The sequence below is a fragment of the Camelus ferus genome, chromosome 2, assembly GCF_009834535.1.
Source record: "Camelus ferus isolate YT-003-E chromosome 2, BCGSAC_Cfer_1.0, whole genome shotgun sequence".
NCBI lineage: Eukaryota > Metazoa > Chordata > Mammalia > Artiodactyla > Camelidae > Camelus > Camelus ferus.
Genome location: NC_045697.1, coordinates 86,911,142 through 87,487,857, shown reverse-complemented (window position 1 = coordinate 87,487,857; position 576,716 = coordinate 86,911,142). Strand labels below are relative to the sequence as shown.

The following is a 576,716-nucleotide window of genomic DNA, read 5'->3' as shown; positions in this document are numbered from 1 at the left end:
TATAACTGAATCTCTTTGCTGTACACCTGAAACTAACACTGTAAATAAACTACACTTCAATACAAAAATAAAATTAAAAAAAAAGAAATCACTACTACCCTTAGGTCCATACTCTGGGACTAGTAGGAACCTCTAGAAATCTCCCCTGCAGTGATGCTAACTCTCCTGACGTTTAGAAGAACAGCACCTCCTATCCCCAGTCCTGTGCCCAAGAACACACGCCGGGAAGATCACATGGATGTGCTGATCCCCCAGTCTGCTTGACTGGAGCTTGCCTAACACAGCTGAAAGCCGTGAGAGCAATCTGACCCTCACAACGGAGTAACGTCAGTCTTAGAGAAGTGTGATGGCCAGGCAAAAGGAAGCTACGCCTTGCCTGTAACACTGCCCCCCTCCCTCCTTCTGCACTCTGGGCGCCTCTCCATGACCCCAGTGATGTCTTTGCCATGACTTTGTTGACCTGTTTGTCTCCTGTGATGGCACACAGACTCCGTGCGGGCAGGAAGTGGATTTTACTCAGTCTCACTTTGGAGGGCTGAGCACAGTACCGTAAGTACTGTAGGCAGGGGAGGATTTTACTTCTACCATCTTTGAGTCCCTAGATGGGCCTGAGAATTAAATTGATATAACGTAGATTAACAGGAGAAAAGCATACAGATTTATTTAATGTAAGTTTGGCAGGACACAGGAGCCTTCATAAGGAAATGAAGAGACAAAGAAGCGGCAAAACCTCAGTGCGTATATGCTAGGTTGCACAAAGAGGCAATTGTGGAAAAGTAACTAAAATAGATGAGGAGAGCAAAGGAAGATAAGAGTTATTTTAACAAGGTCTGTTTGTACAGAGTTCTCTCGGCCCCCATTCCCATCTCTGGTGATAAGAGTGTTCCTTTCCCCTGATGCAGGAAGGGCATCTCTCACATGGGAGCTTTATCTCCTGCGCTGAGGAAGAAAAGGGAGGATCAGAGCGTCCTTTCGGTACTTGCTGTTTTTTAGTGCTTTTAGCTCAAAATAATCCATAGGCCCAAGTGACACATTTTGGGAAAGCACATTCTGCGATCCTTCAGCACCAAGTGCGTTAAAGAGTTGGCTGCCAATGCCTAGTGAATGCCTGCAGAGCTCTGCTGCTAATGGTTGCCTTCTCTGTGTTAGCCACTGTCACCTTTTTTTTCTTTTGAAAAGAAGATAAAATGTTTAGTGAAGCACCTAGTCACTAAAACCTTACTAATTATTACCGTTGGTGATTCTTGTCCAGACTGGAAGCACTGATGGACTTAAAAGTACAGGCAGAGGAGAGGAAAACAAAAGTCAGAGTGAAGAATCACAACTCTGACAGAAAACTTTTGCCAGCATTTCACCCTGTCCACAGGTAGATCCCGAACGGTGTTCCTGTTCCAGGTCCTTCCCACCCTAGAGCACAGACGGTGCTGTAGTGGCTTGGTGATTTACTTGAAATGAGTTTGTCCCAAATGCTGCTACTGAGATGCTGAAGATGCAGTACGCATCCTGAAATGGACAGTGACAGTTTCGTGATAAATGACTTGTCCTTGCAGAAATGCACTCCTCAGAATAACCTGCTGGGGCAGTCTTGGCACCAACTTGCAATAGGTTCCCATGGAGAGTGAAAGGCACAGGCAAGGTCCAGAGGTTTGATCATGGAATGTGGAGTCAGACAGACCTTTGTTAAATTTCTCGTTCAGTCATTTACCACTTGGATGACCTTAGGTTATCTAAGCCCCAGATTTTTCACTTGTAAAATGGTAATAGTAACACCTTTACCTTCTTGCAGGACTGTTGGGAATCACAGACTGCACGTATAAAACAACAGGCAGGCAGGCACAGAGCAGCAGCAGGCGTGACACTAGTATCATGCGCTTCATAAACGCCCGCGCAGTGTAGTGGAACGGGACGTTCTGACATACTTCGGAATCCCTCCGGCCCAGACGCCATACCCCATGGCTTTCACTTCTAGGACACACAACCCACTTTAGACTCTCTACTCTTAATACACAAAAGAGTATTAGGTTTTGCTGAAGACTGAGAATTTATAACACAAAATGAACAAGAGATTCAAATATTTTCTAGCTAACTTGATTAATAAAAATGGTTAGACCACATAATTCAAATTCTTTTTTGGTTGGACTGACTGTATAGGCTCAAAGCTGCGAAAGTCCATCTGCTGGTGAACATCAGGGATGTCGCACTAAGAAACCTTATTCTTCCCAAATCACGGCCCTTGAGAAACCTGGCTTTCTGAAATCCTACCAGGGATTATCTGACCAAAATGAAACAGCTTTAAACTGACTGGGTTGAATCAGCCCAGCTTTGGTCCAAGAGCCAATCAGCATTATTCCAATTCTGTTAGAGTTAATAAAAAGGTCTCTCTCTTCTCTTAGAACTAATCAAAACCCCCTGTACTCACTCAGAAAGGTATATATGCCTGCTCAAGCAAGCTGCAAGTACATTGCATTCCAACAGTCCAGCTCCCTTGCTCAACAAGATAGAGTCAGCTTCTTTGTCTCTCAGAAGTGGCAGTCTGACTATCTGAACAACAGAACCTGCAGTATTTGTAGTTCTTAAAGCCTCCATGAAGAAGCCCTGATCATCTGAAAGTCCACATTTAAGTAACTTTATGCCATGATCACCAGGAATTGAGGGATTCCTCCTCCAGAGATGATGCTCCTGAAATACTCTTATCTGTATCGAGTCCTGACTCCTGTCCTGTCTCCTCTGAAAGACAGACCGTATGGCCACTGCTTAGAGTAAATTCTGAACACTGAGATGGTAGCACGGGGTACAGACTGGGTAATTACCAGGGACCTGGGCTCACTGAGCTTGACCTAGATGGACACCGGTCAGGACTGTAATGACCCCAGTTCACCTTCCAATCCACACTGCAAGGACCAACAGTTCTCTCAGTTCTCACGGCCCTTGCAGGGGGCTGGGGATGAGAGATAACTTTTCGTGCCTCAATTCCGGGCCTACCCCTGGATACCAGTTGAAACCATCTTCCTTCCAGCCACCCAAATCAAAACTCTGGGGCTTTCCTGGGTTCCACCCTTGTTTCCATTGTTCAAGAACAGAACTCCAGGCCGGTCACCACGTGCTGCCCCTGCTCTGTGGCTTCCTTCTGCTATTTCTGAGCCCATCATGTTCTTTAAAGCTCCAAGTCTCCTCCCAGCCCCGCTCTCCAGCCACCCTCCCGCCATTACCTACCTGCAACCCCTTATCAAAGGTCTTACTCTCACATTTTTTCTGACTTTTGGGAATTCTGTCTTTTAAGGTGATTACCAATATTAGCACAAACATTTCTAAAACCAATCACAATATCAGCAGAACCATTTCTAAGACCAATCACATTTCATGACCAATAATCAAGGATGGGTGACTATTTCCTCGTGATTTTCAAGCAAAGCCAAGATTCTGCTTTCCTGAAATTGCCCATGGGTGTTGGTAGTTTCAGGTAGTATCCCAGATCCAGCAACAAAGTTTCGAGACCTAATTCATTTGCAGTGTCTGAATCATCTAATTTGACCATTTGCTTGCTAAAATCAACCAACCAAGAGGTTTCAGATTTTCAGGTAGAGTAGTGCAGCCGTAACTGACATTAAGACTGAGTACATGAAATAATTTTTATCTCTTTAAAAATAACACATTGGGCATACGCTGCATGTCGCACACTGCAAGCCGTGTGGAGGGGAGAAAAAACCTTCCCTGTACTCTCTCAGGTTCCATGCCTGGAATCTGTGAATTAAACCAACAAAAGAAGACAGATTAATAGGAGCAAAGGTTTATTTCATGTGCACAGGGGGAGCTTCACAGAAAAGAAGTGAAAGCCACAAGGAGGGTTTTATATACCACTTTAACAAAGGGTGATAAAGTGGACTGAAGGGACCAGACAGGGAAAAGGAGAGGATGGATGGTTTGGGCTTCTGGCAAGGGGATATGTTTTCCAGAGAAGACTAGGAAATGCATGATAAATAAGGGTTGTTTAAAAAGGTTTGTTGTGCAGATTCAAGTTATCTGAGGTGATATGCATTATCTCAAGAGATTTACAAAAGAGGAGAATAACTCTACAAATGGAAATTTTACACATGTAAATTGTCTTTACAAAAAGGAAATACATGCCCTGCCTTGGGGAGGAGGGTGGGGCAGAGCTCTCCTGTGTTTGCCCTTTCTTAATCGCCTTAAGCTCAGAATAAAACTTACCCCAAATTGCATATTTTGGGGTGGCATTTTCTGACCCCCTTCATATGCAAAGATTAACAGCATGCTAGCCTTACCCTTCAAAGAATTTATGCAAAAATGCAATCATTAAATTCGTTTGGATTAGATATTCTAGGAGGGAAAAAGGGTGAGGAGGCATCACACGGAAGCACTACACTTGCTGCGGTGCATTTGCTGTGTTTAATCAAAATAATCTCCGATTTTAATTAGCTTATACAGGAATGCCTCATTATCCAATCCTGAAAAATGTGTTGCAGAGTAAGTTTAATCATTTCCCCAAAATGGGTGAGCTAACTTTTGGATGACAGGAACTATAAATCCATTATTATCTTTCATGTGAAAAATAATAATGTGTCCCCAATGTGTCCGAAAATCCCAACTAATTTTCCCAAACAGAACTGAATCATTCTTAGACCTCTACATAACAATGCATCAAAGAGCCCTGCATGCTGAGAAGCATTTAAAACCCCAATTACCTAACTATTTAACACTTAAGGAACTCATTAGTGGGTATATTTGTATGCAGTACTTAATGATATTGTACAGAATCAGATATGAGTTACGTTTTTCCTTCAGCACTACCCCAAACATGCACTGGCAGCTAAATAAAGAATGAAGTAGTATGTTAAAGATACATGAGAATTCAAGGAGGACTCAGAAAAATAAAATAAACAAGATAACTTTTTTTTTTTAATGGAGGTACTGGGGAATGAACCCAGGACCTTGTGCATGCTAAGCATGTGCTCTACTATTGAGCGATACATAGCCCCCATCAAGACAACTATTTTTGAAAGGCTACTGCTGGAAGGTTTGGTGGCCAGAGGCACCAAATTACAGTCTGTGGTTGCAACTGCTCTTTGGAGGTTAACAGAAGGTGAAGAGGAGTAGAGAAGACAGCTTCATCATGTGAAGCTTTTCTCCTACGGGGCAGCTCTTCAAGATTTCTCACTCTCACCCAATTTCCTTAAAGGCTTTTGCACTATCTTGAAAGACATCACATTAACAATATGGGGAGGATGAGAGCAGTAATGTACAACCCGTTCATCAACACACAACCTGAGTCTCTTGAGAGAACAAATAAAAGGAGTCTTGCTCAGACCCCAGGACAACTTACAGTGTTGCTGGCTTGTATGTGGACCAATCACAGCAAGTTGTAATTCAGATAATGGACTTGTTAATGCAGGAAGTCCTTAATTCAGGAAACAGGAGTTGGTGAAATTGAAACCAATTTATTAAATAAAAGGAAAAGCAGATACAGCCAAGTACTTAGAAGCTAGAACACGGTTTTTAAGGCTTGAAACAGAATAGCGTGGGAGATACAATTCTTCAGTCTTTATTCTGTACTATTACTCTCATACTTTGTTCTAATCCTCTGAAGATGTTTAGGAAAATGCAACAGAGATCTGGAGAAACCAATATGACCTCTATTTTTAAACTTTAGCTCAAGATTTAGCTATAAACATAAACATTTAATTGCATAAACTGCTAACAGTCTACATAATGGACAAGGCTTATATTTATCTGCATAGCACCATATTTTCCAGTCTTCTATGACCAGCCTTCCCCAACTCCCTACAAGGAAAAACTGTGCCTCTCCCATTTGAATGGGTCTATAAATCCCACATCCCTGCCTGTCCCCCTGACAACAGGGAGGTCCATGACCCAGGCCCAGGCAATGGGAGTAATACTTGCTGGCAGTAGCAACTGGTCCAGGAGGGAGCACCTGCCCAAAGGCGAGTCTTTCTGAGCCTCTCTTTTCCCAAGATTCCCCAGTCTGAAGATGAGAGGATGCGCTCCCTACTTCAGCATTGCTAAGCCTTCCCCCGGGGACTGTCCTCTAACTCTGCAGCTGCCTGCCATCATCTCCATTCAAGAAGCCACCTGAAGTGACAGAATGAGTGACTGTGCGAAAGAAGCCAAGACTTAAGGCTGAGAAATGGGAAGACAGTCCTGATACTCCCAGTTCTGGATCCAGGGGACTCTGAGGCTGACCCGACCTCTTCCTTCCTTATATCAAGAGCCACCAAATTCCCCTTTTTGGATAAACTTTTTGGAGATCCGTTTTCTGTCACTGCAACCAAATGCATTCTGACCGATACACCTGTATGTCCAACAGGACTGGTTAAGCAAACCACAGACTCAGACTTGTGTGGCCATTAAAATTAACTTACTGAAGTGTAACCCAACAAAAATTAAATGCATAGATGGCACGCAAAGATGATCTGATTTATTAAGTGGGGGGAAAAAAAGCTAGTTATGAAACAATACTCATTGTGTCAACTAATTATGTTCAAAATAGATGGATAAATAAAGATAACATTTTAATGGTGGCTTTTTCCCTGAGTATTAGGACATATGATTTTTTAAAATCACTTTCCTTACTTTATAATTTTTACTTTTAGAATAAGAAAAATCTTGCTAAAAACCAAGCTTTTGGTCTCATCTTTTTACAAGCCTATGTACAAATTAAAATGTAATCACCCACTGATTCTCTTGGAGTTTTACCTGCCCCTTCACTTCTAAATAAGTTTCCTTTAACATGGTGACACATCATCCCTTTTCTTTTTCAAGCACTGGGACTTTAAAAGATGACATTTATAAGGATAGTAAATAATCAGCACCTTCCACCAGCATAGTTTATGGCTTTTTGGCTAGTATAGCAAGGCACAAAGGAAACATTTTGATCTAAATGAAATCACTCAGTAACTTTCTAATTATTTTTCTCCATAGTAACACATATAAAATATGAAAAATATGTTTATTCAAGTTTTTTCTCCTCTTTCATAACTATTTCAAAAGGCCTTAAGTGTGTTTTATATCTCCTTAAAAATTTCACCCTGTAGACGGGGTTCCTTTTAACACTGAAGTCTGGGGCTTTGCACCAATAACACGACTCTATTACTGCATTCCTGATGAAAAGCACTAATAGCTTAAAATGTTTCTTTTTTGAATTTTTTTCCTCATGAAAATGACTCTGAAAGCTTTGGAAGGCATTTCTAAAATAGTATCATATGAAAAGTTAGCCTTTTATGAGGCTTCAGACCACAGAAGAATCCCATGGACTTTCTTTTCTAACATAATTTAACCCCTTCATTCAAAAACTTAAGAGCTGGAGTATGGTTTAATAGGTAGATTTAGAGGCTTCTGTGCCTCCAGTAATCCTCCTTTCATCAAAACAATGGCTATAATTAATATTTATGATTTTGCCTTTCACCTCAAAGGACTTCACAGATTGTTACCACAGGACTCATGACACTCACTAATGATGTACTGCTCAGTCCAGTAGAGAAATTTACAATCACCTCAAGTTTACTCCCTAATGATGTGGCTACAAAGGAGGGGTGATGGTGGTGTGAAGGATTCAACTCCCCATCACCTAAAGAATGACTCAAAAATAGGAAATCAATCAGTCAGTCCATACTGATTTCCCAAAGCCTGCCTAGCAAGATCACGTTTTTTCAGTATGCCCAATGTGATGTCATATGGAGGTAGGCAGATTACAGCCAGGGGCCTCTGGCCTTAGTCCTATACATGACCTCTCACCTGCCACCTCCCTACTCGCCTACTCCTGGGTGAATGACTTTTATATTTTTTTAAGAAAGAGAGAGAAAGAAAGAAAAGAAAAAAAGAAAGGAAGGAAGGAAGGAGAAAGGGATGGAGGGAGGGAGGGAAGGAAGAATATGTGACAGAGACTGTATGTAACCTGCAAAGTCCAAAGTATTTATTATCTTGTCCTTTACAGAAGAAGTGGACATTCCCTTAGAATCTAAGGCATACAAAAAAATTCCATTGGTAAAACTTCTGCAACTCAAGCTATAAACATTGTCTAACATTCATAAGCATGTCATTCAGGCACTTCGACTTACCGGACACATACATACTCTCATCAGAGCACATTTCAGGTATCACTGGACTTTTTTTGGAGTCAGCACATTGCTCTAGATGAGGGGATATGGACCTAACAAAGTCTAAGTTCATGTACCAACACGCATATAGGAGCACTACACACACACACACACAGGATATTCATCAAACTGGGATCATCAAGTACTGCTGGATTCCAGCACCACTCAACAACAGCACTGAAAGGGAAGAATAAAAAGGAATGGAAATCCAGCTGCTGGTGCACACTGGGGAAACCTACAGGCAAGACGGAGCCCACTCAGGTCATGATCAGACCAAGGGAATGCCAACAAAGGAGCAGCATGACTGTATGACAGTCCAGCCATATATCTTTTGTCTAGCTTTTTAGCTAGTTTTATCAGCTATTTATCTGATAGTTATTCACAAGTCCTGCCATCCTTACCAACAGTGAAGATATATTATTAGGTTCTGATTATATTAGCAACAAATGTTGCTTTTTGTTTGAGGCATTGGTGTGCTAAGTGTTCTACATGTATGATGTCCTTGAAGCCTCCCATCAGATAGACACTGCTATCCCCATTTTCCAAGGACTTTTAGTGGCACACCCCACATAATGGAAACCATCTGAAGTTAAGTTTTAGCGAGTCTCGTGGGGACACTTGCTGCTTCAGGTCAATCTTCCTGCCAAGTTTATTGGACATAGAGCCCATGGGACAGATTTTTCCACCAAGAATCCCAGACACTATTGGAAACCGAATCTGATAAAATTTAGAAATCGTTTTCTGTTAACCCTATCTTTGGAAAGGGCAGTTAACAAAACCACTTACCCACAAAACTGTGAAAATGCTATGCGCCACATGATTTCGAAGCCTGTGCTCCTCTAACCTCCCAGTGGGGGCATAAGCAGTGACCAAAGGTGAATGGAAGTCAGAAGAAACTGAATTAAATGCAGGACTAGAACCAAACTACCAGAGTTTCTTACATTCTTTGAAAGGGGAACTAAGACCAGTAGTTTGTGAATCTGAATGAATGCCCACTGACCCATCCAGTTCCTGCTGTTTCTCCTATACAGACACACATCAACGCTCACACACGTTTGCCACACATCTGAGCAGCACTGGGCATTTTGAAAGTGTGGCCCATTTCTTACTCTGGCATATTAAGGGAGTCTTCGTGCATTTCCACGCATGTGGTGTGCTGCCCAAACATGATTATTTCCAATGGTGTTTGGCCTGCTTTCAGCTGCTACAGGATAGCTTTTCAGTTTTCATGGGGAATTCATATAGAGATAAGAGCTGCTTGAGTGACGTGGGAGATCTGGGAACTAGCTCCCAAATTCCTATTTAGTGAATAATTTAGCTATCCAAGGAAACTAAGAGTAATAGCAGGAATTCTTGACTTTAGAAATTAAAACTCAAGAAAAAACAAATTTTAAAAAGGAAAGAGACTTCCCCCACCTTCCTCTCTGGACACATGGCTGGTTCAAAGAGTAATTCTAAAATGGGCAAAGCTTGTTTCGCTAGCCACACATCATCCTTTCTTCAGCCCTGCCCACTTCCTGAATACTAGAGGAAGCCTCCTCTCTCTGAGGCTGCTGTGTTCTCCAAAAGTTCCATTTTCACCCAGAACAGCAACTGTGGCAGGAGGACCGCACTCGGGCAGTTGCAGTGGTGGCCGGCCACCGGGAGTGTTTCCTATGTACACACAGTCCCACAGGGAGGAAGGAAAAAACCCTCACTAAACAGCTGTAATTAAAGAGGATTCGAGACAATAGGATTCACAATCAAAACTATAAATTAAGCAAATCATCAAAGCTGAAAGCGCTGGAAGGGGAAAATTCATCACAAAGGAACTAATCTCTTTCAAAGAGTGGACTTATTTATGCATCTAATATGAAGTCTGTTCCTTCCCTGCATCTGCTTCATGGTTACATCATCAATCTTCAACTGGCTCAAAAGCCAAAAATTGGTAACAACCCAAATCCATCAACAGTAGAATGGATTAAAACTTATGGCACAGTTATACTGTGGAATATGATGCAATTACCCAGAATACAAGAGATGAATCTTACATAATGTTGAGCAAAAGCAGAAAATCGGAAGAATAACTCATTGGGATTTTCTTGATATAAAGTTAAAAGCAGGCAAAACTAAACGATGGTAGAGCAAGAAAGAAAAGAAAGGAAAGGACTACCATAGCATTAGAATGGTGGTTACCTTTCGGGGGCAGGAAGAGGTTGCCTTTCCATAAGGACACACGGGAGGGGTGGGGATGGGGGGGTTCAGGTGTGGGTAATGTTCTATTTCTTGAGTTGTATGGTGGTTACATAAAAGTTCAACTTTAACTGTTAATACCACACATATGTATGGTGCTCTTTTATGAAAGTATTTTATATTTCATAATGTAAAATGGTTAATTTTCTAAATTGCAGGATGGTTTTCCCATAATTTGATTTTATAAAGCTACGAAGAGGAAGGAAAAAGAAAATACTCCCAAGGCAAAGGTAATGAACTACGCCTCTGTGCCCTCCCTTGCACTCTAAGCTGCATCGGCTCACGGCTGCAATTCTTAACCCACGGCGGATGTTAAATAAATATTTGATGATGTTGAGGGCTTAAGTAATGATTTATGTAAACATCAGGAGCTGCTGCACAGAACACATTCTCATGGCACAGTTTTAAATTGACCAGAGGGATCTCACTGTGGTGCACCTGAGACTAACCGTAGAATGTAAGAGGGTCTCATTAACTTGTCAAGTTGATGGAGTTTGGGAGCTCGTCTTGTTGCAAACCCGCTGTCTGCAAATGAGCATTCTCACACACAGTCAGTGGGTCTGAATATTAGCACAACGTTTAAGAAGAGCAATTTGGCGATATTCATCAAAAACCTCAAAACAGTAATTCCACTTTTAAGCAATTCCACTTCTAAGAATCTTAAAAAAGATTGTGGAGTTTGCGTGCAAAGATTTAGCTGTAAGGATATTTGGGTAAGCATTGTTTGCAAGAGCAAAAAATGGGAAGCAACATAAAAGTCCAATGATATGAGAGCTGTTAAATAGATTGTGGTTCCTCATTCAATGGAATTCCATGCAGCCGTTAAAACTGATGTTGTAAAGGGTCATTTTAAAACATGAAAATAGATCCATAACATACTGTTATTTTTAAAATCCTGTTACAAAGCCCTGAGTACAATTTTAGCTAGATAGACAGATAGATAGCCAGACAGACAGACAGGTGGGTAGACAGACAAATACATAGATGATAGAATCAAACCACTCCAAAACTTAATAGCTTAAAACAACTAGCTTGTTCTCTATTTCTTTTCCACTGATTGCCTGAGATGACTGGGCTAAGACAAGCAGTTCTTGTGTTAAGTCTCACTTGGGAGAATACATTTAGGCAAGCAGTTTCTCCCACTTTGCCCAGAACTTTCTCAGTTTTAGCACTGAAAGTCCCATGTCCAGGACAATCCCCTCAGTCCTGGACAAACACTTAATCTCAGACTAGGTGCCACAGATGCACACCCAAAATGACAGTGAGTGAAATGTATTTTCTTTTATTCCACGTCTCTACATTGTATCTTATCTAGGTATGATTCTAAAACAAACAAACAAACAAAAATTAAATGAAAATTTTACCTAAAACTCTATTATCTAAAATTCCAATCACTTATAATCATTTTAGTTCAGCAGCCAGGGGAAATTTTCTTTTGTACCACATAGAAAGAAACTGAATGGTACAAATAGGGTCGTCTGGAAGATGTTTAAGACCTTCCAGTCTGGGTCAGTAGTTTCCACTCTTGCTTCCTGCCCCTCCCAAGTGCAGGTATGACACACGCTCATCAGTCAGTAATGGGCTCACCTGGCAGTGATTCTAAGCCAGGTGCGGAAGGGTGGAGGACTGTCAAGTTAAAAAAGCCCCCAAATTAAGTCCAATGTGTTTGGGCTCATGTCTGTTTAAGAATAATTAAACATTTTTTACAGTCGGTTTTATCTATTTTTCTTTAATATTTTTTTTAAATTTTAATAGGTTTTACTATTCATACCAAGTTATTCTTTCTTAGTTTAAACTTACAAAATTTTACTCTATTGAATGTACTAGCACATTCATTCTAAGACTTCATGTCCTACAATACAAGGCTAAAGAACAGGGCAATGTTTTAGGTACCGACTAGGGTGAGGACTTCAGATATTTTATATAGTCTAGCATACTTGTTATATACATTCTTCTTTTGTCAGGTTGAAATTATCCTGTTTTCATTATTCATTAGCTGAGCAGCCACAGGCTAGACTTCTTTACTTTCTATAATGAATGTTCTTATAAGCTGAATCAGGCAAAGCTGTTGATGACATAGGTGCAGAAATTAAGATCATAAACTTAGCATAATCCGCTCTTAGCAAACAGGCTTCAGCCTTGTTTTTCTCTTTCTCCGTGAATTATATGCACACGCATATAGATGCATGATTTTGTTTTCTGGGAATGTGACTTTCCCCATAAAGATCTCTACCATGATAGATTCCCTGATGCCTTAAGACAAATACAGTTAAGAGGTGAACAATAAGCTATGCTGGAGATGGGGAGAGAAGCGGGCCTAATATTCTGCTTCTACCAGTGAACTGATCATTTTACAGTATGTCAGTGATTTGATGCTAAAGCCATGGTCTGTTCAGAATCAGCTATTTCCCTGTCTATGCCAGCAAGTCCACATAAAGTTACCGTATGCCAATAATTTAAAAACTAACAGCAATGTTGTTCCTTACTAGCAAGGCCACGTCAGTCTTACTCATGTGGCAAAGACACATTCAACGTTATAAAATGGGATATTCTCTTCTCCAAGTTTCATGAAAGGATTTCATTCCAGATGTACTGTTAGCTTCACTGGGGTTATAGCCTTATTGCTCAAGCAATAGAAGGTTAAATTAGAAAAAGGGTATTTTCTGAAGCTGACCCTCCCTCCTGGAGTTTTATTTTACACTGCCATGTCTTACAGCTTTAATTTCCACTAATACAGAAAACAGGTCCAGCCCTCCGGAAAGTAGCAAATAGAGGAACTATATCTCCCTGCATGTGGGCTTTGGCAGGACAGTCTGGACTTGCTCGGGCTTGGCCCCTCAGCCTCCTAAGGTCTCTGATTCGAATTCCCCATGGTTTGCTATGGCCATAACTAGGTCTGAGCAAGGGGAAGCCAATACTTTCAAAAGCAAGGAGGATTTACTCTGTTTCACAAAAACCTTCTGATTAGCTGTCAGTGGATTAGCCTCATCCCTTTTCAGCAGAGAGCCTGTCTGAATCTCTGAGCTGAAAATTTTCATTGCCATCTATGCTATGTGGGTGCCGTTCACTCATTCCAAAACGCCAGCAACCCCCCTCCACCCCCACTGTAATGCTGCTTTGCCAGCGTTCAGAAGCCACACACGTGTTGAGAAGAATGTGATTATACAGCGCTGACACTTGACTAACTCGTCTTTGACCATATACAAAAGATTCGTACTCATTTTTGTTGCTTTTATTTGGAATACACACGGTAAAAATCCACAGGAGATCCACAACTGACTTTTCCAGAGATTCAATAATATCGCAGATTAAATCACATCCCCTGAGTACGTGATGGTGTAAAGTGAGCTCTCTCATTGTGACGCTGGAACCAGTAACACGGTGTTTTCTTATCTCCAGACAATAGGTTACAATAGAATTCTACGGTCTCAGCACTAGTTGCCTTAACACTACAAGTCCTAGTTAAGCACAGGCTTAAAGCGGACCTGATTTTCCTGACCATTAGCTCTTTAGGTCTGCCTTTATAGCTGTGGACCAGGAGATCCTAGACGCCTGCAAAAGAGCAGTGTATTTTTTAATAATAGCCATTTGGGCACAAAGTCTATTAGCACAAACCACCTCAGATTTCTGTCACCTCCTGTCCTCCAAAGTAACCTAAATAATGACAACTAAGTCTGATCAGCCTCCCAGTGGTGGCTTAGTTTTCTAAATGTGACCTTGTAGGGATGATGCCTCAGCTTCTGGTGTCCCATGAGGAATCCTGTCATTAAACCTGGGCTGGACTCATAAGCCAAAGAGTAGGGAAGGAAGCACCAGGACAGGTAAGGGAGGAAACGGGGGAGGTATGGGTTAAGCAGAGCTTTGCGATACCCCTCAGTCATAACTCCTACCCTAGGGTGACACCTCTTATTACCCTGGTCAAAGACAGATACCTTTGGGAGGGAAGGTAAAAACTAAATAATGAGACTTTTAAACAGCCATACTAGCCCTTATTCATCTGTTCAAATGCTGTCCTCCTTAGTAGGGGGACCTGGAGGAATTATTCCAAAAACGTTATCACTGGGTGCAGCCACTATGGAAAATAGTATGGAGATTCCTCAAAAAATTTAGACTAAACAAGATTATACTGTATAGCACAGGGAAATATATACAAGATCTTGCGGTAGCTCACAGTGAAAAAAAATGTGACAATAAATATATGTATGTTCATGTATAACTGAAAAATTGTGCTCCACACTGGAATTTTACACAACACTGTAAAATGACTATAACTCAATAAAAAATGTAAAAAATTAAATTAAATTAAAAATAATTAATTAACTTGAAAAAAAATTAAGACTAGAACTACTCTATCATCCAGCTATGCCACTTCTGGGTATTTTTTATGCAAAGAATACAAAAACACTCATCTGAAAAGATACATACACCCCTACATACACTGTGGCATTATTTATAGTTGCCAAGGGAGGGAAATACCCTAAGTGCCTATCAATGAATGAATGGATATAGAAAATGTGTCGTACATATACATATATAGTATTATATATATCTATATACACATATATAATATACATTAATACACACATATATATAATGTAATACTACTCAGCCATGAAAAAAAAAGATGAAATCTCGCCATTTGAGACAACTTGGGTAGACTTTGAGGGCGTTATGCTATGTGAAATAAGACAAATATTGTATGATTTCACCCCTATATAGAATATAAAAAACAAACAAAGTAAATGAACAAACCAAACAAAAACAAACACGTAGATACAGAAAACAGAGTAGCAGTTACCAGAGGGGAAGGAGCACAGGGAAGGGAGAAATGGGTACAGGGGATCAACTGAATGGATGTGGATGGAAACTAAATTTTCAGTGGTCGGTGTGCTGTAGGGTATTTAGAGATAGATGTGTAATGTACACAGGAAACTTACATAATGTTGTAAAGGAGTTTTACCTCAATAAAAAAAATTTTTAAATAAATGCTACTGTTGGTCAAATATTGTGGGTCCCCTCCTTTGGAATGGACTTCAGAGTTTGCCTTTGGCTTAAAATAGTATTATGCAACCAGACCACTCTCATTCACTGAACTCTTCGTTGTTCTTAGACACAAAATCCACTACCATAGGCTAGAAATGTATTATCATTTAAGACATTCATTCATTTATTTGTTCATTTGTTTATTTAACCAGCAATTATTTACTGACTACCTCCTACACATTGTACTTAGCACACACATGAGAAAGCCCTCCCATAAGGAATACACAGTCCAGTAAGAAAGACAGAAGTACATACAGCTAATTTAAACACAATAAAATACATGCCATATTCAAGACAAAATAAATGCTGTTTATGGCAACAGAAAGAAGAGAGGAGTAATTCAGCTTGGGTCGATAGGGAATGTTCATTGAGATGGTAGATCTGAATATAATCTTGAAGGAATTAATTAGATGTTAACAGGAAGAGAAGGATGGTAAAAAAAAATTCTAGGTCAAGGCAACAATATAAATTATTAAACTGAAAATGCATAGAGGTAGCAAGTGAAGACAATTTAATGGAAGTAGGGTCTTTTCCACAAATGGTCTGAGACAACTTGATATCTACAAGCAAAATACAAATTTGGACCCCTAGCTTCACACCATACACAAAAACTAACTCAAAGTGGATCATGGACTTAAATGAAAGATCTAAAATTATAAAACTCTTAGAAGAAAATTCAGCAGTAAATCTTTGTGACCTTGGGCTTGGCAATGATTTCTCAGATGTGATACCAAAAGCATAAGTCATCAAAAAGAAGACTGGTAAGTCAGACTAAACCAAAATGAAAAACATTTGTACTTCAAAGGACAGCATCAAGAAAGTGAAAAGGCAACCCACAGAGTGAAAGAAAATATTTGCAAATCATGTCTGATAAGGGACTCAGACTATATAAAGAACTCTTACAATTCAATAATTGAAAGACAAATGACCTCATTTTAAAATAGGTGAAGGATTTGAATAGACATTTCTCTAAAGAAAATTAGTGAATGTCTAATAAGCATGTGAAAAGATGCTCAACATCATTACTTATTAGTAAAATGCAAATCAAAACCACAATGAGATATTACTTCACATACAAGATGGCTATAATCAAAAAGACAGACCGTAACAAGTGTTGATGAAGATGTGGAGAAATTGGAACCCTCATACCTTACCGGTGGGACAGTAAATTGGAGCAGCTGTTTTGGAAAACAGTTTTGACAATTCTTCAAAATGTTACACATAGAGTTAGCATATGGCCAAGCAACTCCAATCCTAGCTATATACTCAAGAGAAATTAAAACATATATCCACACAAAGACTTGTACACTAATGTTCTAGCAGCATTATATTCACAGTAGCAAAAAAAGTGGAAACAATCCCAGTGTCCTTCAACTGATAAATGGATAAATAAAATGTGGTATAGCCAGATGATGGAACATTATTCCGTCAGAGAAAGGAATGAAATACTGACACATGATACATACTGTATCAAAAACATGCTAAGCAAAGGAAGTCACACACATACGTATTGTATAATACCATTTATTTTAAATATTCAGAATAGGCAAATCTGTAGAGAGAAAAAGCATAGAAATATAAATAAATAAAAATAAACATTAAAAAAAATTTCTTTTAAAGTAAATTCATGGTTGCCTAAGGCTGGGAGGTGGGAATGGAGAATGGGGGTAAGATAAGGCACTACTAACCAGTACAAAGTTTTGGGGGTGATGAAAATGTTCTAAAATTGCATCAAGATTATGGTTTCACAACTCTGTATATATGTTAAAACCACTGAATTGTACACTTTAAGCAGGTAAATATAATGGTACATAATTATGTCTCAATAAAACTGTTTAAAAATATGATGGAGTGACCATATAATTTATCATCCAAACCAGGACACCTTTGAAGGTGCTAAACATGCTAAACTAGACAGGACCCCAGGACAGCAGGCTTAAACCTAGACCACTCTCGGCAAATGGGGTACAGGGTCAGTCTAACTTTACTAACTGCCTGGAAATAGAATGTGTGGAGGGGAAAGAGAGGAAAAAAGGCTAGAAAAGTAGAACAAGACCAGACTGGGGAGAGCCTTGAATGTCATGCTAAGGGATGTGGTCAGAGAAAAAAGATAATTTTAGCAACAGTACAAAGGATTAATTGTAGGAGTATAAAAAACTGGGCATAAAACTAGTAAGAGGATTTTTCCATAGTCAAGATTAAGAAATGGTAAGCATCTAAATTAGGACATGGGCTGTAGGGATGACAAGAAATGGACAGATTTAGGAAATACTTTGGGTTTGAAAGTTTAAAAGCATTTCCTAAAGGAAGTACAAAAAAAAAAAAAATCTTCAGTAATAGCAGCATCCCTGAAATAAGTATACAGTGCTCCAAGTCATTACTGCAGAAGAACATGTTATGTTCTGTCTCCTACAAACGCTGCACGTGTGCTGGACCAGACAGATGCAGCCCAGGGCGTGCACCCTGAATGTACTCGCTGCTTTACAAAGCGGTTTTCTGTTTAAAAACGGACCTGCTCTGTTCCTGTTTCTCCTATAAGAGAAATGGAGGAAAAGCAGGTAAACAGTGATCCAACTTGGGGGAGTTGGGATGGCTTTTTTGTTTGTTTGTTTTTTGTTTTTGTTGATTGACGGCGGTTTAAAACAGCTGTCTCAGGCAGTTTAAAAATTATACTGCATGGAAGTTGAAGTGGGAGTGATTGGACTTCCGTGGCTATGGTTACTTTTTAAAAACTACATCTATTTTTGTAAAATTAACCTGTTTAAAAATTAAATGACTTCATGATAATGTCAACCAACTTTCATCATCCTTGTAGGCTTGTAGTTAACTTCGCCTGAAATACACTGTAGCTGGGGGCTCATGTAAGTGGCTTGAACAAACTTAAAGCACACCTTACATCAGATCACCTGAGTACTTATTAATTGAAGGCCAGAGGATATGAGTAAAAATTATTAACTACTCCCCTGGCAGATAGGGATCAGGAGCTAGAGAACTGGGAAGAAAAAGACTCAGAAGAGAAATCAATGAACCAAATCATCTCCCCGCTTCCAACTTCAGGGCTATGGAATGAAATCTTTGCCCCAGGGGCTCATAAACCCCTTCGCTTAAATTAGAAAGTTTAGCATCTATTCCCAGAAAGAAAAAAAGAAAGAAAGAAAAAAAAAAAAAAGACACCAGAGACTTAAAATAAGCAAGGCAAAAACCAAAATGTCTATGATTTTCATTTTAATCCCGTAATACAAACGAGGGGACGAGAAAGGCTGACCGTACGGTGAACACTAAGCCCGGACTCCTCCAAGGTTACGGCCCTCCCTTTATAACGGGGTTTCGGGCAGGCGCAGCATCTTGCGCTAGATAAACAATACAAGATTAAGCACGTAAAACGCTCGAATGGTTTGTGTAAAATTTATGGATGTTTAGAAGGTCCCACAAAATAAATTTTCAGACCAACTGAGCTAAAGATGTATTTCCCTCTTGCCAGATGAGGGTATAAGGAGTTTGTGGAAACAGGATGGTGGCCAGCTGTTTTACATCTCCACCAAGAAAACAGGCTGAATTTGTTTTCAAGTACTAGGATTGGACAAGGGAAAGAACTTTCCACCCATATTATTCCATCTGACATTCAAACAGTACATGGAAGACATGGCCTATCTCCCTCAAAGAGGTTTCAAAGACAAGTATGTTGGCTTGCTGGACGGGTCATCTATTCATGGGAAGAGAGGCGCATATAATGACATGAGAAACCTGAGTCTATGAGGACTGTCATGAGGAAGTAGAATGATTAACTTTAAAATGTGGCTATCACTTGAGGCCAGTTTTTGATGCGGTTTTTATGTTATCTGATTACTCTTAAACTAGCAACTAACCAACTTCATAATGGGAATAAAATGAGGAAGAGTTCTGTTTCCTCAAAATTAATTTTCAGATAACTACTCCAATTATAACTCTAACTGGATTTTTGCATTAAAAATCAGTAAGACATTAGATACCAAAATGTATTTAGAAAACTAAACATAGACAAAACCCCGACAATATTCTGGTGAAAAAAAAAAGTGTCTGAGGAAGTCTAAACTGGTGTGTTACTGATGCTGGAACGGATACGTAAATCCAGAGCACGCAACGGAAAACCGAAACCACATCCAACTACTTGAAAGAATGTACTATGTGACAGAGTAAGCTCCTCACACAAGGGAGTAAGGAAGGATTTTTTTTTTAATGTTGGAATAAATAGATACCAAGTAAGGAAAAAGTCATTTAGATCCAAACCTCATCCCACATGACAAGATAATCTTTCGATGAATTTATACATTCATTTAACAAATGACATGGAAAGGGGGGAAGGTATAGCTCTGCGGTAGAGCACAGGCATAGGATGAACAAGGTCCTGGGTTCAATGCCCAGTGCCTCCATTAAAATAAATGAGTAAATAAATAAACCTAATCACCCCCCCAAAAAAAATAAAATAAAAAAACGAAACAAAAAAAAATAAATGACACCAAGGGCCAACTCTATGCTGAATGTGCAGAAATGAAAGACCCAGTCCCTGTCTTTAAGGTGCTCTCAGTCTGATGGGGAGAAGGGTAAGTAAACAGAAAATTACAAAACAACTTGACAGGCAGAGGGGAGTTCAAATTGCCCATTCCGCTGATGGATAGGTAGAGCTTAGCTAGGCAATGGTAGAGCAGCATTGAGGAGGCTAGATTATTCCCAAATTCCAAGTCCTCTGTGACTGGAGCACCAAGGGTGTGCACTGAGCGGGCGAGGAATAGTGGCAGGAGCAGGAGGAGAGGAGGGGGCGCAGCAGGAGACTCTGGGGCGAGAGTCAGCAGACAGACCGCAAAGGGAGCTTCCAGTCTATGAAATCAGAACTGTATCTTGAAACCTATGGGGGTACAGGGAAGGATTTTAAGATAAGGAAGCAGCGTGATCCGATATGTGGTGTAGAGAGCTCACTTCCCAGCAGTGTGCCAGAGGGTTTCCGCAGAGAAGAACAAGGTATTTGCCATGAGATCAGTTGGAAGGGCACCGGCAGTTTTTCCAGGAGGAAGGGAGGGGAGCCTACATCACAGCAGGGCAGCAGAGAAGGAGATGAGGAAGCCAGGAGTTATTTAGGGAGGAAACTTGATAGGCTCAAGTTACCACATCTCTAGCATTTTAGGTTGAGCTAAAACAGAGGCACTATTCGTCAGAAAAAGAAAATTTAGGTGGGAGGTGGGTTTGGGAGTGAAAGGTGATAAATGCAGTTTTGGACACACTGAGTTTGAATAGCTGCGGGACATCCAAGAGGGGAGGTCCATTTACAATTCTTGTTTCTGTGCATTTGAGAGTCATCAATAATATGAGCGATAGTCATTTACATATTATATTCATTTAAATATAAATCTATGATGAATACCTACTACATTCTGGACTCTGTTCTAGGCTCTGGGGGGACAGCAAAAACCCAAGCAGACAAAGGCCCTGCTCCAACATGGCCCACATTCTAATGGCGTGGGTGAGACAAGGGTAGAGAGACCTACAATTATCAACTAAATATATGTTAGTTATATAACATCTGTAAAGTAAGATAAACTAAATTAAGAGACTAGAGAGTGACTGAGTACAGGTACAGGGTCAGGACAGATGAGGTAAGAAAGATGCCCAGAGTACCAACTATAAGGAGGCACACGGTCTCAGATGCTGATCTGAACTTGCCTCCTTAAACTGTGTGCCCTGGGCGCCTCACTTGCCTTACCCTAGTCCCGACCCTGACTGGGTACCTGCTATTTTCTATGGATAACCAGGGAAGCTTCATTTGAAAGTTGACAATTTGAGTAGAGAACTAAATAAAGAAATAAGTCAGGTATCCCCATCTCTGGGGAAAGAACACTGTAAGCAGAGAAAACCATATGAGCAAAGGCCCTGAGGCAGGAAGACACAGTGTGTTGACGAAAAAGGTCTCCCAGAAATCTCACCAAGGACAATGTACAGAAGAGATGAGAACCAAAGACAGAACCCCCAAGAGAACACAGTTAACGGATGAGCAAAGGGGCAAAAAGCCTACAAGGAAGAGTGAGAAGGAGAGGCCAGAGAGGTAAGAGCAAAGCCAGGAGAGAGATCTGTCACCAAAGCCAAGGGAGGAGTTTTTCAAAGAAGAAGCAATCAATACTGTCAACCACTGCAGAGACGGGGTAAGACAGAACACAAATCTTACACCGCTGGCACCTGGGAACGTGTCCTGCCTTTAGGAAAAACAGCTTATGACTTGGAGAACTTTCCTAACCTGAGTCCACACCTGAATGGTTCACACCTCTAAACAGTCCTCTTTCTGGTATGGAAGGTCACCAGAAGTACTTTCATTCTGGACAAACCCAAGCAATGCAGAAACTAAAAATAATAGTTCAGTTTGAACACCTTCAACCCAGTTATGATAGTCTTTTAAAAACTGATTTCGTAACTAAAACCTGTGAGTTCATGTCCCAGCTGGCCACCACCTCTACCATAAACAGGGTCAGTTGCTAAAGTGGCCCTTACCTACGGGAATACTCATTCTCTGATCCTCAGCAGAGGCCCAGGTTGATCCTGTACAACCCAGCTTGGTTTTAGGAGCATCCTGAGAATTCTTCACCCAGTCGAATGTGGGTGCCGCCAATCTCATTCCCCTGGGCTAGATGAATGGGTATCATTTATTAACTGTGAGTGAGCTTGAAGCCGCAGGTTCAAATTAAACCAAACTCTTTGCTAGTTGGGGTAGTTTCCTTTTAACTGCATTCCAATGCTCCAGGGAATTTGTGGCTTCACAGTTTCATCACCAAAATTCACTTACCAACCAAACTGAAATGACAAGTATCGGTGAGTTTGTGGGGTTTCATGGTTTAATCAGAATCAGAGAGGGAGACCATCACTGTAATCAAGTCCAACAAAGGCTCATTATATAAAATCAAAAGAAAGCCAAGAAACTTAATATGCTCAAGCTCACACCTGCCTGTGGAATAAAAATAATAATAATAATATTGTATGCCACTTTTCACCATTTGGAAGGGAAACCTGTAAAATTTTAAAACTCCAAACAAAGCTCTCTTTTACCTTTTGAACTTCTCAACAAATCTGTTTAATGAACAACGCTTAAGCATGTAAAAACACTGACCCTCCCACCCCCACAGTTTTAATGTCTAACAAGATAACTTAAAACCAGCTTAGACAGATTTTTCTTCAAAAAATATGAATTATAAGCCACACCTGCTGGCTGACACCTAATTCTGGCTCTTTCGTGCTCTAAAATGGCCAAGTGAAATAGAAATGAAGCAGGAATTCATAGTTAAGGGTCAATTCATGGACTTGGGGCTTTGATGAAATAAGGCACTTGGATAAGAAACAGAAGATCCTTGTGCTTGGCCACTTAGAAAGTCTCTTGGTGGCGGCCGAGGTAGTAATTAACTCACAGATCCAGGTGTTGTATCTGCATTGTCTGTGTTCTTAGAGAAAGCGTGTCAGAACAACTTGAGGGCCACGTGGCAAGTAAGACACAGGACCTTTTAAGAAAAATAGAAATGGATTGTGAGCATTTCACATAGTCAAATGTTTGTGCTAGAATTAGAGACCAAACAGACATCTGTCTCTTCATATAAATGTATTAACATGCCCAAGATTTAAACATCTCAAGATTAAGATATTCCAACTACCTATTTTCCAATGTGTCAGCTTCAGCCTACCTCCAAAACCACAAGACACTAATCTTCTTCCTGGGTAATCTGTGCTGAAATGGAAAATTTTCTGATTTTGACCTGTTATCCATTCACATTTTTTTCTTTAATTGATTTGTATTGCCATGGCTAGAAGAGTCTAGCAGGATCATGACTGCCATGTTTCAAACAAAAGCTGGGGCAGGAAAAATAGGTCGTGTGTGGACAGTTGGTCGACCTCCTTTCAGACTGGCTTGGGGTGTGTTGCTGCGTGCGCCCCGAGGCTCGCTGAAAATGGAGTCCTCGGTGTTGGCAGGATAATCAGAAAATCCATCTTGTGACCTGTCAGCGTACCCAAGGGCTCTGTGGGCAGAATCTTCCACTTTTCTAAGATACTGCATATGCGTACATTGCCACAGCCTGATGTTGAACATACTCTAAATTACAGCTGTGGAAGCAGAAACACATGTGTGGCCCGAGCCACAGCATCCTTCCGGCTATGGGAACCCAAGTGGGTCACCCTTCACTGTGCGTCATGGCCCAAGGGGTCAGTGCAAAGTAGCAGAGGACACTGAGAACAGGACATTCTCCCTTTCCCCCTAGTTACGCTCGAAGCAACCTGACACCTCTGAATTTGATGTTCAATGTGAAAAAAGAAAAGAGAGAAGGGGGCCTCTGAAAAAGAGATCTTGCAAGACTTTTAAACAAATTTCCCTCTGCTGCTCTCTGCCTAAGCTCAGAAGACTCCACAAAGGTAGGAGGGCTCCTTAGTGTAACGATGGCTTACCAAAACTTAACAGACTCACTTCCAGCTATTACATTAAAAAAGAGAGCGAGCGAGCCGGGGCGCTTTGGCAAGGCCGACCAGACCCATTAGCATCTCCGGTCCCTCCTGGACAATGAAACACGCGGAAATAGCAACAGTTAAAAGAGCGAGACTACCTTAAGTAAATGAAAAAGCGCATTTCCATATTTTTAAACAAAGGGGTTCTGCACCATCTGTCCCCGTCTGGGTGCCCCCTGCTCCACACTGAGAGGATTTGCAAGGGATTCAAGTGCACCTTATAGATTAAATAGTCACTCGGCTGCTTAAGCCCGGTTGCCCAGACAATGGCCGCGCGGAGCACCCCTTCCTCCTTCCTTCCTGTCGAGTGTTCTGCCTGACTACACAAACTCAATGCGCGCGGCTCCCCCGTTGCAAGAAGTGGACTTGACCGGAGCTAAAACCAACAAAGGCAGATTCTGGTGGGAGCTGCGGAAGCGCCGGGCACTGAGTCAACAGACGGGTTTCATTGAAATGCAAATGGCGCGGCCGCGGCCTCGGCGCGCCACCTCCCGCCCCTTAACTTCTCAACCCCCGCGCCGCGCCGGCCTGAATGGGCCCATTGACGCGCCCGCCGTCCCCACCGCTCGGGGGCCTCTGCGGGCGCGGGGAGCCGCCCGGCCGCCCGAGCGCCCCGGCCTCGCGAGCCCTGTCAGCGCCTTAATTTCTGCAGATCGTCATCACCTGGTCCGCATCGTCGTCTCCCTCCCGGACCCAGCAGGGTGTCCCTCGCCTTAAACGCAGGTTCGCCTGCCGACTGGCCGAGGAACCGAAAAGTTCCCTGCTCTGCTGCTGAGTTTAAAAACAAACAAACAAAAAAGTTCCAAAGTACCACAGTGGTGGTTACATTTTTTCCGCCCTAAGTATTTACTCACTTAACCTTAAGTGTGTACTCACTTAAATCCTGTCCTCTTGTATCCAGAGAGAACCCGTCTTGATTTTTTTTTTCAGGTGCTAGACATTTTTAGCTTAGAAGAAGTAGTTCTCACCGATGCTCCCTAAATGCTGAAGTAAAAACAAATTCCATTTGGTATTTGGTGACTGCCCGCCCTCTCTCCCCATTTCCCTGTGCCGTGTTTTACTTTGACTAGATAATACTATCAGCTTGCTGTTTATTTTGTACTTCCCTAAGGTCTGAAGTAAATGCGTGCTGTTAAAACAGTACTTAAAAGGGGAAGTAAAGGTAGGTTTTTTCTTTACAGAAATAAAAGGTTAATTCAATTCTTTAAGCAAACTGAGTTACTAACAATAATTTTAAAATAAAGCTAAAGAGTACTTAAAGGTCACTTTAAAATATAAGAAATCCTTCTACTGGGTACATATCTGGCTGCTATTTCAGACTTAGTGTAACAGAAAACAAACCTGACTTCATGTTGGGTCTCTTCCTTTAGCGCCAAGGGTCGTGCTCTGTGGCCTGTGCTTAGTCATGCTGCCTCTGCAGCTTTGTGAAACAATGTTGCCTACAGCCTGCAATATGCGGGGTAGCCCGTTTTCAAGGCTCTGACCTTAAAGGTGTAACACTTTTCAGTTCATATACAGATAAAAAATTGCAGAACAGGAGAGATAACAATTGTCTTGTTGGAGGTTTATAGGAGCACTGTGACCAGACCTATAGGGCAGCTATGAGAACAAAAGATTACTGTACCAAGAAATTTGCAACAACCAGCCACAGCCCTCCTCTACCTTTTAGTATAAAAGAAGCCTGAATTCTAACCAGGTAAAATGGTTCTTTGGGACACTAGCCCACCCTCTCCTGCCGGCTTTCCGAATCAGACCGCCATTCCTTGCCCCAACACCTCATCTATGGATTTCTTGGCCTGTTGTGCAGTGGGCAGTAGGAGCTCGGACTTGATAACGTTAGGAAGTAAGGAATGATAAAACTATAATAAATATAATGAAGTAAGTATTTCTTTTTAAATCCCTCAGTTTTGTAAATTTACCAGAGTGTAATCATATTTGAACATATAATGTGCCATTCACTTAAATACACAGATTATTTTGCTAAAAAGCAACTAAAGGAATATTTACACTCAACCATCTTTGATTTTGCATGAGAAATTTTAAATTATTTGTAAAAGCAAAGTAAACTTTCAATTAGAGGAAAAAATTTTCCTAGTTGACATAGTTTAAAGTAAGAATATTTTATGCTATTTAAGGAAAAAATCTCTTCTGTCCTTTGCCTTTTTGTTTTTGTTTTTGGTAGTGTCTCTTTATCCACCTACCCAGCAAACGCACTTTTTGGCCTCAATACTGGATTGAGCTGAGTTGAGTAGATTTAGATGTAAACTGAGCACAGCTGGATCTACAAGACAAGACACTCAGAATGACACTAATGGCATTTCTTCTGTAGTGGGCATCTGATAGCTCTTTGCCCAGTGTCCATTTTTCCTTAACATTAGAAACAGCATCTGATTTTCAACCAGAGGACTACTGGGCCTCACTCACAGTCCAGGTGATTCACATCTATGGCTCCAGGGCCACAGCTAGTTCATAGGATGCCTTTGTGCAAATTCAAATAATACACACCTTCCTCCAGGCAAATGAAGCCCATGTCCAGCACCAAAACACCAGGCTTGCCCAGCAAATAGCAGGGGCTGCACCGCCCGTCAGCTGCAGGCTTTGTACAGTTCACAGCTATACTCAGGCCTTCCTACTTGCAGCAGTACACTCACTCATACTGGCCAGCCAGCCTTTTCAAAGTCTCAGGCCACAATGAAGAGTTTCAGGAACAGGCATGTGAACGGAGTTGAGCTCATGAAAGTTAGCCTGAGAACTTAAGCTGGAATTTTTAGAAAAGAGGCATTCTTGCTTTGCAGTGGAGTGTGACTAAATGGTGGCATATAGACTTGGAGCTGCACTTGACTATCACCATTATCCAGGAGGAAAAGTCAGCCTAAGGCTCAAGAAATAGAAGCAGATTTGGAGATTGTTGACCGCATCATATGAGCACCTGGATTCAGCCATGTCTGAATCAGTCACCTTCTCAGGTATGTTTAAGAATAAATTCTTTCTTTTGAATAAGCCAGTTTATTGAATTTCTGTTGTTTGCAATCTCAAAGACTCCTGACCAGAATGATTGCCATGGTGGGAAGAGGTAAATCTCACAGTTGATGATATTTATGTCACTGAATTTATTTGGGGTTTTGGTATCAGTACAGTTCGTAATTCTTTCAGTAACAGGCAAATCAGTATAAATCAGCCTTATAAACAGCCATTTCACTTCCCCTGCCTTTTCTTCTTCAGCATATAGCACACTAAAATAAAATACATGATGGATTTTTATTTTCTTTGAGGATTTGAAAATTTTTCTCTTAGCAGTGCCCATTGCTTAATAGTTAGAGAACCAAATGGGGGTTTAGGTGGGAAGGTTGGAAACTACCCAAGGGGTTAATCCTCTTAATATGTTTCATTTTGATTTTAAGTAGAAGATATATGACACGTTGAAATTTATTTTTAAAAATCTTTTCGCCCCATCAAGAAGTTTAATAAATATGTTAACTACAATTAATAAATAAAAGAACAGATTATATAGATTACGAGAGCTTAGAAAACAATAATCAATGGGTAACAAATAGTAAGACATCGCTAAGAAAAAGTTACACCAAATCAAATGCATTCTACGTTTGATGACCAATGCAGCAATTTGTTCTTTGTTCTCAGAAATATTCAAGTTGATGATAGAAAATGAATCATTTGTCAGGGAGTAGTAGAAAGAACTCTGCCTCGCAGTGAGAAGCTTGACTGGTTTGAGGTTCCTTTTAATTTTCACGTCCTGATTTTATGAGTCTAACTTTCTAGATGTAGCAGATAGGAACTTGCCCCCCCCCCAAATAATTACTATCTTATCATCAATTTAAGATGTTATCATCATCCCTTCCACTTAGCATTCATTCATGATTATCATTACATTACTTTGAATTGTGTTTATTTGAGCCTGAAAAAAAATTAAAATCTTGTGTTTTCCAAGAGGTATAACCACCTAAATTATTTCCAGTTTTTGCCAAAGGTAAGTTCCTGTTGCTGTTTTTATTTTAAAATCCAAGAACAGAGGATTTAGATATGAAAGAAAATTAAGAGAAACTGCAATTCACTTTTTCTAGTTCCTGTTCTTTGTTATTCTTGGCTGTACCATTGTCATACCTTAGAAGATTGGGAAGAAATGCCATTAGTTCTTTGTTTTGTAAATATGGACTTCTTTTACTCTCTTGCTGTTATGTTTGATATATAGATATAGATATAGATATAGATACAGATAGATAGATATATCTGCTTTCTATTTTTATATTATAACTCTAGTACCTTACTGATAGCTCCACTCTTCCTTTAAAATTCCTAATCTGTAAGAAGTGCCCCACAGCTAATTTGGCCACGTTGACTCCCACCTAACCTTCCTATGCTGTCTGCTGAGATTAATCAAATGGAGAAAAGGGTCAAGTTTGACAGCTCCTTTAACAAGTATGAACAATAGCTATAAGTTGAACAATTAAGCATTTATATAACCTCCTTGTATCTTGACTTCCTGTTCTGCAGAGTCCAGAAGCTGAACTCCACATTTTCCAGACTCCCTTGCAGCTTAGGGGTCCTCATGAGATCTAGCTTCTGCCAAGCAGACATAACCACTCCAAACTCAAAGGTGGATGTGAACAACATGAGCAGTGGACATGAAGGGGAGCTCAGATCTCCTGGAAAGCAGGAACATCCAACTCTTCCAGGGCAGCTATGGTAGAATCTCTTGGAGTACAGTTCCTATGGTTATAAGTTCCAAATGATAGACGGTAATACCATGAGTGTTTTCTTCAAAACATGTCTGTGTAAGACTTCTGTATTTCTCAAGGCTGCTTTGTTCCTTGCTTTGTAGCAGTCACCCCAGCCTGCTTCTCTGGCCCTCCTGAAGATTCTTTAAACACCTAGTGTTTCCTTAAACTGATTAGAGTGAATTCTGACATAAAAAGTCTTTGGTAACAGAGGTGGTTTTTCAGGTGAGGGGATAGAAATCTGAGATTGACTGTCTGACTTGGCTGGATTTGAAGGCACTGAGGATCTGATTATGATCCGAGGATGGGACACAGGTGCCTACACATTTACATGAAGTCACCAGAAGCACTGGAATGCTGCCGTTACAGAGCAGAATGGAGGGACATAAGAAATATACCGTCTGTGTGGTTGACTGACTAATTCTAATTGTACTGGGGTTCTTACAGAAAGAAAAAGACAGCATCAGGGTTTTAAGTTCTTGGTTGATGGTATGGTCAGAGACAAAGAAATTACTGCAGTTGCCCTAAAGATTGTTAATCTCTTGACAGCCACATTTTTTGTGTGTGACATAGCCAAAAATGAGATGTAGAGTCTGAGCCTGTGAGTCTGAATTATGACATCAGTGAATTTACACTCATACTAGTTCTCTGATGAGAAATTCTGGATTGCTTGGTACCCTGCCACTTCCACCCATAACTGGACTGGATATTTGGGAGGATTTAACTACAGTGAGTATTTGAACTGTCCAGTCCCACTGGGCTAACCGAGAATAATCAGCCTGGGCTGCCCTATCTGTTGAAGCTGTAACTATCATCCATTAAGAGTCTGTGATAATCCCACCTCAGGTAAATAATTTGCATTAGATGCCAATTCTCCCTGTCTTCCTCCCTTAACCACCATTCATTGCCTTCAGACCTATAACCACAGTCATATTTCAGCATTCCCATGTTTATGAAGTTAAACTAAGAAAGAAAGACAAACACAACTATAACAGTTTTCTTATTTAGATCATCCAGAACACAGATAATATACAGGGGATCAGATTCTAAGGGTTCTAGATTAGAGAGGGAGGTAAATAATTACAGATCAGTTTGAATTAATCAACACCGCTCCACTTAACAGTGATTTTAGCTTGAGTAGCTGGTGGTCCTGTTTGTTCACTTGCTTTTCTAAAATCTGGACTTAGAAGTGGTCTACAGGAAATAAGGTTGAGATGCCAGAAATTTCTTGATATAATGTTCAGGAAAGAACCTAACGACTAAAGGAAATAAGTACATTGAGACAAATTTTCATATGCAGTCAGCTTCCCCCCTCCCTAACTATATGTGCCAAGAGGGCCCAGAGAATACTCACTGAACCTGACATTAGGCAGTGCATTGGCAGGGGACAAGTGTCAGCAGTTTTTTAAAGTTCATTGGTTCTGTCCTCTACAGGTCAGAAATGAAGGTGAGAGAAAACCCCACTGATAATGGCTTTTTTATTTAAATGAAGTTAATTAAATCTGGACAGGCAGAGACCAAGTAGCAACATTTAACTGCTGGAGGTGAGGTAGATGTGATTCCCAAAATAGGCATCTGAATCAAATTAAGTCAGAATTGTTTGAACAGTAAGAATCTTTGAAGGTAGCTAGTTGCTCCCAAGGATTTGAGGTCATGATAGATTGTCCACGTGCTGTTTTTTCTGCCAAATAGTTGTAACAGCTATTCCAGGCAACTGGAAGAATCCCCTCCATGGGAACTCTGACCTATGGAGTGGGATTATCCTAGAAAAGGGAAGGATAAGTGGAAGCTCTAGAACCTTTCCCTCAGTTTCCAAAATGTAAACCAAAATGAATACTAGTCCCTGTTAGAGGATCATAGAGAATAATACCATCATTCAAGAACTGAAATTTAAGGTATAGTTATTCCTGTGATAACCTCCTTTAACTCATTTGTTTGACTTGATCTCTGGAGGGGGAAATGTATGTTTTTGAGATTAATAGTAGACTACTAAGCTTTCTCAGTTGGTGACTCCACAGCAGGTCTGTTTCAAGTGTGATCTCATTACAGTAGCAAATCAACATTGTCCCTGGCATCTGGAATGTACCTACTTTTTCCAAAAAACAAAGCTCTCCTCTGCCCCACCCTTTATAGTTTGCTTTCTCCTGGGAGGTTTAGCATTATACTTTCACCAACTCCCTTTAAGGCTTTGTCAACTCCCTGGTCCCACGACATAATTTGGTCCGCTGAGACCTGGATCACCACCATCCCACAGGGCATCCCTCTGGACATCTACGTTGATGATGACGTGCTAATAGGACCAATGAACTGAAAGTAACAGGGACTCTAGATGTCCTGGAAAATGTGGACATGCCATATGGTGGGAGCTAAAACCCAAGTACATTCAGAGATCTATTATTTATGAAGTTTCTGGGGTTTTCAGTGGTCCAAGAAAGTCAGTATCTTCATTCCAAAGTAGGAAACAATTTGCTAAACATTTTGCTCCCTTTCACAGTGCTTGGTAGGCCTCTCTGGATTCAAGTATTCTGCTTTAGCCCATTAACAAAACAGCCCCTACTACTTTGAGTGAGAGTCCAGAGAAAGAGGATTCAGCAGCTCTACCAGGCTCAATGGCAATAAACCCTGTCTGTTATCTCTTATCACCTTGTGGGTCAGGGCACTACATGGAGATTGTGGCAATAAGATAATTATAATTTTAAGAACTCTAAGGATTTTGGATCAAAGGCTCTTCAGCAAATAGATGTTTTGCTCTTGAAGCAAGCAGATGCTTCCCACTTCCAACATATTACTTCTGCCTCCCATCTATCCTTTCACCAACATATATCTAGGTCCTTGTTGGGAACTCCCTGTAACCAGTTAACTGAGGATAAAATATTCAACCTTGTTTAGAGAAGGTTCTATAAAACATGCTGGCTCCAGCTATAAGTGTTCTACTGCAGTCTCACCCAAGTATGATTCAAAAAGACAGAGAATGGAAAATGCTTACAAGTGGGCAGAACTTTGGGAAGTACATCTTATTGTCCACTTGGAATCTTAGGAGAAATAACTGGAGGTAGAAATCTCTTCAAATGATGGAGATAGCTAAGTTTGGTCTGATGACTGGGTCTTGGAAAAAAACAAGTTTGAAAGATTGATAACTAGGGGACTTGGGAAGGAGTCAGATAGATGGACCATTCAGAATATATACCAAGAGAATAGAGATGATTGTGTTCCATGTCAGTATTCACAGTTGATTCTTCTGCAAAGGAAACACTGAATAACTAGGTCATTAAGGTTGCTTACTTTGTAGATATTGGTTGGTTATCTTCACTCAGCCATGCTCAGTTGGCTTATGAAATAAGAGATTGTATATACAGGGTTAGGTATGGGTACAATGTGGATTTTCCTCCACCAAGGCTAAACTACCTCCTGCTATTACTAAGTTTCCAATCTCCAACCAACAGAAACCAATGCTGAGCCCCTAATAGGGCCACCTTAACATAAGGAACTATCCAGCCACCTGGCAAGGCCAGTTACACTGAATCCCTTACATCGTGAAGTGCATACTGTCCTCACAGATGTTTATTTTGGATATGGATTGGGCAACCCTGCCTGCAATTCCTTCTTTGTGTGATAATTTACGTGTATTAGGTGAATGCTTTATTCACCAGCATGGTATCCCACATACATCGTTGCTAAGAAGGTAAAAGACAGCTGCTACACAAAGGGCATAGAGAGGGTACATGTGAACCCAAGATATCCTCTGGGGTTCTTTTTATATATGGTAAAAAATGGAAGATATGAAAAAGATGCTCAGTATCCTTAGTTATTGGGGAAATGCACATCAAAAGTACAGCGATAAGCCACTTCATACCTGTTAGGATGGCTATAACTTTTAAAATGGAAAAAGACAAATATTGTTAACAAATGTAGCAAGGATGTGGAGAATCTGGAATACTAATGCATTGCTGGTAGGAATGTAAAATGGTGCAGCTGCTATGGAAAACAGTTTGACAGCTCCTTAAAAGTTGAACATAGAAGCACCATAGGATCCAGCAATTCCACTCATAGGTATATATCCAAAAGAACTGCAAGTAGGGACTCAGAAACTTGTACACCAATGTTCATAGCAGCACTCACAATAGCTAAAAGGTGAAAATAGCCCAAGTGGCCATCAAAATATGAATGGATAAATTAAATGGATATATACATACAGTGGAATATTATTCAGCTGTAAAAAAAAAAAGGAATGAAATTCTGGTACATGATACAACATAGATGAACCTTGAAAACATTACGCTAAGTGAAGTAAGTCAGACACAAAAGGACAAATATTGTATGATTCCACTTATATATCAAGAATCTAGAATACACAAACTCAGAAAGGCAGAAAGTAGAGCAGAGGTCACTAAAAGCAATTTTTGGAGGGTGGAATGGGGAGTTATTCCTTAATAGGTTCAGAGTTTCTGTTTGAAATGATGAAAAAGTTCTGGATATAAACAGTGGTGATGACTACACAATATTATGAATATATCTAATACTACTGAATTAGATACTCACGAATGGTTAAAGTGGTAAGTTTTATTTTATGTATTGTTCACCACAAATAAAAAGGAAGAAATACCCCCCAAAAGATGACAGGAAACCCATATAAGCAGTATCACCAAGACCTCAGACCTCTCAGGCATGAAAATTAGGGCTGTATTAGCAGAGAAAGAACTTCAACCAGCTGAATATGTATCAGAATTTTTGGAAGCAGACTCTGAAATGGAGGTTAGCATGCAGAAGGTGGGTCAGGGAGTGCTCTCGGGATCCACCTCCATAGAGGAAGAGAAGGAAGCAGGATTAGGCAGAGGGCAAAGTAGGGCTTCCATTCAGGGTCATCTAGGGCCTCATTTGACTCCATGGGGAGGCTTTGAAATTGGGGTGGTTTTTCATAAGTATCTTGAGTTGAGACAAGGGAGCCAGCCATCTTCAGTTGGGGTGAGGGCTCTCTTCAGTCAAGGGCAATTCCCAGACAGGGCTGGCAGTTGGATGGCACATCTGGTAGCACTTCCAGAAAGTGGGGGAACAAGTCCTTCAGTGCGGAAGGGGGCTCTGGGTGGAACATCATGATATCCACTAGGCTGAACCCCTTGCACCACCTGGGTCCTCAGACACCAGATACACTCTGGGAGCAGCTCCTCCTGGACTGCAGTAACCTCCTCCCCTGGGGACCAGTTCTAAGAGGAAGGTTGGAGGGGCAAATCAAAGTGTGTACCTAATTGCTTTGGTGATCTAACATCCTCCAGGCTCTCCATGGCACATACGTGGGGTAGTCAGTTTTCTGTGTCAACTTGGCCAGGCTGTAGTTCCCATTTGTTTGGTCAGACATGAATCTTAGGTGTTGCATGATCACTGAATGGAAGAACGGAGCCACAGGCTAGAAGGTGGTCAGGAGTCTACTACTCTGGAATTAAATGGCATCATCATGTTTGGAAGTATTGGCTGAAGGGTCAGGCTACACCCTGATTGACCAGCTGGGGTACTGCAATGGGCCATCCGGACACACCGTCTTTCTTGGGCAGGCATTATGAACACAGATCTCTGCCTCCTGGTAGAAACAGTCAGTGTGGGAGTTTGGGTTGAAGGAGCAAAAAAAGAAGATAATAAAAGTAGCTTGAAAAGTCTGAGTGGACTGAAAAATCCACTAACTGGCAGATACCTGTTTAACTCAACTGGGGGTCAAGATCTATCCTAGATATTAATAATGCTTAGTCAACATCACACATAGCTGGAATTGGGATTTGTATACCGCCAACATAGTCTCAGGACCTCAAACCATAACATTAACATATAAACTGGCCCTAGGCCTTTAAATCCCTGGAAATGCTGGCAGGGCAAATACAGACTCTGTGAAGTGTACTCACAACTCAAGGTGCACAGAATTCACAGAGATAGAGCCTTACTGAAAATGATCTCACACAATATCGAAGGAATCTACCACATTTGGGAGTCCGCAAACCCAACAAACAACAGACTTAAACAGCAAAATTAAAATAATGAAAAACTCTAAGATATCATTAAATAAATATATGTACATTGATTAAAGACAAAATAAATAATTAAAACACTAAAAGAACAAAACTCTCTGAAAAAATACTCAGAATTCAACACAGAGAAAGAGATTTTAAAATATGAGAGTTTAAGAGACAGAATAGATAATGACAAAGCTCCTCACAGGATTTCCAGAAATTTTTATGAGGGAGAAGTAAAATTTGAAGATGTAGTGGTTAATGCTTTTCCAGAATGAATCAATGATATGATTCCTCAGATTCAGCAGGCAGAATGAGTGCTGAACAGAGTAAATAAATATAAATTAAATCTACATAAAGGGAGATCATAAAAGCAAGCAGAGATTAAAAATGTGATAGGGGAATGATACATAGACTTTTATCAGACTTCTTAACCAAAGAAATGAGCTGACAATAGAATATAATTTCAACATGCTGAGAGAAAATACCAGATAAATCAGAATTCTATTCCCAACCACATTTTTATTCAATAGTGAGGAGGAAATAGACATGTCCAAACACACAAAGAATCAAAGCCTTTACTATTATCACTCTCATTAAAAAAACTTTTAAAATATGTACTTCAAAAACAAGAGATTGAGCTTGGAAGGAAAAAATAAGACGCAAGAAATAGTTTTATACCAGGAAATGGTAAACGTGTATATAAATCTTAACGATACTTTACAGTATAATACTAAAATTCAAGATGGAACTAAAATGCTACATGACTATAACTCTTAAAGTAAAAGTAGACTTTTCAAGGATTTTATATACACATGCACACGCATACATTTATATGCCTACACACACGCACACACAAATATATACGCATGTATTATGTATGTATGTGTAGAAGGCATCACTTCCAGACAGAATCAGTGGAGAATTGGGAAAAAAGTTTAGTCAAGCGAAAAAGACAGGAAAGGAAAAGGCGGGGAAGGGAGGTAGAGGAAAGGAAGAAAAAGAAAAATTCATGGTAAATAAAAGGCAACAAATAATTTGTAGAAAAAAAGGCAAATATGTCAGCAATCACATTGAATGTACATAGTTTAACCTGTTAAAAGATTGAGATTGTCAGATTAAACAAAAAGACCAAATCCAATTATATGCTGATTCTAACAGACATACCTATAATTTAACGTCATGAATGTTTATAAAAATATGGTGGAAAAGATATACTAAATAAATATTAATCCAAAGAAGGTTGTTCTAACTAGATTAATAGCAAACAAAATAGACTTTAAGACAAAAGGATTTTTAGAGATAGATACTATATAATGGTTAAGTGAAAATTTTGCCTACAAAATGTAATAATTTTAAGCTTGTATGTACTTAGTAAAATAGCCACAAACTGTGTAAAGCAAAAATTTACATTATTACTAAGAGAAATTGACAAAACCATCCCACATTCATATCTCTCTGAAACTGCTGGATGACAGCTACACAGATCAGTAAGGATGGAAACAGGAATTACTGCACATGGGCTGGAGGGAATCTCTTTACGGTGAAATGGTCTAAAACTACTATCGTGATGTTTGCACAATCATGTAAATTTACTAAAAATCATAATATTTTAGTACAATTTTAGATAGATGAATTTTATGATATATAAATTATACTTCAATAAAGGTATTAAAACAAATCTATAAGGATATACAAAATTTTATGAATCTGTCTAGTATACTGCATCTGCTGATTAAGAGACAAAAATTCTACTCAAGCACAAATGGCATATTTAGAAAATTTGACTTCACGTGGAACCACAAAGTAAATCTCAACTAATAAAAAGAATTGACATCAGGTAGACCATGTTTCCTGAACATAATGTAATTAAAATTAGAATAAAAATTGGTTTTTAAAATTCATGTTTGAAATACTTCTAAGTCATTAGCTTAAGAAGAAATCACAATGCAAATTAGAAAATACAGTTGACCCTTGAACAACGTGGGGGTTAGGGGCACTGACCTGACCCACTCAATCGAAAATTCAGGTATGGTTTTTGACTCCCCCAAAACTTAACTACTACAAGCCTACTATTGACCAGAAGCCTCACCAATAACATAGCCGATTAACACATATTTTGTATGTTATATGTATTATATTCTGTGCTTTTACAATAAAGTAAGCTAGAAAAAAGAAAATGTCATTAAGAAAGTCATAAGGAAAAGAAAATACATTTGTCATACTGTACTGTATTTATTGATATGGTAAGTTTACCTCGTGTTTACGAGATGAATCAATCTGTTAGTACCTACATCAATATTTCTCATATGATAAAACACTGCAGATGTTACATGTGTTACTAACACTAGACATCAAAAGTGAAAAGATAATGTGAAAAAGAAATTCATATTTATTTACAGGTAAAATGATTCCTGCATTGATAATGAAGAAGTAATCAATATGATTGCCTAGTGTAACTGATACAAATGCTTCATGGTAGCCTAGCCTATATGCTAATGAATAAATTATTATAAAATTTTTATGGCATACAATATTTCAGTCAAATTTATAATACAGTATTGGAAATAAGGCAGGAGGGTATAGCTCAAGTGGTAGAGTGCATACTTAGTGTGTACAAGTTCCTGGGTTCGATCCCCAGTACCACCTCTAAAAATAAATAAACCCAATTACGTACACCCCTCTGCCAAAATAAAATAATTAAAAAAAAAAATCTCAGATCACAGTATTGGAAAGTGTTACATTTTTTAAAAAAAACCACTTACCTGTGATGATAGGCTGATACACAGTTTCTCCAATTACAAGAGAGAGACAAGCATACCATATTGTAATTCTTCGAAAGCAAAGTTAAAAGAAAACTAACACATTATTAATTTCATATTATATACCACTCACCTGTGCCTATGTAAGGATAGACTAGTATCTACATGTATCTTATGCATTCATGACATGTCTACCTTTTTCTTAATTTTTTTGATATTTCTAGGCTACACAGTTCATCTGTGAGTTTTTTCTACTGTCATAAATCTCAAAAAATTTTTCCAACATATTTATCGAAAAAAATCCATGTATATCTGTACTCACGTAGTTCAAACCCATGTTGTTCAAGGGTCGGCTGTACTTAGAACTGAAAAAAGTAAAAGTACTGTCATTTATATCAAAACATGGAGGATAAGCTAACGTAGATACTTAAAAGGACATGCAATTCTTAACTGTTGATACTAGGAATACATGGAAAGGGAACATTATGACACAGTGAAGATTTTTTAATCTAAAGGGGCAAATATAAATAACTCAACTTGAAAATTTAGACACAAGCATGGACTGCAAATGACTCGAAAGAATATTCCGAGGGTCATAAATGTCCCTGCCACAACTAGAAAGGAAAACATCAGCTGTCATGGTTTGCAGATGATAGAACTATCTAGAAAATTCAAGAGAATTTATACACTATTAATCTGATATAGAGTATACTATTAGAACGAATATGATGGCAAAGTTGCTTATAACAATGTATAAAGATCAATTTCATTCCTATACAGCAACAATAAATAGCAAAGAAATACAATTTTTTAAAACACAATTTAAGAGATTTTGTAATCAATGTTACAAAAGATGAGCAAGACATGTGAAAAAATTTGAAAACTTCACTGAAAGACATAAAATAAGACTTGATTTTAAAAACATATCTATATTTATATATATATAAAATAAAATTAACATTATATATATATAATATTCATAGATGGGTATACCCAACATCAGAAATATATTTATGTTCCTCAGATAAATCTTTAAATACCATACAATGCAAGTTAAAAATTACAATAGATTCTTTTCTTTTTTTTCTCAAAATATATGCATTTAACTTGTTCAGTCAACCCTAAAATCCTTACGAAAGAGGAAAGATCCAAGAGAAACATTTTTTGACCAAAGAACAAGAAATATCAAGATGACATCTGGTTGCAAAGTAACAAAAACCATCTACAGTGGCTTAAATTAATTGGGTATTATTGGTATCAGATAACAAAAATATATGTACCTATAAAGAGGAAAAATGAAAATATGCGAACCAAAGCATTTGCATCTGGGATCTCTCTGCCAGTCATTTCTTAATCTAAATTAACAAACTGTAAACTGGGAGTTCAAGATTTGCAGATACTAAATAATACATATATAATAGATAAATAACAAGTTCATACTGTATAGCACAGGGAATTAATATTGAGTATCTTATGGGGAAAAAGAATATGAAAATGAATATATGTATGTTCATGTATGACTGAAGCATTGTGCTGTACACCAGAAATTGACACATTGTATACTGATTATACTTTAATAAAAATATATATTTTTTAAAATGATAAATAATTAATAAACGGACATTGTGATTATACATCAGTCCCCATGAGCTTGACTAGTAAGAGGCAGCTTCTATAGAAAGAACACATTTCAGCATAGTGATAAAGTCAGATTTCTAATCCTACACGTTCAGATCAATATGAATTCACGAACATAAATCCCATCTTGGGAGGGCACTTGACAGACCTTCATCAGGTAGCAGCTTTTGTACTTTGCCACATGTAGCCTTGCATATGAAACTATTTCCCTTTGTGCCAATACCTGTTTATTCACCATCCTGATTGGAAATTCAGCATCTCATATTAATCTTTATAAAGATTATTTCTCCATCCTATAAGACAGTCTTTAATCAAAATTGCTTACAATGTGCTTGACACTGCTATAAAGTGGAAGAGGCGTGGGTCTTGACACAGATTACAGAGAGAAGAATCTACTAAGTAACTAAGTGATCATTGCCATTCCAGAGCGTGATGTAGATTTCACAGCAGCGTATGGCATTGGGCTTTGCCTAGAGCAGCGCCCAGTAAATATTTGGATTAACTGGTTGCGACAGCAAATAAAAACATAGCAATCCATAATTTTCAAATATTAAAATTCCCCGGAAATATTTCTTTACCGTATTATTCCCATCATATACCTAGTAGAGACAAATTAAATCAACCAAATTAATAGGTTAAATGGTTCAACGTGGTTAAAAGAGGCATGTAGCATGGTGACACAAGAGCCTACCAGGTAACACTGCTCTTGTGTCTAAGCTGATCTTTTTCAGAATAATTATCAGCACATCTTAACATGACATGGATAGGTATGAAATGCACTCTGGTCTGAAGTGAGGAGAAGGATGTGGGAGAGGGAATAAGTTTTTTTTTTTTCCTTTCACAGTCAAAAAATCAAAGAAAACTATGGTTTCATGCTCCGGGACACTACCCTGCTGGGATGTGGGGGCTCGTGGGGCTCTCCATCCGGAGCATCTTTCTCTTTGTGTTGCTGTCACAGCCTTTCTCCCTTAAGGACATTACATAAATCACTACCGGAGAAATAATTTATAGTGGCAGAGGAGGAAGGGGGCAGAGGTAAAGAACACTCCTTCATAGATGACAATGCAAAGTCCTAAATTTTCAGCAGACTTTATAAAGACAGAAGCAGAAGGCAGCTGGGCAGGAATATGAAACATATTGTCCCAAACAGATTTCCCAGCTTCATGCTGTGGCTAGGATCCATCTGTTTATCATTGGGTGCAACACAAGCTGGGGCAAAATGTGTCATTCATCGTTCAGGGGAGGCTGGGAAGCAGAAGAGGAAATGGTGAGCCACAGAAAGTTCCCCAGAATGAGCTGCCTTCTAACTAGCCACATTTAACACTCTGTTTACAGACAGCAGCAACATTTGCAATTTATTCTTCCCAATCAATCTTGGGGACTAAGACTGTTTCTTACCAGGGAGAATCAAATGTGGGGAGAAGAGATGATTTGGGATATGTTTTTGTGGAGAGGTAGCCAAAAGGACAAGAAACTTAACTCTCAGCATATTTCTCCTTCTGCTTGTCTCAATTTTGATAAAATGCAAAAGGAGAGTAAGAGACTATAAATCTCATTTACATTTGCAAACAACAGATGAGAAGAAATGATTGGCGTAATTCATTGTATGATCTGCTTTTCAGGAAGATGTGGGCTTTCAACATTATCCCCAAGAGGGAACCTTGAACAAACCTACATTTCTGCTATTTGTAAGTTTCACCCCATGGGTCATTCCCCTGAGAGGTACACAATTAGTCCGCTGACATGTCAATTACTGCACTGGACACAGATGTTTAATCTGAATAATTCAAACTAAAATATTTATTCTCCTGAATTTGTGATGGGCTTTCATTTTTCGCCTGTTTCCTGCTAGGTATCATGGAATACTAGTTTAATATATTCACCAACATGTTTTATCTTCTGATAGTTTCTGTTACCTTTGCCCCTGCCCTCTTCAGTTAGATTGGAGGAATCCACCCCCAAAGGAGGATTGTTTTATGAGAACTCTGAGAACCAAAGTGTCAAGATTGAGATTCCAGGTATTTAACAAAAGAAATGGAGGAATATGTGACCAATCCCCACCATGCACCCTTGTTTACTTAAGAATGTGAATCATACACAAAATTAAAACATTTCGTCCATCTGATCGCCCTGGAAGCTCCTGAGTCTGTCCGGAATTCTGAACTGTGGCCTACATTTGTCTAACTCATGCTTACTTGCCTTCTTGCCTTTACAGTACTTGGAAAGAGTAAGATTATAAGTAGGCTAACTTTCCTGGCCTCCAAGGGCTTAAAACTTCACAGAGGAGGAAGAAATATATCCAGGTAAGTCTAATACAAGGCACCATGTGAAAGTGCCACCAGAGAGGTACCACTCAACCTGAAATGCCACACACCACAGCCCCTATGTCCTTCCTACCATCAAAAGCTATCGTTATTTTTGGTGGGGTTATTTGCATGTTAATAGTCTTCCCGACTAGAATAAGCAGGCATTAGTCTGTCTCTGTACAATAGCATTCCAAGCACATAGCACACAGCACATAGCCTGACTACTCGAGGCATATTTCATTGAATGAATGAAGGAAGGAAGGAACTCATGCCAGGGTCTATTTTTGTTCTGTGATTATATTGATTTTTTTTTTCTGCAAGAGTTTAGAGAAGTAGGCCATATGCTAGATTGGCTACTGCCAATCCAGTGCCACCACCGACCCCTTCTAAGCCTAGGAACAGCCCCGGAATCTTCGTGGAGAGTTTTGGAGAGGACTCGGGATAGATGTGCAAGGTGAAGCCAGTTCTCTGAGCCTTCGGAAGCATTTGCACACAAAAGCACAGGCAGGTCTTTGAGAACCTCCCACTCGGCCCAGCAGACTGAGACAGTGAGAGCTTCTCAGAAGTTCTCAAGAAGTACTGCAGCTTGCAGACAAGCTTTTGGAAACTACTCCAGTGGGCTTCAGAGTCAACTCCTCTGACCTTCAAGGGCAGCTTTACAAAGCTCTGCACCGGTGCACCCCACCTCACCACCCCCACCCCCAGCTTTTCCAAAAGTTGTATAAGTTCCTAATCCTCAATTAACCTCTTTATATCTGGAACACAGAGAGCGACTACTATTTTCCTGGCCAAACCCTGCCCCCACAAATGACCACACTCACATGAACAGTGTCCGTCTCTGGAACATTCCATCTGATTCTAGATTAACTTCCCTTTTGTGTAAAGAGAAACCAAACAGGTAGATAAAAGATTTTATTTTCGCATGAGACAACTGATATTCAGTCAGTTAGTCTTTAAGATATCAAGCTGGTTCTGCTTCTAAACATTCAGTATGTCAATAATAATGCATTTTAATTCATGATGATCGTTTTGTTAGGCATCTCCAATAACTTGAAATGAAGCCACACCTTTTAGCAGGGTGTTTTTATGAATGCAAGCACTGAGACATGTAAGAGCCAGTAGTAGCTCTGATATATCACATTCCTTACTTTGGAATAATACTAAAAACCCAGTATCATTTGAAATAGAAATTTTTCAAAAATAGTGGTAATTTTTATATGAATGTTATAAGGGGCCACACCTGGAAATTCAAATTTGAGCTTAAGAATATAAGCCACACATATTAAAGTGATCAATTTTAACTCTCAGGAACATTTTCTCTTCCTGAAAATTTTTACTCAAATTTTCCCCGTCTGGCATTTCCCAATCCAAGTTGGTCCTGATGTCTGCCAAATCCACAAGATTGCTCACAGATAATGCCGAGGGTACAGCCATTGCAACAATATTGAAAAAATAATAACAATTTTTTCTTCCAATTGTCCCAAGTTAAGAGCAGAGTAGCCATTCCCTTTGAGGATTTATGGCAGGGTGTCGAGAGCACCAGGGTGTTACAAACACAGAGCAATGCGGGACTGAGACCCCGATTTTCTGGGAGTTCCCAGTGGCCTCTTCACTTTGGGAGCTGCAGTCCTGCCCATAGATGGCTCACATTTTCCTCACTTCTCGTCCCAGATGGCCCTGGTGTCCCCCGTGCTTGGTTTCGCGTGTGTACATTTCAAAGCCCCCCTCTCCCCGAACATCTCGGGGACAGCCAGACCTCCTCCACTGACGTGTCATGCCCATGACTTTCTTCCCTCTTCGACATCCCAAAGCAGGGCCCAGCCCAGCTCCAGCAGGCGACGGGAAGGGGAAAGCGATAGAGCACAGAGTGAGACACAGGGTCATGTTACTGAGAGGGCTAGAGTTTAAAGAGCACCCGAGGTGCATCCGGTGACCTGATTCCAAATGAGAAGACTGTCCGGATGACATGATCCTCGGGTTCCTCTTCTGCCATCACCAGTGCCAACTCTTCAGTCGTAGTGAGAAGTAACTGGAATAACATTCATGAAGCACCAGGTACAGTGACTGGCACATGGTAACAACCATGATACTAGTGGAAACCCATGCTGATTGAGCCATAAGTGCTTTTAGAGAAAGGAGCCTGGCTCTGCAACTTCCCAACTGTAACTTGGACAGAAGCCCTTGGCCTCCCTGAGCCCTGCGGCCTCATCTGTCAGATGAATCTAGTAACACCTGTGCTGCTTACTCACGGCTGCTGTGCAAGGAAAGTGAGAACACCTGTGTGAAGGTGCACTCTGAACTGTATACCCCTAAACGAAAGAGAGCGAAGTCCCTCCATCACCCACCAAGCTTGCTTGGGTGAACGGGACCTCTTGCGAGGCCACAGGGTTAGCAGTATTGGGAAGCATCAGGGTACAGTAATGATTATTAGATGCTTGTATTCAGTCATAATGCCTGAAACCAATTTGTACTGAAAACCTTTGAAGAAAGACAAACCAAAGCATAACTGATCAGCATTTTTGTCAAAAAAGAAATGGGCAGGGAAAAATAAAAAGCTATAGCAAATATAAGAAGCTGCATGTGCTTTATTAAACTCCTTTACTGGGGGGCAGGAAGTGTGTGAATGCACATCTCCACATTCCTGAGCAGGCAACCCCAGCCACGCACACACCCTGATATCCCCCAACTCCATTAGCTAAACTCCTACCTTGCAATTCCAGAATCACACAGTATCCCCAACGTTTTAAAAATACATACATTTTACATGCACAAAAAATACATTCATTTTACACACACACACCCAATTTAAGAACACATTGTAGAAATTGTTCAATCATAAGATTTGGCTTCTTTTCAAAGAATTTCTTTGGATTTTTTTGAGGGGGAAAGAGGGTAAGTAGGTTGATTGATTGATTGATGTATTTTTAAATGGAGGTACTAGGGATTGAATGCAGGACCTCGTGCAAGCTAAGCACGCACTCTACCACTGAGCTATACCCTCCCCGCCTTAAAAAAAAAAAAAAAAATCCAGCTAGACTTACAAGAGGAAGAAGGAATGTCAGGAGGAAACCTGGCTGTCTAGGAGGGCCAGAGAAGGACCGCGGGCAAACAGTAAGCTATGCTATCAGGCGGAATTGAAACAGGTCGTCGGGTTTCTGAGTGTGGAAAGGAAAGAAGTTTCAATTGGACGCCGTTCAACAGGACATAAGCCCGGAAGGACTGCTTTAGTCTTATGATGTAAAAAGAAGTTATATAAGTTGAACAAATGCTCCTCTCTTTCAGGAATGTCTAACACAAGTGGCCCAAACTGTCAGCAGCCTCGGGGAAACAGCCGCTGGTAAAAATGTTTGTCCAGCGCTCAGCTGATAGGCATGCATTGCAAAACTCTCCCTGGTATTTACTCCCCCGCCCTGCCCCCAGCACACAAACACACAACCACATCAAAGTGGAGTCCTGGCTCCCCTCTTGCCCTTCTGAGTGCCCGCCAGCGGGCCGGGCCTGCCTGGTGCGCGGAGGTGTGCCTCTCCCTCGTTCCCGCCTGGGCCATACCTGTTCTGGACAGAAACCGAGGCCTCCGTCTCCACAACAGTTCATCTGATAAAAGACACATTGTTCAAAGCCACGCCAGGCAAAGCGGTACAGACTGTTCCACAGGAATATCTCAGCAGCAGAAAGATGACTTCAAAGATCTAACCGTTCCCACCCCTAACTCTATGGTCCTTTAGAATTTTCAAGGGAAGAAATTCCAATTGGGCTGAAGAGATGGAAGGAGTGAGAGGGGGGAAAAAAGAGAGAGAGAGAGAGATTTGATTCTTTTCAAATCACTTGACCTTGGGTAATTCGTCTCTGCATCCTAAGAACTGGATCTTCATTTACTGAAAATCACTTTTGTTTGTGCTTCAAGTGAAGTCCTAATTTCCCTTTACAGCTTGTTTTAGTGTGATGAGACCAGCATCTTTTGCTTTTTCCTGCCATGAAAGTCGAAAAGAACAGCACACCGCCCTCCTCCAACCCCCCCCCCCCCCCCCCAGTGTTGTCCGGGGCTATCTGCCCAAGTGTTATTTAAAGGTTGGGTTAATGACATGAACAGGGCGGACACCCCCGCCGTGGGATGCTAACGGAGGGCTTATTAATCTAACTCTTATCTCCTCTTTCAAAGAGGCTACTGTTTCTGACTTGTGTGTCTGCGGGAACCGGGCCACGTGAAGGGAATAACAACAAAGGCCATAAAGCACCTGTGCCGCGCGCCTGCTTGTGCCAGAGCCCCCTGCCTTTCCCGAGGCGCAGGGTGCTCATGGCAACCCCGCGGGTCCCGCACTTCCTTCCTGCGCCCGGCCCGCAGCTGCTGGGTGACACACACGCCTTCCCCCGCAGGGCTCCCTGCTCGGCTGGCATCTGTGGCCATTGTTCGCAGCGACTTCCGCCACCACTTCTTGGCGTCACAGGATGTCGAGCCGCTGCCCCTCCGGCCGGGGCCTCCCAGCTACAAGGTTTCTACGCTTTTCTATTTTTGTAAATCAACACAGATGTGCCTTTCTGGGAGTTGTTTTTCAGGGGATTGGTACCTCCTTTCTTTTCCTGGGCTGTTCTCACAGCGCTTGTCATTCAAGCCACATCTAGTACAGCTTACTAAAGGGATTTTTGATCTAGGGGCTAACTCTGCTGCGGAGCAACACTGCACAGAGGTAGGTGTGTGTGTGTGTGTGTGTGTGTGTGTGTGTTCCCCAAATGGAGCTACAGTGTACAAAAGCACAGGCTTTGGAATCACACAGACCTGGGTTAGAATCCCAGCTTTATCACTGGCTCCTCTGGACCCTTAGAAAGATGACTTCATTTCCTTAAGCCTCAGTTTCCTTCTCGGGAAAATGGGAATAATGATAATACCTACCTCAAATAGATGTTGTAAAAATTAAATAAAATTTCGTATACTGTAGTTATTGTCACTTGAAAAATACTAGCTACTATTACTGCTGTGTTTTTAGATTTTCACACTGCAAGCATCATCATCATTCACTTAACAGCACTCTGTTCGGTGACCTAGCCCTTCCATACTTAAGTGGATTCCCCAGGGAAACTTGCACTTACTTGTACAAGGAAAGCTTTACTGGAATGTCTTTGAAGCATTGTCTGTAACAGTTGTTAGGGGCTGAATTACATGCCCCCAAATACGTATGTTGAAGTCCTAACTCCCAGTACCTCAGAATGTGACTATATTTGGAGATAGGGTCTTTAAAGAGGTAATTAACTTAAAATGAGGTCATTAGTGTGGGCCCTAATCCTGTATGACTGGATTCTTATAAGAGAAAGAGATTAGGAATCAGACACGCACACAGAGGGAAGACTATGGGAGGAAACAGGAAAGAGAAGACAGCCATCTACAAGCCAAGGAGAGAAGCACAGAAGAAACCAGCCCTGCCAACACCTTCGTCTTGAACTTCTAGCCTCCACAATTGTGAGAAAATACACTTCTGTTGTTTAAGCCACCCAGTCTTTGGTGCTTTGTATGGCAGCCCTAGCAAACTAATAGTTGTGATTTTTATTCATAATCTGGTGTATCTTAATTGGATTAATCGTGATCCTTGGTTCATGACCCATGTTCAGCTTATATTTAATTATTTACTTATTTTTAGTAATGTAATAAACATCTGTTGAATCCATCTCCCAAAACAAAAATAAGCCTAGAAAATAACTCACATCAATCACATATTCCCCCACCAATCTTACCCATGTCTCCTAAACATCCATCAATTTGAAAGTGAGTAAATTACACTGTATTCATATTGTGGGATACTATACATCAGTGGAAAGTGAATGAATTAAAGCTCTCATTATTAACATGCATAAATCTCAAACACATATAACCCTTGGGGAAAGAGGGAAGATGGAGATAGGATTGGGGTGGCTATAGAAAGGGTTTCAATTGTATTTGTATTGCTCTATTTCTTAAGCAGAATGCTAGATGCCAACAAATATTGTATTACTATGTATGCTTTTCTGGACCTGATTCAGTCATAATGACAAGTTTTATAAAATAATTTTTAAAGTAGCTTTTCTGCAGCTTTAGTGTCCCCGCCCTCCCCCCTTTATTAAAGATAGGGAAGGAGGAGGCGCTGTGGCCTGGGAGGGACCCCATTGTTCATTGCCATCCTCACCACTTTGGCCCCTTCTGAACAATTTGGAGACCTCTATAGCTCTGGTATCTGTGATGTCCCTGACCTTGAATTTCACCGGGACTTTCCTGATGGATCCACAGCCAGGCTGTTCTAGAAATCATATTTCAAATTCTCCAAGTTGGTCCATAGTTTGCCATTTGCCACGGAGGGTGGCTGTAGGTAACTGTGTGAACATGAGGGTTCTCTGTAGCCACCAGGACAGACGTATGGCAAAATAAAGTGGAAACTATCATTGTTTTGAGAGTTTAAACTCATTGTAAACCAAGCCACAAAAAATAAATTCTGTCTAATTGAAAGCTTTAATGACATACTAAAAATGCTAATTTTAATATGCCAGATCAAACTAAGAAAGAACCAGTTGAGCTCTTATTTTTTAAAATAACAAAAGTACATTGTGTAGCAGCAAGAACTCAGAGAGACCTGAGATCAAATCCAGTCTGATGTAGACTCGTGGTTTCACTGGCAAATTACCTAAGCCATGTAAGTCTCAATATCCTTTTCTTCACATAGGAACAATGTTCCCTACTGGCAGGGGTGTTGTAGAATTGTTCCAGGTGATACACATAAAGCACCTTGCACAGTGCTGCCACGTAGCATGTTTCCAGCAAATATAAATCCATCCCTTTGCACCCGCAGACAGTTAAATTATCCAAGATAAACAAGAAATTTAAAGGAAACCAAACTGTTATTACTGCAACTATTCCTGGGATCCCCTTAAAGTCTTTGATGTCCCAGCAAAGGCAGGAAATAAATATGAAGGAGTAAGAAGGGATAGGGGTTCAAGACAAGTATACAAATCACTCTTTACCGCAGGTTTCTAATCCTTCTTAAGGTACAGGCTACCGGTGAATCTGCAGGATTGAAGCAGATTCGAGGGAGAAAGGGACATTTACAAAATGGTAAAATGCTAAATAATGAGGAAAATAGTATAATAAAGATATTTAATCTGATAAAGGAGATGTCTCATGTGGTTTTATTAGTGTATAAAGCATAAGAAAAATGTTCTTACAGTTTTGAAGACCAGAACAAGAAGATGTGGTTTTAAATTAAATCAGAGAGATTTCAGTTAAACTTAAGAAAAAAAAATTCTTGACCATCAGAGTTAAAAAACACTACGAATATTTGTGGAATTTCCATCCCTGGAGATTTTCAAATGGATAATTATTTGTCCTGGATATTTTGGAGCATTCCTTGCTAAACAAATAAATCCTTTTTATATTCTATGATTAAAAAATATCTATCTATAGATCTGTATTGCACATGTTTATGAATAGCTATATATGATGTAATATTCTAAAATGTCACTTTGAATTTTTATCAAAATTCTAATGCTAAACAATTTTGAGATCCTACTTTTTTCTTATTCAGTGTTGTGTCAAAAACATTTCCTTATGTTATTTAATATTCTCTGAAAATATAATAGCCCCTCATTATTTGGTTGTTTCAGATTTTTCTTTACTATAAACAATTGTATGATGAACGTCCTTGAACATAAACATTTTTGAAACTCTTTTTTGTCTGTTGCCCTCTAGAAAATATGTACCAATTTACACTCCAACCAGAGCTACCTACTTCACCTTCAGTTGCTCTGAGGCTAGTGTGTAAAACTTCTCTGTCCTCGTGTTTAGCAGGGAAATAGTCTCCCATTGTTGTTTTAATATGCATATTCTTTACTACCAGTGAGCCTAAAGACTTTTTTAATGAACCCATTCACAACACCTGGTTTACCCTAAAAAAAACTTACATAAAAGCAAGCCTTCTAAAGAGTCCTCTACTTACCTGACTCTGCAGAGGCTCTTAGACAGTCGTCTTAATTCAAACTAGTTGCCGGAAATCAAAATTAGACAGTAATTTATTAAGATTCAGAGCTCTTCCCACTAGGTCCATACCAGTTACTCACAACAGGTTTTTCAGTTCTCCTTAGAAATATGAAAATCCTGGAAGCAGGGGAGGGGAAAACTGGCTTCTTAAACAAACCCATTTTCACAGTGAGGCTACAAATTTTCCCTGAAACAATGGAAAAATAATTTGATGAGAGGGTCTTAAGTCTTTGGCATCAGAAGTCCTGTATCTTACCCAACTGCAAACATAGGCAATATATATGTTCAATTACAGCACTCTTTTATTCAAAAAAGACTGGACTTAGCCTTCATAGAAGCATTGATGGCATCTCAAGGAAAACACATGCAAATTGCTAGCCCTTGCTTTATCCTCTAACAGTACTCTCTGAGAGTTCATAAAAGTGTGGTATTTTTCCTTGGTATCAGTAAATTGAAATGCTCATGACTAATTTAAAATATTTATTTACTTTTTCTTTGTTAAATAATATTTCTAAGGCAATGAGGGCACCAGCAAAAATAACCTAGATAGAACATACTTACAAATAATTTTGAAAAGTTCAAATCCTAAATGGAGTACACATTTTAATAACAGGAATCTATTATTTCTATTATCTTATAATCATTAAATTCTAGACATCAAACATGAGCTTTAATGGACAAAGTTCTGCCATTTTTTGGCCACTCATCCTTAAATAATCATCAAGGTAAGGAGTTTCTCTCTTCTGCTCATTATAAAAACTATAGGGGCTTTCAGCCACAATGGAGTAACTAGAACCAAAATAACCCTTCCTCTCTCCAAAACAATTGTAAAATTGAACAAAATAAATGTTTCCAGGAAGTGGTTAACAGGCAGTACAAGACAGTAATCCCTGAGGAAATATTAGAAATTTCCTCACCAAGGTGAAGAGAAGGGGAGTCCAAGTTGGGCATGGTATTTTGGCTAAGCTGGGCAGGCAGAGCTCAGAGATTTGGGGCAGCTGGAATGGCTGGAATTTTCAAGACAAGGTGACTGAACAGGAGGAAGCTGTGCAGAATAAGGGCCCAAGAACTCTATACATGGGATGAGCGAGTGATCTCACTCAAGGCTCCAGATAGTAGCTGCTAAAAGCTGAGAAGAGAACAGAGATACTAGATGTTGAAAATTGATGGAGGACGTTAAAGCCCCAGACCTGCCAGATCAAGAGATCTAATTAACACCCCATTAACACCCTTGGAATTCATCTGAGACTATGGAAGTCCATGTCTTAATAAGACCTGCCATAAACCTGCTCTAATCAACCTAAAATCTAGCCCAGGCAAGATCTTTAGGGAAGACAGAGCTTAGAGATTAAGTTTCACCAAATTAGAAGAGCTTCAGATATATTTTAAGCTTTCCAAAGATACAAATTCAAGGTAATTGACCAAAACTGAACTGACTACAAACACAAGAATTAACATTCCTTACAGGAAGATAACAGAATCCAGAGTCTTTACAACTCTGTCAATAATCATATTTAATGTATGTGACATTCTAGTTTAAAAACAAACATTGTCAGCCTAGATAAAAATGCAAAATCCAAATATACACATATTAAATATAAAGAAATAGATACCTTGGACATCAAAGTCTATTAAAAATCTTTCAAATAGTGAATTAAGAAAGCTAGAGTGGCTATATTAATATCAGATGCAGTAAACTTCAAGAAAAAGTATTATAAGAAACAAAGTAGGACATTCTGTAATAATAAAGGAGGTTTGTCAAAAAGACATAACAATTCTAAATATGTATGTGCCTAGTAGCAGAACATCAAATTCATGAAGCAAAAACTGACAGACTCAAAGGGACAAACAGACCAATCCACAAAATTAGAGATTTAATAGTCCTCTTTCAGTATACTTGATAGAACAAGTATAAGCAAAATCATGATAGATCTAGATAGTCTAAATAATACAATAAGTATAAGCAAAATCATAGTGGATCTAGATAATCTAAATAATGCAATTGATCAAATTAATCTAATTAACATTTACTGAACACTACACCCAACAACTGCTGAATACACTTTGTTTTCCAGAGCATACAGAATGGTCACCCAGACAGATCATATGCTGAGCCATAACACAGAATTCAGTGAGTTTCAAAGGGTTTAAATCTTACAGAGATTATTTTCTGACCACAATGGAAAAGAACTAATGAGTCATTATGTGGGTAGGTAATGAAAAAACATTCAGGACAATTGTGTCTAGGGAAAAAAAAAATCATCAAGATTAGGATGAGCAATAAAAATAATTTATGAGGAAAAAAAGAAGAATGAAAAAGACTGAGAAGTCTTAGAAAGGGCAAAAAATGATAGTAAACAATCAGTAAAAAGAGAGGTTCTATGAAGGAGATACAATAGCCATTAATTTTATTCTTCCCAAAGTGGTCCTAGTAATGAGACAGCTGACAGCAGTGCAGGTCTTCAGGAACTAAGGACGAACGTCCTTCATGTGCACACGGGAGACCTGAGGCTCTTGTTAAACCACAGATTCCTATTTAATACATCTGGGCTGGGGCCTGAGAGTCTGCATTTCTCAAAAAAAAAAAAATCCCAAGTGATGCTTACACTGCTAATCTGTAGACCACATTTTGTGTAGGAAGCTTTAGAAGAGACCATGTCATAAAGTCTTCCCATCGCATCGTGTAAAAAAATTAAGTCACACAGGCAAAGCCAACAATGTTTTCCCATTCCAGGGCCCTTTCATCATTAATTACAAGATGCTCTTATAGAATGCATAAGATATATTTTCAAATGTATTTGAATCTTTAACAGTACAAAGAGCACCACATGCCTTTTACCCAGATTCTCCTGTTGTCAACATTTTGCCCCATTTTCTTTATCATTCTGAACCATTTGATACTAAGTTTCATACATCATGACCCTTTACTCTAGATGCTTCAGGCTGTGTTTCCTAAGAAGGACATTCTCTTACACAACCACAGTACAGTTATCTGTAATTGTACTGTGTCTATAACTTTAGTAAATTTAACATTGATGCAATACTAGCTAATCAAACATCTGTAGTCCAAATTTGTCACTTGCTCCCAAAATGTCTTTTATAACCTTTTTTTCCTTCAGAACTGAATCTAGTCTAAGGTCAGATGTTGTATTTAGTTGTCATGTTCCTTTAGTGTCATTTGATTTTGAAAATTCCTTTAGCCTTTCTTTGTCTTTTATGACACTGACATTTTTGAAGAATTCATTCTCTGTTTTTTTAGTAGAATGGTTCTCATTCTACTAAAACATTTAGAGTTGTCTGATGTTTCCTCGTGATTCAACTCAGATTATGCATTCCTGGCAGGAATTATAGGTAAGAGATGTTATGTCCTTCTCAAGGTATCACATCCAGAAAGGATGATAATTTTTAAGTAAAAAAAAAAAAAGAAAGAAAAAGAAAGAAAACAAACACAGTGTCTTAATAGACTAAATGGTTAACTTTAAAATATGCTCTTATTAATTTCATACGCTTTTTCTAAGTGAAGTAAAATGTTTTTATTACATAAAATTTTTGTGTGTTTAGAATAAGTACAAAAGTCAACATTTTATGTGTATATTTCCTGAGACTTCCTGGTCACTACCTTTTCTATGATCTTGCTTTACGATCAAGCATTCAATTGCTGCAGGCTATTCAATAGTCTACAATAGTTGTAGGAGGGAAACTTCCAGAACCACTTTTAGAATATTCATTAAATTACCGTCAGTGAGTTTTTTAAAAATGTCTTCTTTCAAAAATATATTTGAAATTACAACCTCCAAAATGAAAATATTTGCATTTGTCCCACATCACTGGTTTACTTAATCATAATCGTCACTGAATTAAATGAGCCATTTAGGTCTTGTGGCAACTGACACTAACATTTGTGTCTCTGAATTGACACTAAAACTACCATTAAATACGGTATGATTTCATGAGACTTAGGCTCTGGTTCACTACGAGTCTGTATTACAGATGAATTCTAGAGGAAAAGTGCATCCTGACAGATGGTTTCAGTTCATTGTACTTCTTCTTAAAGAACATTTGTTTCTGATTTGTCTATAAATAATGAAAGAAAACACAACTGAGGAGCCCAGTGTGATTTTCTAGAAGGTTCATTTCTGGAAGTCTGATAAGCTTATATATGCATATGTTTAAAATCATTTTAGCATAAAATGAAGAAAATTGGGGTGGAAAAATCCTACTTGTCAGGCAACTCAATGTGACTTTATCTATCGATTACTTAGTACTATTTGTCAAACATTCTGTGTCTTTAGAAATTTTAGAAAAAAATTTTAAATATGTATTAAACTTAACAATGCTTATTACAAAATGTTAGCATGTAGGTGTTACTTAGAATCATACTTTAAGATTGTATGTCCATGGACAAATAGAAACAATAAATGTGTGTGCTAGTGATGCAGAATGAGAGGATTATGCATGTGCACATGGACCTATTAGAAGTACAGAAACACTTTTGCACACATGGGCACACTGGGCATGGGTGTGTTTGTCTTGCTAGAGAATCTATCTTTTACTATTCTTATTAGAAGGGTGTAAATCTAGCCATACTAAATCAAACAAAACAAGAAATTGTAAAAAGTCTTCAAGATAAAAGATACTTTTTGGTTGGGCAATGATCTGACCAACAGAATTTAATGTTATGTGCTCTATAAATTCTTCATAAGATAGGCCAAATCTTTACTTATGTCAGACATAACGCTCTGCTTTGGAAGTTCAACAAGCAAATTTCCAACTAAAAAATCAGCTTGTTATATGTGTGTATTAATCATTCTGGAAGGTAATGTGAGCAACTCAAATCACAGTTTCCTTAAGTTAGTTTTGAACTGAGTTTCGAACACTGTATGAGATACTTAAGAGCATTTGATAAGAATTTAAACAATAGCTTTAAGTAGTTTTAGAGAACTATTCTTTAACATAAATTTTGATTAACACTATGCCTCCTACTGTCCAGTCTATAAAGGTAAACTTTGACAGACCACAATGACAAAATGCAAACTTCACATTAATGTTCAAAATGGAATCTAAGTTTCTCTTTATCATCTTTGAGTAATATACGGAGGACTGGAAGAAGCCAAAGGAGTCATTTCTTGGTTTCTGCCTATTGTTGTAAGAAAATAAACAGAAGCTGAAAGTTCTCCTTCAGAACTATCCGGCATGCCATCTGTCCCTAGGGCGCACAAATGTATAGCTAATCCAAATGTATGATCCCCCAGGTGAAATCCTAGATGAACATGGCATATTTCACTATTCGTTTGATAAGCAATTACTTTTTTGTCAAAGGGTACAAACTTCCAGTTACAAGATGAATCAGTTCTGGGGATGTCAGGCACAGCACGGGGACTGCAGTTAACAATACTGTGTCACATACTTGAAAATTGCTAAGGTAGGAACTCTTAAATGTTCTCACCACACACACACAATTGTACTTATGGGAGGAGATGGCTGTGTTAACCAATCTTATTGTGTGAACCATTTTGCAACATGTATGTGTATCAGATCATCCATGAAAACCTTAAACTTACACAGTGGTTAAGTTAATGATTCCTCAGTAAAGCTGGGGAAATAATTTTTAAAGAATTACTTTACAATGGTCATTAGATTAATCTCCTTTCTTAAAGATTTCTCAAATACCATTTCTAAAGCCAAATGAGGGGAATCTGTTCAAAACTGAGAGAAAGGAGAAATCTGACAACTCACAGGCTCAGCATTGCTGTCATTGATGGAGAAACGAGACGAATGCATCCTTTGCCATAGGTGTTTTCTTTAGGTCTTGAACATTTTTGCCAGAAAATTGCTGAGATCCAAATGTCACACAAGTGAGTAAGAAAGAGGATTTCCTTCTGAACACAATTGACAGAACAGGTGCCGGGTAAAAGGGAATTTATCCAGCCCCCAAGGAAGGACGCACTTCACGTTTGTCAAAGCTTACTCATACTTTTCCTCGAACGCAAAGAAGTTGCTTGTCCCGTAACACAGAAAATGCCAGCATTCGGAGAATGGCAAAGTTGTTTGGAATGTGGACTTGGTTGCCAGCCATCAAGTTTAAATTCTAAATTTGCTGCTCATTTGCTGTGTATTCTTGGCAGCTTAACTTTTGGCGCCTCAGTTTCCTTACCTGTACGATGAGAATCACAATACTTATCTCTAGAGTCATTATGAGGATTAAATGAACTAGTGTCTGTGAAGTACTTAGAACACTTCCTGGAACAAATAAGTACTCAGAAATGTCTGTTATTATTATCTTTCTTCCTAGAGCAACACAACGTAAGGGAACACATTTGCCAAAGATCTGTTTCACCAAAGATTGGCTATTTGATTTCCTGGAGTTAGTCTGATCCAGGAAAGTCTATTCAGCCAGATTTACTTTTACGAAGAACTTATTTGTTACTGTTGTTGTTGTTGTTCTTGTTATAATCACTGTTTAGCCTAATAGCATCTTAAAGGCAAAGCACACAACTCTAAAACAATGTTGGATTTATTTAGCACACATCTCCATTTTAATCTCAGTTTCCACATTGCTTTATGTTGATCAGGCCTCAAACAATTACTATGTATTGAATCAGCCCTTAACACTTTGCAAGGCACAATAAGGAGACATTTCAGAGGCTTCCAGTCTTGTTAAGGAGACTAGACTTAATGACCTGAAATGATTAAGGAATTCAATACTGTCTTTGGCCATATCTTCTTCGCTTCAACTTCCTCAACCATACCAAGTACAAAGTCTAGATTTTCATAGCTTTTTGCTTCCTCTATTTTTCTCAGTCATAGAACTTTTCTGCCTTGATGGTAAGCAAGTTCAAGTTCACTCACCCTTACTAGACCCTTGCTGCTGCTCAATCGTATTTTTCTTCACCTCTTGAATCCTTTTCACATGTCCTAAAACTGCTCCAATAACGGGGTCTATGGAAGGGAATATAGGTTTTGCAATCAAAAGGCTTGTATTTTAACAGGAACTTATAAGTAAGTGAATTGCTATTTAAGCCTCAATTTCCTTATCAGCAAAATGAGAATAATAACTAATTTACAGTGCTACTGTGGAGTTTAAAAGAAACTGTGTGTAAGTGTCTATACAGTACCTCAGTCACAGAAGACAGTGGCTTTCCTCAGGCCCTGCCATCTCTCCTGCTAAAAGTCATCTTGGATGCCACTTTACTGAGGAAATGGAAACCACCTTGCATGAGTGGTCTCTTCCTTTGATTAAAACTTTCAAAACTATGCCTCTCCATTCCTCCCTTCTCCTTTTCCTCCTGCCTCGGAGGAAGGTGTATCTCTCCTATCCAGAGCTAACTGCTCCACTCCCTCCCTAATTTATTTGGCGGGCATTATTGTCTCCTTATTTTGTGCCAGGAACATCCAAGATACTAGTGATCCAGAGATAAAACACCTAGGCACTGCCCTGCGGAGTTAGCTGGGGAGAGATGAACAAGCAAACATCATCACAACACAGTGAGGTCCGAAGGGAACAGGAACTTAAGAGAACAAGAGCAGCAACAAAAACCAACCAAACAAACCAGTCAGCAATGCAGTATGATTTTCTACCCTCCCATCTTATCACACCAAAAGACAAAACCACCAGAAGTGAAACTTTTGCTTTCTGGGGTCCATGCACTTGGATTCTGTTTGTTGTTTATGAATATATTAAATTTGCAGTGTCACAAGGCACTGGGAACCAGCACCTGAGGGCACAGGTGAACCCCTTAGCCTTTCCAAGCTTGGACAACCCACTCCAGCCACCACTAAACATTCCACTCTGATTTATTCAGCAGTGACACCCATCCCTACCTGCACCCCTGTACCCGACACACACACACACACACACACACACACACACACACACACACACACACCCTCCTGCAGGGACAAACTTCAATAGTCACCTCAAACTTCACATGCAGTCAGTTAGTCACACATATGAAACAGTCTTTCATTCACACCTGCTTTCTCAACTCCATGCCGCTTTCTCTGACATCTCCAGTCCTTCATGTCTCCTGGCTTTCGATTGTCTGACTTCAAACAGCAACATGCCTGTCCCCTCGATGTCCTTCACGTGAGTGGGGTACCCTGTCCACCCCCACCTTACCACCAAAGTTCTTGAGTTTTCATGACTGCTGCCCCTGCTTTCGCTCCTAAGTCATTCATAACATGGCTGTGGCCTCGTACTTTCAAAAGCCAGCTATGGTCTTCCCGTTTACAAACGCAGTGCTCTGTTCTCCGGCTTCTTTTCTCTGCAGTGAACCTCTCTGGGGATTTTGTTTGTTTGTTTTTGCCTGTTCCTCCTCCTTTCTGCCATTGTCTCCTTTGTTCCTTAATAGGACTAGGCTCACCTGGGTCCCACCTACCTCTAATCTCTTTTTTTACTTTCTCCTTTTCTCTGCCATCTCAGAAAATGAGTACTTCCCAAAATCTAGTCCTTGTTGAGTGCTTCAACTAGCAGTCGATATGACTCTGAAATCTGCATTTCTAAGCCAGGGTTCTCTCTGGAACCTGAATCCCGCATCCCAAACCACCTATGTGACATTTCCAATGACATAAATTGCAGTCATTTCAAACATCACTACATACACACAAAACTCCGGATTCTTCTGGCTGCTCTGTTTCTCCTACTCATCAAACTTAGAGTCATTTTTTAATCTGTTCCCTCATAACCATTTAATTTCCAAATCCTATAACTACTTCCTTGTCATTGTCTCTCACATCTGTCTCCACTTTTCTCTTCTCCTTGCCTTCACCCAATCAAGCTCCTTACTCGCACCTGGATCACAACAACCGTCTCCTAACCAGTTTCTCTGCCTCCAATAGTCCATCCCCACCCAGTCCGTCCTGTACAAAGACCTGTAAATGAGTCTTTCCACATGATGAGATCACTGCCCTGCCCAGACATCTTCCACGGCTTCCCCAAACCTAGAGGACAAGTATCTATAAGCTGATAATCAAGGCCTACCTAACCTACTTTTCAGAGTCACCTCCCACAAGTCTACTAGCCGTGCTCCAAAACACTCTTGTGTCTTCGGTCACTGTTCCCTAAGAGAAGACATGTGGTCCCTTGCCACTTCTCTTCTAGCCAAATACTCCTCATTTCTTCAAGGCTTGTTTCAAGTCCACCTCCTCCTGATTCCAGGATCGTTTCCACTTCCAGCCATCTCTGAAGCATTCACCACCCTAGCTCTCTCCGCTTCCCTTTTAGCTAGTGTGGTGACTCCTTGTGAAATGGATTACATTTTTATATTTCTCTCTTGGGTTTTGGTATATTTAAGGAGGAGTGTCATATTATCCTTCAGGAAGATTATTCTTGTGGTGGCACGCAGGATGGATTGGGTGGAGATGGGAGGCTGCAATCAAGGAAATTAGTTACTAACCTACCCCAGGGTCAAGATATAAGACGATGAGGGAAGAATCAAGATGCACTTGCTGGAGAGCTGCCTCCTCAACTGGACTTGGCAGCACAGTACAAAATGAAAGATAAAATGCATTTGTGTTACAAGCTTGGAGAACACCATTAAGGCTTTATTTCACAAGAAAAAAAGGGGAAATGAGCAGGATTTGGAGAAAAACTAGTGAGAACATTAATATGGTTCACTTGGGGATTTGGTGGTGAATGTGTTATCAAGTAGAACTCTTGATCCTGAAATTTATAGTTTCAGCAGTGTCTCAGTGTGAACCCAGCCTTCTCTCTCATGGTTAGCTTTAAAACAAATGCAGTATAATGGAAAATTACATATTTAAATTTGGTTAGGATCCAACAAGAAATTCTTTCATTTCTTCTTGTGATGGGAAATTATAATTCAAACCAAGCTCTGGTAAAAGGAGCTGATTTTTATAAAACATTGTCTTTAAATGATAATAAGCCTGAAGATAACAATCCTTTTACCATTCAAATCGTCTATATTCCTTGAGTACTGAATTCAGCTCTACTAAGCATAATTATTCAAAATTCAACTTTGGTAAACAGGCAAAGCAAACCCAGTCACTATGGTAATTTGGACTTCCTTGGTTGTATTTCCCACAGTTCCTTCATGTTAATAACTTTTTCCCTACAGGTGAAATGTCAGTGACACTGGTTTTAGCATCCTGTATTTGCAAAGTTGATTTTTATCAGAGCCTCTGTCTGATCAGTTAAAAAGTTCAAGGATATGTTTTAACCCTGATATTTGGAGCAGTGAAATGCAGTGTTCCTGCACGTTTTTTCTTTCCCTCTTTTCAGGTTTGCTGATTTTCATGTTTATTTTCTCATGGTTTCAAAACTTACTCTACCAAATTCCCAAGCCTGGAGCTGTTTTCTGCCACTGCAGCCACTGAAGCATAGCATTGTTTTGTTTGCCATCCAGAACATCCTCCAGTTCCACGCAGAGGGGAAGAAGAGGAGAAGAAAGGGGGAGCAGGTGCAGAAGTTCTATTCACAAGGGCACTGACCCTCAGCAGGGGCGTGACAGGGCTTTAAAATAGGATTAGACACCCAAACAAGAAAAAGGTCACACTTGACATTTCCACTGGAAATACCAATGCAAATAGAGCTGATCTTAGGAACATTTTTCACACACACACTCACACACACGCACACACACTCAATTTTAGATAGGTTCAAGAGAAAAATGATGCATTTTAATGAATTATTTTCCTAATAGCGCAAAAAAAAAAAAAAAACATCTATCGGAAACAGGGCTCAATGATAACAGTAAATATGAATCAAAAAGCTCCCTTGAAAATTTTTTTCTCTTTTACTCACTTGTCTCTGAGGGTTTGTTCTTTACCTTATCATGGGAAGAAAACTAAGAATGGAGTTGATGGGGGAAATGACATAATGATTCGGAAACTTTGATTATGTTGTAGTCAGACTCATTTAATTCATTAAAAAAAATTTAGTCCCTAATCATATCAACCCCATTTCTACCTGCACATTGTCTCATTTGACTTCTGTATAGCTGATAATAGATTAATAGTTATTCCTGTCTATTTTCCACTTGTATATTCAAAAGTAGCTGGCCAAAGCATTCAATACCAAAGTAAAATCTGGAAGCACCTAGAGGAGGAAATCTAAAGCTGCATCAAGATCCACCAACATCACCGTCCTCATTAGTATAGTGGTGAGTATCCCTGCCTGTCTCAGGAGACCAGGGTTTGATTCCCTGACTGGGAGGCAACACTCCCCTTGAGAGGGAGGGTATAGCTCAGTGGTAGAGTGCATGCCTAGCATGCATGAAGTTCTGGGTTCAATCCCCAGCACATTAAAATACATACATACATACATACATACACACCTAATTACCCCCTCCCCCCAAAAATTAAAAAAAAAAATCCACCAATACCTTCTGAAGATCTCCAAATCATTCACCAAAAAGCAAATGGTCCATTGAACTCATAGCGTTATTCTGAGAAGGATTCATGTAATTTCTAGCCTCAAAAATGTATGCATTTGTTGGTGCAACTGAAAGCAAAAGCAGAAAAAAGCAGAAGAAAGCAACCCTCCCATGGGAAAAGGTATGAGTCCATTAAGTTACTTGGAATTACAAAAATAAATTCAAGGACTCTCATAAATACCTAAGTTAGCTCCTAGGGACCCCACATCTCAACCTGAGACAGCTTCCATAAACTGAAGCAGCACACAAAAAGTCTGGCTGAATTTCGCCCGGAACATGCCTTACCATGTTCTCATCTCACAAGTTGAGTGTAATCACCTAAATTGCTCCTTTCTTCTTAAAGAACCTGTCATTGAGGAAAATATTCTTTACTGAAGATCAGCTTTAAGGTCACAGTTGTGATCAAGATTTTTTTAAACCACATATGATATTCAGAAGTGTGGATATCAACTATAATGGAGACCATGAAGAAAGTAAGAAATAGACTTTAGTTTAAGCTGAATTTTGGAAAGCCTCTTCTTTGCTGCAATTGGGATTTACCAGTCAAGAGAAAGAAATTGTGTAAATTACCTTTAAAAATATTCTAACGGTAATATCTAATTTTACCTTTGGAAGTTTGCCAAAATAATCTCACTTAAGTACTTATATGGCTGTTACCACTGGGATCAATTAAGTGTTTAGCTGAAGATGCAGTATTAAGCTGAAACGTGACTTGGGAACTCTTGATGATCATATTATACAAAGCAGTTAAAGCAAAAATTCATAATTACAAGGGTATAATTTATTTTTCTTTACTAAAGAGCTATAGGTCTTGATGAAGATATGTAAAATGTGTCTTGGGAGGAAAAGGGAGACTAGAAAAAAAGAGATCAGACCACTTATTCGCAGCTCTTAGATTACATGGAAAGGGAAGAGAATTTTTTTAACTTCTAAATATAACATTCAATTGTTTTTCCAGTTACAAAAGTAATACATTCTGATTTGGTAAACTTTGAAAAATACAAAACTTAAAATCTTAACATGTATAAATAATTACTGTTTTGGGGCTTTCATTATATATATATATATATGTACATGCATAAATAAATGTAAGTATTTCTATCAAAAAAAGATTATACCGTTTATATAACCCCATGTACTTTTCAGTCATCTAGTTATTTCCTTGGGATCAATTTTTAGAGGAGATTACTGGGTCATTAAAAGCATTTGTAGTATCTTATTACCTAAAGCACAATTGCTTTCCAAAAGGATTATCTATGTATACTGCCACAAGCAATGTATTTCTCTTGCTAATAGCAAATATTAGATATTTTAATATATTTAGATATATAAAATGTATAGATATTGTATAAACATATATTTTAAAACATATCATTATTGCTTAAATCTGTATTTCTTTGATTACTAGTGAGGTTGAAATTTTTTATTGGTAGTCATGGTTTTCTTATTGATTTATAATAGCCCTTTTTTTTGATGTTTTTAACTAACTTGTGATTTGCTATTTTCAAATATTATTTTCATCATTTTACTTATGCTTTTTGAATAAATTTTTTATAATTTATTCCACTGCATTTTCTACATTGTCTTATACTTAGAGAGTCTATCCTCATCTCAAAATTAAATATGTATGCTCTAAATTTTTGTAGTTTTAATTCATTGAATATTTATTATGATTTATAGTGAAAGAGTGAAACTCTTAACTTTATTTTTTCTCCAAATTCTTGGTCTGCTCTCCCACCCAACTTGTTCTTAATCCAAGACTTTCTTTTTAAATCATGAACTGTCATTATAAACATGAGGGGCTTTTCCAGGGCCCCCTATTCTGCTATGGGCTTGTTTGTTTATTCTTGTTTTGGTCTGGTCCCTTGCTATTTAATTTTTGTCACTTCTTTAGGAGAGACAGATAATCATCAATCAGTCTTAAAAAAACAAGTCATGGACATTTTCACACGTTTAGTTATATAGATAAACTTTAAAGTAATTTGTTCCAGTTTCTAAAGGAAACTATGTTGGATTAAAAGTGCATTAAATCTACAAGTTAATTTGGAAATAACTATCAATTTTATCATATTCAATCTTTCTATCCAGAAGCAAAGTAAATCTTTACAGTTTCCTAATGTTCTAGTAAAAGTGTAGTTATTATTATTGATTAACTCTTTTCCTTCTTTATGTCTTCTTAATTTTTGTTGTTTGTTTTGTTTTGTTTTTTGCTGCCAAATAGGAAAGCTATTGATCTGGGGACAGTTATCTCACAAATTATTCATTATTGATCCACTACCTAGCTTCTTTAAGGAGAATTTCCACACTAAGTGTTTCAAAGTTGATTCTCTTATATTTTATATTTATATTTTCATCATAAATAACAATCCTCCTTTTCTGTAAGTTTTACTTCCCATTTCTACTTCAGACAGAGTAATACTAAATAATGAGTTACAGAAGCACTCTTGTCTTATTCCTGACTTTACTTCTAGTGTTCCATTGTTAAATTTTACCTTGCCTTTTGGTTTGGGGTGGAAATTCTTTATCATTTAGGGTTTTTATAGAGTTAGGACCAAAACTTAAAGGAGTCAGCATGTTGTGTTAAGCAATATTCACTCCATGATGGTATCTAACCACATCATCTGATTTATATCAGGCCTAGAAGCTTCATTTTAAAATATTTAAATTGTTTATGTAATTGAGGCTACCATATAAAACATGCCCGAATGACAGAATTGGAAGGTGGGAGAGTTAAACAACAGAAATTTGATTTCAAGTAGAAATACAGGGCTCCTGAGATTAAAGAAACTCACAAGGAGGGAGAAGTCTGACATGGTGGCTAAATTTAATAACAGTCTCTGAGGAAAAGGAATGGTGGTTCCTCTACAAAAAGAAACTATTACTGAATTAAAAACTTAGTTCATTTATTTTCTTTCTTCCTTGTAACAGAAACATTTTAAGATTATGAATATGTCTCATCATATAGCTTTGGTCATATACCATAGTCCTATTAATGTTTTTGTTTCCTTGGTAAAATTTCCATTTTTTCTTTGACCCAGAAGGTAAAGCATTTCATTAATTGTAAAACACACATTTTTGCACATTTTACAACTCTCAGGTTGAGATGTGTGTGACAATCAAGGTATCTTAGTTTCATGAAAATATGGTATTTAATTTCCAGGACAATTAATCAGTTTGTTTAACCTTTTGTTATTAGTTTTTAGTTTTATGGCATTAAGATCAACACTATGGCCCATTTGCTTTCTACTTGGGAGGAACTTATTGAAATATTCTTTATGACACTATATAATCAATTTCTGAAAATGTTTCACATATGTTTAAAAAGACTGTTCTTTGTTTGAATTATACAAGCTTCAATAATTTGATGTAAATTTAACTTTTCTATTCAAATTTTTTGTCTATAAATTACCTACCTGATTTCTCAAAGGCTAAAAAAAATTGTGTATTACTTCTACTATAGCTATATTTGTGTCCATTGCTTTATCTATTTCTAGTATTTTTTACTTAATATACTGATTTGGATTCCTATCATAATACCTATGTAATTTAGTTTATTCAGGTTTATGATTTTTTTTTATGTAGGGCAGACTGTGCTTTTTATCAGTGACCCAAAACACACATTTTGATTCTCTGTTCTGCTTCAGTTTCCTATTATTTATACATTCCCCCCAGATTCTGATAATAAGATGGCTAATAGTCTTATCTTTCAATGCTGCTATACAGGTTTCATTTTACTTTGAGCCTCTGGTTACATGTTTTTCATGGGAATTTAGAGGAGGCTAAGTCAAGTTTAATTTAGAACAGAAACTATCCCTGAACCAAACATATTGAATGTCCATGGTCTACCAATCTCTGTGCAGAGCACTTTACATACATTAGTTCATTTAAACATCACAGTAATTTCACTAGATGGACAAGCCACTTCCAGCACCTGCAGGTGTGGTCCAGAGTACAGACGGAGGGCTCTTTCCCGCGCCCAACTCTCTGGCACTTGCAGGGGACAAGGTCTACCTTAGGCATCTTACACGTGCGTGTGGACCCTGCAAACCCCCACATCCCAGTTCCATCTATTTCAACCCCCTCTTCTGACCCTTTCCTTTTTTTTAAACAGAGGTACCGGGACCTCGCGTGACCGCTTCCCTTGACGGCAGCACTACCATACCACTGTCTACCCTCTGAAGACAGACCTGAGAAAGAGTCCCATACCTGCCTGAAGGCGGGCCCCGCTGTTTGGGTCCCAGGTACCCAGATTATGGAGAGGCACAGGCAATGGGAGAGTGGCCATGTCGCCTTGGACCACAGGCTCCCAGCCACATGGGAAGAGGGGGTCAGAGAAAGGACAGAGCAAGGCCCTCTGAGGTGGGGCGGGCCAGTGTGCCAGGATAGGGCCAGGGTGCCCAGGTCTAAGGGCAGCACTGGAAGTAGGTACCGTCCCCTGCAAGTGCTGGCCTTGAGCCTGCGTTTGTCCAGTCCTAAGCCCGTGCTTTCCATCTTTGTTACTAATCTTTAATTTATGTGTATTATAGAGGTACAGTGGTTTCAAGTGATGGGCTGTGGTGCTCTGGAAAGGACTTTGGGCTTCTTGACGTTAAAAAGGAAGTTAAAGTGTACAAAACTCCTCCTCAGAATGGTTGCATTATTTTGCTCAGAAATAAAACTGAGCTACTGAACCTGCCTTCATTAGAGTTAGACTTCCTTATCCCCTAGAGATGCAGATTTTAGATGGACTCAGAAGTGTCCCCAGTACCTCTTGTGTCAGAAAACATGACTGGAAAGAGGAACACAAGGGTGCTGCACAGCCGTGCAACACTGCCTTGTCTATCTCCAGGGTGCCCAGGAGGAGGGGGAAGTCCTCGTACCACAGGGCCAATTTCTCACAGCAAAAAAATGACTCTATAAATAGGTTTGCCGACTGCCTCTCACAAGGGAGCCTGGCACAGACCATGGGCTCCAGCAGGACCTTCCGAGCCTGAAAGATGTACCATAATTTCTCTTTTGTGACTAACAGCAGTGCCCTGGTGCGTCACCCGGCAGTTTACATGTAACAATGAATGCTCATTAGCTCACTCTTCCCCCTCAGAGCCGTGTGCAAACCGGGCTCCTCCGTCAGCCTGCGTTTGTTTAACTTTTCCCCTCTGTTCTTCACTAAGTCAGTTTTTCTTTCATCTCCCTTCAGATGTCTTTTTTTTAAAAAGTCATTCTGTACTTTTGCCATCCTAACGTCACCACAATTTCTTCATTCTCGTTACTTAACAAAGCCATTTCCCTTGTTGTGGGTCTTTCCTCTGAACGTATTCATAAAATATTCCTCCCTTCTGCTCACCTCTGGGCGGGCAGTGTTTGCCACTATCAGTCCACCTGGCCTGTTCATTGTGGTCATCTTTTCCATCCCACCTACTTTGTGACTGAAAAACACTTCATCTCACCCAAAGCATGTTATACCTTTTAGGTAGAAACAACTGAAGATTGCGATTGAGGCTTGGAGGAGGCTTTTGTTTGTTGTAGCTGAGGTGGTGGGCTGGAGCGGAAGAGCTCAGAGTGTGTGTGCTTAAATCAGACATCCAAATATGCCCACAGAGACTGAAAAACTAGCTGCCACAGCCGGCACACCTTTGGGGTTAAGGGGATCAGAGAGAATGGAAGAGGGCAAAAATATCAATGAGGGAGTTGGGTTTGTTGACGTCTGCTTACCGGATATACAAATTACTCCTGGTGAGCAACACTACAAGCGAATCTTTTAATCATGCCCTTTTCTTGCTCCCAGTGGTGACTGCAGCGCTGGCAGCTCTCCCGGAACGGCACATGTGTGGGCTCCTCTCTCTGACAGTGAGCAGTAGGTATCGCCTATTATCTGATGTAGCAAAACTTTTTTTCAGTTTAGGAAATTATCATTTTATCAGATACCATTATCCATTCTGAATGGTTTTCTTTTGCTCTTGGCTGATTTAATGTTTTTGAGCAACCCAGGACATTAAAAACCTAACTTATGAGATTTAGAACTGCTTTCTTTTAAAGACTTTCAAAAGTTTCCCTTGGAATTGACCTACTTTAAAGATTCAAAACAGAGAAAAATGTTTTTTAAATTTTAAAAAAAAAGTATATTAAAACTTGTTTGACAAAAATGTCATTTCTGCAATTACTTTCATCTGCATTTTTTATACCTAACTATACATGGATTCCTTAATAAGTTTTTTTTTAATTTAAGAGAATTTAGTAATTATAAACTTCCTATTTTAAAAAGTCACTATAATCCAAAGTAATCAGAAAAAAATACCAACAAATAAAATTGAAATATTTTCTTAAGGATCAGTGTTACTTCTCTAACATGTACAATAATGTGACATATTTTGTAGTTCAGACTCGTTTATGTTAGGCTAAGGATTTTGAATCATTTAAAATTATTCTTTGTTCACTCTTACTAATGGTAATATGTGTCATTTTCTTCTAAATACCATTAGAGTTTAAAGTTCATGGATTCAGAGATGGTTTTTCTCCATGTGAGAGTATCAAAGTCTGAGAGAAGGAATACTGTACCCCTCAACACCTGTCTCCTGTGCCACCTGGCTTGTAGTGCATGATCAATAAATACTTTTTTGAAATCAGTGAAATTGAACGTTGACCTTAAGCTCTCAAAATTTGCCACGCATTGAGTATTAGACTAAAGGAACTCCATCCTCCCTATGACCATATAAATCTAGCTACCTAGCACCACCAAAGTATATTCAACATCCTAAATGCCTAAGTTACTATTAAGGCATAACCCAGACACCAAAAAAATATAATGTGTGGCAAAAATGAAGCCTCACTAACTTAGACCAGTTAAGCTGCTGGCTAGCTTGACGTAGCAAAATGACTGATTCTTTTCATATATTAGTTCTAATTTTTTCAGTGTCTACATCTGCTGGCCTTCAGGATGTTTTAATAGACAGAAAATATAACTTCCTAACTTTTAGAATGTGGTTGATTTGGATATATCTAGAAAATAACATTGGTTTAGTGAATAAAATAATACCTCATTTATATAGCATTATCAGAAATAAGGCATTTCAATTTTATTTACTTTGACCATTTTTGAGAGAAATCTGCCTAAATCTAAAGTGACCTACATACTCCTGACCCTTGTTTAGGAAAATAAACCTAATTTAAGTTTTTGATGGCTCAGGAATATGAGCTTCCATCACTATACAATGGAGCAGGGAGGCTGTTCTCCCTTAGGTAACACCATGCATCTGTGTGATGCTGCACAGCTCACAAAGCTTTTATGAGCACAACATTCCGTTTGATATAGACCAAGTGGTCCCAGACTGCCCCATTTTTAGAGTTCCTATAGCAGTTTTTCCATTTCTTAACTCACTCAAGTTGTTGACTGTCATTTCTTGCTGGTAACAGTGTCCCCTTGGATTCCTCCCTAGCAACTCCTAATTGTCAGCCTCCAGTTTCACATAACTGGGAACTAAAAAGCCAGGCTTGTTAAAACTGTCTCTAAAATAAACTTCAAGTTGGAATGAAGGTTTGAGAAATCCTACAAATATTAATGTTCATTAGCTTTAGTGCATGGATTTTCTGATATCCTTTTGGACTTCACAAAGTGAATTTTCTTGGGGCTATTATTAATCCTCATCCATCCATCCACCCCACAAATAAATATTTGTCGAGCGCCTTCCAGAGCCAGAATCTGTACTATGTAAGAGGATTACAGTGGTTAATAAAGCACACGTGGCCCTTCCTCCAACAGAGTTTACAATCTAGTGGGGGAGAACGACAATAAACAGACGAACAGATAAACACTTCACTACAACCATGGACTCATGTTCTCGTGGCAACTGTAGCAACCACACATCCCCAGCAGGATCATTACAGTATAATTAACTTCTATTTATATTGCTTAGTACCTCGTGGCCTTTTCGTGTATTTCATCTCATGTTAGCCACAAAAGTGAGGGAGTAAAACCCCTTGGCAAAGGAGAAACTGAGGTTTAGAGAGTTTTATGTGGTCAGCGGTCCAATCAGGGCTTGAACAAAGGAAGTGACCCTCCACTTTCACCTTGGGTTCTTTCCTCTAAATGAGAGGAACAAGTTCCACGAAGGAGCTACATCTCTCTCTCTCTCCCTAGGTTTCGTCATCCATCAAGTCCTCTCCAATCTTTTGAGGATTTTTATCTATAAGCCAACAAGTTTGTGTTGGTTTTTCTTTCCCCCACCTCTACCCAGCAAGTTAATACCCTTTGCAAAGTCACCCAATAAACAATTATGGTGGTAAGAAAGAACAGGTTCATGTGGGGATGTAAGTTTAAAGATGCTTTCTCTTAGTCATCAGTAGAATATCTGAGCAGTACTATCCTCAGAGTTAGATAGAAGGCACTTAGAAGGGCAAGGAGGTGAAGGAAAGCTGAAGGCAATTTGAATTAAGATGGTCATGAACTTTATTTCTGAAGACCACAAAGGAGTGATAGGAGAGGAAGAGGAAAGAGGACAAGGATTAGGGCTTTGGAAGTCATTAGCCTTAATGGGTGACAGAAAGTACAGTACTGAAGAAAGACCCCTGTGAAAGTGTGGGCTGAGTTATATAAAGAGGCAGAGACCCTGATGTCACTAAGACCAAGGTCAGAGGGGTGAAGACAGAGAAATCTAGAACTGCACAGCTAAAGGATTTAGAAGAACTTCAGACATCCAGTTCAGCCAAGGGAGTGAAACTCAATTTGTAGAGTGGTGTAAGTGAAATTAAACACTAGGAAATATTGGCATATAATAATCCAACAAATGCTTTTTTTATTTCCTGACAAAACTAATATCCAGTTAATTAGCTGCAGGCTGCCCTTTCTTTGGCCCTGTATATATACATTTTTATTGAAGTATTGTCAGTTTACTATGTTGTGTCAATTCCTGGTGTACAGCATAAATGCTTCAGTCATATATGAACATACATGTACTCATTTTCATATGATTTTTCACCATAAATTACTATAAGATATTGAACATAGTTTCCTGTGCTAGACAGCATGAACTTGTTGTTTATCTTTTTTATATATATTAGGCAGTATCTACAAATCTCAAACTCCCAGTTTATCTCTTCCCATCCTCCTGCCCCAGTAACCGTAAGTCTGTTTTCTGTCTGTGGGTCTGTTTCTGTTTTGTAAATAAGTTTGTTTGTCTTTGGGTTTTTTTTTAGATTTCACATATAAGTGATATCATATGGTTTATTTCTTTCTTTCCAGCTTACTTCTCTTAGATTGACAATCTTCAGGTCTATCCATGTTGTTGCAAATGGAATTATTTTATCATTTTTTAGGCTGAGTAGTATTCCTTTGTATAAATATATCACAACTTCTTTATCCAGTCATCTGTCATGAAGGCTGCCATTTCTATATGATATTTTACCATGCTTTTATTTTTAATTCATGCTCCTACTTTCAATTTTTTAAGAATGAGTTTTAATTTTCTTCCTAATCAAAAGAATCTACTTTGGCTTGCTTTAAAGACTTTTTTGTGATTATATACATAATAATCAGCAAATATGCTCTGTGGCCTTTATTACCAAGCTTTTATGCCCTCCTTAAGGTTAACCTGATTAATAATTTGCTAGTAAGTTACTTTTCAGTGAAAGTATAATTTTATCTTTGCATTTATATGTCATTTCTTATAAAAGTCAAAAGTAGACATCGCTATGTTAAATGTGCAGAAAGTCAGCTTTCTGGGCATGGCAGCAAAAGAATATAATTTACAGCTTTACCACCTATTTAAACTTTTTATATCATTGCTGTCCTAATATTGAGGTAATTAATAAATATTTGTTGGCTTGAATACTATGACCACATAGTCCTTTTCATTTGCTAGCTTGTTTTCGTCTCTGTTGCTACAGTGGGGGTTGTCAGGAATATCATATACCTCTCACCCACTATTTTAACAGTAGTGTGAGTCAGGGGAAAGGTTTTAGTCTTCTCAAAACATAATCAACAGAAGGATCTTGGTCTGCTGAATTCTAGCCTCTCTAGTCTTTTTTAAGTTCCTGTGTAAGCTAAATTCCTCTCATAAAGAATTTACTATTCTATTTATGAAACTCTTAGTTTCTACAACATCTCCGTTAAGTAAATAAAAAGAGAAGTTTCCTTATTTCAGACACAAGGGGTTTAAAGAAAATAAAGTTAGATAAGCAGTACTATGACCCAGTCTGTCTTCTACAAGCCACAGTGATGAACAGACTCAGCGTTTCCTTTGCTACTCACTCAAAGGCCCTCGAGGAACCTTCCAATATTCTCCCCTGTCACTCACGCAGTCTGTCCAATTCTCAAAATAGTACTGGAGCTGAGGATGCCCTTCTTTGGGAAAAAAAAAAAAAGTGGAAAAAGAACTTGGAATCATCTACTGGCCTTTTAAAAAAAACTCAAATGCTACCACTCAGACTTACCATCACCTCTCTAGAGATATTCAGAGGTCTGCCCCTGCTAACAGACCGATGGTTGAAACCAAAGGAAATCCACAAACAGGTCAATGGCCTGTTTTCATTTCCCTCAGCGACATCTCAGCATCCATCTTCCCTTGGTCATTCCCACTCAACTTCTAGGCTCAACCAGGGAAATCCACCAAATGGCAGCTTATTCTGGCAAACTGTTTATCCTGTCTGCTAAAATGTGATCAACAATATCCATTGCTCTTTTAACAACCAGTTCCTGCTGCTTCATCTATAACCGGTAATACTTACTCACTCTGCGCTTCACATCTCTAACTTCCTTTGTGGTGAAGGCTGATGTACATATTTCCACACTGTGTAGAAAGATAATCTCTCCATTGACACTGGAAAACAGTTGCAGTAATGTCTCAGGTATCATTACCCACCACGACAAATCTCTGAAACAAGAAATGGACCAGACCACCTGAAATAAAGCAGAGAGGTGGCATTCATTTTAAGCCACCACCACTGGCAGGCCAAGAGTTAAGAACAGTATGGCCATTAGCATTAAGAATCACCTACAATAAAAATTTAGAGTTGCCTGGGTTGTAGGAAGGTAGGAGTGCGGAAGAGAAGACATTTCTCCCCGCTCACGTTGAGGGCTAGGAAACTTCAAGATTTCAGATATGAATAATATATTAGTAAACTTCAAAATGAATCCCCTAAGTTTCCCATACCTATTTAGCAGAATGTTCAACTCGAGAGTGAAACTGAAGGTTTTAAAACAAAAATTTTAAACTCACCCACTCTACTAATTCTAGTAGATATTCCTGGCAATTTGAAATCCAAAGAATTTGAGAACTATTATGAAAGATACAAAATCACAAATTCCTTTAATCCAGGAAGCAAGTAAAGTCATGGACATTTTCCCTAATTTTTAAAATAAAAAATGAGTTAGCTTTTAGTGATTAAGCACATTCTCTATTTCATGGTTTATTACACTTGTTACTTAGAATAATTGGGACCTTCTGGAAAACTCTCTCTGAAAAATTCAATAGGACGTTTGATTAATATTCTAATGTAAGACTATACCCTCAAGTCACTTTAACAGTATATTAACATGCTTAAGTACTATAAGTGAAATCCTGAAGGAATCTTCCTCTGAAAGGCATGGTTATTAAACAGGAGTGAGTTAAATATGTACAAACCAATTTAAAAATATACCATTTGTTTTCCAGTTTACCAGAGGAAAGATATTTTTGCAAGCAGGATCCGCGGGGCCGCTTTATATAACCCCCACCTTCCCGCCCCCACCTATTCCACTCCAGGCCTGAGCTGTACTAAAATTTTGCAAAGCCCCGCATTGTTCTCCCTGACACCGGATCAGCCGACACAAAAAAGCAACTGCCAGCTCAAAAGCAATCCGGCGATGGATCCTGCTGCTATCTAATCAAGGGCAAAAGGTCACTTCCGAACAACTGGGCAATAAAAGATTATTTCTAGCGACAAAACAGAGAGGCCCAGAGGTGGGGGGTGGGGAAGGGGGGGGGCGCTGGGGAGGAAGGAGGGCAAAAGGGCTCCCGTCTGTGGGAGGAAGTGCATTGACTCAAGGCAGCAGACGGGAACCATCTGGCTCCTTTCGAGGTCTGTTCTTAAGACAAGAGAGAAAGTCCCCTTTAAAGGGGCCAGTGACTCTGGGCTATGCAATTCAAACTTCTTAATAATATAAAACCAGCTTTCCCAGGCATGGAAAAATCAGAAAGAGAGAGACAGAGACAGGCAGAGAGAAGGGGAGAAATCTTTTTCCAAATAGGATAGTTGCTGGCAAACACTAACTAGAGAATGCATTGCTTTTCAACTCATCACATCAATCAATAAACCCTCTTGGTAACTACTAAGTAGATGACCCAGCAACTGGTGTTTTATTATTATTTGAAGTTAACCTTAAGTTAAAACACACACCTCAACACACGTCATTTTTAAAAGAACATCAAAGCCCTTCTTAATGGTACAGTTTTTCAAACTTCTTCCTCTGGCCTCCCAAGACAACTGAATTCTCCCTCCCCCTATTTTAACACTCCCGCCCCTCTTCCCAGTCCTCTCCCTTCTGTAGTCCTCTCCCTGCTCTGACTGAAGCACCTAGGAAAGAGTGCAGGGAAAGTCAAGGGCCCTATTACATTCAGCCTAGATGCCTTGGTCTAAGGAAAGCTAGAATTACAGTGTACCCTATTTTCCCCACCCCCCAAAAAGAGTCAGTACCAAGTAAACTATGTCCTCAATTCCCTCATCTGTGATTCTTTTTTTTTAACCACTGAGTAATTACCAACTGAAATAGAAAGTGCCCAGGCTGAGAGACCACTGCTGGCTGTGTGGCTGCAAACATGAGATCCTAATTACAGTAATTCAAAATCCACAGGACAGGAAGCCTAATCATTTTCGGACTTTTTTTTTTTTGGAGGGGTACAGCCCAGCTAACAGCCCAGCTGATCTGAGACAGTTCAGGGTGGGCCTCAGGATGACATTCAGATTTCTAAATGTGAACATCTTTTGAAAATGGCTGTGTCCAAGAACTGGGATATGGAATGTGTCTGCCTACCACACCAGCGGTAGTGTTGGATAGGAAATTGAGCATTTAAATGTCTACTTCTCCTAGGACAACTAAACCTTTGCCCCAAGAGAACACTTTGAGAAACTGGTCTACAGCAAAAGTTTCATGTAAGTAGGAAACAGAAACCTAGATAAGAAAATTGGAACTCCCTTTTTGACATCCACATAAGCATGAGAAAAACATTGCAAAAAATATTAAAATCATATAAAAAATTATAACACAAAGATATTTATGAAGATTTCCTCTCAAGAAGAATAACATAGGAAAACTTAAACACCATAGTGTACATAAATAAGTAGTAATAATGATGAAGATGATGATGACAATGTTGGTGGTAGCGGTCAGCAACTTTAATAAATGTCTACTGCACATTGGTCTCGGAACAGCAGGTGTAATGGGATTGCCACAGGAAGTTACCCAGGATCCATTTCCTCATGGAGCTTATAATCTAAAAGTGGGTGGGATAAACCCACTTGGAAAACATGCTAAAGAATATATAAATAAGCTCAGTATTAATTGTTCCTCGGTGCTTAAGGGATACTGAAATAAAATACACAGTGGGATTAGGCCAGGTTCCTTTGGGGAAGACTTTAATGGTGGGATGAATTTCAAACAGAATTTCAAAGAAGGTAGACACATGCTTTGGCAGAGTGAGGAAGACATTGGTCTTTTCCAGCCAAGGGTGTTTAAAGGTGGAATGACAAAATCTGAGTCTGGTCAACTGGCTGTGATGCTCTGAACTGAAGAGACACAATAGATGATGACAGTTCAGAGAGTGAGGGCCTGCTAGAAAGGAGGGCACCAAAAGTGTCTTGTTTGAAACTTGTGGACTTCAACTGCAAATCAGAACCAGAATGCACCCATTAGATGGATACATTTTTTAAAATTAGAAGTGTTAGTGGGGATGTGGAGAAATTGGAGCATTTACGTACTATTGGTGGGAAGGTAAAATGGTACAACCACTATAGAAAAAAGTATGGTGGTTCCTCAAAAAATTGAACAGAATTACCGCATGATCCAGCTATTCCACTTCTTGGTATATATCCAAAATAATTGAAATGAAAGGACTTGAATAGAATATTGTACATCCACGTTCATAGCAGAGTATAAAGTTTCCATTTGGAATGACAAAAAATTTCTAGAAATGGATACCAGTGATTACACAAAAATGTGAATGTAACTAATGCCACTTGATTGTATATTTTAAATGGCTAAAATGGTAAGTTTTGTATTAAGTATATTTTACCACAGTAAAAAAAATGCATTAAGATAAAAATTTTTTTAAAAAGCAGGGTTGGGGAGGGTACAACTCAGTGGTAGAGTAGATGCCTAGCATGCACAAGGTCCTGGGTTCAATCCCCAGTACCTCCATTAAAAAAAAATAAATAAATAAACCTAATTACTTCCCTCTTCCCAAAATTAATAAATAAAATAAAGATTAAAAAAAAAAAAAAAGACGCTCTTCACTTAGCCACACAACATGGCCAACGTACTTACTCTTTGAGACCTAAATTCCTCAACTGTGGAGCAGGGATAATGACCCCCACAATCCAGGTTTATAAATTCAACAAATAATGTAAACTGCCTAACACTTAGGGTATGAATTAACTAGGATTCTTGGCTGCAAGAAATGGAGTCACAAATGAAGCAGCTCAGGTAATTTATTGGCTTATAGAAGCAAACTGCTAGAGGGTCTAGGCTGGAAGCTGGTCATAGGAACAACAGGAACTAAGGATTCCAGTGCTGTTAGGTTCTTCTAATCTGGCCTGTCATTTCTGTATGGTAATTTCTCTGACTGATAGAGAATGTGACTAATGGGATTCCAGGCACACATTCTTACGCCTTCACAACTGGACAAAAAAGAGGTCTTCTTTGGTCCTGTTTGAAAGACTCTGATTGGACTATCCTTGGTCACATGCCCATCCCCTGGACCAATCACAGTGGCTAGGGAAGTGAAAAGCCCCCAATAAAAGCACAAATTAAGGAGGGAGGATGGAGACAGCCACTGGGAGAGTAGGTGTGAACCAGGTAGCCATCTGATTGGGTGACCACTACAGCAAACTCAGGAAATGGTAAGCCTGATGCTATACACAATGTAAACAGAAGCCATCTTAGATATTGGAGCAGAGAAGTGATCATTTTAGCTAAGAAAAGATCATTTTATGTTATTTTGAACTAATTGATTAATTTAGTTGCTCATTTATTAACAATATCTTGAAGTAAGTTACTACATATAGGATAATTTTCTGAATAACTGTAATTGACTCTTCCAAATATTAAGATTTTTATCTTGAATTTTATCTAAAATATGTTATTTTTATGATGGAATGTAAACATTAAAAAAAATTCAAGATCACTTGTTATGAAAATAAAATATCATGCTTTGTTGTAATATGCTGATACTCTCAGGAACAATTTTGGTGCTTAAAACTGCTTAAGCCTTTCACTCCAAGGCCCAGAGGACATCTTTTGATTAACAGTTGTTACTCCTCATTATTCTCATTTTTCTGCATCAAAAAAATCCCTTCTTATCATCGTTCATCCTACTTCTAATTGCCGAGTATTGAACATCCAGATAATTAGTGACTGTGAGTAAAATAAGGTTTTCAGGGTGTATTTCACAGGGAAAAATGGATTGGCTTTGGTCCAAAGAATTATTAAAGGTGTTCAAGGGTTTGTTCTTCAGGTCCACAGAAGTGGTTTGGAAAGTTAGAAGCCAACCTCTGCCTGAAATCCAGGTACTTCAGAACATTGAGTCAAGAAGTATTAAACCTCATGGTGCAATCAAAGATCACTGAAGCACTGAAAGTTTCTAATCTAGTTATTAAAACACATTTTTTGATAATTAACTACATAGAGAATATCATCAAGCTTTAAACTTGCATATATAATAGGAATTCAGAAGAAGTATGTGAGACTACTTGCAAAGCGGCGAGTAGTTTATTTGGCCCAGGTTATATTGGTTATTGAATTTCTTGACTAGATTTTCTGAAGAAGTGTCAACCAGATTAAGAAAATCTTGACTCTAAGACAGATCATATAAGTGATCGACAAAGTAGCTACGAAACAGAAACCTCTCACAGTCAAGACAGCAATACTTACTGACACTTCACTGGTTTCCACAGTTTCTCCTTACGGAGGCTTTGATTCTGCTGTTGACCAAAGTCCTGACGGTCGTGGCACCAACAATGTATCCATGGGAAGTGACCAAGAAAGATCTTCAAGAACACGTGTGCTCTCTTTACATGTTTCACAGTCTTCAGAAAGATTTGTGATATTACCATCCTTCACCTGTAAACATAAAGCACGTGGCCTAGTATTTTCAGTAGCAAACGCTCAGATACTTGAAGAATTTAATCAAATCCATGACTGCACATTCTTAAAAGAGGAACTATGTGTTGAAGGGAAGGTCAAGGAGGAAAGGAGAAATCCAGAAGAGCTCTCTTCCTTGTTTGCTCCTTCTGAAAACCTAGTGGGCATACAAAATATTTTCTTGTCATGTGATTAAAAGAGGAAATATGTGATAAAACATCAAGATTAACACAAGGTAAAAAGAATGCAGTTCCTACACACACTAACTGCCTGCCATTCTAGGAGATAAAACCTGTGCCCCTGCCAAGGCGTTAAGTCTCTACAGCTATGTAAACTGCAAAGAGTTTGCAAAGGAACAAATCCAGGACATAACCCCCTTGAGAACAACAAAGGGGATACTTGTCCAGACAATCACATTGTATCACGCCACTTCACAACTTATAATGAGTCTAGAAAAAGAGGCATGATTTTGGCATGACCCAGTCCTGTTACTCTCATTCCAGAAGGCAAGGCAACCATATCCTTATTTTCTGGTTTACATTTCATCTGCTTGAATCCACCTAGGGAGACATTGACAAACCTGTTAAATCAAACTAAGCCAATCAGTGCAGGGCAGCCAAATAACTTACAACATCCTAAAAAATATTAGTGTTTTGCTATTAACTACAAAACTTATTAGCAATCTATCAAGACCTGATACTTAATGTTAGGGATTTATCTAAGCACCATTTCCTTTTCTTCCCCCTATTATCTCACTGACAATTGGCTTCTAGCATAGAGAGTTTGAAGAACTTTTGTTGTGTTTCCTGTATATTTAGTTCACGATGCTGTAGCTTAAGTTGTAAGATATTTTATATACCTTACAAATACAAATATATAAACCCAAAGCTCTTAGAGTGAGAAGCAGAATTTTGCAGATAAAAACACATGTAGGTAGATAGGTAGATAGGTAGGTAGATGGATGGATAGATGGAGGCTGGCTGGACAGGTAGGTGGATAGACAGACAGCTGATTGATTTGCCTTTGGCCACTAGGAGATCTAGAGGATAATCTTCCATTCCTAGATCTTCCAGATTTACCCATCAGACCAAATATTTGTAACCTGCACATTGAAAATAGCTACAATATGCAAAGAGCCATATCTGACATCTACAAAGTTAATAAAGCCGTATCTAAAGTTTCAAAACATGTCCATTTCATAGATTTTTTCCCCTGGCATTCTTGAGTTTGCCTAAATTTTGCCAGATTTAACACAATTTTAGTTTTAGGTTTGTATATATTTGGACTCAAATTTTTCTGTTTTAGGTGAACCTGGTAAAATTTACCCCATTGCCTATATTTACAATGTGAAGTAGTAAAGGCCACAGCAAATTATAAGATTTAAAAAATGTACCATAAGAGATTTATTGTATACTATTTATTCTTATTTCCTGCTATTCAAAAGATTAGAGGAGAATTCAGAAGACCAAAGTCACAACTTTTTTTTTCTACGAGCTTCTTTTTCCTGCCTTCTGCCGTTTGGTCTCTCGAACTACTTACACTGATGAAAATATGGGAGGAAAAATAGATTACTCATTATCTCAGTACTTCAAAGCAGAAACTCTGCAGCTCAGTAACCCTTCTCCTGCTAAATAGTGAAGAGTGTTTATCGAGATAAGGATTAGTTATATATGGCCCAAAGCCACTGGTGAGGAGCCTATAAACTAGTTAGAGTCAGAACTAACCTACAGTAAGCAATGCATTGCCAACTGAAGGCAATTCATTTGCTTTGGAATCAGGGGCATTGGTCGGGCCAACAAGCTCTTATGAAAGTTATGGAGCTGCCTGGTGGATGTTTGCTGTAAAGCCACTGCCCACTTCCGCGTGCTGCCAAGTCACTGAAGTACCTGCACAAGGACTCCTGGTTGTAATGTTTGAAGGATTATCTTCTATCCAGAAGCCATGCTGTATTAGTCAGCTAGGGCTGACATAACAAAACATCACAGACTGGGGGCCTTGAACAACAGAAATGTATGTTCTCACAGTTCTGGAGACTGAAGTCCAAGGTCAAGATACTGGCAGAGTTGGTCTCTGGTGAGACCTCTCTTGCTGGTTTGTACATGGTCACCTTTTCACTGTCCTACATGGCCCTTCCTCTGTGCTGAGAGAGAGAGAGAGAGACAGACAGACAGACAGACAGAGAGCGAGAGCTCTCGTGTCTCTTCCTCTTCATACAAGGGCACCAGTCCTACTGGATTAAGTGTTATGACTTCACTTAACTTTTATTGCCTCCTTATAGGCCCTGTCTCCAAGTGCAGTTATACTGGGGGCTAGGACTTCAACATATGAATTTGGGGGGAATACAATTCAGCCCATAACACACAGCTTCAGTTTAGAGAGTTAAGGAAGAATAACACCACCGAAAGGTTATGACTTGGCCCACAAAGTTTAGGCCCTTGTGAGTTCCCTGGGGAAAAAAATCAGTTCCCCTCACCGAAGTATGGTTTAGTTTTATATCTCTGGCTTCTATTGAAGTTTGCTACAAGGAATAACCACATGAACTCTTTCTACCTATTTTTGAGCATACTGTCCATTCTGAAAATTCAGTTCCATCTACAAAACTCTGTATAAGAATTGTCTTTTAGAATTTAGTGCCACGGGCAAAAATTGTCTTCCATGAGAACTTCCTATAATTCCTAAAAATCCCAAGAATCTCATACTATAATATTTTCACTTTTTCTTCTAGTCTGGCAGGCAATTTTGGATCATATTGGAAGCTCAAACATAGCAAACGGATTAACTATTTGTATTTATAATCATCTTCTTACATTGTTTGCTTTTTACCCTAATTCTCTGATTTCTTTTTTAGTAACAATTCTTTTACTATGCTGTTTAGCTTTTTAAAGCTAACACCTGGCACTACAAGTATTTTCATGAGATTGAACCAGATTTTTAAAAAAATCAGATGGCAGCTATTGAGTTCTGTGAAAAAAATACCTGGAAAATTAAAAGAGAATAACCACCAAAAAAGAGAATCCTGATTATCCTTTAAGTTTTCACTCACCATACCCAGGAAAGTGAACACCTAGCAATGAATATGAAAATAAAACTTAAAAAGTAGCAAAACCCATTTAAAAGTGGAAGACAGAGATTCCCGCAGAGTAAATGGATAATTTTGAGCCATTATAGGCAAATTAATTTTCACACTGGTTGCTAGTTTTTAAAATTAACCACTCTCTTAGTAATAGTTGCTAGGAGATGAGCCCTTCCCTGTGGCTGATGTGAGCCCACTGTTCTCGGCACTGGACCTCGCTAAGACGGAGCACGCTGCTGGATGGCGCAGTTTAAAGATTAAACAAAAGCAGCAGCAGCGCATCCAGGAGCAAAGGACAGATGCCCTTCTGGGTCTGCACATGTACCAGGATGTGACTTCAAGGCATCTCCCTGATAAGATTAATGCCTAAGAAAAAGCTGAGCTTTTTAAGTTTTAGAAAGAACTGTAGTTTCTGGAAAGGGAGTTTGTAAAAGGAGAGGTCCAAAGAATCAGGCACAAAAATGCTTAGTTCTTTTATTATGGTACAAAAATAGTGCCTTCAAGTAACACGTTGCACTGTTGTACAAATGTTTTGCACATGTTGCCCAAAAGTCCAGAGGATGCCTTTATAAAATATCAGCAGCATGTGTTAAGATAATATTTAAACTCTGTCAATCAGGTGTGGATGTCAGAAAACACTATGTTTTGGACCTGCTGAACAAATGAAAACTAATACAAAAAAGGGTATTCTGGGTAAGGTCTTCCAGAAATTCTTCACAAATAGGACAGACTTCCATAAAAACTGTCTTGTATTGTGGTCTCAACTGAATGAGAAAAATAATTAATTAAAGCAACTTACATTCCTATAGAGGAGTGATGGGAGTTCTCTGGAAAAATAAGTTTTTACAAACCCGGTGAAAAAGACTAGGCTAAAAACCGGTATGGAAAGTTAGATCAAGATGGAGACTGAGCACAAGCACCTACTTTCCCTGTTGAAAGCCCTCTGAAAGGATAGGAGACACTCATTCTCATTTCTTGCTGGTGGGAATGCAAAAATGATGTAGCATTTTGGAAAGGTTTGGCAGTTCCTTATAAAGTTAAATATACACTTAAGTTTGGACTGGATGTTTGCGTGCCCCCAAAATTCATATATTGAAGCCTAATCTCCAACCTGATGATGACGCAGGTAAGGTCTTTGGGAGGTGATTAGGTCATAAGGGTGGATTCCCTTAAAAAAGAGACTCCAGAGAGATCCCTCACTCCTCCTGTCGTGTGAGAACATGGTGAGAAGACAGCCTTCTGTGAACCAGGAAGAAGGTCCTCACCAGGCATAGAACCTGCCAGCACCTGACCTTAGGCTCCCCAGCCCCCAGAACTGTAAGAAATAAACTTCTGTTGTTTATAAGCCGCCCAGTCTCTGGAATTTTATTATACCAGCCCAAACAGACTAAGATAATATGTTAGTTTCTTTTTCCACATGCCATGACAGAAAAGGCAAGAATCTCAGAAAAAACTGTTGTTCATCTGTTTAGCAAACTCACATCTCACACTGCACTGCCACTGCACAGTGGCACTTACAACATATTAGTGTTCCCCGTTTATAATTGTCTATTTCTCTTATTAGAGCATCAACTCTGTGAGGGAAAAAAATTGTAGTTACTCTGTTCACTGCTGTATCCCCAGAACACTAGCAAAAACTTGACAAATTTGTTGAATTGAATGACTCAATTCCAATGTAAGTGGTGAGGTACCCCATCTGAAAGAGTGGCTACATCATCATTGCACCCCATATCCATCTTACCTCCACTCACGGTAGTAACCTAAGTGAACATTTTACAAATCAGCTCATCACCTAGCTCACCCTCCTTCAGAGGAAGTTAGTGATCCCTATTTAATATAGTGATTCAGTACGAGGAGTAGTAGAAATGTGCCAAATTAATCACATACTCATATTAATTTTTGAATAGCTTTCAAATGGAACTCTGGAAAGAAAGCCTCAAATTGTATATAGTATTTATTTTCCCAGTATTCCTTGATCTGGCATTATGGAAAACCCAAGGCTCAGTTAAGCAATTTCTGAGCATTAAACAACATGAAGCTTTTAAAAAGATCTATTTTGGTTGGAATGTTTTAAGAAAAACTATAGGCAAAATCAACTATTGAAAAAGGCACAGTTGTATGAGTATATAAGGATGTCTTGCCCTTGTTACTAAAAAGTCTTAAAATTGCATTTCTTTTTCAATGATTGAGGACTATTTGGAAAGTGGAGATTTGGGTAGATCAGGAACAAAAATTCTGGACCCAAATTCAGCCACAGAAAAGATAGTGAAGTAATTACCATTTGATTGCTATGTGATGATAATCCAGGTGGAATCATTTAATGGTCCCCTCTAGTTTCCAAATGATCAGGGGCAGCATTTTAAAACTTTATGCTTATATTTGTTATAAATTATCCAATCTTCACTAATTATCTCAAAAAAGAAGTTCTGCATAGAAAATAAAGTACCTTTTCTGTAGCTGGGGCAGTGGGTTCTTATCCCTATTTGGGGACAGAGATTCTTTAATAATCTGAAAAAACCCTGGACTCTTCCCCAAGACACACACACACACACACACACACACACTTTTGTGTATCACTTTAAAAGTTTATAGTTCCCCAAAGGCTCTCCATAGATGACTGCTCATCTGTTCATTAAATTCATGGTTTTAGAACTACTCTGGGGGAGTTCGGGGAGAGGAGGACGGGAAAGCCTGAGGAGGCGGTGAGGAAGAAAGGCCACCCACCAGCCTCTCTCTTCAGTTGGAGTGGTGACACAGTAACCCCTTTTATATACTGACTTTTAGGGAACATTATTTGGTCAAAAAAGGTTCTACTAGAAAATACATTTGAGAACCTGGGAACTGGACCAGGAAATCTACATCTGGTTTATCACAAGAATGACCTGGGGAGGTTTGTTTTAAAGTAATACTTTACTAGCTCTCACACTGTAGCATTTATTGGATGTTTTCTGTATATTGGTCTTACCTCACTCAGTTAGACTGAAGGCTTTTATAGAACAGTGTCTACTATCCAGCTGATAATACTTTGAGGGCCAAGACGCTCTCTGGGGTCTGTTTTGTAAGGGCATTGATTCCATTCACAAGGGCTTCACCCTCATCATGTAATTGTCTCCCCAAAGTCCTACCTCCAAACACCATCACACTGGCCATTAGGATTTAATATAGGAATTTGGAGGGAACACAAGCATTTCTAAAGAAAAGTAGCAACAGCCACTCTCCTAGAAATCTGTGGCTAATACAATCAAAGGTAGATCTTAAACTCGCATGTTATGTACAGGCTCCATTGTCAGATCATTAGAGTTCAAATCCTGATTCCCCAAGTTTTAGCCATGGGAACCTGGGCTAGTTACTACGCTTCCCCCTGCTTGGGTTTCCTCATCTATAAAAGAGGGTAATAATGGTACCTAGCTCATACGGTTGTTGGGAAAATCAAATAAATTAATTCATATTAAGTTATTAGAACAGTTCCCAGCTACCGCAGTGTAGAGTAATCATTTAATAAATTTGAGCTAGGAATGTAATGACAGGATGCGAAAAGAGAGATCTGTTCTTTGGAGGAACTTGTGATAAATTGAGAAAAATCATAAATAAAGTAAATTACCTGGGAATGAGTATTAACCTGGATAGGAATAAATATATACCTTCCAAACTGAAAATTCAGGAAATGGAGATTACAGAGCAATGGCAGTAAACTTTTATTGACGAGAAGTCAATCATAAAATAAGCAAAGAGTTCAAATGCCTTACCTGGTAATAAGAACTGAAATGATGAGGACCCCAGCCTAGGGTTCCACTACTTTGTGGCCTGGGTTCCTGTACAGAAAAGGGGAAGTGGCTCGTCTTTTTGAGTTTCATAGAAGAATAAATCTCAGAAGAAAAAGAGAAATTTCATCTCCTAAGGGTGGCAATATCTGAAATACAGAGCTAGGTGGGGTGCTAGTGCTGAAATTATGAAGGTTCCTTCCCCTCCAAAAAATCATTTTGCTCTCGTAATTAGGAGGAGAAAAGAAGAGACCATGCAAGCATCACGCCTGTCTTGTTCACCACCGTGACTTCGGAACCTGGCCCACTGCCCATCTCCTGGCCCGTGTTTGCTCCCTCACCTCTACCTCCAGAAATGGTCACTTACTTCTCCAGAGACTCAGTATTTCAATTTGCTTCTCTAAGAGAAGTCAGTGCGTTCTAGTTCCTTACTATGGCTGTGTAGAAGTTGGGTTTACAAAACATTTTTGCTGAATTGCTCAATTATTTAACATTAATTACTGTATTCCACCTTTTAAAATTATTGTATTTTGTAAGTTTAATTTGTCACGTAGTAGAACTTCCTCTCCAGAAATTTTAAGTTATCAGTGGTTTACACAAGTTTCTTAAGTGTCTTGTTTTCTGTAATTTGTTCCTTTTTTGCCTTTTTCTTTAAGTCATAAAATAATTGTAAGTAAGCATGCACAAGTGCAATACATGACACCAAATATGTTTTCTATTCCCCAATGAGCAGGAGAGATTCACTATCAAACACTTCAGTCCTCTTGACACCTTCAGCACTTAATTCTAATTCCAAGTGAGTTTCTAAGCCTAAAATCTTGACCCTACCTTAAATGTTCCTTTCTCAATTGAGAACATAAAACAATTTGGCCAACATGCAGAATGCTAGGCTAGCTGTGATTTTGAAGAAGGAAAAAAATTTTTTAAGCCTGTGAGCCCTTAAAAGTGAAAGGTTTAAAATAATCACTTGCATCATTCAATCTCCTATTTTTACTTTTACCCTCCTTTGCGGGGCAGAGATGCAGGCAGGACAGAGGTTGTATATTTCTTGGGTTCATCAGTATTGTGGTTTTAATACTGTTACAACTTTAAAAAGCTACTGTGCTTCTAAAGCTTCTGATCAGGGGCTTTTTGTCCCTAGAGTTTTAAAACTTAGGGCAAATGGTTTTCTCCAACGCCGCTTAACTCAAATATGAAACAGGAAACTGTGATGTCGTGTCTAGTAAACCATCAAAAGCACTCTGTTTAAAACAGAGAAATTAAGTGAGCTCATTGCTGCTTTCAAATACCTTACTTTTTGGCAGAACACTTATCTATCTAGGAGTCATTGTAAAAGGTTAATTAAATAAAATCAAATTAGGGTCATCACTTCTTCTTAAGTGTCTCAGTTGTTTCAGCAAACGAGTTCTTTCATCGGAAAAGATGAAAGATGTCAGCGTTCTAGCATGAGGATGATACAAACTGAAGAAGTTATTTTGCTTATGACTCCAAAAGTTTCTTCAACCTATGGAACAAAAGAATAATAGAACTTGAACATTCTAATAGTATCGTTGGGGCAGGACTATGTTAACGTGGATAAAACTTCGTGGAAGTACCCAGAGCTAATCACAACTGTGTGCAACCGGGCAGCCATTTAGAGCACTTAAGGAAAACAAAATATTTCTCTGAGGCTTTGACATGGTAAACATACAAGTTCACTGTCTAAACATTAAGTCATATTTTAAATGGATACTTTAAGTAATCACTTCCTGTACAACCGGAATGAAATATACACTGATTTTAATGACGGTGATAATAAAGTTGGTTACATAATCCCAAGCCAGTGACCATGGGGAAAAACTATGAGCATTAGTCTTCGGAGACAAAGTTTCTTAAGGGAAATTATTAGCCCCATTAACGTGGTTAACATAAAAAGTAGGCGCCGGGCAAGAGAGGGAACAGTGACCTCGCTCTCACAGCAGAGCCGCGGTTGACATTTTCTTAAAAGTGCTTTCTTACCAGGATTATTTCGCTGTAATTATTGGCAATATCAAGTAATTATAGTTTATTTTAAATAAAAATCCTGTATTCTTGCCACCGAGCCTTTACGCCTTCACTGGTGACCCCAATTTTCTTAGTTTTCCTCCAATAAACGTGCCTAGCTAGTAAGTACTGGACAGCTATACAGGACAACCTTGAGTTTTTCCCTTCTTAACTCTCTGAAAAGACAGTTCACCTCTTAGATGATAGAAAAAACAGAAGTAAATGAAATAAAATACAAACTCTGGTTCATTTCAGAGTGACTATTTTCTGAAAGATCCCTCCGGTCTATACTGTATTTTGGAACCAAAATCTCTCTTCTAAAAGATTCAGTGAATAATAGAAGGGAGAAGAAAAGGAGAGGCATACTTCTGAAATGTCTAATTTTTTTTTTTTTAAGAAGGTAAAGCAAGTAAGACATAGGTAAAGAGAGTATGCAGAGAATTGTTAAAGCCCCTTTGTAACTAAGCACTGAGTAGCAGGATTGTGTGTGGTTTATATTTTCTGCTTCATGCTTTTTCTAAATTTTCAAAAACAGTGTTACAATAAACATATTACTTTTATCAGCAGAAAAGAGACTTAAGTGCTTTCCTATTTCCGGTTGCCAGGTCAGCCTCCTGATCCAGCTCTTAGTGGAGATCAAGAGCTTACACTTTTTGTTAAGCCCACAGCCCTGGCACAGCGCTGCACACGGTCTGGGCGTGCAGCAAGTCTGGGCTGACGAACTAATTGATGTAGGGCTCCTTCACCTTTGTACACCTCTGCACTTAAAACACTGTTCTCCAGGGTGTCTAAACACACTTAGAAAGAGCTGCTCTGGTTTTAAGCGGTATATAAATTCTCTACTAAAGCAACTTCTCCATATTCATCATCTCTAAAGAGCAGATGAGTAAGGTGACATTTTCATGCTGCTAGCTAGAAGTGGCTTGGAACAAAAAGCCACTAACTTTGGGTTTAGAGTTATGTTCACTCTAAAAATAAGTTACTTGGGGATCTCAGACATGACCCAGTCTTCAGATTTTTATCAAGAGCGCTCCCGACACATTACAATTATAGATGTAAAGTTTAAGTATTAAAATTGAGATTTTTTTTTTTCCCCAAACGAAGCCTCCACCTTCTTTTGGCAACAATGGCGGGAAAGAGATGGCCATAATCTCCTCAAGGACAGAGCTCCCCCACTGGCTTTTTATCCTTAGTGGGTCAGCCCGTATGTGGGGCAGACTAAGTATTTTATAACTGCTGAAGATTGAATAAATCAATTAGCCTGTCAGCACGGCTATAAACCTACTTTGTCATGAAGTGGACATAATATGTTTCAGGAAGAGGGTAGTCTAAAAAATTATTTATTCAGGGTAGAGTATTAAAATAAAAACCCTATCACTGCCAAATATACAATAAAAGGAAGGACAAGATACACTGTTTTCTACACCATGTCAGGCATCTAAGACCATTTCATAAGAATATCTGTAGCTAATGATGAAATATGATGGCAAAACTTTTTAAGCTGGCATTATTTTAACAAATAGGTGGATTCTAGAGTTGAATGTAGAGAACATAAAAAATTATCTTGAATAAGTATCAAGTGATGAAAATTGTTCCCCTCATAAAACAGATAGAGATATAATAAATGCACCCTTAAGCAAACTGCATGGCTTAAAGTGACACAGTTTCTTTAGCATCTCTAAGGCGGGCTTTCTTGCTTATCCATCAGTGTTTTAATACTATTTGTTTTTCTTCTACTTTTTAAAAGTTTTGTGCTCAGTCATATATGTGACCCAGATATTCAATGCCACCTTGCTGATGCTAAGACAGTTATTGTATCCATAAAACCACTGCACAGTGTCTAAATCAGCAGCTGAATATGTTCTTCTACCTTTTATCAGCTCTAAAAAAATGCAGAGCAAACATTATCTATTGTTAATTACCTGTAAAGTAGGGCTTTAGCCACTTCCCCTGTTTCTAAGAGCCCTGAAGTGAAACCTAAAAGAAGTCACCCATTGTTTTCCACTGTGCAAGGGCCAGGAGCAAACAGGGCTCAAATTGCAGCTCTGAAAGGCCACAGGAAATTGGCATACCACTAATCTGCACTCAACTATTCAGAGAAACAAAGCCCACATTCCTGCTGAAAAACGCACCAGCAGAAACCCAAGGCAGATCTGTTCAGTAAGGACCACGGAATAAATCTGCAGAAATAAAAGTGTTAATTAGAGTGCCATGAGACCTGGCTCTAGTTTCCTAGCTCTGAGAGTAACAGGCGTCATTTAGATTTCTACACAGTCTTCCCAATTTTCCCCCAAAATGAGACTATAGAATTAGAATCCTTTCCACTTAATAATTTGAGCAGGGATGGGGCTGGAGGTGACAATGTTATCAGAGGCCAACGATTCACTACAGATAGCTGAGTTATAGTAAACTAGTATAATAAAATAATCAAAATCTAAAGCAATTTAAATGTGCTTTGTGTATTTGGGCTACATACATTCCTTGTAAATGCAACAACATTTTTTCTAAACCATAGGAATGGAATGCAATTAAGAAATTGGCCAGATTATCTTTCATAAAACACAGCACAATTTAGAATGAAACTCCCTCCAAAATCCAAGCATGAAAGTAGGCATTGTTTTTTTCATCTGGATGCTTCACCACAGCAAAAGTCATGGGCAGAACACTGATCGGCTGGTGTGGCAGACCCACTTATTCTTACACAGGGGGCAGAATGAACTGACAGTAAGGGAAGTTAGGTCTTAACCTTACCAGGAAATGGGAAAACCATGTTTCTTCCTTGTGTCAAACTTCCTCATCTATAAAACTGGGCTAATAATTTGGTCCCTCCTCATCTCACAAGCTTGTTGAAATACCATAATTTTATATACCTTGGTACTTACAAAAATGTTATGTTCAATGTAGGATTTGAGAAAGAACTTAAATTGCATAGTATCATAAATCTCTGCAAAGAGCATTCAAAAGCATGCAGAGCCATTGTACATTTGAAAAAAGGGATGCTTTGAAGAGTTTCGTGCCCAGGCCAAGTTCAGCCAGAAGAGTGAGCAACTGTTTCATGTCCAGGAGAAAGAGCATTATTAGCACCTAAGGAGCTGAGAAAGGTTCTGGCATCCTCCAAGCCTCCCAAGTCAACTCAAGATGAGTTGCTCCTAAGGAAACTTCTACTCTTAATAGAAAGGACCAAGTGGTTTGCATTTTGAGTAACTAAGAATAGACAGGTAAAATGAAGGAGTAAGTAATTCTAGGTACTCCCATGTCAGGACCTGTCTAGGATGTCAGAGAGAGTGCATTGCTACAGCAGGAGGAAGGTAGGATGATTCAATGACCTCTAGTGTCTGTCCCTTCTAGAGCCCGGACTTTACACCCCCAGTTCTTAAAACTATTCTCTTCTGGAAACTTGAACATTATCAGTGATATTACCAAAATTCTCTGCAGCAAATAATTCCATAATTTCTTAGAACTCTGTTTGCTAGTATATGCAAGACTAAGACAAATTAAAGCAAGTTACAGATCACATCAGAATATATATTTTATTAATATAGTAAATGTTCCTCTGGTTAGAAAAACAAGATATAAATATGGGCTTTTACGACTTGATTGGAAAATGCAGGAAAATATATAAGTATTCTGACTGACTTCTATGGGCAAAGCACCTTTAGGGTCCAGGTAAATCAACAACATAATCTCAGTCTCAAAAGAATTACGATACCAAAGGAGAAACAAGACATAAACTTTGGACGGTGGCAGAAAATGCCACCTCAAAATATGCCACTTTAGCATAAGGATTATATTGAGCTAAAAGCACTGAAGGACAGCAGGTCCAAGAAGGGAGCTCTGACCTCCCCTTTTCTTTCTGAAAGCAGGAGATAAAACTCCCATGTGAAAGATGCCCTCCGTGTGCCGGGAGGAAAGGAACATTCTTATCGCCAGAGACAGAGTGAGGTCGAGACAACTCTGTACAAACAGACTTTGTTAAAATATCTCAACTTCCTTTAGTCTCTTCGTATACTTAGTTACTTCTCCACAACTGTGTCTCTTTGTTCACTCTAGTCTATAAACACTTAGGCTTGGCCACATCTTTGGGTCTTCATTTTCCTATGGGGTTCCCAGGTACATGTAATAATCTGTATGCTTTTCTCCCGTTAATCCATTTTATGCCAATTTAATTCTCAGACCCAGTGAGAGACCTTAAGATGGTAGCAGTAAAGTTTTGCCTCCTCTCCAACATTAAAAAGTAGACATTAAAAGTAATGAGCAGTTTATACAATGCTGTTACTAAAGAATTTCTGGGAGAGATTATTTTGGCATGACTTAGAGAAGTAGGGTTTAAACCCAGCTATAAAAGAATAGGATTAAAAAGGTAAAGGCAGTCCCTAAGGTCAGGATTTGAAGGCGTGATTCAGGGACAGAGAGCGAACCAATTCCACTGGATAGAAGATTCATGTTGCAGAAGAGCAGGAGAGAAGGGCGAAAGGGCAGGCTGGGAGTCCGAGAGCACAGCCGTGAGTGCCCAGCGCACGCGTTTTATCTTAAACCCATAGTTAATGTGAAGAGTGATGGCAAGGGGAGAGGACAAGGCAGACGGGAAAGAGAAAACGTGCGGCTTCCAAAAGACGTGCAGTCTGATGGACTGGAAAAGATTAATTTTTAATATGGTTATTTGTTATGCAGTCATGCTGTGTAGGCCAGTAACATCATATGATAAATGACACAAATGTTTCCAAGTGTAAATCATCATATTCCAACGAGGCAGCCACCAGCAGACACACATTTTCCATTGGGTCAAAAGGACCCAACATTTTATTTGCACACAAAAATACAGTTCTGTGTTTTTTCCCCTTGAGAAACTGTCCCATAGGTAACATCTGAACAGCCTGTCGTGAAATCACCGCCCTGCGCTCTGCGCTGGCTGCGGTTGACTTAGTCATTTGTTGTGCCGTAGGAAGGAGGTGACAGTTACTGCTTGGATACGTTTGTAGGGCATAACCTCAAAGGAACTTCCTCACGCTTTATAGTAGAAAGGAATAAATGTTTGTTTTGAAGATAAGCATGGGTAAGTGGGAAAAAATGCTCAAGGGCAAATACTTCTGGAAAAAAATGCTTTATGAAAGAATGTTGGGTTTTGTTTTTTTTTTTTTTTTTTCAAGAAAGGCAAGTTCCAGCAGACCTTTTTTGTTGTTGTTGTTCAGGAGAACTGCCTCCTTTTCTTCTTTCCAAAATTTGCCAGATTTTACAATCCATATGAAGCATATTTTCCCTAAGGATTAAGAGCTTCCCCCCAATTAAAATTTGTGCTTAAGGAATTAAGGGACTACATAGTACCTACTTCAGTGCCAAGGAGAAAAACAATCGCTTTGTCTACACAGGACATGAAGAAGTGTGGACTTGCACACTTGGCTTTTTTTTTTTTTTAACTAAACTTTTGAAATCAAGCAGTGCCAGCTTCCCTCAAATTCAAGTTATTCTGCTTTATAATGATCACCTCTCAAAAAAGCATTTCCAAGCCTCTACATGTGCCACATACCACCTATCAAATGTAGAAAATGTTTAACTCCAATGTTCTCATTTACAAGCATTTCAAACTGCAAGGGGAAAAAAATGACCAATTCCAAAATCCAAATTATTCTGTTCTTCATTTTGTGCAGCTTCTGCAAGAATTTGGGTTTCATTAAGCCAGCCTATTGCTATGGTATATTCTATTTAGGAATTCTACGTCAAACTCCCAGGCTTCAAGTAGAGGCAAGGTCTATATAATGGAAATAGTACAGGAACTTTAGAAGTAGTTTTCACATCTTCTTCTCATTCAGCTGGTTCACTTTCCTATCAGCTGTTTATCCATAAGTCATTTCATCTCTCTGGGGTTCAACTTTCTTTACTTTAAAATGAAGAAAAGGAACTAAGGAGTCTTGAAGGTCCCTCCCAGTTCTGACTTTGAGAGGCTTCCCTACTCTCTAATCATAATTCCCAATCACTTAATATATGTATTCCCCAACCACCCTTCTTCCTTTGACCATCATCGTCACTACCTTCTCTGAGTTTGACAGAGAAAAATACAGAGAATGAGGGAAAACTGAAGTTGTAAATAGTGTTTTTAAGATACTCCAAGGCTTCCAAATGTAATGTCTGGGGTGGGGTGGGGGGTGTAGAGGGAGGGGTGGGGGGTGTTTTAATGTTTTCTGATAATCAGGAGAAAATGGTTGGCTTGCTGAAATTCTTATTCTTGAATTTGGTATTTCTGACAACAGAGTTCAGATACGTAATTCACTTTTCTGGGTGATATACAGTGAACTCTGTCTAGGGAGCTGGGTGGAAGAAAGAATTAATAATTAAGTTTGTTTGATTTTTCAAAGCCTTTGATTCTCTTTTCTGCCTTCCGTCCACTTCATTACTCATTAACTGTTCTGGGAAAGATGTGTGCTAAGGGGAAGAAAAGATTCTCCAACCTACACAATTAGTAGAATGTTCAGTGTGGAAAATTTTGGTCTCCTTATGCATTTATTTATACAAATGTCCCCTCTGCCTTTAAGTTACCAGGTACTTACGGACCAGTTATGAGTCGGTCCAGTGATTAGTCACTTAGATCCCTCCTCCCTCATCTTCCTCAACCAATCATCTCAAACCCATCCTTCCTTTCAGTCTCCACTGTCCCTGTCACATTAATCACCCTGACCATTCTATTAACCAACTAGCTGGTCTCCCTCTTGGATGGCAGTCTGTCCTCCACAGTGCTACCTGAAGAATCTTTGAACTCTCATCTGGTCATGCCACTCTCCCGTTTATAACCTGGCCTGTCCGTGACTCCTTATCGCTCACAAGAGAGCACTCAAACCTCCCAGCTTGACATTTCACTTTCCATGACTGGTGCCTGTCCTTCCCACAGACCCCCTCACATGCCAAACATTCTAAATTACTTGCAATTTTCCCACCATGCCAGGATCACTCCTACTAACACGCCTTTGTACTCATCTGAAATGCTTCTCTCTCCCTTGTGCACCTGACGAATTGCCTCTCATCTTTCATGTCTTCTCTATGAAGCCTTCCCCGACTTGCAAAGACAGATGTGGCTGCCTCCTCCCAGAGTGTTTCCACAGCCCCAGTTACCAACCGATACCAATCACATGCTTAAAAACTTATGAATTACTAGTCAAAGACTGGGATCCTCAGTACCTAAAATATTATCGTTAAATAAATGATTAAATGGTTGACAGAGTCAAGCAATTCTTATTTTCTCTCAAAATTGCCAATATTGCTGACATTAGAAATAGTATCAAAGACTCTGCAGAAACAAAAATTCAATTCATTAATCTAAGCATCTTTCTTACTCTGAAGCTTTTAAATCTAGCAAGGCAAGCAACAACAAATATTACAGAGCTCCCACTCTGCTGTAACAAGCACTGTTCTAGGTATTAGACAGTAAGAAGTCAAACTGATAAATTTTAGTTTCATCTTTGTTTTATTTTATCTTCTCTAATTGGATTGTGTTTCTGGTACTGCTAAAGGGCAAAAGCCAAAAAATGGCCAAAGGCAGATACAAAGAGGAAATTACAGGTAATTCCAAAAGCAGGTTTATAAACCACAAAGTAACCAGTGAGAACTCCACAGTCTCTAAATAACTCTGTCACCAGCAGTTTTCTTTATAAAGATAGGCTTCTCTACATTTGAAGAAGGTGGCAGATTCAGGGTGGCCCAAAAGAATAAAATTATTTCTGTTAAATAATCAAATTCATTCACAGCTTCTACTGCACATTTGCAACATACAAACTCTGTGAAAGAGACAGGACCAAGATCTTGGACCCAATCCCTTTGCTTTTCGAAGTGCCTCCAAAGTGTGCAAAAGCTTAAAGAAGGGAATGTGGAAAGCAGAAAGTCTTTTGGCTCTGTGTATTATTTTGACTGAATTGACTGGTTAATCAATTTTCATGAAGATATTTTCTTTATTTAATAACAGATTTTGTTAACAGACCATTTGTGCTATAAATGGAGCACTTCCCATTTGAAAAAAATTCTACTCCATTAGTTCATTCCTTTTTAAGAAATCTTACATTTTTATTGGATCTTAATTAATTAATTTATAATCCACTAACTTAAAAACAAGTTAAAGTGTCTAAAAACATCCTTTCCAAACATAAACACCAGCCTCTAAATTTTCCTCTCCATCTGTGGCATTTTAATACCTAAATTAACAACTCTTCTAACACACTGGACTGTTTTCTCCTCTTCATCCTTTGCTCCCCAAATGTCCTCTCTACCTCACCTCCCCAAGCACAGAGAAACCCCAGATTTCCTCAGCATTTGAAAATGGCCCACCTTCTAAGATCTGACTTGAAAATTCTCTGTCCTTAACAGTCTACCTTTGCTATTTCCATACTCTCTATAAGCCTGCATTTCATCCTCAGTGGAACCTTCATCCAATTCTTCTGGCCAGCCATTTCAGTAAATACTCAGACTACGGCCCTAAAATTCCTCTTTGAAATTCAGTTTCTTAATGGTCCCTTATTCTCTCTCTGCCTTAACTGCCCCTCTAACCAGCTGCAAGGACTGTCTTGATAAAATCTGAAAACCACTTAGTGGCCCACGAAAAAATTCCCGGTTTGCTTCATCAGTTCCCACTGACAATGCATTAGCATCTGCACCTCTAGCCATTCTAGACTCTGCTCCCAGGAACCAGGAACCAGTCTCAGTTTCTGATGCATCCTAACGTTCAAGAGAAGACCATCCTCTATTTACCAAAATCACGGTGCATTTCTACAACATCCCTCTTAAATTCCCATTGTTTTTTTCTTCTCTTTTCTTCTTTCCTCTGGGAGAAGAACCATTCTTGAGAAGGTTAAAATGCCCCTTTGTGCTCCCTCTTCCGGAATTGTGTTCCCTCAGCTCTTTCCTCTGCCCCATCTCTCCATCGCCCTTGTTCTCTTCCGACAAAAAGGCACAGGTTTCTGTTACTCTAAAAATCTTCCTCAGCTGTTACCTGCCTCTAGTTAGTTTCCTATCATCTCAAAACCTCTAGAGTAGTTTAAAGCTGTTACCTGCATGTACTCACCACCCACGCATTTCCTGATCCCATGCGATCTGGTTTTTATTACAATTTCTCCTAAATAGTAAAGACCAAATTTAGCTGGGAGTCTGCACAGCTTCTGACATTTAGTTACTAATTTCCATCTTGAAAGTCTCCTCTGGATTCTAAAACATATCAGCCTTTCGATGCCTATGTTTCTTTGACCACCCTTCTGGCCTACTGGCTCTAAATCCCCATTCTGCTCCCTAAACCAAAGTATGTTCCTCAAGGTTTTGTCCCTAGCCTGCTTTTAATTCCATTCTTCCCCTTAGGAACCTAGGCTGCAGATTCCCCATCACCCTCATGTGGGTGACAGACCATCACCCACCTCTCAAACTTCAGACTTTTTTCTCAGTAACCTACTGGCAACTCACCTGCCCTTTAAGAGTTTATCCCAACAGAACTCATAACTTTCTCACCCCACATACCTCCTAAGCTAATTCCACCCATTTCTTTTAACAGACCTATCATTTTCAATGCTTTCCTCCGTCTCAGACCCACACACAAATAACCGCAGTCCTACAGACTTGCCATTTGTGACCCCTTCTTCCCGTTCCTACTGACCTCCAAGCTAGTTCTGACCCTTCGCGCCTCCACCTTTCTTTTTCTAAATTGGTCTCCTTACCTTAATATCTGCCATTTTAATCTCCCGCAATTCTTCTACACATACCTACAATCCCACACAGAGGGACTGGCTGTGTCTTAGAATCATCTGGGGTGCTTCTAAGACAAACAAAAGCCAAAGCCTCACCCAGGACACAAGTTTTGTTTGTTGTTGTTTTACTCCCAGATGATTTTAACCCACAACTAAAGTTGAGATCCACTGCTAGCCAAACTGGAACTCACTTTTCTTAAACACACACCTTGCTTTCTTACATCAAATTTCTTCAGCTAGTTTGGTCTGACTCCTTTCTTTTGGTACTTATTCCTATGCCTTGGACTACCATTAGTCCACTGTGCTTTAACAAATTTGTTAAACTGATAAATTAACCTGAAACTTTGCTTCAAACCCTCCCCTTACCCATCAACCAACCTCTCCTCTCTTCCAATCATTTACCACAGGTACATAGGCAGCGAGCAGTTTTTTTTTTTTAAGTTTACTTTATTTTGGCAACTAGATCATGACTTTAGGTAAGTAACCTCTCTGAACCTGGCTTTCTCATCTCTAAATTTTAAAAGATGGATTAGATGACCTCTAAGTTTCTTCCTACTACTGAAATTATGATTCTATGATAATTTTACCAAAACAAGGTCTTGGACTACTTACTAGTGAATAATAGAGGTTTCTAGTATATTTTCCAAAATCACCTACTTCAAAACAGTTCTAGGTCCTCTGATGTTTTTGCTATTAGAATTATTGCCATATCTTGTATGATTCAACTCACAGATTGACACCAATCTTTTTAATAGTACAAAACAGAACATTTAAATCTGCTTTTTAATCACTGTAATCCTGATGCAACCAGAATAATGGCAAGAAATGTCATCACACAAGTTCTTAAATCTAGATACCAAGTTACTTTTACAAACTGATCAAATCAATTTGTTCTATACCATACAAACTTGGCCAGCACACATGCTGTTTTCAGATGAAGTTGTTAATTTTAATATTAACATGAAAAATAATCACGGCAATGATGTCGTTTGCTACTTATTCCTGATAGCTAAGTGTAAGTAGTATGTGCAGAAAAACATTCCATGTCCTGAATTATGGTCAAATATATTAATTATGAAGGAAAAACTTTCTGGCAAAGAAAGGCTAATGTACACCATGAAGGCACCAGGCTTGCTGCTGAGAAATGAAGACAGTCCTGTAACTGGTTCTGTGCTAACTGTCACAAACATTTTATCTTCTGAAGCAAGGCCTTTGTTTCTACATTCTCAAAGGAACACATTGAGCTAAAAAAAAAAGCAATTCCCAGATTGCCAGGTAAAATCACCCAGGAAGCTTTTTAAGATGAAGAATACCAATATCCTCCCCTGGAGGTTCTTCGGGTAGAGTAGTCTGAGCTATGACACAGACTTCTCGTTTTTAACTTTTCTAACTAGTGACCTATTTGTTTTCATATATGGTTGAAAAACAAAAAGCAAGTATATTCCAAGATCCATTTCTAGCTCTACAATTCTTCTGCATATGGAGTAATGCACATAGTAGTTGTTCTGTAAATGTAGCAAAATGGCTTAATAATGGTCTGAGAGAACAGCAGAAGAATCAATAGCTTGTCACTGCAGTACATGGCTGTCTTTATCAGCGAAATAACTGAAGCCTTCCAAATGTCAATTTGCCAAAAAGGGAATTTAAAGTTTTGTTTTCAAGATGTTCATAAACACCAAACTTTCTCTTGCAATTAAAAAAAATATATTTATGGTGGGAGATGGGGTAGAGGTTAAGATGAGAATTGTCTAGATACTCTATTTTTTGTTGTTTCAATATTTCAATGTTTGAAAATGGGATTGTACTTTTCTGCTATAGAGTAAAAACAAAAACAAACAAAAAACTAGTCTGAAATACATCACTCTATAAAAAAGGGAAAGATTTAGGAAAAGGAGACAATTAAAAAAATTAATCTTCTGGAAATGAATCCTGAGTTTGGTTCCAGTATCAACTTTAGTGTAAAAACATGGTTAGTTTTTAACTCATTTCCTTTCATTATAACAACTAGTTTTTAATTTTTACTTTTCTTAGTAATGACTGGAATGGTCTATGGTTTGGACTTTGAAAACCATATGATAATTATAACAGGCTATAACTTAAGGATTCATCTTGGGTCTTCCTGAGAAGCAGTACATCTACTTTTTCACATTTCATTTTTCTGCTGGGTTACATTTTGAAACTGTTCACAGGAAACTACTCAATTACAGAAATTCTAGAAATCCTATAGGTTTTATTCACAATTAAATTATCTAAATAAAACTTCTTTGAATGAAAAGAATGGTAGTCAGGAAATATGCTGGAAAGGAACTATTGAACAAAAATACTCACTTGTCAAGATGTGGCAGTTGAGGAAGAGGTGCAAAACTGAAATAAGAAGGAAAGATTAGCCCATCTATTTGGTATTTGTCACTTGGCAGTATCAAATAAATGGCAGTAGCATGGTAAGAAATTCCAGCATTGCTGATGCTTTCCAAGCCTTAGCACTCTGAAATGGTCGTCAGTATTTGGTTCAAAAGCCTAGGACTCATAAGCACTTATGAAGACACTAATATTTTTTCCTTATAGGTTTAAACCATCACAAAGGAGGAAGTTTTGATCAAAGTGTTTATGCTTTGCACCTGACAAGCACACACTGGACGTCTGAACCTCTAACCTATCACTATTTCCAAACACGCGCCTGACATTATGCCCGAGTACATCCAGAGCCCTGGCGGAGCGGACTACCATCTCACTATTGTCATTTTAATGTATTCCACACACAGCCAGAAGTTAAAACTCCACAGCATACCTCATTCTCATAAAAGTTATAAATTTCTTTCAATAAAAGCTGCAGCTTCTTAGTCTGGTTAGCATAGCTACAGACAGCTCTTACAACTCCTAATCACACCAAGGATCTGAATAACAAAGGAAAGTTACACAGTATTTTGAGGGAGTCTGTTTATACACTTCATCAAGGAGCCAATCTCAACGAAATATTCAGTATTAAGGGACCAGTGATAACATCACATAACTTGAGTACAAGAGGAAATAAATTCACATTTTGAAATACTGTAGATTATGAAATAGCCTTCAAAACACAAATACTCATTAAAAAAAAAATCCCTGCTTCCAGAGCAAATACTTGATTATATCAAATGTCACATTGCCAACTAATAGGTTTAGTGGCTTGATGAAAAAGCATTAAAACAAGTTTCTATCACGTATGTCTTGTCTGATTACAACAAAATCAAAGCCTATTTACAAAGAATAAATACTCCTAAAGCTGGTAGCCAAATCACGTAAGAGACATCAACCAAAAGAGCTGGACAAGAGCTTTGACAGCCTAAATCCTGGGTTCAAATTATGTCAACATCTGATTCTCAAATACAGATTTATTCAGGTTTGACACATCACTCAGGAATAGGGAGGAGTTAGTGGAACTGGGACTGAGGATTCACATGAATGAAATTTTTTCAGACCCAATGATTCTACGTCATGGCTTCCACTGACTAAAACTAAAAATATTTACCTTTTCTAAATAGAGTTTCAGGCCCTCAGATTTCTTATTCCACAAGACATGACAAAATATCATTTGATCAGGCCACATTAAAGACTTTTTAAAGGAAATGAAAACGTAAGGACCAGAATGTTTTTAAAACATCTCTTTGATAATGTTAACCATTCCCTTGGTGCACTCTTAACTTCTAGAGTGTTTTTTTAAAGTGACAGTGCCAGAGACTTCTAGCATGCCTGTAGAACTAAGTTCTTTAAGTTTTGTTGATGAAAACTAATTTCTGACTAATCCAGAAGAGTTAAGATAAACTTTTTTTTTAAACATACAGATACGTCCCATTCCAGGAAACTGATACACACAAAACCCTTTGCTTACCAAACAGCCAAAATAGGGAGGAATCGTTAATACTAACCACAAAAATAATTTTCACTTTGTAAAGTGATTCACTTGGGCATTTGTTGAAACAGAATTTTGATGACAAAACCTTGATTAATGCATTTTTCAGGAAACATCTAGTTCAAAATTTGAGCTCATCTGCATCTAGATTTGGTATGTTAAGGGAGAGAAAGAAAATGGGTATGCATAAAGTCAAAGCAAATGACAAAAACCACAACAGTACAGGCTCATAAATGAAGAAACCAAGAGACAGTTTCATTAATTAATATATTTTCTGCATTATAGTTAACATATGTACTTTCCTCGTGTCACCTTATTTTCCGTTACGTATTGATATTTTGTTATATTCAGACATGAGTACATTTCAACAGTCTTTTGCAATAAATATCATAAAATAATAGAGATTCGCATAATAAATATTCTTTACAATAAAAAAGTTTAACAGACTTTTGTCTTAAAAATAGTCAAAATTCAACTTTGTGATTTATACATAAAATATACAAAAAGCACCACAATTTGTGGTTAAGGCAATGAAAACACAGACAAGATTAGAATTACTCAGCTGTTAACTAACCCAGGGGCCAAAAGCCATTAAGGAGCCAAGATCACTTTAGGCAGCATAGTTCTGTGACACCTCTAGATTGATCAGCTATAAATATCAACTTCAGTTATCCAAGTGCCCTCAACGACAGGAGAAATTTGGTGAAAAGCATGGGGTACAGAAGGAAGGTAGTCGAGTCCTTCACAAATATGGAAGCCTGAATAAGGATGAGCAAGATACAACCAATAATCTCCAATTTGAAGACTTACACTGTAAGGCGAATCTAAAATTACACAGAACAAAACAACCCTGGCATCTCTAGAATAACATAATGCCAAAACTGAGGGGAGAGAACGCTGAGGGGTGAGAAGGAAAAGGTAGTGGTTAAAGGAGAGTTTTAATGTTTTTAACAAAAACAACCCGCCCCAAGCTCTTCAAGGGTCCAATTCGATGAAGACAGCCCTAACTGGAGATAGATTTAATACATAGCTTATTTAAGCAATTAGACAGTTGCTTCTTTAAACCAATTTCCCTGCTCCCAGAGTACCCAATCAAAAACAGCTCTAAATCACTGTAGTCTGGGTGTGTGTGTGGATATGTTCACGTGTACAACTTTGGAAAGTTGCTTGCAGAACAAAAAGGCTACACAAAAGCCCACGGGCTCTCAATACCCTCTCGAGTGGATGGCAGAGGCTCGTGTCACAAGGGGGAGCCAGGTGCAGTTTCACAGTTCACTCTTACTGAAGATCATCCATTAGAGAAGAGTAAAATCCATGAGTCAGACCTTGGGAAGAGGGGGAGAGAAGGTGGGAAACAGGGAAAAACTGTAACGAAAATAAAACCAGTATCTAATGGGATCTTTTTTTAACAGCCACAGCTTGAAAGCTAGAAGTTCAGGAGGTCCAACCCACCTCCAAAAATCATGACGGTTTGCCCTGACCCCGGGAGGGGCAGCTCTCCAGCTTACAATAGACAGTGTTGGAGTTCTTACATCTGCACCCTGGGCGATGAATCCAGTCATAACACCCCCTGCACAGCTTCAGGCATCCCTTAGCAGGAGGATAACAGAGTAAGCAAGGTAAAAAGAGAGACATGGCTCCCATACACAGGTACCTAGAGCAGCAGTGTGACTGTGAACAGGAGCAAGGATTATCCGAGTAAGAATCCCCTTCATCATCATTGGAGCAGTGGTAGAAGATGCCCTTGACTAAGCACATGCAGGTGCCATATTCCACCATGCTCTCAGCAGAGCAAAGGCACTGCCGGTTACAGGCCAAACAGGAGGGCAGGGTCCTGGGAGCTGTGCATTCTCCACACTTGCACTTCCCACACTGTTCACAAATGAACTTGTGCTGTGTCAGGTCCTCCTTCAAGGAACCCTTTAAGTCATCCACAATCAGCTGCTTGGGCTGGGTCCGGATTGCCCTTTCCACCCTATGGCCAGGGATGGGCCTGGTTGGTGGTGACCGTCCCAGCAGGCCCTGCTCAGAAGAGGCACTGCTGTTGCTCCCAGAACTGGCTGCACTTCCAGTGCTGGTCGATCTGCTCAATATGGGGCCTCTGGCATTATTTGAGAGTCCTGCATGTCCCAGGTGGCTGGTAGGTCTATGCTCATAGTTATTATTCACATTAATTGGTATGATTTCATGAGTCCTTTCATGCTTTTCTTGTCTTGGTGCTGTTCGAGGAGCAGGTCTTCTCACCGCAGACGGCCCTTCTGTGTACTCATTGCTGCCTCTGATGGCCTTTATCTGGTCTAAGGACAAAATAGCAGCAGGCTGAATCTCTCTCTCATAGTCTAACCTCTGACGGCTATCCAAAGCAGGCTGCTGGATCACAACTAATGAACTGCCACTGCCATGGTGATTTTGGGGATCCATGTGTAGTGATCTTGAATTCTGGCAATCAGTGGAAACCTGGCATGCATCTGAAATCCTAAAAGGAAATCAAAGATGAAAAAAAAAAAACAAAACAGAAAATAAATGACAAGCAGCATTTGGGGGAGGGGAGAGGCGAGAAATCCTGTCAAATCACAAATTGCCTAAACCACCTGGTAATGATCTCCCTCACCAGCGGATTACAATGATGCTGGGTTCCTGGCCAGAATCCAATTCCAAGAGAGGCTGAGGACCACATCATAGAAGAAGAATGTAAGCAAGAGACCCCATGCCACAAGAATTAGAAGTTTTTTCAACTTTTAAAAGCAGAATCAAGAAGTAATGCCTTCCTGTTTGCAAATCTAACAAACAATTAAAATGGAGTATGCCCTAGTGGGGAATATTAAGTACACGCACTAATAAATACCTCACCTAAAGAGAGCTCAGTATCAGTTCATGGGTGTTTTACATAAACAAAAATATCCACTTAAAAAAAAATTAAGAATGGCTTTGGTGCTGTTGCCTTTTGTTATTTGTTTGCTGTTACAGATTCAATTAACCTTGAGGAAATTAGTGAAGGCATACTTCACACATTAAAAAAAAAAATCCAAGAGATTCCAAACTAAAATGGAATCTCAAAGTCAGAGATCATTTGCAGTAGAAGCTAGAATTTTAAAGCTAGCTCATTATTAGCTAGCAAAAGCGAATGTAGGCAAATACAACAGTTCTTGGTGTTTTACAGCCTCTAAAGCACACACAAAACTCAATGTACAGTTCTATGAATGTGAGAGTATTCACACTTGAAATCACGAAAGGATTTTTTTTTAAGTTTAAATAAGGGCTCACATACATAACGAGATAACTTTCACATACAAATAAGTATTAGGCCTTTAAATTAGTATGGGGAAATCCTGGCCATTTTAATTATCTGTATTCCTCTAATTTAAAAATCTGTATTTACATGCCAGATCTTGATTTTCAAAAGTACTGCCAACTCTGAATCAGTGTGCTTCTTGTAATAAAGTACAGTAATATCCTGATAAAAATAAGCATGTGTTTCCACACCAACAGTAAATTGTTTCTAATTTATAATGCATTCTTTATAAAACAATCAAACATAAAAAAGTTTCCGTTTTCAGTCAGTGGTAAACTAGAAAAATTTTCACACAAATTCCTCACAAAATCTACAAATTTGATCCAATTCAAGAAGGAAATGAAAAAAAAGCCAATTCTCCACTACCACCTTGAACCAAAACACACCAGTTTAAGGAACAAAGTGGAAATAAGCCCATTTCATCTATTAACTCCACTGAAAGTCCCTAGACTAAGTCTTACATGTAAACTTCTTGGAGTTCCCCTCCTTCATCCTCCCAACTCAGATCCTCAACTTTCTACTGTGTTCTACCTTCTCTGCACAAGAGGAGAAACACACTCACAACCTGCTAAGTTTAGTCCTGGAGTCCTTAAGGACTGTTACAAATATTCCATCGTTATTCTAAACAATATCATTCCTCCTCCCAAAGAACTTTTTAACGCAGTGCTTTTAAAGCCAAGAAACCTCTAAAAGTACTAAGTCAGATTCCACACGAAAGAAAACAGCGTGGATCTGAAGAGGACAGGAAAGACACCAGGCACGACTTTAATCCAAGTTTTAAATGCTAGCTGTAACAAAGTTCATGCTGGCTAGAAAAGCAGACTACCAGATAAAGAGAAAAAGTCAAGAAAATCAGCCACCTCTATCTGCTGCAAAGCCCCCTTTCCAGCAGTGACAGTCCTCCATCTAGCCCCAAACACGCTCGCTCGCTCTCAGCCGCCTGTTTTCCCCCAAGAAACCCCCGAGTCGAAGTCGAATACCTTTTCGAACAATCCCATCACAGCCTAAGGATCACCGCGGATTTCCAAAACCTTTTGGCGTATCCCACCAAGGATGCTTACACATCAGGAAGAGCCTTCACGGCGAAAGCGGGCGCCAAAAAGCAAGCCCATGGCAGGGAGGGTTATAAATAAAAATCTGTCTACACTTTAAAGGAAAAGACGGCTTCCTAAAGAGCCGGGGAGCCGCGAGTCGGGGGCAGGGGCGGCAGAACGGCGTCGCCACATTGCCAGTTACCACGGCAGAGCTGCGCCCTCTGCGATCCGCGCGCAGACGAGCGAGGAATAAATAGTTGACGGAGAGGAAGGAAAAGGAAAAAGTTATGAATGAAAACAAGTTTTCTCTCTCGCTCCCTCTCTCCCGGGCAGGAGGAGGGGAGGAGGCTGAGGTTACCATTACCTCAGGAGGGCGGACTTCCCCACTTTTAAAGTGGCAGTGCCCTCTCCCCTCCCCGCGCCGCTCCACCGCTCTCGCCACAAGAATAAAGTGAAGGCTCGGTGGGGCGCAGACTGACTCGGCCCGGGGGTCACCAGCGAACTCCGGACTTGCACACGTCGTTCCCGGGCCCCAGTCAACGGGAACCTCCGACCCGGAAAGCCCGCCGCGGGTACCTGCAGAGCAGCTCCGCGGCACTCCCCGCCCCCGCCCCGCCAAAAGTCTCCCTGAATGCGCCTTTCGCGTGGAGGATCCTTCTGACCCCGGGTCACGGCGCCACCACTCCAGGCGACTGGAGACAGGGAACTCCGCCTCGCCGTCCTCCGCGGCTGTGGAAGGTCGCTCGCCCGGTTACCCGACCCCGAACGCCCCAGCGGGAGGACCGGCGCCACGCACTGGGGGCGCCCCCTCCCCTTCCCCCTCCCCTCGCGCGGTCCCGGTCCCCGCGCCACTCCCCGGGGCCCGCACCTGCCGCCCGGCCCGGCCCGCCCGCGCGCCTCACGCCCCCCGCAGCCCGAGGGCGATCGCCCAGCACTCACCTAGGCCGAAGCAGGGACGAGGGGCCAAGTGGTGCAACCCGGCCGGGGTCCCGGTGCGGGCGGCGATGTGCACGCGCCGCATCAACCGCGGCGGGGAGGACGGCGAGGCATGGCCCGAACTGCGGCCTCCTCCGCCCCCGCCGCCGCCGCAGGGCAGGAGCGCTCCCCGCGGCCCCCTTCCGGCTGCGGGGGACAATCCTCCGGAGACTCCGCGCGGCCCGGCGCAGACCTCTCACAGCTCGCGTGCGCCGCGCAGCTCAGTAACATCCACCTCCGGGGCTCTTCTCCTGCAGCCCCTTCCAAGAGCCAGAAAAATTCCCTGCGGGAGGGCTCTCCGAGTCTCTCTGGAAAGCGAGCTGGGGAGCGGCGGGGAGAAGAGTGCGTGACGGGGCAGCAGACCTGTCGCGGTGCTCGGGCGAGAGGGCTTCTCGGGTTCCAGTCGCTCCTCGCGGGAAACGCAGGAGTGGCGCCTTCCTGACGCGTGAAAATCCACGTCACGGACGTTCGAGACTCCGCGGCGCCCGGGACGGGGCTCGAACCGGCGTACCCGGGCGGGTCACGGAGCCGCGCAGGCCCCGGGGAGCACACGCCTGCGAGGCCAAGCCGCCGCTCCGCCGGGGTGGGGGTGGGTGGGACTTTTTTACCCTATTTTTTAGGGGTGGTGGTGAAGGGAGCGAGGTTTGGGGGGTTCCTCCTCGGGGAAAGAGGCGGGGCGTCGTCCCTTGGCCCCCGCGCAGGTCCAGGCACTTTCCCAATCCCGCACGCTAGGCAAGTGGGGGCACGGCGTCCCCGGGAACTCCGCTCCTGGCAGTCAGCCTCTCCCGGGCAGCGCTCACTCCCAGTCCTCCGACCCTCCTGTTCCACGGCCGAAATGCCTGCTACAGACGATTAGAGATAAAAAGACGTTAATTTCCCTTTCTTTCCGGGCACTTGGACGCGTAGCGCGTTCCGCCGCCCGGGCGAAGAGTAGAGCGGAGCGGGCCTCTGGCCAGCTCGCCAGCCGCCCGCACCCGCTGCCATGTGCTGGCTGTTGCTGCTCCCAGTGATTGACAGGCGGGCGCACAGTCGGCGTGTCAGCAGCGAACCAAAGTAACATGCAGTCTTGCACGTTTTTGCCGAAGTGCTTTTGCCCCTTGGAATGCCTAGAAGTTCAAACAACGTTCAAGCAACGCCTCTGCGCATTGGAAATCAATACACAGAGACGGGAAATTCAGGTTTTAAACAATTGCTTCGCTCAGGATTCGGTCACCAACAATGCCTAAACAAACATGCATTTGGTCCACACACTGAGTGCCAGCCCCTCTTCGGCATAAACCACCCAGTTTTCAACACATTAAACTTATTCGGATATGGGGCGAGGGGGAAGGAAAGGGACCCTACTTTTACTTTTAGTGGTAGCATTTACTTTAAGAGCATTAGTTTTAGCAGTGGGAATGCTACTGGTAATTAGAAATGCAACTAGTAATCTTAGGTCTAAAGCGAGTTCAAAGAAATAATCAGTTCCTTAAAAAAGCCAACATTTCTCACCTAATCTTTCCTAAAATGTCTACGGAAGGAAAGGAAGGAAACAGTTCTTACCTAACGCAAAGATTGGAAATTGCTTTTCAGGCACATTTACAGCGTATTCCTTATCCAGGGCAGGGAGCTCTGTCGGCTGCTATCACTCTGCAAACCACTGCGAGCCTTACAGAGCAATCCCACTCCGGCTCCGCAGAATTTCAGCTCGTCGCCTCCACCTCCACCTCCACTCCAGGACACGCCTCCAGTGATATCATGTGTCAATCATACGGCCTGCCTGAAAACCTGGAACAGGATTTCCCCAACAGTATCCTCTTTCGTTTATGAGTACCCACTTGGAAATGTTGCCTTGTACACTCGTGTAATAAACATCCTCTAAAAATAGGGATTGCCTTTAAAAATCCTGCAAATGCGGTCTGTCATAAAGGAATACCTTTAAATTTAGTTAACAATCTTTAGTTATCATTCTCAGTAAAAGGATTGGTGGACTCTACCCTTAAAGTTGAATTAGAAAATAATTTTGAAGAATAAAAGAAGATTAAAAAGTTGTATATCATGTCATCACTTCTGAGAAAAGATTAAGAAGTTGTATATCAAGCTATCACTACTGATCAGTGAGAAAATGTATTTTGATATTAAAAAATGATAGTATAACATTACAGTTCCTGTTTAAAGCAAAGTTCAGAATATGTGAAATCTCTTAAGAGTTTGAAAGGTGGCATTCCTTACTGTAAATGTATGTAACAATATGTCATAAAGGTGAAATTTCCTGCTGCACATTTTATAATAATTGTTCTATCTTGATTTGTGATATAATTTCCCCAAAATCAATTGTTTAAAATCCCAGACTCCTTCAATTTTGTAATATTTTTGTATAATTCTGAAAAAAAGTTTATTTTTTATTTTTTAAAACAGTTAAATGGCAATCAATTCAAATAGAAATAATTTACTAATATAATAATTACCATTTTATAATTCTTAAGCAATATATGATGTGTCACTGAAAAAAAGAGCATTTTAATCAGTAGGAAACTTGCTTTTTGTTTCCTTATAAACGATTAGATTTTAGAGATTTATTATCAAAATCATGTACTTCATGCTGTAGTGAGGGTAACTATAGGTCAAATTTGAGTTTCCACAGAGAGTTTTAAAAGATACCTAAACCCCAAAAATATAGTAAGTAGGAGGAAAGGAAATATTTTTTCCAGGTACTACATATCAGAAATAGCTTAAAGTCTTTGACAAAATAGAGCAAACAAAACAAAACTCCAGAAACAAAATTATATATAAATCTGAGTATGGAAATTTTCAGTTCAAAGAAATTTTTTAATCTCCTTTTTTACAATAGCAAGTGATTCTTTTGAAACTTTTTTTTTTTTTCGATTCTAGATTTTCAAATGTTTGAGCACTTTTAAAAATTTATTGGAATTACCTCTCAGGACCTTAGGGCATTGATTACTAAGACCGTCCACAACAGTTGCTTCCTAGAAAATAACATAGAATAAGAACATAGAACATAGAACCAAGAAGCTACCTATTGACTCTCAATGATATAAATTGTAATAAAAGAGTCTGTTTAAAAGGATAAAAATCAATATTATTGTACATATTTTTAAATTTTTTAATATATCTCATTATATTTGGGAATGTAATGGACTTTAACTATTGATGGGTAAGTTTCTTGACCATTTTGAATGGGTTTGGAATGGTGAAATCAGAAATAGACTATCCCATCAGACTACCTGATTTGATCCTTCAAAATTGTCTTCTCCACTGTCACCACAACTGGGGGATGAGTGGTCAGTTCACCAATATGATAAAACCAGGAGAGGGAGCACTGAACATTTTACTTCCATAAATCCTACAACAATATATTTAAAAGGTTTCTATTACAAATAAACTATTTCAACCACAGCTGTATTATTAAATTGCAATTTGCATACAATTAAGTATTTTCAAATTACAATAAGATAAAATCCATGAAATGTTAGCTATAACACCATCATGATGGGTCATGTTCTATTTAGAAATCAAATATGCTGCACAAATGCATCAGTATGCTTTCCTCTAAATACCACGTTACAAATAAACAGGTATAGCCTGGCCACCCTGGATCTAAAAGACATTTAACAAAGCCTACCCCTTCTTTTGATTGCCTACAACTATAAGACTTTGTAGAAGTTCTAAAATTTTAGCTTAAAATAGAAATTGTTCTTTATCTAGATACTTAAGTTGCAATGTATCTTGGCTAGAAATGGATAGAGGACAAAATTTTCCTGAAAAGGAAAAACAATGTAAATATCCATGGAAAAATATTGCCATAATTTTCAGTTTACTATATTAATATCTAAAAGAACAAGGTGGAATGGAAAGTGAGCCCTGACTTGTTCTTCATTTTCATGTGAAAACAAGATTAGCCATTTCTTCTGCTGATTTGATTTTTGAGAAGATAATAAAATGGGGGAAAAAAGTCTGGTAACTCCTGGCAACTGCTAGTGATTTTAAAAAGAAGAAAAAAGTGTACTGAGACGTTTACCTTACTCATTTATCTACTTTATTTGCCAAAAAAGCAGAACCATAACGTGTTCCAAGCTCTTGAAAAATAATACCTTATTAATCTTCCCAGTGTTTCTGTGAAGTCATGATAATAAATGTAATCTTTTATCCTGTTGAGAAACAAAATAATCACAGAAATTGGTGAGTTACTCTATACGTATCTAATAAATCAATAAAGAACCAAGAATGAAAACTAAGTCTCTGCTCTCCTTTTAGGGCAAAAGTTACTATATTACTGTACTTCCCAAGAAAAGCTGGCAAGGATAAGCCATTTTATTTTCAGTTTCCTTTTGTAAACAATCTTTGTAGTTGACAGAAATAGACCAACCTATTCTGTAAATTTTCCATAAACATTCTTTTCATTTTCATAAGCATAATTCTCATCCTTCTGCCCTATTTGAAATACTAATGCTCTGTATTGGTTTCAAATTCTGGAAGTGGGCAAATCAAACAATACCTTGAGTAAATTACACTGGATAACTTGTAGAATTTCTGTCAGCTCTATAATTCTACAACTAACCATTTGTGTACTTTGTCACAAGTGATTCTATTATTCTACAAGTTGTAAAAAAAAAAAAGGGATATGTGCATGGAAGGGCACTGAATTAGTGCCCTTCATTCTTAAATGTCATGCTCCTTTACAGAGAATCAAAGTGACAAGAGTTCAGTTTGCATCACTACTACATATCAAGATTTTGCTAATTAAATCCACATGGTAAGGCCGCCTAAGGAAACATCTTTACCCTAGTACAAAACAGTCTTCATTTCTTATCTACCCAGTTGAAGAATAAATCCTGTCTTCTTCCCTCTTCCACAATGTTAAATGTTGCCCTCTGAGCCTTGACTTGCTCTTCATTTTCACAACAAGATTAGCCATCTCTTCTGCTGACTTGACTTCTGAAAGTAGGAATGGAATGGCTGTAATAATGATCACCTGGTACTAGCTGTGATTTTGGTCAGCAAAAGTTATTAATCTCTCATTTCCACAACAATCTACTGCTAACTTCATCTTCAGAGACAAGTGCATAAGAACCTAGGTTAATTTAAACCTTAACTGCCTCCAAAAATAGAACAGGAAGAAAACAAAATCATGTTTTCATTAAAAGAAAAACAACTTAAAACATCCCCTGGGGCTTGCTTGCTTTAATCTTTATTTCCTATTGAAATAATCTGTGCCAAAGACTATAGTTTATCCTTTATTTGGGAAAAAAAAGTAGAATATTTATTTGATGAAGTGACTCAAGGCATGCTATCTATAAGAATGCCTAATATTGCAAAAAGAAAACACAAAAACTTACAAGACTTTTTTAAAAAAAAAGAACTTATCCTTAGAGTTTCCTTGATTTGCAGTTCTCTTGGAGCATTTAAGTTCCATCTATAAAAATATTCCACATGGTCTATAATAATTGATAGGATACATGCATTGAAAATCTGAGTTTTTGATTATATCATTCTTCTATATCATGGTCTATTAATTTGGCTAATATATTTGCCCATAATGTCCCCATGTCCAATATTACAAGTATGAAAATGGCATAGTATAAAGAAAAGCGTACCTGATATAGGGTCAGATGATATGACGTTCAAGTCCCAGCTTTGTCACTTCGTAGCTTGGTGCCCCTCACTTAATTTCTCTCAGCCTGCTTTCTCATCAATAACCTGAAGTTAATAACAATACTTCACCTTCCCAAATCGTAGTCCTACTGTGGACCCAGTGTAATGCAGCACTTTGTAAACTTTAAAGTCCCGTATAAATTCTTGCCATACAGTCTGTTATCACCTCAAACACACTGTATGGTGCAGAAATGTTTCAGGTCCCCTCTTTCCAGGTGCTCCATCCGCAATAATGAATTTACTTGTCTTATAATTATTTCAAGTTAATTCAGTTTCTACTTTTTGTTTTTCTAAGGCTGAACTCTAAGGTTTGAATAATTGTACTGCTGTGTATGTGTGTGAGAGAGAGAGAGAACCAGGATTTTGGAGCAGCTATAATTTCAGATTAAGGAATTTAATGAGCCCTGATCACCTTAACATTTATCTGAAATTTTTAATTGTTTACATTTTATTTCCTGTTAAGATAAAGGTCATTGCAATTATTAAAAATCCCTTCTATAAAACTTGTAAACTCTTTGTGATCATTAAGAGTAAATAAAGAACACCAGAAATTGACACAACATTGCGAACTGATTATACTTCAATTAAAAAAAAGTTAACACCCTTTAAAAAAGAGTAAATAAAGAAAATGCATGTCTTTAAAAAGTAATTAAATAACATTTTAAAAGTTGAAAATAAGTAAAAAGGTAGAAAATGGATGATTCTTCTATATATTTTCAAAAAGTATGTTTACTGCTTCTTTTTGATAACCTCTTAGAATGTTAATTTTGATAATAAATACAGGAGATTTGGTAGCAGACATAGTTCCTGTCAATTACTAGAGTACTATGTGAGTCTTAATGTCTCATAGTAAGTTTTTAAGTGATGGTAGGGGTATTTCATACAGCCAAAGCATTTCAACTAAACAAAAACCCTGCGACGCGCCACCTGTTGTTGAAAATAAGTCATTTCAAATTTCAGTCAGGAAAAATGCACTTGAGTCTTGGATTTAGGTATTTATGTTGGTCATTGTTTTACATTTTCCCCCTAAAGTTATAATATTGAGATATGAGTTAGGATGTTAGTTGTCAATAAAAATGCAAAAGATGCATTATATACACTGGATACTTCCTGAGGAATCTGAAAGACATAAAAACATTGTGTCTATCTGAAGTTAACAATTTCAATGGTGAAAATAATGAAGTGATATTGACTTTTAACCAACGTATTAATTACATTTTTTATTTTATGAACTGTTATGAAGGGAAGAAAATCTTGCTAATTAATCTATGACACAATAGTTTTCTTATCACTCAGAGTTACACTTACTGAAGGGGTTTGTAAATGATGATTTACACACAGATTTTATCATATTTCATTCCTGGGCACACATGAAAAGGAAAATCTAAGTAAAATAAATTAATTAATGTTCATAAAACTTCCTCACAGAGTCCAATTCTTCTGAATCACCTTTTGATGCAGTCATCAGTGCTAGTGTTTTTCTACACAGCATAACGCTCTATCAAGGGCCCTGGGCGGCAGTTCTTAAAAGAATGTTCCTTTGTTTTCAGGATTTCTTCTAAGCCATTAACACTTACTCTGCAAGTTTTGATGCTGGAGCATTTTTTATCTTATCAGTGAGTGCCAATAGAATGTTTTCAGATAATAGCCAGGACTCATCATCTTGCCTCAAATAGTTCATAAATAGTTTCCCAAGTCAAACTGGAGAGGGTGCAGTGGTCCAGTCATGCAGCCGGGAATAACAACCACAGTTGTGCATAGGCAGACAATAACCACCTCATGGCAGGCAGTAACTGTAAGAAGCGTTCTGATTTCAGCAGCATTAAAATGTGCATCTTGAAATTGATGAATTACAACGGCAAGCATTTCATCCTTAAAATAATCTTGTGTTTTCCTTATCGAGCCTTTGTACATAAGATGCACAAGGAAGTTTAGTGGTTTTTCCAAGATTACCCAGCTGGTAACTGGTAGAACAAGGATTTGAACCTAGGTATACAGAGATGAGGGCGAGAAAGTTGGCTGCTAGAAAAAAAAGTAGACAGGAAAGGAGAGCTGAAATGCTATGATGACAGGGCATTTCATTGAACATCTGCCACCAGCCTACTGTTGATGTTCCCAGAGCTCCTTGGCTTTTAAGGTAGCCCAATTATACTGTTTCTTTTCTTAAATTCCCATGAAATTCTCAGCTCTCTTTTCACCATCTTTGCTTGGGGTGGTCTGATTCAGTCTCTGTGCCTTACAACCAGTAATCCTAATAAATGTGAGCATGGAACTCTGGCTGAGAGAATTGAGAATTTTCACAGAGGAGGGCACACGGGGCTTAGATTTGTTGAATAGCCGGCAAAGTTGGGACAGTGGGAGGGGAGTCAGGGATGACATTTTAGAAGAGCTAAATATGTGTGCAAAGGTACAAATCACAGAATAATCATCGCACATCTGGGGAGGATCTTAAGGCATTCAAAGTTGTTAAAGCAGGAAGTAAGGACGTGGAAGAAACAGAAGACTCGGTAGGAAAGCAGGGGTCAGAGCACAGGGGGACAACAGGCCTAAGGAAATGGAATGCTATCTGGTAGAAGAGTGGTTCCTAAACTTGTTTTAGTGGTGACCTATTTTTTCCAAAAAAAATTCTATATGAGATTCTAAAATATGTAAGAGATAAAGTGGTACTGCCCCGAAGAAGCAGGGATGGGGTAAGGGGAGGAGACACTCCAAAAGCAGCTTCACACAACACAGCTTGAAATCCATTTCTAGAGCCAAAATACCTGACCAGAGGAGTAACATGAGAAAGTAAAGAGGATGCAGGGGCAGAGTTGATCATTGCTCTTGGCCACTAGGGAGCTGCTGCAACCAACCAGGGGAAAGGCTGAGAAATGCAGAATGCCCTGTTTTAGTCAGGATTAGACTGCAAGGGAAGTGTAAGTGAAGAGGGATTTCTTATCCACGTACAGCTGACAACCTCACAAGTATCTGAGGACAGAAAACAAAGTAAAATGAATTATACACAAACTGGAACTCGGAAGACACAGAGTGATGGTAGATGCCTTTTTTTTTTTTTTGGCATGTTTTTTGATGAGTTTACATAATAATGGATATGTAAGCTTGTTTCCCACTATATTAATATTATAAAATAATGGTAATCTATAATAGCTTCTATGTTATATATAATTTTATTGTCTGCCAGTCTCTCTGCTAAGAATTTTATATGCACCATGTCTTTTAATCCATACAAAAATCATCTTAGTTAAGCATTCTGATTACAGAAGATGATGCTGGATGCTCTGAGAGATCAAGTAATGTTCCCAAAGCTGCACAACTGACAAAGTGACAAAGCTCAGGTTTGAAAATAGATTTGTCTAAGTCTAGAACACCAGCTCTTGATTCTAGTATTTTAAAACCCTCCAAAAACATTATTTAAATAAATGCTGCTAGTCCATTGTATGAATATATTACAATTTACTTAAATATTCCAGTTCTAAATTTCAAAAGAAAAAGCACAGATTTCCATGGTACTGGGTCTCAACTCTGATATCAAGATTTCTTGAGACTGGTTTTCACTGTCTTGCCAGGTGCCACCCTGCCCCAACCCTGCCTGCCAAACCATATGTAGTGGAAACAATGATGTCCTGGGGATGGGAAATTTCTCACATCAAAGACCATCTATCTGGAGCTTAGGTGTCTCTGGTTTCTCATCTACACATCTTTCTTTTACTTTGCCCATCCTAAGGAATTTTCAGGGAATTTCATATGCAATACACTTGTGAGGCGACTCACAAGCACAAGCCACACTCCTGAAGAAAACTTCTTCCTTCAGGGCCCTTCATGTACATGTGCTTGTTAGTGGTCAAAGCACAATACTTAAGACGCCAAATTCACCTTTGAATTCAACATTCAATAATTCAACACCTTTGAATTATTTTTGTGAAACCTAATACAGGAAACAACCAGAAGGTTCAATCAAGAGACACGTGGAAGTAAAAAGAAAGATGCTCTTCCCCTTATTAACCACCCCCAGCTGCCCACCAAACACACACACACACACACACACACACACACACAGATTAAGTGTAAAAAACATGCCAGCACTGGTAACCAGAAACAGGAAACAGAGTTCCAGTGTAGATGACATGAAACCTAAATCAGGAATAAGTGAAATTTACCTGAGTGTGAGATGCAATTCCTGAGAGGATTTCTTCCTCAGGTAGTTAATTTGCTCGCCCTCTCTCCATTTAACAGTTCTAACCAAGAGAGCATGATGATGAATACACAAACATGATGATTATGAGATGCTGTAAAATGTTTTCCATGTAGCACTAAAATACGTGAGCAATCTGTTTTTTTCTGAAGCAAAGGGATATGATATAAGCCCTTTCTCTTGTGCCATGCCACTGGTGGTGTCTTTATGAAGATGTAACCGGAGAAATGGGATGTTCAGCCTCCCCTGTGATTTAGACCTTTCCTCTCCCATCTTTAATTGCCTACATTCTCACCAAAGGAAAATCATTAAGCATTTAGAACCATTGCATTGGCCTTGAAATGTTTTACATTATGTGATTTGTCAAGCAAGAAGCATTTCCTGCCTCTAAGAGATTTGTGTTGAATAATATAGACTACACCAAGTAAAATGCTTATTAAAAATGAGGAAAAAGCAAATGTCCAGAGATGTTTTTTAAATGAGTGTCTGGTTTTACTTTTGGCATGCATTTGCATCTTTTTCAAGCTTTATCTTTAATTTTACACAGAAAACCTCATTAACATACAGTGTGGATTAGCCTCCCTGCCATATTAATTTGCTTGCCCCGGATACATGTGGTCACATGCACTCTGGGACTTTGGCTTTGCAGGTGAAGGAAGTGAAGGAGGCAAAGGAGAGGGAAAATGAAATGCAGGAAGAGGGAGAGGGGTGTCTTAACTGTCTAAACACTAAATTTCACTTAAAAAGAAATGTAGGCTTATGCCTACATATTAAAGACTACATATTAAAGACTAAAGGTTCAAAAGGAGTAAAATTAAACTCAAAGTAGTGTATACTCCCATAATTGTTTAATATAGTCATTCTCAGGTCTACCTTCTCTTTTGAACTATGAACTTTCTACTGAACAAGAATCACAAATACCAGGTCTGAGTTATTACGAGCTCCAAAATGGATTCTGAATTAATAAGATTGGAATTAATCACAGAACAAGGAATAGGAAGAAATTTGATGCTGGGGCAGGAGTTTTACGAATGAGGGGCACTGCGCTCAATGACAACATGCCATTTGATGGGTGTATTTTTACAAGGCTCTGTGCAAACAGCACTAATCGGGCTCCTCCCCAGTTCACTGTGACAGTAAAGGTTGTGAGCACACATCACTGCAGCAATCCTTATTTGTTAGAGGAGACCATGGGTTGAAACTGTTCTTTATGTAGCAGTGTCATAGGAAGTTTCTGCGGTTAGGTTGGTTTAAAAGATACTAGGTTCGTCTACACTGGTGTCCTAACAGATATTCAGCACAAAGCTGTTCTTTTCATTTATGGACAGAGTCTGTAACTTAATAAGCAACTGTTACACAGTTAGGGATTTTATCATCATCATTACCTGATGCAGATTTGTAATACAATTTGATATTTTAGAAAGGCTTTTTGATCATTTTCTAGGCTCATTCCAATGTTGAGAAGTAAGCTGAAGGTACCACTACATTTTACTTAAAAACTGAGACATAAAAATCAAAGTGAATTCAGTGAATCTTAACTAATACAAAAGTTTAGGAAAAAAACAGTAATTGAGCTTCCAATCTGCTGTTTATCTGCCTAGGCATGTTAATATTCTTTAAAAGTGGATAAATTGTATGTTTCATTATTAAGGCCCACACAATATTCAAAATGATGATCAAAGTCTCCTCACAAGAGAATAGCCTATTTTTTCCCTAAGGTGAATCATGTGGAGTATGACTCCACTGCTCTTTCTAAATTATTAAAAATCTCTCCAACTCCAATTTTATCAAGATGGATCATAGACCTAAATAGAAAAGCTAACAGTATAAAGCTTCTAGAAGAAAACATAGAATATCTTTATGCTCCTGGAGAAAGCACTGATTTCATGAAGCAGACATAGAAAGCACTAAACATAAGACGGTAGGTTGGGCTTCATCAAAATGTAAAACTTCTCATTGGAAGATACTATTAAGAAAATAAAAAGGCAAGACACAGACTGGGAGAAAATATCTGAAATGCATATATCTGACAAAAGACTTTTATCCAGAATATATAAAGAACTATAAGTCTATTACAAAAAAGGCAAATAACCACATTTAAAAATAGGCAGGAGACAGATTTATCACAAATGAATATATATGAATAAGTTCACAAAAAGCTGCTCATCATATCATTTACTCATCAGAAAAATGGAGATAAAACCACAAAGAATCCATCTCTCACCTGCTAGAACAGCTAAAGTTATAAAAGATTGACCATCCAAATGGTATTAAGGAGCTGAGCAACTTAGAATGCTCAAAGGTTGCTGGTGGAAACGTAAAAATGGTACAACCACCTTGGAAAACAGTATGGCACTTTCTTATTTACACCCTCCACCCCCTCACCCTGCCACATATATCTTATGATCCAGCAAGTCTCCTTCTAGGTATTTCCTAAGAAGAAGGAAAACATATGTCCACAAAAAGGTTTCTATATGATTTTTCAAAACAATTTTATTTATAATAGTCCCAAACTGGAAACTCCCGAAATGCCCATCAACAGGAGGATGTATAAACAAATTGTAGCATATTCATTCAGTGAAACACCACTCGACAATAAAATGGAATGGACTACTGATGCACACATCAGAATGGGTCAGTTTCACAAATACGATGCTAAGCGATATTTTGAAATACCACTTACGATGCTAAGCGATATTTTGAAATATCGCTTAGCATTAAGCCAGACACAAAAGAATGCACACCATATGATTGCGTTTTTATGAAATTCTAGAACAGGTAAAAACTCATCTATAAGAACAGAAATCAAAATAGTGATTGCCTATGATAGGGAGTAGGGATTGACTGGCAAAGGGGCATGAGGAAACTTTCTGAGATGCTAGAAGTGTTCTCTTTATTAGAATAGTAGTTACATTGGAATACATTTATCAAAACTCAATAATTGCATATTTATGATCCATGAATTTCACCGTATATAAATCTGACCTCAATAAAAAGAAAATGATTCTGACTTTTCTCCTATATTTTTCTTTAATTCAATATTTACTGAGTTTCTACTACATACAAAATCATATGTGGTGACCAAGGATACAAAAATAAATAAGAATAGGCCACACTCCTTGTCTTTAAGAAATTTAAAGTCTGAGAAGGAGGATTTACACTCTGGTGAAGGAGAGAGACAATAAATTTCACTATGAAACGGCAGGAGCCTTAGTAGAGCTATGGGGACAGAGCTGAGCTAGAGGAGGTCAACCCAGTCTCAGAGGAGGACCTAGATAAGAAGGTTCTGGAAAAGGTGACACCAGAACCTTATCTTGAGTGTAAAGAGGAAGATGGAGGGAAGGGATTTGCAGGCTGGGAAAGCTCAAACTTCTGGAGACAAGAAATGGCATGGCTTGAGGGAGGAACTAAAAGTAGTTCAGCTTGTTGATGTTAACCTTCCTAATAGTCTCCCTAACATACTTGCCAAGATGAGAAAATTATTTTGTATTTCTACTGTCTAAGTCTGTATTTTTTTCAATCTGAGTGGCACTCACCTTACTCCAGAACTGACCCCCCGCCACCTCTGCCTGCATTCCTGAACTAATCTTTGTTCCACGCTTAGCCCTATCTGAGCTGTCCTACAGTTCAATCATTACAGAACACAGGAGCGAACCCCGTGCAATGCCATATGCAAATTTTTTTGAGACTTTGCCTTCCGCTGGCCTCAGCAGCATCACTTTCTCCGGCTCCTTTTGTGGCTCTGCCTCACTCAAGCTTTAAATATTGGCATTCCTCTGGCTCTGCCTTAAATAGAATGACTATTTATGGTCCAAATTGGGCACTGTTGAGAGGGAAAGTGATGCAATTAACAATTATACCTGGGCAGTAAGTGTTAACCAGGACTATTCCAGGCAAACTGGGATTTATGATCATCCTGTTTCTGGGCTCCTTTCTCACTCCGCATTCTCTGCTCAAGTGATCTCAGCCATTCCCACAGCTTCTTTATCGTATTTATCCAAACGGTGGCCAAATATCTCCAGCCTGGACTTCACTTCTGAACAGTAGACCCATATAGATAATCCACTTGGATGTGTAACAGGCACCAGCAACTCAACGACTCCAAAACGGAACATAGCATAACCTCTCTTCTCATTCACACTCATTCACTCCTCCTCTCCTAGCATTTCCGGTCTCCGTAAAAGGCGGTTCTGTCCCACATGCCCAAATCAGAAGCCTTTTCCTCCCCCTCACATCCAGTTAAACACCAGTTCTGACAGTTCTACTTCCTGCGCCTCCCTCAAGGCCCTACTTCCCTCGGGAACACCCTGTTTTCCCCCAGAACAAGTGTTGTCAACTCCTACCCAGACGAGCTTCTATACGGCTGCCGGTGTGATCTTCCCGAAACACAAATCTAATCTTTTTTTTTCTCCCACATAAAAACTGTCCAGTTGCTTCCCATTGTCCAGTGACTCCAATTCCAACTTGCAAACTGGCCTCAGGTCACTCTGAGATCCGGCCCCAGCCTCTCTCGTCAGCCGCAGCCCCTCCTCTCTGCTGCAACCCGTTGGAATTCTTTCCGTTCCAGGCATATGCCCAGGTTTTTCTAACCTCGAGAAGTTTTGCACATGATGTCTTCCTCAGTTGCATGCTGTTCCACCGTATCCACTGGAACTGTAGACTGGAATTCTTTGCACAAGTGTTACACAATTGTAATTATTTATTTTTAACCACTTGTTTAAAAGTCTATCTTTCCTTCTAGACTGAGAGGCTCTACGAAGCGTATGGCCAGCTCACCGCTGTATCTCAGCACCCATATAGTGCTGAAGTTCAATCTACGTATTTTGCGCAATTCAACAAAGGCTCTCCTTCTAACTGGAAAAGCCTAATTCATTAACTGAAGGAGAAAACTCAAATTCTTTCTGTTTACTCTAACAATCAGGTCAACAAAATATTAACAAGAATTGCTTGTATATTTCTTTATTTCAATACATTTGTGTGTCTTGGGGGAAGGGAGGCTCATCATCTCATCAAGAGGGTGAAGAATATCAAACATATCCCCATCTCACCTTACTTGCTCATTTGTATAACGTGAAAAACGTCACGGTAGAAAAGGAGACGAACCACAATCTAAATTCCAGATTTTGGATTTTCACAAGTAGGAAGAATAAGACGTACCATGGTGATTTAATAAATCAGCTGTTTGCTTCCAAGATTAGAGACAAATCACGAGGGTAAATGCTTAAGACAATTTTCCAAGCAAACCTTGCTAATCCCGCTGATTTCTAACATTCGAGAAACCCCGGGCGAACTCTAACAGTGGAGTTCTTTGTGTTTTTTTCTTTAATGAGTATTTGACAAAAACAATGAGGTGGGGGAAATGTTCTTGAAGGCACAGAATCCAGTGTCACTTGCTTACAAAGCAACCATTGGGACATGAGGTGATTGACCATCTGTTTTCAATCTTGGGTCCAAATTTCTTTTAATCCAGGATGTAATTAAATCCCTGGTACGGACAGAGATATCTATTTCACATATATAATTCCCTAGACATTTAATTATAAAGTAGTTGCAATCATTTGCACAAATCAGTTCATGTTATATTATTTTGACATCAGGTTTACATGCCTCGGAAGGAAATGTCTGGGGCTGTGATGGGGGGAAACTAGTATAATACCTGGAAGGAGTTTGTCCCATCGCCTTCGTTTTCATCCACCAATAAGGCTGCTGCTCTGTCTTGCCTCTTCTTCCAGTATTAAGATAGGAAGAGACAATTTTGTCAAGTCTACCCTAGTGAGGCCTGAGCTGCAAGATAATTTCTTAAATTCTTTGTTAATATATGAAAATCACTTTCTTTAAATTATTAATTATATAGAAAGAGATATTTACTTTAAAAATGAAAATCCCTTAACTCCAGGTAAGACAGGAGAAAATATAGATGGTATTCTTTGTGGTATAACGTCTATGCCATGTAATTTCCTCTTGACAAGCATTGACATTGCCCTTGTATTCCGTAGTTACATGGTTTTATTCTACACAAAGGTATAGAATCAAACAATATAACTGTGATTGCAGTAAAACTAGTAAGCTGGCATCTTCCTGTTTGTGTTTGAAGTCACAGGAAGAAGAAATGGAAATTGCATCAAAAATCCTTTTGCAAAGATAGTGTCATCCAAAAGTCTTATCACACATTATGTACATTATTCTTATGTCTTGATAGGGGATATAGCACATCAAATAAGCAGTGTCTTCATAAATGTACACTTCTAAGTCCTGTCTCTATTATACACACTGCATATCTATTTCAAGGATCGATTTCTATTTTAATATTTTATCATGATCTTACTCCACCCTGTTTAGATACAGTGACTTCATAAAAAGACAAAGAAGAGAGACTGACCTATGTTGGTCTAGAAATGAGGAGGCAAACTCTTTAGACTCTAGGCTAAACGCAGAAGCCAAAATAAAAAACTATTATTTAAAATAATCAATTTCCAAGAGCCGTGGAAAAGAGATCTAAGTTTTTATTATTTTTCCTTTTCTCAACAAATTCTTTGCCCCTTTTTAGTTTATAAATGTTATTGTTATTTTTCTCTCCCTACCACCTCATCTGCAAAATCTGAATTTTCTCAGTACTCTGGTAAATAGCTTTCTTGTCTAAGCAATTTATCTTGTTTGTTTGCTTTATACTTTTCCTTCCGTCTCATCAGTCAGTCAATAATTAATTTAAGAAGAATTTGTTGAGTATGTCATATATTCCAGGCAGTGAGCATGAGCTCCTCCTTTATTCACAAAGAGGTTTTTAAGCCCATTTCATCAGGCTGCTTTTCATGAAGGTCCTGGAATATCCTAGTAAGTAGTTTGCATTTCATTTTCAAAGTAAGGGAGCCAGTGAAGGACTCTAATCAGGGGGTGTGTAGCAAAGAATTGGACTGAACTTCACTGAGAGTTCTTGGGAGGTAACCTGTAAGCCCTGGGATTTCCTGAGTGATAGGAGTGCCTGTTATTCATGGTGGGCCCCTGAACATGGGACAGTTACACTGATGAGGGGGCTCACAGTGGGCACTGACAGTTTATGCTAATTAGATGACACCAGGATAGGGCCAGCACACCCATACTCTTAAGGGGCCATGTTAGAGAGACCATGTTAGAAAGACCAGTCATGTGATGAGAGAGTTGGAGCTTTGAGCCATGTGGCGTCAGCTCAACCTCTGGGGAGGGGAGGGAGGCTGGAAATCAAGCTCAAACACAGGGGCAATGCATCAGTCAATTACCCTACTTAGTGATGGCTCGATAAAAGCCGGGACGACTGGAGCTCAGGTGAGCTTCCAGGGTAGGCAAAACTTCAGTGTGTGTCTCTACACATCGATGCTGGGAGGGCAGTGTGTCCCCGAGGACATGGAAGCTTCACATTTGGAATCTTTCCAGTCCCGGATTCCACCTTATGCATGTCTTCCCTTGGCTGGTTCTGATTTGCATCCTTTAACCTTACTAAAACCGTAATTGCAGGTAAAGCAATTTCATGAGTCCTGTGAGTCATCCTAGCAAATCACTGACCTGAGGGGGCTGTGGAGACCCTTGAATTTGTATTCAGCTGGTCGGAAGTGAGAGTGGCTCCAGGATCCTGGGGTCAGAAGTCCTGGGCAGATGCGGCAATCTGGAAGTCTGTGCCCTGAACCTCAAGTCTGGCTGACCCGAGGTTGGGGCGAGAAGCGTTGGTCTGCATCTTAGGCAGTAGTATGAAGGCTGATCGGAGGTCATTATAGTCGGTGGGGTGAGCAATATGTCCCTGAATGAGGTGCCCCAGATCAGGTTCTAGGAAGGCTCTAGGGAAGAAGCAGCAGCGTCTGAGATGAACCTTGAGGTGGACAGACTCAACAAACTGGAAAAATGAGGAGGCACACAAACTAAGTAACCTGAACTATACTGCAGAATGAGAAAAGCAGGCAATTACTTGTGCTGGCTTCCTATTGCGGCTGTAAACATTCACCACAAATTTGGTGGCTTAAAACAGCACAGATTTAATGATCTTCCAGCTCTGGGGGTCAGCAGTCTGAAATGGGCCAGCAAGGCTGCCTTCCTTCTGGTCTCACTGCAAGTCTTGACTCCTGGCCCCACATCACCCTGACTTCTGCTTCCATCATAACGCCTCCCCCTCTGACTCAGACCCACTCGCCTCCCTCTTATAAGGACCCCCCTTTTTTTTTTACATTGTGCCCACATTTATAATCTCCCCATCTCAAGTCCCTTAATGTAGTCACATCTGCAAGGTCTCTTTTGCTATGTCAGATAATATATTCATGGGTTCTAGAGATTAGGTCATGGACATTTGGAGTGGAGAAACCCATGATTCTGCCAACCACAGTAGTCCTGTTTAAGTGGAGGACAAAAAAATGCAAATATGATAGGGAAGTAGACGGAGGGTTGTACTCTTTGGACGAGAAGGAGGCATTAAAAGTCTGATTAGCAAGATAATGACTAGATTGCTGTGATTTAGGAAACACGACCTGTGATGTAGGCTGGATTAAAAGGGGGAGAGACCAGAGGAGACTTGTTAGGACACTACTGGAATAGCCACTTACAATTTGATGAAGCCTGGACTCCAGAAAAATTAAAACAGAGGGGATTTGGGAGACAGGTCATTCACGAGACTTGGCAACGGACTGGACACGAGAGAAAGCAAGGTACATGAAAGTTTCAAGCTAACAGGAGGCGGAAATAACACGAAGCTAAATTTTAAATAGAGCTTATTTGGCAGGAAAATAATACATTATATTTTGAATATGGTTTGGAAATTGTATGGAGAATAGCACGACGGTCCGTCCAGCAGACACCAAAAACTTGGGAGAGCAGTAACATGTGAACCTGGGTATTTGAGTCTCATGCACAGAGCAGGTAGTTGAATATATGGAGAGAATCCCTAAGGCAGAGATCAAAGAAAAGAACAGAAGAGGCTGAACACAAAACTTTAGGATTTAAGCATTATTCATACATTTGACAAGACATTATTTTATTATTATAGTGCCCACTTTGTTCCAGGCATTGTGCTAGGAACTGGAGATAGTAAAAAAGTAAAAACTCAGTCCCTGCTTTCATACACCTTACAGGTTTAGCAGAGATGGCAGACAATAGACCAAAGATGACAGCACAGTGTGAAAATGTTAAGCTAGCAGTGTTTGAAGGGGACTAAGGGTGTTACAGGCACCGGCAATCAGAATCACAGGGTTAGGGGGTTGAAGAGGGAAATAGAGAGGGAGAGGCAGGCTTTCCCGATAAGCAGAAGAAGGGGCCAGGAAATGACAATCTAGGGAAAACGAACATCTCCCAAGTCAGGCAAGTTTGGAAAAGCCTGACTTGGAGAATTCTCATAGCCCAGTACTGCTTGTGAATGGAAGTGTGAGATTTACTGGCGAGAATGAAAAAGCCCATCCCGGTGGAGAAAGTGCTTATTTGCAGTAGAGAAAACTTCGCTGAGGTTAGCATCTCCTGCCGTGTCTGGCATATAGCTGATGTTCAGTAAATATTACATGAGTGCATTAAAATTTGTGAAACACTCTTTCACACATTACTGTATATAGATTGCAGGCAGGTCAATGTCCTTCCAGTGGTGTCCGTGTCCTACTTTCTAGAACCAGTGAATTTGTTACATTACATGGCAAGCAGGAAATTGGGTTGCAGGCAGAATTAAGGTTGTTAATTAGTTGACCTTCATATAGGGAGATGATCCTGGATTATTGGGGTGAGCCCAGCATAATCACAAGCATCCTTAAATGTAGAACTGGGCAGCAGTAGAGGGAGTCAGAGTGATGTAAGGTGGGAAGACAGAAAGAGCCATGAGCCAGGGAATGTGGGAAGCTTCTAGAACCTGGCCAAAAGTGAGAAAGCAGATCGTCCCTTGGAGCCTCCGGAAGTGAACACCGTCTTGCTAACACCTTGGTGTTAGTGTAATGAGATCCATTTTGGACTCCTGACCTCGGAACTGTAAGACAATAAACTTGAGTTGTTTCAAGTCACTAAATTTGTGTTCATTTGTTACAGCAGCAATTGGAAAGCAATGCAGTCATCTTGCGTTCCAGATGATGGAATTAAGATTAAAATAGGTATTCAAAAAATGAAGATAAAAAGACAGAAATCTCAATATCAGAAATTAAACAGAAGATATCGTTATCGACCCTGCAGCCATTAAAAGAGAAATAAAGGATTGCTGTGAAGAACCTTATACCTATGTTAGACAATTTAAAAGAAGCAGATCAATTTCTCAAAAAGGGAAACAAATAAAATTTAACCAAGACGAATAATCTGAATTATCTTTTACTATCCAAGAACTGAATTCATTACTTAAAAAACTCCAGAAAAAGAAATCGCCATGCTCAGATCTCCCCACTGGAGAATTCTGCAAAATATTTAAAGAAGAATTAACACCAGTCCTATACAATCTCTTCTAGAAATTAGAAAAGGAGAGAACACTTTCTAACTCATTTTATGAGGCTAGTATTACTCTCAGCAAAATTTAAAAATCATACAAAAAAGAAAACTACAGACCATAGCTCTCATAAACTCAGATGCAAACATTCTCGAAAAAAGATTAGCAAATTCAAGCCAGCAATATAAACAAAGAAAAGAGTTTTATTTATTTGTTTGCTTGTTTATTTATTTCATGAGCAAGTGGGATTTATTCCAGGTTTGCAAGCCTGGTTTAACATTTGAAAATCAATATAATCCAGGTTAAAGAAGAAAAATCACATCATCACATGTATTGATTCAGAAAAAGCATTTGACAAAATCTAACACTCATTGATGATTAAAAATAAAGAACTTATGAATGAGGAGATACCCAAATTGGTAAGAAGCATCTACAAAAAACCTACTGTTAGCAACATACCTAGCGGTGAACACTAAATGCTTTTCCTCTAAGACTGGGGACAAAGTGAGGGTGTTCACGTTCACTGCTGTTATTAACATAGTACTGAACGTTCTAGCCACTGCAAAAAGGTAAGAAAAATAAATAAAATTCATACAGATTGGAAAGAAAGAAATAAAACTGTCCCTATTTGAGATAACAGGATTGTCAACATAGAAAATCCCAAGAGATCTACAAATAAACTCCTAGAACTAGTTACTGAGCTCAGCAGGATGGCAGGATGGAACATGAGATGAACACACAAAAATCAATTGTACCTTTATACATTAACAATAAGATGGGCAAAGCAAAATTTAAAACTCACTATCACTTATGATCACTCCAAAAAATGATTTAGGCATAAACTTAAAACATGTACAGGCTCTGTATGGTAAAAATTACAAAATGGAGATGAAAGATATCAAAAAGACCTAAATGAAATGAAACACATAACTGTCACATGACCCAAACTGTACTCTTGGGCATTTATCCCAAAGAAATGAAGATATCTTCACATAAATATCTGTACGAGAATGTTCAGAGAAGCTTTATTCATGACCCAAAACTGGGAACAATCTTTCAACGGGTGAATTATAAACAAAATGTGGTACATACTTAGCATGGACAATACGACTTGGCGAGAAAAAAGAGCAGACGACTGGTGCACACAACCACCTGAGATGGGAATTATACTGAGAGAAATGGGCAGGGGGGCTGCATTCAGAATCAGAGGTGAAGGAATCTTAGAGTCCATCAGTCTCTTGGTTTTTACAAATAAGGACACGTAGTTCCTTAGAGTCCATGAGGGATACCTTTAGGGTCAGACGGATCAGAGTAGGATTTGAAACCAGTTTTGACATTCACTACATGAGCAACCTTGACAAGTGGCATGTCTCTCTGAGCCTTGGTGGCTTTGTTTATAAAATGGAAAGAGTAATTACATCACTATGTTGTTCTCAGAATTAAATGAGATGCATGTGTGAACTGTCTGAAATACTATAGGTGTTCCATCATTTCTTTTTCCCCTGCTCAGTGAAAACAAAACTAAAAGATAAACATGTTCATCCTTGTGTGAACGTATCTGCAGGATAAAATCCTGAAAGTGAATTGGCAAGGTTTATGGAGTTTTTGTTTTGCGAGATATTTTCAAATTCCCATCAAAAGAGATGATACAGTTTTCACACCCATTAGATCTGTTAAAGAGAGTTTATTTCCTCAAGGCCTCATCGACACAGTGAGTCATCAAGTTTTTCAGTGTTTTCCAATCAGATAAGTGAAAAATGGTACCTAGGTGTGGTTTTATTTTGTATTTCTCTTAGAACAGTAGTAGAGTTGAAAATCTTTTCAGAGTATATTAAAGACTGTAAATATAGTAAATTATAGGTACACACTAAACTATATTTATATTTTGTTTCCTATAAACTAGTTGTTCAGCTATCAATTTGTCTATTTTATTGCATTTTCCAAGGACTTATTTTGAATGTATTTATATTTGTTACTGTGTTTCTGTTTTCCAATTTATTAATTTATATTTTATTTTTATATTCCTTCCTTTTGAATTTCTCAGGAAATTGTTTATTTTTTATTGATTTAAACACATAAAGCTATGAAGTTTTCCTCTAAAAATTGCTTTAGCTATATCCCATATGTTATGATATGGAGGTTTTGTATTCCTTGTATTTTGTATGTATCTTATCTATGTATTTCAGTTTGTATTTCTTCTTTGAGCCAAGAATTGCAGGTTTTATTGATTTGTTTTCTGCCTTTCATTTCCAGGTACTAGGGGCTTTTATTTTTATTAATTTCTGGGTTGTTTTCATTGTAATTGGAGAATTCTATCTATATTCTGCTCTTTGGGGGAGTGGAGAGGTAACTAGATTTATTGATTTATTATTATTATTTTTTATTGGAGGTACTGGGAATTGAACCCAGGACCTTGTGCATGCTAAGCACTCACTCTGCCATCAAGCACACACTCTACCACAGAGCTATACCCTCCTCCCCATACTCTTTTTGAATTTTGGGAATATGCTGAGGTTTCCTTTGTGGGCTGATAAAATGTATCAATTCAGATATACTTAAAATGAAGATATATTCTCCATTATTAGGAGAGAAAATGACATATATTATAAAGCTATTTACTTATTAATAATATTATTAAGCTCTATGTATTTTCATATTTTTGAACCCTTGCTCTTCTATGAACTGAAAGAAAACAAGTCGACTACTAGTATTTTTTCTAGGAAATTGCTGGTCGGTGACAGGGAAAAGAGAGGCGGCTCTTTAAAGCTGCTGCTCAGAAGTGGTACCTGTCACTCCACTCACGTCATTGGCCCGAGCCAGTCTGATGGCCCAGCCTGACACAGTGAAGTGGGACAGATCAATCTTTAGCACAAATAGCCCTGTTTAGGAAAAGGCCAGAAGGTCCAGGGTGGCAGGAAAGACACTAGCAGGGAGGGTCAGAAATATTTTGAAGAAATAATACTGTGTCACACAGAGGAAAAGCTTTTACCCCTCAGGACGTGCCTCTCACCTTGGATAAGTGCACTTTTGCGGGCTCTCACCTAGGGCTGCTGCACTGTGTCCTCTTACCCAGTAAGGCTTCTCTCTACGTTTCCCCCTCTTCCTTCTATGAACTCAGCCGCATTGGGTGGCCAGTTCTACGTTGTGGAGTCTGGGGAATATACCTGCCTCCTAATTTCACCAAAAATAGGGTATGCACTTTTCTTTATTCTTCTTGTCGCTGTTGGGTGATTTCCAGGAGACAAAGAGGGAAATGCGGACGCACGCAGCTGTGTTCACAGGGAAATCGCCACACCGGCTGGAGCTGCACTGCTTTGCCACAAGCTAGAGAATGTGAAAAGCCCACACCCTGTAACGTGACCAGTGGGATTAGATGTTTGAAAATGTTTATAGTTTTATGTTTGTAGAGTCACGTCAGGTCTTTTCCTTTTAAGTAGGTGGGATCGATCATTACTTTCTCTTTTTTTTCTTCTTTGTACAGTTGGGATGTTTGTGATCGAAGGCTGCTGCCATTGTTCTGTAACTACTTTAGCACAATTCTGCAAAATATCCAGGAAAAATCACCATCAGCATGAAGTCAGTCACTTGTCCCTCTTTCTGTCATTTCTTCACTGTCTTCGCAGGTTCCCCCTCCTCTGTCTTTGGTTAGTAACTGATGCCACCGGATTTGCATAGTTCACCTGGGCCATCAAAACACCTGCATGCCGTTCATGACACCACCCTCTGCCGCTCAGCCTTGCCTGCCAATGTGCTCCAGGCTATGAGTCAGTCTTCTAGATATAACCTCTGATGTTCACTCATTCATTCAACTAATAAATATTTATCCTGTGCCTAATTTCCCTGGTGACTACCTTTCTCCCACTACAACAACAGTCAGGCATTCAAAGAAAAAACTTTTTTCTTAATGTAGAAAGGAAAGAAAGGTGATACATTTTTATTTCCAGCTCGCCCTCAAAGATAAACTTTAGAGCCTTGGTAAAGCCATAGATGAATCCAGATTTCTTTCTTGGTTTGAATCACTTTGCAACAATCACTCAAGTAACAAAAAATGTCCCCAGAACATGAAAACATCAGAAATTGTGATTAGCAAATCGTGAGTGTGAAAGTAATGCCACAGATTGTGGCAAAGAATATGATTCAGTGTGTTGGTTCCTCATTCCTGCCTCCACTTTTCACGAAGCTAAACTGAAGGTGCCAAACTTTTATCATTCAAATATGCTTCCCACTCTCAGATCTCAGATTTACCCACGAAAGGAAACCATCTGTCGTACTCAGACAGGTTTTTTGACATGCAGGAGCCATAGAATATGTTAGTTATTAAGCAAAATACGTTTTTATAATAATCAGGCATTCTTCCAGGGTGGAAGGAGGAAGGTGGAAGGAGCAAAAGACTAGAGAATGCTGGTACTAATAAAAAAGTAAAATATTGTATGGGGAAACCATCCCAAGGACACCTTAGGCTTCGGGGCCCAGGCGGGTGGCGTGCACGGGAAGGGGATTTGGTGTAAGCAGCACGTGGTTCTCTCAGTCCACTTTGACTTCTCTCTTCATAGAGTGTGGGCACCAAGAACTTTCCTCCTCTCAGAAAAACAGCACAAACACTCTGACCGACGGCTGCCCCCCTCGGCCTCAAGGTCAGTTACCTACTTGGAGGGTGGGGCCTTGCTGCCCCTTCTAAAGGAGAAGGCCGCCACACGGGGGCACGGGCCCAGAGGCGGCAGCTCTTCCACGTTTTGCAGAAAAAAGGGTACATCAAGGCTCTTAACAGGAAGTCCCCTGATATTTTTTTTGGTGGGGGTAGGTAATTAGGTTTATTTATGAATTATTTATTTTAACTTAAGTTTTTTAACAGAGGTTCTGGGGATTGAACCCAGGACCTCATGCATGCTAAGCACACACTCTACCACTGAGCTATACTCTCCCCTACGTTTTTTTGTTTTTGTTTTTCCCTGATTTTTTTTAACATTTTTTATTGATTTATAATCATTTTACAATATTGTGTCAAATTCCAGTGTTCAGCACAATTTTTCAGTTATTCATGGACGTATACACACTCATTGTCACATTTTTTTCTCTGTGAGTTATCATAACATTTTGTGTATATTTCCCTGTGCTATACAGTGTAGTCTATTCTACAATTTTGAAATCCCAGTCTATCCCTTCCCACCCTCCACCCCACTGGTAACCACAAGTCTGTATTCTCTGTCTGTGAGTCTATTTCTGTCCTTTATTTACGCTTTGTTTTTGTTTGTTTGTTTTTGTTTTTGTTTTTGTTTGTTTGTTTTTGTTTTTGTTTTTTAGATTCCACATATGAGCAATCTCATATGGTATTTTTCTTTCTCTTTCTGGCTTACTTCACTTAGAATGACATTCTCCAGGAGCATCCATGTTGCTGCAAATGGCATTATGTTGTCGGTTTTTATGGCTGAGTAGTATTTCATTGTATAAATATACCACATCTTCTTTATCCAGTCACCTGTTGATGGATATTTAGGCTGTTTCCATGTTTTGGCTATTGTAAATAGTGCTGCTATGAACATTGGGGTGCAGGTGTCATCCTGAAGTAGATTTCCTTCTGGATACAAGCCCAGGAGTGGGATTCCTGGGTCACATGGTAAGTCTATTCCTAGTCTTTTGAGGAATCTCCACACTGTTTTCCATAGTGGCTGCACCAAACTGCATTCCCACCAGCAGTGTAGGAGGGTTCCCCTTTCTCCACAGCCTCTCCAGCATGTTTTTCCCTGATTTTTGAATGTTGAAGATTCATTTCATTTTTCAAAATACCATGCATGTCAAAGAAGACAGTTTGGCCCCAGGGCCACCTTTGTGTGACTTAGACACATAGAGAGGGAGATGGGATTTGTGTCACTGTATCCCAGTCATGCTAGAGATTTCAAAGATGTTGATCCTGCTACGAAGAATATTGCACAAAATTGCCTCTGTGGGTCCAGGCCCCTTTACAAGGATGGGGCAATTTGTTGGCTCTGGCCCCTGGTGAGCAACCACTGAAGTTACCTCCCTGAAGATAACAGTAAGTACCTGGCACGAACTCCCACTTGCAAGCATAATGTTTACAATGGGGCAAAAGGTGGTTTTATTAAGAGATAACTCACCATCTTGGATTTTGTGCAAAACCAGTCAAAATTGCTTTGAGCTCCACGTGCCTCTTATGGTGGGGGATGGGGTGGGGTGAATGCTTAGTTCAAACAGGGGCTTGGGGAACTTCCAGTCCTGAAATGGAGGAGCCGCTCCACCAAGAGTACTGGACTATCTTCCAGAGGTGAGGCAAGCTTGGTCCCCATCTTCTGCTGGGTTTCTCTGTGCCCTCATGGTTCACATGAAATTCTTAGGACCTTTTGTTCCACCTTTGCCGCTTCCAGGTGCCTTTCTTGGTTTGGCATTTTTTTGGGAAAGTTTTGGGAGTTCTTCCTGATTGGTGGGTGCAGCCACGTGGAGATTGTACCCGTTGGCAAAGGCTCCCCTACATCTTTCCCTAACATTCACCAAAGACTGTTTCCTTTATATGAAGCTGGTAAAACAGGGCCTCGTTTTAAGTCTATTCTCTCTGCTTTTTTGCAGCTGTCTGTGTTTGCTAGTTTCCACCACCCTGGGGAAACATGTCCCTTAAGATTTCCAGTCAGAGAAGCTGTCCTCTGTCAGGTGTTTGCCTCTGTAACTAAACACGTGCTCAGAATGTATTCCAACCCATCCCAGCCTTGCTGTCTGTCCTCCCACTGTAGCCTTCAGCGGCCTATTTGCAAAAGATGCCCTTTAATTTTCCAGAAACTGTCAGAGTACCCTGGTTCTCCTCCAAGTTACTTTCATGTTATGCTGTAAGGGTGGGCAACACCAGGTGATTGGAGACCCTGTGACTCTCAGCTCTGTGAAAGTTGTACTGTACGTACCCCTTTAGTTTGTGTGCCATGGGGGCCCGAGCCCAACGCTTCCAAGTATACGTGCAGAGAGAGGCCAGAATTCCTAAGCACCCTGGTATGCTTTTTAGCTCATGCATATCGTGGAGCCAGGCATAACTGCCTGGCTTTCCCTTTTGCATAACTAATAGAAAGCTTAAGGTCAATGTTGTCACCCATTTTGAGCATCATCAAATATACATTTTTGCTTTCACTTGATTCCTGGTTCTAATTTTGGGCCTGTCTTAATTTTCTTCTTTCACTCTCAATGTATGTGCTTTTGATATTTTATGCAACATTGCCAGCTACTTATATTCTCCAGGGGGAGTGGGTAATATTATATAGCTATATATTACTAAAAATAATAATCCTATTTGAGAGGTTTTTTTATAGCTTTAAGTAAGTTTCTGCCACCATTCTGTGTTGGCCATCATGACGTCTCTAGGAGAAGATACACAGATTACCTCACATAGAGGAATTCCTTCCCTGTTACAAGCTAGCCCCCACAGCTTCATGAAACATGGAATTTTCTCATTATACCTGCTTATTTAACTAGATCAAGACTCCATTAAGGTGAGGATAACTTACACATCTTGTGTGCCGCATTACCTAGCAGAATGCACGGTGCAGTTAGCTCTCAGGAGATTTTAGTGATGTTGCTTATTACAGAAGTGATGGGTTATGATTCTGATCATTCAAAATAGGATAAGACTCGCAAAAAGTTAACAAGGACTTTCATAAATAGATACTTCATTAACTGAAACCTAGTTTGGTGGAACATGGGTAGATCTCAAGGTACCTAAACATTCTTCTCTATATTCTGATGGATTCTGATCGATGTGGTTGTTTGAAGTTATACAAAGTTACAATTTGAAAAAAATAAAACTTTCAAATTTGTCTTCTGAATAGCCTTCATTTTTCCTTTCTGGCTGATTCCTTTATGGAGTCACGTAGTTTCCTGACTCCTGTACGGATGATTAAGATATGTGTTTGGTGTTTGTTTACCATGAGTCATGTACCATTATTTTCCTGTATAATTCAGTTATTGTTTTTAAAGTAGAAAATGTTCAGACAGTTGGAACTTTTAAGTTCTTTTTTTTTTTTTCTTTTAGCAAAAAGTCACACTTTGAAGCAGTTTTTAGAATTAGGGGAAAAGGTGGTAACTTATTACTACTTGGCCAGATTTGGCCACTCGTGTGGAATTTTGGGAGATTAAAGGTCCACATGAGAAACTGCCTACTTCATGGTAAAGACATCTTGTGGGGTCACCTGGCTTGTAGGTATTGTGGTTGCCGTGTCCCTTTACCAGGTGCCTGGGGTGGTCTTTAAACTCCAGGTGTTTTAAAAGTCAAACTAGCCTCCTTTCCACACTTTCCTGGAATCTGTTCTTGAAAATCGTCCAACTCTGGCAGAGATTTCAGTAGGGAAAAAGAAGTCAAAAGGCCCCCAGGCCATTATAGAAATTAGAAAGCCATTGATGCCTCAAGGACTCAGCCCAAAGAGCCAAATGTCAAAGAATCTGGGACATTCTTTGCCCAGGTAGGTATGAAATTACCTACCTTAGACACCATTGGAAGTGGTGTTTAGAAAAGAGGAGATTTGGCAGGTCAACTTAAGCCATCTTGCATTGTTTGTTCCTAATAGAATTTCATTTTAATAATGTCAGAGCTACGACACCCCAGCATATGTCTGGGCCACCTGAGGAAGGAGGGATATTAACACTATGAAGTGTCTTCCAGCCCTGGCTGCCACGTGGGTCATGGTTATTACTCCAGGCCCAGCTTAGGAAGCTCCCAGGAGTGGCTTAGCTATGGCTTTCTGCGCCTCCCCAAGTCTCACGCTACGAGGCCTCCTGTGTCAGCTGCCAGAGAGGGTAAGTAGCCCACCTGGAAGTGTGGGGAGCCCACACCCTGGGGGCAAACTTTGACCAGTGGGAGTGGGAACCAGCACATAATTTCTTCTCTCTTCCTCCACCCGGACAGATGGTACCAAGAGTAGTAGACTGCTGGGGAGCAGAACCATGAGAATAAGCAATCAGCTGTGCTTGGGTCAAAGCTGTGGCCTCCTGCTAACGCAGTGGCAGGTTTGCCTGCTCCTTCCTGGCCTTTCGGTCCTCTAACCCACATGCATGCTCCCTTGGGACCGCATCCCCTGTAGAAAGGCTAGCACATAAGCTTCTGCCTCAAGCTCTGTTTCCTAGAGAAATTAGGCTAAATCAGGTATATATTTTACCTCCAAATACAAATCTTCAAATGATCCTGAGAAATATGTGGTTGCCCTCTTCATTTACATGAGTGATAAAAATGAGAATATTGGGGGGAAATAACTTAGCTGACCTATTAAAGAGCTGAACCAGAATTCACCCAGGTCTGACATTATTATATTACAGAACCCAGAAAGCTGCAACAGGCACCCACTAAGCCAGACCTTATATTTGCTTTTTTTTTTAAGTACAAATTCTTCTATCTGAAAAATGTAACCATAAAAAGTAGTCTACAGTATACTTAAAAGTGGCTTTTTGCATTTATTTTTTTCCTCTATCATTAATGCCATTACTATTATCTTTATGTTTCTCATAGATTATGTGGGACCACATAACCAAGTATTAGATACTCCTTTTCACTACTTGTATAACAAAGGGAGAAATGCATTTGCATTGAGTTATCTATAATTTAGAATAGAGTAGAAATCTGCTTACAACCAAATGCATGTATTGGCCTGCAAGTTGAAGAAATATAAGAAATATAAAAGATGATGCCTTCAGTTTGCACATAATGAAAACCTAACTCAAGCCAACTTAAGCAAAAAAAAAAAAAAAAAAGAAAGAAAGAAAGAAGAAGAAGAAGAAGGGGAATTTCTTGGAAGCAAGTGGAATTGAAAAGCTCACAAGACCCTAAGTGGTGAAGCCCTGGGAAGGCCTCCAGCTTTCCTTGCAGAGTCTTATGCTCATCCCTTGACCATTCTCTGTGGCCAGGGGAATGGGTTTCTCCAGCTGACCCTGCCTGGGCCCCGTGCCCACCTCTGTGGAGTTCAGTGGAACAGGATGGCAGGTGTATTTCTAGAACAAATAGGGAAGGACTGAAGTTGGACATATACAAACAAACACGCACAAATAATCCTACAACTCAGAGATGCAAAAGAGAACAGGTGAAACAATTATAGCCCAACTGGGTGCTAAACAGGCCAAATGGTTAAGTATTTGCAAAACAAAGAGAAAGACAGTAGAGTGAAGGAGAACTTCATAGAGTAAGTAAAATTTTATTAATTCAAATACTTATTGTAAGTGGTATTTTATTTATTAATTCACATATGTATTGAGTGCTTACTCTGGGCCAGGCATTATTCTAGACCCTGGGACTATAGCAACGGCCAAAACAGTGACCTGCCATCATGAAGCTTACATTCTATAGGAGAAGACAGACAATAAACAGAGTAAGTAAGTGAAGCACAATATATGGTATGTTAGATAATGATTAGTGCTTTGAGGGGTGGGAGAAGCTTAAGATATTCTCTGAAGTTATTCTTTAAGGAATGAGAAAGGAAGAAGTAAAGGCATTAAAGAAAAGGAGAAACAACAACAACAAAACATGGTTGGAAGATGTGCTATTGTATGTGAATGCTGCAAAATTCCTAGTGGTAAATTTAACATGTTCAGAAGACAAATCATCGTTCACAATTTCCCGCACACTTTGGGTAAGAACTGCATTCCCGGACATCACTGACAAAGCACTGAAACTCTTAGAGCATCACTGGGAGCCAGTATTCACGGATGTGCAGTGGATGATGCAGCATCCAGGTGCTGATGTCGCCAGAATTAAATAAATGGAATTAGGAACAGGCAAGAAGAGTTATATTGTTTCAGAAGAACCATGGCAATTTGTGAGGAACAGTAGTGTTGCTGTCCTTTCTTGTGGTGGGAGATGTGAAATAAGCCAGAAACAAAGCATTTGACAATCAAGAACAGGAAGAGCTATTTGCTGGACCTGAAGAGGAAGAGACAGAGCCTGGACAGTACTAAGATGCTCCAGGTGCACTGATTGGACACTAAACAAACACTTCGGGACTTCCTAACCATTATTATAAATCTTCATGATAAATCGCTATCCCTCAGATGGACCGTTAATTTTGTAGTACACCCTTTGGTTAAATTGTTTACATAGATGGGGTCCTCGCTAAAAATGTATGCCCAGACCCCGGCCTGCCCTAGGGGTGGCCACGACCTTTGCACAAGTTTCAGCTTCTGATTCAGTGACGCCCCCAACACATGCGCCACAACAACCCACCTCTAGTTTAAACTCTTTAATAAATTAGAGTCCTGCTAGATAATTATGGGGGAAAAAATCAGAACTTTGACTTAGAATCAGAAAGGAGAAACGAAAACTTCTCTGTAGAGGTGCTAGTGGTCACCTTTGGGGGTGAGTGGGGAGGTGGTGCCTGGGTGAGCTGGTGAGAGTCTCTGATAATATTAATTTCTTGCAATGGGGAGCAGTTTCATGGCTATAGTCCCTTCGTAATAACTTATAGAGTTGTACATGTATGATCTGTGTACTTTTTTTATGCATTTACACTTCAATAAAAGTTTACCACAGAGACATGAAAAATCACCCATAGACATGATTCGATTCTGAAATAAAATCATTTTCAGAGTCCAGTGGTCTGGAAGACGGTCTCTGCCTCAGCATGGCCTAGCGATTGATGTGGTGGATTTCAGGCTAAGATAAGCTGGTCCTTTTAGCTCTCCCATAACAAGGCAGCCTCACAATTAAACTCAGCTCTCACTGTCTCCCGGCACTTCCCCACCCTGCTTCATAAAATAGAAATTCTTGCAGAGGTTGTGTTCAGACATGCACAATGGAGACTGACACACAGGGCTTGGAGAACTTCCCAGAGGTGGTTTAAGAGTGATTATATAACATGTTAAGTCTGTGTTCCTTTTTTTGAGGCATAACTGAACCTTTGCCAAAATAACTAATTGCCAATCCTTTCCCACTGACCCAAATAAAAACATGGTAAATAAATTATAGTTCTGAAGCATATGCTCAGCACACACACACACACACACACACACACACAAAACCTGGTGTCCGAATGACTTCACAGCCCTGCCTGAGGAACACCTCACATGCACACACGGTCACTGAAGAGTTTGATGCTGAATTGCGTCTTTTTAAGTCATACCACCTGTTGGGAGATTTGGGGGTGGTGGATGGGTGGTGGGGAATGAAATGAATGTCGTTAAGTAAAAGAAACCAAAACAACAACAAAAGAACTACTTCTCTTTTGCCCACCAGTGTTGGTCAGAAAAAGAAAACAAGGAATTTTAATAAGCTGACATGTCTTAGGGAAGCCATGAAAATAGGCACGTGTCCCTGTGCCCAAAGGCCTAATGAGATGCAAGCAGCAGACCTGAAAGATTTAATACATTCCTTCCTTCCCTGCCGGTTCCCTTTACGCCTGGTTTGTATAGAACTCGGGTTTTCTTGGGGAATGCAGCGTTTGCACAAGGCAGATCAGTGGGTTCTCTTAGGTGATGCTTCTCTATTCCCAGGGAAGATGGCGGGGGTCGGGGGAAGAGTAGAGGGTGTGGGAGAGGGGCGGGAGCTGCAGGAGGGGCGGAGGGTTAGCGGCTCTCCCCAGATCCCCATCCGGTGACCTCACTTTGGTGGCTTGGAACCAGCCATGGTGAGAGTATTTACACCACTGAACTGCCAAGCACTACAGATTACCCTGGCTTTGGTGAGTTGTGGGGTGAAAACAGCTGGTTAGTAACTATTAACTAGTGCCCCACGAGAAGGAGTCTAGGCAACATCTGGGGTGGCTGTATATTCAGTGCAGGTAGTTAGTTAACTCATTCAGCCACCTCCCCTAACAAAAGCTGGTTCCTGGGCCCCCGCGTGGATAGAAAGGGGAGGAGACAATCCCCTGTATTCTGTGCGAGTCCAACCACGCCCGGAGTGCCGTACTTTACAGACAACAGAGAAAAGTCACTCTGTCCAGGGAGTACCATGGCCTGTGAAGAAAACTTGATAAAACTGAGCACCCTGGGTCCAGGGGAAGAATGGAATCATTGTCTATGTACATGTGCAAATGCTTAGAGGGCATTCCTGCATTCACTCATTCACTCAGCAGATATTCACAGAACGATTTCTTCAGGTACAGAGGGGATCCGACAGTGAACAAGATAACACAGGGTTTGTCTTCCTGAGTGTACATTCAGGTGGAGGAGAATGATCAAAACAAGTAAGCAGATTATTTTTTTAAAAGCTCACATGAGCTTTAAAATCTTGGGAAGAAAATAGACAAGAAAATGAGACAGAAAAGACCCTAGGAGACAGGAATTGCCATGGCAATATTTAGGTACAGTGGTCAGAGACGGCTCCTCTGGAATGTGATATTAAGTTGAGACCTAGAGGAACAGAAGGAATTAGCCTGTGAGGAGAGGGGTTAAAGGGTGGGCTTGGGAGACTGCCCGGGAATGCAAAGGCTCTGAGTGGCAGTTTGGCATGTTTGGATCTTAGAGTAGAATTGTGTTGCTTCAGCAAAACCAGCGAGGAAGAGGGTGCCCCCGCCAGAAACAAGGAGATGGGCAGGGCAGGTCACTCTGGCCTTAGGGACAACCGTGGGGAGGAGTCTGGCCTATAGTCCAAGACCAAGGGGTAGACACTGAAGGATCTGGAGAAGATCGGAAGGTGTGTGTGTGTGTGTGGTGGGGGGGGGGGGGCTGTCAGGAAGACTGGATCTAGCAAAGGGCAGGTTCTGAGGGACTTAGAGGTCAGAGCCAGGGCCACTGGGTGGAGGTAAAGAGGCGGTGGGTGTCAAGGGGTCAGATTTCGACTTTAAGGAGGAACTTGGGGGTTTAAACCCCAACCCTGCCACCAATTACCACACGCCTACCTGGCTGAGTTGTGCCCATGAACTTGACAGCACTGCCATGAAGGATGCAACATTTCTCGGGTTCAGGAGCCACAACTCAGGTCAGTTTCTGCAAATGCAGGGCACTCACTGTGCAGTAGAACTGGTAACCCAGGAGGGCACACAATAGATGACCAGTAGATGTCAGCTGAGCAGGAACCTGGGATGCACTTCCGCTGGCAGTACCCGTGCTATCGTCCGCCAGCAATGCAGTCTCGCGGGAACCAAGGGAGCGTGCCCGCCCTGCTTCTGTATTTAATCAGGCTCTGATGGAAGCTTTCAGGTTTGCGGACTGCAGACAAGCCTCACTGAGTACCTCCCTCCGTCCTCCTGCTGTGTGTATTGATTGAGCTCCTACTGTGTACTGAGGCTGCTCGAGGGACTAGGGACACAGCAATACCATCATAAGTAAGACAGATGGTGAGTGTATTAACCTTCATGAAGCCCGAATTTTCTAGATGGGGAAGACAGAGAAATAACAATTAATAAATGCACAAGCTAATTCCCAGTAATGATGAGTGCTTCTAAAAATAAAATAAGGATACAGGTGCTACAGCACTGCTTTAGATACTGTGGTCATGGAAGGTAAAGGCAGAAGTCTGAGGCATCAGGTCTAGTGCAGGAGAGAAACCAAACAAGACTTGAATAGTAAATGGAAAGATACAGATGGAGGAGGCAGTTTCAATATTTCGGTGCAAATAGAATTTTTGTGCCCTCAAAGATCTTTTGACTACTATTTGCTAAGTTTAGTTAAGTTGGCAAAGTCCTGGAATATGGGTCTGAATTCCTGACTTTCTGTTTCCAGTCCCTGAGCAGCACTAAGCATTCTGCTTTAGACATCACAGGAGCCTGGTATCTTAGTCAACGCAGGCTCTGTAACAGAATACCATGCCCTGGGTTCCTTAAACAACAGAGATTTATTTCTCACAGTTCTGGAGGCTAAGTCAAAGATCAGGGTGTCAGTAGATCCAGTGTTTGGTGAGAGTCCTCTTCCTGTTTTCCCGGTTTGCAGACGGCCGCCTTGTCCCTGTATCCTCACGCTGTGGGGCAGAGAGAAGGCTAGCTCTTGTCCTCTACTCATTAGGATGCTAATCCCATCATGGGGGCTCTACCCTTCTGACCTAATTACTTCCCAAAGGCCCCACCTTTAAATACCATCCTGCTGGGAGTTAGGGTTTCAACTTATTAATCTGGGGAGGACATAAACATTCAGCCCACAACACTTGGTAAAGAAATATTTGTTCTATTTGTTGACTTGACTTGCCTTGAATTAACCCTAAAAGCTTAACAGACTGGCAGGGGGTTGGGCTGGGAGTTGTTCGTATTGAGAAGTTCATGGGTGGCAAGTCTGTGAGGTGGTCCCCCACCTCTGCTCAGGGCTGTGTCAGAGATAGAGCAGTCAGCTGGACCACAGAGTAGTCAGGACACAAGCGGTGAAATAAGGTAGGCCGAATGTGGAAATCATCTCTGAAGATGGGAGTGGTGATGGGGACAGCCAGCTGCAGAAGAGGGCCGTTTGAAGACTGTCTGGAGGTATCAAGTCAAGAGAATCGAGAGAAGAACCAAGTACAACCCAGCCAACTAGAGCACGGGGGATGGAAGTCAGGCCTGGAGTCCCATTTGGAAGCTTTCTATTCTCCTGATGCATCTAGTTTTCAGAGTGCAGTAAAAAGGGGTCTCTCACAGGAGGAATGTTTTAGTGCATCTCCAGGGGAGAGGTGTGTCTGAGTCTGCCAAAATTCTTCTATTTGGCAAGTCTACTAAGTCTAGTGAAAATCACTATCCAATAAAATGGCCTTGCTCACAAAGCAACTTTAGGATTATCACTTCTGGCTTCTGTGCAGCTTTTCCGCAGGAAGAGAGTGCACTGACCAGCCAGTGTGACCATACAGCAGCCCTTGGCAGCACCATTCTCACTAAACAGCGATCATCAGCATTCTGGTTTATGTATCAATCTTGTGTGAGGCTTGTTTTCTTTTCTTTTTTTTCCTGAGTTGCATTATTTTTCATTGAGATAATTTTTTAAAGGACAGTTCACAGCAAAATTGCAAGGAATATACAGAGATTTCCCATATAACTCCTGTTCCCACACATGCACAGCCTCCCCCACTATCAACATTCCTCACCAGAGTGGTCCATTTATTACAACTGATGAACCTTCACTGATACGAACCTTCATCATAATCACCCATAGCCCAAAATTTACCTTAGGGTTCGCTCTTAGTGTTCTAACATCTGTGGGTCTGGACAAATGCATAATGACACGTAGCCATTGTTATGGTATTGTACAGAGATTCACTGTCCAAAACATCCTCTGTGCTCTGCTTATTCATTCCCTTCACCCCAAACCCTGACCACTACTGATCTTTTTACTGTCCCCCTGCAATTTTGCCTTTTCCATAATATCGCATAGTTGGGATTGTACAGTATGTAATTTTTTCAGATTGGCTTCTTTCACTAAGTAATAAGCATTTAAGGTTCCCCATGTCGTTTTATAGCTAGATAGATCATTTCTTCTTAGTGCTGAATAACATACCATTGTCTGGTTGTACCCCAGTATATCCATTCACCTACATCTTGGACATCTTGGTTGCCTCCAAGTGTGGGCAACTATGAACAAGGCCACTATACACATCCATGTGCAGGTTTTTGCATACACATAGGTTTTCAATTTCTTTAGGTAAATACCAAGGAATGTAATGACTGGGTCGTGGTATAAGAGTATCTTTTGAGGACTGTCCGGGCTGCTTCTGCACCTAACAGGAGTTGAGTGACATGAGAAGCAGAACATATAGCTTCCCTTTCATTCAGAGAGCAGAGTGCTCATCAGACACGTGTTTCAATTTCTACAAATACATAAAGAAAAGCAAGTTTCCCACAAATAAGCAACTCCAGCATTGGGCCCTGTCAATCAGAACAGAAACTAAAGAAGAAAACTCAAAGAAAAACAAAGGAAACACTTGGACGCCCAAAGGGATGTTTCTCTGTATACAACAGAAGCTGGACAATTTTTGACCTTTTACAAAATCCAATTAGTGAAATTTTGTAAAATATCTATAAACCAGTATACGTGCTACAATAGTGTGTGCCGCACAAATGCTGTTTCTGTCACCCTTTTAATAAAAAGAAAGAGGTAAGCCTGAAGGAAGATACACTGACAGTCTCCTCTTTCTAATTTTGAAGCCATTAAAGTGCAAGTAAAAATGTCACCTCAAGCAGGACAGGACTTCACTTGTTTATAGATCAGCAAATTCGGAAATTAATTTCAGGGTTAAAAAAAAAAACAATCTCCAGCTGAAGGTTTAGCAGACCAGCTCTCAGACGAGTTAATTCTTTCTTTATTTGTTTGCTTTCCAGCAGCAGCGATAAGTCTTGAAAGGGGGAGGCAAGAAAACTGCTGATGCAGCCGGAAGGCACCGTCTCCGTGCTCTTGTTTCCAGTAATTCCGACCTAAGATCGGCCTGTACCTGGTCCAGACAGCTGCGCTGCCTTAGCCGGGGCCCGGCTTCCTGAACGCATTCACTGTGTCCTCAAGTCCCGCGAGGACGTTTGCATCAGCACGTCCTAACCCAGCCGGTGTGACAGCGCCGGGACCGCACCCAGGACCTCGGAGAAGCGGTTCCAGGTCTCTCTCCTCTTACTGCGGACCCCTCAGGGCTGGAGAGGCCCGGACCAGTCCACTTCCCCCGGCCCTCTACCTGCTCACCTCCCTCCCTCTAATGATGGCATCTCCTGAGAAAGCCGGGGTGGGGAGGGCTCTGCCGAGACCAGGGCTGTTGCAGGCAGCTGTTTCCTCGACTCCCTCCAGGAAGCGATGCGGGGCCCGCTCAGCTGGAAGGAAAAGAGACCCTGGAGGAACATACACCCCGCCTGCCTTACCCCAACTCCGTGTCCTGCGTTGGGGGCGGAGGGCGAAAGCATCTTTTACTCAGCATGATACAGAGCTGCTGAATTCGCTTTTGACAAATGCTAGCGTGCCCTACAACTCTTCACTGAGTCTTGAGTGAGTGAGACTCGGTACTGGGCGTTGAGAGAATTCAGAGACATTCAAAATCTGCCTCCTGCCCTTAACTAACTAGCCAGACAAATCAAACACACATGGAAATGATATGCTTCCTTGACTCATAGATGCCATCTATACAAAGATACACCAGCAAGTAATAGGGAGAAAGCTAAGGTGTGTCTGTTGATTATATGACGGAGTCCGACTTTAGAAATACGAACGTGAGAAGAAAGGAAGCAACTTGAGCGCAGAGGAGACGCGGCGGCGGCGGGGGTGGGGGAGACGCGCTGACTCCCGACGGCGGTGCAGACGGACGCGCACCTCGCTACCTGCTGCCCCACGTGGTAACTCACTCCACCTTCATAACAATCTCTATGATGTTGATATTGTTATTCCCGTTTGTGCAAATGAGGAAGGAGACACAGACATTAAGCAACTTTCCCGAGGTGGGAAGCTGGTGAGTTAGAGAGCTGGAGTTAGACCCCAAGCAGGAGAATCGACAGGGCAGTGACTGGAAGACCCGTCAGAATCCCCGCTGTTCTTGCAAGCCATGTGGCTTTAGGCAGGTTAATACATAATCTCTCTGTGCTTCAGTTTCCATATCTGTAAAATGGGAACTAATAATAGCACCTAGCTTATGGGGGTGGTTTTGGCTCCCCCCCCCCCACAGCTTTGAGGTATAACTGACAAATAAAATTGCAAGGTATTTAAAGTATGTAATGTGATGATTTGATATATGTCTGTGTACACTGTGAAAAGATTCCCCCATCAAATTATATCCATCACCTCACATGTTTTTGTTTGTTTGTTTGTTGAGAACATTTAAGTTCTACTCTTAGCAAATTTCAATTATACGATACAGTGTTACCAAATAGAGTCACAAAATTAAAGTTTGTACCCTTTTATCAACCTCTTCTTATTTCCCCCACTTCCCAGCCCTGAGCCACCACTTTTCTACTCTGTTTCTATATTTGACTTAAAAAAAAAAGATTCCACGTATAAGTGATACCATGCAGTGTTTGTCTTTCTCTGTCTGACTTATTTCACTTGGCATGATGTCCTCAAAGTCCCCCCATGTTATCACACATGCAGGATTTCTTTCTTTTTAAAAACTGAATAATATTCCATCATATATATATGTATGTATACATATAGTTGTGGGGTTGTTTTTAAGCTTAAAAATTATGATGTACTTAAAGCACTTAGCAAGTGCCTGGTACACACATTGAAAATGCACAACAATTATTCTGAAAGTGAAGTGGAAAAATGCTTTATTAATACCATATTATAAACAGGCACACAGGTGATGATGGAGACCAACTTCAGAGGTTCAGATTTTACTAGAAGTCTTACTCTGCTAAAAGCAAACCATGAGCTATTGTATATCAACTGTACCTCAATTTAAAAAAAATAGTGCTGGGAATAAAGGAAGCCATGCAATAAGTCCTTGCCAGACTTCATGATCCTCTCATCACCAAGAAGACAGAGGAAACAACAAGGGAACTTCTATTCTTGACTCAATTCTGACGAAAAAGAACTTGATGGCTATTGTGTGACTTCCAGGAACCTTTAGGAAAAAATGACTGCATCATTCCTGGTCAAACAGAGGAAAGGGACCATAAGGCTGAGCTGACGTGAGTCCTGGACTTTGCAAAACAGGCTCTTGAGAGTTCAGAAAAATGATAGGTATGCCCCTATTGGCCAGGAATATGATTCACAAGAAGAGGAAATTCTGGGAAAAGAAAAAAAAACAAAACAGAAAACACAAAACAAAACAAAAAAACACCCAGTGTCAGATCAAACACTCATAAATATCTCTGTGAAAAAGGACAGGTGATGGCTGTTCAGAAAAACTTCTCTGAACTGTTCAAATTTCCACAGGATGTGCTTAAAGGGCAGAAGGATGTACACGCAGGGAGGCCGTGCTCTGTGCTTAGAAGCAGGGCTGGGAGGCGGGTGGGAAGGGAAGGCCACTGAGCTCTCATCAAAGACGAGGCCTGGCTCACACTTGACACAGGTTATTTCACTTTATCCTTCACAGCCTTAGAAGGTAGATGTTATGAGTTTAGTTATGTTATGAGTTTAGTGTTTCAGAGTGTGACACTGTGATACAATAAGAAATATACTTTTGGTCTTCCTTGCACAGAACTCCTAAAACTCTTGTACTTCCCTGAGGGCTAAGGGTGAGCAGAGCGTCTTGTATTCTTTGCAATAAGCCCCTTCCCATCGTACCTGAGTTTATGCTAAAGAGCTGACTCCATGTGGGCCCCTAGATAGCTTGGGGATGGGCACCGGTTGCCAGAGGACTCAACCATGTGATTAAAGGGTTAGACCCTTCAGCCCCACCCCCCACCTCTGGGGAGTGGAGAGAGCTGGAGGCAGAGGTCATCACCCATGGTCAGTGGTTCCATCTATCCGTGTGCATAATGGAACCTCCACGAAACCTGCCAGGTTTGGAGAACCTCAGGGTCAGTGAACACATCAAGGTGCTGGGAGGGTGCTGTGTCTAGAGAGAGCATGGAAGCTCCACTTGCCAACCCTGTGCCGGTCTTCCTGCTTCTGGGTTCTATTCTTTATGATAAAGAGGTAATAGTAAGTAAAGTGCCTTTCTGAGCTCTGTGGGCTGTCCTAGCAAATTACTGAACCTGAGGAGGGGGTTGTGGAAACCTCTGATTTGTAGCTGATCAGTCAGAAATACAAGTGACCCAGACTTGCAATAGGCATCTGCACTAGGGGGTGGGATGGGGAGCTCAGTCTGATTGGACGAGCTTTTTAACCTCTAGGATTTGAGCTAATTCCGGGTAGTTAGTGTTATAATTTAATTGAAGTGTAGGACACCATTGGTATCCAAAGAAAATTGCTTGGTATGGAAAGCCCACACATTCGGTGTCAGAAATATTCTGGGGGTAGAAACAGAATATTCTTAGCAGGACAGAATAAGACATTTGTATTGGAGAGGTTGTGTGGCCACAGACCACACAGGGAGTGGACACTAGAGCTGGGATTCAAATCCAGAACTGTCTGAATGTGAAGTCTAAGCTCTTTACCACAGCTCTGCCTGCCTCTTTCTCAGCAGAATGACCTTGATCCTGAATGTTTGTGGAGTAGGAGGCCAGGAGGGCATTTGGTGCCACCTGGAGATTTTAGTCCTTTCTCCCAGAACACTAGAGCGTGTTCTCTTCATATGCTATCACCTTTTGAGGATGATGCGGGCAAACCTAGGAGGCCAACAGTCAAGGTCACCAAGATGAGGGTTGCCCAGGCAGAGGGCACCACCATCCTGGTGCTGCTGGTTTGAAGCCAGGGCCTGGCTTCAGCTCCCTTCTCAGCATTGCTGTCCCACCACCATGTCCTCTGACCTAAGTCTGGCTCTCTTCTCCAGATAATCCTTCATCAAGAAAAGACCTAGTATCATCATGAGCCTAGATACAGTGGCATTGTTGTTGAATGACTAGATGTGACACTGAGTAAACAAGTCAGTTGACACTTTAACTTGGGGAATAGCTACTCATCTTCGAGTGAAGGTCAAGACCTCCTCACACAGCAAAATAAACTCTCTTACCAAGCCCTGCCGTCTGATCACAGCCTCATTCGGCACTGGGCAGATTTCTTTCACCCACCTTCTTTCAAGTCTTTCTAGCAATCTCTTTTTCAATCCTCAAAAACATGGTGGTTCCATTTCCTCTGCAGAACAACTGAAGCGCTGGTCTGGTTTCCCACTGCAATTTTTCAGAGAGGATTGGGGGCTAGCAAGGTCAGGCAGTGGACAGTTAGGATGCTTTCCTGGGCGCACTCACAGAGGAAGCTGCCGCTCAAATCCCAGGTATGGAGTAAGGACAGAAACACATTACTTGAGATTCTAATAGTCCTCTGCCGTGAATCTCAAATTAGATATAAAGCCGGGAGGTAAATCCATATAAGGAAAGGGCTCATGGGAAATAAATGTCATTAACTAAAGGTTCAAACCTAGTCCAGAATCCAAGGAGATGTCTCGGTAGAAGCTCCTGTAGAAGTCCAGCCAGGCAGATGGTGGCACAGGGAATCCGGCAGCCGGTGTGGGGCCTCCAGCCACAGAGGGACTGGTGTAATGATAGGTCAAGATTTACCCCAGGGCAACATTTATGCTTTATATTTTACTTTAAGTAAGCTGTCTATGATTTTGTCTATGGAGAGTATCCATAAGGCTGCTATTTTAAGCATAGCAACCTTAATTCATTGGCATTATTAAATACATATTTCTTGGACACCAGGTAGATATACAACACAGTGCTAAATGGTACAAAATTTAAAAAAGAAAAAGAGGTGCTGCTTGCCTTCAGGAGCTACTATCCAAGAAGGAATAAAGCACACATTAAACGGTAAAATAACGCTGCAAGAACACGGTGCCAAAATGAACAATCCAGATGCCACAGGAGGGCGTGGAAAAGAGAGGACACCGAAGGCTGGCTGCGCCAAGGAGGGACCGTTTTGCAGAGCAGAGGTCTTTGGCTGAATGCTGGAGGCTTTAGCTCAGCAGAGAAGGGAAGGGGGCCCGAGGGGTGAGGGTGAAAACTACGGGAGGACTCTGTGGTGGCAGAAACATGAAACGGTGAGGGGCAGGACAAAGACGAGACTTCTTGTGGAAGAGCTAAGCCCACCGCTTTAGAGTGATAATTGCTATTTGAATCACTATTTTTTCTGGTGTATACACTCTCTTTGCTTGCATCCTAGCTGTCCAAGCTGTGTCATCTTGGGCAAACGCCTTCACCTCTCAAGTCTCTTAGGTCCCACTTTCTTCAGCTGTACGTGGGCCAGTGACTGAGTTTCCACAAATAAATCAGACAGTCTGTAAAAGTGCACTTAACATGGGGCTTGCATATAGTGAATGCTCACCATTGCCCGGCTATTATTATAAAACTTCCTCTTGTTCTTTTTAAATGTTTGCACAGCATGGATATACTGTAATTTATTCAACCATTCCTTTACTTATACACCCTTAAGATGTTTCTAGTATTTTTTTTTGTAGTGCAAACAATGTTACCATAAACAGTCTTGTACATCTTTTAAAAACTCATGTTACAATGATTCCAGAAAAAGAGCAGCTGATGCATTTTAAATGTTGATAGATGTTGCATGACAAAGAGGATACCTAGGATTGAGCAGTTGCTTTAAGGAGGAGAATGAATCAAAGTTGGCTTAAAGTTTTGTGATCAATATTTGTAACCAACTAAAAAGACTCAGAGAAAATGAGAACACTAATTCAAAAAGATACACGCACTCCAGTGTTCATAGCAGCATTATTTACAACAGCCAAGACATGGAAACAACCCAAGGCACGGCAACAGAAGAATGGATAGAGAAAATGTGGTATATATACACAATGGAATATTACTCAGCCATAAAAAGAATGAAATAATACCATTTCTCAGCAACGTGGGTAGACCTAAAGAATATTATGTTTAGTGGAATAAATCAGACAGAGAAAGACTCCATGTTATTACTTATATGTAGAATCTAAAAAGTAAAACAAATGAACATATATAACAAAACAGAAATAGACTCACAGGTATAGAGAACAAACTAGTGGTTACTGGTAGGGAGAGGGAAGAGGGGAAGGAAGAGATAGGGGTAGGGGATTAAGAAAACAAACTCCTACAGATAAAATAAATAAGCTACAAAGATATATTGTACAGCACAGGGCACACAGCCAATATTTTATAATAAATTTAAATGGAGTATAATCTATAAAAATTTTGAATAACTATGTTCTACACCTAAAACTAATATAATATTGTAAATTAGCTATACGTCAATTTAAAAATAAATAAACAAAAAGACTCAGGGAATGAGATTCCTCCCTGTCTCTGTCTGTCTTTCTCTGTCTCACTGTCTCCCTGGGTAGCTCTTTTGGAATGTTTCAACAATCCTTCTATGCTTTCTTCCATTCACAATGTTTAAGCCAGCAGTGCTAAAATGAAGAAAAAATTTTGAAAACTGCATTGTAAGCACACAGTTAAAACAACTGTTTTCTTCCCTTCCCAATGCCATGGATCTTAACAGTCAGCTATTGTACATTGTTGTTGTGGGTTGAACTGTGTCCTCCCCTAGAAAGGTATGTTGAAATCCTAACCCTTTAGTACCTCAGAATGTGACCTCACTTGAAGACAAGGTCTTGAGAGAAGGAATCAGGTTCAAATGAAGGCATTAGAGTAGTTCTTAAACCCAGTATGACTAGTGTCTTATGAAAAGGGGAACGTGGGACACAGTGACAGCGTGAAGGGAAGATGACGTGAGGAGACGTGGGGAGAGGACGGCCGTCTACAAGTTCAGGATCCTCTGCTCACAGTACATGGTTGTCACTGGGCTGTGAATGTTCCACTTACATTTAGTTATTTACTTACTTAGGTATATAATTTAAGTACATGAATTATTTACGTACCTTAATTAAGTATAAAAATGTACCTGCTAAATCCCAGGTAAGTAAATAATTTATGTAAATATAATTAGCATCCAGGAACCCATCTCCCCAAACCACAGTAGGACCAGAAAATCACTCACATGTAATCATACATTCCCGCAGCCTCACCCCTGTCCTCAGTGTCATCCTGAATCCTGACCTCGTCTCCTTGCTTTTCTCTCTGTGTAGGTTTATTGTATTCCTAAACTGCTCTTGGTTTAAAACATTTTTTTAGCTGCTTTAACCTACGTAAAGGATGTCGTGTGGTATATCAGTTTTGGAGAGAGACTTTCTCACTTGCTGTCACGTTGCTAAGGCCCAGCCATTGTGCCACATGTCACTGTACTTCATCTGTGAGGCGTCCTGTGCTGTTTTGCAGTCAAAGGTCCTGATGTCATGACTGTTCTTTAGAAACACGCTTACGTCCTCCTTCTTCCTTTTACCCCATTGTTCCTCCCACTTTAGCCTCAAGGCCTGACGGAGACCCTGCATTTCAGGAAAGAGGACTCGCTGTGGCTCACGTGCCAGGAGGACCTGGGGGCTCACAGCTGCAGGGATCTTCCGGCCTCACCATTCGTCACGTCCTTGTTCGCTGTGACTCTCAGGAATGTATCCCCGACAGCCATGAGGACCTGCTTCTTCAAATGAAGCCTTTCCCTCCGGTCACCAGCCCAGAGCATGGTACAGTTCGGTGACTCATGTGGCTCAGGTTTCAAAGGGTGAGTAAAGGGAAGTGTTAATATGACTCAGAATTGACCCGATGGTTTTGAATAAATAACCCCCAGATAGCCTCCTTCCCTCAGGTTCCTGAGTGAGAGCTGCATAGCGACCCTTTGGTCGGGGAAGCAGCGTGGTTTGGGAGGAGCAGGATGGCCCAGGCGGGCGGAAGAGCAGGTGACTGCACACCACCCCCTGCCCTTACCTCTGACCTCGTGACCTTGAGCAAGTCACTGAATTCAATGGCACTTGAATATAACAATTCTGGGATCAAAGACCAAACTGCCTGCCTTCTCTATTCCTACAAAACTCACCCCATTTCTGGTTCTTAAAATGTCTAAGTAGGGTTTAGGGAGCCAGCCCAGATTTTCCTCCTGATTATGGTAAAATCTGGGGGAAACCAGGATTGGTGGCCGTTCAGGGCCTGTGTTCGGCCATGATGTTCAGGCCTCACGCCCAGCGCTGCACAGACACAGCCAGATGGAGCCGCACCAGGAGTTTCTGGAGGAGGGTCTTCTGGGGCTGGTGGAAGGCCATTCCCTTGTGTTCCACGTTCTTTCACTTTTCTGGCTTTTCTGGGAACCACAGGTTATTATTCGTGCTCTTTGATGCTTCTCTAAAAGCCACGCATAGGACATTTTCAAAGGTGGAAATAGAGAGGGCCAGAGATGGAATGGGAGGGAAGAATGGGGAAGGAAGCACATTAAAATAAAATGACCTTTGTACCATAAACTAGGAGGTGGGCAGAAATGGCTTATTATGCAGCCGAGGTATTTGAAATGTAGAATTTGCTTCTGGGTTGGCAGATGAATCCATTTACGTTGGGGAAATTATTCGAATGACATTAAAGGATTTGTTTGCTAATCTGCTTCAGACTCCAAGGCCTTGTTATAAAATAAGCAGGTGGAGGAGACAGAAAGGGTCGGAAAGAAGGGTTGGGGGGAGACAGTTTCCAGCCCCATTTCTGCTGTGAGCTGTATTAATCCAATGCCTAACAAGGGCTTCGAAAACACTATATGACCCAGTCTATAGATACAGCATGTTTTAATTATCACGCGGACAAAGTAGAGAGGTTTTGTTTGTTTTGTGTTTGTTTTTCTACGCAGTTAATGTGATAATTTTCTGTAAACACACAAGCAAGACTATACTACTTCTGTTATTTCAAACACAGGGTTTAAAGCACTTGTTTGAGAGAAAAGCAAATGAAAAATGTATTTCGGTTTCTAACGAGCTTTAATTTTCATCACTAGATTTACTGGGAACCACCACAAAAGTTATTTGAATTTGAAAGTCTCCTTTCTTCCAATTTTTTAAACACCTTTCCCCCCAAAGCAAACAAACACTTACTTTTCTGTTGCCTTTTCCCTCATGGATGGATGGAGCACACCGTGCAATAGCCAAACATCCTCTTAATCTCTTTTTCAAAGACTCTAACCTTCTTTCAGGTCAAGCAGTCATGTTGTTTTGTTCCACAGCACCTTGACAATGCGGAGAAAACATAATCCTTTACCTAGAATAGAATCTCAGATTTGCTGTTCCATTACCCGGTAGCCTAAGCATTTGTATTAAAAGACAGTTAAGCTTTTTTCAGTGAGGCATTTCCTTCCTTACCTTCCTCACAGAAAGTGCTGCTTTATTTTTAGTGATATCCTGGCTCCTGGTATTGTATTTGTGCACATAATCCCTTCACAATGATGCTTAGTGCTCCGGTGGCACCGTCCCTCCAAGGAACTCAAAGGCCTTTACAAGCATGAGTCAGTTCTCCCAACACCCCTACAAGACAGGTGACGATTCCATTGCACTTGGTCCCTTAGTATCCACATTTTGTGATTTTGCCCAAATTCTTTTGCCTTCTCCCCCAGTGTGCTTCCTAGTGCAATGCACCTTGAGCCACCGGGACTGGCCAGGTGAGACCAGGGTGAAGGGAAGAACCGGCAACCCAGGGACACACGAAAGCAAGCCGCGGACTGTGTTGTGCAGAGAGCTTGGCGGTCCCCACCTCCTTGACTCCCCAGGGCAGGCGTGTGGACCTTCCCTTCACTGAGACCGGAGAAGCCCGACCCGGGGCGGCAGTGACAGACAACTTCCGCCCAGAGCTCTGGACAAATTCCTGTGATTCTGAGCTGTGATTCCTGTGATTCCGGGGCTTGTGGGCCCTCTAACCATGAACTCTAACCTGCCCTAAGAGGTGAAAAGTGCAAATTAGCCCAGAAGCCACCGGAAAATTCCTCACTGTTCTTTGGGTTGGTACAGCCTGGCTCTCTGCTAAAACTCCACTGTAATGTTTTTTCAGGCACATCAACTTTTTGTGAGAAAATTTACCAAAAATCTCAACATTTTCCAAAACTGTGGGCCTTTGTGAACAAAATGTTTAAAAACATGTGTTTGTATTGCTGTTTCTGCCTGAATGATTCCACCAACTCCTAGTTTTCACTAGATATTTTACACCAGAATATGGAGAAATAAAGTGGTGACTTGTTACAGGAGACGAAGGACCAGATTTCTCTCTTGACAGAACCTCAGAGAGATTGCTAGGGGCAGTGGAAATGGCTAACTACTGTCCTGCAACTCAGCCGAGGGGCACTTCTGCTTTCATTCAATCACTCTCATCAAGTTTCCTGAAGAATTCCTACTGAGAAGTTACACGGAGGGTGCAAAACACAGAAGGCCATGTTTTTGTTTCATTTTGTTTTTGTGGAAATATGCAAATTAAAAAGGTTTTTAAAAAATTGGCACAGAAGCCAAAAAACTCTCCTTCCCTTACAATGGAAATGGGAGAGAATACAGCAGTGAACAAGACAGAGAAAAACTCCTATACACATGAAGCAGTGGGGGCGATACAGATAATAAATGAACAAACAAGTAAAAATGAAGAAAGAAGTAGCCTATTACAGCCAGTTGCAGCTAAACAAACGAACACATGTAATCCAGAATCTATGCCAAGTGAACACAGAGCATACATTCAGCTCAGTCCAGTGCTACACTCGTCCTTCCTGGTCTGAAACCCTGAGACTACACCCACAGACAGTCCCCTGGTGCTGGCGTCCCCGAGGGAAGGAACAAGGCAATGAGGCTGCATTTGCGGACGTAGGACTCAACTGCTGTGGGAAGGAACTACCTACCACTGTTGGGGTTAAAAACACAAGTATGCTTGGTGATGCTCAGGAAACAAGCCGGGAGGACACAGGGAGCCCACAGGAAACAAACAGAAGGGAACATGTTCCGTCCTCTGCCCCGGCTTTGCAGTCTCCTCTAGCGCCTCCTACTGGCACAGCCTATTAGGTCATCGGCTGCAATGAAGTACCGCGGTTTGCGGATACCAGCTTCAGCACCGCAGTTTAGAAGGTTGGGTTTGGAGTTAGGAGAAAAGAACTTAACTGACACACTGACTGTATTACACTTTTTTTGGGGGAAAAAAAAACCCCACATAAAGTATGTTATATAGTGTAAACCACCATTAACCTTTATTACTCCATTGATACTGCTTCCTTAAAGGTCATTCTTGACCACTAAGAGCTAAATTCAATGTTTATGGTATTTGCTCCTCCTTACTGACCTTTTGTCGTTGCTTCTTGAAAATGTCTTTTTTCAGCTTATAGGTATCCTTTTCAGCTCCCTATATTCCATTCCTCTTCCTGTCCCCTTCATGGAGACACTAGTCAAGGATTCATCTTACTGAACTCTAGGGCTGGTAAAGGTGACATGCTCCTTTAAGACTGGAATACAGCATTTCTGGAACCTTGATAATCTAAAAGCAGTTTTAAAATTTCCTGATGTTTCTACTGTTCTTCTCAAGGTAGAAGAAAAATTATCTTTGGGGGAAAGAGTGTTGGTTAAAAGAAATCTTAATGTAAATTTTAGTTATTCAAACATAAAAAGAAAGATCTCTTTCTAGAATGAAACATTTGGGGGCAGCTGAGTTGGACAACTGCATCATAGATGACATGGGCTCTCATGGCGGGCAGAATGGCAGGAATTACTCTGGGTCCTGGCTGGCACGCAGTGAGGACACCACAGTTAGCATGTGATGGGCTGTTTCTTCCAACTGGGTAGTAGAGAGCAAGCTAAACCAGGGTACAGACTCTAGGAGCCCTGATGTCCGATAGGAAAGTAAAATGTTTTCATCGCTGTAATTGTTCTCTAGTATCAGTTTTATAAAAATCACAGCCTGCCCTTAGCCTTTACCCTGGGGGAGCTGAGGTAAGGTCCCTGTCTGAGCTGGGGGAGAAGGTGACTGGGAGGAGCTTGTCAGACTGTAGCCCAGGGGCCCCGGGGTGAGGAGTGGCTCACAGGGAGTGGGGGGTGGGGTGGGGGTGGGACAGAGAAGAGCTGGTGTCAGTTACTGCTGTTGTACTTAACAAACATTCAAGTGTATTAATGGGGGAGTCCCAAGGCTTATGGACAAATTGAATACGAAAGAAAACAACAAAATAAATACTTAATTTTGTTGTAAGCCAGTGAAGTCTGAGGACATATTAGTTACCTAATAATTTCTCAGTTAATTATCTTGGGTTTTTTTTTTTTTTTTTTTTTTACTCTATTTCCATGTGTGACTTTATTGGCTAGTACTCAAAGGGTAAAGGTGAACAGTTGCTCTGAATTTAATTATGTTACTGGGCATTAGTTTAGGATTGCTATTTTTAGCATGCTAATGCTACCTTTATTTTATTTTTCTAAATGAGAAATGGATGTTGAATTCCATAAAACTGAGTGTACTGTTTTCTACTTTGATCTATTAATAATGCTAAAGTATTTGATTTTGAGTAATAATTTTTTAAAGGTTCTTCTTTTAAAGGGGGTTGGCAGTATGTTAGTCATAATAAGAATTGGGATTTTTTTCTTTGTGCTCTGAAATAGTTTAAATAGCATAACGATGATCAGGTTGAAGATCTAAATGAATTTTTACCTGTAAAACCATCTGTGCACAGGAACTTTAGAGAATCACAAAGAGTGGCTTAAAACAGCATAGAGAAATCTAAAGTGAGTCTATGACATGGGACTGAAATCAGGGTGTTGGCAGGGTTGTGTCCTGGAGGCATTAGGGGGATCTCTTTGCTTGTCTTTTCCAGTTTCCAGAGGCTGCCTGCGTTCCTTGGCTTGTGGCCCCTTCCTCCATCTTCAAAGCCAGCACAATAGCATCTTCCAATCTCTCTCTCTCTAACTTCTCCTCTGATTCTGAATCTCCTGCTTCCATCTTTCCCTCATAAGGGCCCTTGTGATTACACTGGGCCTACCCCGAAAATCCAGAACACTCTTATCTCAAGACCCTTAATTTATGTTGAACTTCCTGGATTCAAGTGGGTTCAAAATGTGTTGTACCTGACAGACAGCCTTTAAAATACTTAACATGGGGTTTATCTGTTCTCTAATTTCAGCATAGATGAACTCTATTTTTCTTTCTTTTCATTCCCTTGGGTTTTGTGGTGTGTGACACTTTAGATATCTTTCCAGTAGTGTTTATCACTGTCTTGAAGAGTCTACAAATTCCCCAATGATTTTGTAAACCATTAAAAACCTTGTAAACTATCTCCTTCTGTTTAAATTTGCTAGAGTGAATTCTACTCCTTAAAGTGAGCCCCCAAAGATATAGGCCACTGGGGTATATTTGACATAATTAGGTAAAAAGTCTATCCATGCACACAACTGGTATAATGAAAACAGAACGAAGGAAAGCAAATCAATTTGGAGAATTAGAATTTTCATGTGGACCATATTTGGAAACTACTGTTAATTCAATCTGTATGTATTTTCAAAGGGTGCTTTGGTGTGTGCTCATCTTTAAAGGGAGGATGCAGGGAAACACGACAAACGAACCAAGACTCTTTACAACCTCACATTCAGGAATTTAAGTAACTAACAACAGTCCAGGGAAATTATTTTACTCTATGTTTATAGCAAATTCTCTACAGCCTTCTCCTGATTAAGATAAATAACATATACTCAGGCTTGGTTTTTCTATAAATTCAGTAACTATTTTTCCAAAATGGAAAGCTTATACGTTATTTTTAAAACCTGTTTTACACATTAGATATAACACAGAAGTGAACATTTTTTCAAGCTAAGTTAGGGAAGTCAGTATAAAGCTTATAAATAACTTTTCTTGGTCATGAAGAAGTAAAAGTTAGAAGCCATCCTTCTAAGTTTTGCTGTTAGAAGGAGACATTAATTTCACTATTCAAACTAAAGTCCCTTAGAACACTGCAAAAAAAAAAAAAAAAAAAAAGAAAGAAAAAAAAGTCAATGTGAATATCCCCAAACCCTGAAAAGAATCTGAACCAACGACAAACTTTTAACTAAATAAATGCCAAAAAAAGCAAATTGGTTTAAGATAGGAAGCTGGACTTTTCTTCCCCTGCTGAACTTAAATTTTCCATGAATTATACCATGTATTCAAATCCCAAATAATAGGATCATACACTATTTTTAAATCAATAAATATGAGACTCTGGAATTAGAAAGCAAACTGCCACAGAGATGGAGGTGTTATCAGTGACACCTGACCTGCTCTTTTCTGGGACTCAGAACTTCACTACTGTAGAAGGAGCACACACTTCAAATAAAGGACTATGTATCACTGCCTTTTTAAAGGCAATCGTTATCTAAAGATGTGAAAAACAATTGGTTTGGAATAGACTGTAGTGCTCTCAAGTCTTTGAAAATTCTTAACTTCCAACTCTTTGTATGATCACAGTGCTGGAGAAACAGGCATCTGACACTCAGATTTAGTTTCTCCCACCTGTGGCAAGACATGTATCAATCACCTAAACACTTTCATCGACAAGTTTCTTCCAACTTCACGAGGAAAAAATAGTTTTTCTATTTAACTTTGAATCAATTTGAGATGATGGATGTTCACTAAACTTATTCTGATAATCATTTTATGATGTACGTAAGTCAAATCATTATGCTAAAGCCCTTACATTTATACAGTGATGGATGCCAATTATATCTTAATAAAACTGGAAGGGGAAAAAAAGAAGTTATTAAAAAAAAAAAATTCTTTCAACTTGTTTCCTGGGTCCTAAAAGCCTGAGCACGTATGCCTGCTTGCATTTTATTCCATCATATCTGGTACTCTGATCTTCCAGACATATGGGGCTGTGGCCACTGTGGACTGTACTGGATGGCAGTCTATGGAATTGGCTGAATGACAGTTGGCTGGGACGCAGAATGCGGCTATAGATGCATTTTGTCTTGGCACCATAACATGCCAGTTTAAGTCTCATTTTTAAAAAACAATGAACTACATAGGCATACAAAAAGCGCAGACTGTATTATAATCAATTTCTGTGTTCCCATCACTTAGCTTAAGACATGAAACATTTCAACCTTTCTCCCTCGAGGAAATCTCTCCCCAGTACTTGGTGCTTTTTGTTTCCATTCATGTAGCCTCTTACTACACATGTCCCCGTAAACAACATATTTTGCATGCTTTAAACTTTAAATAAGTATCATAGGTATCCTTCTGAAACGTTCCTTTTGTTTGTTTTTGAGATTCCCGTTTTACACACCAGTCTCGTTTTTACTGCCCTAAGTACTGCACCATGTTAGTATTCCATAGAAATCCATTCTCTTACTGATGGATATTTAGATTGTTTCCAGTTTCTTACTACTTATAAATAATGGTGCTATGATTTTCTCATTCATTACCTTATAGAACATAACCTGCCTTGAGACAGACACTTAGGAGAACTGTTGGGATTATCGGGGTCTTCAACATTACTAGATATGCTAGTTGCTTTCCAAAGTGGCTACACCAATTTATGTGCCACCAGCAGAGAGGGAGGCTCCACAGCTCCACATCCTTTGGGATTATAAACTCTGTAAGCAGAGTTTTAACTGCTGGAATCCTCTGTGGCCAGGGTGAGGATATATTCCTTCAACTAATGCAACTGCTAGTTGCCTAAAGGATATTTCTAACTTGGATTCATGTTTTCATGTTACTTTCTAGGTTTTGAGCTTCCTTGTCAGAATTCGTGTGAATTCAAATCCTGAAGCCATGGTTGGGTAAGCCCAAAGTCAGAATCCTCTTTTTCAATCCAAAGCACAGACCAAGTCAAGAGAAGCTCCTTGTGGCCTCCCTGGCCTGTGGGAGGATTTCTAGTCTGCCCTCACACTGAATGTGTTGGTTGTTAGAGATCTGAACATTACATGTGAGGCTCAGTCACAACTTCACGTGTCAGATGGGCTGAAGGGTCCCAGTGGTCATCACCATCTAAACCCCTTCCTGACAGACCACCCTCCTACCCAGCACCCAGCCCCAGCCTGAGAGCCTCAGTGTTGGTCCCAGCTTACTGTTCTGGTTTTTAGTTTACTGGCAATGGGATTTCTTTAATTTTCCTGTTTAGACCTTGGGGGATAAGTTTTTCTCTTACTTTCTTGTGCCCCAGCATTTAGAGGGAAGAAGTTATGGTCCTCTAATAACAGGAAAATGGGGAGCAGAAAAGTAACTTTGAGGTTCTGTTTATTTCAACATGGCCTTTGAACACTCGAAATGTGGCTAACATGTCAGATGAACTAAATTTCTAATCCTACTTAATTTTAATTAAAATCTAAACTTTGGAGGAAGGGTATACTCTGGTAGAGCACACGCTTAGCATGCATGAGGTCCTGGGTTCAATCCCCAGTGCCTCATTAAACAAACAAACAAACAAACAAACAAACCCAATTACCTCCTCCACCAAAAAAACCACACACACACACACACACACAAACACTTAAATAGCTACATGTGACTAGTGTCTATTAGATTTGACAGCACATTTCTAACTAGTAGTAATATTCTTCATCCCTTGGGTGGTTTTATGTACCAATAAACCAACGTAGTCTGGGAAAAAACTCTGACAAAGCTACTTCTGATAGTCAAAGGGTGAAACAGTTGAGACATGACTTCAGAGTGTCTGCCACCACAAAACTGTACAGCCCTGTTATTTTGATAATCAGGTATTTCTTGCCTGACTTGTCTTTCTGGGAATTTTCAAAGATCTACAGTGACTGGGTTTAAGTGCACGTTCTTTCCATCGCCAGCTCCTGAACTGGAAGTCAAGCAATAAATTTCCAACAGCTTTCTCAAGAATACTTATGAAGTATTAAAATGTCTATAACTCTCAAAGATAAATAATTAGGAGCATATTCAGAATGCAACATAAGACAATATGATTAAGCATACAGTTTGGGTTATCTTTGAACTGAAAAAGTTTATTGGTAACCTGGAAATGTGTGTAAGTTAAAACATGAATACTTCATATGGTTTCTTTATAGCATTTTATGAAAAACAAAAACCAAAAAACAACTAAGTCTACTTCTCTAGGCCAGGACTAGGCTTATATCTCCATTTTTTTTTTTTTTAACTTTCAAAGGACGTTATAGTATATGAAATAACTCTTAATTCTTCTTTTTAAATTGTCATAAGTACAGGTGAAGAAGTCTAAAGCAAAAATGTAAGTCTGAATTATAATGAGAACTAATATGTATTTGGAAACAAGGTCACATAAGCCCGGTTTATGTGCATGTAGCCATTATTTGTAAATATTTTTCACTGTGCTTTCATCTACGTGCATTTTCTATGTTCTTGTATAAAACTGATGCCCACAGACTTGGTATCTGGAAATGCACTGAATCAGATTCTGGAGTAAGGAAAGCATTTCATGGGATGAATGAGCCAGTCAAAAATGAAAAAGCTACAAGTTTGCTTTCTAAAACTCAGCACACATTTCCAGATAAACTGATTTAAACTCTCTCCAGAGATTTTCGTGGATATTTTCATTGTATCCATATGATTTAAAATGTCTGTAAGAACTGAAGCCCCTCAATATAGTCAACACATTTGAAACATTTTGCTTATTAAGGGCTTTTGTGACACTCTTTAAAAAAGAAACAAATTTTCTCTAGAAAGTATTTTTAGCATAATGAATATGCATATTTTCTCAGAGTGTATGTAGCCCACTCTTTTCTTGATAATCTTCATAGAAATGTCTCAATGATTCAGGAAGTCTGGGTGTCACAGTGCTCAAGGCTTGAGTGAAATGTCGTTTCATAATGCAGTTGGCTTGAATGTCTTCTTCCAGAGCCTGAAGGGCTGCCTCTTTACACACAGCTATAATCTGAAACAACACAAACAAATAAAAGCAAAAACGAAAGAAGAAACAACAAAAAAGGAGAGAGAAAATATTCCAAACTGTTTTTTAGAAATGTTAACACTTCATATATTCATCCGTGGTAACTTTGATGACAATAAGCACATTCCTAAAATTTATCTTCAGGAGTTATTCTCTTAAGTTTTGAAAAGAATAAAAAGTAATCACCTTCATTTTACAACAACGTACTAAGTACGCGGATCCAGGAACGGCAGAAAGATACGTAAGTGATGGCGTTTGCTCTTCAGGCGCCTACGACTATGATGGTGGAGCGGACATGCAGGCACAGACCTCGAACACAGACACAGGACGACAAAGGATGAGTGTGCACGTTGAGGGGGGAGGAGACTGCTAGAGAGTGAGGTCCTGCACATCGGCACACCTTGTCACAGCATAGAATTTCCACATTCCTTTCAACCTTTGATGTATTACCAACATGTAAAAGCGTTTCTTTATGTGCAGCTCCTTAATGAGTTCTTAAATCTTGGGAATATCAGATAGAGTTGTCTCCGTTTACTTTGGAGAGCTGCATTAGAACAGAGAAGTGAATTCTGTTTACTCAGCGAGGAAAGCTGGGAGAACTGAAAAGAATCTGGGGAGGGGGAGTGGATGCAGAGGGAGGGAGGAGAGAGTGGGCGGTAGGCAAACGGAAGGGAGGAAGGTTCAAGTCTTGAATCCTGAAATGTGTTTTAAGCTCTCTGGACTTCAGACAGCGGAAGCGGGCTGATGCCAGTGTCATTCTAAAGACACATTACTGTGCTGAAAAGAGCTTGTGGGATGAAAAGAGATATTGTGATTTTCAGGGCAACAGGGAAAACAGTGATTGATATTGACTGCACCCTTATATCGGTAAATGAAAGGGCCAGCTGAAACACATTTGTCCAGCCATTCAGCATATTTTCTCTGTTTGTTCACTTACTGAAAAGAGTGCCTCTGCTTATGCTGGGCTAATGGCTGCCAAAGCAGTTTAGTAGCTTTTTAGGGGATTTAGCAGCATGTTTAGGAAGCTTTCAAAAAAACGTGCATAGATTTAGATGGCTTTGTCAAATTACGACAATGTAACTGTTAGTTCTGGGCTTCATTAATGGGTGCTGAAGTCGACTATAGTGGTTATGCATATTAATGCTTTCCCCAAAAGAATGGCTACCAACTTGTGGAAGGCAAAAACAAAACTTTTAGGGATTAGTGAAACGACTTCATCACATATTCTGGTGCAAAAAGAGTTATTTTGAAAATAAGATGTGATAATTAATAAGCACAATAAAAGCACATGAAATGCCCAGCACAGTAAACTGGCTATCCCACGGTTCCACTGTGTGTGCCAAAGAGACCTTGGGGACCTCCATACGGAGGTGAAGGGACCAGGTAGGGAGAGCTCAGCCCCCTCCATCTGAGAGCACTTCTTTCATCTGTGCAAGATTTTGAAGCAATGGTTGCGAGGCTGAAAAGGCGGAGGAGGAATCACTGGCAGAGGCAGAGAGGACTGAATTTCCTGCATAGTGCAGGGAATGTTTCCGTTGTGTGGCTCCCTCCTCAGGCGAAGTGGAGTAGGGCCGGTGCCATGTCTGGCACACTTCATAACTGAGACTCACCTCAGAGAGCACTGGACCCAGCATATAATAGCCACACGCATTTACTCAGTACCTACCACGTGTACCAGACAATTACCAGTGACTTTACTAGTTAGTTGCCATGTGGCTTGTGCCCCCCAGGTTGTATACAACACAGTGATCCCAGACTAGGGTATGTGTAACGTCTGACGGTGAATGGAGGTGATGGTGGGCGGTGGGGTTGGGAGGATGGGTTGAGAAAGAGGAGGTGCAAGGCCGCCGGGAACCTCTCAAAAATCCTGGAATTTGGTTCATGTGGTCAGATGGTAGGTGGCTAATACTGCTGGCACATCTGAGACAGTGAACCAACAGTCTAGTAGGCTTCTCTCCACACACAGTAATCAAGTTGGGAGAAGACAACATGATTATACTCCTCTAACTACTGAACTCAGGTAGCCTAACATGACAGGCAGGGGAATGTAGGTAGTGGGAAGTGAGGTCACTTGGGGCCTCGAAGGCTGTCCTTGGGGTCAACTCCCCTGAGCAGTTCTTCTTTGTACATCAACTTTCCTTCCTTCATATCTGCATCTATAGATTTTTCTCTAAGCTATAAGCTGCTTTTCGCCCTTGCGTGGTAGCTTCCACGGCAGTGACAGAGGGGGTACTGGTGGTGGTCAGAGCAGTAACTGCCATTTGAAAGCTGAATATTTTGGGGTCTCCGGTCTATGTTAACATTTCAGGGTAATTTGCCTACTATATTTAGTACTGGCTTGACTTTGAATTAACAATTCCTACAGAACTATGAGATACAGAAAACTTGGACAGACTTTCGACTAAAGCACTAAGAAATGTTTGGATTAAACAGATGACCTCTAGAACCCCTGGGAGACAATGACAAGAGAGACAGAGCAGCTGAACACTGGTCCTAAAGCACCGCGTATGAAGGTGTCTTCTGCTGTGTGGAGGGAACACAGCTGTTCACAATTCTAGGTGGCTGAGGGCTGCCTGAATTCAACACTGGCTTCAATAAACCTTATCCTGGTTCTTTTTATTTACAAGGGATGCCTTGAAGAACCAGTCAATTAGGCAATCTTTTCTGCCACTTTTCCTATTATATTTGCTTAGCAATACACAACCAGTAACTAAGAAGAAATAGAACACTCCTCATAATTAACCAGTCACTCTTTCAGCAGTCAACGTCCACCGAGTAGCTACTCTGTGCAACAACCAGGCGAAGCCAGGTGGAGAATCCAGAGATGTCCAAGACGTGGCATTTAGAGGTACTGTTAACAAGGCTCAGGAAAGTACTCTGGTATGAAAAGAAGGAAGAAATGACTGGGTCATAGGCTGGAGTGGGAAGAAGAGAATTTAGATATGGATTTAGGAAAGGCATTCTGAGCAGAAGAGATAAAGTGAGCACGGTGGGGAGAAAGAGACCGGGAATTATACTGATACAGCTTCAGTATCCAAAATAGAGGGGGAAAAAGTAATTCTATCATCCAAATGTCACTAAAAACAACAATGATGGTTTTCAGAAGTCACGTGGTCCACCGTGACAGTGAAGGCCAGTCAATGACAGTCATCTCTAGAGCTCTAAACCCAATTCACAAGCAGCTGATGCACTAGCAGCTGACAGAGCAATAACTCCTGAAAGTTCCTTTGTTTTTATTTTTCCCTCCAGAAATGGCTTCTTAGTAGAAATTCCAAAAGGAAAAGCATTAATCAGATTATTTGCTCTACTTTCCCAACCCAGTAAAAAGGTAGGCCTGAACATGCAAGTATTCTTAGGAGGCTGGTTTCTATCTGCTCTGGGGTCACGTGCTTTGGTATGAGTTCTGAGATGCCACGCTTCCCAAGAAAAGTGCAGCTTTCCTGCTTGCTTTCAAGGCCTAGGTCAGCCTATCCCTTGAAATATTAGTGTCTTCTCAGAGGAAGAAATATTTCATGATCAAATACGTTTTAGGTAACAGTGTATATACTGTGTTTCCCACACTGCACTACAGAATGGTAAGGATTTTTGTAAAGTCTAGCAATGATGATCTGCTCAACTTTCTTTAACTTGTTGTTCCCCACAGAACTCTCCCCCCTGTCCTGTTTTGGACAGGACACCTGTAAGTGGCTATCTTTAGGGTTACTGCTGATCTTCAGCATGTACTTGGGGAGTGCTGGCCAGTATCAAACAGCTCGATCTAGGCACAATATGGCTCTTGCCTACGTCACATCCTTTTAGAAGGAAAAGGGAAAGAGCTGAGCGAGAGAGACTGGAGGAGGACCTGTTTGTTTACAGGTCAAAAGGCAGCAGCCACCGCACACACTTGTGTTTTGGAGACGTACAGTCAATGCATATTTGTTGAACAGAACTGAACAGTTCCTTAACTAAAAACAAGTTTTCAAAAAGTGCATTGTTATATTTATCTTTCTGATATTGGCCAATATTCTGTAATATTTTAACTTCTATTTCATATGACCTAGATCTTGTCAGTTATATTTAAGTCTTTGGAATGAAGTTTTTGGAATGATAAATTCAATAAGAAAAATTACTTAACACTGTGATATATGTTCATCTTAAACAATATTTTGGTCTGGGGCACTACTTTGGATCTAGTTTTTTCCTTAGAAGTAATATAGACATTCTAACAAGAATACAAGCATGCCTGTGTTATACTAAGGTATGCTTCCCTAGGTATCACAATTCGTTACACAGGGACAGGAAATTTTTTGCTGTGTTGTCATGGGGAAAAACCTGCACTTTAATTGAGAAAGATTCCTGAAAATTTACCAATGCAGTGATACACATTGGTTTGGAGAACTGAAATGAAAGCTTTGTTTAAAAAAAAAAATTTGTGCAAATGGTGATCTATTGTCTTGCCTGATGAAAGTAATCTAGAATCAATTAATTACTGACGGATTTTCTTTTCTGTATTACGCTTGGAAAGGTGAGGTCTTTTTAGATAAATCTGCCAATATACCTCTATATTTGGGAATGAATACTACAGAAACTGAGAAGAAAAGCCCTCAGTTTAAAGTAGGACCTTTCTCATTACTCTCTCCAAAGTTTGTAAGAAAAATGAACAAGTATATGTATATGTGTACATATCTGTACAGTGTATACAGGGACCACACAGCTCATCATTCTGCTGGCATCACATTCAAAATCACAGAGTTTGGGACTGTTTCAATGATGCGGGAACCCAGCTGAATTTTTCCCATGAGGCCACAGAAGAACCTCACTGAGAAGGAGTGTAGATGAACATACAAATTTGAGTTAGACTGTCTGGAATGTTCAAGTAACTCGTTTAGAAACAAAACTCTTGGCACTTGAGCACCTTAACATCTTTGGCAAAAAGGATTTTGGAAGCTCTCCCCTAATCCCTTCACCATCTTGTCCTCTTCCCCTGTAGGGCTGCACACTAGATCATTTAAGTGAATTATTAGCCAACTACCAGTTAGATTGCTTTTGCCAGTAGGCTGTAAGAGTAAAAATGTTTTGGCTGGCTCTGTAAAGCTGAGTGTGTGTTCTGTGTTCTTTTTCAGTTTTGACTAAAAAACTGATATCCAAACTTTAAAAATATGTATGTGCCTTGCTGAAAAGGTGAAAATATTATGTTTGGGGAAACGAGTAAACAAAAGACTAGCAGAGTGGGCCCAAAATCTCACTGTCAGAGTGACTAAGACACGTGTTGCAGTGGCCGTGACACCCATTTATTTGGTGCCAACATGTCACAAATTCTCCTTCCATTCATTCAGCAGAATAAAAGATCACTAAGATATCTGAAAAATAACAGAAAATAAGCAGGAAACCTATATGAAAGATTTAGGCATATTTAAGATGAGCCCCTAAATGGTAGGAAAGGAAAAGATTTTTAATGAAAATATTTACAAACCCTCAAAACAAAGTCACTGAAGAAAACTGTTTTCAACTGCAGGAAAAAAGTACCTCAGCAATATTAGTAAAGAGACATTCAAGTATAAATTTTCATGCTACACTCGCCCTCTGAGAAAGCAGCGCCTTTAGAACAACGCAGCAATCGCTGGATTACGTGAGACAAGTCCCCTTGTGGGGTGTGGGGAAGCAACTTCCCAGGATGAGAAGGCTCTTGACCATTGAACCTTGGGAAATCTAATTACCTCACTTTTAAATGCAAAAGGGCAAAAGAGGCAATTGTGCAGAATTCTGAATGCCATGGAGAATAAGAACAATGTCTTACTTCACTGTGGAAGAAAAAAATGAAACCTCTTACACAGAGCCTACGGTTCTCTCCCCCAGCCCACGAGACAAGAAGAGTTTAAACAGGTGGCTGAGCTTAGTAAGAAACAGCCGCACTGCGAAAATTAAAACCAACATGCTTTCTAAACAATCAGTAGTAATTTTTAAAAATGACGTGATAAAGAATGATAGTGAAGGCAAAGACTGTTTACCAAAAACTGGTCAACTCGAAGGAAAAGATGAAAATGTTGGGCACTATTGTGGGTATTCAGCCCTCCTGTGTGATAACCCTTCCCTTGTTCTTTTCAGTTTCACAGCCACACTACCTTCTTCGCTGGTGCACTGAGAGGTGAGGAACCCAACAGCAACTTTAAGCACAGTTATTTCTATTTCCTGATAAGGCCTGGGGAATATCTGCACTTCTCTTCTATTGACTGTAAACAGATGCCAGTAATGACAACAGGAAAGCATGGACGGCCAGGGATGCTGCTGCAAGTAGGCCGGTGGAGAAGCGAAGCTAAGAGCTGCTTGTTTCCAACAGGGATGCTCAAGTTCGAATGTAACCTCCACCACTAAGTTCGTCACTTCTTCTCCGAGATTATCAGTATCCTCCAAGAAAGGTGGAAGGGTAACAAAGTTCTGAAGGTGGCTTAAACAGCCAAGTTCTGCCTGGTTCCCATCACCCCACCCTGCAGGCACAGGGTGCACTCAGATCTGTGCAGAAAAAGAAGTCAGCGACTTTGAATGTGCCAGAAGAGGAGGCTCATTTATAGGGTGACCCTAGATGATGAGAAAGGTGGCTCTGGATAGCTGAATTCATTTATCTAGGGTAATCAGCACGTGGCAGGGCTGCTTTTTAAAAAGTTCATAGGGAAACTGCAGCCGCATCCTACGAACTGTAACTTCTGGGGACAAGGATATGGCCACGCAGCAGTTTCTTGCATGAGTACGTGAACCGCACAGACTAAGAGGGCCACGTGGGAGATGGAGCTGGGGAAGAGAGCGCCCCCCAGCCCTTTCTTGGGCAACTGCACACTGAATCCGTCAGAGGCAGGGCTGCTCTCCCCCGACCCTGGGGCCACAGCTCGGGGCTGCTCCTGCTGTTTGGCACTAAGAAAGCTCGCCTTCCAGTGAGGCCTAAACGTGCTTTTCAGCTTCTTTGTATTTCAAGTGTATTAAATAGCTTTAAAGAATCTACCCAAAGAAATGGGCTGCCGTGCTTTAAAAAGTCTTAGGTATTTTCAAGAAAGTGGTTTTGTTAAAAGCATCTTCTGTCTGGAACACCTGTGACCTGTTGAGCTTAATTGGGCTGCAGCTGGCGCTGATTGTGCGGCGGGGGGACATTGTGTGCGCTCCGCTCACCCGCCCCCTCGCTTTTCTTTTCACTTTTGAAGCCCCGCGACCTCCTTCCCCTGAGTGTCTGAGGGATTAGGAACCCAGTAGAGCGGTGTCCTGCTGTTTGCGAATAGCCGGCACTGGAGGTGCTGCAGGGAGGAGGCTACCTGGGAGATTATGTGCGCATGTGGACGCGGAGGACTCATTCTCCGCAGCCCCATTGAGCCCCGCTGGAAGGTGGCTGAATGGTCGGGCCTGAAAGATGGGACTGAAGGGAGCGCAGCAGGCTCCTGGCCACGGAGCAGCAGATGGAGTCGGACTGTCACAGGCACAAACGGCCAGGGCTGCCCCAAACTGCCAAGAACCAGGATCAGAGCATAAAACAGCGCCGGGGAGGGGAATTTGAGGGAAGCAAGCAGCACATACTTAAAGTCCTTTAAATGCCACCTCACCGACAAACTTTCACTTGGGGAAGCCAGAAGTGAGATTTTTGGAGGGAAAACTGCAGATTTAAGGAATTACCTAACTACTGCCCTTGGATTATCTGCAAAATAAGCTTTATGGTAACATAATCCCAGACGGATTCAGTCTACAGTGCCATACGCAATACTGAGTCAAAAGAAAAGAATTTCTAAGCCTAATGACATTCAAAGCCTAATGACACTGAAGAATCCTCTTGGCTGCTTAATTTTGGGGATTTAAAGTTATTTTGAAGCCTCTAAAATAGACAGCTGAAGCATATGCACAACCTTTCATAATTACTTGCATGGAGAAACCCAAAATTGTTTTTTAAAAATTGGCAAATGAACTGGTCATTCCCCAGAGGGAAAGATTTGGGGTTTTTATTCTTGTTTCTACAACCATCCGCAGCTGTGGGAATTTTAAATGTTTCTAACATGAACTGAGTCATAACAAGATAAAAAGGAGTACTTTCAGGTTTGAAAAGAACACATCAACTGGTACAGGAATGGAGAGAACAAGAACCACGTGGCAGAAGGGAGAAGGGTGAGAAGGCACACAGATGTTGGGAGCCCCCTATTCAATGATTCATTCAAGAAATCTTATTGACCACCTACAAGGTACCAGGCCCTGGGGGACAGAGCAGTGAGCAAAAACAAAGCCTCGCTCTCCTGGAACAAAATGTGCGAAGTATTGGCTAATCTTACTTACTTTTCAAGGTTCACAGTGAATGCTTCCGCTGGGAGAGACTCCCAGCGGCAACCTCACCACCGTCCCAGGCCTGACTGCTCTAGGATCACCTGTTTCATGATCTGGTAGCAGCTTGTACTACTAGTCCGTCATATCACAGTTGTTGGGATATAGAGTTATTAGTAGTAAATGTCTATCTCCTTCACTAGGTTAGAAGTTCCATGAAGGCTCTCCAGCCTGGGCCTGGCTCTCTTCCCAAACATACCAAGTTAGCATGTCCCTTGGCCTTTGGGAGTCTACAAAAAGGTCTACTGCTGAGGTCATCTGGGAAAAGAGATATAAACTACTTTTTACTTTTTTTTTTTTTTTGGTTTTGTTTTAAATACACACACACAGACACAAAGCTCCTGCTGTGACAAATGAAGCCAAGAAAACTGTCTACTATGGACTAAAAAAGCATAAATGTTGGAGCACAATGGAATATCCTAAATTGAGGTGTGTATTTGTGAGCCCTTGTGGGGCTGATGACCAAGCTATGAGCAGAGAGCTAGCAGAGCCCTGGAAGAGGCACCAAACTCTGGGAAAAAGCTCCCGGGAGTGGGAGAGCTTGAGACTGGCCCAGGGCGAAGAGGAGAGAGGAGCACAGCAGGGGATGTTCTCAGGAGAGGAGAGCCCGTGAAGTCCAGCCAGCTCCGGACTGTCTGTCTGCAGGATTTGAGCCTCCCTGCCCGTGTTATGGGAGCTTGGGAAGCAGTGGCTGGGGGAGGCTATAGACAGGGGTGTTAAGCCAGTTTTAACATCCCCTGTGTTTCATCACCTGTCAACTGTCTTCACTGCCAACTCCCACTTTGTGCCCCAGCAACACACACATAAAAATGCCTCCTTTGAAACTGTAGCTTTGGGGATGCCTGGATCGCCTTCCTTGGATCTTGCCTAGTTTAGGATCCTGGACCTAAGTACTCGCAGAATAATGGAGTATTTGGGAGTTAGAACCTTTTACACCCTGCTTGTCTTTTTTTTTTTTTTTTTTTTTTTTGAGATATAACCGACATATATTATACTAGTTTCAGGAATACAACGTAATGATTCACTGTATGTATATAATGTGAAATGATTGCCGCAATATAACATCCATCACCACAATCAGTTACAAATTTCTTTTTCTTGTGATGAGAACTTTTAAGACCTACTCTAACTTTCAAATGCACAATACAGTGTTATTAACTATAGTCACCAAGGTGTACATTATATCCTCAGGACTTACTTACTTCATAAGTAGAAGTTTTATCTTTTGACCACCTTCACCCATCTCACCCGCCATGTGCCCACAGACTTAACCTATAATGAGCTCCTTTCCCCTTTCCCATTCTCTGAGCAGCTGCAGGCTGGTCTTGCCTATCGGCAGCCTTGCTTTTCATCCTTAAAGTCATTTTAAAGAGTATTGTGTTAGTGGCTTGACCATACTTAGGCAGCCAAGGGGCATGTGAAAGTAGGTCCTGGTGAGCAAACACTAAGTGTGCCATTAGCTCATGACAGGGAGTGAGAGGACAACATGATTCTTTACCTTGCACTTATTTTATACATGTCATTCTCACTGACAGTAATATTATCCTAAAAGAAAGGAGAGCTCTTCTTTCCCAATAGCATATAAATAAATAAAAATGGATGTATATTAGGTTATATCACCATCAAATAGGATATTCTAAAATACTTTGTATATATTCATATATCTTCCCTACTTCCAACTTTTTTTAAGGTGGTCTGTTTCCTCTGATAACACTTATATTGCTTATAAGCCATTTGTTTAGAAGCTCATTTTTTTGTTTTAAACTCAAATAATAATAAAGCAACACTGTCTTATTTGTTACATGAACTGGATGATCTTTCAATTAGTACTTTCCATTCTGTGTGTTTACTAAAGATTCTTAACCTAGGGTCTCCAGATAGCTAGATGGCTCTAAGCATACACCAAAACCTATGAAAACTTCTACATGAAGAGAGAGGGTTCAAGGCTTTCATCATATTCTAAAAAGGAACCATAACCCTGAAAGGGTTAAGAACTACTGCTCTATAGTAACCACATTTCAAACCATCTTAAATCCTATGAACGCTTCATAATAATATCTATCTTCCCCTTTCCAGATGACTTAGGCCAGAAAGCAACTGGGCTAGAATGAGTACAGGAGCTACAAAGTAGAGCTGATCATAGTAAAGGTAAGTAGCTTTTGCTTTCTTAGACCTTCCTCTTGCACCCTAGAACAATTCAACATCTGCCTCTAGTATAATTAAATGCTTATTTGGGACTTTATTGACATGAAGAGGAACCAAAAGACCTACATCATACTTCATTTATTAACCCCCCCCCCACAAAACTAGGGTAATAAGACACTAAGACTGAAAATTTAAGCTTACTAGTTAAGGAATGCAAAAGCCAAGTTCCCAAGATAAGATTAGAATTTACAAGTGGCACGTTTTAACTATGTATAATTTTAGATAACGCGTAAGTGAATTTTTAAGTTTGTACGTTTTAATGTTTGGTAATAACTTACATGCTGGGTATTTAGAAACTGAGAGGGTTCTCTCCTTACCTGAAAAATTATATGGCCTGTTGTCTTATAAAGAGTGAGATACACTTTGAACTGTATTTCTTGAATGTCCATTAAAAAGGAAAAAGAAAATCTCTGATTTTACTGATTTGAAAGCTAGTAGTGACATACAGCGCTTGCCTTTTAACAATAAAAAGTTATGTATGTGATACAACTTAAAAGAAATTACAAATACTTGTAAAAGCCACATAGGCTAATCATTTTCATTATGGTTACTCTTATTCCAGGTCAAGGTGAAGAATAAAGATGATTCAGTTTATGAGGGCTTTAATCAAAACATTCATGCTTTTCTCTTCTGATCATTAAGTCCATTACTTAATGGCCTAAGAAACCTAAATATTCTTTCTTAACTACGGCTACCCAAACTCCTTTACAAGAATTCTAATACGAGAATAAGGTTTGTGTCAAGTTCAGTAATGAAACAAACTGCAAAGTCTCCTAAGGAAAGACAGAAAAATGTTTACTTATAAAGACTAAACTGAAAACTGTAAGAAAGGCCATGACAGATATGGAAAGGGTTGTGGAAAAGGAGGGTAGATGAAACTACTTGTTGATAATGAAGAAATGATGTTAAAAACTTTTTTAATTTAAAAGCTGTAATAAGAGTCACTTGGTGGGACTGGCTGGGTATCAGAAATGCAGCAGTTGGAATTTTTAAAGAGCTAATGGTGAATTTTTAAAGCATAGATTATTCATCTAGTTTTAAAATCCAAAGATGTAAAATTGAGTGAATTTGAGTATATGTATTTAGTAAATCTCATGACTGTTTCCATACATTGTACCTCATCATTTTAAACTAGCCATCAAATTTCTAACCATCAAAAAATGTATCATTGGAAAGAGATCAGCAGATATTTCTAAGTGAACAGAAGTTTTTTTCATAGAGATGAGTCAACTGGACACAAGGAGATTACGATTCAATGGAAACTGTTTTGCAATCTTAGTCAATGCATTCTCTATTATGAATGATAAAATATACACATAAAAGCCCCCTATAATGTTGTAAAGAGGAGAAAATGGGAGCAAGTGCCAAGAATTTCCTCTTAAGGGCTGTACTTTTTCATTTGGAGATCTAATCACAAAACTTCAGATTGGGCTACACTGTGGTGAAAAGCACCTTTGCTTTAGTATGCTGGCTACTAACTGGAAATAAACCCATACCACTTGATACAGTGTGTTAAAGACATTTTTGTACATATTTTATAATTACACTGAAGAATGTGAGAGTCAGGAGAAATTCTGAGTTATTTTGCAGGCCTGTCCCCCTCTCCCCGACCAACTCTGTTCTCTTTGAAATAAACATACGTATACATATTCATATGTAAACAGCCACACCCACACCCCCACACACAGACTCATCTGCAGATGCATTTTAAATTCACAAGATGTGGCATGAGTTTAAGTGCTATATTAAATTGTGACGTGTATTTTACTATCAGTAGTTTGAAGCCCAGCATTTGTAAATCTTTTAAAATTAACTAGGCTGTTAAGATCCACTCACTCTGGCAGCAACCCAGCATAGCTGTGCCTTTAACGAAAGAATTCTGTAATAAAACGAGATTTTACATGCTGAAACAAAATATTTTAAAACATCTTTCTGCAGATTGCTCATTTGAGTAACATTTGTGGAATTTAAAACCCACACACACATATACAAATGTTCCCATGGAAGATTATGCTAAGTTCTGAGTTAACCTCAGCATTATTAACTTTCTATATCAATCTTTTAATGAACACTTTTGATATATTTTCTTTAGGAAGAAACCTAAGTCCTGAAAAGACTTTAAGTCATGAATTCTTTAATTGTTGCAACAAACACGGCCAGGCTAACTTTAATCAGAGGGGACTCATGAGTAGTTTTCACACTACATATGTGAACGCCTCTTAGCCAGGTGGATTAAATCCTGCCCGGCTTCTCTTATGTCTCCAAATACGAGCAATCATCTGTGACATCTGCTGTATAGTCGGCCGAGTACTAGGAACAGAAACTCAATTTGAATCATAAGGGGAATTTATGATATTATTGGGTCCAGTAGAGTCTAAGGGCAGTAGAACCTGCACAGTTTTCTATGTTTTATATCTTACAGCTTCAGCCACCAGAAAGACCTCATTTTCTCGGCTCTAGGAAACAACACTCTCATGGAAAGTCTGAGTGGCCTGGCCCAGTCATTGGGGCTAGGGAAAGGGTACTATGATGGAGTCAGACTGAGGGAGGTCATTTCCTCTGCACCATATCAACTGTGTGTGTGTTGTCACCCTGTGATAACATGACAGTTCTATAGTGTTTTGGGGGAGAAGATGAAGATCCTTGGGAGGGCTGGCAGCACAGGTGACTGGAGGCAGGTCTATGCTGGCTGGTTGACGGAATAAGAGAGGACGCAAGAAGTGTCCTCCAACCTTCTCTACGTATATGTAAACCTGTGGTGCTTTTACATTGCTTGAACACATTACCTTAAAATGTTCTGTTGAAAGGGGCCACTTTCGACCTTGTGCCCAGCAGTACAACAGCCCCCCTGCTCCCTGCCAGCTATACTTCCAAAAAACAGTGCTCAGCACACCACAGTGGTTTCTAGTTGCCATTTTCTTAGACCACGTTGCTCATTAGGGGTCCAGATAACATTCTGGGCTGTACAACTGATTTTCAGGTCACAGGTTATCATCTGAAATATGATAAAGTTGAAGAACCTCAAGGGCCAACTTCTTTGGCAATGATTATAGGATCTCTAGAAAAAATAAAAGCTATCCTTTTTGAATGATGACTCCAGCACAGGTCATGGTCAAAGATAGATGTTATCTTTGTGTTAAACTCATTCTCTTTCTTAGCAACTGGAGAAGTCTCAACGAAAATCAGAAAAGAAAGCAAACAAATTCAATTTCTTCTGTCGGGGGAGGGGTCATATAGCTAACAGATTACTAGGCTGGAGTCTGGAGCTGTTCAGTTTCAAAGTTTATGTAAATTTAATTTGGAGACAGTCCCTAAATTCAATTAAAATTGTACATGTAACTGGAAGTGCGTGTTGACAAGTTTCTAGTCTTCACCTATTACTTCTCAAAGAATGAGTCTACTCTTCTGTCTTCAAACATCCATCCCATGCAAATGCCTCTGAAATACTCATTTTCAGCTCAGGCATCTCTCCAGACACCTACAACCCAAAGTGTCCAACATCAGATCTGTCATCTTGATCTGAAAACTGCCTGCCTCACTAACTCATTTTCAGGGATACTCCATTCTTCTAGTCATCCAGGCTTGAATCCACTGATAATATATCCCTTTTCTTTGCCCCATACCACTTAATCTGAGCACCTCTTCTGGATTAGCTATCAATTTATCTGGAGTCATGTGAAAACTTATAAATGACAACCCCACCAAGAAGGGGCTAACTAATGGGTAAAGGTCAGGTTGGAGGGAACTCTTTAGTAGCTGTGCTTTGTCCTTGGCTGCACCCTACAGATAAACACAGTAGTTAAAAACTTTGGTGGCATGCTGGTCAAGTGTGACTATTTGTTAGAACCTTGAATATTTGGGGGGGAAAAAAAGCCTAGGAAAAAAAGACCCCAAAGGCCAGCACACAGGAATCCCAAGTAATAAATAAAACTGATTAAATAAGCCTGGCTCCTATAAGGAGAGAGAGTGATCAGATGTGAGAGGGGCTTAAACACCCAGCAGGAACACTAAAGGGATAGGTGTGATAGCCAGAATGAGTGAGGTCAACAGTGAGAAATCGTCAACCCTTGAGTACTTGAAAGGTGCTCACAGAGAAGGACTGGAACTGTCAATCTTGAGAGGCTCTAGAAGGCAGAATAGCACCAATGCTAGACAGGTTTTTGCTTAATAAAAGAAATACATGAATAATTTATAAGCTAGCCAAATATGGAGATAATTCTAGAGATAGTGAGTAAATGACCATATGACTGGGATAGCATTGATGTTACTCAAACTCTGGACAGATAGTTGTTTATTGGGCAGAAAAGAACTTTCACGATGCTACCACCATCAGGTCTACCCTATTTCCTTTATTCATACTTGTGTACTTAACTTTCCTTCCTGTTTCAAGGGATGGACTATCTGGGTTCCTAAAATAAGCCCTCCTATTTATGCACTGGATTCCATTCTCTTTTTCCTAAGTCCTAATCCTGTTATGATTGTTTCCCTACATATAATCAACTTTTCCAACTAGCATAAAAATACGTTTCATTTTAAAAGCTTAACCCCTCCCTTGTCTCCATATCTGCTTCAATCCACCACCAGTGAGACTCCTTTGAACAGTCATCTTTGTTTGCTATTCTTGACTTCCGCTCCTCCCATTCTCACTTAAATCCATTCAAATGAGACTTCTGATCTTCCACTGAATTGCTCTGTAAGGATCATAACCCAATGGTCAGTTCTCAGCTCTCAGTTTACTTAGTCTAACATCCCTCCTGCTTTCTTTAGCTGGACACTGGAACAACCCACACTCTCTCCACTCCAGCTACACTGGCTTCCTGACTGTCCCTAAAGGTAAGAAGTCTTGTTCAGAGCACTTGCTCTCATTCCCCTTCTGGAATGCTCTTCTCTTGGTTCACTCACCTCAGGTCTTTACTCAGACGTCACCCTTTTAGAGAGATTCTCCCTGGCCACCTTCATTTAACCCTGCTGCCTCCTTCCTATTTTTTTCCCTCCCTGACTTATTTTGCTCCCCTGTTATTGCTGTCTAATGACATTACATTTGAACTTATTTTGTTGATGTTCTGTTTCCCCTCACAAAATGAAACCCACAAAGAGTACAGACTTTTGTTTATTTTGTTCGTAGTGCCTAAAAATGTACTGGGCACACAGCAGGTGCTCAATAAATACATGTTGAATGAATGAGGACAAGTCTGACATTTGGCCTAATGTTAACTAAAGTTAGGATTTCTGTTCCAACAATTTGGCTTTTGACCAAGTGTAGAATTTATACCTTAGAGCAGGTGCTGCATTTAACTTTACATCACATATACTGCTTAGGCAGATTGTTAAGACATCAAAAACTACAAACAACTATCCCACAAACTTTAGAACCAATGAACCTGTATGCTTGTGTTCTAATCTAGATTCAGCAGAGCAAGCTATGAGGACTACTGGTTTGAAGTATGCTCCTGGCCAGCATTCCACAAAATAGGGCTGCACTAAATACCTAGTAACCAAATAAAAACAGTAGAGATTAAGTAGAGATCAGAGCTAAATGGAATGTTACATAAAGCTCTCAGCTGTGATACTATTTTATATTCCTGAGTGGTTGCAAGTAATTCCCCAAAGTATTTGCAGTGTAAATTTGGCCTGTCCCTTGGCCACCTCCTCCTTTTGCTGACCTGGTCCCTGAGCACATCTCCCCTGGGCTCACTGCAGAGGTGTCTTTAACTCAGGTGAAGCACAGCTGGTTCAAAGCTCTGAGAACACCACCCAATACAGAGCTCTGCAAAATCCAGCTCCAAAAAGGCTTTCTGACTGACAAAAGGGATTCGTGACTTTGGGGTGCTGGTACTTCTTACAAGTACTCCATGTGAATTTATGCTGTTTTCCCAAAGGCCCCTCAATGCCTGCCTGGTCTGTCAGTCAAATCCACTAGCTTCAGACCCCTCTGTTACAGAAGTGCAGATCAACAACAGTGCAACAACTCTTTTCCTATTTTTTTTCCTTCAAAAATCACCAGCAGATCCTGATCTACACTCCTGGTCCTCTGGAAAACAAACAAGGCAGTTATAGATTACTGTAACTAGTTATAGATTACTGTAACTAGTTGTAGATTACTGTACTGTAAATAGATTAATGTGTGATTTGTGAAGGGACACTTCTGAGAAGCAGAAAATCTGCTTTCCAGAAATATGTTCAGAGATGGAAAGTAAGGGTTTTATAAGAAAAAACATTATGTAAAGAAGAAAAATTGCTAGTTATTTAAGCCGAAAAACAAACAAACAAAGAAAACCAAAAACCCACCAAACCCTGCAGTTGGCTTTGATTTTATAAATCAGAAAGTATAAAATCAAAAGATACATTTTCATGTAAGAATTATATATATATATATATATAAATTTACCTTATTTGAAATATTTTACTACTGATGGCAATTATGTATCAAATACAAATTTTTTTTTCAAAAATAAGAATTACTTCAAACTATTTAACTCTAAATATATAGGTTCTTAAGTTTTTGAGGAATTAAACCGCAATAATTTTAATAGCTAGTTTCAAGATACGGTGTGACAAAACATAACAAGAGCCAATGACTTTTCAGTATGCTAATTAGTATCTGTCTGGAGTATGAAGACACAGACACAAACGTACCAGCTCTGAACTCTAAGAACGCTGTAAAGCCAGTATTTCTTTAGGGGAGGAGAAGGGTTATTTTGTTCAATTCAACTCATTTAGGAAAACGTACACACAAGTCATTGTTCAATGCTCTGGAAGAGGAGGGGAATATAAAGACAATTTCTAGGAGCCTAAAATTGAGAAGGGGGAATAAGACAACTATACAAATGCTTTTTAGAAAGTGGAGCGAAGTAAGTGACACACGAGAAACATAAAATATTGGGGAGAGAATAACACTGATGATGATGACAGTTGTCACTACTACCCCCCCGCCCCAGTACCACCACCGACTAATTCCCCAGTGTTCTAGACCTTCACATGTCTGATCTATCCAACAGTCCAGTGAGGTAGGCAGCATTCTGAAAAACTGACATTTTCAGCATTTGGGTAAATGTGCTCAATGCCAGACAATCCAGTAAGTGGTGGGTCCGGATTTAAATCCGTATCTGCATGACTCCAGTCCCTTTGCTCTATACACTGTGCCAGGCTGTCCCCCACTGTAGCTCAGATGAGGAAGAGAAAACATCCACTGGGAGCTCAGTAGCATCAAAGAGTAGATCCTTGAGGAATGAGTTTGAAAGGAATGTGAGAACGCAGGGATGGCGGATGGGCAGGGAGGCTCTCCATGTGGAGGAGCGCTCCCGAGCAAGGCACACGGCGGGCCGCTGTAATCAGAGACTTAGAAGTGGTCTCCCAGGACTGGATGCTTTTCAAACTGCTCCTTACAGCCTCCAGATTCTCCTCAAATGTCTCAGGAACTGAGGAAGGATGAGAAGGAAAAGGCTAAGAGTATAGGGAAAGAAGGGATCCAAGGAGCAGAACTTGGGGAGCACTTCAGCTTAGCGTGATACTAGCAGAGTTTGTAAAAGACGGGAAGAAGGAGAGGAAGACGACGGTCCAAGTGAAAGCTGGGAGAGGGTTTCAGGAAGGGGGTAGGAATTCCAGCAGGAGGGGCAGAAAGGCCGGGGAAGCGGAGGATGCACTGAAGATGAGGAAGCAGTGTTGCTACCAGCTCGGCTGTGCGGGGGGAGCAAGAGGCCAGGCTGCCCGGGTTTGAGAGGTGAAGGAGGAGGGAGGAAGTGGAGGCGGTAGGTGCGCCAGACTTTTAAGAACTGTGGTGGTAAAAAGGAGACAGGTTGTAACCTAAGAGTAACAGTGATCTAAGGGAGGTTTAGAAAGGCATACACTATCCAAAAGTGGATGTAAAGCAAGAAATGGTATTTCCAGAGTTAATTTTTAATTTCCTGAGTTCACTGCTGTAAGAATTTCAGACCAGTTTGGCATTCATATCCTGGCACGCTTGTGAAGTTAATTGTGGAGATAAATGCAGTAGCAGCTCAGACAGAAACCAAAAATCCTCTGTAAAATTACTGGAATGGTTATCTTAAGTTCTCAAACTCCCAACTCCCTGACAATTTCAACTCTAACATAATGGTTAGAGGTCTTTCCTCCAGTGGGTAAAGACAGGTGCCCCCAAATGTAGCAAAAACAAGTTTGTTGAACGAACACTAGCACACAGAAAGCCTATCAACAATATAGTAATGATCATTCAAAAATTTCAGATCTCCATTGTCAAATAAGTTTCCTTTGTATTCACGCTTTATTTGCTTTACCTTAAGTCACCCCCCAATCATGCTGACATCTACTACTGATGATTATATTAGACCTAAAAGTGTTCTTAAACAAATGAAGAATACTGACTTCCATTCCTGAAAGTCCTGCTTCCAATTTTCAGGAGGAAATTAAATAATGTATAAATCAAATACTGGGCCTAAGCCCAGACAGCTGAACATCGTTTTGTCCTTTCAAGGCAAAGAGGAAGTGTCTGCTATGGCAGGGACACGCCAAGAGAAATAAAGCTTAACCTCAGCCCCATGTGAAAGTGATTTTAGATAATCGGGGGTGTCTACAAATAGGTTAAAAATGGGACCACATACTAACAGGGCACTTTCCATGGAAGTTAAAAAATGTATCAAGATCTATCCCCACCTTAAAATCAAAGTATGTTTGGAAAATGGTATGGCCTGAGAAATTCTATATCAAGGCAGTAGAGGAAAGGGAAAGCAGACAGGGAGGAGAGAGTTGACAAGCCAAAGGGAAATTAAAACGTGTTTCCGCTTACCATTTACTGTAGGCTCACAGCTTGATTTCTTTGTAATTGCTGTTGCCAAAATTAAAATGATATATGTGAAGAGGAAGAGAAGGGGGTGTGGGGGGAGGGAGGAAGAGAGCCAGAGAGAGAATATGAATCTAAGTGTGTAGGTAGAGTGGCAGATGGTGGAAAAATTACTTAGATCGAGGGCCAGCAAATTTATCCTGTCAAGGGCCGTAGAGCAAATATTTCAGGCTTTGTGGGGAACACAGTCCCTCCAGTAGCTACTCAAATACCCTTGTCGTGTGGAAGCAGCCACGGGCAGCGTGTAAATGAATGAGCTGCGGCTGCGAGCCAACGCAGCTTTACAGACACTGAAATGAGAACGTCATGTATTTTTCCCTTCTTTTGATTATTCTTCAATCACTTAAAAATACACAGAACTATTCTTAGCTTACAAAACAGACTGTGGGACATAGCTGACCTGCAGACCATCGTCTGCTGACCCCCTGATTTAGATAGAACATTCTTATGAAACTGGGCTTGACTCAAATTGGGGATTCTGAGTAATAAAACTGCCATTCTTTTTGTCAGCAGCTGAACAACAAGATGGTAGTAATGGTTGAAAGCATTTATTTGGAAGATACAGTAGATTCTCTCTAACCCTATGAAAAAAACAAGCATCTCTACTTTTTTTCTGGCAGGATACTGATACAGCTATGAAATCAAAGTTTATATAATAAGAAATTTTGAAGCCAAATGCTCTAAAACCATTAATATTCACCATCATTTAGGAATCAAGAATGATATAAAATATTATTCCCTTTATCAGAGTTTAATATTTTACAAACATCCTTTGCAGCATAATGCTAGTCTGGAATTACACATAAATTTCCATCATCACCTCTATGGAAACCAGAGAGCTGGTGACTAGAAGGATTTGCTGGTGGAACATATGCTATACAGATCACATGGTGATAAAAACTTTATGGAGCATCTGACCTAGACTTCCAGAAACAAAGGAAATATAAAAGTGCAGAGCATCTACGTTCATAGTCTTTGTGAAGCAAAATAATTTTTATACATCAAATGTTCCGTTGGAGAACAAACAGTGATGTTCCCTTTCTGCGTTAAAAGGGAAAATCTTGTAAAACATCCTGGTAGATGTCTCAATACCTTGATATAGAAAACAGCATTCTTCTCTCTTTCCCTCTCTCTTTCCTTTTTTTGGGGATATTCCCAGTTCTTCTCCTTAGTAATCTGAACAAATGAGGGAACTGCCCCTCAGTCACGCCAACCCTTCATAAGCTGGTCCCGGTGCCCTGGACCTCTGGCCACAGGAGTAGCTGCGGGACCCAGCTGGTCAAGACAGGTTGTATCCTAAGGGTAACAACGATTCAAGGAAGGTTTAAAAAGGAATATACTATCCAAAAATGGCTGTAAAACATGATTATTTCCAGAGGTGTATTTTTATAGACCAATCACTCATGGCATACAGTGTCCCAATCAGTGTGTAGTGTATACTCATGTTTCTCTTAGAGAATTTGGGACGTACTTTTTATTTGATGGCAAGTGCTGGTAAGGAATGCAATTCTCTGTTATAATATTGTTTGTATAAGGAAATAGAATTCTTTCAACAATGATCTGTTTTGTGGAGGTCTGCTTTATGGCACTGTTTCTAGGAATTCATTGTGGGGAAATATGCTGCCTTAACCATCCACATGGAAACGATTGAGGGTGGAGGAGAGGGAGGGTCGTGGACAGAGAAAAGGCCGAGTGTGTAAAACAGGCAGTGAGCAGCCTTCCCATTTCCTCTCTCCTTCTTCCTCTCCTCCCATCCTGTATTATCATTATTAGTAGTAGTACTCTTTATTATTTAGAGCAGTTTTAGGTTCATGGTAAAACTGAGCAGAAAGTACAGACACCTCCTGCCCCTGTGTGCACACGGCCTCCCCCACCATCAGCATGTCCCACCAGAGTGGTACGCTGGTTATAATCGATGAACCTGCACTGACACCGTTATCACCCAAAGTCCAGAGGTTGTATCAGGGTTTACTCTCGGTGTTGTACACTCTACAGAATTGTTCAAATATACTGATGATGTGTATCCACCAAGATAGCAACACACAGAATACTTTCATACTCTGAAATCCTCTGTGCCCTACCTATTCACACCTCCTTCCCTCCTAACCCCTGGCAACCACTGACCTTTTTACCGTCCCCCTAGTTTTGCCTCCTCCAGAATGTCATGTACTTGGAATTATGTGGTATATAGTGCTTTCAGATTGGCGTCTTAGTGCTATGCATTTATGGTTCCTTCATATCTTTTTCTGGCTTGATAGTTCATTTCTTTTTAGTGCTAAATAATATTCCATTGCGTAGATGTTCCACAGTTTATTTTTCCACTCACCTACTGAAGGACATCTTGGTTGCTTCCATGCTTTTTATAGTCACTCTTTTATTTTAAATTTCTTTCTTCTGCTTTAGAGTCAAAGTATGCCAAAAGCAGGCAGGATCTTAATTAGCAACCTATACAATCCTCCAAACAGGTATGAAAAAAACTGAAGCCCAGAGGTTAAGTGACTGATCCATGGTGTTGTTTACTTCCTGTGCGTTTATTTGTCTGAGCCTGGCCTCTAACATCTAACAACACTTAAAGGTACTGCTCTCCTCCCTGGCAGCGCGTAGGTCTAAATATTCGTTAGACTTTGGCTTAGATGTTGTATCCAGTTTTAACACCCTAGAAGTCACATTTGGGTTTTATTTGCTGCATCCAGTAATATAAAAAATATGACTCATACATCCTTTAAAAATCTGGCCAGCCATTTGCTTGCTACTATTAGAGACAAAATAATTAGGTAATAATTTAATCTTCACAGTCACCCTTGAAAGTAAGTACTATTACTATGACTACTACACGTACGAGAAAACTACCCAGGGTGGGTCACAGAGATAGTAAATGTCAGACATCGGATTCTAACCCAGGGGTGCCTAATTCCGGAGACTGAGTTCTTCATCTCTCTGTCATACTACTCATTTGTATATATTTTTATGTACATTTCTTCCAGTTGAAGATTTAAAAGAAACTGTCTTTTTGACCAGAGATAATGTGAACTCACACTAAGGGAATAATTAATAAATTTCAGTTTTTTGTTTTTTTTTTAAATCACGGTCCTAAATCCTGAGGTCCATTTCAGTGTCCACAAGATGCAAAGTACCATTTATATAAGAAACATATAAGTTGAGATATAAAATTTCCCCTTAAAACTACAGCATATAACTTACCCTAATGTTGAAACAACTAATTTCTGTAATGTACATACTCATAAAAAAGCATCAGTATTGTACCTATGTATTTCTCATATGCTTTATATTTTTATAGTTTCATAAACAAAAATTAAACGATTAGCCAATTAAGTCAGTGAGCTAAGAATATAAGTGGATTGCCACAGGACTTTCTTATCCCTCCAAGTCATTTTCCTGGCCCCAAAGAGAGACTACAATAATGAACAAAACAGCTGTAGGGAAGACAGCTTAAAAGAATAAACCAAACAGACAGAAGAGGCTACCAGAGCTTTATGCAAACACTGCTTGCAAACTCATCTGCACTACCTCCAGGGGTCTCATCACTTGTGTAGGACCCAAAGTCATTTACCGGAAAAATGAATGTGTAAACTCAAAGGTAGAAAAGGGACACTTTGCAGAGTGTGGCTGTTTGTGGTTATTTACATTTAACTGGAACACACATGAGGTGAGAATGGTAGAAACTGGAGAAGGTAAAAAAAAGAAAAAGAAAAAGAAAAAGAAAAAGAAAAAGAAAAAGAAAAAGAAAAAGAAAAAGAAAAAGAAAAAGAAAAAGAAAAAGAAAAAGAAAAAGAAAAAGAAAAAACAACCATCCAAGAAACCAAGGAAAAAGCACTGCAGAAAAAATTAAGGAGAATATAATTCAATTAAAATACAAACTATTTCCAGCATACTTGGATATGAATGCAATATAGCTGCACAAGAAATAAAAGCAAATGTACTTAATCACATGGTCTGTGAGCTGCCTTTTTATTCTGACCCATCTAGCAACTTACTCTGGGATTCCTCTTACCGGAAATTATGACCCTCAGTAAATTTGACTCTGACCAAAATGTTTCAGACCACAGTGCTGCCAGCACTCTGGTGAAATGGACTACAGTTCTTCATTCTAGATTCTCGCCTCAAGTTCTTTCAGATGGGAATGATTTCCTTTCATTACAAGACAGCCTGTCAAGATACAGGGACTATTCCAGTGAGGAGTCCAATTACCATTTCCAGATTAAATCAGTTCCTAAAGCATATGAACTAGAAAACTGGGTAACAGGATTTGATAGGGTTTTTTTTAAATGAACTCTTTTATATAATTAATTTGAACCTTGCCCAAACCAGCACCAAACGCAACGTGTTACCACCAAATATTAAAACTCAAACGCAAGGTAAAAGGAAGTGAGTGAAGTCTGTTTATGTCCAGTGATTGCCTTTGAGTGCCTGCGACTCACAAAAGTATTTGTTACCATAGTTAAGATACAACCATTTCAGATATTCCAAAAAGAACACACACCACTTCTTTCCAGAGAAACTGGGAGTTTTCAGTGTGGTAAACGTTCACAAAAATAACATTGCATGCATTCAGTCTTCCACTCATTAAACATTTATTAAAGTACAAGCTGTGGGCCAGGCACTGAGAGCCTTCTTTGCTCAATCAATCCAGTCTAAGATTTGGAAGCTTTAACACTGTATTGCAAAGGCATTATTTCTGGAAAATGTAAATGGTTCTCAAATCTGTGTAGAAGTATTAAAATAATTCAGAAAACACTTTAAGATCACATTCAGTTATAAGTAACATACTACATAGACAAGTGACATACTTCTTTGTGATAGTGACTATGAGACTAGATTATCACGCAGGTCAGAAAGTAAGAAAAAGCTCCAGTAGAAGCCTAATGGGCAAAAATGTTGCACAGACAAGACCACCACCAGGGAGAGGTCCCGACCTAAACAGTAATTATGGAAAGCCAGGAGACTAACGAGTTACTCGTCAACTCAGTATCTTCAATCTTACTTTCCTATCTAGAAAACAGTATTAATTTACAGTTAAGTACATGACCATCCACACATACAGAGCTTCTCCTGCTCTTTATGCATTAGATCTATATTAATTAGAATTTTACACAATGGATCATATTTTCAATGGATCAGGGAGAGATTCAAGCAAAATGAAAACAGGTCTGGATGCCAACTCTACTGAGATGTTCCACAGATGCCTCGAACTCAGAATGTTTACTTTTCCAAAGTTGGGGTTTCTGTATATTTTATTTCAAAAAGAGGGATCTGATTTTATTATGCATTGTACTACGCATAATAAAGGGTAAAACACAAGCTTTTGAGAGTTCATTATATATGGATTCAGTAATACTTATTACTTCTATCCTCAAACTGACCTATATTTTTTTCCTCTTACTTGATGGCACCCAAGGTAGCTTATCTGAGAGTTACCTTTGATTCTTGTATTATCTTCCTAACTAATTAATCCTTAAGTCTTGTTTCTAAATGTTTTATGAAGCTACCCTCATTTTTACCATCCTTAACCAATATAAGTTTAGGCCCTAATATTCCTACACATGGGTTATTATCTGGGCTACTAGTCATGTTTATCTTAACTCTGCCCTTCCCACCACAACTAGAGGTATTTAATTAAAACATACCCCCTGCAGTAGGGAAACTAAGCCAGGTATTGTTTGTGGCACACTCTCAGTCCCACTCTCAGGATGGATGGGGGTAGTACTAGGTATAACAGGCAAAGACGACAAAGCTGAGTTCATGATGAACTGGTGTGGGAGCACAGACAGGACAACACCCTCTGTCCGGATCTGTCAATCCTGCAGCTACGTAAGGCACGTAAGTTATAGTTGTTTATGGAATAACAAGGTATTATGTTTCACATACTGATGGAAGTATGGGAAGGTAAGTGTGCCTAAGCTACATACTCAATAGACTAGATACATTTAGTCAATGATTTATGGCCTAGCTCATAATATTTTCCAATTCTGTGGGAAATTAGTTCTCTAGCAGCCATATCTATTCAGTTATGACTTTTGTGTGCCACTGCCCCGTTGCCCCCCACTAATTAGTTCAGGGGCAGACACATGACTCAGAAAGGGCCAATCAGATTCTTTCTCCAGGAACTTTGGGACTGAGACACACAAAGAAGAGTTGCTGGTAGCTGATGGACATTCACGGCTGCAGAGTAGTTACAACTCCTGTTGTTGAGAATTGTGGAGTCCTCCTTGCTCCTGACCTTACAAAGTCTTATTCCTTAAATACTGTGAGATCACAGTCTGTTTTTAAAACATTCTTTATTTGTTTTTGCCAAGTTAGTTCTAGCTGTTTTCTCTTACAACAACTAGAAACTTAAATACTATATTATATTTGCCGATACAGATATAGCCATTTGCCTAGTCATCAGGTTGAAAACATTAGTCAGTTTCGATGCTTGACTTTAAGTCCTTTTTATTCATCAATTACTAACTACTGTAATTGTCATTTATTTTCATTGCTTTCTTTTTTCATTTGCTATGTCTTCTTTCTACTTTCTACTGCTCTCACTGTGTAATAGTTTTCTGACTAGTTATCTTGTTCCCAGATTAAATTTCCTAAATCATAGCTCTGATATCACTTCAAAACTCTCCAAAAGTTCATTGCTGCTTACCTATTAAATGACAAGCTTCCAGCCATGAATGTATTCTAGGTTCCCTACAATATAATCCTCATCCACTTTTAGACCCTTACCTTCAAACACTACTCAACACAGCCCATTTCTCAGTGTATATCCAGGCTTGAGATGCATCCTTCTCTAACTCTCTGTCTGCCTAAAATGCATTCTCTTTCACAGTCTCCTTACAAAATTATACTTATCTTTTAAAGGCCCATCAAAATGTTAACTCTTATGTAAAGACTTTCTGATCTTCTCCCACTGGATGTGTTACTTCCTTCAAAGTTTCACTGCATTTATTTCCCTTTCTGGACTTCCTAAAGGGCTCTCATAGTTTTCTTCACCATTTATGCTGAAACTTCTGTTCCTTCAGAGAGGGTTAGACTTCATCCTGGAAACTTCAGGAGGCAAGCTGAATTTTTCCATGGGTTACCCATGATAAACTAAGAGGTTCTGCCACCTTGAGGTTTTGACTGGTTTGCTATGTTTTGGTCAAGGTACTTCAACTCATCTTAGAAATATATGAAGATAATGTGAAGCAGGTCCATAATATGGTAGCATTTTTTTCCTTCTGTTCTTCTTCAAATCAAAATTTATTTTTCTAAATTAAAGTAATACAAGCATATGGTGAAAATAAATAAAGAATTGGTTACCAAAAAAAAAGCAATAGCCCCTTGCTCTCCCCCATTCTACTCCCCAGACTAACAATTTCTAACACTTAAAAAAAAATTCTTCCGGTCGTTGGTTATCTTTAAATCTTGATTTATCAACTTCAGACATCACCTATTGATGTTTTATTATGATACATGTATATTTAGCTTATTTATGCCTCCACTTTCCTTTTTTACTTTGTAACATTAAACAACATACTTTAACCTCTACTTCTTGTTCCATTGACTACAGACAGTATACATCTTGATTCCATACTTTGCAAGATTAGGATATTAATGTCATTTTCTTCAATGTACTCCTCTGTTCCCTTCTTCTTCTCTATTTTATTATTGTTGGTTTGATAAATTTTACCTTCTGTTCTGTAACCATAATTGAACTTTGTCTATGGACTGATTCTAAAGTTGAAAATCGGGAGAAGATGGCGGAGTAGAAGGACGCTCGCAGGTCACCCTCTCCCACAAATACACCAAGACCCACATCTACAGACCCACTCAGCCAACCAGAGCACCTGTGGAACTCTGACAGAACATCGCCCTCTTCAAAAGATAAAGACGCCAAAAATCTGGTAGGAGAAAAGGAAAAAAGAAAGAACAAAAGGCAAAGCAGCGCGGGACGGGTCCCGCGGGGAGGGAGCGGCAAAGGAGGACTGGCGCTCGCTCGCTGGGTCTCCCCTCTCCAACTGAGAGGCCAGCGGGACGGAGGGGGAGCCTCCGAGGCTCGGATCTGTACAGAGCAGCCCTTGACTAACAGAACTAAGTTAAACGGGCACAGAGCGTCCCCCCGACACCCAGCCTGAGACGCAGGCCGGCAGCGGCGGGCAGGGCCAGGCTGCACAAGCTGAGCGGAGGACGGGGGCGGCTGCACGGAGGCAGCCCCGGGGGAACGCAAGGGGCTGCACGCTGTGACTGTGGGTGCACAGGGCAGAACAACCTGGGCCCTCCATAAAACAGCAAGGTTGATGTGCTCTTGGGGGAAGGGTGCACACCCCCATCTCTGAAAACCCGCGGAAAGTTTTCGGGGGAAGAGAGGTGGGGCTCAGGAACAGCCGCTATATCCTCCGCGCTGAGCACCCAGGCGGGGAGGCGGGGAGGCGGGGGGGCGGGGGCGAAACCTGCATCCCCACGGAAGGGCTTAGCAGCCTCAAAGGCCAGACTGAGACTGGCCTGCAGCCTGGGGCAGATAGGATCCTTCCATCCTGGTCCCTCAGAGAACTTGCTCCACAAAGACAAGCAAGGAGCTGGGTTTAGTCTCGGAGCAGGGACAGGGCTGTCCCTCGGTCTTCCCCGAGCCCACCCGCGGAGCGCCGACCAGGGCTGAGCGCGAAGCTGCACAGAGAGCGGAGCTACCGGCGGCGCAGGTAGAGGGAGAGCGCTCCCCCCCCCCCCCCCCCCCGCCTTTGGGGCAGGAACACAGCCCCTGACCGAGGTGCTGGGAGGGGGCACGACCCGCCCTCCTACCTGGCCAGTCTGCAACATCTGACTGCGGCATCCGGAGGGGCAGCGACCCGCCCGCCCACAGCAGAGAGCTGCACCTGACCCAGTGTTAGGAGGAGGCGCGATCTGCTTGCCGACAGGTGCTGGGAGCAGCACAGAAGAGGGCGCCAACGGAGGGCCTCTGAAAACAGCAAGCTGAGCTTCCAAAACAGGACGAAGACAGAAAGACTTCACATTAAAAACACACAGACTCCAGGAGAACACCGACAAAACCCCCCCCTTTTTTTTTAAATCTGTTTTTACCTGTTCTATTTTCTATTACTCTCTTAATTTTTACTCCTTAATTCATTTCTATTTCTCTTGGATTTTGATGTCCTGCTATTGATTAGACACAGGTTTCAAATACATCTATTCATCTCCCCCCCCCCCCTTTTTTTGTAAAGGTTTTAAAAGGACGTCTCAACCCGATTAATACTCTGCTTCAACTCACTCTTCTATTATTCATTATACACTGTTTTCAAACCCTCTTTCTCCCTTCTTTTAAAATTCTTTCTCTCTCTCTCTTATTTTTTTTTCTTTTTTTCCTAAGTTCTATTCCTAAATAGGCATTAGATAGATAAAATCCTTAAGGACCAAAATAAACAACTGATACTCCATAAACCACAGTACAAGAGAGGTATGAGCAAGATGAAGAAGCAGAAAAACATTTCCCAATTAAAAGAACAAGAGAAATCCCCTGAAAGAAAGATCAACGAAATAGACATCGATAGCCTACTAGATCAAGATTTCGAAAAAGGAGTGATCGAATTGCTGAAGGAATTAAAAGAGATAGTGTTTAGAGATATAAAATATGTCAAAAATGAAATTGAAGCTATAAAGAGCCAAGTAGAATGGGTAAACTCATTGACAGAGATGAGGAATGATCTAATAGCTGTGCAAAGCCGACTAGATAATGCAGAGGGACAAATTAGTGATCTAGAAGACAGGGCAATAGAAAGCACCCATTCAGAAGAACTACAAGATAAGCAAATAAAAAATAATGAAAATAGCATAAGGGACCTATGGGATAATATAAAGCATCCCAATCTTCGCATAATAGGGGTCCCAGAAGGAGAAGAAAGATCAAAGGGGATTGAAAAGGTTTTTGAAGAAATCATGACTGAAAACTTCCCAAACTTAAAGAAGGAATCAGATATCCAAGTACAGGAAGCTCAGAGGGTCCCAAACAGGAAGAACCCAAATAGACCCACACCAAGACGTATCATAATCAAGATGGCCAGAGTCAAGGATAAAGAAATTATTCTAAAGGCAGCAAGAGAAAAGCAAAGAGTAAGTTACAAGGGAACCTCCATCAGGCTCTCAGCTGATTTCTCTACACAAACACTACAGGCCAGAAGGGAGTGGCAAGATATATTCAAAGCCCTGAATGAAAAAAAGATGCAGCCTAGGATCCTTTATCCAGCAAGGCTATCCTTGAGGATAGAAGGAGAAATAAAGAGTTTCACAGACAAAAAAAAAGCTGCAGGAGTTTAGCAACACTAAACCCATGCTAAAAGAAATATTGAAAGGGCTATTCTAAATAGAAAAGCAGCAGGATGCTACAGAAATGAGAAACTCACAACTGGAAAGGTGATAACTCATGAATTACAAATAAAGTAAACATGAAATTATAAAAGAAGACATACAAATTACTGAGAGTTGGAGAGGGAGGCAGGGAAATATAGAATATTTTTTTCTTTCTTTTTTAAATTTTTTTAACAGTAGGATGGGTTTGAGATCATGTTACTATCAGTTTAATAAAACAGTTATAGTAATGGGTTGATAGATTTACAAAAAAGGGTAACCACAAGCCAAAAATTTACAAAGGAGTCACAAAAATTAAATAAAATCCATGATAATACAAAGGAAAATTACAAAACCACAAAAGGAAGAAGAAAGGAACAAAGAGGATATACCAATTCAACTGCAAAGATAAATTCAAAATGGCAATAAACACACATCTATCATTAATTACTGTAAATGTTAATGGACTAAATGCTCCAGTCAAAAGACATAGAGTGGCAGACTGGATAATAAAGCAAGAACCTTCAATATGCTGCATACAAGAGACCCACTTTAGGGAGAAGGACACATATAGATTGAGAGTGAAAGGATGGAAAAGGATATTCCATGCAAATGGAAAAGCCAAAAAAGCAGGTGTTGCAGTACTGATTTCAGACAAAATAGACTTTAAAACAAAGGCCATAAAGAAAGATAAAGGACATTTTATAATGATTAAAGGAGTGATACAAGATGAGGATATTACATTCGTTAATATATATGCACCCAATATAGGAGCACCTAAGTACATACAAGAATTACTAACAGAGATAAAGGGGGATATTGATGGGAATACAATCATAGTTGGAGATTTTAACACTGCATTAACATCACTAGACAGATCTTCCAGACAGAAAATAAACAAGGCAACAGAGAAATTAAATACTACAATAGAAAAACTAGATTTGGTGGATATTTTCAGAACATTACACCCCCAAAAAATAGGATATACATTCTTTTCAAGTGCACATGGAACATTTTCCAGGATCGATCATGTACTTGGGCACAAAAGAAACCTCAACAATTTTAAGAAGATAGAAATTATCTCAAGCATCTTTACTGACCACTATGCCATGAAACTGGAAATCAACAACAGAGAAACAAAGGAGAAAAAAAGGAAAGCATGGAGATTAAACAATATGTTGTTGAAAAAACAATGGGTCAATGAGGAAATCAAAGCTGAAATTAAAAAATACCTTGAGACAAATGATAATGAAAGCACAACCACTCAAAACCTATGGGACACAGCAAAGGCAGTGCTAAGAGGGAAGTTTATAGCGATACAGGCCTTCCTCAAAAAAGAAGAACAATCTCAAATAAACAATTTAACCCACCACCTGAATGAATTAGAAAAAGAAGAACAAAAAGCCCCAAAAAGCAGCAGAAGGAAGGAAATAATAAAGATCAGAGAGGAATTAAATACAATAGAGATTAACAAGACCATAGAAAAAAATCAACCAAACCAAAAGCTGGTTTTTTGAAAAAGTAAATAAAATCGACAAACCTCTGGCCAAACTCACAAAGAAGAAAAAAGAGAGAGCACAAATTAGCAAAATAAGAAAGGAAAATGGAGAAATTACAACAAACAAAATAGAAATACAGAATATCATACGAGAATATTATGAAAAACTATATGGAACCAAACTGGATAACCTAGAGGAGATGGACAAGTTTCTGAAAACATACTGTCCACCAAAACTGAATCAAGAAGAATGTGAACACTTGAACAATCCGATCACTAGAAAGGAAATAGAAATAGCAATTAAAAACCTCCCTACAAATAAAAGTCCAGGACCGGACGGCTTCACCGGGGAATTCTACCCAACATACAAAGAAGAACTCATACCAGTCCTTCTCAAACTCTTCCAGACGATTGAAAAGGAGGGAATACTCCCAAACTCATTCTATGAAGCCACCATCACCCTGATACCAAAACCAGGCAAAGTCACCACAAAAAAAGAGAATTATAGGCCAATATCACTGATGAACATAGACGCCAAAATCCTCACCAAAATTTTAGCAAATAGAATCCAACAACACATAAAAAAGATTATACATCATGACCAAGTGGGGTTCATCCCAGGGACACAAGGATGGTTCAACATACGCAAATCAATCAATGTAATACATCACATCAACAAGAGAAAGGACAAAAACCACATGATCATCTCAATCGATGCAGAAAAAGCATTTGATAAAATTCAACACCCATTTATGATAAAAACTCTCGCCAAAGTGGGTATAGAGGGAACATATCTCAACATAATAAAAGCTATATATGACAAACCTACAGCCAGCATAGTACTCAACGGCGAAAAACTCAAAAGCTTCCCACTAAAATCTGGGACAAGACAAGGCTGTCCACTATCACCACTCCTATTCAACATAGTCCTGGAAGTCCTAGCCACAGCAGTCAGGCAAGAGAAAGAAATAAAAGGGATCCAAATTGGAAAAGAAGAGGTAAAAGTGTCATTATATGCTGATGACATGTTACTATATATAGAAAACCCTAAAAGGTCCACACAAAAGCTACTAGAGCTGATTGAAGAATTCAGCAAGGTAGCAGGTTACAAAATTAACGTTCAAAAATCAGTTGCATTTCTTTACACTAACGATAAATCAACAGAAGAAGAAAGTAAAGAAACAATCCCCTTTAAAATAGCACCCAAAGTAATAAAATATCTGGGAATAAATCTAACCAAGGAGGTGAAAGAATTATACACAGAAAACTATAAACCAGTGATGAAGGAAATTAAAGAAGACTTTAAAAAATGGAAAGATATTCCATGCTCTTGGATTGGAAAAATCAATATTGTTAAAATGGTCGCACTGCCCAAGGCAATCTACAGATGTAATGCAATCCCTATAAAATTACCCAGGACATATTTCACAGAACTAGAAAAGATCATAATAAAATTCATATGGAACCATCAAAGACCTAGAATTGCCAAAGCATTACTGAAGAGAAAGAAAGAGGCTGGAGGAATAACTCTCCCAGACTTCAGACAATACTATAGAGCTACAGTCATCAAAACAGCATGGTATTGGTACCTAAACAGACATATAGACCAATGGAACAGAATAGAGAGCCCAGAAATGAACCCATAAACTTTTGGTCAACTGATCTTCGACAAAGGAGGCAAGAATATACAATGGAATAAGGACAGTCTCTTCAGCAAATGGTGTTGGGAAAAGTGGACAGCAGCATGTAAAACAATGAAGCTAGAACACTCCCTTACACCATATACAAAAATCAACTCAAAATGGATTAAAGACTTAAACATAAGACAAGATACAATAAACCTCCTAGAGGAAAACATAGGCAAAACATTATCTGACATACATTTAAAAAACTTTCTCCTAGAAGAAATAAAAGCAAGAATAAACAAATGGGACCTAATGAAACTTACAAGCTTCTGCACAGCAAAGGAAACCAGAAATAAAACAAGAAGAAAACCTACGGAATGGGAGAAAATTTTTGCAAGTGAAACCGACAAAGGCTTGATCTCCAGAATATATAAGCAGCTCATACGACTCAATAAGAAAAAAATAAACAACCCAATCCAAAAATGGGCAGAAGACCTAGACAAGCAATTCTCCAAGGAAGACATACAAATGATCAAAAAGCACATGAAAAAATGCTCAATATCACTAATTATCAGAGAAATGCAAATCAAAACTACAATGAGGTATCACCTCACACCAGTCAGAATGGCCGTCATTCAAAAATCCACAAATGACAAATGCTGGAGAGGCTGTGGAGAAAGGGGAACCCTCCTACACTGCTGGTGGGAATGCAGTTTGGTGCAGCCACTGTGGAAAACAGTGTGGAGATTCCTCAAAAGACTAGGAATAGACTTACCATGTGACCCAGGAATCCCACTCCTGGGCTTGTATCCAGAAGGAAATCTACTTCAGGATGACACCTGCACCCCAATGTTCATAGCAGCACTATTTACAATAGCCGAAACATGGAAACAGCCTAAATGTCCATCAACAGGTGACTGGATAAAGAAGATGTGGTATATTTATACAATGAAATACTACTCAGCCATAAAAACCGACAACATAATGCCATTTGCAGCAACATGGATGCTCCTGGAGAATGTCATTCTAAGTGAAGTAAGCCAGAAAGAGAAAGAAAAATACCATATGAGATCGCTCATATGTGGAATCTAAAAAACAAAAACAAAAACAAACAAACAAAAACAAAGCGTAAATAAAGGACAGAAATAGACTCACAGACAGAGAATACAGACTTGTGGTTACCAGGGGGGTGGAGGGTGGGAAGGGATAGACTGGGATTTCAAAATTGTAGAATAGACTACACTGTATAGCACAAGGAAATATACACAAAATGTTATGATAACTCACAGAGAAAAAAATGTGACAATGAATGTGTATATGTCCATGAATAACTGAAAAATTGTGCTGAACACTGGAATTTGACACAACATTGTAAAATGATTATAAATCAATAAAAAATGTTAAAAAAAAAAAAGAAACAATCCAAGTGTCCATCAACAGATGGGTGGATAAACAAAATGTGGTATACACTTACAATGATAATTATTTGGCAATAATTTTACAATGTAGCAAAACCTTGAAAACATTATGCTAAATGAAAGAAGCCAGAAATCCAGGACCACGTATTGTATAATTCCATGTGCAGAATAGGCAAATCTATAGACAAAAAGTAGATTAGTGGTTGCTTAGGGTGGGGCAGGTAGGGGCTGAGAAGGTACCAGCTAAGGGGTGAAAGGGGTTCAAGAAGGGGTTCTTTTTAGGGCAATAAAATTTACTGTGGTGGTGATTGCACAACTCTATGAATATACTCAAAACCAATGAACTGTACACTTCATAGGTGAATTGTATGGCATGTGAATTATCAATAAAATTGATTTTTTTTTAAAAAAAAGTTGAAAATCAATAAAGTATGTTTAAGTATATTACCTAATGATTCTTCCTAACTCAACACATACCTTTAATATTTTTTTCCTTCCTCAAAATTTGGGTTCTTCTGGCATCTCTATCATAATACCTAGTTTATGGAGCCCACTCTCCCTTTATCCTGACCCCTGTTTCCTGGAACCCTACATTCTCCTGTTCCTTGTGGATTAACTGTTCTCTAGACCTGCAGCACAGTTCTCATCCTAAGACTTTCCATTAGCACTCTTCCTATGTCTTCCTATTTCTTGAATTACTCCTTTGTTCGGCTGGTATACAACCTTAAGTAACTTTGCAAAAAAGAGTACACATTGAATCCCTTCTAGGATATTAGAAAATGCCTTTATTCAATCACCGTGTTTTGAAAGTCTGGTTTGGCATATAATGCTAGGTTAAAGATATTTTCCTTGAGGTTTTGAAGGACATCTTACAGTGTCAGTACCTCTGTCTTCTCCCAACATCCTCTCTGCTACCCAACATATACTGAAAACATTCAAAGCCATTCTAAACAAATAATGGATATCCAAGGAAATTAGGATTTAAAGACATAGGCTTTATGGACATACCTGGGTTTAAATCTTGGATCCACCAGCTGTTATCTTTGAGCCTTGAAAAAGTTACTTTAAGCTACAGTTTCCTCCCATGGAAAATGAATGTACTAAGTTTGTTCCTCATAAGGTTATTGTATTAAATTGGATAACTCATATAAAGTACTTATTATTCTGTCTAGCACATAGTAAGTACTCAACAAAACTGTCACAGATATTACCAATATTGTTAATATATGAACTGAGTACTGAATGTATAATGACGGCCAATAGAGAATCTGGTGGCTATTTTCCAACAAAAATCACTTATAACCTGTTCAAGTGGAAGTCACTCTGGTCTAGGAGGCTTCTATCTCACATGTCCTTATAAGCTTCTACAGGTTCTATGTTCCCCTTTTGGTTGTAATTTGTTCCAGCTCTTCTGGGCCATATTCCAGAGAACAAATGAAACTGGTAAGTGGGGGTCTGATGTGAGATGACTGTAAGCAAAGCAACCCCAAACCAATTTTTATAGCCATTTAGCAGCTGTCTTGGAAACTGAGGGGGAATAACACTGTTAAAAAGTAACCAGCATAATTCTCCAAGGAAGAAATACAAATGATCAATAGGCACATGAAAAAAATGCTCAGTATCACTAATTATCAGAAAAATGCAAATCAAAACTACAATGAGGTATCACCTCACACCAGTCAGAATGGCCGTCATTCAAAAATCCACAAATGACAAATGCTGGAGAGGCTGTGGAGAAAGGGGAACCCTCCTACACTGCTGGTGGGAATGCAGTTTGGTGCAGCCACTGTGGAAAACAGTATGGAGATTCTTCAAAAGAATAGGAACAGACTTACCATATGACCCAGGAATCCCGCTCCTGGGCATATATCCAGAAGGAACCCTACTTCAAAATGATACCTGCACCCCAATGTTCATAGCAGCACTATTTACAATAGCCAAGACATAGAAACAGCCTAAATGTCCATCAACAGATGACTGGATAAAGAAGTTGTGGTGGTATATTTATACAATGGAATAGTATTCAGCTATAAAACCCGACAACATAATGCCATTTGCAGCAACATGGATGTTCCTGGAGAATGTCATTCTAAGTGAAGTAAGCCAGAAAGAGAAAGAAAAATACTATATGAGATCGCTCATATGTGGAATCTAAAAATAAATAAATAAATAAATAAAAATAAAACAAAACACAAAACATAAATATAAAACAGACATAGAATACAAACTTGTGGTTGCCAAGGGGCGGGGGGTGGGAAGGGATAGACTGGGATTTCAAAATGTAGAATAGATAAACAAGATTATACCGTATAGCACAGGGAAATATATACAAGATCTTATGGTAGCTCACAGAGAAAAAAATGTGACAATGAATTATATATATGTTCATGTATAACTGAAAAATTGTGCTCTACACTGAAATTTGACACAACATTGTAAAATGATTATAAATCAGTGAAAAATGTTAAAAAAAAAAAAAGTAACCAGCATAAAGGAATGAGGAGTGGAAGTTTATAGGTTTGAGACATAGTTGTGTATAACCAAGTTTTGCAAATACACGGCAAAACCCTAAAGATGGACTTTGTGTGTGTGTGCTAAACTCACAGTGGTATTTTCATTATAGCTATACAAATAAAGAATGAGTTATCTGTCATCAGTTATCTTTGAAAGCAAAAAGCAAAACATTTTCTAACAGACAGAAGCTCAACGATGTCACCCTGACTACTGGTATTATCTGAGTATCAAGACTAAGTGATGAAATTTTGCAGTATCTTCGCTAACTGGTGGAAGCATTTATAAGTTGATAGGAAAGATCATTCTTGCCAATATCTCAAAGGATTTCACTATGTACTATAATGCATTACTGTTAATGTCATCGTGATTCTTAGCATATGAAATACTGATTATTTTAACCTTTCAAAATTAGTATAGGTAAATCAGACTGATGTTCCAATAAGCAAACCAAAATTATCAATATCATTTTGGGCCATGAAAAAAACCACTGTCATATTAAGAAGCACACTCATGGCAGAATTTTAATTGTAGGACCAGAAAGACTTCAGTATAAGTTACAAATGGCAAATGAAAGGTTAAATTTATTCAAATGTATGGGCATCATAGTTCCATCAAATGAAATGAGTCTCAAGTACCCAGGGAACTTTGTTCTCACGAGTGGGTAAGCCAGCTAGAAACAAAGGAAAATAAGACAGCTTAACCACGGGGTGGGTATAGCTTAGTGGCAGGGCACATGCTTAGCACATATGAGGTCTTGAGTTTAATTCCTAGTACCTCCATTAAAAAAAAAGTTTAAAAAAATTATATAAATATAAAAAAAGGAGGCCAGCTTAACCCACAGGGATCAGGAATCAGGATATTCTTCAAGCCATGAAACTTTTCATGAACCTTGAATGAAAAGCTATATAAAATGAGACTGGTAGGCAAAGCCACCAAATAAGGCCACGGTGACTGAGCCCTAAGTCAAGGGGTGATATTCACATGGACTTCCAGAGCGGTGCACTGCTGTGTTCCTGCTGGCAGGAATTCACGAGTGCTGTCAACTCTTGATAACAAAAGGATCCTCATTCAATTAAAACAGAAGAAAAATACCAATAGATGGATAATTTTAACTGTTTCTACAAGTAGAAGACCAGAAGACAATGAACTGAAGAACATCCTCAGAGCCATTCCAACTATTATTTTCTGCCAAGTTAGGAAGACACAATTTTCCTTACAGGTATGTCTAAGTAATGCTTTAGTCTTGAAGGTAGCTCCTAAGTGAGGGGCTTTTCTGGAGTGCTAGTCACTCTCCAGTACTGCACCTCAGTAGACTACAAGGATCTCATCAATCATGCTAAATCTGGGTACATTTTATTACCTCTGTGGACATCACTTCGTGGTACTGCTTCTTTACAGGTGTCACAAAAATGATCCTTAGAGAATGACTAAGGGATAAAAGTGATGGACTGTTCTGTTAACTTTCATGTGAAACTTACTTTTCATGGTTTTCAAAATAAAAACGTTCTCTGAGTTGAAATGGTAATCTGTGCATCTGCTTTTTAGGTTGAGCATAAGAAGATAATAGTATCTCTCGCTGTGATTCAGTGTTCTTCTAATTGTACTTTGATCATGCTTCAGATTAAAATAATTTGCCTGCCAAGATATGTACTTGCTCAAGGTTTTAATTCTCAAAATTACAGGTAGGGATATAAAAGGTTGGAGTTTTAAATATATTCTTTTCCTCTTTCAATTTCATAAGCTATATTTCTGCATTATTTAGTTGAAGAACCTAAAAGGAATAGGTGAGTGGGAACACAACATGAACCTAAATTCTTTGACGCACAAAGCATGCAAGATTTATAGCTATTTCTTCATTATCTTTCTAAGCCTTACAAATAAACATTAAACATTAATCAGTTCTCAAAATGTTTGGTTAGGGACTACCTTTCCCCTAGAAGATATACAGGTAATAAAGACAATAAAGTTGGCATTTTAAAACACTCATCAATGATAAATCATTTTTTTGATTGAAAAGTTATTGCCAGGCTCTACTATTTTGTATTTTACATTTTCATGGTAAGCAGGCAGGTTCAATTCCAATGTGGAAGACATCCCATAATGACTACACTATACAAAAACTCAAATTCTCATAGCATTAAGTTTTCTGTTTTTATTCTTTATCCTCACCTTTTAGTTTTATTTACCAGAGAAGATTGTATCTGGAAAGCTATTTAAAACTATAAATCTGTCAACAGTTTCTTTCACAGAGGTGACACGGGAAAAAGAAAGGACAGTATTAGGAGCACCTGAGACGCAGGCCCCTCCCCTCCCAAATGCAGTGCTATCTGGAGGCTCAATGTTTGCCTCAGCTCATGCTTACAAAGGAAAAGGAATATGAGTTAGTCATTTCAAACTTGAAAATGTCAGGAATGCAAAAATTGGAATTTTTATTTTAAACTGAAGCAAAGATGTTTCATTAAAAATGAGACTGTTACAATCAGGTACAAATCTGTCAAGATGCAATTTTAGTGTGCATTTCATACACACACAGGTACACAGCCTTGTAACAATGTTCTGCTTCTTGAGTTCATGAAAATAATAAGTACTCAGGTTATAATTCTAAGAAATAAGAATGAAATAAGCCATGTGTTCAGTAGCTTTTTTAGTTAGCAAAATAGTTTTTAAACTGCTCTGCAGTCTCCAAGGTGCCTCAGAGGTCACAGCAGGAGTAGGAGGGAAAGGTATATAGGTGGGACAGACCCCAACCAAAGCAGATTCATTCTTATCTCTTTCATATAATGGTCTTCCTCCAGAAGGTTTTATTTGAGGGAGGGGAAAAGGTTCTGCTACTAAAATCTTTTGGAAATTACTCTTCTTTAGATTCAAAAGTGATAGAAAAGATTAACATTGAATTCTGAAATAAAGTTTTTTATAGAGAAACAGCTCTGGATTGGAATGAAGAGGTGGAAAGAACAAGATAATTTTTTGAGATAATGTTTTGCTTTTATCATTTCCAAGTATAACTACTAATGTAATCTTTGCCTACTAGTCTTTCTTATTATTTATTCTCAATTGAAAAGCAAAGTCAGACAAATAGTGACAACCTGGAAAGAATGACTTTTCCTTGTCAGCTTATGTAGAGAAGCTTAAAAATTTTTTCTCTGGAACTTCTGTTCAACATCTCCCTGGGCATTCCCTTCCCCACTCTCGTATGTTGCTGCTTGCTTCCTGGACCCCATGTCTTTTCCCTGTTTTTGGTGGAACACATCCACCATTAGTTTCCTAAAAAGAGGTGCATGGAGATAAATTTGTTTTAGACCTTGCATGTCTGAAATGTATTTATTTCACCTTCACATTTGGTTTTACAGTTTGGATATAGAACTCTAGGTTGGAAATTATTTCCCCTCAGAAATCTCCTCTCCCGTGGCGTCTACTGTTGCTGCAGAGAATCGTGCGGCAATCCAAATTCTTCATCCTTTGTATGTGATGGCTTGGGACCTGACGCTTAGTACAGCATTGCCATCTAGAAACTTATGTTCCTCAATTTGTGGAAAGAAATTTTGATAGTTTTCTTTCCTCTGATTTGTTTGCTTTTCCTGAGACCCCATATTAGTCATGTCTCAATTTCTCCAATTCTTGTCTCCTTGTCCTTTTGTTTTGTTTTCTGGGAGACTTACTTAACTTTTTCTTCCAATGTTTCTACTGCATTTAGCAGTTTACTTTTTTCTTTAATTTGTGTGTAGGGGGAGGAATTAGATTTACTTATTTATTTATTTAAATGGAGGTAGTGGGGATTGAACCCAGGACCTCATGCATGCTAACTAAGCATGTGCTCTATCACGGAGCTATACCCTCCCCTACTGCATTTAAAACTTCTTCTACCTGAACATTTTAAATTTTTAATTAAGGAACAATTAAATGTTCTTTTTTAGAACTCCTGTTGCTTGTTTCATGGTTGTAGTATCTTTTTCTTATCTCTTTTTTCATCTGCTCCCTCACTATCTCTATTTCCCTGTATTTGTTTTAGAGTGTCTTTCATATTAGAAGCTTTATTCAAATATTAGTGTTGCCCAGCTTTCCATTCATATTTAGGAATGAGAAACTAAAATTCCACTTGGAAACTCTGAGTGCATGAGTGAAGCTTAACAGCCGGTCATGACTTCACTACTGTTACTTCCCTACCTGTAAGTATCTGTAGAGCTGTTTTCTTAGACTAATCTTCAGTTTCTCTAGAGAGCAGAGTTCCAATATTCTGTCTGGCTGCCAGCACAGCAGGAGCAGAGCAAGGGCAGGGCCTTGGATGTCTCCGCATGAAGTACACAGATCTTCCCTCAATACCCTGTTTCTTGGTTTGACATGTCACCACTCCCCCATCTTCAGATGGAATTGGTATCTTAATGTCCAGAACCTCTTTAGCTCAATTTTTCTGAAAATAAAGCTTCAATTTATTGCTGGGGGTCATCTCTGGTCTGGTAGGAGCCCGGAAAACAATCTAAGAACCTACCTCCTCTTTGTAAAGACCTACAACAGCCCTTTCCCTTTTTCTACAGCTCTGCATTCTAATTCCTTTCCTGAGTCTTGAGTTCTGTTGTGGAAATCAGCTGCTTATTTGTTTCTCTTGCCTACAGGTTTCAGCATTCTCTTAACCTGCTCATTTATCATCCAGCTTCAACAGTTTTACTTAAATTTTTCATTGGCTGTCATCTTCCTTATTTTCTCTGTCATGCCTGGTTTATACAATTCTTATTCTTTACTTTCATTTTAGTAAGGATTCAGAAGGGACTAGACGTAAATGAGTTTGTTCAGGTTAGCATGCTTAATGAGAAGTTTCATAAATTTGTTTAACGATATTCAGTTTCTACAGGTCACCCTACAGGTTCAACAATTCTGTGTCTCAGAACTCAGTCTCAACATGCAGAGCCACCTGCGTGTAGAACCATGCCAGCATGCCGGATCTTGTGGCCTGGACCTCAATTTCTAAAGCACTTAAGGATGTTACTAACATATGCTTTTCTAAATGTTAAACATTTAAAATTAGTATCTGTCATAAAATAGATGTGAACATTTAAGTGGCAGTCTCCATGCCTTCAACACAGTTACTGCAAAGCTATTATTAATTTAATGGTGTCTCTTATAATTGATGGCATCTTAGAATCAAGGGTACAAGGTAGTACCTATCTGAGAGGGTTGCTGGAAGACACAAATGAGATGATGCTTATAAAGTCTTAAGTAAGAACAGTGGCTAAGAGACACTAAGTGCTTACATTTTAGTTACTCTTAACAGCTTTTCCAATATGCCTTTGCATGATGAAATACTTTTCCACTAATCTTTTTCCACTGCTCTGTTAAGATAGGTTATTATGTTAATTTACCATAAAGTATATAAAAATCACCAGAAAGCATATAATGAGTTGCTGGTTTTACCGTTTTTTACAAACGTGTGTGTACGTGTAAATAATGGCTATTTTCTGAAAGTGAGATGAGAGTCAGTATAAAGTCCACAGTATCCAGATCTATGAGGCGCTTCATTTTCCATCTAGTCACTTATTCTTTTATTAACAAATTATGAAGCATATCTTAAATGCTTAAGTTCTGGGGATACAAAGACGTGACACAGATCCTATCTTGGGGAAGCTTACAGTTCAGCTGTTGGAAATGACCAGGGTACCATACAGTGTGTTGAGTGAGTTCCTGTGGCGCACGTAACAGAAATCAGAAGTGCCTAGACAAAGTAGCTGGACACTGATTCAGGGGCCATACTTAACGGTGGCACACTGCAAGTCATATCCTCTGCACCTTTCTGTAAAACAGGTGGGTGTGACTTCAGTTTAGAGCCCATGAAAGAAATCCTTTGCTGAAAGGTATGGAATCACCTTTCCTTGTGCCACGGTATTCAGATGAATGCAGGCCTGAAGGGAGGATGTGGCCACCAAAGAGAGCACAGACATAGGGTTTCAGTCTGAATGGAGCTGTAGTCCCACACAGGCATAATGCGCATTCTGGTGAGCAAACTGGAGAATTAAAGCCCTTTTTGGAAATTAGTTTTTAAGAGCTTTGCTGTTAAAGGCTATGTTGAGGAAGCACACATTCCACGACTTTGCAATAATAGCCCTGAAATGAAAAGAGGACTTGTGGACACAGAAAGTATGAGATAATAGCATCAAGACATGTGGTTTAGATTCCAAAGTAACCAAAATATTTACCATAGCCATACTGGAGGAATGACAAATCATCAGAAACTATTACATAGAAACATATAAAGATATGTCAATAAAATCTGCTAGAGCTTTATTACACTGTATGTGTTAAGATACTTTTAACAACTTTCCCCATCTTGACCTAGTGCTAAATTGAGGAACTCATTTTAGCTTAAACTACCTGGTCTGGCTGGATCCTAACTCATGATGTCAAGATTCTCAAAACCAACTACAGCTACTTTTACTGATCCTGCCTCGACATTTTGTTTTTTGTTTTTAAAAACCACAAACCCAAAAATCTCGATATGAAAGGGAAACGTGCAAGGTGTTATGGGATACTAGTAAAATTATATAATCCCGGCTGGAGGTTAGAAATGGCTTTCTGGAAGAACTTATGTCTAAACTGAGTGGGTACAAAAGACTCAAACAAACAGCTGTATATGAAGCTGTACCTAGACAACAAAATGTTCCTAAATATCCTTGTTTTTCTCATCTAATAAGATAGTTTATCCCCATTTCAGGGGTGGGGCAGATGTAACCTTTAAAACAAGGGAGACAACAGCAGCTCTGCAGTTGATAAGAAGCAGGAAAAGCAAGGCATACGGCTTTAAAGACAAGGTGGTTCACATGATTAACACATGGCCATATCGTAGTGCCACTGTGTAACGTATGATCTACATATAAAACACTGCATGTGCCCAAGTTAAATCACAATTTTGAGGACAAAAGTCAGCTATTAAGCAAATGTGGTGGTTTTTATCTATAAACATTTACAAAGCATAAATTGATTCAAAGTAGCTTTTTTTACAGAAAGAATACATTTAATACCTTATTGATACTTTGAAAGAGAAAAATCAATAATTCATTACAATTAAAATTTCTGTTCTACAAAAGACAACATTTAGAGAGCAAAAAGATGAGCCACAAACTATGGAAAAAATCTTTAGACAACACAAATCTGATAAAGGAGTGGTATCCAAAACATACAAAGAACTCTTAAAATCTAAAAATTAGAAAACAACCCAATTAAAAATGGGCAAAAGATCTGAACAGACAGCTCACCAAAGAAGATGAAGTCTTAAGTCCACAAACAAGACTTGCACTTATGTTTATAAAAGCTTTACTCAAGCTTTATATATTAAACTTGTAAGCAATCAACATGTCCTCGAACAAACAGATAAACAAATTTAAAAAAGATGCAGATACCTCTGGGAATGATCTTGATTATTTGGCATTATATAGTGAGTTTATAATCAGTTGTCTTCTAACCAACTGATTGAGACTGGAAAAAAAAAAGCACTCAGAAAAGGAGGTCTAAAAGATGCTGGAAGTGGGGCAGGGGACTCGGAAGAGGAAAGGTGAAAAGTTATACAGAGATAAAGTGAAGACAAACTTTGTTTAATCTAATCCTGCATACGACTGGCCCTGCGCCTAGGAAAAAACCCTCCTTTCCCCTCTGGTAGGTTCTAATAGTGCATGCTCTCCTGCTTCCAGGACCTAAGACTTGTGTCTACTACTGTTAGGTTACCATACACTAGGGTGTAATACACTTCAGGGGACTAGCTTGGAAACTACCCATCAGAGAAGCACTGCTTCCAGGAATAAGTACATTCTGAATTCTCAAAAGGCAACTTACAGTAAATGTTTTGCCTATACTCATCCAATTCTCAAAGACAATTCAGGCTGAAATCACCCATATCACTTCCCTTAACCCTGGTTACCTCTTTTCCTTACAGGCTCTATCTCCAAATACAGTCATGATGGGGTCTAGGGTCTCAACATATGAATTTCACAGGGACAGAATTCAGCCACAGCAGACTCTTTAAAAAATTATAAGCAATTACTATTAGGAAAAAGAAGAAAGAAAACGTCAAACTTATTAGGCACTAAGATCTCTCTCTTTTTTTTACTCAGCCTGTGGCTTTCTCTGTGAAGCACATAAAATGGGAGCAATATTCACTTTCACTGTATTCTATATTTTGACTGTTATATGACTATAAATGTGAATTGATCATCAAAAGTATAATCTACTGTAGAAAACATACAGTTTTCACAGGTGGTGAGCTTGTAAGGCATCAGCTATATTAAGCTATATTTAAACAAAGTTTCTAGATGTAGATGGTTCAGGCAGCAAGTCAAGTGATTCTTTAAACACCTGTAAAAGTTAAAAATCTAATTTAAAAGCAATGAGGGTATAATTTATTCATGAAACTATCCCTATAGGATTCAAAAAAAAAAAAAAAACCAGACACAGCAAAAGGTTTTTGATGTGCTGTACATAGCATGTATACAATATTAATCGCATAGCATGAATGTCTTTTATTAAACTGTAAGGAAGCCATAAATGAAATGGCAGACAGGATTTGTAAAGCTGTGCATGTATACATATTTCATGCCCATTATGACCAATTCAGTTGTATAAAAAGAAATTTCACTTTGAATTGACAACTTTTGGATTCATCTCCTTCCTAATCTCCAGTTCTGACCCAGCTTTATGATAGAAAGAAAGAAAAAAAAATGCTGGGACTACTATTGTTCAGTGTGTTTGACCTTTAATATTTTTAAGAATTCTGGCAAGAAGTTAATACTAGGCAAACTAAATACAATTCTTGCTTTTAAATAGAAAGTCACTCCTTAAGGATTCTTTTGAAGTGAATAAAAATATGCCAAGGGGCTACTTTTGCTACCACTGAAAGAAGGTCTTGTCCGAATGCCAAAGAGTTTAAGTAATTTTTCTTTAATTCTGAAGAAAAAGAGAAAAGGACTAATTTATGATTTGGAACTTCCACAATGATAAAAGTGGCATATGTATTATATCTAATTTTTTTTTTTTTGGCTTCTAAATGAAGAAGGGAACTTTCCTACAAATATAAAAGCAAAACCCATTTTCCAGATTTTAATAGTAAAAATGGAGCTAGCTATTATTAAAGCATACCAGAAATAATACTTCAAGGTTAAAAACATAAACAAAAGACAGCCCTGCAAATATTAATTCTTTTGACTTTCCTTTGAAGCCTAAGGCAAGGTTAGATTCTATTTTTAAATATCTAAAATATACCAGAGGTTAAGATTCGGTTTTTAAATATCTAAAATATAGTAGAGATTATATTTAAGAATAATTTAATGACTGCCTTGCAACACTAAACAATGAATTTTATAGACTTTTAGTAACATTTTAATACAGTGAAACCTTTGAGAACTCAGAATTACTGTCATCTGGGGATGACAAATGAGAGCATTCCTACGTCACCATCGAGCACTGAATGACAAACATGTGGTGCTTCTGCCCTTAGTGTTAGATTTCTGGGTCTTACCTAAACACCTGAGTTCAATCCCAACCTACAATGAAAGGGCACAGTAATTAGCTATGCTTATTTCCTAACTAATCATTCTACTAGAAATGCTAAGTTCACTATTTTTTTCTTTTTAATTAAACAAAACTTATATTAAAAAAATTAAGTTGTACACAAGGAACTAGAAATTACCTTAATAAATATACTAAAATATGGGTATTATGGAGATAGTTTGTAAAGAAACATCAGCTTTACACACCTGAAAGTAACAAAAAAAATAGTATACATCTTTAAAAAGAAATAGAGATTACAGATGTTTATAAATGTAAACAGCTGAAATCAATACTGCATGTAACTATGAAATATAGTTTGAATTGAAAGAATACATCATCAAAACTAAAAACATGACCTACTCATGAGTATTCCTAAAATCTAAGACAAAAAATATAGAAAAATTAAGCAAAATGTAAAATTTTTATATTAGAGATCAATTAAATTGGATTGGCTGATATATAAAAACACAACAAAAATGATTTATTGACCACTTGCTATGTGTACTAGGACAAGTATACATATGCACTTATGTGAATCATCTCCTCTATTCTAGACAAAAGATCTATTAAGTGGAGACCTTACAAACTGTTCTTAAAAGAAGAAACAGTTTTCACTTGTATCAGTGGCATACTTTTTATAGATAGATCAATTAAGACTATTATTAAAAATTAGCCTAACTTCACCTCAAATAACCAGACATTAATATCCAGCTCTACTAGTATCTATACAGAATTAATAGTGTGCTTTACACGTCTTTTTAAAGTCACGAGCCTCTCAAGTTGGTAGAATCCCCCCAGTTTGATCATTCTTTTGATGACGAAGAAGCACATATGAAATGTTTGTGCAAAAATTCTGGAGAATCTGCATGAGTCAACAGAAAGACTAAGAATTTGGAAGAAGAGAAACAAAGTGGAAGGTTAAAATGCTCAAATCAGCATTACTACTGGACTGAGTAATTTTTAACAGATACACATTTAGCCTGGACACCAGGCTTGGGGACTAGATTATCAGGTAGGTATTGATGAACTTGTTGCCTTGATATATTGCTTCCCTTTATAAAGGGGCCTCAGTACTTAATACTTTTGGTTATAAAATGCTACACTAAGTTTGCTGCCAGCCAGCCTTTCATTCAACATCCATCTCCTTTCTAACTAATGCTTCTTGTAATCTGACAGCAGTTTTAAACACCTGGCAAGGAGTCAGTACTATAGGAATGGCAGCACAAGGTGTTCTGGAGGATGATTTGCTTTGGTGTAAACATCCTATCTAAAATAGCCTTCAGGTAAGCTGAATTAAGGTTCTTTTTATTGCCAATTTAAGGAGAAGTTCAAGTTTGGAAATTTAGAGCATGTTTACATTTCTCTGTAACTTTATACATTATAACTTACTTTCCTAACAAAGAGTTTAGAAAAAAAGTGGGCTGATGCATATTTCTGTTTTATGACTTTTTATCCTAACACTTCCAGAATCATAGACATTGAACTCGACTAGCTGTTCCTAAGGAAGCTGAAAAGCAGGAAAACCAAAGGTATCAGGAAGAAAAATCCCTGGGCTGGGAATCTCTGAGCAGGTAAAACTTTCATTTCCATTCAGTGAAAAACTGTTAAAGTTTGCTAAGGAGAATTTTATTAAAACCCAAATTCTATGAACTGTCAGTCTTTCAAGGTTCCCATTCCTCTGTTGCCATGATTAGGATCTCTAGGCAACAGTAGCAAGGACTGAGACACTGACCATGATCCCAAGATGCCAGGTCTCTGGAAGCACTGTAAGGAAAACAGCCAAGTTATATATCCCTGGAGGTCCAACCCCTAAGAGATTCCTTGTATAATTAATCTAATCTATGACAGGTATATAATCACACAGATTTTTAGCACCAGTAAGGATCATAAAGACTATATTCCCACTCCCTTATTAAAATATGAGAACTGAGCTCTAGATATGATAACTAATTTGTCCAAACTAATACTGTAGTAAACGGTCAAGAAGGGACTGAAGTCTAGGTCTTGGCTTTTATCAAACGATAAGGGGGAAGGAGAGGGGTGGCGAGCTTGCTTAAAAGTTACAGTCTAAATATCTGCTTTTAGTGTATTCTGACTTTTGTGCTGAAGGATTTTATCATGATTCATTTACAAGGTGGCCACATTTTAGCCATGTAACAGAGCTGCAGAGATAAGGTACTTGCCGTCAGGGCTTATATTCAGTTACAAGTGATAATTTGGTTCAGAAGACATAATTCACCTGATTTTCACCATTTTAGCCATTCATATTAGGTACTGCATCTCATGGCAGGTTTAATGTGCTGATGTTGTATAAAAGACATCTTTAATAATCCCCATTAATCCCATTCACAAAACATTTTTGTCCAAGAGCTCATGAGGCAAATCTTAAAGTCACAGGAAGTAGTTTATTTGGTATTAAAATCTAAATTTGCTTATCTGATGCATACATGTCAGCTTTATACAAGGTACTGTGGTAGCAGGCACTGACTGAGGGATGTTTAAGGGTGGATAAGCCAAAAATGTGTCAGCCCTGTACAAATGGGAAGGCTGTGTACATACAAGGATCCCGAGCTGAAGGGGTGAATAAGGACTTAATGAAACAGGAACTTTCATGAAAGTTCTCGTTTTGCTTGACAAGCGTTTTGCCCTGGTAGAAATCTGTCACCAAGTGAGACATCTTTCACCTTTTTCTAATTCACATAACTGTGCTCCACAGCCTAGCTAGCAGTAGCTTTGGACACCAATGCCACCTATCTTTCAATAACACAAATCTGACCACAACATTTCTTATTAAGTTCTTTAATGGTTCTCCACTGCTTAAAGGCAAAAAACAAGTTCAGATGATGTCCAAGGCCCTTCACACCTACTTTCCCTGCTTGATCACCTACCACTTCCACTCGCAGACTCTTTCTAGCCATATTTCAACCTTTAGCGGAACCTGGAGCACACTAAGTCCTTTCGTGCGCCTGCCTTTCTGTATGCCAGGGATGCTCCCTTCCCCGCCCTGCTCTACTCGGGGAACTCCTATTCACCTATTAAGATGCATATCAACTGTCCCCTCCTTTAGTCCCAGTTAATATGAGTTATACTTCCTCTTCTTTCTCCTATAGTACTCTGCACATCATTATATCATGCCACATAAATACACTACAGAGAACTTGGTTTTTTATGTGTCTTTATTCGGTGAATAAACCGAAAGTCTTATTCACAATACCTGAGAAATACAGTAAATGAATAAAGGAAACCAGTTCCTAACTTCAGGTGGCTTACATTTTTGTGAAAATGACATCAAGGTAGCTAAAGACAATAACTACATATTGAAAAGTACATATAAAAAATATAAAGATGCTTCATATTTGCTGTTTAGTTTGCTAAGTCAGTGTCCACAAGAGTAAGCAAGACTTTATCAAAGATTCAGAGATGTCAAAAGGAACTATAAAAGTTTTAAAGACTCTTCTGTTGACTCAGAGGCATGAAGAGTCATTCAGGAGGAGCTGAAAGATTTGGTTTCTGAGTCCTGAGTTTGTCACTTATTTGCTGTGGACTTCAGACAAATCAATTGCTTTTGCTTGTCTAGTCCTTTTGCTACAGCACTGTTCCCATAGCTAGGCACTCACATAGATAACACATACAAAAGAGTTTAAAACTATTGTCACTTTAGTGAAAGCTAAAACTGACATTTTGTTCACAGAATGACTCGGAATCAACACATAAATCTATCATTCATCCAACATTAATGTCCACTGATTCTGTGGACAAACTGGTTGCTCTGCTAGACTTCTAAGAAATACAAAACCTGATTTCTGTCATAAAGAATTTTATAGTTTGTTTCGGGAAACATGAGGTGGCTGGTTGTTCATGTTAAAATAACTACAAGGAGAAATATCCTAAGAGCTAAACAACTGAAACAGAATTCAGTATAAAGGAGTTCAAAAGGAGAAGTCATTTCTGGATGGGGTTGTCATGATGGTTTCATGACAAAGCATTGATTTCAGTGGGCTGGGTAAGCAAAGAATACTTTGAAATTCTGGGGTATAGGTATAGAATTTCAAGGATAAGTGCACAAGAAAGAGTAGAGAGAGAACAAAGATCTCCAATAAGAAAAGCAGACCAGCTGGTTATAACACCCTGTTTTCAAAGGGCAGTTTCTGATCAGGCAGGACAAGGAGGTTGCAGGCATGTCTACAGGAGGCTGCTAAGTACTGTGTGCCCTGCTTCACCTTGAGACAGGAACACTGCTGCTAGCTGCTCTCTCGACACAGAGAGCCTGAGACCTGGCCAAAAGGTGTGCCGTCCCATTTTGGATCTTTGGTCTTATCTCAGATATGTTGTTAGACTGATCATATAAAGAGTCAATCTATACTGGATCCTAATATATTGATCCTGATTTTTAGTTTAGGGAAAACAGTCACAAGAGGCTTCACGTAGGAAGAGCAGAGAGAGCCTACGTGGTTGTAACTGCTCCTTCTGTTTTCACTGTGTGGGGGCGACGAGAGAGGATGTCAGAAGGACTATTAATCAGCAAGACAGAAAAGTAACTTAAGTCTTTCTCTTTATTAGCTATAATAGCTCAAGCACAGTGAAAAGAAACCTTCTTGAATTAATGAGGCACACTGGAAGGTGATTTCTTTATGTCAAGCTGGCATGAAGACCTTGAACGATTATTAGACCCAGGAGGGCATAGACTACAAAAGGGGATTCAGGGCAAGACACATCACTTTAGTGAAACAGAGACAAACAGACGCAATTTAGATGCAGCTAACGCTTTCTGAAAAATTAATGTGAAATGTATTTAACTCTAACAAATTGCTTTAGAAAGATTTTTTTTTCCTAGAGCTAGATTCATGATTACCCTAAAAATCACCATATTAAGAAGACTTTTACATTTTGAAGAAAAGGGTAAGAAGCAAACTCAATTATCTAGCTCCAGATAAATTATCTGGTTATTGAGACGATGCAAAACGTACTCCATCTTGTAGTAACATCATCCAATACTGTTGTGGTAAATATAAAGATTGAACTGATAAAAGGAGGAAACAATGAAGGGAAATAACACTTATGAAGCACTCTTTATGTGTCAGGCCTTGTTTCTTGGTGCCTTCATATTTATCATCTCATTTAACCCTCAAAACAAAATTCTGTCACACAGATATCTTACAAATGAGGAGACTGAGTTTCAAAGAAGTTAAATAACTTGCCTGAAACAATCCTGAAAGAAAAGAGCTACAATTCAATTAAAAGTCTACTCAACTGCGACATTAAAAATTCTTTTCTTCTACTTTATTGCCTCTCTTGAAAGTTGAATTCACAAATCTTGATATATGAAATAAATGTTATGACCGTCCATATTATTTGTAAATGTATAGTGGGTACCTGGCTCTTAGATATTTTCAGTTTTACTTAGTGAGATAATCACTAGAAGGTGGATAACATCCAAATGCAAATAAACATTCAACTCAAATTTTACAGACATCGTCAGCCTATGTCAGCATATTCCTATACAGAGAGGAAGTTATGTATCTTATTCATGTCTCTGTTCTCAAGCACATAGTGCACAGGGAATGGGTTCAGTCATGACTTTCATGTACATATATTTGTGATTGCTGATTTCCTGTCAGTGGGTAAGATAAAAGTTTCCCTAAAGTAACTAGGATAGTTTGATATAAGACAAATAAATGGAGTGGAATCTGCTACAAGTAACTGAAAAAACAAAAATCAAAGCAAGAGAAAACAATAGCTATAACCAAAAAAGACTTCTTATTTCCTCCTGAACTGAATTCCCAACCACTTTTAAATGGCAACATGTTTTTCCATTGACTGGGAGCTACAGCCAAGAAGCCAAAGACAATGAGGTTCTGGCCACCGGGAGAGCAGCGGGCCGCAGAGACGGCTGAGGGATGCTGCCTGCTGCAGCCTCTCCTTAGAGGCTTGCTCCCTAGTGACCACATTCCCCGTTCAGCTGGCGACAAACTTCCTCCTGGGACTCTCCTGAGGGTTAGCAAAAAATGCTTCAATTCTCTGTATACCCTCTCCAGGGAGAGAAAATGGAGTAACTCAGTAGTGTATAATGAGCTACTTCAAACACTGGGCCTGTGTAAGCTTTTATGGAACAATGTTGACTAGGAAAAATAAAGCACCAGGTGAAAAGAAAAATTTTTTAAAAGTAATCCCCCCAGCTCAGTCTTTTAATGAGTGCCAGTAATTATCTCCATCCCAATCGTTCTCTTCAACTTTTTAATTAAAAATAAAAATAAAAATAAAATACTCACTACAGTTAAAATAAAGTTTGTTTCCAAAAAAGAGTGTCAGCAATTTCCTCATCTCCAGCTCACCTTGCCAAATGCTTGTCCATATAACTAAGAGTGTACAGCCAAACTAAATTAATCTCATGTAACACTGCATATACTACTGTCCTGTGAAGACAATTAACCGAGTCCATAGTTTCATTTTTATACCACAGAATGGCCACAGAGACACTCCAGCTCTGAGAAAGTAGCTGTGACCATAGCAGGGAGCACGGCTACAAGAGGATTCCTCTCTGACTAATGAGAATAGGAAGTCTATTCTTCAGAAATATAGGTAAAAAATCTTTTTTCCCTTTCTCCAGTTTATTAAGTGTTTGCTAGGGATGTACTGTGGAGAAGCTTCTATGCTGAAGGATATGGCCTTGCTGCAGAAGGAAATAAATTGGTTACATTAGTGGTAAAGAACTGAGCCTGAGGAGTCAGGAGACTGAGTTTCTAGCTTTGAATCTATTTTACTATTTAAAAACATTTCAAAACTAATTTTGGCTTTCAAACATTGCAGCACCATTTTCATTCTGATAGAAAGAGGAAAAAAAAGATGAGAGAGATCTTATACTTTATGTGAAGCTAAGTTTAATCTGTCTTAAATTTCCTATTTATTAATTTTAAGACTTTAAAAGAGAGAATGGTTCTCTTCAAACAATAGGGGACCTATGTGAATTACCTAAATATTCAGACCAAACCGTCACACAGAACAAAATATGTGGAACAAATCTGCTTTATCCAAACTGAAAATCCTAGAACTACTACGACATAGCTCTGGAATAAATGTCCATGAAGTTGTAATAAAATATTCTGATTATAATTCGGATCACAGGAGGATAACCTTCCCTCTCCCAAGCATCATGGGACACAAAAATGTAAATTGAGGGACAGAATTTTCTGCTACTTTTCCAGTGACTATTTTTGGAAGCTCTGATATAAAAATTAATCTGAAATGAGTATGCTTATATTTCAGACTGAATAAGGCATGTACTACGTAAGAACTAGCAAGTTGCTACAATAATTCCTGGCACCAAATGAGTTTTTTCCTTTCAGCCAGACAGGACCTCATTGGCTTTGATTTTTGTTTTGCACTTCTGTGTTACTACTATGAATTACTTCAAAGTGAGGAGGGCATATTTATACCTAGCTAACTGCTCGTCCACTTCACTCAACTCAAGTGAAAGATTTATGGTTTCTTTTCCTAGCTGTTTCCTGTAAACTGACATATCATATACAGGATGCCAGCCCTGGTCTCACATCAAAAACTAAATTCTAGAAATGCTGGAGCAGTCAGTTAGTAGGAACTATATGTTCATTTTAACTTAATGGATAGTTATGCCAAAGAGATACTCTGAAATAATAAAGATTATTTTAAAGGTGAATGCACTTCAACTGTTTTTCAAGCTGCTTTCTGCATGGCTTTTCCCCCTCTAATGGAATTTAAAAACTGAAAGGGGAAAATCAAATATATATTGCTCAGCTTAAAAAAACAAGGAGTAGATTTGGAATTTATTTTGGTTGTTGTTATTAGCTGTGACTGCACGATGTACTAAATCCAATTCCACATGTATATTTACCTACAGGACTCTCTGAGTACCACAAATGATCTGTTATGTATATTAATTGGTTTGGTTTTTACAGAAGACAGATAAAAATAGCAAGAAAATCAGATTGTGGAATCCCAGTCTGCTGAATAATTCAGATGCAAAGAATCTACAACTTTGTACTTTAAAAAGTATTAATTTCCCAGTACAAACCATATCAGTGGTATTCAGAAGATATTTTTATGTGGAGGAATACAGTCTGAACTTTTCTTTAAAAATGCATGTAGAAAAGATGCACAATTATTTTAAAATAAAATTTCGTAAATAAAAACAGCCTAAGTGAAGAGTCGCTGAGGAGAGAAAAAAATGTTCATTTGCCACACTTACAAGTTTCACATTTTCACAGAGGTCTTGCTGTACTTGTTGAGAGTATATTTTTACTATTAAGGGCAGACTGGCTGTCCAATTAAGTTTTTTATGAGAGAATCTTTGTAGATTGAGATTATTTTTCAAAATGATAAAAGATGACAATAATACAAGCTCTTTGCCAAGTCCTTTGTATTGTACAGAGCTTTCACGACATCCTAATCTCATTTTTATGATCTTTACGATAAAACGGTACAGGAAGTTGTATATCATTTCCATTTGATAGGTGAAGAAACCCAAGTTCAGAGAAGTGTGTAACTGGTTGGAAGCTGGGCATGAAGCCCATCAGTAGAATCTTCAACTTCTAAGTCCAGTGTCCTCTCCACTATATTATGCTACTTCTCTAGAGACTACATTTTGAGAAATAGTAAGGGCCAAGTAAAAACAATCGAAATATAATAGAGGCCAGGTAAAATGCAATTTAGTTTAGTGATTACCTGTCATGTAGTACATTTTCTGTTTTAAGATTTCTTAATATATAGTTATTTTAAAACAACTGGCGTCAAGCAGTCCTTTTGGTGGACCCCAAGCCACTGCTTTCCTCACACCAAGGTATTTTGAGGGGATCTATCTTACCTCTGCTCCTGAATATGTATCTGTTTGGAGGATGAGTTCATTCAGATCAACATCATTACTGATTGGCATAGAGTGAAACTGCAGGTTAAATATTTCCCTTCTTGTTGCTGCATCTGGTAAAGGCACATAGATGATTCTATCAATTCTTCCAGGCCGCAGCAAAGCCTATAAAGAAGATGGAGCAACACAGATGAACCAAGCTCAGAACTGACATTCCACATGGAAGGTACCCAAGGAAAGAGGATGTCCAGAATCTCATGAATAACTATTACCCATAATTAGTAAATAAAACCAGTACTAGAGATTCCATAATCTATTTCAGAGGTTCAAACAATGTTAGAGTACTTTTGAAAACAGAAAAGCAGTATTTCTTAAAGGCTTTTTTTGCTCCTCAGCAACTGTCAGGTCAGTAAAAGATGACTATTCTCTTTTAAGGAAATGTGTATATGGCTTGTATTCATCTTATTAAAAAGACATTAAAAGACTTTTCTTGGGGTACCTTCCTGCAATAATTCTTAAAATATGGTTAAGCTGTTTCAAGAGCCCCCAAAATAGGCACAGCTCTGATTAAACAATACTTCTAGAGCTGATGATAGTCAAATGAATTTCCCTAAAATTTTACTGGAGGTTAATGCCTAAATTATCTTAGAGCTAATGAAGTCATCTCTTCAGAAAAAATTATTACATATGTATTATATACCAGATATTGTTCCTGGTGCTAGGAACCAGAATGAGTAAGATGGATATGCGTAAAACTGTAGTGACAGTTACACATGTATGTAAGTATACTAGTAATCTCTGAATTGTATAACTTAAGTGGATGAATTTTAGGGTATGTGAATTATATCTCAATAAACCTATTAAAAGAGATATAGGTCTAAAATGTGTGTGTGTGTGTGTGTGTGTGTGTGTGTGTGTGTGTGTGTGTTTTGAGGGAATGGGGCAGCTTTTAGTTGGGATGATGAGAGAAAGCCTCTCTAAGGAGGTAGCTTATGCAGATATCCAAAGGAGTCACCATACAAAGATCTACGGGAAGAGCATTCAAAGTACAGGGAACATCAGGTGCAAAGGCAACAATGACTGGTATGAGCTAGGGAAAGAAAATAACCCAATAAAGTGAGAAAACGTAGGAAATGAGGTTAGAGAGATAGTCATAGGGAGGTTATAAGGCCTTAAACAACATGGTAAAGAGTCTGGATTATATTCTAATTGCAGTGAGAAGCCAGTGGAAGGTTTTAAGTGGGAAGGTGAAATGGTGAAATATACACAAAAAGATCACTCTTTTGGGACAAAATCAAAAGGTCTAACATATGTGTAATTAGAGTCCAAGAAGGAAAGAAAAGAGAAGATGGGGTAGAAAAAAATATTAGGAAAAAAAAGCCAAAAATGCTCCCAAATTAGTTAAAAAAAAATTAAGTCACAAAATCAAGAAGCTCAGTAAATTTCCCACAAAATAAATACAAAGAAAACCACATAAGAACACATTGTAGTCAAACTGCTGAAAACCAAAGATAAAGAAAATCTTAAAAGCTGCGAGAGTGAATACAGGGAACAATGATTTGAATCACCAATGACTTTTAACCAAAACAACAGAGTGCGAAAACCAGAAGAACAACATCTTTCAAGTGCTGAAAGAATAAAAATGTCATTCCAGAATTTTATTCCCAGAGAAAATACTCTTCAATAATCAAGGAAAAATAAGGTCACTTTCAGATAAAAGAAAACTAAGGAAATCTGTTTCCAGCAGATCTACACTACAGAAAATGCTAAAGGAAGTTCTCCTGGTTGAAAGGAAATGACATGAAATGGAAAACTGAATTTCTAGGAAGAAATAAAGTACTGAAAATGAAATTCCCAAAAATGTAGACTCCTTCCCTCTCCCAAAAGTTACTCTACTTGCTGGCATAATCAGAAGTAGCACTTCTTGAATACTTAAGAGATACACACTTATAAATAGTGAAAAATAGCACATTTCCCTATGTGTACTTATGAATATGAAGTATCCAGAAAGAAGGTGGGATAGAAGTAAATACAGAAAAGTAAGGAAGACAAGAACTTAGGCATGAACACCTTTAATTATAAAACCTGAAACAAACAAACAAACAAAAATCCTGAAAATGTAGCTGGGACTATACCTAAGACACTACAGAAAATACAAATACTGAAACCTCATATGGTTGCTCTGTGGGAATTAGTTCTTAGGAAACTGGCACAAAAAATGATAATACTCTGTGAGTAATAAACTGTCCTCTGTCTCTGACTCAAGAGTCTCATGCCTTTCACCAGCTTCCATGAAAATTGTGGCAGGCTAACTAGTTACCGTTCAAATAGGGTAAAGCCTCAGAACCTTCATATTTCTTGACATGTATGTTACTCATAATGGAAACTCAAAATATAAAGCAAATATTGCCAGGACTAAAAGAGATAAACATATAACTCTAAAATTGTAATAGGATTTTTTAACATTCCTCTTTTAGCAACTAAGAGAACTAGAAAACACACCAGTAGAGAGGATCCAACAAGACTATCAATCATCTTGACCTAATTGCTATTTATTTATAGACCACTACATCCAACAGCTGTGCAACACATATTCTTTTTAAGTGCACTTGGTATATTCACCCATATGATAAGCCATAAAACAAAACTCAGCAAATTCATAAGTACTGAAATCACACAAAGTGGAGCTCTGACTGTAAGAGGGAGTTAGACACGAATAAAAATAAGACATACAAGAAAACCCCAAACATATGGAAATTAAATAACATACTTGTAAATAAGTCATAGGTCAAAGAAGAAATCGCAAAGGAAGTTAGAATATTTTTCTAACATATGAAGATTTGTGGAATATTGTTAAAAGTGCTTAGTGACAAATTTGTAACTTTAAATGCTTATAGCAGGAAAGAAGGCTAAAATCAAAGACCTAAGTTTCAAGAGTATGTACAAGGAATGAAAGTAACCTAAGTGTCCATCAGCAGATGAACAAATAAAGATGTGGTATACACAGATACAATGGAATATTACTTAGCCATAAAAGGAAGGAAATACAGCTGCTTGCAGCAACATAGGTGGACCTAGAGATTATCACACTAAGAGAAGTAAATCAGAGAGAGAAAGACAAATACTACACGGTATCACTTCTATGTGGAATCTAAAAAATAATACAAATGGCCTTATTTACAAAATGGAAATAGACTCACAGACATAGAAGACTAATGGTTATCAAAAGGGAGGGGGGAGGGATACTTAGGAGTTTGAGATTAACAGATACACACTACTACATATAAAACAGATAAATAACAAGGACTGACTTATAGCACAGGGAATTATATTGAATATCTTGTAATAACTTATAATGGAAAAGAATCTGAAAATGAATATATATGTATAAATGTATATACACACACATATATAAAACTGAATCACTTTGCTGTATACCTGAAACTAACACAACATTGTAAATCAACTCTACTTCAATTAAAAAAAAACAGTAAGTACAAGGAAGGAAATAATGAACTTGAGAGCATAAATCAATGAAATAGGAAACAAATAATAGAGAAAATCAACAAAGTCAAGGGAGGTTCTCTACAAAGATTTTTAAGGATTGATTAAATTCTAGCTAGACAAAACAAGAATAAAAGAACAAATCACCAACATCAGAAATCAAAAGGGGCTATCACTACAGATCCTAAAGATAGCAAAAGGATAATAAGAGAATATTATAAACAACTTTATGACAATAAAAAAGAAACAAATGCCTTGAAAAAGCCAGTTATAAAATGGACACAGCATAAAACAGAAAATCACAATAGCCCTTTATTTTTAAAAACTGCAACTGAACTGATTGAAAAACTGAATCATTATGACCAACCTTCCCATCAAGAAAAATTCAAGCCCAGATGGTTTCCCTTCTGAAATCTACCAAAGAAGCAATCACATCAGAATTATATAACCATCAGAATATAGAGGAGGAAACACTTCTCAACTTGTTTCATAAGGCCAGCATAATACTAATTCTAAAACCTGACAAAGATATTACAAAAAATGACAACTACAGATTAGTGACACCCTCATAAGCATACATCTAAAAATTCTTTGAAAATATTAGCAAGTAGAATCTAACAATATATAAAATGGATAAATCATCACAATCAAGTAAGAATTATCCCAGGAATGAAAGGTTAGTTTAACACTCAAAATCCAATGAGTATAATTTAACCATAGCAACAGAATTAAAGGAGAAAATCTGTTCCATCATTTAAATATGTGCAGAAAAAGCATATGACAAAATTTAAGATCTAATCATGATTAAAAAAATCTCTCAACAAACTAGAAATGAAAGGAAACTTCTTCAATACCTACAAAAACCTATAAGTAAAATAATAATTAATCTCAAAATTTTGAATGCTTTCTAACCTAAGATCAAGAACAAGGTAAAAACTCACCACTTCTACCAAACATTGTAACAGAGGTACTAGCCTTTGCAATAAGGCAAAACCAGGGCAGGGGGGATTTGGAGGAAGGAAGTATAGAACTTGCAAGAGTAAAAAGTAAAACTATCCTTATTTGCAGATGACATGATTGCTTATGTAAAACTCCTAAGGAATCTACAAAACAGCAGCAAGATTACAGGAGACAGGTTTAATATTAGAAAAATTGTATCTTTATATATTCAGCAGCAATCTAAACAGAAAAATGAAGTTAAAAAATCTACTTTATGGAAATACGTAAAAAACAAACAAAGGAATAAAATTAACAAAAGAATGCTTCATTAAAAACTACAGAGCACTGTTGAGAGAAATTAAAGATCTATACAGAGATTAACCACATTCATTGGAAGATTCAATATTATTAAGATATTCATTCTTTCCAAATTTATCTACAGTCTCAATGCAATTCCAATCAAAATTCCACAAAGACTTTAAAAAAAATGACAAACTGATTATAAAATGTATATTGAAATTCAAGTGACTGAGAATTATGAAAGCAAATCAAAAAAGGAACAAAGTTGAAGGACTTAAACTACTTGGCCTCAAAATTTATAATCTTAAAGAAATAAGACTGTGATAAGTCTAGAAGATAGAAATACAGATTTAAAAAACAGAATAAAGAGTCCTTATTGATTTTTATTTTTAAGGTATTCAATGAGGAAAGTAAAGTACTTTAAGAAATGATGCTTCAACAACGGAATATCATATTTTAAAAATGAACATTGACCCTTCCCTCACCCCATTCTCAAAAATCAACTTGAGATGGATCATAAATCTCAATGTAAGAGTTCAAACTATAAACTTCTAGAGGGAGTATAAGAGAAAAAAACTGATAAACCTGTCTTTTAAAAATTAAACATTTTTCTCTTCTAAAAACTTCAAGGAAAAAAAAGCAAGCCACAGACTGGGATAAAATACTCACAATGGGCAGGTATATCTGACAAAGAACTTGTATCCAAACACATAAAGACCCCCTAAAATTCAATGGTAAGAAAATAAACAACCCAGAAGAAAACAGGCAAAAGATCTGAACAGATCCAGACAAAGGAAACTATAAAGTTGGCAAGTAAGTAAATGTTGAGTAAAAAGATATTCAACATCATTGGCCATCAGATCAATGCAAATTTAAACCACAGTGAGATGTCATTATAGGGGAGGAGGGGATAGCTCAGTGGTAGAGCGCATGCCTAGTATGCATGAGGCCCTGGATTCAATCCTCAGTACCTTCATATAAGCAAACAAACAAACCTAATTGACCCCAGCCCCCCAAAAATCCCCCACAAAATACAAAAAAGAAAAGAGGTATCATTACATTCTCATAAGAATGACTAAAATTAAAGACACCAACGATAACAAAGACTGAACAAGGATTATAGAGTAACTAGAACTTATACACTGTTAATGGGAACATAAAATAGTACAATCAGTTTTCCAAAGTGGTTGAGTGGTTAAGAGACTGACAGTTTCTTAAAACGTTTAACATTCTCCACTACAACAATCCAGTTATTCTACTCCTAGGTATTTATCTAAGAGAAACAAATACATAATCCATGCAGACTTATACATAGATGTTCATGGCAGCTTTATTCAAAATAGCTCCAAACTGTAAATAATCCAAATGTCTACCAATTCATGAATGGATAGACAAAATACGTATTTACATATAATAGAGTATCACTTGGCAATTAAAAAAGAACTATTGATATACTCAATAACATGCATAAGTCTCAAACTTCTGTTGAGCTAACGAAACCAAACATTGAAAAGTACATACTATACAATTCCACTTATACAAAATACTTAAAAAATTTGGTCTAATCTGTAATTATAAAAAGTAGACAAGTGGTTGTTTGGAGTCTGGGGTAGAGGGAAAGATGGATTGCCAAGGAGCAAAAGGAACCTTTTAGGTTGACTGAAATGTTTTATTACACTTTGATTGTAGAGGAAGTTTCACAGGTTTACATACATATTTAAATTACTTGAATTGTACACTTCAAATTGGTGCAGTATATTGTATGTAAATTATAACTAAACTAAATAAAGTTGATTAAACTTGTACTTGTTAGGTTCTCAGTATTATAAATCAGTAAACTTAAGGGCATTAAGAGATGTTTTCATACAGCCAGCATAGTACTCAACGGTGAAAAATTCAAAAGCTTCCCACTAAAATCTGGGACAAGACAAGGCTGTCCACTATCACCACTCCTATTCAACATAGTCTTGGAAGTCCTAGCCACAGCAATCAAGCAAGAGAGAGAAATAAAAGGGATCCAAATTGGAAAAGAAGAGGTAAAAGTGTCACTATATGCTGATGACATGTTACCACGTATAGAAAACCCTAAAAGGTCCACACAAAAACTACTAGAGCTGATCAAAGAATTCAGCAAGGTAGCAGGTTACAAGATTAATGTTCAAAAATCAGTTGCATTTCTTTACACTAACAATGAATCAACAGAAAAAGAAAGTAAAGGAACAATCCCCTTTAAAATAGCACCCAAAGTAATAAAATACCTAGGAGTAAATTTAACCAAGGAGGTGAAAGAATTATACACAGAAAATTATAAACCATTGATGAAGGAAATTAAAGAAGACTTAAAAAAAAAAAAAAGGAAAGATATCCCATGCTCCTGGACTGGAAGAATCAATATTGTTGAAAATGGTCACACTGCCCAAGGCAATCTACAGATTTAATGCAATCCCTATAAAATTACCCAGGACATATTTCACAGAACTAGAAAAAATCATAATAAAATTTATATGGAACCACAAAAGACTTAGAATTGCCAAAGCATTACTGAAGAGAAAGAAAGAGGCTGGAGGAATAACTCTCCCAGACTTCAGACAATACTATAGAGCTACAGTAATCAAAACAGCATAGTATTGGTACAAAAGCAGACATATAGACCAATGGAACAGAATTGAGAGTCCAGAAATGAACCCATAAACTTTTGGTCAACTGATCTTCGACAAAGGAGGCAAGAATATACAATGGAATAAGGACAGTCTCTTCAGCAAATGGTGTTGGGAAAACTGGACAGCAGCATGTAAATCAATAAAGCTAGAACACTCCCTTACACCATACACAAAAATCAACTCAAAATGGATCAAAGACTTAAACATGAGACAAGACCCAATAAACCTCCTAGAAGAAAAGATAGGCAAAATATTATCTGACATACATCTCAAAAATGTTCTCCTAGGACAGTCTACCCAAGCAATAGAAATAAAAGCAAGAATAAACAAATGGGACCTAGTGAAACTTACAAGCTTCTGCACAGCAAAGGAAACCATAAGTAAAACAAAAAGACAACCTACAGAATGGGAGAAAATTTTTGCAAATGAAACCGACAAAGGCTTGATCTCCAGAATATATAAGCAGCTCATACAACTTAATAAGAAAAAAACAAACAACCCAATCCAAAAATGGGCCAAAGACCAAAACAAGCAATTCTCCAAGGAAGAAATACAAATGATCAATAGGCACATGAAAAAAATGCTCCATATTACTAATTATCAGAGAAATGCAAATCAAAACTACAATGAGGTATCACCTCACACCAGTCACAATGGCCATCATTCAAAAGTCCACAAATGACAAATGCTGGAGAGGCTGTGGAGAAAAGACCCTCCTACACTGCTGGTGGGAATGCAGTTTGGTGCAGCCACTGTGGAAAACAGTATGGAGATTCCTCAAAAGACTAGGAATAGACTTACCACATGACCCAGGAATCCCGCTCCTGGGCATATATCCAGAAGGAATCCTACCTCAAAATGACACCTGCACCCCAATGTTCATAGCAGCATTATTTACAATAGCCAAGACATGGAAACAGCCTAAATGTCCATCAACAGATGACTGGATAAAGATGTGGTATATTTATACAATGGAATAGTATTCAGCCATAAAAACTGACAACATAATACCATTTGCAGCAACATGGATGTTCCTGGAGAATATCATTCTAAGTGAAGTAAGCCAGAAAGAGAAAGAAAAATACCCTATGATATCACTCATATGTGGAATCTAAAAAACAAACAAACAAACAAAAAAACAAAGCATAAATACAAAACAGAAAGACTCACAGGCATAGAATACAAACTTGTGGTTGCCAAGGGGGCGGGGGGTGGGAAGGGACAGACTGGGATTTCAAAATGTAGAATAGATAAACAAGATTATACTGTATAGCACAGGGAAATAAATACAAGATCTTATGGTAGCTCACAGCAAAAAAAAAAAAAATGTGACAATGAATATGTGTATGTTCATGTATAACTGAAAAATTGCGCTCTACACTGAAATTTGACACAACATTGTAAAATGACTATAACTCAATAAAAAATGTTAAAAAAAAGAGATGTTTTCAGATCTTTTCTGTTTGGAAAGATTATCCTTTTCAACTATGCAGTTTGGGAAAAGTCACATAAGTGGTCACTAAGAGAAAGAATACTTACTTAGCAAGCTATAACAGATCAATTTCTATGAGTTGGTCATGAATATGGATGACAAGTATCACAACCATTTCAATCCCATAGTTAGCTCTCCTTTTTTTTTTTTTTTAAAAAACTATCTTATATTTATGTTTAGAGTTTCAAATAGATTGTTAAAAATCATGGAATCAGTATCGTCACATCTCATATCAATGTTTCATAAAATACTCAGGTAAATGTTACCAGATGGAAAAAAGGGTTTTCTTGTTTAAGTTTAGAAGTCCTGGGTAGAAATAAAAATTGAACAGGTTTCTAAATTTAGGAATTTCTGAAGCCTATACTAATGGGTATTAAAAATCTCCAAGAGAAAGCTGCAGTAGTATATAGGAATTCTGTCTCAAATTCTAACCATGAAACATCTCAAAAGCTAATATGACATTTCCACTTTGGAAAATGCTGCTATATACTTTTTTTGCACACGTCACAACACCTAGAACATGGTACATGTTTACCAAATATCTATTAATTCTTAAGTCACATATAAATCAGCAAGCAAATAGTCAATCAACAAACACACAGTAAATAGTGCCTTTGTTTAAAAATGAAGTCTTTAATTATTTTCGGAATATTCCCCACATTTAACGTTAATTCATTAGGTAGAAATGATGCATGATCAGCTTCCCTGAACTATACTTTATCATAGAATTCAAAACTGCATTTCAATCATGGGGATCATTTCTTCCCACGTAAAACAAATACATACAGGATTGAGAAAATTAGGACGATACCAGTAAACATGGTTTTTCAAATTATTGAAAATGTTATCTAAGATGAGTAGCACTAATATTTATATAGCCCTTAAGAATCTATAAAGCAATTTTCACATAGTGTATTTCATTTAATATTACTCTAAATCCTGTGAAATAGAGATTGTTATACACACATTAAGAAAAAGAATACGAGGCCCAAGATCATACAGTAAATGGCAGAAACTGAACTGAAAGCAGGGGGTTTCTGCATGTTAAATCAGACCTTTTTTACTTTACTATCCTGCCAGTACAATATGATACTCAGCATAAATGGATAAAGGAAAAAAAATTTCTTGATCTGAAGTATAACATTGATAACAAAATAAATTTAAATCATTCTTTCATCAAAACAATTATTACACACCTACTATGTGCCAGGCTCTGTTTTAGTTGCTAGGAATATAGCTGTGAATGGATTGGTTATTTTTTTAAGGCTGAAGTTATCCTTTTCACCTTTCTGGGAAAAGTAACTGTAGGCTATTTTAAAATTTCCTTTCTAAAAGTTGAAAGAACACAGTAAAGGATACAGAGCAGACACGTCATCTAAGTCACTGGAACAGCACTCAGCGTGCATCTGTGCCCTCCCCCTCCATCCCTCCACCACAGTTGTAGCTATCCCGGGGGCCCTGCAGGTTGAGCACACTTCAGTGACTGTAACATTGTCTGGGCCAACAGCCAGCTAGGCTTTTTCTGGCCTGATTTTGTCAGTGAAAGTTAGCTCAAAAAAAGGTAGGAAAGAGCTTTCCTTCCTGTAAAATCCTGAATGAGTTAACACCCTTCCTAGAATTTCTTTAAAAATACTGTTCTGCCATATTAGGGTGGAAGAATGTATTCTGAATGATGGCATGTTCTGTTATTTTAAGATCACTATATGACAACTCTCAATGAAGAAACAAGCCCAGGCTTCCTAATACTTTGAACCCTTCAGACCTCAAGGTCATGGACACTGCAGTCTTACATGAACTCTATTAAAAAAAATCATAAGGCAAACTGCCTTTTCAGGAGGACTGATTCAAGACCTTGGGCAAGTCTCCATTACCTCTAACAGCATCAGTTTCCTCATATGTGAAAATAATGGTGGCTCTTTAATCAGAGAGGAGGCCCATGTGCTTCTGACAAGAATCCCCTTCAAAATACACAAGATGAGAAAACATTCCCACACAGTGCTGTAAATAATTCCACTGAGTTCAAGTGAAATCTGCATGTGCACCCTAGACTAAGAATCTAATAAGATGACCTTTAAATGGGACTTTCAGACCCAATTCCACATTATTAGCATACCCAAGGCAATGCCCACCACTTACATGACATGGTCTTTACCAAAAATGTGTTATTACTATTTTAGCAATTACACTACTTAATTAAACTACTACTACTATCTTGTCTTCTTTTGATCTTTACAAAATGAACTCAACAGCATTTCTGGTATCTCATACTAAGGATTCTTACTGATCCAACCCTATACCACAGTAACACAGCTATCTTTTCTTTTTTATAAATTCTGAAGTTCAACACTTGTAATTTCATACTCTATCAATGTCAAAATCTAACTTAATTAGCATAGAAGTACTTGTTCAGAGCAAAGCATTGAAATAGACACTTTGAAAAATCACATTCTACTGGACCCCACTCACTTAAAATGATCAACAAGGGTGTGTATGTGAGTGTAGCAAACACTTTCTTCTATAAAGAAAAGCAGCACTGAGCCTCTACATTTTACTGTAATGAAAACATATCAGTATGTCATGATTCATGGAGAGAAAAGTTCTAGAAACTGGAGAGGTAGATCCTTGGTAACAGCTCTGATTTATTTCAAAGATACCTTAGACTTATTCTAGGCATCTTTCTCTCCCTCTAAATTCAACCAATTAATAGGCATGGCTAATGTTACCTCTTAAATCTTTCTTGAAACTTCTACTTCTACCTCATCTTCTTTATTGAATATTTGTGTGCTTGTTTACTGTCTGTATTTCCCAACAGATTATAGGCAGTATGTAATAGCAGGTATTATATTCTTTTATTCAATACTGTAAACTCAGCAATAACACATTGAAGACATTCAATACATGTTTACCTGATGAAGCCAAGCCAACATAATCTTTTGTCTAGAATGTCATTAACTACCTTTCTGGTTGTTTTTCTGCCTGCAGTCTTATTCTCTCCTTCCTCTCCATCTATCTACATCACTGCCAAAGCAATCGTTCTAACTGCAAATACTGTAATTTTCTCTTTTCTAATCATTTAATGGTACCTCAAGGGAAAAAGTCAAACTCAGGCACAGTATTTCAGGCTTCTAATTTTGGTGTAATTTACCTGCAGCTACTTTTCCTTTCTCATCCTGTGGCTGTAAGAGCATCTAAGTACTCACAGTTAGCCAAACTCCATGCTGCTTTCTGCATCTTTGCCCTCACATATACTTCTCTCTCTGCTCTAAATGACATTTCATCCTAGTCCATCAGGCAAGCTCCAGCTCGTATTCAAGTTTCAGCTTAAAAATCTTCTTTTTTTATACAGCCTTCTGTGACTCTTCTGAGTACTGTGTAACTTATAATTTGGCATACAAGTTAAAAGTGAGGGCAAAAAAAAAAAATCAGCCTACCTGGGTTAAAATTCTAGCTCCAACATTTATTAGCTGTGTGTTTAGACAAATCATTTAAACCTCTTGGTACTTTAAAATCCTTAACAGTTAGTATCTACTCAGAGGATGATTGTATGAATTGCATGATAAAATTTACATATCAGCACAGTGCTTAGCGCATGGTGTGTATGCCTCAATTTGGATGCTATTATCATTGTTACTGTTCCTGCATAATTATTCCAGGTACTTGACTGTGTTCCTTGAATATAGGGAATGCTACTTATCTTTGGATCCTAATACTTGGCACATGGTAGACATTAATGTTCTCTGAATGAATGAAAGAATGAATGTTCTAAAACCATGAAATTAGAATAATGATAGACAAGTCAGTTTAAAATACAGATTCTTGATTTATATTTCTAAATCTCATTGTTTAAAAAGGACTGCTATTTAACAATTCTCTACTTGCCTCTTTCTCACCCTGCATCTTATCATAGCCTCTGAAATGGTCAATTCATAGCCTTTTGAAATAGAGAAAGGGAAGTTACAGAAATGCTTGCTCTCTTCAATAGGAATTTGACAAAGGAATCACTAAAGAGAGGAGGTCCTAGAGCATGCCTGCGTTTATTAAATCTTTTCATGTTGTTGATCCACATTATTCAGCTTAGAGATGAACACAGCTGAATTCTGGAAATGTGTTTTTTTTTTTTTTTTTTTGCATTGCTTGATTTTCACTTCTCTAACCATTAGCAATGTTGAGCATCTTTTCATGTGCCTGTTGGCTATCTGTACATCTTCTTTGGAAAAATGTATATTCAGGTCTTCTGCCCATTTCTTGATTGGGCTGTTTGTTTGTTTGTTTCATTATTGAGTTGTATGAGCTGTTTGTATATCCTGGAAACTAAGCCCTTGTCAATCGCATCATTTTCCCATATTGTCTCCCATTCTGTAGGTTGTCTGTCTTTTCATTTTGTTTATGGTTTTCTTTGCTGTGCAAAAACTCTTCAGTTTGATTAGGTTCCATCTGTTTTACTTTTGCTTTTCTTTCTTTTGCCTTGGGAGCATGATCTAAGAAAATATTGCCATAATTTATGTCAGAGAATGCTTTGCTTATGTTCTCTTCCAGGAGTTTTATAGTGTCATGTCTTATATTTCGGTCTTTAAATCATTCTGAGTTTATTTTTGTATATGGTGTGAGTGAGTGTTCTAATTTCATAGACATGTGGCTGTCCAGCTTTTCCAATACTACTTGTTGAAGAGACTGCCTTTTTTCCACTGTATATTCTTGCCTCCTTCATTGTGGATTAATTGACCATAGGTGTGTGGGTTTATTTTTGGGCTCTTTATTCTGTTCCATTGATCTGTATGTTTGTTTTGTGCCAATACCACACTGTTTTGATCACTGTAGCTTTGTAGTGTTGTCTGAACTCTAGGAGGGTTCTAAATGTTTCAGGAATACAATTTCCAACTGAGCAACTTTTCTGTGCAAAGCACTATGAGCAATACAGAGCAGCATATGACTTGGTACTAACCTTTAAGAAATTACACTTTAAAAGTGAAGAAAAGTCAACATACAAAGAGCTAAATGCAGTAAGTTTTAATCAATGGGCTAAAACAGTAGTAAAAAATATGAAAAATACACAAGTAAGTGCTAATTTAATAATTTAAGGATGAAGTGAGAATCAAATTGCAACTTGACAGATGCTGTGATACTAAAAGCCAATCATTTAATGAGATAAAACCAACAATATTTACCTAATGAATATATAAAACATTTTAGAAAGGCAGAAATAGTTAAGAGAGTAATGTGTTAGAGATCAAGGTCAGTTACACTAAAAAAAAGCAGTAGATCTGTTAAACCAAGGAAATCAATTTTCATAATCCTCTCTTACAGTTTTTTAGCTTAGTAAACCTTTTCATAAGAAATAATTTGATATCCTTTAATTTTATACTATGACTAAGTAGTAATGATATATATCTTTACTACACACAACATCCTTTAAATAAACTTTTTTTGAGACGGGTATATTTGAAACCATGGAGAGCATCATCTATGGGGGAAAGAAAATATTTCTGAAAAAGCTGAGGAAATACAAGTTTTATTTGTATTTTTAAAACATAAAATCATTATTAGTGTAGTTATAGTGATTGCAACTGGTTCAGAAAATGGAAAATGAGAAGTTTCAAATTTCCTTAAAAAATCTAGAATCGTTACCCTGATCCAAATGAGATGAGTCTTAAATGACAAACAGGAGAAATTCACCAGGTTGAGAAAGTGGGAAAAGGTAGAGTACACACTATGTACAAAGAATTAAAGGTACAGTGATGTACAAATCATTCCTGGGAGGGCAAACGGTTTACTGTGGCCACAGTGTGAGGCAGACCTTCCCACCAGTTGCACCAGGAACGGATTAGGTGTGCTTAGAATATTGCTTCCTTCAGCTCTCAGGAGGGCCAGGAGCCCAGAGAAGCCAGAGGCTCCAGGCAGACAGTGACTTTGTCTGGTTATTATTACCATGTGTGATATGTTATGGAAAAGTCTGGGGAGCACAGGTGGAGGATTCTCAGAAACACAGGAATACAGAGATAGATGAAGCAAAAAACAAAAAACAAGCAAACAAACAAAAAACTCCACAGGTATGATTATATTACATAAGGTGAGTAATGCCAAGGACTTTGGTTTTTATCTCATCATAGTCCATAGGAAAGTGTGAAAGGTTTTTAATTAGGTAAGAACAGACTCAATTTTCTGTTTAAGAAAGTAAATAATTCTGGCAGCAGTGTTGGGGTAGCACAGGAACGAAGCGCAGCTTCCAGTTAGGAAGCAAATACAATCTAGAGGTCTTAAATTAGAACAAGAATAATAATAGAGGGAGTGAACCTGGGAAGGACAATTTAAGAGATATCTTTGAAGTAGAACTGCCTGAAGTTTTCAACTTATTATTAGACATTTCCCCCTTTTGACAATGCCTCTCCATTCTGCAAAGAAAGATAAAGATAAAGCAAGATTTCTTTTATACAGATTTGTACCTGTATTTGTATCCTGTAGAGAGAATAATACTTCCCAAATTAAAATCTGGATCTTACGATATGTTACAACTTCATTTTTCAACTGATAGAAATGCTTTTTAAATATTTCAATTCATATTATAGCTATTTAAGATATTCAGTTACTCCTAGAGTTGACGGAGTTTTTACTGTTCAGTTTGAGACTTCACAGAGCAGTTCAATTCCACAAACACTTGTGAGTATCTGCTATGTGCCAGGCACAGGATTAGATGCTAGGGATACAATGTTCTTTGTTCTTTGAAAAATAATTCTTCTGAAAAGGATTTTTATATGACAACATCTGAGCATGTGTTTGTATTAAAACAAATCAATCAGTCTGTAGGCTATCTGTCTAATGCTGGGCTTGCTCAGTTCTGTAGAAACCCGTAGCACTGTGCAAGAAAAGACTTGACCCATTTGACAGCAGGTGTTTAGGAAGAATGTACCACAGTAATTCGTAGTACTGGATGATGAGCACAAAAGAGTTAAGAAAACAGAACAAAAACAATTCAATACACACACACAATTCTAGTAGAATGATATACTCTTCATGTACTTCTATTAAAGAGTCCTTTTACAAAGTCAAAATACCATTTATTGAGAACTAATTCTAATTTTTCCTCTTATAAAAAATGAATCTGCTTTTTGATACACTACAGAAGAAAACAAAACAGTGCAATTAATCTTTCAAATATCTATATAAAATGCACTCTTTTAAAAGTTCTCCATAAGGTCAAAAAGCTGACAGTGGGGACACCTTCCTTACATGTAAACATTGATTTTAATAATAGTTAAATATAAATAAACACATAGGTTGTCAATAAGCAACAGTGGTGAGAGGTGGTAGTCCGGGGGGGGGGGGGGGAATGATCTGTCCCCTGCTTGTTTCTCCAGCATCAGCTTCCATCATTTGACCCCTCCTTGCCCTTTGTTTTCTACAATACTGAACTCCTTGTAGTTCCCTGAAAATAGCACATCCCTCACACCTCTGTATGCGCTGATCTCTCTGAACAGTCCTCCCCATCCTTATGCATGTACTCCACGTGAATTCTAGTTCTTCCTTCAAATCACTTCTACATACACAATGAAACATTTTCTTCTCTATATTACACCCAAACATTGTTAACATGTCTGTTGCATATATGTTTACATACCCTAATGCCCCCACTGGACTGTAAGGTATTCAAGGGACACATTTTTCCAAATTAAAAAGTTTGTCAAAATGTACGGTGATCTACCTGCAGATACCTATCAGATGCAGAAGCACACATATAAGAAATTTCAGGTGGTACAAACTGCTAAGGATATTTTCTGGATAGCTGGAGTATTGAATCCAATACATATAAACCATTTTTTAAAACTTAAAATAGAAATCTTCTAATATATACTATGTACAATGAATGATGTAGAAAATGTAAACGAACCTTTTCTTGTTGACTCAAACTTTTCCCCCCACCATGATTACACATTATTCTGTACTAAAGGTAGCCATCAAGGATAGAGATGCAGCATGACAGATTTATACAGTGTGACTTGAATAGTCACCCCAGGATTGATGGGTACTGCAATGTAGCACTACAGAGCTATACACACTGCCTCCCTGCTTGCACCTGCAAGGTCCATGATTGTTCTATAGCCATGGAGCTGAACAACACTGTTACCCTACTGCCCACCCCAAACAGAATGATCATTTCTCTTTTCTACTTCTGCCAACATCCCAATTTTTTTAAGGTACAAAATACAAAGGTATAGGAAGATATTTCTTATCAATCCCACCATCTGAGAGTGCAGGACTGTTTCATCCTTTTCTTTGCCTTCCTCCCATCCCCCGCCCCAAACTCTTAGGCTGATCCTAGCCTACTTCTGAGCTCTGTGACCATCAGTACTGCATCTGCTTTATCTGCTTTGGCTGTTGAGTGCATCTTTCTTCTTCTTAGTACCCGATGCCTTTTTGTTTTGATATTATCTTTGATAATACATACTGCAAGGTCTTTCTTTTCTTTAACTATTTCATAATTCAAAAATCTGGTTCTATTATGTACTAATTGAATTTTAATACAATAGTTTTCAACCCTCATGTCAAACAACCAAAACTACCTGAGAGATAGAACACAGTCCAACAGTGGCTCAGTGAGGCATGTTGAGGACCATGTACCAACGTGGAGTTTGGCAAACTATAGCCCATGGGCTAAATCTGTACTACCACTTGTTTTTATAAACAAAGTTGCATTGGAACACAGCCATATTCAGTCATTTAGCTGCTTCCACTCTAGGACAGCAAAGTTGAGTAGCTTCAACTGATAATATAACCTGAAAGACTTAAAGTATTTACTATCTGGTCCTTCACAGAAAAAGTTTCCAAATCCCTTACAATGTGGTTCTTAATCTTCGTTGTGCATCACAATCACCTGGTAAACTTTTAAAAAGTAGGCTTCCTTGGACTCCTTCCTCTAGAGATTTTTATTCAATCAGTCCAGGTCCATGCAAATAATTTTTCCAAAGATCTTGAAGTAATTCCAATGTGCAGTCAGAGTTAAACCACTGTTCAGGTGGTTTATCATTTCATAAACCCCAGTGTGCACAGGAATCATTGACTCATTTGCTAATCTAGAATTTACGTTCCATTTGGATATATTAGGTCTGGAGGGAGAGGTCAGATTCTGCATGCTTAATAAGTATGCCAGCTGAGTCTGATGCAGGGAGTCCCGTGACTAGACTTGGAGAGATACGGCTTGTAGAAGTTGGTTTGAAAAAGCCTCACAGGTATACCTGGATGGTCCCTTGTCCCCATCCCAGTGATGAATCAAATCACTCTAACTGCTCTTGTCTTACGTTTTTTCATCTGTAAAAGGAACACTTTGTTTCTCTGTCTTGCCTACTTCATAAGTTTGCTATAAGAATTGCTCTATCACCTCGTAACTCTGTGGTCAAATCTAAGATGATATTTGTTTTCGAAGATTCAGATGATGACTGACATGGTCTTCTAAAAAATTTAGATACTCAACACCTCATAAGCAGATACCACATAATGAGCAGATAACGCGGATACCGTAATTTTCAAGTGCAAAAACAACACATAAAATTAAGAATTGTGTCAATGACTTTCTGAAGTTAAACCTGGAAAATAAACAGTTTATAGAAAGCTGGTCAATACTATAGTGATTACACAGTGACTCATAGATTGGAGTACAAATGTAGCAACATCCCCCTCACTGTCCAGAGGATCTCAATTACCTGACAGTTCCTGGATAGCTTTAGGGAAGGGAGTACCTGTAAACTTTTGAAGCTGTAGGCCAAATTTTATATGCAAAAACTTTGTATGCACATTTCTCAGGAGAGGATATCTATCAGATTCCCAAAAGAATCTGCCCCCTCAAAAGAGATTAGGGCAATCACTTACCCCTGAGTATCCATGTTCTATGACATGGGTCTTATCAACCCATTATGGAACTTGTTATGGAGAGAAAAATGTCCACTGTGAGTTATTTCCAAATGTTGCTGCTCTAGTTTAAAGTAAGTCCACTTAAGAAATAAATCTATTGGCTTTCCTTTATTTCTGATGTTTTCTAAGCAGATTCAGTAAACAATAAATAATAATTTCCTCACTTCTATGAAGGTATGATACTTATAATAAAACTTTTTTAAATGTCAGAAAGCTCCACCAGTTGTATCACCATTAAATATGAGCAGAAAAGGAGTTTGGTTATCCTACTGAAGTGTGTTTTTGTGGTTCCAAGACACTGAGAACAGCTGAATTTTCTTATTTACATGGTCAAGTTCAAATAGGAGTACTGAAAAGAACCAACTAATTTCACATCTCTCAGATATCTCACTATTCCGTCACATCAAGTCATCAATATACCCAGAATAACCTGGATTCCACACTGCATTTACCCTATCTTTAGCAAAGAACCACTCACTAGTTATGGTCTTTCCAAGCTCTCTGGAGCTATAAAAAGAAGTCTGATTTAGTTCCTTAGCACATGTTCATCTCCAAGGAGTACAGGGTAGACAATTGAGAATGACAGCTAGATCAGTTTGGAAGACAGTGGCTCCTAGGACTGTTGTCTTCAAACTTTTTTGATCATTCATTCATATTATTAAAATTAGTTTGAGCACTTTCTCCCAGTATTCCTGTATTTATTCAGAAAAGTATATACATGCATCCCTGTATTAACATACTGTGTATACTATATAACACACATAAATGTACATTTTAAAAAATAATGCTACATAAAATAATCATGAATATAAGTTTCTAATATTTTCTTCTCTCATCTTATTGGTGTGTCTGTGCATCTTTAGAGATCTCCTAAGCAAGAGGCAGCATACATTAAGGCTTATGGCTCTGTCTCTGTATGACAGTCTCACTCTTGAGTTCATACTCAACTACTACACCAAAATACACCATACTGAATACTCACAGTCAAAAGTAATGCAAAGATTACAGTGTAAACAGAAGCCAGATTCCTTGCTTTGTCAGTTATAAGGGAGGGCAAGAATAATTTGTATCTAAAGCAAAAAATATTTTTTCTTAGTTTGACTTTATGATAATTAGAAAGTCATAGGGTATCAGTACCATAAAGACTTCATTCATTTCTAAACTCCTACATTTGGTGAGAAGACTTAGGTCCAGAGAGTTTAAATTAATGTCAAGAATCACACAAGATTAAATGGTAGACTTAGAAGTAGCATTCCAACAATGTTTAGAATAATATTATTGAGCTCCTACTATATATTCAGAACTGTGATAAGTGCTTTGCTACAGCAATTCACTTAATCCTCACAATAACACTCAGGAGGATAGTCTTATACTCAATTTATAAGACAGAAAATGGTGGCTGGAAGAGGTTAAGTAATCACCAAAGGTCAGAGGAACATTAAGCAGTAAAGCTGGAATTTGAACTAAGGTTTAATTCTACACCCTCAGATCATAGTAACTAAACTATATTCTATTATTCCATACTGCTATCTCAAGACAAATTTCTAGGCAATTAAAATTATTATTAAGGTTTAGATACAATTGGGGGGAAAAACTGTAAACCAAGACAAATGGGCCTCTGTTACTGGATTAGGCTAAAATTTTCCTCTTTCTTTTGTAAGAAGTGCTAAGCAATAGGAATGTAAGTTATGTGTGTGTATTTCCTCCTGTTTAAGGTAGGAGCTTAGTAAAAGAACACCTTTAGAAAAGATAACAATTCTATGTAATGAAATATAGAACCAGATTCCCCTGGCAATTAATCACCCAGTGCAAACCTATAGGCTGTTTCTGACAGATCCAAGAGCTCTGCCTGAATTGATGGATAAGATGTGCCTGGGCTGGCTTATGAAAAGAAATTTAATGTTTAAAGCCTTTGAAAGTAGTTTATATATTTACATATACATGCATATCTTGGAGACAGTGCATGTTTGGTTCCAAACCATTGCAATGAAGTGAATATTGCAATAAAGCGAGTCACACAGACTTTTTGGTTGCCTAGCACATACAAAATACACTCTACTGTAGTCTCTTAAGTGTATAATAGCATTATGTCTAAAAATACCATATGATATCACTTACATGTGGAATCTAAAAAAAAAAAAAAAAGCCAAACGAACTTATTTACAAAACAGAAACAGACTCACAGACACAGAAAACAAACTTATGGTTACCAGAGGGGGAGAGGGGTGGGAAGGGATAAATTGGGAGTTAGAGATTTACAGATACTAACTAATACATAAAAAAATAGATAAACAACAAACTTATACTGTATAGCACAGTAAACTATATTCAATATCTTATAGTAACTTATGGTGAAAGAGAATATGAAAGCAAATATATGTATGTTCCTATATGACTGAAGTACTGTGCTGTACACCAGAAACTGACACAACACTGTAAAGTGACAATACTTCAGAAAAATTTATATTTAAAAAATCACTGTAAGTGAGAAAAGAAAAGCAATGTGCATACTTTCATTTAAAAATACTTCATTGCTAAAAAAGGCTAACCATCATATAAGCCTTCAGCAAGTCATAATCAATTTGCTGGTGGAGGGTTTTGCCTTGATACTGATGACTGCTGACTGAACAGGGTGGTTGCTGAAGGCTGGGGTGGCAGTGGCAATTTCTTAAAATAAGACGAAGTTTGCCAACATTGATTGATTCTTCCTTTCACTGGAACACTTAGAGGCCACTGTACGGTTATTAACTGGTGCAATTTCAATACTGTATCCCAGGCAATAGGAAAGTCTGAAGAGAGGAAAAGAGATAGGAGAAAGGCCAGCAGTCAGAACGTAGACGTTTATCCATTAAGTTCGTTGTCTTATATGGGTGTAGTTCGTGGCGCCCCAAAACAGTTATAATAGTAACATCAAAAATCACTGACCACAGTGATATATATAACGCTATATTATAACAAATATAATAATGAAAAAGTTGAAAATATTAGAAGAATTACCAAAATGTAACGGAGAAACATCAAGTGAGCAAATGCAGTTGGGAAAATGGTACTGACAGATTTGCAGAGTTGTCACAAACCTTCAAATTTGTGAAAAATACTATATCTGCAAAGCACAAAAAAAGCAAAGCATAATAAAATGAGGTATGCCTGTACAATGTGTGTTGATGTATATGTATTTGGCTTCTATGTATGAAATTACAGAACTCATTTTATTGCTCAAAAATGTAGAGAAATTAAAGAGACCTTCCTTTCCAGCATCAGGGAGCTATCTATCATTTAACAGAGATACTTCCTGTTTTTAAGCAGTTGGGAAGGAATGATTTCGAACCCAAATACTTAGCTTGGCAAGTTAGTCTTATGTTGATAGATGTTTTTGTAACTACTTTTACTTCATCTTAAATATCAATATGAAAGAGAGACAATTTGTTTTATTTCTCTCAACATTTTTTTTTAAAAGATTTGGGAGAATAGGAAAAAAAAGGAAAGGGAAAGAAAATATTATTACCGGAATAACTAGATGACAGCGGTTAGCACAGCTCTGCCAGATGTGGCTGCATCATCTCAAAACTTACTCCGAAGGTAGGGGAGGGCAGTGATTTCTTTGTATGAAAAAAAGGGAAAAAATGGAATTCTAGGAAAGTATTACAAACTTTTAAAGAAGAGTTTGAAAGTTGCAGTTACAAGTCCACCACATTCTCTAACAAAACATTTAAAAAAATCTTCCACGCAGGTCATAGATTAACACTATTTCAGGCATTAAAATTAGTAGGGCTGTGGATATAAAAGTTCTCAAACAGACAATCCTGCTTTAATGATTTAAATAATGAACAAATTCTGTTTTTCATTACTTGATATTGCTTCTTGAGGTCAGTTCAGTATCTTCATTTGCTTTTTTTCTGTTAGTTTTGTTTTTTTGTTGTAACGAGGAAGGTTTTCTTCGGGAGTAGTACTCACCTGGTTTCAGTGTGATGGTAAGAACTGACATTTAGACTAGATGGTATGTTTTTACATACTTATCTGAGTCTATAGCAGACCAGCTAGTCTCCTGATCCAGCAGCACTCCCTCCAAACCCCACCCCATCCTACCCTGGTGGAACACAGCACTGCAATTATCCCCGCCAGGGGATAATTCTACTTCAAGTTCTACTCTATTTGCTTTTTTTCCATCACAACTTAAACATACTCAGATACCTTTTACCTACTAAAAACCCTTGTTCAACACCTCATCTTGTTTTAGCTACTGTCCAAACTCTTCCCCATACACAGCTTAAGGGTTAGCTCTAGCTGTCTCTAGTTACTCACCTGTTATTCTTTTCTCAGTTGACTTCACTCTGTTCTCATCACACACCACTAAAATAACTCAGAAGATCATCAATGATTTTTAGATAGTTAAATTAAAAAAAATTTTTTTTTCTGCCTGTATCTTGCCTAAATTTCCAGCAGGGTTTAAAAAGCTCAATTATCCTCTGTTCTTAAACACTTCTCTTTTGGCTTCTGACACTCTACATTATACTCATCTCTCTGAATGTTCCTACTCAGCCACGCTTGCTGGCTGCTTCCTCTCTCTCTACCTAAACTTAAAGATTGAAGTTCCTCAGAGCGTACACTTAAACTTCTTCTCTTCCTTCTCTTCTTTCCCATTCATTCCTTTGACTTCAATTATCATCTACAAGAAATGATTCCCCACATCCCACATTTCTCCTCTGAGCTCCAGACCCATGTGTCAAACTTTCTATTTGACGTCTCGATCTTGGATGTCACACAGGTATATCCATATAAACATACCCAACATAATTCACAATTTTCTTTTCCTTGATTCCCATTCTCAGTAAATGGCCTTTCCACCAACCCAGAAACCTAGGAACTGTGTATCTTCTTATTCATTTCCCACTTTCAAAACTGCCAGATTCTGTGGATTCCAACTTTACTCCATTTTCACAGCTTGAACCAATTTCTTATGGTTATCCTTGTGTCTACTTTTGTCACATCCCTCTTCGGAAGGACTGTTCATACAGAGTGCTGGAGTGATGAAATGATTTTTTAATGCAAATGTGATGATTGCCAGCTACCCTTCAATCACATCCTTAATACCTTCCATTGTTTCCCACTGTCCTTAGAATAAAGGACATACTATGCTCTCTCCAACCTCTGTGTCTTTTCAAAAGCTGAGCCCTTTGAATAGAATGATCTTCTGTACCTCATTCTCTCCTTTTCTGGCTAAAAGCTTATTCATTCTTTAGATTCAGCTTAAAGATCAATAACTCAGGGAAGCTCTGTGTAATCTTACAGACTAAGTTAGAGTACCTTTCCTACATGCTTTCATAGTATTTGGTATTTATTCAAAGCATTTGAATACCTATAATTAGTTTCTTAAATATTTAAAATTATTTAATAGAAATAATAGAAGTATTTATTAGAAATGTCAGATACCCAAACTCTGCTGATTCTTGTAATATACATTGTTTCATTTAATCCTTAGAACAACCCTGAGAGGTAGCTAGAATTACCACATTTCTCTTCTTGCTAGACTATAAGCTCCATGAGTATGAGGAATCATATTTGTATTGTTTACTATTCCATTCTAATATCCAGCCAGGATATTAGAGGGTTTTTGTTGTTTTTTTTTTTTTTAAAACATTCTCCAACTGTAATTACACATGGTATGGACAGAGTATGAGAGTTGGGATTTATTTAGAACTTTTTCTAAATTTAGAACTTTTTCTAAAACACGTACACACACACACACCACATTCTCTACTCCTAAAGCCAGTGCCATCTGGATCCAGTCCACCTTTTCCACCCTAGTAACACTGATGTGCTTTTCCTCAGACAGCCAGGAATATCTTAAGCGCTCAATAAATACTTGTTGACCGACTGCAATTTTCAAACATACAAAAGCACAACAAATAGCCTCCAATCATCTTACCTAGTAAATCAGGTTATATAAATGTTCTATTTCATATGGTTTATAGTGAAAAAAGTAGTTTTAAGTCAATCATACCTGGTTTCAAATCCTTAATTTTTCATTTGCTAAGTGTGTAACATTTATTAGACAAGTCATTTGGATTCTCTGAGCCTCAACTTCTGCATTTCTAAGATGTGGTAATTTTACTACCCCTCAGGGTTGTTCTGAGGATTACATGAGATAATGTATATTAAACCTAACACAGTTTCTGGTATATAATATGTACTAAATAAATGAAGGTTATCCTTATTCAGAAATATTTGGCTTTGTGTGTTCATTTGTTCAGTACTTTGTCATTCCATTGTGTTCTGCTTTGCATGGTGTCTGTAAGTTATCAGCAGGATTATTACCTTGTTAATCTGTTATGTAATATTTCTTTTTTCTCCAGCTGCTTTTAAGACTCTTTATCATTAGTTTACACAATTTAATCATGCTGTGCCTTGTGTAGTTTTCTTTATATATATCCTACTTGGGGTTTAAAAATTTCTGCTCCAATCCCTCTCATTTCTTTTTAAGTACTCTGTTACATGATATCATCCCACAGGTTACTGAAGGTCTATTCTTTCCATGCTCCCGACCCCACCTTTTTTTTTTTTAAACTATGCTTCAGTTTGGACAGTTTTATTGCTATGTCATATCTAATCTACTGATAAGTCCAATCAGTGAATTTTTACTTTAGATATTCTATCTTCCAGCTGTAGAATTTTCACTTAATTTATTTAATAGCCTCCAATCATCCCTTCTTAATGATGCTTTCCTTAAAATTCTTAAACACATTGATAATGGCCATTTTAAAGTTTGCTAGTTCTATCAGCCCTATTAGCTTTGGTCTATTTTTGCTGAATGATTCTCCTTCTAATTATTCAGTTTTCAAAAAGATATCAGTTGAGACAGGATAAAGATGGTACTGAAAGTCTGAAGAGAGAGAAGATACGAGGTTGTAGCCCAGGAGAGTGGGAATGCAAATAGACTAGAAATACATAAAATGATGCTATCCAGAAGAAACTGAAATTAGGGGGGAAAATATGTGGGTAATCACAGATTAAACACCTTCAAGGAGCTTCAATGAAATGTTTAGATTTTTTGAGAAGGAGGTTCTGAAATAGAAGATTAAGCACCTGACTATTTTCATTAATATCAGGAAACTGAAAAGAGCTCAAAAGTAAATAGAAGAAAGTATGATCACTGTACGCAAATGGAATTGCCATTACAAATCTGGATACTGATCCAAATAGAGTATCTGGGCTGACTGTTCATATTCTCATGATAAGATTTAGTTTACTGAAAGAATGTTGGCCGAGACGCTCAGACAAAGAACTAACAGTTTCACAAAATGCTTTAGGGCCTTTAATGATTCCCTGACCCCTAATCAAACTTCTGCCTCATCTCTGCCAAAAGGATGTTACTTCCAGTCTTCCTTTTACCAATCTAGGCAGCAAATAATGATCAGTTTTGGATATTAACTGAAGGTTGACTAGAAACTTCAAGAACTTTGGAAGGAAGTAACTTGGAGTACAACATGAACAGTAACAAAAGCGTGGACCCACTTGGCCTTTAGTTTGAAGCAGGGTACTCTCTTGGCTCAAATCTCCTCAGTTCCCGGACCTATCTGGTCTTACACTCTCTCTCCACCCATCTCCCCACCCCATGGCCCTGTCATGAAAGAACCAACTGGAAATCCTCACTGAGAATTCTTCTTTCTTATAAATCCTCTCCCCAGCAATCTGCATACAAAAAGCAACGTTAAATAATCTATAAGGATAAGCAAGGAGGCTGTAAAAAGTAGTTTAAACAGCTCTGAAATCTGGGGGCTTGCTTTGTTCAGTATGGATCCCTAACCTTAGTCACAGCAACAACACTCAGCTGGGATTATGAGGAAAGTCCCTTGACAAAACTATAAAAATAATACTCTCAGAGATTAAAACCACGCATGGCTGTTATACCAATGGCATTATGAAATACACAGCAACTTCATACCAGAATATTAGTACTTAAGAACTTTTGTTTCCTGAAAATGACACCTTTTAGAGCAAGGAGAAACATGTGCTAAACCCATCCCAGAGTTAATGGAGAATTCAAAATTTAAAATAACAGACACACAAGAAAGTGTTATACGTTCGAAAGAGCCATTCCTGACATAATGTTCCAACTTATTTTACCAGATCTAGAGAAGTGAAGAAAAACTGTTATTTTATTAGCTCAGGAAAAATTGTATTTCCCACAAAAAGCAGGACACAATAGAGATTAATAAAAAGTAAGTAAAAGCTGGGTTCCACATCTGACCCAGTTACCTTTAGCTCTAAAACATGGGATATCCACTCTGATTATACCTGCAGCATCACAGATCATCATCCATTTAAACTCTGACAGTGAAAGAGGTAAAATTCCAGGCCAGAGCTGTCCAGCAGACACATAGTATGAGCCATATAATTTCAAATTTTCTAGTAGCTATGCTTAGAAAAATTTTTTAAAGGTAAAATTACTTTTAATAATATATTTCATTTAATGTAACACATCCAAAGTGTTGTCATTTAAAGGTCAATGTAAAACTTATCAAAGAAATAGCTTACTTTTTTTGATATAAAGGCTTTGAAATCTGGAGTGTATCTGACACTTGAAGCACAGCTTGGTTTGGACAAGCCCATTTCAAGTGCTCAATAGCTCCATGTGACCAGTGGCTACCAAATTGGACAGGCAGTTCTAGGGCTTGTGGAGACCTTCAGTGAAGAAACTACTCCCAAATACAAACTAAATTATTAGGGCACTAGATAGATTACCCTTATGAAAGCATTAACCAGTCTCATCAACTTCTTCACATGAGAGCATTGTCCTTTTCCAATTTCTGTTTATCTTAACTGATAAACTAAAAAATGAGTAAGTTCATTTAAAAATTAACTGTTCTTAGCTGAAAAACATTCAGCTCATTAATAACAGAAGAATCACTGCAAAAATTACTAGAAATATTATCTATGACAACAGAGGTATTCCAAGTAAAATTTTAATTTGTTGTTCAGTTATATGTTGAACTCAGTTTTAACTTGTTTAAATTTCTATTAGAGGTGCTAATTGTTAGAAAGTAAAGTAATCCTGTAAACTATTTAGATTTTGCTTGTTAAGAGAAATACGTAATGGAATTGTACTGTTTCTATGACACTGGGTCCCAAACTCCTGTCATAGACTTCTATTAGAGATTCAAGATTTCAACTCATTCAAGTTAAATAGCTCAGAGATATTTTTAAAAAGTCTCTTTATTAGAGTTTTATATTCATTTTAAGAAACAAAGCTAAGGTGTTTGTGTTAGGTAATATTTTTAGAAATATTATGTATGTATGTATCTATAAATATACACATACACCACACGTACAAGTAAAATTATATTTTAACTGCCTGAAATAGATATCATGTGTTTTTCTACTTATATTTATTATATTTTCTATATATATTTACATATATGATATCCACAGGAATTAAAGTACAAAAATGAATTATGCAAATTAATTGTCCCACGTTTTGCATTGACTTGTCACACTAAGTGACAATATGGGAAATGGTGGTTAATTCATTTTTGTCACAGATTTTGATGTAAGTGAAGGCCATGGCTGACTATATCCAGTCCTCTAGTATATAAATACTGAAATACAAAACTGCTCCTAATATTACTGTTCCTTCCACTTCCCACTCAATTTAGTGTAATTTCATCCTTTCATGCTAAAACTTTGTAAACTGCTGTAGTAAAAACTATTCCCGTTCCCAAACTCCTGAAGTTGGAAGCAGAAGAAAACAGAAGACGGGCTCATGTATATGTGTGTGTGAGAAACTGTTGTTAGGCAAATTATTTGCATTAAAAGGCAAATTTAATTAATTAGCCAACCAAATAAATATTTACGAAATTGGTAATGGATTATCAGAGATAAGCAGTATCACCCTTGCCTTGAAGAAATGTACAAAATGGAGATGACAGACAGGTAAACAGTTTCAATTCAAGATGAAACTTCATAGATTTGAAAATTTTGTTCTTAAAGGCAAAATCTGTATAATTTCTCTACACAAAATAACCATAACAAAAGCTTCTCAAAACTTCGGAGTATGTACGTAGATGGGATTCACTTCAGCTCAAATAAGCAGAATTCTCTTTTTTCTTGTATCAGGTGCCTACTTTCATTACACCTGCACACAATCCAGTACAAATAGCAAATGAAGTTCTTCATTTCTCCAGTTTCATATTTTCTGTAAGATTCATTATTGTACTTGACAACTAAGTTGCTAAAGAGAACTGACATTCCTCAGGGGAAGAAATTGTAAAGGAAATCTTAAACTAAAACTCCCAATATACTACCCTGGTCTTGCACTCCTGCTGCTCCTGCTTTTTTGAAGAGGAAATACTTTGAACAAACTTCCTCAACTACCTGCACACGTTTCAGTCCTCCTAACACACAGGACTTCAAATTTTATTATCTTGGGCAGGCAGGGGTAGTCTGATAATATCAACTCAGATGTGATCCTAAATTCCAGGGAGCTGTTGAGGACCTATGCAGCCCCAGCTGTGAGTAGTTAAGCCACTTCCTTCTCAGTGAACAATTCTGAAATGACTTTATTGTCTAACTAACTATAACTAAATGGGGAAGTGAGGAAAGAAAACAACCTGTGAGTGCTGAAGAGCCATACGCTGCACCACAGGACACCCTGCCTCACTTATTTTTAAACACCTCAGATCTGACCATACAGCACTCTTAAACAAATGTGATTATTTCTAAGAACAGCCAGGGAAAAGTGCTTACGTCCCCAGGTAAATGTTCTGGCATGGGTGGGAGGAGTGTGACACACTGTCACTCACTACATCCTCCATATTACCATTCACTTCAACTAGCCGTCTGAAGTTTTTCCTTAAAATTATTTTTAACCAAGAGAATTTCTCGTCGCTATATATCTAAAAATAGAAGTGCTGAGTCCAAATGAATAAAAAGAGATGGTCTCCCTTTCCTGCAATTCACCAAGATAATGTTTAAAACATGACTGAGTTCTAAATGATGAGTTTAGTTTAAAACTAAAGACAGTCTTAAAACTGCCACATAAGTCTCGACTTTGCAAATACTCCTCTGGATCATCAGGCTGACTTCTCTCCTGGGTTCTGGCAACATCATGGTCTCCCTCCACCCCCAACCACTTCACTGACAGCATTACTTGTGATGTGCTAAGAAAGTTGCCTATGAGAAATCTGACCCCACCCTTTCAGAAGGCATTCATTCACCTTGGCTATTATGGAGCCAAGAGTGGCTCAGGACTCACAAATGGGAAGATGGGATGGGGATTATAACTGACATTTATGCTGAAAGTTTATCATCACACTCCCTTTACACAGGAGGAAGTTTAGAACAAATTAAAACCCATATTGTTAGTAAACAGACACATCATACACGTTCAGTTTATTTTTAAAATAAAAATAACTTCATTGCTTTCTGTGATATAAAAATGACCCATAGTATTGTAAACAATTTTGACGTAATACTGATTTACATTAATTACAAAGTAAAAATTACCAAAATGATGGCTCTATTAACGTTTTGGGGAACAATTCTCAAAACCATTGTAATGTATATTGTTTCATATAAAAATTGTGTTATTTATATGTGTTTTATAACCTACTCTTTATTTTCCAGTAATTACAGTGCATGGATTTCTTTTAGTGTAAATACATATAATATATACCACCAATTTAATGGTTGCTTATTATTCTCTTATGTAAATGTAGCACATATGAATATTTAATCCCCAAAGCAACTCTCTAAGATAAGTAGGTACTATTAGTCTTATTTTAGAGATTCAACCTATAAAAATCTTGGAATAAACATTTTAAACTAACATCTTGAACTGTTTATTATAATCTAGGATAAATTCCTAGCAGGACAGAAGGTGAGTACTTGAAGCTTTTTTGTTATATATTAACTACCTTCTAGAAAGGTTGCACTAATTTCTGCCCCACAATCACTTTTATCTACATATGTTTTCCAAAGTATAATATGGAGATATCTGATATTGAGAAAAAAATGTAGCCTGCCTTCTAGAAATGTCCAAGAAAAACTTGTCATAGTCAAATCTCATGACATTTTGCTGCATATATATATATTCTTTTGCGATCTTGGAAAATGAAATTCAGGGTCCTAAATGTCTTATATACACTTAATTACCACATTAACAATAATCTCTATTTTTTGGAAGAGCCTTTCTCCTTTATTCTTGCCCTTACTAGGAGATCATACAGTTTAAAAAAAAAAAGGAAAGAAAGAAAAGAAAACACCCAGAGTTTTCAGAGACCTCATGAAGTTCAGGAGTGAACTAAAGAACAAGCGATAATGAGAAACAAGACTGGCACGAGGGCAGATTCAGACAGAATAGCCTCCACATTAGTAGCCCCGTTGGTCCCCAAAGAGCTCCTCTGACATTAGAACACTCCTTTCATCTTGTTACACTATTTGAACATGCTACTTAGAGATTCATTCAGGCAATAAATATCCCTGGAAGGCAGAGAGAGAATGGGGATTAGGAACTTTTCTTTGGCGGGTGTTGAGGGAGGGTAGGAAAACTTGTAATATCTGGAATGTGGAAGGAGCACTTTAGGAAGAACAGTTGGGTGGGGAGTTAAAAGGTGGGAGGCACTGTGATGTAGTGGGAAAAACATGGGCTTTCCAAATAGACAGACTGGGTGATCATTTCACAATATACACAAATATCAAATCATTATGTTGTATACCTAAAATACAACACTGTATGTCAATTGTATCTCAATTAAAAAAAGAACTTAAAAGTTAAAACATCTAATTGATTGATAAGGTGATTTTCTCATTTTTTTCATATTATCAGTTTCCTCAACCCTAAAATAGTGATCACTGTAGAACCTCTCTAATGAAGCTGTACCAAGAATTATTTTAAAATGGCATCGACAGACTGGAGTGTCTGTTCTGTGGGTCTGTTCTCATCCTCTACGTGACCTTGGTGAAGCTATGCTCACTTTATTTCTGGAGCTTCATTTTTCTCATCTGTAAAAGGAGGGGGACTGGACCACTATATCTAGCACTTTCTTTAGCTCAAACATTCTGTTCAGACTTTATTCTACAATTAAAGTCTAGAAATTATTAAAACATCCACAACTTATTCAACAATTTTAACATTAAAAAAATAAAAGTATTGACCCATATTATCCATCCATATCATTTCAATTAGCATTACAAGATAACTTCAGGGCCTGAATAAAGCATAAAAATATTTCATGGAAAAGTGGGCAAATCTGATATGTCAACTTCGTCTTAACCAGTTCAGCTCTAGATTGAGTTTAATGTATGAAATTATTACACATATTTTCAGTATCCAAAATAGCAGGAAAGAATGAGTATTGTTTTTCACTTTTAATTTATTTCAAAGATTAAAAGAAAACTAGTGTTTGATTTGATGTACATTTTTATATCTACATAACATTATTTTAAGTTTTAAAAAATATATCTTAAAAAATAAGCAGCTAACATCCAGCCAAAACAAATAATTTCAGTAAGACTAATGATAATGCCATATTTCTAAATTCTCCCTCATGTATTATAATTATGAACAGTTATAATCAGTTTCAGATTTCCTCTCTTTTTACAGATGAGAAAACTGAAGCTTACTAACTTCCCATTGATAGCATTAAAGGCATTAAAATGACTGTGTGTTACTAATGTCCCATGCTTTTCCTGAACTGCTTAATCTGCTGTTTTGAACTCCGGTGACCTTTGTGGGTATTAATAATAAATGTATTGACAGTTTAAATCACTGATCTAGCATCAAAATACCCAAGGGTACTTACTTATACATATTTGTAACCTGAGATAGGACAATTAAGTAAGAGTAAATACAGTGGGATTATTAATACTTTCAACTATTTAAAGGACCTGCTACATGTAAGTTAATTCATACTAAGTATTAAATTACATTAAAAAACTAAAGAGATACAAATTATTCTACATAGCTTCAGTAAATATTTGCTGAAATAACTGTATGTAAGATCAGTAAATTAGCTACGGTTCTGGCAGAGATTTTAAAGATAAATCAATTTAAGAAACATCTCCATAAGAGTGAAAAACGCTAAGAGTACCCACAAGGGATGCTGAGGGTCCCAAATCTAGAAACTACAGGAAGCTACTATTGCTTAGGAGCTTGAAGGAGTAAAGGGAGGAGACAGTTCTATCAAAATCTAAATAAGGCTGAAACTACTGGGGAGGTGGAGTGGCTGCTCAAAGTACAGGAAACACAGGCCTGAAGTGACACGGCCAATCCTAGAACTGTGGTGCTACACAGGAAGGAGTGGAAAGACATATCCTGACTTCTTTCTCCTCTCTTCTTCTAATTTCCTGTTGATGCTTTTCACTGGCCAAACCCAGTGGAACTGAAGTCAGGGCTATCCAGGCCATAGGGGTCACCCTGCCCTCCTTTCCTTGTACAGACATACACATGCAACCCTGATAAAGGCAAGAGTAGAGTTGCGGAGTGGGAGGAAAACAAGCAGCACAAAGAACTACAGAACAGTGGCTGTTTTTTTAATATTGCTTGATAAGAATCACATTAGCACCCTTCTGAAAAATAACCCTAATCCTCTTCATCATCTAAATGTTACTCCAAAGACTTTGGTATCCTTTATCCACAACACCACGGATGGTCAGCTTGGTGAAGTCTGACAGAGCTTCCAAGTAGACAGCCTGAAGGTTAGTTATTGTATGTAGGTTAACTACCAACAAATAAAAAATTGGTCTCATATAACTTATCCAAATCAGTAGATAGCTAGATAATCTGTTTAAAGGATCTAACTAGTTTTTTTCTATAACAGTTTTGTCATTGTGATCTGAGTTTACTGTTTCTCACCCAAGGTGTTCCATTAAATCTAATTTTTCCTTACGCTTTTGGTTTCATACCTAAGAAACCACTGCCAAATCCAAAGTCATTAAGATTTATTCCCAAGTTTTTGTCTAAGAGTTTTATGATTTTAGCTATTATACTTAGATCATTGATCAATTTTGAGTTAATTTTTGTATACAGTGAAGTAGGGGTCCATCTTCATTCTTTGCATGTGGAAATCCAGTTTGGAAAGTTTATCGTTTCCCTACCAAACAGCCTCGGCCACCTTGCCAAAATTCAACTGGCTATATAGTCATGGATTTATTTCCAGACTCTCAATCCTATTCTATTGGTCTACATATAATATACTTTTATGCTAGTACCATATATTTTAATTACAGTAGCTTTGTAGTGAGTTTTGAAATCAGCAAAGTGTAAGTCCTCTAATTGGTTCTTCTTTTTCAATATTGTTTTGCATTCCATATGAATCTGAGGATCAATTTTTTCACTTCTATAAAAAAATACTGTTGGAATTTTGATAGGGATTATACTAAACCTGTAGATTAGTTTGGGTGGCATCAACATCTTAACAATATTAGGTCTTTCAGTCATGAACACAGGATATCTTTCCATTTATTTAGGCCTTCTTTAACTTCTTTTAGGAAAGTTTTGTACTTTGCAGTGTACAAGTATTTCACCTCTTTGAGTAAATCTATTAGTAAGTATTTTAATCCTTTAGATGCTATTGTAAGTGGGATTATTTACTCAACTTCATTTTCTGATTGTTCTTTGCTGGTATATGGAAACACAATCTAAAATAATTTGAGTGCTACTCGGGAAACAGAATGGCCAAACTGTGACTTAACAGTTGAGCAAGTACCACATTGCTTTTACCTAGAACATGTGATACAAAAACGATCTAGCAGCTAAGTTTCAACAGAATTCTCCAGAATGCTTCATCTTTTCCTTCATGATTCTCTTCCTCATTAATTCATTTATTTTTCTCTAACATATATTATAAAACTCATTGCTTCAATATCCTATGATTCCACGAGGCTAGCGGTTAGGATATACTCAGTTCAACTGCCATATTAAAGTAGACTTTCTTGTGAATTACTGAGTAAATAAAATATAATAAGAAAGTCTAATTTTTCCTTTGATTCCATGAGATAAGCAAAGTGAAAAGCTCTAGCAAACCTCCTAATACATTTTATTAATTCTCTCACAGCAAATACTGATTCCTAAAATATTTACTAAAAGATAAATGAAAATATACAATCAAGGATAACTGTATAGCATAATGGGAAACAGCTACTATCAGACTTAGAAAGCAAAAATTTATACATTGTATTTCATATAATGATATTTGGAAACAGGGATTAAAAATTCCTGTAGGAGGGGACAGGGGATGGAAAGGGGATTTAATCTAAAACAAGACGGTGAATCCATTTGAGACACGTCAGTGTGTTTTCCTTGCTGCTTTTGAAGTTTTCTAATTGCTGTTCCTAAATATCACCTGTAGAAGTAGATTTGAGTCCCAGCTCTGAAACTGAGGAGTTATATGATTATTATATTTTGTGAAATTAATTTTGGGTCTTTGAACCTCCACTTCCTCATTGAAGGTTGTATTAGAATTAAATAAGCACATATTTAAAGCATGCAGCAGTAACCAGGTGTTTATGGTTAGTTATACTGCACTTCATCCAATAAGTAAGCCAGAATACAGAACACAGGCCTACCTGCAGAGAGTCTCCATAGTTAACATCCTCCTGGTAGAATGCCTCTTACTTTTAAAACTCATTCTTCAGGGAATATATGTCTCTTAATTCAACATTTTCCAGCTGATGTTTATACTGGAAATTTTTTATACTTACATTTCTCAAGCTTAATATAACATTTTAAACAAAAGGATGTAAGGGGGGAAGTCTCACGTTACAACCCAAACACAACAGCTGGAAACAGCAGATCATGTGTAGACATTAGGAAAGCCCTCTGAGTGTCCACCAAGCAACTGTTCCTTCACAGCTAAATTTGATTGTTAGGTCAGCAGGAAGCATGGTTTAAGCACTTTACATCCTAAGATCATAATTTGTTACTTTAAAGACATTTCACTATATGGATTTAATAGGTTTTAAGAAACTGATTGGGGGGTTTTGGAAATGGGCTCCTGGTTAGTGTCTTCAAGTAGGACATCTCATTTTCTAGGATGTTCAGTGTTCGGTAGGGAATGCCCAAATAGTAACACGGTATTTTAATATCAACAAGGCATTTTCATTTTAATTGCAAAAAAAGCTCACTTCATGTAATTTTAAAATCATCTTATCTCTTTAATTTTATTTTCTAAGAAAAGTATCTTATTTATACCTCTCAGGGCTTTCTCCCTCAAGAGGAAGGAATGGTATTCAACAGCATATAGTAAGTACTTAGTAAATGGGGAATTCATTTTATTTATCCTATTCTATTCATATATTTGTAATTTTTTATATTTTTATATCCAGTGCCATACTGATAAGATGAACTTTTCCCATGAATAGTCTGTTAATTCATCTTTTCAACTGCACTAACATATGGAGGTGACTGTGTTCTTAGTTACACACATAATTTACTGAATGTCATGTGGTAAAATTTGCTGTGACTACAAAAAGTGTTCAGTTTACCCTGTAAAGGACGATTACAGTGATTTAACAGTTAACATTTATTGAGTCATTATCTGTTAAATGCTTTATAAACATCATCTTATACAAGCTTCATAATTTATGAAGTATGTATTATCACTACCACAATTTTATATGTAAGATGATATTGTCCAGGATCAAACAGCTACTAAATTGTTTCTTTTTGAGGGGTGGGTGTTAAATATTTAACAGCACACCATTGTTGGAACTAGGCAAAGAATTATCAAGAAATTTAGGTTATTTTTCTTTTCTTAAAAAGTAAATTAGTACCCACTGAGATACATATCATAAACAAATAAGTCAGGGCATTCTCTGCACCAGATTATATTTGCTCGGTATTTTCTTTGATATTTTATTTTTATTTGTTTCATCAATTTTGTCTTATTCAGAATTTAAATTTTCCAGAATATCAGGCAGTAATAAGTATTATAGTTTAGTGGTGTGGATTAGACTATGAACTTCAGAATCAGATAGTCTTTGTTCAAACCTCATCTCTGAACACTGATTTGTAGTGACTGACAATTTCCATGGTATTCATATCCCACCATGGGTACGGACTGTGTCAAAACTGATTTGTAACATTTATGAAAAAATTTATAGAAGCTCTTGCAAACTGGTAAGAGCAGTCCTAGCATATTACTGGGTCCAACTCTAAATGCCTCCAAATTAACACAAAGTATTATCTGAAGTATAGCATTAAGTAATAATTACTATGTCATGTAAATGTTTTCTTTAAAATCCAATGAAATATTCATAATTGTAGCAAATGGCATCACTCGAGGCAAAAAATGAGATCTTATAAAGTTTCCCATAAGCAAAAGAACATGTTAAAGAGAATAAAAAGACAACTTACAGAGAGAGAAAATACTGCAAGCCACATATCCAACAAAGAACTTGTATTTAGAATATAGAAACAACTCTCAAAACGTAAGAGTGAAATAAGAAAGAATCCAAATAGAAAATGGGCAAAAGACATGAACAGACATTTCACAAAAGAGATATTAAGGGCAAATAAGCACATGGAAAAAAAGTTCAATACCATTAACCATTAGGGAAATGCAAATTAAAACTAAAATTAAAACCATTAGGGAAACACAAATTAAAACTTTGATAAATCACTACACACTTATCAGAATACCAAATGCCAGCAAGGATACAGAAAACTTGGATTATCATATTTACTGGTGGGAACATAAAATGGTATCACCACTCTGGAAAATAATGTGTCAGTTTTAAAAAATAGATCACATGCAGTAGGCAGAACAGTGCACACCCTGCTCTGCTAATCCAAAGATGTCTACATCCTAACCTCTGGAACCTGAGAATATGTTACCTTACCTGTCAAAGAGAAATTAAGGTTACAAATTGAATTAAGGTTGCTGATCAGTTGATTAAAAATAGGAGATCATCTTGGATAATCCTGACTGGACAGTGGATCAAAGGAATTATATCACATAACATTACATAAGGATTAAAAATGGAAGACAGAGGCAAAAGAGAATTGGTCAGAGGAGGATGTGACTATGAAAGAAAGGCAGAGAGATGCAACTTTGCAGGCTTTGAAAATGGAGGAAGGGGTCACCAGGCAAGGAACATTGGGAGGAACTAGTAAAGGCAAGGAAACAAATTCTCCCCTAGAACCTCCAAAAAGAAATGCAGCCCTGCCATCACCTTGATTTTCGCCCAGCGAGATCCATATTGGACTTCTAACCTACAGAACTGTAAGATAATACATTTGTGTTATTTAAGTTGCTAGTCTTGTAGTAATTTCTTACAGCAACAATAGGAAACTAATATACCATGTGGCCCAGAAATTGCACACATGGGCATTTATTCCAAGGAAATGAAAACTTCAGTTCACATAAAAATCTTACATGGATGTTCACAGCAGCTTTATTCATAAGAGCCCCAAACTGGAAATAACCTAAACATTCCTAGATAAGTGAACAGTTAAACAAACTTGGATATATCCATATGTGGAACACTACTCAGCAATAAAAATGTTACAACCACTGACACATACAGCTAGGATGGATCTCAAGAAAATAAAGCTTACTGGTAAAAGCCAATCTCAAATGTTTACATATTTACTGTATGACTGCAGTTATATGGCATTTCTGAAATGACAAAACTGTGCAGACGGACACATACTTGTGTTTTCCAAGGACAGAGATGAAGGGAAGTAGGGGGAATTCAAGTATAAAGGAGTTTACAAAAGAATTCTTGGTGGTAATCCAAGATACAATGCCGAATCTTAACTGTAGTAGTGATTACATGAATCTATAAATAGGCTCAAACAGCACTGAATTACACACACACACACACACACACACATACCCCACATGCAAGTATACACAGGCATGTGCACAAATGCAAATGAATGCATATAAAATCTGGTGAAGACTAAATAAGGTCTGTAGTCTAATTAACAGTATTATACCCATGACAATTTCCTAGTTTAATACTGTTCTACAGTTATATAAAATGTCACCATTCAAAGGAGGTGGATGAAAAGTTCAAGTGATTCTACGTACTACTGTTTTTTTTTTAACAATTTTCTATGAGTCTATAATTACGTTAATAAAAAGTTAAAAAACAAGAGGAAAGAGAAAAATGATGCACTGGGTATAAAATTAAGATATTAGAATAGATATTTAAGACAAAATCTCATCTTTTAAAATTTCCATGTTTATATGTTTTTAATATGCTGTATAATATATATATATATATATAGCTGTATATATTTATGAACAAATAAGCATATATTGGTGGTTGATACTAAAAAGTACTCATAGGAACGTACAATAAAAAAGTTTAGAGACCAATGCTCTGAAGTATTACTAGCATATCTTTCTTAAACAGTGAAAAACAAAATGCAATATGGCATCCTGACATAATATCATCTCCAGAATATTAACTTAGCATAAAATTTTACTAAAAGCAAGATATACTAAAAATAAATTTGAAGATGCGCTAAGTAGAAATGAAATAAAGCACCAGTAACTCTGGCAACCAGTCATTTATATCACTTCTCTCTGGAAAAGGTTTTAGTAATCCTAATGGATGTTCAATCAGCTGTAAAAGTCCTTTTTACTTTCATCTAATTTATGCATGTTATTGTTGTTATTATTATTATTATATCATATATTCTTATTCATTCTTTTTAGATAATTTGTAACTCAGGATTAACTCTACCAATAGTTTTGGAGGTTATAAGAACAAATGAGACTAAAACTGGCACAAAATTTTTGCTCAGCAAGATCCACTTCCTCTACGACACATACTTGAAGAAGCTTGGTAAAAATCAGCAAATTCAAGCTTCATATATTTGCAGACCATTTTGTTATAAACCAAAGAGTCTCTTTATATAATGAATGATTGTTTTTATTGCCTTTCTAAAAAAGTACAATTTATGGTTTTGGAGTGGAGCCTGGCAAATGTAGACTGATATTAGTCAATCAACAGAGTTAAACCATAAAGACTTCTATTCTGTATCTGTCAATTTCTACGTACTGTTCTATAGAGTAAGTTTAGAATTACTCATGGAAAACTGTAACTCTTAGGTGAACTTACAGCAAGTGATTAACTGGCTTACAAAATATTTTAAACATTTAAAGTCACTCTCTCAATACACACTTCAGCTATCCTGGTATTTCCTGATTTGATAAAGAAAATAGGCAAAGAAAGATTAAATTTCAAATATATCTTTAATATTTTTGGTTCTTCATTTTATCAGAGCTAACTCATTGTTCTTTCATTGCGAATTCTTAAAAATCTTCCTCTCATGGTGTAGGGCTCTCTAAACTTTTTCAAAGTTTTTTAAAAGTGCTTTTTTAAAGTTTTACTTTGAATGTGGAGGATTCACTGCAAAAAATATGATTCAAAATCAAGAAATGAGAAACTCATATGAGGACACTGGATCTTTATTATTACACTGAAACTCGAAGCCTGTGATTTATTTACTTTTTAGAAAGTAACTGACACCTTGTCACAGCTACCTTGCCTTGGAGAGGTTAAAAAGTTGTCCAAGTTCCAGACAGCAAATGAGCAGCCTCTAAACTGCCAACAAGCAACGTGCTTGGACAAGCACTTTCTTTTTACAATGAAGTAACAGGCTTGCTTTTTCAGTGCAACCAAATTCAAACAATGAGAGGAGGCACTCCAAACCATGAGCAGAGAAAACCAAGGGCCAAGCTCACGGTATGCACAGGAAGATTCCCAACTGGGAAACCGTGGGCAAATGCAAGTTTTCAAAGAGATGTTTTAACATTACATATGCATCAGCCCCTCAAGCACCCACAGCTCTGTTAACAGTATGTTATCAGTACGCACAGAACAACAATGCAGATTGTTGTTCTGAATACAACACTCCCTTGAGCTTTCAAGATGATGTACAGTATAGGAAGAGTGCAGAAAATAAATGTGACTCCTCTCATAATTCTCAGCACCATTTGAAAAGGCTATGTTAGAAAATGAATTAATACACAGGATGTGGTCTTTCCTTTGGAAGAGAATAATCGGTGTTGGTGTTTTACTTACTCATTTTATTTAGGGTTGGTGAATACTAAAGCCCTGTGAATTTAAGTTCATCTCTGAAGTAATCATAACATGTGAACTGCTGCATATCTCTCACTTCAAAATTTGGAAAACAGAAAAATTAAGGTCTTGTTCTACATATAAGAGAAAGAGAAAGAGAGAGATGTAAGAACAGGATTAACAAAAGTAGTTCTAAGGAATCTAAAAATACTTTTCACTCCCTTGGAACCATGGTAAATGGATATATTAGTCCAGAAGAAAGTCAAACCTTGGTTCAGGTAAATATTCTATGCAAAGAAAGGACCACATAAAGGCAGACATTTTATACACTCTGTTGTAAGGATTAGCAGATCTATAAGTAGCCTTGGATTTGTAGGAAAGACAACAGATAAAACATTAGAAATCTGGGTATATCATTGAGAAGATTCCATAATTTATTACAGCTAGTGCTTATAGTATGACAAATTTAAATTTTTAATCTAGAAAAACTAATGTGACATTATCTATTTAGAGCTATATTTGTCTCCTATATTACCACTGTAATTCCTTTCATAAATTCAAAACAATGTGTTATCACTGATTCTGAAAATTACTGGACTCTGTGGGTCATCTAAATTCTCCAAGTTCAGTTTGTTTAAAAGTCCTTTTGTATAATATAAACACTAACAATATTTCATATTTGATGTCGGGAGAGATCAGAATTTATATCTGTCTCATACACCTAACCAGACCCGATATCTCCACCTATATACCCGTCATCTACTACTACCCAGAATGTCTCAGCCTACAGGTGTCAAGGAGCAGCCCTGACCTATAAGAAGAGTAGTGCTGACATGGAGGTATCCACCCTCCTCTGGAGAAGTTAAGCGTGAGCTCTGTATACTGGGGCTGAGCTGCACTTCCCTATATCATTAAGCTTTCATAAATGGGTTCAAAAGGAAGCCCCAAATACCTTCCTTCTCCCACCATTCACAGTAACATGCCTAAAATCTGCCTTAAATCTACCAGTACAAATTCCATGTTGCCCTTCATCTATGTTATTATGACAGACTACCAGTCTGTCCCAGAATTCCAGTTCATCCCTCATGTACTAGATCTACTCCCCACAAATGTCAACACATCCCCTAATCTGCCTCCTTCTCCCACCCCGGTCTTATTTTATAATAAGTAACAGAAAATATATTTTAAAATGCGAGTCAATTTTATCACATACCAATCTCAGGTGGGAGAAATGACCCAGTCCTAGGAAGTCCTAGGAGGCTGTTGTGGCTTTTAAAGATCCTACTTTGTGGTGATTTTTAGTGTTGTGTAAACTCCTAGCTTCAATTAATGATGTCTAACTAAGACAGAAATTCAGAAGCATAAATACAGCCAGGGAGGCAGAGACCTAAAGGAGAGCAGAACACTCTAGCAAAACAAATGTATACGTACATACATACATAGACATATAGAGAGACACACATACACCACAACGCCAAGCAAACTGGGCCCATGATGTAGGGAGGAGGCTCTGAGCTGCTGGATACCTTCAACTTGGTTTCTATTATCCTCTTAATGGGGGGAGGCTTCAAGATCCCAGAGTTTCTATTGTTAATCTTATTTAAATAAAATTTGCAATTCAGCATTCAAAAACTCTTAACAGAGTTAACACTTTGAATCTTATATAAGTTAACACCTGCTTCTTAATACATCCATGAAAGTAAAGTATATACACTTATAAAAAATAAATTAGAGTGAAACTAGTGAGCATAGTAAATGAGCCTAATGAATTTAATATATATTCCCTTTTTCATCTTATTTGTCTTTACAGAAACTGTTACATTCAAATGTCTATGTTCTCTTAACCAAGGGGTGGATTTAAGAAGTAAGAGAAATGAGTATTAGGGATGAGTAGGGAAAAAGATATAATAAGCATTAATAGTTAGTCATATTATTTGAACTAACATTGTCTAAAATAAGAGAACAAATGTCCCCTTAAATTGCTGTATTGACTGAATTGGTGGGATGTAATATTTACTTTAAATGTATTTGACTACTTATAATAAACTTAGGCATGGCCAATATAAAGTGTGTAAATCTAATGGTTTTAGACAACTCTTTCAAATGACTGATATTGCAATAAAGACTTTGCTAGTACTCTTGCTTATATTTCTAATGAAAAACAGAAGTAGGATACTTATTCTTTTAAAGCAAGTGCCACTGTTAATACTGATGACATCACCTTCTTGAAAGTAATGGACAGCATTTTTGCCTAATAGTATTAATAAGCTTTTGAACTCATTTTATTCAATGTTTTATGTTTAAGAGAGAGTTTTGGATTGCCAGAAACATGGCTCCTATAAACCTATAAATAGTAAAGAAACCATGACAAGAATATTTCTAACACTACACATAGGGCTGGGAATGGAAATTACAGTGACTTTGTTCCTAATACTATTAAATAGTAACAAATCTGGGGAGTCTCAGAAGTATGCTTCAGTAATTTTACTTTTCCTCATCCAATCTCTGCATCTAGTTATATCTGACCAACAAACAGCAAGTAAAACAATTCATATTAAAACATCCACCATAAGAAACTCTTTGAAGTTTACAAGTAATGGGCTAATGTGGGAAATAATATGCCTTTTCTTTTTGTGTGAAATGCTCAGGAAAACCCTGTTAAGTCGATTAGTACTTGAAGAATCCAATCAGCTTATTCCTGAAAGAGGTATTCTTTATTTTAAATAAACAAAGCCTGCTTTTTGTGGGAGGTGGGGTGAGAAGGGGGGAGGACAGGGGTTGTTACAGGGAGTGCGGGGTGGTGAAATAAATTACCAACATTTCCAGGTTGGGAAGGAGTGTTGGTTTCTTTTCAGGTCAGACTGGCTGTCGCCACCTACACTGACAGGAAGAGTTATTGGAGTGATGGTCTATGTATGATGACTGAGGGACACAGAGACAGCAAAACAAGAGGGAAATCATCTCTCTAATACCTTGTAGATCACCACCAAAAGAAACCTGTTATCCGGGCTTTGTTTTGTTTTGCTTTGCTTTTCATGGAGGATTAAGATTCTTATCTTAATAAGATACGTTGTTAAACTTGAATTTTATATCAGTTTTGTAATCTAGATTTTAAAAACATAACTGTATATATCTGCACATACATAAACTGATAATCCCTCTATGTGCACTGTATTTTGAAACATCTACTACTGAGATTCTTCCATCCAAAAGTATTAACTTTTAATTGAATCTGAGATTTAATGAAAGTCTAGAAAAACCTAAATTTGAAATTTGTAACACTGACCTTATGGAGCTTCATATTTGTGATAAATTTTGCTGTATATCTTATAAATTAGCTTCAACATGATTCAGATTGGGTTCTCAGGACAGCAAATAACTGTGAGAAAAGGGAGTATCTTAGATCATGTCTTCTCTATATAAAACAAATTGGTTTGACATATTTATTTTTTATTTGACTAACTGGCATAGTGCCTTAGTGATGAGAGAAGTGTGTAAAGTATTCATGCTTTTCTTTTACTTTGTCAGCTTGGTTAAGAGTCACCATATGGATTCCTGGTCAAGATGGAGTAGTAGGACCACAAGCTCCCCTCCTCTCATGACTACAACAAAACCACAACTGAGTACTAAACAACCATTGAAAAGAAGATTGGAACCTAGCAAAAAAAAGATTTTCTTCAACTGCAAACATAAAGACGGAACCACAGCAGGACAGTAAGAGGGTGTGCTTGCGATATAATCGGGCCCCATACCCCCACTGGTAGGTGACCCATAAGCTGGAGACTAAATTGCAGTCTCTCCCATAGAAGTGAGGGTCCAAACCCTACATCAGGCTCCCCAGACTAGGGTTCTGGCACTGGGAGAAGGAGACCCCTGAATATCTGGTTTTGAAGGCCAGTGGGGCTTAACTGTGGGAGCTCCACGGGAATTGGGGAAATAGAGACTTCACTCTCTTGGGAAGCATACACAGAATCTTGCCTGCACCAGGACCAAGGGTAGAGGCAGTGATTCCATAGGAACCTGGGTCAGACTTTCCTGCTGGTTTTGGAAGGTCTCTTGGGGAAGTAGAGGGCAGCTGTGGCTCACCCTAGGGATGTAAAAGTTAGTGGTGGACATTCAGGGAGTATTCATGTACATGAACCTTCCTGGAGGCTGACATCTTGCTTGGGTCAACTGCTCCAAGACCTAGCTCCAGCTTAAGTGCTGGGAAGCCTTAGGCCAAACAACATACTGTGTAGGAATGCAACCCAACCCACTGGAAGACTTCCTGAGCCCATAGCTGCCTCTAGACATGCCCCTAGACACTACTTTGTCCACCAGGGGGCCAGGACCAAGCTCTACCCAGCAGCAGGCAGGCGCCAACTCTTTCTGCCAGGAAACCTGCACAAGCCTCTAGTCGAGCCTCACCCACCAGTGGACAGATATCAGAAGAAAACAGCAATCCAACAGCCTGTGGAAGGAGTCTGCAAACGCAGGCCAGACTCTACACTAGGACCAGCTGGACCCTGGCCCTTGGGTGACAAGAGGGGAATGCACTGCTGGGACACACAGGACACCTCATACAGAGGGCCATTTCTCCAAGGTCAAGAAACTTAACTAACCTATATAAAAAAATACAAAGAGGAATTTAGACAAAGTGAGGCAGCAGAAGAATATGTTCCAGGCAAAGGTACAAGATAAAATCCTGGAAGACGAGATAAGTGATGAAAAGATAGGCAATCTACCTCAGAAAGACTTTAGAGTAATAACTGTGAAGATGATCAGAAAACTTGGGAGGAGAATAGATGTACAGAGCAAAGTTTTTAGCAAAGAGTTGGAAATATAAAGAATACCCAAAAAGAGTTGAAGAATACAATTTCCAAAATGACTAATACACTAGAAGGAACCAAGACTGATTAAATGAGGCAGAAGAATGGATCAGTGAGCTACAAGACAGAGCAGTGAAAATCACTATCGATGAACAGAAAAAACAAAAAGAATGAAAAGAAATAAGGATAGTTTAAGAGAACTCTGAGACAACATGAAGCGCACTAATTACAGAGGTCCCAGAAAGCAAAGAGAGAGAAAAGGACCTCTGTAATTTTGAAGAGATTACAGCTGAAAACTTCCCTAACTTGGGGAAGGAAACAGTCACCCAAGTTCAGGAAGTGCAGAAAGTCCCACACAGGATTAACTCAAAGAGGAATACACTGAGGCACATAGTAATCAAATTGAAAAAAATTAAAGATAAGGATAAAGCACTAAAATTAGCAAGAGAAAACCAACAAATAACATACAAGGGAACTCCATAAAGTTATCCACTGATTTTTCAGCAGAAACTCTACAGGCCAGAAGGAAATGGCATGATATATTTAAAGTGATGAGAGGGAGAAACCTACAACCAAGAATACCCTACCCAGCAAGGCTCTCATTCAGATTTGATGGAGAAATCAAAAGCTTCACAGATAAGCAAAAGCTGAAAGAATTAAGCACCATCAAACCAGCTTTACAACGAATGTTAAAGGGACTTCTCCAGGTAAAAAAGGCCACAACTAAAAACAAGAAAAGTAATTGTGAGGGGAGGAGGGTACAAATGCAGGGTATCTAAAATGCATTTGAAATTAAGACAGCAACTTAAAACAATCACACACACACCCATAACTGCAAAACCAAAAATCTATAATAGATATACACACAAAAAAAGAAGAGGAACCCAAATGTAACTCTGTAGTCATCAAACTACAAGAGAAGAGAACAAAAAGAAAAGAGGCACAGAGTATAGCTCAGTGGTAGAGTGCGTGCTTAGCATACACAAGGTCCTGGGTTCAATCCCCAGTTACCGCCACTAAAGGAATAAACAAACAAACTAGCCTAATCACCTCTCAACAACAACAACAAAAAACAAGCAAACATTTTAAAAAAGAGATAAAAAGACCTACAAAAACCAGTCCAAAACAATGAACAGACTAGCAATAAGAACATACATGTTGGTAATTACCTTAAATGTAAATAGATTAAATGTTCTAACCAAAAGGCTGACTGAATGGATACAAAAACAAGACCCATACATATGGTGTCTACAAGAGACATATTTTAGAGCTACAGACACATGTAGGCTGAAAGTGAGGGGATGGAAAAAGATATACCATGCAAATGGAAACCAAAAGAAAGCTGGAATGGCAATACTTACATCAGACAAAATAAATTTTAAAATAAAGACTGTTACAAGAGATGAAGCAGGACACTACATAATGTTCAAGGGATCAATCCCAGAAGAAGATATAACAATTGTAAATATATATGCACCCAAGATAGGAGAACCTCAATATATAAGACACCTGTTAAGAGACATAAAAGGAGAAATCGACAATAACATAATAATAGTGGGGAACCTTAAAACCTCATTTACAGCAATGGATAGATCATCCAGACAGAATATCAATAAGAAAATACAGGCCTTAAATGACATATTAGACCAGATGGGCTTAATTGATATTTATAGAGCATTCCATCCAAAAGCAGCAGAATACATTCTTCTCAAGTGTGCGCAGAATATTCTCCAGAATCAATCACATGCTGACCCACAAAGCAAGCCTCAGTAAATTTAAGAAAACTGAAATTATAACGAGCATCTTTTCTGACCATACACTCTGAGATTAGAAATCAACTACAAGAAAAAAACCATAAAATACACAAACACATGGAGGCTAAACAACATGCTACTAAACAACCAATGGATCACTGAAGAAATCAAAGAGAAAATAAAAAAAAATACCTAGAGACAAATGAAAACTAAAATATCATGATCCAAAACCTGTAAGATGCAGCAAAAGCAGTTCTAACAGGGATGTTTATAGAGATACAGGCTTACCTCAGGAAACAAGAAAAATCTCAGATAAACAACCTAACCTTACATCTAAAGCAACTAGAGAGAGAAGAACAAACAAAATCCAAAGTTAGTAGAAGAAAAGAAATCATAAAGATCAGAGCAGAAATAAATTAAACAGAAACAGAAACAGAAACAAACAACAAAAAAAAAGATCTGTACTCCAAAAACTATATGATATTGATAAAAGAAACTGAATATGACACAAATAGATGGAAAGATATACCATGTTCTGGAATGGAAGAATCAATATTATTTAAATGGCCATTCTATTCAAGGCAATAGACAGATTCAATGCAATCCTTATCAAATTACCAATGACATTTTTCACAGAGCTGGAACAAAAAATATTAAAATTTGTATGGAAACACAAAAGACACCAAAAAACCAAAATTAACCTTGAGGAAAAACAACAGAGCTGGGGGAATCACACTCCCTGATTTCAGACAATACTACAAAGTTACAGTAATCAAAACAGACACACAGATCAATGGAACAGGACAGAAAGTCCAGAAATAAATCCATGCACTTATGGTCAATTAATCTATGACAAAGGAAGCAAGAATATACAATGGAGAAAAGACAGTTTCTTTAATAAGTGGTGCTAGGAAAACTGGACAGCTACCTGTAAAGAATAAAATTAGAACATTCTCTAATGCTATAAACAAAAATAAACTCAAAATGGACTAAAGTCCTAAATGTAAGACCAAATACTATAAACTCCTACAGGAGAACATAGGCAGAACACTCTTTGACATAAAGTGCAGCAATATTTTTTTTTCAAACCAGCTCCTAGAGTAATGGAAATAAAACAAAAAATAAACAAATGGGACCTATTTAAACTTAAAAGCTTTTGCACAGCTAAGGATACCATCAACAAAATGAAAAAACAACCTACAGAATGGGAGAAAATATTTGCAAATGATGTGACTGACAAGGGACTAATCTCCAAACTATACAAATAGCTCATACAGCTGAATATCAAAAAGACAAACAACCAAATCAAAAAACGGGCAGAAGACCTAAATAGACATCTCTCCAAAGAAGACATCCAGATGGCCAACAGGCACATGAAAAGATGCTCAGTATCACTAATTATTAGAGAAATGCAAGTCAAAACTACAATGAGGTATCACCTCACACCAGTCAAAATGGCAAACATAAAGAAGTCTATAAATAATAAATGCTGGAGAGGGTGTGGAGAAAAAGGAGCCCTCCTACACTGTTGGTAGGACTGTAAATTGGTGCAGCCAATATGGAGGACAGTATAAACGTTCCTTAAAAAACTAGAAATAGAACTACCATATGATTCAGCAATCCCACTCCTGGGCATATATCCAGAGAAAACTATAATTCAAAAACACACATACACTGCAATGTTCACAGCAGCACTGATTACAATAGCCAAGACAAGGAAACAAGTCAAATGTCCACTGACAGACTATTGGATAAAGAAGATGTGGTATATATATATACAATGGAACACTACTCAGCTATTAAAAAAAAATAAAATAATGCAATCTGCAGCAACATGGATGGACCTGAAGACCGTCATTCTAAGCGAAGTTAGCCAGAAAGAGAAAGAATAATACCAATATGGTATCACTTATATGTGGAATCTAAAAAAAAAAAGACACAATGAACTTATTTACAAAACAGAAACAGACTCACAGACACAGAGAACAAACTTATGGTTACAAGGGGGTAAAGAGGGTGGTAAAGGATAAAATGGGAGTTTGAAATTTGCAGATACTAACTACTATATGTAAAATTAAAAAGTTTCTACTGTATAGCGCAGGAAACTATATTCAATATCTTGTAGCAATCCATAATAAAAAAGAATATGAAAACAAATATAGGTATGTATATGTATGACTAAAACATGTTGTACACCAGACAACATTGTAAACCGACTATACTTCAATAATTATTAAAAAATTGAAAAAAAAAGCCACCATATGATGCCTGTCATTAAGCTATTATTAGCTTAATATCCTTTTAGAAACTAGAAGGGGAATGAATAAACTAATGAAGGAATGAATGTAAAAATGATGAAGACTTAAAGTTACTTGACTGGTTTTTGCCTTATTTTCTCTATTTATTATTTAGGATTAACAATGTTATGGGGCCATCTTAAAAGAAAATTGGTGAACAGATAGTAATTAAGTAAGGAGTATTATTCTAATTATAAGAAATCATTATTTTTATTACTACTCCTACTACAGCTAATGAGTACCAGTCTTGCCTATGGGCCTATGAACTGTTTGATTTTGTCATCACCACAAAACTAGGAAATCTCATGTTTAAAGTCATACACTGATCATCAATTTTGAACTAACCATTTACAAATTTAAACATTATTCAAAAATCTAAATAAATGAATTTGTTAATTGATATGCAGCAAAAATACTGATACATTTTCTTCACAATTTTTAAAAATTTTCAAATCTCTATTTTAATAGCTCATAAAGACAAATTTGCTTTTTCTTAGAAAATATATTTTAAAAAATGGCTCAGTCTTCATGTATCCCTAAGAAAAATTGCTGTAAAAAGTACCATTGAGGTTTGCATGAGTTCTTCTCTAGCCCTTATATCTGAACTTGCTTTTTCCCTGCTAATACTAATGTTTCTTACCGCAAGAAAGCAAATAATTCCCTCTGTTTTCTCCTGTCCTCAGGTCCCCAGAGCCACCCAAGAACAAATACTGAATTACATAAATTCTTTAAAATTTCCAAGAGCCACTTATAAAACATGGAAAAACATAAAATAAAGCAGCCTATGAGTTACATATTAACATGGAAACTGTACAACCCTGTAAATTACCTTATAAAAGGAAATTTGATGATTAGTTTGTCCCTCTAAGGCTGAAGTCCCAATAAAAAGACATTTTATGTAAGTTATTTCAAGTTGTTGATTAATAAAGCCTTATGATTCAATAAAGTACAGAGAATTAATTACTTTCTCACCCTAAAAAAGTGGAAAGTAAAGTGAGAGGCTGATGGAAGAATACTTGCCCTATTACACTACACCTTTCCTTTCAGTACCTAAGAGGACATTAGTTCTGATGCCGTCAAGTCTCCTTTTTCTCCCTTTACATTTTAAAGCCCTCTTAGCTTTTTAAGCTTTTTAAGTTTAAAATTTTAAGTTTGTGTGTGGTCTGTTTTCAGGAATGATTGAGATGGACTATGCATGTGTTAGTTTTTCTTGTAAGTGATGACACTTCTATACTTCTAAATTTTGAGGCATGTTTTAAAGATGTCAAGTCTGGTTTAAATTCTGATGAAAATACAATTCTGTATTTTACGTCCTTGTTTGCATTTTGATTAAGAAACAAAGGTGCACTGCATATTAGATGTTAAGATTAATCTCTGCTTTTACTCTGACCTAGTGAACTTCTCTGGTAACCACATACCGGCAAACACCTTTGCTGTGGTTTTCATCCTTATTAAGTGCTTTAAAATGTTAAATCATTTATTAATTGGCCATTAAATGAAGATTATGCTTTTCTCTTGTCCATGGTGCATTAAAGTGAAGCTTGTTATTTATCATTAAAACATCAAACAACTAAAAATTTATTAGGACTAATCAATAACAGTTATCTTCAGTCATATTCTCTGCATGTTGTATTAAAGGCCAACATTTCATATGAGTAAATATATAAAAATCTTGTAACTTTAAGGAGTGTTTAAAAAACAGAAACCTTAAAGATGCTGTAATTTCCTAGATGCTTTCAAAGGCACTGAAGCTTGGAGTACTTATTTTACAGTTGGTAGCACTGCTTAATGTTACTAAGTATATTAATGTGTACCTGTAGGAACCATCGCCTTATTGAGATCAGCATCAGGCAGTTTGGTTTCAGTGTGTCACGTTGAGTTGTTCTTGCTGTGTTAATCTGCAAAGTTTATAGTTCTCCCCCACAAAATCGTGTTTCTAGTAAAACTCTGGATTTCTAAGATGACTTGTATTCACATGGAGTTTACTGGTATCCTCAGAAGAATTAAAGTTAATCAGTGAGCAAACAAAACATATAAAAATAAATGAACAATGTACTTTTTCAGATAAAGCATAGACATTTCTTATTTATTCACATGGGTACTTTAGAAATGTTAAGCAAGTATTCTACTATAATTTATGTTTATGTTTAAAGTTAATATTGAATATGGCATATCTTTAAATGGACTGGTTTATTTACTCGACAGGACTAATCAAAAGTAGAATAGGAAACTAGATTTGGATTTAGGAAGAAAAATATATTGATTTTAAAATAAAATATATTTAATTCAAATAGAGTGAGCTGAAAATTAAGAATAAAAACAACTGAACCTTTATATAAATAAACAGTATTTCAGTTAAGGAATGCAAGCTTGAATGCTGGGTAGCTGCATTTTAAATAATGGAGATCTAGGTAATTTGAACAAACACTCCTGCTCAGAATAACTAGAAAAACTGGAGAAAAACATCTATTTGAAGAAATCAGAGAACTAACAAGTAATAATGAAGCCAAGATCTAGGAGAAGGAGGAGTATAGACACAAGTCCTATATTTAGAATAGCTTTTCATTTGGAAGCAGATCTCATTCCTGGAAGAAGCTATTGAGAGCTAAGAAGCTAGCTGCCCTTTCAACATGCTTATGGGTCAGGAGGCGAGAACTGGAATCAAAGCTCACTAAGAAGAGAGTTGTAGTAAAGATTCCAGGGAAGAGCAAAGACCACTTACTGCAGTGATGATGTTCTGTATGTGCACTGTCCAACAGCATTGTCATCGACCACAAGGGAGTATCAAGCACTTGAAATGTGGTGAAGTGTGAGATTAAAGAACTGAATTTGAAATTTTCTTTAATTTTAATCAATCTAAATTTAAATAGCTAGTAGCCTCTGTATTGGACAACATATATCTGTAAGAGGTGATGCACAACTGTTTACACTGCAGCACTGAATATTACATCAAAAACTTGAGACTGATTAAGGATCCAAATATAAATGGTAAAACTTGAAAGAATTGAATAGAAAATATGATTTTGGGTGAACAGAAGGATTTCTTTAAGAAGACATGAAGAACACAAGAAGGAAAAGACAGATAAACTTGATTGAACTCCTCTACAATAAAAGACCACATAAAACATAAAGGGTAAAGATAAGCAATAAGACTGGGAGAGGATATCTGAGTTACATATAATTGACAAAGGATTAGTAATCAGAATCTGTGAAGATCTACAAAGTGATAGGAAAAATGGCAAAAGATACTCTTAAAGTTTTTAGAGTTGGGGGTAGAGGTCACAAAATAATCCTATTTCCCCTATCTGGATACAGCAGGGGACTGGAAGAGGACAGTGAGGGAGGTAGGTATGAGAGAATAAGAACCCAGAGGAGTAAGAGATATGGAGATCAATATATGTATTTTCTTACTGGAGAATGTAGCTGAATGGTACATTCACATGGCTTCCTAACACTTCACCTCTGAATTCGATGCACTGACTGCAGGCTCCCCCTCAGGGGCAAAACCTTTTGTGTCAGTTTACAGCACAGTAGAGTAGGCACCTTGGAAGCTCTGCCTCCAAGAATTTCCAAAAGGAAAAAACAGAGCCCAGAATGAGTTGAGGTGGGCATTCTCAGTTCCTTTACCCAAACTAATCGGTTAAGACATTTTTTTCTCACAGAAGTGACACATTGTGAAACTGGTAATACTTGACAGAAATATCTAAAGACAGGGCTTACATTTCTTCTGTGTATGGAATCACTTGTATGAATTAAATAGTAATTCCACTTTTAAAACCACTAAACGAATACAAACAATGCCCCAATTCTTTACTTTTTCTGAATTTTTCTGTCAAACTGCATGTAATTGATACAAATCTATCAGAAGTTAGCATTACATGAACTGCTTCCTACAGAGCAAGATGAGGGCATTTATTAGAGTATGGGCAGAAAGTGACATCTTTGCAAAGTTTTACATGGGAGCAGTTTTTTAAATCTCTGCACTATTTCAGACGATTTTCAGGTAGCAAATAGCTGGAGCCCCTCTGTATCATCAAAGTGAAAGGGGGGAAGCCTAGCTGTAAGCACAGATCTTGAAATATGAGGCAGTGTTCACCTATAAATTGGCTTATTAACAATCTACAATACACACAATGAAACAGAATATATTGTAAAAAAAAATATGAACAACAAAATATCCCCAATACTACTATACAGTATAGAAGTGATGACTGTATCTGAGAAACCCACCTCCAGGAGCATCTGTTTTCCTTCATGCATAGTCAATTCTTCTTTTATTCTTGTGAATACTTCTATTATTAACCCCTGTCCACTAATCTATGAGAGGAAGTCCTTTCACTGCAGAAGGAAGAGAAGAGATAGAGGTATCCTTCAGACCCTTTCTCATTCTGCTGGCTCTATTAAACATACACAGGAAAGATGGATATCTAACTAGAAAAGTGATACTTCAAAGTCCTCTATTCATCTCTGTGAAATCTGGCCATGACTAGGAAATCAGATGAGGTTAGATACAGAAAGCACACTGCTTTATTTTTTGCCTCGATCATTAGTGCTGAGATGGAAAACTGATGAAACAAAAATGTGACACATATTTTTCCGGAATTCATTTGGATGCTGGTATAATGCCAAAAGTGCTATCACTGAAGCAGAGATATGCAGCCACCACTTCAACTGTTATGTTGGTGCATATAGCAACATCAGGAACTTTTCTTCCTCGTCTTGTAAACATTTAAACCAATGTGCATTTTTGAAAAAAAAAAAAAGAGATTACAGTATTGTTATAATATCCTGGGACTATTATGTAGGAAGAGGGTATTTCCAATAATCAACTGATCTTAGCAAACAGATAAGATTAAAATTAACTCGTCAGAAATGCAAATCAAAACTACAATAAGGTATTATCCCACATTGGTCAGAATGGCCATCATTGAAAAGTCCACAAGTGATAAATGCTGGAAAGGGTGAGAGAAGGGAACCCTTTTAACACTGTTGGTGGTAAAGTAATTTGGTGCAGCCAGTATGGAAAACAATATGGATATTCCTACAAAAAATTTAGAAATAGAGTTACCATATGGTCCAATAATCCCACTCCTGGGCATATATCCAGAGAAAACTCCAATTAAAAAGATACATAACATCAATGTTCACAGCAGCACTATTTACAATAGCCATGACATGGAAACAACCCAAATATTCACAGACAGATGACTGGATAAAGAAGTTGTGGTATATTTATACAATGAAATACTACTCAGCCATAAAAAAGAATGAAATAATGCCATTTGCAGTAACATGGACAGACCTAGAGATAATCATACTAATTGAAGTCAGATGGAGAAAAATATCATATGCTATCACTTACACAGAGGATCTAAAAAAATGAGACAAATGAACTTATTTACAAAACAGAAACAGACTCATAGACAAAGAAAACAAATTTATAGTTACCAAAGGTGGGGGGATAAATTAGGAGTTTGTGATTCACAGATACAAACTATTATAAACAAAATAGATAAACAACAAGGTCCTACTGTATAGCACAGGGAACTATATTCAATAGTTTGCAATAATCTATAATGGAAAAGAATATGAAAAAGAATATATATATATTCTTGTAAAACAATCATGCTGTACACCAGAAACTAACACAACATTGTCAACTATACTCTATTTAAAAAAAATTAACTCAGATGAAACTAGTAGAAGCAATTCAGGCAATAGGTCAGTGTAGGCAAGGGGAAGGCAGAGATCAGGAATGAAGGCTGAAGCAGTGGTCAAAGAGAGTGGGAAACTGAAGGGAAACAAACAGTGGCAGGAAGCTTGTTCAGGGTATGGCCATCCTGGAGAGTTCATCTTAATATTTATGTGCACAGTGAAAGCTTCTACCTTGTGGTTAAAAAACCTAATCTGAATATGACTGGTGAAAGTTGGGAGTTAATGGAAATTTCTGGGGTTAGTATAGGCTGGAAAAGCCTAAAGAAAAGGTATCTGAATGGTTCAAGCAGAGTGAAAAAGAGGCTGTTCTAGGAAACCACTTATGAGAAACTGGGTTATGGCATGGTTTGGTCTCTCGTGTATGATCCAGGTTTCACTTGTGGTAAACTTACAACTCTGAGCAGATGATAAAGAAACAACATAGAAACAGAAAATCACAGATGAATAAAATTTCCTATAAAAGGCAGAGGAAATTTAGAAGAGTGGTGACACTGTACCATAGAGCAGGGTTTCTCAAATCTTAGCTACACCAACATTTGGGTCCATAAAATTTTTGTTGAGGGGAGCTGTCCTGTGCATCTTAGGATGTTTAGCACCATCCCCGGCCCTACCGAGTAGATACTAGAAATATCTCTCTCCAGTCCACAACCAAGGATACTTCTTTATACCATCAAATGTCCCCTGGAGAGCAAAATCATCCTGGTTTGAGAACCACTGACTTGGGGGAAAATTAGTCATTTACTTGCCATTTTGATTCACAGGTGCTCCCCACAGTACATTTTAAATACTTTCTCAGTATAGCACTTCTGCTGCATGAAACGGATAATGCTGATTTGTTAGTAGTCTCACCATGAGACCACCAAGAATCAAAACAGTAGTCCTGCTTTTGGTTTTAAGTTGATCTGTAAAATCATTTGACATCTTATGATATGTCTTCTTGCATTCTGAACTAATGTTGTAAACTTCAGAGACACATTTAACCACTTCTCATATGCTTATGCCTTGCCACCAAAATTAGAGTAAATTTCCAATAACAGAGAACCCACTAGTAAGTTTGGCATAATCTCCTTTTTTTTTTTTTAACATTTTTTATTGATTTATAATCATTTTACAATGTTGTGTCAAATTCCAATCTAGAGCCCAATTTTTCAATTATACACGAACATATATATATTCATTGTCACATTTTTTCTCTGTGAGCTACCATAAGATCTTGTATATATTTCCCTGTGTTATACAGTATAATCTTGTTTATCTATTCTATATTTTGAAATCCCAGTCTATCCCTTCCCACCCCCTGCCCCCTTGGCAACCACAAGTTTGTATTCTATGTCTATGAGTCTGTTTCTGTTTTGTATATAAGGAAGACATACAAATGATCAATAGACACATGAAAAAATGCTCAATATCACTAATTATCAGAGAAATGCAAATCAAAACTACAATGAGGTATCACCTCACACCAGTCACAATGGCCATCATTCAAAAGTCCACAAATGACAAATGCTGGAGAGGCTGTGGAGAAAAGGGAACCTTCCTACACTGCTGGTGGGAATGCAGTTTGGTGCAGTCACTGTGGAAAACAGTATGGAGATTCCTCAAAAGACTAGGAACAGACTTACCATATGACCCAGGAATCCCGCTCCTGGGCATATATCCAGAAGGAACCCTACCTCAAAATGACACCTGCACCCCAATGTTCATAGCAGCACTATTTACAATAGCCAAGACATGGAAACAGCATAAATGTCCATCAACAGATGACTGGATAAAGAAGATGTGGTATATTTATACAATGGAATACTATTCAGCCATAAAAGCTGACAACATAACACCATTTACAGCAACATGGATGTTCCTGGAGAGTGTCATTCTAAGTGAAGTAAGCCAGAAAGAGAAAGAAAAATACCATACGAGATCGCTCATATGTGGAATCAAAAAAAAAAAAAAAAAAAAAAAAAAACCAAACAAAACATAAATACAAAACAGAAACAGATTCATAGACATAGAATACAAACTTGTGGTTGCCAAGGGGGCGGAGGGTAGGAAGAGATAGACGGGATTTCAAAATTGTAGAACAGATAAACAAGATTATACTGTATAGCACAGGGAAATATACACAAGATCTTATGGTAGTTCACAGAGAAAAAAATGTGACAATGAATATGTGTATGTTCATGTATAACTGAAAAATTGTGCTCTACACTGGAATTTGACACAACATTGTAAAATGATTATAAATCAATAAAAAATGTTTAAAAAAAACTTATCAATGCAATGCTTTAACTTACACAGTTACCCCTGGGAATTTCAATCTAACCAAAGACCCAACATAACTGGCTATTTTTTTTTAACATTTTTTATTGATTTATAATCATTTTACAATGTTGTGTCAAATTCCAGTGTAGAGCACAATTTTTCAGTTATACATGAATATGTATATATTCATTGTCACAATTTTTCTCTGTGAGCTACCATAAGATCTTGTGTATATTTCCCTGAGCTATACAGTATAATCTTGTTTATCTATTCTACACATAATTGGCTATTTTTAATGATAACTTTTCATTGCACATTTTCACTTTAGAAACGGCTGCCCAAGACCTCACTGAAAAGGATATTCTCAGTAATACACAGCTGTGGTAGCAGTTCAACGTTTCATAACACACATTCAAACTACTGGGCAAATAATCTTTTTCAATTGTAAGACAATACTTAGCAAGATAATGACGAATAGAGCATGAAGTACTCCTATGTTCATGATAAAACTTATTTTTTCAAAGTATACATAAACATAAAGGATAAATACTTTAAAAGGATCTCATTCTTTTTAGGATGTTAAAAACAACAGCAGTCTGTACAGATACTTATTTTAACACATATGAATTACTGATATTTTTCTGGCTGGTATAGTATTTGAAATCACACTTTTAAAGAAAACTAAATGTTTGTTAAAATTAACATGCATATTTAAAATTCTTGCAGGCACTAGCAGATTCAGTTGTGGCTTTGGTCTTAAAAAACATTCAGGTGGGGCCTAATGGAAATCAAGCAGTAAACACAAAATAAGTTTGCATTCTTTCTTTTCAATTTTTCTTTTACTGCATTCAGTTGAATTCTAAATCATTTTTACCAAATGGACATGACTGTTCTCTTGGCCTATTAGCAACATATACATACTACTGCTGTAAAAAGTACCAAGTTTCCATAAGAAAACTACAGAGTGAACATATAGCTGCCCATTGCTATCAATAAGGCTGAAAATTCACATGTGGCATCACTAATTTAATTTGGGATTGCTATGAAGTAAATTTCTAGTCAAATTCTACCAAATAAGATTATATTCAAAATTTAAATTCTGTTTAACCCTTTTTTCCTAAAGGCTACAGTATCTGTCAGGAAAAATAATAATACAATCACATACAACAATGACAAATGATTTACTGAGTGTTATTGTGAAGTATTTCAGTGCTATGCTATCTCATGGAATCCTTGAAAATGTCTATGAGATAAAATTTTATTATTATCTTTAACTTTTTGGAGAGAGGTTAAATAATTTGCTCAAATTCATACAGGAAGTAAATAACACAGCCAGAATTTAAACTCACATCTATCTTCCTCTACAGACCATAGTAGTAACTACTTCACTGGTTTTCAAATCTAGCTGGATCTTTTAAAAAATATGGATTCCTAGGTCTGACCATCTCAACGATTCTAATTCAGTAAGTCTGCAGCAGGGCCAGAAAACCCTTGTGTTTTTTCAAAGTTCATCCGGTGATTCTGACGTCCAGCTAGATTTGAGGAGTACTACACTAAGTTATTCTGCTTTCTTTCCCTTTAAGTTGTGTATAACACAAAAGCAAATAAATCTGAGAAATCCATCTCAGATTTCTAGGGAGTTTCCTTCTCACCTGCCCCCACCACCCAGATCAACTTCCATTAACCAAGGTATAGCTTTTATTACATGAAAATTGGTTTAAAGAAGCTTTTGATGGAAATAACGGATGGGAGGGGGTTTAAAAAAAAAGTAAACTGGGAATTAACTATCTTTTAATTGCACAAAACCTGTCCAGTCTCAAGGAATATTTTTCTTTTCATTCTCCTGCCATAGAAGAAGGGGGAAAAAAGGGAATCATTTGAGGGAATGGACTAAACATCTGTGGAGAATTTCTTTAATAACAACTATGAAAGAAGGAAAGGCAACAGTTTTATACTCTGAGTGTAAAAATGTAATTATTTACAGCTGAAAAGGAAATAGGAACATCTGATGCCTAGGCAGACTAAGGTCCTACAGAAAGTCAGCAGATATTTGAGTGGCTACTATGTGCAAGGCATTATATTAAGAACTCAGCTAGTTATGTATGGTCTAGAGAGCATATAATATGATTAGAAAAGAAACAGTACAATCAAAATCTAGGTATAACTTCTGGTGGGAAAAAGCTACTGCTGCTTTGGCAAACCAGCCAGTGATCTTCTACTGTTTTCCAGATGTTAGATTAGATGGCTAATGTTATTTAAGCTAGTAGTTTTAAATTAAAAGCATTTTTCATATAATAAACTTTATAAAGGGAAATTTAGTTATAAAACCATGTAGTTTAAAAGAATGATTTTTATGTTTTGTAGTTTAGAAAGCATTTTGATTATCTCCAGTACAAGCAGAAAATTAAGCAATTTTAAGAGGTAGGTGGAGTTAGTATCATTTCCTCAGTTTCAGAAGAAATTGAAACTCAGATGGTTTGGTGGCTTGCTTGAAACCACAAAAGGCTAGTAAGTGGCAAAGACAGACAAACAAACGAACAAACACCTAAAATTCAGACTTTCTGACACTGAGTTCACATGCCAGATGGCTTGGCCCTGATAATAACTAACCTGGGCATTAATTAAATTTACTTGAAGCACAACCAAACTTTTTCTGCAATAATTAAACTCTTTATCTAAAATGATAAATCAAAAGCAAGTGTGTGTGTGTATACATATATATGTATTTCATAGATTTTGCAAGCTAGAAGAGACTACTAGGTTATCTGCATACAAGGGCCAGAGAAGCCAATCATACCAACTGCCCAAAATCACAAGTGAGTTGGGGGCAGAACTGGGTCTAGAACTAAGGGCTCACTTAAACCAGCCAGTGGGTCAAATCTGGTTTTTAGGCTACTCAAGGTTAGAATGATTTCTACATTTTTAGAAGGTTGTGAAAAACAGAGGAAGAGGAGCAAAGGGAAGAGGATGGCAGAGTCGAGGGCGGTGGGGAAGCAGCAGAGACCATATGTAGCCTGCATAGCTTAAAATATTTACTCTCTGGACTTCGACAGAAAAAGTTTACAGACCCTCATTTTAAAGAAAAATAGAGATACTGAGACCTTAGAACAAAAAGAATAACACCCCTATGCCCCTGGTATATCAGGTAATAAAACACAATTTTAAAACGTAGCCAAAACGTTATTTATAAATAGAGAATTAAAGACAATATCCTTTTCTCCTTCAAACTAGTGAAAGGTTTTAATGTAATCTTACTTCAAGTTTTAAACACCTGTATTCTCAGGAATTTCTCTGGTTAGAGAATTAGGGGATTTACTACTTGTCTATAGTGTGTAAAAATATAGAAACCAAAATAGAGAATCTAATGTGAATGCCAAAAATAAGAATTTATGTTGCCTAACTAGACATATAAACCTCTCCTCAAAAGAACAAATCAAACGCTGGCCCATGCCTACCAGGAACATTGGGTATTAGATGTCATCAGTGACCCTAGCTGACTTCCTATTACAGTGCCAACCACAATTACTTTTAAAGCCAAATGTACCACATATGAACCTCTCTATATATGAAATCTGTCTCCTATCACCACAGTGGCTAAAGAGACTTTAAAAAAATCACTTTAGATCCAAACTGTACCTGTAAAATAGCTAAATCAATGGTTATACTACTAAGTTCTTTATTAGCTTTCCCTTTCCTTTGGAATCAATCACATGCTTAAAACACCTTATATCCTTTCTGATGAAATTCCCCTGTGAAGAACACTATTTCAAGTTAATGATTTTAACAGAAAGTCCAATGCTATAAGCACGAATTCTTATTGTAGTTGCAAGAGGGTGACATTTATTATGTGTGCGTGCATGTACAGAAAATTGTGTCAAGTTCCATTCCTGATATGGAGATACTAAATAAAGTCTTATAAAGTGTGTGTGAGTTGATGATTTGAAAAGTTTGCAAAGAAACACATTCAGTGATTTAGGTGAGGAAGCAACCTGTCTGCTCCCATTTTACTCCTTCCAGATTGCTAGCATCTGCAGGGAAAATTGCCTAAGGTCCTAGTCCACTTAAGTACACGAATTGAAAAAAGTTCCCCTAAAGTTATTCTTTTTGACTTCTTATTATGCTTTATAATCTTGGGCCCAAGGGTGTAGGGGATATAGAAAACATAAATATGTCTAGGAAGGAAAACTGGCTGGGAGAAAGGAGGAGCATAAGATTTTAACACTGTCTGTTAGCTCTCCCTATTTCATAAGATCAAAGGCAGATCAAGCATTTTCACTCATATTTTAGTGTAAATGAGTTTCACAACCTGGAATGGACCAATGCAGCTGTGGGAAGTCTATCTGCAGGTATTAACAGAAGCACAGGGGCATGTCAAATTAAAGACTATTTGCATGCTTGCAGCAGTATTACTTTTTCTAGTATTCTTTACTGCAAACATAATGTTAGCCATATTATGTGTTTAAAAGAGACTGTGAGCTATCATTCTTAATACTGTTTCACAGAAAAATGTGAATCTGAACAATTTATGTAGAGCACAATTTTGAGAACACAGTTCCTTCTTAACCTGATCTGCATAAAACAAATGTGGAATTTGCTAAATATTTTTAGAGACGAAGCACAGAAATTTCAAGAGATCAAACCCAGAAATCTGAACGAATAAGTTTTATAAGAAACAATGTTGCCTCTCTCAAGAAAACAGAAGCCATACAGAGATCTCACAGCTTATATTTTTATAAGCAAAATTCCAGAGTAATTCACCAATTAGGGTGTTGTCCAAGAATGGGAATGGAAGTACGTCTGCTTCTTAAATCAAAATTCATTGTATTTACTAGTGGACATAAAAGAAACCTAGGGATCTGCCATGGATTTATAAAGGTAGTGTAATAAAAAGTAATTACCCTTAAAAACTAATTTCAGGGTTTTTCTGTGAATGCTTCACAGAAAAAAGTTCTACATTTGCTATTATAATGTTAATAAAGGCCCAAGTAATTAGAGAGATGACAAAACAAGATTTGATGCCCTAAGAACTATCATTGTATACTTTTTCCCCCTGCCTGAACATAAAGTGATATAAATTAAGAGAAAGAATATTTTAAAAATAACATCAAGACACCCTTTCCAGAACAGAGTCAATGAAGAATAAGAACCAACAGTAAGTCAGAACCCGAGGCAGAGTGCCCTTCACAGGTGCATCAGCCTTATCTTGCTAACATGTCCAGGAAGCCAGGAGACCCAATGCGATGGAAACACTGAAAGAGACAGAGCAAAGCATGAGGACCCCAGCAGACAGAGACCTGCACGTTCACTTTAGAGTTGAACAGAAAACTGTCAAAATAAAAATTAAGGCTTTTCCCTTCCTAAATTAAAAATCTACGCTCTTAATACCTATTACTACTACTTCTAAATATCACAGAAGCTGAAGTGAGTTCACTCAAGACACTAGGACATGTACTTTCAAAGAATCACTGATAAGAGACCAGGAGTGGGGATAGGAAGTCTCTTTCTTCTTAAAGGCGCAAGCACTTTTCTACAGTTAGACAGCAAATGAAGACATAATAACATGATTACAGACCCTAATTTTATAGTTTATGAAAAAATCTTTTACCTACGATGCAACAAGCCAGCTTTCTCTGCAGCTAATATGAGGCAGGCTATTTGTTGTTGTGTTGTTTTTACTTTCAAAATTTTGGGATATGTTCAAAGTTAAATCAAGTTTCCACATGAAATATTAATGCTCTCATGTTACACTGGTGGGCATGTTTTATTTCAGCAAGTGTCGACATGCTATCATTACAATAGCTCATTCCTGCTGGGGGAAATGAAAGAGATTTAGGAGAGCTTAAAGGAGGCACTCCACCTCCCCCACCTCCCAAAAGGCGAGGGCAGTCAATGCAAACACGAGGCTGGGCCACGGGCTCCTACTCTTTCCCACCTCGTTTCTGCTGATGTACAGATTGGCCTTTGGATCCCACTGCTGGGAACTGAATTATCATAATTCTCAGTCCACAGCATACTATCACAATGGTCCTCAGGAGGCTCTTCTCTTACTTAATATTTCTTTTCAATCTCAGTATTGGCTACTAGCCCCTTTTCTCTACCCTCACTAAAAATGAGAACCTATGCATCTGGTATAGAATCTTATATATACACATTAATCCTTGAATAATACAGATACCCTTGTTTTACTTAGATGTTTAATTTACATAAATAATATTATGCTATAGATCTTGTCAGGCCTTTTAATAATCTATGTCACATTCCAAGTTCCCTCATGCTGTTACAGCACTGTGGAAGAGAAGAGCACATCAGGGAACTGGCCTGGTATTATCAGCAAGGCCTTCATGTCACTGAGAGCTGGCCTAACACTCAAGTGTTCAGTTGAACATAAACAATTCCACAGAACATCAACATTAGACAAGGCCACTCTGTGACCATAATGGATCACGACAAACACAAGACTAGGACATAATCATGTTTGAATACAGACATACGAACATTGTCCAAGCCACAAAAACAACCAAATATTTCCTACCCTGGCTAGTAAGAGTGATCGCTGTTTCTTTGCCAATTAACAGCTTTGCTGCGTTCTACTCTTACCATTTTTGGATAAGATTTAATTAAAATAAGCAATCACAGAATTAATTCTGCTTCCTGACAGTATTCAAACCAGAGCAAAGTCCTACCTTAACCCTCTTTCAAATCATCTAACATAAGCTCATATCTTGTTAAGTCCTTGGAAACATTCTCTTGCTGAGAAGCTTCACAGTTCCCCACAGTGTGTGTCACCCTTCCCTATGATGAGTAATAAACCCATTTTGTTTCCACAACAGATGTCTGTTCCTGGGGGTCTTGGGCTGGAGAGCACTGCCAGTATAGTTATTTTATTGCTTCTGACTGCTACACAGTGTTTCACAGAATGCATCCATCACATTTTACTTAACCATCTCTCTAGTGAAAGACTCATGTTATCTTCAACTCTATGCTACCAGAAACAATTCTGCCACACTGTTGGCTATATACCCCCATCATAGACCTCAGCTGTGTTTCACTGGAATGTGCACACAAATATTGGACTACTAGGGGACAAATTATACACATACTTTTACTGAGGATTGTAAGAGTTCTCTTCAGACTGGTTACATCAGTCTAGATTCCCACCACTAGTCATTAAGTGTGCCCATTACCCCAAATTTTCACCTACATGTTGATCTACCTACTGGTTTTCCAAAAATTTCTTCTCACTTAGATGGATGTGAGGTGGTATGTTACTGTTATTTTAGTAAGCATTTGTCTAATTACTTATATGGTTAAACATCTCTCTTCATATACGTAGCTGTTCAAAAACGTCCTCCCATGAATTGCCTAGGAATAACCTCTACTTTTATATATACACTGCTTTCCCATTCTTATTCTTGAATTTGCAAGCATTTCTCATAGTCCATATATGCATCTCTTTTCAGTCTTTGATGTTGCTGGTAACTTCGTCTAATCTGTCACTTTTATGTTAGTTTTGTTTTACCCTGTAATTCACTGAACACAAATCCTCAGTTTTGACATTGTAAAGCTACCAATTTATCCCTGATAGGATGTGCTTCTGGGAAAGGGTTTAAGTAGCTCTCTCACATACCAAGGTCACAAAGATATTCTCTGATATTTTCTTTTATTATCACTATGCTTTTACCTGTTACTTCTAGGTTGGCCATTGTTCTCTCTGCCGTTCATATTGTACATGATGTGAGGTAGAGGCCCAACTGTATATTTTTCATCTAATAAACCAGTTTTTCCAAGAAACTACTAAGCAATATACCTCTTCCTCATTTTGAGTCTGTTCTTGAGCACCCACCTGTTTCATTAGTATGATTATGTTTCTGTGCCAGTTCCAAACTGCTTTTATTAAAATGAATTAAAATTAGTATAAAAAAAAATCAAAATTCAATCTTCTTCCAGATGTATTTCAAATAGACTTAACTACTTGTAGATTTTTGTTCCTTCATCATAGTCATTTTATTCAGGTCTCAAAAAATCCCATTATTATTTTAATTGGAATTGTCCTCGGTGAGAATTGACATCTTTATGTTGTTATGTCCCCCACCAATGCATATGATATAACCCTTCATTTATTCAAGTCTTTATTCACATCCTTCAGTAAAGTTTTAAAATTTGCTATGCAGTTTTTAGGTTAATGTCTAAATGCATTATAATTTTTTTAACTATTGTGAATTTTGAAATGTAGTTACTGCTAATGTGGAAAAACAAAACCATTGATTCCTGAAAGTATTTTAACTTGCTTTTTGCTAGTCCTAATTGTTTGCCTATGGAGACATCACATAATCTCCAAATGACAGCTGTTTTGTCTGTTATATTTTTATCTTTTACCCCTTCTTCCTCTTCCTCTATCTTTATCTCATTTTATTTTTTTCTTATTGGATTAGTCATATCTATATCAAGAATATCAGTCTTGGCAGGTACATTTGTCTTGTTTTGTTTAAAGTTTGTTTAAAGTTTAAATTTTTGATGTTTGCTATAGGTTTTAGTATGCAACCTTCATCAAGCTTGTAAAGTTTCTTTTTCCTGGTTTTCTTTTAGTCATAAGTTGGAGTTAAATTTTATCAAATACCTTGTAAGCATTCTTTTAGATAATTATGTGAATTTTTAATCTATTTATGTATTTTTACCATTAATAGATTTCATTGATATTTTTGGTACTAAACCATCCCGCCTTCCAGAGATAAATACTACATTAAAAAAAAAATCTATTGTTGGAATTTAGGTAGCTAATATTTCATTTAGAATTTTCACACTTGTCATTGTGAGATGGACCTACAATCGTCCTTTCTTATACTATTCTTCTGGAATTAAGATTGTACAAGCTTACAAAACTAGCCAGGCAGCATTCTCTCAACTCAACTTATTTTTTTTTAATATATTCATGAGACAGGAACTACAAACTCCCGAAAGTTTGGTGAAAGTACATTGTAAAACCTATTCAACTTGGGGAGGTGTGTCAGTTTATTCAGTTGTTTGTGTGTAGAATTTAGGGAGAGTTTTGATGATCATTTCCATTTCTTTGACAAATATTCAACTATTAAGTTTTCTACTTTTAAACATATTTACTTTCCGTTTTCAGTGGTTTCATACAAGGAAATTAATCACAAAGAGGTTTTTGACAACTAACATTCTGAGTACAAATCAGATTCAAAAGCAGCAGCACCAAGACCTCATACACTGACCCCAATTTTAATCTCAGAGTGTCTCTGAAAAACAAGCTGTCAGGCAGACAGTTCTGTTCTTAGTCTCTAGAAAAAATTATCGGTCCTTATATGGATAGCAGCTTGAGTAATGTGACTGACAGGACAACAACTTAATAGGAAAAGTCTTCCGAGCAGTTATACTTCAAAAATAGGAAGTACTGCTTTTCAGAAATAAGAGACTTGAGAAACAATGAACTGAACCCAAGGAAAATTGCTGAAGGCCTCGTAAAGTCAGTGAGAAATGTTTGCCTTTGCACCTTAAAAGTTTTAAATCTATTTCATTCTCATGGTCTAAACTGATGCTCTTCTTCTGCTAGTAGATTATAGAAACACAGAGAAATTGGTTCAGGTACAGATTAAAGAGGCAACGTTTCATTAAAAATGTGAAAAGTTATTAGGGATACATTTTTATGGCTAAGTTGAGGATTTCTGAATGATTACAACAAATGAAAGCTTTCAAAGTTAGGCAGCTAATTTATTATATGAAGACTATTAAATCGACACGATAGAACCCTTTCTCATGGTTTCAACTCCCACATTATTTAATGTATCTTGTGTACGCTGTCCCAAAGGGCCATAACAGAATTTTTATAAACTGTTAGGACAAATGCTGACGTGCATCTTACTTTGTTTATCACTGAACCCAGGCCAAAAGGCACTAATTAGAGTAGTTCTGCTACACAATGTTTATATACTAATTACCCTACTTCCTAAACCAAATGTTCCAAGAAGTACTAAGAATGCATGGCAAAAAGCCACTGGTTGCAGCATCAAGTATACTGCTTTACAAACAAAAAGAATAATAGACTCAGGAAGAAAATAAATAATAGAAAAATTAACATTATATAAATGTGGTAAATAAGGCAACTGCATTTTCCTAAATATTTGGTGACCCTTATTATGTTAAATAGCATAGGTATTTAATTTTAATAAACATTGAGACTTTCCAGTTAAAAGAAAAAATTTAGAAACAAAATGTTACATGCAGTAAAGACAAGTAAGTTGCACACAGTCAAGGATTTTATATATACATAAAATATATACACACATGTACTTCATATTTAAGACATATTTATGGGAAATATCAGAAAAAATTTCATGGAAAAACATATGTCGGTATTGCAAAGTCTTGTTTTTGAAATTTAGTAAGTATTTATTGAGTGTCTTCTATATGCAAAACACAATGATTTCAAAGATAAACAAGACATACATGTTTCCTGCGTTCAAAGAGCTTGCAGTCTGAAGAGGACGGACAATTAACCAAGCAAATACAATATACCATAATAAATGCTATAAAGTGATGAGAGACAGCAGCCAACAGAGCAAGTAACTCAGTCTAGGATTATATTTCGTGTGTGCATGTGTGTATAAACAAAGAAATGAATTTTAGAAGTAGGGAGAGTTTTCACTTTCCTATCTTATCTGTCCTCTCTCCTTGGGTGTACACATTTTACACTGTCTGTTTCTGTGGTACTTACTCTTATGGCTGTTCCTATCAGTTGAACTTCTTTTTCTTCTCTCATGTCTTGTGATTTTACCTTATCTATTGTTATTTCTCTACTTGGCCATGATGTAGAACTTTGTATACTTATAGCACTTTTTTGTGTTATAATAAAATTTGTCAAAACAAAAACAGTGATAATATTGAAAATAACTATAATAATAGGCTTACTACGTGCCAGTTTGTTCTAAGCACTTTAACATGCATTAATTAACTCATTTAATTTTCACAAAAATCTTTAAGATAGGCATTAATATTACTTCCATGTTAAAGATGTGGAAAATGAGGTTAAGTAACTTCCCTAAGGTCACATAACTAGTTAAGGGCAGACAGAGCTAGAATATGACCCCTGCCAGTGTGGCTGAAGCCATATTGGTTTAACTGAAAACAAAAGCTAATATTCACTAAGTAATTATCAGGTACTGTTCTAGTCATTCTAATCATTACAAAGATATGATCTTATTTAATCCTCACAATGGCCCAGTTAAAACAGGTAGCTTAATAACTCCATTTTAAGGATAAGGAAATTGATGTAGAGTGAGATGTCCAAGTCACATAACAAATAATAATCATTTTAAAAAGGAGTGAGAAAGAGTTTAACGAATTGAATGTTTAAAAAAGAAGAAAAATCATAAACTAAATTATCCTTATTTTTATATAAGACCATATACTCTCTTGATCAAGACTTGGGAGAAAAACAATAGTTCTATCCTTCAAGCTAATAAATCTCATTCATTGCAAAGTTATTAGCCAAAAGTGTTCCCTGGTTCTTTAACCAAAAAGAGATAAATAGACTCTGCCTTGTCATTTTTCATATCTGCTCAGCAATAGTGAATCACCTTCCTCTCAGCTGATATAAACCCAAAGTTAATTTTTATTCTTTCTACTTTCTTAGTATTACCATAAGAAATTAAGGTACTAGCACATCAAAAAGAAATAAAGGATCATGTTATTGATTAGTTACAGACAGACTCTAACCATCAATAGACAAGATGAAGCCTCTTTGTCTCCTTGTTTTCCATCAAAAACAAACACATCTCATGAGTATCTTAAGAGTAAACTTTTCTAATTATCTCCTCATATGCAGGCAGTGCTGGTTTGGATATATAAAAACAAAAAAAGACACATTGACTTATTCGTGCCACTATAAAATTATAAGCATCAAAAACTTCTCAAAAAAAACTTCAATTCAGAATCTAGTCCACTGAATTCAGGGGAAGTAAAAGTTTTTCCAATAGTAGGGGAAGCCCTCTGAGAATGCTGGAAGATTTACTAGTTCAAAAGCACATCAAAATTCAGATTAGGAAAAGGAGGTAATTAGTGCCTGCAGCTTTGTTTATGGTTCTTAGTGCCAGGAGGGTAGTCAAAGAGCACATGCAATCAGCCCTTGAACATTATAATTAGATGATAGGAAGGACAGAGCTCCACATCATAACTACTAAAAATACTACAATCATTAGAACTGCAAAAATGAACCCATTAGCGTTTCCCACCAAATCGTTTTACCAGCTCTGCTACTTGAGCTGTGTGACCCAAAGCTTTTCTAAGCACACTTGAGAGAAATCGTTTAGAGGACTATTTTAACTTTGTTCTTACACACAGTTCGAACCCTGCACAAAGGCCTAGGGATACATTTGCAGCCAGATCCCATGACCTGAAAAAAGTATGGAACCTGATATGATTGCAAATGTTAGACCTGGAATGGTAAATACTAAGGCAGAACTATTTGCTCTGCACTGCACCTCAGATTTCTGAGAAGAAAACAGAAAAATCTATAAACATAATCCAAACTTAATTCTCAAATTCCAACTAGATCCTTGCTGCTTGCTACATGGCTAGTCTTATGAACCCATCTGCCCTTGCCTTGATGGTTAATCCAAATCCTTCCTACTCTCCTCAAAGCTTCAAGTCAGTCTCCAGAAATTGGCTAAGGGAAACAGTTGTTAACTCTTTCATCAGCCTTGCTCATGACCTCAAAAGTCTTCCCTTTTTAGACCCATTATTCTAAATCAGAGGAAAAGTTGACTTGTGCTCATTCTCTTTCTTCCTTTCCCCATTCCTGCCCATTCCCAGTCCCCACAGCCCCTACACCAGGCTAACAACTTAGGGAAAAGCACTCTTCATTTTGCTACCTCCAACAATGCAAGACTATACGCTCTTAATTATGTTTTTCATCTCCCAGAATGTTTTCAATTCAACAAATTCAAATTCAACGTGGATGCACCATTTAAACATTTTTAAGCATCTACTTGGGTATCAGGCACTGTGCTAAGTACTGAGACACCAATAACTGAGACTGCGCCCTTAAGTTGCCCAGAGCCCATCTTCCCTTTTGTTTTCAAACACATACTAACAACTATCTTTCAAAATCCCTTAGTCTTTCTTTACTCCACCTATGGCCAGTATCTCTATCTAGTGACAATTTACCCAGAGTACATAGTCCAATTCAGGTTGTATCCTCTATAGCTTTTCCTGATTATTCCACTCTGGAGCAACTTCTCCTTCCTTTGTGCCACTCATTTGGCTCCAACTAGAAACCATACTATACTGGCAGTTACCTCTTTCATATCTATTTCACATTATGCTGCATATACCATACATATCTGCTTGTTTAAGAGGAAAAGAATATGATTTTACAGTCAGACAGAACAAGGCTCAAGGCAGGCTCCATCTCTTTGGGACTGTATGACCCTAGACAAGGTACCAATCCTCCTTGGATATATGGGGTTATTGTGAGGATTAATAATTTAAAATATAGGCACACCACAGGTTGGTATTAAATATAAATTCTCTCCCCCATCAGGCACTTATTGATTAAAATCTTATTCCATGTTAATATAAAAATGAGAATTTACTAAATCCATATTTCTAGGTTTCTCACTTTATTTTCATCATATAAGCAAGGATTGAAAGCTAAGATGAAAAAAAGTCACCTTTTAAGAGGTTATTCAAGGAATGGAAGAGCTCTTCACTACTTCTAGTAAGAAGCAGCTTATTACTTTGTCTTCCCCCAACCCCCACTGAACATGCAACCCTCTGATAGTTTTAAACTGACAAGACAGTTTCTATTTCATCAGCACAGATTTAATTCTGCAGTTTCTATATCCAGATTGTTACTGCATTACCATTATCCAAGTAGACATTTACCAACTGAGGACAGGTACTGTTTAACCAGCTTACCGCTAATGGATGTACTTAACTGCAAACAAGCATTACTCTAAAACAAATCGTGTCATAAGATTTTAAGCATGATAACCAGAAACAGAGTGAAATCCCAATCACCTACAATTACCTTCAACCACTCATTTGAAGAACAGAGCATATTTATGGTAATACCAATTTTCCCTTTTCTATACAGAGAGCTATCAGACACAAATTAATAATATTTATAGCTTTTAGTATCTAGAAAAGGAATCTCTGGCTTTTTTCTAACCAAAACTAAAGAGACTTACAAAATGATATAATGCTTATCATATTTTAAATGACTCCTAAATATATACCCAAAATACTCCATGTATAATTATCCCCCATTTGAAGTAGTATTCAATTAATTCCTTATGATTATTATCTTTTTATAAACAAGCTTTACTTAAGGGAAACTGGAGACTACTCTGTCTTTTCTCCTAATAGAATTCATAACTTTGGTACACAGTAACGTGCCAGGTTCTAAAATGTAACTTTATTTAGCAAAAGTACGGTAGCAGAGATGAGCAGATATTTAACCTAGTAGATTCAACCTTCCATTGTCAAAAGTTTATAGTTTACTAAATTTGAATTTTCCCCTATGTGAACATCTTTCAAATTTAATCTTAGACACATAAGAAAAATTAAAACATCCTTAGGAAAAAAAGTCACTTCTATGGTCAACTCTGGTAGTATATATTGATTTCAAAAGGCAAGTAATAATTTATTATTTTCAAAATTGAAAATCATAGATATCAGTGGGAAATCATCTGAATTTCATGGATGTTACATGTATCAATACAATTAAAGAGTAGCCATAATTAGTTTTTCTAATGAAGTAATATGAATCAACATGTTTGCCTTTCAAAATGGAAATATTATCACTTTAGGCAATTTATTATAAAATTTAACTGTGTAATCTCGTAAGTTATTTTTAACAACTTTACCGAAGAACTTACATACTGTAAAATTCACCAATATTAAGTACATAATACAATACTTTTTAGTAAATTTATCATGCTGTGCAACCTTTACCATAATCTAGTTTTAGAATATTTTCATTGCTCCCAAAAGCTGCCTTATGCCTATTTACAGTTAATCCCCCAGGCAACTCCCAACCCCAGTCCCAGACAACTACTGTTTTGATTTTTGTCTCCACAGATTTGCCTTATCTGGATATTTCATATAAATGAAATTGTATAATTTATTATTTTTAAACTAAGAATTTTTCTAGACCCCAATATACTTTTTTTTATAGGACTCTCCAGATAAGATTTTTCTTAAAGTGAAGTGAAAATGAAAATCCCACACGTTTATCAGGGGTTATAACCATCTATATATTGAGTGAAAAGGAAAATTTTAATACTTTTCAGATACACTAAAAAAAACCTTCAAACTTTACATTCTTATTGCCATTAAACATATATTCAGAATTACAGAATCATTAAATAAGTAGAAGTGCCATTTATTGTTTTCTTTAGTATCATATTCAGGAGAAAGAAAAATGGACAAGTTATTAGAACACTTAGTTGGTTTTTTATACTAAGTGATTCCTAGTTATGAAATCTCAAAGTGTTTCCAATTATGAAAATAAATCAGAAATGCTAAGAAAAATTTCAAAGGTAGATTAACTGAACAAAGTAATTAAGTGTTGGCGGAGACCTCAACAAATATCTAAAATTAAGCAATTCAATAAACTTCAATCAAACATTTACCATACACAACTACATTTTTGCTAGGCACAATGGGGAACATAAAAGAAAGATGGTAATATAGTTTTCTACCCTTCAAGGGCTTACATTTCTATTGGGGAAGATAAATTACACAATAAAATAATTAGAGAAGAACTCAAAACAGAAAATAAGTGTGAAAACGTGAAGTCAGAGTAGGGGCTGAGAGAGATGAAGGTGAGGGAAATACCACGGGCTGGAGGGGCACTAGAGGCCACAGAGGGGGCGGAACTGTGGATGATTCTTCAAGTGTGGCTCAGAATTATATAAGAGCCCAGGGCAGGTGGCTTTCTAGACAAGAAGAGCATCATGGTAAATTTGCAGACAGAAAGAAGAAAGCAAACTAGCTCAACAATAAGAAACAGTCAATATAAGCTGACTATAACATTGCTGAAGATGAGAGGGTAGAACCCCAGGTGTAAGTGGTGGACTTCAAATCTCTCCTCTGATTGCTATACGTTTCTGGAAAAGGTAAAGCTTCAGAAGTTTTAGATAAGGTTTAGAGAGAAGGAGTTACAGAAGTGTGTCTGGGTGTTGGAAACAAATTCTACTTCTGGATAAAACCAGATTTGAGTCTCTATCCTCTCTTCATCTATTAAAACTTAGATATTTCCTTTCAAGGGTTGCATAATAGAAGGCAGTCCATTACATGAATCAGTACCAGAAGTTGGCACTGGCAAACAGTAACAGCTCTTCCTTCCCTCCGGGACTGTGGAGCCCAGCCAGGACTTCCAGTCCATCTAAGTCTGTAAAATACCATTAACAGGTTATGAGTTGGGTACTGCCTGTTCATACATTTGAGGAAATGAAATGAAATTAACACAGGTTTTACTACATACCCGAATCTGCTAGCACAGAAATAATAAACATGACCTAATTTAATATTCTGAACCTGTAGAGTAGATAAGTATTGTTCTCATTTTACAGATAAAGAACCTGTGTTCATATTGGTTAAACAGGTTGCTATGGATGTACTGCTAATGAAGTGACTGAACTAGGCTTCAGTGAGTTCAGTCTGACTCCAAAGCCCATGTTCTTTCCTTCTTACCATTTTGTGTCTATGTAGTATGCTTATTTAAAACCTTTTCAGATAACATTAATAGTTGGTATTTTTTAATATCAAATATGTTCTGGGTTCTTTTCTATGTACTGAATAAACACTATTATTAATCTTTATAATAACCCTGAAAGAGAGTAATTAGATCCCTATTTTACAGATGATTAAATCATGACCAAGAGACGCCAAATAATACGCCAAAGTTAAAATAGCTGGTAAGCGGCAGAATTGGCTTCAAATTCTTGTATGCTTTGTGTCGACCCATTGCTTCTTCCACTAGGCCACACCTCCTTATTTGGTATGCAGTTTAAGAAAGAGATTTTGTTATTGATAATGGATATGTCAACTTCCTTATTTGTTTTATTTGCTTTTTTCTCTTTGTTTTTGCTTCTCTTAGAGCTATAAATTCTGAACTACTCATTCAATAATATAAGTAAATAGTATGGAAATTAACCTCTAAGACATTGGTGGGCCCACTGATTCTTCTTCCTTTATCCTCTGATAACAGAGATACATACTAATAAAATACATCCAATGGATGCTATTAACTTGCTCCTTTAAAAACATTTGTCACTTCTAACGTACTTTTTTTTCAAATCAAGGTATAGTCAGTTTACAATGTTGTGTCAATTTCTGGTGTACAGCACAATTCTTCAATCATACATGATTACACATATATTCATTTTCATATACTTTTTCACTGTAAGTTACTACAAGATATTGAATTTATTTCCCTGTGCTATATGGTATAAACTTGTTCATCTGTTTTATATATACCAGTCAGTATTTGCAAATCTCAGACTCCCAGTTTATCCCTTCCCTCCCCCTTTCCCCCTGGCAACCACAAGTCTGTATGCTATGTCTATGAGTCTGTTTCTGTTTTATATATAAGTTCATTTGTCTTTTTTTTCTTTCAGAGTCCATGTATGAGTGATATCATGTGGTATTTTTTTTTTCCCTTTCTGGGTTACTTCACTTAGAATGACATTCTCCAGGGCCATCCGTGTTGCTGCAAATGGCATTTTATCATTTTTTATGTCTGAGCAGTATGCCATTGTATAAATATACCACAACTTCTTTACCCAGTCATTTGTCAATGGACATTTAGGTTGTTGCCATGTCTTGGCTATTGTAAATAGTGCTGCTATGAGCATTGGGGTGCAGGTGTCTTTTTGAAGTAGGGTTCCCTCTGAATATATACCCAGGAGTGGGATTACTGGGTCATATGGTAAGTCTATTTTTAGTCTTTTGAGGAATCTCCATACTGTTTTCCCCAATGGCTACACCAAATTGCATTCCCACCAACAGTGTAGGAGGGCTCCCTTTTCTCCACACCCTCTCCAGCATTTATCATTTGTGGGCTTTTGAATTATGGCCATTCTGACTGGTATGAGGTGATACCTCATTGTAATTTTGATTTGCATTTCTCTGATAATTAGTGATATTTTTTGAGCATTTTTTCATGTGCCTATTGGTCATTTGTATGTCCTCACTGTCCTAAACAATTGCTTGTTTAGGTCTTTTGCCCATTTTTGGATTGGGTTGTTTGGTTTTTTCTTATTAAGTCATATAAGCTGTTTATATACTCTAGAAATCAAGCCCTTGTCAGTTTCATCTTTTGCAAGTATTTTCTCCCATTCCATAGGTTGTCATTTTGTTTTGCTTATGATTTGCTTTGCTGTGCACAAGCTTGTAAGTTTAATTAGGTCCCACTTGTCTATTTTTGCTTTTATTTCAATTGCTTGGGTAGACTGCCATAGGAGAACATTTTTGAGATGTATGTCAGATAATGTTTCGTCTATGTTTTCTTCTAGTAGATTTATTGTGTGTTGTCTTATGTTTAAGTCTTTAAGCCATTTTGAGTTTATTTTTGTGTATGGTGTGAGGGAGTACTCTAACTTCATTGATATACATGCTGCTGTCCAGTTTCCCCAACACCATTTGCTTACAAGACTGTCTTTATTCTATTGTTATGTTCTTGCCCCCTTTGTCAAAGATTAACTGACCAAAAGTTTGTGGGTTCATTTCTGGGATCTCTATTCTGTTCCATTGATCCATATGTCTGTATTTGTACCAACACCATGCTGTTTTGATTACTGTAGCTCCATAGTATTGTCTGAAGTCTGGGAGGGTTAATCCTCCAGCTAACATACTTTTTATAATATTTCTGCTGGATGGCCTACTACAATTTGATAGTATGTTCCTTATGTTAAAGAGAAAGCTGCTTATCTGTAACTTACAAATGGAGATGCATGGAGTTAACTGAATCTGTTTATAAGTTCCATTTCCACATAGCCAACTTTTCATGTATTTGAAAACAGTGCTCAAGTTCCTTACAAGTTTTATTTATTATAAATTAAACCTCTAAAAATACTTCAGTTATTCTTCCTGTGTCACATGGTTTCCAAATGCTTTCACATCGAGGTTACACTCTTCTGGATATAGCTTAGTACCTCTTTTTACCCCTCTGGAGTAACACAATAAGAACATTGTCATCGTTTCTAGATGACAGCCTTTTGGATTAACTGAAGCTGTCTATCACACCTCTCCTTCAGAGTCTTTTCTTTTCCCTACTGATTAATCAGGAACTCACAGTTTGCAGGCCCTTTCCCCTCCCTCCCATCTAAATTCTGATTACTCTCCAATGGATTTACCTTGGCTGGCTAGTGTTTCTCTTAAAATGTGGCGATCCAAATGCAAACTGACTAATATGCAATAGAGTGAGATACTTTTTTTCTTCATACATTAAAACATCACTCACATATATCCTTCTCTTTCTTTGATTTAGTTTAGCTTTGTGTCTTAAATTCCTCTCCCAAAGAACTATTATAACCCTTTACCCTAGCCTGTTGTTTCTACCTTTTCTAATCCAGCCTGAGCAGTGATTAATCTTCTTAAAATCTCATGATAGTACCTTTCTTCTACTCAGAAATTAAGTCTCTTCACAGCCTATTAAAGTCTGAACTCTTCCTAGATGTGATTTCATCTCACTGGCCCAGCTGTATCAGCCATGCAAATTAGAATATTCACCATTCTCCAGATACATTCCTTGTTTTCATGTCTATGTCCTTTGCCTATAGTTCCATACGGAATGCCTGCCTACTCCTCTCCTCTGCCTCCTGAAATATCATTCTTTTCCCAAGATATAGCATAACTGTTATCTCTCAGTCACCCCTGCTGGAAGCAATTTGTCCTTTCTAATGTTCTTGACCCTCTTTTTAGAGCACTACTTCATGCTTCCTTGTCTTCAAATCAGTTGTGTTTCTTGGGTTTCATATTAGATTCCAATTTTGAGGCTGGAGGATATATCTTATTAAACCAATACTGTGCATGGTGAGTACAAACTTTATAGCTAGCATATGATATAAATCCTCATCATCTAACCAATCAATTCAACAAATATTTAGTGACTATCTGTTATGCACAAGGCATTCTGCTAAGCTTCTGAGATATAAATCTGATATAAATCTGAAGCTTTTGAGATATATGGTCCTTGCTTTCAAGGAGTGGACAATACAATGAGAAGACTAAAGTCTTTTTTAAGAAGAAAAGAAGGGAGGAAGGGAGGAAGGAAGCACTGCTTTACGCATAGAAGCCTAAATCTCTGCTGTGAATGATCAGAAGCTCTGATTCTTAAAAGAAGTAGGAATTTAGCAGCAAACAACTAGGCAATTTCTTGTTCACAGAGATAATGAAGGTGATAAAATACACTGTCAGAGATTAGAGAATTTTGTAGGAAGAAGAAATGTCAAAGCAGACTAGAATGAGAGGTTATCCCAGAATACTACCAAAGGAAGCCTAGTGCTTAGTAAGGGTGTTTACATTAGTAGCATTAGGTGATTATGAGCTGATGTAAAAGTGATAATGCAAGAAGCTGGCCACAGTAATTTGTGTTGTCTGTGTTTTCAGGAAGAGGTGTGTATTTTGCCTGCAGTAAAACGGATGACTATGGGCAAGTCTGTACTCCACCCAAAATGAATCATTTTTTTTGAAGGATGTACTGAATGCTGTTTTAGTTTACTGGTGAGGGTAGGTAAAATCTCATGTAAGTAACTACTAGCTTCTTTACTACCATATGTAGGACTTAGATTTTTCTCAATAAAGTAGTACAACTTGGAAAAATTGAAAGGAGGAAGGATGGAAAGAAAGAAAAACTAGTCATCACACTAATATTATTTCTCCAGAGAGTGTACTTGCTAACGGGGGAATGGGGGAGGAGACAAGATTTCTGGCAGATTATAATTATTCACATCCTTGTTAGATTAATCTCCTTAAAACATTAACTTTATTTTGCTCCTTTTCAGAAGCCTATTATTGACTGAAAAATAAGGTTCACTTGCTTTAGGCTGGCATTCAATCCTTTAACTTGTCTTCTAAATCCTAAGAGAGTCTCAAAGATTTTGACAGTTGCTCTCCCATTTAAATTGTTAAGACTCAATTTCTGATACATTCCCCTGTTCACTACTGAACAGACCAGGGGGCTGGGACTCTGGTCTGGGCACAGTTGTCACTGTTTTCAGCCCCACTCACCCTTTAGCCCCAGGTGCTGCTGACATGCAATTCACTCCCCCTGATCCCAGGAAAGGCTGCCTCAGCCAGGCTCATCCACCCTGCGACCAGGCTCCACTCTGCACTCCTACCGTCATTCTCCTTCCTCCCCTTCCAAACGTCCTTACCTTTCCTAACCAACTACCTCCAATGATTTCTAAGAAGCACATTTCTTCATCCTTAGTAATCTATAAAATAATGATATACCTTATAATCAATCTGACTTGGTTCTTATGTATCCAAAACAATCACCCCACAGAATCATGACTGTTATTTCAAAACTATAATTAAGTGGGAAACGAGACTTTCAAAAACAGTATTTCATAGCTCCCAAATGGATCAGAATATCAAATTAAAAACATGTCAAAACCTTTACAAAAGACTACTAAATAATATCTGCAAATCCTTCAGAATTAGTTCCTCAGAACCACTTAATAGCTATAATCAAATAAAAAAGACACACACTTTTGGTGGGGCATGATTTACCTGGAATTTGAAAGAGATTTGGTTAGAATTATTCTTCACAATTCAGTCTAATGGACAGAACACTGGTCTAGGAGTCAAATAATGTTCTTTGATCCGTGCTACCTCATCTGAAAATAAGATGGTTTGACATGACTTAAGTCTCTTTCAGCACATACCTTCTGTGGTTTTTATAATTGGTATCTGGATAAAGACCACCTTTATTGGTAGGGGAAAATATGGAAAGATAAGATTCTAAAATCTAGCACACTATTGTAATTTTAGCTGCTAATTGTGAACCTTATTTTGAGTTATAGGAATCTTTTCTTCTTCTTGAGTTGCAAGTGATGAGACAATTTGGCACTTGCAACCTGGCATTTTTTCCCTTTCTTGCTGACTTCCTTCCTCTGATTGCCGCAGACAGGTTGTAGCAAGTAATGCTCTCTTTAGGAGAGATTTATTGTGCTCAAATGTACTTTCTGTATTTTCCTCCACTGACATGATGCAACAATAAGCATGTTTATATACTGCCTATGCACTCTGTATTTCTGGCCTTGAACTTCTTTGGGGAGCCACTACATAATAGGTATTACCACACCTGGAACTTCACTTGTCAAGAAGGAGAAAGACGAAATACTGAAAAGATGTTTTATTCATCTCTATTATTGTTATGCCTCAGTAAATTAATAGCTTAGTAAACTCTAGCCTTTATCCTGAGAGTTCATAAAAAATTGCACTGACATAAAAACTATAAGTATCCCCTCCCCTCCACATACAAATAATATATCATTTGCTCTGAAATTCCTGAGATTGACCTCTAATTATAAATACACTGTCACAGATGAATTCTAACAGGACTCCCAAATATTTTTAAAGTCCAAAAGAAATAAAGAATCACCTGATCTGAGGTTCAGGTTTACTATTTTCTCTCCCTAAGTGCTTTTGGACAAGTCATTTTATCTTTTCAAAGGTTTAATGATCATGTGTATAATATAAGCATTTGGACAGTCAGTGGTTTTCAACCCATTTTCTGCCTCAAGACACCAGAGGTGATCCTACTCGGTCTCATTAAACACAGAGGCCCACTGCCCTAATAATGCTACAGTGAGAGAGGTGGGTGAGGGTGTGTGTGTCTGTGAAAAGGCTTCCAGGTATATCTGAGAAACCTATAGCCCTGTGTGTATGTTCATGGGGGTATGGTCAGTCTGATCTCGTAACTCCCACTCCCCTTGCTACATAGACTAATTAGCTCTAAGGTCCTTTCCAGCATCAGTTTCTCTGACTCTAAGAATGGAAAGGACTCTTTCAAGAAGAACATGTTTCATTATCTAAGCTGAGTAGGTTTTGCTATTGTCTGCCTCTAGCTGGCACTAGACTGCTACTCTCTTGCCTTATACTAAAAACAGGGTGAGCAATTACAGGGCACTATGGAGGAGAGAAAAGGGCTCAATTAGAAAACTCTCCCACAGTTTTTGATCCCTCGAGTATAGCTCTTGACTTTCTCTACATGATAAAGCTGGTTTCCACCTCCCTAGTTGGGAGGCAGGCTAAGATCACCTCTAAGGTCTCTTTAAGGTCTAACATTTCCTGGTTCTAAAATTGAGTAAATTTCATCCTTTTTCATTTGTCTTTTTGACACTTCACTGATTCTCTCTGGAATTATTTCTTGCTAGACTCTAATTCTACAATTAGCGACAGCATTCTGAAAATTCATGAACTAGCAGGATGTAACTACATTTTAAGCAAGTTCATACCTCAAGTTATAGGTCATACTTTGAATTTGTTTCAATTTTTCCTATATAAAGTCTTGTTTGTTTGTTTCTAGGACCTGGGGCTGTGAAGGACCATGGGAAACTAAACAGCAGGTTATACTTATAAACACTTGAGTTTCTGAATGCTGCTAGAACAATTAACATATTATAAAACATATAAAGCTACAACCTTCTGTAACTTACACATGATTTTTTTCAAATTAGATGCGCTGGTTATTTTTTAACTTAAGAAGAATGCGTTGTTTTACAAAAGCAAAATTAAAAAGACAGCAAATATATCTTTTTCTACTGACATTCATCATATATGTTTGCAGGATTCTAGATAATAAAATTCTATTATACTCCTTACAAATATTTCAGACATTTCTAGACTGGGATCATTCTAAATTGCTCTGAAGTGCTGCTATAAATCATTAAAAATAATCCATATGCAATCACCAAAAAGGAAAAAAACCTCCAAGGATTAAGAAATACTGTATAAAAGACACTTGAAATTATTCACTTCAGTCACTAGAATGCCATTCCTAAAGATATATATAGATACATACATACACACACACACACAGCAGTATGCCAAATGGATATATCTCACTGGGCATCAATTTCCTCATGTACAAAATGAGAAAGTATTTGCCAGAGAATTGCTGGGAAGACTGAATAATACATGTCTCAGTGAACCTACATATATAGTAAATTCTCAAGAAGTGGTACTTATGTTTCTCATTTTTTATTATAAATGTTTGGAAGTTCTTAAAAATTATTGGCTTTGGATTCAAACAGAGTATTAATCAAGCCACTACAAACTATTACTCCGTGGAAGTTCGTAAACTAAGTTTCAGATTTCTCTCTTATAAAAGAAAAGGATAATGCAAAGTGCTTAGCATATTAACAAATGGAAAGTGCATAGTTTGCTATTATTAGATGTGCAGTATCACCAACTGCTTGATTTGTCACCAGTGAGTCTTACTTGAGGAACTTCTTATGTCACCGACAAGATAAAATGAAGAAGCTGCAGCCATCATCAAGGGTCCTGTATGGTTATCGCATTGGTTTTCTTGCCTGACTCACCTCCAGCTTCAGTTTCATTAAAGAACTGGGCAACTGGCATATATATGCAGGCTCTGTCAGTATTGCTAGATAAAATTATTCCCCCGACTATGTAACAGGTAAAAGAAACAGAATAATGATTTATTAATGATTTGCTAAAAACCAACTCTATCTAAGACACAGGCACTAGGAATATCACAAGCAAGAGAGTAAATCTCCCCCTTTCAGGAGCTAGCAATTTAGGGATAAAAAGGATAAATAGCATTTTAAAGCCATATACATTAAATGTTCAGTGGACACTTTAGTTAATATGTTCTGTATGAGACTGGAAGGAGAAAAGTTATTTGAGGCTGGGAAAATACAATGCAATTTGTAAGCAAGTCCCACTTTTCCACTGGTCCATCTACTGATGCGAGAAACCAAAACTGACAAGATTTTTAAAAAATATTATATACAAAAAATATAAGGACGTTCAGAAGTATTCACAAACTAGTATGAGCAATTTCATCAAATAACCAAAGAACAGGGTTCAAGTCCCTACGAGCCTGGAAAATTTTACAAGACAGGCTCTGTGTAGACATATTTTTATCCCAGGGGAGCTGCTTTTGTTTCAAAAGCTGACTGTAAAGACAAGTTTGGTGTTTTTTTTTTCCCTGTTATTGAGAGAAACATTACTTTTAATATCTAATACTTAAGACAGGTTAAAGAAAGAGGAGAAAAATGCCCTTTTAAAACTATGGAGACTTATAATTACTGTGTGGTTTACAACAGTCCCAGTCACAAGACATCTTCCTTTTTTGGGGAGAGGGGTATAGCTCAGTGGTAGAGCATGTGCTAGCATGCACCAAGTCCTGGGTTCAATCCCCAGTACCTCCATTAACCCAAAAAACAAATAAGAAAAAATTGAAAACAAACAAACAAACAAACAAAAAAGATACCTTCCTTTTTCAACTAAAGCTGGGATCTCTCTGGATAATTTTAAGTCATTTACTGGCTTGCCTTGCATCTGGTACCCAGTGCAGAACATCATATATAAAACTATGATCTGGCTTTAGATGAGAACAGAACAAAAGAGAAAGCATAATTAGCATGACTATATTACTTGAAGCATGTAAAGAAATTGAATTAGATAATTTATACAGCTTATCCTTAAATTAACTGAGCTTTGCTAATAAGCAAGACAGAAAAATATCTGTTCTAAAGAATATTAAAAAGTAAATGAAACCAACAGATGTATAGAGCTAAAGAGTTACGAAGATGTGCTCTTTCCATAATTTCTGTTATGTCTATATAACAGGGTAATAAAAACAAAATGATTTCAATGAATACTAGAGCAACTAGAAAAACTGTCAATTCTACAGACCTAGAGAATACTTGAGCTCTTCCATGGGTTTACTACTTGCCTACTGGCAAACTGCCTAACACTTTCATCCCTCAGTCTTCTATAAGAAGGGGATAACTGCCACTTACTAACTTCACAGTATGTCCTGGCAAATTAATTAAGACAACTGGCCTGGCCTTACTGGTGAGAAAGAATAAACTAAAACTAGTCTCTTTCTGAGGGTGCAAATAGGACACAATTTAATTACTGGGAAAATACATATTTATAAAATGTACTTTCTTGACTTGAACATATTAGAGTGACATTAAGGAGTAATAAGAATTTTTATTTTCAAAGTACTTTGATTAAACATATTTATTATTAAAATCAATTGTAACCACCATTTGTGGTTTGGTTTAAGCACAAAAAAGATAACAGAAGATTCCATATAAAACATTCTCAAAATCTGAATATTCACATAATTTAATTTTTATGACTGCTATATTAATATTTTTCACTCTTACTAGCTCTAATTTTCAGTATAACATACACAAGAATTGTGGAATTCATTGTAATTCTCAAACCTCACAACTCTTGGTTTCTGTAGTATCACAGGATAAATTTACCATACATTTTCAGCTGTGTTGGTAAAAGATTTTACTACAGAGACAGAGGTCCTTATAATCTTCCCATAACAACCATTAAAGATTTTAACCATCAGTGAGTACTGATTTTTCAATAGAATTATAACAAGCTGCAGTCAGCTAAGTACTCTCTGAAAAATAATGTCTACATAAATTAGGTCATCTATTGGCAATTAAGGAAAAGATCATTTATTTTATCTGAATGAGCTCTTCATTGCCTCATTATTGTTGAATTTGACTTATTGTAGAACTGAGATTGAGTATATATGTCTATGGTACTAAGGTGCTATTATGGTGCTAAGGAATGGTAGAGAATTTAGTTCAGGAAACTTAAGACATCAAAATTTAATGACAGTAAAGTTTTTATATATGTATATACAATTACACTTTTAAAAATAACTTAAAGAGAAATGCATGTTCATAGCAGAAAATTTAGAAAACAGAGGGAAATATATACATACTACCTTTTCTACAGATAATCACTTTTAAACATTTTAATATATATATCTTTTCAGTTTTTTTCCTACAAAAGTATATGTACACACAATTAGGCATATACAGTAGTTTTTAAAAAAGAATTTATACTGAAAATTTCTAGGGAAAATGAAGGGCTAATTCTCCTCAGACTACTCATGAACAACGTCAGTGTGACTGAATAAAATGTGAACATTACATGCAGGTTCAAATATGAAGTGCAGTCTACTTACAAAGGACACTTAATAAAGTTAAAATGAAATTAAGTTTTTCAAAGTATTCATTTGTAAAAAGAGAGAAGTATTCATAACTTCAATTTTAAATCAGAAAAAATATATTTGCAAAATGCATGGGATGGTTTAATGAATCTGGAGGCTCTACATGTAAAATTAGCATAAACTAATTCCACTAACCCATAGGATTATAAAAGCTAAATAAGATAATGATTATTAAAAGTTCTATACAAACTAAAATCGTTATTTTTATAATGTCCCATTTTCAAGATTCTACTTACTAGTTTGTAATTAATCTGGTTTCTGCATATGGACCTTGACAGGTATTATATACAACAAGTGCTACTTTGCTCAAAAAAAAAAATGCATTGAAAATATTTTGTCTCTGGTAAAACGGAAAAATTAACAGTCGCAAAAGACAAAAATATACCTACATTGAATTCAGAGACTATCCAAATGGTTACAGATGGTCTTCATTCATTGAGACTACCAGTTGTATAATCTGTCAATTTTTACCCTATCAGTCCTTCTATGTTTTATACATTTTTTCGGCTTTACTGAGGTGTCAATGACGTTCAATAAATTCTTCATATGTAAAGTGTATAATTTTATAAGTTTTTGCCCCATAAATATACTCCTGTGAAACCATCACTATAATCAAAATAATGAACATATCCATCACTCCCAAAAGTTTTTTTTCTGCCACTTTGAAATCTCTTTTAATCCTCATCCTACCTTGTCCACAAGCAACCTCAGTCCTTTTTAGATTTCTCTATACACTTCAATCATTCTCCAACTAGGTGCTTCTCAAACTTTAATGCACATACAAATTATCTGGGAGATCTTGTTAAAATATCAAATACTCAGGCCATCAGTCTTTTCCAGAAACATATTAGAATTGCTAAATCTCAGTCTCCAGCCCAGAAATACAAGTGACTTGAATGCATATTAAACTCTGAGAATCATCGCTTAATCATCCATTCAACTCCCTTTCCTCCATGTGGCAAAACTCATTCCCAATCAATGACTATCTCCATTTCACACAACTATAACTGATGGCTAAGTACTGATAAAGAAAAATCTCAACAAAAATTTCTCCACTCTTACATGGATCCTTAACCTTGCTTGGCATTCCGATTCCCTCAGATAAGCTATTTCAGTTTTCTCAGAAGTTATTTCAAGCTTCTCCATTCTCCTCAAATCCCTAACCTGACTGTTTTCCTTTCTTCTTAGCAGTTGACCTAGATGCCAATGTCACAGAGGAAATAAAAGGCATTAGATGGGAAATCTCTTAACTTCCTGGCATCAATAAATGTACAAACTCTATCTTTACATAATCTCTTTCTTCTGAATCTTCATACTCCCCCATGTATATGAATCCTTCTGCACTCATTATGGACTCCTCTTCTGTCCACCCTTGAATACTGAAGTGCACCTGGGTTTTTTCCTATTCAGTCTTTTCTTCAGCTACAATACACTTACCCCGGGGAATACTAAACATTCCAAACACTTTCAATTATCACTAAAATGCTGAGTCTTAAATCTGTATCATCAGCTAACTGAAATAAGGATCCAATCGCTATTTAATATTTTAAGCACCTTAAAGTCAATATATCCCATATGGAGCTCTTTACCTTTCCTCCAAAATGTATTCCTGTTTTCCCTCTCCTCCTGTGAAACACACCACCACCCAATCAGTTCTCAATACCAAGACTGACTATATAATTTGCAAGGCTAAGTTTAAAATGAAAATTTGGGCTCCTTATTCAAAAACTACGAAGAATTTGAAGATAGCAACAAAAGCATTAAACCAATAGTGAGGCCCTTCTGGGCACAGGGCCCCATGGAACTGTATTGGCTGCATGCTCATGACACTGATTCTGTCAGAGAATAAACATGGCCATCATCTAGCCAACCGTGATGTCCTGCACATTCTACTTCTAAGGATCTCTTGAAACCAACTAATTCTTTTCATTCCACCTTCATCATTCCCGAATTTAGGCCACTGATTTTCCTCCTAGGTGGCTGAAAAGTCACATCTAGCAACAGACCCTCACTGTCCATCCTCTTACTACAATCAGAGAATTCTAAAACAATCTGATTATGTCATCTTCTGCTTTAAAAGTCTTAATGATTATTCTTGCTCTCAGGATAAAATAAAAACTCCTTGCCATGGCATTCAAAGACTGTTATGGTTAAGCCATAGATTACCACTTCAGCCTCACTTCTGTCACTGTCATCTTTCCCTCCATGCCCTGGCCATACTGAACTACAGACACATCATGTGCTCTCTCCATTTTAGGCCTTTGCACATACTGTTACTCTCTTCCTGAAACATCTCATCCCTTCCGTCCCGTCACTTCTAGCCCTCTTACCAGGCTGATTCTAAGAAATTTTTCTTTTTTCCTACATCTAGTTTTAGTGTTCTCTCTCTCCTACCCCCTTCCTGTTGGAGTTCTCTGCATTTCTGCCATCACAGAATTTAGCAAACTTTACTGTTGCCCCCTTTTTACTTGTCTGTAACCACCACTAAACAGTATGCCTAATCAGAGAGATTCTATCTATTTATTCATTCTTGTACTCCCAAACCTGGCATGGTACACACCAAGACACTAAATAAATATGTTTGGTAGGTAAAAACAAAACAAAACAAAACAAAACAAAAAAAAACCAAACCCCAGCAAACAAAATGCTGAAAATAGTTTTATCAAAGGCAAAATAAAATCAGAAATTTCATAATGATTATTAACTCTCTGGGAACAGAACCTTCCCATTAACTCATAAATCTGATGTCTAATTTGGCACATTATACTTATGCTATCTTTTTTGGGATTCATTATACATAAATATTGGGAAGGATCCCAGATTTTCAAAAGCACAAGTAATTTTCAAAAAGAATACATTTGTATTAGCCTACTAGATTAAGATATAAAAGATATAATATTATAATGAATACATAATCTACTACATATAAGTCAACCACACTTAATAATGCAAAATAAACTGAGCAAATTTTAAAAGAGTAGAATAAACAAAATTTATTAAGTACTGTTTTTAAGTTATTTAAAATTTATTATTTATTTAATCCTCACAACTCTGTGTTGTAGGTACTACTGTCATTTCCATTTTACAGGTGAAAAAACAGTCACACTGATTCAATATTTGCCTAAGGTCATACATATGGCAGGAGTGGTAACTGGGATTCAAACCCATGGCTTGAGTCCATGTTCTTAACCATCACAAATCAAGCTATAACAGGTTAGATCCAATCAATCAATAAACTGAAAAATGTTAAATTGCCATCCAAAAATGGTTCCCTAATAATAGTTACTGGTATGCTAAAAACAGGTGCCAATAATGTTATAGTGAACAGTGTCTATTTTGAAATGATGTCTACTTCGACTCATAAATGTCACTGTTAATAAGACAGAATGGAATGCTTATAAGCAAGGTATTGCTGAACACCCTCATTCATGAAAGACCCTCAAGCTGCAAATATATATTTATGTCTCATAAGCAAAGTAAAAGCTTGTAAACAAGAAGCAGATACTTCTTTGATTCGATTGGTACCTGCCAAAAGTAAAGCAAGCTTCTATGATACGTATCACTCACCACAGGATTATACATGCAGAAAATTTTCAGGTCAGTGATAAAGGAATATACTGCAACTGACTTTACTTTCAGTACACAGAATTAGGTGGATTACTCAACTTCCCATTCAATAGCCATCATCAGATTTTCTCAGGGCCTTTAAATCCATTCCCAGCAACTCCCAAGGTCAGTAGCAACCCTGCTAAGTAGTTCAGACTCTAAAAGCCATCAGAAGTCACTGACTTCTAGAAAGAATATCCAAATGAACAAAAGTGACATTCCTTGTAGAATCAGTTACTAGCTGTTAGATCCTGGACAAAGTTTCTTAACCTCCATGAGACTGTTTCCTTACCTACAAAATAGTATGAAAAATATCTACCTCAACCACTTTATTCTGCAGATTGAAATGAGATAATATATGTAAACTACTTAGCCTACCACATAGAAAATGAATTTTTTAATTAAAAATATATATAAAGTAACTTGTATTTATCTTTTCCTATCTATCTGACTTTCCATAACCTCTCCGTTTTTTGCACTGTAACATTTACTATATCAAACCACCTAGTACTAAGTATCAAAAGCCTCTAGCCTGCTTTTTCCCCAGGCATAAATTTTCACATTAATTAATTCATTCAATACTGGTGGGAATGTTTCCTAGCACTAGACAGAATGTATGAACTAAAAGACATGAGCTGAAAAAAAGGAAAAACACTGTCCCTACAAAGCATCAGTAATGTTTCCGATGAGGCCTGACTTTCTGAACACACTTTCAGGTTAAAGACAGAAAAAGAAAAATTTATGCCTATCTGGATGAAGCCAGGCCTCAGGTTCAAAAGTTTTTTTCTTTTCTGCTTCATTTATGAAACTGTAAAATCCTATCAGTCTTTCAGTTTCTGAGAAATGTAAAACATGAATTCCATGCTTTGTGTTTCTACAGATTGGAGACTGATTTAATGTGCATATAATGCAAATTCATTAACCTAACACTTTTCTCCTTATTTTCCTCTAGTAATACTTAAACCATACCTTCTTCAAACTTTTGTTCTTGTGAGCAGTCATAAATTGAATAAAGTACTGATATGAAGGGATGGTACACTTTTTGTTTTATGATTTCATAGTAGAACCATGATAATATAAATATTTTGGAAATGGGGAGCATTTCTAGAATAAAGATGAAAAGCTTCAGTCTCGTTCGTGTTTATTTTGAGTTCGTAAGTTCTATGTAATTGTATTAGAAGAGCTATGCTAATGTTGATCAAGATTAGAACAGACAGAAGGATACAGATGGTAGTTCATTCAGCATATATTATAGACTATATTGACAAGTGTGTGTATGTGTCCATGTGTAGAAGGCAAATCATATGGTGGGGGGAGAGGGAGGAAGAAAACTTCCTGCTGGATCAATACTGAGCCACAGATAGGCTAAATGAGAAAATAATGTATTATGCATACAATAAATGACAGGGTGCTTCAATCTTCAGTCTTCCTGTTTTTCGCTTAACATTTTCCAGTCCACTTTCTCCAAATAGACTCATATCAATCCAGGTCAGTTAAAATACATAAAGGTTAGTCTCCAATTTAGGAATTAGCCAAAAAACTGGAAAAGCTCCTTAGAAACTGGATTTCTGACAGTGCAAGATGAGGACTTTAGATATACAGCCACTGCAGATTCCTTGAGATCTCAGAAACCATTGTGCCAAGAAACACAGAGGAAGGGGCACAGATACAACATGTGTTAAACATCAAAGTGAGAGAGAAAAAGGAGTTATCACCAGGTTTCCCAAAGGAATCCTAAGAGTTAACATACAATTCATTTATGGTGATGATTAATGACAAATTGCTGATATACTCTGTATAACAGGAGGAAAAATTTCAACATTAGAATTAAAAGGGAAAAATAAAATAATTGAAGATACAACATCTTAAAATTTCAAGTGTTAAAGTCAGATATTTATCCATGACATTTTAATCTTTTTTTTTTCTGGAGGAAAATAATAATGATGGCTATTGCGTCTCAAGGGCTCACTTTGTAACAAGCTCAAAGCTAAATGGTTCTTATGAGTTACATCACATAACCCACCAACACTTCTGAAAAGGAGGTAGTATTCCCATTTTACAGATGAGCACAGTGCCTCATATCACACAGTAAAGGCCAAAATAGAATTCAAATCCAGCTTCAAATTATTTAAGACCCATTTATACTACAGATTATTTTAAGGGAAAGACAGACAAAAAGGAGTTATGCTACCCTATATTATGTAAGAGGTACTTTTGCACAACTGCTCTTGGTTTTTCAGCTGTTGGAGATTAATACTGAGAGAACATCTAAAGAACTACCATTCTCCTAAATGAAGGGCCACAGAATGGAATGAAGTTTACCAAAGTTAATACAACTATACGATACATTGTTTTAGACTGATATGAAATCAACATACATATAGATTCCCTAGAGAATTCATAATTTAACAATGAGATAAGTTACTCACATATATAATTTAAAAATGACAATATATCTGCTTCATCCAAATGCTAACATCTATCTGATGCTTTCTAAATTAAATCTACTTATATACATGGCAAATGTTCACCAGGACTTGACAGTGCCAAAAACCATCCTAGACCAGGCCATAGATAAAACATGATCACTGCCCTTGTGACTACCAAAGATGCATACATACATTTTTACATTCACTCTTTCACTCTTAAATTCCACAAATGAGTAACTCTATGTAATGGGTGACTTCTTTGTGCTACTCAGTGCTAACTTGTGTATCTAAAAGCAATCACACTTTACAGTAATATAGGTATTTAATGCTAAACACCCAACCTCTCTTGCTGAATTCTGCACAAACATAAAACCTATATTCACTGTCCATGCTTCAAAATATTTAAAACATTAAAGAAAGAAGAATGTCAAGAAGTTTCAGATGATTAGGCGAGCCCAAAAAAGCCTATCCATTCAAATAGTCAGCCTAAATTTCCAAGGACAGCACTGCCAAGGAATGATCTTTAAATATATCTACTCCTTTCAGGAGGCAAGGCATTTAGAACCAGACCATGCTATTAGGTAATAGACTATTTAGTCTATTTAGTAATAGTCTATGCTATTAAGTTCCTAATGTTCAACTTTCACACATTATGGGTTAAGTGGGGTTCACATGTTACACAGAGGACCCGTATTATTAACTTAGTCCTCTAACTCCAGACTGGATTTATACGACCTGGGTCAAAATTTGATGTTTTCTTTTTCTTTTTGATACATATTTGGAATTGTCTTTAAAAAGAAAAAAAAATATAGAAGAGTAAAAATATATGCAGTGTTCATAGGGTCAAAAGTAATTTTCAATGGTTAGTCTCAAAATTCAAATCCCAAATTTGCTAATATTCACATTTATGCTAAGTGATTGAATAATAAAATCATCTATGCTTGCTAATTCAATTCAAAATTAGAAAGAGATCAGAAATCATCTTTTCCAATCTCTTAACTGAAACAGCAAACATGTAGCATAATCAGCCTTTTTTAAAAACACTTGGAATAACAGGGTAATCAATGCCTCCCAGAACAAGCAAGTTGACTTGAGTGACAATTCTAGTTCATTGGGAAATTATTCTGTCTGTCTTGCCAGAATCGTTTAATTGTCTTTTCTATATGATAAACTTTTAAGTATCTGAAGGCAATAACTGTATCTGCATGTATTCTTTTATTTTCCAGGATAAAGTCATGCTCTGGTCCACACCTGTTATGTCTAAAATTATTCACAAACCAAGAGATCCCAAAATTGTATATTATATTCTAGATGTGATCTGACCAGGACAGAGTACCACAAAACTATTAGCTTATGTGATCTGGATTCTATAATTAATGTAGTCTAAAATGACATGAGCATTTCTTTAGTAGGTTCGCGACAACGTTAATTTACATTAAATATGAGTTCAAATTTCAATTTACTACCAAACAAATAAAATCTTTTTCATCCTATGTGTGTTTACTTTGAAGAACTTAAATGTAAAAATTTACAGTTGTTTCTTGTAAAATTCATTTAGAGAAAGAATGCTGCACATAATGTTAGGGTTAGTCCTCATATTACCATAAATGCCAAGACTAATACCTTGTCAAGATTTACAAAACAAGAAATGCATACAGAGCAATGTGATAATCAGCAATCCACTTTAAAAATCAGAAAGTATCCAAAGGGTTAATTTTAAACAGATTTAAATAAGAACTAAATTTAACTCAGCATTTTTCAATTCAGAGATTTATAATGCCTCTGGCATCGCAAGTAAGGATGACTTAAAAAAAAAAAACTCATCTTCTGAGGAAGTTGTTATGACACAGAACAGGTGTGGAGCTCTGGCTCAATAAATAAGCCTAAACCATCATCCTGTATCAATCATTTAGAAGACTATTTGCATTATTTTCTATTATGATGTTGGATTGTAAGTAAAAGAGAGTAGCCAGAATTTTAAGTACAAAATCCATTAAACTATGTACGTCTAACACTCCCAACCCCTGAAACTGAAAGCAGCTTCTATTTTAAAAATAATAATAATATAAGAGTGGTTGACAAAAGACGGATTTCCTCACTTAGTCATCCTCCTGTATTAACAGCTTAATTTCCTACCTGTCATTTACTCAAAAAAATGTTGAATGTTCTGTAAACAAGTTTGCTTGCTTTGTATAACAGAGACTGAAGGGAAGAAAGGAAATATAGTACAGTGTTTCTTTTTGTGAAACAGTTACCAAAATTTAGCCTTTATCAGCTTTGATATGTCAAAGAAAAGGGCAAATTCCTTGATCCAGCAATGACCTGTCAGTTGATTATTTGCTTATTCCTAAGGGCTCTCTGAGCACCTGAACAATCCACCTATGATTCACTACAGTATTCTGGAGAGTCCTCAACACAGGGCTGACAGAGTGAGACTATTATTCTGATATGCAAATCTGACACGTCTTGATGGCAATGAACAGGACAAATTATCCTGTTTTACGCTTTGTGTGTCCTGAAAAGAAGGGAGAATTGAGTTCTCCAACTTTAGCCCTATCCCTACGGGATATCTATTTATCTCTTTATGGGCACAGTATTTTAAACTATGTTTTATTCTAGAAATCTATTCTTCTGCTATGGCTGAAAAGCAATGGATCTCAATTCGAAAACTGGGAAAAAAAAGTTCTGATTAAATAATAAGCTTAAAGATTTAACAGAATGTATAAGCTAAATGATTCAGAAAATTAGTAACTATTCACAAAATAAATTGTTTCCAAATTGCTCCTATTTATGCTCTACAAGTAGTGTAATAATGTGTCAACTTTTACCGAATCTATAATACAATATAAATTTTTACTTAAATGAAAGCTAAAAGTTCACTTCATAATAATTAGTCATTCCTTCATAATGATTTTAAACGCAGTACATTAATCCACGTGCTACTTCGTCAATCTGATATCTTGAAACTCACTGAGTACCTTAATTCTCTAATATGAAAAATGAGCTACCATATTCTTTATTATATTCTTTATTACTACATTTGTAAAACTAGAATTTATACTTTAACTTCTAGTTTTTCTGAATCACAATTCTGCTGAATGAATCAGATTTTAACCTTCAACTGCTAGTGTTGATTTTTTCAGATCTTTAAAATCATCTGATTCCAGAAAAAAAAAAAAAGATTATTGTGCCCAAGGCTAAGAAAAAAAAAAAAAAAGAGGCTGCTTAAAAGTCTGTTCAGAACAATTTCACTACTGGTTTTAATGAATCTCTTAGAATGACCTTGAGTACTAATTCTTTAGAAACAAAACAATAATTACTAGAGAAGAAAGAAAAAGAAGGCAAAGAGAAAGCTGCCAAACTCAAAAGAATTTTTAAATCTTTCAGCTTGATATCCCTAGAAATAATCTGTTTATAGACATTAGATTTTTGTTTGTCTTAATATTTACAAAATCTGTTTCTTTTCTCATTTGAGAAGACTATAATATAATAAAAGCTGAAAGAGAAAAAGGTATGAAAAATTTCAAAATTATACCAGTTAACACCTTACAGGTAATAGGAAACTTAGGTGTATAATATAAAGAGTATTTCCATTTCAATGGTAAGTTTTTAGTTTGATAAAAATTAAAGTTCTTTGAGCTACACATGAATATATTTTCCCCCTAAATTTGAATCTATTCAACTCTATTATCTAGAAAAAAATGTAAATCTTATTTTTGTTATTATTATTCACTTTTAGTCTAAAGTGTGGTTCCCAGTCTGTGGGTTGCAGGCTCCTGTGTGCTTGAAGAACATATATGAATACCAAGTAGTATCTAAAAAATGAATAAATAATATGACTTGCACATATATATATAATATGACTGTATATGTACATGGTGTTGTAATTACAAAAACAGAAAATCATTTAAAGTGTTACACAGTTCTCAGTAGTATTTTTCTCCATAAAATATTTCTTCAATTACATTGGAAAAAAAATTTTAATAAATAAATAAACCTAATTACACCACACCCCTCCAAAAAAACAATTACACTGAAAAAATCTAACTTCAACTATGTGGGAATCCACAAATTATTCTGATACCAATTACTAGTCACACAAACTCAAAAAAGTTAAAAAGTGCTGAAATAAATTTTTAATGAGCTATTTTAAGAAGTACTGAAGAGGCCCAAAGAAAATGGGAGAAAAATTGTACATTTTTAAAACTAAAACACCCAAAGATATAAAAATAATTAGACTTATAAACCATATGCTTAAAAGAGTAACATATCTGTCATAAGCACTACTATTATCTGAAGTAACATATAGTCAGCAGCATTGTGGTCAAATGTGCCCACCCAGAGGCCAGAATGCCAGAGGGAGAAATCCCAGTTCTGCCACTTATTAGCTATGTGAGGTCAGGCAATTAAATCTCTTTGTATCTGTTTTCTCACTTATATCAATAATCTCTATTGAATTTAGAAAATAATTCCAACAAAAGAAGCATGAATAAAGTTCTTTTTCACATACTTATATACCATAGGCTGAAAGTAGTACCGAATAAAACAAATGATTAAAGTGCAGGTAACAGGTAGTACTGAAAAGATTAAGCGAAAAAGAGGAGGCTGAAGAGCAACTAATTTAAGGTTGCCTTCTGAGGCCCATACCCAGCTGTCACTGAATAATTCAAACACCCTATTTTCTTAACCTAGATGTCTGTAATGTTTCCACACTTCATTTTCAGTGATAAAATATTAACCCTAAGTAGACTTAGAAGTGAAGTGTGAATATTGTAATCACTGGGAAAACTAATTTTAAGAAGCATACAAAGAAAAGCAATAATAAATGCAACATATAAATTAAAAGGGAGTACTGAAAAATATTCCAATAATTCAAAAGAAGGCAGAAAAAAGAAAATAGAGGAATGAAAAACAAATTATCAGAAAAGCAAATTATCACAGAACTAAACCCAAACACATTGACAGTTACAATAAATGAAAATGGTATAAACACATTAATAAAAAAAACTCGGGATTCTCAGAGTGTATAGTAAGGCCTAACGAAATGTTACCTATATGAAACTGAAATGAAATAAAATAATGGGTATGATAAAAGTAAAAGAATGGAAAAAGACATCCCAACAATAGCAATCTACATTCTTTTAAAAATTACATGGAACATTCAATAAGATAAGATAGCATCCTGGAACATGAAACAAATCTATAAAATTAAAAGAATTGAAATCATACAAAGAATGCATGTCTCTAACCATAACAATTAACTAATAGTGAAAAACATTAAGATATTTAGAAATTACCCAAATATTTGGAAATAAAGCAATACACTTCTAAATAATCCATCATCAAACAGGAAGTCTTAGAAGAGAAATTAGAAAATAATAGAGTTGAATAAAAATATCAAAAAAAATTGTGAAATGCAGCTAAAGCAGTGCTTCAAAGAGAATCTATAGTATCTGAAGAATGATTTCAAATCAATAATCTAAGTTTCCACCATACGAAACAAGAGCAAGAGCCAACAATACCCAAAAGGAAGGAAGGAAGGAAGGGAGTTCAACTAAATAGAAAACAAAAAAGCAGTAAAGAAAATTCAATGAATCCACAACCTGGGTCTTTGAAAACATCAATAAAATTGATAAACCTCTACTAAGACTGACAAGGGAAAAAAAGAGAGAAGATACAAATTGCTAGTACCAGGAAGGAAAGTGAAGATTTTACTCAGACCCTCCCCAAAACACTAAAGAATAAGAGAAAACAGTGAACAGCTCTAAGGGTAAATATTTGACATTCTAGGTGAAATGAACAGAATTCTCTGAAATACACAAACTTAGAAAACTTTCCCAGGAAGAAAAAGATAACTAGAGTCATCTATTATCTATTAAATGTACCAAATTCATAGTAAAACAAAAATAAACTGCAACAAAGAAAACTCTAGACCCAGAAGGTAACAGTGGGGAATTCTACCAAATATGTAAGGAAGAAGTATTAATTCTAAATAATCTCTTCTACTAACTAGAAGAAGAGAATAATTCTCAACTCATTTTATTGAGTATTACTCTGATACAAAACCAGACAAAGTATAAGACAATTATATACAAATATTCATCATAAATATTAATAGAAAAAAATCTTAACAAAATATTAGCAGGCTGAATGTTGTAAGATATAAAAAGAATAATACAACATGACTAAGTCGGGTTTATCTTGGGAATGAATGCAAGACTGGTTGAACATGTCAAAGTCAACGTAATCCAAGATTTTAACAGTCTAAAAGGAAAAAATCCCACGATAATATTGATAGATGCAAGAACACTAGGAAGAGAAGGGAACTTTCTCAATTTGTTAAAAGGCATCTACAAAAAGACCTAAGCTACCATCATACTTACTGATGAGTGAAACACTAAATGTTTTCTCATTGAGATCAGGAACAAGACATCTGAATAAATGGGTAGACAATGTTCATGACTGGAGATTCAATATTGTTAAGTTCTAAATTCTCCCCTAATTTTTCTGTAGATTAGAAACAATCCTAAACAAAATCCCAAAAGGATTTTTCAAAGATAATGACAACCTGAGATGATACTTTATATGTAAAAGCCAAGGAAATACAACAGCTGAAGCAAATTTTGAAAATGAAGAACTAAGTTGTACACACATTACCTCATTTAAGGTCCTACTCTAAAATCGTGATCATTAATACAGTGTGGTTTGGTGAAAGGACAGACAGAAATGATCTGCACAAATATGGTCAACTGATATTTGACCAAGGTGTACAGACAATCCAATGGAGAAAGAATCGACTTTCTGACAAATGGTCCTGGGGTAATTTTGCATTCACATGTAAAAACAGACTTCTACCTAAAACTCACACTAGATACAAAATGTCAAAAATGGATTATAGACACAACTATGAAATGTAAAACTGCAAAACTTTTGCAAAAGAGAAGTCTTTCCAACAAATGATGTTGGCAAAACTAGGTATCACATGCAAAACAATGAAGTTGGAGCCTTACCTTACATCATATGCAAAAATTAAGTCAAAACAGATCAAACACCTAAACATAAGGTCCAAAACTATAAAACTCTTAGAAGAAAGCAAAAGGGAAAAGTTTCATGGCATTGGACTTGGCAAGGGTTTCCTGGAATGACACCAAAGACATAGTCAACAAAGTAAAAACAGACAAATTGGACTACATTAAAATTAAAAACTTCTGTGAATCAAGGGACAAAATCAACAAAGTAAAAAGGCAAACTACAGAATGGCAGAAAATACTTGCAAATAACATATCAGGTAAGGGGCTAATATCCAGAATATGTAAAGAAATCTTACAACTTCAAAAAAACAAAAAATCAAATTTAAAAAAAAGGGGCAAAGAACTTAGATATTTCTCCAAAGATGGCATACAAAAGGTTCAACATCACTAATCATTAGGAAAATGCAAATCAAAACCAGAAAGAGGTATTACCTCACACCTATCAGGATGGCTACTATTAAAAACAACAATGACAACAAAATCCAGAAAATAACAAGTGTCAGCAAGGTCATGGAGACATTGGAACTCTTGTACACTGTTGATAGGAATGTAAAATGGTGCAGGCACTGGGGAAACCAGTATGGTAGTTCCTCAAAAGATTAAAAATAGACCTACCATCTGATTCAGTAATTCTACTTCTGAGTATATATCAAAAAAAAAGTGGGATCTCAAATAAGTATTTGCATATTCGTGTTCTTAGCAGCATTATTCACAATAGCTAAGAGGTAGCAATAACCCAAGCATCCACTGACAAATGAACAGATAAACAAAATGTAGTATACGCATAACCGACTATTACTCAGCCTTTTAAAAAGGAAAGAAATTCTAATACATGCTACAAAATGGATGAACCATGAAGACAGTATGTTAAATGAAATAAGCCAGTCATAAAAAGACACATACTTCCACTTATATGAAGTATCTAGAGTTGTCAAATTCACAGAAATGGAAGCAGAATGATGGTTGCCAGGACTGGGTAGAGGGTACACTGGGGAGTTGTTATTTCATGGGTATAGAGTTTAACTTCTGCAAGATGAAAAAATTTCTGGAGATTGGTTGCACAATAATGAGTAAACTTAACACTCCTGAACTGTACACTAAGAAATGGCTAAGATAGTATATTTCATGTTGTGTGGGTTTTTTTTGTTTTTGTTTTTGTTTTGCCAGGGGAAGGTAATCAGGTTTATTTTTAGAGGTGGTACTGGGGATTGAAAAAAGGACTTCGTGCATGCTAAGCATGCGCTCTACCACTTGAGCTATACCCTCCTCACTGTTGTTTTTTATCACAAAAAAAAAATTTTTTTAATTATTCATGACCTTGGGTTAGGCCAAGATTTGACCCAAAAAACTCTGGGGGAAAAAAAAAGACCCTGAAAACCAAAAGAAAGACACTGGACTTTTTCAAGATTAAAAACTTCCATTCTGTGAAATACATTGTTAAGAGAAAGAAAAGATAAGCTACAGACTAGAAGATATTTGCAATATACCTGGCAACGGATTTTTAATCAAAATAGAAAGAGTAAAAGAAAATAAATAACCCAATTAAAAAAGTATAAATAGCTCAAAAAGAATTTAAAACACTTCTCCAAAAAAAAAAAAAATTCTAATGACAAATGAGCACATGAAAAGACGCTCAGTATCATTAGTCATTAGAGAAATTGCAAATTAAAAACACAATAAGATAACACTACACACCCATTAGAATGGTTAACATTTAAAAAAAAATGACAATACCAAGTGCCAGCAAGAATGCAGAGCACCATCATCTCATATGTGCTGGCAGGGATGCATGATATGGGCATGAATATGGCAGTTTCTTACAAAGTTAAGCATACAGTTAGTTACTCTATGATTCAGTAGTCCCACCCTAGTAATTATCCTAGAGATATGAAAACTTATGTCCACACAAAAATCTGACCATGAATGTTTATAGTAGCATATTCATAGTGAAAACGGGAAGCAATCTAAACTGTCCTTAAACCAGTGTATGGATAACCTGTAATGCATCCATACTGTAGAATACCACCAAGTGATAGAACAGGAACAAGCTACTGATATATCCAACAGAGATAAAGTTCAAAAAGTTTTTAAAAAGCCATGCAGATTACATGCAATATAATTCCATTTATACGACATATGGTAACTATAGGGACAGATCACTAGCTGCCAATAGAGGCGGGACAGTTAGTGGCAGAAAGAGGGTTTAACTACATAGGGGCAGCATGAAGGAATTTTTTGGAGTGAATACTTGTTTTCTATTGTAATTGCAGTAGTAGTTACATGATTCTGCACATCTGTCAAAACTCACAGAACTATATACCAGTTTCTAGCTCTGCAACATTGGTCAAGTTTCTTAACCTGTCTGTATCTCAGATTCTCAGCAACAGGATGGGGTATGGTAACTGACTTGACTTCATAAAGTTAAGAAGATTAAATGATTAAAATACTCAGAGCAAAACTTAAATTTAGGATTATGTTGAATTTGAATTGCCTTTGAGATATCTAAATAGGCAGTTTATTGAAGAAGTCAGAGCAAATGTCTGCGCTGAATCAGGTGTAATTACACATACACCTGAACCCAAGGATGTGGCTGACACTGCTCATGGACAGAGAAGAAAGAGGAGGGGTCTGAATACCCAGCCTTCATAAACTGTAATATTTTATGGCTAGGTAGAGGAGAAAAATTTGTAAAGGAGTCAAGAGGGGACAGAAATAGAAGTAAAACCAGGAGGTTATTGTGTCATGTAAAATGAAGTAAGAGAATGTTTTAAAAGGGAGAAGTGAACGATGACAGTGAATAAAGCTAACTGATAATGGCTGAGACTTTTAGTTTTTCTCTTTTTTCTTTAGTAACAACCCCCCTCTATTTGAGCTGTGCACTCAGTCATTCAAAATACAGAATATATTTATTTTGTAGCCTTTCTTGTAGCTGAATAAGGGCTTGTAGCTAAGATCAGTGGATGTAAATGATACATGTAATTTATGGGCTCTGTCCTTAAAGTGAGGGAGTGAGCTATTACCTCATCTCCTTATTCTTCACCTGAATGAGAACCCAACTGATGTTAACAGTGAGGTTTTTTACCATATGGTTTAAGGGATGGTACAGCATCAAGATAGAAGGAATCCAATTTTCTGACATCATCGAACCACCATATCAGTTAGTGGCTCCACTGTGTTAAATTACTCCCTCTAAAAGACTCTTAATTGAAGACACAGTAGCCTCAGTATTTCAGAATTCATCGCAGCAGATTTATGAAAAGGGATACACACAAAGAATAATATCAACATATTTTAAAGTAAACATTTAAACAAAAGATATAAGATGACATACACATCAATAATGTAAAAATTATCTGATCATAAAAAGCATATGATACTTTTCTATAGTTTGAAACTGGTTGATAAGCATTTTAAACTTTGTATACATTTGGAAGTTCTTGCAAGTTATTCTCTATTTTGTTTGGTTTTAGAGTGAGTGAGGACTGAAGTAAAGAGCCACTGTAAGTAATTAGGTTATTTCCCATGTTAATAATAGGAATAATGAGAAAAAAGTAAAAGAACCACTGATCTAGAAACTAGACATAGGTTAGTCTCTGCTGTTTGGCAATTATTTAAAGGTTTAACCATGGCTATTTTTTTCAATCACTGAAAAAGTTCAGAACAATTTTAATTGAATTTTCATCTATCATAATTAAGTATAAGAAAATCCATTCATTAGGATACTCAAAGTTAGTTAGTCACACAACTGATTTTTATATATCTTAATGACTCACATTAAATAAAATAACATAAAAACTCAAAATCTAAATTTAAAAAGACATAATCTGTGTTTTAAAAACAATCTCCATTTTATTTCCTTATTAGAAATTTAGAAAGGAGTAGGAAACCCTGCATCTTTTATGCCTGCAGAAAATTATCAAAAGCTTGATTTAAATATCAAAAAAGTTTGAAGCTACGAGAAAAAAAGTAATTATTTACTAAATCTGTTTTTATGTTTACCCTCTGAAGTTTCTACCAACAATTTCCAGCAAGTTACCTGGAAGATGCTTGTTTCTCAGATACAATGGATTTTTTTTCCTACTAAATGCATTTCTGAACTAAAGGCATACAAAGTTAATAAACGGAAGGAAAAGCAAATACAGAGTTGTCATTTTTAAATTATATTCTTAAAAGGTTTAGGGGTATCATTTGTGGAACACAAAGAGATTTCCTTCTCTAACAGCATTCCAGGACATCACTCTTTCCTGCCTACCAGCAGACAAGATTATACTTGTCTGGAATGTCAGTGAAGTATTTATACAAAGGCAGTTTTTCAGAATCTTCTTATTGTGCATACAAAACAGGAAATACAGTAATACCATCAGTATATGTTAAACACTATTTAGTATGAACTGTGTTTCTCTCTAAATAAGTACTAGGTTAACCTCCAAGAGGAGGGGGTGAAAATGAACACCTCTATAAACACAAACCACTACTTGTTTGCAGCTGGTCAGAGGAAAGGTTCAGGAAGAAAAATTCAAACTTTAAAAATTTGCTAAACTATGTTTTAGTTAGTGTTATGCTACAGTCTCTAATAAAAATTCATTTTTTTCAAGTCTGGGGAGAAAACAAAAGTATTCTTAAAAAGTTAGTATTTTATTGAATGAAAAGCAGCCTATTAACAAGTTAATTTAATGAAATCTTGATTCAGAGGCACAGAAAATAAGTTTCTATTTAAAGTGGCCACTCATCAAAAAACACCAAACCAACCATTTCATGTTCTGAAAAAGTCTGCAATTTTTTTCACACACAAAAAACTTCTTTACCTTCTATGGATTTAAAAAATTAATACAATTCTACAAACCTACTACTGAAGAGTTTTAAACTTTATTTACAAATAGATTATAAAGTGCAGCTAGTATCCCAAGTAGAATTAAGTCTTACAGAGATAAATTTTAATTTTCCATAGGACAGCAGAATGAACTTTGGTTTGACTGCCCCCTGCTGATGTAAAAGTTTTAAAACTATAGAAATTGATTTGATAAGACTGATTTTTAAAACTTTTTACTCAGAAATTGGTTTCAATTTCTTAAAGTATTTTTATGAAAATTTTTTTATTTTAGGGGAGGAGGCAATTAGGTTTATTTTTATTTATTTCTTTATGTTTTTAGTGGAGGTGCTGGGGATTGAACTCAGGACTTTGTGCACGCTAAGCATGTGGTCTACCACTGAGCTATACCCTCCCCCCGGTTTCAATTTCTTATTGAAAACTAAAGAGATTTAAATATTTAACCTCTGTGTCTTATTTTCACTCAATGGGCAAATATTTTGGAATATCTATTACTTGACACTTAACCAAAAATGATTTCATCTCTCTGACCTCAAATACTTGTAAGTTATTAGATGGATAGAAAAAATCTGGAAAAGAATAAACTATTAAGAGAAAATCAAGAGCTAAATTAAATGGTACTAAAGAGAAGCAAGCTGGAGAAAGAGATTGGTAGGGGCAAATTAGTTTTATAAAACTTAATGAAAAGGGTGAAGACAGAGACAGTTGAGAAAAAATAATAAGGATGGTATTAGACAAATGAAAAAGAGACAAAACAAGCAAAAGCTTGGAGGAAATAATGAACATAGAATGTGCACAACACATGACACCAGGAGACTTGGTTGCCATAATAAATGGATAAATGTTGAGAACAGAAAATAGTGAGAAGTTGGGGCCCAAGTTTTGAAACTAAAAAAGCCAGAATGAAGAGCTAGACTTGAGGCATACAACTGGGAGCCACTGAAGGTTCCTTAGCAGTATGATAACCTGCTAAAGCAGTATAATAACCAGGTAATGCAGCACAATAACCTGGTTAAAGACATTCCTTTAGGAAGAGCACTCTGAAATAGAACAAAGATGAAACAGAGGAAGAAGAGCCTGAAGGCAGAGAAACTGGTTAAGAGACAACCATAGTAAACCAAAGAAAGAAGTGAACCAGAATGAAAGCAATGGGAACAGAAAAGTAAAATGAAACTGAGATACATTTTGAGTTAAAAACAAAACTGGGTGCCTGACTGGATTCATATTTTTGTCCCATTCTTATGCCACATTAAGTTATTGATAAATTCAACTGAAATATAAAAGGAGTAGTGGGCAAAGAGTTAACAGAAGGGAACACTGTAGTGTCACTGGAGCTAATGGGGTACAGAGTTTCAAGAAGATGAGGGTAGTCAGCAGGGTCACATTTGTGGAATTCAAGACAAGTAAGAACCCTCTTAAGAAGTCATTAAATTTTGTTCAGTAATCATTGGTGACCTTCACATGTTCACTTTTAATAAAATTGTACAGTCAGAAGGAACTAGAGAGCTGAAAATTTTAAAAATTGAGATGAGATACAGAAACCAAGTAGAGCAGTTCACTTTAGGGAGAACATGTTCATCTCAAGAGTAGAGGAAAGAAGGAGCACGTAAATAACAGGGCAGAGTTATGCTAATGGTTAAAGATGGGATACATGAGGAATTTCATGGCAAATGGTCTCAATTATCTCTGTAAATCAGTTTTCAAGTTTATTTCTCAAAAAAAGAATGACAGATTAATATTAAGGGAAAAAACTTCGAAAATAATTGATATCACTTTTCTACCTAGGAGTCTAGTTTCTTCTACTGAAGAAGCCCAGTCCCAAGGGAAGCTTCATCTAACCAAGACTCCTCATTTTTCTATGTCTGTCTAGAAAAAGCAGTGTGCTATTTTTTTAAAAAAGTTCAAAGCTAACCCACTGATGACACTGCTTCCTACACATACAAATATAGTCTTTTCAAACACAGTTTATGCAAAGACACCTGGAACAGAGCATGTAACTTAAGAATAGACCTTATTCATATGCCATAGGTAAAAGTGGTAATGGTAAAACCTCATGGAAAAGTAATGTATCTCTTAAGACAAAACAGTAGTCTTGTTTTAGAATCACAACAAACAAACAAAAAACACAAACAACAACAACAACAAAACCCATGGGAAATCATAATTTCTGAATTTTATGTTACCTTTTCTTTGCAAAGAAATTTCTGTTAAAAGAAGTATAATACTTGATGTTAGATTCTAATTAATTAATGTGCTTATAGAGCAAATCATTTGTAATGTTTCTGGCCCAAGTTCACTATCTTGTATCATTATAATATCACTTAAAAAAATGAACATTTTAATGATAAAATTTCCTCTTAAAACTCACATTCACAAAATGATGCACTAAACATCAGGATATGCAGAGGTTCAGTAAGAACATATTATTTTATTGACAAGGACACCAACTGTCTTCAGGCAAGGCCTTACTGTCTTCATGGCTAAACATTCTGAATATTACAATAAAATTGATATGAGATGTTAATATTAATTGATATTTCCTAGAAAATATTACAAATCATCAAGAACTGATAAGTACTTGCACAATGAATAAAAGTGCTACACTGATTACATGTCTATATAATAGAGCAAACCAAGTTCTCTCTAAAGTTAAATAGGCAAAGATCTGGTAACACCTTTTTCCTTTTAAGTTGAAAAAGATTACATGTTAAATAAAATTATGGAAAAAGAAAAAAGAATTAAACACTTTTTTTCTTTGAATATTATCCTCTAGTCTCTCTATATATGAACACATAATATAATAATAGTTATATTTTAGCTATTTCAAACATTTTTTGTAATTAAAAATGTCAGTTTTCCATTTTTAAACTCAAGTAAAATGGATTTTTCCAAGGCAACTGCCTTCTGAAAAAGTTTCTCTGACAAAAGATTTTCCTGCAAAAAATAAAATAAAAAAATAAAGAGGTCAATTTTCAGAAAGAAAAATACATATGATAAAACAATAGGAAAAATAGTTTTAAACTGAGGAACACAAAGCAGATTTTAATTGACAATGCATGTATTATGAACACATCTGGATGAAGACTAGAGGTGGATTTCAAAACACTACCCACAATCAAATACATTACCCAACAAAAAAAGATGACAAGCCCAAAATAATAGCTTCATACTATATTCATTGAAGGAGATTAATATAAATGCAAGGAGACAGTCCTATGTATAGAAAGAACAGTTTATCAATACAACATTAGAAATCTCTATTTCTGGTATTTTCCTTCATTAGTTACTACCGCATTAAACATCAGAAGCAGCAGTACTATGCCCTGAGAAGCATACTTAAAACAAATATATGTATCCTAGAGCAAATCTAGCTCTTTCCCGTCAGTGTATCTTGAGGAAATATTTACCTGATTATCTAAATATTACCTTAAACACTGAAACAAGTAAGTTTTAGATACACAGATTGGAAATATAGAGTGATGTCTGAACATGAGGCAACAAAACAACAAAAACAAATTAAAAAAACAAGTAGGAAACTGAGACAGTACACTGGCTCCTGGTTCAAAAGTGAAAGAGACGAGGTGATGGTACCTCTGGGAGTGACAAAGCCAGTTTAAAATAAAACGTTTGTAAACAATCAGCCTTGAATACATTCATCTTTTAAGAACTTAGAAGGAAAAAGTTCATGCTCCAAGGGAACAAAAAAAGGCTGTTGAATATGACTCAATTACAATGTCTATTTAGACTAGAAAGTTAGAGAACAGAGAGTCTTGAATTTGACAGCAGTAACAATCCTCACTCACCAAGACCTAGTCTCGCCTGAGGGCCAGGTTTAGGTCATATATACATGATGGCAGCACACACAGTAAGAAAAATAACTTATGTGTACATAAACTGAAAGGATGGCTAATAATAATTAACAGTTTTATTGGTAAATAGTACTGGATAAAATGATATCACTAGTACACTTTCTTCATTACTAGCCCTTAATTATTATTATCTCTTTTTTTTGAGAGTTTATCTGAGAAGTTATGTGGATAAATGGAAGACAGAAAATATCAGAAAAGGTACAGGCAGAACTTTAGATACGGGCATTATGTTAATGACTCACTGTAGAAATTCAAATGTAATGAATGGGTTGTTTCCTCAACAGAAGTGATTAATTTGCAGGGATCCATCCACATTCCCTTGACCAGCACTTGCAACAATCAAGACAAAACTGAAATAGCTGGGCAGAGCTGATAAATTCTGTGAGTTTGGAAGAGATGAAAATCACTGGTCACCAAAGGAAATATCTCATAATTATGACCTTGTTAACACAATACTATTTAAACTGAACCTTTATCTTCATAATCTGGTCTAAAGCTCTGTAAGCCCTGGCACATCTAGCTCATCAATTCTGCAGGAAATGTTATGATTTTCAAGAATAAACAAGTTGGAAAATGAGGGCCAAACAGGGAGTGAAGATAGATCCACCTTGCATACTCTGTTTCATCTTAATTTTTTATGTCTAAAAAGAGAAAGTGTGGAAAGTGGAAAGCAAAGTACATAATTTCTAGATACTTCAGAAAAAAATCAAGGATACTACTGGCCATAAAAATAATAAAATAATGCCCATTTGCAGCAACATGGATGGACCTGGAGAATGTCATTCTAAATGAAGTAAGCCAGAAAGAGAAAGGAAAACATCATATGATATCACTCACTTTATACGTGAAATCTAGAAAAAAAAGACAAACTTATTTACAAAACAGAAACAGACTCAAAGAAATAGAAAACAAACTTACGGCTACTGGGGGGTGGGGGGGAGTGGGAAGGGATAAATTGGGAGTTCAAGATTTGCAGACACTAACTAATATACATAAAATAGATAAATAACAAGTTTAGCACAGGGAACTATATTCAATACCTTGTAGTAACTTCTGGTGAAAAAGAATATGTAAACGAATATAGGTATGTTCCTATATGACTGAAGTATTGTGCTGTACACCAGAAATCGACACAACGTTGTAAGCTGACTATACTTCAATCATATATCTATATCTTTATATATATATCTATATCTTTATATATATATCTATATCTTTATATATATATATATATATATATATATATATATATATACACAAATTGGTAAAAATAATAAAAAAAAAAAACTTTTTAAAAAACCTAGCAACTTCAAAAAAGAAAAAAAAAAATCAAGGATACTTGCTGTTTATCTCACCTCCCTCTGAAAGCCAAGGTTATGATTCTCAGGCTCCTCACAGGCAAGAGCAAGAGACAGAAGTAGATGGATTGAAATGGTAGAACAAATCAAGTGTCTAAATGATACAAGAAACTTGCTCACATCTATAATTACCTTTTCCCTTTCAGCACTAAACTAGTCAATTATAATTCTACATAAATATTTCCTTCTTTCCAGACATTCTGTCTTGATATTGCCTTAATATTTTTATAAGTAATTTCTTTAAGTAAAATCCCATATTATTGAAAAAAGTCTCAAATATTTCTAATTTAAAAATTAGAGATGTATTTCCCATAACAAAAAGAAAACTGTCTGGTTATACACATCTAAAAATATTAAACACAAAAGTTTAGACCTGTCTCTTTTAAAGGTGAAGGCTATATAAGAGAATTCCTAAGAAACAAAAAAGAAAATACAAATTTACAGAAGGCTAGTTAATAAAAAAAATAGCTAACTCTAAAACAGGCATTTTTGCCTTAAGTATCTGAGGATTCCTTGTGGTCTAGAAATTAAAGAAACCCAAATACCTGTGAAGGTTAAAATAAAAAAAAAAATCAAGGATCTGGCCTTGGAGGACGGTTGAATCAGAGAAAGCACATAGAGACATGACTCCCAAAGGGGACACCTTCAATAGGTGAACAGAGCCTAACCCAGTCTACAGGGGGAGACTGTAGGATATGCCATCATGGCCTTAGCTCTTGGTAAAAGAGAAGTAAAGAAAAAAAGACTCCCCATAGAATTGATAATCATCAATTGATAAGACCATACACATAGCCCCCAAAACTGAAACTAAAAATTAAAAGTGGCCCTGGACACCCCAGTAGCTATAAGCACACTTAGTATTCAGAACTTGGCTTCTAAATACCATTCTCCATTAAAAGGAGTCAGAGCCCCTTGGAGAAGTGGCCAATTTCAGGACTGGAGCAGGGAAAGTATAGTAGTAGTCCAGAATATCTCATGCCAGAAATAAAGTATAAAAGAATGATGAAGATATAGCAGAAGGGTACAGGAGCTAGAAGGTGCTCTCAGTGTCCTAAATTGGGACAATTTGAGCATCAAGATAAATAATGATAGTAAAGGATTAAAACTCATTGAATAAAGTAAGAATTCATAAGTCCATACTGATAAAAAAAATAAGGAAAAAGGGAACATTCTTTATAGTAGAAAGTTAATCAATACACATAGAAAAATGATTGAATGAGAAAAACCACCATTAGGCAACCACTGTATTAACTGGTTTAGGCAAGATGCATCAATTGATTCTAAACCTAGTGGTGGAAATCTGAGTTGTACTACAATATTTACATAATATCACAAAATATCCCAACAAGATACTTATAAAGTATAATGGAAAAATAGTAACTTTATAGTAAAGAAACCTGGAAGATACTACCTTAACCAAGTGATCAAAGGTAACACCACCAGTAATGGTACAAATAGAAGTCACGCGCCTGCCTCCTGATATAAGAACGTCGTATCTGTGATATTCCTGTCAAAATGCATAATCTGAATCTACTCATGAAGAAACATCACAAAAAATCTAAACTGGGGGACATTCTAAAAAATAATCATCGTGTCCTCTTAAAAAGTGTCAAAATCATGAAGGACCAAGAAAGACTGAGGAACTATTTCAGATTAAAGGAGAAAAAAGATAACTCAAAGCTGCACATGGTACTGCATTTTCTTTTCTACAAAGGATATTATTGGGAAAATTAACAAAATGTGAATAGGATCTACAGATTAGATAACATTATTGTGTCAGAATTAGTTTTCTGATTGTGATCAATGAATTATGATTTTGTAAGGGAATGGCCTTGGTTTTGAGGGAACACACAAATAAGTATTTAGGGTCAAAAGGTATTTATCTGTAACATCCTTTCAAATGGTTCAGAAAAAATAAAGAAGTACACATAAAGAGAAAATAATCAAATGTGGGAAATATTAACATTTAGGAAATCTGGGTTAAAGATATAAGGGAATTTGTTGTAAAATTATGGTAACTTTTCTTTAAGTCTGAAACAATGTCATAAATAAAGGTTTTTTTGTAAGTTGTTTTTGGTTGATCATTGTCTTTAGGTCCCCCACAGAAGAAAAATTAACTTTCTGGGTAGAAAAAAACTTTAAGTTCAGATCTCAAAAAATAAACTTCCAAGAAACATAAGTTAACAATAAAAATTCTCTCTCTCTCTCTCTCACACACACAGGAAACATCGCCAAAGAAACAGTTATTCTAAAACACAGAATCAGATTTATAAAGACTGAATATATTGGAATTTTGGGGAAACATAACATAAAGTTACTATATTAAGTAAGCTTAAAGAAATAAAGTAAAGGCATGAACTAAGTAAGATATAGTGATAAATGAAACCAAAAGGTGAAAGAACCTAACTATATATATTAAAAAAAAAAAAAAACGTAAAAATATACATGGTAGAGAAGAAAGGCTGAGGTCACACACTTTCAAGTCAAACACTCTGGTTCCATCATTTACTTTTCATATTAACATTAACCAAATTATTTAACCCCTGTACCTCACTTCATCTGTAAAACAGGGTTAAGACTCATATGATTGCTGTAATAACTAAATGAGTGGGCTAATTTATATAAAGAATTTAGAACAGCATCAGCACATAAAAAAATCTTCAATTAATGGTAGTGGTAGTGTTTTTGAGAAATACATCCACACTCAAACTTCTTAAAGTCTCCAGTTATCAGAAAATAACATATAGCAGGATCAGCATTACTAATACAAGAAATTAAAAAAAAGTATTATTTTGCGCGTTAGGCAGAAGCCTCTTTGAAGCCTCTCAAAAACTTTCTTACCTAACATTTCCCTTCCTCACAACTGAAACAGTCTAGGGTTTTTCTCCTAAGCTACTTTGACTCTTTGACCCATTCAGGTTACTGTATCTGAAGAAAGCCTTTCCTCAGGCTGAGTCTCCATGTTATTCACTGAAACACTGAATTGAGAGCACAGGTAGCTCTAATTCTGCTGCCTCAATACAATGCACCCTGTGTCACTGAACACTAGAATTGGAAAGGGCCTTAGAGATCACCTAGTACACTATTTCCAGAAGAGGAGGGTACCTAAGACAACCTGAGATGCATTTAGATGATACATGGATACTACAGTAAATAACATTAAAAATGTATTCCCTTTTCAATTTTCCAATTTTCACAGGATAATTTTTAAACTTCTTTAGAGAGAATTTCAAATTCACATTAAAATTGCAAGACTAAGAATAGTACAAAGAACCCCCATATAACCTTTACTCAGCTTCATCTCTTATTAACATTTTATTCTTCTGCCTTATCTCTGTTGTTTTGCTCATGTGCATTGTGGGTTTTTGTTGTTGTTTGCTTTTGTTCTGTTTTTGTTTTGTTATTTTTTGAACCACATGAGAGTAGGCTGCATACATCATGGTCTTTTACCGAATAAGAAAGTTTCCATTTACTAGTAGTGTGCTTTTCATGTCTCTCTAAACAACCACACATCTCGTTTTGCTCAGAGCTCTCTGCAAAGGCCATATTTAACTTCTGTTTAATAGCACTGTTTTGTTTTCACTGTATTTATTTATACTGTTGTTTTTATTTATAGTAAGTGTTCCTTTTAGGGAGATATAAATTGTCCTTACTCATTAAATGTAAGTGTTTAAAACGTCAACTGAAGAAAAATATAAAGTAAATAACAGTAAGGTAAATATGGCAAATTCATGACAATGCATGGGAGAATATGAAATTTGGAAAACATTCAACTAGTCTCAGTATCTTTTCCAAAGAGTAAGCTCCTGGTTGGGCAAGAGTGAAATACATAGATGTCTAGCTCAGTCTGGCACCTATGCTAAGTAAATGAGTTAGAACCTACAGTCAGACTTCCTTTAGGTCACTCTTCTTTCAAGTTCATCACAGAGAAAGTATCACAAAAGTCTCAATTTTCTGATGCACAATTGTTTAGTGTGGCAGGCTAAACATCCCTGGCTGATAAGATTACCCTCTGCTTATGCCTCAATTTCCTCTTCCTCGCCTAACTTTTGTTCTCTTGTTCAGGGTGCATACCAAGAGCCAGCAGAGTCTGTTTCCATACTATCTCTTTTTCTTTCTCTCTTCTATTCAATACGTATCTTAGTACTTAATATGTCCAGACACCCCTAAAGAGTGACACATCAGTGAATAAAACACAATTTTAAAATTCTGAATAAAAACTATAGCTTAACAATTATTTAATATTAAAGTAATGTGATGTAAATAAATATCATATAAACCAATAAAATACGGCTGTTAAAAGAATATTACTGTTACTGGGAAAACCAAGGCAAATGCTTAGGAAAATTCAATAAAGGTGAGTTAACTAAAGTAATTGTTAATTTGATATAAGCAGAACATCTGTAAAAGAGTGGGAACACTCAGGGTGCCCTAAGTTTTCACTCTATAGAAGCCAAACATTGAAATCAATAGATGATGTTTAGATACGAGATATCACGAAACTCTAATCTAAACTCTATGCTTAAAAAAAAAAAAAAGCGTTTTTCCTAAAGCAAATGAGTAGCAAATTAATGATTATTTAAATGTTTTATGTTAAAGTGAAATCATTAAATTTTGTGTAATATATTTTAATGATTCTTTATTTGGCTGACTTTTTAAATTAACCATTAACTACTAGTACCAACCTGGAAATTCTGACACACTCAAAATTCCTAAAGAAAAGGCAAAATGGTAGAACTACTATAGAAAGAAATAAGGCAAAATCTACCAAAATTACTAAGGCATTTACACTTTAACTCAGCAATCTCACATTACAACAAACCTGCACAAGTACAAAATAACACTTGGATATGATTATTCACTGTCGTAACTGTTAGTTACGACAAAAAACTGGCAACAGTCGAAGTGTCCATTAGTAGGGTACTATTTGTAAGTGGTTCTGTACCCATGCAGCCTACAAATGGATAAGGAAAATACCCATGTACTGAGAAGGAAAGATCTCCAGAATACAGGGCTAAGGAAAAAAGCAAAGCACTGAACAGTATGCATAGTTTCATACATTTTGTATATTTGTGTAATACTTTATCGTGAGAGCTCTCCTAGGTAATGGAAACAATAAATATACAAATTTGCTTGTATATGTATTCAATAAAAACAGAATTGGAAGAAGAGACTAATAAAAATGAGGTGAGGGAGACAAGACTGGGATGAAGAAGGTATCACCATGTATATCTTTCCATACAGTTTAGATCTCTGAATCTTGTAACATATATTGCCTATTCAAAATATCACCTAAACAAAGTATTCTTTAAAATGAAAAACTACAAGAATATACAGAATATAGGATAACTTGAAATTTATCACTTTGCTTTCTGTTATCAGTGAAACCATTTATTCCATACATTACAATCTCAAAGAGATCATCAAACTGCATTTTCCACCTCTAGCTAAGATCTAATTTTTTTTCTCTAAATTTTTCTCTACAGTAACTTCATAGCTCTAGCAGGTCCCTTAATTAAAACAAAATAAAACAACAAAACTCTAGGAAGACTTTTGGTGGTGACAGAATGCAGATCTCCTGTGTGTCTCCGTGAAAAAGACAACTTCTTAAACATGTGAACGAAGGTAAAGTGACTTGCTATGATTTGTGACTTCAAGCCGCAATGTTTTCACCATCTCCTCCTTTACAGAAAGCATTTTTTCATAGCATGCATTCAGTTAATTAAGGAGGTGTGGGAAGTATGGCAGAAAACATAACTTTAAAAAAAAAAAAAAAGGTCAATTGCATTTTTTTTTTGTAATATTGTGGAGCCAAGAAGATAACTTACATTTAGTCGCCAATGTCTTTTTTTATTTTAGCACAATGGATGCCATATTAGTAAATCTCTTTAGAGGCTATATGCTTTACCCTGTGCACTAGTACCATTAACCTCAATGGCTACTATGGGTATGTCCGGGATTCCAGGCCAGGTTCCTCTGGAAGGCAATGTAAGCACTTTTTGTCTGTCTCTAACTTCCCTAGTACTAAGTTACTAGGTATGTCTTTGTTTATATATGTGTGGTTACATATACTACCTTCTACTGCAGATTACTGTGATTGAGTAGGTGATGTTGAAAGTGAATGGAGTTACAATAGCTCCATATGTGCACCGAACAAGGGAATGCCTACTTCTTACACTGAGGTGCAGCAATCAATTAAAGGCTGGACAATTCTCCTAATTCATCTGAGAAAAGTTAATGTCAATATAAATTAGCAAACATCCATTTGACAGTTTAAAGTTTAAAACCACCACGACTTTCCAGATCTGTTAACTGAGGGTTAGACATTAAATAAATTACCCACAGTCTCATGTAAGAACTGAATTCAGAGCTTTGGTCTGCTGAATAATCTGCTAAAATAATTAATTTTACATATTTTTTATTATTTTTATTAGATGGTTTAATTCACCAACACAGAAAAAAATTCTATACAAGCCCTCTCCTACAAAATAGAAGTTTCATATTTGTGAAGTTAAAAAAAATTATAAAATTCCTCATGTCCTTCTATGATGAAATAAGACTGCTTTTCATTTCTCTGTATAATCAGGTCATCATATTGTCTTCATAAACATTTTGCAGAGAATGTTTGTGTTTACTGTGTCCATAAATCCCCCAGATCAAAATCAAAAGCCTCTCTTTCTCTCTTATTAGTAATTCAAACAAACAAAATAAAATCTCTCTATAAAACACTGTAAATATCACTGTGGCTATTCATTTTGAAAAACTCCTATCAAGATAAAAATCCATGTTTGAGAGCAGGGTTTCTCAACTTCAACATGAATGACTTTTGGGATAGATAATACTTTGCTGTGGAAGCTCTCTTGTACATTATGGGATGTTCAGCAGTATTCCTGGCCTCTACCTACTGGATGTCAGTATCATGACCGCACTTGCAACAACCAAAAATGTCTTCAGACATTGCCAAATGTCCTGGCGTAGGATGGGGATCACTAGGTTGAGAACCACTTCCACAGAAGATTGTAAAATCCCCATTATTAGCAATTTTAAAGGAAAAAAACAACAACAGATTATCAGCTTCCTAGATATCTCAGACATTGATACAGACACTAGTTCTAATGATTTTTGCTTGGTTTATAGAATCTTTTGACGTATTTCTCCTTTTTGTTTTTTGTTTCTATAACTCTGTCCCTCTAACCTTTCATGCAGAGTCAAAATTATAACTTTAAAAAAATAGAAATGTCCTCAAAATAACTCTTGAATTGCCAGTGTATCCATTACTGTATATCCCCATGATTTTCTTAAGTTTGACAAAGATGACAAAATATAAAAGTTCCAAATCAAGCTCAGAGTTGGGGGTTGTGAGAAGCTATATATGGAAACTAAAAATGAAATACAGGTGATGTGAAATATAATTACTGACACTCTTATTTGGTTCATCAGCATAATCCCTCTCCCCAAAGGTTGAACTGGTGAGGATTTTGCAAGCTGTTAAAAACTGTTTACAGCCAGATTTTTTTTAAAAAACTGGATATGAGGCTGTAGCATACTAAAGGCTATCACTACTGCAGGGGGAAGTTTCAATCCCTGTAAAGATAGTCTGGGTAAGTGAGCAAAGACTCTAGCTGACAGTACAGATAATACAATTCAGTTCCAGACCAAAGCACTGTATTTGTTTTTGTTGTTTTTCTCCTATCCTATCAGCAGCCTGTCTCCATAGATTTGTCTGGGAAAATGATAAACAATAAAGCAAGTGACCCTCTCCATCCATCTAAATCATCCTCCCAGCACAGACCCCAAGCAAAGTTTTTTGGAAGGACCATCTTTTTAAATGTACATTTATATGTATAGCAGGTTACTTAAAGCCAATGAAAATGCAAGAAACTGCACATACAGAGAGGTAAGTATTTATACAGAGCCTTCATTCCTTGAAGTTCAAAAACATTAGGGGAAAAAAGCCAGTAACGATCATCAAATATTTGTAAACATGTGAAACAGGAAATATAAATACATGGATGACCCCCCACCAGTCCCTGATAATTAAATTATAGTAGATTAGTTACAAACAAGATTTGACTACCAAAGCCATCTATAAAAGCCTTTTAAAAATAAAACATTCAAATTATCCTCTAAATCCAAGAAATAAGGATCTAAAGATACCATACAGATACGAACTTCATCAAAAGTAAATGGCAAATTCATTCTACAAAATGAAAATATAAAGAAAACAAAGCACTTAGGAAAAATCTAAACAGTTTTTGTGCACGGAGGACACTTTTGGAAGGATCTTTAAAACCTCAGAAACAGAAGAAAAAATGTTAATGCTTAGGAATTAGATAAAGAAGAATAGCAACAAATCATTAGTCTGTATTTAAGTTTCTATCTTCCACATTTTATACTATTAACCAACTATCTAGACAAAATGATTCCATTATCACTATTCCCTCTGATGGAGGAAAAACTGAAATTTCAATAGTGGAGGAATTTAAGTTTCATAAGACTTATCTGATACATAAACAAAGATGGACTACAAAAAAAAAAAAAAAAAATCCCATCCTTAAATCAGGAATCATCTTGGGCAGTATTACTGTCTGATATGGAGAAAACCAATGCAACGGACTCTAACAAAAACCCAGAGGAGGACTGCATCCATGTCTGAATTTTAATCTCAATGATCTGAAGAACAGATAAAACAAACAAAAATTAACAATTTAGCTCATCAATTTTTTTTTCTTTACCTCATTTGTCTTTAGGAGGACTCTATAATTTCTCTTTGGCAATTAAATACCAATATTAAGGTATCTTTTAACTTAATGTTTCCAAAACCAAGGAGAAAGATCTTCCACTTAAAAGGAGGATCTGAATAATTTTGGAGTTCAAAGTTCCAAATTTGTTCATATACTCATTCAACAGATACTAATTTAAAGCAATCTCTGGTATTAATAAATAGAATTTATGAAGTCCTCCATTATAATAATTATAATAAGAATTAACATTTAATAATGTTTACATACACACAAAACAATTTCACTACACTATTATGATTAACGTTTCACTCTTTCCTGGATTTATGCTCTACTGTAAAAGGGGAAAAGTTAAATTTGTGATGAATAAGAGGTAGGAATGGGAGGCAGTTGTAGGGAGTCATTTGAAAGTTACAGAACTAGATATAATATTAAAACTTAAATTTCCCAATTTTTCAAGACTAGTGCTCTTTTTCATATGCCACCGTAAGACTTAAACATATTACCTTTATCAGAAATGCTAATTCCTTCACTGTCCTGTGGTTTCTCAGCCTTCCATCAAATGAAAAGTTTAATGAGCCCTTTTCATTCTTATGTGAAATCTGAGGGCTATCTGAAATTTTAGGTGTCTGTTCTATCCAGACAATATCAAATTCTATACTGAACCAGAATACAAAGGTTCATAAGTCATATAACCTCAAATCACCATAAAGAAAATCCATTTCTCAATGCTTTCAAAAAGGAAAACTCATTAAATGAGGCAAAATATTCACTTTTAGACAATCTGAATTTAGAAAGACTAGAAGTGAACTTTATATGAAGGGCTATAGAATGAAGTTATCTCAATTTCTTAGGTAACACGGCATGGTAATCCCAGTTAATAATATGAACAAATTAAATTACAGCCATAAAAAGTATCATGTAACATCCCAGGCTCTTTAGCAGTCAATTTATACAATGAAGATTTCTTTTAGTAATGCCTTTATACACAATAGTTTCACTTAAAAATTTTTGAAATATTAAATATTTTAAATAAAAACAAACTCTGAAAATCATATTGCTGATCACATGCATCTGTATATGTGGCTATATAAGGCCTAATATATGTTAATGGATGAGAAAGTTAAAATGAAAGAATATGTATCAGGTTAAAATTGGAAACCAATGGTTTTAACTTGTAAATGGCAAACAAGGAGGCATTTATCCCCTCCATGCACCACTCCCTGGCATTAGGAAACCATTTCCTTTTGTAGAGTACTCTTCACAAGTTATTTAGAAGCATACTACAAAATGAAAATTTTAAATTTAAAAGTGTATAATGTAAATGTTATAAAACATAAAATTTTTAAATGAAGTATTGATATAGAATACAGTCCTCTGGTTACATGTCATGACAGTAAATGAGAAATTGACATGCTAAGCGATAAAGAATAAGGTATTCAGAGAGACAGAAAGCCCTGACTTACAATATTGCCTTTATTACTTATTAGTTCTTGAACCATGGCAAGCTGTTAATCTCCCTGAAAGTCAGTTTTCTCATCTCTAAAATGTAAACAGAAATACTATTTTGCAGGGTCATTAGAATTACAGATGATGCATGCCTGCTCAACTAAAAGTGGAAATATTTCTAGATTTTTTATTCCCTTCATGTATTCAATTTGTATTTTATTTTTTAACTTTAAAAATAATGCCAAGAAAAAAATCATACAATGAAATACATAACAGCATTTATTCATATTTATATAGACAGATCTACCTACAATATTCAATATACACATTATACTTTTATTTGGGCTACATTTTTACTTCTTAGTTTTCCATGAAGAAAATCCTTGCTGCTCATGAGAACATTTGGCTTTTCTCAACGTCTGAAGGAATACAGGTTCGGGTCACAAACATGAATGTGAAATATCAGCTCATGGAAACTTGGCTTCAGAATACTGTTCTCCCTACTAATTTTGCAAACTATGTAGGCAGGATAATCAATTATCACCGAAACATACTCACAAATATAACTAAAACTAACAAATTTTATGAGAAATTATTCTTATTATTTTAATGGCAATTAAACATGCAAACACATTACCTTCTCAAGGCCATCAGAAAAGTTAACGTAAGCTTTAACCTTAGAGTGCATTTTTCTATTCAATAAATATATTACTCAACTACTCTAAATAACTTTTAGTAAACATTTATCTATCTCTCCTGAGAAAAAAACGACATGAACAGTGATACAGTGAAGAGGTTAGAATTTGGAAATAGTAGTTTTCTCAATAAAGAACATGTAAAACAAATTAAAAAGATACACAATTTAGCTCAGCAACTTATTTTCATTTTGAATCAACAAAATTATAGCTAACACCAAAACGCTGATGCTTTCTAAATATATTAATACATCTAATAAGAAGAGTATGTAAAGCAGGTCTCTTTCATACTAACTGCTTACTATGTGTGTCAGGTACTTGGACCTGTAAACAGAACAAAAATGCTAGCCCTTATGGAGCTTAGACTGGAGTAAGAGGACACAGACAATAATAGACATAGTAAATAAGTTAACTGTATGGTAATAAATACTATAGGAAAAATAACTCAGTAGCATAGGAGGGAATCAGGAGAACCAGAAAAAAGGAGGTGTGCTATCCATGGTGTCAGATAACTGATATGGTCACTGCCTAAGAGATGCTGCATTCGTACTGCTTCAGACAAATGAGATCTGCCTTATGAATATTTCCTAGCTCTTATAATTCGTATTAGCTTTTTGCAACTGCTGTTATAATTAGTAATAAAAAAGGATATCAAATAGTTTTGTAAGACATGTTTGATTTGGCTTCTCCATCACCTCGCACATTGCCTGGCACCTAACAGGTGGCTCAATAATTATTTGGTGAATGACTCAGTCCAAGCCAATAAACAGTTTATCTGAATGGTTTTGGTCTCAAAATTTGTTCAGCAGTTTTCTTAAAGGGTCAGATAGGAAATATTTTCATACTGTTGGCCAAACAAGCAATGCTTGTGGCTGTGTTCCAATAAAACTTTACTTATAAAAACAGGCAGCAAGCACAGGAGTTTTCCAATCTCTGCTTAGTTTATTCTGTATCTAACTGTCTTCAGTTAGATTTTCCTGGGAGTATAAAGGTAAGTTTATTATCTATTTACAAATGCTTAGTTTTTCAATTGTAATCAACTCAAAAACATTACACAACAACACATGCAAACTCCGCTTCTCCCTTCCTCTCCCTTTTCTTCTTTCTCCTTTTTTCCTTTCCCTTTCTCTTTTTAAAGTGAAGGCTGATAACTTCACTTAAACTGTGACAAAAACTACTTCACTAGCTGATGTTACAGCATAGTTTTTAGAAGGGAGAACACACACACACACAGCACGACCAGTCGTCTAGTAATACAATGCAAACGTCAGAGACTGAATTCAGGTTTATAAACACGAAAGCAGAAGCTGGTCAAAGCATTAAATAAACAAACAATTCAAAGACATTAAGTCTGACAGAGAACTTAAGAATTAAATTAGTCAGTGGTTTACAGTGTGACTTCTGAAACTGCCTGAATTTGTTAAACTGCCAGCTCCACTAAATTAGGCAATTTCATTAATCTTTTTAAGTAACAGTTTCCTCAGCTGTAAAACGGGCAGTCATAGCTCCTACCTCATAAAGTCACTGCACTCAATAAAATATCAGCCTCCTACTGGTCTTTGAAAATGCACGCTTACATTTTATCAAGAAGAGGAAACGAACACACCTTTAAGCCTGAAAATATGGAATAATGAAGAACTCTTAAATATCCAAAGTACCTTATACATAATTTTAAAAAATATAACTTTGCTCACCTTTCCCACATATTAATATTTAATTGTCTTCACCTTTCTATTTACATAAAATATACTATCTTTTGTTTTTATCTTATTACATCAAATGTTCCTTTTTTGCACTTTAATATCTAAAAAAGTTTCAGAATCAAGATTTCCAAAAGGCATAAGTATTATAATTTGCTTATACTTGCTTTTTCCATAACAAAATTTACCTCTGAATAAGTCTGTCAGCAAATGTCATCAAATAAATAACCTTTCGCCATACATTTTACTGGCATAAGAGATTAAAAAGCTACTGAAAAGCCAACACTATTACTTGATATACAACATAATGACTGATCCAAAGCACTGAACTGATTCAACTGCACTGCTCCTTCCAGGAGACAAGAGTATAATCTAGCATTAAAATAAACTAAGGAAAAAAGGAAAAGTACATTTTCATAATTTTAAAATTTAAACATTTACTTATAGATCTTTGTGTGGACAAATGTTTTAATTTCTCTTGGATAAATACCTAGGAGATGGACTGCCATATAGTATGATAAGTATATGTTTAACTATATAAGAAACTATTTGTTTAAAAAAAAAAAACAGAGTGACAACCTTGCTTAAAACTGTCTAAAGATACTAACTTGATGGTATCCATGGTTTTTATGAAAGAATACACACATTACTAATTATGTACAATTTACTGAGCTAATAGAGTGCTTTGACTAGAATCAATTAGATATCATATATAAATCACCCAACAAATGCCTGATGGATAGTGTACACCTAATGACTGCTAGTTCTCTCTCTACTGTCAAAAATTTCCCTTTTCTTAATGTTCCCACCTCCCCTAGCCCAAACTTACATAAACCTACACTTAAATTGTTATTTGTTAAATAAGTTATGCAGTAGGCCACAAACACACACAAAAATTTCAAACTATTTTTAAAAGCAAAGCTAGCTGTTCATCCATTGGTTTCAGGAGGGGAAGCTTCTAAAAGTAGTAGATCCTGAGTAATATTCCATTGTATATATAAACATACCACACCTTCTTTATCCATTCATCTGTTGATGGACACTTGGGTTGCTTCCATATCTTGACTACTATAAATAGTTACTATGAATATAGGGGTGCATGTATCTTTTTGAATTGAGTTTTCATTTTTTCAGAATATATACCCAGGAATTGGATTGCTGGATCATATGGTAGTTCTATTTTTAGTTTTTTGAGGCATCTCCATACTGTTTTCCATAGTGGCTGCACCAATTTACCACCAACAGTGTACAAGGGTTCCCTTTTCTCCACATCATCGCCAACATTTGTTATTTGTAAACTTTTTGATGATAGCCATTCTGACAGGTGTGAGGTGATATCTCATTGTGGTTTTGACTTGCATTTCTCTAATAATTAGTGATGTTGAGCATCTTTTTATGTGCCTGTTGGCCATCTGTATGTCTTCTTTGAAAAAAGGTCTGTTCTGGTCTTCTGCCCATTTTTTGATCAAGTTATTTGCTTTTTTTGATATTGAGTTGTATGAGTTGCTTATATATACTGAAATAAGTCAGAAAGACAAATACTGTGTGATATGACTTATATGTGGAATCTAAAAAATGTTAAAAGAATTTATATAGCAGAACAGAAACAGGCTCACAGATAGAGAAAACAAACTAGTAGTTTGGGGAGAGGGAAAGAGGGGCACATTAGAAGTACTGGATTAAGAGATACAAATTATTATGTATAAAATAGATTAGCAACAAAAAATATACTGTATAGCATAGGGAATTATAACCCTTAACTTGTAATAACTTTTAATGGAGTATAAATTGTAAAAAATACTGAATCACTATACTCTACATCTGAAAGTAATACAATATTGTAAATCAATTATACTTAAATAAATGAATGAATAAATAAGTAAAAAAGTAACTGATGACTAAAAAAATAAAATAAAATAAAAGCAATAGATCCTACACTCAGGAAACATTTTGAGTGAGCATCACCATCTTGTGTCCAAAAAGTGTAACTGCAATACCAAATTTATTGTCAAATAAAGAACACAGATGATAGAGACCAAAGAGTATGAGATCTAAAACTCTACTTTTCCAACTTTACTCTGATGTATATGCCAGTACATTACTGCAGACAAAGTTTAGATTGTTTATGTTTTATGATTATAATATTTTAAAATTTATCTGTACTTCAAGTTGTATTTTGCACATATCTAAAAGAACTGAGTTTTCTTTTATTACATGCCCCGCTGATACTTTTGCAAACCCCTTCCAAACACACACACACACACACACACACTGAATACTGAATAGAATGCCAGACACAAAAATGGAGTATCATTGTTAACACTCTCTATGCCCTTTAAAAATAATTACCAAATTCCAAATTAGCCCTTCTACTAATGACTTTAAAACATTCAATACACGGCTTAGGATTTAGTACTTGGCTACACTTAACATTAGTTCCCAAATATGGTATTCTATAAGCATTAATAATCCAAGCAAAGAAGCTTTTTCAAACTTAAAAGCAACTCGATTTTAAATAATATAGTTAAACATGTCTGTTTTAACTCAAAACTATTTTTACATTCATAGAAGATTTTTTTAAAATAGTATATTAAATAGACCAAAATATTACAGGCTGAACAGGCAACTGTTAAAAGAGAAAATATGCAGTTCAACAAGTTTTCCTTTTTCAAAGAGTAATAAATTTTCAGCGAAGAAGTTAAGGTGTTCTTCAACTGTCAACCAAGTTTTCCATTACACAACAGCAGCTTTAAGGCTGATTCACGGCTTTCCCCCTCTTTGCTGACAATCAAGTTGTTTAAAAAAAAGGTCATTTTTGCACACCTGGATAATATTTGCTTACTTTACAACCTGTTTGAAGAAAGGAACTTTTCAATAACAAGAAAGTTTGACAAGGTGATACCTAAAAAAACTTAAAAAACCATAAAACCTAAAATACCAAAACAAGAACTTCAGAAATTTGGTAAATAGTATCCTTTCATGTAGCATGTGGAATCTTTATTACTATCTCTGTGTCACAAAATAAGAGAATTATAGAACATGAGTGATATATCAGGGATTATCTAGTACGTCTTTGACAGGCACAGAAACAGAGGTCAAATGAACACACAGTTTGTTAGCAAAAGAACTAGAATTAGAAACCAAGATCCCTTAACGTGTGTCTGCATGTCTCATTCACCCCCCCAATTTTATTTCATTTTATTTTATTGAGATATAGTTTACATACCATAAAATCCACCCATTTAAAGTGTACAGTTCAGTGTCTGTAGTGCAATCATCAATGAAGTCTAGTTTTAGGATATTTTCATTATCTGGAAAATTTTCCTTCTCGATTTTAGTAGTCAATCTCCACTCCCACGCTTAGCACTAGACAATCAATAATCTGCTTTCTATCACTATAGGTTTGACTTTCCTAGAAATTTATATAAATGAAATGATATAATACATAATCTTTTATATCTTCTTTTACTTAGAGAAGTGTCCCTAAATTTCATTCATGTTACAGTGTATATCATTCATTCCATTTTTTATTGAAGTATAACTGACTTACAGTATTATATTAGTTTCAGGTGTACAAATAGTGACTTGATTATTTGTACACAATATGAAATGATCATCACAGGTCTAGTTGCCACCTGTCACCACACCAAGTTACAACAATATTACTGACTATATTCTCTATGCAGCACATTACATCCCAGAGCCAATTTATATCTGGAAGTTTGTACTCCTTAAATTTCCTTCACCTTTTACGCCCATTCCTTCACTCCTCTCCACTCTGGCAACCATTAGTTTATTTTCTGTATCTATAAGTCTGTTTCTTTTGTTTGTTTATTTCTTATGCTTTGTAGATGCTACATGTAACTGAAATCATATAGTATATATTTTTCCCTGTCTGACTCATTTCACTTACCATAATATCCTCTAGGGTACATCCATATTGGCACAAATGGCAAGATTTCATTCTTTTTTATGACTCAGTAATTTCCACCGTGTGTGTGGTGTGTGTGTGTGACATCTTCTTTACCCACTCATCTATTGACGGGCACTTAGTTTGCTTCCAAATCTTGGCTATGTAAGTAATGCTGCAACAAGCACGGGGGAGAATATATCTTTTTTGTCTTAGAGTTTTTCTTCAGATAAATAATAAATTCCAGAAGTGGAATTGCTGAGTCATATGGTAGTTCCACTTGACCCTCACTAATACCTGTTATTTGTTGTCTTCCTGATAACACTCATTCTGACAGATGTAAGGTAATATCTCATTGTGGTTTTGATTTGCATTTCTCTGATGATTATGATGTTGAGCATTGTTTCATGTGTCTGCTGTCCTCTGGAAAAATGTCTATTCCTTGCCCATTTTTTAATCAAGTTGTCTTCTGATGTTAAGTTGTACGAGCTCTTTGTATATTTTGGATATTAACCCCTTACTGGGTATATCATTTGCAAATATCTCCTCTCATTCAGCAGGCAGCATTTTCATTATGTTGAAAAATTCCTTCACTGTGCAAAAAGCTTTTTAGTATAACGTAGTCCCATTTATTTTTGCTGTTGTCAGGAGACAGATCCAAAAAAATATTGCCAAGACAGATGTCAAGGAGCTGACTATGATTTCTTCTAGGAGTTTTATGGTTTTAGGTCTTACATTTAAACCTTTAATTCCTTATGAGCTTACTTGCATATGGTATAAGTGATCCAGTTTCATTCTTTTGCATGTAGCTCTCCAGTTTTCCCAACACCATTTATTGAAGAGACTGTCTTTTCTCCATTGTATATTCTTATCTCCACTGACATCGATTAATTGACTATATAAGCATACGTTTATTCCTGGGCTCTCTTTTCTGTTCTATTAATCTATGTGTCTGTTTCTGTGACAGTACGATACCACTTAGATTACTGTAGCTCTGTAGGATAGTTAGAAATCAGGGAGCAGGATGCTTCCAGCTTTGCACTTCTTTCTCGAGACTGCTTTAGCTATCCTTGGTCTTTTGTTGTTTCATACAAATTTTAGGATTATTTGTTCTAGCTCTATGAAAAATGCCATTGGAATTTTGATAGGGACTGCACTGAGTCTGTAGATTGCTTTGGATAATACGGACAGTTTAACAATATCGATTCTTTCAATCCATGAGCATAGCATCCCTTTCCATTTTTTGTTCTGCTAATATGGTATATTCCATGTTGATCAATTTGAAGATATTGAACTATCCTTACATCCCTGGAATGTATCCCACTTGATCAAAGCGTGTGATCTTTTTAATGTTATTTGGTTTAATAATTTTGTTTGCTAATATTTTACTCAGGATTTTTGCTTTTATGTTCACCAGGAATATTGGCTTGTAATTTTCTTTTTTGTGTATGATGTCTTCGTCTGGTTTAGGTATCAGAGTAACTAATGTGCATCTTGGAGAATGAGTTTAAGAATGTTTCCAATTGCTTAATTTTTTTAGAATAGTTTGAGAATGATAGGCATTAACTCTTCTTTAAATATTCACCAGAATTCATCTGTGAAGCCATCTGGTCCCAGACTTTTGTTTGTTGGAGCTTTTTAATACATGATTCAATTTCATTACTACTAATTGGTCTGTTCAGGTTTTCTATTTCTTCCTGTTTCAGTCTTGGAAGATTGCATGTTTCTATGAATTTATCCATTTCCTTTAGTCTTGCAAGACTGCATGTTCCAAGAACTTTTATGAGTCTTATGATTCTTTGGGTTTCTGTGGTATTGGTTATAAGATCTCCTCTTTCATTTCTGATTTCATATATTTGGGTCCTCTTTTTTTCATGAGTGTGGCTTTAACTATGAAGATAGATTGTTAACAATATATTTGGTTCTTGAGGAGGTACGCTTGACTGATATGAACTTTCATCTTAAAACTGCTTTTGCTGTGTCCCATAGATTTTGAAAAGTTGTGTTACCATTTTCATTTGACTCAAGATATTTTTTCATTTCCTCTTTGATTTCCTTGTTGACCCATTAGTTGCTTAATAATATGTTGTTTAGTCTCCATGTGCTGTATTTTTCCAGTTTCCTTCCTGTAATTTATTTCTAAGTTCATATTGTTGCATTCAGAAAAGATGCCTGATATGATTTCAATCTTTTAAATTTACTGAGACTTGTTTTGTGGCCTAACATGTGATCTATTCTGGAAAATGTGCCATTCATTCTTTAATGTGTATTGTGCAGTTTTTGGATGAACTGTTGATAATTCAACATGACCTAATGTGTCATTCAAGGCCAGTGCTTCCTGATTGATTTTCTGTCTGGATGATCTATCTGTTGATATAAGTGGGATATTAAAGGCCCCTACTATTATTACTTTGCCATCAATTTCTCCCTTTAGGTCTGTTTATATTTGCTTTATATATTTAGGTGTTCCTATGTTGGGTACACAAATAATTACAAATGTTATGTCTTCTTCTTAGACTGGCACCTTGTCCCTTGTTACAGTCTTTGTTTAAAGTCTACTTTGTCTGAAATGACTATTGCTACCCCAGCTTTCTCTTTGTTTCCATTTGCATAAAATATCTTTGCCCATCCATATACTTTCAGTGTCTGTGTGGCTTTAGATTTGAAAAAGGTCTCTTGTAGGCAGCATATAGGTGCATCTTTTTTATCCATTCAGTCACCATAGGTCTTTTCATTTGTGCATTTAAAGTAAGTATTACTATTCTAATTGTTTTCTGGTTGTTCTTGTAGTTCTGTGTTCCTGTCTTCTTCTCTTGGTCTCTTGCCTTGTGGTTTGATAATGTTTGATTTCCTTTCTCTTTATTTTTTGTTTCTATTGAAGTTTTTTGATATGTGGTTACCATGAGTTTCATACATATATATAGCTATCTGTTTTAAGCTGACAGTCGCTTAAGACAAATTCATTCTAAAAAGCATTACATTTTTACTCCTTCTCCCATGTTTTATGTTTTGATGTAATATATACAACTTTCTATTTTGTGTATCCTTAACTTCTTATTGTAGTTATAACTTAATTTATTACTTTCTTATTTTAACCTTCATACTAGCTTTTGAAGTGGTTGATCCACTGCATTTGGCTTAAATTTGCCTTTACCAGTGAGATTTTTTTCTTTCATATATTTTCTTATTTCTAGTTATGGCCTTTTATGTTTAAGGAAGACCCTTTAGCATTTCTTGTAAGGCCAGTTTAGTGGTGATTAACTCCTTTAGTTTTTGCTTATCTGGGCAACTTTTATCTCTCCTTCAGTTCTAAATGATAAACCTTGCCAGATAGAGTATTCTTGAGTTCTAAGTTTTTTTCTTTCAAAACTTTTAATTTTCAGTGCCTGCTGAAAAATCAGCTGACAGTCTTAATGTCAGTTCCCTTGGATGTAACTACAGTTGACCTTTGAACACCACGGAGGTTAGTTAACCTGCATATAATTTATAGTCAGCTCTCAGTATCCACGGTTCCTCCACATCCAGCGATTCAACCAACTATAGATCATGTAGTATTACAGTATTCACTACAGGAAAATATCTGCGTATAAGTGGACCATCAGAGTTCAAATCCACATTGTTCAAAGGTCAATAGTAGTTGTTTTTCTCTTGCTGCCTTTAAATTTTTCATAATCTTTAATTTTTGTCATTTTATTTATAATGCGCCTTGGTATGGATCTCTTTGGATTCATCTCATTTGGAATTGTATTTCCTGGACATGGATATCAGTTTCCTCTTCCAGGGTAAGAAAGTTTTCTGCTATTATTCTATCAAATAAGTTTTCTCTCCCTTTCTCTTTCTCTTCCTTCAGGGAGGCAAATGTTAGTATGCTTTTTTCATTTCTGCTGTTCTGATTGGGTGATTTCCATTATTCTGACTTCCAGATCACTGATCTGTTCTTCTAAGTTTTCTAATCTGCTGTTGATTCTCTCTAGTGTATTTTTCATTTCAGTTACTGTGTTCTTCAGCTTTGATTGGTTCTTTCTTATATTTTCTAACTCTTTGTTGACATTTTCACTGTATTCCTCCATTCTTCTCCCAAGTTAATGAGCATCTTTAGGACCATTAATTTTAACTCTTTTGTCAGGTAAATACAGATCTCCATTTCATTACGGTTTTCTTGGCCACAACCTGCAGTTGTATGTTCTTCTTTCGTTTGGAACACATTCATTTGTCTTCTCATTTTGCTTGATTTTCTGTTTGTTTCTATGAATTAGGTGAAATGGTTACCTCTCCTGGTCTTAAAGGTATGGGTTTGTGTAGAAGCATTCCTTGTGCAGACTTGATGTGCTGCACAGCTTCGGCAGGCCAGCTGGAGCTGGAGGGAGTGAAGGCTTGGGGGGCCTGGTCATGAGATCTCACAGTTTAACTTAATTCTTAAGTCAAAGTAATAGTATAAGCCCAAGGCAGTAAAGTTATTACTTAGCAAAAGATTTTGAGAAAAGAGCTGGATGCTTGAGTTTTGCTTTTGTTTTATTCCTGATGATTTTAAATTCAATAGTAGTCCACAGCGTGACTGAGCTGGCAAAGAAACTAATACAGTCCTGGAATGCATTAGCTGGTGCATAATATTCAGGTTAAAAGCATTAAGTGTCTCAGTAAGCTTTGTACTGATCACATTAAAACTTAATTATAGTATATTCATTTGCAGATACCATAATTTCAGAGAGAAAGGAACAAACAGACAATAGTTCAGGGGGAAAAAAAGGGTAAGAATGCTGAAGATGGAATAAGGGTACCACATGAAATAAAACAAGACATCAATCAAGCCTGGAGGAGAAAAGACTGGTTGGTGAGATGGAATGTAAAGATAAGACATATGACACAGCTTTCAAAAATAAAGAACCACATAGAAGAGGTATTAAAAACTGTTCTTTATAGCATTTTGGAGAAGAAACAGGCTGGTGTGTAGAAGCTGTAGACAGGAAAACAACAGCTGGTTCAGTAGAATAAAGAACTTCCTGACAGTCTGAGGCAAAGATGTATGGTTTATTTCATGAGTTAACAGGTTCCCCACAAGTACAGGTGAGTGAGCAAAGGATGGAGAAATGATGGGTAGAAATTTTATAAAAAGATCAATGCATCAGAAAGATAACTAAACCATCAGACCTTCCAGTTCTCTCCAATCTTGAAAGAATTAATTTCTCTTAGGACTTGGGTATCAAGGGCAATATGTATTTTATTATGTTATTACTCTTTCTTTAATAGAAGATAAACATACTATTTGCACGGTGCTGGCATCAAATACTATTTACTAAGCAAATATATAAACACAGACTCTTAACTCCTCCAAATTTAAATATCTAGACTGAAAATTCCAATCATGACAAATACTACAAAAGGATTTCAACACACAATGATAAAAAGCAAAAAAGCAATGCAACTTTAAGACTGAGATGTCATGAATAAATATTTACCAGTTTTCATACTATAAAAAACTGCATTTCTATATTTTTGGATTTTGGTGCGTCATTAAGCTGGAAAGACTAATTATTTAGTCCAAGAAAATGGACTTGAAAAGATTAAATATTAAAAGAATGTTCAAGAAGAGATTAAAGGTAGTTTAAAGAACAAGAAGTTAATACACCCTTACTACTATTATTGGTTTATTTTAAGCACAGCTTATATTATAAACTCAAATAATTTATCTTCAGAAAATTTATGCAATAAATGTATTTAAACAATCTTTAGAAAAACTTTGTGGCTCATATGTGAACAGACATAGGGTCTTTTACTAAACTGCTAAAAGCTTACAAAGAAAGATCAATGGCCAGTAAACTTTTTCTGTAGAGGTCCAAGTGGTAAATAATTTAGGCTTTACAGGCCCATAAGTCTCTACTGTAACTACTCTACAGTAGTAGTACAAATAGTCACAGACACTACATTAAATAAAAATCAGTGTATTTATGAGGACTGAAATTTGAATTTCACATTATTTTCACATGTCGCAAAGTCATCGTATTTTCCCAACCATTTAAATATATAAAAATCATTCTTAGGTCATGGGATGTACAAACACAAGTGATGGACACGATGTGGTGCACAGGTCATAACTGCCTGATCCCTGGGACAGACAGTCCTTATCTTATCAACATCTAAATGAGATATGATCCATATAACCTCTGACCAACTTACTCTTCTTCCCATCCTTCCAAAGCTGAAACCCTTATAGTGGTTGCTATAATAGATACAGTGAAAACACTTTGCACTTTTTAAAAAAACAAAAAAGAAACACACAAATACTCAGTAACAACAATAAAACTACTTCCAAGAGTCCTGTAAAGGATGGTAAAGCTGAAATTGGAATATGACCTTGGAGGAAGCCACCTAGATCTGACTACACTGTGGCTCAGATTCTAACACACTAATACTTTCTACACCATTTTGATAAATAATATTAAAGATGATTAAGCATCTTTTCCTTAAATACTTACAGGAAGGTAGAGAATTATGATCCATTTAAACTTTTAACATCTGTTAGGTCAAGCAGTATGGTTTTTAGTTCTGACTAAACCGAGAACAGCAATAATAGATGAACAGAACATTTAAATTGTAACTTGGAAGAGTGGAGAGGAAATCCATTTACAAACGTATCTGTAACCTTTCTGAGAGTATTTCTAGAACACAATTCATTTGAAAAGTGGAAACTACATGTATTTAGCTTCTCATGTGCTGACATTTCTAAACATGCTAATATTTTCCATGTTACAAAGACATCAAATAAAACCAACTTTTAACTTACAGTATTTAAGAAACAGAAATATTAAGTCATATTTAACCCATAACTTATCTTCCAGAAAAACTGGAAGGAAAACTAATGCTAGTTTATTACTTTGATGAGTTAAACACACTAAGTTAGAAAATAATTTTGAACACTGAATTACTCAAGACCTCTACATAACTTTCGAAATCTTCCTCAATTGAGCAATCTGATCAGAATTTTTAAAATTCTATAAATTTACTACTATGAGAAAACTAGGTTTCATGTGAGAGGTAATACTTATAATAGTAATTATTATTGAGAGCATATTATATAACAAGCATCCGTACTAAAAGTAACCAAAGGGACTAAATTTAAAAAGATTCATTATAAAAAAATTTTTGAAGCTTGTTTCACACCAGAGAAAGAAGACACGATCATTTCTTCCTTAATACGCAACACAAATGTACGAAATATCACGGATTGAACACTATACTCCTCTAAAGGGTCCACATAAGCAACAGTCTAACAAAAAACAATATAAACTCCTAGAGTTTGGGCTTTTAAATATTATTTGGACATCAAAAATAATTCAGTTGTTCGTTGTTCTAAAGTCTCCTGATGCTGTGGACATCCAGGCCGTCATCAATCTAAAAACAATGTGACTACATGACACCATACAATCTCATTAATCTTCATTTGTCCTTCACATCCTGTCATTCTTATGCAAAATGGACTCTTGAGGATGTAATTTCTCTTCACTCATCTATATGCAGGAGGAGGAGTGTTGGGAACTGGGGTAAAAGGTCTGTGGAGACTTCAGGATACTACCAGAGACCCCCAAGCAAACACCTTACTCAGCCTAGTGTGCTACATTACAGCTAACGTGTTTGACATGTAAATATGATATAGCAGGAAGTAGAATAATGTGATTCTTGAGACACATCTCACTTCCCTTGCTCAATCACCAAATCCCATGAGTTCTCCAGCTTCAGTTTCCCCAGACTATATGAAACTGAAATATTGATCAAAAAAGACACTAAAAATGAACAACATATGGGTCATATAATGATATCAATTTCAGTCCTCTGACAGTCCAAGAATACTCTCCATTCCAACACACTTACTTAAGGTCATCATGACATAGCGATTGTGGGTTAACAGGCAATAGGATTGTAAAGTATGCTACCCAATTTACAAGGCCAAACACCTTAATTAAATGTAGCCAAAGTTGGACTACAGGCATTATTCCTTTGATACCCAGAACAGTCCTTTTTAATTTTCTTTCCAGTTTTAGGCCAAAGACAAAATCTCTACCTTTCAGCATAAGCATAGGAAACTTACTTTAATTCTTCTGTTTCCTGTTTTCTTCCTACTACTATTTCCTCCAGACAAGACAGGTGGTGAAAACTCAGTCTATTCATTTCATTATAATAGGAAATTTTTTTTTAATCATTTCTTAAGACTGTTTTGTTTCTAACAGCATATTTAGGGCACATTTTATACACCATATTCTAATCACCCACGTCCTAAAACTTTTTTATAGTACCATTAAACAATACTCAAATAATGCTGTATATTTTATAAAATACACATTTGTCCTTCACATCCTGTCATTCTTATGCAAAATGCACTCTTAAAAATACAATTTCTCTTCACTCATCTATATGCAGGAGGAGGAGTTTTCTCTGAACTTTTATAAAATGTAACATTAATATTACATTAATATTAACATCGATATGTAACATTTTATAGAAGTTTAGAGAAAAAAATCTGGAAAATACACTTTTGACATAGTATATATCATCTGAGTAATAACAGAAGTACACTCAATAAAATTCATATTGCATATGAATATAGAATTTTACCTGAAATAGAAAACAATTAAAATATTTTTTACAAAAATCTCTGATTATTTAAAATAGTTTTTTGCATAAGCAGAACATTTAGACCATGGTTCAAAGTACTAAGTTCAAAGTTGTACTTGAAAGCATTGCATATCATTTGATGATCTTGTAACTATTGTTATACCACTGAAAAATACTTTTTCCATTTACCAATTTTATGTTTTATGGTCAGTTATAATTTTATTACTTCATTATTATTTCATCTATTAAAATTAAATATTATAAATTTTGAAAAATTTGAATAGTAAATTAAAGATCTTTAGATCCTCATGACCTAGTGAAAATTAAGTCTTTGTATATAATTTCAAACACTTTCAATATCTTAATTTAAATGTGCTTATCCAAAATTAGTTGGTTAAAATAAGTTAGATTTCTAACTTTTTAAAAAATTAATCAAAGTATGTATATAAGTATGTTTATGCATATATATGATGTATGCATATATATGTATACATACACACAGACAAGCATACATATAAATATATATGCATATGTAAATATGTTTGTATATATTTATACTTCTCTCTAAAGCCTCTTGAAGCAAAGGTTGGTCAAAAGGTTTTACCAGTGTGCAATAATATTGACACCTAAAACATTTATTTTGGATAATTAGGTAATTTTAGAAGTGAGGCATTAAAGGTACTATTTTATGAAAGATCAAAAATATAACTAGAATGCTGGAAGATATTTTTCAAACTAATTTCTCAAACTCTGTGATATTAAAGACTGTTACTTACGAGTTGTCATTAATGAAACATAGCATCTGCCTTCTAAGGGAAATATTATTAGCAAGCAAGAAACATAAAAACAAGGCAAAAAAATGGAAATATGAAAACGAAGAACCACTTCCATCCCTTTAATCATCCACCTTTGGAGATAAGTTCCACCCCAAATCTGGTTAAGCATTTTCTCCAAGAGACCCAAGATACCCACAGATCAAAGTATCCTGAAGAGAATAGAAGTCATTTACCATTACCTTTGGGGTTTTGACTTATTCTAAGATGAGACTGAAAAAAGGCCCAAAACCTTAGAGTGACCCAAGAATAGCCCAAGAATAATTTAAAATCTCATATATGTTTATCTCAAAAATTTCTTGAGGTCTTTTATGCCAGGTGTAGGTTAAAACTAGGATAAATTTCACCTTATGGCAAAACGTAACAGTTGGGATTCAATCCAGGTCTTACAGAGGGAAAAGTAAGCAAAAGAGATTATAAATCAACAATTCTACTGTATTAAATAATAGTCTTACAAAAAGTTACACATATAAAGAACATGAAAAAAATGTATCCTTTACTTAATAAAGGAGTTTAAATTCATTTATCCTGTTCTATTTTAAGAAAGATTGTATGTATAATTTGAAGAAAGATAAATCTGAACAAGGCAAGGCAGAGAAATGCTCCATCTGAGAAAAGACAGATTCCACAGAACAAGGACATTTCAAAAGAGCTGGTTGGTAGCCAATCATAGGACAGTAAAGGATAAGTTAGTTGTTCTTAATGCCCATGCGAGAACTTATGTAGGGGTTGGGGAAGAAGCTAAAGAGCACTGTGGTAGGAAGAATTCTATTTCAGCTCCAAGATCCTGGTTCTCTGATTGACATACACCTTCTCCCAGTTATTCAATCAAATGCTAATATAGGTACTATTGTGAAGGGCTGTGGTAAATGTAATTAAGGTCCTGAAGCAGTTGACTCGAAGGTGGAGAGATTTTCCTTGGTGGGCCTAACTTGACCAGGTGAAACTTTTTAAAAGAGACTAGCCTTTTACTTGCAATGTAAATTTAAAGCATGAGATGGATAAAATATGATGGAGATTCTCCATTGCTGTCTTTAAAGATGCAAGGGCACATGTGGGTCTCTAGAAGCTGAGAGTAGCTCCCACCTGACAGACAGTAAAGAAATTTAGTCCTTAGGTCTACAATCATAAGACGTGAATTCTGCCCCAGTGTGAGCTTAGAAGAGAATACCAGTTCCTGACGAGAATGCAGTTGGTCAACACCTTGTCCAGTACCGGAGCAGACAACTCCATCATGCCATGCCCAGATTTTGACCTCCAGAAACACTTAAATGAGTATTATGTGAAGCTGTTAAATTTGGGGTAATGTGTTACACGGCAAGCAAAAATTAATATAAGCATGAACCAGGCTAAATCATACAGCTTGATTTAGAAGAATCCAGTGAAGTTTACTGTAAGCCCAAAGTCCTACTTCAAGAAATGTGTCTAATAACAAGGACATATAATACTAAGAAACCAAAGCAGGACATTATTAGATTAGACACTGTAGAGAAAGAAACTGAAGAAATTTTAGAGCTCATTAGCCATGGGGTAACCAAAAGACAAATGTCATAAAAATACAATGTATTCTTACACATTTTTATAGCAGGAGAAAGATGATTTTTCTAGATTCAGTGAAACCAAAAGGTGAGATTAAGTAACCTTTAAGGGCTCTTTCAGCACTCTCTTTAATCCTCGTTAAAAATATACTCCTATCTTTTTTTTTTTTTTAATAGACATCAGAGATGCCTGGGCACCAACCCAGATTCTATAAATGTTCAGAACTCACCTAGCTTCCTACATAGCACTACATCAGAAAGGGAACAATTTATTAAGGTCCAAAATGTTTGTACCTGCACTTGACCAAGGGACTTTACTGCACAGCAAAATACCTAACTGAATGAAAGCAAGGCTTTCTTCTCACATAAAAACTTCTTTCAAATCTTCAAAAAGATCATTTGAAAAAAAAATCCCATTTTGAAAACTGAAAGTCCATGTATATGTGCATAGGGAGGGAGGAGCTCATAAGGTCATATACATGAGGCAATAACATTAACTAAAAAAGAGAAACTGGTTCATGCTCCAGGAGTAAATTTTTACTCTAAATTTAGATACTTGTTAAAAAAGTATACATGAAGTATAAATTAGGCACTTAAACGTTAGTGAACTCCTTGATTAAACTATGACCAGGGGAAAAACAGTGGTAGCAATAGCTTGATAGTGTTAATTTTGCACCTATATAGCTTAATTTAATGCTACAGTCTAAGGAAATTTTTAAGAGAAATAAAATCCATTGCCATAAATAAATCCAATTTATTCTAATTACTTTGAAAGCAACTGCTAGGCCTTCTAGAAAGTTCTAGAAAGTTGTTGATAATAACTTGAGTCTAAAGAGCCTGTTTATCTTAATATGAATTAAAACGTTAAAAAAATTTAACATAAATCAGATGAAACCAAAAAAAGAATTTCAGAACTTCAGTTCTCTAGGGAAATATACTGAGTTTGATGCAACAATGGGGGAGGGGAAATTCAAGGAGTTAACAAAAAAATTTCTTTAATAGCAAACCATAAGTAATAAAAATATAAACAAAAGCTTTTCTCTGTTCTCTTCATTTCCTTAGTTTAAGATCGGTAAGTATTCTCTAAATGACAAGTAGAAAGTAATTTGACGTGAAAAACCCAAAACAATCAAATGATACAGTTCCTGATTTTACAGTGCCCACACTGCCTTCTTTCTTACCTTGTCTATCCTATCTGGGCGGTTAGTAGCTGCCAAAATTGTCACATTCTTTAACTGTTCAATGCCATCCATTTCCGTCAAGAGCTGAGCCAAAACACGATCGGCTACATTCCCAGCACCTGAAGAACTGATTTTTGAAAATACAGTTTTAAAATTTTGTTTACCTATCCCTAGATACTTCATTATTTTTAAAAGACTGTATATTCTATAATAAAAAACATTGTCTGTTTCAAAATACAAAATGTACACTTCAGAATTCATTACTTGTTGAAATATCATATCTAAGAACCAACTATATTCAAATCATTTCTTTTCCTCCATCATCAACCACGATCATTTTCTCTCCAATAATAAAATGCTGAGTGTCAAATATAAAAGATCTGAGTAGATATAAGGTTTTTTTTAAAGTCCACCAAATACATAATTATTTAATTTAATCAATATTTAGATTTAATACAGCATATATACTGACAAGAATTGGGAATTAAAAAACTGAATAAGATACAAACTCATTTTCACATGAAGCATAGTGCCTATGTGAGACAGAAAACTCTACATATCCATAACAAATGGGATATTTCTGATGTATCTTAATACTTTTAAATATTAAGAATATCTTTTCAACATATCAGCAGGTAGGTAGTCACTGTAATCAACTTATCCAGGAAAATAGGCCAAAAAAGCATTTAATTTTGTTCCTTTTATTCATGTTCCAGGTCAATTACAAAACCACTGCAGGACAAATTACACCTTAATTTAATCGCATTTCCTCTGACCACAAAAAAATGACTAAATATTGACTTTTAAGAAGTAAACTCAAGAAGTCTTACTAGTGAACAAAACTTTGATATTACACCATCAAGGCCCCACAATTCTCATTAGCATTAGCTGGGATTTACTAAGATCTGTTCAGAATTGAGAAATATATAATACACATCTGGGTGGATAACTATAGAGTAAAATAGCATTATACACATATTAAACATATAAATTCAATCAGATGTAGTTGAGTATGGGGAACTGGAGAAGAGAGAAAAAAAACAGAAGGGACATACACCATCCCTTTATCTTAGCACCCATGACAGAATAAGCACACCCTCAGTATAACCACCATGTAATATATTTAACAATAAAGTAATTAGGATCTCTAAATAAAAGAATTTAGACCTCAGCATGTATTACAAGTTCAAAAACCTGACTTAGTGTATACACAGGAGAGTAGCTGCAAACACACATGAAGGTGTTATACAAATTATAATGTTAATTAACTAAATTAAATGGTTAGTTCTTCCAGGTTGTTATATAAATCACACTGTCAATTTATTAAATTAAATGGTCCTTCCCAATGTCAAAAAGTTTGGGACCAAGGAAGCCACTGAGATTTGTTTTGGTTAGCATTAATTCCTGCAAGTGACTAATCAGCAGGTGTATGAATTTGCTGATCTGACGCTACATAAGAATAAACTTTGAATATTTTGAATAAATGGATTACATATCCTTCCAAAAATCCTCCATAATATAACTTTCCCAAATTAGAGTTTAACTCTTAGATCAGAACATTGCTAGCAAAAGCTGTCAGGGCTCCTTCATAATGACTACAAGCATAGATATATTTCAGGCTACCAACAGATTATATCCAAGGCCTTCAATTGTATTTACTTTGCTAATTAGCTATTATCCTATCTACAAAGTGCTAAGGAAGGTCACAAGAACAGGTTTTGGGAGAGTCAAGGTGGGCTGTCCAGGGCAGACATTTTCTAACCTGTGACCTGAAAAATGAGTGAGGACCAGACAGGCAAGGAAAAAGAAGAGAAAGAGAAAGAACACAGAACATTGAAAATGGAAAACAGTTCAGAATAGCATAGTAGTAAGGTAGAAATGTAAAAGATTAGCACAGAAAGATAAACCAAGGCTGGATAAGAACAAAGCCTTCGTTACCCAAATTACTGAGTTTGGATTTTATTCTAAAGTTAACAGAAGGTTACAAGTAGAGACATGACAAGATCAGACTTAGGTATTTGAGGATCACAATGGCTACAACATGGAGAACCGACTACAAAAGGGCAATATTGGTCTGTTTTCCCGTCCAGCATGTAAGGATCTTAGACACCTTTACTCCTTTCTAACATGTAAAAAACTCTACTAACTGAAAAATTAATTCTTCTCAGATCCCTCAGAGATGTGAGATCATAAGTATCCTAATCCATTTAGGCTGCTATAACAAAATATCACATGGTAGATGGTTTATCAACAGTAGAAATTCATTTCTCATAGTCTGGAGGCTGCAAAGTCCAAGATCAAGGGACCGGTGTGGTCAGGTGAGGACTCTCTTCCCCTGCTGGTAACCAACACCTTCTCATTCTGTCCTCTATAAGAACGGGTGAGTAAGCTCTCTGGGGCCTCTTTCATAAAGACCGAAATCCCACTCATGACGGCTCCACCCTCATAACCTAAGCACCTCCCCAAGGATCCACCTCTTAGGATTTCAACATATGAATCTGGGGAGTGCACAAATACCCATACTATAACAATAAAGCAAATCAATGCCACCAAAGCCGAAGAGACAGGCTGGATACAGAGAAACCAATAAACAGAAATCTCCATGGGAAGCAGTGCTGGGACAGGAGAGCCTGAAATGTAATTGATGAATTGCTGGAGGGTTCAGTGCAGACAAATCTGAGAGTTAAATACTCCAGAAAGATCCAGTCATGGGGAAACCCTCACATTTCTGTGAGTTTTACATCCAGAAGCTACACCAGGTTCTCAAAGAGAAATTCTGAGGAAAATCTCATACTTCTGGCAGAAGGAGAGGGGAAGAAGCCATTTTGAAATATGCCAGAACATTCAGTATTTCTCAATAAGACCTTTCCTCAAGAGAAACAATTTCCTAAACTATTAGGGTCTTATCACAGCACAACTGAGCTGGAGGAAGGGAAATACCCAACTCCAGCTCTCTCTAGCCATCCTATCCCACTCTCATGTAAGGGAGGTTACTGAAAAACAATTGTGAAGTTCATAGTCCAGCAACAGAGACTCGCTGAAAGACTGCAACCTAATCATAGACTACAGAACACTTTCCCTCCCCCCACACGTACTACTGTATTACTAAAGGTTTACTTTATCAGGGATAAAGAAAGAATTTCCATTATAAAGTAGTCAATACTCCAAGAAGACATAACAATCCTTAATGTGTGTTATTTAACAGCAGAGCATCAAAATAAGTGAGGCAAAACCTGACAGAACTTCAAGAAGAAACAGATGAATCCACTATTGTGGTTGAAAATCTGAACACTCCTGTATCAAAAATGGACAGATTCAGCAGGCAGAAAATGAGTAATGACACAGTTGAACTCAAAAGCAACATCAGCCAACTGGATATAATTATTATCCATATACCACTTCATCCAACAACAGCAGAATACACATTCTACCCAAGATCACATGGAACATTCACCAAGACAGACTACATTCAGGGCTATAAAACATAACAAATTGTAAAGAAAAGAAATCATATAACGTGTGCTATCAGGCCACAATGAAATCAAACGAAATCAATAGTAGAAAGACAGTTGGAACATAATGAAACACTTAAAAGATTAAAAAATACATTTATAAATAATACAAAGGTCAAATAAATCTCGACAAAAATCAAAAAATATTTTAAACTAAATGAAAATGAAAGTACAGCTTATCAAAATTTGTTGGATATAGTGAAAGTAGTGCTTAAAGAGAAGTTTATAGCATTGAATGCATGTATTAGAAAAGCAGAAAGATATAAAATCAATAATGTAAGCTTCTACTTTAGGAAACTAAGAAAGAACAATTTAAATTCAAAATAAACATAAGAAAAAGTAAAAATCAGAGCAGAATCAGTAAAATCGGTAACAGAAAATCAGTAGAGAAAATCAATAAAACCAAAAGCTGGCTCTTTGAAAAAATCAGTAATTACTAACATTAGAAATGAAAGAGGAGATCGTTACAGATTCCATGGACCTTAAAAGTTTAATAAAGGGTACTATGAGTATTAATACTATGAAAACCTTTATGTCCACAAATCCTTTGAAAGACAGACTGCCAAAACTGACAGGAAAAAGAAATGGACAGTCTGAATAGGCCTATGACAATGAAAGAAACTGAATAACTAATGATCTTCTGAAACAGAAAGCATGAGATCCAGTTAGGTTTACTGGTAAATCTGCCAATCACTTTAGGAAGAAATTATAACAGTTCTCTACAACTTCTTCTAGAAGACAGAAGCAGAGGGAATACTTCTTAGCTCATTCTCTGAGGCCACCATTATCCTAAAACCAAAACCAGACAGAGATATCACAAGAAAATTACAGACCAATTATCTCTTATGAATATACAAAATATTAGCAAATTGAATTCAACAATACATAATAATGTATGTATAATTCAAAAACATATAAAAAGATTTATACACTATGATCAAGTGGGATTTATCCCAGGTATACAAGGCTGGTTAAACATTAAAAAATCAGTGAATATAATCGATCACATCAACCGACTAAAAAAAGAAAAATTATATGAGCACATCAATAGATACAGAAAAGGCATCTGACAAAGAGACCTTTTTGTCAAATTATGCTAAACACCCAATCACAATAAAAATTGAGGAAACCAGGAATAAAGGGAACTTCTTCAACTTGATAAAGAACATCAACAAAAACCGTAACTGCAACTAACATCACACTTAATGGTGAGAAATAAGTAACGTTCCTGCTAAGATCAGAAACAAGGCATAATGTCCTTCCTGACCACTGTTTTTCAACAATATACTAGAAGTCCTAGCTAATGCAATAGGACAAGACAAGGAAATAAAGGTATACAGACTGGGGGAAAAAAAACAAATAAAACTATCTTTATTCACAGATGAAAAAACTGTCTATGCAGAAAATACAAAATAACTGACAAAAACTTGTCAACAAATAGTGCTAGCATGGCTGTATATCCACATAAGAGAAAATGACTCTAGACACAGATTTTACACTCCTTACAAATATTAACTCAAAATAGATCATAGACCTAAATATAAAAAGCAAAACTATAAAACTCCTGGAAGAGAACACAGAAGAAAACCCAAGTGATTTTAGCTATGCCAATGACTTTTTAGATACAACACTAAAGGCATGATCCATGGAAAAAATAATTGATGAGCTAGACTTATTTAAAATTAAAAACTTTCACTCTGTAATAGACACCATCAAGAAGGCAAGCCACAAGCTGAGAGAAAATATTTATGTCTGGTAAAGGACTGTTATCCAATATAACAAATCTTAAAATTCAACAATAAGAAAATGAAAAACCTCATTAAAAAACGGACAAAAGACCTGAACGGACACCTCATCAAAGAGCTATCCAGATGGCAAATAAATATGAAAAGATGCTCAACATCATATATAACTAGGAAACTGCAAATTAAAACAACAGTCAGACACCACTATATAGCTATCAAAACAGCCAAAATCCAAAATGTTGAACACCAAATTCTGACGAGGATGTAGAACAACAAAAACTCTTAGTCACTGCTGGTGAGAATGCAAAATGGTACAGCCACTTTGGATGAGTTTGGCAGTTTCCCACAAACTAAACATACTCTTACCATATTATCCAGCAATCCTGCTCTTTGATATTTACTCAAATGAGTTGAAAACTTATGTCCAAACCAAAACCCGCACATGGATGTTTACAGCTGCTTTATTAATAATTTCCTAAACTTGGAAGCAACCAATTGCTTCAGTAGGTAAAGGGATAAATAAACTGTGGTACATCCAGACAATGGAATATTATTCAGTGCTAAAGAGAAATGAGCTATCAAGCCATGAAAAGACATGCAGGGACCCAAAATGTATATTAGTAAGTGAAAGAAACCAATCTGAAAATGCTACATATTGTATGACTCCAGCTATACAACATTCTGGACAACGTAAAACAATGGAGACTAAAACTATGGAGACATTAAAATGATCAGTGGCTGTCAGGGGTTGAAGGTTAAGGAAAAATGACTTACACAGAGTATAGAAGATTTTTAGGGCAATGAAACTACTCTGTATGGACTATAATGGTGGATATATGTTATTATACACTTGTCAAAATCCATAGAATAACTACACTGAGTGAACCCTAATGTAATGTGATGATGTGTCAATTTAGGTTCATCAACCATACCGAATGTACCTCTTTAAGGTGAGATGACGACAGTGAGCAGATTGTGCATATGCAGGGATAAGGGGCTTATGGGAATTCTCTGTATTTCCTACTCAGTTTTGCTGTGAACCTAAAATTGCTCTAAAAATAAAGTCTACTTAGAAAATACAAAACAAATTTTTTCAAGGAAAATACTGAAGTCATTCAGTTAGAAAAATGTTACAGTAATGCAAAATAGAAAGAGTTTTATGAACAAAATATCATGGCAACAAGGATAAAAGAAGTGGATATATATGAGAAATATTAAGGGAATACAATCAATAGGGCTGGTAAATCAATGTCTCCATAAAGCTACTGGGTAAAAAGTACTTCAAATATAAAAATGTTGGATTTGAAGTGCCTGTGGGACAACTTGAGGTTCAGACATAAAAGAAAGAGGTATAACGTAGAAATACAAATCTTAGAGGCTTTGCCATAAAGATGGTACCTGGAGAGATGAAAGTAGAAGAGATCATCCAGGAAGTATACGGTGAGTAAAGAAAGATAAACGAGCAATGAACAAAACACCCATATTTTATAACAAGAAGTGGTAGAGGAATTTGCAAAGGAGAAGGCGTGTGTATTGGTCAGTTCAGGCTGCCATAACAAAGTATAACAGACTACGTTGCTCAAACAACAACTTTTACTATCATTTTATAGATATAGAAATTGAGGCACAGAAGTGGGGTAACTTGCCTAATATTCCACAATGAATACATGGCAGAGGCAGAATCTGAATACATAAATTGGGTTCAGAGTCTATACTCCTTATAATAATATAAAGTAGTCCATAAAACTATAAAGCATAAATAACTTTAAAGAATTCTGTAAACCAAATACATCAATGTGCCAAAGAAAATCTGAAATTATCTATGACAGCCATCTTTTAAATCAGTACGAGGAGATGGGGAGGGGAGCACAGCTTTCATTACAGTTGAAAGGAAACAACTGTTCTGAAGAAATATATGCTAGTCAAGAAGAAATTACCACCAAAACTCAGAAAATTAAAGCCAAAACCATTTGATGTCAAGAATCAATAATGCTTTGAATTTTCTAGCTTATTACTACATGATAAACTATGCTGTCAGATTAGGGTGATCAATAGTCAATTTGAACCTAATAGTAAATAAATTATTTTAGATTACCAACATATCTTATAACAGTAGACAGACATACATAGTGAGTTATCTTTGTGGATAGAATTGTGGAAACTGCATGTGCTCTGAATAACTGCAGTTTTGTATAGACTGTTAACATAGAGAATGACATAAAAGTATGTATTTTTCCATTCTGTCATGATTTCCCAGTAAAAATTCCAAGCTGATAGGCAATGCTCATTGCATTCATATAGTTTTAACTCAAACACAGTGTCAGAGAAACGTGATTCTTAAACACACAGTTCAATTTATACTCTGCCAAGAGCAATTTTTTGAAGGGATTCTTTTTCCACAATCGTGGACCTCCTCACATGGTTGTTATGAACATAATTTTTCTTATTACTTCTTTTGTTGAATTAATACATGTCAATTCAAGTTATTTTCTGAGAACAATCTAAAAACTGAAGGAGATAAAATTCTTCTAAACACATTATTTTCTTAAGTGCCATAGATCTAAAAATGGTAACACAGAAAACTAAAATTCTATAGTAATTATAACAAATGTTATACAATATAAAGTTTTAAAAATCATTCCAGTAAAACCTTCACTAATTAATGCTCAGTGGGAAGGTTGCTTTGAACTTGGAAAAGAGCTCTGATATTCAGTAAGCTTGGGTTCAAATACCAGCTTTATCACTATTTTGTGTGTGTAATCTTGTGGAAGTCACTTAAGCTCCCCGAGCTTCAGTTTTCTCAGTCAAACATGGGAAGACTCATATCTTTCTCAAAATTACATAAAATGGATAAAGGAGATGATCTAGCATAATACTTAGCACAAAGGAAATGTCAATAGATAGTAAGTTATTAGCATTACCATTATTACAATTATCACCATTATACCTGGCTTAATGAAGATATCTTTTACAAGGTATCTTAACAATTAAACTAAAAAAGGTATGTCTGGTACATAAATGTTTACTGAAATAAAGCACAAGTGAGACGTATGATAAAATTTCAGAAGCTAGGATATCACAGGTCAGCAGATACTTGCCAATTCATATTGCCAGTTCCCTACTTAGCTTTAAACATGGCAGAAAGTATCAAACTTACTTAAATTTTGCCACGAAAACCACCAATGATTCTAAGATTTAAAAACTACTCTTCTTAAACCCTTCATATCTATTAGGCATTCCCAAACAGTAAGCCTATTAAATAAACTACTAAAAGACATTTTGTTGACACAAGATGTATTAGTAGGAGATTGCTATACATCGGTAATGAGAGTTCTTTACATTTTAGTCTTAACCATACATTAGCTGTTCAAATGTAATAGTTTGGCTCCTCAGAGTCCTCAAGGAGAAATTTATTTTGAAGAGTGAAAATTTCCAGATAAGGAGATTTTTATACTTCTCAGATACTTTAATACTTTTAAAATGATTCAAAAACAAAACAAAACAAAATGGAAGGCCCTCTAAAACAGAAAAAAAAAACCAAAAAACAGAATATACTGTAAGACTGTGTGCTCAGATGCAGAAATCCCTGGCTCAAAAAACAGAATGAGAAGAAAATTTCCATTTCCTTGGTTTCTTGGATCTACACCAAAAGAAGTTCTCTTCATTTGTTTTTTTTCCTATCCTCTTTTTTTGGGTCTTCTAAACTAACTTAAGTTTTTTTTTTGTTGGGGGGGGGTGGCTACTGATTCAGGATCTTCATTTATATACTCTTAAGCGTGGTTATAGACTGACAGGATTTAGAACCTAGGGAATTATATGTATACTCGCTTTCATGAGAAAAGACTCAATTTGATTGCCCGAGAATAAAATATGCGTGACTGAATAGCCTTCTGGCCGAGGGTAACATGGTGACCTTTCTACCAAATTAATTAGTATACCAAGGACGTCCACAGTCTTTCAAATTGTTTTCTTGCTGACTTAATAAGTATGACCTTAATTACTGTTACTATCCTTTCTTATCCTCGGAATACTGTTGCTATCAACTACATTAAAAAGAACATCTATCATTTCTGTACCCTTAGCACAACAGACAAACTTTTGTGAGTCTGGACTCACTTTTAGAGTTAGTATATACAATAACTACTGAATTTTTTTAAAGCATCATTTAGCCCTTCATTAATTCTTTTTAGAGCTCTTTGACAGATAAATGTATTCCAAAGCTTACAAATAACTTTTTATAATGAAGATGACAATGCTTCTCTGAACATAAATGCAGGTGACAAAATTCCAAAAGATAGTCTCAGTGTTTAATTTTAGAAGAAAATTGGTTCACAAATGACACTAAAACAAGATGAAATCAGACTCTGTAAGAACCAGCTCAGTGAACCTCATCTCTATTTTCTGAGCATTCATTCCCTTACTCAAAAAATAAATGGGTGCTTCTTAACTAAGAACTGTGCTGAACATCTGAGATAAGAAGATGAAGATACTACTGTCCCCTTGAGGATTTCATAATTATTGGCACATATGAATGAGGCAGTTAACTAGATAATACATGTATAGGTCCTTCTAGTTTTAAAATTCTATGATTCTGTGTTGGTAATCTGGAGCACATAAATTATTTAATTCATTATGTTTAGGAAAAAATATTAATAGATTCAGAAACTTAATGACACTTATAGTTGGGTGTTTCTAAACAGAAAGAGGTGAAACTCATACTTGTCCAATTTGCTATTTGGTGTAGAGGAGCTGGTGGCTATAATTAATGTTGAGGACTAGGTGAAGGAAATTCTTTGGATTCTCATTACCCATGCTGCCTTTGCCCTTTATTTCCACAGATCATTGAGCACTAGCTGGAGAACAGCATAGTGAAAATGTTTTATGGACTGAGAAATATTCTTGGCTGACTTTCAAAGCTGCAGTAGGAAACAAAATTCATAAAACTGACATCCTAGGAAATCAAAACCAACTCCAAGAAAAAGTTTAAGGGCAAACATGTAGTCACTAACATAATGAAATGATCGTATAAAATTTTATTATCTGCTAGATATAAGCAACACAACGATGCAAAAAAATCGTCAGCTTTAGAAAATATTGAAATTAGACTTTCCCAGAAGATTTTTTTTCCCTTCAGAAGTCAAGCTCTTTTTCCAAATGATCCCTATTCAAAAGTCACAATGTTATGAACTGAAGGGACTTTATGATAGCTTGAAACAGGTCAGAAAACTATAGCCACAGACAAATCTGGCCAGCCAACTGTTTTTTATTTGATTACACATTCTCTACATCTGCTACAGCAAGAGATAAACAGCTGCAGTAGAGACTGGCCCCAGAGCTAAAAATATTTACTAATTGGGCTGTTACAGAAAAGAGTATACCGACCCCTATCTTAAAGAATCCCACCATCATGATAGTAATTGTTACACTGATTTTATTTTTCAATAGTGAAAATTTCACAAAAATATGTATTTCCCTTCAACTCTGCCAATAAAGTGTTATCTCCCATCATCTCTTCATATGATTTCTAAATTATAGATCAACATCTTTCATATCCAATTTAAATTTAAAGATTTTTTTCTGGTATAATTTTTAAATGTCATAAAGAGTTCTAAGCGGTAGGCATCCGAATTTGTATCTTAAAATCTACCTCTCACACCCCCATGGTCAAAATTTAGCCTTGGAAGAGACCTACAGAAGACAAGCCAAACATAATACTAATTGAACACAAGCATTACTTACAATGATTTTCTTGATACATGTAAAATATAAGCAAATTTTCATTTTAAAGTAAAAAAAAAAAATAGATACAATAAGAGACCTATGTGTCCTATACCAACAAGAAATAATTCTCAGTTCCTAGTAAAATGCTGCAACAGGTCACCTCTCTAAGGAAAGTCATACCTTTAATCCATGCTATAGGACTTAGCCACAATGCACAACAGTCAGAGAAATCTGCTTCATTTTATAAAACTATTATAATGAAAAATCTACTACATATTTTCCATTTCTCCTGTTGCTGTTTCCCTCAGCACTTCTGTTTAATATTAAAAGTTTGGCAATGTAAAAACTATGAAACAAGTATAAGTTAGGGAAAACTGCATACCAGGAAACAGGCATTGAATTTAACAATTCAAAACACAGATATACAAAATAATAGTGGTTAAAAGGTATTTAATAAGTTGTTAAGTTTCTCAAACATAAAAACTATTCTTTAAATATTTAGATACATGAATTTTTTCCCTGACATGAACACACTTTTTCTGTCCCCAATCCTGAGCCTAAGAGGCGGCAGTAGTCCAGTTCAAAGAGCTCTACAGAAGACATGAGTTCTAGTCTCGTCTAGGCCACAAAGGAGTTATGTACCTCTTCTCTTAAATTCTAGGGGATTCTATTCCTTCTGAAGAATAAAATATTGCACTAGATGACTTCTAAGAACTTTTCCATCTATAAAATTTTATCATTTTATGAAATTTTGAAAAACATCCTAAAAATCACATTAAAAAAATTTATAACCTTCCTTGCAGAGTGTCATTTAGAGAAATGATGCCTACAAAAATTTCTTCTACAGTACTCAGTGTCAGGAATTCATTGAATTTACCTGAAATCTGGCTATGCTGCAAAAGAGGCTACTCCATTTCCTGATCATTACTTTAAAACTCAGAGCTGTTTTCAGAATGTTGCTAAGCCTGGAATCTTCATTTTCAATGAAAACTGGCTTAGAACTTCTTTCTTTTTCCCCCAACCACTCCAAGTGGAAACCAATTCAGGACTATTAAGTGCAGAAACAGCTACATAAGAAAACAGTTTTTAATATCACAGATTCTCTAATACCTCACAGAATATATCAATCAGTCAGCTTTTAACTGAGCACTTAATCTTTTTCATTTTTCCATATATTTAATCATTTTTACATACTAGTCATAAAATATCCCAAATATTTTTTATATGATAGCATTAGTTTTAGAAAAACAGAATAGATCATCTTCTCTTTCTCCCCAAAAATAATGTCTTTCTTTTATTTCAAAAATACTAATTTTTCATATTTAAAATTTTTGAAATCAGGATGTCACTTGGAGTTGGTAATTTCTCAGCACCATTTCATAGTTTAGGGTTGCATTTTTCTTCATTAATGTAAAATAATGACATGTCTTACAACTAATGGCATCTTAGACTAATGAAATGCTATAGTGCCTGCCATCTGTAGAATGCTTTTTCTAATTTCCCAAATGCTTCAGTTTTCTCCACTAGAATGTGAAGTCTGTTGGGGCAGGATTCATTTCTATCTCTATTACTATATTTCTATTTTTTTGGAAATGATCATTATTTTAAGAATATGAATGCAGAAATTATGAGAAACACTAAAGTGTCTTAAGCAGTTACTAAATGCCAGGTACTATATGATGCACTTTACATGTATTCAATTCCAACAACCTGGAACTTATTATTAGTATTATCTCTATTTTATAAATGAAACAAAGGCTTGAAGAGGTTAAGGAAATTGCTCTTAGGTCCTTTGCTCTGTTTTATCCCCAACACAAACCCTGTTGCAGAAAAAGTAGTCAATAAATACTTACTGAATATGTAAATGAATGAATGCCTACAAAGGAGTCTTATGACAGCCTGGCTAGACAGGCAGAGTCATTACTAATATAAGTCACAGAGAAAATACACAGTAAATACAATCTTGAAAGGTTAATTAATTAAGTACTTGGACCTGAAATCCTGGAATCTGTAGTGTGGTAGTCGAGTGAAAAAGTGGCTCAGAGTATCTGCTCTAGAGTCGAAATACCTGAATTCAAATGCCAGCCTGGCTATTTGTGATACATGACGCTGAGTAAGTTATTTATAGATCTATACGCCTACGTTTCCACACCTGTAAAGTGGAGATGAGAACAGACCCTACACCTCCTGGGACTGTGATGATGATCAGAAGTTTAATACAAGCAAAAGGCCGTAACATAGTAAGTGAGATCCAAAGGGAGTCACTTTATTTGGAAGTTAACTAAATAAATAAGATGGACCCCTGCAGCTAGTGACCCTAACTAAATTGGAGAGAGATGTTCCTAGTTCCAAACCTCTTTAGTTCTGCTTGAGGTTTGGCATTACCAGGCAATTAACGTCAGCTGGTGAGAATAATTCAGGATCCTGTCACTAGCTGGACTCTCCTAGACAGAGGAAGTTGTTCTAGGAGTCTCTAGGTTAGTCTAGCGGCCATTTCCTCAGTCAGAGGAGACTGGCCAAAAGAATGCAGTACATGGGGACTTGTCCTACATTTCTCCGTTTCTGGGGACAGAACTGCTGCCTAAGACAAGACTGACTGATGACTTACTGCCCAGCCTGCTCTCTTCCTCCCCACTACAATCAGGAAAAAAGTAAAAATTTAAGCTTGCTGGGAGGCAGGGCAGAGTACTGGAGCCAACTGTACAATATTCTACTTCAAATCAATGCAGGTGCCTTTTTGTGAGTTTTTTCTTCACCTGTAAAGCACTCCAAATAGTTCCTAGTATACGATAAGCACTAAATAAATATTACCCAATATTATTATTAGCACAGTATAATTCAAATCTCTTCCCTATTTCAGTGCCTTACTCCATGCCATATTATCCACTTTCCAAAGAGCTATGGTACTTTAATAGCATTTTCATTTTCCCAAATGTTATAGAGCTCATTAAAGCACTTTGCAAAGGAAATCTTATATTTCCAACTCATAATATGAACTAAGACACAAAATCTTATTCAGAACATCCATAATTTAAATGAGCATACAGAAAAAAAAGAAGTAAATAGCAGGCTTACTTATTTTCCTGGTCCCAAAGAAACATAAATGGGACAGGGAAGAGGAGAAAATAGTGGTTGTAAACAGACGATTTTATAAGCATGAAAAATTTCTCTTTCCGAAAGCACAAACATTTCTAAAGCTAAGCAAATAGTATGTCTATGCTCTATTTACAATGCGCAGGTTGCAACCCTCAGTTTCATGGCTAACCTGAGTAAGTTCAAATAGTCAAAATAATTGATTTAACATGCACAGGATAGTCAGGACGAGCATGTGTCATAATTCACGGCTCAATTTGTTAAACATCTTAAGTTTGGAAATTAAAATCCTGATAAGAAGAAACAGTCTTCTTAGGCATTGTCATTTCTGGACTAGTTATATTGAGTTTGATCTGAATATTATAACAGAAAGCAGATAATAACTTTGAAAAAAATGAAAGCAATGAATATTCTACAGCCCAAAATTATTTCAAAAATTCCTAGTTGTTGGATTTTCTTATTTTTCCATGTTTTCCTATATTTTCTATTTCTTTATCAATGTATAAAATTGTTTTAAGTATCTTGGGAATTTTATACTTTAGCTCTCTACCAACAGCTGTTTTTTTAATTTCTAGAAATTGTGTTCAGTTCAAATAGCTGAAGAACAAAAATGTATGTATGGAGCTTTTATTTGTTTTAGCTTTCAGGTAATAGTAATCTAATTAGATACAACAATCACTTTCTAGGTAATGCTGGTCCATCACACAATTATGGGGGAAAAACCCCAACTGAAAATAAAATATCATTCTATGAGATTCTAATGGTTATTAAAACCAAACTACAGGACTTAGTGCAACTAAAGTGTAACTAAAACTCTCTATTTTGGACCATTAACATTATATTTGCTATTCAGTCTTATCTTTGTTTTCTGAAATATCAACTAACTCAGCCAAAAATTCTTCGTATGTAAAGGAAACTTCACAGAACTTATTTGTACTTTATCTGAATGAGTTACTGAGGAAGAGCTCACAATATGAAGACTATCAGAATAAATGATATATAGAGGCTGCAAGTTATCAGCATCTCTAATACATTTGCAAATTCCTACTGAGTCAAATTGTCTGCAAAAACAGGTTATGTCTACCAAGTGCCTTGTCTGGTTTCTTATAAATTATATTTCAAAAGCACTTTATGAGAACTCTGCTACATATTCCACCTCCCATCTGGCTCATATTTAACGTTTCCCATCCTGTTCCTTTTTAGGCTCCAAAACCAGATGTCTCTGGTGTCACATAAATGTGGCAGATCACCCTACTTCAGCAAACTTCTCTGGCTTCTTTCTCTTCTCTTGCGGTCAAGGTGAACTTGAGTTGTTTGTAACCTCTTGCTCCATCTCACTTCCAAAGTAATAAAAGGTTCTCAAGTACTTCAACTCATAAAACAACAAGACTGGTAGGTATTTACAGGATATTGAATGGGTAGGGTGGAGAGCAGGCCAGGCTACCTCCGAATGTTTCCTATTGACAGTTATATTCTCATCTGATTAGGCAGCTCTATCCAGTAAAGAAGAGAGCAGCAATGCCTCTTACCAAATTTAGTTCTGAGACTTAGACGGTGCCTTCTGCCATCACTGCAATAACATCAGCAAAACTTTTATATCCAATGTGTTCGTAAGTGTATAAGCAGGAAGTTACACAGAAAGCACACAAATTAACATTCTCCAACATGAAGTACTTGTAATACATATTCCTTAAAAAATCTCTAAACAATTGTAGGGGGGAAAAATCATACTTGTAAACAGTTCTGATATATATATATCTGATATATATATATCTACATATATATATATAGATATACACTATATATATTAGAAATGATATTATAAATAATCCCCTTTATTGACTGAGATTCAGAAACAAAGCTATTAATACTAATTTTTATTCTATTGGAACCAATGATATTTTAGAAAACATGATTTAATTCACAGAATATTAAAATCTGTATGATGACATTTTATTATAATTGGGTTCTAGTGTATCAAAAATTATGCTTGAGCTTTATTTACAGTTTTAACCATATATTAATAACAACCCAAATTTTGATAAGCAGTGCAGGGGGCTTTCTCTGGATAGTGAACTATAAAAATTAACTCAAATACCCCAAATGGATATCAGTCTTTAAAAAAATATTGTATATGAAAATACTATAAAGTAATGACATGAAAGAATGGGTATAAGAGGAAAAAAAACTACATGAATTGAAAAATGTTTTATTTTAGGACAAATGTATTAATAAATAAAATTTGTATAAGAAATGCTATTTCTTCTAAACTGTAATTGCTAGTATTTAATAGCAGTCCTATTATATATTTCTTACCTGCCCCTTTCAACTGCTAAGGCATCAAGCTCATCAAAGAAAATAATGGAAGGAGCCACTGCTCTCGCTTTTCGGAAGATCTGGTGGAAAGAGAGCCATGTTAGCTAAAGATCAGCAAATTCCAGGAAACCTTGTAGTTGGTTTTAGTTTGAAAACTGCATTTAAAACCAGATCTATTATGTACAAGTCTACCAGCACAATCACTTTGTATACAACCTATAACAGATGTATACACAATTCATAATGGATGTAAATGTATCTTCTTCCATGGTGCTTACTTGCAAACAGAGACAAGACACCAACACATATTCAAAGAGGTGTGTAGGAGACAATCTGATTAGGTAATTAGATAATCTCCATTAAAATCCCACTGATACCACTTAGTAGCTATGTGACTTTCAGTGGCTAACTTCTCTAAAATTCAATTTCTACATCTATAAAATGGAGATTATGATCAAAGCCTGTCTCAGAAGTTTATTTTAAGAACTGAATTAAAAAAGAATGCAAAGCACTTAGCATAATGCCTGGATCATAGTAACAGCTCAGTGAATGACAGTTATTATCTACCATTAACACATTGTTAAAAGAAAAATCATAAATGTGTAAAATCAGCCAAAATTTAGCATATAAAAACCCAAAAGCCACACACCTTGCTCATTTCTCTAAAGACTACATGGGAAAAATAGCCAAAACTTTTAAGAGCATAGGTCGGTTAAACCAGAAGTCATTCAGACTATCAGCATCAAAGAATAGCCAGACAACCATGGGGCAATCTGGAAATGGCCTAGAAAAAGTCAGCAAAGGAAGAAAGAAATCCAAACGGTACTACCTATAACCTAGGCCCCCATTTTCTGGTCACAAGTATCATGACCATAAAATTACACAACAGTTACCAAAACATTAGCATTAAAAAACATCACCTTTTTCATATTTCATCAATGATGGTGCTTTCATCACCAGTTAATGTTTTATATGATCATCATCATCTAAATGTCAAAGGCAAAAAAGGCCAAAAAGTAACTTAATTTTTTTCTCAGATGTAAAAAGAAAAATTCTAATCTCTAATACTCCTGATGGGTACCTGGATATTTTACAAATGAAGACCATCCATTCCATTGGTACTTATGTGTTCTTGTCCTTGCTTAGCTTCAGTGAGAACACAGGGTGTCTGTGTGAGGCAGGCCAATCTCTACTTAAGAAACCCAAGACTTGTGGTCAAACTGCTATAGTGACCCTACTCCAGTGCCTTGATTCTGCATGAATTTCCTGGTTTTGTAGCTTCTGCAATATAGAGTGGCCAATAGGCCAATCAGGCACTGGCTTTAAAACTTGAGAGAGGGGAGGGGGATTAATTTTCTAAATCACCAAAGGTAAAATAAATAAGGAGAGTATAGTAAAATTTTCATATACTAAGCTTATTTGATTTAAAGAACCACCTAGTGTTAAAGTACTTAAATCTCACTCTGAGATCATGTGTTCTTTGTTAAGTATAGACATAGCCTTTTTTTAAAAGAAGGAAAAGGAAATGTTGATAGCTGTTTAAAAAGATACTTGGTAAAACTGAAGGCTGCTAATAGTAAGATGTTGAAAAACAAAACCAAACTATTGTAGATGCCCAAAATTACATTTTAAAATAATATTTGCCTAAAAAAATATGCCACTAGAATTTGGATTTAGAAATTTCAAAACTTGTAACCCTAAACAAAATAAAAACCATACAGGACAGAAGTGAGGTTCTCCTATGCAGAGTTCACTTTAAGGCATAATCTTACCTCTCTAACTGCTCTTTCAGATTCACCAACATATTTATTCATTAATTCAGGCCCCTGCATGAAAAGGAAACAATTGTTCAGTGTATTTATAAATCCAATCATATATGTCTTCTGATAAAAGGGAAAATAAATACATAAAAGAAAGAGAGAGAAAATGAAAGAAAGAAAATAAATCTGCTTTTAATTAATTTAGTTACTTTAGCATGCTTATTTTCACTAGGTGTTATTTACGCCTCAAAATTTAGAGCCATTCTACAAAAACTACACATCAATACAATGGTTGTGACTAAACATAACAATTTAATATCTTGTTCATAATCTGCCTACCCATCCATCCATATATCAGGCAAGGTGCTGGGCATCGAAGACAGAATAGTATAATACTAGATGAATAGCTTTCTCTGGCAAGATGCAAGACCTCAGGACTATTCTTTTTATGACTCCATGATAATCCCTGAAAATGGAATGGGAATCATGTAATCCATGACGTTATCTTACAGTCCCTGAGTATTTCCAATATAAATGCTGCTCTCAAGCACTCGGCTCTCACTTGGCCATGTAGACACTGATTCCATGGATCTGCAGAGCCAAAGAAGCTCTTCTCAGCCACTATCCCAGCCAGTGAAGACAACTTGCATAGACAAAATCTTAGGACCACCAAAACTGCTAACCCTCAGTCACAGTATCACACTGTGACAATGACAATGACCCCTGTCACCCTCCAAAGTGTCTTCACTCAGCCTCTGTCTCAACGTCCCTTCAGATATCTGCCACTCAGGACTTCATCTAGTTGATGAGAAATCTCTTTTCCTTTCTTGTGTTCAGGTATTTTAGAAGGGGTACCAAGGATGAAAGGTGTGGACCTCTAGTAATAAAATTCTATCATTTCTTACTAGCTGGCTATCAACAAAAGAATCCCCATAAAAGTGGCTGGACTCCCAGTGATTTGCTGCTTACCACTGATTCAAAGATGTCCTTTTTTTTGGATATTTAACATTTCTGAATTTAAAGATTTTTCTTTCTTAAGTATCTAAAATCTCATATATTGTAAAAAGTAGTAGGCTTTCATTTTTACTGCACACCTATTTGCTTTCTCATGATACAGTCATCATATCACAGGAAGTTATGAGATTAAAAAATAATAATAATAACTCCTACCTGATAACCACAAATATTCCCTTCAGATACTGGTATAAAGCTCGTCCTACAAATGCCAGATGTCCTTCTCAGCTATGGGAGATTTCTCTTCTTGTTCTTTCCAGCATGGGGCTTCTAATGACACCCTTCCCTACACTCCAAACCCAATAGACATGTATGTACATGCTTCTTTTTCTGCATACATGTACATGCACGTGTGTACATACACAAACTTATTTTGAACAAGATTCATGTTGTATCCCATGCAAATGATGGGTTCAGACAATTTAGGGAATGTAACTAGACAATGGCTTGAGTATTTCCTAAACAACTTATGCAAATTAAATAAAAATGTGACTGACTGAAACACAAGAGCAATCCGTAGCAGAATGTCAACTAATGCCACAAACTGGTATAAGTGATAACTAGCTTCAGTTAAGACGCCACATTACAAAGATAATTAACACATGGGATGACAAGTACTAGCTCAGAGGCATGCATAGGTGCTACTAAAACACAAAAAAGGAGCTACTTAGGAGTCAAGGATGCTCCTAGAGAAAGTAACATTTCAGGTGAGTCCGTAGTTGATTTACTCTGCAGCCTCAAAAATATGAAATACATCAAGACCCTGAAAGAAATCAGAAAGGTCTCCGATGAGCTGAAATATATGTTACTATATGCACTTTAACTGTAGAAGAGCTCTTAGGACTTTACTCAGAGTTCACTGACTTTTCAGTTATACACAAGACTAATAAACTTGAGTTTGAATGAATCAAAGAATTTAGAAAAGGTGAACCTAAAAGCAGTAATACCCCAGTAGTATATGTAATACCCAGAGCTTGGCTTCTAAACTCTCCATCCAAAGGTAAGTAAATTGCTTTAAGAATTTTACATTATACATAAAGTGGTACAGTAATATTTGAAGATAGACTGTAAATCGTATGTACTATAAACCCTAGACCAAGTATCTTTTTAAAAGGATAATCAAGATGTTGAGCTATCAAGAAAACAGGAGAGATAAACTAGAATACTAAAACATACTCAACTAATCCAAAAGAAAGTAGGAAAAGTGGGGGGTGGGGATAAAAAGAACAGATGAAACAAACAAAACTTATAGCATAAAGGCAATCTACAGATTTAATGTGACCCCTATCAAATTAACCAGGACATTTTTTACAAAACTGGAACAAATGATCCTAAGATTTATATGCAATCACAAAAGACCCTGAATTGTCAAAGAAATATTGAAGAAAAAGAACAAAGCTGGAAGAATAACCTTCCCAGACTTCAGACAATATTACAGAGCTATAGTAATCAAAACAGCATGGTACTGGCATAAAAACAGACATACAGATCAATGGAATAGAATAGAGAGCCAAGAAATAAATCCACAGACCTATGGTCAATTAATCTTCGACAAAGGAGGCAAGAATATACAATGGAGAAAAGACAGTCTCTTCAACAAGTGGTGTTGGGAAAGCTGGATAGCAGCATATAAATCAATGAAGTTAGGACACTCCCTCACTCCATACATAAAAATAAACTCAAAATGGCTTAAAGATTTAAATATAAGACAAGACACAATAAATCTCCTAGAAGAAAACATAGGCAAAATATTCTGACATAAACCTTAGCAACATTCCCTTAGAGCAGTCTATCCAGGCAATGGAAATAAGAGCAAATATAAACAAGTGGGACCTAATAAACTCATAAGCTTTTGCACAGCAAATGAAACCATAAGAAAAACAAAACAACAACCAACAGAATGGGAGAAACTACTTGCAAATGATGTGACTGACAAAGACTTAATTTCCAGAATATATAAACAGCTCATACAACTTAATAGCAAAAAATCAAACAACCCAATCCAAAAATGGGCACAAGACTAAACAAGCATTTCTCTAATAAAGACATACAAATGGCCAATAGACATATGAAAAAATGCTCAATATCACTAATTATCAGAGAAATAAAAATCAAAACTACAATGAGCTATCACCTCACACCAGTCAGAAGGGCCATCATCCAAAAGTCCAAGAATGATAAATACTGGAGAGGGTGTGGAGAAAAGGGAACCCTCCTAAACTGTTGGTGGGAATGTAGTCTGGTGTAGCCATTATGGAAAACAGTAGGGAGATTTCTCAAAAAACTAAAAATTGACTTACCCTATGATCCAGCAATCCCACTTCTATATCCAGAGGGAACTCTAAGTCGAAAAGATATATGCACCCCAATGTTCCTGTAAACACTATTTACAATAGCCAATACATGGAAGCAACCTAAATGTCCACTGATAGATGACTGGATAAAGAAGTTGTGGTATATTTATACAATGGACTACTACTCTGCCATAAAAAGAATAAAATAATGCCATTTGCAGCAACATGGATGGACATAGAGATCATCATTCTAAGCAAAGTAAGCCAGAAAGAGAAAGACAAATACCATACGATATCACTCACATGTGGTATCTAAAAAAAAAAATTGTGGGGGAGACACTATGAACTCATCTACAAAACAGAAACAGACTTGCAGACTTAGTAAACTATCTAAGGGGAAAGAGGATGCGAGTGGAAAAAATTGGAAGTTTGAGATTTACAAATGTTAGCCTCTCTATATAAAAATAGATTTAAAAATTGTTTCTTTGGTATAGCACAGGGAACTATGTTCAATATCTTGTAATAACCTTTAATGGAAAAAAAAGAAAATGAATATATGTATGTATATGCACGACTGAGATACTGTGCTGTACATCAGAGAAAGACACGTTGTAATTGACTGTATTTCAATTAAAAAAAAAGAAAAAAAAAGAAATTGATGGCCAGGACAAAAAATTATGGCATAAAAGTTACAGACATGCCTGATGAAAGGCAAACAATCTTCTAATTTTTTTTATACTACTTCCACGATGAGTGAGTCAAAAGCACACAGATATGGTAGTACGGTAACAAGTAAGTAGATCAGAGCATGTGAGGAACAGGGTAGAACAGTCAAGGTAAGAGTGAAAAAAGGATAGGAAGAATATCTCAAAGTCTAGTCTGACAAAAATCCAGTTGCTCCAAAGATACTGACATTCATCATATTCAATTAAGATGAGTTATCTGATAGCATCAACACAGAAATACGTAAGTAAGGAGAGGGTCAGTTTTATCTTTCTGCCTGATTTTCTGATTAACCCGAGACAATGCATTAGTAAATTTTATATAACATTAATAAGATTAATTCTAATGCTCCCCACTCCCCCAAAATATTCTTCTTATTATGTTTTCCTCTTTTCTTTAAAAATAATCTTTCCAAATTATTTCTGAGTAATAATTACACATCTAATAAAAATTAATATTTGTGGCTAATAGGGGGTAAATGCATGAGAAGCATAATTATGGCATATTATAAAATATCATCTAACATTTAAAGATACTTCTACATCTGACTGAAATCTACCAACAACCAGGGAATACATAAACTATCTGTAAGCAAACAAAGTTAGTAAGAAAACTTGCTTGGGATAGTGCTTTGGAGGACTAACATTATTTACAATTAGTATATCAATTGTTCGTGCATTGGTACTTAAACTGTCTGTAAGCAATCATGCTTACACAATAGAATGGTTTTTAAGCTTAATTTCCCAAAGATACTACAGAGAAGTCTCATCACTCTAATCTCATCACTGGTGATTTGATTATCTTAATTTCTTAAATAATACAGCCTCAGATGGCATTAATGTGAATATAGACAAACAATGAAACACTAGTTATGCTGAGACACAATGTTCTCATTTTAAAGTATATTGAGGAAATAGTAACAACTTAATACCAAATCAATTTTACAAGTTTGTTTTTAGACACAGGTTAGACTGTATAACAGGAACACAAAATTGACACTCTTAGCTATCAGTGAGATATATAAACCTGAAGGCATTTTCCAAGTATTGTGGGACTGCAGAAGATAAAATGTGAAGGGCCAAACAGTAAATATTTTATGCACTGTAGGCCACAGACAGCCTGTATCACATATTATTCACTTTCTTTCAAACATCCTATTAAAAATATAAAGTTCATTCTTAACCAGAGGGCTAGGTTAAAATAAACTGCAGGCTGGCTTTGGCCCAAAAGCTATAGTCTGCTGACCCTTGATCTAGAATAATCTCACACAATTTGAAACAGTTCATTTTTATTGAATGAGATCAAAAGTCACCAAAAATATCAATGACATGATTACTAAGTGAAAAACCTGGACTGCAAAATATTTTTTAAAATTGATCAAAATATTAAGGGAAAAAATCAATGGCACTTAAAAAACCAATTTCAAAACATCTAGTCATGTTTAAGTTATTCATGCCCAATGACAAACTTCTACCTCTAGGTATATATATATCCTAGAGAAACTCTTGTACATACACACAAGGGGACGTACAAAAATATTACTGACGCATTCTTTACAACAACAAAAAAACTAAACTTGGAAAAATCTAAAAATTCATTAATATAAAATGGGTAAATAAATTATAGTGTTCTCATAAAATGGAGTACTATACATCAAGTGCAAATGAAGGGCTGGGGTAACAAAGACAGTTTGGAAGCAGGTAGACAAGAAAGAAAGCTATTATAGAGCCAAAACCCACTGCCTTATATACTTCTAGAGAGTTCTTAATGTTTTGACAAATGTTTAAAGGTCATGGAATAGTTACAATTTTCCCATTGATTATTAAGATCATTTTGTATGGTTTCACCTTGCATGAACATTTTTAGAGTCCTGCACTACAGTGCAAAACAAGGTCTGCCCCACTCATATTATATAAATTACACTTTTACTCCAAGGGGGCTATGAACAAAGACTTAAGAAAGTAAACAACAAAATAATCAGGGCTCATTAAATAAATCAAGCTTTCGACAATCAGGAGAATAAGTTTTTGTTGGAGTGGGGAGAGTGAGGAAGGGATAAGAAAATTTTATGCATAATTTTATTCAGTTTAGAGTGACTAATAGACAAGTGTGACCTGAAAATAATCAGAAAGGAAACTGTTAGTGTACCAGTTAATTTTATTGTAATTATTATCATGCAAACTCTGTATTACTGTTATTATTCTTATTGCAACTCTCCATAAAAGTCAAGGGCGTGACATGAAATAGTAATCTATTGAAGACAGTCATTTAAATAGGCAATATATTCAATGTATATACACTGCCTTCTCATTATCTGGCTTAACTGAAAGGAAGCAGTTAGAGAATCTGGAGAAATGATTACAGTTCTCCATAGAGCTGACTCTAAAAAAGAAGACAACCTGAATATTAATTTTGGAAAGTACAAGGTTATGATCATTTCATGATCTGAGAATACAATATCAATATCGTGCTACTGATAACAGAAAGGTTAATATGTTTTAAATAACCGATGTATAGGCAAACAGACAGTATTTTGCTGAAAATGTGAAAATGTGGCCTAAAGCCTCAACCAGTGAAGGGCCATTCTACTACCACGTAGAGGTGGGCTACAGAAAACCTGTGGATAAGAAACAATGCTTTCTCTCCAGAAACAAAATAAACAAACAAAAAAATCAAATCGATTTCAAAATCTAACCTAAGAATTTAGCATTGTGAAGAAAATCTGGGTTAGACTAATTCAAGTCAATATTACTTCTAAGTCATAGCAGTAATCAAAAGTTCTGTAAGGTCTCCAGGGAACAAGTGGTTTTGTACAGAACTACAGCTGAGGAATCCTACCTAGATGACTGGCCTAAAAATGCAACCCCAGTAGCTGAACCGACACAGTACATGAAGCCAAAATTCTATATGAAGTCAAGGCAATACCATCACCAAAGAAAGTTATTCTGAGTTTGAAGTTCAAATTGCTCCCGACCAAAAAAATCACTATATTCTGATACAACCAGCTGCAAAAGATTAAGTTCAGTTTAAAGATATATACTACATTTTATTCTAACACTAACAAAAAACTTAAGGGATCATAAGCTATGCTGCTATACTTTTTTGTTCTATTTGAGGTTAAATATACATCCAATTATGAAAAACAGAAGCAGAAATTAGCATCAGCTAAGGAAATCTTGCTAAATGCTTGACAGGTACTATCCCCTTTATTGCTTATAACAGTCCTCCGAGGTGAATACTATCATTACAGTAACTCTAGATGAAAAAAAATGAAGTTTAAAAAAAAGAAGTTAAGTAATTTGCAAAGACACAGATTAGTAAATGGTAGAACTGGGAGTCAAGTCTCTTAACCATTACACCTGACAATTAGAGGAAATGTCCCAAATGTTCAGCCACCAGCAGGCAAAAGAATAAGCAACAGACTAGAATATAAGCATTATGTGAGCAACTTGTAGGATGTTATTAGTGGAAGGGCTTTAGAAGCCATTTACTTTAACCTACCTCACTTAAAAGCTGAGGAAAACAAAGCACAAAGTGAAATGCCGAAAGTCCTAGAAAAGTTAAATGGCAGAAATGATGCTAAGAATGCAGGATTTGGGTTTCTGGGATACTATGCTTTCAAAAAACTATGATGCCTTCTGTTTTCTCCAAGTTCAAAAAAAAAAAGTTTAAAAAAGGGAAATGTCCCCTTAAGAATATACACGGAACCAACAATTCAAATTCAAATGTATTTGTGGGAACAGATCAAGTGGAAGGGAAAGTCTAACTCTGAATAAATAGCTGCTAGCATGGGTTAATTTAAAAATAAGAATTTTCGATACCCATTATAAATAACAGACCATTAATATTGAACTATAAGGGTTAGGTACACATAGTATGGTCTATGGGTCCCACATTTGCTCATAACTTACTTAACTCTTTAAAAATACATAAATCCCTAGAATAGACAAGGCTGATGAAACTAGATAAGGTTATTTTCTTCCAATTTTACTTACCAAATAACTATGTTATGCTAGTTCTGCCACATTTCACCTTTATTGATAACGGTGACCAAGAAAAACTATCAAAAGTAAGCTGAATGCCATGAATTGGCTTCTCTAGGGGTACTGTTATTTTTAATGTTTCCATGCCAAGATTTCATGAGTTCAAGTTTATAAAACAACAAAAACAACATAGATACATGTAAAAATTTGTCCAACTGTTCTAATAATCTAGTAAAAACTAAAGCTGACTTATCTGTTACTGTATTTCAGTATTTTACACTACACCAGTCACAAATTCACGTATAATATGTATAACTCATGCTCTTGCAGTTCTGCCTCTTTAATCACTACTGGTTTTTTCCAATCTTCCCCAGAGCTTTTTAAATGTGTCTGACACCTGCCTGTTGCTTTTGGCTATTATAATTCAAATCAAGTTTTTATAAGTTCCAAAATGTCTAGGGAAGGCAAGTTAACCCAAGTGTTAACTATGGTTAAATGTTATGGAATATGCTCATAAAAACCCAAACTCACATGAGATAGAATTACATATGTGCAATGTGAGTAAAGGATCTTGAAAATTAATAAAAAGTACAGCATCAGCACATAGAGAAGGCCATTTTGAGAGAGCACTTCAAAGAGTCTGAAACAGGCATTAAGTGCTAGGCAAGAAATGCCATGGGCAAGTAAACCCTAAAAAGTGAGAGGGGCTGGCAGGGAAGGAAACAGAATTCAAGCTGTTTTCTCAGAAAGTATAATGCAAACCTCCCCCACAATTCATTCATTCAGGAAAAGAAAATGACACATTTCTTCAGAACTTACACTGTGGGGACCATGCTGACTATGAGGAAGCCAACTGTAACGTGTACACGTGTACATGCCCTCATATTAAGTGAAGAGAATCTCTGATATTATTACTGACCACTCCTGTTACTCTCAATCTCCTTTACTGACTACTGTGCAGCATTTTAAACACGAAGTCTCAACTACCATGTTTTCATCTCTAGAAATGACCATTCTCTTGAGCTACAAACCCATATTCAACATATTATGGACACATCTGCCGTATCTTCCAAAGGCATTTCAAACTCCACATAACTAAATCCCAATTACTTCCTTTTCACATGCTAACTCTTCCTAGAGTTAGGGTATTTCCACCTGCCAGTCATCAAAAGTAAACATTTTATTCATCTTTGATTTCTCCCTTTCTTTCTCATTTCTCACATAAAATTAACCATCAAGATTATAAATGCTACCCATTTCATTACATCCCTTGTTTGGTCAAATGTCTCTCTCACTAAATTATGAGTCGGTAGATAGCAAGGAACCTATCTAATGTATCTTTGTTTACTATGTACAGTGCCTCGGGTGTAGAAGGTGCTTAATACATATTTGAATCCTTGTTGCAATAGTAAAACATTTACAAATATATTTAAAGTGCTACAGAAATGAAATTGTAATATTTATTTCAACTCCAGTTAAACTTCATTCAAAAGAGATTTCAAAGAAGGAAAAAACAACTGATCTCTCTCAGCTGGAATCCATGAATAAAAATTTAAGCCAACCCAACAACAGAATGTTCTATTATTAAGTAAACTTCTTAGAAGTCTAAAAGCATTGTTCTCTTTCTAAATTTCTCTAGGTCTTCCTGGATTCCAAATGCTAAACATTTTATTATTTGTTATGTATATTGTTATTTTTTACTTTTACCCAAAAATACAAAAAAGTATTTTATAGAATACTTTTATGTCAAGATATCATTTTTATATAGCAGTTTTATCTGACAGAAGCCCAACTCAAAAATATTAACATACAGTTTTAACATATGATGTGCAATTTTAACATGTCAGTTTATATTGTGCACAAATAATGCCAAATTTAAGTAAATCCAATCTAACTTCTATATAACTTGTGATACTGACAATGGCACAGTAAGTATTCTATTTGTCCTAAGAATAATAGATCGCTATTAGTTATTACCTAATAGCCATTCAAACAGTGATAAAACTAAGTTTTTATCTTTACTTAATACTGATGCTAATAACCATCAACTTAAGAGTATGGGGCACATAGGACAGCACTATTTGAAAAAGTAAAGGGATTTTTTTAAGCTGAAAAAAAAAAAAACTCTAAGGGAAATTAAACAGAAACTCAAAAAGTTTCAGGCTATAGATGACCCCACATGGCAATAAATCTATAGAAGGAGAATAAAAAGTTAGGGTTCACAAAAGACATGAAAACTGGACATAGGTCCTGGTGAGACTCTAAATTAGAAGCTGTACCCAAGGTGAAAGAAAAAAAATAACCAAAACACTGAAAGAAAGTATTCTTTATAATGTTGGGGTCTGGGTCTGGGGCCAGAACCAACATATACCTTTATAGCCTTCAACTGAGAACTGCAGAGAAACAGGGAAGCTCAGGGCAGTCCTAAACCCAATTTCTCTAGCCAACTTTGTCCCAGGGCTTTTCTCAGTAACTTTCCACTATCATCATGAACAGCAGGATGATAAATAGGAAAGAAGGTCTTCCTCCGAAGCCCTCACCAAAGGAACTGACAATTCCCCCATGATTCTTCTCCTTCCCTGCATCCAGTCATCCCGTATAGTGCAGTAACTCTGAGCTGATCTTTTTTAACTTCAGTTACATTCACTGAATCGCTATCTTTTTTAACTTCAGTTACATTCACTGAATCTGGACATAATATGCCCCCGTCTGTGATATCATCCTTAAAACTCTTATATAATTAGTAGACTTGTTTTCTTCTTGGTGAAGTTGAAGGTTTACAGAAGAAATGAGCATAGAGTACAAATACATCCCCATATACCCACCCCTACCCCCAATACATACTCAGTTTCCCCTATTCTTATCATATTTTAATATGGTACATTTGTTACAATTAATAAACCAATATTAATATACTATTATTAACCAAAGTCCACAGTTTTTTCAGATTTCTTAGTTTTTACCTAATGACCTTTTCCTGTTCCAGGATCTTATCCAGGAAACCATAACAGTATACTTAGCCTGTCTCACTGGGCTCCTCTTGACTGTGACTGTTTCTCAGATTGCCCTTATTTTTGATGACCTTGACAGCTTCAGGAGTACTGGTCAAGGTATTTTACTCCAATTTGGGTTTCCCTGATGATTTCACATACTTCGCCATGGATTATGAGTGTGTGGGAGGAAGACCCCGGAAATAAAGTGCCATTCTCATCACGTCATACAAGGGTACACACAGTACACACTAACAACAGGACTGATCACTGATGATGTTAACCTTGATGACCTCGCTGAGGTAGTGTCTGTCAGGTTTCTCCACTACAAAGAAACCCTGCCCCTCCCTCCTTTCTGCATTGCACCCTGTGGAATGCAGCCTACACTTAGGGAGTTAAGTAGTTATGCTCTCCAACACTTTATCACTTACGTTTTTAATATAATATAATCCTTTAAAATATAATCCTCTCAAAAAGCCTATACAGATGAAAAAACTAAGTCTTAGAGAACTTGTTTAGAGTTACAGAGCTAAAAAGTGCTATTATTAGAAATCAAACCAAAGCTATCTGATTCCTAGCTTAGTGCTTTATTCATTGTAACATACTCAATCTCAAGGGCACAAATTATATACTAATAGGTAAACTTCAAGCTCCACAGTATTCAACCACTAGTCTTTTTCCATGCACTTCCATTTAATACGTCAGGTTCCTGTTTCTTTGACAGTGATTACCCTTTCTTATTCTCTCAACCAACTTCCAACCAACAGCCACGCTATTTTTCTGTTTTCTTTGTCGTAGAGAAACAAAATTATTTTTAAACTAGGTTCCAGAAACATCTTTCCGCTTCTCTGAACCTGCCTGAACTACCTTCTCCAGTAACTTGGTGTAATTAATGAAAAAAGCACTAGATACTAAATTTACTTGGGGTGAGGGGGAGGGAAATAGAAGACCGTATAATACAGTAGTTCAGTGCTCAGACTCTGGAGTTAAAAAGTCCTGAGATCAAATTTCAGTTTTACCACTATCACTTGGACTTGGAAAAGTCACCTCACCTTCTTAAATATCATTAACTTATCTGTAATCCTAGAAACTAATCTTTAAGCATTCAGTATATAAAAAAAGTATCGATGCAGTTTTCCATGCAATATTTGAAAAATGAAAGCTCTATGATTTACAGACTAGCCTATATAATTTTTTAAAAGCTTAAAGATGAACGTGGAACTTACCAAGTTCAGATTATTTTGTACTTTTGATAACAGAACAGTAGAGGATCTAATTAAATGAACAATAGTAATTACTTTGACTTGTACACTGCTTTGAATACACGTTTTTCCTGAATACAGGATGTATTTTGCTTTGTTCGGTTTTTGTTTTGTTTTTTGGCTGTATTTTATACAATTCCTCTCTGAGACAAGTATTAGAAGAAAATTTCCCCCTAAATCAAAGATATACTAAGCTCATACATTCTTATACTCACCAATACAGCTAATAAAGGACTTGCTGAAAATCCCTGTCAGAGGTCTAACCACCCTTCTTCCAGAATCAGTAACACTTCTTCATAAAGTAAAGCAGCCCAGCTATACAAGGGTAATTAATCTATTGTAGCACACCAGACAAAAAACAAGAGAGAAGCAGAGAGGAAATTTCAACTGGAAAATATTTTGACGTAATTGACCCAGATGACAAACTAAACTTAAGCATATGTCAAGTGCTACAGTCTGCACAAAAACACATACAGATGCCAAAGGATATTAAGAGGCCACACAAGCCAAGGAGAAGTCTTAACTCTGAGTAGAATATAAATCTTGTAATCACTGTTTAGAAAAGATGCACAGGGGAAGCTAAAGGGTTCTTTCATAAACTCAGGGAAAGAAATGTTTAAAGTTTTAAAATTCTTTATCTTGTGAATTAAAGGTAATTACCATTGCAAAAAGTGTTAGGGAGTTTCTCTTTTCAGTACATCCAAAATGTTTGTGTTTCCCAACAGGCTAGAAAATTAAAAATTACAGTGTCTATTTTTATTTCTGATCACTTTCCCAATGTGTAAGACACTGTTTCAAAAAATTCAAATCCAATTATAACACTTAACTCCTTCAGACAACAAACATCTACGTTGGAAACAAAAGACAACTTTTTCTTCGTAGGAAGATAAAAATAGAAAGAATACAATGTGAATTCCTAACTTCTCTGACTTGATTTCCTCCTACATAAGCTACTATGATATATGACATAGCTACTTTAGCTCTTCTCATAAGCATTAATCAATCCAAGATAAAAGCACCAATGAAAATGCAGAGAAAATTACTTTTTCACATTCCCAATTTTTTTTCATAATTTTTAAACATATAGAAGAGTTAAAAGAATGGTAAAATGAACACCCATTGTTCATTAAATATACCCTCCACCCAGATTCAAAAATTGGATAATACTGTCAAACAACACTAAATTGTATACTGAATAAAAATCTATATTAAATAAAAATTTGTAAGTAGGATATGTAATCATCTCTCAGCAAGTATGAACTCAATTTATTAAGAGAATTTCTTAACATCTCTTATCTTTTGTGTGTGTGACGTAAAATAATTAAAAACTTAATGAAAAGGCGCATGTAAGTTAATAATACATGGTTGGTTATTTTACATGAAGAGTGTCCAAGATAAACCTTTCAAAGAATCTTTTTATCATTTTCTCACCATGAAAAAAGACAAAAGTGAAACTGTAAAGTTATGAAAGGTTTCATATTCCGAAGTGGTAATAAATATATTTTTAAGTAATCCTAAGAAAGTTCAGAAAGCAGTCATGGTAGCACCTGGAACTGTTTTCTTGGATCACAAAAGAGTGAGATACTAATATGCAAGAAAACATAACTGTCTTGGTTTAGTAAAAGTGATTAGTACAATTAAAAAATGTAGAAACCAAAGAAGACTGGTTTCGAATACACATGGGTATAAAAATTATTGATACTCAAGAAACTAAAGAAAGCAGTCTTCTACTGTGCACCATGATTTGGTGATTACATGCACTAATTAATTATTTCTCATCTCCCTATATTATATTGCCAGCAACCTCAAATAGAAATCAACTACACTTTAAGATGCATTTTCATGTTCTCCTAAGGGTAGGAAACGGAGAATGGATGGTAGCGGAGCTGGAAGAGAGAGTAGCAATTAAACAATTTAACCCCCCACCTTTATAGCTAGAAAATTCAGTCTACTCTCATTGGCCAAAGCCTTTGCAATCATTGTTTTAGAGCATCCAGGTGGCCCATACAGAAGAACTCCTTTAGGTGGCTGAATACCCATGTGGGTGAAAGACTCTGGATGCTTCAAGGGCCATTCCACAGCCTGTTTCAATTTCAGTTTGATATTTTCCAGGCCTCCTATATCTGACCAGGTTACCTGCAAAACAAATAAATAATAAAAAAAAAAATTTTTTTAACGTGCAAGAAGGGAAACAGAACCATTTAAGAAACAATAATATCCTAAAACAATTTCAACAATATCAAGAAATAAATTTATGAGTTTATCAAACGTGAGCTGCATAGAAATGCTACAGAAAAACAAAATGTTTCTCTTTGCAGGTCTTGTATAAGTAACTTTAAATGACTGAACACACTGTTAAGTCTATATTCTACTCTAGATGACATTAAAAATTAGTTTTCATATATCTGCAAATGGCTTGAATGAGTGATCCAAGGTTTCATTTATATATATAATTTTTATATTTCTTCCTTTACCAAAATTACTTCCAAATATAGTTCTGTGGATCCTTATGGATATAATCTTTTCTGCCCTTGGTATATTAATGAATTATCCTCAAAATTCTGTTCCCCACAAAATGCTCCCAAAACAAGATAGCTCTTTACATAGTATTTACTTAATATATATTATGAACTATGTATCAGATAATGTAAACAGGAAACAGATGAGACATAAATCCAGACTTCAAAGAATTTAACAACTACCAGTAACGTGCACATAAATAACCATAGTACAATGGAAAGGATATTAACCACAATAAGAAAGAAAAAGAAAAAGCCTTTGGGAGTTCCCAGGCAGAAAAGATTACTCCCAGCTGGAAGGCAAATCTGAAAGCCAACTCTTGGAGCATGGATAAGATCCAGAAATGGGAAAACAAGGAAATGATCAGGTAAAGGCCAAAAAATTACGAAAGCTTAGAAGGAAGTATAAAGAGGATGAGAGAAAAAAGGCTTAAGAGAAGGGGAAAAAAAAGACAAGCAAGTAGAAGCCATATTAGTGGAGGACCCTGAAGACTAGATGAAGTTCAATAATCTATTCCTAAGAAGTCTTTGTAGTTTTCTCATCTAGAAAGAGATACGGTCTTATCTGTGTTTCAGGAAGAATCCTCTGACCGAAAAAAAAAAAAAATCACATATCACAAATGGAGTTCTATAAAGAGGATAGGACTGATATTTTAGATTTTGGAGATACCTACATATAAACAATAAAAGCCATGAGATCAATTAAAATTGCCAACCATGAGAAGAGAGATATGGATGAAAGACAAGTCTCACTGGGCACTATCTACATTTAAGAGCAAAAAGGAAAGAGGAAGAAAAGTCAGAAAGCAAGTAATCTACCAACCCCAAAAAGAGAGGGGTTTTATTTGTTATTAACAGAGAGATTACTTTCTTCCAAATGAACTTGAATGGATTTGTGGGGCATTTTGTTGTTTTTTGTTTTTGTTCACAGAAGCAGAATACTATACTATTAACCACAAACCTGAGATCAGATTTAATTTTTTTTCCTAAATTGCTTTCTTGGGATTTAAGAAGACATGACCATTTAGGTCTCTTAACACATAATATCAGTCTGTTATCCCAACCACTTCATCTATTTTAATGGCATGAGGGTTACACACATAAGTTTCTCTGGTGCATCATCAGCCTTCAGTTTCATTTCACTTTTTTTTTTTCTGATTTCTTTCCTTTTTTTTTTTTTAATTGAGGTATAGTTGATTTATAATGCTGTGTTACTTTCTGGTGTACAGCAGTGAGTCATTCATATATATATATTCTTTTTCATTACAGGTTATTACAAGGTATTTAATACAGTTCTGTGTGCTATACAGTAGAACCTTCTTGTTTATCCATTTATGTAGAAAATAGTAGTTTATATCTGCTAATCTCAAACTCCTTATTTGTCCCTCACTCTCTCTTCCCTTTTGGTAACCATAAATTTGTTTTCTGAGTGAGTTTCTGTCTTGTAAGTAAGTTCATTTGCCTCATTTTTTTAGATTCCACATACAAGCAATTTAGGTGGTATCTAGTTTTCTCCAACTTGCTTCACTTAGTATGATAATCTCTAGGTTCATCAGTGTTGCTGCAGTGGCATTATTTCATTTTTTTATGACTGATTACTATGCCATTGCATATATATATACCACATCTTTATCCATTCATTTGTTGATGGATATTTACGTTGTTTCCATGTCTTGGCTATTGTAAATTATGCTGCTGTGAACACTGGGTTGCATGTGTCTTTTTGAATTAGAGTTTTCTCCAGATATATGCCCAAGAGTGGAATTGCTGGATCATATGGTAACTCAAGTTTTCTAAGGAATTTCCAAACTGTGTTTCATACTGGCTGCACCAAATTACAGTCTCTCCAACAGTGTAGGAAGGTTCCCTTTTCTTCACACCCTCTCCAGCATTAATTGTTTGTGAACTTTTTAATGATGGCCATTCTGACCACTATGAGGTGATACCTCATTGCAGTTTTGATTTGCATTTCTACGATAATTAGCAATATTGAGCATCTTTTCATGTGCCTATTGGACATCTGTATGTCTTCTCTGGAGAAATGTCACTTTAGGTCTTCAACACATTTTTTGATTGGGTTGTTTGTTTTCTGTTATTGAGTTGTATGAGCTCTTTGTATATTCTGTATATTGTAATTCTGTTTGAAATTAAGCCCCTGTCAGTCACATCATTTGTAAATATTTTCTCCCATTCTGTAGGTTTCTCTTTATTTTGTTGATGGTTTCCTTCCTCACACAAGCTGTGCAAAAGCTTTTAATTTTAATTAGATCCTGTTTATTTTTACTTTTACTTTTATTTCCTTAGGAGACAGAACTTTTAAGAAAACACTGTTATGATTTATTTCAAAGAAATGTTGTGTCTATGTTCTTTTCTAGGAGATTTATGGTGTCCTCTCTTATGTTAAAGTCTTTAAGCCATTGCGTTTATTTTTGTGTATAGTGTGAAGGTGTGTTCTAACTTCACTGATTTACATGTGGCTGTCCAGCTTTCCCAACAGCACTTGCTGAAAAGACTGTATATTGTATTGTCTATTGTATATTCTTGCCTCATTTGTCAAAGATTAATTGACCATAGGTGGGTGAGTTTATTTCTGGGTTCTCTATTCTGTTCCATTGATCCATATGTCTGTTTTTATGCCAGTACCATGCTGTTTTAATTACTGTAGCTTTGTAGTATTGTCTGAAGTCTGGGATGATTATGCTTCTAGCTTTGTTCTCTTTCCTAAGTACTGCTTTGGCAATTCGGGGTCCTTTGTGATTCCATATAAATGCTATTTATGACAAGCCCACAGCCAATATACTATTCAATGGTGAAAAGCTGAAAACCATCCCACTAAAATCTAGAATAAGACAAGGATGGCCACTCTCACCATTTCTATTCAGTATAGTTCTGGAAATCCTAGCCATAGCTATCAGGCAAGAAAAAGAAATAAAACAGATTCAAACTGGAAAAGAAGAGGTAAAACTGTCACTATATGTTGATGACATGATACTATATATAGAAAACCGCAAACTACTAGAGCTGATAAAAGAATTTGGCAAGGTAGCAGGATACAAGATTAATATATGGAAATCAGTTGCGTTTCTTTACTCCAACAATGAAGTATCAGAAAAGTAAAGTAAAACAAACAAACAAACAAAAAAACAGAATCCCTTTTAAAATTGCATCAAAAAAATAAAATTCTTAGGAATAAACCTGACCAAGGAGGTAAAAGACTTAAAAGCTGAAGGAGTATAAAACATTGATAAAGAAAATTAAAGATTATTTTAAAAAATGAAAACATATCCCCATGCTCTTGGATTGGAAGAACTAATACTATTAAAACAGCCATACAACCCAAAGCAATCTACAGATTTAATGCGACCCCCATCAAATTACCCATGACATTTTTCTCAGAAAGAAAACAAATAATCCTAAATGATTTTTGATTTTACCAATTAATAAAATTAAAGTTAAATTTGAGATCAGTGTACATAAGCTTACGGCCCTAAAAACATCCAGCTATCATCAGCAGGATCAAACTGACTGTTTTCCAACGAAGGCGACTGTTATTTGTATAAGCCGGCCTGCTACAGGCGGAAGTGCAGCAGGGCTGTCACACCCTGATGGGTAGTTCCTGCTTGTGCTCTCTGGTGTTTCTGACCTTTTCTTTATACTTTTCTTTTTTTTTTTTTAATTTAATTTTGAAAATCTTCAAACATTGTTAAAAAATCAGTACTATAAATGTGTGTGTGTGTGTGTGTGTGTGTGTGTGTACTTTGCCAATTTCCACCAATTTTAATATTTGCCACATCTGCTTTAATGCATGCTTTTACTTTCTCTCTCTACACACTCACACATCCAAATAGTACACACAAAACCACCCATACTTGATCAATTTAAAAATTTTCTGTTTAACCTGTTAAAAGTAGAATGCAGATACCATGATGCTTCTGAATACCTTAACATACATTGCATAAAAATAAACATTCCGGAAAGGAAGTTTCAAGGATGGTAGTCAACAACTATCAAAAACTAAACAGATCAGAAAGTAGAGATATTTAAGAAGAAACAGTCAGATGTGGCAACAAGGTTACTGAATAGAGTAGGTTATTTAAATTAGCAGTTTTTGGTTTTGACTTTTAACAGTGGAATATATATATACATACACACAACACACACACACCCATGCATACATACACATATGCATACAAACATTTGGAGAGGAATATTATCTATATATTATATACAATGTATAAAAGCCATATTTATAAATAATTAATAAATACAAAAGTCAGAGAAGCAACTCCTTAAACTTATAAGAACTAAAAAGGTACCATATTATTGTTACACTGCTGCACGACACCCATTCAGTTGTTACTATACAATTATTATACCTATACAATGAGAACAGCACACTCTGTGAAGCATGTTCCATGAGGAACAGAGATTCCAATGCCTTGGAGTATGTTGACTTGCACCTTGAATACAGTAGCACCATAGCAGAATATTTACTTAAGCTAATTTACAAGAGCGCACACATATAGATAAAAGTTTCTTGAAGATGAGTGCAGAATTATATGCTTCCTGACTCAACATCATTTAAAACAAAATTCAATTATGTCTATAAGTGGCTAAGAGGATGTTTTTCTCAGATTTGTATGAAAATAAATAAACGTGGCAACCTGATACAACCTGATAATCTTCAATATGATAAAATTTAGTATTTAATACAGTTGAGTGTGTTTGGTTTTTAATCAGTCTTTCTTAAAGTCTTTTAAGCACCTCCATGAAACACACATGGAAATCACCAAAATAAAAGATAAGGAAATCTGCATCATAAAAAATGAATGATCTCTTTTGTTAGGATCAGGGATTAGTAGCAAACAGTGTCAGCTGGACCAGGAACAGAGAAGGCTTGTTCCTCAGGAGAAATTAATATGCTCTTACCAGAAAGCTCAACATTCACTGGACAAGTGACAGGCCAAAACACTGATGCCACTGCATGGACTAGCAGTCTATATTGAGGAGTAAGTCCAATGACCTGAAGGCTGTTGAGAACGAGCAAAAAAGTGAACCAATCCTGCCCCCTTCCTATCTCCTGACATTTGGAGCTTTTGCTTCATCTGCTGTCTCTCTGTATCCCTACCTTTATTAAACTGTTCACCATATTCTTTCCTTAGTCTACAAATATTCTGTTTCTCCCTATCCTTCAGAACAACCTTACTTTGACATTCTTTCCATCTCGTTATATCTTCCTTCTCACCACTAAACTTCTTGAAAGACAGTTAATACCCCTTTACTCCTACTGAATTTATATTTTCCACTTTACATTTTAGTTAAGTATTTATCTTCCCAAGCGGTGACAGGAAAGAAGAGTAAAACTACAAAGATAAAAAGCTTAAGACTGTCAGGAAGGCAGGGAATTAAGGGAATTATGTCAGAAGGTCTCCAGTTGCTCAGGAAACTATGAGGCAAAGTCATCTGCAGAAGCATCAATCTAATAAATAGTGACTAAATGCCTATTTCATACTATGATGGTTCCTGAAGACAAAACAGTTCCTGTTCATACTAAGTTTCTGACCTGATGGAATATTTCCTTAAAAAGACATACTTCTACAATTATACAATTACTATATAGCCTGGTATATGCTAAAATGGTAGTCACAGAGTTTAAACAAATGGTCAAAAAAAGCTTTTCAGAAGTGACAGATAAGGTGGGATGTGATGAACATAAAGAAATTAGACAGCTGAAAGTAACAGCAAATTTCATGAAGACGGGAGAGAAAGCATTACATTAGGAGGACTAAAAGTAATTCGGTATGGCTAGAATTTAAAGAGCCAGGAGAGGAGTAGAAACAAAGAAGGTTAGTTAGCAACAGAGGGAGGAGCTATCAGACCTTGAAGACTCATAAAACATAAAGAAATTTAGACTTCATCCTGAGACTGATAGAGAGCAGTTTAATCAGGGAAATAACATGATCAGGTTTCTGAAAGACCACTGTGGTTACACGGTACAGGGGGGATTAAAATCGGGGGTGGGTGGGGACGAGAGGCTTCTACAGTAATTCCCATAAGAGAGTGTGGTTATCTGAACTGAAGTAGCAGCAATGGGACTACAGGGAAGAAAAAAAGATAAAAACTGTATTAAACTATATTAAATAAGGCTAATCAATGAGTCTGGATAATCAGATTTAGAGAAGAGATGATAAAAATAAATAAACCTGGAATGAAATCAAGGGTAACAAGATTCAGACTTGGGCAACTGTGTAATTGAAAGTTACGTTAAAAGAGAAAAAAGAGTATGTTTGGAAATTAAGGAATTGGTTTCCAATTACTGTAGTGTGGTTGGAATTTACAAGGGAAATAAATTCAATAAACTTTGAGAAATGTCTTCTATGTGCTCAACTAGACTCTGAGACTGTAAGGGCACAGAGATGAGTAAGATAATGTCCTCAAAATTTGTATCTAGAAAGAGGAACAACTAAAGTATCCTAGAAGACACTGTCTTTATCTAAAGACATAAAATATCTATCTTCACACAAGCTGATACAACTAGTGAAAAAAAAATAGGTTAACAATTCTTAAATATGTGAGATGGTGTGGACAGAGATTTGGAAAGTGCTGCATATATGAACGACTTAATGTCAAGGTGTTAGAATATGAAAGTATTAACAGCAATTCCCATGTCATGTTTATGAGGACAGTTGTTACACAGTAAGTACAGCCAGTAAGAAATTATAAGGTCAATACTAAAGATTACCTGTTTTCCTAGCATCTAAAAGTAATGATTTTTAATTTTGGTGTAGTACCTTCTAGTCTCTTAAATCCATGTGTGTGTGTTTTCACTGAGATCATAACGTATACACAATTTTATATTCTGCTTTTTGATAACTTCATGTATCTTTTGATTTTCCAGTTACTGTGTCATTTTGGGCAATTTACTTCATCTTTCTAAGCTTCTTTCTCATCTGTAATATGGGAACAAAGAAACCTAAGCCCTCAGGATTATTGTGAGAATCAAACAGCACAGCATTTATTACATTAATTGTATTTTGCTGGCACATGGTAACTAATAAATACTAGGTACTATTTTATTTAATGTCTGAAAGATGATTACAATGAATAGTTATATTCTGAAGGACTAGTGACAAAAGATAAAGGGAATCAAGCTATTACATTTGTAGTTTCATGAACAATATTACCATAAATTTTTTATTTCTTCTTTTTGCATAATCACGTTTCTTAAACTAAGGGCAAACAAGTTTTGCGGTTTAATTTAGCACCTGAATGCCAAATAAATAATGAGTCTTTCTATAGCTAAGATACCAATTAAAAAATAAATATAAATTGGCTTAAAAATACTATTGCATAGAAGAGTCTTAAAGCATGGAAAGTCATGGGAAAATCAGTCTGTAAGAGAAGAACAAACACCAGCATGAAATCATAAAATCCTAGAACTAGAATATGAATTCAAAAACTAGCTGGGTTACTATCGTACTTTCAGTCAGTATTTTATCTTTTGACTCCTCTCATCTTTCAACAAATACTATTTATGCTCTTTAAAATGGTTTTTAATTAAATAACTCTCTTTTTAATAAGTTATACTATTACTGCCAGAAAATCATCCCTACAATCTAACCCAAATCATTCGTGATAATAGTTGGGGTCTTTCTTATTTTGTCCTGATGAAAATAGTGAACAGCTGCTCACATATGGCTTTATAACTTTTTGAATAAATTATAAAGTTAGAAGTGAAGGAACAGCTGTCAAACAAGCACAGACAGAGCAGTGAGATAAACTTCCCAAGGGAAATGTCCCCCGCAAGTATCTTACAGTACTTTCTAGACAAGCATCCAACAAGTCACAAGTCCAAAAAAAAAAAAAAACCAAAAAACAAAAACTCAAACTCACACCCATAGAAGGCAAAAGACCTGATGATCAGGTTAAAACAAAATAAAACAAAAAACCTTTATAGGCAAGTTCCAAGAGGATAAAATAAAAATTAATGAACTGGGAGAATTACTTCAAGAAGAATTCAGTAGCTCTATCGGGGCTGACAGTGTCTTTATGCATCTGTGAGTCAAGATCCTCTTGTTCGGTAGGTGCCAAGTTTTACACTGCCAGAGACAAAAATTCTTTTGAAAGTGTTATTTTTATAGAAAATACTGCAACAAAGAGTGCCTTTCATTTTGTTCTTCCATGCTAACAAGTCCCAACATAAAGACAAGAAGCCAGGCACTAGCAAGTGGGTTGGCACCTGTTCCAAATTCTCCGCTGGACCATATACCAGCTTCTTAACAATTCAAGTGTTTAAAATACATTTATTTTGACAAGAAATCATAAACATATCAAATTACTACAGATACTACATAACTCATAAAGAAATAAGTTGAGAAAACCAACCTCCATGATCTAAAAGAAAAAAAAATACATTTCCAGATGCTTCTTTAATGGAGACAAAACAAAATTAGGAAGCAGTGTGTGTTCAAAATGTGTTCTTAGGTCTAAGTAAAAATAAGTGAAAGCCATTAACTTCCTATGGTGTAAAGACAAAATATTTTCCCCCATGCTTTAAAAAAACATTCTATCAAGATTTCTTAAAAAGCAAGCCAAAGTTCCAGTTTCACTGTGGTACTATAAACCATTTACAGCCTCTCTCTCTCTCCTCCATTGTATAAAAATAAAAACTTAAGAAAAAATACAAAACCCAGCTACATGAGGACTCAAGTAAAGGAAAGCAGGAGCGTGAGGCAGGTAAAAATATGGAGAACAGCCCTGCACAGGGTGGTGAAAGGGGCTCAGTATGTAGTTTTTTCTTCCTTCTCTTTTCTCTCTTGACTTAACTTTCCCCTCTTCCTGTTTCACTTCCACTTTGCATAAGCTTGCTAAGTTGAAAATATCTAACAGTTATACAGGAAAAAGCACAGGATGCTAAAAAAGGAGATGAGAAAGAATACAACAAACTCTACACCAAAACTCTGCACTAATTACAAATTGCCACTAATCTGAGTGAATTTTGTTGTTCTTTAGTAAATCACATTTAAGAATCTCACTGAAACATATTATAAAGGATATGGGAGCCAGCTGCTCCTATAATCCCCAATTAATAAGGAAAAATAAGGGAAAACATTAAGGTAAAGAAGGAAGTAACAACAGAGTAGAGGAAAAAATCCCAGATATCCTAAAAAAAAGAAAAATACAATTAAAGGGCAAATATTTTAACCAAATTTCAAACTGTATAGATTTCAAAATCAGCTTAATGATTATAGTAAAACCTGAATTCAATTTCTAAAATATCATTTACATTACAATCACATTTTAATAAGTTTACTATGAACTGTCCTCAGAGAGCTGGCTATGTATGAAATAAAATCTTATAAATACAATAATACTATCTAAATAAGCCTCCCTTAGATCAAAAAAACTTTATGCCTTAATTCAACTTAAAAATGGTTAACCATTTCCAAAACGGGCTTTTAAAGACTATTTACTTTTGTCGGGTGAACAAATCCAGGAAAAATCTCATTAAAAAATGGAAACTCTAAACAAGAAAAAAAACAACCAAAAAACAATAGCAGCAATAATTTAATAAAGAAATAAAAACTCGTATCATGAACTGATATAAAGTCTTACCTAGAAAATCCTTCATTTCATTAAAATATTTTATATTTTCCCTAATTTACCAAATTCCTTGAATAATTTAACTGTGTTCAGCATAAAATGCTTTGAACATCTAAGAAAACTTAGTAACCCCTGCCATTATTATTATGGCATGGTAGAACTGGGAAAAGATAAAGGAATATGGATAAGAGAAATGAAAAATATAGGAATAAAGGAAAGAAGGACTTCTACTGATTGGGTCACAAGCCCAGGTACTAAAGAAGTGTACGTTCACAAGTTTCTCAAGCAAATTTTAAATCAACCATATGTAATATATGACCAAATGCCCCAAAACTAAAAGAAACCAAATAAAAGGCCCAGAAAAAAATGTTTCAAATTGTAAAAAATTTTAAATGAATTTTGTTCAATTATTCTTCTTTGGGAATTTGTGATATGAATAATAATAAAATGGAAGAGGTTTTCTGTTATATATGTATGTATCACCAGGACCTTCCTAATATAGTGCCTGTACGTTAAAGACATTCAACGTTTGGTGTAGGAACAAATTAATGGGCAGATGCGTATTTCTCTTATATTATCTTAAAATAAAGTAGCAGAAGGGGTAGAAATGGCGGGGAGACAGGTGGTAGGAGGTGAGATGAGAAAAATAAGAGAGTCAGGGAATTAGTAATAAACCAACATGTGTGGTCAGAACTAGTAAAAAATGTTGCCAACATGTAAAAGTGTACAAGGGCTATACATACACTTTGTAAGACATTTCCTAGCCCAGATCTGTCCAAATAGTTCGGTCATAAATTCAAACCATTTCTCCTGATCCCCTTTGATGGTTGGTTGACAATAAAAATGTTTGCATATATGGAGAGAAAAATCTGCTGCTGCTAAGACTGGCTAAAGCGATGCTCCAAATTCTTGTTAAACAGGAGGCAAAGAGAAGAGGCCCCTCTGTCAGAAGTCTGAGCAAATTCACCTAAGCAAATTTCTGAAGGAGCCCTGACTATGTCCTGAGATACAGACCTGAAAGGAAGTTCCTACATGGGGAAGAATAACCAATGCTGGCCATAGAGCCAAGATAATGGGGAAAGAGGAATGCTACTGATGTTTTGGTTTGAGGGCAACAGATATAAGGAGAAAGCCCTCATAAAGGATAAAAGAGATATAAGAAAACAACCTTTACAGCACAGTCTTATTATCAATATTCAATTCAGAAAAGGAATGAAAGATTTGACCTTTAACACTTACTCAAAGCTGGTCTCTGAATGCTAAATGTGCTACATGTAATAGCTAGGGGTAAGAATGTTAGTGGGACCGGACCAACTTGAGAATCAGGCCCGAAAGACGCCACAAGAAAATTCTGGAGGAAGTTGCCTAGAGAAAGTAGACAGTTATCCTACGCATATACTGAGTTCAATGAGACAGGTCAAGCAAGTCTCAGAGAACTGACCAAGCCTCAGTGGTAGATTGTTGAGCAGAAATTAACTATCCTATGGCAAAAGTTGTCTGACTGTGTCACCTTTTATAATTTCTGATAAGACCTCCTGTGTTGCAGGTGTCACCAAAAGAATGACTCCTATAGGTATACTAGTACAGGTTTTAATATCAAATATCCACTTACTTCCTCGTTTTATTCACTCATTCACTCATTTATATTCATCTCACTGCAAAAAGCTGTTAGGTTCTGAGCGCTTAGCCAGGCCCTAGGAATACAGGTAGAGTATACAGAATGAGATAAAAGAATGAACAAGACTGACATGGTCTCCATATCATGGAGCTTACAGTCTGGAAGGAGAGGCAGACATTAAACAAGTACATTAATAAATGTTTAAAGACTAGACAAAAAATCGTATGGGATGTTTCAAAGAGCACATAATGGACTGGAGGGTCCTAGAAGGTCAAGTACAGCTTTCTAGAAGATCTGATATCTAAGCAGGGACATGAAAGGTGAATAGGAAAGATGAGTCTAAAGAGAATGAATGACACTAAACCATTTGCAGCCCCTAATATTGGCTTTTAGCTCATTTTGGGAAAGGAAGAGATGCATATGAGAATAATGGCAGGGTCATACTGAGGGACTTGACTAGTTTTCATTCCAGATTCCAATCTGGTAAAGCAGACCCATTTTAGCTTCCCTCATCTATGTGTTGACCAGTTACTATCATACTTCCTGGCTTCTTTTCCCTGCTGTCTCTAGAAAAGTCCGATGTTGTACACATTAGAGATCTTGACACTACTGAAAGGAGGAGGGTTGTATATTAGATAAACATGGAAAAGAAGAGCCATTGAGAACAAAGTCTGTATGTAACAGTACATCAACCGAAATTCTAGTTAAGGACTCATGAGGAGCTGGAGGACTTTTATATTAGATAATTTCTTTTATACCTTTGTTAAACTATGATAAGAATGGCATTTCACTTCTTTGGTCTTCCTCCTAAAATCCCACAAAACCAGGCTAACCATATAAAGACATCAGCCAAACTCAAATTGAGAGGCAATTTACAAAAGACCTAGCCAGTATGCCTCAAAACTGTCAAGGCCATCAAAAACAAGAAAAGGACAGAAACATTGTCACAGTCCAGAGAAGCGTACGAATACATGACAACTAAATGTAATGTGATGGCTTAGGATCCTGAAATAGACAAGGGACACTGGTGGAACTAATGAAATCCAGATAAAGTACAGAGTTTAGTAAATATATAGATAATGTTCAAGACAGGTTTAATCAGAAATTATAGGGGTATTTTGGTTGTATTTTTTTCACAGTCTGTACAATTTATATAAGAGATAGGGATCCAGCCTGGGCCCCGGCATCCCCTACAAATATAGAGTTCTCTCTCTCCAAAATATAGGTAACTTAGCCCCCTATAGCAGCAGGGATTGGGGGATACAAGGAGGAAGGTTAAGATCCACTCTCTGGGGAAGCAGAGGGCAGGGCAGGGAGAGGGCTTGAATGCACCATCTGCACTGCGAAGGGAGGGATGAGAGGGGGCTACAGGTGTGGGCCAGAGGCTGGAGTCACTCTGGTGTCCCCAGAGTGACTAGACACAGAGTGATTAACAGCTAATTAGACACTTCAGAGGGGAAAAAAGGATAATGAACTGGTAGGAAGAGCAACAGAGACTCCTCAAAATAAAACAAAGGGAGAAAGAATGCAGAATAATTTTAAAAATGAACACAGCATCAATGAGCTTTGGAACAATCTCAAGCAGACAAAGGTACATGTGAATTTTTAGCCTCCAGTGAGGGCGGGAAGCAAGAAACAGACTAAATATTTAAATACATAATGGTCAAAATTTTTTTTCAAATTTGATTAAAACTATAGACATACATATTTAAGAAAATCAATGAACCAGCACAAGATGCATGAAGAAAACGACCACAGTGTACAATTAAATTGCTGAAAACCAGTGATAAAGAGAAAATCTTAAAAGCAACCAGAGGGAAAAATATATATTACATACAGAAAACAAAGAAAATGGAGACAGAAGATTTTTTTTTTTCAAAAATAATGCAAAAAGGAAGAGAATGAAGCAAAATCATTAAAGAACTGGGCGGGGAGAGGGCAGTCACTATCAATCTAAATTCTTTATCCAATAAAAATATCTTTCTAAAGCAAAAATAAAATAATGACTCTTTTGAGACATGCAAAAACTTGAAGAATTCATGACCAGCACACCTGCAATACAGGAAATGTTAAAGTAAGCCTTTCAGGAAGAAGGAAAATGATACCAGATGGAAACCTGAATCTACACAAAAGACTAAAGAGAGCTGGAAATGGTAACTACTTTGTGTAAATATAAAGATCTTTTTTTATTATTAGTTAAATCTCTTCAAAAGGAAATACCGTTTAGAGCAAAAATGATGACAGTGTGCTCTGGGGTTTAAAACATATGTAAAAGTAAAATGTATGACAATAGTACAAAAGCCAGGAAGGAGCCAATGGAAGGATACTGTTTTAAGGTTCTTACACCATAAATGTGATATATTTCCACTTGAAGGCAGACTATGTTAAGTTAAAGATGTCTCATGGGAAATTAAAAAAAATATTTTGAACTAAATAGAAATAAAAATACAACACAGCAAACATGTGAATGCAGCTAAAGCAATGCTTAATGATTGTCTACGGCATTGAACACAGACCTAGAAAAGAGAAAAATACATCACTAACTACAGTTCCCACCTTAAACTAAAGGAAGAAGAGCAAATGAAGCCTAATGTAAATAGCAGGAAGGAAATAATAAAGATGACAGCAGAAATCAGTGAAATCAAAACCAGAAAAACAAAATGCTCATAATTTGAAATGATCAAAATATCAAATATAAAACCGACATCAAGGCAGATTGATCATGAAAAAAAGAATATACCAAGAAACCAGTATCAGAAATGAAAGATAAAACATCACTACTCATCCTGCAGACAGTAAAAACATAATAAGCAAGACTATGAACTGTATGTACACATATCAAAAAATGAAGGTTAAATGGCTTAATTCCTTAAAAGATACAAACTACCAAAACTCACTCAAGAAAAAAATGGATAACCTGAATAGTCTGAGATTTACTAAAAAATTAAATTTAACTTAAGCCTACCAAATAATGACAATTTCAGGCCCAGATGGTTTCAATGAAGAACATTTAACGGAGAAATAGTACTAATTCTACACAATTTCTTCTAACAAATAAATGAAGAGAGAACACTTCCCAACTCGTTCTGTAACGCCAACATTATCCTAATCCCAAAACCAGACAAAAACATTACAGGAAAATTACAGGCCAATCTCTCTCATGAACACGTAAAAATTCTCAACAAAATATCAGCAAATAGAATCCAGCAATATATAAAAAGGATACTATATCACAGCCAAGTGGAGTTCATCCAGGAATACAAGACCAATTAACACTTAAAAAAAATCAATGTAATTCACCATATAGGCAGACTAAGAAAAACCACATGATCATTTTAATAGATGCAAGAAAAGCATTCAACAGAATTCAACAGCCATCCATGATTAAAAAAAAAAAAAAAAACACCTCAGCAAACTAGGAATAGAAAGAAACATAATTTAATAAAGGACATCTTCAATACCTAATAGTGAGGGAGGGAACAAAGAGTGTTGAATGGGTACAGAGTTTCTGTTTGAGAAGAGGAAACAGTTCTGAAAATGACTGGTGATGACTGCATAGCAATATGAATATACTTAATGCCAACAAATTATACACTTAAGAATGGTTAAAACAGTGAATTTTATGTTATACATATTTACCATAGTTAAAAAAAAAAAATCTTTCCCCAGATATGGTTCTTATGACTCTAAGCTATAGCTAGAGTTTCTACAGTCCTATGGTTACACACAAAAGAGCAGGGTTCCAACCTGTGGAGGAAAAAAAATATATTAACCAAGGACCTAAATGTACAAGCTGAAACTGTAAGCTCTAAAAGAAAAGTTAAGGTAAATCCTCCTGACCTTCGATTTGACTATAGTTTCTCAAATGTGACACAAAAAATACATATAAGAAAAGAAAAAATAGATACACCAGACTTCCTCAAAATTAAAAACTTCTATGCTCCAAAGACACTATCAAGAAAGTGAAAATAGGCAGCTCACTGAGTGGAGGACAATATTTGCAAATCATATATATTTGACCATCAGGAAGGAAATCATCAACAAAATGAAAAGACAACTTACAGACTGTGAGAAAATATTTGCAAACAACGCAACTGACAAGGGCTTAATATCCAGAATATACAAACAGCTCATACAACTCAATAACAAAAAACACCCCAATGAAAAAATAAGCAGAAGACTTAAATAGACATTTCTCCAAAGAAGATATACAGATGACCAATTGGCACATGAAAAAGTGCTCAATATTGCTAATTATCAGAGAACTGCAAGTCAAAACTACAATGAGGTATCATCTCACACCAGTCAGAATGGCCATCATTAAAAAGTTCACAAATGATAAACGCTGGAGAGGGCGTGGAGAAAAGGGAACTCTCCTACATTGTTGGTGGGACTGTAATTTGGTGCAGTCCCTATGGAAAATAGTACGGAGATTCCCTAAAAAACTAGAGTTACCATATGATCCAGCAGTCCCACTTCTGGGCATATATCTGGAGAAAGCTCTAATTCAAAAAGATACATGCACCCCAGTGTCCAGAGCAGCACTATTTACAATAGCCAAGACATGGAAACAACCTAAACGTCCACCACAGATGACTGGATAAAAAAGATGTGGTGTATATATATATATATATATGTATGTATACATACACACACACACAGACACACACACACACACACACAATGGAATACTACTCAGCCAAAAAAGAATGAAATAATGCCATCTGCAGCAACATGGATGGACCTAGAGATTATCATATTAAGTAAAGTAAGTCAGACAGAGAAAGACAAATATCATATGATATCACTTTTATGTGGAATCTAAAAAAAAGATACAAATAAACTTATTTACAAAATAGAAACAGACTCACAGGCATAGAAAACAAATTTATGGTTACCAAAGGGGAAAAGGGGGAGGGAGAGATAAATCAAAGAGTTTAAGATTAGCAGATACAAATTGCTATATATAAAGCAGATAAACAACAAGGTCCTAATGTGTAGCACAGAGAACTACATTCAATATCTTCTAATAACCTATAATGAAAAAAGAATATGAAAAATATATTTAGGTATAACTGAACCACTATGCTATAAACCAGAAAGCAACACAACATTGTAAATCCACTATACTTCGATAAAAAATTTCTAAAAAAGAGTATGCAATCATTGCATATCTGTGTAAGATGAAGTAAAGGTAGTACCACAAAAGAACTGCATTAACCCTACCGATGATTTATTTACTGTAAATGAAATTCTGTGCTTTTAGCAAACACTCATCAAGTATTTGTAGGCATACCTCAGAGATATTGTGGGTTCCATTCAAGCTCACTTCATTAAAGAGAACAGTACAATAAAATGAGGCCTGAATCTTTTGGTTTCCCAGAGCATATGAAAGTTATGTTTATACTATATTGTAGTCCAGTAAGTATGCAATAGCATAATGTCTAAAAAAAACACATACCTTAATTTAAAAATACTTTTTTGCTAAAAATGCTAATCATCATCTGAGCCCTCAGCAAGTCATAATCTTTTGCTGGTGGAGAGTCTTGTCTTGATCTTGATGCCTGCTGAGTCATCAGGGCAGCGGTTGCTTACGATTGGGGTGGCTGTGGCAATTTCTTAAAATAAGACAACAATGAAGTTTGCCACATCAATTGATTCTTCCTTTCATGAACAATTTCTCTGCAGTATGTAATGTTTCAAAGCATTTTACCCACTGTAGAATTTCTTTCTAAGCTGGAGTCAATCTTCTTAAACCCTACCGCTGCTTTATCAACTAAGTTTATTTCATATTCTTAAACCTTTGTTGCCATTATCAACAATCTTCACAGAATCTTTACCAGTATATTTCATCACAAGAAATCACTTTCTTTGCTCATCCATAGGAAGCAATTTCTCATCCACTCAAGTTTTCTCATGAGATTGCAGCAATTCAGTCACATCTTCAGGTTCCACTTCTAGTTCTCTTGCTATTTCTACCACATTTTCAGTTACTTCCTCCACCTAAGTCTTGAACCCCTCAAAGTCACCCATAAGGGTTGGAATCAGCTTATTCCAAACTCCTATGAATGCTGGTATTTTAACCTCTTCTCATGAACGTTCTTAATGGCATGTAGAATGCTGAATCCTTCTCAGAAGGTTTTCAATTAATTTTGTCCAGATCCATCAGAAGAATTACAAAATATACTTCTTATTTAAGACTTGAAAGTCAAAATGATGCCTTGGTCCATGGGCTACAGAATGGATATTGTGTTAGCAGGCATGAAAACACTGATTTTGTACATCTCCATCAGAACGTTTGGGTAATCAGGTGCATTGTCAATGAGCCGTAATATTCTGAAAGGAATCTTTTTTTTTTCCTGAGCATTAGGTCCCAATAGTGTGCATAAACTATTCAGCAAACCCTGTTGTAGACAGACGTGTTGTGATCTGGGCTTTGTTTTTCCAATTATAGAGCACAAGCAGAGTAGATTCAGCGTATTTCTCAAGGACCCTAGGATTTTTGGAAAGGTAAATGAGCACTGGCTTTAATGTTAAGTCACCAGCTGCATTAGCCCGTGACAAGAGTCAGCCTATCCTTTGAAGCTTTCAAGCCAGGTAGTGACTTCTCCTCTCTAGCTATGAAACTCCTATATGGCATCTTCTTCCAGTATAAGACTGTTTCATCTACAATGATAATCTGTTGGTTAGTGTAGCCACCTTCATTCGTTATCTTAGCTAGATCTCCTAGATAACTTGCTGCAGCTTCTGTATCAGCACTTGCTGCTTTACCTTGCACTTCAATGTTATGGAGACAGGTTCTTTCCTTAAACATCATTAACAAACCTCAGCTAGCTTCAAACTTTTCTTCTGCAACTCCCTCACCACTCTCACCTTTCACAGAATTGAAGAGAGTTTGGGATTTGCTATGGCTTAGGCTTTGGCTTCAAGGAATGTTCTAGCTGGTTTGATTTTCTATGCAGACCACTAAAACTTTCTCCATGTCAGCAGTAAGGCTGTTTTACTTTCTTACTCATGTGTCCACTGGAGTAGCAGTTTTAATTTCCTTCTAGAACTTTTCCTTTGAAGTCACAATTTGACTGGCATAAAAGACCTAGCTCTTGGCCTGTCTTGGCTTTCTACATGCCTTCTTCACTAAGCTTAATCATTTCTAGCTTTTGACTGACAGTGAGAGATGTAACTCTGTCTTTCACTTGAATACTCAGAGGCCATTGCAGTGTTATTCATTGGCCTAATTTCAATATTGTTGTGTCTCAGAGAACAGAGAGACCCAAGAAGAGGAAGCGAAGTGGGTAAACAGCTGGTCAGTGGAGCAGCCAGAACATACAATAATTATCAGTTAAGTTCATCATCTTATATGGGCACAGTTTGTGGTGCCCTAAAACAATTATAATAGTAACATCAAAGATCATTGATCACAGATTACCATAACAAATATAATAATGAAAAAGTCTGAAATATTGCAGTAATTACCAAAATGTAACAGAGACACAAACTGAGAAAATGTTGTTAGAAAAATGGCTCTGAAAGACTTGCTTGTTGCATGGTTGCCACAAAATTTCAATTTGTGAAAAACATCTGTAAAGCACAATAAAGGGAAGCACACCAAAATGAGTTGTGCTTGTACTGAGTACTGCTCATCTATACACACGCGTGGACAACCTTAACTTTATTTACAGATTTAAAAGAAGACATTCATCAGAAACTGCATTATGAGTTTTCTATTTATAATCTGAAAGAAAGAGTGTTCAAATTCATCAAAGTTAACCAGGATCAGGACTGAGTACAGAAATTGGTGATCCTTCCACTAACTTTTGTATCTTCTCATTTCTCCTCCTGAAGCCTGAGAAAAGTAAGGGGTAAAAAGAAAACTGGAATGAAAGAGTTAAACTTCGACAATATTTAATAAGGTTAAAACTACAATCTTGATTTTGGCACAGAGTATTTCCTGGTTAAAAGTAATCTACTTTCCCAAATGTGCTTTCCTGTTCAATTGTTATTACTTAAAACTATAAAAATGCACAAGAGAAGTTGGCAGGGAAGACTAGGATCTTGGGAGTGATAGAAGACACTCTTCTGTCTAGACAACAAGAAGCAAAATCAAAAGAAACTGAATTCAAAAGCCCTGCCAAGAGCCAATATGGAATTAATAGAATTTCCACAGGTTGTACTATCTATTCCAAAAAAAGTGATCTGTTATTTAGTAAAGTATCACAGAAACCCTCAACCCTTTGAGTCTGTAAGAACAAAGAAAACATAGAATATAGTACTATTTTAAAAAATTAGAAACTCAAATTCCTTCAAATTATCCTGAAGCTACATGAAAAGTGAAATGTAACTGTGGTCAATTAAACTATTTAACTCAAATCTCTGCACCAATAAAGTAATGCTAATGAGCGCATCCTAAGAAATTCAACTGGCTCATTACATTCTGATGTTCCAATCTCACCTGAAAAAGTGCCAAATAAAAATACATCACCAAATTTTGAATATGTAACTAGTGAAACAGACAGCCTTGTAATTATTCATATAATTAAGTGGTTTACTACTTTTTAAAATGAGAGTAAATGAAAAATGTTCATTTAACTAATGACACTTGGTAGACAATCTGATCACAACTACCTCTACATCTAACCAGGATCCAAGCTTACAGGTTCGGGACTATATAGTCCTGAAGCTTTGGTTGCAGTTCACTTTACAACAGTAGGTTCATATGAAAGTAGAGTTCTATTTTTTTTTTATTGGCTTTTAGCTTATTTTAAACCAATGGTCCAAATTCTGAAAACTGCAGTCCAAAGGTAATATCAAAAATATACATATTTGGATTATTTCCAAACAGTAAGGGACAACCTAAAACTACATAAATTGAAGTTGGGAAAGTGGCATGCGGTGGGGAGGAAGCTAAGATACATAAATGAATTACATAAACTTGATGCCAATAAACTTGTATATATTTGGTTAAGAATGTCATGTATCAGTGATGTTATGATGTATAAAAAATGACTTATTGCAAAGATAATATATAAGTATAAATATTAAAAACACTATTTTTCTTTGTTTACCTTAATAAAAGGAGGATTTTTTAATAGTAGGTCAAAGAAGCAACATATTCCACAAAAAATATAAAGAATTACTGTATACCCCTCCAGAGTAGGCAGGTCAGCACTATTATAGGCATCTGTATTCCAAAATTGTTAAAATTCACTGAAGAAATCAGTTGCTTTATAAAACATGAAAAATCTGAAGAAAGTTACATAAGGGTAGTAACAGCTTATATTGGACTTTGGTACAGAAGGAAGATAACCTTTTTCAAGTATTTCTCAAATATCTGGAATTGAGCATCAATTATTTTTTCCATGAAAATTATAGTTATTCACTTATTTATTCATCAAATATTGACTGGACATCTAGTATGTGCTAATCCTATGCTAAGTACTAAAGATAAAAACAAAAAGAACCTCTGCTCTTATGGAACTTAAAATGCATTAGAAAATCATTCAGCTATACCCTTTTATCTAAAAATTTAACATTTTTATAGGGAGAAGATATGTAACTGATAGTTTCTTTCCATTTTCTTTTTAAAATCTCTTCATCTAAAACTTATCTAAGAAATAAGTATTACTATAAAAAATATTATTCCAAGAAATAAAGAAAATTTTGGTCAAGAAAATAAACTAGTGGAAAGTAAAAATTAGAGAAAAGGACTAAAGTGAAAATAAAATGAGATTTTGCTTAAGCTCTTGGTGATTTTACATTTTCATCACATGCTTATAAATTAGAAAAATCTTTCTGGGGAAAAAAAATTTGATGATACTTGTCACAAGATTTAAAAATCACATATTTTAGTCTAGTAATTCCACTCCTACGAATCATAAATGCAAAGATCTGGACAAAAATAAGTTTATAATCATACAAGAGAAAAACAGAAAATACCCTATGTATTTGAGAATGGAAGAAGGATAAAACAATTACAGTTTATCCACATATAGTCTATTATGCTACTATTAACAAGATGTTTGCCAAAAATTTTAGAGTAAGACGTTTACCATATAACTTTTAGTGAAAAAAGCAGAGTATAAAACTATACATACCCTAAGTGTCACTATATGCCGATGACATGTTACTATATACAGAAAACCCTAAAAGGTCCACACAAAAACTACTAGAGCTGATCAAAGAATTCAGCAAGGTAGCAGGTTACAAGATTAACGTTCAAAAATCAGTTGCATTTCTTTACACTAACGATGAATCAACAGAAAAAGAAAGTAAAGAAACAATCCCCTTTAAAATAGCACCCAAAGTAATAAAATACCTAGGAATAAATCTAACCAAGGAGGTGAAAGAATTATACACAGAAAACTATAAACCACTGATGAAGGAAATTAAAGAAGACTTTAAAAAATGGAAAGATATTCCATGCTCTTGGATTGGAAGAATCAATATTGTTAAAATGGTCACACTGTCCAAGACAATCTATTTATTTAATGCAATCCCTATCAAATTACTCAGGACATACTTCACAGAACTAGAACAAATCATAATTAAATTTATATGGAACCATCAAAGACCTAGAATTGCCAAAGCATTACTGAAGAGAAAGAAAGAGTCTGGAGGAATAACTCTCCCAGACTTCAGACAATACTATAGAGCTACAGTCATCAAGACAGCATGGTATTGGTACAAAAACAGACATATGGACCAATGGAACAGAACAGAGAGCGCAGAAATGAACCCACAAACTTTTGGTCAACTAATCTTCGACAAAGGAGGCAAGAATATACAATGGAATAAAGACAGTCTCTTCAGCAAATGGTGTTGGGAAAACTGGACAGCAGCATGTAAAACAATGAAGCTAGAACACTCCCTTACACCATACACAAAAATAAACTCAAAATGGATCAAAGACTTAAACATAAGACAAGATACAATAAACCTCCTAGAGGAAAATATAGGCAAAACATTATCTGACATACATCTCAAAAATGTTCTCCTAGAACAGTCTACTCAAGCAATAGAAATAAAAGCAAGAATAAACAAATGGGACCTAATGAAACTTACAAGCTTCTGCACAGCAAAGGAAACCATAAGTAAAACAAAAAGACAACTTATGGAATGGGAAAAAATTTTTGCAAATGAAACCAACAAAGGCTTGATCTCCAGAATATATAAGCAGTTCATATGACTTAAGAAAAAAATAACCCAATCCAAAAATGGGCAGAAGACCTAAACAAGCAATTCTCCAAGGAAGACATACAAATGATCAATAGGCACATGAAAAAATGCTCCATATTACTAATTATCAGAGAAATGCAAATCAAAACTATGATGAGGTATCACCTCACACCAGTCACAACAGCCATCATTCAAAAGTCCACAAATGACAAATGCTGGAGAGGCTGTGGAGAAAAGGGAACCCTCCTACACTGCTGGTGGGAATGCAGTTTGTTGCAGCCATTGGGGAAAACAGTATGGAGATTCCTCAAAAGACTAGAAATAGACTTACCATATGACCCAGGAATCCCGCTCCTGGGCATATATCCAGAAGGAACCCTACTTCAAAATGACACCTGCACACCAGTGTTCATAGCAGCATTATTTACAATAGCCAAGACATGGAAACAGCCTAAATGTCCAACAACAGACGACTGGGTAAAGAAGATGTGGTACATTTATACGATGGAATACTACTCAGCCATAAAAACTGACAACATAACACCATTTGCAGCAACATGGATCCTCCTGGAGAATGTCATTCTAAGTGAAGTAAGCCAGAAAGAGAAAGAAAAATACCATATGAGATCGCTCATATGTGGAATCTAAAAAAACAAACAAACAAAAAAACAAACAAAAGCATAAATACAAAACAGAAATAGACTCACAGACATAAAATACAAACTTGTGGTTGCCAAGGGGGTGGAGGGTGGGAAGAGATAGACTGCGATTTCAAAATTGTAGAATAGATAAACAAGATTACACTGTATAGCACAGGGAAATATATACAAGATCTTATGGTAGCTCACAGAGAAAAAAATGTGACAATGAATATATATATGTTCACATATAACTGAAAATTTGTGCTCTACACTGGAATTTGACACAACATTGTAAAATGAGTATAAATCAATAAAAAAGTTTAAAAAAAATTATATATACCTTAAGATTAATAATATTAAAATACCTACATGCACAAAAAATTTTATAAAATTCTAAAAAAGCTATTAGAACTATAACAAAATATTAAAAGTTACCTCTGGGTGAAAAACTGAAATTTCACAATGCTTATTAGCATATTCAAAGATTCTAAGGATTCCTAGAGTAAAGAAATACATCTGTCTTTCATCACCAATTAACTGTAAAATACATTTGACTTTTAATATATCATTTGGTATAATCACCAATTCAGAAAAGTCCAAAAAAAGGAAACATTACATTTAAGTAAGTGGCTAACACTTGTGGTCTCCTGAAATTAATAATGCGTTATATTATAATTGGCAACATTCCCATCTTAAGACATTTCTTTCAAACTTAAATTAGGCAAGTGTGATTTAGAAGGTTTAATTTCACACACCAAAACCTTCTCTCAAAAGATGCTGAATGCTCAATTTACTATTAAAAATGTTTGCAATTAACTAGCTACTTGGAACAGGTTTTCTATAGCAAAATAAATATCAAATCTTTTGCAGAAATAATTTGGAGATATTTTTGTAGATATAATGGCTAGAAGAGTGATGTTTAGGGGAATCTAATTACAGAAATGTTGACTTCTCAGGAATATTTTTACAATCTGAAGTGAGCATGAAAAGCAATGTAAGAAAGTACTCTGACCAGGGCTAATCACTCTGGACCTCATGAGTAACATCACAGTGCACCATGGCCGCAGGCCAAATAATAAAGTGCCAAATGGAAAATGGCACAAGTCCATGAATTGTAAATACTGTATCAAAAGAAAATAAAGGAAAAAAATCTTTCATTAAAGCAAAAATGCAGTTGCAGTCCTGGTTCCTGTGATGAATAAATCAGCTCACGATTCCAAGAGTGATCAGCCATTGTTTAAACACATTCTCCATTGGTAGTAACTTTAAGTTTAAAAGCTTACTGTATGTTTCTTCAGTTCCTAAGCTTTTAAAATAACTAAAAATGTTATTGGATGGTGTAGTTAGTTTATAGCCCTATCCCCCAAAATTTTTACATGTAACATTTGATGATTAGGCATCTACCTGACCCATTAAATTACGTAATGGCACCAAATGAAGTACACATAAATCCTGCAAAAAAAGTATTCATACCAGTCAATGTGCCCAAACTTAAGACCACAAGTTCCACAGACATGAAAAGTTTCTACTAACCCAACATCAATCATTCTCTATTCTAACTCCGTTTGTCAAATTATTCATACGAAATTATCGTGTTCTGCTATAGAGCTTCTAAAAAACCCCAAAGTCAAACTTTTAGTAGTAAGTTAGAAAATGTTTCAAAAAGGATTCAACATCACATTAAGCAGCCTAAACCGGCAGCTAGTCCTTGGAGATGTTCTTATTTCCAGCGTATTGTTTCTCAGCCTACATTCACAAAAGAAATGTGTTCTACAAGAAGCTAACAAGTGTCTGCTTCACTTAGCTTTTGCTAATTACTCACAAATTTAGCTGCTCACAACAACAGACATTTATTATCTCTGACAATTCCAAGGGTTAACTAGGTGGTTTCCTCTGATATAGGCAAACTTCGACTGGGATGGGGTGGTCTAGCATGGCATCCCATGTCTGACAATTTGTGATGGATCTCAACTAGGCAGGCTCATCTCTGCTCCACACAGTCCCTCATCTTCAGGAAGTTAGTACAGATTTCTTAACAAAGCAAGGTCAAAGATCAACAAGAGAAGGCAAGCACTAAGCACTTTCAAGCCTGCTTGCATTATGACTACCAATGCCCTATTGGCCAAAGCAAGTTACATGGCCAAGTGCAGATTCAAGGGTGGAATACTTGACTCTGAGTCTTTTATAGTAGGAGCTACAACACTGCAGCGCAAAGTGACAAACACAGTGATAGGAAGAATCCGTGGTCATTTTTTGCAGTCTACCACACTGCAAAATACAGAAACTCTCTGCTCTATGGTGAAATAAATTTAAATAACAGCTCTCTTTTGATACTTCATAATATCTATTAGCATATTATATATAGTGCAGGACACACTGCCAATGCTTGTTTCAATGTTCATTTTCTAAATACATTAATATATTCAAAGGCCTATTTTTGTTCCTGAATATCAGGCCCACGTGGGTCATAAGTGATATAATAGGTAGTCCATGCATTAAAAAGTAGCTTTTGTTGCCCCTGTCGTGATTTGACTGAGAACTTTGCAAAGACAGTCAATGATGTAGTGTACGTAAAAGAACCCCAGGAAATACCAGGCATCATTAGTAGAAAATATCATAACTAGAAGTTTTTTTGTTCTAAAATTAGTCTTGTTGACATTTTCTTGTAAAACTAAACATGGAATTAGTATTAAATCTAGTAACTGCACTCATAGGCATTTGTTCCAAAAGAGGAAAAATTTATACTCACATGATACCTGTACATAAATGTTCACAGCAGCTTTATTCATATTAGCCCCAAATTGAAACAGCCCAGATGTCCTTCAACATGTGAATACATACCATGGAGTATTACTCAGCAACAGAAAAGAACAAACTATTAATGCATAATGATTTGAATGACTCTCCAGGGAATTACACTAAATTAACAACAACAACAAACTAATCCCAGTTAGTTGCATACTGTATAATTCCATTTATATAACATTTCTGAAATGACAGAATTTAAGAAATGAGACAGGAACAAGGTGGGTATAGTTAAGAGCAAAGCAAGAGATCACTGTGCCGATGGAACTCCTCTGTATCTTGATACCGATGATGGATACACAAGCCTTTACTTGTAATAAAACTGCACAGAACTAAATACAGACACACACACATACATACACACACAGATGAGTACAAGTAATACTGGGAAAATCTGAATAAGATTGGTGATTCTATCAGAATGAGTATCCTGCTTGTGATATTGTACAAGAGTTTTGCAAATGTTACCTTTGTGGGAAATTGGGTAAAGGACACACAGGATCTCCCTAAAGTACTTCTTGCAACTGTACTGAATCTACAATTATCTCCATAAAAATTTCAATTAAAAATTTTTTTCTTAAGTTTAGCTTAGGAAGGTAGTTTCCCTGGACTTTCAGTTTCTTTCAGAGTTTAATTCAAACAGTATGGCTAGTATGAGGGTACAAATACTTACATTTGGGACATCAATTGCTACCTCCCTCATGGCACTGGGCCTGATGTCATTCATCCCCTGCAAAAAATCTTTCAGAGTAACCTTCACCAATCCAGCCACCTTGCTGTCAGGGAGGTTAGGCTGTTTCCTCAAGACTCTCCGCAAGGCATAGAGACCTACAAAAAGAAAAGTAAAACAAGCTTTATCTTCTACCTCACAAATACAGACTGAAACATTACTGATAAAAATAATAACAAAAAGTCCAAACCTAATTCATGTTGTAGCATTTAAAATTTTGTGTGCTTTTGTGTGTAGGTGTGGGGGTTTGTGTGGATAGCAGTAAGAAGGTAGAGAGGTAGATGAAAATAATATAGGGGATGAAGGCAAAAATCCAAATGCTTAGTTTTGACGGTGAAAATATGACAAACTGATGTGAAACATGGAAAGACAGGTATTTACAAATGTGAAATAAAACTTATAAAAGAACATCCACAAAAAAGACCATAACGCTTTATCAAAATAATTTAGGGAATTTCTCTGAAAAGAGCAAAATATTAAAATAAGAACATTTCTTTTGCCTCATACCTTTTGTTAACAAACCAAAGTTAAATTTTGTAAGGTAATGGCAGAACATCTTGAAGGAAATACTTAGCCTGCAGTTGGAAATGTGGTTTTGGAACTCAAGAGAGAATCAAACTTCAGAGTTATGCACATACACACAAGAGCTTACATTATAGACATTGAAGAGACCTGTACAAGGGAAGCTAGGGAGGGATGAGGGATGGAAGAATGAAGGCTGAAGACTCAATCTTAGGAAACCTTATTATCTGAGGAGCTTAAGAATAAACAATGGTTTAAAAAAAGAGAGAATTAATAGGCAGAGATAGAGAAGTAGAATCAGAACAGCAAAATACAAAGACAAAAAGATGGCCAATCAAGTCAAATTTAGAAAGATCCAAAACAAATGAAAAGAGGTAACGCTGATCTAGGAAGTTAAAGATACTAGGTTCTTTGTCTTTGCTATTTGCTTGGAGTTTAAACACTGACAGGAGTGAATGTCCAACCCCCTCCACCCACACCTAAATTACCAGATTTGGAGCCTATTGATCTGTGACAAAGACCTCCAGTCTAGAGGGCAGCAAAGTCCCTATGTGCTCTTTGCCTTAGGGTCTTTTTCAGTGAAGTGCTATACTTGTGTTCTAGTGCACAATGAAGTCCCATTTGAAGAATTTTAGCCTCAGAGACTTAGAAATCCAGCCTGAATATGTGAACTTGCCCTGGGACAACAGCTAGTTCCATCACTTTTAACATCTTTTGTCTAAAATGTTATGCCTCAATGAATTTTTACTAAATGAAAATGATAACATAATTGCCATTTTACTTGCTTTCATTTGTTTGAACTTTGAAACAGAAGCACTGATGCAAGGAATGCAGGTATAAATTCCCCCAAACAGAGAGGGTTGCATATCTTTGACTACTAAGAAAAAACAGTGAATAGTAGAACGACACTCAGAAAATAGATCCATAGTGATCTTTCCCAAGGAAAACTATCAGTGTAAGTCTAATATTCACAGAGGTATTTGAGATAGCAGGCTAACTGGAAAAAAAGCTACAAAAGAGGAAGTTGAGGATATGTGTAAAAACATCACTATTTTCTTGGGAAATTTTCTTAGGCTTTTCTCTACAATCTAAAATCTTTATAAGTCACTTATATAAGTCTATCTTACAAATGCCCATTTGGTTTTTTGCCTTCCAAAAATGTTGAAAGATAATTCTTCAGGCCATTCATGTTTCTGCTTATCTTTCCAGCACAAGCACTAACTGACTCTGTTACAAACCATCTTTTCAAGGATGTTTGTACACAGGAAGATAGAGGAAGACAGAGTGTCTCCTGCCAAAGCAAAGGGCAAACATGCTTACTGCCCATTACAGCATACCCTCCCTATGCTGAGAGTTCTCCCCCTGTAATGCTGTAAATACTGAGACTCTTAGAGTGGAGCAAATGCTGCTGCTCTGGCTATTTCTGTTGCTAAAGTAATAGTCTGTCCTTTAACTCTGACCCAGGAATACTGCATCTTCTGCAAGCACTTGTGAAACTTGATAGCTTACAAGTTGGGTAAAAATCTCAAGCCCTTCACAGCTCTTGACATGAAAATAAAGATTTTAAATTAGACTGTTTCGCTGCCCAACACACCTTTTAGTTAATTAGTACCAGAGTATAAAAAACTAAATAAATAAAGTTTCAGAAATAAGGCACTGTGCCTTAAACAGTACCTTGGTGGCCTGAAAGAATTTAAACAGTTCTCAAAAACTCTTTACATAAATGGAAGTAATCAAAAGACCAAAGGAACTACTTCATGTTTCAAATCTGGCAATTTTGTCAATATTTCTAAGTTTGACCAGATAGCTTACTCTTATTGGTACCTATACACTAAAAACTGAAACAAAGGAAGTGGTGTAATAATTTTCCCACCATATTTACATCATGAGGCATAAAATTTGGCAATAAAGGAGACCAATTATTTTCATTTGAGAAAGGGGTTTGGAAAGGGCAGGCAATATATGGTTTTAAAAAGTATACATAATACTATAATATAAACGTATATTTATAAAACAGCATAACCTCTACAAGTTCAAATACAAACTACTGAACTTAAAGCTGGGCAAAAACTCCACATCTATGAGGATAGCAAGAAAACAGCAGTAATTCCCAGAGGAAACAGAAAAGGAAAAAGAATTAAGAAGCCTAGAGTTTCCAAAAGTTAAGAAATACTAGGGGGGGTGTAGCAAGGATGGCAGAGTAGGAACACCCTGAGCTTACCTCCTCCTACAAGCATACCAAAATTACAACTGTTTGCAAAGCAACTATCTATGAGAACAACTTGAAAATTAGCAGAAAAGATTTCCACAACTAAAGATATTAAAAGGGAATTATGAAACTATGAGACAGTAGGAGGGACAGAGATGCAACATAGTCAAGACCCGTACACCTACGTGGGTGACCTACAAATGGGAGGACAGATGTGTCCCATGCAGCCTACACAGCAGGCATGCCCTAAAATATACAGCTCTAGTGACCAGAGGGGAGTGTGCTACCAGGCACCAAAGAACGTCTCCTACATGAGGCCTCTTCTCCAAAACTGGCAAACATAACCAACCTACTTAATACGCAGAAAAAAAGAGCAAATTTGGGAAAATGAGGAGACAGAGGAGTACGTTCCAAATAAAGGAACAAGACAAAATACCAGGAGAAATAAACCAAGGGGAGATAAGAAATCTTCCCAATAAAGAGGTCAAGGTAATAATCATAAAGATGCTCAATAAACTCAGGAATAGAATGGATGAACAGAGTAAAAATTTTAACAAAGAGAAAATATACTGAAGAACCAAATAGAACTAAAAAATGAAATAACTAGTAATATCCAAAATATACAAATAGCTCATACAAGTTAACACTGAGAAAAACAAACAAGCAGGTTAAAAAATGGGCAGCAGATTTGAATATACATTTTTCCAAAGAAGACATAAAGACAGCCAACAGGCATATGAAAAGGTGCTCAACATCACTAACTATTAGAGAAATGCAAGTCAAAACCACAATGAGGTGTTACCTCACATTTGTCAGAATGGCTATCATCAAAAAGTCTATAAATAACAAATGTTGGTCAGGGTGTGGAGAAAAGAGAACCCTCATACTCTGCTGGTGGGGATGTAAATTTGTGCAGCCAGTGGAAAACAGTATGCAGGTTCCTTAAAACACTAAAAACAACTTTCATATGATCCAGCAATTCCACTCCTGAGTATATACCCAGAAAAAAATGAAAACACTAATCCAAAAGGATACATGCACTCTAATGTTCACAGTAGCACTATTTATGACAGCTAAGACATGGAAACAATTCAAGTGCCCATCAAGAGAAGACTGGATTAAGAAGACATGGGGTGTGTGTATATACATACACACACAATGGAATATACTTAACTATAAAAAAGAACAAAACACTGCCATCTGCAGCAACATGGATGTACCTAGAAAATATTATGCTTGGTGAAGCAAATCAGACAGAGAAAGACAAATACTATATCACTTATATGTAGAAACTAAAAAATAATACAAATGAATGTATATACAAAACAGAAAGAGATTCAGGAATAGAAAACAAACTTGTGATTACTAAAGGGGATAGGGAGGTAGGGTGGGACAAACCAGGGGTATGGGATTAACAGATACAAACTTCTATATATAAAACAGATGAGCAACAGTGATTTACTATATAGCACAAGGAATTATACACATTATCCTGCAATAACCTATAACAGGATATAACCTGCAAAAAACACTGAATCACTATGCTATACACCTGAAATTAACACAATATTGTAAATAACTATACTTCAACTAAAAAAAAAAAGAATACAATAAGTAAAAGATTTGCGAGAAGCAATCAACAGTAGATTGCTACACAATACTAAAAAATTGATCAGCAAACTGGAAGACAGAGTAGTGAAATCACTCAAGCTAAACAGAAATAAAGTAAAAAGAATTGAATAAGGGTAGTTTTAAAAGACCTATGAGACAACAACAGGCATACTAATATTCACATGACAGGGGTCTCAAAAGAAGAGAGAAAGAAGCAGAGAACTTATTTCAATAAATAATAGCTAAAAACTTCACTAACCTAGGAAAGGAAAGAGACATCCACGTCAAGGAAGCACAAAGAGTTCCAAACAAGATGAACCCAAAGAGGACCACACCAAGACACATTATAATGGAAAAGGCAAAAATTAAAGAATCTTAAAAGCAGCAAGAAAATAGCAACTAGTTATGAACAATGGAAGTTCCATAAAATTATAGGCTGACTTTTCAGTAGAAAATTTGCAGGCCAGAAAAGGGAGTGGCATGATATATTCAAAGAGATGAAAGGGAACATACAACCAAGAATACTCTACTCAAGATGGCTATCATTCAGATATGAAGAAAGATAAAGAAGTTTACAGATAAGCAAAAGCTAAGAGTTCAGCATCACTAAACTGGCTTTACAAGAAAGGTTAAAAGAATTTCTCTAAGCAAAAAGACCTCAGTTAGAAACATAAAAATTATGAAAGGAAAAATCTCAACAGTAAAGACAAATAAAAAGTAAAGGGAATAGATGAGTCACTAATAATGCTAGTAGGAAAGGTAAAAGACAAAAGTATTAAAATCATCTATATCCACAGTAAGTAGTTAAGGGATACACAAAACAAAAATAGGTAAAATACGATGTCAAAAACATTAAATGTGGGGATGTGAGCAAAAACGTATGGTTTTTAGAATATATAAGAAATACACAAGAAAATCATAAGAGATCATCAACTTAAAATAATCACATATATAAATCAGTTGCCATATATAAACCTCATGATAACTACAAATCAAAAAACTGTAATAGATACACACCAAAAAGCAAATGAAAAGAAAAAGGAATTCAAGCATAACACTAAAGATACTCATCAAATCTCCAGGAAAGAGAGCAAAAAGAAGAAAGGAACAAAAAAGACCTAAAAACAAACAAACAAACCCAGAAAGCAATAAATAAAACAGCAACAAGTGTATACCTATCAATAATTAATTTAAATTTAAAAGGACTAAATATGCCAATTAAAAAACACAGAGTGGCTAAATGAATAATACTAAAAAAAAAAACAAAACAAAAAACCCTACATAGCCTGCCCTACAAGAGACTCACTTCAGATCTAAGACACACAGACTGAAAGTGAGTAGATGGAAAAAAATATTTCATGTAACTGGAAATGAAAAGAAAGCTGAGGTAGCACTGCTTAGACAAAAAAAGACTTTAAAATAAAAACTGCAAAAAGAGAAAAGGGGAGATATTACATAATGATAAAAGGATCAATCCAACAAAAAGATGACTAATAATTGTAAATGTATATGCATCCAATATATGAGAACCTAAATACATAAAGTAAATATTAGCAAGCATAAATAAAGAAATTGATAGTAACACAGTAACAGCAGGGGATTTTAACAGCCACTTACATCAAACAGACAGATCATCTAAACAGAAAATCAGTAAGGAAACACTTCCTTAAATGAGACACTAAAGCAGCTGGACTTGTGTGTGTAAATACATATATACACATACAGTATTTCATTCCCAAACCGCAGAATACACATTCTTTTCAAGTACACACGGAACATTCCCAGAACAGATAACATGCTAGGTCACAAAACAAGTTTCAATAAATTTAAGGTTGAAATCATACTCTAGCATCTTTTCCTACCACAATGCTATGAGGCTAGAAATTAACTACAAGAAAAAAATGGAAGGAAAAAAAAAAAAAAAACCCCACAGTGGCTAAATAATATGCAACTAAAAGGGTTACGGAAGAAATTGAAAATGAAGTTTAAAAAAAAAACCCTGAAGATAAATGGCAATAAAAATAAAGTGATCAAAAATCTATGGGACACAGCAAAACAGTTAAAGAGGGAAGTTTACAGCAACATGAGCCTACCTCAGGAAAGAAAAAAAAATCTCAAATAAATAAGCTAAACTTACACCTAAAAGAACTAGAAAAAGGATGAATAAAACCCAAATAAAACCCAAAGAAATCACAAGATCAGAGCAGAAATAAATGAAATAACTAAAAAAAAAAAAAAACAGGAAAGATCAATAAAACGAAGAGCTTCTTCTCTGAAAAGATAAACAAAATTGACAAAGCTTTACCCAGACTCATCAGGAAAAAAAGACAGAGGGCCAAAATTGATAAAATCAGAAACAAAAGAGAAGCTACAACCAACACTAAGAAATACAAAGATTCATTAGAGATTATAAGAGATTATACCTCAATAAAAAAAGGAACAACCTAGAAGAAATGGATAAATTCCTAGAAACATACAATTTCCCAAGACTGATTAAGAAAGAAACAGAAAATCTGAACAGACTGGTAATTAATCATTTAGTACTAAAACTGAATCAGTAATCAAAAAACTCCCAAAAATCAAAAGTCTGGGACAAGATGGCTTCACAGGGGAAATCTATAAAACATTTAAGGAAGAGTTAACACTTATCCTTCTCAAACTATTCCAAACAACTGAAAAGGAAGGAACACTTCCAAACTCACTCTACAAGGCCAACATTACCCTGGTACCAAAAGCAAACAAAGACATTATAAAAAAAGAAAATTTTAAGACAATATCCCTGATGAACATAGAAGCAAAAGTCCTCAACAAAATACTGCCAAATTGACTCCAACAATACATTAAAAGAATCATACACCATGATCAATTTGGATTTATCCCAGGGATGCAAGGAATTTTCAGTATCTGCAAATCAATCAATGTGATACACCACATTAACAAACTGAAGAATAAAAACCATGATCATCTCAATAGATGCAGAAAAAGCTTTGGACAAAACTCAACATCCACGTATGATAAAAACTCTCAACAAGATGGGTAGAGAGGGAACATACCTCAACATAATAAAGGCCATGTATGATAAACCTACAGCCAGCATCATTCTTAATGGTGAAAAGTTGAAAGCATTTACTCTAAGAACAGGAACAGGACAAAGATGCCCACTCTCACGACTTTTATTCAACATAATATTGGAAGTTCTAGCCATGGTAATCAGACAAGAAAAAGAAAGAAACAGAATCAAAATTGGAAAGGAAGAAGTAAAACTGTCACTGTGCATGGCTTGACACTCTATATACAAAATCCTAAAGATGCTACCAAAACACTAATAGAACTAGTAAATGAATTCAGTAAAGTTGGAAAATATGAAATTAATAAACAGGTATCTGTTGTGTTTCTATACACTAGTAACAAATTATCAGAACGAGAAATTAAGAAAACAATTCCATTTACAATTGCATCAAAAAGAATAAAATACCTAGTAATACACCTAATCAGGAAGTAAAAGACATGTACTCGGAAAACTATGACATTGATGAAAAAACTGAAGATGACACAAACAAATGGAAAGCTATACTATTCCATGTTCATGGATTGGAAGAATTAATAGTGTTAAAGTGAAAAGGCTAACAGAGTTAAATCTCTGGCAAGACAATCACAGATATGTGTGAAAAGATACATATTACCAATATCAGGAGTATAAAAGGAGACATCATTACAGAACCTACAGACCATTGCAAGGATAATGAGGATACTAAGAATAACCTTAACCCAAATAATTCAAAAATTTAGCTGAAATAAACAAACTTGGAGGGGAAAAAAAAGGCTTACCAAAACTAACACATAAACAAAAAAAGCACATAATTAAATATTCCAATAGCTATTAAATAAATTAATTCTGTAATTAAAATCTTTCCCACAAAGAAAATTTCAGGCATAGCTAGCTTTACTGGTAAATGTTACAAAGTATTTAAGGATGAATATAACACTAAGCTTACAAAAACTCTTGCAGAGAAAAAAGAGGCCAGAATAATTCCCAACTTCATTCATGAGGCCAGAAATAACCCTGTTCCTCAAATCCTAAAAGGACATTACAAGAAAAGAAAATTATAGTCTGATCTCTCTCATAAACGTAACTGCAAATATCCTAAACAACAGCAAAAATACCAATATATAAAGGATTATACATCGTGAAAAGATGGCTATGTTCCAGGAATGTAAAGTTGGTTTAACATTTGAAAAATCAATCATCATCATTCTCCACATTAATAGAATAAAGAAAAGGAATAATATTATCCCATAGACATAGAAAAGGAATGTCATAAAAATTATCATTAATTATAAAATCAAACTAGGAATAAATGGAAATTTCATTACTCTATCATATTAGCTACAAGAAAAGAGAGCAAATATAACTCATAGTAGTAAAATATTAGAAATTTTCTGCCTAGGATCAAGAATGAGGTAAGTATAACTACTGTTATCACTTCTATTAAATCTATGTTAAAGATTTAACCACTGCAGTAAGGCAAGAAAAAGAAATAATAAGTGCAGGGGTTAAAAGGAATGAAATGAAATTTTCATTATTGCAGACTGCATACACCGAAAACTGTAACATGGGTTCATACATAAAAAACTTCAATCTATACACACGATATTAAAATTGGTAAGTGAATTTAGCAAGGTAGTCATAAAGCCAGTACACAAAAGTTTATTTTTCCTAGATACAAACAAAAACAATCATGAAGTGAAATTTTAAAAGATTCCATTTATAACTGCATTCAAAAGAACTTAAATACCTTAGAATAAATCTACTGAACATTATATAAGACTTCTTCACATAAAACTATAAAACTTTGAGAGAAATTAAAGACTTAAAATAAATGAAGGGATCTACCATGTTCATAAATTGCAAATGTTAACTTTCTTATTCTCTCCAAATTGATCAAGAGATTTAATAATTTCAACCTAAATCCATTTTGAGGGGAGGGAGCAAGCTGATTTTTAATGTTCTAAGCAACTGCAAAGGGCCAAGAGTAGTTAAGAAAAACTTGATGAAGAAGAAAAAAGAAGGTGCACTTACATACCAGAAGTTAAGTCTTTTAATAAGGCTGAAGTGATTAAAGACATTTCAATAGTATGGTGGCACAAGGACAAAGAGATCAGTGAAATAGAACCGGATATTAAACCCAAACACTTTGATTTATGACAAAGTAACGCTGCAGAACAAGAATGGTCATTTCACCAGCTAGTGCTGGTACAACTAATTATCTACATGGAAAAAAGTAAATTAATTATAGATGGTAATATAAAAGGAGAGCTCATAAAGCATCTTCAGAATCAAAGAAGATAATGTAAAATAAAATATTCATAACAGTGGAATTGACAGACTTCTTAAACAGGATATAAAAACCACTTTCCACAAAGAAAAACAATGATAAACTGGATTCATTGTATTTATATATGTTATAATAAATATCTGTAGTTACAAACTTCTATTCCTCAAAAGAGACTATAAAGAGTTATTATTCTTTTAAAGCAACACAGTAGAAAAATTGAATAGATATTGAACAGGTATGTCACAAAGGAAGATATCCAAATGGACAATACATATATAAAAAGGTACTCAACTCAGCCATCAGAGAAATAAAACCACAGTGAAATACTGTTAAAAACCCACCAAATGTTGACAAGATTGAGGAGAAACTGAAATTTCCACACATTACTGGTGGAAGAGTTAACTGACACAATCATTACAGAAAACTTATGGCAGTATTTACTATCAAGGACATACACATATGCTACAACCCAATAATTTCACTCCCAGATATAAAGCAAACAGAAATATGTACTTTTATGCACCATGGCCAAACTAATCTATGGTGTTAGAAGCCATAAGAGTAGCTGCCTTTTAGGCTGAGGTGTGGAGTCTTGGCCAGGAAAGAATCTGATGGAGGTTCCAGGGCACTAGAAATGCTTTATATCCTGATCTGAGTGGTGATTACATGAGTGTACTCATTCTGGAAAATTCATGGATCTTAATAGTTTTACACTTTTCTACAAGTTATATTTCAGAAAGAAGTTTACTAAAAAATAGAATACAAAAAAAGTGAAGTAAAAGGGAAAAAACTATAAACAAAGCCACTATAAACAAAGGAGAACAAAACTAGAGGAGAAACAAAAGCATTCCTTATGTGAATTAATCCGACAGTATTTTTAAAAAACAGTTCTTAGTGAGAGAATCACTACTCCATACCTGTATTACTTACTTGCCAATTCAATACAATTCATATTAAAGCAAAGTAAATATTAAAATATTGTTTCATGAAATCACTGAGAAGATGCATTCATTGACTACAAGCTACTCTTTCACAGGTACTCTTCAATTCTATTCATTCATTCAAAATACTCACTGAGAACCTCTTACGCATAATTTATTCAACAACATCTTGAGCTCTTACATGTTAGAGTACACAAGAACAAGAAGGCAGATAAACCTCTCATAGTGCTAACAGTCTAACAGAGAAGACTCATAACAATGAATAATTATTATAAACTATGCCAAGTATTATGACATGGAAAGAACAAAGTGGCACAAACACACAAGTCAGGGACATCTAACTCAGTTCAGTAGGATTAGTGACAGTTTAGAGTTACATAACCTTCACAGAAATCATTTAGTATATTCCTTTATTTCACAAATTAAGAGAGACTAAAATGTGTGTCTAAGCTCAAGCAGTTAGATTTGAAGAGTGAGTTGATGTCAAACTGCTAACATGGGAACTGAAGCCAAAGAGGCAGTGGAGTATTTGCGACAGAGGGAAGACCATACATAAAGGTCTAGGGACAAGAATGAACGTAATACTTCATTTTAGAGACTATGAAGCCCTGGAGGACAATAAAAGACAAAAATCTCTGTCCTTGAAGAGTTCACTTTTAGAAAAATGAAAGAACATGTTTTAAATAAATCTAAATCCAACTCTATTCATTTGTTTGTAGATAGATGGAGAAGATGAAGTATGGCAGATTGTCAGAAAGTGAAGAAAATAGGGATGACTACAGATTTGTAAAAGCCATATAAACGTAAAAGCGATCCTGGAAATCCCCGCCATAGACCAAAGACCTGCAGAATCTTTTCCAATATGAGGTTCCATGATTCTAGACTTATATAGAGGTACACTATGTTATACAAATGCTATTCTTGAAAATAATGTACAGAATTTATATGAATTAAATGTGAAATGTATATCAGAGTTCAAAAAAATTAAAGATCTCTGGAGCTACCATATTAATGCAACGAATCCTCCATGGTCCTATACCTGCCACTAGCTTAGGTGTTCCTTTATATAAAACCTACCTCCTCTTGCCATCAGTTATCTCATTTATTAATTGGAAAGATTTAAATATGTTTGCTTTAAATTATTTTTTCAGCTTTAAAATTCTATGATGCTAAGCTTAAATTATTAGACATCAGCATTCCTAATGAAGCCACACTAGAATCCATGCTAAGAAACCAAATTTTTAAAAATACATGTATTTATAAAAAACCAGAAGTAAGCAATTAATTAGAGGAGGAAATAGAGACATGTACATCATCAAGGAATATAGCTCAGGGCAAACAATCTATGGCACTTCCTTTCCTTACTAAATTTAAGATTTAAAGTTAATTTTTAAAATGTAAGCAAAAACAGAAGCAATGCTTCAATGTTCTTAAGAAACACAACTCTGAAATAAAAAACAGGTGCAGCTAATTAAATGTCATTTTGTTTTCATTACTTTATGTTCTAATGCTCTCAAAAGTTTTGAGATGGAAAACAAGACACAGTGAAGAGAAAAGGCAAAATGCCCCAGGCAAGCCTAATCCAACACATTCTTTCCAGTATATGACATGTTCTCCTCAAGCCACTCATCACTATCCAGATATAATCAGTTCTGGACAAGAGCAATTACTCTGAATTCATGCTCTTCCCAACCATCTGCTCCAGATTCAATCAACAGACATCTTGCCCCACACATATGGAAGCTTACAATTTCATACTCAATGCCTACTAAATTATGTTATTTTTTGAGACTGCAATTAAGTTCCATTATTAGAAACTAAACCTAAATTGATCACAGGGGTAATAATACTTTTTAGGATTTCTATCTACTCTACAGATACTTAATTATATAAAGAAGTAACATGAAACATGGGCATCTTGATCTCAGAATTGAATTATAAAAGTTACGCATGAAATTTCTGAATAGCATACTCAGGCATATGAAGAATGAAAGCAACTATAACAAAATCTAAGTCTTCCTTTTTAAAATATACTTTACTCAAAGTATCAGAACTCCAGAAAATGTTTTATCTGGAGTCTTTAATCTCTCTCAGCTCAGTATGAAATACAGACAAGGTGATAAGTATCACTTGATATATCTGGAACTGAGAGTTCCATTTCTCATTGCTTATTCATAGAAAAGAAATTAAACAGGATACCCTCAATTTGTGCTTTATTTATACTACACATGATTGGTTTAACTTAAACTGATTGCAGAAGCCAGGTCTCTTCTGAACGCCCGATCAACTTTAAAAGTTGCTTGGAAGGCACCTGGTCTCAAGATCTGATTCTTGGGCCAAGACTTCACTAACTACTTGAGTTTGGACAGAGCACGTTGTCTGTCCCCATCTGCGAAATAAAGGAATATACTAAATGATTTCTGATAGAGTCTTCTACTTCTATGACATCAGAATTAATACACTTCACCAGCCCCAGGTTTCAAGAGACTTTCCTAAAATATAGCTTTTATTTTCAATTTTTTAATGTCAAATTATTTACTTACCTAACTTACCAACTGTACTAAAATGCTGAGTTTAAGAAAGGGGGGGGGGATTTAGTTGTTTAGAGCACAATTCTTATGCCAACAGAGGTTGAAGATCTATAGCTTGGTGGACAAGAGCAAGGCCCACGTAAGAGGAGAGGAACCAAGAAAATAATGAAGGAACACAGTCTGATCTGGTTTTGACCTGAGGAGGGCAAGGATCGGGATGCACAGATGCGGCAAAGGGGGAGAGCAGCCAACCATATTTATTTCTTTTTTTGGAAGGTACCAAAACTCTAAATAACACTCCATTAAAACTGAAAAAGTAATTCATAATCACTATCTCTGTTCCCTCAATTTTCAATCACCCCTCAATTTACTGCAATCTAGCAACTAGCCACAGGACCCCACTAGAACTACTCTCTTCCAAGGGCCCCATGACCTCCCAGGTAAGAAACTAAGCACTTGATGTCACTGTGGTCTCTATGTTGTTGATCCTGGCTCCACTATTTATTTCTTGGGTGATCTTGGTAAAGCTCCATAACCTCTCGGGTGATCTTGGTAAAGCTTCATAACCTCTCTGACCTAAGTTTTTGCACCTATAAAATGAAGATAACCATATAAGGGAGTAAGAAATCATTAATATGTGCTAAGGGACTTCAAACAACGGTTGACACATTGTAAGTACTCAATCAGAGATAATTATTAATGCACTATTTCTAATTACTTTCTCTTTGAAAACTTCCCTCACTTGAGTCACCATTTTTGGGGGTTCTCCTCCCATCTCTCTAATCACTCCTCAGTCTCCTATACCAGACCTTTTCTAACAACTCAACCTTTGAATGGTGATGGTCCCCAGGCACCTGGTCTCAAGACCTGATTCTCATTAGTACACTAAAACCTCCCTGACCATTCAAATACAATACAATGTATTTTAACTACCTGTTACACTGCTATACTTCCCTGTGCATCTTTAGCTTTAACAGGAGAGAGGCCAAATCTCTCTTATTCACTGAGAAGCCCCAGCACCCAGTGCAGTACCTGGCTCAAATGAATAAATGAATGAACTTTACTCATTCTAAGTGATTTCACTCATTTCAATGGCTTCAGTCACCATCTAACTGATGACAAACTGCTAATTCATATCTCTAACCAAGATCTCCTCATCTCCAAAACCTGCAATTCAAAGTCCTGCAGCTTAAACAGTGTAAAGAATAAACAGGGGCAGGAGGTGGAGGATAGAGTGGGCAGGAAGAAGACATTCCAATAGTCCAGAAAAGAGCAATGAAAATAGTTTAAATTAAAAAAAAAAAATTTAAAGCTCAAACTCAATAAATTTTGAAAATAGAGCTGACAGCATTTGATAGAGTAAAGAAGAAAGGAATTGAGTTATCTCTTCAATTGACTTTCATTTAGATAGACTGATTTTATTTTTGTGATTGTTTTAATTAGAAGAAAACCTTTCCTCAAGTTTTCTACGTTTATAGCCTTGGCAAGGCAACTCAGAAAATTTTCCACTAGTGAAGTAAATGGTATATATCACTTAGAGCTTAAACAGAATCAAAACTACCACCTGTTTTTCTGAAACAAACCATTCAGCTCTAGTCATTCCAAATGAACAACAAAAGTAATATTAAGATTCCCACTTAACTGACAAAAAAAAAATTCCACCTCTTATATAATATCCATAATATTTAACCAGTAGGAAAAATCCCACTATCACAAATATAACCATCACTGTATTTCAGAATTACAAAACAGAGGGGAAAGTTCATTGTTTTACAAGATATTATATTGCATAATTACTGCTTACTTAACCAACTACAATAATGAGTAAAGATATGATCTCTTATAAAATGCATTAATTAGAGCAGCAACCATGATACCTACATCAATTTAATGTTGTTGCTCTACTGCAGGCCTACAGTAGACTCTCATGTGGGATGAGGTGCACAGGGGAGGGAAGAGACTGTGACTTTGATAATGTGTAACATGAGGGCTCTCACACTCAGCAAGAAAATCTGTCAGGAAGGCACTCCCAAATCAAGTCTGTACCTATCTTTGTCTGTATATTTCTACTGATGGGCAAGACTTTCACTGCTCCAGATTCAGGGAAAATCACTGCCTTAGAAAGCTAAAGGGTTCTGCCAGATTTCCCTGATAGCCTTGGACAGAACTAGGATAATCAGGAATACTTCATAAAATCAAGAATCCTGCCAAAATCAAAATAAGCTTCTACCAGGGAACTACATAAATACACACAAAATACGAATTTGTTTTCAAAAAGAGACAGTGTCACTTATCAAGGGCCTGTATAAACCTTGAACACTGTTGCCAGACTTTACTTTTAAACCTCCTAAGAACTCTTCAAAAAATGTTATCCCTATTTAGCAGTTAGGGAAACAGTTCAAGAGGTTAAATGACTTGCCCAATGACTCTTAGCTGATAAGGGGCAGTGTTAGCATTTGTGACCTAGAGCTTTCAACTGAACCCCACTATTTCATTGGACTTTATTTGAAAATACTGAATTTTTATAGAATCAGTATTTTAATTCTAAGTTAGAAAACAACACTGGCAGAATCAATAAAGAAAATAGTGGAAAATGTTAGAAAGAGACCCTTTCTTAAGAGCTGGACTGTACGTAGTAGATCCTCCATAAATTCCTGTTAAAATAAGCAAATGAAGGGTGGGAGGGAGGCCTCACAGCTATAAATATCTCAGAACCCTGGTACAAGACAAACAAAGTTTTCCATTTCAAAAAAAAAGTTATGTAATAGTAATTAGATTCAGTATTTTTACCATACCTAATGTAAGTGCAATAATGACAAAATCATTGTTTAAATAAGAGTTTTAATTCTTCCTGTTCTGTGATGCTATCTTACCAAGGCCCAAGTATTTGGTATGAACATGTTGAAATGATGTGTAATCAACAAGGATGCTAAAGATAAATTCTTAGAGATGTGAAGCAAATACTTCCTTCCACTGTAAACAAAATGACTGAGTCCACTTCTTGAAGAAATCAAGCTCTATTTATATTCACTCTCCTGAAATGGCACAGGCAGCCTTAGAAGGATAAGTTTATAATAAATCCCTGCATTTGGAAAACACTGTTGCTAAGCATCTTCTAACATTCAGCAGAGTTGATATAATTCATGTCTCTGCTACATAATTAACATTTCATGTTTTCTAAAAAAGTGTGGTATGCTTATCTATGTTGTTAATTTAAAACATTATAAATTTTGAGGGAATTAATAAAAGGCTATGCAACTAATTAATTAGAAAGGCAGCCTAATCCCAGGAGAGATACAAACACAGACATTAAATGTCAGGATGTGTCAGAGTTGAGCTTATAAACAGCTTGTCTGCTTGAGATAAAACATTTCAAAATGCAGCTGCTCTGCTTAAAAAGGTGAGCTACAAAACATTAGGCTTTTGGACAAGTCATGACTTATCAAACCACACTCTAGCTCAAAAATTAATTTATAACATAAATTAATAAAAGAAAACATAACATTTGAAAATCAGTTTCACACCCAACCCTCAACATTAAAGATTGTATCTGTTCAGATAATAAGAGATCCAAGTGTTGAAAGCAACACTACTGCAGTATTTCCAACTTTCTTATTAATTATGGAGACAAAGTTTAAAATATGGAAAATATTTAGTAACACTGCAATAAAAGATTAGAAGAGTTGGGAGTAAGCACACTGCAAAAGATGCACTATCACTCTTACAAACTCTGTAATAGCCTATAAACTTTCTGCCCTCTGGAAAAGAATGCAGAAAACATATATGCCACAGGGATTTTGCTCATTAGATTACTATCCTATAAACAATAACTTTAGATTACTAAACTGATCAGTAACATAGTTCACTTAGGTTTTATGAAATCCTGGATCACTTCAGTGTATGCTGTTACTACACATCTGTGCATCACTTTTTGTTAAAAAGGGCAGAGCTTCCCCGATTAGAAGGCAGTCCTGGAAGAAGGAAAACCATCAGACAGCCAACACACAAAGAGCTCAGAGACTATATAGGCCTACAAATAATAAGCAAATAAATGTTCTAGGAAAAACACACATCTACATTCTTCCTTGTATTCTTAAATTGTTATTTCTTAACTCTTCCCTTAATTGTGGCTTTTCCATCTGTCAGAATTGTCATTTTAAAGTTTTATTCAGAACCATAAGACATACCTGCAAGACATTCATTTTCTCCTAGAGTGGGAGAGTTAAATGATATAGGAGTTCAGACTAGTACACATAAAAACTCAAGGAAGAAATTCAACACTATCAGTCAGAGAATTTACACTACCTAAAGTTAAAACAGTCATTTAAAATCAGTTACAGAGAATCTTCAGAAATTGGAGAGCTAGATGGCCTAGATCAGTGGCTCTCATAGCGCAGCCCTTGGACCAGCAGCATTGCTATCACCCGTAATTTGACAGAAATGCAAATTCTTGGACCCCACCCTGATCTAATAAACCAGCAGGATGAGGCCCAGAACTGTGTTTTAACAAGTTCTGCAAGTGATTCTCACACAGATTTAACACAGGAGAACCACTGACCTAAATCAGTGATACAAATAACTGTTCACAGGGAAGTGCGAGACTGGCTACTTCAAAATCACTTGAAAAACATCATAAGTACTTGAAACCAATTCCCCACCTCCCTTATTCAATTAAGTATGGGGAGGGAGTGTGTATGCGCGTAGGTTCCCAGGTGAACCTGATACATCATACGGTTTAAGAACCAATACCTATGTCAGTGGCTCTCAAAGTCCTAGACCAAGCGGTGTCAGCATTAGATCAGCTGGGAACACGTTAGGAATGCACAAGAACCAGCCCAGACTTACTGAACCAGAAACTTTGAGACTAGGGCACACCCAGCCATTGAGTTTACTAAGTTCTCCAGGTGGTTCAGACACATGACAAAGTCTGAAAACTTCAACTCTGAGTGATCTGTTGGGAACTGGGAACATGTGAAATGAATCTGAATTCTGCTGTGAAGAATAAATAATAAGAGAAGAATTAACCTGCATACTCAGGAATACATCTCCTGGAGCTGCAGTCTCTCACTGTCCTGACAAATTTGGAAGTCAAGGTGCCTTATTTCCCAAATATGCCAGCGGAATTCTCAAGCTTCAATGCAGCCCACTTAAATGCAGCAATACTGGTAAACAATGAAAATGCCTCCTAAAAAGCACTGGTTTGAAGCAAGATGTGGTTCAAGTCCCCAGTTAGAACCATAGCTAAGACATCTGGCCAATGGGAAGCCAAAAACAGACTGGAAATGTTCAAGAAAAGAGCAGCAGTTATTTAAGGCATCACAGAACACTTACACCTCGCTACCTATATACAGGAGTTGTTTCCTCAGCATCACGCAGGGATTTCGAAAGGCAACAGAGGACAGGAGGAGATGAATCTCACCAGGGACCAGGGTTTAAAGACAAAACCAAACTCCAAGGTTAACAAATATTTTTATTACTCTAGCGAGGGGAGTGGAGTGGTAATTATGTCTCATTATGTCTCCCAGTTTCCACATACATTTCTCAGATCAAATACTTACTAAGCAAATATTTTGTACTAGAAATCATTAATATTGCCTCCACGTATTAAGATTTTACCATGACTCTTTTTGTTAAAACAATGATTCTAACTCTGTGTGTAATTCTAAGTCACAATATATTAATTGGGACTGCGTCTACTTGCCCAAGGACATTTACCATATTAAAAAAAAAAGGTGGGGCAGCATCAGTTTCAACAGTCTTAGGCAGTCATTTTAAATGACTGAGAACCATTCAATGTACCCTCTAACAATTCCTCTAAATTCAGTTAGGAGGCAACATTAAATGTTAAATTCTTTTTATTTAGAACTAGGAGTACGTAGTTCAAATTTATAGTACAGCTGAGTTTTCCCTTCCCCTGCTCAATGCACACGTCGGGTATGCTCTTGGATGTTCACTAAGTTGGATACACTTATGCCCATTCTACAGCACTTGGAGCATAATTCTACAATTTTAATTCTCACAGAGTTTTAAAGTTGTTTTATCTTTCTTTCTGAATTACACTATTAACCAAATGTATAATTTACTCAAGTCCTTAGAAACTATAAAACTGCTCCAATGAGAAAATGCAGTTAACTTCACAATCAGCATTAGTCTGCTTTGTAGCATTATTTCTAAGAAAACTGTGGGAGAAAACCCTGACCAACTACCTAAGTTTAAATCATTCAAACAAGTACAAAAGAGAAGACGATGAAAGGTAGAAAGGCCAGATGTATGTAAGTAGCTAATGAGGCCAGGGCAGGTTTTGTGAGTAACTTGGGAACTTCCTTGTTATTTTCCCTTTTTCTAGTCCTTCCTAGCCTTCCTAGCCTTCCTAGCCTTCCTAGCCTTCCTTGCCTTCCTTGCCTTCCTGCCTTCCTTCTTTCCTCCCTCCTTTTCTTTCTTTTTTTCCATTTCTTTCTTTCTTCTCCCTTGTATCCAGGGAATGTCATATTTACAATGGTTCTTAGATATCATATACCAGAACCCCCTTCAATTTACAAATGGAGAAAACTAAGGTTCATATAAAGCAAAGAACTTGCCCAAGATCACAAGCCTTATTTTAAAGGCAGGTCTGTTCAACTCTCAAAATCCATTTTCTACTATGCCCCCCTGCCTCTTTGGAAAAATCCCCTGCAAAAAATTCTAGCACACTGTTTATAAGCTTTATTCTGCTATATAAAGTTAGAAAACAACACTACATAATACAACATACACTAGTATTTAAGACAAGTATACACAAAACCACGTATTTTCCCTACTGGACACTTTAATTCTAAGACTAATCTTTTTAAAAATTACCTTCTCATAATCTGATTCATTACTAGATTAGGGGAGACAGAAGATCAATGCAATACCTGATAATCTGAAATTAAGTTACATTAACAGCAGTTAATATTTATTTACTGCTTGTATGCACCAAGTATATCCTTTTTAAAATGTATATATATCTTCACATAAAAAGTCTTCTCCACTTAACCTTCTGATCCTTTCACAACTTTTTCAATTAAATATAACAAAGTAAATGGGAGAATTTCTTAAATTTTCTTGCCATTTTCCTGAAGTTCTTTAGGGTACTACAGTGCCTATGAAAAGTAGATGGTCCTATTTATACCTAGTATATGAGTTATATTATCACTTTTCTCCTGAAAGTCTTAGGACACCACTTTATTTCTGGATTATAATTACCTGTGAAAAGATACAGCTATTTTCTACTCTAAAAATTGATCCTACCCTGAGTTTCACAGACTGAAATTAAACCAAAAAGCCTTACACCACCCTGATAAAAATCTATTTTATGATTTAATTTTGGTTAAGAGCATGGATTTGGAGTAAGATGATCCTGAGTTTAAATTCTAGTTCTGCCACATATTAGCTTTGAGACCTCTTTTGAGTCTATCTGATATTTTTATCACAGTGTTGGTGTGACAATTAGATGAAAGAATGTTTTCCTTTTCCCACCTTCTCATGCCCTCATTTTAACTGTACAATTCCTGCTTTTTCTTTAAGATTCTTCTTAGATGTCACTTTTTCTATATAACCAGTCTCCTTTCTTCAGAGGAGATAACTACATTTTCCATAGTTTTATGAGCATGTATCTCACTGTATAAGTAGTTGTTTACAAATCTTTCCTTCATCAGACTGTGTTTCTAGACAGCAAGAATCCTAGAGCCTTCTAGAATGCATGAAATGTATTAGAAAGTCAAAAACTGTCTGATAAAGGATGCTGAAGAATGAATCCTTGCCTAGATGAGCAAGTCCAAAGCAATGCCTAAATGGTAATCCAGACTCTTCACTGTTACCTAATGGAATGAAGGAAGCAAAGTTATCCACTGATACTTCTGCTTCTTGATAGCTAGGGAATTCATTTCCATGATCAAACACACCATTTCTTGTGAAGCATAAAAAAACTAGACAGAAAGGGACTTTGTCCTAGACCGCAGTGCACCAGGATGTTTGCATCTGCTTTGTGGGCTACAAAACCAATAGTCTCCCCCAGCTGTAAGTCCTCTAAAATAGAAACTGATAGTAACCAAACAGAATGAAATAAAATTGATTTTCTCCACAAAGAATAAAGTATTCAAAGGCCCATAAATATGTCTTCTAACTTTCCTTTTCCTATCTGTTCTAACTTCTCAAACCTCTTTTCCTGCACACACTGGGTCAGATTAGAAAGATCAAAGGACTAATGAAAAGAGTCTTCAGAGCCTACTAAATAAGACTGACTATGAAACAATGCTTTGGAGATAAAAGTTACTATATTTCTGTACTAAAGCTCTTTAAAAAACCCTAAATTTCCAACTCAAGAATTCGATTTCTTCCATTACCTACAAGGGTTAAACTTTCTCTAAAGCACCTTATGAAGATACTGGCTAGGTCACAAACTGGAACAGAATGCCACAACTGAAAAAAAAAGCTCCTCCAAAATATAAAAAGACTTAGAAACACATGCCCATATAAGAAAACAAAATAAATATAAGGAACATAAGGTAACTAACAAACTTGAGATGCTATGAGGCATGCGCAGTCTTTAGAGGAAAGAAGCCTTTTTCTAGAAATATTCTCAGAACAACAACAAAAAAGATTATCAGATATTTTTCAAAAAATTCTTACTTGCCTAATCAAACACTTTAGTTGGTTATAAAAACTGCCCTGATTTGATCACACTCTTCATGGTTGAAATTACCCTGAAAAACTGCAAAAATGTTAAAGTCTTACGGGCTTCAAAGTAACTATAGTTATGCCACGGTGAAGTTCTTAAAGTCAGAGTCAAATGATTAATAACAACACTTAAACATTTTCAGACTTAACACTGTCACATATTCTGAGGCAAAGAATTCTTAGGTTTCACTAAGTACTTTTACAGCACCGTAACAAATATAGAGCTGCTCCTCAAGGAAAATCTTCATTCTCTTGCAGGCACTTCTCCCAAATTTCCATAGCACAGTATCAACAAATATTGTCATCATCAATATTGTCATTAATGTATCCAGTTACATTGTATGTGCACACTTAAGAAAGTCTGAAAAGATATACACTACAATACTGTTCATTTTTAGGAGGTAGGATTAAGAGGGATTTTTATTTCTTTTTTATAGTTTTCTGAATTATCTAATTTTTTTTCCAAACAATAATTTTATGATTAGAAAAATTAGCTATTTCCATTAGGAAATAAGTGAGATATAAACTATCAGTTTGTAAACAAACCAGAGTTAAGTCCATCAGTACAGACTCACTATAGCAAATCGCTCTCACCTGCTTCATTACACAAGGCTTTCAAATCCGCTCCAACGTATCCATGAGCACTATCTGCCAGCTGTAGCAGCTCAGCTTCAGTGAGCAAATGGGGTACCTTGCGAAGCAGTTTCTGGAGGATATCTAGCCGGTCTTGAGCATTCGGAACTCCAATCTCAATCTCTTTATCAAATCGTCCAGGTCTTCGGAGTGCAGCATCCAAAGCATGAGGGCGATTTGTGGCCCCAAGAACCAACACCTGTCCTTCACTTCCTTCCTAACAAAATCAGATAAAAATAAATTATATATTCTTCTAAAAGTAAATTTAAAAATAAGCGCTAGCAATATAGACAAGGATGGATCTAACTATCCAGGCTGCTAAGTCCTATCCCTTATTTCCCAAATTTCATTATTCATCCCACATTGCCCAACTCTAACTGCTCCATCACCTAGAAAATTTTCCAATACTTACCTCTCCATCTATTGTAAATGATGTCTCTTTCACTTCTAGCATCTTAACTACACTATTCTCACAAATAATAACAAATGATACTCTATCCTATATAGCTGTTTTAATTTAATTGTTTTAAGGTGTCCTTTTCCCTACTTAAAAGCAAACAGAACAAGGCTCTACTACACAACTGTCTAAGAAATCTTCCTCACTTATAGACTGTTTATTTTGGTAAATTTTTAAATTCCTGAAAATCTTCACAACAATATAACCAACACCTAAGTATCAGACATCCTTGAACACACATGGATTTTTTACTCTCTGAGAATAAAATTTGGAACAACAAACTATAAAGAACTATGATCATGATCAGCCACCTGAAGAAATTATCCAACATTCTATGCAGATGACTCAAGCATAATCTCACAGAGACAAGCTTAACTTGAATGTGATTTGAAGAAAGAAAACACAAACCTAATCAATTATACTAGATGTGCCAACAGAAAAAGGTGGATTACAATAAATGTACGAATTATTTCAAAGACAAAATACAGACCCTTTAAATATTTTCAGACTAAAACTTCATTGTCACATGCTTCCAGTCCTGCCCAGAGTGAAGAACATTAGTTCACAGCAGGCTATCCCGGTGGCACAGAAAGAGGCAGCAATGATATGGTAATTTAGATCCTCCAACACAGAGCCTTCCATCTGATTTCCTACTCATCAAAAACCTATTTATATAATGCCACTCTCCACATCTATTTGTCTTCATAAACTATTTGGTCAGCTAAATAATTGTATTTCTTATTGTAAATGGACAAACTGGTGTCCCAGTTTAATCAGTCTCTTGAGTGTTGCCACCGTGGGTCATCCTCAGAGCTCCACTACCTCCAACATACTAACAACACTGAATTCTCTAACTTGACAAGCTGAGAACCAAACCTGGGACATGCTGATCACTCCTAGGTACTCCCCAAGACTGAGAACCACATGGTCATTCAGCTTCCCCCAGGTAACAACCCTTCTCTCGTGTTACTATTAAAACTGTGACACAGGTTAGCAAACAACAGAGACAATACGAAACCTTCATGTTATTCTCACATGTTTGGTTTCTACCAATAGACAGTAAATCCAAAAATTTCTAAATGTCCACTTTTTTAATGGGCAAAAGAAGGAATTTAGGATGCCATGATTTCTAAAAAAATTTTTGGTTCTAACTTGTATTATGATTCTAAAAAATGAGTTATTTACAATCTTGCATGAGAAGTGTATTCTTCTAGTAAATGGCTATCAGGGGTCTGAGAAGAGTTTTCTTCATCCCTCTTCCCTACCAGTCCCATGGCTCTCCCTTTCATAATCAGCACTTAGTTTTTATTAATATAAGATAGTATGCACTATCAGAGAATCTCATAACATGAGGAAATTCTTTTAAAATGTTGTACAAACACATTTCCATCATTCTCACTTCCTATCCTTTCACTTGCCAAACTTAAAACCCCAAAAGAATCAATTTTTAAGAGTATTAAGACTTACTCATGAAATTTCTTAGTAAAATCCCCTAAAATTCAACTGCTAAATTTTCCTCACTAAATTTTTGCTACAGGTTTTTAGGTTAATATCATTTATTACAAAAGAAATCTCTCATTGTATATAATTTTATATGCTACAAAAACAGGCTAGGTTACATTGTCCTGTCGCTAAGAAATCACTGAAGAAAATTATTTTATGGGTCTTTCCTCTAGTTTGTGCAGTTAACATTTTTCCCTTGCCCTAGAGAACCCCCAAACTCAGGCATACTTAATAGTTTTTTCTACTTCATACATTTAAGAATCTAGCACCTCCTACAGGAATCAATACTGATGCTATACTTACTGAACCAATACCATCCATCAGTGTTAAGAGTGAAGCTACAACTCTTTTTTCCACTTCATTCTGAGCCCCTTCTCTTTTGGGGCAAAGTGCATCCAGTTCATCAATAAAAATAATTGATGGGTGCCTAAAAATAAACAAGTAAAATGAATTCAATATACATGTAATTTTTAAATTTGATACAATGCATTTCAATTAAAAAATTGAACATGAGTCATTTTAATTTTTAGTTGAAATGCAACAGATCAAATTTAGGATTTAGTTAATAATATTAAAGACAAAAGCAATAGGATGTTAAACTGAAAAATCTTAGATTAATTTTAGCCCATATTATTAACTCACCAATATTACACTCTAGATCTGCCCTCAATTAACAGCAGAGTACTGAGAACAGTCTATTGCTCATGAGATGAGAGTCCATTACCAGACAGAACCTGCCCACTAATGCCCACTAAACTGCTATGCCTGGATCAATTCACAAGCCAAGACCAGAGATGCTAGTCCTTGGAGCCAGTTTAAAGTCCAAGGGATAGAAAGTAGAAATGCTCTTTTCCTTAATTGACTGAAAAAAAAAAAAAAAACCTCTCAAGATGATCAATTCTCCCATAAAAAGATGAAAATTCTCTCGTAAGAGGAAACCTCAACTGCCAGGAACATAACAATAGCAACAGTGAAAACATACTACACAATGAGGTGTACCACTGGTTCTCAAATCTTCGGGATTGGGAGTAAAAACTATTATATCATCTACTATCGCCGGAAAAAAAAATTTTTAATGGAAGTTTTGATAAGAAAGCGGAAATTATAAGCTAAATACCAACACAATGAAAGAGCTATAGCCATATTATAAATAACATGACATTAGATCAAGTTACAGACCACACTCTAAAAGAACTTGCAATGTAACAATGGCAGCCCAAACTGACAATTAGTACAAATCATTTTTAAAGAGCAAAAGATTTGTCCCTTTGAAGCAGAGTGTAATAAAACAAAGTTTTAAACCTAAAGAGCAAATATAATAGTCTACTAAAAGAACTAGATATATTGGCTATATCTGAGTACTCAAAAGAAAGAAAATCATAAATTTATATGCTTAAGCAGTCATATGACTTAGTACTGTCTTAATTTTTACCTTATGTAATTCTTTAAATTGTTGAAATATAACATTACATTACTTTCAGGTATACAACATAATGATTCAACATTTGCACATACATATTGTGAAATGATCACAAGTCTAGCTCAAGGTGTCACCATACAGGCATAAAACTTTATTCTTGTAAAGAGAACTTTTAAAATCTACTCTCTTTGTAACTTTCAAATATGCAATACAGTATTATAAACTACAGTCACCATGCTGTGGATTACATCCCCATAATTTATTTTATAACTGGAAGTTTGTACCTTTTCCTACATTATGTAATTTAATTCCTTATTTATCACATTTCCAAAACAATACTAGATAGAAATAGATTAGATAGAACTTCATTAGATTTATAATCTGTATCCAGTGCTATCACTATTATTTTTGTCCTATTATTTTTGTTCATGCTTCATATAAAGTGCTACTGTTTCTACTTTGATTAAAACAGACTTGACTATTAATTCCAAATATCCAAAAATAAAGAATACCGCAGAGTGGCTTCAGCAAATATCTGACGTAACCTTGCTTCAGTCTCCCCGTAGAATCTGTAACAAATAAAATACATTTAAAGACTAACTCTTGTTGTTTTTAAAGTTCTGTCTATAGAAGTTCTGATTTTTCAGACATTTCCAGAAGACTTAAGACTACTTTCAAAAATTATTTTCCAAACTTAATTTTTATACACATTAAAAAGCCAATTTAAAATATTTCAATGGAAAGAAAAATGCCATGATATCATTTATATGTGGAATCTAAAAAAGAAAAAAGAAGATACTAATAAACTCATCTACAATACAGAAACAGACATAGTATACAATCTTTTGGCTACCAGGTGAAAAGATGTGGGAATACATTTGGGAGTTTGAGATTTGCAAATGTCAACCATTATATATAAAAATAGATTTTTAAAAATTTCTTCTGTGTAGCACAGAGAACTATATTCAATATCTTGTAATAACCTTTAATGAAAAAGAATATGAAAACAAATATATGCATATATATATGCGTGACTGGGACATTATGCTGTACACCAGAAATTGACACATTGTAACTGACTATACTTAAATAAATAAATATTTCAACATATGAAATATCCAGACAGAATGCTATGTAGCCATTTTTTAATGGTATTTAATATATCTAATAGTATTGTTTAGTCTATTAAGTTTTGCACCTACTTGCTTATAATTTCAGGGCCATTAATTACAGAAACATAGGCTCCGACTTCACTAGCGACAGCCCGGGCAATCATTGTCTTTCCAGTACCTGGAGGACCATAGAGTAACACTCCTCTAGGGGGAGGAATTCCTAGAAGAAAAAGCACCAAATGCTGGTTTCAGCATTATTAGGTTTCTTTTAAGTGCTGTCATATGACTTCAAACATAAGTTATAAATATACCTTGAATCAAAACCATAGTGTCAGACCTTCTTTTTTCCCTCCAGAATGACATAGTAACTAGCCCAAACACCGATCTCCAGCAATGACTTTTTCTCTCTGTAGACCCAACCAGGCCAGGCTGGTTACTGACAGCCTGGCTGGACACCTACACTATTTTCATGCCCCATCCCACACAGCACAGTTCAATGATCAGAAAACAAAGCCATCTAGGAGAATATAGGCACTACCAGCAAAATTCAATCCAAGGGTTCATTTTATATACATAAACATTCACGGAAAAGGAAAAAGCAGAGAAAGAGATGGTATGCGCCAAGAACATGCAGAAAAAGCCCTGAGTTTCAGAGGAAACGCTGAGCTTCCTAGGAGCTAAGTCATTCCCTGAACCACTGGCTCCAATGCAAAGAGATCTGTACACAGCTACATTTCCTGGATGAAGTTTTATCCAACCTATTTGAACATTTTTGGTTTATTTCTTTTGTTATTACAGCTAACGTAGCAAGACAAGATACTTATTCTACATCCAATGCAAATAAGTGTGGAAATGTGCAATTGGAAGAGACAAGGCTGCAATAAACTCACATTACAACCTAAAGAGACTAAGCATAGAAAGTCTCATTTAACTGGCATCTCCCAAAGCAACTCACACCTCCTACCATAACTCCTACTCAGGGAGGAAAGCAGGAAAAGAGGTGAACAGTCATTAGATAAGTGGAATGAGCCAACTGCTTTTCAGTTTGAACTGAACTCTTTTGGTTGTAATATACTGAAGAAATCATACCATAACTCTTGAAAAGTTCAGGCTGTTTTAGAGGCAATTCAATTATTTCTCTAATTTCTTTCAGCTGACTATTTAAGCCGCCTATCATGTCATAAGTTACTTTGAATTGGCTGTCCTGATTTTTTGAATTTGTATGAATTTTTGTAAAATTGATTCTTGTTGTCGAAGAAATAAAATAAAAGGTATCAGTGTTGCACTTTGCTCCCACGCTGGATGACTTCAGCGACCTCTCTTCATTGAGAGGTTGCCCATTTCCTTCTCTAGAAGACTCAAAACTGCATTTAAGACCTGTGAATTCCTCTAGTTCAAGTCCGCTACTGTTTTCAGGACTCTCTGTAACATCGGACAAAACATCACCAGCTTTATTTATCATTCTGTCATCTACTGGCTTGTAAGGAGTACTGCTTGATGCTGGGTTTCGAGGTACTTCCAGATTTAACTGGCTTAGCTGTAAAGATATATCCAGGGTACTGGTTTCTATGCTGGACGGCTCAGAGGCCATAACCTGGACATCAGTGTCAGAGTCACTCTGAGCCCTTCTCAACATTGTGCCATCTGCCCCTTTCACTTGCAACACTTGCAACTTGCATGGTCGTCCATAGAATGTACAATACAGAAAGTTGCCCGGTAACACAATCTTGCCATCTGCAAAACAATTTATTAAATGTGTATGTTAACACAATTTTTCACCCATTTACAATTTAAATAGCAATTTATTTCATCTATTAACAAAGCTATCTGAAAAGACTAAATCAAGATGGAAGTATTAATAAAATAACTGTCATGAGAAACAGAAGACCTAGTATTTGTCTACATTACAGCACTATCTGGAGACAGAATAAGGACAAGATGATTCTCTGAAATCCTCTATACTCAATATATTTAGGATTCTATAAACCATATCCACAAATAGCCAGGCATTCCAGATGCAGTAATGAACAAAACTAAAATGGCATACCAAAACCAACACTCCAAGATAACATTCCTCAAGGGCTCAAAGGTTAGAAGTCTCAGCTCTCCCACTGACTCTGTTCATTGACAAGTCATAAATTCTCTCCACTGCTCAACTGCCAGTAAATTACTCAGCAGCTTTGGGGGAGATAGGGACACACTATATCCCTATCTTAAAAGGACTTCAATTCATTGAGGAGAATATTCTCTACATTATCAAAAAAAAAAAATGTATATAAGACATCAAAGACACACTAGTTTATTTGCTATTGCCTTACTTTCCAAAATTTAGAAAACTATTTAAAATATGTATCTCACCTAGTTTTCTCAGAAGACAACTAGTCAGTTGTTCCTCATTAATATCTGCATTTTTATCACTGTAAACGGTGGGGAAAATAAAAATTAGCATTAAGTATACCAGAAAATAAAATGTAATAAAACATGTACATGCTTTATTGTAATGCAGACGAAATCAAAAGAATCATTAGTTTACAACCGGAAATGATTTGTACAATTTTGGAATGATTTATACTTCTCATATACTTCTTATAGCTGTGAAAATATTATTTGCAATTTGGTGTTGAGTGGCCTAAATGAACGTTCTTTACTCTCTTACACATACACAGACTGATATACTCAGGTGTATGTATATCTTCACTACATCTGTAAATGTATATGTACAATAAATCACAACGAAAATATATTTTTTACTATGTGTCATAACCAAAAACATTCGAAAAACACTGGCCTCCATCACTTCCTTTCTGAACCTGCTTAGCTTGGAGAAAGGCTTTTATTAATAGCTTACATCATCCTCTTTGTATAATTAATAAATTATCTTTTAGGAAAATTAAATCCTAAAGATTACATTATCTGAAGAGGTAGAAAAAAAAGGAGAATAATGGTGCAACGGAATTCTCTCTTATTCTAGAGAAAGCGCATGCCTAAGACAAGATGAAAAAGCCTCCTTCAGATTGGTAACTGTGTCTTCCAGGGAGATTGTTTGCGTACAGGAAGTAACACATCTAAAAATCATTGCACTTGTAAAGAACCATGTTCTTGGAGAGTTCCTAAACCACGTGCATTTTTCCTCCTTCTCCGTGTGTAAGCAGCCCATATCAGTGCAGGAAGCCTATGGCTGTGAGCTCTGCCAGAGATCACAGAAGGAGAATGGTTTAGCTCAGGAAAAGATGTATATTAGTAGGCCCATCTGGTCCAACTCTAAGCCTTGTTCCCACTCTATCAGTAAAAAACCAATACAGCCAAACTTCATCATCTGAGGATTCTGCATTTGCAAATTCACCTACTTGCTAAAATGTGTCTGTAACCCAAAAATTAGTATTTGCAGGCATTCCAGTCATTCATGGATGTGTGTAGAACAACCAAAAAAATGTGAGTTTCCCAGCTGAGCTTGATAAAGGTCCCTTGTTTCAACTTTTATTCAGAGGTGACCAGGGGATGGAAGCCGGAGAGGGTAGGGGACAGCACAGTATAGAGCAAAAAGTTCCATCTCTGGGACCAGCTGAAGGGGGTTTGAGTCCTAACTCTGACATCTGTTAGTGGGGTGGCTTCAGGAAAGTCACTTAATGCTTCTGAGCCACCTCTTCTCTTTTGTAAAATAAATAGAATCTACCAGAATGAGTTGTTTAAGGATTTAAGGTTATAATCTATGTGAGAGACATATTTTCATATATTTATATGTATTAAATTAATAAATACACATACACACTCCCTGGGAGCAATGGTTCAGTATGTTAATTCAGTGTTTGCGGCAACTTTACAGAACATAACTACCACAAATAATGAGAGTCAACTGTGTATTCATATAAAAGAGAGAAAAATAGATGAGAAAATTTCAAGCATCAAATGCTTAAATATACTTGTTTATAGACCTCTGAAACTACTTATATTTGAACTGTGTTTATTTATTAAACTGTGAAAAGAAGATACTTGCAAAAATGTACAAGAACAATAAAAATAACCAATTATGCTTTTAAAAAAAGAATGAGTGCAGATAAAATTATTTCCACTAGAAGGCGCTCTAACCTTACTAATAAAATTTTTCAGATGAAACTGAAGTATTTAAGCAGCAGACTAAAATTACTGATTTTTCTCATTGGAAATTAAGTTTCTTGTCTAAGTTCTGCTGCCACATTTAAAACACAAGGTTCTTTAAAATAAAAAACCAAGGTTCCATTTAAAACATACACAGTCCTTCCATAATAGGTAATCATTACACTCAAGACTGCTGCACCCTCAAGAGGTCACCCTTGTAAGATCATAAAAAATCCAGTCAACTGATTATTGCTACCTGCAGCACTAGAAGTTTGAAGATTAACCCTATTTAACCTGAGTAGTACTACTGTTTCATAAAATAATGGGCAAGTTACCACTCCTCACTGAGCCCATTTCCTCACTTGTGAAAAAGGGATAAAAATGGATACCTTGCAGAATGTTTAAGGGATCAAATAAGAAAAAGGGGAAAAGTGTATGTGTGTGCACATGTGTGTGTGTGCACTAGTACACAGCTGGTGCTCAACATACGCTTTGTTCTCTTTTCCTTTCTTTTTATTTTGTTGCTCATTAAACTGTTATTAAACGCACTGAAGACATTTTCCTGTTTTTAAAAGAAAAAAAATGCACCAAAGCTCATGCTTAGAATCTACAACAGTAGCAAAAGTAAACATTTTAAAAGCAAGATAATAACTAGAAAATGTTTTGTGATTCTTGCATATAATGTAAAATCTCCAAAATTGCTACAAACGTGATACTGAAATATCAAAAGATTCTTTCTAAAGCAAATTTTGTTATGATCTGAATATATGCAAGCTGAGTAAAAATCCTATTAAATACAGAACATCCAAGAGAATGAGCAATATACTTTAACCATACTGATAGTTTTTGGTGGGAAACCATTTAAAAATCTGATATATATAACTGTTTTATTAGACTGAACAATCAATGAGTTAGAGTATACAATCAGATACTTTGCTTGAACAGTCTTAATTAAATTAAAACTTGTTTCTTGCCTACTCACAGTGATCTGTACAACCGTAAAAAAGACGAGAAGCCCTGATTACACTGCAATTCAAGATGAAAAACATTCTTAAACATCCATCAATTGTAACTTCCTCACACCTAAAATGTCAAGGCATACTCTAATCCCAGGCCATTAGAGTCACTAGCCTGTAAATCACACGGCACTCACCCAGCTGGTGCTGTCTAATACAGGAGGCCACCAGCCACTCACCGCTTGCGGCTACTATGTGCTTAAAATGTAGATGTTTTACAAGTGTAACACACACCCAGGATTTTGAAAACTCAGTTTGAAAAACAGAATGAAAAATCTTATTAATAGTTTTTTATAGTTACGTAAGCTCAAATAAGATTTTACATATATTGGTTAAATAAAATATACTATTAAAATTACTTCTTTCTCTTTTTAAATGTAACTACTAGAATATGCAAAATGATGTATGTGATTCACATTTATGACACTCATTACATTTCTACTGAGCAACACCGATCTAGACAGTCACCAAAGAAAAGAGCCAAACCTGAGTGCCACGTCCATTTCCTCGGCCTGCAGCACAGCACCCAAAATAGGCTGGACGTGGATGGCATCACCAACCCTCACACCCACATTCTTCTGCGCCATTTCACTCAGGCCAACCTTGCCTCCAGGAAATCCTGCCACTGGCCAGGCTGTGTAGACCTGTCCAGAGCACAGGAAATAAAAATATGAGAAGATAAATATTCGGAGAATATCAGTAATTTATGAGGAAGAAAACAGCACAGTCGAGTACCTGGATCTGCGAAACACAGACCTTACCCCAAAGGAGTTGCAATCTGACACAAGTTACAAAAAAAAAACTAATTTTTATAAATATTACATCTTTCATAGAAGATTAAGAATAATCCCACAATGAAAATGGTGGAAGAGATGAAGGGTGGATTTAGAGAAAGAGACAAAGGCATTAACAAATGATAAGAGGACAATGAGAAAAAATACTGAAGGCCCGCTAACTATAAGGTAATTCAGCCTGGAGCATAAACTACATCCAGCAAACAGTGAGGTACCCAACAAAGGAGCTCCATGGGAACCTCGGTCTCATCAGACTTAAATGCTAAGGTAGAAACATGAAGATTTCTAGCTCCAAATAGTGGATTGAGTGTACGTGTTTATAGTCTTCTCTTCCGCAAGGCACAATGAAGGATTTTTTTTACAGTGTAAGCCCAGAACAATGAAAAGAATGGAGGCATGCCATCAGCAGATAAGAGATTACAAAACATTTCCAGATGACCCCCGGGATGAGAGAAGACCAACTGATGAAGCAGCAGAAGACACGGCAGAGGCAGAGAATACAGGGAAGCTTCTGGTCTTAGAGTCTTAGGGATGATGAATGGCCGCCAGGACAAACAGCTGAAAACAGGGAGGGTAATCAAATATTTACATACAAAGGAGATGATCTTCATACTCGAAATAACATTTCTGTGGAGAAATACAACTAACTAGCAAACTGGAGAAACAGGGCTGGTAGTGTGTGTGTCACCACTTTGCGGGGAAAGGTTTCGCTCTGTATCATGACACTTAGGGGCTCCAACTCCCAGGGTATTGAAGGAAGGAAAAGTGTATACAGCTGTGAAGGTCTTATAAAAGAGAGTTTTTCATTTATTACTGCTTGTGTTGAAAATAAAAATCAAAAACATCTCAAATCTTTTTAAAGTAAGGAAATATAAAGGATTCTCACCTCTTGCTTTCCGTCCAAACTGGTAAGTAACACTGGTCGACCGATACATATGTTTGCAGACTTCATGGTGTTGAGTCCAAGCTGAACAAGGGAATTCTGGAATGTCTTAGGAACTTTGTCATCTACAAGTAAGGACAACAAAAAATTATTTTCATACTATTTGGTACCTGAAGTTAAAGCATACTCTTTTGGAGTGAATAAAAATCCTCTATCCACACGACCACATGAATATACTTGCCATACCCTGGAGAAACTACTGTTCCAAGCCTCCTAATTTCATCAAACTGACTTAAAATCAAACCTTTCTGAGGGTCCACTGACAATATGAATGCTAACTGAAAAACAAGGTTTCATAGAGTGGGTATCGGTTTTCATTATTTAAAAAAAAAATCTCTAATTTCATTACAAACTGAACATACTTGCAAGGCTTTTTATACTTGTATTCTGAGCTTTTCATTCTACACATTCTAAGTTGAGTGGGCTACTAGTATTCAAAGGCTTGACCTGGGGAAACGGCACATCATCTGGCTCTCGAGGATTATGTTTCCACTCTGACCCACATGACAGCAATCAGCCATTTCTCCTTTCTGTTTCCAAGAATACATTGAGAACAGTAACACAGGTCTTATTCCTTAGGCGAACACCAACTGAAACGACCATTAGTGCTTTCAACTTTCAGCCAAAGAAGGGGCCCAGAATTCAGCCCTGTTACAAAAGCTGAAAATTAAGTGCTAATATCTGCATCCCTGCCCACCCACCCCGTCAGTCTCCACACTTGGTTAGCTGTCCCTCCTCTGATTCTTCCAGCACCCGATGCTGCCAGATACTAGCATTTATCATCATAACACTCATATATCTTACAATCTGACTTTCCTCTAAACTATATACAGCTTTGGGGCAGGAACTGGATCATATTCATCTTTCTAACTGTAACGCCTATGAGTGCATCAAATACAGCAGCTGCGTAATAAATATCTGTGAACTGAATGAATGTATGAGTACACAGTATTTATTTTTTCAGCACAAAATCCATGCAATACTTATGATGCTATCATAAACTTTATTATAAAATTTATTATAACCACATATACCATAATCACAAAGCTCTAACTAGTATTAGAGTTCTTTAGTAATCTGAAAAACAGATCTTTTGCAATTAAAAAGGAACTAAGTCAATGAAAGCAAAACCATAAGGTATGTCTGATTTACATCATTCTCTGCTACTAAAAAATAACTTCTCAACACATTTATTTTCCCCCTGTCATCAGATAAACAAATCTAGAAAAACAAAACATATCCAGGGCTAAGATTAACAGTACTGAGAATAAAATAAGCATTTTTATAACATGAGAGTCTGAAAAGAGATTCAACTTTCCTGTGAGCCCCAGGTCTCTTACACAATTTACTCTCATCAACAACAGCAGAGCGTCCTGCTTGGTAACCTATAATGCTCAGTTTCTGCCACTTCTTTCTTCCTAATGAATGAAACCTCAGTGAATTACCTTTCTCTCTTGATAATTACCTTGCAGGTGTACTCAGTCCTTGACAAGATTCTACATTTTCTTCCTCTCTTCCCTCCATCCTATCCTGCACATTCACCATGCACCAAGATGTGACAAATCAGAGACTTATCTAAATACCTTCACTTCCTATCACCAATGGAGATCATGTTTAAATTCCCATCCACTGACCTTATTTCCTAATACATTTCTATTGTACTCTCTGTTTCAGCATCCAAATCTACTCAAGCTGTCCTCCATACAACTGCCTTCACCAGTCCTCATTCCTCCAATACTTAAAAAAAAGTATCTCTACATCCACTTCCCCATTAACTGAATTCACATTTATTGAGCATCTTATGTGCCAGATTAACTGAGATAGTAATTTCAAACAGCCACCCACCCTTCATCTGTTCATTCAGCAAACACTTACCATGTGCCCACTTTATAGGAGACACTATGATAGGCATGGGGGATACAAGGTGAACAAAAGGAGACACAGTCCTTAGCCTCACAGAGTTTATAACTTAATAGGATGAGAGAGTTATTGAACAGTCACTAACTAACTGTGTAATTATAAACTAAGATTAATGCAATGCAAGAATAACTAGAAGTGTTAGGAGAGTCTCTAATGAGGGGTCTGATCTAATTTGGAAGAATCAAAGACTGCTTCTCCAAGGAATAATGTTTCAATTCAGATCTGAAGGAAGAGTAAAATTAACTAAATGAAGGGGGGAAAAGACAATTCTCAGCAAAAGAAAATGGGATGTGCAGAGATCCTTGACAGAAGAGAGCACTGTGCATCTGAAGGAAAAAGTACAGGCAGAGTGGTGGGGGCAAGAAGGAGCCATACATGGAAGGTCAAGACCACCCAGAGCAGTGGGCTGTATCAAGCTCCTGGTCTTTAATATGACAGCAACCGGAATCGAGTTAGTGGTGAAAAGCAGGGTCAAAAAGATTTTCATTTTAGAAGATCATTCTGCCTGCAGAGTGGAAAAGGAATTGGAATGAAGCAGCTGGTGCAGTAGTCCAGGTGAGGGAGGATGGTGTCTGAGATTAAGGCTGAAGCAGTGGGAACGGAGTGCAGAAGTGGAATGTGGGAAGTGTTCCGGTAGCAAACAGGACTTGGTGGTGGACTCGATAATGTGAGGTGTTATGAATGAATCTTAGGCTTCTGAATTTTACAACGGGAAAAACTGAACAGAGCTTGAGTTTGTTTTGTTGGAAGAAATACGAATTCATGAGGTCAGTCTTGAAGTACCTTTGAAAAATCCAAAAACAGAGGGATAGCACAGTGCTGTACTCAAAGTGTGGGCCACAAATTAAGAAAGCAATCCCACTAACAATTGCATCAAATATAATAAAATACCTAGGAATAAATTTAGCCAAGGGGGTGAAAAACTATAAGACTCTGATGAAAGAAATTGAAAATGACACAAATAAATGGAAAGATATCCTGTGCTTATGGAGTGGAAGAATTAATATTGTTAATATCCATACTACCCAAAGCAATTCAACTCAACCCCTATCAAAATACCAATGGCATTTTTCAAAGAACTGGAACTAATAATCCTAAAATATGTATGGAACCATAAAAGACCCCAAATAGCCAAAGCAATCTTGAGAAAGAAAAGCAAAACTGGAGGTATACTGCAAAGTTATAGTAATTAACACATTATGGTACTGGCACAGAAACAGAAAGATCGATCAAACAGAATAGAGAGCCCAGAAATAGATGCACATCTCTATGGGTTCATCAACATCAATTAATTGATGATAAAGGAGTCAAGAATATGTAATGTGGAAAAGACAGCATCTTCAATAAATGGTGTTGGGAAAACTGTACAGCTACATGCGAAAGAATCAAATTGCATCACTTCCTTACAACATGTACTGAAATAAACTTAAAATGGATTAAAGACTTAAATGTAAGATCTGAAACCATAAAACTAGAAGAAAACACAGGCAGTAAATAAACTCTTTGAAGTTGGTACTAGCAATATTTTTTTGGATCTGTCTCCTGAGGCAAGGGCAACAAAAGCAAAAATTAATAAATGAGACTACATCAAATTAAAAAGCTTTTGCACAGCAAAGGAAATCATCAACAAAATAAAAAGGCAGCACTGAATGAGAGAAGATATCTGCAAATGATATTTCTGATAAGGGGTTAATATCCAAAATATGTAAAGAACTTTTATATGTAAGTGTGTACATATTCTATACATGTGTAAAATATATATAAAATACTGGAATATTACTCAGCCATAAAAACAATGAAATATTTCCATTAGGAACAATATGAATGGATCTAGAGAGTATTACACTAAGTGAAATGTCAAAGAAAGACAAACATCATATGATTTCACTTATATGTAGAATCAAAAAACCAAAAATAAATAGAAACAAACTCATAGATACAAAGAACAAAGGGATAGTTGCCAGATGGGAGAAGGATGAGGGGGTTGGGTAAAACAGGTGAAGGGGATTAAGAGGTATAAACTTCCAGTTATAAAGTAAGTCACAGAGATGTAACGTACAGCATAAGGAACAGAGTCAATAATACTGTAAAAACTTTGTACAGTGACAGATGGTTACTAGACTTATCATGGTAACCACTTTGTAATGTATTTAAAAGTGAATCACTATGTTGTACACATGAAACTAATACAATATTGTTCATCAACTACATTTCAATTAAAAGAAAAAAAAGTGTGGTCCACGAACTATTTGTTAATGTTCACGAGGTGAGTACAAAGAATGAGAAAATGCATTTAGAAGCTTTTCACTGCCATTTGAGAGTAATTTTATACCTGTTAAATCTAAAATAGATTTCTATTTTTTAAACTTATTTTCCCAGTAATTTATTTTTACTGTACTTTACAACAGCCCTGATTTGTGACATGTCATAGATTTTACAATTTCTCTAGAGTTTGAGGAGCACTGGTCTAGAAGACAATTAAATCAAGACTTGTAAACAACATAAATTACAAATACAAATAAAAAATAATAATGGTCCAAATGGGAAACTTTGGGCATTGGATGAACTTGCATAAGAAAGAAGATTTACAGAGAGAAAAAGAGGGTTTAGGACTAAGAATTAAGGAACTTCTACATTTGACAGGTAACAGAGGGTGAGCTTGCAAAGGAAACTGATGAAGTACCATCAAAAAGAGGGAAACAAACTAAGAAAATTTGATGACATATAAAAAGATTAAATGAGATACGTTTGTGACATAATCAATCTCCTGCTCACACCCGTGTGCAATTAAGAGCAGTTATTAACTACTAGAACCTGTGTAGTAGGGAAAAGGCCACCTTTCATTCTTAAAGGCACACTGATGTCTCTTAAGAAAGAACGCATCCACATCGTTACCAAACTGGGAATTTAGTTTTTTAGTATATGTTTACTATACTCGGTAGAAATGAGTGGTTTTGCCGTTAAATATGCCGTTAATCTTAAATACAGCAACGTCGTTTCAAGTACAACTTAGAAATTCAAAGAAATTTACAAAAGAGCCAGCTGGACTTAGCCACGGAGAAGTCATTCCTGCCTAACTTCTCCAGAGCAAGCGTGGCTTGGGGTGTCTTACACACTTCTGTGCCGCTTTCACACCTCGGCCTCGCCCAACTTTTAAAAACCTCTGCACCTCTGTATAGCACGGAAATATATACAAGATCTTATAGTAGCTTACGGTGAAAAAGAATGAGACAATGAATATATGTATGTTCACGTATGACTGAAAAACTGTGCTCCACACTGGAAATTGACACAACATAGTAAACTGACTATAACTCAATAAAATAAAATTTAAAACAAACAAAACCTCTGCACCTCAAGGCAGAATCGCTAGGTTTTCGTCCCCTCAGGCTGCGCGCCCTCGGCCTCGAGTCTCCCCCTTAGAACTCTTTACCCTTTTCTAAGAAGTTGATCACCACCAGAGTTCCGGCCGCAACGGCAGGAGAAGCCTTGGACCCCGCAAGTACGGAAGCAGCGGAGGGCGAGGGCGAACCGCTCTCGGCGCTTTGGTTCTGCCGTTTTCTGTTCTTCTTGGAAGACATGATCGGAAGGCAGCCCCAAGAGAAGCAGCGGTAAAGCCGGCTCAACGTGCACGCTTCTCTGAGAGAAAAACTTCCGGGGCAGAAGGCAGCGAGGCTCCGTCCCGCGCCGTAATCCCCTGAGTGGAGCGCAATAGAAGCGGGCGAACTGAGCGTCTTCAGAATCCGCCGTCATTGATTTCTGCCATGGAAGAAGGCTTAGGTGGACAGACCGTCATCTAGATTGTAAATTCCTGAAAAACAGGACTTTTTCCAATCTCTGCCGCCCTCCTCATCCCTGAACAAACGTCTGTTGAATTAAACCGGGTGGGGGGAGGGGAGTCGTGGGAAAGTTTCTCCCCTCTTTCCTGGAGCCGGGCAAATTCCTGAGAGGAGCCAGTCGGCAAGACTCAGCCGTCTCCTCTGCCTAGCGCTGCAAAGTGGTAACCGTGGCTCAACTCTGATAAGGGTTGGGTGGTACTCTTCTAAAACTTACGGTAGCGTCCTCTGTTCCAGGGCGCACGGCGTAGGTACTTAAGAGGCTCGCGGTGCGTGGGGCCACGACGGCGGGCGTGGAGATGCAGCCGTCGCGAAGCGGGAGCTACTGGCGCGCGGTGCTGGCCCGGGCCCGCCGCGCGGTGCTCTTATCGGGACCCCGCTGGGCCTCGGACGGCTCGGGTTACGCGCAGGATCCCCTGGCCGGAGCCGGCGAGCTGCCGGGAGAGTTGGACAGATTCGGGGGCGTCTCGGTGCGCCTGGCGCGGCTGGACACGCTGGACCGCCTGGACCCCGCCGCCTTCAAGAGGGCCTTGCAGGGCAAGTGCGGCTGGACCGAGGCTCCCCGGGCTCCTGAGCCTTTCTGTTGAAGTAACCGTGGTCCTCACCCCCGAGTCGCGCCCTAAACCCGTCAACTACCGAGTCCAGAGGGAAGGGGAGAGGGCACGCGCGACCCGCACGCGTTTTGTGCCTTCGCTTTTGTGCTTTTTACTGGGAGGTCTCTGAGGTGGTTGGGTGAAATGGTGACGAGCTCAAGCTTTGGGGTCGGCAGCCCTCGTTTCTGGTACTCTTTCTAGTGTGGCCTTGGGCAAGTTGTGTAAACCAGCATTTTTCTCATCCGTAAAACCAGGTAATAGGAACTAGCGGAATTGCTAAGGGATAAGTTGTATAAGGCGTATAAAAGTGCCTAGGACGGTATCTGCTATATATTTAACGCTTAGTATATGTTTGTTAATAGCATATTATAATTTACTATCATTTACTAAGCCTTGGTTCTGCCGGGCACTTTGCAAAAGACAGAACTATCTCACTTTCTAATACAGGTGGTGGGCAGTGGGTGGGCCAGAGGTTCTGAGTGGTCGTTATTTGTACGCAAGTCGGGTCAGGAGCTGTGGCGCTGAGAACTGGAGAGTTTGCTTCTATTTAGAGACCAGCAAGCATTTTATGATTAACCAGGGAGATTGGTGAGTGGTTTCAGTCTTCAATAGGAAAACTCACTCCTCTATTTGAACCTTGAGCCCAATGATAAGAAAGTAAGCCTGGAAGGAGGAGCCTTCACTTTGAGAGCCTTTGATTTGGTGGAACAGCCTGTTTTTCAAACTGGCCTTGAGAGTCCTTATAACCAAATTCAAGGTAGAGCATGGAATTTAGCCATGGAAAGATCCTCTCACACTAACAGGAAACTTCAAATAATCTTTATCCTATGGAGCAATGTGGCAAGTGAGCATCTGTGGAAATATAATTGAGCTAGTTATTTCAATCTTTAATTATCCGTATTTCTAAGCTAATTACTTCTTCACGTTATTTTCTCTCCTACGTGTGAACAATTGCTAACTTTAGCAGTATTACCAGTAAGCGAATCAAATCAATGTTCAGCCTCTAATATGTGTATATATGTGTGGGTAGACGCGGGTATTTATTGCACACTTGTCACTTGTTAATGGATCAAACAGGTTATCAAAACACTACCTAAGTCAAGAAGGCAAAGCAGAAAGTGGGTTGGGCTTGGAATCTCCCAGGTTCTGCCACATGGTTAGCCAGGCATTAGGCAAATCACTGAAAATATTTGCCTCAGGTTGCTTATGTGAATAATGCCAGCTCTAATTACTTCACTGGATGGATGTGATCAGGCATAAATTACATGAAACTAGTTTATAAACTCTGAAATACCATATACTTTTTTTATCTTCTTAAATTATTTTGCTCTAAGTGCTAGACACTGTTTTAAGAACTTCACAAATATTGACTCATTTAATCCTCATAACAGCCTGTGAGATAGGTACTAATATTATCCTCATTTCAAAGATGATGGTACTAAGAGACAGATTAACTTCCCCTGGTTCTGGAAGCTGTTCTTACTGCACTAAAAGAGCTATTGCTAATTTTTTTGTTACTGAGTCAAACAAAACTGAATGGTATCACCAATAAAAAGAAACTGAAAAAGTCTGAGAAGAAAGTCAAATAGGAAGTCTAAATCTTTCTTTTTAAGTAATTGTACTGATGTATTAGCAATAGTTGTTATGCACCTTTATATGTGAAGTCTATTCTTTTACTGTTTCTGTAACTAATAACTAAAGTTAGATGAACAGGCAATATGTGGTTCAGCTTCACATATCTGCATAAAGAGTAGTCCTTAGGTTCACATATGGAGAGCAGGTGAAGAAAGGTCAGAGAGGTGGTGTGTGAGCTCACCTTGAGAGATGAGAGATGAGGGATGGAGGAGGAGAAAGCATTGAAGTTTATTAGAGAAAAAGAGAAAAAAAGGATTAAAAAAATGATTCTTAAACTTCAGGCATTGGAGCCAGAAATATGCCTGTAAATAAAACTAATTTGGGGTGGATGGTGTAGGAGTCAGTTTTGAACATGGGTGTGAAGTTTGACGTAGCAGCCTTCAGGAAATGTATGAGATGAGAGCAGCTGGAAAGCAGAAAACTTCAGTGTTCAATAAGGTCAGGACCGGGCAACTGTCCTTGTATAGTTGTTGGCTGAAGCAGTGGAAGTGGATGGATTCTCCAAGTCAGAGTGTAAAGATTAAAAATAGTGAACAAGTGACCGTACATTCAGAACCTCAGCTTTTTCATTTGATTGGAATGATTGGGGAAGGAGGACGTGGGAACTTTCTGGGGTGACAGAAATGTTCTGCAGTCTCGACTGTGGGTTACACAGGTATCTGCATGTGTCAGAACTCATCAAATGTTCACTTAAGATTTGTTCCTTTCACTTTATGTAATTCTGTGTTAATTTCAAAAAGATTTAATTAGAGAAAGATGGAGGTGAGAGGATCTGAGGGGGACACCATAGTCCCAAATCAAGAAGTCTGTTAAGCTAAGGCTCTGGAGTTGTCTGTCAGTGTGTTAGGCGCACTAACTTTCAGAGAGGTAGGGAACAGGGAAAGTTACTGCAGAGGCTGTAGAAGAGAAAGGAAAGGAATCTACCCATTAAATAATCAAGTCTTTCCCTCTCCACGTATACTTTACAGGATTATTGTAAAGATTAAGTGAGATGGTGGATAAAAAAAGTACTCTGAAAAGTTTTTCTAAAACTGTGAAGCATTTATTTCTTCACCTATAAATTAAGGGTGATAATACCTGCCTTTCATGTTGTGAGAACTTAGTGAAGTGTATCTAAAGTGTCTGGAATATAGTAAGGAACAGATAAATGTTAGCATCTTTTTTCCCTGGCTCAATCTTAAGTAATAAAGTAAGAGAATTTAAAGTCAAAGACAGAAAGACTATCTTCATGTTCATCGTGGTATTTATTCTAAAGAAAAATTAGAAACAATCTAAATACATAAGAGTAGGTTGGTTAAGTAGCTTATGGTATACCTATATAAGGAAAATTATGCAGTCATTAAGAATGTTCATTTAAGAATTTTAATGACATAGCAAAATATTTACAATATAATATGTAGTTTAAAAATATACTGTAAATTACTTTGTAACAGTATAATCATATGATGTCAATTCCAAAATTCATGGGAAAATATCAAAATTTTAAATTTTATCAGTGTGCTAATGTCAATTTTTAATTTCTTTATACTTTATTTTCAAAATTTTCTAGAACTACCATACATTATTTTAAAAACAAATTTATACTTTTAACCACCTTGAAATGTATAAACAAAAAATATGTGTGTATATATATAGAGAGAGAGATGTAACAGGACTCCTAAAGGAAGAGTAAATAGAAGCCCATAATGGTCATTTACAAAGGTTAAAACTACAGTTGTTGAACAGCACTGAAATGGTATTTTATTTAAATCAGTTTATTTCTTCATTGTGCAATTATTGAGCACCAATTATGTACCAAGTATTGTCAGATGATATGAATATAAAGATCATCACATTAGCCTGGTAGAAAAATCATATAAACAGGGTAGTAATTATCATAGAACATTTAAATGTAATAAAACAGTTCCCATGCTGCGGATGTATGTGAACAGGACATTTTGGGACTCCCCTCCCCCCGCCAAAGAGAGCTAACTAGTGTAACTAGTGAGGGACGTGGAGCTTAAACATGGCTTCCTGGAGAGGGGACAGCCAGAGATGAGTTTTAATTTACTCCACTCCTGTCACTGGAAAATATTTACAGGTTTATTTTTTCCTCTCCGTTTTAGCTGCAGTACAGAAATGGAGATCAGAAGGTAGAGTAGCCATATGGTTGCACATTCCCATCCTCCAAAGCCGCTTTATTGCCCCTGCCGCTTCCCTGGGCTTCTGCTTTCACCACGCAGAATCGGATGCTTCCACGCTGACCCTGTGGCTGGGAGAGGGGCCCAGCAGATTACCAGGATACGCGACACATCAAGTGGGAGTTGCAGGTCAGTTTCAAACTAATGATGATCAAAATTAACTTTTTAGAGGGTTACCCAATTTCTTACAGCTGAGTGATAGTTTATTCACGTGGAATTAATAATTTGATTAAATGATTATCATCCTTGGAACTATAGCTTAGCCTTTAATTAGATGAAGTTTGCCTTATGATTCAGCAGAGGGCAGCCTAGAGAACAAGCAAGTTTAGTGTGTGGTTTTCCAAAGGATATATTTGAACATGTTTTACCCAAGATATTTGAACTTCACTACTGACATAGTTATACTAAATTAATTCATTTCATTATGGTAAAACATATTAATACTAATTATGTGAATTAGTAAAATAAAAGATAGCATTTAAGTTGAATTTTAGGTAAAGCAAACCAGTTTTTCAGTGATTTTGAACATCTTAAAGATATCTACACTAAGTCAGTGTGCCAAACAGTTGTTTAAAATAGCATACTTTAAATACAGAATTTTGAAGTCACTGATTAGCTTCAGAAACATAGTCTTGAGAGAATACTTGCTTTAGGTTAAGACAATTCTCAAATTGTAGAGTGCATCAGAATCACCTGGAGGGCTTGTTAAACCAGATTGCTGTGCCTCGGTCCCAAAAGTTTCTAATTGAGTTGGTCTGGGGAGGGGCTCGAGAATTGTGCTTCTAATAAGTTCTCTGCTGCTGCAGCTGTTAATATGCTGGCCCTAGAATTACCCTTTGAGAAGCAAGGTGAAGAAAACTTCTAGATTTTCCAGAAAAACAAAAATAGAAAAGAACCCTTATAATTTAAAATAAATTAAAGCAGTAGTGTGTATTAATTAGTAATAATATTATTTGTCTTTATGTAATTTACAAGAGGTTTTTAAAGGTAGTTTGCATCTTAGAAGTCTTTTAAAGGTGTTGTTAAAGGATCTCTGATGTTTTCTCTGTCCATGCTCTGGCACCCCTATAGCAATTCGTAAACTTTCCATTCACCTCTACTTCAAAAGACTGCTTAATAGTTTGATGACAGCCAAGCACTTTGTTGGAAAGTCATATAGATAATTATCAATTCATTGGTACAGCCTTCCAAATAAGAGTTTCCAGCTGTTCCTACAGATTTGGTAATATATGCATAAACAGTGTCCTGTGAAGGATTTGTTTATAACTAAGTGCTGTATTATATATTATAGTTAAGATACGCTGTAGGAATTCAGAGAATGAGAGATATAGAACTTGACCAGAGTCTGTAAGACTACCTAGGATTTCAAGTCCTATTGGGGTAGAAAGATAATGTAACAAATTGTCTTGGAAAGGTACACAGTTTTTTAGGTGAAGAAATAATAGTTGACATTTGTTACAAGCAACAGAAGGCAGGTGTAGCTGGTGAAGGGAGTCAGAACATACCACCCCAAAATATGCCACTTTTGGCATGTTGATTATTTTGAGTTGGAGATCAGTTGAAAAACGGCAGATGCAGGAAGGACTCTCTGCCTGCTCCTACCTTAAAGCAGGGCATAAGTTTCTTGTTCCGTGAAGAGGAGGACATTCTTATCGCCAGAGATGGGGAGTTGACACTGAAATGAGTGTATACAAACCTTGTTAAAACAACCCTTATAAAATGAGAAGAGTTAAAGAGACAATTCTTCAGTGAAGATATACAGATGGCCAACAGACACATTTGAAAAGATGCTTAATATCACTAATTATTAGAGAAATGCAAATCAAAACTACAGTGAGGTATCATCTCACACCAGTCAGAATGGCCATCATTAAAAAAATCTATAAATAATAAATGCTGGAGAGGCTGTGGAGAAAAAGGAACCCTCCTACACTGCTGGTGGGAATGTAATTGGGTGCAGCCACTATGGAGGACAGTATGAAGTTTCCTTAAACTAAAGATAAACTTACCATATGAACCAGCAATCCCACTCCTGGGCATATATCCTGAGAAAACTACAATTCAAAAAGACAAATGCACCCCAATGTTCATACCAGCACTGTATACAATAGCCAAGACATGGAAACTGTCTTAATGTCCATTGACAGATGAGGGGAGAGGTGTGTGTGTGTATATAATGGAATATTATTCAGCCATAAAAAGAATGAAATCATTCCATTTGTAGCAACATGGATAGTCCTAGAGATTATCATACTACGTGAAGTTGAAGACAAATATATGATGTTGCTTATATGGGGAAACTAAAAAAAGAAAGAAAGAAGGAAAGAAAGAAAGAAAAAATACATGTTTTATTTACAAACCAGAAGTAGACTCGCGGACATAGAAAACAAACTGTAGTTACCAGTGGGGAAAAGGGGAAAGGGTGGGTAAATTCGGAATTTGGGATTAACAGATACACGTTACTATATGTGAAATAGGTAAACAACAAGGACCTGCTGTATAGCACAGGGAACTATATTCAGTTTCTTGTAATGAGCTGTAATGGAAAAGAATCTGAAAATGTATGTGTATATGTCTGAAACTGAATTACTTTGCTATACACATGAAACTAACATTTTAAATCAACTACACTTCACTTAAAAAATAAGAATTCAAAAAAAAAAATCCTTATGTTCTATTAGTTTCCCCCATATATTTCCTAGTCACTTTTTCACAATTTACCTCCCCTACCCCAAACACTTTTGTCATTTCTTCACAGTTTATCCTTCTTTTTCACAATGGTACATAAGCCCCAAGTCTAACCACTTTTGAGGGATTTTCACTTCTTTCTTTGACGCTCTCCACCCCCACCCCAGGCCATGTAAAAATATTAACATCAAGTAAAACTTACATACTTTTTATCCATTGATCTGTCCTCTTCTCAGTTCAACTCATAATTCCCAGACACAGAACCTAAGTGGGCAGAAGAAAAAAATCTTTCCTCTCCAGCACTTGAATGGAGTGATCTATAGCTTTATTTTTTTAATACCTTTATTGTGGTATGATTCCTGTAAGTAACCTACACATATTTCAGACGTACAATTTGATGAATTTTGATAGACATGTCTACCAATGAAACCACCATCACAATCAAGATAGCTAACATTTCCATCACTCCCCAAGAGGTGCAAATTTCGAATTCTCAATTTATCCCTTCCCCCACACCCCTGTTTAACCCCCTGGAAATCATAAAGTTTGTTCTCTAGGTCTGTGAGTCTGTTTCTGTGTTGTAGATAAGTTCATTTGTGTCCTTTTTTTCAGATTCCATATATAAGCAATATCATATGGTATTTTTCTTTCTCTTTCTGGCTTGCTTAAAATGATCTCCAGGTCTATCCATGTTGCTGCAAATGGCATTATTTTATTTTTTATAGCTGAGTAGTATCCATTGTGTGTGTGTGTATGTATATACACACATACCACATCTTCTTTATCCAGTCATCTGTCAATGAACCTTTAGGTTGTTTCCATTTTGGCTATTGTAAATAGTGCTGCTGTGAACATTGGGGTGCATGTGTCTTTTCAAATTATATTTTCCTCTAGATATATGCCCAGGAATGGCATTGCTGGATCATACTGTAAGTCTGTTTTTAGTTTTTTGAGGAATATCCATACTGTCCTCCATAGTGGCTGCACCAATTTACATTCCTACCAGCAGTGTAGGAGGGTTCCCTTTTCTCCACAGCCTCTCCAGCATTTATTATTTGTAGACTTTTTAATGATGGCCATTCTGACTGGTGTGAGGTAATATCTCATTTTAGTTTCAACTTGCATTTCTGTAACAATTAGTGATGTTGAGCATCTTTTCACAGCAATATAGCTTGCTTTCTGTTCTTGAAATACAGCAAGCTTTTATTTGCCTCAGAATCTTTAAACATACTGGTTCCTCTTTCTACAGTGTTCTTCCCCAGGGCTTTGTTTATCTGGCTCTTTAGGGCTGAGGCCTGTGCTCAGATATCTTCTCTGAAAAGCTCCCAACCTTCCTGTCTAACATGGAGTCCTCCTGCATGCCAGTCCCATCATCCTTTGTCCCTTTACTAGGCTCGGGATATCCAGTTTTTCTTACCAGCACTTATCACAATCTGAAATTATCAAGTACTTAACTTCCCCCTCGAGGGGAGCTATTTCACCTGGCTTGTTTACTTCTGTATCCTCAGGCTAAGCACAGTGTCTGGTATAAAGTAGATGCACACTAAATATTTCTTGCATGAGTGATTGGATAGATCTTCAAGTGGAAACATCAGCCCTCTGAAAAGGAAGTGGTGGTGTGGGGAAAGGCTAGTGTTGCACAGAGAGAAGAATGCCTGCTCGGATCCAGGCAGGATGTCAGCTGTAGGCACTCAGGATAATTATGAGAATAGCTGAGATAAAGACATTTAGCACAATACTTGACTAATCATAATAATATAATAGTAACCTCTTTTTAATCCCTGATCTCTTTAGATTTATTCAATTTTTATGTTGAGACCAGCAGGGGTCGCTCACATGGTGCTTTAGCAGTGCCAGTTTTGTCTGGAATAAATATTTTGTTCATGTTTGTAGTGAACTAGGGAAAAGTTCAATTTGAGTAATCACAAGTTATTAAAATTTAAGAGTAGGTTTCCTTGGCATTTCTCTGGCATTCTGTCCCTTGTAAATTCTAATTAAATTATAGTTTATATTTTTCAACAGAAGCCAACATTAATGTTAATTATATCTCACTTTGTAGTTTTCCTTCTTGCTTTGAAATATTAAAATGTGATGTTTTAATTCCAGAGAAGATTGCTCCTTTGTGTTGCACATATCTATTTCCTGCTATATTTTATCTCTACATAGCATTTATCACCTTCTCATGTTCTGTATAATTTATTTTTTGTTTACATATTTGTCACCTTCTCATACAGACACCAGAACATGAGCCCTATAAGGATAGGGAATTTTGTTCTGTCTGCACTATGTGCCTAGCAGCTAGACAAGTGCCTGACACAAAACAGGACCTCAGTGAGTGTACTGTATACAGAACCTATATGTATAATATATGGGAGTTCAAGTAATATTAAAAGTATTGATGAATAAGTGGAAAAATACCTCTCTAACAGTATCTTCTCACACTATGTAAATACAAATTATTTTTAAATTATAGCATTTAAAGGAACCTAATATAAATCTTTAAAATGTCATTTGTATTTTTGACCCAGGATTACCTGAAAAGAAAACTTACTTATTTTTGAGTCCCTAACATCTAGCAAAATGCCTAGTGTGCAGGGCAATGTACATAATGAATGAATAAGTAAAAGAAATGGACTAGACCTTAAAATATAAAATAAATAAGTATTCAAAGGTAATATGTTATAAAGTTGTGTATATACATGGTAAAGAAATTTAAGTGGCTTCAAGGATGTCTTGAATACTGAGATATCTGAGATATGGATCCCCAGGGAGCACAACCCATTTTCTATATATAGAGATTCAGGAAATAAAAATGAGAATGGAAGAGTCAATTCACTTATTCAATAAATATTTTTAAGCACTTAAAATTGTACACTAAAGGAAATGGTTAAAAAAAAGGTTAGAAAGACTAATTTATTTAACTGTACTATCAAGAATAGATGATCTAGAAAAGATGCAGATGGTTATATACAAGCTAGCATATGCTAGAACCATCACTGGTACTCAGAGTTGTAAAATGAACTAGATAACTGAACAACCAGTTTTCCTGGTGGAGAGATTTTACAAGTCTACATGGATGAGGTGGATGTTTGAACTAGGCCTGTGGAAATGGGTAGGATTTTAATGGCCACAGGTAATAGTGTGGGAGGAGTCTAAAGTGAATGAAATTCATATTTCTCAATTATTTTTCACCCCAATAGGAGCTGTATTTGATGAAAATACTAGAAAAATATTGGTTGTACAAGATCGAAATAAAGTAAGTTGCTTTGCTTTATAAATTGCTTTCTAAATATTTAGTTCTCTCTAGAGAAAAATGAAATTTTCTGTAAAAATAAAAGTAGAGATTTTGATATACTCAAAGAATTACAGAAAGATATTTTAAGTCATTTCTAAGCATTTATGGGTCATTTAGACATCTATTTAATCCAAAAAATACTTATGAAGGCCTTAAAATGTCAGAGGAGCCTCAATGTTGCTCTCTATTTGATGGCTATAGGAAAATTATAAATGGCTGTATTTAACTGGGAAGACAACCCTGTTTATCACAGACTGTTAGGGTATTCTTCATTCATTCAACATTCCTTAAGCTTCCAGTCTGAGCCATGTGCTGAGAATGAAGATTAGTAAGACAATATCCCTAATACCCTGCAGCTTACTATCCATTTTGGAAAGCAGTCATACAATACACTGTAGCAACTAACTGCCTTTAAAAACCCACAAAGACTTCTCGTTGGAGGTAATATTTAAACTGAGTGTGAAACTGAGTAGGAGCTACCAGGAAAAAAAAAAAAGGTAAAAAAACACTGAAAAAATTGAAATTGCATATATAAAGGCACAGAGCTCAGAAAGGGGCTGACATGGTATCTTAGTCTACTCAGGCTGCTATAACAAAAATACTATAGACTGGGTAGCTTAAACAATGAAACATTTATTTCTAACAGTTCTGGAAGCTGGGTAGGCCTCAAGGCATTGGTGGATTTGGTGTCTTGTGGTGTCTACTTCCTGGTTCATAGAGGTTCTCACATGGTGGAAGGGACGAGGGAACTCTCTGGGATCTCTTTTATAAGGGCACTGTTCCCATTCATAAGGAGTTCACTCTCATGACATAATCACCTCCCAAAGGCCCAATTTCATGATACCATCACATTAGGGATTAGGGTTTAAACATATGAATTGGATTGGGGAGATTGTGGAGAAGGAGCATAAACATTCAGTCCATTCTACATAGTGTGAAAATAATGATTTAAAAAAATCCATTATGGCCAGTAGTGCAGCAAGTGGTAAAATATGTTTTTATTGAAGTATAGTTGATTTATAATATTCTGTTTCAAGTGTACAGCAAAGTGATGCAGCAGTTACTTATATATTTTTCAGATTATTTTCTATTATAGGATATTACAAGATACTGAATTTAGTTCACTGTTCTATAGAGTAACTACTCGTTGCTTATCTATTTTATGTATAGTAGTTTATATCTGTTAATGCTGTACATACTCCTAATTTATCCCTACACCTTCCCTTTCCCCTTTGGAAACCATGAGTGTGTTTTCTGTATCTATGAGTCTGTTTCTGTTTTTTATATAGATTCATTTGTATAATTTTTTAGATTCCACATGTAAGAGATACATAATATTTGTCTTTTTCTGTCTGACTTCACTAATTATATTCTCCAGATCCACCCATGTTGCTGCAAATGGCAATTTCATTCTTTTATGTGGCTGAGTAATATTCCACTGTATATTTACATACTGTATCTTCTTAAGACAGTCATCTGTTGATAGACACATAGGTTGTTTCTATGTCTTGGCTGTGGTAAATAATGCTGTGATGAATGTTAAGATGCATGTATCTTTTTGAATTAGAGTTTTCATCTTTTCCAGATATATACCCAGGAGTGGGATTATGTGATAATATGGTAGCTCCATTTTTAGTTTTTTATGGAACCTCCATACTGCTTTCCATAGTGGCTGCACCAATTTACATACCCACCAACAGTGGAGGGTTCCCTTTTCACCACACCCTCTCCATCATTTGTTTGCAGACTTTTGAATGATAGCCATTCTGACCAGTGTGAAATGATACCTCATTGTGGTTTTGATTCACATTTCTCTAATAATTAGTGATGTTGAGGATCTTTTCATGTGCCTCTTGGCCATCTGTATGTCTTTTTTGGAGAAATATCTACTTAGGTCTTCTGCCCATTTTTGATTGGGTTTATTTTTTCATAATAGTTGTATGAGCTGTTTGTACATTTTGGCCATTAGCCCCTTCTTAGTCCCATTGTTTGTGGATATTTTCTCCCATTCTGCAGGTTATTTTCTCATTTTGTTTATGGTTTTCTTTGCTGTGCAAAAGCTTTTCAGTTTAATTAGATCCCATTTGTTTATTTTCGCTTTTATTTATTCTGCCTTGGGAGACTGTTCTAAGAAAATATTGTATGTCTGAGAATGTCTAGCTATATTCTCTTCTAGGTGTTTTATGTGTAAAGTCTTATATTTAGGTCTTAAACCATTTTGAGTTCATTTTTGTATATGGTGTAGGAGAGTGTTCCAATTTCATTTATTTACTGTAACTGTCCAGCTTTCCCACATCACTTGTTGAAGAGACTGTGTTTTCCTCATTGGGTATTTTTGCCTCCTTTATCATAAATTAATTGACTGTAGGTGTGTGGGTTTATTTTGGGCTCTTTGTTCTGTTGACCTATGTGTTTGTTTTTGTGCTAGTACCATTGTTTTGGTTACTGTAGGTTGTAGTGTTGTCTGAAGTCTAGAAAGGATATGCCTCCAGCTTTGATCTATTTCCTCAGGATTGCTTTGGCAATTCTGGGACTTTTGTGGTTCCATATAAATTTTAGGATTATTTTTTCTACTTCTGTGAAAAAATGTCATGGATATTTTGATAGGGACTGCATTAAATTTGTAGATTGCTTTGAGTATGGCCATTGTAACAATATTTATTCTTCCCATCCAGCAGCATGGGATATTTTTCCATTTCTTTGAATCATCTTCACTTTCCTTTATCAGTGTTTTATAGTTTTAAGGGTAAAAGTCTTTCATCTCCTTATTTAGGTTTATTCCTAGGTGTTTTATTTTTTTATGGGATTTTTAAAAACTTTCTCTACTTCATTGTTAGTGTAAAGAAGTACAACAGATTACTGTATGTTTAATCCTGTATTCCACTACCTTACAGAATTCATTTATTCTTACTAGTTTTTGTGTGGAGACTCTAGGGTTCTCTGTGTACAGTATCATGTCATCTGCAGATAATGACAGTTTTACCTCTTTCCTTTCAATCTGGATACCTTTTGTTTCTTTTTCTCTTCTGGTTATTATGGCTAGGACTTCCAGTACTATGTTGAAAGAAGTGGTAAGAGTGGGCATCCTTGTTAGTTTCTGAACCTAGCAAGAAGGCTTTCAGCTTTTTACTTTGAGTATTACATTGGGTTTGTTGTAAACGACTTTTATTATGTTGAGATATGGGCCCCTTATACTCAGTTTGGTGAGAGTTTTCATCATGAATGGATGTTGAATTTTGTGAAATGTTTTATCTGCGTCCATTGAGATGATTGTGTGGTTTTTGTCTTTTCCCTTAATATGGTGTATCACACTGATTGATTTGCATATGTTGAACTATCCTGTGATCGTGAGATGAATCCAACTTCATCGTAGTGTATGATCCTTTTTTATGTATTGTTGGATTCAGTTAGCAAATATTTTGTTGAGGATTTTTGCATCTATATTCATGAAAGATACTGACGTAATTTTCCTTTTTTGTAGTGTCTTTTTCTGGTTTTCTTACCAGGGTATGGTGGCTTCATAGAATGACTTGGGGAGTGTTATCTCCTCTTCCTTCCGTCTTTTGGAAGAGTTTGAGAAGGATAGGTATAAGTTCTTCTTTCTTTGGTAGAATTCCCCAGTAAAGCCATTGGTCCTGGATATTTGGGGTTTGTTTGTTTTTATTACAGCATCTGCTTCATTTCTAGTGATCAAATTATCTTTTTCTTCTTGACTCAGTTTTGACAGGCTTTATGTTTCTTGAAACTTGTCCATTTCTTCTGGGTTGTCCAGTATTTGGCATATCACTGTTTATACTATTCTCATGATTTTTTTTTATTTCTGTGGCATCAGTTATTTCTCTTTCATTTATTATTTTGTCTGTTTGGGTCCTCTCTCCTTTGAGCCTGGATAGAGAGAGGTTTGTTAATTTTGTTGATCCAGTTTTTGGTTTTATTGATCTTTTCCACTTTTTTACATTTATTTTTTATTTATTTCTTCTCTGGTCATTATAATTTCCTTCCTTCTGCTGACTTTGGGTTTTGTTTGTTCTTTTTCTGATTCTTTTAGGTGGTAGGGTTAGGTTGTTTGAGATTTTCTTGTTTCTTGAGGAAGACCTGTATTGCTATGAATTCCCTCTTAGAACTGCTTTTATTGCATCCTATAGATTTTGTAAGGTTGTGTTTTCATTCTTGTCTGTCTCAAGGTATTTTCTTATTTCTTTGATTTTATTGTTGACCTATTGGGTTTTTAGTGGCATGTTGTTTAGTCTCCATGTGTGCATTCTTTTCCCATTTTTTTCCCCTGTGGTTGATTTCTAGTTTCATATCATTGTGGTCAGAAAAGATGCTTGAAATAATTTCTATCCTCTTAACTTTGTGGAGGTTTGTCTTGTGACCTAGTATGTGGTCTGTCCTAGAAAATGTTCCATGCATGATTGAAAAGAATGTGTATTCTGAGTTTTTTGGATGTAGTGTCCTGTAGATATCAACTAAGTCCAACAGTTCTGTCGTGTCATTTAGGACCTCTGTTATCTTACTGATTTTCTGTCTGGAAGATCTGTCCTTGGATGTCAGTGGATTGTTAAAGTCTCCTACTATTATTGTATTCCTGTTAATTTCTCCCTTCATATCCGTTAGTATTTGTTTTATATATAAATAAAGATACTCCTATATTGGGTGCATGTATGTTAATGTGTATAATATCCTCTTCTTTTTTAACATTTTTTATTGATTTATAATCATTTTACAATGTTGTGTCAAATTCCAGTGTTCAGCACAATTTTTCAGTCATTCATGGACATATACACACTCGTCACATTTTTTTCTTGGTTATCATAACATTTTGTGTATATTTCCCTGTGCTATACAGTGTAATCTTGTTTATCTGTTCTACAATTTTGAAATCCCAGTCTATCCCTTCCCACCCTCCACCCCCCTGGCAACCACAAGTCTGTATTCTCTGTGAGTCTATTTCTGTCCTTTATTTACGCTTTGTTTTTGTTTGTTTGTTTGTTTTTTGTTTTTGTTTTTTTAGATTCCACATATGAGCGATCTCATATGGTATTTTTCTTTCTCTTTCTGGCTTACTTCACTTAGAATGACATTCTCCAGGAGCATCCATGTTGCTGCAAATGGCATTATGTTGTCGGTTTTTATGGCTGAGTAGTATTCCATTGTATAAATATACCACCTCTTCTTTATCCAGTCACCTGTTGATGGACATTTAGGCTGTTCCCATGTCTTGGCTATTGTAAATAATGCTGCTATGAACATTGGGGTGCAGGTGTCATCCTGAAGTAGATTTCCTCTGGATACAAGCCCAGGAGTGGGATTCCTGGGTCATATGGTAAGTCTATTCCTAGTCTTTTGAGGAATCTCCACACTGTTTTCCATAGTGGCTGCACCGAACTGCATTCCCACCAGCAGTGTAGGAGGGTTCCCGTTTCTCCACAGCCTCTCCAGCATTTGTCATTTGTGGATTTTTGAATGACAGCCATTCTGACTGGTGTGAGGTGATACCTCATTGTAGTTTTGATTTGCATTTCTCTGATAATTAGTGATATTGAGCATTTTTTCATGTGCTGTTTGATCATTTGTATGTCTTCCTTGGAGAATTGCTTGTTTAGGTCTTCTGCCCATTTTTGGATTGGGTTGTTTATTTTTTTCTTATTGAGTCGTATGAGCTGCTTATATATTCTGGAGATCAAGCCTTTGTCGGTTTCACTTGCAAAAATTTTCTCCCATTCCGTAGGTTTTCTTCTTGTTTTATTTCTGGTTTCCTTTGCTGTGCAGAAGCTTGTAAGTTTCATTAGGTCCCATTTGTTTATTCTTGCTTTTATTTCTTCTAGGAGAAAGTTTTTTAAATGTATGTCAGATAATGTTTTGCCTATGTTTTCCTCTAGGAGGTTTATTGTATCTTGTCTTATGTTTAAGTCTTTAATCCATTTTGAGTTGATTTTTGTATATGGTGTAAGGGAGTGTTCTAGCTTCATTGTTTTACATGCTGCTGTCCAGTTTTCCCAACACCATTTGCTGAAGAGACTGTCCTTATTCCATTGTATATTCTTGCCTCCTTTGTCGAAGATCAGTTGACCAAAAGTTTGTGGGTTCATTTCTGGGCTCTCTATTCTGTTCCATTGGTCTATATGTCTGTTTTTGTACCAATACCGTGCTGTCTTGATGACTGTAGCTCTAGAGTATTGTCTGAAGTCTGGGAGAGTTATTCCTCCAGCCTCTTACTTTTTCTTCACTAATGCTTTGGCTATTCTAGGTCTTTTGTGGTTCCATATAAATTTTATTATGATTTGTTCTAGTTCTGTGAAATATGTCCTGGGTAATTTGATAGGGATTGCATTAAATCTGTAGATTGCCTTGGGCAGTGTGACCATTTTAACAATATTGATTCTTCCAATCCAAGAGCATGGAATATCTTTCCATTTTTTTAAAGTCTTCTTTAATTTCCTTCATCAGTGGTTTATAGTTTTCTGTGTATAATTCTTTCACCTCCTTGGTTAGATTTATTCCCAGATATTTTATTACTTTGGGTGCTATTTTAAAGGGGATTGTTTCTTTACTTTCTTTTTCTGTTGATTTATCGTTAGTGTAAAGAAATGCAACTGATTTTTGAACGTTAATTTTGTAACCTGCTACCTTGCTGAATTCTTCAATCAGCTCTAGTAGCTTTTGTGTGGACCTTTTAGGGTTTTCTATATATAGTAACATGTCGTCAGCATATAATGACACTTTTACCTCTTCTTTTCCAATTTGGATCCCTGTTATTTCTTTCTCTTGCCTGACTGCTGTGGCTAGGACTTCCAGGACTATGTTGAATAGGAGTGGTGATAGTGGGCATCCTTGTCTTGTCCCAGATTTTAGTGGGAAGTTTTGAGTTTTTCACCATTGAGTACTATGCTGGCTGTAGGTTTGTCATATATAGCTTTTATTATGTTGAGATATGTTCCCTCTATACACACTTCGGCGAGTTTTTATCATAAATGGGTGTTGAATTTTATCAAATGCTTTTTCTGCATCGATTGAGATGATCATGTAGTTTTTGTCCTTTCTCTTGTTGATGTGATGTATTACACTGATTGATTTGCGTATGTTGAACCAGCCTTGTGTCCCTGGGATGAACCCCACTTGGTCATGATGTATAATCTTTTTTATGTGTTGTTGGATTCTATTTGCTAAAATTTTGGTGAGGATTTTGGCGTCTATGTTCATCAGTGATATTGGCCTATAATTCTCTTCTTTTTGTAGTGTCTTTGCCTGGTTTTGGTAGGGTGATGATGGTGGCTTCATAGAATGAGTTTGGGAGTATTCCCTCCTTTTCAATCGTCTGAAAGAGTTTGAGAAGGACTGGTATGAGTTCTTCTTTGTATGTTTTGTAGAATTCCGTGGTGAAGCCGTCCGGTCCTGGACTTTTATTTGTAGGGAGGTTTTTAATTGCTATTTCTATTTCCTTTCTAGTGATCGGATTGTTCAAGTGTTCAGATTCTTCTTGATTCAGTCTTGGTGGACAGTATGTTTCCAGAAACTTGTCCATCTCCTCTAGGTTATCCAGTTTGGTTCCATATAGTTTTTCATAACATTCTCGTATGATATTCTGAATTTCTATTTTGTTTGTTGTAATTTCTCCATTTTCCTTTCTTATTTTGCTAATTTGTGCTCTCCCTTTTTTCTTCTTTGTGAGTTTGGCCAGAGGTTTGTCGATTTTATTTACTTTTTCAAAAAACCAGCTTTTGGTTTGGTTGATTTTTTCTATGGTCTTGTTAATCTCTATTGTATTTAATTCCTCTCTGATCTTTATTATTTCCTTCCTTCTGCTGCTTTTTGGGGCTTTTTGTTCTTCTTTTTCTAATTCATTCAGGTGGTGGGTTAAATTGTTTATCTGAGATTGTTCTTTTTTGAGGAAGGCCTGTATCGCTATAAACTTCCCTCTTAGCACTGCCTTTGCTGTGTCCCATAGGTTTTGAGTGGTTGTGCTTTCATTATCATTTGTCTCAAGGTATTTTTTAATTTCAGCTTTGATTTCCTCATTGACCCATTGTTTTTTCAACAACATATTGTTTAATCTCCATGCTTTCCTTTTTTTCTCCTTTGTTTCTCTGTTGTTGATTTCCAGTTTCATGGCATTGTGGTCAGTAAAGATGCTTGAGATAATTTCTATCTTCTTAAAATTGTTGAAGTTTCTTTTTTTCCCAAGTACATGATCGATCCTGGAAAATGTTCCATGTGCACTTGAAAAGAATGTACATCCTATTTTGGGGGGGTGTAATGCTCTGAAAATATCCACCAAATCTAGTTTTTCTATTGTAGTATTTAATTTCTCTGTTGCCTTGTTTATTTTTTGTCTGGAAGATCTGTCTAGTGATGTTAATGCAGTGTTAAAATCTCCAACTATGATTGTATTCCCATCAATATCCCCCTTTATCTCTGTTAGTAATTCTTGTATGTACTTAGGTGCTCCTATATTGGGTGCATATATATTAACGAGTGTAATATCCTCATCTTGTATCACTCCTTTAATCATTATAAAATGTCCTTCTTTATCTTTCTTTATGGCCTTTGTTTTAAAGTCTATTTTGTCTGAAATCAGTACTGCAACACCTGCTTTTTTGGCTTTTCCATTTGCATGGAATATCCTTTTCCATCCTTTCACTCTCAATCTATATGTGTCCTTCTCCCTAAAGTGGGTCTCTTGTATGCAGCATATTGAAGGTTCTTGCTTTATTATCCAGTCTGCCACTCTATGTCTTTTGACTGGAGCATTTAGTCCATTAACATTTACAGTAATTAATGATAGATGTGTGTTTATTGCCATTTTGAACTTATCTTTGTGGTTGAATTGGTATATCCTCTTTGTTCCTTTCTTCTTCCTTTTGTGGTTTGGTAGTTTTCCTTTGTATTATCATGGATTTTATTTAATTTTTGTGACTCCCTTGTAAGTTTTTGGCTTGTGGTTACCCTTTTTTGTAAATCTATTAGCCCATTACTATAACTGTTTTTATTAAAGTGATAGTAACATGATCTTAAACCCATCCTACTGTTAAAAAAATTTAAAAAAGAAAGAAAAAAATATATTCTATATTTCCCTGCCTCCCTCTCCCACTCTCAGTGATTTGTATGTCTTCTTTTATAATTTCGTGTTTACTTTATCTGTAATTCATGAGTTACCACCTTTCCAGTTGTGAGTTTCTCATTTCTGTAGCATCCTGCTGCTTTTCTATTTAGAATAGCCCTTTCAATATTTCTTTTAGCATGGGTTTAGTGTTGCTAAACTCCTGCAGCTTTTTTTTGTCTGTGAAACTCTTTATGTCTCCTTCTATCCTCAAGGATAGCCTTGCTGGATAAAGGATCCTAGGCTGCATCTTTTTTTCATTCAGAGCTTTGAATGTATCTTGCCACTCCCTTCTGGCCTGTAGTGTTTGTGTAGAGAAATCAGCTGAGAGCCTTATGGGGGTTCCCTTGTAACTTACTCTTTGCTTTTCTCTTGCTGCCTTTAGAATCATTTCTTTATCCTTGACTCTGGCCATCTTGATTATGATATGTCTTGGTGTGGGTCTATTTGGGTTCTTCCTGTTTGGGACCCTCTGAGCTTCCTGTACTTCGATATCTGATTCCTTCTTTAAGTTTGGGAAGTTTTCAGTCATGATTTCTTCAAAAACCTTTTCAATCCCCTCTGATCTTTCTTCCCCTTCTGGGACCCCTATTATGCGAAGATTGGGACGCTTTATATTGTCCCATAGGTCCCTTATGCTATTTTCATTATTTTTTGTTTGCTTATCTTGTAGTTCTTCTGAATGGGTGCTTTCTATTGTCCTGTCTTCTAGATCACTAATTATTTCCTCTGCATTATCTAGTTGGCTTTGCACAGCTATTAGATCATTCCTCATCTCTGTCAATGAGTTTACCCATTCTACTTGGCTCTTCTTTATAGCTTCAATTTCATTTTCGACATATTTTATATCTCTAAACACTATCTCTTTTAATTCCTTCAGCAATTTGATCACTCCTTTTTTGAAATCTTGATCTAGTAGGCTATCAATATCTATTTCATTGATCTTTCTTTCAGGGGATTTCTCTTGTTCTTTTAATTGGGAAAGGTTTCTCTGCTTCTTCATCTTGCTCATACCTCTCTGGCACTGTGGTTTATGGAGTATCAGTTGTTTATTTTGGTCCTTAAGGATTTTATCTATCTAATGCCTATTTAGGAATAGAACTTAGGAAAAAAAGAAAAAAATAAGAGAGAGAGAGAGAATTTTAAAAGAAGGGAGAAAGAGGGTTTGAAAACAGTGTATATGAATAATAGAAGAGCAAGTTGAAGCAGAGTACCAATCGGGTTGAGACGTCCTTTTAAAACCTTTAAAAAAGGGGGGGGGGGAGATGAGTAGATGTATTTGAAACCTGTGTCTAATCAATAACAGGACATCAAAACCCAAGAGAAATAGAAATGAATTAAGAAGTAAAAATTAAGAGGGTAATAGAAAATAGAACAGGTAAAAACAGATTAAAAAAAGGGGGGGGGGGGTTTGTCGGTGTTCTCCTGGAGTCTGTGTGCTTTTAATGTGAAGTCTTTCTGTCTTCGTCCTGTTTTGGAAGCTCAGCTTGCTGTTTTCAGAGGCCCTCCGTTGGCACCCTCTTCTGTGCTGCTCCCAGCACCTGTCAGCAAGCAGATCGCGCCTCCTCCCAACACTGGGTCAGGTGCAGCTCTCCTCTGCTGTGGGCGGGCGGGTCACTGCCCCTCCCGATGCTGCAGTCAGATGTTGCAGACTGGCCAGGTAGGAGGGCGGGTCGTGCCCCCTCCCAGCACCTCGGTCACGGGCTGTGTTCCTGCCCGAAAGGCGGGGGGCCGCTCTCCCTCTACCTGCGCTGCCGGTATCTCCCCCGCTCTGTGTGGCTGCGCGCTCCGCCCTGGTCGGCGCTCCGCAGGTGGGCTCGGGGAAGACAGAGGGACAGCTTTGTCCCTGCTCCGGGCCAAAGCTCAGCTCCTTGTTTGTCTTTGTGGAGCAAGTTTTCTGAGGTACCAGGATGGAAGGATCCTATCTGCCCCGGGCTGTAGGCCAGTCTCAGTGTGGCCTTTGAGGCTGCTAAGCCCTTCGGCGTGGATGCAGGTTTTGCCCCCACCCCTGCCTGGATGCTAAGCGCCAGAGGATATGGCGGCTGTGCCTGAGCCCCGCCTCTCTTCCTCCGAAAAGTTTCCGCGGGTTTTCAGAGATGGGGGTATGCACCCTTTCCCCGAGAGCACATCAACCTTGCTGTTTTATGGAGGGCCCAGATTGTTCTGCCCTGTGCACCCACAGCCACAGCGCGCAGCCCCTTGCGTTCCCCCGGGGCTGCCTCCGTGCAGCCGCCCCCGTCCTCTACCCAGCTTGTGCAGCCTGGCCCTGCCCGCCGCTGCCAGCCGCTGCCAGCCCGCGTCTCAGGCTGGGTGTCAGGGGGGACCCTCTGTGCCCGTTTAACTTAGTTCTGTCAGTCAAGGGCTGCTCCGTATAGATCCGAGCCTCGGAGGCTCCCCCTCCGTCCCGCTGTCCTCTCAGTTGTAGAGGGGAGACCCAGCGAGCGAGCGCCAGTCCTCCTTTGCCGCTCCCTCCCCGCGGGACCCGTCCCGCTCTGCTTTGCCTTTTGTTCTTTCTTTTTTCCTTTTTTCCTACCAGATTTTTGGCGTCTTTATCTTTTGAAGAGGGCAATGTTCTGTCGGAGTTCTGCAGGTGCTCTGGTTGGCTGAGTGGGTCTGTGGATGTGGGTCTTGGTGTATTTGTGGGAGAGGGTGAGCTGCGAACGCCCTTCTACTCCGCCATCTTCTCGAGAGTCCTATAATATCCTCTTCTTGTATTAAACCTTTATCATTATATGATGTCCTTTTATGAATTTTGTTTTAAAGTCTGTTTTTGTCTGATATGAGTATTACTACCCCTACTTTCTTGTCATTTCCATTTGTATGAAATATCTTTTTCCATTCCTTCACTTTCAGTCTGGATATGTCTTTCATCTGAAGTGAGTCTCTTGTAGACAGCATATTGTAGGTTCTGGGTTTTTTGTCCATTCTGCCCCTCTTTGTATTTTGATCAGAATATTTAGTCCATTGACATTTAAAGTAATTATTGAAAGGTATCTACTTATTACCATTTTAAACCTTTTTCCAATTGTTTTTGTAGTTCTTCTTCGTTCATTTTTTGTTTGTTTTGATGTTTTCTTCTGCAGTATGCTTTGAGGTCCTTTCCTTTTTATTTTTGGGATTCTGTTGTGTTTTTAATTTGTAGCTACTCTGGTTTTCAAGTATGTTGACCCATAACTTTATCTACTTGCTTTAAACTGATATTTATACAAGTTGAAACTCAATCTAAAAGATGTACATTTTTAAACTTCCTTTCTCCACATTTTGTGATTTTGGTGTCCTGTGTTATGTCTTCATTCTTATCCTTTTGCTGTTCAAGTAGTTATAATCACTTTTACAAAATTTTTATTATTTTTTTTAATCTATATACTGGCTTATTTAAGTGATCTTCAGTTCTTTTCTATATTTGCCATTCCTATTGTGATTTTTCTCTTTCCTGTGAATTCTTGCTTGTTTTCTATGTAGAGAAGACTTTTCAGTATTCTTTTTGGGTAGATTTAGTATTGCTGAATTCTTTTAGTTTTTGCTTGTCTGAGAAATTCTTTCTCCTTCTATTCTAAGTGATGATCTTGCTTGGTGGAGTATCTTTGGTTGCAAGTTTTTTCCTTTCAGGATTTTGAATATATCATGCCATTCCCTCTGGCCTACAACATTTCTGCAGAGAAATCAGCTGATGGACTTACAGCAGTTCTCTTGCAACTGACTCTGTTTTTCTTTTGCTGCTTTTAGAATCTTCTCTATCTTTAACTTTTGCCATTTTAATTATATGTGTTGGCGTGAGTCTCCTTGGAGTAGAAGCCCAGAGGGTTGGGTTTGATTAAGCTCCATTGCCCTTGAGTGCATGCCCTGCCCCAAGGAGGTGACCACTGAAGCAAGTGAAGCCCTTGCAGTCACAGTGAACTTAGGCACTGTACATGCAGGTGTCTGCAGTTCCATCCAGAAGCAGCCCAAGATCATGTCCCTTTCTCCATTGTGTTTGTCCCAGACCTAGTGCTAGGCAGTGGTGTGGAGTAAGCTGGGTCTGGGGGCCAGAGTGTTGTGGCCGCAGAAGTTGAGGTGGCTGTCCTGCCTCCTGGGACCTGGGCAGCCTCTGTGGCAGACCTCTCCAAGGACTTGTCTGCCCCAGTTCCAGCTCCAAATTACAGCGTGGAGTGGGTGAAGCTAGAGCACTCCCTTCAGGAAACATGCTGCTGCGCACACTGACTGTGTCTATCTGGTTCCATCTGCCGCCCCTGGGTGTGCACTGACAGTAGTCTCTACGATTTGGTCCAGATCACACCTCAGGTGCCATGGTCTGTCTCTGCACAGCTAGACCAAATCTCTTCCGTGATCTCGCTCCAGGCTGTAGTGTGGAGCTAGCAGGGCCGAGGCTTTGGCCTCTTCAGATTGGGAAGTGCAGCAAGGTGGCAGCCACCAGCTGGTCTCTTTCCACCCTGATTGTTAGCAAGCCAGCACAGGCACACTTCTCACAAGTAGAGTCTAGGTGTCTCTCATTTCTATCTGACCCAGCACAGATTTTCCAGCAGGCAAGGGCACTCCCCAGGGTGAAGGTCTGTCCATGTGGACCTACTCTCCTTTACAGATGGGAGTGGTAAAATTTGATCTCAAAGCTAGATTGGGAACAGAACGTAAAGAGCCTCATATACCCAAATAAGAAGTATAGGCAACTAGAAGCAACAGAGATTTTTAAGAGTAGTACCATGATTAGAGATCAGATGTTTTCATGCTCAGGAGTGTAAGTAAAAGTGAAAGAGAATAATTATTTTGATGCTTTTGGAGACTTCAGTAAATATTGGTGGACAGAGTCAAATATTTTCCCCTATCATGTATGTTTTTAAATTTGAAACTAATACTCGTAATGGTAGCTAGAAGCAGTATCACGCACTTCTCCGAAAAACTATGTAAAAACATTCTTGTAGTTATAACTTTCAAAGTTTTAGTTAAGTCAGGGTCCCTGACTCAAAGTAAGCTTTATCTTCAACAGAATTTTTTCAAGTACCTAAAGTAGTATTATGCCTAGCCTTCTGTAAGTTTTGTATTTGAATTGAAGCACATATATACACACACACACATATATATATTTGATGGAAATGAGTGGAGAGAAGGAAGCAAGATTAAGTGGTAAAAATAGGGCCTAGTTATGAAGGGACCTGAGAGCAGGATGAGGAGGTTAGATATGACATGGCAACAGTAATTATTGAAAGAATTTGAGATGACAAACTCATGATGAAGAAGGTATGTGGAAAAGATTAAACTAATAGCAACATGCAAATTAATCTGACAAGAGTATGTTGAATGAGAGTTGGTATAAACAAAATGGACATGGGAGTTAGGCTGACCTGAGTTCTGATCCCTACACCACTTCTACCTTGACTAAGTCTCTGAGCCTCAGTTTCTTCATTCTTGAAACCAATATAATAATACCTTCCTCATAGAAAAAATACATTAGCTGTCTTTTTTAGCTACATTCATACCTAATACCCAAAATACACAAAAGTATAAAACACATAATGTGCAGCAGTGTAAAAACTCTGCTGGGTAGAATTACCTAAAGTATAATATTAATGCTTTATTTTCTTATTTGTATCAATTTATATTTATATCAGTACACAACAGAATGACGTGCATTATATTTTTTTAATATAACAAAAAGCCAAGAAAGTTACTTTTTTCTTGGTAAGAATAACATGATAAAGATGTTTATTTACAGAAATATCTAATAATTAGAATAAGGTGCAGAGTCCTATTTAACTAACTAACCTCAGCAATAGGCTTATAATACATAAACATTTCCAATGCTTACTTAAATTGTGCCATGACATTTCTCTTTTTCAGGACCTTTTTCTATATGTAACTTATAAAAGTTTTATTGAGTGTAGCTTATAAAAGTTTTATCCATTAGAATTGTGAAACAGATTTTGAAAAGATCAGTTGTGGTTGGAAAATGGGCCTTATCCTAAGGAAAATCCAGTTAGAAAAGCGAGATGAATTGGTAGAAGTTGTTGAAGCTGACTCGGAGGTCATTAATGACAAAGATGATAATGATGAACAGGAAGATGAGGATGCCCGATCTTGGGACAAGAGAGAGGTCTTGATGTTTTTTTGTGATGTTGACATATATTTCTCAGCCGAATTCCTTAACAATTAGCTGCCAGTTAAATGCTGAACCAAGTAAGAAGGGGTTTTTACCCTGTGGTGTTCAGTCTTAATGACCCTGCCATCATTTATGCCAGTAAAGATGTGCTGCCTGCCACCTGTGGAGCAGCATCTGATTCACAAAAGGGATCTGGCTTTTGGTGAGGTTTTGGCTTTGGAATGACTTATCAGTATCGATCAGATTTCCTGATTGGTGGAATTGACATGGAATTAAAATGCTTGGGTGAATAGATGTTCATCTTTATCTAAAATACTACCATGGTGATCTGATTGTGATTCAAACTCCAGTTCCTGATCTTTTCCACCTCTGGCATAAGAAACACTGTGCTGATGAGTTGAGCAGTACCCCCAGCAGTACTGCAGGTGCATCCAGTCCAACGCCATGAATGAGGCCTCTCACTGGCACCTGGGAATGCTGGTCTTCCAGGAAGAGAGGATAGACACATCTTGACAAACAGGCAAACAGGACAGATAGTGAAGCTGTAGGTTAACGTAATCACTGGCACATTAGTCTGAACCACAAACCAGCACTATTTATTTAGCCTTATTACAATTCCAGATGCAGTGCTTTTTTTCAGAGAAGACATGCTTATCTTTTGTGTTCTTTTTGACATTATTTTACTTTATCAGTTTAACTTGGTATGTTAAATGGAAGAAGCAGGTGTTATGATGCAAAGCCTCTGCTTTGTGAGAGTACTGCACTATAGAATCACTGACAAATTGAAATCTGCTATTTGTTCCAAAAGTGGTTTTGAGTTAGTCTGTACTCCGCTTCCTAGTCTGTGTATCCTGGTTGCATCTGGGTTGAGAGATAGAATGTGTTGTACCGATGGTGGGTCCAGAGCATCCTATTCCTGCAGAGATTGACAGTGTGTTACAGGTGGAGGTTGTGGACAGGGTTCTTCACCTGCTGACTGCTGCTGCTTGGCTTTTAAATGATCTTTGGTCAGTTGCTTAAATAATTCTTTTTCACTGAAGCAAAGGTAATTAATGACACATGTGAAATTTCCAACCAGTCATGTTGCTTGGCCCCCTGAATGTCTGTTTTTAAATACTTAGGTTAAAATCTTTGACTTGATTAAAAATAGTGTGTTACTACTTAATCGTCTTGTTCAGGATTAGAAGTCAAAGTTGCTGTAGACTATTTTAAACAAACAGAAGTAAACATAGAAACATCTTTAACAGAACAGTTAATTATGTTGGAGTATAGGATACTAGGGGTGTCTGGGAACATCAGATTATGTGAGCCAGGATGCTCTCAGGGCCCTCCTGAGTGGTTCAGAATTGATGAGCATAGTATGGTGTTGTGTGGTTTTTGCTTCGTATTGTTTCATTTAGCATGGATCCATATGTATTTATTATCCTTTTTTCTAGTGTGTTAATTGTACTACATCTGTATTTGCCTTATAATAAGAGGTTGAGTTGAGAGGGAGTTTCACTGACGGGAGAAAAAGCAAACAATTTAATAAAGTATACCATAAAATCACACTGATTTGAGAAAAGGGGTTAGAGTGGAAGTTTGTTAAACAGAAATCTGAATTACAGAATATTTTAAAGAAATATATTACTTACAGATAGAATGGTGTTTTAATTGAGGTGTAAATTATACTAATGAGACAAAATGAATAAGAAATTATACTCAGATAGGACTGTACTGTGTTATTTATCATGCATGGATCTTTTACCTTAGGGTCAATTGCTAGATCCAAAAATTGGAGATAGGGTGAAAGGCATGTGGAGAGGCTAAGTAATTTACCCAAAACTATGCAGATAATGTAGTAGTGGAACCAGGATTCTAATCTAGCCAGTCTAATTTCAGGGTCTGTAATCTTTAAAAAAAAAAAAAAAAAAAAACAGCCAAAACCTAAAATAACTCATTTCACATGAGTAGTAAACTCCAGTTCTCTCTGCATTCAATTCCAAGGATCAGGTAAGGATATCAAAGACATACAGCTATTTCCCTACACCCCATGAAATTGTGAGGGACACCAGATGGTCCTTAACTTATCCTGTTCTAACCTACAGAAGAAAAGTTCCTGTAATCATTATTTTATTATTCTGTCATTCAGATCTCCCTACCCTTAGGCCAAGGGGCTTGCATATAATTGAGTACCCAAGGTCTGAGAAGACTTACTTAAGATTTTGTTCAATTAAATTGGCTTTGACTGAAAGTGGGTATTATAACTGCAATATGGCAGACAGATGATATGCCCAAACATTATGGACAGACACCACACACACATACACACACACACACACACACACACAAAAGTATATACAAGTAACATAAATTGGTTAACTTTTCCTAAGGTTGAAAAAAAGATCTTATAGTATGTAAAAGTTACTTCTAAAGAGGTATTATAAAAGGTTTGATTATCTTTTAAGTGTATCCCTTTTACTGTCTTTTCCTTGCATTTAAAGATGCAGCAGTATCACCAAAATTCAGTCTTTTCTAGGCTCAAATGACAGAAGTTGTACATATAAAATTGAATTAGGAGACCTGGTTGTAAGATTGGCCCTGCCACTAACTAATTATATGATTCTGGGCAAATTTCTGAGCCTCTGGGAGCCTAGGTTTCTCTATTTATGAAAGTAAGGAGTTAGATTCAGTGAACACAAATGAAATACCACAGTACTGTAACTCTCCCATACCAGATAAAATCTGGCTTAAATCACTGTGGTATTTTGGAAGGAAAAGGGTAAACTTACGTAAGATTTTTAAATGATGCGCTTTTTCAGAAATGACTCTGTCAAATAAAAATTTTATTAAGGACTAACAGAGACTGAAAGACAGCCAGGCTAACATGATTGCTTCCACTCGGAGCAGTTTTCAGGATTGATTGATCTACCAAATAATCTATTTATGTAATTACTCAAATGGGTAATTAAAACATGGAAATTCATAGAAAACAAACCTAGGTCTGATAATGTTAAAAATTGGGTTGTCATCTGAATAAAAGAACAGAAGGCTCCTCCCTGGCAGTTAGGCTGGCCCGTCTTAACTTCAAACGTAGACAGAGTGATGTGTTTGTGTTTGTTTTTTTTTTTTTTCTATATAAAACCTGCCAAGTCAAATGATTTAAGAGGTTCAGTTTGCAGAAATCAAACTTCCAGAACAATCTGTATTATAGCAATCGAAAAGGAAAGAATGGAGTTGAGCTATATTTTTAAAAGAGGGCAATAGTCAAAACTACGTATGCTTAATTTGCCTAAACACTGTAAATGACTGAAAACTTTCATGATCCTCAGTTAATCATGATTGCATTTAATGCTTCTCTAATTTTGTTCATCTTAGTTTTAAAGAAATAATTGCTAGTGTTTTCCAGCGTGGTCAGGAAACAAAGGGAGACCCAAGACTTAATGACTAAAAAAAAAACTCCATAAGACCTATCCACAGTGGCATTGTTTCCACCATTCATCATCCTGTAACATTTACTTACAAAGATGTGAATGGAGAGTTTTCCATCCTCCCTAAACTTTAGGGTCAATTGAAGGTCATACCTTAAGCTGGGGGAACTTTTGAGTAATTAACCCTAGATAGCTTACTAAATGGTTTATTTGGTGACTCTTGGAACCTACAGCCATATCTGAAGAGGATTAAAAACCCGAGTAAAGTAGTAGCACCAGCTCTGCTCTAGCCTCCTAAAAATGTATAGCCAAACATTTGCTAACACTTGATCATTCCCCAGTCACTTGTTCTTCTGTAACAGAACACATTTCTGATCCTGGTTGATGAGGTTTTCAGTCTAAGAAAATTATTTTAATTCCATCATATTCTGCTATTTAATAGAAATAAAATCAGACAAATAATGATAATTCTGGTGACATATGCAAAAATGTCCTCATTTAATCATATTTTTGTATATATATGTTTTTTATTGAAGTATAGTCAATATACAATGCTATGTCAATTTCTGGTGTATAGCATAATGCTTCAGTCATATATGAACGTACGTATATTCATTTTCATATTCTTTTACACCAGAGGTTACAATAAGATACTGAATATCCAAGAGGGGAAGGAGGTAGGAAGGGATAAATTGGGAATTCGAAATTTGCAGATACTAATATACATAAAATACATAATCATGTTCATTATTATCTCCACTTTTCAGAACTTTGATTTAAACGGGTTCCAATAACTTATTCAGCATTACACAACTAGATATTGGCAGAATCAAAATTTAAGCCTAGAGAGGAATCTTTTCACTAAACTTAAAGCAAAGAAAACATTAAATGAATTAAAACTTGGATTTGAAGGAGTCAGTAGTTGTGTGGCAATGCCTGTATGTACATTGCATAGGATACAACACACTTGAATGGGGTTTGTTTTTAGGGAGGTAGTTCTTTTGCTTTTTTTAATATGTAGTACAGATACCACTGTCTGTTGCTGAAGTTAACAATTTTGTTCAGTTCTGGTGCCAGCAGTGATACTAAGCAGAACATATTTAGTGGCCTAAAACAGAGAGGCTAGAATAAAAATGTATGGAGAAAAAAGTATTATGGAGAAAAGGTAGATGATTAAACGAAGGGATAAAGAGTAGTTATACGTGTAGCAGCTTCTGATAAAGTATGTGTATGCAGTTTCTCACCAGATGCTGAACGTTAGTTTCCTTCCTGGCTGGAAGCTCCCCAAGAAGGGATTTTTGGCAGCTTTGTTGTTAGAAAGCTCTGCCTTTGATCAGATAAAGGGAATCTCAGAAAAGTCTTTCTGCATCTTGCTGTATCTCAGATGTCTTCAGTTTAAGGCAGTCTATACCATTCTGGTAGGTTGTGCATCCCTTCATTTGTGACTGCACATAGCTAACCAGATCTCTAATAAGGAATGCTGTTCAGCTGCTCTTGATGTCTCTGCGAAGGGGCACAACGAAGTTTATGTTGGAAATGCTAGAAAACTGCAAACTGGATTGGAGCTGTTGTGATGGGAAGGAACGCTGCTGCCAGAATGAGGCAGTATGCTGAGGCCATATAGGAACCGCAAAGCACATGGAAAGCCCACAGGAGGCAGACAGGAAGGAACTGGTCCCTTCTTCCTCTTCCAGCCTTGCATGTTGGTGGAGCCTAAAAAAGCGTCAGCTGGCAGAGCAGGAATTGGTTATTAGGGCCCCAACTCCAGTATCACTAGGCAGAGCATCAAGGGCAAGTTTGGAGCTAAGTGACAGTAACAGCATCAACTTAATAGAAACCACACATTCTCACACCTCTTTCCTGCCCCGAGGCCTGATGAAGCAGACATTCCGGGGATGCTGCTCAACAGTTTGTATGTTAAAAAGCCCTGCATGTGATTCAAGTGCACAGTTAAGTTTGAGAACCACCAAAGTAAAACATTGGGCATACAGATGCTCCATTTGCTGATTTTCGAATTTGCCAGTGATTGGTTCTTTAAGAATGAGGAAGTACTGCTTTTCAGAATCTAATCATGGTCCCCCTGTGCATCTAGGTAGTTGGGATTGGCAGAAGTTAGAGACCAGATACAAATTATTTAAGACTTTGATTTCCTTATGGATTAAACAGAAGTGATATTCCTACTTAGGGTTTTGATTATTTTAAGTTATAGAGACCTATCCAAAGAAGCAGTAAAATATGAAAGCTGAGTATTAGTGTGTAGCTCAATGTTGTAGTAAAAAATATAAAGTGAGATACTAAATCATATTTAATTTCTGTAAATATTGGTGTTAGGTGGAATTTAAGCATAAGTGATAGCTATTAACTGTAAATAGCTAATTAGCATTACTTTCAGACATCTGAGCCAGTTTTTCTCCTTAAAGTGATTCACTCCTCCCAGGCATTAGTGTCAAGCATTTCTTGTAGATGAGAGTTTAACCCTCACCATGAACAAATGCATAAACTCAAAACTAAAATAATACTTTAAACATATCCTTTATCCTTTCTGACACATATAGTCAGTCCATTCCTTTGTCTCTGCCCCATGATTTTGAGAAATAAAAGACCTAACAGTGGCTTGACCTTGTAAACTGGGTACTAAACAGATGAGTAAATGGGAGGGACCTATTCATTCACTTGCTAAACATTACTGTGTTCCTGTACACACTGTTATAGCTTCTCTTTTAAGTACTAGGTAAACATTATAGTGAACAGAGTAGTTTCTACATCTGGAGCATCTATTTAAGTAGGTAAGATACAAATAACAAATGAATAAGTAATATATAAGTGGTGGTAAATGTTACTAGGAAAAATACAGTGGTGCAAGGAGAAAGAGAATGACTGGCCTTACTGTATTATGCATTAATTTCTGTATGCCTGCACATGGCACTCAATAAATTTTTATTGAATAAACAAACTTATTAAGACACCTCTGTGGTAGCTTCTATCTCTGGTAACAGTGATAATATTATAGCTAATTAGAGTTATCTAAATACAGTGGCTCTGAATTCTGAAAAGTGAGAGTAGAAGCGTTAAAGACTAGAACAGTGAAAATAAAAGAATGAAATCTCTGGCCTCTAACAAGTTGGAGTAAAGGAAGAATGAGAAGGTCAAAAATATGAGAGAGCCAAAAGGAAGAGGTTGGCAAGTCAATAACCTTGTTCTAGTTTCTTAAGATAATTTCTAATTTGAAAGAAATTAGTAGTCTTTGAGGGGTTCTGTTTGCACAAATTCCTAGGTAGGATTTCTGCAGCCATACCCAGGGAAGATCCTGACGCTTATCATTAGGAAAACAAGGTATCTGTGGTATTGGAAAAATAGTGAGAAAAAGAATTCGAAAATGAATCATTCCTATTTCCCCATTCTAGAAATGCTAAAATAAACGAGTTTATCTTCAGGACAAGTTTTAAAAGAAGCAGTGCTACTAAACTTGAAATTGCTTTAACAGAAAATACCTTACACTATGTTAGTATGAAAAATGCGTTAAAATAGTACCCTTTGTTGATATCCAGAATGCCTACTTCTTGGACTAGCAATTCCTAACACCAAGGAAGGAAAGGTTCCACTGATGGGGCCAATTCACCCCGACAAACACACACATGAACATCAGATTTGTAATTGATAAACGTATAGGAAAAATTCATCATCACATTCACAATTCCACAATATGATGGAATTAATCTAAATATGGTTTAAAATCACACATTTTTATAACTTAAAATACCTTTTGTAGTACTTAAAAATCAGATATGCTTCAGGAACTAGATGACCTGACTAACTCAAAGCAGGGAAAGGTCATATATGAATGTTGAGTAGCACCCAGAAAGCAACGAGGCCTCAGAATGTTTGAGCAAAATATTTCTTTCAGAAGAGAGTGGAAAGTTCCTTTTTTTTAAGATTAAGGGGAAAGGATCATGGAATTTTACACTCAAAGCATAGAGATACTTTGTCTTCCTTTATTGGAAGGGAGAACAAAGATGAAAACAGATAATAAACTCAAAAAGGCTACATATTCAAAACCCCACCTTACCCCTTGCTGAGTGATTTTTCCCTTATGAAATAATATACTGGAAAGATTAGAGTAAATCACTAGCCAAGTAATAAATCTCATGCCACTCAGAAGATTCTAGATAGGGAATTCAGGCAAAAGGTAGAAAGAAGTTTGATACCAAACTAGGTTTTAATTCAATGAATTGACAAACCTCCGGGGTGTAAGACTAAGATATAGATTCTGATCGGGTTTTATATAGTATGTTCCAAGGAGACCTGAAGAAAAGATCAAAAGGTACATGAAAAAGCAGTGAACAGTTATAAAGGATTAGTGTGAAAATAGCAAATCACCTTTAAAAATTTTTTTAATTACTTTTATTAAAGTATGGTCAGTTTACAACATTGTGTCAGTTTCTGGTGTACAGCACAATGCTTCAGTCATAGAGGAACATACATATATTTGTTTTCATACTCTTTTTCACCATAAGTTACTACAAGATATTGAATATAGTTCCCTGTGCTATACAGCATAAACTTGTTTATCTATTTTATGTATATTAATATCTGCAAATCTCAAACTCCCAATTTATCCTTCCCACCTGCTTGCCCCCTTGGTAACCATAAGTTTGTTTTCAATTTCTGTGACTCTGTTTCTGTTTTGTAGATAAGGTGGTTTGGCTTTTTTTTTTTTTTTTTTTTTTTTAGATTCCACATATAAGTGCTATATGGTATTTTTCTTTCTCTTTCTGGCTTACTTAGAATGACATTCTCCAGGTCCATCCATGTTGCTGCAAATGGCATTATTTTATTTCTTATGGCTGAGTAGTATTCCATGTATATACCACAGCTTAAAGATGAAAATGGATAATAAACTCAAAAAGGCTACATATTCAAAACCCTACCTTACATGGACATTTAGGTTGTTTCCATGTCTTGGCTATTGTATATAGTTCTGCCATGAACATTGTGGTGCATGTACCTTTTTGAATTCAGGGTCCTCTGGATATATGCCCAGAAGTGGGATTGCTGGGTCATATGGTAAGTCTATTTTTAGTTTTTTGAGGAATCTCCATTGTTTTCCATAATGGCTGCACCAAACTACATTTCCACCAACAGCGTAGGAGGGTTCCCTTTTCTCCACACCCTCTCCAGCATTTTTTATTGTTCATGGGCTTTCGAATGATGGATATTCTTACTGGTGATGATACCTTATTGTAATTTTGATTTACATTTCTCTGATAATTAGCAATATTGAGCATTTTTTCATGTGCCCATTGGCCGTTTGTATGTCTTCATCAGAGAATTGCTTGTTTAGGTCTTCTGCCCATTTTTGGATTGGGTTGTTTGTTTTGCTTATTAAGTTGTATAAGCTGTTTATATATTCTGGAAATTAAGCCCTTGTCACTCTCTTCTCTACAAATATTTTCCCGTATTCCATAGGTTGTCTTTTTGTTTTGCTTATGAATTCCTTTGCTGTGCAAAAGCTTATAATTAGATTCCATTTGTTTATTTTTGTTTTTATTTCTATTGCTTGTACAGATTGCCCTGGGAGAACATTGTTGAGATTTATGTTGGGTAATGTTTTGCCTGTGTTTTCTTCTAAGAGGTATATAGTGTCTTGTCTTATGTTTATGTCTTTAAGCCATTTTGAGTTTATTTTTGTGTATGGTGTGAGAGAGTATTCTAACTTCATTGATTTACATGCAACTGTTCAGGTTTCCCAACATCATTTGCTGAATAGACTGTCTTTACTCCACTGTCTGTTCTTGGCTCATTTGTGAAAGATTAATTGACCAAAAGTCTGTTGGTTTATTTCTGGGCTCTCTGTTCTTTTTCATTGATCCATATGTCTGTTTTTTTACTGGTACCATGCTCTGTTTATTACTGTAGCTCTGTAGTATTGTTTGAAGTCTGGGAGGATTATTCCTCCAGGTTCATTCTTTTTCTTCAGTAATGCTTTGGCAATTCTGGGTCTTTTGTGATTCCTTATAAATTTTAGGATTATTTGTTCTAGTTCTGTGAAAATGTCTGGGTAATTTGATAGACATCACAGTAAATCTGTAGATTGCTTTGCATAGTATGGCCATTTAAAAATATCAATTCTTCCAACCCAAGAACACAGGATATCTTTCTATTTCTTTAAGTAATCTAAATTTCCTTAGTCAGTGTTTTGTAGTTCTCCACATATAAGTCTTTTACTTCCTTGTTCAGATTTATTCCTAAGTATTTTATTTTGGGGGATACACTTTTAAAAGGGATTGTTTCTTCACTTTCCTTTTCTGATATTTCATTGTTAGTTTAATGAAATGCCACTAATTTCTGTATGTTAATCTTGTATCCTGCTACCTTGCTGAATTCTTATATTAGCTCTAGAAATTTTTGTGTGGAGCCTTTATGGTTTTCTATATATAGTATCATGTCATCTACATATAGTGACAGTTTTACCTCTTCTGTTCCAGTTTGGATCCCTTTTATTTCTTTTCTTGTCTAAATGCTGACTAGGACTTCTAGTACTGTGTTGAATAGAAATAGTGACAGTGTGCATCCTTGCTCCAGATTTTAACAGAAAGGCATTCAGTTTTTCACCATTCAGTGTTATGCTGACTGTAAGTTTACTATAAATAGCTTTTACTGTGTTGAGATATGTTCCCTCTATACCCACTTTGGTAAGAGTTTTTATCATAAATTGGTGTTGAATTTTATTAAATGGTTTTTCTGCATCTGTTGGGATAATCATTTGATTTTTATCCTTTCTCTTGTTGATGTAGTGTATCACGTTGATTGATTTGTGTATGTTGAACCATCATTGTGTCCCTGGGATGAAACCAACTTGATATTGGTGTATGATCTTTTTTTATATGTTGTATGTTTGCTAATATTTTGTTGAGGATTTTTGCACCTATGTGCATCAATGATACTGGCCTATAGCTTTCTTTTTTTGGTAGTGTCTTTGTCTGGTTTCAGTATCAGGGTGATGGTGGCTTCATAGAATGAGTTTGGGAGTATTCCCTCCTCTTCAATCTTTTGGAAAAGTTTGAGAAGGGTTGGTATGAGCTATTCTTTGTATTTTGATAAAATTTCCCAGTGAAGCCATCTGATCCTGGGCTTTTGTTTGTAGGGAGGTTTTTTATTGCTGATTCTATTTCACTTCTAGTGATCGGTCTGTTCAAATGATCTGTTTCATTTTGATTCAGTTTTGGTGGACTGTATGTTTTTAAAAATTTGTCCATTTCTTCTAAGTTGTCCAGTTTATTGCCATATAGTTGTTCATAGTATTCTCTTATGATTTTTTGTATTTCTGTGGTGTTGCTTGTAATGTCTCCATTTTCATTTCTTATTTTGTCTGTGTGCTCTCTTTTTTTCTTGGTGAGCCTGGCCAGAGGTTTGTCAGTTTTGTTTACACTTTCAAAAAACCAGCTCTTGGTTTGATTGATTTTTTTTCTATTTTTTTTAATCTCTGTTTATTTCCTCACTGATCTTTATTATTTCTTTCCTTCTGCTGACTTTAGGTTTTGTTTGTTCTTCTTTTTCTAATTCTTTTAGGTGATAGGTTAGGTTGTTTATTTGAGATTGTTTTTCTTTTTTAAGGAGGGCCTGTATCACTATGAACTTCCCTTTAGGACTGCTTTTCCTGCATCCCATAGGTTTTGTGTGGTTCTGTTTTTATGGTCGTTTGTCTCAAGGTGTTTTTTAATTCTTTGATTTCATCGTTGACCTGTTGGTTTTTTATTAACACAATGTTTAGTCTCCACGCTGTCATTTTTTTCTCATTTGTTGTTCTGTGGTTGATTTCTAGTTTCATGCCATTGTGGTCAGAGAAGATGCTTGAAATAATTTCTATCCTCTTAAATTTTTTTAAAAATAGACTAGTCTTTTAGAGCAGTTTCAGGTTCACAACAGAATTGAGCAGAAAATACATAGAGTTCACACATAGCCCTACCTACCCACACATATATACTCCCCTACCCTCAACATCCCTCATCAGTGTGACATATTTGGTACAGCTGATGAACCAACATGGGCACATTATTATCAACCAAAGTCTATAGTTTACATTAGGGTTCACTCTTGATGTTGTACATTCTATGGGTTTTGAAAAATGGATAATGATGTGTAGCCACCACTATAGTATCATACAGAATAATTTCATTGCCCTAAATATCCCTTGCGCTCTGTCTATTCATTCCTCCCTCCCTCCTTCTCCCCAAACCCCTGGAAACCATGATCTTTTTTTTGTTTCTGTAGCTGTGCCTTTTCCAGAATGTCATTTGGCTGGAATCGTAGTTTGTAGCCTCTTGAGACTGGCTTTCGTTTAGTAATACGTCTTTTAAGTTTCTTCCATGTCTTACAAGGCTTGATAGATTTTTTTTTAACTGTACACATTTTTTTTAATTTATCTGTATGTACTATTCATTGTTTCTAAGAATGTTTAGAGCTTTAGCATTTTAAACTTACAGTTACCAAAGGAATAAAGCCAACCACAAAATAAGAATTAATTCAAAAAGATACATACACTCTGCTATTAAAAGCAACATTATTTATGGAAGCATCTTAAGTGCACATCAATAGTTGAAAAGATAATGAAGATGCAGCACATATATGTGTGTGTGTGTGTGTGTGTGTGTGTGTGTGTGTGTGTGTGTGTAATGGAATACAACTCACCCATAAAAAAGAAGGATATTTTGCCATTTGTGGCCCTTCATTTACTTTTTTTTTTCCCACTTCAAAAACCAGTATTTTATAACTGGCAGAGACATTTCCATAACATCAAAAACAACAGAATACCTAGAAATAAACTAAACCAAGGAGGTTACCTATACTCTGAAAACCGAAATATCACAAAGAAATGGAAAGATTTCTTGTACTCTTTGATTAGAAGGATCAACACTATCAAAATGGCCACACTACCCAAAGCAATCCACAGATCCAATGCAACCCTATCAGAATACTACCGACATTCCTCACAGAACTAGAACAAACACTTCCAAAATTTATAAGGAACCACAAAAGACCCCAAACAGCCAAAGCAATCTTCTGTAGGTCTCTTTTTTCCCTTCTTCTTGTTCTTTTTTCTTACGGTTTGATGATTAGAGAAGGTCCTTTAACATTTGTTGTAAAACTGGTTTGGTGGTGCTGAAATCTTTTAGCTTTTCTTTATCTGTGAAGCTTTTGATTTCTCCATCAAGTCTGAATGAGAGCTTTGCTGGTTAGAGTATTCTTGGTTGTAAGTTTCCCCCTTGCATCACTTTAAATATATCATGGCACTCTCTTCTGCCCTGTAGAGTTTGTGCTGAAAAATCAGCTGATAACCTTATGGGAGTTCCCTTATATGTTATTTGTTGCTTTTCTCTTGCTAAGTTTAATATTTTCTCCTCCTTAATTGTTGTCAATTTGATAACTATGTGCCTTGGTGTGTTCTTCTTTGGGTTGATTCTGTGTGGTACTCTCTGTGCTTCCTGGACTTGGCTGACTGTTTCCTTTCCCAAGTTGGGGAAGTTTTTAGTGATTATCTCTCCAAAAATTTTCTCAGGTCCTTTCTCTTTCTCTTCTCTGGGAACCCTATAATGCAAATATTAGAGTGCTTCATGTTGTCCCAGAGTTCTCTTAAACTATCCTCATTCCTTTTTTTAATCTTTTTTGTATTCTGAAGTAGTGATTTCCACTAATCTGTCTTCTAGTTCACTGATCCATTCTTCTGCCTCATTTAGTCTATTCTTGGTTCCTTCTAGTGTGTTTGTTATTCATTTCAGTGATTTTATTCTTAAGCTCTGGATATTCTTTATATTTTCCAGCTCTTTGCTAATAAAAATTTCGCTATGTGCATCTATACTTCTTGTGAGTTCTCTAGACATCTTGGCCATCATTACTTTAAACTCTTTCTCAGATAAGTTGCCTGTCTCCTCATCACATATTTCTTCTGGGATTTTATCTTGTGCCTTGGCCTGGTAGATATTCCTTTGCCACTTCATATCTGTCTTTCTGTATGTTTGTGGATTCCTTCCACATGCTTTGGGATTATTGTTTCCTTATTTCTATTATCTGCCCCTGGTGGATGAGGCTGGGCTAGAGGCTTATGCAGGTTTCCTGGCAGGAGGAGCCAGTGCCTTCCCACCGCTGGGTGAAGCTTGGTCCTGGACCTCTGATGGGTAGTGCTGTGTCTAGAGGCCTTGTGGCTTAGTAAGTCTGGTGATGGGTGGGGCTGTGTTCCCACCCTGTATGTTGTGTGGCCTGAGGCTTCTCTACAGGCTGTTGGGTGGGGCTGGGTCTTGGTGCTAATGATCCAATCAAGATGTCAGCCCCCAGGAAAGTTCATATAGACTAACACTCCCAGAAAGTCCAGCACCAGCTTTTGTGTCTCCTGAGTGAGCCACAGCTGTCCCCCACATCCCCAGGAGACCCTCGAAATCCAGCAGGCAGGTCTGGCCCGGTTCCTATGAAATCACTGCCTCTGCCCTTGGACCTGGTGCATGTTTCTGTGTATGCTTCCCAAGTGAATGGAGTCTTTTTTCCCCTAGTCCCGTGAGGCTCCCAGAGCCAAGCCCCCCTAGCCTTCAAAACCAGATGTCCTGGGGTCTCCTCCTCTTCCCAGTGCCAGAACCTGAGCTGGGGAGCCTGACGTGGGGCTTAGAGCTCTCACTCCTGTGGGAGGGCCTCTGTGACATAACAAATCTTCAGCTTGTGGGTTGCCCACCCAGAGGGTATGAGGCCCAGTTATATCGTGAGCATACCCCTCCTACCATTTGTGGTTCCCTCTTTATGTTGCCAGTTGCAGAAGATCTTTTTTGCTAGGTTCCAGTCTTTTTTCAGTGGTTGTTTAGCATTCAGTTGTGGTTTCATTGTAGTCATGAAGAGAGGCAAGCTCATGGTCCTACCACTCCGCCATCTTGACTGGAAATACCCCTCTATCCTCTTAAATCTGTTGAGGCTTCTTTTGTGCTTGAGTATGTGGTCTATCCTAGAGAATGTTCCGTGAGCACTTGAAAAGAATGTGTATTCTGTTTCGGGGGTATGTAATGTCCTAAAAATATCAACCAAGTCCAAGTGTTGTATTGTGTCATTAAGTATCTCTGTTGCCTTACTGATTTTCCATCTGGAAGACCTGTTCAGTGATGTTAATGGAGTGTTAAAGTCTCCTACTATTCGGTATTCCCATCAATTTCTTCCTTTATGTCTGTTAGTATTTGTTTTATATGTAGGTGCTCCTATATTGGGTGCATGTATGTTAATGAGTGTAATATCTTCATCTTGTTTTTGCTCCTTTGATCATTATATCTTGTCCTTACTCGTCTTTCTTTATGGGCTCTGTTTTAAAAGTCTTTTTTGTCTGATATGTGTATTGCTACTCCCACTTTCTTGTCATTTCCATTTGCATGAAAAAATTTTTTCCATCCTCTCACTTTCAATCTATTTGTGTCCTTCACTCTAAAGTGGGTCTATTGTAGGCAGGATATTTTGGGCTTTTGTTTTATTATCCAGTCTGCCACTCTGTCTTTTGATTGGAGCTTTTAGTCCATTGACGTTTATAGTAATTTTTGACAGATGTGTATTTATAATTATTTTGAACTTTGTTTCCCAGTTGATTTGGTATTTCTTCTTTGTTCCTTTCTTTTCCTTTTTGTTTTTCTTTTTGTGGTTTGATCATTTTCTTCTGTATTAGCTTGGTTTCTTTTTTGGTTTTTGTGACTGCATTGTGCTTTTGATTTGTGGTTACCCTGTTTTTGAAGTCTGTTAATCCATCACTATATCTTTTTGCTTTATACTGATAGTCATGTAGGCTAAAACACATCCTAAAAAGAATGAAGACAAAAAAAGAGAGAGAGAAACAGTATCTATGTTCTCTTGCTCTCCTCTCCCACCTTTTATGATTTTGATTTTTCTTTTTACATCTTCAAGTTTATTCTCTTGTAACTCATTGTGGTTATTGCATTTCCAATTATGGTTTTCTCATCTCTATAGCTTCCTGTTTCTTTTCTATTTAGAGTAGACCTTTCAGTATTTCTTTTAGTGTAGGTTTGGTTTTTGCTTGGCTGTGAAATTCTCTCTCCTCTACTCTAAAGGATAGTCTTGCTGGATAGAGTATCCTAGGTTGCAGCTTTTTCTCATTCAGGAGTTTGAGTTTATATTGCCACCCCCTTCTGCCCAGCAGTGTTTGTATAGAGAAATCAGCTGAAAGCTTTATGGGAGTTCCCTTGTAACTAACTCTTTGTTTTTCTCTTGCTGCTTTTAGAATTGTTTCTTTAACTTTGGCTATCTTAATTATAATATGTCTTAGTGTAGGTCTGTTTGAGTTCTTCTTGTTTGGGACCCTCTTTACCTCATGTACTTGGATAGCTGTTTCCTTTAGGTTTGGAAAGTTTTCAATGATTTATTCCAATACCTTTTCAATCCTGTTTTCTCTTTCTTCTCCTTTTGAGGCCCGTATTATGCGTAGGTTGGCACACTTTATATTATCCCATAGGTCCCTTGTATTGCTTTCATTGGTTTTTACTTGCTTTTCTGTCTGTTTTTCTGATTGGGTAACTTCTGTTACCCTGTCTTCTAAGTCACTTATTCGTTCCTCTGCATTATCTAGTCTACTTTTAACTGCGTTTAGCTCAGCTCTTACCTCAGCAGTCGAGTTTTCTGTTTTTAATCGGCTCTTCTTTATGGTTTAAATTTCCTTTTTAAAGTATTCTGTCTCTATTCGTAGTCTTAGATTTTTCATTCTTTTAACTGAGAGTAGTTCCTCTGCTTCTTCATTTCGCTTACATTTCTCTGGCTCTATGGATTTAGGAGTATCAGTTATCTACTGTGGTGTTGAAGGGCTGTTTTTGTTTGTTTTTATTTAAAGTAGGAGCATTCCTGTGTAGACTGTGTGCGTCTAATAGTTTTGTTGCAGTGGCTGTTCTTACTATGGATGGTTGCCACATCTTCCATGAGTGCTGGCTGTTCCTTTGATTGGGAGTGTGGTTGGTGGTGTGGTGATCAGAGCCTGCCCTGATTGTTGTTGTTGAGCCTGGCCTCCTTTTTTGTTCTCTGGTTGTCATAGCCTTGACAGGGGCCTTGTCTGCCTCCCCTGTTGCTGGAATAGAGGCTTCTAGATCCATTTCTGAGCTGTGGTGTGTAGTAGGCAGGATTGGAGCGCTTCAGCTGGGAGGAAGAGTAGGCAGGAGGTGTCCACTAGGAAGTGCCATCTGTGGTTGTCTGTCATTTGTTATGTGGGCTTACACAGTACTCTTTGTTGACACTGCCTTTGTCCCTGCCTTACGCCTGCTCTGGTGTTCTGAGCCCCAGGAACCACCAGTGCTGATCCACCAATGTCAGGCGCTCAGACCTGCTGTTGTAGCAAGAATGCAGTCACACACCTAAATCTGTGGTTTGCCACAGGGTCAGCACAGACCCCAGCCATGCCCCACATGGTATGGTCCACCAGCCCATTGTAAATACCCGTACTCGCCCCTGCCATGCTTCAGAACTCCACTCACTGCATATTGGTCCCAGAGGCTCGGGTCCACAAAGGGTCCAGAGTGAGCAAATCCACCCTCTCTGCCTGGGGCTATAAACAAATTTCAGTTCCGTCTGCGAAGTTACAGGGCCTCTGGGTAAGGATTCAGTTTTCAGCCCTCCCTCCGTGCAGCAGTGATGGCTATGACCAAGCCCCACCTCCCTTCTCACGAGAACACACCAACAATGGCACCAAGCAGAGAAAGCTGCCATGGCGTGGCTGTGTTGCACCCCTCCCCGACATACAAACTATTAGTGGTGCTTTTTTATGGGGGCCCAAGGCTATTCTGTTCCACACACAACCCCAGCCAGAGCTCACACCACCCTCCAGTCCCCTAAGGCTGCCTGTGTGCAGTGGGCTCCTCACCAATCTCCAGCAGCCAGTTCCAGCTCATCCCTGCCGGCTCGCGTCTAAGCCAGGGATTGCAAGGAGCCTCTGTGTCAGTTTCCTTAGCTCTGTCTTCCAAGTGGCTGCCACTTTCTCCTATGAGCTTCTGAAGCTCCACTTCTGTCCCTGCTGACCTCCCAGCTGGAAAGGGGGCATCCCAACATGAGGGTACCTTTCTTTCTATGCTGCTCCCTCCCTGCAGGACTAGTTCTGCACTGATTTTTTTTTCCTTCATTACCAGATTTTGTGAGAATCCTGTATTTCGAAGAGAGAGACACTCTGCCAGGGTTCAGTAGGTGTTCTGTGTGATTCAGTGGGTTTGTAGGTGTAATTCTTGGTGTGAGTCTCTGTACTCTGCCATCTTGGCTCAGACTCTTAAAAGATGGTTAGAATCAAGTTGCCTGGATTTTATTTTTTTTTTAAGCTACCCAGTCTGTTTTGTTTTGTTTTTTTTTTAATTATTGCTACACAACCCATGACATTTTGGGGTTTTTTGAAGTTTTGTTTTCATTTTTCAGTTTTATTAACTAAAATCGATACAATTTGACTGAACAGATACAATTTATTGCATGTAAATACATAATATAATGTACTACATATATTTAATTTACATAAATGTATCGTTCATTACTTCTAAGAATAGTTTAGAGCTTTAGCTATTTAAACTTAGTTATCAAAGGAATAAAGCCAACCACAAAATAAGAACAGAATGCAGTCATCCAATCATAAAGGACAGTCAAATGTGCTTACACATATTCAAGAAATCAGTCATCCATGTTATAAATGATAAGTAGTTCATTGGTGTCTTTTTTTTTCTAGAGTCCACATATAAGTAATACATGGCATTTTTCTTTCTCTTTGTGGCTTCACTTCGAATAATGATCTCCAGGTACATCCATTTTGCTGCAGATGGCATTATTTTATTCTTTTTATGGTTGAGTAGCATTCCATTGTATATATATATATATACCACTTCTTTATCCAGTCATCTGTTGATGGACATTTGGGTTTTTTCCATGTCTTGGCTATTGTTACTAATGCTGTTATGAACACTGGGGTGCATGTGTCTTTTTGAATCAAGGTTCCCTCTGGATATATGCCCAAAAGTGGGATTGCTGGATCATTGGTAAGTCTATTTAGTGTTTTAAGGAACCGTCATACTGTCCTCCGTAGAGGCTGCACCAATTTACATCCCCACGAACAGTGTAGGAAGGTTACCTTTTCTCCACATCCTCTCCAGCATTTATCATTTGTGGACTTTTTAATGATGGCCATTCTAACTGGTGTGAGATGATACCTCACTGTAGTTTTGATTTGCATTGCTCTAACAATTAATGATGTTGAGCATCCTTTCATGTGCTTGTTGGTCATCTGGATGTCTTCTTTGGAGAACTGTCTATTTAGGTCTTCTGCCCACTTTTTCATTGAGTTGCTTGTGTTTTTTCGATATTAAGCTGTATGAGTTGTTTTTATATTTTGGAAATTAGTCCATTGTCGGTTGCATCATTTGCACATATTTTCTCCCATTCTGTAGGTTATCTTTTCATTTTGTTGATGGTATCCTTAGCTGTGCAAAAGCTTTTAAAAAGTTTAATTAATCCCATTTATTTTTACTTTTATTTCCATTACTCTAGGAGCTGGTTTGAAAAAATATATACTGCTGTGTGATTTATGTGAGTGTTCTGCCTACATTTTCTCTAGAGAGTTTTATACTATGTGGTCTTACATTTAGGTCTTTAATCCATTTTGAGTTTATTTTTGTATATGGTGTTAGAGAATGTCTTAATTTCAGTCTTTTACAAGTAGCTGTCCAGTTTTCCTAGCACTACTAATTGAAGAGTCTGTCTTTTCCCCATTGTATATTCTTGCCTCCTTTGTCGTAGATTAATTGACCATAAATACATGAGTTTATTTCTGGACTTTCTATCCTGTTCCATTGATCTATGTGTCTGGGTTTGTGCCAGTACCATACTGTTTTGATTATTTTAGCTATGTAGTATAGTCTGAAGTCAGGGAGAATGATTCCCCCATCTCCCTTCTTCTTTCTCAAGATTGTTTTGGCTATTTGGGGACTTTTGTGTTTCCATACAAATTTAACATTTTTTTGCTTCAGCTCTGTGAAAAATGTTGGTAATTTGATAGTGATTCCATTGAATCTGTATATTGCCTTGGGTAGTATGGCCATTTTAACAATATTGATCCTTCAAATCCAAGAACACCATTTATCTTTCCATTTGTTTACATCATCTTCAATTTCTTTCATCAGTGTCTTACAGTTTTTGGAGTACAGGTCTTTTGCCTCCTTGGGTAGGTTTATTCCTAGGTATTTAATTCTTTATGGTGCAATGGTAAATGGTATTGTTTCCTTAATTTCTTTTTCTGCTATTTCATTGTTAATGTATAGAAATGCAATGGATTTCTGTGTATTTTGTGTCCTGCAACTTTACCAAATGAGTTCTAGTAGTTTTCTGGTCACTTCCTTAAGGTTTTCTATGTATAGTACCGTGTTATCTGCAAACAGTGACAGTTGTACTTCTTTGTTTCGAATTTGGACTTTTCTTTTTCTTCTCTGATTTCTGTGGCTAGGACTTCCAAAACTATGTTGAATAAAACTGGCAAGAGTGGGTATCGTTGTCTTGTTCCTGATCTTAGAGGAAATGCTTTCAGGTTTTTCCCATTAAGTATGATGTTAGCTGTGGGTTTGTCATATATGGCCTTTATAATGTTGGGGTATGTTCCCACCTTCTGGAGAGTTTTTATCATAAATGGATGTTGAATTCCATCAAGAGCTTTTTCTGCATCTATTGAGATAATCGTATGGTTTTTATTCTAAAATTTGTTAATGTGGTGTATCACATTGATTTGCAGATACTGAAAATTCCCTGCATCCTTGGGATAAATCCCACTTGATGATGGTATATGGTCCTTTTAATCCATTGTTGGAGTCAATTTACTAGTATTTTGTTGACGATTTTTGCATCTATATACATAAGTGATATTGGCCTGTAATTTTCTTTTTTTGTGGTATCTTTGTCTGGTTTTGGTATCAGGGTGATGCTGGCCTCATAGAAGGTGTTTGGAACTGTTCCTTCCTCTGTAATTCTTGGAAATAGTGTCAGGATAGGTGTTAGCTCTCTTAAATGTTTGGTAGAATTCACCTGTGAAGCCATCTGTTCCTGGACTTCGGTTTGTTGGGAGTTTTTTACTGATTCAATTTTAATACTGGTAATTGGTCTATTCATATTGCCTATTTCTTCCTGGTTCAGTCTTGGTAAATTGTACATTTCTAGGAAATTATCCATTTCTTCTAGGTTATCCTTTTTGTTGGCGTATAGTTGCTCATAGTAGCCTCTTAGGATCCCTTGTATTTCTGTGGTGTCGGTTGTAACTTCTTTTTCATCTTTGACAAATTTGGGCCCTCTCCCTTTATTTCTTGATGAGTCTGACTAAAGGGTTATCAAAATTTTTTTTTCAGAGAATCAGCTTTTTGTTTCATTGATCTTTTCTATTTTTTCAGTCTCTGTTTCATTTATTTCTGCTCTAATCTTTGATTTTTTTCTTCTACTAATTTTGGATTTTGTTGTTCTTTCTCTAGCTGTTCTAGGTGTAAGGTTAGGTTGTTTACTTGAGATTTTTCTTGTTTCCTCAGGTAGGCTTGTATCGATAAGAACTTCCCTCCTAGAACTGCTTTTGCTGTGTCCCAAAGGTTTTGAATCGTTGTTTTCATTTTCATTTATCTCAAACTATCAGATTGCCTCTATTTTAATCCCTAGTTTACTACACACTAGTTGTATCACTCCAGGCAAGTCATTAAATCCTTTTATGTCCTTAATTTCATCACTTCTAAAATGGGAACAATAATAGTTTCTCATAGGATTACTGTAAAGTTTAAATGTGTATAATTTTAAAACATCTAGAATGGTGTCTGGAATAGTATTCAGTATACATTACCTAGTATTTATTAGTATTACTTATTATATTGGTAAATCCAGTTAATGAGTATCTTTAATACAAAAAAAGTGAGAAGACATACTCATCCCTCCACTGATACATCATATCTATAACATTAACCAGGTTTTTCAAATCAAATAACTTAGGCCCCTCTATCTACCATTTAGAACTAACCATAAGCTCAAGCTTTTGGCGGGAGGAAGCTTTTTTAAAATAAGCTTTTTAAAGCTAAGTGGTGCCATTAAATATCACAGTTTACCAGCATAAAAAATATACTTAATCTTCCCATACCTAAGATTTATAATTGAATAATCAAAATTTGTCTGAGCTGTTTTCAATCCTTGTATCTAGCATTTTTCCCCTTCTAATAAGTTTATATCTCCAAATTTAATAATTACCAATTATTTATAATCAAGTCTAGGTAAAGATTTTTAAAATTTCTTGAGGGGGAGTAATTAGGTTTACTTACTTATTTTTAGAGGAGGTATTGGGGATTGAACCCAGGACTTTGTGTATGCTAAGCATGTGCTCTACCACTTGAGCTATACGCTCTCAACTAAAGATTTTTAGAAGTTGATTTTTATTGATCTGGGGAAACAGTTGTTTGCCCCATTATAACATTTCTTTTGTTAGAATTTATAGTAGTGAAGTTTAATATCCTAACAGACAAAAAGACTGCATAGTTTCTGTAGAAACATAACTTCTGAAAGTTTCAAAATGAAACCCCCAAAACAGAGAGATATACTTAGATGTTTCTACAATAACAAAATAAAACATAATATGCTTTATAAATTAATCTCAAGTCTGAGCCAGACACGGAAGGGTGGAAAGCCTCAATTCTGTACCCACATAATCAACAGTCTGTGGAAACTCTGGGAACCATGCCACTGGTGTCCAAGCTGGCATAGTTGGGAAATGACACATTCTTTAAGAAGCTGTTGTCCAGGAAATGAGTAGGTCAGAAAGCACACCAGTAAAAGGTCCATAAACTTGTTTTATGAATGAAGTGTATGAGGTATACTGGCTCCATGCTGCAGCACCTCCATGAGCATATCATAATTTCTCATTCATTCTTCAGTTTTTAGCATGGTGATGGATTGAAAGAACTCTAACATGAAAAAATGTCAGCCATAAGAATATCATCCCATGCCATTTCATAATTATTTTAAATCAATTTTTCCCATATTTATCTCCATTCTGAGATCAGATCTTCCCACCTGCCCCTCCCCACCAAAAGAAAGAAATAGAATACAAAAGCCCTACAAATTTAACCAATTTTATTCACACTTCCCATGAAAAGCAGTTACATTTTTACATAGTCATTAACACAGAACAAAAGAAATCTTAAGATTAATATATCTGATTAGACACACAATACAGAAAATAAATGTGAAAATTTAAAATAGCATACTTTAGTGATTAAATTTATACTGTATTGTCTACTTATTTATAGCAGCATCAGTAGGATTTCTCTATTTTTTAATAAACTAGCAGCAAAACTTTTTAAACTACACAAATTCAGTAGATGTTTCCCTCCACTGTTTCACTCATACAGAATTTATCACATTAACCAAACCAAACCACTTCTACTTCCTGAAGAAAAAGGTGGGAAAAGATTTCACAAGTCACTAGTTTCCCCAAAAAAGAAAGAAAGGGAGGAGTAAGAAAGAAAGCTGCAAAAAATTTGCATACAATTACCAAAAAATAAATTCTCAACCACCTTAACCAATTATGGGTAGATTTTGTGGCATCGCCTTGTGTGTGTATTGGTGAATAAAAGCTATGTTAACCTTTCTGATTTTATACTGCAGTTGAAAAATATGTGGAAATTTCCAGGAGGCCTGTCAGAGCCTGGAGAAGATATCGGTATGTATCTTACCTATCTTTAATTGGCTTGAAAATGTTGAGGAAATTCATATATACTTTTTTGGAGCTAAAAAAAGTATTTTAACTTTTCTAATTGTTTCAGATCAAGAAAATTTCGGTGAAGTTATTTCAAGGCTGATATAAAATTAGCAGCAAAACTTGTAATGATCTTATTCCATTAGTATAAATAATACCATTAGGAGCATTACACCTATTTTTCTGCTTAGAACTGCTTCTAGATTAGTTTCAAAATGAGAAGCTCCGGATATACTTCAGTCAAGTGTAGCATTAAGGGTTATTTTGAATATGACTAAAATTGTTGGAATCAAACTGAGAAAACAAATTTTTGGCCACTTTATCACATGAAGATGAATAGTAACATTTTGAACTGTGAAATAAGTATTATTTATAAAATCAGTGATAGAGCAGTGGTGACATAAATCTTCCCTTTATGAAACTTTTATCTATTTATTTTGGATAGTCAGGAAGCATAGTAAACATAGTAAAACAGTAAAATGTCTCATAAGAAAGTCTCAAATGAGAGGTAACTTCCTAAAACAACTTCCTGAGCTCAATATTTAAGACAGAAATATGAAATTAATAATTGTCACTGATTTTACAGGAAATAGGGGAAAGAACAGAAACTTCTTTCCTACCTATTCCTTAAACCATTGGGTCAAATGCAGTCCCATCATAATAAATCATTCAGAGAAATAATACTGATGTCTCCTATTCTCTTTAGCCATCATTTACTTGAAGGCAATTTCCTAAATTATTTTAAGTATATACATACTTGACTTTTTTTAATGTTCCACGGATTAAAATGCCCTGTACACTGTATAGAGCCAATTCCTAACAACCTACAGGTAAATCTCCTACATTCAGATACATCTAGCAAATTGTGGTTTTTAGGTACTTGCCTTTTGCTTAGATTCTGCTAGGTCTTCTTTTGAAATAAAAGAGGATTTTGTAGTGATGCAGTGCTGAAAGAGAAGGCCATTCATTCTAGAACATCGGATTATTTCACACTGTCCTGATGTGATATGAGAGCGTGTGAACTAGTTACGGTTTCCTTCCTTACTCAGTCCATATTGGGCAGACAGCAGCCTACAGAGCTCCGTATAGCTTTGTCTTCTGAGTCTTCTCAAATGGATTTACTTTTTTCATTTAAGTTTTATGGATCTTCTGAATTTCAGATATATTTAAATTTAAATGAAGAAACACATTTCCAAGCCAAATATGTATAATTAAGAATTCACTACTTTTTTAAAAAGTATTTGTAGTTGTCACAACAACAGATATATTCAGGGAGCGCATACAAATGCCTCAACCATGTAGAATTAAGAAAAAAAGCAGCAACTGGCATTCACCATACTGCCTAGAAGTAGTAAAAATTGAAGCCTTGCCTTAGAACTGATAAAACCCTGAAAGTAGCTAGAAGTGATAACTGACAGCAGATGTCTGTCTGAAAGACTGTCTAGATGAAGGCATTTCTGTTTTGTAACATAGTACAGTAATGGATGATTTGGCTTCATCATTAATCATCATTAAGAATAAGAATTATTTATTTTCCTTAAAACCTGTTTTTAGGAAAGTGGGTAATATACTTCAGGAATACTGCCATCACAAATGTGCAAACATTCCTATTGGCTCTTAAGTAGTAAACACTGGTTAACTGAGAAGCACATTTGTTTGGAATCCTTCATTCTTTGATAACACATAAATGAAACACTATTGTCCATAGTGTTTAAAAAAAAACATTAATTAAGAGGGCATATACCAATAGAATGCAATCCTCAGGCTTTAATATAATATACCCTAAGAGTACAAAGTTACAAAGTTAAAAATGGAGTAGCTGCCTTCCTGACAGGAAGAGAATCCTGCATAGCAAAAGGGCTATAAAGCAGTGAGGTCTGATCAAAGATGATCAGTGTACCAGATTCAGAGGGAAACACCAGGAAAACCCACATTCTGCACAGTTTTTTCCTATTATATTTTATTTCAACCTAATCCTATTAAATATTACAAAATAGAAATAACAAATATAAACTCCATTTAAACACACTATGATGTATTTAAACATCTTTCAACCACCAAAAATAAAAACAAAACTCTTGGTTTTTCTTACGTTTTTCAAACCTATGAAATAGTAAATGTTATTTCAGTTTAGCTTACAGTACATTAAAAAAATAATGGTACAAGAGAATAGAGCACTGTAACTAGGTAATAAGTTTAAATTCATGGTAAAATCCTTGGAGAAGAGATTTCAATCTTGAGATGGAAAGGTTTCCTCTAGATACAAAAGCATTACTTTGCCTATTCACTTGTTAGTCTAGTCAGTGATACCATGATTCAAATTAAACTGATCAAACTACCCAGGCAGTGCTGATTTTGAATCAGCTGCTGTGATCACTGCTGAGCAGGACAGATTGGCTCACTAGCCCCATCCTGTGCTTCCATAACACACAGACTAGACTCAGGAACTAAATGCCAAACGCTTGATTAGTGGTACTAAGAGTTAAACAAGACCCCCATGGTCAACTTTTCAAAGCTGTTAAAGAATAAAACATTCAAACAATTTTTCAATCTTCAACAAACTTAGTAACAAACATGTATACCACTGAAAATAATTTTTTCCTATTAAGGCAATTTTTTTTCTTAACATTTATGTTTATAGTTTAAAAATGTAATTTCTAACCATGTTTAATCTATAGCAAATCTCAGTTATAAGGGGAGTCAGCACATAGTTTAAAAAAAGACATTTGTCTGCATTTTTAAACTCTTTACTCTTCCTGTGTATATTTCCAGAGCTGTTTCTTGATGGGTGTAAACAAGAGCATATCCAGGGAATTGGTAAGATAGTCTATTTCAGAGCACACAGGAATTGAGACATTTTCCCCTCACTTTATCTTCCTTGCCTATTTACCAGCAGGACTACTCAAAAGGCAAATATAATTTGCAATTTGACAGACAAGAAAATGGAGGCATTAAAGGGTATTTGAACAAAAATTAATTATGCATGTGGCAATAGTGAAACTTCCCAACAAATAGGCAAGGAAGGCTTTTTTAAGGACTTCTCATAAACACTCTGGGAGACAGTGACAAAGCATCAGAGTTAGAGAAGTCCCATGGAGGAGGTTCATCTGGATATTTAAAAAAAGCACTACAAAAATATGTTAATGGCAGTAAAAATACTGCCCCAGAAATTTGCATATTATTTAAAAAATCAACCATGTAAAATGTGAAGACCCTTGTATTATAAAATTCTATAAATTGCAGGTTTTTAAAAACTTTTGATGAGATAAAGGACTGTGGCATTTTGAGTACTGGAGGAAAGAATCCAAGTTCTTTGGAATCTCAAAACACAAAATGCCAAAAGTTACCATGGTGGGACTCCACTGACAGGATAAGCAGAAGAGCATGACCAAATGGTTATAAAGGAATCTCCTCTGACTTCAGAAGCTTCTTAGCACTGTACATCTAAGAAAATACTTTGGTATCTCATGATGTCCAGAAGACAGAGTTGTATCAAAAACTACTTTCCTGGGGTAAAGTTTTGCTTTTGAACCTTTAATAATCTATCTGAAAATCTTGGATGATTAAATTTCTGAAAATGTGACCCTACCTTTTTCTTTTTTTTCTTTAGGAGATACAGCAGTTCGAGAAGTTTTTGAAGAGACTGGTATAAAATCAGAATTCAGGTCCCTCCTAAGTATTCGGCAACAACACACCAATCCCGGAGCTTTTGGGAAGTCAGACATGTATTTCATCTGCCGCTTACAGCCATATTCATTCACCATAAATTTTTGCCAGCAAGAATGCTTAAGGTGTGAGTGGATGGATCTCAGTGACCTGGTCAAGACTGAAAACACAACTCCCATCACCAGCAGAGTTGCTAGGCTGCTGCTGTACGGGTACAGAGAAGGGTTTGACAAGATAGATCTGACCATGGAAGAACTTCCAGCAGTTTACACAGGCTTGTTCTATAAACTCTATCACAAGGAACTGCCAGACAATTACAAAACTGTGACAGGAATGTGTTAAATTCATATTTATAAGTAGTGGACATTTGGATTAAATATCTCACTTTAATTTTCTAATGTCTATGATTTCCATGAAGAAAACTTGTGTGTGCACATTTTAAAAGCCTCTTTTCAAATGAAGCAAACGTTATCAGAAAGATTGTAGCTCTAAGTAAGCTTCACTGGATAAAGGCAAATGCTATATAAAAAATGGAAATCTATATATTTTCCAGGAATTTTTTTTAACTAAGGCAATGATTAAATATTTTACTATTAGATAAAAGGTTATCTGGCCAGTTATCCAAACTGAGCAGGTAGCTGTACACATTTTTCTTCTTTCATTAACAAATTTCTAAAATATACCTCTTCTTTCATGTGAAATGATCAGATGCTGCCATTAAGATCAGCTCTTAGCAGACATTGGAAGAAAAAGTATAGCTTTCTGCCCAGGTCCTGTTTTGGGTCCAAGTTTGTACTGCCCAGTTCGTTTCAGTGCCACATACCAACTGGAGTATTTCCTTGACCTGTAAGTATTGTAGTTATTAGATTCCAATCGTTCAAAAAAGAAACACTCGTCTGTAACACATTTCTGAAAAATAAAGGAAAAATCAGTAGTTATTATTCTTTTCATAATAAATATTTGATGACAATACACAGTGCTTTGGGTTTAGCAGACAATCAAACTAAAGTGAGACAGGCCAAAATCTGACACGACCTAATTCTGCAGGAAGAGCAGGATGGGAGCACAGCATGTCAGCAGGACAACTTCAAGCACACCTCTCCAGAGGAGCAGTCCAAGGACCATTCTTCGCCCCACAGGTCAGGTGTAGTATAGGAACCACAGCAGTTCAGACTTGAAACATCCCATGTATGTAGATTTTAGTGTCCCCACAAAGAGGTATATACATCCAGTAACAAGCAGCACGCTCCATTGAGGGAAACCCAAAGCAGTAGCTTCTGCTTAGGTATTTACGGCCCATACAACCCCTCTCAGTCTAGTGAAACACTCCTGGAACTACAACCCAGGGGTAACCTTCCCATAAAGAAAGGTTTTATTCGTACGTTGCTCACAGAAACAATTCCTTAAATTTGAACAAATGTTTCTAGTGACTAACTAATGTTGGTTCTAAGGCATAAAAAGAATATTGTAGAGAAAATAGCTAATGTATATAATGCTGAAAATTGTACTGGAACATTATAATATGGTTAGCATTCTCAAAATCAGTAGATAATGAATAAGTAATGTAGACCCCATTGGTTTCTGGCAGTCTTTCTTGTGGGAAGGGAAACTACCCTGCCATTTTACGTCAACTATGTAGCAGAGGGGGAAAAACAGCTAGCTTTACAAGTAGTTAGACCTGGAAATACTATTACAAGTAATGGAGTCCAAAATAGGCTGCCACATTATTTCAGGTAAATGTTCAAAAGTCAGTTTCACAAGGGGGCACGTGATACTTAACCTCTGGCACGGGAGTAGTCAACAAACGACCATGCTTTAAGGAAAGAGAGGAAATATTTTTTTATGTTACAATTAGATGAGAATGATCAACTCATAGAATACCATATATATTTACACATCTCTCCACATGTAAATATAACGTGTACATAGATATAACATGAATCTATGGTTTTGTATTAATGAGCATATCAGATTCCAACTAATTCCTATATATTCAAGTCTAAGAAGCCAGGTTTGGGGAAGTCCACATTCAAGACTGGAATATCTTCCCAGATTTTGGTTCTAAGATAAACTAAACAATGGCACAAAGTGTGAGAAAAACACCAGTAAGCAAAACAATGAAAAGAGATGGCATAATAACCAAAATGTTTTAAAAGTAAAGGACTGAGAAGGAAACATAATACTTAATAAAAGATACCTATGACAGACCCACAGCCAACATAGGGAAAAGTTGAAAAGAAAGCTTTCCCACTAAAATCTAGAACAAGACAAGGATGCGCACTCACCCCTTCTATTCAACATAGTATTTGAAGCACTAGCTACAGCAATCAGAAAAAAGGGATCAAAATTGGAAGGGAAGAGGTAGAATGTCACTATATGCAGACAACATGATACTATATATAGAAAACCCTGAAGACTCCACAAAAATGACTAGAGCTTACAAACAAATTCAGCAAGGTAGCAGGTTACAAGATGAACGTACAGAAATCTGTTGCATTTCTTTACACTAATAATGAAATATCAAAAAAAAATTTTTAAACCACTTTAAAAATTGCATTAAAAAAAACTTAGGAATAAACCTGACCAAGGAGGTGAAAGACTTATACACTGAGAACTCTAAAACACTAATAAGGAAATTAAAGATGATTTAAAGAAATGGAAAGGTATCCCATGCTCTTGGATCAGAAGAATTAATACTGTTAGAATTGGGCATACTACCAAAAGCAATCTACAGATTTAATGTGCTCCCTATCAAACTACCCAGGACATTTTCCGCAGAAATAGAACAAATAATTATAAAATTTATATGGCATCACAAAAGACCCAGAATTGCCAAAGCAACACTGAAGAAAAAGAACAAAGCTGGAGGCATAATTCTCACAGAATTAAATCAATACTACAGAGCTACAGTAATTAAAACAGTGTGGTATTGGCACAAAAAAAGACATGGACCAATGGAACAGAATAGAGAGCCCAAGAATAAACCCACACACCTACAATCAATTGGTCTTTGACAAAAGAGGGAAGAATACACAATGGAGAAAAGAGTCTCTGACTAGTGGTGCTGGGAAAGCTGGATAGCCTCATGTAATCAATGAAGCTAGAGCACTCCCTCACACTATATACAAAAATAACTCAAAATGGCTTAAAGACTAAGTATAAGACAGGACACCGTAAGTCTGGAAGAAAACATAGGCAAAACATTTTCTGACATAATCAGCAATGTTTTTCTAGGTCAGTCTACTGAGGCAAAAATAAACCAATGGGACCTAATCAAACTTACAAAGAAAAGGAAACCATCAACAAAACAAAAAGACAACCTTGAATATAGGAGAAAATATTTGCAAATGATGCAACTGACAAGGGCTTGATTTCCAGAATATATAAACAGCTTACACAACTCAGTAACAAACAAACAAAAAAAAAAAAATCAAAAAATGAGCAGAAGACCTAAACAGACATTTCTCCAAAGAAGACATATAGATGGCCAATAGGCACATTAAAAGATGCTTAATATTGCTAATTATCAGAGAAATGCAAATCAAAACTACAATAAAGTATCATCTTACACAGGTCAGAACAGCTATCATTTAAAAGTCTACAAACAAGAAATGCTGGAGAGGATGTGGAGAAAAGGGAACCCTCCTACACTGCTGTTGGGACTATAATTTAGTGCAGCCACTATACCAAACAGTATGGAGATTCCTTAAAAAAATTAGTTACCATATGATCCAGCAGTCCCACTCCTAGGCATATATCCAGAGGAAACTAATTCAAAAAGATACATGCACTCCAGTGTCCATAGCAACACTATTTACAATAGCCAAGACATGGAAGCAACCTAAATGTCCATCGACAAATGAATGGATAAAGAAGCTGTGGTATATTTATACAACAGAATACTACTCAGCCATAAAAAAGAATAAAATAATGCGATTTGCAGCAATGTGGATGGACCTAGAGGTAATAGAAAGTGCAGTAAGTCAGAGAAAGACAAATATTACATGATATCACTTACATGTGGCATCTAACAAAAATTAGACAAATGAACTTATTTACAAAACAAAGTGACACAGACAGAAAACAAATTTACAGTTATCAAAAGGGAAGGGAGGGAGGAAGAAATAAATGAGTTTGGGATTAGCAGATACAAACCACTATATACAGAATAAACAACAAGGTCCTACTGTATAGCATAGGGAACTACATTCAGTATCTTGTAAAAACCTATCATGAAGAAGAATATATATATAAATAACTGAGTCACTATGCTGTACACCAGAAACTAAAATAAAATTATAAATCAAGTATACTTCAATTTAAAAAAAGGTTCCATTTAAAAAAAAAAAGTAAAGGACTGAGAAAGACCTAAAAGTAAGTAACATGTATCTCAGTCTAGATCTAAAGTAAGGATGTGGTGTTAGCTCCTGTAATCTGCTTCTAGAGTTAAGAATCTTACTGGGTATTTACTTGGCTTTAATATTTCGACCACTGTTAACTGCACTTTTAAAAATTGAAACACCAACTTATCTAATTTGCTCATTTTTTTACAACTTACTAAGAAAGCAACTTAAGACTTTCTGATACAAATAAATCACAGGTAGCCTTACAAAGAAGCATAAAGACCCAGCTATACGATACACAGGACTGTCCTGTGGTGTTCAAAGAGATCCAGATGTGATAACAATGGAACACTTATTCCTAGAGTAATGTGTATATTCCATAGCCAATACTTCCACTCTACCTTTGGTGAAATTACTGTGCTGCTTGTGTTAACTGAAGTCAACCTGTTACTTTATCTTATCATTTTTCAGTGCAATCAATAAAAATCTTCCTTTTTCCCTATTCCAAGTTTCAGATCAGGAGTAGAAGAGTAAAAAGGAAAAGTCATGTCATCATAAAGATAACATGAAAGGGCAGCATTGAGCTTCAGGGGCTAATTCCCCAGAAGCAGACCTAAACCACATCATTCAGTCATCCTCAGGACATTGATATGCTCATTTCTGAGTGTTCAGTCAGACTTCAGAGTGCCCCCCCTCCCCTTGCTAGCTGGCACTCCCTATGATGCTCGGCCAACTGGGATATGTAATATGCTAATAATATTTGCCTTCTCAGCCAGTTGCTAATATTTTAGAGAAAAGAAACAGTACCAGGGACTAAATGGATAATACATCATGGAACCCACAATTTTTTTTTTTTTTTTACAGAGGTTACTTGTACCTTTATACAGAGGGAAGAGAAGGGAACTGTGCATCTGTGCTGAATGCTAAGACATGTAAGTTACTAAACAGCTGTTATGCACTTGAAAACAAATTGCATTATTTTTTTAATGAGTAATAGAACCAAAATTCAGCCTCAATAAAAGCAGGCATTTAATAGCCCCATTGTAAGGACAATTCCCAATTCCCTCCATTCTGAGTTTACAAGTCATCTTCACCAGATGTGATCTCAGTGTTCCTGTTAAAAATTGATGCAATGTAATTTTATATTTATAAAGATATTTACAGAGCTTTTTTCTTATTCTCAATATTTAACAGCTCGCCATTTCAAACTTGAGAAAAGGGGCTCTTCAGAGGAATGACGTCACAGAGGAAGTGGATATGTAGCTTCTAAAGGTTTTTAGTGTGCCTTGCCTTCCAGGCCCTATTCTGTATAGGCCCAGGAGCTGGGAAATCCCATAATTCAAAGTTACTGAGTGCTTTCATGCACATCATTGTATTTAAATACAACAATCCTGTGACATAATTATCATATACTCATTAACAAATGTGGAATCTAAAACTCAAGGCTCTTAGTAACTTATTTCAGATTGTGGACACCCTTTGCCCATGTATCTGACACCTTTTCATCAAATTAAATTTTTTTTTTAATTTAAGGATAATTTTGGGATACAGAAAGCACACAGTTCAAGTAATGCATTTATTCATTTAACATATTTTTTCTTCTAGGCACTGGGATACATCAGTGAACAAAACTGAACAAGGATTCCTGCCTTTGTGCCACTCAGATTCTTACTGGGGGAGAAACACAATAAACAATAAGCATAACTAAGTAAATTATATGTGAAAATATAATAAATCCTATGGGAAAAAGTAAAATTGAGTAGGATAAGAGGGATTGGGAAGGTGGGGGTACAGATTAGGCTGCAATGTTAAATAGCACAGCCACAACAGGCTCCACTGGGACAGCGACATTTGAGCCCAAACTTGAAGGAGGTCCCAGGATCAGAGCAGAGTATTCCAAGCAGAGCAGGGAAAGCCAGGGTGAAAACCCCACAACAGGATCACGTCTAGAGTGTGCGAAGGGCAGCGAGACGGCCAGTGTGCGTGAGCAGAAGGTATGAAGGGAAAGGGGTAGGAAATGAGGTCAGACAGGTCAGGAGACAGATTTGTAAGCAACTGTACATATTTTGGCTCCCATCCTGAGAAAATGAAAAGCCATTATAGGTGTTTGAACAGAAAAGTGGCATGATCCAACATTTTTCCAAGGATTACTCTGGCTGTCAAGATTACTCTGGGCCAAAAGCAGATATAGAGACACCCGTTAGAGGCTTGCTCAGTAACCCAGGCAGAGTGGAGACTGCAACCCCAGTGGCAGCAGCAGAGATGGTAAAAAGCTGTCTGCTTCTGGATATATTTGAAGGTAGAGTCAACGAAGTTTCCTTATAGATCGATGCACGGTGAGAAAGAAACAGAGGAATCAAGGATGGCACTTAAATCTATGTTCTAAATGATAGACTTGCTGAGATGGGGAAGGGAAGGCTATGAGAGGGAACAGGTATAAGGAAAGATTAGGAATTCACGTTTGGACATGCTGAGTTTGAGATGAACATTAGATGTCTTACTGGAGGTATTTACTGAGCACATACTATGCAACAGACCTATCACTTAAGCTTCTTTCCTTCTCACTAATGCTAATAAACTACAGAATTGGAACTTGAAAAGTACTAATTTATTTGGAATGCTAGAAAGTGTGTTAAGTTCCAATAAGCCATTATTCTCCATCCTAAAAGGTATGGAATCTAAAAAATGAATGTAGATGTCACCTGTATGAGAGTAACATAAATCTGTCACGTGCCAGCGGGGGGCCCTACCTCAAGGCTTCCCTGAAGGCTGTCCACATGAACCAGCTCAGCTCCGGGTCCAATAGCCTTTTGTTGACACTGATAACAATTATGCTAATGATTTTAAAGATGATGCTGGGAGTTGAACCTACCCTTGTAGGGGTGTCTGAATAGGGAAGAATTAAATAGAATTTGAAAAAGCATAATCAGCACTTTAAATACTTCGATTTGTATTTTGTCTAGATATTTAATTTACCTTGAAATTTCAAAAAGAAAGTAAATTAATGTGAGATATTTATACATATTGAAAAACATCCTAGGAGATGGTAGGAACCAGGTTTCTCACTACTGGAGTGGGAAGAAACAGAAAAGCCAGAGGGGAAGGCTAAAATGGTTCGTGTGATACTGGTAGATTAGGACTGAATACATAGTATATACTCATTTTTAGCTTAATACAGATATTTGAATATAGAAATATTTATAGATATACCCAGGTTAGTATATGCCTGTATTCCTTGCTCTATCAGGTAAAACAGGGCCTGGACACAAACACACCTCAGTAGCAACAAACACACCCAGATCTTGCTTTCTAATACCATTTCCAACAGAAGGAACTAAGGCTTCTTAGAGAAATGGCTTATTCTAGGCTGGAGTAGGGAATATACAAAATAAGCCTGGAGCATCTTATGGTCCATGAAGTAAAGAAGTGCTCAAAAAAAACCCACACTGATTGGGGTATGTTTTTAAAGAGTACAGGAGCCAACTGAAAAAGCTCCCAGTAGCCAAAGCTGAAACAGTGTGAACAACAAAATAACACACTGTTAGATTATAATCCAAAGTATAAAACATCCATGAGTATATACAGATACTCATGACTCAATAAATAAATGGAGATTAGACAAATTTCTCACACAAAAGAATTCCAAATAATTAATGGAGATACTCCCTCCTCAAGGAGGAGCATAATTCCACCCCCACCCACCCCACACACACAATCTCTTAAATATGGACTGTGTATAGTGACTTGCTTCCAAAGAATACAGTATGGAAAGGTGAGGCTGGGAGCAGCTTTGCAGCTGGGGAGACAAACACTACCTCAGCCAGATAATCAAGGCTATTGCTGTCGGTAGTAAGCACGTTCCCCTACATGATGTGATGCAAACAGTACTTAACTTCCGTGACCTCCCTCCCAAACAATCACAACCCCTGTCTAATCACAAGAACACCAGGCAAATCCAAATTGAAGGACACTAAAAAGGACCTGACCAGCACTCCTCAAACTGTCAAAGTAATCAAAAAAAAAGTAAAGTCTAGGAGACAGAATGACTGAATGTAGGATCCTGAATGGATTCCTGGAACAGAAAAAGGACACTAGGTAAAAACTAAGGAAATATGAATAAAGTATGAACTTTAGCTAATGATGATGTATCAGTATTGCTTCATTAGCTGTAACAAGTGTACCGTATTAAAGTAACATGCTGATAATAGGAGACACTGGGTGTGGAATATGTAGAAACTCTCCATAGAATCTTCACAACTTTTCTGTAAACCTAAAACTATTCTAAAATCAAGATTTATTTTTTAAAAACCCTGACCTTAGGGCTACAAGTATGACCACACGAAAAGAATCCCTCAAGTAACTGAATTTAGTAACCCTAGTTATACTAAGAAGAATAAAAGCATCTCATTTATTTTTATGCTCTACAACATGCAAATACAGATCATTTATTTATATATACATATCAATTTTATTCCACCAGACTATAAATGCCATGTGGGTGGAGATTTTCCTCTATTGTTTTCCTCCTCTTCTATTGCTGTACCAGAGCCTGGCACATAGTAAGTGATCAGCAACTATTTACTAAATTAAAGAATAAATGAAACTGTTTCAGATAGGCTACAATAAAAACACCACTCAATGGCCCTGCAACATCTAAATAAGAACTAGAGAACTAAGACCAAGGAAAATCCAGACTAAGAACTGAAATAGAGAACACAGCCTAACTTTATGCACTATTTAGTCTCTGAGGAAACTAAGCCCGATGGCCCACTGCAAGAGTTTGACTCTCCTGACGACATCTGTGAGGATCTCTGATGAGCCAGGAGGCCTGGGCTCCACTCTTGCCTTGATCCCTAACTTATATCTTTGAGCAAGTCGCCTAACCTCTCTGAGCCTTCCTTTTCTCATCTGTAAAACAAGATGGGATTAGATGATCTTTAAGATCCCTCCCAATCTTTAACAATTTTTAAAACTTTAAGACAATCTTTAAGCCATGGCATAAGAAAAGAAATAAGAAACTCAAGTAAATTCTCCTCCCCGCCCCCACCTCCTTTCCTTATGCACTGGCCTCACAATTCTCATCAACTGCTATAAATATTAGATTTGACCCTCCTGACCATTCCCCCCATGTTCTGTTTTTTGGACTGTTTATTCCTTTACAGTAGTTTGATTTTGCAGTTTTGGCTTATGAGGGAGTTTGCTCAACATGAATCCAAAAATGCTTTTGCTTACACCACTTCTGGGAATTAAAAACAGACATGATATAAGTATCAGTGCTGACTATTTCAGAACAAAATAAGACACAAATTGTGAAAAGTTAAAAGTAAATTTTATCTTCATATTGTAATATAAATAGGTTGCTGTAATATATAAGATTAGTATCTAAAGGAAGCAATGATTCTTATTAAGCACTAATCTTTGCATTTAATATTTTATCTTTTAAAATGATATACATTCCTCTTTAATTACTGCATTTTTCTGAAAAATTTGATCAGTATATATTGCCAGTCTGGATAAGTGAACCCTCAAAAACCTGTTTTCCCTACTTTTCTATGTGTAGAAGTTTCATTTCATAAGGTGCCTTAACTGAGAAAGTTATTTGATAAGTAAGAATTTTACATTTACAGTAATTAAATGTATCCTCAGAGAACATAAACAATTTTTGCATGTATTTTATGGGTCAACACAAATCACACATTCTAATACTGAGGTATTTTGCTCAGTTTATCACAATCTTTTGCATAACATAGAAAACAATGTGCAATTTTGTAGCAGATGAAGACAGGTAAATATTTTCATACCAATGCTAACACTGAGGTTCTTTGGTGATTTCAGCTTCAAACTACAGTTAACCTCACTATATGCAATTTTTGAACACTGAAGAAATCACAAGTCCTAATATTTGTTCTGGGCTTCTGTTGCTCATAGCAACAAAATTTATCTTGCTGTGGAATGGAATAAGGAGTCTGTTGTGTATTAAAGTACTCAGCTTCGGCCTCCAAATTTAGGTTTTGGCAGATAAACATAGTTACTTTTTGAACTTTGTATTTTTCTAACTTCGAAGAGGGGGAAAGACCCTTAAGAAATGTTTCAAACATTTCTCACATAAGTGAGAAATCCTTAGCCTGAATGCATTCATGCTATTAATATGTAAAGGTGTTGGAGGGAAAAAATGGTACAGAACTTAGACTTTGTTAATACTCAAGTGGTAGTAATCAACCTAACGTGACTCTTAGAAACCAAAACATGTTACATATCCAGAGCACTATTCTTTCTGAGGGGAGACTGTGATGTTTCACCAGTGCAGGAATCGCACACAGGGCAAAACGCACAAGAACCCAGGGATGTGCCGTAGCTCAGCAGTCTGCAGTGGGGCCCCGCAGAAGAAGAGTGGGAAGAGTTATGCCTTTGGCAAGTGCAAGTTCATAAACCCAAGTTTCTCCAAGTAAATGGGACATCTGCCTGCCCAAATGATGGCTACTGGTCATGACACTGGACTTACACCCAAAGTTACTATGGATTGTTTTGTTTTTCTTTTCTATATGCCAGTTGTCTCTTCCTGAGTGAGGTCCCTGCTGACATCCCCAGCTATGGTGTCTTTCACCATCAGTGATTCATCTCAACCCATTTAATGCTGGCACAGGTGACACTAATAGCCAAGGGTCAAGACTTTTAATTTCTTGCCTGAAAGTTGCTGTTTTTGACAGCTCAGCACCTATGGATCTGACTCAGAGAGAAATACGCCACAACTGAACCACAAACAACCACCTCCTTGGTTCTGGGGTAAAGATACTTACTTTTACACCTGAAACTAGACACAGCCCACCCAGACTAATCTGAAAGAGGATAGCTGCTGAAAAGGCAAGGCAGCAAGTCACACAAATTGAATGGGAAGACTAGAGATTAACTCGTGAACTTGGCAGGAACAGATCCCATGACGGGAGCTGGAACAGCTGGATCTTGGCTGGTGCCATTCCTCAAAGGAAACTGATAAATCCTGAATTTTCCATTTATGTGTAACAGCTGTGTCTTTGTCCCTACAGAGAGTTTGTGATAAATTTCTAAGTGTTGCTAAATTAACTCTTACTACATCAGCTTGAAGGAAATCTTGTATCAGAAGAACTAACACACATCCCAGGGATAGAAATATATTTAAGACTAAACTAAGTAAAATGCTGTGACCTTAATCTTGTGAAGGGTTCTACTTAGCTAAGAAAGAAACTAGAAAACAGTTTATTTTAGAGCACTTTATGCTTCTGATAGTACAGAATCAAGAGTTTGGGAAGCTTAATGCCTGTTTACCAGAAGAGGTCAGAATTCTCGGAATTCTAACGTGTAGAGAAATCTGTAAGAATGAGAAGACCGTTCAGTTTTCAGGTCAGTTGTCTTAAATTATCTCCTCTGTTATGGACCCCAGTAGTTTCAGGGGTGCACTTTAGAGTAGCTTCTGTTTTCATCACTTTTGACAATTAGGAAGCTTTTTGTTGTTCTCAAGATAAATGACCCCTCCAATGACCACCTTGCAGGGCCACTGTGATTACTTGGTTACTGGATCTTCTCATCTCAGTAAGTAGAAAACCACAAGGTAACAATTTCAAGTCACTCACTAAACCAGATTAAGACAGACACAGCAAAGTCTAGAGCTTTAAAACCATTCTGACTAGTGTCAATGTGACTAGTCTTGCCCACAGTTATGACAGAAGCAAACGCTGTATGCATTCTCCTTGCTTTTCTCCGCCACCTTTACTGACAGTTGCCAAATCAACACTACTGTAGAAGACATCATGATTCCCACTGTATGTGTTATGTCACATCTTGAGGTGAGAAGAGTAGGGTTAAACCCCTCTTCTTCTCTCTACAAGATCAAGGTCATCCAAAATTACCCACTATTTCACTGTTCTGGAAATATTTAAAATGCCACTTCAATAGATTCCCCAAGTATGGCATCACCCCTTGAGTTGACAACAGACTGGTAGGAAAGAAAGACAAGAACAGTGGAAGAAGTCAAAGTCCCAAGGAGTCAGTCCTTTACAGCTTTATTTTTTTGCCTAGGAAACCTCAGCCATTCCTTCCCCTGATTTAACTGCTACCTGTACGCCAATGACACCCAGATCAACATACCCGCACAGACCCCTCCAGGCTGCAGACCCATAATCCCAGTGGTGTAGTGAGCGTCTTCACCTCAATTTCTCTTGGGCAACTCAAACTAGAGAAGACTAAATCTGAACCTGTATTACTTTTTCTCAGAACTTGCTTTCCTCCTCTTCCCCGTTTCTCATCCAAAATAGAAACCTACATGTCAGCTTTGACTTCTCCCCCTCCTCAGTCTGATCAGCCTCAGTGCCAGACTTTACTCCATCCCCTCCGTTCTGTTATTGCCAGGTTCTCATTATCACTTGCTTGGTGTCTTACAGGGCCTTCTAACTGGTCTGTGTCCACCAGTCCTGGCCCCCTCAAATCCATCCTCTACGCTACTGCCAGAGAGATCTTTCTCTAATTCAAATCTGATTGTGTCTCTTCTTAAATCTCTTCACGGCTTCCCACTGCTGACAGCAGTATGGTGTAGAAGGCACATATCATAATACTTCTTGCCTTTCCTAGATTACTGTGCATGTCTGCAAGATATAGAAGGAACACACCAAACCCCTTACACATTATTACAAATACTTACTTACACTTCTGCCTCCTGGACTGTCACTCATTAAAGGCACAGGCAATTCTGTATTCAGTTTGATAACCCTGATGCCTAGCATAGATACCATCTAGTACACTGTATACTCAAAAGATATCCGCTATTCTTGAAGAGGGTTCCAAGATTTATTCAACTTCAAAAAGGAGGAGAGAGAGAGCACCACCACACCCAGATTTATTTATCCTGCAAAACTCACACGCATATAATATCAATATAAATATACCTTGTCAGATAATCCGTCAGATGGTTGAATATTCCTTTTCTCTGAAGTCTGTTTTAGTCCCTTCAGAAATCCAAAGGTCTTCACTCAGAAAAAATTTCCAAAAACTATCTGTATAGCACAAAACACCACAACTGCCCAGTACTGCTACATCACTTCCGTGGGGAAGGTTACAGAGTGCTTATAACTGGCTACTGGTATTGGAATTATGACTGTGGTTTGTGTATATTTGTGTGTATGTATGTGTGTGTGTGTATGTATGTATATATACACATACATACACACACCCTCTTAGGTACATGTCTTATCTACTCCCCCAAAGAGACAGAAGTGGATCTGTGTCCTGTTTACCACTCTACTCCCTATATCATTCCCCACAGTGTCTGCTCAACAGACATACAATCCCAGTTATAATAATGAGGCATTAATTAATAAGAGTACTGGCCAGGAGCTAGGATCCCAACTGCTGTGATTAAGAGGTGAAAAAAGAAAAGTCCTTGTCCTTAATGAGCTTATATATAAATGAGAAGTAATATGAGGAGGAAGTAACAATTTTGGCACTTGACATAAATTAAGTTACTCCTCACAAAAACTGTAAGATAGGATCATTACTGTCTCTACTCTGTAGGTGAGGGAACTAACGCAGAATAATTTGCCCTAGAACACACGCCTCGTAAGTGGCAGAGCAAGCATCTGTACCTAGGTTGGGAGCCCGCGTTCTCAATTAGTAGTCTATACTGCAAGTGGTTTTGTTATGTCAAATTTGAAAGAAGCAGCTTAAAAACTGAACATTTTTATATTTCCATCCCAATGATCTTCAGACAACTGCAAAATATAAGGAGGTTTTTTTTTTTTAAACTGTTATTTCATAGCTTTGCAGAGAAGGCAGTAAAGTGCACTGAATTAGAGTTCGTGCTCTGCAGTCCAGACCGCCTGGCGTGCCACCCAGGCTCTGCCTCATATGAGCTGTGTTTTCTTGGTTACTTTATTACTTCCTCAGAATTTCAGTTTTTGCATCTGTGAAATAAGGAGTATAATACTCTCTATTTTATAGGGTGAATGTGAAGATTAAATGATGTAAAACCTGTAAAATCCTTAATAAAGACTTAATGAATACCAATACTAGTAAATTCACAGCAATAAAAGCCAACAAAGAAAAAAAACTACAAAAACAGAAAGCATTATCACAAAAGATCCAGAACTGCCAAAGAAATCCTGAAGGAAAAAAAAAGAAAGCTGGAGGTATAATCCTCCAGAATGTAAACAATTCTACAGAACTACAGTAATCAAAACAGCCTGGTATTGGCAAAAAAAAAAAAAAAAAAAACAGATATATGGATTAATGGAACAGAATAGAGAGCCCAGAAATAAACCTGCACACCTATGATCAATTAGTCTTCAACAAAAGAGGCAAAAATAACACAATGGAGAAAAGATAGTCTTTTCAGCAAGTGGTGTGGGAAAAGCTTGACAGCCTCATGTTAATCAATGAAGTTACACTCCCTCACACTATATACAAAAATAAGCTCAAAAGATTTAACATAAGCCAGGACACCATAAAACTCCTAGAAGAACACAGGAAAAACATTCTGTGACACAAATCATAGCAATGTTTTCTTAGGTCAGCCTACCAAGACAATAGAAGTTTTAAAAAAAATCTAATCAAACTGAAAAGCTTTTGCACAGCAAAGGAAACCGTCAACAAAATGAAAAGACACAGAATAGGAGAAGATATTTGCAAATGAAGCAACTGACAAAAGCTTAGTTTCCAAAATATACAAACAGCTTATACAACTCAATAATAAAAAAACAACCCAATCAAAAAAAGGGGCAGAAGACCTAAATAGACATTTCTCCAAAGAAGACATCCAGATGGCCAACAGGCACATGAAATGATGCTCAACATCACTAATTATTAGAGAAATACAAATCAAAACCACAATATGGTATCGCTCACGTTGGTCAGAATGGCTATCATCAAAAAAAATCTACAAATAAATGCTGGAGAGGATGTGGAGAAAAGGGAACCCTCCTATACTGTTGGTGGAAATGTAAATTGGTGCAGCCACTGTGTTCCTTAAAAAACTAAAAACAGAGTTACCATATCCAGCAATCCCATTCCTGGGTATTTATCGGGAGGAAACCCTAGTTCAAAAAGATTCATGCACCCCAATGTTCATAGCAACAGTATTTACAATAGCCAAGACATGAAAGCAACCTAAATGTCCATTAACAAATGAATGGATAAAGATGTGTTGCGCGCGCGCGCACACACACACACACACACACACACACACACACACAATGGAGTACTACATAGCAGTAAAAAAGTGAAATAATGCCACTTGCAGCAACATATATTTTCCCAGATATTATCACACCAAATGAAGTAAGTCAGAGAAAGACAAACATCATATGATATCACTTATGTATGGAATCTAAAATATGATACAATGAACTTATTTACAAAACAGAAACAGACTCACATAGAAAAAAAACTCTTGGTTACCAAAGGGGAAACAGAGAGGGGGATAAATCAGGAGTTTGGGATTAGGAGATACACACTACAGTATGTAAAACAGATTAACAACAAAGTCCTACTGTATAGCACAGGGAACTACATTCAACATCTTGTAATAACCTATAATGAAAAACACTATTCATATATGTATAACTGAATCACTTTGCTGTATACCAGAAAATAACACAACGTTGTAAATCAACTATACTTCAATTAAAAAAAAATACAGAAAGCATTACTTACAGAAGCCAGTAATCTTCCATCTTCCTTCATAGCAAGGTAACGGTTTGCACACACTCCTTTGATAGACACGACCCCTCTCTCCTCTGCTTGAAGTTGTAGTTTGACTATAAGTAATGGGAAAAAAATTACCTTTGTAGCATCATGGAAAAAAGAGCTATGTACACATTTATATAGTATATAGGGTACAGACAAGAGACACTTGGGCAATCAACAGATCTACCCTAGAGACCTGGTAGGGGCGGGCAGGGGACAAGAGCCAGATGTCAATTAAACTCTCTTAGAGAGGAGAGGCAGGTCCACTAGAGCATGACCCCTTGACTCCATACTCATGCCAATGTTAGAGAGCAAAGAAGAGGGACAGGTGAAGATTTTTTCCTTTAATACATTTGGCAGTTAACTACTTAAACTTTTTTAAGTTTTAGAGTACATAAACCACCTGTGAGGATTTCCACACTACTGCCTAAGTTTAAACCCTTTAAAAGTTATTTTTAACCAGTTCTTTAAAAATAAAATATAACTGCTAACTATTATCTTTTAGTTTGTATTTCCTTGAGTTTCTGTGCATCTTATTTTTAGCTTCCCCTTCAATACAATACCAGTGCATATCCTTGTTTTTGGAGGGGCTGTGATGTATAGATTTTTTTAAATAAGTATCTAGTGGAAAAACAAAATACTTATACTTAATTTGCTTATACTGTGTGATGAAAGATTTTCAGAACGTAAAATCCTGAAGAGAATGACCTGTGTTACACTACATTATCAATATTAAGCAGATTGTAGGGAAACAAAAAATTGATATGACATGATTATGACAATAATGCCATATGGACAAATAATCACCTAATTAATTAAATTAAAGTTTAAAATTTGTTTTGCTCTTCAGAGGCAGCATTCTCCTTCCCAAAACAGCATTCCCCAAAATGTATTTTGGCTAACAGAGATGACTTTAAAAACAGATTCTGGGGCCAAATAAATTTAGGAAGTTCTTGGTGAAGTCAAGTTAACTCTTTATCGTCAAACTTCTCAGAACTCTGCTTCTCATAACCTGCACTGTACATCACCGTAAGAGGATCAGGTATACAGTGTTTATAAAATGTGCTTGGTCTCAGAACAAGTTTTTCATAGGCCATCCTATAGTATTATTGAGAGCAACAGAAAAAATTATTATTAACTTTGTTAGATATAATTATGTCATAGTAATTATGCTTTAAGTTTTTCCTATCAGGCCAAGTAAAAAACAAGACATTTAGCCTTAAAATATTCCAGCAACCAATTAATAATGTTTTTATAAAGTGGGCAAGATAAACAAGATTGATTAACCTATGTCAATATTTATTAGAAGCATAGGAGTTCATTATTCTATTCTCACTACTTTGAGTGTTTGAGAATTTATAAATTTTTTTAAAAAGACATTCGTTGTACATTTAATGTCTGATTTTCCTCTATGTACCTGCCAACCCAGGTAAAATTCTACAGTTTTTTGAATCTTAAAAGATATACAAAGTTAAAGGAGTATAATCAAGACTTGTAAACTAAACAGAGAGAGGCATAAAGTCTTTTCAACATTACGGGAAAACGTAGAAATCAGCTTTATTTTTAAAAAAATACAATCAAAATCCCTTTAATGACTATGATTAAATCCTTTTATGTGGCTCTAAAGTGGTCTAGATAAGTCATATTAATTATGAATACATCTGCATCTCTTTTTAACTCATAAAGTTTATAAATAAGCCAAGACGGCATAATCAATCACTATACTTTATTTGGTGTTTTATCAATAAACTTACCCAAATTCTGCCCACCATCTTGTAAATGTGTATTACTGGTCACAAGGCAGATTATTAATATTAATCTGTGGCCAATACCAGTGACTCAATACCCAGCGTGAATGTCATTGTTCATTTATTCATTGATTTTTGACAGATTTCTTGGCTACTCCAAATTAGGATATTGTCATTCAATAAGCCACTAAAAAAAGCATTAATTGTAGATGCTTGAAAAGTACTTCCATTGCTATATAATCATAAAAATATAAACTTTAAAAATAGCCAGAGCCTAAAACAAGAAGGTAGATAAGCCACAAAATCATAGATTTTCTTAAAAAAAAAAAAAAAAAAAAACCAATTCTGAGATGCAAAGAGACCTAAACGAACTAAATTCCACACACAGATGATTCCATCCCAAAAAAGAGATGACCTGCTGCTTTCATCTCTGACAGGTGGAAGACCAAATCTGCTCAAAAGGAGAGTTTGGAGAAACCAGCTGAACTTTTAAAAACCTTTAATAGCTGCCAATGTGAGGAGTTAGAATTCGGTGGAGCCCTAATCAAAGAGCAGCTCCAAGCCACCTGCCAGTTCTCTCCTACAGAGCTTGCACCTAGTGCACAACCAAGATACCAGGGGCAGGGACAGAACAGAAGAACTGAGAGAGCCTCCTGAAGCACCTAAGGCCTTTCCCGCAAAGCAATAGTCCACCGAAGGCTGGGAGCAGGAAGGAGCTGACAGAGAGCCCTCTGAGGTGCACTGAGCCTTTACCAAATGCAAAGCAGGACGAAGGGAGAGCTTCCAAGACAGGGAAAGCACAGGGTAGAGTTCAAGAGCAAGATGAACTCCAGACCTACCCAGACAGTTAACAGCTGGGCTCTAAGGCAAACAGGGATACAAAAAAACTACTCAATTTAAAAGAAGGCAGGAAAGGAGGGAACAGAAGGACAAAGAACAGATAGGGGAATTAGAAAACAAATGCTGAAGTGGCAGATTAACACGTTGATTGGGTAACGGCAGTGTTTCCCCGGGGCACCGAGTCCACAGTGAGCCATCAACATGTTAAACCCAAACGTATCACTAACTACACTAAATGGAAATGAACTAAACACTCCCGTTTAAAGGAAAAAAATTGTCAACAATATAAAGAGACAAAACCCAATTGTACTGTTTATAAGAAAACACTTTAAATACAAAGATACAGCCACACTGAAAGTAAAAATGTGGAAAAAATACAAGATGCACACCCTAATTATAAGAATGCTAGTCTAGGGAGGAGGGTATAGCTCAAGTGGTAGAATGCATGCTTAGCATACACAAGGTCCTGGGTTCAATCCCCAGTACCTCCTCTAAAAAATAAATAAGTAAACCTAACTACCTCCCCCTGCAAAAAAACAAAACAAACAAACGAAGAATGCTGCTCTAACACATTACCGTATATAAAATAAGCAACAAGGATCTACTGCATAGCACAGGGAACTGTTTTCAATTTCTTGTAGTAACATATAATGGGAAAGAATCTGAAAAGAAAAAATATACTTGCATGTGTATATATATAACTGAATCACCTTGCTGTACACTTGAAACTAACATTGTAAATCAACTATACTTCAATACAAAATAAAAAGTATTAAAAAAAGACTGGTGATCTAGCTATATTAATATTTGCTGATTGGACTTCAAGGTAAGTTCTATAACTAGAGATGAATAGGGTTATTTCATAAGAGGGTCAGATATATCAAGAAGATATTATAAACACATAGCACTAAATAGAACTTTAAAACATCAGAAGCAAAATTAACAAAAGAAATCAATAAGAATATGGACAACGAATCTATGTTCACGTGTAACTGAAAAATTGCAGTCTACACTGGAATTTGACACAATATTGTAAAATGACTGTAACTCAATAAAAAAAGTTAAAAAAAGAATATGGAACATATGAATATTATCGACCAACTTGATCTTTTTTTTTTTCCCCCCGAGTCAGGTAGGTTTTATTTACCTGGGACTTTACTCTCCTCTTAACATCATAGTCATTTGAAAATGATATTAAAAAAAAATTAACTGCCAGCATGGTGAGCCATTCTATCCTATTTTCAGCCTAGTGGACTTGAATTATTCAAATCAATTAACTCCAGTTGAGAAATTATTTTTCCAAAGTCATCATGATGTTAAGTGATATCAAGGGCTCTTGTCCTGAATCGTTGGTGCCCCTAGTATATTTGTTCTTTTTTTAATTCTCAGATATAATTCACAGAAAATACAATTCACTTAAAGCGTATACACAATTCAATGGCTTTCAGTTTATTCACAGAGTTGTGCAATCATCACCATGATGAATTTTTTTTTATGATGTTTCCATAGCCTTTAGTACTCACATCCCATGTCCTGATAGATCACCGTTCCCAGTCCTAGGCTACTACTAATCCACTTCCTGTCTCTATAGATTTACGTGTTCTGGATATTTCATATAAATGGGATCATATACTATGTGGTCTTTTGTGACTGATTTTCTTTTAGCATGTTTTCAAGGTTCATCTATATAACAGCCATTTATCAGTACTTCACTCCTTTTTATTGCCAAGTAACAGTCCACTAAACAGACCATATTTGATCTACCACCCATCTATCAGTTGATAGCCATTTTGTTTATTACGAATGTTTAGCTATTGGGAATAATACTTCTATAAACATTCATGTACAAGATCTTTTGTAGACATGTTTTCATTTCTCTTGCATATAAACCAAGAAGTTAAATTACTGAGTCATATGATAACTCTATGTTTAATCATTTGAAGAATTATCAGACTGTTTTCCAAAGCAACCATTTTACATTTCCACTAGGAATTGAGCATTCCAATTTCTCCATATCCAGGCCACAGTCATTATAATCTTTTTTTTTAAATTTTTTAACTATAGCCATATTAATTGGGTGTGAAGTGATACCTCATAGTTCTGATTTGTATTTTTCTGGTGGGTAATGATGACCAGCATTTTTTCATGTGCTTAATGACTATTTGTATGTCTTTAGAAAAACATCTATTCAGATCCTTGGCTCATTTTTAAATTAAGTTGCCTTTTGATCATTGAGTTGTGAGAATTCCTTATATGTTCTAGAGACAAATCCCTAATCAGATACCTGATTTGCAAATATTTTCTCCCATCCTGTGGGTTGTCTTTTCACCTTCTTGATGTTGCCCTTTGAAGCATAAACATTTTTAATTTTCATGAAATTCAATTTATCAATTTTGCTTTGGTTATTTATGCTTTTGATGTCATGTCTGAGAAACTACTGCCTAATCCAAGGTCATACACCCACTCTTTTCTCTCAAGAGTTTTAGTTTTACCTTGTCCATTTAGGTTTGATCCATTCTGAGTTAATTTTTATATGAATTCTTTTGCACGTGAATATGCCTAAACTGACACTACATCCAACAACATCTAAAGAATAGACATTCTTTTCAGAGAATACTCCCAAGAATAAATCATAAGCAGGCCAAAAAACAAGTCTCAATACATGTATTAAAACAAGTCTTAATATAGAGTACTATATTAGAAATTAGTAACAATAAGATATCTAGAAAATCCCCCAAATATTAGGAGATTAAGTAATACATTTCTAAAAAAAACACAGATAAAAGGAATCACAAGGGAGATTAGAAAATACTTTTAATCATATAATGAAAATTCCACATGCTTAAAAGAAAAAATATAGCTTTAAGTGTTTATATTAGAAAAGCAAAAAAAAAAAAAATTATGAAAATCTAAGCTTCTACCTTAAGTACTAAAAAGGGAAGAGCAAATTAAGCCTAAGGTTAATAGCAGAGGGAATAGTTACTACATAACAATTATACACTTGACTATATACAGATTAGTAGAAAATAATCCTCAAAAGTTAACAGGTATTTTCAGAGTGATTCAACAAAAATAGTTCTACTTTCATGTTTTTTGATACTTAAATTTTTTTCTTGGTTGAACATGTTGCTTCTATCATAAGAACATGACAATGTTAGCATTGCAGAATTTTTAGGCAATCTAGAATAAAATACCAAGTGTATGCCATATTAAACATGACTATGAATATAATCGCATTCATGAGTTTCAAGAGGGAAAGTAAATTTCTCAATTAAAAGAGATGTAAGAAGCATATCAATCAAAAGCAGTGTGTGAACTTGAATCCTGATGCAAGCAAGCCAACTTTAAAAATTATTGTAAGGCCATAGGGAAAATTTTTAACAGTAACTGGATGTCTCATGTGTCTAAGGGAATTTTTTACATTTTTAGGCATGGAATTATAATTATTTTTTAAAGGATCTTTTATAGATACGTATCAATCATTTATATATCTAATAGGTACTAATACATACATATCATCCATGTAATAATTTATATAATCTTTTTTTTAATTATTTGATGAAATGGCATGATGCCTAGGATATACTTCAAAGCAATCCAGTAGTAGGGAGGGGGAAAGAGCTAAGGCAGGTATAGATGAAACAAGATTGGTCATGTGATGACTACTGAAGCTGGGTGATGGGTACATGGGGTTCATTAAACTGGTCCTTCTATATTTTGTATGTATTTGAAACTTCCCTTAATAAAAAGTTTTTTGGGTTTTGAAAGAACAAAAAAGTAACCAAGGCAGTTCATTGAGCAATTACTGTTAAATCTGGGTAGCAGTTTATTGAAGCACAGTGTCTTAGACAATTCAGGTTGCTATAACAAAAATACCACAGACTGGGAGACTTACATGACAAACATTTCTCACAGTTCTTAGAGTCTAAAGACTCCAAGATCAAGGTGGTGTTAGATTCAATGTCTGGTGAGAGCTCTTTTTCTGGTTCACAAACAGCTGTCTCCCCTCAGTGTCCTCACATGCCAAAAGGGGTTAGGGAGCTCTGTGGGGAACTGATCCCATTCATGAGGGCTCTACCTTCATGACCTAATCACCTCCCCACAGCCCCATCGCCTAAGACCATTACATTGAGGGTTAGGATTTCTGCATATTAATTTGGGGTGGGTGAGGCACAAACATTCAGTCCATAACAGGTATAAAACCTGTGTTAATGTCCCAGAGTGAGTCCCTGAGATATTTGTGGATTCTACACAATGTGAAACCTTAGCCAATATTCAAGGACATTGGACAGTCCAGGCCAGTGGAATTAAATTTGGTTACCTTCAGCCTTTTAGTTGTCACTGTTTCATGTCAGACTGGCTTCATGGGGAGGAAAGATACAACAATCATACTTGAGATTTAGAAGACTCTTAATAAGCAAAGCCACTGGATCTTAAAATATAGTAAAGGCATAAGCCAAAGACATAGTCCATTTGCTGGCAGAGGGGGCAGTGGGAATGGGGGAGAGGGAAGAGGGTCTTCTTGAAAGGAGCAGCTTTAAATATCAGGTACTTCAAGGCCGGGAAGGAAAGGGATTATACTACATTTCCATGTAAAGAACACAATGTAAAATTTTCCATACTTTTCAGGAAACGAAACAACATAATAACCAGACAAGCTAGCAAAAATTCATTCTGAAAAATGGAGGATGACTTTATCATCGACTCTTCTGAACCATATTATTCTTGCCACCTAAAAGGAAGCTTGCCACCTAAAAAGTGCTTAATGACTATGAAATAGAAAATTAATTTTTGTAGTATAAGTAAGTACCTACTCCCTTGCACACACACTGAGCTAGACTCCAGAACTACAATCTACCTTCTGTGGTCATTTCCTTGTTCCCTTTCTCCTCGGTCTAGGCCAAGAATCCTCTCCTCTATATTTTCATGTTAATCTGCTTTCTCTACTCAGGACAATTCTGTACCATACCTGTCTGTCCCTCCTTTATTGTGAGCCTCCTGAGGGCGGGAACTGCACCTTATCCATCCCTATAACCCATGCACTAGCACAAAGCCAGGCCCGTAGAAGGATCCTGTGAGTGTTTGGTGGACTGAAAGCATCTCATGCAAGAGAAGAAAACAGGTAAAGGAACCACTGCAGCAATGTCCTCGGTGTCACACTGAAGTATTATACGGGTGCTATGAGACAACAGAAAATGATCTCTTTTATTGGGTGGAAAATCCGAGAACCTTTCTAGGAGGGATGAGGTTCGAGCTGAGTTTTGAAGGATAAATAGGAGATAATCTCATGAATAAGGTAAAGGGTGGGGAGACTAGAAGGAATGATATTCCAGGTAGAATGTCATTCCAGGACTGAGACATGAAACAGCCACACTTGTTCTAAACAGTCATGTCCAAGACAGGTAAAGGAACCAGCAAAATCCAGACTGAGAAATTCCAATGGTCAAATAATCCAATTTCCTCAGCAATCAGTTATTAAGGAGAAAACAGGACCGAAGGAGGACCAGAGGCTAAAAAAAAAGCTTAAAACTCACATATTTTTCAAAAAGCAAAACTAAGGCAGAATATTTAAGGATGTCTGTCAGTGTGATGAAACTATAAACAAATGCAAAGAGGTGGTATAAATAAAAATCTGTACTTTTATTGGGGAGGCAAGGGACTGTGATTGGAACAGGGGACACAGAGAGGGTTCCAGGGTGGCTGGCAATGTTCTGTCTTCTGATCTGAGTGACAATTACAAGAATATTCACCTAGTAACAATCCATTAAAGTATAAATTTGTTTCATGTGGTTTTCTGTATCTATGTTACATTTTACATTTTGAAGGTTTTTAAATTTTTTTTTTTTAAATCTACACTGAAAGACCTTTCTAAATTGGATCTTGGACACTGATGCAGCCCAGGTCATTTCAGTAAGCTGGAGACCACCCACTACATTCAGTTCTGGGAGGCACAGAAGTCAACAATTTTGATTAACATAGACTTCTGATGGCTTACTAATGTTTATATTAAATCCAAGTAAGAAGTAAACTTGGAAAAATAAACTGTGTTATCCAAGCTTAAGACTCAATTCTTTTTCCTCTGTTGTAGCATAAAAACAAAAGCTATAAACTATAAAATTGAAGAATCTCATCATTAGGCAAGATCTTACTGGTCAACTGGCCCCATCATTATACAATCACGTCTTAATCCCACCTACAGCATCCCCGAGAAACAGCTGTCTGTTACTTGAAAATCTTTAGCAAATGAGAATTTACAATCTTTCTAAAATGATTTAGATATGTAAACAAATGAACAGAAACTCTGATCACAGTAAGTAAACCACTCAAATGTTCAAGGGCTCAGAATATTACCATTTGACACATTTAGTTACGCAGTATAACCAAAAAGCCAAATTATTATTTCAGTGTGACCACCATTGCTCAAAATATTTTGCAACTCCTTTTTTGGAATTCCCTCCAGAATCCGCATCACTTTCTTTTATATATATATAAATACAGATGGACTTTTGACATTTAATATTGGTGATGCTTGCTAAGATTTAAGAGCTCCAATATGCATCATTTTCTCTTGAATAGGATCAAGGATGACAAACCTTAAAATCGTAAATACCAGTCTGTTAGAACTCTGAAGGACTTCAGGGATCATCCAGGGCCCTGTCCTAGTTTATAAATACGGAAGCTGACATTTAGAGAAGTTTGTCCCTGGTGAAAGAATATGGTTTTTGGAAACAGACAAGTTGGTGTTTCCAAGAACGGTGAATACATTTATTCATTCATTCAATAAACATTTGTTAGTAACAGCTATGTGCCAGGTTCTGTTCTAAGCAATAGGAAGCACAAAGGGAAATATAACATCAGTCTTCGACTTTGAAGAACGCACAGCATCGCCAAGAAGAGGGTGGTACCCAGATGAACAACTAAATGAGCTCAATACTGAAAATGCCATGAGAGAAATGCACACAAGCTACCTGAGAGCACTCAGAAGGTACACCTAACCCAGCCTGGGAGCTGAAAGGTTTCCTGGAAGCAGTGACAACTGAATGGATACCAAAGGAATTAGCAGGAATTAATAACGAAGAGAGAGAGTAGGAACAACAACAAAAAGCACACTTACATAACCTGCAAAGGAGAAAGGGAGAGAAAGCATGGCACAGCCAAGGCAGGTCAGGTACTTGGGTGTGGCCAGCACAGAGTGAGGGTGTTGAGTGTGCTGTGCAAGAGGGCATCACAGGACAAGATGAGGAGAGGCTAGGGGCTCTGAATACCATGGTAAGGAGTTTGATAGTATTAAGATGAAAGAATGAGAGCTTTGAATGAAATAGTTGGGATGGAGAGAAGTGATAAATGTGTGACAAATGAAGGAAACAGAATTAACGAAAGTAAATATGAAGGGAATGAAGGAAATGGAGGTAAGAAGGACGGAGGGAAGAAAGGAAGGAAGGAAGGTTTCCTTCTGAGCCACAGGTTTCTCTGTCTTGGATAACTGGGTGACTGCTGAGATGAGAAGTACAGGAGGAGGGTGAGGTTGGCAAGACAAGGCAATCAGATATGTGCCCTTAAGACATATTGAACGTGCGGAAAATCCAGACAGAGATATCCAGAAGACAGTCAGCTATACAAATCTGGAGCTCAAAAAAAACCTATGCTAGAAATAAAGATTTAGTAATTGCAGCAAACAGTGGCTACCTTGGGCAAATAGATTGCCCTCAGCCCACAGAGGAAGATATTAAAATGGTTGAGATGCTCCAGAACAGTGTGTAGCAGACGTAAATTAAACAGCAAGGGACAGAACCCTGGGAAGCACCAATACTTATGGGAGGAGTAGAGGGTGTAGAGCAAGTAGAGCCTGGAAAAGAGTGGTCAGGCCAAGCCAGCGCAAGCAGCGGTGTGCTACAGACACACTACACACACACACACAGAGATTTGGAAACTAAGGAACAGAACTGCTACTATTTGCAGATGATACAATTTTCTGCATTAAAAATCAAGAGACTAAATGCAACGTAATATTCTGGACTGGATCCTGGAATAGAAAAACGGTGTTAGTGGAAAAAGCGGTGAAATCCAAATGAAGTCTGTAGTTTAGTTAACAGTAATGTACCAGTATCAGTTTTTTTTTAAGTTTTGACCAAAGTGCCACAGTTATGTAAGATGTTAACCTTAGGGAAAGCTGGGTAAAGGATATAAGGGGCCTCTGTAAAATCTTTGCAACTCTTCTATAAATCTACAATTATTCTTAAATGAAAAGGTTTTTTAAAGTCAAAATAAAATGCAAATGAACTATTGGAAATACTTCAGTAAGGTTGCTTCATACAAGATTATATAAAAACTAATTGAGTTTCTGTAATCCACAACAAGCTGTTAGAATATACAATTACTTTCAAAAAGATAACATTTGAGATAATAACTAAATGTACATAGGACTTATATGGAGAAAACTATAAAATCTGATTGAAAGTCATTTGGAAAAGACTTCATGGGGGAGCTATATATGCTTACAAACGGGAAGACTGAATATAGTTAAGATGTAACTTCTCGCCTCAAATAATCTATAAATATAATAAACCCACAAGACAATGGTCAGAAGTAGAAAACCAAGGAAGAGTAAAAACCAAATGAAGACAGAATCTCAAGTGGGACCTTCTAATGTTAAATGGTACAAAGGAGGTCAGGTAATATAAGACTGAAAAGTAACCTTGGATTTAACCAGAGTAAGAATTTGGGAACAGTGAATGCAAACAACTTCCTAAAGAGGTTTGACTGAAATAAACCACAGAAATTAGATTGTAGTGCTCAGAAAAAATAACATGATGTCAAACGCATAGATTCTGGGGTCAGACGGAATTGGACTCAAAAAATCAGGTTTCACCACTTACTGGCTGAGTTTACCGCTCCACCTGCACAATGGAAAATAATTGCTATTGCACAAGGCTGTCATGAAAATTAGATATTAGATCTCTCTCCCAATGTAAACGTTTTAGCATACAATAATCAAAGATGTTGGCCTCCTACTCTGCCTTCTTTTCTAATGCTTTGTTTTGAGATTTAAGGAATTATATGCATTGTTAGGAAACCTTGTACTTAACCAAGGACATGAGGATATCTAGGAAAGGGCAAGTATGACCTACAAAATGTGGCTCAGGCATCTTTCAAAACATATGTCATTTATGCTGTATATAACATCTTACCATAGTGAGGCTGATTCTTTACCTCTAGCAAATAAAGTTATGGTTTCACTATTCTTAAGGGAATGTAAACGGTACTTACTGCAAAGAAGACACAGACCTTATACAACTTGTCAATCTATTATCTTGTGTTTACACTCCACAAAATGGTATCCGTTGCCTTTTATGTGTGAGGAACTATTCTAGGAGCTAGAAATACAATGGTAAGAAAGAACAAAGTCTCTGCCCTCACAGAGCTCATGTTCTAGTGGCAACTGCATGGTATTTCTTTAGTTGGGCCACCATTAATGTTATTTCTCATTTAAGTAATCTAAAGCCGAAGCACAGGGAAACTTTTAACTTAGAACATGCAAATAATTGGAAAGCAGCTATCAAACACTATTTCAAGGTTCACTCTATGGGTCCACAAACAACAAGTACTCATACTCCAGACATCCTCATCTCAGAGCACAGCACACATTTTAACTTCTTACTTATTCATTCACAAAAAACATTTTAATTTAAAACTTAGTGCTAGAGTGTGTTAGCTTTCAAATAAAGTCATGTTTTTGAGTCAAAAAGTAACTGAGTCAGGTTTAGTAGTCTCCTTGGAACCAAAATTCATGAGTAACTGATACCTACCTTCCAAGACATAACCCACTGGTTTCTTTTCTTCTATCAGGAATCATTTAATTTAAAATTATGTTGAAGACCTGCATAATGCTACGTAACAAAAGAAACGCATTTGCTGAAAATGAAAAACTTTAAATCTCCATATGGAATACTGGAGGTAATAAGCAGATCCATAACAAAGAGCAGATAAATAAACCTAAATTTATTTATCTATTCCTTCCTTCCTTGGGTGAACAAAACACAAATTTGGCTAACAAGCTTTGCACAGCCCTCTCATTAAACTTTCCTTTTTCAGTATGTCCTTTTGCATATCATCCCAGAACCCCCAAACCACATATTCCATTCTCTTCACAACTCAACTGGCTGGTTAAAGTTTATAGATAAGAACATTAGACACACAGATAGCTCATTAAAATTCTTAGCAACTCCTCAGTTTGCAAAGAAGGTTAAAATTGGACATAATATGAAAAAAAGAAAAAGAGGAAAGAAGGAAGGGAAGGACTGAGAAATCCATGAATTCCTTCATTACTACTCAATCAGGACGTGGATTTATGAGTCCATTAAATCTTTCTGTGTACCAATTCTTATATTCACAAAGTGGCAATTGTTTTTATTAGGGTGAAGGAGAATTAATAAAATGGCCGCACTCAGGCTAACAGACTGCTTACTGTTATGCTTGCCCTTAAAATGGTCAACTAACCTGATAACCAGTTGCTACTCACAGCTCCAGGCCCACTGTTAAAAGTAGAGCTATTAATTTTACTGTTTCTACTTTATTCCAGTAATCGAAAGTAATAATCATGCTTGGTCTCTGAGTCAATCTCCAGGGAGAAGGTCACCGGACTGTAACCTTACAAAATAGCCTGAATTACCAAAAAGGCCATGCCTTGGGCTCTTAGAAGCTAAAGAGATTGAAAGAGCGACAACCACTAGCCTCCACAGAATTGGTCACCTGGAGACACCATGACGCCACTCTGAGTCTTATGAGAAGAAAATGATTCTGTTGAGCGTTATCGATACTTTATTGTTTAAGCGATGACTATATAATCACCCTGCCCCAGCCCCAAGATGTGCTCACAGTTTTGAAGGCACTAGCCTGCTGTGAGTCCCCTTTGGCTGGCAAAGCAATAAAGCTGTCTCCTTTCTTCTAAGCTCCAAGACCCTGTCTCTGAGTTTCAATTCGCATCATCAGGGACAGGGGCCGATCTTTCGGCAACGATGGGACTTAGGACTATCAATGATGACAAAATATTTAAAACAGTTTAAATAAAAGTAAGTGTAATAAAATATGTCTGAAATACTAAATTTGTTGTCATTTACATCTAAGCCGGATTATTTAATTTTTGCAATAAAAAAACTGAAAATGTACAGCTGATTTATGCCAAAGACAGAACTGTTACAAGCACTTCCAATCCATAAAAACCTGCAAAAATCAATTTCCTCCAATAGCTCCTCTACTGGATCTCATACTTCATGTCCTAAAGTGCAAGTGTTTGAGCTGCTGAGCCACAGATAAGGGTAAGTGTAACACATGCCTGAACAGCTGTAGACATTAGGTGATTCCAGATTCCTCTAATAACACAGAAGCTTGTATAAGAATGGCGATGGCTTTTACTCTACCATGGCATCACATAATGAAGTCAGATTGATAGCAAAAAAGAAGAAAAGACTATGTGGCACCTTGCATTCCAGAAGCTCCAAGTGCGACACAAGGTTAAAACAGAGCTGTGCAGCATCTTTGAAGATAATTTCAAAGATGGAAAGAGAGAAATGCTGGAGAGGATGTGGAGAAAAGGGAACCCTTCTACAGTGTTGGTGGGAATGTAGTTTGGTGCAGTCGTTATGGAAAACAGTATGGAGATTCCTCAAAAAACTAAAAATAAACTTACCATATGATCCAGCAATCCCACCCTAGGCATATATCCAGAGGGAAACTTAATTCAAAAAGATACATGCACCCTAATGTTCATAGCAGCTCTATATACAATAGCCAAGACATGGAAACAACCATCAACAGATAACTGGATAAAAAATACCATATGATATCACTTATATGTGGAATCTGAAAAAAAAAAAAGCCAAACGAACTTATTTGCAAAAGAGAAACAGACTCTTAGGCATAGAGAACAAACTTGTGGTTACCAGGGTCGGGTGGGGAATAAATTGGGAGTTAGAGATTTGCAGATACTGATATATATAGAAGAGAGAAACAAGTTCATGCCCTATAGCACAGAGAACTATCTTCAATATCTTGTAGTAACTTATGGTGAAAAAGAATATGAAAATGAATATATGTATGTTCATGTATGACTGAAGCATTATGTTGTACACCAGAAATTGACATAACATTGTAAACTGACTATACTTCAATAAAAAATATATATATATATATATACAAAAAAAAAAAAGAGTTCAAAGTTGTAACACGCATCAGTAAATAGTCACAACAGGTGAAGAAAACATGTTCCCGCACCTTCTCTACAGCTGCCAGGGGCCCCGACAGTTTCTGACTATTCTAGTGGCAGGGAGAGGCCAGAAAAGCTTGCCACCCAGGGCATTTCTAGGCCTGCCTTGCAGAGGTAGTGTAATTCAGGCAGGAAAATTCCGTCAGGCCTTGGCAGGGCATTTTCTGGCAAGCATAGCTGCAGCATTGACAGCTCAGTAATCTAGACTTTAAGACCCCCCGCTGTCTCCTGGCACAGCAACCGGAGCAACACTGAGAGCATGCATGGATAAATACCAGCTTCCACAACACAAGTCAACAGCTCTACACAAATGTTAAAGGGGCCTTTTTTTTCCAGAGGTCAACTGTTGGAGAAATGTTTCTAAAAATAACTTGGCCACAAAACTATGGAAATGGAGAATACATTGGCAGTTGCCAGAGGTAGGGTTGGGGGGTGGTGAGCGTGGGCATAAAAAGGGCAACCTGAGGAATCCTTGCGATGATGAAGGTGTTCGGTGTCTTGGCTGTGTCGACGTCAATACCCTGGTGTGATATTATACTTTGGAGCTGCAAGATGTTACAATTGGGGAAAACCGGGCAGAGGGGACATGGAATCTCTGTATTATTTCCTATGATTGCATGTGTATCTATAATTACCCTCAAAATTTAGAAAAAATTTTAAAATGTCAGCCAACTAGTTCAAAATCTCACCTAGTTTAAGAATTAACATTTGAAACATGTACTTTAAGGTACAAAGAATTATTTGAGAGAAAAAAATGCCAAGCAATGTAAAGAACCCTCTAGATTTTACTGTTACTGTAACTTCAGTTTCCACGGTAGAACAAAAGTGGATGAAACTGAAAACCCACAGTTGGAAGAGCCCAGAGACCAAATAATTAAGTCTCTAATGTATGTAGGTTTCTTTAATTCTACAACTTGTGGTTGACTCACTGTGAGCTTGGTCTTACCAAAGCACATGGAATAAAACACAACACAATACAGTATAAAAATCTGACGCAAAGTTTCAGTTAATATTATATTTTAATGATTTAACTCTAATAATCATGGGGAAAATATGAAATGATTCTAAGAGGAATCATTATTTGAAAATTCTTGTTTTTGATGGCTTACCCTACTTACCAGGTTCTCAATTATTCAGAGGCTCATTACATGGTCTGTGGGCTACTCTGCCCCCATGGGTTCTCAATTTCTTCCATTCTCTACTCATGGCCTCTGAATACTTTCACTAGAGGTGCAGACAGTGGGCAGAGGAAAGAAGAATGAAGCTCAAATATCAATTTTGCTATCTGTTTGTTGCCAAATTAAAAAGATTTTTCATTAGTAAAAGAATGCTAAGAATTGCTCTGGTGACCCTGGAACATGTGGTCCCTTCACATTCCTTTATATTTCCTGTAACGTTTACTGAGTGAACGGGAAGCTCGTCTGCTCCTGGGGCAGACGTCTGTGCTACTTAGGAGAGACCGTCTCCCAGCAGAGGCCTCCGAAGCTGCAGGTGCAAGCACCAGGTTTCAGAGAGGCCGCTGCTGACTGATGAGACCGACGGCAGACGGGCCTCGAAGGAAGTCAGTAGCCTAATTCAGGCCAAACTGTTGAAAGGCAGACCTTCAGTCATGCTTGGCTCCTGCTCCAAGCTGAGAAACATTTCCACTGAAAAACAACCCGTGACGTTTCTAAATTTTAGTTCTACGACACAAATCAATTCTTGAAAAATCCTTATCAGCCCTTTGGGTTTGTCTCAGAGTAAACGGAGTTCAGCATTTAAGGAACTCTAAAAATACTTGTACTCAAAGCGGGGCGGCAAACTCGAAGGCCTACAGGGACGATGTGAGTAACCTACAGGAGAGAGCAGCTTAGCAGTAAGACCAGGAGGAGCAGGCATAGTGAGGACCGCGATAAGCCACAGGGGACAGACCCCCAGCTGGTGGGGCAGCCATGACTCAGCCCCAGCTGAGTGCTCACACATGCAGTTTGGAGTTTGGCTTGTGGGTCACCAAGTTGAGATCCCTGTTTCAAAGGGCTATTAACCTGGCCAGAGCACCCTAAAATCACAAGCAACTCAGAGAAAAATTGACAGCAAAAATATAAACTGCCTCAAGAAAGTATTTTTAAAATCAAGCCAATGAACCCAAGAGATAAAGCATCTCCTGACTATAGCCTTTTCTTGGCGATTCCTTCAACCTTTTAGAGTGGCTTCTTGGACGATTTCAGAGAGCCTGAGCTCTCTCTCAAAGCTAAGTGCCCCTGGAGATAATGCAACCAGCTTGGCTGGTCATGCACCTCCCCTAGGGGCGCATGCAAATTAGCTGTTTGTGTTCCTGGCACTTCTTTCTGGATTGGAGAGTTCACATTCATCTACAAAAATCACACAACTCAGGCAGCTCCAGCACAGAAAACAGAGCAGTAAGTGTGTGCCTGGGGAGGGAGGAGCTTCAGGGGAAAGGCAAGTAGGGGCACAGGGTGGAGAAGGGAAGCTGCCCAGAGACTTCCAGTTATTTAACTCCACTCTCCGACACAGTCATTCTATTTGACTGGTAAAATCATTAGGAAAACACCTCTTAAAGCAGGCTGAAGACAAGAGAGTTTTATGTGACCCTCATGAAAATAGCCCGGCGGCACGTCTCTCGATCAATGACGAGCATTACCGCGGCCTGCTCTGTGGAAACCCCTGCCGGCAGCCAAGAGCTCAAGGCCTATTTCCAACACTTCTGCGGGGCCCTCCCAAGGAAAACGCCCCCCTGCACCCCTCACATGACACCGCTTGGTGGCCTGAGTAGGAAGCTGGAAACGGCGCCTTGGCCTGAAAGTCTCCACAAAGCAGCAGGGCCCCTTCTTTGGCTGTGCTAAGAAGTTAAAGGAATAAAACAGGGTCACAGGAAAAGAGCACGGCTCCACCCCCAAGAATGCAGCCGCCCTGAAGTCCAAGTTAATAAAGTTAAGTGGACTACTCTCGAGTTCTTTAAAATAGGGTATTTGAAGCTGTGGTTAAAAGTTGGTGGAGCAGGGGAGATCCTTCAAAAACATTCTCCATTTCCTTACACAGTATCTTGATAACTGAGGTGAAACACTATCACTGGTTTCACAAAACTGCGATGCCTCTGGAATGAAAGTGAGCAATACTGAAGTAATGTCAAGGGCTAACTGAATATGCTTGGTAAACTTCCTTAGGTTAATGGCTTTCTGTGTTTATCACTTTAAAGTGTTTTTTTCCTCATATGAACAAGAAGCTATTCTTTCAATGTCCTATTTTTAAAATTGTATGTGATCCAAGAGGCTTACAGATCTAAAAAAGAAAAATCAGAATGGCTTTCTCTTCCCATGTTCCTAACACGTGGTATACGCTCTGTCTACAGAAGAACCAGGGCTCCCATCACGCAGTGTAACTCACTAAGCTCACTCCCCCAGCTCCCATCGGCATCCAGGGCACAGACACTGAGTGCTCAACTGATGTCTGCTTTTAATGCTGAAGGTAATTCATGAAACTGCCTTCCGCATCTCTCTCCATTTACTATATGAGAACACACCTTTTTATTAGACTTCATTGATGTTGTCAATTTTAGTTTACAAAAAGTATGACATAACTAAGTCTTGTTCATATTCTTCATCAAACAAATACTTATGAGGCACTCAGTGTGCACCAAGCACAGCATTAGATCACACGCTAGCACCACCGGCAACAATAAAAACAGACTACGTGGATGTAAACCAAACCAAGACAGGAGTAGTGCAATTAACAAGACAGTTCAAGATTTTTAAAAATTAAGGAATTTCATCAAAAGGGATCTAATGTCCAACCCCCTGAAATATCTGATTACCCCCTTAGCCTTCTACCTAATTCTCAAAAACAAAAACAGTAACAATACAATCCTTTCCACTTTAATCTTCAGGATTTTTGCTCTGCCGCGACATGACCTCCTCCATTCCCCTCGGTGTTCCAAGATACTTACAATGTAGATGAACTTAAATTCTTTCATTAAGGACCTTCCCTCCTCACTCTCTTGATTCTAAAGGGTGGAAGATATACAATAGTGAAAGAAGAGTTGCATAAGTGGAGTAAGGTCGGATAAATAAGGGCCTTGGAAAAACAAACAGGTTTAATGCAATAGGCTAGATTTAATGTACTAACAACCAAATACCCTGCAGGTTCTTGGAAAGAAAGGCATTGAACTGAAAGCAATGTTTAAAGAAAATCTAACTGAAAGGTTATTGCAGCTGTCATGTGTAAGATAATACAAATGTGGACTTTGATGGTGGCAGTGAGGGTGGAGAGCAAAGGAGTAAATGCCAGGGTTTCATGAAGTCTGGCTTTTGGTAAAAAATAAAAATAAGAAGGGGGGGAAGTTGTGTTTAGGTTTTTCAACTTGGAAATATGACAACTGATGGAATAATCTGGGGGGAAAACTGATCAAATGAGGATACCCAGTTTATGATCCAGCTCCAGCTCCAGGTTCTTGAACAAGAACAATGAACTGCTTATTTGATTGGAAGTGAAGTTGGTTAGGTTCAAGCTAACAGAGTGACAGCCAAGTGAAGATGTTTTCCAGACAGCAGGGATTTGGAAACTGGATGTAGTGGACTTATTTTGGTAGCTCCAATGAACCACACCTCTTGATAGTCATACCTTGTGTAATCCCTCCCATATTGACTCTAGTCGTGGGCCACGCTGACTGAATCTGGTCAATGGGACATTAGCAAGCATGATGTAAACGGTGCTTACCCACTGGAGCTTGCTCTTGCGATCCAGCCACTATGTAAAGAAGCCCAAGCTAGTCTCATGGAGAGACCACGTGGAGAAAGAGACCCTTAGGTTTCCAGCTACCTTGCCAAGGCGCCAGACACCTAAGTAAAGCCATTCTCGGTATTCCTCTTTCTGCCACCACTGGACTGCAGCTACATGAGAAATCCCAAACCATGTTAGCAGAGGGACCATCCAGCTGAACTACTGACAGTCCACAGAATCATGAGAAATAACAATATGGTAATTTTAGGCCATTACATTTTGAGATGTTTGTTATACAGCAATAGATAAGTGAAGTGCTGGAGGACAGAAGAGGTACAAGTCTGTAAAATATAGATTTAGGAATAATAAACAACAGCTAACATCCATTCAGGGCTTACTACCTGACGTATTAACACTCACAACAATATTAATATTAATTAACATTAATATTGCCCCCACTTAGCAGATGAGGAAACTGGTAGTTAAAGAAATTAAGTAACCTACCCAAGATCGTGTAACTAGAAAGGCACAGCTGAGACAGAAAGCCAGGTCTCCGCAGTACCCGCACAGACGTGCAAGACGAAGCCCTGAGAGCCAGCTCACAGAGGAGCGAGAATACAAGGGAAAGGGGAATGACGGTAGGGCTGGGGCCAGAAGAACAACTTGATCACAGTTTTGCATTCTTCTCTAACTTCAGGAGTAGCTGTTGAGAGCATTCTAGGTGAGGAATGAGTCGATCCCAGCCCCTGTGTAGAAAGCCAGGTCCGGCTTGTCATTTACCTGTGCACCCAACCCCAACCACAGCGGTGTCCCCTCTTGGCGTCGCATGTCTTCTACTTTAGGGTCGTTACTGTCTGCCTGTCTCCAGGGACAGGCCCAACACGAAGTGCCCTCTTTTCTGGGCTCACCCTCTTTTCCTTTGGCCATGCCTATTTGGGATGACATTATCAGCCCTTCTTCAAACTGATTCTTTCAACCTCCAGGAGAAACTGGGTCAAAAATCCTCAGAACTTGGCCCCTAGAAATCAATCATCTAGTGCAGACTTTTCAGTTAAAGACAAGGAAGCAGAGTCCCAAGTTGGGTGACGGCTTTTCCCAAGATCACCTCACGACCCAGGGTCAAAAGTCAACAGTCCTCTCTCTGGGTGCCGAGCGGCACTGCCCTGAGAAGCATTGCACGCTATCATTTGCTATCATTTCCTCAGTGTCGTTCTTCAAGGAATAGCTAGTTGAAAGAATGCTAAAACTTCTTTGTTCCAAGCAATTAATTAGTTGTGCGAGGATGGGTGGGAGGGGTGGGAAGCACAGGAAGGAAGGAAAATACCAAGAAGGGGATTTATCTTCCCAAAGAAGGTATTTTTATGCTGTCTTCTTATGCCTTATAGTAAAAGACAAAGAGTTAATTGCTATAGTTTATAAAGTTAAAAAATTACCAGGGGAAAGGGGGTGGGAAGGGATAAATTTAGGAGTTTGAGATTTGCAAATGTTAACCACTACATATAAAAACAGATTTTAAAAATTTCTTCTGTACAGCACAGGGAACTATACTCAATATCTTATAATAACCTTTAATGAAAAAGAATATGAAAATGAATATATGTATGTGCATGACTGGGACATTATGCTGTATATCAGAAATTGACACATTATAACTGACTATACCTCAATTTAAAAAATAAATTCACAAAAGTACAAATAGCAAAGCAAGTAGCATTTGCTCTAGTATTCACACTTCTATCCCAAAAAACGAGCCTTAAAGCATAATTACTGAATGTATTTCCTTTCCCTGTGCCAAGAAAAATCATCATTTTTGTTTTCTTTTGCTCCCTTCTCCTGTGCAGATTTGGAACCACTCTCTGAAGAGAACGCCAAGAGCCCCATACAACTAATTACTCAGAGTTTTGAATATGAAAGTCTGTCTCAGCCTAAATCTCTTGCGTACTCCTGGGTGTGTGTTTGTTTTTCCCTCTTCCTTCCTTTCCCTCTTTACTTTCTACCTCCCTTACTCTGTCTGCTCTCCTGATTTAATTTATTCTTTCTGCTTCCTCCACAAGATAAATTTGGCTATGTGAAAGAGGTAAAAAAAAAAAAAAAAATCAGATATCCATGAAGGCGTCCACCATTGTCTCTGCACTATTTTTGGAGGAAAAAGGAAAGGCTTTAGGCACAGAAAGTGATTCTGTTCAAGATGCTCTGAACTGAAACCTCTTATCTCAGGCATGGAAGGGAGTTGCCCTCCCGAGTAAACTGTTCCAAGACCAGAAACAAATATATCTCACTCTTCTCAGCCCATACCTTTTACTGTCGTAATGATCTATCCCCCTACAAAGAATTTCTAAAGTATTCTACTTTCTACAGCTACAGGAATGGTGATTTTCACAAAAAGAAAATATTATTCAGGATCTAGGCATAGTCTTCCATAGTCTGGGCAACACAAGGGATTAAACTCCTGATCTGCATTTTTTCAGATCGACAGAAAGAACGTTTAAACCAGGAGGGTGCTTTATAGATCACCTATTCCAACACCGATGTTTTTAAAAATAGAAAACAGTCGCCTTTACCAAAAGATGTTTTCCTTACCCTACCCAGACCTTTCCCCCTTGCAACACTCAAATCGTGAGGGCTGCTTGCAACACCACTGGGACTCCAGCACACTGGGGTCCAGCCAAGTCTTCCAAACAGCCATGTTCAACTGGGATCTGGTCTCTCCCCTCTTAGTGTACGAAGCCATTTCCCGGCTTCCTGCAGCAGCATCTACAACGTTAATTTTGTGTCACCATACTAAAGTCTTTCCTTCTTCAAGGTCCATCCTCTCTCTTCCTCTTTGCCAGTGCTACCCACTGACTGGTCACTGTCACTCACTGAAGACCTTGGAACTTGGTACCTCACGTCTCTTGCCATCATCTCGAAAGACTTCACTGTTCTTGGAGAAGACCCACCAACAATGTAGCCTCAAGATCCTTGGCTGATCAAATCCAGCAACCGGCATTCACTATCCTCATGGCCCTGCCATCATTCGAGAGCTGCTTCACCCCGAACTCTGAGTGGTACAGGCTCATTTCCTCTGGCTGGTTTTTCAGCCTCAATGGCTTAACTGATCTTTACTCCACCATGTACCTACCCCTCCTCAGCCTCTTGGGCTTCCCTTCCTTGTCACTCTAAAGTCTGTGGGGCATCATGCAACTCTCCTGCTTTTTCTTTCTAGCACTTCTTAAAGCCAAGCCCCAATTTTTGGATCAACATGGCCATCTGGCTTCTCCACTCCTGCCCTTGCACTGTTGGAAATGTACGTGGAGGGGACCCAACCATCCAGAGTGGTGTTATTAGGAATGTGGGGTCTCCAGCCCTTGAGTGGGCCCTCAGCACATGGTTAGCCACCATGGGCATGTCACAGGGCTCTCCTCTCCTGTTCTCCACAGCAGCCACCAAACTCACACCTTGCCCCACAGGCCTGGCCTGCAGCCACACCTCTCCCTCTCGAAGACAACCTTGCCTCCTAAGAAAAAACTGACGAGCACAAAGTCCCTCAATGTTCCCTACCTAAAACAGATTCACTCATTCTGTCGGCCAAGCAAAGCTCATCATTCAGTCTTTTTTTTTTTTTTTAACAGCAACTCAAGCCACCAAAGAGGGTTTGTCATTTTGTGCCATTCTGCTACAAAATCAGCACACTGACATCTCTGTGTATCCAGTGATACTGTATGGCATGGCCTTCTAGCTTCCCAATGGGGAGGTATCTTGCTCCTGAGGACATAGACAAAGAGACCTAGTCAAGGAGAACAACCGGTCCAGGGTGCAGGTAAGGGAGATCGGTGGTACATGGAAACACTCCCCTGCACCTGGCCCAGCACCTAATCGCACCTCCTCACGTTCCCTGCTCTCTCCCAGCAGTGCCAGTGATACATTCTGAAAAGCAGAAAGTCATCTGGGAACCACCACCTTCCCTTCCTTCTCTTCAGTCTCGGACAACCTACAGCAGAAGTGCCTCTAGTTATGCTGATGTCCCTGCTTCTAACCAGTGCTAATTTTCCTCTACAAGAGAAGAGGATGATGCTAAAACAGAAGCAACAGACATTTCCAAGCTCAGACTAGAATGTGACTTAAAAAAAAAAAAACTAGCACCTGTTTCACCCAATTGGACTGCAGGCTCAACTCCCCTCTGCTGTCAGGTCCTCGGGAACAGGCATCTGAGGCCAGTTCACTTCTGTGATGGGGGAGGAGCAGGGGAGCCTTCGGAGCAGATGGGAGCTGACAGGGACCAGGGACAGCAGTAATCCTACCCATGACCACAGGCAACAGCAGCCCAAAACTTCTCCACAAGTATTACTGTCATCTTGCTGGGAATCCTTTTTTGTTTGTTTGTTTAATTTAATAATATCTCTTTTTCTGGAATAGGATCATCATCCTTGTTTCCAGAAATCCTAGAGAAGCAAAACTAACCCACACACGTCAGAGGAAGGAAAAGAGAACCAGAAGAGCTAATGAAAAACAGTTCGGAGGTTCCTCAGAAAATTAAAAATAAAACTACTGTATGATCCAATTCCACTTGTGGGTATTTATTCAAAGAAAACAAAATCACTAGCCCAAGAAAGAAAATCTGCACCCATGTTCACTGCAGCGCTATTTACAATACCCAAGACATGGAAACAACTGAAGTGCCCATCATTGATGGATGAAAAGATAAAGAAAATGTAAAATGCACACGCACACACACAACATAGGAAAATTATTCGCCATAAAAAAAAAGGAGAAAGTCCTGCCATTTGTGACAACATGGATGGCCCTTAAGGGCATTATGCTAAGTGAAATAAGTCAGACAGACAAAGATATATACTGCATGATATCATTTATATGTAGAATAATAAAAAAAAAAAAAAAACACCTCATAGATACAGAGAACAGATTGATTGCCAGAAGAAGGGGCTGGGGAGGTGGACAGAATGGGTAAAGGTGGTCTAAATGTACAAACTTCCAATTACAAGACAAATAAGTCCTGGGATGTAACACACAGCATGGAGATTACAGTTAACAATGCTGTGTTGTGTAACTGAAAGTTGCTAGGAGGGCAGATCTTAGAAGTTCTCATTCTAAGGAAAAAAATCTAACTATGTGAGATGACAGGTGTTGACTAAACTTACTGTGGTGATCATTTCACAATATATGCATACATCAAATCATATTGTACAACTAAAACTAGTACAATGCTGTATGTCAATTATATCTCAATTTAAAGGAGGAGAAGGAGGGGGAGATGGGGAAGGGAGAGGAAGGGAGGAGCGGGCAGAGAAAGCTGCTAGCTTCCATGCCCCCAGGCAAGCACCAGTCATGGAAGGAGGCGCCTCCCTGGGGCCTCAGTGGTGAGCTGGGGACCAAAGCAAAACTAAACGATCTCAGTGTTAATAAGAGGCCAGTCTAGTGTCTCTACCAGGAACAGTCTGCCCCACATCCTTGGGACATCACTGTGAATAAAGTGGTCCTATCCAAGCCAGGACTGAGCACACAGGCCAGTCTAGGATTTATGCCAACAAGGGCCCTGTGATTGTTAATTTCATGTGTCAACTTGGCTGGGCCACAGTGCCCAGATATTTGGTCAAACATTATTCCGGATGTTTCCATTGGAGTGATTTTGAATGAGATTTATATTAAACAGACAGACTCTGAGTAAAGCAAATTGTCCTCCACAATGTGGGTGGCCTCATTCAATCACTTGAAGGCCTGGGTAGAACAAGACTGACCTCCCCAGAGTAAGAAGGAATTCTGCCAGCAGATGACCTTTCGAACTTGAACCACAGCATCAGCATCGGTTCTCTGGGTCTCCATCCTGACAGGTTGTCAGCTTCCAAAATTACATGAACCACTTTCTTAAAATAAATCTCTCCTTCCCCCTGCCCCTCTCCTCCTCCCCACTCTTTCTCAGATATAGCTCTTAATAGTTCTGTTTCTCTGGAGAACCCTGACTAATGCAGTCCTCTTAAAAACTGGCTTGCTAGATCATCGGGAGATAAGCATCTGCTGAGTCACTGCCCTAGGCAGCATCTTCACACAGCAGGGCGAGCCTCTGTAATGAGACTCCAAAGTCAGGTTGACCTGCCGTGAGCACTGCTGCCCCCGTGCATCAAACCCGGTCCACAGGGTCAGTCCAAACTGCACCAGCACTGCTCTCCTCCTATCCCTACTGCTTCCATTAAGTTTAACCCATCCCTCTGTGACCCCATCCAGTCCCTTCACATCTTTCCCAAGTCACTGTTCCACCAGCATAGTTTTCTAAAGAACAGTTATAATCCTCTCACCTTAGAATAGTAAAATATATTTGCAGAATAGATTTAGATTTAGATTTATGATGTGCTTTGACTTAGTGAATTAGAAATAATGTCCTACTTTCAAGTACTAATTAAGCATCATTTTCCAAAGCAGAGTAAAGCAGTTATATTGATAATGACCAAGGCCACGCATCTCTGATTGGGACTTAAGTGGAAGCAAGCCAAGGGGATGGAGTGCGTGAGAAGTGGGTTCCTTCTAACGAGCTGGCACAGGCCTGAGAGCTGCTCATCAGCAATCAGTCCACTAGTGTGCTGCATCCCCCTGTAAGACTGATGACCAAAGACCCCACCCACAGCTCCACCCTCCCAAGACAGGAACCGATGGTTACTTCTCCTCTCTCTGTTCCTTCATATTCACACACCCCAGAAAATAGTACCTTCCAAGGAAAATTAGTTGATTGCAAAACATCTATGTAAATAACAAAATGAACCCTCCTGCTTTATGGGGCTATTAGCCACATAGCTGTTAAAAGTTGGGTAGAGGGCCTAGTAAATAGTGTAACTTTGTTTATAACAAGAACCTAAAGCATCACTTTTTGGTGGTAATAAGGTAACAGTCAGCTGCCTGGCAAGCACATACTTGCCTCCTAACACCCCATTCAGCAGTCACTCCTGTTGGAAGCCCTTTCTGACTTTCCTATTAGAATCGACTGTCTTCCTTCATATGACCTCACTCTTCCCACAGGACACAACACAAGCAAAGCAGCCGTGACATTTCAGGGCCCTTACTGACTTACACCTCTTTCTTGTCCTGCCAGACAGTACACATCTTAAGGAGCAGGAGCCTTTTTTAAATTAAAGTATGGTTGATCTACAATACTGTGTTACTTTCAGGTGTTAGGGGCCTATCTTACTTGACTTTTAATCCCTAGCACCCAACACTATATATGATGACATAGCAGCCACTCTGTGGTTAAAATAACAAATCAATAAGTACACTGTTTTTTATTGTGGTATAACTTATCTGGTCCCAAATAATATTTAACATGAGTTACAAATATATTGACAATATACCAAGACAAAAAAAAATTTTTAAATGGCTTTTAAATGAGGCAAATAGAAAAGAAGAGTTGAAAACTGGTGAAGCCAGGACTGAGATTATTATACTTGCTAGAAGGAGATCATGTATTTGGCTTTCTAGAAGCCAGGAGCAATAACAGGTTTTCCAGAGTCCATTAAACTGGGTTAAAACAAACTGGCCACTAAGAAGAAGCGTAACTAGTTCTGACATAGTTACCAGAGAGAAATTTCTCTCAAGAGACCTCAGAGTGGGCACTACATACAAGAGCAGCCTTAAATACTTCTTAGAATTAACTGAGAGATGAGTTTCACAGAGATGTTACTCTCAAAAATCACTCACCATAAACTACAGGCTCACCCCAACACATTCAAATTGGTTCTCCCACTGATGGTCTGGTTAATTAGAAGATATACTTCAATTATCAGTGGCAATGTCCTTAATATATTTTGGGACATGGACAAGTTTCTGAGAATCTGAAAAAAGGTTATGTATCCTCTTAGAAAAACACCCTGACACAATATTTTGCATATATTTTCAAGGAATTATGGAAACCTGAAGCTTTTCCGTGAACCACCCAGGTTAAAGTCCCCAACCTGGAGGAAAGATGTACTGTATATCCTTGAGTGGGGCTCCAGTAAATACTATTTCCCACAGCAGGACTTATAAAAGGTTCTGCTCTCTCGCCTACATACAGAGCAAAACCATGTGCTTTAACAGTCAGCCAGGGTGAGCATTAGGCTCTCTGGAGGAAAACAGAGGTGCCTGATGGGAATACCCACCCACTTCTGCAGGTCATATCACAGGCAAAGCCAAGATTCTCCAGAATTCTACAACATAAAAGCTCTACTGTTCCACATCATTCACACGGTTAAAAATAAGTCTGGAAAATACTCAAAAGACGTCTAACCAAACAGATATGCCAACTAGTTTTTTTTTTTTCCCTTAATCTCATTGAAACACTCAAACAGTATCTACTTTTTGAGTAACGTAACTTCCTGCAATGGCTTCCAAGAAAAATTAGTTGAGCTGTAAAACATACATGTAAATCACTAAATGAATTCTCCTGCTGTATGAAGATGTTAGCTATGCTGCTGTTTAAAGTCAGGTGGAGGGTCTAGCAAAAGATTATAACTTCGAATTATTATTAGAATTGAAAGCTTTACTTTTGGGTGGTAATTAGATAATAGAGTCAGTTATCTATTAAGAAAACTTCTGTATCACCAATTTTATTTATCTTTAATTTTTTACCTTTTAGAGGGAGAGCATACTTCCAGTTCATCAAAGGTGATTCTGTTCTTGGGCCCTGGCCTAAGAAGCCCAAACATGGAAAACTCTAGACTCTCTCCCAGAGAAAACGTGCTCCTTCTGAAGAAGGTTGTTATGGGGAATCTGGTCAGATGTTTCACTGAAATCAACATATTAAGCCCATGTATGTTACCACTCTTCCATTACATTATTATGATATTTACTACTTTCTCTGTTATTTTCTTTATTCAGTATCCTCAGGCCTCTTGGAATTTTTCTTTAAAGGGCCTACATCCAGCTTACTACCTACTACAGTTTTGAGAAAATATCTTCATCCCACTTTTTGATATCTAAGACAACCACCCACCTGCTGGTCACTTTCCTATTCTCTGTAATTCTCATTGACTTTGAACAGTGCCTACATCTCTAAGCAATGTGTGTACCAGTGGACTGGACTCTTTCAAGCCCATAATGTTCTTCTGAAGAGAGGAAAAATAAGATCAAAGCTGCTCTTCTGAAAGATTACTCTGCCAAAGAACAATATCCAGTTGATTACAGGGTGTTATGGGCTGAATTGTATCCCCACCCACTCATTCATATGCTGAAGCCCTAAGTCCCAGCACCTCAGACAATGACTGTATGTGGAGGCAGGGCCTCTGATGAGGTGATTAAGTTAAAATGACACCATCAGGGTGGGCCCTAACCCAATCTGAATGGTGTCCTTACAAGAAGAGGAAATCTGTATGTGTGCAGAGAGATGACCATGTGAAAAGGCAGCAAGGCGGTGTTCGTCTGCCAGGAAAGGAAAGGACTCAGAAAGACCAAACCTGCTGACACCTTAACCTTGGACTTCCAGCCCTCCAAACTATGAGAAAATAAATGTCTGTTTATTTTGTTACAGCAGCCCTGGCAAACTCATACAGATGGGATCGGTTAGAAGGAAGTTCCAACAGTCAGGGACAGAACAAGAACAGCTGCAGCAACAATGCAGAGACAGCGTGAGTGTAACAGGCACAGCAGAACTAAAATGCATCCTGCTTGAGAAGTGGACGTGAGGACTGAGGAACATGAAGGGTAGAAATTTACTCCAAGAGGTGGGCCTGGCTGGCAAGAAATTTTATAAATTGAAAATACAGAGGAGTCAAAAAAGGGGGAAAGTCAAGGAAAGGAGTTTCATTTTAGACACATTTCTAGATGTCTAGCTAAGCTCTTTCTTCATCTCTCTTTTTCTATCTCAGTCTTAATTTCCTCACATACTAGACAGTCAATTATTTGTTGACTGACAATTTCACTTGGTGAAGAAGATTAAATAAAACAGGTCCAAGGACATCTGATTTTTTTCTTTTGGTATTTTTTTTTTAATCTTATACTAAATGTCCTTAAATAGTGAGCCTATTTCAAATTTCCCCGAAAGGACCTAACTATACTTTTTAAACGTTTTTAGTTATTCCCTTTGCATTTTCTGAATGCCCTAGTTATTCTGCATTTTAATTTTTCAGACCTTGTCTTTAAGGTTCAATCCACTCTTACATAGTTTTTATTCTTAATTATATCCTATTATCTCTATTTTAATTTTTAAATTAAATATGCCACTTAAAAATCTTTGAGTTCTTCAGAAAGCAACCCCTCAATATTAATGGATTGTTTCATACTAAATCATGACAGAAATATTTTCTAAACAAAAAAGAATGCAATAAAGGAGTGGGAGAAAAGATGGCAGAGATCTTAACTCTGCTAGACATAGTAAAGTTTACAGGAAGAGTTTTGTTTTTTTTTTTAACATTTTTTAATTGAGTTATAGTCATTTTATAATGTGTCAAATTTCAGTGTAGAGCACAATTTTTCAGTTATACATGAACATACATATATTCATTGTCACATTTTTTTTCACTGTGAGCTACCACAAGATCTTGTATATATTTTCCTATTTTTTAAACTATTTCTGTTCAAATTTCTGCTACCCTGTCCATCTGGAATTCTGCCCATGAGCCTGTATTCTAAACACTAAGTCTGGAAGGCACACTAATTACTTGTCACAAACAAAGAGATCATGTTTTGAAAAACCAATAACAAAAACTCCTCCCTTACCTGTAAAATGAGGATAATGATACTTTTTTCATAAGATAGTAAGAAGATTAAATATACTGTTTGTAAAGCTGACAGAGCCTGTTCTCAAGAACAGCATTCATTCACTCATTCAAAAAACACTCAGTAAATAAGGTCCTAGGAATACAGAGGGGAAGGCCAAACAACTGGCCCCTCCTCTACAAAGGTTCAGGGACTTTGCCGAGTTGCCATGGCAGTCTCCCTAGGTGTCTGGTGAGGGCTGGAGAGACCCCAAGACCTCTTCATGGCTTTAATACCCTCTCTCCAAAACAACTGTGTCTCACTTTTCCCACCCTGTAACCAATGAAGGTACTGCTGTAACTCATTTTTTAATCCAACATCTGTTACATGTCTTCTTCATATATTAGTGTCCTCTACTAAACCAGTTAGCAAGAATGCCTTCCCAATTTTACTTGCATTATATTAATGGAATATAATATAAATTGTTCAGTTGTAAATATTATGCAAGATATTCTAAAACTAACAAACATACTCAAAATAGAATATTTATCTTCTCACATAATTGTTTTGACAAATGCCTTGCCTCAAAGACAGGAAAGTAAGGTTAATCAATCTTACATTTAAAGATTAAAGATTAAATTTGACTTAGAAAAAAAGGCTCTCCAAATTTTTGTTTCCAGTGAGACAAAAAGAAAAGAGGGCCAACTATGCAGAATGCAGGATTACATCATCTCAGATTCAGAATTTCCAAGATGAAAGGGACTTTCTTCTCGAGTCCCCATCCAGTTCAAGTAGTCATCCAGCCAGTGAATAAATGACACTTCCCCCATACACACACACACACACGCAATCTTCAAATGAGCCAAAGCTACAAATAGCTATGAAGAGAAAGGTCAAATGACATGAAAGAATTTTTTTAAAAAGCTAGGCAAGAAAAGAAAATTAATAGAAAAGTGAAAATATATCAAGAAGACATGTGACAGATATAAAAGATACGTATTAGGCAGTAGATTAACTTCATTTCTAATTCAAAACAAAGACTTTTCATCAAGTGTTATATTCCAAAAACTAATTTTTTAAATGAAGGTATTGTATGACTGTTACTCCTTTCCTATTTATGTTACGACCACCTACAAACCTATGAATTGTTTTCTATTTCCAAAATGATTCAGCTTAGAAAGGAGTAGAATGAGACTGGTCATTCAGCAATCTCTCCCACCCACCCTTGCAGACATCACATCACAAACACTATGACTCACTTTGTCATACAATTTCTATCCTTTTGAGAGTTTTCAGATTGTTGTGACGAATACTGGCTCATAAATCTGAATGAATATTAGGATGAAACTATTTGTGCCATTTCCTTACAGCCAAAAGGGCTACTAACAGTGGTACCAGACAGTTCTTAACCCTAATTTATAAAATGATTCACTGGTTTTAGACTTGAGAGAGAGATTTAAGGATTAAAATGTCTGATTCAAGTATGAATTCTCAGATCTACATTATTTAATTATAGAATTATAAAAAGTTCTGGAATTGGCTAGAAATACTGACATGTTATTCAACAGCTAAAAAGAAGACCTTCCACAGTAAAAAGTCATCATAACAAATGATTATGTTTTACCCTTTATTGCTTCCTTTGAATAATATGAAAGGTGTCTGCAGAAGGAACCACAGTGATGCTACATTCAGTTTATCCATTTTACACCCTTCCTACTGAAGTATTTACGCTTTTTTTTTTTGAGAGTTCTAGCTCATTTGACAATGTGAACTGAACCTCTTCATGGGCCTCAGCCTGGCCATTCATTTAGCAGGAGCCAAGGGGACCCCAGGGTAAGTCCAGTCTCAGGACTCAGTAGAAAAGAGATTAAAGAATGATTAAGTAATGTTGTTTAATTTTTTTTTTTAAATCCTTGCCAACTAGGAATTTCCAATAAAATTGAAGGACATGAAGTTAAAACACACCAAGCTATTAGAGAGAATTCTGAGATAGTATGCAGGAAAAACAGTACCAGATATTATGAAAGAAATGGGGCTTGACATATGCCCAGGACTGGGATCAGGTAAGAGGGTTGAGAGGACCTTCCTGTTCAGGGAAAGGCAGCCAATTAAAGGCTAAGAGAAGAAGGAGGATGTGAGAAGACAGAAAGGAAGTTAGAAGACTTGGCTTAATGTGCTGGGTACATGCTGAACTTAACACACATTCTTTGAATGGACACTGTGGGAGGACAGAACATCTGACCCAGTCCTTGCCTATAAGGAGCTCACAGTCCCAGCACAGGAGACAAATATGTACAAAATTAATTACAACAAAAATCATTAAGTTCTGCAGAAGAATATGTAGCAAGTACTATGGGGAAAACAGAGGTAGAAAGACTAAATTCTCCCTGGGTAAGGTAGAAGAAAGTTTTGCAAAGGGGAAGACTGTTGAGCCTGCTCTTAAAATATTTTTCCAGATAAAGATGGGAGTGGGAAGAGGGTGTGAGAGAGGAATTAATAAGAAAAAGAAGGATTTTCCAAAAACAAGGATCACATGAGGAAAGGCCAATCGTTGTAATAGTGATGGTTCTGTCGGATTAGAGACTGTAACCAAAGCACAGAACTCTGGCAGCATCAGGGGAGCGTGGATGGTAAAGAGCGAGAAGATTGAGGTAGCTCACATTTAAGAGGGAAAGTCAGAGACAGTCTGATCATAGATAAGTAAAGGACAGGGGAAATCTAGAGGGAGGGCAAAGAAAAGTCACTGAGGCAGGGAAGGCACCAAGGTGCCTAGCTTTGGAGACTAAAGAATAATTTCACTACAAACAAATTTGTAGGAAGAATGCTAGTTTGGGGAAATGATGCTCCGTTTCACACAGGCTGAGTTGTGGCTGTGGCGGTGTATCTGTCCTTCCAGCAGCAGGAAACACGGAACTAACACACAGATGGGAAATCAGAGATGGAGACAATACACGATCTGCTGAAGGAACAGGAGTACACAGCTAGAAGGGGAAAGGGCCAAAAACAGAGCCTTAGGGAATACGAAAGCAAAAGTTCAAAAGAAGGAGAACCCAGAGGAAAAGACAATTGGGTGAGATGAAAGGAAACAAGGTTGATATGGTGTCACAGAAGCCAAGGAATTCTCAGGAAGACAGAGGCAGACAGTGGTATCAAATGTCAGAAGCAAGATGACAAATTGGGTAAGTCCACGTGATGGAACTGGAAGAATGCTGAGGCCCAGAATGATTCAAGTAGAATACTGGGAGCAAAATCCAGAGTTAAAAAGAGAAAAGGGGATGAAGTAGAAGAGGAGAGTACAGGATGCTATGCTCTTGGCCCAAAAGAATGAACAACTAATGCACAGCAAACCTGAGGAATTTTATATCACACACTACATGATAAAAATCATAGGTGCTTTTAAAACAAAATAGAATTTGTAGTGAGAGTTTTAAACTAATTATCCTATGAAATGATTCACCTTTCTATAGATTACCCTAAAAAATGCTAATAGCTAACTTCTAAGATTCCAAAATATTTTCCAAATACAATTTTGTTACATATAATCATCTTCATTAAAAGGCTGATAAGATCTCATAAAACTGGTAAGACCAAAAAGACACCTGCACCCCAATATTCATAGCAGCACTATTTACAATAGCCAAGACATGGAAGCAACCTAAATGTCCATCAACAGATGACTGGATGAAGTTATGGTATATTTATACAATAGAATACTATTCAGCCATAAAAAGGAATAAAATAATGCCATCTGCAGCAACATGGATGGACCTGGAGATCGTCATTCTAAGTGAAGCCAGAAAGAGAAAAAAAATACTATAGGATATCACTTATATGTGGAATCTAAAAAAAAAAAAAAAAAGACAATTGAACTTATTTACAAAACAGAAACAGACTCACAGACATAGAAAACAAGCTTATGGTTACCGGGGTGGGGGGGGGGGGGAAGGAAGGATAAAATTGAGAGTTTGGGATTAGCAGATACTAACTGCTATATATAAAACAGATAAACAACAAGGTCCTACTATACAGTACAGGGAACTATATTCACTATCTTGCAATAGCCTATAATGAAAAAGAATATGAAAAGGAATATATATATATAGATAACTGAATCACTATGCTGTACATCAGAAATCAGCAAAACATTGTAAACTGACTATGCTTCAATGGAAAAAAAAAAGTCTGACCAAGTGTCTAAATGTATGTTACTGCACCAAGAGAACTATAAACCTCAACCAGGCTTTATACAGCGTGTGGCCCATGAGGAGGAGCTGTCCCATGGGAAGGTCCATATAGAATGTTTTCACCATCAGCTGATATTTAGTGAAAATTCCTTGAGTGAAACCTACAAGCCTTTCATAATGTTTATGTATATGGAGAAGTCATAGTTTCTACTTTAAGGTGTATCTTTTCGAAGTGCCTAAATCATGAACAGAGAATAAGCAACTCACAGAATCTAGCAATATCATTCTTATACAAATTTCCCTAAAAAGAATAAAATAAATTTGAAAAAAAATTTTCCCCCAGAATATCTTGCAAATCTGTGTACCTTACACTTCAGAATTCCACAGGATCATTCAATTTAGAGGGTAAGTTAATATGAGGAGATAAACAGCCCTTTGACAAAACAAATGCAAACATATACACTACTGATATTTGTAAATGAATAAGTAAGCATTAAAGATACACTAGTCAACTCATAAATCGCCCTATGCAGGTAGTGACAGAGGACAGCTGAGACAAGAAATGAATTAAACACTGAGTATCGGCTATCTGCTGCCTCCAGGCCCTCCAAATCTCTTCAAAATAAGAATATTCCAAAGGAATTTAGAATGGGACTAGTCTGGCTTCTAAGAACTACAGTCTACGGCTCCATGGGTGAGGTTCTCCGGCAGTCAGCACTTCTCTTTAGTCTTCTCCTGAATTTCTACGGCTATAAACAACCTGACTGAGACAGAGGATGCAACAGCTAACCCCCAACCACAGAGACAACAAGGAAACACTGAAAATCCTGGTGCCACAACTGCAGTTCCCAGGGATCCAACCAAAATTCTACATTGATAATCGTTATTCTGAATTATTTTGCAAACAACCAAGCATTAAATATTTATTTAGCACTGACAACACACAAGTATAAAACCAGATCCCTGATTTCAGAGTGCAGAAAATGACAAGTTCAAAAACAAAGTACTCTTGTTCAGCTAGAACATGATAATGAGGTTAAGGTTTGTGTCCCGACATGCCGATTTGCCTTGCTCTGATTCCCAGTCATAGACTCATGCCCCAGGCAGCCTTCTTACAGATGTGTTACAGGACAGAGGGGCCCAAGCAGGGTGTTTCGAAAATCGAACTGGAATTGGAAAAACAAGCAAAGGCTATGGCACATGTCTAGTTACTATCCTGTTGTGCAGGCATCTTGTGGTTTGAAAATAACGATTTTAATAACATGAGACCTTAAATCACCCTCTTCCATATTGCTGACAGTGATTTCTGAGAATCAACATGTAGATGAACAAAGTCAATTTTATATTTATAATATACAAAGGATGGTTCTTGTTTTATGACATCTATAACAATTTATTTTCAAATTAAACTTAAAACTCATGGCCATGCACTTAAAATAGTATAAGTCAGAATGAGAATACTTAGAACCTGCTGGTTACACCATTGTCAAAGTCTAATTACACGATGGCCATTTTATAAACACAACGAAAGCCTTCAGGCCATGTCACAAGAGGCTATTGCCTTTTCCAGGCTGAAGTCACTTGGCATCAAACTCATCTTTAAAGGCTCCTAAGGTGTGGTAATATCTATGAGTCATGAACTGTTCTTTCATTGCTGTACCAATTACATGATTTCCACAATTAAATGAGTTATTAGATTCTTACTTCATTTGTTTACTGCACACAAATAGCACTACAGTAAATAGCATGCTTATTAAGGCAAACTGGGGGGATCCACTTGCCAGGTATTACCCAAAAAAATGTGGGAGAAGAGAATCTGGTATCATTTAATCAATAGTTCTGTTTACATAAAAGAGAAGGAATGGTGGTTTGCTCCAATACCCCGGAGTACAACCGGAGGCAACCTGGGAACTCGTAAGAAATCCTCAGAGAAGCTGGCTATGTCAATACTCTGAAACGGAGGTAGCCTAAAAGGGGACCCCAGAACGCATTCTCCGGCTGAAAGGAAGAGAGCCAGGAGGCTGCGGGAGGGCAGGGATAGACGGCACGGAGTCAGGTGGCAAGAACCCGCAGATGCACTCAGGCAATCAGTTACTTTTCTGAACCACAATGTCCTCTTCTACAAAATGAGACTGGTGAACTAAAGGGTCTGAAGCCTCCGTTTGAGCTTCACAAGTTCACGGGGGCTGCAGGGAATATGTGCCGTGGCACAGGGCACGGCGTCAGACAGCCCGGGATCCCATCTCTGTCCCACGTGGGAGTGGGCAGGTCCCTGGGTCTCTTCAAGGCTCAGTGTCCTCCGAAGCCTGGACGCAGAGAGTGTGGCAAGCAGGCAGTCACCTCCTGGGAGAAGCCCAAGGGTAGATCCAGCACTTCTAACTACCTTCACTTTTTCCAAAATAAGAGCATCTGGAATAAATTTAATGCTAAAATGTACACGAGCACATACTTTTCCCTTACCATCTGCCACCACATGTTGTGCATGCTACTTGGGATAAAATGCTCTCTCTTCTGTATGTTTTTACATGGTTCACTACTTCACAGTATACACTTAACGTTACACATTCCATGGACCTTGGGACCCTTCTTGTCAAAATATGCAGGATGCCAAAGAGTAGGTGGGTGTGCAGCACACACGCTGGAGAAGCAGAGATTCTGTTTTTATCTTGCTTTCTTATCAAGACTCTCATTTCAAATGAAGGCTATTCCAGGATTATGAGAAAAGTGCAGGAAAACGGGCCTTTTCAGGTGAAAACAACTCAAGACAGAACACAAGTAAACAGCACAGCAAAACACTGAGAAGCTGAAAACGCTGGTGTTCAGTCACCTTACCCCTCTCATTTCTGCCACTGTCCTCTCTGCCCCACACCGCCCTGCCCTGTGTCCTCTTCAGAACCTGAGTCAGATCCCGGCATCTCACCTTCACCCCACATTTACGCCAGTTTTCAAAGCTTCCCCCCCTCAACTCCAGTCCCTCTGCTCAGCTTTTGGGGAAGCAACTGCACTCACAATTTAATTCACACTTCCTTTCAGAGGTACACTCCTCCCTGGGTATGCAGAGGGGATTGATTCCAGCATCCCCAGCAGATATCAGCATCCGCAGAGGCTCAAGCTCCTCATGGAAAATGGCGTAGCCCAGTCTGCCCCTCGTATCCGCAGATGGGGAACCCGTGGATACCGAAGACAGACTGTATCTGCATTTTAGAAACATCCGGAAAGTGTTAATGCCAAAGGAACAGATCTCCAATGATGGATTTGCAGGTCATTTGGGAAAAACAGTTTGAGGAATGGGGTCTTGGGTTTTTCAAAGATTCAAACAGGTTTAGATATATGAGCCTTAATTCAATAAGACATGGTAGCAAACATTAACTCTACTTTTATTTCTCCATGTTTGCTTATCAGTTTTGTTTTGAGGGCTGGAGGGGATGTGGTTGAGAGGGTATTGTTATGTCCATACTCATTTTTTTCTTACGTATTTCCCATTAGTCTCCCCCTGGTTTGGTCAACTAGCAATATACCTTAGAAATGCCAGAAAAAAAAAAACCCTGTACTTAAACTTATGTTCAGGTTGGGCTACACAAAAATGGTCTAAATTTATCAGTTTTAGATTAATATTCTTGTCTGTCTATTGCCTGGTAAAGGTGATTTGAAAAAAAATCAGTGCTCTCCACAAATCTGGATGAGCATTCTACTCTGCACTTTTAACACCTTGTCATTAGCTAGCTATCAAGTTGGCAGGGTTTTTGAACCTTGGTACTATTAAGATTTAGGGTCAGAACATTTTTTGCTAAGGGGCTAGGGAGGTGTGCACTACAGGATATTTAACAGCATCCCTAGCCTCTACTTACTAAATGCCAGTGGCAGCCTTCCAGATATAGGACAACCAAAAATGTCTCCAGGCATTGCCAGATGTTCCCGGGGTAGGAGCAATATCAACCCTATTTGAGTACCACTGAGTTAAAATAAGATTGCAAAAATAACAGCACAACCCAGAATTGGGAATAAAAAGTTAACAGTCGTATTTACAAGCATGGTAGTGTGGTAAGCACTTCAGAATTACCCTCACTTGCTAGCCCCTACACAGTTTTGCTCTAAAGAAAAAAATTGCAACCAATAAAATGCTTGGAAAAAAAAAATGAGTACTATGGGAAGCTGCAATAGGAACCTAATCTGGAGGATAGTTCTTCTGTCTTCTAGTCATACAACATGCTCCTTTTTGTGCTACTAGAAAAGAGCAAAACAAATTGGGACATATATGCACCTTGCCCTGATCAGCCGGGCCAGCCTGGCAGACAACTGCAGAACAAACTCCAAACACAAAAGCAATTTCAAGAAACCTATTTAAGTTACCAAAATAGAGAAAGAGCACTAACCCTTGAGCCCATTTCCTCATCATGAAAGTGTGGATAATATTTACCTTGCATCAGGTTTGAGGATCAAATGAGAATTTATATAAAAAGTGAGCAGAAGACTCAATTTACTAGTCTACACCTTTGTTTTCTTGAAAAAATAATCTTTGGTTATAGGATTAACACTGGCCTAAGTCATTAGTTCTCAAACTTTAGGGGTGCATTAGAGTCACCTGGAAGGTTTGTTATAACACATTGGGCCATAAGCGTCTTTCCAGTTTTACTGAATAATGTAAGGGGTTGATAAGTTTTTTTAATTATGGCAGGCCCGAAAAAAAATGACAGACCTGCATCTTTTGCTTGCTGCTATTTTGGAATCAATAAAAACTCAATTCTTATAAAAGCACATTTCCCATTCCTGAATTTTGTCAATTCAGGTTTGACTGCAGAGCTTCCTCCTCTTCCTACCCCCTCACCCCAGCGTGAAGGACACACCATTAGCATCATTAGGTTAAAGATCAACTCCTGTGGGTCTTTTCTTGGGCAAAGGATCAGGTTAGGATCAGGTTTGCCACCTGAAACCCATAAAGGAAGGACTCGCAAAACAAACAGCTTTTAAAACATGTTTTACCTACACTTACAGGATGACAGTTAAAATATATCAGATCTCTTTCTCTCACTTCAAAATCATCAGTGTTTTTAATCAGCCCATTTTATACCTTTTTCTTCCTCTTTTTTCTAGACCAGTGGGTCTCAAAGTGTGGTCCACGATGAGCATCACCTGGCAACTTGTTAGAAATGCAAATTTATCAGGCCCCACTCCAGATCTCAGGAATCAGAAACTCTGGGAGATGACTCAGCAGTGTGTTGTAACAAACCTTCCAGGTGATTCTAATGCACCCCTTAAGTTTGAGAACTAATGACTTAGGCCAGTGTTAATTCTATAACCACAGATTATTTTTAAAGAAAACAAAAGTGTAGACTAGTAAATTGAGCCCTTTGCTCACTTCTTATATAAGTTCTCACTTGATCCTCAAACCTGATGCAAGGTAGACATTATCCCCACTTTCGTGATAACGAAATGGGCTCAAAGGGTTAAGTGTCACTCAAGGTCCCATAGCTAATAACTCTGCACGTGAAAGATTAAAGGTTTTGCAGTTCTCACTATTGAAACAAAGGTCTATAGCACCTTATTAATAAGGTCCATATTTTTTGCACTTTCTGCTTTCGGAAATTCAGGGGAAAAATAGAAATGGGTGGGGGAGGACAGTGTGCCTGCTGCCTCGGAGCCTACAGAATTAGAATTTAAGGGCAAGACTCTGGAAAGGTATTTTTTCCAATAAGGAAAGTTTAATTAGGCTTCGGTCCCTCCTGGCTTTGTCGGCGGGACTGCGCGCATCCCACAGACGAAGGGTCTCAACTTCGGGCTGGGGGCGCGGGCGGCACCTGGGCGAGCAGCTCACCTCTGCTCCGAGGCCGGGCATCCCCGACACGACAGGTTGCGCGCAGGGAGCCGGCCGGCAAGGCCCAGGCGCTCTGCGGCTCCAGACCCAGGGGGCTGGTTTACCAGGGGAAACTGGCACACTCCAAAGCCTGGGGGAGCGTCTACCCGCCACCGCAGCTCGGGGGAGGCCGGTGCGAGTGGTGAACCTGAAACCGCCGAGGGCCGCGCGGAGAGAAACCACAAGTCCCACTGGGGTCAGAGTGAAAAGAAGGAAGGAGCGCGGAGGCTGGAAGGCAGAGGCAGGGGAGAGAACCGCAGGAATTTAAAACGGCACAGGGGAGGAAGAGCAGGCTAGCACTCACTGTGAGGGTCGCTCTTCTCCCGGACCCCGTCCACTCGGCCGTCGGGGTGGATGCGCAGGAAGAAGCCCCCGTTTTTGCAGTACAACCGCTTGGGGTCCTTGAAGTGGCCGGGCGGGAAGGCGCCGCTGCCGCCGTCCTCTGGCAGGGCGGGCAGCGTGGTGATGCTCCCGGCTGCCATGGCCCCACCAGGGCCCTGCCGGGATTCCCGAGCCCCTGGAGCTGAGCGGGGAGCCGCCGCCCCCCGGCCCCGGCCTCCAACGCGCTCCGAGGCGCGGCCCCGGCCCCGGCCCCCCAGCCTCCCACCCCGCGGCACGCGGCCGCGCCCGCGGGCCCCCAGCCTCGCGCTGTTCCGCTGCTTCCCTCTCCGCCGGCCCTAGAGCTCGGTGAGCCCAGCGCCTGGGAGCTGGGGGTTAGGGCTGGGTGTCTCCGCGGCCGCTGCTCTCGGAAGGGCCGCCTACCCAAGCTGCAGAGCCCAGGATGTGGTTGCAACTGCGGGTACCGCGTCCGCTGGTCTGGCACCCGCCGGGCCGCGGCGTCACATCTACATCTCCACCCCCAACGCCCACCAGCCCTCCCACGCCCCCGGCCCTCCTCCCTCCCAGCGCGCCGCCCCCTACTCGCCCTGGGTATTCTGGGGCCGGCCTCTGGGTCGGGAGCTTTGGCCGCAGCACGCAAGCGCGCGACATCAGTGCCGGGGTGGGGAGCCCGAACACCGCCGGGGGCGAAGGAGGTGCGGGGCCGCGGCGGGAGGCCACGGCCAAGGCCTCCGCAGCTGTAGGGGATCGACCCCGCCGATTCCCCAGAAGTCGCCCCAGTCCAACCCCGCGGCACGCAAACTACATTTAGTATTTACTCCACATTGCGGAGCCTCTGCTGTGCAACCAGCCGTGACTCAACTTTTAAAAGTTTAAATGCAATTTTCCCCCATTCTTTTTCCCTGCCAGCGTCTCTACTCAGAGAAACTACTTCCACCCCCAAGAAGTAGAGAAATCGGAACCGAGGAAGGACTGTGTGTCAGAACAGGTTTTGAACATCTCTAATCAACAAAATACGAAGGGTACGCAGGCACAAACTGTTAAAATTGACGGCAGAGGCTGAAGTAGTTTACCAACATAAAGAAAAAGGCCAGAGGAGGGGAGTGGATTGGGTTGCTCTAAGGAAAAGATTTTTCTTCTACTAACCTAACTGGAATTAGGCAACGTGTAAAGATGAAGATGGATCTCAAATCCTTATCCTAACAGAAGCATGTTAATGTCTCATCCTAACTAAACAGGCATTTCTTGGAGGGAGGGTAGTTTTTTTGTTTGTTTGTTTTGTTTTGTTTTGTTTTTTCCTGAAAATCCCCAACTACAAAATTGAAGTTAATTGCACTTTGCTAGTTTTCAGTAGAATTTAAGCAGGTGCTACAGATTAGCAAAATATCTGTCTATAAAACTTTGTATACTGAACGCCCACTATGTGCAAAGCATTTCAGTAAGTGCAGTGGGAGATGCCCAATCAGCGGGATCTTCTGGCACAGTGAGAGTGATACACAGGGGCCATGGGCAACACAAATACCAGTAGAAAGTGTTAAGGCCATAGAAGAGTAAAATCAAGTGTGGTGAAATTTCAGACAAGAAGTAATTCAGCTGGAGGGTAGGCAGGGCTTTGGGAAAGCTTCTAGGAAGAGGTGAGAATACAGAATTTCCTCTATTTAAGAACATTTGGTTTCGAAAAATTATCCATGAGTGCATTTGTCTCCAAGATGGGTTTAACTCTGGATGTATTCCTAGGATGTTAAATAGGTGTACGAAGCTATTCTTTGGAGCTTTAAAACCAGGTATACTCTTCTCTGGGTTGTTGTATGATCTCTGACATCTCTCTCCAAAATGGACAGGGTTTATCTGATTGAATATCTGTTAAGACAAACAGCTCCCTTCCAGACGATCTCTGCAGGATCCTAGGGATTGCTTAAAGCTTTCGTAGCACGTGCCAGGTTGCCACTTACTTTGAAATCAAGTTAGATTTGAATAAGCCTTGAACTCTGTATCACAGAAACCGGAGTATTCCAAGAGCAAAGGGATAAAATCTAAGTGAAAATATTTTTTAACAGTAGCATCCGGAAACTTGGGGAACAGCTACAAGCAGTTAAGTAATTTGGATGCTAATGGACTACAGGTCTTGTGGAATAGGTACTGCATCCCAAGTACAATAAACATGTGTTTCCTAGTTCCTTGCAAAACCAGGAGAGGAGATATCACAGGAAATGGTTAATTCAGGTCTGGAAATCTAGGTCTCCAAGACAAATAGTGTTAATTCCAAGAAGACCATTAAGCATGTTGTCTTAAGTTCCTACAAAGACTCTTCTCAGCGCACACTTATACCCACACAGAGACAGATAAACTATTCTTAGATGCAATCAAATCTGCTCTCAGCTGAACCATGAGCAATCAAAATACTTACAGTCTCAATTTACCCAACTATAAGGATGAATATAAAAATAATTTTGACAAATAACTAGAACCAATGATGAATACAAAACTCATTATTTTAAAAAACCATTAGGTTCCAGTGATAACTATTTAGACACTACAAACCAAAGAGGAATTTCCCTCATAATACCAAGACTTTGGAATTAATAAGAATTGTTCAGAATCTAAATGATGAAAAGTACAAAGACTTAATGAGAGCTTAAAAAAAAAAAACCTCAAGTGTTCCTGGATGGAAACATACAGTAAAATAACAATATGAAATTCCTCTGATCACATTTTAAAAATTTAAATAATACTAGTTTAAATTTTAGCACAATTTTTAAAAACTATATGACAATATTGTAAAATTTATTTGAATAAACAAACATGAGAATAGCAAATACTTTTTTTAGTTGTAGGGGGAAAAAAGAAAACACTTTTAAATGGACAAAAATGGTTACTAAATATCTTCCACAGAAATTACGCATTGTCTAGATTATCTGATTCTGTGGGGGTCTCCGTACTTTTCTCTTTGAGCAACTTTACAACTCTTGCAAGATGTAGATAACTGTCATAGACTGAATTGTGTGTCCCCCCACAAATTCCTATGTTGAAGCTCTAACTTGCAATGTGACTGTATTTGGAGATATGGCCTTTATAAGGAGGTAATAAAGGTTAAATGAGGTCATAAGAGTGGGGTCTTATAATGGAGGTTCTAGCAAGGGCAATTAGGCAAGAAATAAAATAAAAGAATCCAGATTACAAAGAAGAAATCTATCTGTATTTGCAGATGACACAATCTTACATATAGAAAACCCTAGAGAACACACACACACACACACACACACACACACAACTATCAGAGCTAATAAATGAGTTCAATAAAGTTGCAGGATATAAGATCAATATATTAAAAATCAGTTGTATTTCTTTACACTAGCAAAGAACAATCCAAAAATGAAATTAAGAAAACAATTCCATTTACAATAGCATCAAAATGAATAAAGTATTTAGGAATAAATTAACCAGAGAAGTTCAAAACCTGTATACTGAAAACTATAATACATTGTTTGGAAAAAGTTAAGATATAAATAAATGGAAAGATATCTGTATTCATGATTAGAAGACTCAATATTGTTAAGATGGTAATATGTAAATTGATCTACAGATTCATTGCATTCTCTGTCAAAATTCCAACCTCCTTTTTTGAAGAACTTGACAAGTGGACTCTAAAATTGATATGGACAGGCAAAGGACCCAGACTAGCCAAAAAAGTCTTGAATAAGAACAGAGATGGAAGACTTGATTTCAAAACTTTCAACAAAGCTACAATGTACAGGACAGTCTGGTACTGGATTAAGGATAGACATATAGTCAAAAAATAAACTGACATTTATGATCAACTGATTTTCAACACAGGTGCTAAGAGCATTCAATGGGGGAAGAACAGTCTTTCCAACAAATCACGCTGGACAACTGGATATTCACAAGAAAAAGAATAAATTTGGATCCCTGCCCATATATATATTAAAAAATTAACTCAGTGTAGATAATAGACTTAAATGTAAGAGCTAAAACTATGAAACTCTTAGAAAAAACATAAGTGTTAATCTTTGTGACTTTGGATTAGATTATGGTTCTTAGATATGGCACTAAAGACAAAAGGAACAGAAGGGAACAGATACATTATACTTTATCCAAATTAAAAACTTTTGTGTATCAAATCACACTGTCAAGAAAATGAAAGGTACCTAGAGAATGGGAGAAAATATTTGCAAATTACATATATGATGAGAGTCTAGTCTCCTAAATATATAAAGAACTGCTACAACTCAACAGTAAAAAGATAACCCAACTTAAAAGTCAGCGAAGTATTTGGTGACTAGACATTTCTCCAAAGAAGCTATAAAAATAGCCAATAAATACATGAAAAGATGTTCAATATAATTAGTCGTTAGGAAAATGTAAGTCAAAACCACAATGAGATATCACTTCACACATACTAAGATAGCTATAATTTAAAAAAACAGAAAATAACAAGGGTAATCAAAGGTATGGAATAACTGGAACGTCCATACGTTGCTGGTGGGAACATGAAGTACAGCCAATACAGAAAACAGCCAGGCAGTTCCTCAAAAAATTAGAGGAACATAGAGTCACCACATGACCCAGAAATTCCATTCATACACATATATACAGGTGAAATGAAAACACAGGTTCATACAAAAACATGTCAGTGAATATTCATAGCAGTATTATTCATAATATCCCCAAAGTGGAAAAATTCTACCAAATGTCTATCTCTAACAAAGGTCTAACTCTAACAAACGTCTATCAACTGATGAATGGATAAAAAAAAATGTGATATATCCATACGATGGAATATTATTTGGCAATAAAAAATGGCATACTGATACGTGGATGAAACTTGAAATAGTATGCTAGGTCAGAAAGGCCAGCTTTTGCATGACTTCATTTGTACAAAATGTTCAGAATGGACAAATCCATAGAAATACAAAGCAGATGAGTGGTTGCCAAGGGCTGGAAGAAGAGGGGACTGGGGAGTGACTGCTAGTGGGTATAGGGGATTCTTGGAGTGATGAAAAAGTTCTGGAATTAGATAGTGGTGATGGTTGCACAACTTTCTGAATATACTAAAAAAGTCTGAATTGTACACTTGAAAATGGTGCATTTTATGGTATGTGAATTAAATCTCAGAAAAAATAAATTCATGCTGAAATAAAAATGAAAATTTTCTCCTCTAAAGTTGAGAGAAAAAAAGAAATGCCATTACCCAGGGGTGTCAAGGACCAGGTAAACTGGAGACTTAATGAACTGCCAGACGGAAGCTAAATTATTATAGCATTTTGGAAAGGCAACTTCGTGTGAGCATCAAGTCCTTAAATTTTTGAAATTACGTATCATTTGAGCCAACAGTTTTGGTGCAAGAAATTTAAAGAGAAAAATCGAGGATGTATACACTTAACAAACTTGCGGTTCATTACAACATTGATTATAATGAGAAAAAATAAGGGATCATCTAAATAATTAAAGTTGAACAAATTAACTTGAATAAATCATGTTGTATTCATACAAACCAGTGTGTTCCATGCAGCCGCACAGTTTTGTGGGAGAATGCATAACATGGAGAAATGTTTGCAATATATTGTTAATTGAAAGAAGTCATTTACAGAACTATAGAATAATACTCCATTTGTTAAATATACTCCCAAACACATTAGAATGAGAAATATTAAAATGTTAGTACTGATTACTTTGGATTGTCAAATTATTTTTATTTTATAAATAACCCCTGGCTACTCACTAATACATAAAACTTATTCGCTAAAACTATATCTTGTTTATTTGTTTCCTTATTTATCATCAGGCCCCTCACTCCAATATAATACAAAGTTCCTTAAAGGAGAGATCTTTTTTGCACTAAACATTGCTGTGTCCTCGGGCCTCGTAGCACTAAGAAGAATCTGAACAAATATATTTTTTAAAATGAACACGTGCACTAATTTTGTTTTAGAAAGTTGTTTTTGAAACCAAAACTCCTCATCTACGTTATGTATGGGTGTGGTCAATGACTGTGGAACTCTAAATGTTTACTGTTTTTTAATGAAAACATACTAAGCCCATTTCCTTATGAAAGCCCACTAAAATACACAAATTACTGACTTCTAAAGCCTAGTATATCCCTATGATCCAGCAATCCCACTCCTGGGCATATATCCAGAGGAAACTCTAATTCGAAATATTCACAGCAGCACCATTTACAGTAGCCAAGACATGGAAACAACCTAAATCCACTGACAGATGACTGGATAAAGAAGTTGTGATACATATATATACAATGGAATACTGATCAGCCATAAAAAAAGAATGAAATAATGCCATCTGCGGCAACATGGATGGACCTGGAGATCATCATACTAGGTGAAGTAAGACAGAAAGAGAAAGAATAATACCATACAATATCACTTATATGCAGAATCTTAAAAAAAAAAAAAAAGACACAAACTTATTTACAAAACAGAAACAGACTCACAGACATAGAAAACAAACTTGTGGTTACCAAGGTGGGAAGTGGGTGGGAAGGGATAAATTGGGAGTTTGGAATTTGCAGATACTAACTACTATATATAAAATAGATAAACAACAAAGTCCTACTGTATAGCATGGGGAACTATATTCAATACCTTGTAATGGCCTATAATGAAAAAGAATATGAAAAGGAATATATACCTGTATAAATGTATCACTAGGCTGTACATCAGAAATTAACACAATATTGTAAATTGACTATACTTCAATTTAGAAAAATAATCTAATCAGTTCCTAGAACAAGAACAAGAAAAGACTTGTTCTTTCACCTTTTAAAGAGGGGAATGCCAGAAGTAATTAACTTTATTCATATGTTCTTTCTTTCTTTCTTTATTATTGAAGTATAGTCAGTTTATAATGTGTAATTAGCTCAACACTATAGTAAGAGTTAGGTAGGAAGAGCTATTGAATCAGAGGAGCTCAGCCTTCCTTATATTAATTTCATTCAAATAAATTGTTGTTAATAACAATGCATTTCAAAGATGGCCTCTTACAGAAAGGCCCTGTTATTCTTTATCTTCTGTGCGGTCTGCTCAGATTAGAGAGATTCGAATCGCATTGTCCATCTGTTCTTATTTGGCATGAGTTTAAAGGGGCATCCTGACCCTCAATTCAAGGTACTTTTTTTTAACATGCAAAACATAGTAGGAAAAAAAGCGGGGTGGGGGGGGACCTGAATTTACCTCTGGGACAGACTGCTCCTTGGTTTGGGGAAAGCTATATGAACAAACACTTCGATTACATAAATTTAACGCAAGTACTCACCACCAGTGCTGCTCTAAACCAAGTCAAAAGATAAATGACAATCTGGGAGTTTATGCAGTGTCTATGACAGCAAAGGTAATCTAAAGAATAAAGAGTCTTTTTAAATATCAGTGAGAAAAAGACCCATGGGCAAAGGAACATGAACAAGTGGTTTCTAGTAAAAGAAACATAAATAAAATATATGGATAAATACAAAACACATAAACAAAGAAATCTTCTAAAATATAAAACTTCTGAGTGAAAGAAATGCAAATTAAACCTAGAATCAGGTACATTGTTCTATTTCTCAGTCAAAAAGTTTAAGATACAGCATTAGAGAGTAGGAGGAAACAGTACTCTCATTGCTGATGGGAGATCAAGTCAGCACTAGCATTCAGATTCGAAATAAGTGTCTTTTAAGTGAGCAATTATTTTCTAGGAATTCATCCTACAGACATATTCACATATATGCACAAAGATGGCTGAACTTATATACTTCAGCTTTGCTTATGGTTGCAAAAGACTGGAAACAAACAGTACAATGGTTATCAGTACAGGCTTATAAAAGAAATTATATAGGGTCATTCATTTAATATTTTTTGGCAGCCTATAATCACCAGATGCAATTTTATAATAAAGTATTTCAGTTTTTTTAAATGAAGTCAATCTATATGTCTGACTATGGAATGATCTCAAAATACAGTGAAAAAGTGGAAAACAAGTGAAAAGTGGAAGCATACTGCATTGTGTTTAGCATGCTTCTATTTTCATGAAAGGAAAACATGCATACACCTGCCATATACGTGCTTTTTTACAGACAGACTGTTTCAGGAATGTCTGCCCCTGGGGACTGGAATCCGCAGTCAAGGAAGACTTCTCATTGTACTGTTGTCGTACTACTTGATTTTTTTAACCATACGCATGTACTACTTTTTCTTTCTTCGGTAACTTACTTGAAAATATACGTACTGAGAAAAATATAGTAATTTAAGATGAAATTCCTCAATTAAAAAATAGAGAAGAATAATATATCCATACGACCTAACTATTCCCTGACTGACGTACATCTAGGTTGTACACAGGTCTTGGTCATTACAAACAGTGCTGTAGTAAACAGCTTTGTACTTGTCTCCATGTGCATAAAGTTTTTCTCCAGAGTTGTTGCCTAGGGATGGATTTGCCGAGCTCCTGCATTTTCAATTTTAAAAGACTGTACGGAGTTGTAGTTTGACCAATAGTGCTCACACCTTCATAGAGGTACCATTCTTGCCAAAATTTTAGCATCATAAAGCTGGGGATTCTAATTAGTTGTACAGATGGTGAAATTACTTCCTATAAATTGAAAAGATTAAGATAAAATTAGTAATAATGTAGACACAAGTAAAGTTCTACTTCTAATTTTAAAAAACGAATAAATTGAGTAAGTATAGCATGGCAGAATCTGGCTTGGAAAAAAGTGACACAAAAAAAGATCACATGAAAGTTAAAAATTCAGTGGCCTAATCCGAGGCCTCTAATCCCCATATAAATCTATACCTCTAATTGTCCATGCTCTGAAAATAAAGATCATTTTGTTGGGTATACTGAAAAACATAAATAAAAGATCACATGGTTAGTAGAAACCAATAGAGTAAATAATTGCCCAAAAAGCTACCATAACTGGGCTTCATCAATAGATGTTTAGTGAGCAGATGGTAAAACAGTACAATTCCTTTGAACTCTGAACAGATCACACATGAAACATTCATATCTTAAGGACACATTGACAAGACAGTTTTCAAGACTGGGCAACACTGGTTACCATAATCGTGTGTTGTGGTAATCATGCAAATTCCCATTTTTCATCAGTTTCTTTTATGCAAAGACTGAATAAAAGTTCATTATAGCAAGAAGTTACAGAAACACTCTTCCCTTAGGTCTCCAAAGAGAGTATCCACTTATTATGGACTCTTTCCCTGTTAGCCTTTCTAGAGACAGAAGAATGGACCACCACAGGGTTCTTCCATCTCTACAGTTCTAAGATTCTTTATCTTTCCTTGGAAATACCTCTATTTTCCCAGAAATGTTCCCAGACATTAGTAACTTTACCCTGACCACATATGGTCAAAAGCAATGTGTACCAAATTTAGAAATATTTTAAACTCCAGCCCACCAAAACTAGCTGATTATAGCCAGTGTTTATTTGTGTTCAGAGAAGAGGACTGAATATTTTTCTTCTTTCATCACTGAAGGACCATCAGCTTTGTCTGTAGTCCAAGTTTACTATACCTTCAGCCAAAACTATGACTTTCTTTGTAACTCTTCAGCCAATGACCTCAAGCCTGACCTACAGCAATCATGCCCCGGGGATGAAAAAGGTCATTTAAACACCTCAGCCCATAGTCATCAGGAGAATACAAAATTTCATCTCAAGTGTTCTTAATGGTTAAGGTCTTCTCTACAAAAGTAATACAGAAAGAATGAATAGTGATTGAAAAAAAAAAAAAAGCTGGAACCACAGTTAAGTAGAACTTTGAAAATTTCAAATGTTTTCTCAATATTCCTTCTATGACAGGAAAATGCATTAAATTAATATAAACTGTCCAAAACAATATGCTGTCTAAAAAGCTAACTTTTTGACCAGTAGTTTACTAATAGGAATAATGACATAGTAAAGATTCTATTTAAAAACCATTGCAATTCAAATAGGCTGAGATAAAGTTAATGTTTTCACTACCCTTGTAAAAGGCTAGACCAGTTAGGAAAAACATTATAAAGACAACTATTTTAAAACTTTAGCATTTTATATATATGTACAACAGCAAAAGACTACTAATTTCCAGTTTTTCCTGTTTATTATGGAGCATCTGGACATCTTGCTATCTTGCATGTCTATTTTGAAAAACAATTTGAGGTGACTTGCCTATTAAAAGACAGAAGAGCTTAACATGATAGAAATGAGCAGCACATGTCACTTAAAAGGCAGAATTAATTGTACCAGGAGCTGGATCTTTACATTAATTGATCACTGAACTTAGCTCTAATCTTCCTGGCAGACAAGGCAATAAGGGAAATAAGATGTGTTCTAAAATGTGGGCTGTTTGATAAAAGCTCACTGAAGAGTAAACTTTCCTGGCATCAATTCTCTCGGAAGCTTGTCAAGTGGCTCTTTATAAGAGAAGCAGTGAGTAACATAAGGGCCAATATCTTGAACTGTAATTTTGCCAAAGATTAAGAAAATGTTCTTTAGATTGCCTTAGGAAAGCTGAGTTCAACATTCAATTATAACTATGTGAAAGCATTTCTGTAAGGGACTTAAAAAATATATTTCAGGAACATTATATTCTGTTGATCTAATTTAAGACAGGAACAGATTTTAGATACTTTAAAAGAGTGGTTGATTACTATACCCTTAGATCTTCTCTCTAAAATGTCAGTTATCCCTTGCCCAGTTATATACTTTTAATCATTATTATTATTTCTTACAACTATAAAATGTTCATGAAGATAAGCACAAAGAAGAAAGTACTTCTGTAATATCCCCAGTCAGCAATTATCATTGGTAACATTTTCTGATATATCCTTCATAGATGATGGATAAGGATAGAGATATATAGATAGATGTTTTTGCTTTGTTTAGTTTTTACCAAATTGGGTCACACTGGACATACTTTTATAACATTATTTTCCATTAGCCAGTATATTATGAACATTACTACGTGTCATTAAGTATTTTTCTATGACTTTATTCTTAATGCCATCATATTACTCCATTGCATAGATACACCATAATTTATTTAATCCACTGCCTGTGGACATTTAGGTAGTTCTCACTGTTTAAATTATATCTCACTGTATAATTCTAATTACTTTCTTAGGACTAATTCTTTGCCCTTAGGTCCTTTTGATTTCCTTTTCACTTGTAAGTATTTGTGTAATGTCTATTCACTCACTGATGGAATGTATTTCCAGCCCTTGATATAGAAGACACTCAATAAATACTTTTGAATAAATAAATGAATGTTTTAAGACTTTAGGGTACATTTTATCAAGTTCATTTGAAAAAGTTGTGTCAATTTATACTTTTCCTGAAAGTGTGGTGAGAGTCCCTCTTTTTCCACATTCACTTTGGGTGTCCTCTTGGGCATCTTGGGAATCACTTTGCTGTGCAAAAAAGGTCAGTTTATGATTGGTTTAATTTCTATTTTTTCAGTTTTTCCTAAGTTGGGAAGTGCTCATAAACAGTCATTTCAATGTTATCTAGAAAGTGCCTAAAATGCCAAAGCTCAAAACAAGATTCTCTGGTCTAAGCTTCTGGATTCACAGATAACAACTTCAGGCTATAAACATTCAGAATTCTGATTTTTAGTATGGAAAGGAAAGATTTTCATCTCTGGATAGAGGTGGACCATAGGGGTTCCTATGAGATGGACATTTAGGGGGACAGGAAAATCCAGCCAGGTACCCATACATTTTAATGGTTCTGCTTATCACGCTTTCCATACAAAATGTATTTTTAAAGGAACAAAGTGTAAAATATACATCGACCATTTTTATTGGTCAATTATTATAAGTGCTTAATTTAAATTTATTTTTCTTCTTAATGTGTTTATTTCTCTCCCCCACTTCCTGATCCACTTAGAATAAATCCCACTGTGCTATCATATCCAGCTCACTGGTATTAAGTGCTGTGAATGACATCAGTGTGTAGGCTGCAAAAAATATCTAACTTCTGAGAGGAGTTAGTCACGCAATTTGTGTGGCCCTATCTTCCCTTAAAGTCATCACATTAAGAAAAAAAAAAAACTATTATCACTCATTCTGAGCAAAATTATACGAATTTCTTCATTTTTCAGTTACTGAGGGGTGTCAATTCTCTTGAGAGTCTACAATCTAATTCACACCCACAAATCACAGGTCATGGCTTCTGAGGGGTGATGACATCAGCGCCTAGGGTCAGGCCATTCTGATGTTTCCAGAAGATGTTCTTGTATGATGGTAAAACATTCAACAAGTAAATGTAAGCTGATACTTCAAGACAGCTGCTTGCAAGTATAATTTCAACATCATTGTTCACACAATGTAAAATGAAAAGGGAGGATACTAGCAATTTAGAGAACTGAAACTGAACTCTGTAAGAGTCAAAGAAAAAAGAAAGACCATGTATTCAAGGCATTGATATTATATAGTTGAGATAGGATGTGTCAGTAAAACCTGTTACTACCCAAACCTCAAATAGACCCCGTCTTCTCAGGAAATTCTAGCATATTGCCTTGGTCCCTTAACTCTTTCCACCTCTGAGACCATTTTCGCACTTCTTTTATCTTAAACTTCCAACAACCCTCACTCTCAGTTGGCACCTCATTTTGCTTCTTATTTTGCTGAAGGTAATGGAATCAGTCAGAATAGACTCTCCTCAGCTTCCCACCATCAGACAGACAACCAGCTTACATCTGCTCCCACACACCTTACGTGGCCCCTGCCCTGCCCCCTGCTCACCCCACCTGAGCGCTGGGTCACATTTCCTCTCCCTTGCTGAAGGGCTTTTCTCCAGCAGCAGCTTTGCTCCTTTCTAGTAGATCATTCCCATCAGCAGAAAAATATGTAGCTGTTTTCCTATCTTCAAAAAAGCCCCTCCCTTCCCTTGGCCCCACAGCCCTTTCCAGGTACCACCCCATTTTCTGCTTTCCTCTACAGCAGAATTCCTCAAGGGTTGTCTAATTGTTGTCTCTACTACTTCCACCCATTTGTTTCTCTGTTTTAAGCCTTTGCTTTCATTTACTTCTTATGCCGTTGTATGACAACAAAAGTAATGAATACAAAAAAGACATCACCCACAGTCCACTAGCCTAAGACATTGGTTCCTCTTGTTTTATTTGTGCTCCCTTCTTATGTTTGCTCACTGGTGTCTGCCCTTTTTTGCACTGTTGCAATCAGAGACTAGGAATATTTTTCTATGCTACTCTCCTTGCTTAACATTTTAATTTCCTCTCTTGCTCCATAATTCAAAGAACTCGTATTTTAAGAATTAAATTTCATCTAGTTGATATGTGTATAATTCATTTCACCATCCACTGTTTTCCTCAAAGCCTAAAACTCACTTTCCGCCTTCCCCAAATCTCTTATACAGATGAAGGAGAGGGGGTTATGGGCAGGTGTGCCCATTAGTAAGTCCTGCAGGGATATTCTGGCAGCTTGACCACCTGATAGTTCTCTTATGGGAGAACATTTAGTCTCCCCCTCTCCCCAGCTTTGGGTCTAGCACAAAGTCCACAACTTCTGGGTAACAGGAAAAGTCCTATCCATAGTCGGTTACAGTCATGTACCTTTCCTTTCTTCAAAGTTTTCTTTAGGTGCAGTTCTTGTAAACAGTATGTGGGGCAGGTATCTTGTTTACTTGCTTCTCTGGATCCACTGCTCACCCTCCTGACCCTGCAAAGTGGCTGCCCTCTATGGACCACACCACCTTCTCTTGCTCTCTGGCTAAATCTAGAGGAGACTGAAGTCAGTTCTTGGCTTCTTTCCTGTGATGTCACGTCTGTGACTTTCAGCTGAAGGTGCCCTACTCCTCATGATTCTTTCTTTCCAGGTTTTGGTAACCGTGTCCTCCCCTTGTCCCTTTGGGCTTAGGAGTGGCAACAGCCCTGCTGGTGTTCACCCAGTGGAACACTATGCCTTGTGGTTCTTGCACTCCCCACTCACACCTTCCTAAGTAAACCTCAAATTATCCCATTTCGAACATGTCATCTTACTGAGGCACTGCCTGATACTGGCTCTAATTGAATCTGATTTTCAAATTCAGGCTGCGAGTTTTTGCCTTTTGATAGGAGAATTTCACATTAGTAGTGAAAATGTATACACTTTAATTTTATTTCTTCCATGTTATTGTACACTTTTATACATTATTTTCCCTTCTCTCTTTTCCTTACTCTTACTAGATTGTTTTTCTCTTTTCCTCCTCTATTCACAAATTGGAATTTCTACTATGCATCTCCATTCTGCTACTCCTAACTTTCCTAACTTTAATAGTCATATTTCTATTTCTATGGAAAATTAAACAATGTCCTCCAACTTATTCATTCCTTACCAGACACATATTTTTCAATTTTACTAATAGTTGTCTTCCTAGCTGTCATAATCAAATCCTCCACTGATAGACCAAAAAGTAAGTAACAGCTTTGCCGTCCTTCAACGCTTCTGCACTCCTTCCACTAAATGACACCTTCAGAACGTTTAACTGCCATCTCCTCCCTTTTGCCCAAATCTTGAGTTTGTATAAGATAACTATAGAATTTCAAACCCAGACAATTATCTGAAAAACAATTAGTTTTCCCTCACAGAATCTCTCTCCTCTTTCAAAATTCTTAAGACTATAATCTCCAGTTAACTGTCATCATCCATTTAGATTTAATTGTTAATGTTATGAGACTCATTGTTCATCAGTGTTTCTTGAACTTTTCATCTTCCCCATCATGAAACTTGATTTTCATGTGGTTAGAGGATTTTCTCAGAAAGGTACGTGGGTACCATATTTTCAGAGCCCTCGTAACATGCCAAAGCGTCTTTACTTTGCTCTCATGTGTGGATGAGAACTTCCCTTGATAGAGGGCTATTACCAGTGGTCTGTAAATGTAAATGCAAATTGTCTGATTCAAGGTTTCAGACAAGAAGTCTATCACTAGTCTAGTTATCTTTCCTTCATCAGTTGTCTTTGAAAGTTCTGATCTTTGTTTAGAAGCTTGTAAGATTTTCTACTATGATGCCAAATGGTGATTTCTTAAATCCATCATTCCTTCCACATTTATTAGTGAGCATTATGTATACAGAATTGTATACTGTAAGGAAAAGCTTTTCCTTTTCATTCATTCATTCATTCACTTATGTATATTAGTATAAACTCATTGATGCTTATTTTATTCAGTAGGCAATATTTGTTTCTATCATTGTTTACTGATGATCAAATTATCCCAGATTTGGCTAGTGGGAGCCCCTTCCAGCTGGCTTTCACGCTTTTTTGACATTTTCCCATCATTCTTTGAACACTTCTTTACTTTCTGGCACATACATGAAAATGTTCTAGGCTTATCTTAGACTTTTCCAGCCCCAGCCCTGGAATCAAGCATTTCTTCAAAGAGCTCTGGTTTTTGTTGTTGTTGTTGTCTGTTTTTCTTTTGTTATTTTTTGCAGAGAATGGTATTGAGAAAGATCTGAACAGTAGGTGTGGTCAATGTTACTGCAATGACATTTCCTCGGTTATAAAATGGGATTCTGTCTTACAAGGTTGTTGTGAGGATTAAATGAGTTAGTATATATAAAGTGCATATAATAAGCACTCAGTAAATGTTAATATGATTATCAACTATAAATAATTCAGAGATGACTTACTGATAATAAATTATCAAATTAAAAGACCAAAAAGTGAAAACACTCTGAATATTTATAAACAGACAAAAATACTTTAAAAAGAAGTTTGCAAATGTTTCTTTGACCCAAATATCTGAAACCAAGAGGAATGATGTGGCCGAAACTTAGTTTACTCTGGTAAGTCTCTGGAACACCCTGGAGAGTTGTACATTTTACTTACGTTACTAGGCCTGTTTTCAACTGTGCTAAAGGAGGTAGGGAACTAGGGAAGCAAAACTCGGACCCACTGTCTAGAGAATCCTTTAAAAGGTTAAATGTAGCCTATGCCTTAGGAGATACTTCTGCTTGAATAATGGAGAAAAATAATCCTAAGGGAACAGAAGGTCCCATATGCTTAATCTTGTTTCTGCAAAGTGCTTGCTCCACCAATGGAGGAGAAGGAACCGGAAGAATGAGTGAAGGAATGAGCGTGAAAAGGGCAGCCAATGAGAAGACGACAAGAAGCCACAAAGAGGACCAGATAAAAGGACCCAGCTGAGACCCCAAGAGCGGGAGTTCTTACATCAAGCCACCTGGGCTTACAGCGCCCTGCTCCAGCGCCCTTCTACCTTCTCCCTTGGTGGTAAATAAAGCAGCTTTCATTCTGTCCCTCTGCCTCAGCTGTGACTTTGTTAGAGCAGGGAGACAGCTAGATATGAGCAGAGAAAGGGGGACACAGACCAAATGGCAGGAATTGGGCAGAAAGGAGGGGCACAGGCCAAATGCAGGAAACCACACATCATGTAAGCAGCAGGGATCTTTGGGCAGAGAAAGAAAAGCAGGAACCTTGGGGCTGATGAGGGATCATGCCTTTTGGGATGACAAGTGGCCTGGAGAAGAACAAAGAAAGGTCAGAAAAGGCAGGAATTTCTAGTGTCCGAATGTAACCTTTTGCTCATTATGCCCTCATTTCAATAAAATTAGCCTTGCAGATCAGAAGTACCCATCATGCACCGACGCCATGACACTTCCGATCCAGACTGAATAAGGACAAA

The 576,716-nt window shown here is 37.1% G+C and overlaps 4 protein-coding genes, 1 long non-coding RNA gene, 1 other non-coding gene and 1 pseudogene across 17 annotated transcripts; 2 read left to right on the top strand and 5 right to left on the bottom strand.

Moving 5' to 3' along the window:
• Positions 1–83,139: 83,139 nt before the first annotated feature.
• LOC116667188 lies at positions 83,140–92,890 on the bottom strand. Its single transcript, XR_004323992.1, has 3 exons — positions 92,179–92,890; positions 84,176–84,185; positions 83,140–83,150 (listed from the first exon to the last, which is right to left on the bottom strand). It is a non-coding gene; the product is annotated as an uncharacterized LOC116667188 (long non-coding RNA).
• A 5,631-nt stretch (positions 92,891–98,521) lies between these two features.
• Positions 98,522–106,564, bottom strand: SPRY1 (sprouty RTK signaling antagonist 1). 3 transcript variants are annotated; one of them, XM_032463001.1, is made up of 4 exons: positions 106,332–106,564; positions 105,398–105,631; positions 104,754–105,227; positions 98,522–101,964 (listed from the first exon to the last, which is right to left on the bottom strand). In XM_032463001.1, exon 4 carries the CDS (start codon positions 101,907–101,909, stop codon positions 100,950–100,952), a length of 960 nt encoding a protein of 319 aa, XP_032318892.1. In that variant the 5' UTR covers positions 101,910–101,964; positions 104,754–105,227; positions 105,398–105,631; positions 106,332–106,564; the 3' UTR covers positions 98,522–100,949. The 3 variants fall into 3 exon arrangements, with proteins under 3 accessions (XP_032318892.1, XP_032318887.1, XP_032318901.1); XM_032462996.1 differs by having other exon boundaries at positions 104,754–105,631; XM_032463010.1 differs by lacking the exons at positions 104,754–105,227; positions 105,398–105,631; positions 106,332–106,564 and adding an exon at positions 103,761–104,054 and having other exon boundaries at positions 99,737–101,964.
• Positions 106,565–127,419: 20,855 nt separating this feature from the next.
• TRNAI-GAU lies at positions 127,420–127,510 on the bottom strand. Its single transcript is given in 2 exon segments — positions 127,420–127,455; positions 127,475–127,510. It is a non-coding gene; the product is annotated as a tRNA-Ile (tRNA).
• Positions 127,511–150,468: 22,958 nt separating this feature from the next.
• SPATA5 (spermatogenesis associated 5) lies at positions 150,469–450,903 on the bottom strand. 6 transcript variants are annotated; one of them, XM_032462959.1, is made up of 16 exons: positions 450,615–450,900; positions 445,205–445,326; positions 444,011–444,168; positions 440,772–440,830; positions 439,503–440,147; positions 438,504–438,633; positions 437,814–437,870; positions 436,185–436,308; positions 433,883–434,138; positions 411,385–411,539; positions 384,280–384,489; positions 370,100–370,153; positions 368,328–368,407; positions 351,941–352,067; positions 215,235–215,399; positions 159,192–160,117 (listed from the first exon to the last, which is right to left on the bottom strand). In XM_032462959.1, exons 1-16 carry the CDS (start codon positions 450,760–450,762, stop codon positions 159,941–159,943), a joined length of 2,667 nt encoding a protein of 888 aa, XP_032318850.1. In that variant the 5' UTR covers positions 450,763–450,900; the 3' UTR covers positions 159,192–159,940. The 6 variants fall into 6 exon arrangements, with proteins under 6 accessions (XP_032318874.1, XP_032318850.1, XP_032318859.1 ...); XM_032462983.1 differs by lacking the exons at positions 159,192–160,117; positions 215,235–215,399 and adding an exon at positions 150,469–151,492 and having other exon boundaries at positions 450,615–450,902; XM_032462968.1 differs by lacking the exon at positions 215,235–215,399 and having other exon boundaries at positions 450,615–450,902.
• A 374-nt stretch (positions 450,904–451,277) lies between these two features.
• NUDT6 (nudix hydrolase 6) lies at positions 451,278–518,007 on the top strand. 5 transcript variants are annotated; one of them, XR_004313540.1, is made up of 8 exons: positions 451,278–451,554; positions 455,351–455,554; positions 461,314–461,369; positions 499,669–499,723; positions 503,370–504,271; positions 508,633–508,700; positions 508,963–509,040; positions 509,374–518,007. XR_004313540.1 is itself a non-coding variant. In XM_032462912.1 (5 exons), the coding sequence occupies exons 1-5, from the start codon at positions 451,317–451,319 to the stop codon at positions 503,765–503,767; spliced, it is 951 nt and encodes a 316-aa protein (XP_032318803.1). In that variant the 5' UTR covers positions 451,278–451,316; the 3' UTR covers positions 503,768–504,359. The 5 variants fall into 5 exon arrangements, 1 of the variants encoding a protein (XP_032318803.1); XR_004313541.1 differs by lacking the exon at positions 508,963–509,040; XR_004313544.1 differs by lacking the exon at positions 461,314–461,369 and having other exon boundaries at positions 451,413–451,605; positions 508,963–518,007.
• Positions 476,390–477,232, top strand: LOC102510928 (annotated as a pseudogene).
• FGF2 (fibroblast growth factor 2) lies at positions 503,350–560,354 on the bottom strand. Its single transcript, XM_032462950.1, is given in 4 exon segments — positions 503,350–504,256; positions 504,259–504,334; positions 519,445–519,548; positions 560,036–560,354. Coding segments are annotated over 4 exon segments (459 nt in total). The 5' UTR covers positions 560,214–560,354; the 3' UTR covers positions 503,350–504,155.
• Between the last annotated feature and the right edge of the window lie 16,362 nt (positions 560,355–576,716).

Bases quoted from the DNA above. Each gene is read 5' to 3' on its own strand.
- SPRY1 (XM_032462996.1), bottom strand. From the start codon at position 101,909: ATGGATCCCCAAAATCACCATGGCAGTGGCAGTTCATTAGTTGTGATC.
- SPATA5 (XM_032462959.1), bottom strand. From the start codon at position 450,762: ATGTCTTCCAAGAAGAACAGAAAACGGCAGAACCAAAGCGCCGAGAGC. The intron at 436,309-437,813 runs GTATTCTTTATT...GTTTATTTTTAG, and splicing joins TTTGCTGAAGCCACTCTGCG to GCACCCATCAATTATTTTTA. The intron at 352,068-368,327 runs GTAAGAAATATA...TTCAAAAATCAG, and splicing joins TTAGCAGTTGAAAGGGGCAG to TTCTTCAGGTGCTGGGAATG.
- NUDT6 (XM_032462912.1), top strand. From the start codon at position 451,317: ATGCAGCCGTCGCGAAGCGGGAGCTACTGGCGCGCGGTGCTGGCCCGG. The intron at 455,555-461,313 runs GTCAGTTTCAAA...TCACCCCAATAG, and splicing joins ACATCAAGTGGGAGTTGCAG to GAGCTGTATTTGATGAAAAT. The intron at 461,370-499,668 runs GTAAGTTGCTTT...TTTATACTGCAG, and splicing joins TTGTACAAGATCGAAATAAA to TTGAAAAATATGTGGAAATT.